Source organism: Pseudophryne corroboree, chromosome 9 (assembly GCF_028390025.1).
Source record: "Pseudophryne corroboree isolate aPseCor3 chromosome 9, aPseCor3.hap2, whole genome shotgun sequence".
NCBI classification, from domain to species: Eukaryota; Metazoa; Chordata; class Amphibia; order Anura; family Myobatrachidae; genus Pseudophryne; species Pseudophryne corroboree.
The window spans coordinates 348,476,159-349,052,874 of NC_086452.1; the positions used below are offsets into that span (position 1 = coordinate 348,476,159).

The 576,716-nt window shown below is 46.0% G+C and overlaps 2 protein-coding genes across 2 annotated transcripts; both read left to right on the forward strand.

The window, feature by feature from the left end:
- Nucleotides 1-95,590: 95,590 nt before the first annotated feature.
- RAC2 (Rac family small GTPase 2) lies at nucleotides 95,591-432,379 on the forward strand. Its single transcript, XM_063940653.1, has 7 exons — nucleotides 95,591-95,700; nucleotides 253,026-253,097; nucleotides 257,104-257,221; nucleotides 340,337-340,399; nucleotides 352,690-352,849; nucleotides 407,790-407,922; nucleotides 432,145-432,379. Exons 1-6 carry the CDS (start codon nucleotides 95,666-95,668, stop codon nucleotides 407,918-407,920), a joined length of 579 nt encoding a protein of 192 aa, XP_063796723.1. The 5' UTR covers nucleotides 95,591-95,665; the 3' UTR covers nucleotides 407,921-407,922; nucleotides 432,145-432,379.
- A 607-nt stretch (nucleotides 432,380-432,986) lies between these two features.
- Nucleotides 432,987-438,957, forward strand: SSTR3 (somatostatin receptor 3). Its single transcript, XM_063940654.1, has 2 exons — nucleotides 432,987-433,453; nucleotides 436,364-438,957. The coding sequence occupies exon 2, from the start codon at nucleotides 436,865-436,867 to the stop codon at nucleotides 438,074-438,076; it is 1,212 nt and encodes a 403-aa protein (XP_063796724.1). The 5' UTR covers nucleotides 432,987-433,453; nucleotides 436,364-436,864; the 3' UTR covers nucleotides 438,077-438,957.
- The last annotated feature ends 137,759 nt before the right edge of the window (nucleotides 438,958-576,716 follow it).

Genomic DNA, 576,716 nt, shown 5'->3' on the forward strand with positions numbered 1-576,716 from the left:
TTCGCCATGGCCTTTTCCGGGGCCTTTAGAGTCAGTGAACTGGTGTCAGCTTCGAAAACAGCGATGTCACCTATGCTTCGTGAACATGTGTCACTGGAAGATGGAGGCTTATAATGCAAAGTACAACGTTCCAAAACGGACCAATTAGATAAAGGTTGTTGGGTTGTTTTGAGATGTGTGGACGACAAGAAGATTTGTCCGGTGTCCTTGGCGAAGGTTTATTTGAGAACAAGGGCTGATATGCCAGGTCCATGGTTGCAGCATATGGATGGTATGCCGGTTACTCAATTTCAATTTAGATGGGTGCTGGAATGTTGTATTTGCATGATGGGTTTGCCGGTATCGAGATATGGTACCCATTCGTTTCGTATAGGTGCGGCGACAACAGCAGCCGCTGAAGGCTGTTCGAGCGGGCAAATTAGAGCTCTTGGGAGGTGGAAGTCTGATGTATTTCGGAAATATATCAGGTTTTGACCTGGTGGATTAAAAATCAGACTTGAGGTTTCAGCCACTCGCCATATTTGGGGGTCTTGAGGAATTTTTTATCCTGTCAAGTGCCCTAAGCTTTAGGGTTTTATACCCTCTTGGCAGGTGTGTTTTTCGCCTCTCGTCAAGTCTGATTCCTCATACCCTTCCCCCTTCTCACCCCGGCTTCAAAAATGTTCACCTTAGAGGCCAAATTAAACTAGCTTTTAAAAAAAAACAAAAAAAACCCTATGTTAGTAAGGTTATAATGGGACGTTTTTTGTGTGATGTTGTTTCAAGAATTTTGTGTTAGGGGTTGTTTGTATGTTAAGGTTCTGTGAATATGTTTTTTTGTATTTTCAGATTTGCGCTTGGACGAGTGTCCTATATGGATTACTGGGCACTCATATGTTTACCATGGTGAGAGGTCTGCTGTGGAGTGCCTTCAGTCCCCTGGGGCTAATCTTATCAGATGGATCGGTGTGAGGGGACTACGCTGGGAGCAAGTCATGCCCCTATTTTCGCAACAGTTGGAGAGGTCGGGATACCCGCTGAGGGTGGTGTTCCATGCTGGTGGAAATGACTTGACCAGAAGAACGGGTCTGGATCTTCGCAAAACTATAGTCAGGGATTTGGTTAGCTTGCAGAACAGGTTGTCTTTTCTGAGCGTGGGATGGTCTCACATTATCCCACGTTTGGTGTGGAGAGATGCGGACAGACCGGCTGCCATAGAGTTGGTCCGGCGCCGGTCACTTCTGTGGTGGGCAGGGCTGTTAGTGAAAATTGGGGGTTTGTGGTCCCACATCCCTCAATTTTAGTTTCTGCCCCTCAACTTTACATGGCCGATGGTGTCCATCTGACTTTGATGGGTATGACATTTTTTCTGGAGGATCTGTTGTTCGCTGTATGTAGTCAGGAATTTTATTGAATAGGTAGAAGGAGTTTAGGAGTAGTAAGAGGAGAGTTTTAAGGTTTGAGGTATGGCGGCGGGGTTTCATTGAAACTGTGGCGGGTTGGGGCGGCCTGAAATTGTGGCTGTAGTTTAAAGAGTTTTGTAGGTGCTCAGGAGATGTGAAGGTGGTGGAGTTTGATACATTACGGGGCCGGAGTTCCATCGGACCTGGTGGGCTTCGGTCTCCGGTAGAGATGGTACACACCTGAGCACCTTTTGGTTTGGAGTTGGGGAATACCTTGAGTGGAGAGTTGGCCACGGTATTCCCGGTAAAGAACAAGTAACACAAGGGGTGGCAAATGGCCCATTATGGCCCTTTGTGATGTGAGGTGGGCTGGGCTGAAATTGGGCCCTTTAAAGCCTCCCCCTGTGATGTGATGGGGGCTGGACTGAAATTGGGCCCTTAAAGCCCCCTTGTTATGCGATGGAGGCCGGGCTGAAGTTGGGCCCTTGCCTCCTCTTGTGTTTAGGTCAGCCACAGTTAAAAGGTTTTAAAAGGTTAGAATAAATAGGGACTTTATTTAAATAGGCCATCCCTCCTTGCCACCATACCATTTGTTTCATAAAAGCTAGTGATGTGCACCGAAAATTTTTCGGGTTTTGTGTTTTGGTTTTGGATTCGGTTCCGCGGCCGTGTTTTGGATTCGGACGCGTTTTGGCAAAACCTCCCTAAAAATTTTTTTTTGGATTCGGGTGTTTTTTACAAGAAACCCTCAAAAACAGCTTAAATCATAGAATTTGGGGGTCATTTTGATCCCATAGTATTATTAACCTCAATAACCATAATTTCCACTCATTTTCAGTCTATTCTGAACACCTCACACCTCACAATATTATTTTTAGTCCTAAAATTTGCACCGAGGTCGCTGGATGGCTAAGCTAAGCGACACAAGTGGCCGACACAAACACCTGGCCCATCTAGGAGTGGCACTGCAGTGTCAGACAGGATGGCACTTCAAAAAAATAGTCCCCAAACAGCACATGATGCAAAGAAAAAAAGAGGCGCACCAAGGTCGCTGTGTGACTAAGCTAAGCGACACAAGTGGCCGACACAAACACCTGGCCCATCTAGGAGTGGCACTGCAGTTTTCTAGCGAGAGGATGAGTGCTTCCATCCTCATGTGAAGCTGAACCACTAGCCATGAACATAGGCCAGGGCCTCAGCCGTTCCTTGCCACTCCGTGTCGTAAATGGCATATTGGCAAATTTACGCTTCTCCTCAGACGCTTTTAATTTTTATTTTTGGGTCATTTTACTGAACTTTTGTTTTTTGGATTTTACATGCTCTCTACTACGACATTGGGCATCGGCCTTGGCAGACGACGTTGATGGCATTTCATCGTCTCGGCCATGACTAGTGGCAGCAGCTTCAGCACGAGGTGGAAGTGGATCTTGATCTTTCCCTATTTTACCCTCCACATTTTTGTTCTCCATTTTTTAATGTGTGGAATTATATGCCAGTATCAATAGCAATGGCCTACTACTATATATACTGCGCACAACTGAAATGCACCACAGGTATGGATGGGTAGTATACTTGACGACACAGAGGTAGGTAGAGCAGCGGCCTTCCGTACCGTACTGCTATATATACTGGTGGTCACTGTCAGCAAACTGCAAAACTAAAATGCCCCACAGGTATAGAATCTAGATGGATAGTATACTTAAATATCAAACGGAGTGAAGCGCTATCATTATCGATAAAATAATTTATTTATTTAAAAAAAAATCAAAATATATTGTTAAACATCCTGTGACTAAAAACATGTAAAATTTCTTTGAAACATACATAAAACACGGTAACAATTTACTGTAACTTACTAGCAAAATGCTCCTACTGATAGTGTATTCATTTAATGTTTAAAATGACATGATGTGACACTCTGCAATGGACCAATTAATTCAGCATAAATCTCCACCCGTATATCCACTAGACATAAAGGTCCATGTATTGCTTTTTTAGGTGTACGTGAGAGTCCCTCAATAGTGAAATAATAAGTAAAGTCCACGATTAGTAATTCCACTTTTCCAGTGCTCCGGTATTGTTAAACACAACTTAAGCGGCTTGACAGGGGGTATTTAATTTGTATATTTGTTGTATATAGCACATTAACAGTTTTAAGCAGAAATGCTATTTGGCAGTCTGTTAATTATGCTTACCCCAGCCACTAGCGGTGCAGATGGTCGTGTGATGATTTGTGGGCGCCGGCTACCCACTTGACGGCACTGATGCCAAAACCAATCTAACGGAGCTGTGGATAACTGAAGAGTCTTTAATCCATATTGTGGATCTCAGACAAATCTATATCTAATGATGAAATGACATTACTTAAAAAAGGTCTTAAATTTGCCCCTTCAGCAAATCCTGATCTGTTTGGATTATTTGTTGATCTCAATAGGTTCGTTAGGACTTTAAGTCGTAAGAGGTATTTTGCCATTAAGGAACTAAATAGAAAGGGACTCATGGGGGACCCCATCGTACTGGATTCCAAAGATCAGATTCCCCTTGAAATATTGGAGTCTCTTCTTTCTGAAAATGTAGGTGATCAAGAAGAATCCACACCAACAACAAAAGTATTTGATATCACTAGTAAAGGAGCACTTTTTAAGAAACCATCTGAATTCTATCCTTTACAATACCACTTTCATAGAAAGTTTTTATTCCACCACTATGGAGGATTTCAGGAAACTTTGTTTAAAAACAGAATCTAGTAGAAACAAGAATAGGTTCTGTAAAGATAACCTTACCAAAAAAGAGAGAATGGCCCTTAAAAAACTTATGGCGGATACCGATCTTATATTTAGACAGGCAGATAAAGGTGGGGGTCTTGTGATACAGAATAGAAGAGACTACATTTCTGAAGCTGAAAGACAATTAAATAACGGTTCTTTCTACACGAAATTAAAAACTGACCCCACGGCTACTTATCAGATTGAATTCAATCAAAACCCTTTTGGATTCAGCTCTTGTGAATGGCACTATATCTAAAGACACATGGCACTTTTTGTTTTCTTTGCACCCTGTCACTCCTATATATTACCATCTACCTAAAATTCACAAACACATCACAGCTCCACCCGGTCGGCCTATTATTTCTGGTGTTGGTTCATTAACCACTAATTTATCTTCTTTTGTTGATGCACACCTTCAAGGTTATGTAATATCATTGCAGTCTTATTTAAGAGACACATCAGATTTTTTGAATAAAATAAATAAAATTGTCTGGAAAGATACTTATAAGCTTATTACATGCGATGTTCAAGCATTATATACGAACATCCCACACAACAAAGGGATATTGGCTGTACAGTATTATCTACAGAACGATCCCACTATTTCTGAGTCGTTACGCAGCTTTCTATTATCATCCATTCAATTTATTTTGTCACACAATTATTTTTTGTTTGAATCACAATTTTTTTTGCAGTCACTGGGCACAGCCATGGGGACCAAGTTCGCTCCGAGTTTTGCCAACCTCTATATGGGACGTTTTGTGGAGCGCCATATTTGGGGTGGCGGACACGGGGCGAGCTTGGTCTTCTTTGGGCGTTACATAGATGATTTATTTATAATTTGGGATGGGGATTACACCACAGTCACAGATTTAATTCAGAGTTTTAATAATAATGAATTTAATTTGAAGTTCACGCATAATGTAAGTGATACTTCTCTTAATTTTTTGGATATTACAGTAAAAATAATTGATAAACAACTTCACACGGTCACATTCACTAAGGATGTGGATACCAATAAATATCTTCACTTTGATAGTTGCCATCACAAGAGTTGGAAAACTAATATCCCAAAGGGTCAATTTATGCGAATTCGTAGAAATTGTTCGAACGACATAGATTATAACACACAGATAGAAGCCTTAACTGCATCTTTTTTAAAACAAGGGTACCCTAAAAATCTATTAGAAAAAATGCGTATAGAGGTGAATTCAATGGATAGAGAAGAACTTCTTGCGCCTAAGAAAAATAAGAAAAACTCACAAAAAATCAGTTCCAAACATTCAATCACTTTCGTTACGAAATATAATACATCAGCTACTGAGATCAAACGCATTATCAACAAAAACTCTAGTTTGCTGAAGCTTGACAAATATTTATCAAATGACATTTGTGACTCACAGAAAGTTGTCTTTAGAAAGGCTGATAGTCTAAAATTGAAACTAGCACCAAGCATGTTGAGACCTGGTTTTAGTAAGACAATCAATACAAAGAATTGGCTAGATGTAAATCCTAAACCAAAAGGTTTTTTCAGGTGTGGTAAACCTAGGTGCCATACTTGTGATCATGCAGCACATCGCTGCAGTACCATCACATCATTCAGCAATAAAGAAATGTTTGAATTAGGATTTTTTCTTAATTGCCAGTCCCGTTATGTCATATATGTAGTCACCTGCGGGTGCGGCATCCAATATGTGGGCCGCACCACAAGAACATTGAATGTTCGGTTTTTAGAACACAGGAGATTCCTTATTAAAGGTAACAGAACACATAGTTTACCACATCATTTTGAAACATGTTACAAGGGGATCCTTAAAGATGTGAAAGTCCAAGCCATTGAACAGATCCCCCCCTCAATCAGAGGAGGAGATAGGTTCAAGAAGCTCTGCCGGAAGGAGGCATTTTGGATCTACAAACTTGGAACCATGGCCCCTGCAGGCCTTAACGATACCATTGAACTTAATAACATCTAAGTATTTGATTTTTCACTCTTCCCAATATATGAATATACTAATTCCCCTCCCCATTTGTCGTCCTTTCCTTCCTTGTTTTCTTCCCAATTCCATCTTTCCTTTATAGGCTATTAGACACTATAGTGGCAATTTATGGTTAGGTGCCCTAACTCTGTAGTTTCCAAGATACTTATATACCTCTGGCTTGTACATTGAGATTGGTTCTTGTCTCTATGTAGAGGGGTAGGGTGAACTTTAGGACTCACCAGTGAAAGAAAATATATGTCTCTATATATCATTCACCATACTAGCGTTAGTAATAAATTAAGACAAAGATTTGTTTATATTATTATTTATTTATTAATTATCTATTAAGAATTTACTTATTTATTTTTCCAGAATATTTATGTATATTTCCTGATAGTACATATTATTATATACAACATCTGGTCCTAAATCATAATATATTGATTAAGCTACTATCAGATATTTTTCCATCTTTATGTCTCTATATTAGTGGTGTGTTTTTTGTTTTCTGGAAACAGATCAATTACCTAAAATAATTAATTTTTAATTATATATATATATATATATATATTTTTTTTTTTAATTAATTTTTATTTTTATTATTTCTGCTCTGTTTTTGTTCCATTGGTACTTGAAACTTTTCACCATAGAGTCTTAATAATTAAAAAGTGATGATTAAAAGGTTGTTTTAGCTTTTAACGTGTTTTGAAATATTAATAGGCTTAATTAATTGCATGTGGTAAGGTCTGGCTATGAGACACTGATTTTTAACCTTGCTATTAGCCCTATACCCTGCTAAAAGGCAGCTGTATTCATTTATATATATAATATACATTGTGAATTGATACTACTTTTTGTAATAAATTGAAACATTTTTTAGTTTGTCTTCTAAGATTATAAAATTATTTTTATGTGCATATTAATGTACTATTAATCAAGGGTTAAGATCAATAATAGATATAGCTCTGATCTCTTTGTTCGTTTGTTAGTTAATTGACAGCTGCAATGGTAATTAGGGAAAAAGGTGTATAAAAGAGCCTAAAGGCTTTGGAGGCGGTACTTCTAATGAAACAGCCCCGGGATTGAGGCTGAGAAACGCGTTAAGTTCCCCGCCAGGCAATTTGCCTATCATCCTGCTGACTACCGTTAGATGCACGGCTTATATCCGGCAGCACGGCTCGGACGTCTTCTACGGCAATTGCACTGCCCGGCACTCTGCACAGCATACTGCTGACCGCCACGGAGATACTAGATTCCGGCTGTTCCCGACAGCCGTTTCACAATCACAGGGAAAGAGCGGTCAGCCTCAGCCGCTTCATAACCTCAGCGAGAGAACGGTCAGCTTCAGCCGCTTTACAAACATAACGAAAGAGCGGTCAGCTTCGTCCACAATATGGATTAAAGACTCTTCAGTTATCCACAGCTCCGTTAGATTGGTTTTGGCATCAGTGCCGTCAAGTGGGTAGCCGGCGCCCACAAATCATCACACGACCATCTGCACCGCTAGTGGCTGGGGTAAGCATAATTAACAGACTGCCAAATAGCATTTCTGCTTAAAACTGTTAATGTGCTATATACAACAAATATACAAATTAAATACCCCCTGTCAAGCCGCTTAAGTTGTGTTTAACAATACCGGAGCACTGGAAAAGTGGAATTACTAATCGTGGACTTTGCTTATTATTCCACTATTGAGGGACTCTCACGTACACCTAAAAAAGCAATACATGGACCTTTATGTCAAGTGGATATACGGGTGGAGATTTATGCTGAATTAATTGGTCCATTGCAGAGTGTCACATCATGTCATTTTAAACATTAAATGAATACACTATCAGTAGGAGCATTTTGCTAGTAAGTTACAGTAAATTGTTACCTTGTTTTATGTATGTTTCAAAGAAATTTTACATGTTTTTAGTCACAGGATGTTTAACAATATATTTTGATTTTTAAAAAAATAAATAAATTATTTTATCGATAATGATAGCGCTTCACTCCGTTTGATATTTCAGTTTCTGTTTTTTTTGAGGCTCAGCACCTCAATTTGTGAAGCAGCAGTCATTCTCGATTTGTTGTCTCATAGCCAGCCGACTAGCGCCCCCTCGTTTTTGCGATTTTGGATAGTATACTTGATGACACAGAGGTAGGTAGAGCAGTGGCCTTCCGTACCGTACTGCTATATATACTGGTGGTCACTGGTCAGCAAAACTCTGCACTGTACTCCTCCTATATAATATACTGGTGGTCCCCGTCCCCACAATAAAGCTGTGTGAGCACAGATATATGCAGCACACTGAGCACAGATATGGAGTGTTTTTCAGGCAGACAACGTATATTGGTGGTCACTGGTCAGCAAAACTCTGCACTGTACTCCTCATATATAATACAGCTGCTCCCCAGTCCCCACAATTAAGCAGTGTGAGCACAGATATATGCAGCACACTGAGCACAGATATGGAGTGTTTTTCAGGCAGACAACGTATACTGGTGGTCACTGGTCAGCAAAACTCTGCACTGTACTCCTCCTATATAATACAGCTGCTCCCCAGTCCCCACAATTAAGCAGTGTGAGCACAGATATATGCAGCACACTGAGCACAGATATTGAGTGTTTTTCAGGCAGACAACGTATACTGGTGGTCACTGGTCAGCAAAACTCTTCACTGTACTCCTCCTATATAATACAGCTGCTCCCCAGTCCCCACAATTAAGCAGTGTGAGCACAGATATATGCAGCACACTGAGCACAGATATGGAGTGTTTTTCAGGCAGACAACATATGCTGGTGGTCACTGGTCAGCAAAACTCTGCACTGTACTCCTCCTATTTAATACAGCTGCTCCCCAGTCCCCACAATTAAGCAATAAGCAGCACAAATATTATTAATAAACGGAGAGGACGCCAGCCACGTCCTCTCCCTAACATTTCCAATGCACGAGTGAAAATGGCGGCGACGCGCGGCTGCTTATATAGAATCCGAATCTCGCGAGAATCCGACAGCGGGATGATGACGTTCGGGCGCGCTCGGATTAACCGAGCCATACGGGAGAATCCAAGTATGCCTCGGACCCGTGTAAAATGGGTGAAGTTCGGGGGGGTTCGGTTTCCAAGGAACCGAACCCGCTCATCACTAATAAAAGCTGACAATTTTATTGGCAAACATTATTCTGGTGTCAGTGTCAGTTATTTCTTTTATGGATGTTGATGTATGCGTATGAATGAAGAACAGTCTATGATAGACATTTTATGGCCTTGTTGATCTTTTGTACCCGTCGACCTTATCTACTGTCTACCTTTTCCATGTCGACCATTTGGAGTCGACCTATTGACAATAAATTTAACATTTCATATGTCTACCATTTCTCTGCACATAATTTCTCTCTTTCCCATACCCCAATACATTTGCTGAAATGCTGCCCAGTATTGAGAAATCCTACACAGCTACCCAAATAATATAAGACATAAGTCATTATACACAGATATAGGATGGAAATAATTACATGTATTTTTTTAAAGATAGAAATAGATGAATATATATATATATACACTGCTCAAAAAAATAAAGGGAACACTTAAACAACACAATGTAACTCCAAGTCAATCATACTTCTGTGAAAGCAAACTGTCCACTTAGGAAGCAACACTGATTGACAATCAATTTCACATGCTGTTGTTGCTTTCACTCTAGTGGTAGCATGAGACGGAGTCTACAACCCACACAAGTGGCTCAGGTAGTGCAGCTCATCCAGGATGGCACATCAATGCGAGCTGTGGCAAGAAGGTTTGCTGTGTCTGTCAGCGTAGTGTCCAGAGCATGGAGGCGCTACCAGGAGACAGGCCAGTACATCAGGAGATGTGGAGGAGGCCGTAGGAGGGCAACAACCCAGCAGCAGGACCGATACCTCTGCCTTTGTGCAAGGAGGAACAGGAGGAGCACTGCCAGAGCCCTGCAAAATGACCTCCAGCAAGCCACAAATGTGCATGTGTCTACTCAAACGATCAGACACAGACTCTATGGTATGAGGGCCCAACGTCCACAGGTGGGGGTTGTGCTTACAGCCCAACATCGTACAAGATGTTTGGCATTTGCCAGAGAACGCCAATATTGGCAAATTCGCCACTGGCACCCTGTGCTCTTCACAGATGAAAGCAGGTTCTCACTGAGCACATGTGACAGACGTGACAGAGTCTGGAGATGCCAAGGAGAGCGTTCTGCTACCTGCAACATCCTCCAGCATGACCGGTTTGGCAATGGGTCAGTAATGGTGTGGGGTGGCATTTCTTTGGGGGGCCGCACAGCCCTCCATGTGCTCGCCAGAGGTAGCCTGACTGCCATTAGGTACCGAGATGAGATCCTCAGACCCCTTGTGAGACCATATGCTGGTGTGGTTGGCCCTTGGTTTCTCCTAATGCAAGACAATGCTAGACCTCATGTGGCTGGAGTGTGTCAGCAGTTCCTGCAAGACGAAGGCATTGATGCTATGGACTGGCCCGCCCGTTCCCCAGACCTGAATCCTGAGCACATCTGGGACATCGTCTCACTCCATCCACCAACGCAATGTTGCACCACAGACTGTCCAGGAGTTGGCGGATGCTTTAGTCCAGGTCTGGGAGGAGATCCCTCAGGAGACCATCCACCACCTTATCAGGAGCATGCCCAGGCGTTGTAGGGAGGACATACAGGCACGTGGAGGCCACACACACTGAGCCTCATTTTGACTTGTTTTAAGGACATTACATCAAAGTTAGATCAGCCTGTAGTGTGTTTTTCCACTTTAATTTTGAGTGTGACTCCAAAATTTGAGTGTGACTCCAAATCCAGACCTCCATGGGTTAATAAATTTGATTTCCATTGATCATTTTTGTGTGATTTTGTTGTCAGCACATTCAACTATGTAAAGAACAAAGTATTTAATAAGAATATTTCATTCATTCAGATCTAGGATGTGTTATTTTAGTGTTCCCTTTATTTGTTTGAGCAGTATATACACATATATATATATATATATATATACAGTCAATGGTTGGACCCCGGCACCGGAGTGCCGGGGTCCAACCATTGACTGTGTATCAGGATACAGCCAGGGCCGGTTCAAGGGCGCAGAGCGCCCCGGGCAGGAAAGGGGCGTGGCCTAATACAGGGGGCGTGGTGAGTCACGCCCCCTGTACATTGAAAGCGCCGCTTGAATGCTGAGCGGTGCGCGATGACGTCATCGCGCACCGCACAGCAAAAGGTCCTCTCCACGAAGAGAAACTAGACGCTATGCGTCTAGTTCCCTTCGTGGAGAGGACCTTTGCTGTGCGGTGCGCGATGACGTCATCGCGCACCGCTCAGCAGTTACTCTCCACGAAGGGAAACTAGACGCATAGCGTCTAGTTCCCTTCACAGGAGGCGCCGAGGACGGGGACGGCAGCGGGCAGCGGAGGCGGACGGGGGACACAGCGGGCAGCAGTGGCGGATCTTGCCACGGTGCGGCGCCCTCCGGATGGCCCCAGCGCCCTCCGGAAGGCGGCGCCCCGGGCAAAAGTCCTGCTTGCCCGTGGCAAGAACCGCCACTGGATACAGCGCACCGCCGCGGTGGGTAAGTTCGCTGTACCAACCCAAGGCACCCGGCAGCACAGACATTTCCCTTCACAGCCCTACCCAGCAGCACTTTTCCGTCACTAGAGGATCTGCACACTGCACTTTATCACTTGGGCACTTTTAAGCACAAGGACACTTTTCTTTCTGCCAAACCATAAATCAGGCACGTCAGATTCACGATGGCCACCGCCACAGGTGATGAGGACTTCACTTCATTCCTAATGGAATGCGACAATTATGAAACACTAAGTTTCTCTGACGCGGATGCCGCAAATATTCTTCATAAAGACACTGCCCTAACAGAAGAATTCATTGAATCTAATGCCGAGATTTACAAAGAGCTGTTTAAAATTAAAAAACGGGAGATAGATTTTCTATACCATAGTCGCACACTTTCTGATTACTTTAGAGCCAAGCAGATTCCCCGTGGTTTCAGAGTCCATAATACACCGACAATTGGTCGGCACAACTCAAGTTTCTGCAAACGATGGATCTCCATTTTAAATAAGTGTTCCATGGACCTCATTCTGTTAGTAATTGAGGAATCTACGAGAGAGTGGAATGTGACCAGAGAGAAAATTGCCACGTTTGAACAGGAGCACTTGAAGACTTTGACACAGGATCCATCAGTAGATTGGATGGCCAAACTTAAAGAACAAATAGAGACATACAGAAACGATCTGGTAAGATACAAAAAGGAAAAACATAGAAAAGTACAGGCTGATTATGCCCAGCATCGGGTTTATAACTGGCTGCACCAGACACCTAATACCATCCGGGGACGCCAGTACCCCAATATGTACAGGAAAAGCCAGAGAGTCAGATTCTCTAGTACCTCGGCGAGCGAATCTGAAGAGGTCATCCCCAGCTCTGCTACCACTAATACCAGCATGACCCCTTTAGGGGTGCGCACCCGGGCAGACGTAGTCACCCGGGGAAGAGGCCAAAGCGGCGGGGCGGCCAGTCGCAAAGACAAGCCAAAGGGAAGAAAGTGCAAGCCCAAGTAGAAACCATCTTCAACTTGTCCAAACATGTACTTACCGATGCAGAACGAAGCCTCCTAAACAAAGGGTTAACCTTTGTCCCAACAAATAAAGTTGACAAGTTTAGATGGAAAGTGGAAACTTTTAAATTCAACAGGACTCTAAAATTAAAGGAATACTATTCCAAGCAGCCAAACGTGAATCCGCCTACTGCTCTACCAGAACGCGTACGTAAATTGGGGCCACATTCACACTTTGAACCCCAATCTTTAAATCCATCTTTGAAAACCTTCCACTGGCTCCTCGAGGAGAGTGTGGAGACTCCAGAAGGCCTTACTAGACACAATCTATCCCGCAATGAGAGAAATGCTTTGAAAGGTCTCCAAATGCGTAGGGACATTTTAATACGTGCAGCTGACAAGGGAGGTGCCATCGTTATCCAGGAGACTACAGCCTATATACAGGAGTGTGAACGGCTATTAAGTGATACCTCGACCTATTTGAAACTGGACCACGATCCCACCACGGAATTTAAGCAAGAACTGGACGGTATTCTGAAACAGGCATTAGAGCAAGGGCTACTATCCCAGGGAATGGTGGATAAATTGGGTAGTCCGTTTCCTGTGATACCCATATTTTACACTCTTCCAAAGATCCACAAAGACGCGCAGAGGCCACCGGGCAGACCGATCATCTCTGCCCGTGGGTCTCTGTGCGAACCGGTGGCAATCTTTTTAGATTCATATCTACAACCTTGTATCCAGAACACCTTTACACATCTAAAAGACTCCAGCACTTTATTAAAAATTTTTGCACAGATCAATATGGTGCCAGAAAAGGTGACACTGGGGACACTGGATGTCACCAGTTTATACACCTGCATACCACACAAAGCAGGTGTCGAGGCTGTCCTTAAGTTGATCTTTGGTAATGCATTATACATTGGTCCTGATGTTGATTTGTTTTTAACCCTGCTGCTTTTCACTTTAGAACACAATTACTTCATCTTTAATGGCGTGTTTTATAAACAGGTTACCGGGTGTGCGATGGGGTCCTCAGTGGCCCCGTCTTTCGCCAATTGTTTTATGTGGGAGACAGAAAAAAGTATCTTTTTTGAAAATTCTGATACAGCTAATGCACTATTCATGTACCACCGCTATATAGATGATGTATTGATTCTGTGGCAGGATGATCTAATGAAGCTTACCTCGATCGTAGATAAACAAAACGCCTCGAATAGTCCAATTAAGTTTACTATGTCAAGCAATACAAGTACAATCTGCTTCTTGGACATATGCATACTGATTAGAGACCAACAAATCCACACTTCCCTGTATGCGAAGCCCACAGACCGTAACACTATCCTCCATGCGGATAGCTGTCATCCCAAAACGACAATTCGAGGTCTTCCAGACTCGCAATTTCTACGGGTATGCAGAAATAATAGTGATCATCATCAGGCCATGAATCAACTTGATGCCATGGTTAAAAAATTCAGTGACAGGGGCTATTGCGTTAAGGAGTTACGCAAAGCCAGAGATAAAGCCATACACGTGTCACAACAAGTTCCTCAAAAAGTCCCAGAGAGTAGTACGAGAAAGAATAAAAAACAAGAGGTGGTTACCTGGGTAAATTAATTTAATACGCAAAGTCCTAGAATCACAAAGCAGGCTAAAAAATTATGGCAGATGGTCAGCTCAGATCCAGATCTTAAATGCTTCCAGAAAACCAGGCTAAGACCCAGCTACTCACGCGGTAGGAATTTAAAAGATCTGTTAGTTAAGACTGATGTCACAGGTTTTCTTACACCGCCCACACCCCACAATTTTCTCACCAGAAAAAATGGATGCTTTAAATGTTTGGGGTGTACAACTTGCTCCTACTTGCTAACGGGCGACACTGTACCCCATCCACATACAGGACAGCGTTTGAAAATCAAATGGCCTTTAACGTGTACCAGCCGATTTGTAGTCTATATTCTGGTATGTCCTTGCGGCCTCTATTATGTCGGGAAGACCGAGTGTCAGCTTAAAGTGAGGCTGACCCAACACCGGTCAGCGATTAGAAATGCCTTACTGACAGGTTCAAGCGAGCAACCGGTAGCCCGGCATTTCGTCCAATATAAACACAACCTGGCAAGCTTGAGATACAAGGCTGTCGACCATATACCTCCATCACGCCGGGGTGGGGACCGAGGGAGAAAACTACTTCAACTGGAATCCCGATGGATTTTCAGGTTGGACTGTTTATCCCCTAAGGGTCTCAATGAATCACTGGGCCTGTCACAGTTTCTATAAAGTGAATATTCCTTTTCATGTAAGAATTTAACCACTCTATTAATGTTACTTAACAGCAGTCTAGGCAACAGGCTCCAATTTTCACCACAGGAGGGCGCTATTGTCTAGAAGTCTATTTGTTATTTGTTTTTTGTCATAAGGCTAGTTAAGTGTTTCTATCATAAGAAAGTTTTCTTTTCACAAATATACAAAAGGTTGATAGCACTTGCACTTTACATCTTTTCTCCCAAGATTTTTACTCAGCAATTTTCTTGTGGTTATTTGTTCGATTCCAACATTCCGGGCACTTGAATGTATCACTATTCATCAGCATACACTACTGTTTAATGTTTTTTATAATACTGTTGGTATTTTCATATAATGCATTTTTAATTCACAGGATCATGTAGTGTTGATTTTGATTTTTATTATGCTGTTTCGGTATTACGCTGTGTTCTCACATGACGTACATTGCCCTGTTTGTTGTTAGATAGTGTTGCCTAGGCAATCAGGCCGGACGGGTGACGTCGTTTCCGACGTGGCGGGGGTCCCGCGTCTGGAGGCACCGCTACAGCACGGAGGCCGGTATGCCAGGGAGCACACTGGAGGTGTGTTGCCTTGGCAACCAGGCCGGACGGGTGATGCGGCTTCCGGCGCGACGGGGGTCCCGCGACCGGAAGTGCCGCTACTGCACGGCGGCCGGGTATGCCTGGGAGCACACAGGAGGGTAAGATTGTCATAATTGTTATATGTATTTAAACACTGCTGTTTTGCACATTTGTTGTCTGAGGAAGGGGCTAGTCCCCGAAACGTCACATAAAGGTTGCCCTGCGGGGTTTTTTCACTTTTATCTTGTTTCCAAGTCTCTGAGTGCCGCTCTCACCAAGGTTCCATATATATATATATATATATATATATATATACCCAACTTATGCTCCGGCACTCGGCACTGCCTCTGCTATGGGGCTGGCTTGCTCAGGTGCCTTCCTCCAGGGGTACAAACCCTTTGCATAGATTCAGAAGAAAGTAATGAGGCGGCACTCGGAGTCTTGTAAAGTAGCAAAGCGTGTAATGGTCCGAATCAACGTTTCGGGGTTTCCCCCTTTGTCAGGATTAGTGCAATACAGCAAACAGTGGGGGTAATTCTGAGTTGATCGCAGCAGGAATTTTGTTAGCAGTTGGGTAAAACCATGTGCACTGCAGGGGGGGCAGATATAACATGTGCATAGAGAGTTAAATTTGGGTGGGGCGTGTCCAATCTGCAATCTAAATTGCAGTGTAAAAATAAAGCAGCCAGTATTTACCCTGCACAGAACCAAAATAACCCACCGAAATCCAACTCTCTCTGCACGTTATATCTGCCTCCCCTGCAGTGAACATGGTTTTGCCAAACTGCTAACAAAGTTCCTGCTGCGATCAACTCAGAATTACCCCCTGTGTGTTTAAATAAGACTTACCCCCTCAACAGACCATCCCCTCTGGCAGGTGCCGATGGCCGCGCCGTCCCAGTCTCCAGACTGACGTCACAGGCGTCTCAGAGGAAGTGACATGCCGGTGCCAGGAGGCGTGTCCATGGCAACAATGCCTAACAACCAAAAATACATACACAGAAAGCATCGTGAGACAGCGCCGTGAACACTACAATATAAGACACGGCTTAATGACAAGTCACAATATAGGCTGCAATGTATAAATTATTAAAATATTAAAAGTGTTTCTCAAGTGCTCGGCGTGATTTATATATTACAGAAATTCTTTATCCTAGTGCAGATTAAAATACACATGACTAAAGCTAAACCCCTGTAGGGTACCAAGGTGCATAGATTTATCATACCTACTGTGTGATCGTAGACTATTATGTTAAAATAACAAAATTCATCCTTTGCCCCTTTATTTGTCTCTATATTTGAGTAAAATATCCCAGACAGGTTAACCAACTATGCATATTAGGGGCATACATTGGATGTAATGCCCAAACTGTAAAGACACATGATGCCATTTTTGTTGCGTACTTAAGAAAACTTGCTATGTGAAAGTTAAATCACAGTTACAGCCCCCTACAACATATGATACTAAATAAAGTTGATTAGGCCAAGATTATCGTTCAGGCCTGCAGGTCTAAGGGTGTTTAATCTATAAATCCACATAGATTCTAATTGTAGGAGTTTTCTACCCCTATTTCCCCCACGCATAGATTATGGCACGTGATCTATAATTCTATGCTTGAAGGTGGCCATGGTGTGTCTATGCTCAAGAAAATGTTTAGCAACAGGTTGATCCCCTTTGCCTGAAGCAAGGGCATTTCTTATGGCCAACCTGTGCTGTGCCATCCTAGTTTTAAACTGACACTCGGTTTTGCCGATATAGTACCTGCCACAAGGGCAAATGATCGCATAAATCACGAATTTGGTGGTACAGGTCAGGGGCCATCTGATTGGAAACCTCTTACCTGAACACGGATGCACAATGTGATCGCCTACAGACATGTGCGAGCACGTCGTGCATCCTGTACACTTAAAACGTCAGTTTTTGCGTTTCAAAAAATGCTCAGGTACCACTTTGAACTTAGCCTTATCGGTTTTGACTACCATGTCTTTGATGCTCCGACCTCTGACATAACTAGGCATAAGCCGTTGGTGGCGGAACATCGGTAATTCCGGGTCAGTTGCCACCAAAGGCCATAGTTTTTTTTACCTCCTTTCGTACCTGATTACTGTGAACATTAAATTCACAGACCCAGGGGATTACGCCACCTAGATCTTTCACTCCCTTGGGTTTGAGGCAATCGACTCTGTTCATTTTTACAGCTTTCTCTCTTGCTTGGGTCAATAATTGTCATGGGTAACCTCTAGAACTCAGTCTCAGTTCCATCTCATCTAATTGCTGATCTCTGTGCTGTGTGCAACTATTGGTTTTACAAACTCTCAAAAACAGAGAATAAGGCACACTCTAACTGTATATGCTGGATGGCAACTGTCGTATCTCAGGATGGTATTGCGGTCAGTTGGTTTCTTAAATAAAAAAGTCATCAACTGGCCTTCCTGGATTTTGATCTTGAGGTCTAAGAAGCAAATTTCACTGCAACTGCTACTCATTGTTAGTTTAATTGGACTATTCAATAAATGTTTTTTTCTTCTATAAATAGTGTGTAGCATATACATCTGATCGTTACTTCCTGTTGCATAGTTTCACATAGAGTCAACACTTAGGGGCATATTCATCATGAAAAATTGTGAGATGAGAATATTTAGTTTCAAATTCTCATTCTTCCATTTCTCTATTTTTTCGCAATTCATAAAGCCTCTCTTATATAATTATCACTTCCGAAAAACTGCTTATTTTGCGAAGCAGCTTTTTGGAAAAGTGATATTTTCCTCCTGCTGCCTCACACTGCACATGCGCAGCTTGAAGACAGGCTGCGTGGGTGTCCCTCCTTTCAGTCAACTTTTCCCCGGTCAGCGCCCTCATGCAGGCTTCTCGCCTCCCCTGGCTCCCTGGCCAAGCAGGATTTGTGAGGTGAACTCTGTTGCAGCCCCCCCCCCCCCCCCTTAGTCGGGATTGACCGTTCAGTTCTGCCCAGCTGCAGACGTTAGATCTCAGCCCACAGGTGAACACTGCAGTAGCCTCAGCCCCCTCAACCCTGCAGAGGTAGTGCTGCAGCTGCGGTCCCCCACCAACAACTTATTTCTGGGGCTGCCAAATCCCGCTGTAGCTGCTCCCAACCTCGGGAACTTATTGATGGAGCTGCCCGGCTGCAGAGATCGTTCTGCAGCCGCGGCCACCCTCCACCGTCCCTGCTGCACAAGCTGCTGTGCAAACGGAAGCTTGTGAAGAGATTTGGGGCTGTTCGCACAGTTTCAAACTCCAAAAATAAAGCATTTTCGGAGTTTGATGAATGTAACAAATCTTACATCCCCATACTTTAGTATGGGGAATGTAGAAATTGTGACAAATAAAGGATAATGAATATGCCCCTTAATATTTAATAGATGATTCTGTGTTCTCTAACAGCTATGTTCCCGATCGCAGCAGCTGCGTGTGACGTCACGCCAGTGTTGGACTGGGGGGGATGCAGTGTTAGGGGCCCATGTTTAGGTGTATGGCCAGCTGCCATAGAGGATTGGGTAACCATTAGAGAGTGCATGGTCTGGGCCCCTTGATAAATATTTATAGTAAATATGTCAGTGCATCATGATAACCAGGGCCGGTTCGAGCGCCCTCGGCGCCCCGGGCAGGGGATGGGGGTGTGGCTTAACACAGGGGGCGTGGCCAGTTACGCCCCCTGTATAGTAGAAGCGCTGCTTAAATGCTGAGCGGTGCGCGATGACGTCATCGCGCACCGCACAGCAAAAGGTCCTCTCCGCGAAGGGAAACTAGACGCGTAGCGTCTAGTTCCCTTCACGGAGAGGACCTTTGCTGTGTGGTGCGCGATGACGTCATCGCGCACCGCTCAGCAAAGGTCCTCTCCGCGAAGGGAAACTAGACGCGTAGCGTCTAGTTCCCTTCACAGGGGACCACAGCCGGGACCACAGACGCAGAGCCGGGGGACACAGCGGGCAGCGGAGGGCACAGCAGTGGCGGATCTTGCCATGGTGCGGCGCCCTCCGGAAGGCGGCGCCCCGGGCAAAAGTCCTGCTTGCCCTTGGCAAGATCCGCTACTGATGATAACGTACCAGATTAATAACAGCAATGCTCTGTAGAGAATACACCATAGTCCTGTGCAGCACAAGGTAACATATGTATAATGTATAATTCAAGTGCGCAGTCTGGAACCTGATCCTTATAGGAGAAGGTGGGGGCCCCAGGCAGTGGGGCCCACCGGGGTTTACCCTGTACCCCTGTGATCCAGTCCAACACTGCGTCATGCAGCCGACACAATCACACCCCCACCACAGTCCCGTTATGCCCCCGTTTGAGCTGCATCGACCCCGTTTGGCTGGCTCCGCCCCCGCAACTATCCATCTCCGCCCTGGAAATGGAGCGTTGCCACTGCCCCGTGACTGTCTCTGCCTGATTGACAGGCAGAGGCAATCGCATTTTATGGGGCTCCTCACAGAAAGTGTGGGCACATGCGCAGGACAGGCGCTGCACATGCGCCCGCTTGGCAATTGCAATAATTCTGGTTGGATTGCGATTTGCATTCCAACCTGAATTATCCCCTAAATTCGCTTGAAATAAGGATATAGGGATAGCAGAAATTACCGCAATGTGAAAATATTGCCCACACACTAAAATGTTCTCACATTTGTACCATACTTGCCTACTCTTCCGGAAGCTGCGGGAGGCTCCCGTTTTTTGGGGTAGACCCCCGCACCCCCGGAAGAGTAGGCAAGTCTTCCGCATCCTAGTGATGCGGGCAGGATGGAGAGATACTCTCCTGAGTTCGTGGGTCCATGGAGTGGGGAAAGGATTAAAATGATGCGATTCGCGTCATTTTAGCCCCGCCCCCTTCCCGCGAACCCGCAAATCGTTTTCCTGATGTGGCTGTGGGGCTTGATGATATCACAGCCCGGCCCCGCCCCCTGAAGTCTTCTGCAGCGTCTCCTCTCCGGGCTTCTCCCGGAGAGGAGACATTAAAAGTAGGTAAGTATGATTTGTACCATACAGATCCAGGCCAATCTCCATTGTTGAGCTTTCTTACCTAGGTTTGGGCTCTCTGTTCCACTGCTATTAAAAAAACAAAAGGCACATAAATAATGGACTTGTAAAAGAAATGACTTAAGAAATACAGATTTTATATAGTACAAATTGAATGTTATTGCACACACACAGTTAAAATGAACATTTATTTTATGGGGGAACAACAATTGCAATGTTTATTTTAAATTGATAATTTTACTTTTTTACAGCTATACTTATTGGGAATGGTTTACCGAAATTTGATTTATTGCAGAGTAGAGTTTCATACCCTCCAACATTTTATGCATAAAAATCGGTACAAATTAGAAAAGGGGGCAAGGCCACGGGTAAAGAGCCTTTTCCTATACTTTTAATGGAAGTTTGGAGAGCCAAAAATCGGTACTGACCATAAAAAAAATGTACAGTACCTGCTAAAAAGGTACAGCTGGAGGGTATGGAGTTTTACCAGTTGCTCTTGGTATACAGAGTGAAGTAATAAAAATAAGCCTGATTGCATATACAGTAGAGATGAGCGCCTGAAATTTTTCGGGTTTTGTGTTTTGGTTTTGGGTTCGGTTCCGCGGCCGTGTTTTGGGTTCGACCGCGTTTTGGCAAAACCTCACCGAATTTTTTTTGTCGGATTCGGGTGTGTTTTGGATTCGGGTGTTTTTTTCAAAAAACCCTAAAAAACAGCTTAAATCATAGAATTTGGGGGTAATTTTGATCCCAAAGTATTATTAACCTCAAAAAACATAATTTACACTCATTTTCAGCCTATTCTGAACACATCACACCTCACAATATTATTTTTAGTCCTAAAATTTGCACCGAGGTCGCTGTGTGAGTAAGATAAGCGACCCTAGTGGCCGACACAAACACCGGGCCCATCTAGGAGTGGCACTGCAGTGTCACGCAGGATGTCCCTTCCAAAAAACCCTCCCCAAACAGCACATGACGCAAAGAAAAAAAGAGGCGCAATGAGGTAGCTGACTGTGTGAGAAAGATAAGCGACCCTAGTGGCCGACACAAACACCGGGCCCATCTAGGAGTGGCACTGCAGTGTCACGCAGGATGTCCCTTCCAAAAAACCCTCCCCAATCAGCACATGATGCAAAGAAAAAGAAAAGAAAAAAGAGGTGCAAGATGGAATTATCCTTGGGCCCTCCCACCCACCCTTATGTTGTATAAACAAAACAGGACATGCACACTTTAACCAACCCATCATTTCAGTGACAGGGTCTGCCACACGACTGTGACTGATATGACGGGTTGGTTTGGACCCCCCCCAAAAAAGAAGCAATTAATCTCTCCTTGCACAAACTGGCTCTACAGAGGCAAGATGTCCACCTCATCTTCACCCTCCGATATATCACCGTGTACATCCCCCTCCTCACAGATTATCAATTCGTCCCCACTGGAATCCACCATCTCAGCTCCCTGTGTACTTTGTGGAGGCAATTGCTGCTGGTCAATGTCTCCGCGGAGGAATTGATTATAATTCATTTTAATGAACATCATCTTCTCCACATTTTCTGGATGTAACCTCGTACGCCGATTGCTGACAAGGTGAGCGGCGGCACTAAACACTCTTTCGGAGTACACACTTGTGGGAGGGCAACTTAGGTAGAATAAAGCCAGTTTGTGCAAGGGCCTCCAAATTGCCTCTTTTTCCTGCCAGTATAAGTACGGACTGTGTGACGTGCCTACTTGGATGCGGTCACTCATATAATCCTCCACCATTCTATCAATGTTGAGAGAATCATATGCAGTGACAGTAGACGACATGTCCGTAATCGTTGTCAGGTCCTTCAGTCCGGACCAGATGTCAGCATCAGCAGTCGCTCCAGACTGCCCTGCATCACCGCCAGCGGGTGGGCTCGGAATTCTGAGCCTTTTCCTCGCACCCCCAGTTGCGGGAGAATGTGAAGGAGGAGATGTTGACAGGTCGCGTTCCGCTTGACTTGACAATTTTGTCACCAGCAGGTCTTTCAACCCCAGCAGACCTGTGTCTGCCGGAAAGAGAGATCCAAGGTAGGCTTTAAATCTAGGATCGAGCACGGTGGCCAAAATGTAGTGCTCTGATTTCAACAGATTGACCACCCGTGAATCCTTGTTAAGCGAATTAAGGGCTGCATCCACAAGTCCCACATGCCTAGCGGAATCGCTCCGTGTTAGCTCCTTCTTCAATGCCTCCAGCTTCTTCTGCAAAAGCCTGATGAGGGGAATGACCTGACTCAGGCTGGCAGTGTCTGAACTGACTTCACGTGTGGCAAGTTCAAAGGGCATCAGAACCTTGCACAACGTTGAAATCATTCTCCACTGCACTTGAGACAGGTGCATTCCATCTCCTATATCGTGCTCAATTGTATAGGCTTGAATGGCCTTTTGCTGCTCCTCCAACCTCTGAAGCATATAGAGGGTTGAATTCCACCTCGTTACCACTTCTTGCTTCAGATGATGGCAGGGCAGGTTCAGTAGTTTTTGGTGGTGCTCCAGTCTTCTGTACGTGGTGCCTGTACGCCGAAAGTGTCCCGCAATTTTTCTGGCCACCGACAGCATCTCTTGCACGCCCCTGTCGTTTTTTAAAAAATTCTGCACCACCAAATTCAAGGTATGTGCAAAACATGGGACGTGCTGGAATTTGCCCATATTTAATGCACACACAATATTGCTGGCGTTGTCCGATGCCACAAATCCACAGGAGAGTCCAATTGGGGTAAGCCATTCCGCGATGATCTTCCTCAGTTGCCGTAAGAGGTTTTCAGCTGTGTGCGTATTCTGGAAAGCGGTGATACAAAGCGTAGCCTGCCTAGGAAAGAGTTGGCGTTTGCGAGATGCTGCTACTGGTGCCGCCGCTGCTGTTCTTGCGGCGGGAGTCCATACATCTACCCAGTGGGCTGTCACAGTCATATAGTCCTGACCCTGCCCTGCTCCACTTGTCCACATGTCCGTGGTTAAGTGGACATTGGGTACAACTGCATTTTTTAGGACACTGGTGAGTCTTTTTCTGACGTCCGTGTACATTCTCGGTATCGCCTGCCTAGAGAAGTGGAACCTAGATGGTATTTGGTAACGGGGGCACACTGCCTCAATAAATTGTCTAGTTCCCTGTGAACTAACGGCGGATACCGGACGCACGTCTAACACCAACATAGTTGTCAAGGACTCAGTTATCCGCTTTGCAGTAGGATGACTGCTGTGATATTTCATCTTCCTCGCAAAGGACTGTTGAACAGTCAATTGCTTACTGGAAGTAGTACAAGTGGGCTTACGACTTCCCCTCTGGGATGACCATCGACTCCCAGCGGCAACAACAGCAGCGCCAGCAGCAGTAGGCGTTACACGCAAGGATGCATCGGAGGAATCACAGGCAGGAGAAGACTCGTCAGACTTGCCAGTGACATGGCCTGCAGGACTATTGGCATTCCTGGGGAAGGAGGAAATTGACACTGAGGGAGTTGGTGGGGTGGTTTGCGTGAGCTTGGTTACAAGAGGAAGGGATTTACTGGTCAGTGGACTGCTTCCGCTGTCACCCAAAGTTTTTGAACTTGTCACTGACTTATTATGAATGCGCTGCAGGTGACGTATAAGGGAGGATGTTCCGAGGTGGTTAACGTCCTTACCCCTACTTATTACAGCTTGACAAAGGGAACACACGGCTTGACACCTGTTGTCCGCATTTCTGGTGAAATACCTCCACACCGAAGAGCTGATTTTTTTGGTATTTTCACCTGGCATGTCAACGGCCATATTCCTCCCACGGACAACAGGTGTCTCCCCGGGTGCCTGACTTAAACAAACCACCTCACCATCAGAATCCTCCTGGTCAATTTCCTCCCCAGCGCCAGCAACACCCATATCCTCCTCATCCTGGTGTACTTCAACACTGACATCTTCAATCTGACTATCAGGAACTGGACTGCGGGTGCTCCTTCCAGCACTTGCAGGGGGCATGCAAATAGTGGAAGGCGCATGCTCTTCACGTCCAGTGTTGGGAAGGTCAGGCATCGCAAACGACACAATTGGACTCTCCTTGTGGATTTGGGATTTCAAAGAACGCACAGTTCTTTGCGGTGCTTTTGCCAGCTTGAGTCTTTTCAGTTTTCTAGCGAGAGGCTGAGTGCTTCCATCCTCATGTGAAGCTGAACCACTAGCCATGAACATAGGCCAGGGCCTCAGCCGTTCCTTGCCACTCCGTGTGGTAAATGGCATATTGGCAAGTTTACGCTTCTCCTCCGACAATTTTATTTTAGGTTTTGGAGTCCTTTTTTTTCTGATATTTGGTGTTTTGGATTTGACATGCTCTGTACTATGACATTGGGCATCGGCCTTGGCAGACGACGTTGCTGGCATTTCATCGTCTCGGCCATGACTAGTGGCAGCAGCTTCAGCACGAGGTGGAAGTGGATCTTGATCTTTCCCTAATTTTGGAACCTCAACTTTTTTGTTCTCCATATTTTATAGGCAGAACTAAAAGGCACCTCAGGTAAACAATGGAGATGGATGGATTGGATACTAGTATACAATTATGGACGGACTGCCACGGTTAGGTGGTATAAAAAAACCACGGTTAGGTGGTATATATTATAATAATAATACAATTATGGATGGACGGACTGCCTGCCGACTGCCGACACAGAGGTAGCCACAGCCGTGAACTACCGCACTGTACACTGGTTGATAAAGAGATAGTAGTATACTCGTAACAACTAGTATGACACTATGACGACGGTATAAAGAATGAAAAAAAAACCACGGTTAGGTGGTATATATTATAATAATAATACAATTATGGATGGACGGACTGCCTGCCGAGTGCCGACACAGAGGTAGCCACAGCCGTGAACTACCGCACTGTACACTGGTTGATAAAGAGATAGTAGTATACTCGTAACAACTAGTATGACACTATGACGGTATAAAGAATGAAAAAAAAACCACGGTTAGGTGGTATATATTATAATAATAATACAATTATGGATGGACGGACTGCCTGCCGACTGCCGACACAGAGGTAGCCACAGCCGTGAACTACCGCACTGTACACTGGTTGATAAAGAGATAGTAGTATACTCGTAACAACTAGTATGACACTATGACGACGGTATAAAGAAAGAAAAAAAAATACCACAGTTAGGTGGTATATATTATAATAATAATACAATTATGGATGGACGGACTGCCTGCCGACTGCCGACACAGAGGTAGCCACAGCCGTGAACTACCGCACTGTACACTGGTTGATAAAGAGATAGTAGTATACTCGTAACAACTAGTATGACACTATGACGGTATAAAGAATGAAAAAAAAACCACGGTTAGGTGGTATATATTATAATAATAATACAATTATGGATGGACGGACTGCCTGCCGACTGCCGACACAGAGGTAGCCACAGCCGTGAACTACCGCACTGTACACTGGTTGATAAAGAGATAGTAGTATACTCGTAACAACTAGTATGACACTATGACGACGGTATAAAGAAAGAAAAAAAAATACCACAGTTAGGTGGTATATATTATAATAATAATACAATTATGGATGGACGGACTGCCTGCCGACTGCCGACACAGAGGTAGCCACAGCCGTGAACTACCGCACTGTACACTGGTTGATAAAGAGATAGTAGTATACTCGTAACAACTAGTATGACACTATGACGACGGTATAAAGAATGAAAAAAAAAACACGGTTAGGTGGTGTATATTATAATAATAATACAATTATGGATGGACGGACTGCCTGCCGACTGCCGACACAGAGGTAGCCACAGCCGTGAACTACCGCACTGTACACTGGTTGATAAAGAGATAGTAGTATACTCGTAACAACTAGTATGACACTATGACGACGGTATAAAGAAAGAAAAAAAAATACCACAGTTAGGTGGTATATATTATAATAATAATACAATTATGGATGGACGGACTGCCTGCCGACTGCCGACACAGAGGTAGCCACAGCCGTGAACTACCGCACTGTACACTGGTTGATAAAGAGATAGTAGTATACTCGTAACAACTAGTATGACACTATGACGACGGTATAAAGAAAGAAAAAAAAATACCACAGTTAGGTGGTATATATTATAATAATAATACAATTATGGATGGACGGACTGCCTGCCGACTGCCGACACAGAGGTAGCCACAGCCGTGAACTACCGCACTGTACACTGGTTGATAAAGAGATAGTAGTATACTCGTAACAACTAGTATGACACTATGACGACGGTATAAAGAATGAAAAAAAAACCACGGTTAGGTGGTATATATTATAATAATAATACAATTATGGATGGACGGACTGCCTGCCGACTGCCGACACAGAGGTAGCCACAGCCGTGAACTACCGCACTGTACACTGGTTGATAAAGAGATAGTAGTATACTCGTAACAACTAGTATGACACTATGACGACGGTATAAAGAATGAAAAAAAAACCACGGTTAGGTGGTATATATTATAATAATAATACAATTATGGATGGACGGACTGCCTGCCGACTGCCGACACAGAGGTAGCCACAGCCGTGAACTACCGCACTGTACACTGGTTGATAAAGAGATAGTAGTATACTCGTAACAACTAGTATGACACTATGACGGTATAAAGAATGAAAAAAAAACCACGGTTAGGTGGTATATATTATAATAATAATACAATTATGGATGGACGGACTGCCTGCCGACTGCCGACACAGAGGTAGCCACAGCCGTGAACTACCGCACTGTACACTGGTTGATAAAGAGATAGTAGTATACTCGTAACAACTAGTATGACACTATGACGACGGTATAAAGAAAGAAAAAAAAATACCACGGTTAGGTGGTATATATTGTAATACAATTATGGATGGACGGACTGCCTGCCGAGTTCCGACTGCCGACACAGAGGTAGCCACAGCCGTGAACTACCGCACTGTACTGTGTCTGCTGCTAATATAGACTGGTTGATAAAGAGATAGTATACAATACATACAACAATATACTACTATACTGGTGGTCAGGCACTGGTCACCACTAGTCACACTGGCAGTGGCACTCCTGCAGCAAAAGTGTGCACTGTTTAATTTTAAATTAATATAATATTATGTACTCCTGGGGGCTCCTGCTATAACAACCTGCAGTGCTCCCCAGTCTCCCCCACAATTATTATAAGCTTTGCCTTTTATACATTGATGTGCAGCACACTGGGCTGAGCTGAGTGCACACAGACTGAGTCACACTGTGTGACTGGCTGCTGCTGTGTATCGTTTTTTTTCAGGCAGAGAACGGATATAGCAGAGAACGGATATATTATATTAAAATAAATAAAAGTTAACTAACAACAACTGCACTGGTCACTGTGGTAAACTCTGTCTGACTCTGCACAATCTCTCTCTCTCTTCTAATCTAATTTCTAATGGAGAGGACGCCAGCCACGTCCTCTCCCTATCAATCTCAATGCACGTGTGAAAATGGCGGCGACGCGCGGCTCCTTATATAGAATCCGAGTCTCGCGAGAATCCGACAGCGTCATGATGACGTTCGGGCGCGCTCGGGTTAACCGAGCAAGGCGGGAGGATCCGAGTCTGCTCGGACCCGTAAAAAAAACATGAAGTTCGTGCGGGTTCGGTTTCAGAGAAACCGAACCCGCTCATCTCTAATATACAGTACCTGTTCTGAAGCTCCTGTCATCTGGAGTGGCGCTGGGAGAAGTCATTACACCATCAATGGCTGTCCACTTTTTTCAGGTCTCAAAACTCAGCATCTGTTCAAATCAGAAGATGTCGACAAGATGACACAGGGGCTGATTCAAACCTGATCGCAGGTCTGTGTCCACACTCAGATTCACGACTATTGGGAATCTATGGCTGCGCAGGATTTAGTATGAAATACTGTACCTACAATCAAAATCCTGACAGAAATTGACCGACGGTCAAAATCCTGACAAGGTCAAAATAACGACATTTAAAATAACGACAAAGGGGGTAATTCAGAGACCTGATTACTTGGGTGTGTTTTTTGCATCCCTGCGAGCAGGTAGTCGCTGCCTACAGGGGGAGGGTATTAGCTGTGTGCAGGTGTGCAATCGCATTTGTAGCAGAACTGCACAAACATCAGTTTGTGCAGTTTCTGCTCAGCCCAGGAATTACTCAGTCACTGCAATAATTTCCTGGTGATCGGGGCCGTAGCTGACGTCACAAACCCTTACTCCAAGCACCTTGTCCCTCCTGCATTTTCCCGGACACTCCTAGAAAACGGTCAGTTGCCACCAACAAATGGCCTCTTCCTGTCATTCAACTTACGATTGCCAGTGCGATCGCTTTTACGCACCATTCCGTTGCTATGCATCGGTGCCCGCAGCAGTCGTCTGACGCGCCAGTGCATTGCGGTTCTTATGCATGCGCAGTTCATATCTGATCGCAGGCTGTGAGAAAAAGCACAGCAGCGATCAGGTCTGAATTACCCCCAAGGTCAAAATACTGACATTTAAAATGTCGACAGGTCAAAAAGTCACATGAGTTTTTCATTGGTTTTTTGTTGTGTATGTTGACATAGGTCCCCTCACATGGCTCACCATGCTTCGGGCACACTATTATATTCCCCCTCCAGGTCCACTAGGATGGTATGAACAAGTCAGTTTCAATGAAAAAAATCATGAAAAGTCATGTCGACTTTGACCTGTCGACATTTTAAATGTCAGTATTTTGACCTTGTTGGTATTTTGAATGTCGTTATTTTGACCATGTATGGATTTTGACCTTGTCGGGATTTTGTCGGTAAATTGACTGCATCTTTTACCCTCTGCTGCTGCCTGACTGACATGCAGTGACAGAGGGGAAGTGGGGGAATTAAGCTGCAGCGCCATTGAGGAGGTGGGGAGGAGGCAGGGGGAGGCCATCCCTCTGGTTGCTATGTTAGATCCCAGCTTGCGTTGTCGGTTGCAGTGCTGGGATTGCAGCTACATGCAGAAGGTGTCTCTACTACTACTGAAGGAAGGACATCTGCTACATATTCTTCCTTCAGATCAGACGGAAATACAATGCTGCTTTCATGCAGCATTGCATTTCCATCCATATCTGAAACATGCCCATAATACGCAGACCAAGGACGTTCAGGATAAGCAAGCACTGTATATATATACAGACCCTGCAACATGACCCGCCCCACTAGGTACAAAATGCTCTTTTTCTGCACTTCCCTCTTAATTTATGATTTCCATCACCTGTGTTGAACTAGTTAAATGATAAGAAAGCTGTTTCTTCACAGGTGATGGCAATAATAAATTAAGAGGGAAGTCCAGAAACAGAGCATTTTGTACCTAGTGGGGCGGGTCATGTTGGAGGGTCTGCATATATATATATATATATATATATATATATATAATTTGTTGTTGAATACTTGCACACTCCAATATTCCAGCATTTATGGTGCTCCTTTAAGTCTGTTCCATTAGGATCCAGATAAATAGAAAAATTGTAGAGAAAGGGCACTCGATCAAACGTACAATTAAACTTTTATTATCACCCACAATTAGGCATAATGGTGAATGAACAACAAACCACGGTGGCTCAGTCTTGAATATCAAAAAAACAGTTCCAGAAAGTGTGGCATCGTCAGTGCCTACGTAATATTTCCATAGCAATGTATCACAAAAGCAAAATTGGATGACTTACTGTCGACGGACAGCTAAGTCATCCAATTTTGCTTTTATGATACATTGCTATGGAAATATTACGTAGGCACTGACGATGCCACACTTTCTGGAACTGTTTTTTTTATATTCAAGACTGAGCCACCGTGGTTTGTTGTTCATTCACCATTATGCCCAATTGTGGGTGATAATAAATGTTTAATTGTACGTTTGATCGAGTGCCCTTTCTCTACAATTTTTCTATATATATATATATATATATATATATATTTACTTTAAAATTAGCAAAAACTACAATCTTCCCACACGTTTCCTAAAGTTCCATTACCAGAGACAGCTGACACATACACATTCAAGTCAGTTTCCAAAATAATGTGCTGCAATTTGCCTCTTCTTTTATTCACGTTCCACATCTGCAAACCTTATTCTTCTTAAGCACAGATGTAGCCTTTTCTCTGCCACTCAAGCACTGAAACATTATTGCCTGTTGTACTTTAATGAACACTGAACATTGTAATTTTCTGTCTGGTCTCTGTCTTTCCTAATTACAGTCGTAGCAAAATGCTGCCTCCTGGATTATCTGTTATTCTCATGTTGTGCCTGCTCCAGCTTTCCTATACAACCTTGCTCCTCATCCTCTGTTAATCTGGGGATCATCTATAATAATGTATTCTACTTTCACCACTGTCTCACGCAACGTTCTTCAAGAACATAAGATGCTCCTCCACTGGTCTTAGGGCTGTCTACTGTCTTCACCTTTCACTACTACAATACACACTGATCCCTATGTCTGGAGCACTTTCTTACTGAATATCAAGTTCCGTCACTTCCTGCAAGCACCAGTTGAAGGCTTTTTCACCAATTTAAAAAGAGTCACAACCTAACCTACTCATTATTGAGTGCCTATTGACGGTGGATACTTAAGTACAGAAGAAATTCAGTATTTACCCGGTTTCAGGACAGCTGCTCTGAAAAGCTAATTGCTAGCGGTGAATGTTTACATGGGTAAAGGTAGGATATTCATGCAGAGGTTTCCTTGTGTGTGTGTGTGTGTGTGTGTGTATATATATATATATATATATATATACATACACATACATACATCTGTACATATACATAGACACAGTGGAGGAACTTGTGAGTGGTAGGCCCAGATGCAGAACTATGCTTTGGCCACCCCCTTCATCCCACCCCAAGTTCACAATATGACACATGGCAGTGAGGAAAGACAATGTTAGTGGAAGAATTTAGTAAAGAGATAGAAAAGTAATTATGCCAGAGAAGGGGAGAGGGAGGGAGAGAGAGGGAGAGAGATGGGGAGAGATTTAGGCAGAGGTCGAGAGAGGAAGAGAGGGAGAGAGAGAGGAAGCAAGAGAAAGGCAAAGAGGGACAAAGAGGGAGGGAGAGAGCGAGAGAGAGAAAAAGGCGAGATGAAGGGAGAGAAAGAAAGAGGGGAAAAAGAGAGAAGGAGATGGACGGGAGCAGAGAGAGGGAATAAGAAAGAGAGATAGAGGGAGGGTGAGATGGAGGGAAAGAGAGAGGGGTAAAGAGAGGGAGGGAGGAGATGGAGAAAGAGAGGGAGAGAGAGAAGGATGGGAGAAAGAGTGAGAGAGAGAGACGGAGAGGAGAGATGGAAGTAGGGAGAGAGAGAGAGAAAAGGAGGAGAGGAGAGAGAAAGGAGGAGATAGAAGTATGAGAGAAGGAGAGAGGAGGAGGAGAGAGGTAGAGAAGGAGAGTGATAAGGAAGAAAAAAGTATGAGAGAGAGAAGTATGAGAGGAGAGAAAGAGTGAAGGATGAGAGAAAGGACAGTGCGCAAAGAATGAGAGAGAGTGAAGGAACAGAGAGAGATATGGAGAGAGGGCAAGAGAGGAGGATAAAAATAGAAGGCGTGAGGATGAGAGAGATAAAGAGGAAAGAGAGAGGAGAAGGAGAGAGAGAATGAAGAGAGACAGAGAGAGAGAGAAGGAGGAGGAGAGAGAGAAGAGAGATATCCCTGGTGTAAGCAAAGAACTGACCTTACCCAGTGCACGACTTGGCTGACACAGCAGGAGTCTGGGCCCAATGAATGAGTGATGGAAGTGACCTGAAGTGGCAGCCCTAAATGCAGCTCTTCTCTCTTCCACAGTAGTTTTCATACCAGGGGCGGTTTCTACATTGTGATGTCAAACCCCCAGCAATGTCAGAGAGGAAAACGGGAAGAGGAGAGGAGATGGGAGCTAACATGGAGGAAGGGGAGGGGCCCCCCTCCTCTCCTCTGGACAGACCGCCTCCTCCTATTTGTCTCTGCCCGTGACCTAGCCGCCGGCTGTAGCGCAGTGAACTGTAATGAGTCAGTTTGACTCATTGTTAGTACTATTGTCAATTCAGACCCTTTCATTACCGCGGGCCACGGTGCAATGCACCAGTTGCACTGCCAGTAGTTCCGCCACTGCATAGACATACACACACAGCATAGTTACAAACACACACATAGTAAACATACACACACACACAGCATGCATGCATACATACATACATACATACAAACAAACACACAACATGCATACATACACACATGTACAGTAGCATAAATACACAGAGCAGATGCACACACATGGCATACTTACAAACACTCATAGCATACATACAGCAGACACACAAACACACACACACACACACACACATGACATACTTACAAACACACATACCTACATACATAATATATATATTTTATAATGTAGCCACTCCGGGATATTTATGCTTAATTGGTGGACTAAATGTTAGTAGCCAATAGCATGCCATAATGGAGAGCAGAGAAAGTTTAAAAGCATGAAACTCTTTCAGCTGATAATTTGATTACAATTCAAAGCTTGAAGTTTGTTAGTAGCAAGCGTATTAATGCAGGAATCCCCTTGCTCAATTGTAACAACTGCAGACAGCTTTTGGTATAATTATGTACTTATCAGTCCAGCGTGGCCACGCTAAACAAACAGCAACTCGGCGTGTCTTCAGACCTGGATATGGTTAACCGGGGTGACGTCTCACTCCTTGTGCTCCTGACAGGTCCTCACGCTTGCGGTGCTGGTTGTGAGCAACAATTGATTCCAGCCGAGGATGGCACTCCTCTAACGCGTTTCCCCGCCTTTGTGCAGCTCGGCGGCTTCTTCAGAGAGAATAAATGAATGAATGGTGCTGTCTTACACCGCTCTGTATTTAACGGAAACCAGGAACCTCCCTCTCTTTCCTGTTTCCGTAAATCGCGCATGCGCACTCCGTGCGTTCCAATCATGCGTTCCATCATACGTTTTAGTGGTTGTTAAAGTATCATTTATTGTTTATATCCACCAATCTCGTATTTTGCCCGTTAATATATATATTCCTTGTGTGGCATTAATTAAAAAGCAAGCATAAATAAGCTGTACACACGTCAATCATTAATTATTAGGCTATATATCAATCATCATCGCAATTTTCCACACCACTGATATATTCAATCTATCTCAGTTCAAATTAAAAAATATATCTAAAAATATATATAAAATAATAATAATCATAATCATTATAATAATTATCACGTGATTTACAAACAACCAGACAATTAGTATTTTATTAATTAATTATATCACGTCAACTGATATGCCTAGAGGCTTAGGCAACAATTAAGGTAGTAATGCATATATATATATACAAAAAACCAATCATAAAAAACCAATTGTTAAAAGGAGGAAGATATGTATGCATATGATATAATATCTCGCAGTTATAAGGGAAGAATTTACTACATATACCACTCATATAGATGGATAAATTGAGCGGTATCTAAGCCAATTAGTAATCAGTTAGCTAATTTTTATACTCATATATTGTTTAATTCTACAGTATCATTTAGTCCTTGCGGTTTAGTGTGCATAATCTAAACAGTACGTGGGACGCACCACAAGGACCTTACACACGAGATTTGTGGAGCATAAACGAAACATCACTAAAAATTTGAAATCTCATTGCGTGTCAAGTCATGTATCAAACTGTGTAGAGGGTTCACTTGATAATATTAGTATAATTGGTATTGAGCAAATTGGAGCGACACAGAGAGGGGGTGATCGCTTCAATAGGCTATGCAGGCGCGAAGCCTTCTGGATATTTAGATTATGCACACTAAAACCGCAAGGACTAAATGATACTGTAGAATTAAACAATATATGAGTATAAAAATTAGCTAATTGATTACTAATTGGCTTAGATACCGCTCAATTTATCCATCTATATGAGTGGTATATGTAGTAAATTCTTCCCTTATAACTGCGAGATATTATATCATATGCATACATATCTTCCTCCTTTTAACAATTGGTTTTTTATGATTGGTTTTTTGTATATATATATATGCATTACTACCTTAATTGTTGCCTAAGCCTCTAGGCATATCAGTTGACGTGATATAATTAATTAATAAAATACTAATTGTCTGGTTGTTTGTAAATCACGTGATAATTATTATAATGATTATGATTATTATTATTTTATATATATTTTTAGATATATTTTTTAATTTGAACTGAGATAGATTGAATATATCAGTGGTGTGGAAAATTGCGATGATGATTGATATATAGCCTAATAATTAATGATTGACGTGTGTACAGCTTATTTATGCTTGCTTTTTAATTAATGCCACACAAGAAATATATATTAACGGGCAAAATACGAGATTGGTGGATATAAACAATAAATGATACTTTAACAACCACTAAAACGTATGATGGAACGCATGATTGGAACGCACGGAGTGCGCATGCGCGATTTACGGAAACAGGAAAGAGAGGGAGGTTCCTGGTTTCCGTTAAATACAGAGCGGTGTAAGACAGCACCATTCATTCATTTATTCTCTCTGAAGAAGCCGCCGAGCTGCACAAAGGCGGGGAAACGCATTAGAGGAGTGCCATCCTCGGCTGGAATCAATTGTTGCTCACAACCAGCACCGCAAGCGTGAGGACCTGTCAGGAGCACAAGGAGTGAGACGTCACCCCGGTTAACCATATCCAGGTCTGAAGACACGCCGAGTTGCTGTTTGTTTAGCGTGGCCACGCTGGACTGATTAGTACATAATTATACCAAAAGCTGTCTGCAGTTGTTACAATTGAGCAAGGGGATTCCTGCATTAATACGCTTGCTACTAACAAACTTCAAGCTTTGAATTGTAATCAAATTATCAGCTGAAAGAGTTTCATGCTTTTAAACTTTCTCTGCTCTCCATTATGGCATGCTAATGGCTACTAACATTTAGTCCACCAATTAAGCATAAATATCCCGGAGTGGCTACATTATACAATATATATATTATATATGTTTTAAGTGATAATAGAATAAACACCGGCCGTGTGATTCATGTTTGTCTTGTAATTGTTAAATAAATGTTACATGTTTTAAATATATATTGATTTGGACAGCGCTTCACTATTTTGTATATATCTTTCTGCAATTGTTTGTGAGGTTGGCAGTGACCTCAGGGTGAAGCAGCAGTCCTAATCATTGATATTCAACATCATTGAAATTATTGTCAGCGCCCAGTATTTGCTACCTACATACACACAGCATACATACACACAGTATATATATATATATATATATATATATATATATATATATATTTATATATATATATAAAGGCACTCAATCCAACACCAAGGAAAAAGCAGAACAAGCCAGCACTCACGATTTTGATGAAAAAAAGATGAAGATTTATTCCATGTTAAGGCAACAGGTGTACAAACAGGTACAGCCCGACAGCTGTTTCGACCGACACAGGTCTTCCTCAGGGCCACCCTTACATTTATGACTGTGGCTTTGAGTGCTGTCATTTTTTCACTTTATATATATATATATATATATATATACAGCAAGTATATTTAGACAAAGAGCTGAGGACTGGATGATGAGGCGGTTGGCTGAGTCCGAATCAGATGGCATGTGAATGGAGCTGCTGCTGGGCATGCACATGAGCGGGATTCAGTTAATTTGCCGGCTGTCAGGATCCCGGCGGTCAGAATTCCAATGCCGGAATCCAGACAGCCGCAATGCCAACAGCCGGAATCCTAGCGCACAGAAGCTATAACCTGTGGCGAACACCGCTGCTGGCATTCTGGCGGGCGGGATGCCGCTGTTTGGATATTGACAGTCGGGATCCTGTCCGCTGGAAATATGTATGTATTACTCCTGTGTAACTCTCAGCAGCACTCATGGTCATCTATATCTAGTGCAGAGAACTCTTCTGATCAGAGCTCTCTGAGGAGCTGCCGCACATGTCTTTCTGCTCCAATCATGGATGCGGGTAGCCTGCATCCGATGCAGAAATGGAAACAAGACTGTCTCTGTCTCTGAAAGAAAATGTGGTTCGTCACTTATGAACCCACAGATGGCTGCCAAACTCAGAGTTTGAGCAAAACCCCCCCACAAAAAATGGGTCTGTTAATTAATACAAGCATGTGTTCACAGTGCACGTGTTCCAGAAATGCTTGCATGTAAGTACGGAAATAGCAGAGTTCCATGCATTTTAGTCTCATCTACACAGTCACCTAAAGAGATTGAACCGGGACGCTGAGCCATAACTAGGGTGGTGCAACATGCGCTATTCTGCAGCACCTGTCAATTTTTGCTTTTAATCAATCTCACTTGCAAATTCCTCTTCTTTAATCATTGGGATCACCTGGCCGTCCCCATTTCCCCCTCACATCCCTTAGCACCTTCAGTCACACACTCCTTTATTTAAGGCACACATTTCAAAATACTCTCATACTTCCCATACAGGAGCAAATTGCTCCATGAGTAAGGTGTCTGACTGCAATATGGAGGTTCATGGGTTTGAATCCTACGTATGACAGTATTTGAAATGGCTATAACTGCTAAAAATTTGTAATTTAAAATAATTTAAAATAAAGGATAATGGGCCAGATGTACTAAGCCTTGATAAGTGATAACGAGGAGAGTGATAAAGTACCAGCCTATCAGCTTCTAACTGCCATGTTACAGACTATTGCCCTTATTTATCAATGAGTTTTACATTTCACTGTGAGCCAATCAGCTCCTAACTTCCATGTCACAGGCTGGGTTTGAAAGATGACAGTTAGTAGCGGATTGGCTGGTGCAATTTATCACTCACAGTGAAATTTATCACTCATTGATAAATCAGGTCATATGTTTGAAAAATGACAGTTAGGAGATGTTTGGTTGGCACTTTATAGCTCCACTTTATCACTGTTCAAGGCTTTGTACATCTGGCCTGTCACAATCCTGACTAAAATCATATCATTTGGTGACTCACCTCTGCCATCAGTCCTGTAACCTGCATGTTTTCTGCTGGCTGGGACAAACAGCTCACCAGTATCATGAGTTCTCGGTGTGCTGAGCTCACTCTCTGCTAATGAGTGCATCTGTATTGATTAACCTTCTGTGTGAATTCAGAACTCAGCAAGTCTCTGCATAGTGTGCCTGTATAGCAATCATTGAGGATTCTCATGCTGTCCTATACTTCCGTGCCAGCATCCACAAGTCCAGTGGTTACCAGATATACCTTCTTGAGCTCTCAGGACCTGTGGCCATTATTGCCTGTATATGCACACACCACGCCGGAGTTCCCTCCAAAACTAGCTATGGACGTTGCAATGACAGTTCCAGGTCAGCTGACCTTCCAGGGTCCAATCCGGATTCACTTCCGCATCATGTGAGCCACTCATCCACTCAGCTGTAAGCACTGGGTATAAGTTCCAGGTCTCAAGCACTAGCAAGCTGTCAGTGCTTTGGTGTCTCTCAGCCTGGAGTGAGCTCCAGAATCTCCTGCTGGTAATAGACTCTGTGCAAGTTACCATCCCATGCACTGCCTGACTCCCTGGATGATTTGAAGGGCCATCGCTGCAACTACATCCTGGCATCTCCAGACTGACTGGAAGTCCTCCAGTGTTCCAGAAGGACTACCCAATATCCCTTGCGGCTTTAGAGATGCTGCTGGTTCTTGCCAGCTTCCAGTTCACCGCTGCGCACTATAGTATCTGGAAAACCTGCCACTGCTGTCGCAGTATCCATTGTGCAGAACCATTGCAGCTACTGGGAAACCAGCAGTACCGACACTGCACAGCATTCGGAAACTCCATTGCGCTACCTTACCTGCCCAGCATCTGGAAACCCGTGTTGCCGACATCCTCAGCTTCGTCTACCATTATTGCTGACGTCCTCAGCATCCATTACAAGTATTGCTGATATCCTCAGCTTCCATTACAAGCAGTGCCGACTTACTCGGTTTCATCTACAAGTATTGCTGATGTCCTCAGCTTCGTTTACAAATATTGCTGACGTCCTCAGCTTCCGGTACAAGTATTACTGATGTCCTCAGCTTCCGTTACAAGCATTACCAACATCCTCGGCTTAATCTACAAGTGTTGCTGATGTCCTCAGCTTCGTCTACAAGCATTGCTGATGTCCTCGGCTCCATGTACAAGTATTGCTGAAGTCCTCAGCTTTGGTTACAAGTATTGCTGACATCCTCAGCTTTGTCTACAAGCACTGCCGACATCCTCGGCTTCATTTACAGTTATTGCTGACATCCTCAGCTTCGTCTACAAGTATTGCTGACATCCTCAGCTTTGTCTACAAGTATTGCCGACGTTCTCAGCTTCATCTACAGTCATTGCTGTTGTCCTCAGCCTCGTCGACAACTATCACACTGGTTCCAGCCAGTGACCTATGACTTTCCTGCATTACTGATCCTCCCAGAATTCCGTCAACTCACCAGTCCTCACGTGACGCTCCATTAGGTGACAACCCAGCTACCCATTGCACTGGTGGCTCCTATCACCAGTGTTCCAGTACACATAGCTGGTCAACTTTTCTCATAGCGTATACTGCCTGACTACCACGTCTGGATGAGCAGATCATTCATAAAGCCAGCCCGATTCTGTCCACTGCGCTCAAGACCAAACCTAGGGTCCAGTACTAGTCCGGGTTCACAAACAATCTCAGCCGTGACATGGCCCCACGGGGCAGATGTATTATAGCGGCACGTATTATGCCGCTATAGCACTTCCTGCTTTGCCTCATTACCGAGGCGAAGCAGGAAGTTAATTTACATCGACAAGATGTATAACCATCTTGACTGCTGTAGCAGGGGAGTGAAAACTGGCCCCTCTGGCGATACCCTCAGCTTAGTGCTGATGCGCTGCGTCTCTTCACCTAGCCGACTCCTCTGGGCATGCGCCAGACCTCGCCCGGAGCTGGCAGCCACCTCAGCCAGGGACAGACTTGTCCCTGGCAGTGGTGTATGGGCAACAACAGCATCTGTTGAAATTGATAGCAGAAGGTGTCGGAACGGTCCGTCTCACTGACCAGTCTTACATTGCCCTGCATATCAGCATGCTATCTCACTGAGCACACACTGCCACCTAATGTGTACTGAGACCACCTTCCCTCATATCGCCGCTTCGTACATCTATCCCCATGTAACTGACAAAGAGGATTGGTGTCCAAATCCAGCGTCTTGGGAATGTTATGTAAGGGAATGTTCTTCTGGCCAAGGGCACCAAAATCTCTAATTACTGCTCTGCTGGTATGTACAGTATCAGGTATTCTCATGTAGGTAAAGTTCAATGAGGGTGCATAGATGCAGGGCCGGCAACAGAAATCCTGGGGCCCGGTACACTTCTGCCTCTGGGGCTCACCTGCCCCCTCCCCCCTTGAACTTGTACCCAAGAAAGATGTGTGTGTGTGTGTGCGCGCGCGTGCGTGTGTGTGTATATATATATGGGTGTCGTACGGTATGCCGGCGCTCGGGCTCCCGGCGACCAGCATACCGGCGTCGGGAGCCCGACCGCCGGCATACCGACAGCGTGGCGAGCGCAAAGGAGCCCCTTGCGGGCTCGGTGGCGCGCTACACGCGCCACACTATTTTATTCTCCCTCCAGGGGGGTCGTGGACCCCCACGAGGGAGAATAGTTGTCGGTATGCCGGGTGTCGGGATTCCAACGCCGGTATACTGTGCGCCGGTATCCCGACATTCGGCATACAGAAGACCACCCATATATATATATATATATATATATATATATAAAATTAGAAATGTGCGGCGGGCACTTTTCGTGTTTTGGTTCTAATTCCCCGCTCATGTTTTGGTTTTGAATTGGTTTTGCCAAAACCACCTTTTCAGGTTTTGGTTTTGGATCTGGATGATTTTTTAAAAAAACATAAAGACGGCTAAAATCACAGAATTTGGGAGTAATTTTGATCCTACAGTATTATTAACCTCAATAACAATCATTTCCACTCATTTCCAGTCTATTCTGAACACCTCACACCTCACAATATTGTTTTTAGGCCAAAAGGTTGCACCGAGGAGGCTGTATGACTAAGCTAAGCGACACAAGTGTGCGGCACAAACACCTGGCCCATCTAGGAGTGGCACTGCAGTGGCAGACAGGATGGCACTTTTCAAAAACTAGGCCCCAAACAGCACCTCATGAAAAGCTGTAGAAGAGGTGCAATGAGGTAGCTGTATGACTAAGCTAAGCGACACAACCACAAAGACAAAGCACAAACATATATAAAAACAACTTCAATGCTGAGCAGAGTGAAGCGCTACTGCGTCTTACTCTCATCTGCCGTGGTGATTGAAGTGCTTGTGGGCTGTTATATATTGACACTTAATAGTCCAATTCCTGGGATTAGTCCATATGATCACCGTGTCCTATTCATGCTCCATATAAGGGTACAAGAACATTTGTGCAATATAAAAAATAAGAAAAAAGACCATAGCAAACCACTCCACTTTCAGGAGAAACATGATGGGAATCAACATGCACTACAGTTTATAGGACTTAAGAAAGTCACTGTACCATGGAGGGGTGGCAACCTAGAAGATTTGTTAATAAAGGAAGAAACCAAACGCATATATGAAATGAGCACCCTTGCCCCGAAAGGACTCAATATTGATTTTGAGATAAAACCCTTTTTATAGTAAGTACACATCTTCCATAGATTACAGTTGGGATCATGTTCCGCATTCATCGCAGTTTCCAATCTTGGGCTAGAACTATACACCTTTAGAATTAGTGATGTGCACCGGACATTTTTCGGGTTTTGTGTTTTGGTTTTGGATTCGGTTCCGCGGCCGTGTTTTGGATTCGGACGCGTTTTGGCAAAACCTCCCAGAAAATATTTTGTCGGATTCGGGTGTGTTTTGGATTCGGGTGTTTTTTTACAAGAAACCCTCAAAAACAGCTTAAATCATAGAATTTGGGGGTCATTTTGATCCCATAGTATTATTAACCTCAATAACCATAATTTACACTCATTTTCAGTCTATTCTGAACACCTCACACCTCACAATTAGAGATGTGCACTTGAAATTTTTCGGGTTTTGTGTTTTGGTTTTGGGTTCGGTTCCGCGGCCGTGTTTTGGGTTCGACCGCGTTTTGGCAAAACCTCACCGAATTTTTTTTGTCGGATTCGGGTGTGTTTTGGATTCGGGTGTTTTTTTCAAAAAACCCTAAAAAACAGCTTAAATCATAGAATTTGGGGGTCATTTTGATCCCAAGGTATTATTAACCTCAAAAACCATAATTTCCACTCATTTTCAGTCTATTCTGAACACCTCACACCTCACAATATTATTTTTAGTCCTAAAATTTGCACCGAGGTCGCTGGATGACTAAGCTAAGCGACCCAAGTGGCCGACACAAACACCTGGCCCATCTAGGAGTGTCACTGCAGTGTCACGCAGGATGACCCTTCCAAAAAACACTCCCCAAACAGCACATGACGCAAAGAAAAAAAGAGGCGCAATGAGGTAGCTGTGTGAGTAAGATAAGCGACCCTAGTGGCCGACACAAACACCTGGCCCATCTAGGAGTGGCACTGCAGTGTCACGCAGGATGGCCCTTCCAAAAAACACTCCCCAAACAGCACATGACGCAAAGAAAAAAAGAGGCGCAATGAGGTAGCTGTGTGAGTAAGATAAGCGACCCTAGTGGCCGACACAAACACCTGGCCCATCTAGGAGTGGCACTGCAGTGTCACGCAGGATGGCCCTTCCAAAAAACACTCCCCAAACAGCACATGACGCAAAGAAAAAAAGAGGCGCAATGAGGTAGCTGTGTGAGTAAGCTAAGCAACCCTAGTGGCCGACACAAACACCTGGCCCATCTAGGTGTGGCACTGCAGTGTCACGCAGGATGGCCCTTCCAAAAAATACTCCCCAAACAGCACATGACGCAAAGAAAAAAAGACGCGCAATGAGGTAGCTGTGTGAGTAAGCTAAGCGACCCTAGTGGCCGACACAAACACCTGGCCAATCTAGGAGTGGCACTGCAGTGTCACGCAGGATGGCCCTTCCAAAAAACACTCCCCAAACAGCACATGACGCAAAGAAAAAAAGAGGCGCAATGAGGTAGCTGTGTGAGTAAGATAAGCGACCCTAGTGGCCGACACAAACACCTGGCCCATCTAGGAGTGGCACTGCAGTGTCACGCAGGATGGCCCTTCCAAAAAACACTCCCCAAACAGCACATGACGCAAAGAAAAAAAGAGGCGCAATGAGGTAGCTGTGTGAGTAAGCTAAGCGACCCTAGTGGCCGACACAAACACCTGGCCCATCTAGGAGTGGCACTGCAGTGTCACGCAGGATGGCCCTTCCAAAAAACACTCCCCAAACAGCACATGACGCAAAGAAAAAAAGAGGCGCAATGAGGTAGCTGTGTGAGTAAGCTAAGCGACCCTAGTGGCCGACACAAACACCTGGCCCATCTAGGAGTGGCACTGCAGTGTCACGCAGGATGGCCCTTCCAAAAAACACTCCCCAAACAGCACATGACGCAAAGAAAAAAAGAGGCGCAATGAGGTAGCTGTGTGAGTAAGCTAAGCGACCCTAGTGGCCGACACAAACACCTGGCCCATCTAGGAGTGGCACTGCAGTGTCACGCAGGATGGCCCTTCCAAAAAACACTCCCCAAACAGCACATGACGCAAAGAAAAATGAAAGAAAAAAGAGGTGCAAGATGGAATTGTCCTTGGGCCCTCCCACCCACCCTTATGTTGTATAAACAGGACATGCACACTTTAACCAACCCATCATTTCAGTGACAGGGTCTGCCACACGACTGTGACTGAAATGACGGGTTGGTTTGGACCCCCACCAAAAAAGAAGCAATTAATCTCTCCTTGCACAAACTGGCTCTACAGAGGCAAGATGTCCACCTCATCATCATCCTCCGATATATCACCGTGTACATCCCCCTCCTCACAGATTATTAATTCGTCCCCACTGGAATCCACCATCTCAGCTCCCTGTGTACTTTGTGGAGGCAATTGCTGCTGGTCACTGTCTCCACGGAGGAATTGATTATAATTCATTTTAATGAACATCATCTTCTCCACATTTTCTGGAAGTAACCTCGTACGCCGATTGCTGACAAGGTGAGCGGCGGCACTAAACACTCTTTCGGAGTACACACTTGTGGGAGGGCAACTTAGGTAGAATAAAGCCAGTTTGTGCAAGGGCCTCCAAATTGCCTCTTTTTCCTGCCAGTATAAGTACGGACTGTCTGACGTGCCTACTTGGATGCGGTCACTCATATAATCCTCCACCATTCTTTCAATGGGGAGAGAATCATATGCAGTGCCAGTAGACGACATGTCCGTAATCGTTGGCAGGTCTTTCAGTCCGGACCAGATGTCAGCATCAGCAGTCGCTCCAGACTGCCCTGCATCACCGCCAGCGGGTGGGCTCGGAATTCTGAGCCTTTTCCTCGCACCCCCAGTTGCGGGAGAATGTGAAGGAGGAGATGTTGACAGGTCGCGTTCCGCTTGACTTGACAATTTTCTCACCAGCAGGTCTTTGAACCCCAGCAGACTTGTGTCTGCCGGAAAGAGAGATCCAAGGTAGGTTTTAAATCTAGGATCGAGCACGGTGGCCAAAATGTAGTGCTCTGATTTCAACAGATTGACCACCAGTGAATCCTTGTTAAGCGAATTAAGGGCTCCATCCACAAGTCCCACATGCCTAGCGGAATCGCTCTGTGCTAGCTCCTCCTTCAATGTCTCCAGCTTCTTCTGCAAAAGCCTGATGAGGGGAATGACCTGACTCAGGCTGGCAGTGTCTGAACTGACTTCACGTGTGGCAAGTTCAAAGGGCAGCAGAACCTTGCACAACGTTGAAATCATTCTCCACTGCGCTTGAGACAGGTGCATTCCACCTCCTATATCGTGCTCAATTGTATAGGCTTGAATGGCCTTTTGCTGCTCCTCCAACCTCTGAAGCATATAGAGGGTTGAATTCCACCTCGTTACCACTTCTTGCTTTAGATGATGGCAGGGCAGGTTCAGGCGTTTTTGGTGGTGCTCCAGTCTTCTGTACGTGGTGCCTGTACGCCGAAAGTGTCCCGCAATTCTTCTGGCCACCAACAGCATCTCTTGCACGCCCCTCTCGTTTTTTAAATAATTCTGCACCACCAAATTCAAGGTATGTGCAAAACATGGGACGTGCTGGAATTTGCCCATATTTAATGCACACACAATATTGCTGACGTTGTCCGATGCCACAAATCCACAGGAGAGTCCAATTGGGGTAAGCCATTCCGCGATGATCTTCCTCAGTTGCCGTAAGAGGTTTTCAGCTGTGTGCGTATTCTGGAAACCGGTGATACAAAGCGTAGCCTGCCTAGGAAAGAGTTGGCGTTTGCGAGATGCTGCTACTGGTGCCGCCGCTGCTGTTCTTGCGGCGGGAGTCCATACATCTACCCAGTGGGCTGTCACAGTCATATAGTCCTGACCCTGCCCTGCTCCACTTGTCCACATGTCCGTGGTTAAGTGGACATTGGGTACAGCTGCATTTTTTAGGACACTGGTGACTCTTTTTCTGAGGTCTGTGTACATTTTCGGTATCGCCTGCCTAGAGAAATGGAACCTAGATGGTATTTGGTACCGGGGACAGAGTACCTCCAACAAGTCTCTAGTTGGCTCTGCAGTAATGATGGATACCGGAACCACGTTTCTCACCACCCAGGATGCCAAGGCCTCAGTTATCCGCTTTGCAGCAGGATGACTGCTGTGATATTTCATCTTCCTCGCAAAGGACTGTTGGACAGTCAATTGCTTGGTGGAAGTAGTAAAAGTGGTCTTACGACTTCCCCTCTGGGATGACCATCGACACCCAGCAGCAACAGCAGCGCCAGCAGCAGTAGGCGTTACACGCAAGGATGCATCGGAGGAATCCCAGGCAGGAGAGGACTCGTCAGAATTGCCAGTGATATGGCCTGCAGGACTATTGGCATTCCTGGGGAAGGAGGAAATTGACACTGTGGGAGTTGGTGGGGTGGTTTGCGTGAGCTTGGTTACAAGAGGAAGGGATTTACTGGTCAGTGGACTGCTTCCGCTGTCGCCCAAAGTTTTTGAACTTGTCACTGACTTATTATGAATGCGCTGCAGGTGACGTATAAGGGAGGATGTTCCGAGGTGGTTAACGTCCTTACCCCTACTTATTACAGCTTGACAAAGGCAACACATGGCTTGACAAATGTTGTCCGCATTTCTGTTGAAATACTTCCACACCGAAGAGCTGATTTTTTTGGTATTTTCACCAGGCATGTCAATGGCCCTATTCCTCCCACGGACAACAGGTGTCTCCCCGGGTGCCTGACTTAAACAAACCACCTCACCATCAGAATCCTCCTTGTCAATTTCCTCCCCAGCGCCAGCAACACCCATATCCTCCTCATCCTGGTGTACTTCAACACTGACATCTTCAATCTGACTATCAGGAACTGGACTGCGGGTGCTCCTTCCAGCACTTGCAGGGGGCGTGCAAATGGTGGAAGGCGCATGCTCTTCACGTCCAGTGTTGGGAAGGTCAGGCATCGCAACCGACACAATTGGACTCTCCTTGTGGATTTGGGATTTCGAAGAACGCACAGTTCTTTGCTGTGCTTTTGCCAGCTTGAGTCTTTTCATTTTTCTAGCGAGAGGCTGAGTGCTTCCATCCTCATGTGAAGCTGAACCACTAGCCATGAACATAGGCCAGGCCCTCAGCCGTTCCTTGCCACTCCGTGTGGTAAATGGCATATTGGCAAGTTTACGCTTCTCCGACAATTTTATTTTAGATTTTTGAGTCCTTTTTTTACTGATATTTGGTGTTTTGGATTTTACATGCTCTGTACTATGACATTGGGCATCGGCCTTGGCAGACGACGTTGATGGAATTTCATCGTCTCGGCCATGACTAGTGGCAGCAGCTTCAGCAAGAGGTGGAAGTCGATCTTGATCTTTCCCTATTTTTGGAACCTCAACATTTTTGTTCTCCATATTTTAATAGGCACAACTAAAAGGCACCTCAGGTAAACAATGGAGATGGATGGATACTAGTATACTTATGGATGGACGAGCGACTGCCGACACAGAGGTAGCTACAGCCGTGGACTACCGTACTGTGGCTGCTGCTAATATAGACTGGATGATAATGAGATAAAAATAAAATATATATATATATATATATATATATCACACTAGTACTGCAGCCGGACAGGTATATATATTATGTAATGACGGACCTGCTGGACACTGTCTCTCAGCACTACAGACTCCTAAAGTAAGCTACTAGTATCAAGAAGATAGAAAAAAAAACCACGGGTAGGTGGTATACAATTATGGATGGACGAGCGACTGCCGACACAGAGGTAGCTACAGCCGTGGACTACCATACTGTGTCTGCTGCTAATATAGACTGGATGATAATGAGATAAAAATAAAATATATATATATATCACACTAGTACTGCAGCCGGACAGGTATATATATTATGTAATGACGGACCTGCTGGACACTGTCTGTCAGCACTGCAGACTCCTAAAGTAAGCTACTAGTATCAAGAAGATAGAAAAAAAAACCACGGGTAGGTGGTATACAATTATGGATGGACGAGCGACTGCCGACACAGAGGTAGCTACAGCCGTGGACTACCGTACTGTGTCTGCTGCTAATATAGACTGGATGATAATGAGATAAAATTAAAATATATATATATATATATATATATCACACTAGTACTGCAGCCGGACAGGTATATATTATGTAATGACGGACCTGCTGGACACTGTCTGCAGAATGCGTTTATAAAAACACCACACGACGAGTGTTTAACTTTTTCAGGCAGACAATCACAATATACTGGTGGTCAGCAGACAATCACAATATACTGGTGGTCAGTGGTCACTGGTCAGTCACACTGGCAGTGGCACTCTGGCAGCAAAAGTGTGCACTGTACTTAAAATATGTACTCCTGCTATAACTGCTCCCCAGTCTCCCCCACAATTAAGCTGTGTGAGCAGTGAGCACTCAGCACAGTCAGATAATGATATACAGTATTACATATGATGCAGCACACTGGGCTGAGCACAGATATGGTATGTGACTGTGTCACACTGTGTATCGTTTTTTTTTCAGGCAGAGAACGGATTAATTAAACTGGTGGTGGTCACTGGTCACTGGTCAAACTATCAGCAAGTAGTACTCCGTCCTAAGCAGACAATCACAATATACTGGTGGTCAGTGTGGTCACTGGTCAGTCACACTGGCAGTGTGGCACTCTGGCAGCAAAAGTGTGCACTGTACTTAAAATATATTATTTATGTACTCCTGCTCTAACTGCTCCCCAGTCTCCCCCACAATTAAGCTGTGTGAGCAGTGAGCACTCAGCACAGTATTACATATGATGATGCAGCACACTGAGGCTGAGCACAGATATGGTATGTGACTGTGTCACACTGTGTATCGTTTTTTTTCAGGCAGAGAACGGATTAATTAAACTGGTGGTCAATGGTCACACTATCAGCAAGTAGTAGTACTCCAGTCCTAATATGCTCCCCAAAATTAGTAAATACTAAATAGTGTCTCTAACTCTCTACTCTCTTCTCTATAAACGGAGAGGACGCCAGCCACGTCCTCTCCCTATCAATCTCAATGCACGTGTGAAAATGGCGGCGACGCGCGGCTCCTTATATAGAATCCGAGTCTCGCGATAGAATTCGAGCCTCGCGAGAATCCGACAGCGGGATGATGACGTTCGGGCGCGCTCGGGTTAGCCGAGCAAGGCGGGAAGGTTCGAACCTGCCTCGGACCAGTGTAAAAAGGCTGAAGTTCGGGGGGGTTCGGATTCCGAGGAACCGAACCCGCTCATCACTACTCACAATATTAATTTTAGTCCTAAAATTTGCACCGAGGTCGCTGGATGACTAAGATAAGCGACCCAAGTGGCCGACACAAACACCTGGCCCATCTAGGAGTGGCACTGCAGTGTCAGGCAGGATGGAACTTCAAAAAAATAGTCCCCAAACAGCACATGGTGCAAAGAAAAAAAGAGGCGCAATGAGGTAGCTGTGTGACTAAACTAAGCGACCCAAGTGGCCGACACAAACACCTGGCCCATCTAGGAGTGGCAGTGCAGTGTCAGACAGGATGGCAGATTTAAAAAATAGTCCACAAACAGCACATGATGCAAAGAAAAAAAGAGGTGCCTGACTTAAACAAACCACCTCACCATCAGAATGCTCCTTGTCAATTTCCTCCCCAGTGCCAGCAACACTCATATCCTCATCCTGGTGTACTTCAACATTGACATCTTCAATTTGACTATCAGGAACTGGACTGCGGGTGCTCCTTCCAGCACATGCAGGGGGCGTGCAAATGGTGGTAGGCGCCACCTCTTCACGTCCAGTGTTGGGAAGGTCAGGCATCGCAACCGACACAATTGGACTCTCCTTGGGGATTTGTGATTTAGAAGAACGCACAGTTCTTTGCTGTGCTTTTGCCATCTTAACTCTTTTAAGTTTTCTAGCAGGAGGATGAGTGCTTCCATCCTCATGTGAAGCTGAACCACTAGCCATGAACATAGGCCAGGCCCTCAGCCGTTCCTTGCCACTCCGTGTCGTAAATGGCACATTGGCAAGTTTACGCTTCTCCTCAGACGATTTTGATTTAGATTTTTGGGTCATTTTACTGAGCTTTATTTTTTTGGATTTTACATGCTCTCTACTATGACATTGGGCATCGGCCTTGGCAGACGACGTTGATGGCATTTCATCGTCTCGGCCATGACTAGTGGCAGCAGCTTCAGCACGAGGTGGAAGTGGATCTTGATCTTTCCCTATTTTACCCTCCACATTTTTGTTCTCCATTTTTTAATGTGTGGAATTATATGCCAGTAATATATCAATAGCAATGGCCTACTACTATATATACTGCGCACAACTGAAATGCACCACAGGTATGGATGGATAGTATACTTGACGACACAGAGGTAGGTAGAGCAGTGGCCTTCTGTACCGTACTGCTATATAGTATATACTGGTGGTCAGCAAACTGTGCAAAACTGAAATGCACCACAGGTATGGATGGATAGTATACTTGACGACACAAAGGTAGGTAGAGCAGTGGACTACTGTACCGTACTGCTATATATATAGTTATACTGGTGGTCAGCAAACTGTGCAAAACTGAAATGCACCACAGGTATGGATGGATAGTATACTTGACGACACAGAGGTAGGTAGAGCAGTGGCCTTCTGTACCGTACTGCTATATAGTATATACTGGTGGTCAGCAAACTGCAAAACTGAAATGCACCACAGGTATGGATGGATAGAATACTTGACGACACAGAGGTAGGTAGAGCAGTGGACTACTGTACCGTACTGCTATATATATATATATATATAGTTATACTGGTGGTCAGCAAACTGTGCAAAACTGAAATGCACCACAGGTATGGATCGATAGTATACTTGACGACACAGAGGTAGGTAGAGCAGTGGCCTTCTGTACCGTACTGCTATATATACTGGTGGTCAGCAAACTGTGCAAAACTGAAATGCACCACAGGTATGGATGGATAGTATACTTGACGACACAGAGGTAGGTAGAGCAGTGGCCTTCTGTACCGTACTCCTATATATTATATACTGGTGGTCAGCAAATTTATGCACTGTACTCCTACTTTATACTACAACGCAGCACAGATATGGAGCGTTTTTTAGGCAGAGAACGTATAATACTGGTGGTCACTGGTCAGCAAAACTCTGCACTGTACTCCTCCTATATAATACTGCTGGTCCCCAGTCCCCACAATAAAGCAGTGTGAGCACAGATATATGCAGCACACTGAGTACAGATATGGAGCGTTTTTCAGGCAGAGAACGTATAATACTGGTGGTCACTGGTCACTGGTCAGCAAAACTCTGCACTGTACTCCTCCTATATAATACTGGTGGTCCCCAGTCCCCACAATAAAGCAGTGTGAGCACAGATATATGCAGCACACTGAGCACAGATATGGAGCGTTTTTCAGGCAGAGAACGTATAATACTGGTGGTCACTGGTCAGCAAAACTCTGCACTGTACTCCTCCTATATAATACCGCTGGTCCCCAGTCCCCACAATAAAGCAGTGTGAGCACAGATATATGCAGCACACTGAGCACAGATATGGAGCGTTTTTCAAGCAGAGAACGTATAATACTGGTGGTCACTGCCTGGTCAGCAAAACTCTGCACTGTACTCCTCCTATAATACTGCTGGTCCCCAGAATAAAGATATTTGCAGCCCCCTGAAAGTTCTGAAACAAAGTGAGAGGACGCCAGCCACGTCCTCTCACTATCATTTCCAATGCACGAGTGAAAAATGGCGGCGACGCGCGGCTCCTTATATAGAATCCGAATCTCGCGAGAATCCGACAGCGGGATGATGACGTTCGGGCACGCTCGGGTTAACCGAGCAATACTGGAGTATCCGAGTATGCCTCGGACCCGTGTAAAATGGGTGAAGTTTGGGGGGGTTCGGATTCCGAGGAACCGAACCCGCTCATCACTATTTAGAATAGTGTAATTTTTAATATTAGAGATGCAGCTTTTATGTAAGTGAAAAGTTATCTAATATCTAATATTTATAACCATTATACCATGTTATAGTATATTTATATATAATTTATATATATTTTTTAGGAAGATACAATTGTATTGGGTGTCTCTCAACTATGATTTTAACTGGGTTACATTTAAACTTAATATTATTATTTTTTACCAATACCCAACACCTGTTTTAGGTTATATGTTTTATGTCTTACGTTATACGTTCCATGTGGTATAATATATCACATATGATAAGTATTAATTATATATTTTTAATTTTATTAGCCGTTTATCAATTTTGATTGTACATATATTTTCACTAGTATTGGATATTTTATAGTGAACGTAATATCTGAGATTACAAAACTTGATGGGAATAGAATCCATTTTGTGCTATAATGTTTAGGATCAATGTTCCCTATAGAAATCTGGAAGGATCATTAAAAGCAATACCGCAATGAACATTTGGAACGCAAAGATCTGGAAGTGACCAACAGGTGGAACGCATGAATACCCTTTAAACGGGGAGAGGAGATCAACATATCGGACATCCTGACTAAGCCTTTCAGATGAAACGCGTCAATTACCGATTGACCTTATCCCCTGACAGCGACGCTAGACGTCTACGGCGCGCTGTGAGGATGTCTGCCGGCAGACATCACCATCTCCCCCAGAGTAGGACGCCCACCACCAAGAGACACCCTGGGTATTCCGGACACACCACGGAGGAGGTAAGAAATTCACCCCTGCCTCACTCCCAACGGAGCAGCCGGAACCCTCCTTGGACGGGGGACATATCCATAGGTTCCACTTATTGCCGCACATGACTTTTTGCATGAATAGGACGCAGTGATCATATGGACTTATCCCAGGAATTGGACTTTTAAGTGACAATATATAACAGCCCATAAGCACTTCAATCACCACGGCAGATGAGAGTAAGACGCAGTAGCGCTTCACTCTGCTCAGCATTGAAGCTGTTTTTAATTTATGTATGTTTGTGCTTTGTCTTTGTCTTTGATATATATGTACGTTTGTCTAGTGTACCGGTACTAGGATTGTACACCATCATTCAAATCCCCCCATATAATAATTTATAGAATTCATATATATATATATATATATATATATTTCACAGCCCTTCATGACTGTTTTTCAATAGCATAGGCAACTGCCAAATCAACATAGTTGTTTTGCTTATATATTTGTCAGGCAATAAACCTTTTTGAATTTATCACTATTGAGTTTATTTAATTTTTCCTGTTTGGGTAGTGCGCAGGGAGCAACCTCCCATTTCTTCCTTGTAATCCTTCTTCAGTGGGCTGACGTAGTACAGCCATGCCCCCAGCTGCACATCCCTTACAGGTCACCCTTTGTTACACAGAGAGCGCAGTATCACCTTTCTTTTCTCTGCAAAGCAACACAACCACCTGGCCCATCTAGTAGTGGCATGCAGTGGCTGAATGTCGAAAGTGGCCCGCAATTTTTCAGTCCACTGACAGCATCTCCTGCACGCACCTGTCATTTTTCAAAAATTCTACAATTGGTGGACTTATACGGCAGTACCCCTGGACTAATACAGCAGTACCCCTGGACTTATACGGCAGTGTCAGACAGGATGGCACTTAAAAAAACTAGGCCCCAAACAACACATCATGAAAAAGAGGTGCAATGAGGTAGCTGTATGACTAAGCTAAGCAACACAAACAATTGGCCCATCTAGGAGTGGCACTGCAGTGTCAGACAGGAGGGCAGATATAAAAATAAATAAAAAAAAGCCCCAAACAGCACATCATGCAAAGATGAAAAAGAGGTGCAATGAGGTAGCTGTATGACTAAGCTAAGCTACACAAACAATTGGCCCATCTAAGAGTGGCACTGCAGTGTCAGACAGGATGGCACTTAAAAAAAACTAGTACCCAAACAGCACATCATGCCAAGATGTAAAAGAGGGCAATAAGGTAGCTGTATGGCTGATGCTGGGTACACACTGGCAGATATATTAGCCAATCAGTTGGTTGTCCTATATATATTTTGCTGATCTGCAGGTGTGTACAAGCAATATGTCTGTGAAAGACGTCTTTCACAGATATATTGCATCTGCTGTGTGTAGCCCCGTAAAAATAAATAAATGTTAAAGAGGAGATACATGATGATCTCTGTTCCCTGAGGCTTACATTAAATATATATATATGTAGCTATATATATTTATATATATATAAACTAGTTATCCAATGCTTGTGTACATATATGAACTATATACTATATAATTACTGCCTTTGTAAATATATGAAATATATTCACATTGTTTGATGTAACCCTTGTCCTGTATATATATATATATTTGGGGGTTGTTGGTGGTGAACGGGGATATTGAACATTAATGTGTTAAACGGTACTGTGGTACGTCGGCACGAGCAGGAGTAGATTGAATCTTCCAGAAGCTCTCGTGCTGACTGATATGTGCCCGGATTGAGAGAGCCGTTAAGGGAAGCTCGAGGGAGAGCGGGAGTGAGAGCCGCGAGGACAGAGAGACTCTGAGGAGATCTGCGTGCGGCTGAGGTGAAATACCGGAGGCGCTGTGTAGTCCGGCGTCGGAGCCCACCCGTGCGTCCACCGAGGCAAAGAGATAGAGCGGAGGGTGTCCGAGGAGAGTGACGGGACGGAGCTGCTAGGCGGTACACAGACCGCATTGACCTTACCTGAAACGGAGCGTCGGTGGGGTTCAAGGAGCTGACTATCCCTGACGGAGCTGCAGAGGAGAGAGGACGGGACAGTCTTGGTAAATCTTCCCCAAGGTACGCCTTCAGGGAGGCGGCCACGGAGTGTGTGACCAACCGGAGCCGTGAGTGAGTACATAAGGGAGGAAGTGGGAGGCATATTCTATCCCTCCATATAAGGACAAATACTGCCCAGCATAGACTGAGACATAGAAGGGCAGCTAAATGAAGGGAAATTAGCACAGTGTATCCTATTATCCCCTTCAGCAGCGGTCTCACATTGACTGTAATATGTATTATATGATATATTCTTCAGCAGCAGACTCACCATGCATAGGCAAGTGCCTTATCATAGAATATACTTAAGCTGACTCCCTATCTCAGTAACCCTGTTTACAGAGAATTATTGCTGTACAGTATAACTTGAGAGCTTACAACGAAGCGTTGGCGTATAGAGCTTATATGAGACATTGCATATAGCGAGGACACACTGCTCCGTTAAAGAATAAAGGGGATGCTGAGGAAATTGCAGCCCGATGACACACTGCTCCGTTAAGGAATAAAAGGAATGCTGAGATAATTGCAGCCAGTTGTATTAGTTGAGTGACTTTTAGGAAGAGCCTCAAGAAAGGGGTGTTTGCTCCAGAGATGGGGGAGGAGAGCCTGCATTGATTGATATTAGGTGATTATCGAGGATAAATATCTTCTGGAAATGGACTAATGGTCACCAATATTATATGGGAAACACCATTGTGACACTTTATAGAAAATGTCATATTAAAACCAGAGCGTGAGGAGAACAAGGATAAGGAAAGGAGTATACCCCGACACCATACAGACTAGTTTATAATATTGCATCCTCTCACTGAGAAATCCACCATAAGGTTGAGTGTCAGAGATAGACTTTAACTTGAGGATCTATTAAACCTGGCATTATTGAGATAATGTTCCTCATCTTTGGTCTCTCATTTCTACAGCTAATTTGAAACAACCGAGAGATCTTCCATATAGGTGGAATATTATATAGCGAGGACGAGATTAAAGAATGCTATAAAACAGCAAAGGAACATTATATATAGACGGAATTTAGTATGCCAGGAAATTTCTAGTGTCATAAGAGGCATATGGGCTACTGGTAACATTTCTTTTCTTCGACGACTAACCATCCACACGAAACTCTCAGATCGGATATCAACCGTTATATAATAGTGCTCTAATATATTGCTATTAGTGGATGTAGACAAGATACTCAGGAGGAAATTGGAGAACATAAGTGTCCCTACCGCTTACCTGGTACTCAGGAAAAGGATATAGATTCAAGTTCCTATACCTCGTCAAAGGCATATGTATGATAGAAAGTAAATTGGGCCCCAACTGTGCACCAACAGTCCCCATATGGTATACCATAACAGAGAACGGTAATATACAGTGGGTAATATAAGGTTACTGACTAAAGATTCATAACCTAGCTTTATAACATTCAGTAATAACTAGTTTTTTTTTTGTATTGCATGCACGGTAATCTTTTATGTATAGTGAAATGATATGGTAACGCATAGGGTAATGTTATGAATTGTTTCAGTTAACTAAATATTATCATCTTTGAGAATAAACAATAATATTCATATATGAGGTGATTTATATTAATGAATACTTACCGGTGAAGTGGAGAACATCTTTGGTAAACGAAAGAACAGCCCCTGCAAGAAATAAGGTGACATTAAGGTAAACAAACACTTTTATCAATTACCCCTCTGAATACAGTATATGTATATCTCATTACTGGTAAAGGCTTTCCCAAGCGAGCTGCTGGGGGGAATAACTATTGCTTGGGTGGAGGCACTCTGTTCAATTGAAATCGTAACCTCTTTAGTGTATTATTAGGGTGCAAAGGAGGGTTACATTTGGAGGCACTGCTGAGATCCTACTATACCCAAGATTCAGTGGTCAATACCGAAACTATACATCATGGAAGAAGTTACCAACGCCGATATCTATAGGTGGTGTAAAGAAAAGGGCGTGGAACCCTTATGCAGCTTCGGGTTAGTTGGACAACTTTCATCGGCCAGTGATGATGCAGTCATTCGGGCTGTTGTGCAACTGTATGGTATTAGTCAACCATGTACGGTTGATCGATGGAAAGGACAAGATGGAGAAACTTTTGCTATCCTACTTAGTAATAGACTTCCTTTGGATAACACATTACTACCCTGTATGGTGGTGGTTGACGATGTCCCTGGGCGAAAAGTTCAACTAGTATGGCCTGAAACCATGGAAGAAGCAGCCACCCCAGGAGAAGATATAGGAAATGATACCACTGCTGTAGGAGACTGTTTTCATATCCCCAGTGGGGAAGATCGAACAGAGGATAAGGAAGAATCTCCTGGAAAAGGGGTGAAAACCATGATGGATAAAATGGTTAGTCAGATGGAGAGATTACATTATGAAGGGGGATATAGGAGACTTAGGATTTTCTCTGGTATTTCCCCTGTACCTGCTGGTGAAGAAACCTATGATACTTGGAGAGAAGCTGCCATTCAGCACTCTGAAGAGTGGCAATGTCCAGAGCATATCAAACGACAGCGTATAGTGGAAAGTCTCCGGGGACCTGCTATGAGAGTGATTCAAGCCACCAGAAGGAGTAAATCTACCGCCACTCTGAAAGATTATCTAGAAGCTTTGGATTTTTCTTATGGCACCATGGAAGATGTAGGAGATCTGATGTCAAGATTACATCGCACCTATCAGGAGCCGGGGGAGACTCTCACTCAATATATTTATAGAGTGGATCGATTGATTTATCAAATTGTAGAGAAAGGGGGAATAGTTAGGGATGCGGTAGATGACCAACGAATGCGACAGTTTCTGAAAGGAGCTCTCACTCTAAATCCAGTTGCACAAAGACTACGTTGTACCCGACGGTCAGGACCCGCACCCAGTCTCACGGAACTTGTGAGGGAGGTCAAGATAGAGGAAGTACAAATCGAGAATCGAGACAAGACTATTAAGAGAGTCAAAGCTATCTTACCGGCTATACCTGCCCCCACCTCCACTGTTATGGATGACCGATTGATTAAGTTACTGGAAGATCAAAATAAAAAAATAGACCAGTTAATTGCTTTACAGAGTACAGCTTCATCAAGGCCCTACTGGTCGTCAGACTCAAACCGAGGAAGGACCAGGGGAGGTGGTAGACGTGGGAATATACTCTGTTATAGTTGTGGACAACCAGGGCATAGATCTTTTGAATGCCCCGTGAGTGGTATGGAGAGGAATGGACGAATGCCGTTTTACCACCGGTCCAGAGAGGAGCAGATGGAAAACCCCAACGGGAGTTCTGTGAACCCCTCACAGGCTCCCCAACAATAACTGTTCATGCTATGGGGAGTGCCCAATGGTCCGATGCTATTCCAGACTGTCTTATGGGACATGCACCATTAGTGAAAGCACTTATAAATGGACAGGAATGTATGGTGTTGTTGGACAGTGGGTCACAAGTGTCCATTGTATTTGAAACATGGTACCGGGAGAATCTGTCAACTGTTCCCATTCAAGCTCTTAGCGGTCTTACAGTATGGGGCCTCAGTGAACAGAAGTACCCGTATTTGGGGTACATAGTTACACAACTTACTTTGGAACCTGGATTAATTACCCCTAATGAGTCTATTCCATTGGTTGCCCTGATTTGCCCTGATTCCCCTGGGGATAATGGCCACTTGTCCGCTATAGTGGGTACTAATACCAATATGTTTAGAAATTTAAAGCAATGGTGTGATAAACAAGACAGAGGAAATAATGAAGGGATGAGACCATCGATAGAACCAGAAACAGTTCACTGTAACTTCTTGGAAAGTCATCCTGATCGAATGGTTACCCCTTTGTCTACTGGGTCTCAGGGAAATTATAACCAATTGAATCTGGAAGAGTGTTTTCAGGGGAGTGATATTGATCAGACTCGAAAACAACTGCTAATGGAACAACTCATGTTAAGGGAAGATGTTTTTTCCAAAAGTGATTGGGACCTAGGGACTGCATCGGGTGTTGAACATCATATCAGATTGACAAATAATACTCCATTCCGAGAGAGATCCAGGAGATTGGCTCCGGCTGATTTCGAAGACGTCAGGAGTCACCTTAGGAATTTGTTGGAGAATAATGTCATCGCCGATTCCGAGAGTCAGTATGCTTCACCTATTGTGGTTGCTCGGAAAAAGACCGGAGAAATTCGTCTATGTATAGACTATCGTACTCTTAACAATAGAACCGTGACTGATCAGTACACTGTACCTAAAGTAGACGAGGCATTGGATTGCCTTCAAGGGAGCCAGTGGTTCTCCGTTCTTGATCTACGATGCGGGTACTATCAGATCCCCATGAGTAAGGAGGATAGGGCCAAAACCGCCTTCATCTGCCCTATTGGGTTCTATGAGTTCTTAAAGATGCCCCAAGGAATCAAGGGAGCACCGGCTACTTTCCAACGAACCATGGAACAAACTGTAGGTGACATGTGTTACCGGGAAGTATTAGTGTATCTAGACGATATCATCGTGTTCGGAAAAGATCTAGATGAACACAATGAACGATTACTGAAGGTGTTAGATCGTCTACGAGCTCGAGGGTTAAAACTTTCAGCCGAAAAATGTAAATTGTGTAGATCTTCAGTCAAATACTTGGGACATGTGGTGAGTCGGCAAGGGATATCTACTGATCCCGATAAAGTAGCCACGGTGAAGAAATGGCCCCGACCAACCAACCTTAAGGAACTGAGGTCTTTTCTGGGTTTCTGTGGATACTACAGGAAGTTCGTAGAGCACTATTCTAAAATCGCTAAACCATTGACAGATTTAACAAGAGGGTATCCGCCCGTCAATAAAGACAGAAGAAAGAAATCAGAGGTAGACATGTCTTACCATAAGCCCAGAGAATTGTTTGGAAACAGGTGGACTGACCAGTGTGAGAAAGCCTTTGTTACTCTGAAAGATCGCCTCACTAAATCTCCTGTGTTGGCATATGCTATACCTGATTTGCCTTACGAAGTACACATAGATGCCTCATTAGACGGGCTAGGAGGGGTGTTGTACCAAAAACAAGAGCAATTGTTGAGACCCATTGCCTATGTTAGTAGAGGAATTTCTAGTAGTGAAAGAAATTATCCCGTCCACAAGTTGGAATTTCTAGCATTAAAATGGGTGGTTAGCGAAAAATTACATGACTATCTTTATGGCGCGAAATTCATTGTACAGACGGATAACAACCCACTTACTTATGTACAGACCTCCGCTAAACTTGATGCCACTGGACACCGATGGCTTGCAGCCCTTACCAACTATGACTTCACTCTCAAATATAGGCCAGGTATTAATAACCAGGATGCTGATGCTTTATCTAGGATGCCACACTCTGAAGCTCCCGAAGTTGACTATGATTGGATTGAAGTACCCGCTGGAGTAGTAAAAGGACTGTGCCAACATATTAGTATCACCAAAAATCAAGAAGTGGCGGCGGTATATGATATAGGAGCCTCTGAAATAGCTATTCCACCTTCCTATTGTAGGTTAGGACGGGTTGAACTGCAGGGGTTAGGAATAATAACCTCTGAACAATTGGCTCAAGAACAACGAAATGACCCCGATGTTCTTCCTATTGTTCGGATTATCGAAGATCATAATTATCAGTTGCATCGCTCTCAATTACCAAGGAAGGCACAAATATTGATGAGGCAGTACCGGAAGTTAACTATGCTGAACGGGGTATTATTTCGGAAAACAATCAAGAAGGACGGAGGTACTAAAATGCAAATAGTATTACCCACCAAGTATAAACATATGGTGCTAGAAGCCTTGCATGATCAACATGGCCACCTTGGATATGAGAAAACCCAGGGGTTGGTGTCCGATCGTTTTTTCTGGGCTCATATGAATCAGGATATAGAACGATTCTGTAGAACCTGTGGGAATTGCATTCTCCGAAAAACTTTACCTATATCTACCGTTCCATTAGTTAATATCACCAGTACGGGACCTATGGAGTTAGTATGCATCGATTTCCTTACCTTAGATGGCCCTGGGAGATCAGACTGTCATATTCTGGTAGTAACTGACCATTTTACAAGGTATGCTCAAGCCTACGTAACTGTGAACCAGACTGCCCTAACTGTTGCAAGAACATTGTGGGAGAAATTCTTTGTACATTACGGGTTGCCAGCAAGGATTCATTCAGATCAAGGTCGAGAATTCGAGAGTAAAGTAATTCGAGAACTGTGTCATTGCTGTGGTATAACCAAATCACGCACTACCCCCTATCATCCCCAAGGAGACCCTCAGCCTGAGCGATTTAACAGAACGTTATTAAACATGTTGGGCACATTAGACTCTAAAAGAAAATCCAACTGGCGGAAATATATTGCTCCTTTAGTGCATGCATATAATTGCACTCGGAACGACACTACGGGATACACCCCCTATTACCTCATGTTCGGTCGGGAGGCCAGATTGCCCATAGATATTTGTTTAGGAATTCGCAATAATTCTAGTTCAAAGATATCTCACAGCCAATATGTTAGACAACTTCGTCAACAATTGCGAGAAGCATATCAACTCGCTGAAAGGGCTGCCCGGAAAATGTGTGACAGAAATAAAGAATATTTTGATCGACATATTAAGGAACACATCTTAAAGCCTGGAGATAGAGTGCTGATTAGAGCTCTGGGGTTACCACGAAAGCAAAAGTTACAGTATAAATGGAAATCCACTCCTTTTATTGTATTGAAACAGCTCCCTAACATTCCGGTATACCAATTAGCCCCAGCAAATGGGCAGGGAAATATGGTCACTTACCATAGAAAACATTTACTCCCTATTGCTCAGGACATTAGATGGGAAAATACTGTATCGTTTCCTATGGAAGATAGTGAAATTGAAAGCATTGGTACACAGGAAGTTAACCTTCAGAGTCAAAGAAAAGAAGCTGAGGACATTGAAGATGACTTCAATGCAGGATACTACTTTTGGGATAGTGAACCGTGGGAATCCAAAACCCATGTATTGGATTCATATCCCGGAGGACAAGAAAAAATACCCTCTTCATGTAACGGGGTAGAACAGGAGAGTGTTGGAAGCCATGATGGTAATGAAAGTGAATCGCTATGTGGAATAACAGAAGTTCCTGAACACATCCATGGGGATAATATAGGAGAAGGGCTTATTTACGAACAACCACCTATGTCACCTAGGCCTCAAAGGGTTAAGAGGGCCCCTAGAATACTCACCTATGACCAGTTGGGAACCCCAACTGAAATTCCCTTGGTATTGCAACCCCATATGATGATGTCATGGCCATATTTTGGATGAAATATAATCTGTAATACTTAGTATGAACATTGGAATGTATATGTATGTGGTGATATACAATTAACTTTAAAATAGTGTAAATCTACTCACCAGGGGGAGAGTGTAGCCCCGTAAAAATAAATAAATGTTAAAGAGGAGATACATGATGATCTCTGTTCCCTGAGGCTTACATTAAATATATATATATGTAGCTATATATATTTATATATATATAAACTAGTTATCCAATGTTTGTGTACATATATGAACTATATACTATATAATTACTGCCTTTGTAAATATATGAAATATATTCACATTGTTTGATGTAACCCTTGTCCTGTATATATATATATATTTGGGGGTTGTTGGTGGTGAACGGGGATATTGAACATTAATGTGTTAAACGGTACTGTGGTACGTCGGCACGAGCAGGAGTAGATTGAATCTTCCAGAAGCACTCGTGCTGACTGATATGTGCCCGGATTGAGAGAGCCGTTAAGGGAAGCTCGAGGGAGAGCGGGAGTGAGAGCCGCGAGGACAGAGAGACTCTGAGGAGATCTGCGTGCGGCTGAGGTGAAATACCGGAGGCGCTGTGTAGTCCGGCGTCGGAGCCCACCCGTGCGTCCACCGAGGCAAAGAGATAGAGCGGAGGGTGTCCGAGGAGAGTGACGGGACGGAGCTGCTAGGCGGTACACAGACCGCATTGACCTTACCTGAAACGGAGCGTCGGTGGGGTTCAAGGAGCTGACTATCCCTGACGGAGCTGCAGAGGAGAGAGGACGGGACAGTCTTGGTAAATCTTCCCCAAGGTACGCCTTCAGGGAGGCGGCCACGGAGTGTGTGACCAACCGGAGCCGTGAGTGAGTACATAAGGGAGGAAGTGGGAGGCATATTCTATCCCTCCATATAAGGACAAATACTGCCCAGCATAGACTGAGACATAGAAGGGCAGCTAAATGAAGGGAAATTAGCACAGTGTATCCTATTATCCCCTTCAGCAGCGGTCTCACATTGACTGTAATATGTATTATATGATATATTCTTCAGCAGCAGACTCACCATGCATAGGCAAGTGCCTTATCATAGAATATACTTAAGCTGACTCCCTATCTCAGTAACCCTGTTTACAGAGAATTATTGCTGTACAGTATAACTTGAGAGCTTACAACGAAGCGTTGGCGTATAGAGCTTATATGAGACATTGCATATAGCGAGGACACACTGCTCCGTTAAAGAATAAAGGGGATGCTGAGGAAATTGCAGCCCGATGACACACTGCTCCGTTAAGGAATAAAAGGAATGCTGAGATAATTGCAGCCAGTTGTATTAGTTGAGTGACTTTTAGGAAGAGCCTCAAGAAAGGGGTGTTTGCTCCAGAGATGGGGGAGGAGAGCCTGCATTGATTGATATTAGGTGATTATCGAGGATAAATATCTTCTGGAAATGGACTAATGGTCACCAATATTATATGGGAAACACCATTGTGACACTTTATAGAAAATGTCATATTAAAACCAGAGCGTGAGGAGAACAAGGATAAGGAAAGGAGTATACCCCGACACCATACAGACTAGTTTATAATATTGCATCCTCTCACTGAGAAATCCACCATAAGGTTGAGTGTCAGAGATAGACTTTAACTTGAGGATCTATTAAACCTGGCATTATTGAGATAATGTTCCTCATCTTTGGTCTCTCATTTCTACAGCTAATTTGAAACAACCGAGAGATCTTCCATATAGGTGGAATATTATATAGCGAGGACGAGATTAAAGAATGCTATAAAACAGCAAAGGAACATTATATATAGACGGAATTTAGTATGCCAGGAAATTTCTAGTGTCATAAGAGGCATATGGGCTACTGGTAACATTTCTTTTCTTCGACGACTAACCATCCACACGAAACTCTCAGATCGGATATCAACCGTTATATAATAGTGCTCTAATATATTGCTATTAGTGGATGTAGACAAGATACTCAGGAGGAAATTGGAGAACATAAGTGTCCCTACCGCTTACCTGGTACTCAGGAAAAGGATATAGATTCAAGTTCCTATACCTCGTCAAAGGCATATGTATGATAGAAAGTAAATTGGGCCCCAACTGTGCACCAACAGTCCCCATATGGTATACCATAACAGAGAACGGTAATATACAGTGGGTAATATAAGGTTACTGACTAAAGATTCATAACCTAGCTTTATAACATTCAGTAATAACTAGTTTTTTTTTTGTATTGCATGCACGGTAATCTTTTATGTATAGTGAAATGATATGGTAACGCATAGGGTAATGTTATGAATTGTTTCAGTTAACTAAATATTATCATCTTTGAGAATAAACAATAATATTCATATATGAGGTGATTTATATTAATGAATACTTACCGGTGAAGTGGAGAACATCTTTGGTAAACGAAAGAACAGCCCCTGCAAGAAATAAGGTGACATTAAGGTAAACAAACACTTTTATCAATTACCCCTCTGAATACAGTATATGTATATCTCATTACTGGTAAAGGCTTTCCCAAGCGAGCTGCTGGGGGGAATAACTATTGCTTGGGTGGAGGCACTCTGTTCAATTGAAATCGTAACCTCTTTAGTGTATTATTAGGGTGCAAAGGAGGGTTACATGTGCAACACAGCAGATGGCCAATATATCTGCAGAAATATTAGTGCATCTTTCAGTGTGTATGAACAATCCCCATCTGCATATATAGCTGCAGATAGATTAAACAGCAGGTATAGCTTTAAGATATATTGGTGCATCTTTCTGTGTGCATAAACAACCACCATCTGCAGATTGATTGGACTGCAGATATATCTGCCAGTGTGTACCCAGCTTAAGCTATGCGACACAAGTATGCGGCACAAACACCTGGCCCATCTAGAGTTGGCACTGCAGTCCCACTGCACTAATGGCGGATACCAGATGCACATCTAACACCAGCATAGTTGTTATGGCCTCAGTAATACGCTTTGCAACAGGGTATATATACATACGGCAGTATCACTGGAATTATATGGCAGTACCACTGGACATATACAGGAGGATCACTGGACTGGACTTATACGCCAGTACCACTGGAATTATACGGCAGGATCACTGGATTTATACAGCAGTACCGCTGGACATATACGGCAGTACCACTGGACATATATGGCAGTATCAATGGACATATATGGCAGTATCACTGGACTAGACTTATATGCCAGTACCACTGGATTTATACGCCAGTACCACTGGAATTATATGGCAGGATCACTGGAATTATACGGCAGGATCACTTGATTTATACAGCAGTACTACTGGACATATACGGCAGTATCAATGGACATATATACGCAGGCCCGGCGCTACCCGCTCAGCAAAGGGATGCAGTGCAGGTAGGCGCCGGGCAGGAGAGGCGCCTTCACTTCTCTGCATCCCTGCTGAAGCGCCGTCCTGTCCCCCCTGCTGCTGGCTGCTGCGTCTGCCCTGTCACACTGACAGGCAGCCGCAGCAGCGCCGGCAGCATGACTCCTTCTCCTCTCTCCCCTGTGACAGTGAGAGGAGAGGAGTGTCAGTTTGCGGTCTGACGAAAGGGGGTGGGGCTACACGGACCAAGGGGGCGGAGCTACACGGACCAAGGGGGCGGAGCTACACAGACCAGGCTAGCAGACTGTGGAAGATCTGGCCAGCAAGATTGTGGTAAGGGGATGCAAAATGAGTGTGAGAGAGAAAGTGTGTGTGTGTGTGTGTGTGTGTGTGTGTGTGTATGGATGTGTGTGTTTGTCTGTATTTAAAAAGGGGATGCTGTCTGCCGTAATGTGTAAAAAGGGAGACACTGTTTGCCGTAATGTGTAAAAAGTGGGACGCTGTCTGCCGTAATGTGTAAAAAGGGGACTCTGTCCGCCGCAATGTGTAAAAAGGGGCCGCTGGCTGCTGTAATGTGTAAAAAGGGGGACGCTGGCTGCCGTAATGTGTAAAAAGGGCACGCTGACCGCGCCCCTATATTTTTTGCACGCGCCTGCGGCGCGCACTGCCCCTATTTTACATGCAGGGGAGGGGGGCGATGCCCTCTCTTGCACACAGCGGTAAAATGTCTAGTAACAGCACTGTCTGTGTGCAGGGCCGTAACTAGTGCTGCACAGTGTTTGTGGGCAGAGAGTTCACATCCATAGGCGTGCACGGATCTCCTGCAGCTCGGGGGCCCAAGAGGCCATGTTAACCCCCCGGCCCTGCATGTAAAGTATGGGAGGGCGCAAATGTATATTTTGCAGGAGGGCGCCGAACACCCTAGCACCGGCCCTGTATATACAGCAGTATCACTGGACTGGGTTTATACGCCAGTACCACTGGAATTATACGGCAGGATTACTGGAATTATACGGCAGGATCACTGGATTTATACGGCAATACCGCTGGACATATAAGGCAGTATCAATGGACATTTACGGCAGTATTACTGGACATATACGGCAGTATCACTGGACTGGATTTATACGCCAGTACCACTGGAATTATACGGCAGGATCACTAGATTTATACAGCAGAACCGCTGGACATATACGGCAGTATCAATGGACTTATACGGCAGTATCACTGGATTGGATTTATATGCCAGTACCACTGGAATTATACGGCAGGATCACTGGATTTTTACGGCGGTACCGCTGGACATATACGGCAGTATCAATGGACATATATGGCAGTATCACTAGACTGGACTTATACGCCAGTACCACTGGAATTATACGGCAGGATCACTGGAATTATATTGCAGGATCACTGGATTTATACGCCAGTACCACTGGAATTATACGTCAGGATCACTGGATTTATATGACAGTACCGCTGGACATATAAGGCAGTATCGATGGATATATACGGCAGTATCACTGGACATATACGGCAGTATCACTGGACTTGACTTATACGCCAGTACCACTTGAATTATACGGAAGGATCACTGGATTTATATGCCAGTACCATTGGAATTATATGGCAGGATCACTGGAATTATACTGCAGGATCACAGGATTTATACGGCAGTACCGCTGGACACGTACGGCAGTATCAACGCACATATACAGCAGTATCACTGGACATATACAGCAGCACAGGGACACCACCACTGGACTGAGGCAGAACAACACAGCACCACTGCAATGAACTGGACTTATACAGCAGCACTGGACATATGGCAGCAGAGGACACTACCACTGTGACTGGACTGATGCAGCACAAGACACCACCACTGGACTGTTGCAGCACAACACAGCACCACTGGACTGGACTTATACAGCAGCACTGGACATATAGCAGCAGGGGACACAACCACTGTGACTGGACAGATGCAGCACAAGACACTACCACTGAGGACACTGAGGACAGAGACACATCCTCACTCTACACTCTCCAATGCCGGAGTGAAAATGGCGGTGACATGTGGCTCCTTATATGGCATCCAAACCCCGTGAAAATCCGACAGCGGGATGATGACGTTTTGCCTTGTTCTGGTTTTCGAGTCAGGCAAGAAAACCCGAGCCTGACTCGGATCCGGGCTCATGACGTGAAGTCCGGGGGGGTTCGGTTCTCTGAGAACCTAATAATAATGTGTGTAAATTAGATAAACTAAATATACCAGTCATCAGCTTGCAGCCAGCCAGGTCATCTCCTGCAGCAGAGGGGGACAGAGAATAATGCAGCAGCCAGCAGAGATGGTGCGGGTACAGTGCCGGTGGTGTCATTCATTATTACACCATCAGGTGACTCAAGCAACGGGGATGCGGGGAGGGGTTTGCTAGGGAAGAAGGGGTCACCGGGAAAGAGGAGGCCGCCACCGGCTGTGTTTTTATTCTCTTTCCTAGACAGCGTGCCTGGTGGGAGGTCCGGTGCAGCATTATATGCCGGCAGCGCAGGACCCGGCCAAGTGACAGGTTAACGCGGGGGGAGGAAATGTATGGAGCAGCAAGTTAATTGTCTTTTTTTTTACTTGATTGGCAGGGGAGCGGACTGTGTAATATGTATCTCAGTAAGCTCTGGTGCCTGTTGTCTGTACCCCTCTGCCTCGGGGCCCCTCTGAACCTTGGAGCCCGGTATTACTGTCCCCTTTGACCCCCCCTTCCTGTCGCTGGGCCTGCATAGATGTAACTGTAAGCGGCGATGAGCTGGACATCAGTGTACAAAGGTCTGTTTCCAGGCTCATCATGCACCTAGTACAGGCATACCTCCCAACTTTTTTCAGTCCGTGGTCAGGACGCTCACGTGGCTGAAAGGGGGCGCGGCTTATGGTGGGATGGGTGTGGCCTCTGCCGCGTGGGTGTAACAAATCAATATGGACCCGTTTCTCTGCATTTTGGGGTCATGCCCAGCGCTCACCGACCAGCTGGGCAGCCCCCTGCTCCCCTCCTTGCATTGAATAGAGATCACTCGCTGCTTTGCAGAGCAGAACAGCAGGCGATCAAAGCCTCCCCCAACTGACACCCCCGCCCGCTGGTGGGACAGTGTACAAATAGCGGGACTGTCACGCTGGAATCGGGACAGTTGGGAGGTATGGTACAGGTAATGATGACAATCAGCAGAGTGAGCATACAGATATGAGTGGGGCAGACCGCAAATAAAACTCTGCATACATGCAAATATGTGTGGGAGCATCTACAGTACATCCAAATCCATCTAACTCAGCCATGAATAAACACGTGTGCATGCACTTGTCTTTCATAATGTATTTGTTTTATCAATATACCATTGCATAAACACATATTTGAACTCGTACTTTTTTTGGTAGGTAATTTATATTCTGCATTATTCTTTTGTGTGCATCTTCTAGTTTGGAAATGTTTGCATACAACAGTGGTGCAATATATATAAGTAATGAAATCCTGATAGTTTCTCCTATGCAGAATAATTTTGATCCTTACATATGCAATTTGTTTGCTTTGTAGGACCCCTAGTGGTGCTTCTCAAATACTACATGTAGAAATTGCTCTAGTTTCAGACATTTCATTTAATATTACAGGCAGGGTTACAACAACAGGGCCGAAACTAGGATTTTTGTCACTCAGGGCAAGGTAGTAATTTGGTGCGCCCCCCTCCCCCTCCCCCCATGCATGCACACACTTTGGAACTGTGTCAAAAACACACTAATAAACAGTTGGCAAAGTGACAACCAACACCGTCAGGGTGCATCCAGCACACATTCCCTAGGAAAATGGATAGGAAGGAACACAAGAAAATTAACATGCACCTCAGATACAGTATTGTGGGAGACACTGACTGGCCAACCGCTGTAGGTATACAATGCCCAGTCTGCCAGTCAGGGCCTAGGACCAATTAAAGAGGAGTACCAACTTTCTGGGGAGGGGACACACAATGTGGGTTATCCTGGCTGCAGAGAGGAGTGGCTAGTGTTATATACCTGATATAAGCCATGCAATCACTGTAGCACTCACTGGGGGGGACTCCAACTGCTATAGGTCTACAAAGCCCTGCATGCAAGTTGGGACCTAGGACTACACTTTAGGAGGCAGCAGCTGTCCTGGCATATAGAGAACTCACCCCAGTGCCCACACTAATTATCATCTGCTGATGCTTCCTCTCGCCTTGTCCTCCTCTGGTGGAGCTGCCGTGCAGGAAGGGGGAGACCCTGAGGTACAGGGCCAGGGGCAGACATAGCTTACACAGACACAGGAGAGTGTGAACGACCACCCCCGCCCAATTCATAAGTGATATAGTTGCCGGGGGAGGGGGGGTGTTGGTTTCCCAGGCATCCACATTGGTGGTACAGGGGAGCAGGGACCTGCAGCGAGGGTTCTGGTACCCAGCAGTAGGTAGCCCCTTAGGGCCCTGTTCTCCCCTTGTGGAACTGCGTGTGGGAAGTGGGAGGCGCTGGGGAATAGGCCTGGGGGCAGAGATCGCTTACACAGGCACAGGAGTGTGTGAGCGGCCATGGACCAGCGCTTTGGAAATGAAAGGGGGCAGCTGGAGAGTCCTTGGTCACCGCCTCTGCCCCATTCATTAGTGTTCTAGTTGCCGGAGATGGGGAAGTTTCATTGGTTGTGCTGGTACCTGCAGTGAGGGTTCTTGGAGCTGGCAGAAGGTAGCCCCTTAGGGCTGAGAGGAAGGAGGGAAGGCAGAGAACCCATCTCTGCTCCCCTACCCCCCCCCCCCCCTCCTACTTGCGGCCATGGTTACAATGTCACCAACTTAAACCTGGACACAGAAATTAAAATACGTTCAGCTACAAGACCCATATTTGGATTGCTTATTAATGTGTGTCAAGTTCTAAAAGCTTATCCAGGAAATGCAATGCATAAATATAGCAGCAATACATTATTTTATTTTCCAAATGCCCCTACCCTATAGATAACTAATTCCTTTAGAGAAAAAGGGTGTTTGGGCAAAATGTTGAATAATCAGCGTTACCCTGTTTTCATAACTCCTCTGTTCCAGTCTGTGTTACACTTTAAAGTGAAAAAGTATCAGCATTTTGGGGGTTATTCAGAGACGGGCGTAGATCGCTGCATACGCAGCAAGATCTGCGTCCATCTCCCCACATGCTGGGGGCAGCCCAGCACAGGGCAAGGCTGCCCAGCATGTGTGTGGCGCCGACTCATTATGCATTGAGGACGCATCAAATTAAGGTTCACCCCAAGCAGTGCAGCCTGGCTGCACTGTCAGGCGGTCCGCCCACATTTTCTATAATTGCAGCAGCTGCGTGTGACGCCACTGCCCCCCGAACACCCACTGCTGAAAATCATTTTGCAGCCACATCCCTCCAGGATGCGGCCACAAACAGAATGGTCACGCACACGCACTGTGGCCAGTGTGCGTGAGCAGACCAGATGGACGTGGCCTCTGTGTACAGACTCTGCATCCATCTCTGAATCGGCCCCTTTATCTCTACAAATATGTAGTAAATAGAGTTTTATAAAAATATATTTTTATTTTCAAAATAAGCAGGAGAACTATTGTGTATTACAACATGAAAGGGCAAGGGTGAGGGAAAATGTTAACAGCAATAACAGAGACCAAAGGGCATATTCAATTAAACCGCATAGCTAACTGTCATGTTGTACCAATTAAATTAGAAAGGATTACCCCATACGTAAATCCCAGATGGGTGACTTTACCTCACAGCTTTATGAGCTGCGAGGTAAAGCCTGCGCAATCAGGGGTCCATGTGCGGGGAAAACCCATTGGTTTTGCAGTTTATGGGGAACCAGTGGAATCAGTGGGTTTCAGCATGGTAACTGAATAGCCTTTTTCAGCTCCACGTGGTAATTAGCTGTGGGGTAATTGAATATGCCTGTATCAGTCACATTACCAATAAGAGTAACAAGTAATTGGTTGGGAGCAGGTGGTGACAGGATGATTAAGTTGTAGAAGACTATAAGGGGTAGGGGAGGAGTAGGGGGGAGCGATTGTTGTTTGTAGGGTAGGAGTTTGAAGAGTAGGATGGGAGGAGGGATTACGGGAGGGGGCAGTGAGGAAGTGAACCTTGAGATCCAAACTGCATAAAACTTATCGATAGTGATTTTGAGAATCCAAGTGAAATATTCCATTCGGGACACAAACCAGATCCGATTCACCACCTTTTGAGAGGGTATTAGACAGCTTCCAATTGTGTGACAGTTGTTACCATGCTGTGCATGCAATTTTAAGTATCAATTTGAGAGAATGTTTGGGAGTATGATAGAAAGGGAGACATAGCAGTAGGAGTGTTTCGTCAAGAGGTGATGAGTGGCGAGTGACATTTATTATGAGGGATTTAATCATGGTCCAGAAGGGGGTGAGGGTGGGACATGACCACCAAGTGTGGAAAAAGGGGCCTCGTAGGCCACATTTTCTTCAGCAGAGGGAAGACACTCCAGAGCACATCAGTGAGGACGTTAAATAGGAATTTTCTTTGTAATGGGGGATTTGAGGGTGTTGTCTCAGGTTTCAAGCCTCTGAGCTTAGGCTTGTTCCTGGGGGGAGAGGGAGGTAGACACTGGGGCTAGTATAGAATGATAGAGTTGGGAGATGGAGTCTCTGTCCAATTGGTGGTATGTGCAATAGTGTTCAATAGGGGAAAGACTTCTAAAGGGGAAAGTCAGAAAGTGGGAACAAAGTGATACATTTGTAGGTATTGGTAGAAGTTAGTGGAAGGAATCCCATGTTTTTCTTGAAGCTCTCGGAATGTGTGCTTGGCAAACTTAATAACTATATGAACTCTAGTGATGCCCAGTGCAACCCACATGGAGTCCATTTCAGAGTGCTGGCCTTGTGGAAACAGCAGGTGATTCCACATTTATAGTTATAGGAGAGCAGTATTTAGAGTTATAGGAGAGTAGTATTTAGAGAGATGGGAAGAGGAGTTAACTCTGTCCCAATGAGAGAAGATTAGCACAACCATGTAATCAACCATGAAGAACCGCGCCTATATTTGGTGGTGAGCCATTGAATATGTGAGAATGGCCCGGCGTCAACCAAATCCTCCAGGCAGGGCTGAATTTAGGGGTCAGGCCACCACATTATTGGCTGCTGCCACCCCCCTTCCCCTCATCACATCATTGCCCCCTTCATTTCAGGTGCCAGTCCAGATGCCTTGAGAGCACCATAGCAGCCCCAACCTCACCCTACTACCAACTCCTGAATCACAATTCGTCGCCCATAGTCTTACCCCCATCATTTGCTAAATAAATAAATAAAAATATATATATAAGCGCCTTGAGTTCTATTGGAGAAAAGCGCTATGTAAATAAAATTATATATACAGTGCCTTGCTGAAGTATTCACCCCCCTTTGCATTTTTCATGTTTTGTTGCCTCACAACCTGGAATTAAAATGGATTGTTTGAAGGTTTGCATCATTTCATTGGGCAGTACGGACGGTGTAATGGTTAGAATTATTACCTCACAGCACTGAGGATGCGGGTTCAATTCCCACCATGGCCCTAACTGTGCGGAGTTTGTATATTCTCCCCGTACTTGCGTGGGTTTCCTTCGGGTACTCTGGTTTCCTCCCACAATCCAAAAATACACTGGTAGGTTAATTGACTCCCAACAAAAAAAAAATTAACCCTAGCGTGAATGTGTCTGTGTGTACATGTGATAGGGAATATAGAGTGTAAGCTCCACTGGGGCAGGGACTGATGTGAATGGGCAAATATTCTCTGTACAGCGCTGCGGAATATGTGTGCACTATATAAATAACTGGCAATAATAATACTAATAATTATTTCATTCAAAGAACATGGCTACAACTTTGAAGATGTTTTGTTTTTTGTTTTTTTATTGTGCAGCAAACAACAAATAGGACAAAATAACAGAAAACTTCAGTGTGCATAACTATTCACTCCCCTAAAGTCAGTACTTAGTAGAGCCACCTTTTGTGGCAATTACAGCTGCAAGTCGCTTTGGATAAGTCTCTATGAGCTTGCCACATCTTGCCATTGGGATTTTTGCCCATTCCTCAAGGCAACACTGCTCCAGCTCCTTCATGTTGGATGGTTTCCGCTTGTGAACAGCAATCTTCAAGTCTGACCACAGATTCTCAACTGGATTGTGATCTGCGCTTTGACTAGGCCATTCCAACAAGTTTAAATGTTTCCCCTTAAACCACTCGAGTGTTGCTTTAGCAGTATGCTTCGGGTCATGGGTGGTCATTCCGAGTTGTTCGCTCGGTAAAAATCTTCGCATCGCAGCGATTTTCCGCTTAGTGCGCATGCGCAATGTTCGCACTGCGACTGCGCCAAGTAAATTTGCAATGCAGTTAGGAATTTTACTCACGGCTTTTTCATCGTTCTGGCGATCGTAATGTGATTGACAGGAAGTGGGTGTTACTGGGCGGAAACAGGCCGTTTTATGGGCGTGTGGGAAAAAACGCTACCATTTCCGGAAAAAACGCAGGAGTGGCTGGAGAAACGGGGGAGTGTCTGGGCGAACGCTGGGTGTGTTTATGACGTCAAACCAGGAACGACAAGCACTGAACTGATCGCAGATGCCGAGTAAGTCTGGAGCTACTCAGAAACTGCTATGAGGTGTGTAATCGCAATATTGCGAATACATCGTTCGCAATTTTAAGAAGCTAAGATTCACCCCCAGTAGGCGGCGGCTTAGCGTGAGCAAATCTGCAAAAATCAGCTTGCGAGCGAACAACTCGGAATGACCCCCATTGTCCTGCTGGAAGGTGAACCTCCGTCCCAGTCTCAAATCACAGGCAGACTGAAACAGGTTTTGCTCAAGAATATCCCTGTATTTAGCACCATCTATCTTTCTCTTACGTCCTAGAGGATACTGGGGTCCACATTAGTACCATGGGGTATAGACAGGTCCACTAGCAGCCATGAGCACTTTAAGAAATTGATAGTGTGGGCTGGCTCCTCCCTCTATGCCCCTCCTACCAGACTCAGTTTAGAAAATATGCCCGGAGGAGTCGGTCACGCTTGGGAAGCTCCTGAAAGAGTTTTCTGCATTTATTTAACTTTTTATTGATTTCAGGCAGGTCTGGCTGGCACCAGACTGCCTGCTTCCTGGGACTTAGGGGACGGGACGGCCCAACCTCCCTAGGGTTAATGGTCCGGTTCCCCGCTGACAGGACACTGAGCTCCTGAGGGTCCTATTTGCAAGCCCCATCACGGCAAGCGTACAGAACCACAGCACGTCGCTTCCCCTAACAGAACCAGAAGTAAGAAGAGTGGTGAGTAGGTGGCCGGCGCCTCGGTTAGCGGGTTGCCGGCTGCACAAAGGGTATGCGGCTCCAGGCTTCAGAGGCATACAGGGTGCTGTGTGTTCCGCTGGGAGGGGCGAGCTGAAGCCATAACACACATATACCTATACTGGCAGCAATTCTACAGGGGTTTTAATCCACTGTAGAACAGAAATTACCTCAGCCAGTATAAAAAAAGTGAAGAACGCACGCCATTAAAGGGGCGGGGCTTCACTATGAGCAGATCCAGCAGCTCACCAGCGCCATTTTCCCTCTGCAGCTATACACAGGGAGACTGGCAGGGAAGCGCAGCTCCTCTACAAGGACTCCAAAGCACCTCAGCGGTACAAGGGGGTCATAGCAAGGGGTGGGGGAGCTATATTTGGTATACTAAACCCTGTTTAGGGTACTTAGTTTGCGACCCAGCTAAACTTGTACTTTAGCTATAGGGGCGCTGTGTAGCTGGCTCCATTATACTCTGTGTCTCCCTAGAGGGCTCTGTGTGGGTTAACTGTGTTTTACCCTATTTTCCTGTGTGTGTGTAAGGACTTTGAAGTAGCAGAGGTGTCGGTAACCACCGGAACCACAATAGGTTGGTTGATATGAAACGCAGACACCACCTTTGGAAGAAATTGCTGACGAGTTCTGAGTTCAGCCTTATCTTCATGAAAAATCAAATAGGGGTTTCTGTGAAACAATGCCCCAGCTCCGACACACGCCTTGCAGAAGCCAAGGCCAACAGCGTGATGGCCTTCCACGTAAGAAACTTAACGTCAACGTCCTGTAAAGGCTCAAACCATTCCGATTGCAGGAACTGCAACACCACGTTGAGATCCCAAGGTGCTGTAGGGCGGTTTGATGTGCAGAACCCCCTTCAAAAATGTCTGAACCTCAGGGAGAGAAGCCAATTGTTTCTGGAAGAAAATGGATAAGGCCGAAATTTGGACTTTTATGGAGTCCAAACGTAGGCCCACATCCACACCTGACTGCAGAAAAAGGAGAAAACGTCCCAGTTGAAATTCCACCGCAGGAAATTTCCTGTACTCACACCAAGAGACGTATTTCTTCCAAATATGGTGGTAATGTTTAGACGTTACCCCCTTTCTGGCTTGGATCAGGGTTGGAATAACCCTATTTGGGATAGAATTTGACGCTCAACCTCCATGACGTCAAATGTAGTCTTGATAGACGAATGGCGCCTGTTGCAGAAGGTACTCGTGAAGAGGTAGAGGCCACGGGCCCTCTAGGAGCATCTCCAGTAGATCCGCATACCAGGTCATTCTTGGCCAGTCCGAAGCAATGAGAATTGCTTGAACCTTTTACCTTTTAATTCTTTTGAGAATCTTTGGGATCAATGGGAGTGGTGGAAACACGTACACCATCTGGTAGACCCATGGAGTCACCAGATTGTCCACCGCCACTGCTTGTGGGTCCCTCGACCTGGAACAATACCGCTTGAGCTTCTTGTTGAGCCGATAGGCCATCATGTCAATTTGTGTCATTCCCCACCAATGTGTCAAGCACCCGAACACTTCCGGGTGAAGGCCCCACTCTCCTGGGTGGAGGTCGTGTCTGCTCAGGAAGTCTGCTACCCAGTTGTCTACTCCCGTAATGAAGATCGCGGACAACGCCACAACGTGTCTTTCTGCCCAGAGGAGAACCCTTGTTACCTCTGACGTTGCTGCCCTGCTCTTCATACTGCCTTGTTGGTTTATGTACGTTACTGCTGTCACATTGTCTGACTGAACCTGAATGGCTGGATTTTGAAGAAGATGCGATGCCTGTAGAAGGGCATTATATATGGCCCTTAGTTCCAGAATGTTGATTGGAAGAATGGCTTCCTAACTTGACCATTTTCCTTGTAACTGTTCCCCTTGAGTGACTGCTCCCCAACCTCTGAGGCTTGAGTCTGTGGTTAGCAGAATCCAATTTTGAATCCTGAATCTTCAGCCCTCGGTCAGGTGGGAAGTCTGAAGCCACCACATTTTCTGTCAGTTTTAGCCTCTGGAAAATCACCCTCACCTTTACAGGTGTGCGCTTTATAGGGTGTAATGGCGAACTGGACAAGAGACCGTAACGGATTTGACCCAATGCGTTTTGTCAAAATGACTTCAACAGGGGCTCATACATGGTATCACTATAATGTATGAACCCCTGATTAAGTCATTTTGAGTGTTTCAGAAGCTTATGCACTAAGCGCATTTGGTTTTTGTTTTGTATGTGTTATTTTTTGGGAGTCCACTAACAGGGGCTCTCTCCAAATTGCTGCTGGTGACTTGAGCGCAAGGTCAAGGACATTTTTGTATTTTTGTGTGTGTGTGTGTGTGTGTGTGTGTGTATTTATATATATATATATATATATATATATATATATATATATACAGTGCCATGCTAAAGTATTAACCCCCCTTGGCTTTTTACCTATTTTGTTACATTACAATACAACCTGTAATTTTGTTTTTGCCCTCTGCGCCTGCACCGGCAAAAAAGACCTTTCACCCGCAAATGCAGTCCTTTCGCCCCAATAAATACAAAAAGACGAGAGGTTCCCCCTTCTTTGCAGGTAGGGGAAGGAGAAGGGGAAAGAAGCCCACACCGGCTCCAGGTTCCCAAGAGCAAAAGTCTACCCCTAATTCTGCCAAATCCCCAGCATGACGTTGGAACTCCCTTGTGGGAGGCCGTTCGGGTGGGGGCACATCTCAAACTCTTCAGCCAGGATTGGATTCTGTCTGGCCTGGACCCCTGGGTGTTGCAAATAGTATCCCAGGGATACAAACTAGAGTTTCAAGATGTTCCCCCATGCCGATTTTTCAAATCGACCTTGCCATCTTCTCCACCAGAGAGAAAAGCAGTAACAGCGGCAATCCAAAAATTATGTCGAGACCAGGTCATAGTCCTGGTACCGTTGTCACAACAAGGGAGGGGTTTTTATTCAAGCCTCTTTGTTGTGACGAAGCCGGACGGCTCTGTCAGACCGATCCTAAATCTAAAAGATCTGAATTTCTTCCTGAAAAGGTTCAAGTTCAAGATGGAATCACTTCGGGCGGTGATTGCCAGTCTGGAGGAGGGGGACTACTTGGTGTCGGTGGACATAAAGGATGCTTACCTGCATGTTCCTATTTATCCTCCTCACCAAGCTTATCTGAGATTCGCGATTCAGGATTGCCATTACCAATTCCAGACGTTACCTTTCGGTCTCTCCACGGCGCCGAGGGTATTCACTAAGGTGATGGCGGAGATGATGGTCCTCCTTCGTCAGAAAGGAGTCAATATAATCCCTTATCTGGATGACCTCCTGATAAAGGTAAGATCCAGGGAGCAGTCATTACAAAACATATCCCTCTCCCTGTCAATACTCCAACAACACGGGTGGATCATAAATTACCCAAAGTCACAGTTGGAACCGACAACAAGGTTGTCTTTCCTCGGGATGATTCTGGACACAGAAGTTCAGAGAGTATTTCTTCCACTGGAAATGGCTCTGGAAATCCAGAAAATGGTAAAACAGATATTGAAACCATCAAGTGTGTCGATCCATCAGTGCATTTGGTTGTTGGGGAAGATGGTGGCGGCTCACGAGGCCATACAGTTTGGCAGGTCCCATGCCAGAGTATTCCAGTGGGACCTGTTGGACAAGTGGTCGGGGTCACACCTACACATGCACAGAAAGATAATCCTATCGTCAAAATCCAGGATTTCGCTCCTGTGGTGGTTGCACAGCTCTCACCTGCTAGAGGGACGCAGGTTCGGGATTCAGGACTGGGTCCTAGTAACCACGGATGCAAGTCTCCGAGGCTGGGGAGCAGTCTCTCAGGGAGAAAACATCCAGGGATGTTGGTCACAACAGAAAGCCTGCCTTCACATAAACGTTCTGGAGCTAAGAGCCATTTACAACGGCCTTCTACAAGCGGTACATCTTCTTCAAGACCGTCCCATGCAGATCCAGGCGGACAATGTAACAGCAGTCGCATACATAAACAGGCAGGATGGAACGAAAAGCAGAGCGGCAAAGGCAGAGGCGACAAAAATCCTCCACTGGGCAGAAAAACATCTACAAGCTCTGTCGGCAATATTCATTCCGGGAGTAGACAACTGGGAAGCAGACTTCCTCAGCCGACACGATCTCCATCCAGGAGAGTGGGGCCTCCACCAAGAAGTCTTCGCAGAGGTGACAAGTCTTTGGGGAGTTCCTCAAATAGACATGATGGCGTCTCGTCTCAACAAGATGCTTCAGAGATACTGTTCCAGGTCGAGAGACCCTCAAGCAGTAGCAGTGGATGCACTTGTGACCCAGTGGGTGTTTCCGTCAGTGTATGTTTTCCCTCCACTTCCGCTGATCCCAAAAGTACTCAGGATCATAAGAAAGACAAGGGTTCGAGCAATCTTCATTGCCCCAGACTGGCCAAGAAGGGCTTGGTACCCAGATCTTCAGCAGTTACTCATAGGAGATCCTCGGGCTCTTCCTCCTCGGGAGGACCTGCTGCAACAGGGGCAGTGTGTGTACCAAGACTTACCGTGGCTACGTTTGACGGCATGGCTGTTGAGCGCCGTATCCTAGCCAGGAAGGATATTCCTAAGGAGGTCATCCCCACCCTTATTCAGGCCAGAAAGGGAGTAACGTCAAAACATTACCACCATATTTGGAGAAAATATGTGTCTTAGTGTGAATCCAAGAAAGCTCCTACGGAAGAGTTTCACTTAGGACGTTTTCTACATTTTTTGCAGGATGGTGTGGAGACGGGCCTACGATTGGGATCAATCAAGGTCCAGATTTCGGCCTTGTCAGTGTTCTTCCAAAAACAATTGGCCTCACTTCCAGAGGTTCAGACCTTCGTGAAAGGGGTTCTGCACATCCAGCCTCCATTCGTGCCTCCAGTGGCACCATGGGACCTTAACGTGGTATTGCAGTTCCTTCAATCGGATTGGTTTGAGCCTCTACAAAAGATAGAGTTGAAGTTTCTCACTTGGAAAGTGGTGATGCTTTTGGCATTGGCATCCGCAAGGCGGGTGTCTGAATTGGGGGCCTTGTCTCACAAGAGCCCTTACCTGATTTTCCATGAAGATAGGGCAGAGTTGCGAACTCGCCAACATTTTCTTCCAAAGGTGGTTTCTGCTTTTCACATAAATCAACCTATTGTGGTGCCAGTAGTTACTGACACATTCACTGATTCAAAGTCTCTAGATGTGGTTAGAGCTTTGAAAATCTATGTTGCTAGAACAGCTCGTATACGGAAAACAGAGGCTCTGTTTGTCCTGTATGATCACAACAAGATTGGCTGTCCTGCTTCCAAGCAGACTATTGCACGTTGGATTAGAACTACAATTCAGCAAGCTCATACTACGGCTGGATTGCTGTTACCGACGTCGGTAAAGGCCCACTCCACTAGGAAGGTGGGCTCATCCTGGGCGGCTGCCCGGGGGGTCTCGGCATTACAACTTTGCCGAGCAACTACTTGGTCAGGGTCAAACACATTTGCTAAGTTCTACAAGTTTGACACCTTGGCCGATGAGGACCTAAAGTTTGGTCAATCGGTGCTGCAGGGTCATCCGCACTCTCCCGCCCGTACTGGAGATTTGGTATAGACCCCATGGTCTTGATGTCATCCCCAGCATCCTCTAGGATGTATGAGAAAATAGGATTTTTATAACCTACCGGTAAATCCTTTTCTCCTAGTCTGTAGAGGATGCTGGGCGCCCGTCCCAGTGCATACTTTACCTGCAGTTTAGTTATTACAGTTACACAACTTGTGTTATCTTGGTTTCAGCATGTTGCTGCAATTAGTTCATGCTGTTGGCGTGTGTTATGTTGAATGCCATGTGTGGGCATGGTTGAGGGTGTGAGTTGGTAGATATCTCACCACTAGTTAAGTAATTCCTTTCCTCGAAATGTCAGTCTCCCTGGGCACAGTTCCTACAACTGAGGTCTGGAGGAGGGGCATAGAGGGAGGAGCCAGTTCACACCCAATGAAAAGTATTTAGAGTGCCCATGTCTCCTGCGGATCCCGTCTATACCCCATGGTCTTGATGTCGTCCCCAGCATCCTCTACGGACTAGGAGAAAAGGATTTACCGATAGGTTATCAAAATCCTATTTTTTAATAAATGTGAATTGGTATCATATCTAATTAGGCCATTTTGTCTCAGGTGTGCTTTCTGGTGTGAGGGTATACTTACAGGTGACACAGGCTATACGAACCCACACCGTGGAAGAATATTCACTGGAAATACCAAAATCTGAGTGTTTCAGAAGATTATACACTAAGCGCATTTGGTTTTTGTTTTGTATATATATATATATATATATATATATATATATATATAATTTATATTTATATATAGATTGTAATGATGAAATAAAAGAATTATCTTGCCCTTATCAGCCAGGTGTGCCGCTCCCCAGCAAGTGCTGCCCATAGGCATGTGCCTCACGTGTCTAGTGGGAAATCCGCTACTGCCTCCAGGTGCATCTAACACTTATTAAATGGTGGGATATGCCATGCAAACATTTGATTGAGATGCAGAGCAAGAAAAGATAGCCCCTGGCATGTTTAAATAACAAATTCTTGAAAACACAAGGCTTTTTATGGATCCAAAAGTATTGCAAACAGAAGCTTTGGAGGGGTCGAAGAACATATGCCGGTACTGGTAGGAAAAGTGTTTGGAATAGATACAAAAGCTGTGGGAGGATATTTGTTATCACGTTAATGTGATCTACCCAAGAAATATAATGTGTATGCCAAGTCAAGAGGACCTTTTCTGTTTGGGCGAATAGGATGAGAGATAGTTTGCTTTGTAAGGTTGGGCATGTGACTTAGTAATGGGGATGACCAGATATTTGAAAGAAGTATTGCACCACTGGAAATTAAAGTTACGTTTTAATAATTTCTTATTAGGGTCAAGTAGGTGGAACTGGAGGGCCTCAGATATAGAATGGTTAACTTTGTAGCTAGAGACTGCACCTAACTTAGAGACAGCTCACTAAAAAGGTTGGACAGGGAGGTGAAGAGGATTTCATCCATGAAGAGAAAAATTTTGTAGTGAGAGTCTTTGACTGCAATTCTGAAAATGTCAGGGTTGTAACGAACTCTGGAGGCTAAAGATTTAATGACCAGGGAAAAGATCAGTGGTGAGAGGGGGCAGAACTGTCTAGTGCTGTTAGTGATAGCAAAACCGTCAGAGAGGGTTCCGCCTACTAGGACAAAGGCAGAGAAGTGTGTGATAGAGAGCCAGAATAGCTTGGAGGAATGTAACCAAATCTTAACAGGGTTTGGGTCATGAAGTGCAGCGCTATCCTGTCAAAGTGTTTCTCTACATCCAGGGCAAGAGTCAGAGAAGGCGTTTTAAGAATATTAACATGATGAACAACCATCCTGGTTTAGGGTGGATCAGTGGGGACAGAAGGGGGTTCAACCTATTTCCCAACCCTTTAGCAAAATCTTCAGGTCTGTGTTAGGAGAGAGATAAGACAATAGTTGAAGCAGGTAGACAGGTCTTTGTAAGGCAGGATTACGGTGATCCTTGCCACAGTCATGTGAACATGGAAGAATTGGCTTTCAATAATTGAATGTATCGGTCATGGGTGGGTAGGATGGACTGATAAGTCTTGTAGCAGGATATCAGAAATCCATCAGGGCCATGGGCTTTAGAGGGTTTCTGTGATTTGATAGCAGGGACTTCTTTTCAGTGAATGAATGATTGGATGAGGTTGATTCATCGGGTAAGACTTAGTAGAGGGCAAGCGGAGATGTAGTCTAATAATGCTATGCACCTGCGCACTGTGCCGTTGAGGATAAATCTGGCTAGCTTCTGCACATCAGTAGGTAACCAACCAACCCATTGATGTGCAGCAGCTAGCCAGATTTATCCATATAATTTGGAGATGTAGTCTAAGACTGCAGGGAGAGGGTCAGAGTCCAGTGGGCCTCAGGAGTAAAGATTATAAAATGTTTGATAGTACGTTATAATGATGTCAACAATCTTGGAGGAATTATATTGAAAGGCGTAATGGCAGTCTCTAATCATGGGGATGTTAAAGGAAGTATTTGCTACTGGTTTTATTTGCTACCGATTTAGTGCTTTTGTTGTAAAGTGCTGATTTTTTGGTCTTTTCTACTAGTAGAAGATTAAGGACCCGATGCATAGATGATAAAAGTTGAAGTTTCTGCCAGTAGGATGGAGTTTATGAGATTGGTCTAAGCATTTAAACTCTTGGGTGAGATGTGGTAATCATTGTTTATGGAGCCTATTGCAGTGGGCAGTATAACTGATGATTCGTCCCCTCGTGGGCTTTCCTGACAATGAGTGTACCATGGGTAACCATGACTTAGTAGTAATATACTGTAAGTTTATAGACATTCTACAATTATGCATTGGAATTGGGTTATTTTTAAAATTCTTTCATTTAGTCTCCAGGGGGGTCTACCTATCGGAGAGTCCAAAACATCAAGGAGAGTCCTGACCAAATAGTCATTCAACCATGGATTTGGCTGTATGGTGGAGGTCAATAGGTTGTCTGAAAAGGAGGAGTAGTAGATGTCTATTCTGGAATACACTTTGTGTGGACATGAGTAGATATTGAGTCAGATTGAGCACTAACCAGGAGTTGAAGAGACTAGCTTCACTGAGGCGTCTGTTGAAGTGCCTTGATGTGTTATGAGAAGCAGAGGTGCCAGTGGGGAGGGTCCAGTCAAGGGTAAGGTCAAGCATTGCATTGAAATCACCCCCCTCCAATAGTAGAAAACCAAGGCAAATGCTGTGGAAAAGAATTTCTCAAAGAAATTGATTTGGTTTGTGATTGGGGCATATAGGGTGTCAATTGCAACATTGAGGTGCTCTAATGTGCCTACTATAATGACAGTGCCATCTTTGTCACAGGTACTGGAAGATATGGTGAAATGGAGAGGCATGCAGCAAGAAAGCAAACACCTTGCACTTAATGGCGCTGCATGAATTATCTCCCGTACAAAGCCAGGCTGCGCAGGCAGGGGGGCTTCCCTTCTTCAGCGATGCAATCACAATTGAATTGTGAACGCATCGCTGGCAGCCAGCAATGAACTGGGGCTCTAAAACGTCCCGGGCATTCGCGCGCGTCACGGGAGCGCACCCCCACAATGTACGGGGGCGTGTCACGAGTCATGGGGATGTGGACTCGTGGCATGCCCCTGTTACCATGGCGACGCTTGCTGGGGACACGCCGCGAGTCCGGCGGCATGGACTCACGGCACGTCCCCATTTCCATGGAGACCGGTGGGGACGGCTGAAGCAGAGAGCCGGAGGCTGCGATGCGCGCAGCCGTCTTAGCTCTCTGAGGGACCGGATTGGCCCACCTGCCCATCGGCCCTTCTGGCATGTGCCAGTCCGGCCCTGCTGGCAGCCATTAGCATGCTGGTAAGCCGCCAGCATGCGAGTCATAGTAGTTGCAGTTTTGCTAAATTAGCACAACTGCAACTGAAGCTGAAGAAGGGCCTATACTTATTTTCTTTAAAAAAAAATGTGTCTACTGAATAAATAAAGAACATTTTTGAACGACTCACATTATAAATAGAGATGAGAAGTTCGGATTACCTTAAATCCGAGCCCGCCGATCTCTGAGTCAATCTGAGCCCTGGCTCGTGTTTTCCCGCCAGACTCGGATTCTAAATCGAGGCAAAACGTCATCCTCTGGGAGTCGGATTGTTGCTGGTTTTTGATTCTATAAAAGGACCACGCTGCGGTGACTGCGTGTGCTGTGCTGTACTCTGCTGGTTAAATTGGCTGTGCAGTTTCCAGACTCATAACAAGTGGCTGTGCAGTGTATAGTGTATACAGGGCATGCTGCTGTGTGCTGCACTCTTCTCTGCTGGTTAAATTGGCTGTGCTGTGTCCATCTAAAGTGGCTGTGCATTCACAAACAGTACTACAGTGTGCATTGTCACTGATCAGTTGCGAGAAAAGTTAAAAAAAAAAGTGAAAAAAGTTATAAACAATGAACATAAGTTAAAAAAAAGTATTATTTTAAGTTTGCACAACCTGTGTACGATCTACCCCTGTGCATTTATTGTTCACGTACATAGTATGATAAAAGCCCTTTGTATGGCAGCAGTGTGAGATGAGTGCACTGTACCTCTGTCCGTTTATTCTTCACATGCAGTGCAAGTTGAGCTGCGAAGTGAAAAAAAATATATATTATTCTATTGTTTGTATTGTTCTGGCACAATGTACGCCATCTAATATAGTCACCATCCAAAGAATGGTGGAGGGTTATTTTAATGACAGTGTACAAACAGGCATGTCGCAGAGGCCCGTTGTTTACTGGAAGGAAAAAAAAAGTTGTGTGGTCCTTGCACAAACTTGCTTTGCATTACTTAAGCTGCCCACACTCCAGTGTGTACTCAGAAAGAGTTTTCAGCACAGCCAGGAACCTTGTCAGTGATTGGTGTAGAAGGCCACTTCCTCAAACTGTGCAAAAGATGATGTTCATTAAAATGAACTACAAATTCCACGAGAAAGACCTTTACTGACAATTACAACAAAGTACAGAGACTGGTGGAATCCAGCAGAGATGAGGATATTGGCCCTCATTCCGAGTTGATCGGTCGCAAGGCGAATTTAGCGTTACACACACTAAGCCGCCGCCTACTGGGAGTGAATCTTAGCTTCTTAAAATTGCGACCGATGTATTCGCAATAATGCGATTACTAACTACTTAGCAGTTTCAGAGTAGCTCCAGACTTACTCTGCCTGTGCGATCATTTCAGTGCTTGTCGTTCCTGGTTGACGTCACAAACACACCCAGCGTTCGCCCAGGCACTCCCACCGTTTCTCCGGCCACTCCTGCGTTTTTTCCGGAAACGGTAGCGTTTTCAGCCACACGCCCCTGAAACGCCGTGTTTCCGCCCAGTAACACCCATTTCCTGTCAATCACATTACGATCGCCGGAGCGAAGAAAAAGCCGTGAGTAAAAATACTTTCTTCATAGTAAAGTTACTTGGCGCAGTCGCAGTGCGAACATTGCGCATGCGTACTAAGCGGATTTTCACTGCGATGCGATGAAAAATACCGAGCGAACAACTCGGAATGAGGGCCATTGTGTATGGACGAAGTACACACTGAAGAGGAAGAGGATGGTAGTAATGATGACATTTTGCCACTGCAAAACTGTTATCTTAGCGGCCTTAAGCCCATTGGTAGCTTGTTTTGTGTGGGCCAAAACAACGTAAGCACTTCAGACAAAAAAAGGGTCAGTTTCTGTCGCTGAAGTGGTTGGTTTAATATGCCATTTTTAATATCCAACATAAGGGAGAGTGGGAGAGCCCAAGGACAATTCTGTCTTGCCCCGCTTTTCTTTTCTGTCACTGCTGTGTGGCAATGTTTCGTGATTTTGCATTTTTTTGTTAATTTTTTTTTTTTTAAATACAAAACCAGTCACAGCATTTTTGCAAAACCAAAACAGGACGACAAATTACAACCAAAACCAGCAAAAATTATCCGGCGTACATCTCTAATTATGATGTATATGGAGAAGAGACTCTACCGAGTATGCAGAAAAGTTATACTCGGTAGATATTTTACTTCTGCTGTTCAGCTCAATTGTTTACTGCACCTAGTATTCATTGCTGGTCTCCCAGCTAATTTGCAAACCAGGCCTACCATGGATTGGATTCCAAGATCAAATGAGATTGGGCATATCCCGTGGAGTATGGCAGTAATCTGCTGAATGAGAGAGTATTGGTAATTACCCAGAAAACCATATTATTAAACTTGAATAATTTTCATCAAGGCATCTGGTCAATTCTTGATTACAATTCTTTCTTCTATGTTACTAATTATGATAATAATGTATAATTTTGTATAAATACCAAGGTATAATGATGTTCTCTAGTCACGATATTTTAATGAAATAATTAAAAGTTAAGTTTTAATGTCTATTAACAATTATAAGAGTGCCCCGACACAGAGTCTTTCTTTTTTCTTTGCTTTGCTCATGTACTTTTACTGACTCTGAGAGCACCACCGACACTTGACTGTCACAATAGGTGAAATTATTGATATAGTCGGTAACAGACTTTCATCCATCAGAGGTTCCAGTCTGTGGCTATAACCTGTGTGGAACTACCCATCTTTTTTTGAAGTTTATGTGTACCCGGCCTTAGACTACTGTATCAATATTAAATCTATTTCCTCTGTCTATAGTGAATTCTTAAGTGAGAATATATGTTTCAATGAAGAGTTAATTGTTGGAAGTGAGAATACAAATTCCACACTGAAAGATCAGTTCTTTCGTCAATGAATGTATTGAAAAGATGAACCCATTTGCTTCTGAATTAGAAGGTCACTTCTCGCAATTTAATTTAGAGCGCCTTTCAAGTATTTTATACTATACTGTTCAAAATATTGTTCTTCATCAATCGTAGTGGAAGAAATTTGCTGAACAGACCAACTTATATTTTCCTTTGTGGTTAGTCCAAGCCATGAAAAATTAACAAATTTTTCAATATAGTTCACGCCGACTTCATAAATCTCATCACATTGGCTTTGAAAACATTGTTCAGTTGCAGTAAGTCCCCCTCATTGTGCAGTGCTTGTAGCAGCGAGTTGGTTTCTGTGGGCAGCAAGTATTCTTTTGTGTCACAAATTTTCTCAACAAGGTTGTTGAGAATGGCTAATAGTTCTATAGCTGTCATTTCCTCGTTCTCTATTTGTTTAATGCTATTGTATAACACTTTAAGCTGGCACTGTTGGAAGTTGGAACATTAGTGTTGGATGAAAATAACTTTTTCTGGATTTTGGGACATCAGCTTGGAAAATAAGTAAGATTTCAAATATAAAACACAGATAATATCGGTATGCAATCCTGGTAGACGGGATGTCGGTGGTCACAATACTGAAACTGGCATCCCAATAGTGAAGATCCAACAAGGGTCAGGTAAGTATTAACACCTTACCCCCCTAACCCTCCCTTACGGCAGCCTAACCCTAACTTCCTCCATCTGTGCCTAAACCTAACCAACCCTAGCAGCGGCCTAACCCTAACCCCCCATGGGTGTCACCTAAACCTAGCCCTTCCCCCACATCCAATTCCTAACCCTCCTGGCTATACTTATCTTCGGGATTCTGGCAGCCGAGATTCTAACATCAGGATCCTGCCCTGTCCTGGATTCTGGCATCGATGTTCTGATGAGTGTTGGGATTAGGGTGTTGGTTTTGCAGCTGCCGGGACCCCGACAGACGGTATCTTGAATGGATCCCATATTATCATGTTAACTGTTAGAGCCAGTGACAAGCACCTTGTTTTTGAATGACGGAAAATATCTTTTTACTGTACATCAGCATAAACACTAAATTCTTGTAGAATTGCCACACGAACAGTATATATATGTGAAAATATCTTACATACAATTGTTATTACATCAACTCGTAACTCTGAATACCGCTGTATAAAGTGTGAGTAGCTCAACCCATTCCAAAAAAAGTTCCTTGTTAAATGGGATTTTAGGTTTCCAAAACATTATTTTCCACCGCAGTTGACTCCACCAAAATTGGTGATAGTATTATTTGTAGCTTTGTAATTAGGTCAGAAGTTTCATTGAAGATTACTAAATTGAATAGTTTGCATCATGATACCTACTCCAAGCCCAAAGTAGAGAACAAGAAAAGAACTAACATTATGGCCTTACGATTTCAACAGTTTATCTTAATGGACACAAATCGTGTATCTCCAAGTACACAAACAATTTCTTGCATCCGGTACGCTGCTAGTATATTATCAACAATTTATGTTGACTTTTGCCATGCACATGTAATTTTTTTATTCCCAAAGAGTTCCCATACAAATTCTGATGTGCATTTCATTGAACTGGGAGAGGGACTGTTTGGCTAGGGTATGGGTGGAACGGGTTTAGTACGATATACCTATAATCAAAATTCCGACGGTCAAAATACCAACAACAATTGACCGATGGTCAAAATACAGAAAAAGGTAAATAAAAATCGACATTCAAAATGTCGACCCGGTCAAAATACCGTCATTTAAAATGTTGACAGGTCTAATAATCGACATGGGTTTTTCATTATTTTTTGGGTGTGTATGTCGACATAGGTCATCATAGACACTGTATAAGTGTACCATGTCCCCTCGCATGTATTGCTGCACTCGCCTTGCTTCGGGCACACTATTATATCCCCCCTCCAGGTCCACTGGGATGGTAAAGTATGAACAAGTCGGTTTCAATTAAAAAAAAATCATGAAAAACTCATGTCGACTTTTTGACCTGTCCACATTTTAAATGTCTGTATTTTGACCTTGTCGGTATTTTAAATGTTGGTATTTTGACCATGTCGGGATTTTGACCATTGGTCAATGGTTGTCAGTATTTTGACCATCGGGATTTTGATTGTAGGTGCATTGACCGCATCCCGGTGGAACTACAGGAAAAGAGAATGACTTTGAAGTTCACAGGCATTTGGTAGTATAGGAATATTTCTGGAGGAACCTGGTCAGTCTGAAGTGACTAATAAGATTATTACATTTAGTATGCGACTATGCAAAACAGTCATCTACTGCAGTTTCCATTAAATTACTATTCCTTCTTCAGTGGTCGCCATCAGTTAAATTGATCAATAGTCAACAGATTTTAGCAAGAAGTACCAAACAGAAAGGGTAAGGACAGTTTATAGCTAGCCTAGCAGGGGTCCAGTTGCTAAGCTGCAAGTAGTAATGTCTTACTGATTTATGAGTAAAAAGTGCAAGATTATCCCATAAGAGAAAATCCAGCAGCATTTCAAAAAGTCCCATCATAGGTGGAGAATGAGAAGGAAGAGGGGTAAGCAGCATTGCATCTGAAGCTGAAGGGACATACAAAAGCAAATGGCCTGCTTACCACCACCTCGTTCCAGCAGTCCAGGTTGAGTTAACAGCTGTCTCTTGTAGATAGGTGACTTATCTTTACAAGTGTCACTATTCATTGCATTCTACAAGAAATGAAGAGGGGAACAGTAGAATCTCATATGTACAGTACTACTATAAGAGAAAGGTCTGGAGGCACAGTACACTGTATAGTGTTCACTCTAGGAGTGAAAAGGGGCAGGGCGCCGGACTCTGGGGGCACATGTGTGCGCGCACGGCGAAGTCGCGCGCGCCCCCGAAATGGGGGCATGGCCACGCAAATTAGGGGGCGTGGCCACGCCTACGTCATTTTAGGGGGCGGTGTGGCCCACAGACGCTACTATAGAGAGCGTCTGTGGCCGGCGACGTCACTGTTGGGGGCGTGCCCAGCACCTCCGTCGGTGCTGGGCTTCCCCAGCCCTCTCCCAATGCGTGAATGGATGCCGCGCGCATGCGCACGGCATCTATACACGCCGGGAGGGCAGGGAGCAGGCGGCTGTTCTAGCAGGGCGCCGCAAAAGGGGCAGGGCGGGTTTTGCCTGCTAAAAAACAGGCAGGGCGCAGTGCCCTGCTAAAACAGCCTAGAGTGAACACTATACACAGCATGCATAGGGAGTCATCTTGAGTGACCTCTGCCAGCTCAAGAGTGGCAGTGGGATCTCCACGGCATTAACTGGAGACATGACTGGAGGAAGAGAATCTCCAAGTTTGTTTGAAACTCTCCTGAACCAGTCATGTCTAGTGATGGAATAGAAGAGGTATATTTACAGAGGATAGCGAGAGGTCAATTCAAGGAAGGAGATTTGCATCAAGTAAGACTTTAAATGAAAAAAAAAAAGGCAGAGAGCACTAGAGACCATAAATCTCACTCACACCATTATGTAGATTGGAATTCCTAACAATGATAAATATATTCCAGAATACCTTCACTGATGACATCCTAGCATTTAAATTTACAATGCAATTGTCCAGCTTCTCAATCTATTTCAATTAGGCAACTTGCCTTAATGAATTATTTACACAGTCTACACAAGTTTAAAAGGGATTAAAGGTTACAGATATTGGCAGCTACTGGAAGCCTAGTCACTACTTGTAGCTATCATATATGAAAAAAGTGTATTTAATGATTTAAGTGAAAACATTATAGAGAAACATTATAATGATAGACATAGGTCACAAGTATATAAAATGTAACAAAACATAAAAATAATTTCCTAACTTTACAACTAGTTAGGTCTAAAAAATGTTACACATATTTCTATTTTGGTCAAATAAAAGGACATTTTAGGGTTAAATTAGTGCCGCAGGCAAGAAAACGGTAACAGAGCTTGTGGAAACTTTTGTGGAGTACAAAGTAACTTTAAGAAGTCAGCAGGAAAGGATAGCCAAGCCACCAGCAAGAGGGTGCCTTGTGGGCACTACAGTCCCGGGCTGCCAACAAGTGGATGTTTGGCTCCCAAAAGAGAAAGCTGGTGGTTAGTAACAAAAAGAAAAGACATCTTGGTAATTTGCAATTGTATTTGCTAAGTTGTTGTTGTCTGTCTTTTCTTCACAGACGAGGAAGTCTCCATGAGAGTCTGAAACATGGTAAAATAAGTGCATGTTGGGAGAGGGTAAAAGTGACTACAACTGTCAACTGGCCTATGATTCCTACATGAGGGTCACCAAATGGAGCAGGTAATGGACAGTGGCCTACAGGACAACAATTGAGGCACCTCATCTGACACATTTGAGGAGGCAATGTTTCCATTGCTGGATCAACACCGGGTGGTAGGTTAATGTGTTCATCAACTAGTGGCACATGCTACTGTAGATTCTGGACATCAAACTGGGATGGGAAATGCAGTAGATATTCATGGAGAAGCAATGAAGTGATGTTTTTTGCAGACAAGGATCACACTGAAAGAATGCACTGCTTGGAATATGGCAATATGCACAGACTAACAGAAAAGGGAAACAGGTGCTTAAACAAGAACTGAAAGTGGGTATATAAAAGCAGTTCAGTGTTTTCTGGGTAAAATATTCCCTTTTCTGCCTGGCAATTAACAGGTGAAGCAATTAACAAAGAATTAGAGGACAGATGAGCAGGTGTTGGTCATAAATTGATGGCCTGTCTACAGGGGCCATAACCACAGCAGCAATGCGCAGCAAGAAGGAGCACCTCCCAATTATACTTGCAAAGTCAAACAGCTGCAGCGTGGCTACCATCTGCCTGTGTTGCACAATTAGCAAGGCATTCATTTGAACAAGTAGTGGTCAGTGATCAGGTAACAATATCAGATAATTGTAGGTAGACCTATGTGTGGAAAAACTCCACCACTATGCATTCCCCTAACAACAGGACTAAGGGAAGGAAATTGGAAGGTAGACTATACAGATTTTGTCATAGTGCTTCCAACATTTAAAGCCTTTGGAGGTTGGTAACAGGTATTTGTGACATACTGTAGGACAGTTTTTACTGTTAGTAGTGAATACACCTGTGCACCACTTGAAATTCTGGGAAATGGAAATTACATGGTAGGGGGTTATTGAGGACCGAGTTTGGCCACCACTGCATTGGGAGACAATAAGTTCAGTTTTGTACATGATGAGTTTGTGAAAACATTGTGACATCCAGTAGGAGATGGTGGTAAGACTGCAGAACACCTGAGAGATTAGATAAAGGAAGAGTTTAGAGGAGGAAAGGTATATTTGGGTGTTGTCATCAATAGCAGTTCAGAGATGAAGGAAGTGAACCAAGAGAGGACATGTTATGGAGTTAAACAAAGTGTAGGAAGCACAGAAGAAGAGGGTGGTCTACAGTTTCAAAGACCATGGATAGGTCTAAAAAGGCAGGCATGCAGTAGGCTGGGTGATCACTAAAGTAACAAGTAAAGGATCAGTTACATCACTGGCATGCATCTGAATGCACAAACAAGCAAGCTGCGTAACCAATCAGTGACCACAATAATGTGCATGCCTTATGGGTCAATGCATGGCGCATGTGCACAGGAGAGTGACAGCTGAATGAGAAGAAGCAGAGAGTCTGAGTGAGGTGCATGAACTTGTGACACTACAGTTTAACATCAAACACCTGTGCACTTTGCTATCAATTCTTATAGCTGAGCACCTAGAGCAAAAACAGCTGGCATTACTGATACCATCTGGTGGTTCAGAAGGTCCTTTGGGAAGATTCTCCATGCTGGGAGCATTATAGTTCCACTGTACAGAAGACATATAAATAAAATATAAATGCATTCTTCATTTTCATCTTTATTAAAACAAAAGAAAAACAGGTAGGGCCTAATGCAGAGTGGAACACATGCTGGCTGTATAAGCTTCAGCTTTGCGTGCGTATATACACCCATATGCAGAGATAAACACAGCATCTACCTCTACGCATATTTATTAATAGTGCACAAATATTTCACTGTTCTCTACAAAGAATACTTGGCCATTCACACCCTGCCCCAGAGGAGTTTACAATCTATATTCCCTACGTGTCCAAACACAAATATACACTAGGGTTGATTTTTGTCCATTTTGATGATCATGCTTTCTTATTTGAGTATAAGAGAAATAAATACAGGAAGTAGTGGTAGTGCTTAAACTGCCCAAACATCGCCTAGTTGCCTGAGCACCGTATAACCATATATGCCTACAAATTGGCAATGCTTGTGAGTGGACAAAATGGAGGGGCAGATTTATTACTGGATACCTGCTATCCCCCCTCCTCCACACTCTGACAACACTCTGACCCCTCCAGCTACATTGTTTGGCATTTTGCACGTGAAGAACCTCATCTCCTGGGCTCCCTGATTGTACATGGGAAAGCTCCCAGACTCTCCCCAATATGAATTTCATTTTCCAGGCTCATGGACTGCACATGCATCCACTCCTGAGATTCCCATCATGGAGGATATAGTCTTTGCCCTGTGTCCAAATAGCAGCAGCTGAATTGGGGCACTGAAGAGCTTTGATACGGGGGCCTGCTGTGTCACCCCCAGCCAGTGGCACCTCTAGGGTTGTGCCTAGTGGGAAATCCAGCACTGACAAAGTGGACAGATGCAGACCTGCCACGCAGGTCACAAGGTTGCACACACTTGTAGACACTGGCGTCAGGGCCGTAACTAGGTACAGTATGTGCGGAGTGTGCCTTCGCACATAGCGTTGCAGGGTAGGGGGCGCTGTTGGCGGCACTTGTCAATTATCTGTTTTAATGATTTCACTTGTAGCTTCCACCATTTTGAAGCCAAGCGTCTCCTGACCGCCCCCGGTCTCCTATCTCCACCCCTTCTGTCGCTAATACCTGTACAACATTCATGAACTTAACTTGAGAGCTCTTTGTTATTCAGTAACATCGTCCTTTATTACATTTCAAGATGATGACATACTCGGGATTCAAACCCATTTGTGTATACCCATTTCACTCTATTCATTGAGCTATCTGCAGTTGCATAGAAAGCTAGAGAATTATAATTATTTGAAGCTTACCTTATACTTTGCGAAAAAAATTATCAGCATTACCGCTGAGCAGATCTATGTAATGTGAGGCTTCAAGGGATTGGATGTGTGGCTGCACACTACATAAATCTGCTCAACTGCAATGCAGATTCATTTTCTACAAAGTACAAGTAGCTTCATATAGATCTCCTAGTTTTTATGCAGGATCATATAGCTGAATGAGTAGGATCGGGGGCATAGCCAGAACTTTGTGGGCCCCATAGCAACATTTTGAAGGGGCCCCTCCTCCCAATGCTTCTAAAGAGACACTTCTCTGCAGCAGTTGTTAATTTTATGCCCTATAATAGTGCCCTAGCTAATTTTCTGAACCATAGTAGAGTCTTATAGTAGTGCCCTAGTTTATTTTATGAATCGTAGTAGTACTTAAGTTCACCCTATGTCACATTTCAGAGCTACCAGTACACATTATGCCACACAGTACCCCCATTTCACTTAATGATATGTAGTGCTCCCCATTAATATAAAAAAATGCCATCCAGTTCATTTTATACCACACAAAAATGAGCAAGTCCAGGGGTACACCTAGATATATTGCAGGCCCCATGGAAAAAAATTGAAAGGACCCCTACATACCACCCAATGGCTGAAAAAATATATAACACATATAACTTTGACAGGGAAGGTGGGCCCCTCCCAGCTCTGGGCCCCATAGCAGCTGCGCTGCCTGCACCTATGGTAGCTATGATCTTGAGTAGGATGATTGACTGTTATGCAACATGTTATAGGTTTGAATCCTGGGAATGGCAGTATATTGAAATGTGTTATTTAATAAAGGGTATTGTAACTGAATAACAACGAGCTCTCAAGTTAAGTGCAAGAATGGGAAATAAAGAGGATTTGTATCCAAATTTATTTTATACATACATTGGATACATACATTGAATACATACATTGAAGACCCTTAGTCCAGAAGGATTGAATGAAACATATGATATCATTCCTTTTTTGCATTAGGTAGATATGGGGGTGGGCTCACTTTGCAGTGCACTGTTGTTGATGCGATGGATCCTTTGTTCTGCTTATTAGTGTTCCACCGCTGGCCTGGTCCTGTGCAATATTTTTATATCCCTTTTAAAATATATTCTATGTCTCTCCCTGCTTTGTTTTTCCTCTTTTTAGATAAAAGCTTATTGTAATATATTGTCTTTGAATATCTTATGTGCAATAATATTAGCTGATTGTATTTACAGGTGTAAAAAAACATTGGTCATTTGCTTAGATCTTAGAGATTTTAATATATTGTGTGCATTTTTTAGTATGATAATTAGGGCTTTCTATGAACCAATTCCTATCGTAGTGTTTGTATGTTAGTAGAAGTGAATATGCACCTGTCCCTAATTAGGATCTAATTCTCTTGTATGAATTCCATTATGACTATCTATTTAAATAATGTTTATTTTTATATTTATGATATGCTATATAGATGTATGTATTTTTAGCATTATGTTAATGTTTTTTAGCTTATGAATGTTCATTTGTTTTGATAATGTTTTACTGCTGAGCATTAATAATGAGATTGGGTAATTAACACCAGCGGTATAAGTATGATACAGAACATCATGGAGCCACACCCCCTGATGAAGACCGTGATTGATCGAAACGCATTGGCGTGGTAACGACAAAACTAGACGTGCTGACGTCACAAGTGCTGTCCTGACTCTGCTTGAGCTTCAAAACGCGAGCGGTGAATTTGCCAGCAGGAGGTTTCCCGTTTCGGACGCTATCCGGAGGCACCGATGGTGACCTACTGAGCCATTTTATTGAAACTACAATATATGTATATGTATACTACAATTAAAACAAGTGCTGTATTATTTTACTGATACTTTGCGCCCCTCATTTGCTTTTTTTTACACACACACACACACACACACACACACATATATACAGTATATATATATATATATATATATATATATATAATGTGGGAGGGACATCATAGCATGGGCTTTCTCTGGGATACAGTTTGTCATGCTCTTCCTCACGAGTCATGTGCTTTCTGTCCCTATTGGAAAAATAGGGGGAGGGAGTGCCGATTCTCTTTCTGGCACAGGGCCCCAAGAAGTGTAGTTACGGCTCTGACTGGCATATCTACAGTATCTGCTCGTAGATTACCTGTTTTTACTTGCAATTAACAAATCAATTGTGCAATTTTTTTTTTATCAGTAAAAAAATTGTTTCATTTTGATCCGATTATGTAAGAATGTGAGTAAAAGCCAAATACACTTTATACCCACTGTAAGACATCCTTGACAGTTAAAGGGTTACAGGTTTAGTTCCTCTATGGTTGAGCAAATATCTTTTCCGGTTTGATATCATCGTACAGTTGCGGTCTGTTTTCTGTGTGTAGCCATCCTTCTATCTCTCTCTCACTTGTTCCTTTTTTCAGTCACAAGAATTTTGTTCAGAGGATAACTTATCAGAGCAGCTATGCAGGCCATAAAGTGTGTTGTGGTCGGTGACGGGTAAGTAACAGGGAGTAATAGGGCAATTATAGGGTGTAGATGTACAGGCTGTGGAATTAGGAGACAAGGCTAATAATTTTGTGTAAAACCAGAAAGTAGAATCTGCTTTTTATACTATGTAACTATACTTCCTGTATATGTGCTATGTGTTGTACAGTTAATGTATACAGTATATGCAATTTTTGAAAAGTAAGTACTGTGACAATTGGCTCTTATTTAATAATATTTCCCTGTTTTTGGAATCAAATTATTCATATGTTGTTCAAATTGCACGGTTTGTTTAGATATATATATTTTTGTATCTATTTATTTATCTAGCCACTCTGCTGCTCTTTATGTGCCTTAGTATGTGAGATAAGAAAGGTGCGGAACGGTTGTGAAATGTTAGAAACAAATTTGCCACCTGATGATTGAATTCTGGGCTCTAAGCCATTGCTTTCACGGCTGCCAAATTGACTAGACATCCTGAACGCTGTTAGGAGTGCAGATATAAATTTGTGAAACTCACCTGTTTGTCTCGGTTATAATATTATAGTATAGATACCTATTTACAGAATATAAAACATTTCTGGGCAATAATGGGCGTGGTTGAGTTGATATAAGCAATTATTTTGAGTTGACAATTAGCTGTTCTGTATTGGAAACATGTATGCATGATCTAAGTTATCAGTTTGCAATACGGAGGATGTAACAAAATTAAAACATGCTGTTATACCATAGAAAAGTAATATATTAATTATAAATAGAATAATATTTCCATTTTGAAATCCCCAGTAAAAACTATTTTTACATCTTACTTTTTTTTTTGGCTCGGGGGGAGGGGGTGCATGTAGTGACAGTCAATCATCATCCTCTGCAGTGTTCTAAGAGTGTCAGGGGCATTGGCTGAGAGCATGGGAAGCGCCCTCTGATTGGGGTGTGAGTCATGACCACATCCCAACAGCAGATCAGGTCAGATTGGTAAAATGACTGAGTGACAAAGAACCAGCACACCCTGTCAGAGAGAAGAATCAAACCCATTTTTGCTCTTCAGTAGCTAGGTGCAGGTTCCTTTACTAATGTTAAAATATATATTTTTAGAAATCTTCAGGGCTGTGTAACCTTTTCTCTTACCAGAGCAAGGGCGGATTGGGATAGAAAACCAACCTGGGAAATTTATGGAAGCAACCCTAATAGTGGTGCGATCTGATAAGAGGGTTGGGTCTGTTCCGGGGGGCAGGATCCCTCCTCATAGGGCCTGATTGTACTCAATTGCGGTCTTCCTTGCGTCATTTGCTGCAGTTGTGTCTGAGACCAGGGCCGGATTGGGAACTAATAGTGTCCCTGTAAAATGTTGTAGAAGTGGCCCGACATGGGCAGCACAAGAGGTATAACATACTGTGTAGCAATGGCAGTATCACTGGATGGCAGAGTTGCTGTACTGCAAAGATGCAATTACAGAATGAATGGGGACAAAACAGTGTACTGAGTGTGATGGGCTGTCTGTCATGTGGAGGGTGGAGCCACATGACAATATGCAAAACAGGCCCCACAGACATATCGACCTACTGTACCAGGAATCTTCCTGGTGAGTACTATGGCCAATCCGCCCTGTACCAGAGCATGTGCATTGCCCCTCCACCACCGCCCCCCACTTCCACCATCACAATGCAAAGACCCCACATATCTAGGCTTACTATACTATCCCTTTAAACCGGAACACTCATGAATTACACAGGATCTCTAGTTGCTTAAAACCAGGTAAAATGTAGACTTGAAGTCAACCAGCCACAGAACTTGTGTAATTCATGAGAGTCCTGGTTTAAAGGGATAGTATGGTAAACCTACACATATCTAGCCAGGCAGTCACATTTCTTCGAAAAGATCTTCTGAAAGATGGCACATGGCACAAATGAGAGCAAAAAAGAGCAATACTCTGACACAGTACATCAGTATTTGCTAGCTCTTGTGTGGAGCCATCTTAATGAATATATCACAGGAAAGATGGCGCCGCAGCCTCTGGATGAGTATAGGGATGGGAGGCGCCTCATGGGCAGCCAAAGAGGTCAGTCCTGGGAGCAGGATGTATAGATCAAGCACCACATGACCCGTAAGCCCAGCTGCCCACCAGCACTCTGATTCTATGATAGACATGCCACTGGGCTGCATTGAAAAATACAACATATTTGAAGGGTCTGCAATAAAAGTCACTTGCTTAAACATACAATACATATAATTTACAAAAGGAAAAGAGGAACACTTTGTAATACAGTTCAGTGGCATGGTATGTCTGCAAAGCTCTATGTGAACAGAGGAAGTGTGGCCATTTTTTAAAGCAGGGGAAAAATAAGCAGCACTTTATAGAAATATGTAAAAACTTGGAAAGTTTTTTATTTAAAAAACAACAACAACTATTTATTAAGCTACAATAAAATCAAGGACACAATATTACTGAAATTCCATACAACAGGTGTGTCATGTCTTACTGTTGTAGTAACACATTGGAGTGCTCTCACTGCTGTAGTAACACATTAGCCCCTTCTCTCACTGCTGTAGTAACACATTGCCCTGCTCTCACTGCTGTATAATACATTAGCCCCCTCTCACTGCTTTAGTAACACACTGGCCCGTTCTCACTGTTGTAGTAACACATTAGCCCCCACTCGCTGCTGTAGTAACACACTGGCCTGCTCTCACTGCTATTGTAGCGCATTCCCCCCTCTCACTGTTGTAGTAACACATTAGCCCCTTCTTACTGCTGTAGTAACACATTTGGCCCACTGTCACTGCTGTAGTAACACATTAGCCCCCTCTCACTTCTGTAGTAACACACTGGCCCACTCTCACTGCTGTAGTAACACACTGGCCTGCTCTCACTGCTATTGTAGCGCATTCCCCCCTCTCACTGTTGCAGTAACACATTAGCCCCCTCTCACTGCTGTAGTAACACACTCGCCCACTTTCGCTGCTGTAGTAACACATTAGCCTCCTCTCACTGCTGTAGTAACACACTAGCCCGCTCTCACTGCTATAGTAGCGCATTGCCCCTCTCTCAGTGTTGTAGTAACACATTAGCCCCTTCTCTAGAGTGACCATATTATTCCTTTTACCTGGCACGCTCATGGATTACACAGGTTCTGTGGCTGATTAAAACCAGCTGAAATGTAGGCTTGAAGTCAGCCAGCCACAGAACCTGAGTAATCCAAGAGCGTCCCAGGTAAAAGGGATAATATGGTCACTCTACCCTTCTCACTGCTGTAGTAAGTAACACATTGGCCTGCTCTCTCTGCTGTAGTAACACACTGGCCCGCTCTCACTGCTATAGTAGCGCATTGCCCTCCTCTCACTGTTGTAGTAACACTTTAGCTCCCTCTCACTGCTGTAGTAACACATTATTCCCCTCTCGCTACTGTAGTAACACATTGGCCCAGTCTCACTACTGTTGTAACACATTATCCCCCCTCGCTGCTGTAGTAACACATTAGCCCCCTCTCACAGGCTGTGATAATGTATTGGCCCCCCTTTCGTGGCTGTAGTAACACACAGGCCCGCACGCACTGCTTTAGTAACACATTAGCAAACTGTCACTGCTGTAGCCCCCCTAATTGATGTAGTAATGCATTAGCTCCACTCACTGCTGTATTAGCGCATTGGCTTGTTCTAACCGCTGTAGTAAGTAACACACTGGTCCACTGTCGCAGCTGTAGTATCACAATTGCCCCTCTCGCTACTTTAGAAAAACACTTCTTCTCTCACTGCTGTAGCACCATATTTCCCTTTCTTTGAGTGTCATAGAAACACATTTGCCCCACTCTCACTGCTGTAGTAACACACTAGTATACCCTCACTGCTGCAGTAACACACTAGTCCACTCTCACTGCTGTAGTAACACACTAGCCACTTTCACTGCTATAGTAGTAACACACTAGCCCACTCTCACTGCTTTAGTAACACATTGGCCTGCTTTAACTGATGTAGTAAGGTGTTTACCCTCTTAGAAGGCGGGATGTACTAAAGTGAAAATGCGGCAAAACCACCCGTTTTCGGGGGGTTTACAGCATTTTCATATGTACTACTGCCTGGCCACCGGGATTTTGGTGCGGATGGTAATGCCATCTTTTGCTGGCGTTACCCTGTTGAAGCCTATGGGCTTCTTTCCGCAGCCATCCTGAGGGATCCATTCGGATCCCACCTGCTCCCCCCCGAAGCCTCCATCCAGCACCCAGCTCCGGGCACCGACGGTGGGATGTCCTGCTCCAGCCGCCCTCCTCCTCCTGCCCCGCCTGGACGTACAGGCACCTCCTTTCCTAGCCCCAGGTGGAGCCTGTGGTGACAGCAGTGGGGGAGGAGCTGGTGTCTCTGTCCCTCCTTCCCCCGGAGACACCCGTAAGTAAGCACCCGTCTCATTTCCTCCAGCAGCAGCAGCAGCCGGCATCGCAAAGAACAGCTCATATCGGTGAGAGCTGTCCTTTGCTATACTAATCGCATACTGTATGTTAGTACATATGCGATTAGTATGTAGGCGAAGTGTGGCAGAATACTCCGCCACACCTTTGTACATCCTACCCTCGCTGCTCTAGCAACACACTATCCCAGTGTCCTGCATCAGTTCAGTGGTAGTGTCTTTTGCTGCATCAGTCCAGTCACAGTGGTTGTGTCTTTTGCTGCTATATGTCCAGTGCTGCTGTATAAGTACAGCAGTGGCGTCACAAGGGGGGTGCGGCCCGCTCCCGGGTGTCACCCGCCGAGGGGTGACACCAAAATGCCGGCTCCTGCAGAGTGACAGAAGCCGAGTGCTGCACTGTTATATTATGTGCAGCACTCGGCTCCTGTCACTTTGTAGGAGCCAGCACTGCAGGGACAGCACCTCCCGAGAGTCAGCCCTCACCTCCCACACCCCCCAGTGAAAAAAAAAACGGGTGTCGGGACGCGAAGACCCGCCCATCCGCAAAGCCCCGCCCCCTTTGCGTGCCTGCAATGGTTTAAAAACGGGTTCCGCCTGCGAAGCCCCGCCCCTCTGTTTAAGCCCCGCCCATTCCTGCGAAGCCCCGTCCCTTTTATCATCGCTGCCGCACCGGGTGTCACAGAGGTGAGTGACGCCTCTGAAGTACAGTCCAGTGGTGCTGTCTTGTGCTGCAACAGTCCAGTGGTGGTGTCTTGTGCTGCATCAGTCCAGTCACAGTGGTGGTGTCCTCTGCTGCCATATGTCCAGTGCTGCTGTATAATAGTCCATTGCAGTAGTGATGTGTTATCCTGCATCAGTCAAGTCAGGGTGGTGTCCCTGTGCTGTTGTATATGTACAGTGGTACTGCCGTATATGTCCAGTGGTACTGCCGTATATGTCCAGTGATACTGCCGTATATGTCCGGTGATACTGCTGTATATGTCCAGCGGTACTGCCGTATAAATCCAGTGATACTGCCGTATAATTCCAGTGGTACAGGCGTATAATTCCAGCGGTACTGGCGTATAATTCCAGTCCAGTGATATTGCCGTATATGTCCAGTGGTACTGCCGTATAATTAGTGGTATAGCCGTATAATTCCAGTGGTACTGCCGTATAATTTCAGTGGTACTGCCATATAATTCCAGCGGTACTGGCGTATAAATCAAGTCCACTGATACTGCTGTATAAAACTGGTGGTACTAACGTATAATTCCAGTGATACTGCCGTATAATTCCAGTGGTACTGGCGTATAAATCCAGTCCACTGGTACTGCCGTATTCCAGTGGTACTGCCGTACAATTCCAGTGATACTGCCGTATAATTCCAGCGGTACTGGCGTATAAATCCAGTCCACTGATACTGCCGTATAAATCCAGTGGTACTGCCGTAAAAATCCAGTGGTACTACCGTATAATTCCAGTGATATTGCCGTATATTTCCAGTGGTACTGCCGTATAATTCCAGTGGTACTGCCGTATAATTTAAGTGGTACTGGCATATAATTCCAGTGGTACTGGTGTATAAATCCAATCCAGTGATATTGTCATATATGTCCAGTGGTACTGCCGTATAAATCCAGTGATCCTGCCGTATAATTCCAGTGCTACTGACGTATAAATCCAGTGATACTGCCATATAATTCCAGTGATACTGCCAAATAATTCCAGTGGTATTGGCATATAATTCCACTGGTACTGGCGTATAAATCCAGTCCACTGATACTGCCGTATAAGTCCAGTGGTACTGCCATAAAAATCCAGTGGTACTACCGTATAATTCCAGTGATATTGCCGTATATTTCCAGTGGTACTGCCATATAATTCCAGTGGTACTGCCGTATAATTCCAGTGGTACTGCCGTATAATTTAAGTGGTACTGGCATATAATTCCAGTGGTACTGGTGTATAAATCCAATCCAGTGATATTGCCATATATGTCCAGTGGTACTGCCGTATAAATCCAGTGATCCTGCCGTATAATTCCAGTGGTACTGGCGTATAAATCCAGTGATACTGCCATATAATTCCAGTGATACTGCCAAATAATTCCAGTGGTACTGGCATATAATTCCACTGATACTGGCGTATAAATCCAGTCCAGTGAAACTGCCGTATATGTCCAGTGGTACTACCGTATAATTCCAGTGGTACTGGCATATAAATCCAGTGATACTGCCATATAATTCCAGTGGTACTGACCTGTGCTGTATATTATTTACTCCAAATAAAGGGGTTATTAATATTTAATTCATATAATTTTCACAGGGTTTGCCCCGTGTGGTGTAGAGGTACGCTCTCCTGTACCGTATATAGGGGGTCATTCCGAGTTGACCGCTCACTAGCTGTTTTTAGCAGCCGTGCAAACGCTAAGCCGACGCCCTCTGGGAGTGCATCTTAGCTTAGCAGAAGTGCGAACGAAAGGATCGCAGAGCGGCTACAAGAAATATTGTGCAGTTTCTGAGTAGCTTCAGACCTACTCAGCGCTTGCGATCACTTCAGACCATTCAATTCCGAATTTGACGTCACAAACACGCCCTGCGGCGACGCCAGCAGTGCGACTGAAAAGCTTTGCTAGACCTTGAGTGAAACTACATTGGCCATTGTGAAAGTACGTCACGCGTGCGCATTGCACCGCATACGCATGCGCAGAAGTGCCTTTTTTTGCATAATCGCTGTGCAGCGAACATTTCCAGCTAGTGGTCAACTCGGAATGACCCCCATTGTTATATAACTCTAGAAAAGTAATGGAGAACAAAAATTTGGAGGATAAAATAGGGAAAGATCAAGAACCACTTCCTCCTAGTGCTGGAGCTGCTGCCACTAGTCATGACAGACAATGAAATGCCATCAACGTCGTCTGCCAAGGCCGATACCCAATGTCATAGTAGAGGGCATGTCAAATCCAAAGAGCCAAAATATAGGATTTTAATTACCTACCGGTAAATCCTTTTCTCGTAGTCCGTAGAGGATGCTGAGGTCCACATTAGTACCATGGGATATAGACGGATCCACTAGGAGCCATTGCCATTTTTAGAGTTTGAGAGTGTGGGCTGGCTTCTCCCTCTATGCCCCTCCTAACAGACTCAGTCTAGAAACTGTGCCTGAGGAGACGGACATCTTCGAGAGAAGGATTTTACACAGATAGTGGCGAGATTCACACCAGCTCACACACAAGGCAAACCAAGCTAACTAGCTTGAAACATCAGCAACAGCTGAACAGGATTACTTACCAAGTAACAAAACAGTACTTACCAAGAACTAAGCAGTGCTGAACTAAATAACCACTGCAGGATCACAAAGCGATGGGCGGGCGCCCAGCATCCTTTCGGACTACGAGAAAAGGATTTACTGGTAGGTAATTAAAATCCTATTTTCTCTTACGTCCTAGAGGATGCTGGGGTCCACATTAGTACCATGGGGATGTAACAAAGCTCCCAGAATGGGAGGGAGAGCACGGAGGCTCCTGCAGAACCAATTAACCAAACTTTAGGTCCTCAGAGGCCAAAGTATTGAACTTGTAGAACCTTGCGAACGTGTTCGAGCCGACCAAGTAGCTGCTCGGCAGAGATATAATGCCGAGACACCCCGGGCAGCCACCCAGGAAGAACCCATCGTACAAGTAGAGTGGGCATTAACAGACGTAGGACATGTCAAGCCTGCTGTAGAATACGCATGCTGGATAGTGAACCTGATCCAGCGAGAGATCATCTGCTTAGAAGCAGGACACCCAATTTTCTTGGGATCATACAGGACAAACAGAGAGTCCGACTTTCTGTGACGAGCAGTCCTCCTCACATAGATCTTTAGAGCCCTTACAACATCTAAGGACTTTGATGAAATTGAGGAGTCAGTCGCAACTGGCACCACAATAGGTTGGTTGATATGAAATGCCGACACAATCTTCGGAAGAATCTGCTGACGTGTCCGAAGCTCAGCTCTATCTTCATGGAAGATCAAGTATGGGCTTTTACATGACAAAGCCCCCAACTCCGACACACGTCTACCAGAAGCTAAGGCCAACAAAGTGACAGCCTTCCACATGAGAAACTTGACCTCAACCTCCTGTAGAGGTTCAAACCAGTCCGACTGGAGGAACTGCAACACCACGTTGAGACCCCAGGGCACTGTAGGCGGCACGAAGGGAGGTTGGATGTGCAGATCTCCCTTCAAAAAAGTCTGAACTTCAGGGAGGGCAGCCAACTGTTTCTGGAAGAAAATGGATAGGGACGAAATTTGGACCTTTATGGATCCTAACCTCAGGCCCATATCCACATCTGCTTGCAGGAAGAGGAGAAAACGTCCCAGTTGAAACTCCACTGCAGGAACCTTCTTGGACTCACACCAAGAGACATATTTATTCCAAATACGATGATAATGTTTGGACGTTACTCCTTTCCTAGAACGTATCAGGGTAGGAATAACCTTGATTGGAATGCCCTTCCGAGCTAGTATCTGGTGTTCAACCTCCATGCCGTCAAAAGTAGCCGCGGTAAGTCTTGATAGGCGAATGGCCCCTGCTGCAGCAGGTCCTCCCGAAGAGGCAGAGGCCCCGGCTCTTCTAGCAGTAGATCCAGAAGATCCGCGTACCAAGCCCTTCTCGGCCAGTCCAGAGCAATGAGGATTGCCTGAACTCTTGTTCTGCTTATGAGTTTGAGAACTCTTGTAATGAGTGGGAGAGGAGGAAACACGTACACCGACTGGAACACCCACGGAGTCACTAGGGCGCCACTGCTTGCGGGTCCCTCGACCTGGAACAATACCGCCAAAGCTTCTTGTTGAGATGAGAGGCCATCATGTCGATCTGGGGTACACACACAAAGATCTGTTACCTTCTTGAACACCTCCGGATGGAGACCCCACTCCCCTTGATGGAGATCGTGTCTGCTGAGGAAGTCCACTTCCCAATTTTCTAGTCCCGGAATGAAGATCGCTGACAGTGCCAACACGTGCTTTTCTGCCCAGAGGATGATTCTTGTTACCTCTGACATTGCAGCTCTGCTCTTCGTTCCGCCCTGTCGGTGTTAGGATCTCCTGCTCTGTGCTGCCACGTCGCCATGGCAACCGGGAGGCAAGTGTTAGCGAAGTAACCTGAGCGCAGCTGATACTCCAGTCCGGGTTTTTACTGTGTAGTGGTTACAGGCTCTGTGCACGGCAGGGAATCCGGCGCTGGTTTTGTGCTCACAGTCTGTGAGGTCTGAGTGGGGCGTGGACAGCACCTGCTATATAAACCATCCTCTCAGGCTAGGCAAATGCTGCTGAATCTTTGTTTGTTAGTCAGTTCCAGAGAGTTAGCTAGTACTGTGTGACTTTGTATTTACTTGTTGCTTACTGCGAATAGGCCTTGGGATTCGGTACTTCATTCTGCCAATCCGGACCTAGCAGTAAGACTGGAGTCAGTTGTTTGACCTGCTGGGGTTCTTTTGCTATTCTGTGAACCCAGCAGGTACTCTCAGACCTGCTTGCTTAATCCTCCCTCACCGTGCAGGGCGTCCAGGTGTCAGTTTAGTGGCAGTAAGCTGAACCTGTGCCCTGCAAGTGGGGGTTAGGATTGTGGATACTCTCCTTGTGTCTATATTTCTATCTCTGACCAAGGAGTTTATTCCCACACCCGTTGGTAACCCTTTGGGGTTTTTTCTGTTGCTCTTAGCAACATCATTTCAGGTGCTCCACATGTTAAATCACTACACCTCGCTTCATTGTCCGTTCTATTCCATCTGAGCATTCCTGACACTAGGGAGACACCCAATTCCTGAGCCTTTGGGCTTCTCCGTTCACTTTGTGTTTATTAGTTATTCCATCACCTCCTGTGTATGTTATGTTATACTGTCTGTGAGTTCGTTTGCTTCGCTTCCCTCTCTGTTCATACACCGGTATACTCCTGTTAGCACTGGTGTGCGTAACATATTCAGCAGCCCTACTCCTGTTGAAATTTTGTGGGAATATGGAGCATACCCCTCAAAATACTTTGCAACAGGTGGTCGATCAGGTGCAGGTCCTGACTCGACAATTTAATGAGATATCCATTAAGATGAACACCCCGCAGGCCGCTAGCGGAGCTCCCGCAGCAGCAGCGGCAAGTTCATGGGTTAAGGAGCCGAAAGTAAATCTCCCGGATCGTTTTTCTGGAGATCGCTCGCAGTTCTTTTGTTTCAAGGAGAGCTGTAAGCTATATTTCAGGCTTAGGCCCCAGTCTTCTGGGTCGGAGATTCAGCGGGTGGGCATGGTGATTTCCTTGCTACAAGGAGACCCACAGGTCTGGGCATATGGGTTACAGCCAAAAGTGTTGATGCTTTTTTTACGGCACTGGGCATTTTGTATGACGACCCTGACAAGATGGCTTCAGCCGAGGCTCAGATTACGGTCCTTAAGCAAGGGCGACGGCCAGCTGAGGTTTATAGTACGGAGTTTCGGAGGTTGGCTCATGATACCCAGTGGAATGACCCAGCCCTGAGAAACCAGTACCGAAGGGGCCTTTCTGACCAGATAAAGGACCAACTGGTACAATATCCCTCGCCTGATAGCTTAGATCAGCTCATGCAGTTATCCATCCGGGTGGATAGACGGCTGAGAGAGCGTAGGCTTGAAAGGGAGACCGCAGTTTCCTTTTTTCCCAAGGGAACCTCAGACTCTGAGGAATATTCCGAGGAGCCTATGCAGATTGGGGCTACCCGCCTCTCCTCGCGTGAGAAGACGCAGAGGAGACAGCAGGGTTTGTGTTTGTACTGTGGGAATAAAGGTCATGTTGCAGTATCATGCCCAGAAAAACCGGAAAACTTCAGGGCCTGAGGGTGATGGGAAATATACTGTGAGGCCAGAAGTCAGAATTTCCCAAAAAGACTTTTCTCATTCCGGTGACTTTGGAGATCCTCGGTCAAACTGTCAAGACTGAGGCCTTTGTTGACAGTGGGGCCGATGGGGTTTTCATGGACCGTCAATTCGCCCTGGAACACTCTGTTCCCTCAGTACCTTTGGCATCAGAGATTGAGATCTGTGGGTTAAACGGGGAACCATTGTCCCAGGGTAAAATTACCTCCTGCACCAGCCAAATTCCTTTGTTTATTGGAGCCACACACTCTGAAAAATTGTCTTTTTATGTGACTGTCTGTTCTTTTGCCCCATTGGTTTTGGGGTTACCCTGGTTAAGGGCCCATAACCCTCAATTTGACTGGGTCTCTGGGGAGATTCTTAGTTGGGGTAGTGATTATTTCAGGAGTTGCTTGAGCCTTCCAGTCAGGCTCTCGCAGCTAAGTTTGCCAGGATTGCCAGGATGTTATGCAGATTTTGCGGATGTGTTCTCCAAAAAAGTTGCGGAGGTACTACCTCCCCATCGCCCCTATGACTGTGCCATTGATTTGTTGCCGGATGCTAAGCTTCCCAAGAGCAGGTTGTACTCCCTGTCACGTCCTGAGACTCAGGCTATGGCAGAGTACATTCAGGAGAACTTGGCTAAGGGATTTATCAGACCCTCACAGTCCCCAGTTGGGTCGGGGTTCTTCTTCGTGGGTAAAAAGGACGGTTTGTTGCGACCCTGCATCGACTTCAGGGAATTGAACCGTATCACGATTAAAAACTCGTACCCACTGCCTCTCATTTCGGTTTTGTTTGACCAGCTTCGTACTGCCACCATTTTTTCTAAGATTGACCTACGCGGTGCTTACAATCTAATCCGAATAAGAGAGGGGGATGAATGGAAGACTGCCTTTAATACCCACTCAGGGCATTATGAATATTTGGTAATGCCTTTTGGGCTCTCTAATGCCCCGGCAGTCTTCCAGGAATTCATGAACGATGTGCTCAGGGAATATTTGGATAGATTCTTAGTTGTTTATCTAGATGACATCCTAATCTTCTCTCATTCCCTGGAGGAACATCGGAAGCATGTACGCTTAGTCCTCCAGAAACTCAGAGACCACCAGCTTGGGGCGAAGCTGGAGAAGTGTGAGTTTGAAGTCCAGCAAATCGCATTTCTAGGGTATATTATCTCCTCAGAAGGTTTCCAAATGGAGGGTTCTAAGGTACAGGCAGTCCTGGATTGGGTGCAGCCCACTAGTTTGAAGGCGCTTCAGCGTTTTCTGGGCTTTGCAAATTTTTATAGACGGTTTATCGCTGGGTTTTCGTCTATAGTGGCCCCCTTGGTGGCACTCACTAAGAAAGGGGCGGATGTTGCTCACTGGTCTTGTGAGGCCAAAGCGGCCTTTGCCCGTCTCAAAAGGGCATTTGTCTCGGCAAAGGTGCTGCGACACCCAGATCCAGAGCGTCCTTTTGTGGTAGAAGTGGATGCCTCTGAGATAGGTATTGGGGCAGTGCTCTCTCAGATGGGGGTGTCTGATAATCGCCTTCATCCCTGTGCTTACTTTTCCCGTAAATTTTCGTCTGCAGAGATGAATTATGATGTGGGTAACCGGGAATTGTTGGCTATAAAGGATGCACTCGGGGAGTGGAGACACTGGCTTGAGGGGGCTAAGTTTGTGGTCTCAATTCTCACCGACCATAAGAATCTGGCATATTTAGAGTCAGCGAAGCGGCTCAATGCCAGGCAGGCACGATGGGCTTTGTTTTTTGCTCGCTTTAATTTTCTGATAACATATCGCCCTGGGTCAAAAAACATCAAGGCTGATGCGCTCTCGCGGAGTTTTGCTCCAGTTCAAGAGACCACCGAGGAGCCATTGCCCATTGTGTCCCCATCATGTATTAAAGTGGGCATTACCCAGGACCTCTTATCATTAGTCCTTAGAGCACAGGAGCAGGATCCTCCAGACCTTCCGGTAGGTCTCTTGTTTGTGCCTCCTAGGTTAAGACAGCGAGTGTTCCTGGAATTCCATGCCAAGAGGTCGGCAGGGCATCCGGGTATTGCCAGAACTCGGGAGTTGCTGTCTAGGGCGGTGTGGTGGCCCTCGGTGGCTAGGGATGTGGATCAGTGGGTTCGGGCATGTGATGTTTGTGCCCGAAATAAAACTCCTAGAGGGGTTCCTGTCGGCCCATTACATCCACTCTCTATTCCGTCTAAGCCATGGACCCACATTTCCATGGATTTTGTGGTGGACTTGCCCAAATCCTCGGGGATGACAGCCATTTGGGTTGTCGTTGACAGGTTTTCGAAGATGGGGCATTTCGTTCCACTGGTTGGGTTGCTATCGGCCAGATGCCTGTCTGAGTTATTTATGCAGCATGTTGTGCGCCTCCACGGGTTGCCACTTGATGTGGTCTCTGACCGTGGATCCCAGTTTGTGGCCAAATTCTGGAGGGCATTTTGTTCTGATCTCCAGATTTCTGTGAGCTTGTCGTCAGGCTACCATCCACAGTCTAATGGGTAGACTGAGAGGGTGAACCAGTCCTTGGAGCAGTTCCTCAGGTGTTATGTCTCCAAGTGTCATACTGACTGGGTTGCTCATCTGTCCATGGCGGAGTTTGCCTACAACAACGCGGCTCACTCTGCTACAGGGATCTCTCCCTTCCTTTGTGTGTATGGGCATCATCCTAAGACCAATTCTTTTGACCCCCTGGATTCCACGCCTGGTGGTTCCTCTGTTGTTTCGGTCCTTAGGGGTATTTGGAGGAAAGTGAAGAAAGCCCTTGTGTCTGTGTCATTAGTGACCAAAAGGGTTTTTGATAAGCGGAGAAGACCCTGCAGCTTCAAATTAGGAGACTTCATCTGGTTGTCCACCAAGAATTTGAAGTTGAGACAGCCATCTCATAAGTTAGGCCCCCGGTTCATCGGCCCTTATAAGATCACCGGGGTTATCAATCCGGTGGCATTTCAGTTAGATCTGCCCCGTTCATTGGGTATCAATAAAACATTTCATTGTTACCTTTTAAAACTGGCGGTTAGTAATCCTTCTTCCAGTGGAAGACCTTCTCCTCTTCTGATACGGGGTCAGAGGGAGTTTGTGGTTGAAAGGGTTCTTGACTCCAAGATGGTTCAGGGTCGGCTATCATTTTTGGTGCACTGGAAGGGGTATGGCCCGGAGGAGCGGTCGTGGGTGCGCAGTTGTGATCTTCATGCCCCCAGACTGATACGCTCTTTCTTCTCGCAGTTCCCCAATAAACCCGGTGGTAGGGGTTCTTTGATCCCTCGTCAGAGAGGGGTACTGTTAGGATCTCCTGCTCTGTGCTGCCACGTCGCCATGGCAACCGGGAGGCAAGTGTTAACGAAGTAACCTGAGCGCAGCTGATACTCCGGTCCGGGTTTTTACTGTGTAGTGGTTACAGGCTCTGTGCACGGCAGGGAATCCGGTGCTGGTTTTGTGCTCACAGTCTGTGAGGTCTGAGTGGGGCGTGGACAGCACCTGCTATATAAACCATCCTCTCAGGCTAGGCAAATGCTGCTGAATCTTTGTTTGTTAGTCAGTTCCAGAGAGTTAGCTAGTACTGTGTGACTTTGTATTTACTTGTTGCTTACTGCGAATAGGCCTTGGGATTCGGTACTTCATTCTGCCAATCCGGACCTCGCAGTAAGACTGGAGTCAGTTGTTTGACCTGCTGGGGTTCTTTTGCTATTCTGTGAACCCAGCAGGTTTGCGGCTGTACTCTCAGACCTGCTTGCTTAATCCTCCCTCACTGTGCAGGGCGTCCAGGTGTCAGTTTAGTGGCAGTAAGCTGAACCTGTGCCCTGCAAGTGGGGGTTAGGATTGTGGATACTCTCCTTGTGTCTATATTTCTATCTCTGACCAAGGAGTTTATTCCCACACCCGTTGGTAACCCTTTGGGGTTTTTTCTGTTGCTCTTAGCAACATCATTTCAGGTGCTCCACATGTTAAATCACTACACCTCGCTTCATTGTCCGTTCTATTCCATCTGAGCATTCCTGACACTAGGGAGACACCCAATTCCTGAGCCTTTGGGCTTCTCCGTTCACTTTGTGTTTATTAGTTATTCCATCACCTCCTGTGTATGTTATGTTATACTCTCTGTGAGTTCGTTTGCTTCGCTTCCCTCTCTGTTCATACACCGGTATACTCCTGTTAGCACTGGTGTGCGTAACAGTCGGTTTATGTAAGCAACCATCATTACATTGTCCGAGTGCACTTGAATGGCCCGATTTCTTAGAAGATGGGCCGCTTGAAGAAGACCATTGTAGATGGCTCTTAGTTCCAGAATGTTTATCAGCAGTCCGACTTCCAGACTTGACCACCTTCCTTGAAAGGTTTCCCCTTGAGTGACTGCGCCCCAGCCCCGGAGACTTGCATCCATGGTTAGAAGGAACCAGTCCTGAATCCTGAACCTGCGGCCCTCCAGAAGGTGAGGTAATTGCAGCCACCAGAGGAGTGAAATCCTGGCCTTTGGCGACAGATGTATTCTCTGGTGCATGTGTAGAGGAGATCCCAACCACTTGTCCAGGCGATCCAGCTGGAAGGGCCGAGCATGAAACCTCCCATACTGCAGAGCCTCATAAGGGGCAATCATCTTCCCCAGAAGGCGAATGCACTGATGAACCGACACCCGGGCTGGCTTCAGGACATCCCGGACCATTGTTTGTATCACCAACGCTTTTTCCTCTGGAAGAAACACCCTCTGCACTTGTCCAAGTAATACAGATGTATACACTTAGCGCTGTCACCTACAGAGTGAGAGCAGCTGATCTTGGGGAACTGATCCCAATTTCCCACAAAGAAAAAAATCAATCAAAGAATAAGACGGCGCTTCTCACTTTGTATAAGAATATTTTCACTTTATAACATAAAAATATATACACACAAATATCACAATAGGATACTGGCCAGTAACAATTAACTAAAATATACAACAATAAAACAATTCCACATTAAGAAATCTAAAAGGAGCACATAATACCTTATAGATAATTAATTATACTTTCAATATCTCATATTTAGCATAGTGCAATATTAGGTTGTTAGTAAATCCACAAGCAGACAACTCTAGATGTTAGTCCAGCAAATAGCAGGTAGGTATTTAGTATGTCCGCATGCAGAACAGCACAAGATATTAATCAAGCAGAATGAAGCCGGTATAGATGTTAACAGTCCAACAGTTTTAAATAGGCTGATTTGTAGTGCAGTTAGTATATAATTAGCAATACAGCTGGCTATCTGGACTCAGCTGATTTTCCAAATATCACTAGTAAAAGGCAATAGCAGTTACCACAGTCCAATAGTCCACCTAGAGTACAGTATACTATGTACCCAGATTTGTTACCTTTCCTTAAATGGCTGTAAGCATGGCAGCCTCATCCATAGGGTATGGTGGACAATAGAAACCTCTGAAGTATTCCTTTTTATAGATATGGGGTGCCTCTCTTTAGTGCAACAACGGGCAACTCTCCAAAAACTTCAACAGGCAGCAAAGTGTGGTGTTTAGCCAGCAAGTAAAGCTCCAAAGTGCAATTGACAGCCGATTCTCCAACACTTCAAATAAGCAGCAAAGTGTGGTGTTTAGCCAGCAGATGAGTCTCCAAATGCGTTTCTCCGCCTACCCTCCGGTTTCAGCGGCTTCTTCAGTGTATACACCACACTTTGCTGCCTGTTGAAGTTTTTGGAGAGTTGCCCGTTGTTGCACTAAAGAGAGGCACCCCATATCTATAAAAAGGAATACTTCAGAGGTTTCTATTGTCCACCATACCCTATGGATGAGGCTGCCATGCTTACAGCCATTTAAGGAAAGGTAACAAATCTGGGTACATAGTATACTGTACTCTAGGTGGACTATTGGACTGTGGTAACTGCTATTGCCTTTTACTAGTGATATTTGGAAAATCAGCTGAGTCCAGATAGCCAGCTGTATTGCTAATTATATACTAACTGCACTACAAATCAGCCTATTTAAAACTGTTGGACTGTTAACATCTATACCGGCTTCATTCTGCTTGATTAATATCTTGTGCTGTTCTGCATGCGGTCATACTAAATACCTACCTGCTATTTGCTGGACTAACATCTAGAGTTGTCTGCTTGTGGATTTACTAACAACCTAATATTGCACTATGCTAAATATGAGATATTGAAAGTATAATTAATTATCTATAAGGTATTATGTGCTCCTTTTAGATTTCTTAATGTGAAATTGTTTTATTGTTGTATATTTTAGTTAATTGGTACTGGCCGGTATCCTATTGTGATATTTGTGTGTATATATTTTTATGTTATAAAGTGAAAATATTCTTATACAAAGTGAGAAGCGCTGTCTTATTCTTTGATTGACCCTCTGCACTTCCGTGTCGAGGATCATTCCCAGAAAGGACAACCTCCTGGTTGGTTCCAAATGTGATTTTGGGAGATTCAGGATCCAACCATGTTCCCTGAGAAGCTGGGTCGGGAGGGCTATGGACTATAACAGCTTCTCCTTGGACGATGCCTTTATCAGCAGATCGTCCAGATACGGAATTATGTTCACCCACTGTCTGCGGAGGAGAACCATCATTTCCGCCATCACTTTGGTGAATACCCTTGGTGCTGTGGAGAGGCCGAATGGCAGGCCCTGGAAATGAAAATGACAGTCCAACAGTGTGAATCAGAGATAAGCTTGATGCGGAAGCCAAATCGGAATGTGGAGGTACGCATCCTTGATATGCAGTGATACCAGGAATTCCCCCTCCTCCAGACCTGATATCACTGCCCTTAGAGACTATATTTTGAACTTGAACTCCCTCAGGAAGGGGTTTAGAGAGTTTAAGTTCAATATGGGCCTGACCGAACCATCTGGTTTCAGTACCACAAAAAGGTTCGAATAGTAACCTGTGTTTTGCATCTGGGGAGGAACTGGTACAATAACCTGTGCCTCCACCAACTTCTGAATGGCCCCATGTAGGGTAGCCCTGTCTACCAGCAAAGCCGGCAAGCCCGATTTGAAGAACCGGTGAGGAGGGAGATTTTAAAGTTCCAGCCAGTATCCCTGGGACACAATATCTTGTACCCAGGGATCCAGGCTGAACGACATCCAGACGTGACTGAAATGTCTGAGTCTCGCCCCCACCGGCCCTACCTTCAGGCCGCGCGTTTCACCATCATGCTGAGGACTTTGGCATACCGGAAGCAGGTTTCTGTTCCTGGGAACCCGCAGCAGCAGGTTTCTTGGATTTTGGTCGTCCACCTCTAAAGAAGGTGTTGGACGGTTTGGCCTTTCTTGGTTTAGTAACCCGAAAGGACTGTGATGCAGGGGAAGAAAAGGGTATCTTCGTAGCCGGAGCTACTGAGGGAAGGAAAGGTGACTTACCCGCTGTAGCTGTGGAGATCCACGCATCCAACGCTTACCCGAAGAGAGCCTGACCTGTGTAGGGTAGGGTCTCCACACCTCTCCTGGATTCCACATCGGCAGACCCGCAGAATCCTGAATGTTACGGAGAAAAAATTCAACGTCACTCTTATCTAACATATCCAAATCCTCAAGTACTGTAACATGCCTGACCACTTTATTATAGCTTTGGAAATCCATGCACAGGCAATAGTAGGACGAAGTATCTCCCCTGAAGCCATGTATATGGATTTGAGCGTAGTATAAATTGTGTGATCAGCCGGCTCCTTTAGGGCGGTAGATCCTGGAACAGGAAAAACCACCTTTTTCGAGAGTCTGGATACAGACATGTCCACTATGGGTAGGTTTTCCCATTTCTTTCTATCCTCCTCAGGGAAGGGGAAAGCAACCAGAACCTTCTTAGGGATCTGGAAATTTTTCTCTGGGTTTTCCCAAGCTTTTTCAAAAATAGCATTTAATTTTTTGGACGCAGGGAAGTTTAGTGAGGCTTTCTTATTGTCAGTGAAGTAAGCCTCCTCAACCTGTTCAGGTGTTGTGTCAGTAATATTCAACACATGTCTAATAGCTTCTATCATCAACTGCATCCCTTGAGCAAGAGATGTGGCCCCCCCCGAACACATCCCCCTCACCGTCTGCCGTGTCAGAGAAATCATAGTTTTGATAGAGGTTAACCACTCAGGTTCCCTTGCTGGTATCTGCGCTACAACAGTGCAATCCTGATTACATGGAATGAGATCATCCTGAGAGGACATATCCTCAGCCGCATATGACACAGAGTCCCTGGACATAGCTAACTGGAGACCCCAAACACACACACACAGGGTAGGCTAGACAGAGTGTCCCCCCTGAGAATGGTAAGAGAAACACAGAGTTTGGAGCCAACCCACACACAGCACTTTTTTAGATAAAGGACACCCCTTACCAGCTCCCACTGTGTACTGTAATAGTTACACAAATCTAATTCACCGCCTCCCCCCCCCCCTTCTACAACCCCCTGGTACCGCACAGGATAGCTGGAGTTGCTTGGAGCAGTGGCGGAACTGTGGGAGGCAATGGAGTTGGCTGACGCCGAGCTCCTGACCTGCAGGGGGCACTTCTTCATTGTCTCCCACTGCCCGAAAATCCATCGCCGCATCTGACTGGACGGAGGAGCTGTGCTAGTGTCATGACACGGCAGCAGCAGCTGCCTCCTCGTATCCACAGAGAGCGCTCAGCTGGCTGCAGCTAGGGGGAGCTCCAGCACACAGCTGCTCACAGGGACTTCCAATAGAGCTGGCCGGCTGAAGCTCTCTCTTCCTCCGTCCTGGGGATAGCAACAGGTAGGCACTGGCACCACCTGCCTCAACCTGCTGCATTGTGTGTGGGGTGTATGTGTGTGGTGTACGGATGTATGTGTGTGTGTATGTGTGGCGGGGGGGAGGGGGTGATTACCAGGAGTATCTTTAATAAATGTTGGCAGCACTGTGTTTATGTGTGTGAATGTTTTTAAGTGAGGTGTATATGTTTGTGTTTTTTAAAGCAAAGTTATGTGTTTAAGTGAAAGAGGCGCGTGTGTGTGTAATTGTGTGTAAGTAAAAGAGGCATGTGTGTGTGTAATTGTGTGTAAGTAAAAGTGGCATGTGTGTGTGTAATTGTGTGTGTAAGTGAAAGTGACGTGTGTGTGCAATTGTGTGTAAGTGAAAGTGGCGTGTGTGTGTGTAAGTGAAAGGGGCGTGTGTGTGTAATTGTGTGTGTAAGTGAAAGAGGCATGTGTGTGTGTGTGTGTGTGTAAGTGAAAGTGACGTGTGTGTATGTGTAATTGTGTGTAAGTGAAAGTGGCGTGTAAGTTAAAGTGGCATGTGTGTAACTGTGTGTAAGTGAAAGTGATGTGTGTGTGTGTGTGTGTGTGTAATTGTGTGTAAGTGAAAAAGGCATGTGTGTGTAAGTGAAAAAGGTGTGTGTGTGTAAATGAAAGAGGCATGTGTGTAAGTGAAAGAGGCATGTGTGTAAGTGAAAGAGGTGTGTGTAAGTGAAAAAGGCATGTGTGAGTTAGTGAAAGAGGCATGTGAGTTAGTGAAAGAGGCATGTGTGTAAGTGAAAAAGGTGTGTGTGTGTGTGTGTGTGCAAGTGAAAGAGGTGTGTGTGTGTTTTAAGTGAAAAAGGCATGTGTGTGTGCAAGGAAAAGAGGCATGTGTGTGTAAGTGAAAGAGATGTGTGTGTGTATGTATCTGTTATGCACACCAGTGCCTGCAGGAAAGTACTGGTGTCAGGACTGTTATGCACTCCAGTGCCTGCAGGAATGTACTGGTGTTTGAACTGTTATGCAAAACAAATGGACTCACAGACAGACTAGGGAATATGACATAACGTACACAGAAGGTGGTAGGGTAACAAAATACACACAACGTGAACAGAGAAGCCCAGAGGCTAAGGAACTGGGTATCTCCCTTGTATTAGAACTGCTCAGATGTGAAAAGCAAGATGTTGTGTTTTAATACATAGAAAACCCGAAATGCTGTTGCTAAGGGCAACAGCAAAACCCTAAAGGGTTACCAACGGGTGTGGCAGTAAACTCCTTGGTCAGAGATGGAATGATAGACACAAGGAGATTCTCCACAATCCTAATTCTCACTTGCAGTGCACAGGTTCGGTTTACTGCCACTAAACTGACCCCTGACACCTAGCACAGTGAGACAGGATTAGACAGGCAAGTCTTAGAATACAGCCGCAAACTTGCTAAGTTCACAGAGTAGTAACAGAACCCCAGCAAGCTAAACGACTGACTCCAGTCTTACTGCTAGGTCTGGATTGGCAGAGTGTAATACCAAATCCCCAGGCCTATTTGCAGTAAGCAACAAACAAATACAAAGCTACACAGTACTGGCTAACTTTCAGAAACTGACTAACCAACAAAGATTCAGCAGCATCTGCTTACCCTGAAAAGAGGCCTTATAAAGCAGGTGCTGTCCACGCCCCACTCAGACCTCACAGACTGTGAGCACAAAAACCAGCACCGGATCCCCTGCCATGCACAGAGCCTATAACCACTGCACAGCAAAAGACCCGAACCGGAGTATCAGCTGCGCTCAGGTTACTCCGCTAGCACTTGTCTCCCGGTTGCCATGACGACGTGGCAGCACAGGGCAGGAGACCCTAACAGTACCCCCCCTCTGACGAGGGGTCAAAGAACCCCTACCACCGGGTTTATCGGGGAACTGCGAGAAGAAAGAGCGTATCAGTCTGGGGGCATGAAGATCACAACTGCGCACCCACGACCGCTCCTCCGGGCCATACCCCTTCCAGTGCACCAAAAATGACAGCCGACCCCGAACCACCTTGGAGTCAAGAATCCTTTCAACAACAAACTCCCTCTGGCCACGTATCAGAAGAGGGGAAGGTCTTCCACTGGAAGAAGGATTACTAATCGCCCGTTTTAAAAGGGAACAATGAAATGTTTTATTGATACCCAAAGAACGGGGCAGATCTAACTGAAATGCCACCGGATTGATAACCCTGGTGATCTTATAAGGGCCGATGAACCGGGGGCCTAACTTATGAGATGGCTGTCTCAACTTCAAATTCTTGGTAGACAACCAGACGAAGTCTCCTAATTTGAAGCTGCAGGGTCTTTTCCGCTTATCAAAAACCCTTTTGGTCACTAATGACACAGACACAAGGGCTTTCTTCACTTTCCGCCAAATACCTCTAAGGACCGAAACCACAGAGGAACCACCAGGCGTGGAGTCCAGGGGGTCAAAAGAATTGGCCTTAGGATGATGCCCATACACACAAAGGAAGGGAGAGATCCCTGTAGCAGAGTGAGCCGCGTTGTTATAGGCAAACTCCGCCATGGACAGATGAGCAACCCAGTCAGTCTGACACTTGGAGACATAACACCTGAGGAACTGCTCCAAGGACTGGTTCACCCTTTCAGTCTGCCCATTAGACTGCGGATGGTAGCCCGACGACAAGCTGACAGAAATCTGGAGATCGGAACAAAATGCCCTCCAGAATTTGGCCACAAACTGGGATCCGCGGTCAGAGACCACATCAAGTGGCAACCCGTGGAGACGCACAACATGCAGCATAAATAATTCAGACAGGCGTCTGGCCGATGGCAGCCCAACCAGTGGAACGAAGTGCGCCATCTTCGAAAACCTGTCAACGACAACCCAGATGGCTGTCATCCCCGAGGATTTGGGCAAGTCCACCACAAAATCCATTGAAATGTGGGTCCATGGCTTAGATGGGATAGAGAGTGGATGTAGTGGGCCAACAGGAACCCCTCTAGGAGTCTTATTTCGGGCACAGATGTCACATGCCCGAACCCACTGATCCACATCCTTAGCCACCGAGGGCCACCACACCGCCCTAGATAGCAACTCCCGAGTTCTGGCAATACCCGGGTGACCTGCAGACTTCTTGGCATGGAATTCCAGGAACACTCGCTGTCTTAACCTAGGAGGCACAAACAAAAGACCTACCGGAAGGTCTGGAGGAGCCTGCTCCTGTGCTCTAAGGACTAATGATAAGAGGTCCTGGGTAATGCCCACTTTAATACATGATGGGGAAACAATGGGCAACGGCTCCTCGGTGGTCTCCTGGATTGGAGCAAAACTCCGCGAGAGCGCATCAGCCTTGATGTTTTTTGACCCAGGGCGATATGTTATCAAAAAATTAAAGCGAACAAAAAACAAAGCCCATCGTGCCTGCCTGGCATTGAGACGCTTCGCTGACTCTAAATATGCCAGATTCTTATGGTCAGTGAGAATTGAGACCACAAACTTAGCCCCCTCAAGCCAGTGTCTCCACTCCTCGAGTGCATCCTTAATAGCCAACAATTCCCGGTTACCCACGTCATAATTCATCTCGGCAGGCGAAAATTTACGGGAAAAGTAAGCACAGGGATGAAGGCGATTATCTGACACTCCCATCTGAGAAAGCACTGCCCCAATACCCATCTCAGAGGCATCCACCTCCACCACAAAAGGACGCTCTGGATCTGGGTGTCGCAGCACCTTGGCCGAAACAAATGCCCTTTTGAGACGGGCAAAAGCCGCTTTAGCCTCACAAGACCAGTGAGCAACATCCGCCCCTTTCTTAGTGAGTGCCACCAAGGGCGCCACTATAGACGAAAATCCAGCGATAAATCGTCTATAAAAATTCGCAAAGCCCAGGAAACGCTGAAGCGCCTTCAAACTAGTGGGCTGCACCCAATCCAGGACTGCCTGTACCTTGGAACCCTCCATTTGGAAACCTTCTGGGGAGATAATATATCCTAGAAATGCGATTTGCTGAACTTCAAATTCGCACTTCTCCAGCTTCGCCCCAAGCCGGTGGTCTCTGAGTTTCTGGAGGACTAAGCGTACATGCTTCCGATGTTCCTCCAGGGAATGGGAGAAGATTAGGATGTCATCTAAGTATACAACTAAGAATCTATCCAAATATTCCCTGAGCACATCATTCATGAAATCCTGGAAGACTGCCGGGGCATTACAGAGCCCAAAAGGCATCACCAAATATTCATAATGCCCCGAGTGGGTATTAAAGGCAGTCTTCCATTCATCCCCCTCTCTTATTCGGATTAGATTGTACGCACCGCGTAGGTCAATCTTAGAAAAAATGGTGGCAGTACGAAGCTGGTCAAACAAGACCGAAATGAGAGGCAGTGGGTATGAGTTTTTAATCGTGATACGGTTCAATTCCCTGAAGTCGATGCAGGGTCGCAACGAACCGTCCTTTTTACCCACGAAGAAGAACCCCGACCCAACTGGAGACTGTGAAGGTCTGATAAATCCCTTAGCCAAGTTCTCCTGAATGTACTCTGCCATAGCCTGAGTCTCAGGACGTGACAGGGAGTACAACCTGCTCTTGGGAAGCTTAGCATTTGGCAACAAATCAATGGCACAGTCATAGGAGCGATGGGGAGGTAGTACCTCTGCAACTTTTTTGGAGAACACGTCCGCAAAATCTGCATAACACCCTGGCAATCCTGGCAAACTTAGCTGCGAGAACCTGACTGGAAGGCTCAAGCAACTCCTGAAACAATCAGTACTCCAACTAAGAATCTCCCCAGAGACCCAGTCAAATTGAGGATTGTGGGCCCTTAACCAGGGTAACCCCAACACCAATGGGGCAAAAGTACAGACAGTCACATAAAAGGACAATTTTTCAGAGTGTGTGGCTCCAATAAACAAAGAAATCTGGCTAGTGCAAGAGGTAATTTTACCTTGGGATAATGGTTCCCCGTTTAACCCACAAATCTCAATTTCCGATGCCAAGGGTACTAAGGGAACAGAGTGTTTCAGGGCGAATTGGCGGTCCATAAAAACCCCGTCGGCCCCACTGTCCACAAAGGCCTCAGTCTTGACAGTTTGACCGAGGATCTTCAAGGTCACCGGAATGATAAAAGTCTTCTTGGGAAATTCTGACTTCTGGCCTGACAGGATATTTCCCATCACCCTCAGGCCCTGAAGTTTTCCGGCTTTTCTGGGCATGATACTACCACATGACCTTTATTCCCACAGTACAAACACAACCCCTGCTGTCTCCTCCGCATCTTCTCACGCGAGGAGAGGCGGGTAGCCCCAATCTGCATAGGCTCCTCGGAAAATTCCTCAGAGTCTGAGGTTCCCTTGGGAAGGAAGGAAATCTCAGTCTCCCTTTCAAGCCTACGCTCTCTCAGCCGTCTATCCACCCGGATGGATAACTGCATGAGCTGATCCAAGCTATCAGGCAAGGGATGTTGTACCAGTTGGTCCTTTATCTGGTTAGAAAGACCTCTTCGGTACTGGTGTCTCAGGGCTGGGTCATTCCACTGGGTATCATGGGCCAACCTCCGAAACTCCGTACAGTAAACCTCAACTGGCCTTCGCCCTTGCTTAAGGATCGAAATCTGAGCCTCGGCTGAGGCCGTCTTGTCAGGGTCATCATACAACATGCCCAGTGCCGTAAAAAAAGCATCAACACTTTTAAGCGACGGACAGTCAGGCTGCAACCCATATGCCCAGACCTGTGGGTCTCCTTGTAGCAAGGAAATCACTATGCCCACCCGCTGAATCTCCGACCCAGAAGACTGAGGCCTAAGCCGGAAGTATAGCTTGCAGCTCTCCTTGAAACAAAAGAACTGCGAGCGATCTCCAGAAAAACGATCCGGGAGATTTACTTTCGGCTCCTTAACCCCTGCAGGTGCTGCTGCTGCGGGAGTTCCGCCAGCAGCCTGGGAGGTGTGCATTTTAATGGACAAATCATTACATTTTTGAGTCAGGACCTGCACCTGATCAACCACCTGTTGCAACGTATTTTGAGGGGTATGCTCCATATTCCCACAAAATTTCAACAGGAGTATTGGGCTGCTGAATATGTTATGCACACCAGTGCCTGCAGGAAAGTACTGGTGTCAGGACTGTTATGCACTCCAGTGCCTGCAGGAATGTACTGGTGTTTGAACTGTTATGCAAAACAAATGGACTCACAGGCAGACTGGGGAATATGACATAACGTACACAGAAGGTGGTAGGGTAACAAAATACACACAACGTGAACAGAGAAGCCCAGAGGCTAAGGAACTGGGTATCTCCCTTGTATTAGAACTGCTCAGATGTGAAAAGCAAGATGTTGTGTTTTAATACATAGAAAACCCGAAATGCTGTTGCTAAGGGCAACAGCAAAACCCTAAAGGGTTACCAACGGGTGTGGCAGTAAACTCCTTGGTCAGAGATGGAATGATAGACACAAGGAGATTCTCCACAATCCTAATTCTCACTTGCAGTGCACAGGTTCGGTTTACTGCCACTAAACTGACCCCTGACACCTAGCACAGTGAGACAGGATTAGACAGGCAAGTCTTAGAATACAGCCGCAAACTTGCTAAGTTCACAGAGTAGTAACAGAACCCCAGCAAGCTAAACGACTGACTCCAGTCTTACTGCTAGGTCTGGATTGGCAGAGTGTAATACCAAATCCCCAGGCCTATTTGCAGTAAGCAACAAACAAATACAAAGCTACACAGTACTGGCTAACTTTCAGAAACTGACTAACCAACAAAGATTCAGCAGCATCTGCTTACCCTGAAAAGAGGCCTTATAAAGCAGGTGCTGTCCACGCCCCACTCAGACCTCACAGACTGTGAGCACAAAAACCAGCACCGGATCCCCTGCCATGCACAGAGCCTATAACCACTGCACAGCAAAAGACCCGAACCGGAGTATCAGCTGCGCTCAGGTTACTCCGCTAGCACTTGTCTCCCGGTTGCCATGACGACGTGGCAGCACAGGGCAGGAGACCCTAACAGTATCTATACTTTTCTGAAAGGCACCTGAGTATGCTGCTACTGTTCACCCTGAGTACCAGATATCTACATGTGGCGTCAGTGGCGCACCCAGGGGGGGGGTTCCGAGTACCCAGAAACCCCCTCCACTAAAAAAATAAAAATTAAAAATATATTTTTTTTTTGCTGCATGAGTATTATTAATGGCTGTCTAGCGTCCTCTGCAGCCTGCTGTCTTCCTGGTGGCACTTGTAAGTGCTTAATAAAAGTTTACTTTATTTTAATTATAGTACATATATATCCATGTGCATACATATATACACATGTATATACATACATATAAACACACACACACATGATATATATATATGTGTGTATTTATACGTGTACTGTATGTGTATATATATATATATATATGTGTATGCTATGTATGTGTGTGTGCATATATAGGTGTGTGTGTATATATATGTGTATATATATATGTGTGTGTGTGTGTGTGTGTGTGTGTGTGTGTGTGTATATGGTGTATGTATGTGTAGATATGTATACAGGTTGAGTATCCCACATTTTTGGTTCCCCTACTGAGAAAATGACATATACATATATATTATATTATATATCTATATAATACATCTATATATATATATATATATATATATATATATTATATACACACAATATATAATATATATGTTATTTTCTCAGTAGGGGACCCAAAATTTGGGGATTTAGATAAGGGATACTCAACCTGTGTGTATATATATATATATATATATATATATATATATATACACATACATACATACTAACACCCTAGTTTTACGGACCCAGCATATACTGGGTCACCTCAGTCCCCATCCCCGTGATTGGCTCCACCCAGTTCTGGAAATTCCCCCATACAATTCCTGCGTTTACCACTGGGCGTATATATATATATATATATATATATATATCTATCCTATATAATAGCCCTGTGACTCTGTGTCTGGCTTTCTAACGCTGGGTGGAGTCACAGTGGTGGGCGGAGTCACAGAGCCCGCCCACCACATGTGCAGCAAGTCTCTGCTCCTGCTTTCTCCCCCCCCTCGCCATCAGCCACTCCGACTCCCCGGCCGCGGTGCAGAGCGAACAACTACTGCTGCCACAGGCATAGACATTAGGAGGGACGGGTGGCGCAGGAGAAGCTTTCATAGCCCTCCCTGCCCCGCATACACAGACCCGCCGCCTCCACCACACACTTCCAGCTGTCAGCTCTCCTGCTGTGACTGGAGCCGAGTGCTGCAGTGACGTCATCTCCTGCAGCACTCGCCTCCTGTCACAGAGAAGAGCCGACACACACACACTGCAGTCTCCGGGGCTGCCAGCATCTACAGGCAAGCTGGAAACACCCCCGGGGCAAGAGAGAAAATACCTGCGAGACCACGCCCCCTTTTACATTAGGCCACACCCTTTTTCATCCACAGCGCAACACGAGCAGGGGGGGGGGATGTGTGTAATAGTAGCACAGACTGCCTCTGGACACTGTACTGTTTACCAGACTGCAGCAGCCGCCCACAGCCCCAACGGTGAGTCCCTCCGGCCATCCTACCCACTGTATCTATGTCTGGTCGCCACTTTGCACATGTCTCCGCTAATGGTGTCCACGTCCACCCTCTCCACTACTTTCGCTCCTCTCTTCATCAGCTTCCTCACTGTGGACCCTCCCTACCGCCCCGCGTCTCTGTATCCCCTCCCTACCACCCCGCGTCTCTGTATCCCCTCCCTACCGCCCCGCGTCTCTGTATCCCCTCCCTACCGCCCCACATCTCTCTATCCCCTCAGTACCGCCCCGCGTCTCTGTGTCCCCTCCCTACCGCCCCACGTCTCTCTATCCCCTCCCTACCGCCCCGCGTCTCTCTATCCCCTCCCTACCGCCCCGCGTCTCTCTATCCCCTCCCTACCGCCCTGCGTCTCTCTATCCCCTCCCTACCACCCCGTGTCTCTCTATCCCCTCCCTACCGCCCGCGTCTCTCTATCCCCTCCCTACCGCCCCGCGTCTCTCTATCCCCTCCCTACCGCCCTGCGTCTCTGCGTCCCCTCCATACCGCCCGCGTCTCTGTATCCCCTCCCTACCGCCCCACGTCTCTGTATCCCCTCCTCCCTATGCCTATGTATCCCCACCCTACCACCCCGCTTCTCTCTATCCCCTCCCTACCGCCCCACGTCTCTCTATCCCCTCCGTACCGCCCCGCGTCTCTGTGTCCCCTCCCTACCGCCCCACGTCTCTGTATCCCCTCCCTACCGCCCGCGTCTCTGTATCCCCTCCCTACCGCCCGACGTCTCTGTATCCCCTCCCTACCGCCCCGCGTCTCTCTATCCCCTCCCTACCGCCCTGCATCTCTCTATCTCCTCCCTCCGCCCTGCATCTCTGCGTCCCCTCCGTACCGCCCCGCGTCTCTGTGTCCCCTCTCTACCGCCCCGCATCTCTGCATCCCCTCCCTACCGCCCCGTGTCTCTGTGTCCCCTCCCTACCCCCCTGTGTCCCATACAGGGTCCATACCCCCTGCTCTGGGATACCTCCCTGACAAACCCTCACCAGGAGGACAGGATCCATAACCCCCTGCGGTGCCCCCTGTAGTTACCGGTATATCGGTGATGCTCCGCTCTCCCGCCTACTCCCTATCCCTCATACAGCAAGCGCCGTGCACTAGCCCAACACCGAGCACATGACCGCGCTGCCCATGACCATTGCCCCTGGGAGCAGCACCAGGCTCCGCCCCCTCCTCCTACTGCACCTGAGGGGGGCGCGCACATAGCGCATGCAGAGGGGACTGGTGCACCTGCAGCCGCGTGGAGAGCTTGCGTGCGCAACGTGTACACGTTTCTACACCTGAAGGATGGTACGGTGTAGAGAGAGGACACAGCTGCCCCTGTTCCGCATAGTACCAGCACTACCCTCTGTGTCTAATGACACCATATACCTCTTCACATGCGGGTATGTCTATATCACATACATCCTTATCCGTGTCCTATGTATTGTTACACATAAAATCACATAGGTATAGGTCCCGCACCCCCCCCCACCTGCATCCACCCCCCTTCCACCCGCAGCATCTACATACTCCCTGCCTCATCCGCCGCGCCCCCCCCCCCCCCCCGCACCCACTACATTCTGTACATCGTGCCCTGCAGGCACTGTTCACGCCGTCGCAAGGGGCTACGCCCCCTTCACCATTGGAAGCACTTTCGTCTTGCAATATTTAACCACTTACAAACCTAGGAATGCAGGTAATACTCCATATAATACAAATATTGAACCCCAGCAAGGCGTGCAGGCGTTAAGGGGGCGGAGCCCCTTTCGACGGTGTGAAGAGCGCCTAGTGTATATATATATATATATATATATATATACACACACACTCCTATATGTATAGGGGGGGCACCAACATTTAATCATGCCTCCGGGCGACTGGGGTGAACTTACACCACTGGCTTGAAGGGACAGCTCTGTCAGCGTCTGTGTACAGGAACTGCAGGCAGGAAAATGGCACTGAACGCTACTGGGTCCGTTCTGAGAAGCTCCGCCCCTTGAAGATGGCGCGTCTTTCCGCACAAATTCTTTATACTGGCCTAAGTACTCCGTCGATTCTGTCCCCTGTGAGCGTCTGAGTACGGAGGATTCTGACGCTAGCCTGGGGATTCAGTCTCCGGTTAGCGTCTGTGACCAGTGAAGGGTATTAAGACGCTGGCTCAGTACGCCCCTCAAAGCACCAACACTGTGTGCCGCTGAGCCTTCCCGGAGCGCAGCCGCTCAGAGCTGCGCTCCTACCCTTGTGCCGCCATATCTTGCCTCTTCTGATCTTCTGACTCTGTAAGAGGGTGACGGCATGCTGCCGGGGTGAGCGATCTCCTGTGGTGGGGAACGTTCTATCCCCTCAGAGGCTCAGTGTCCTGTCAGCGGAGATAGTGGCTCAGACCCCGTAGGGCGGACACTACTCCCCCCCTTAGTCCCTCGAAGCAGGGAGGCTGTTGCCAGCAGCCTCCCTGTAAAATAATAAACTCTAAAATAAAACTTTTAATAAAGAAGCTCTGTAGAGCTCCCCTAGCTGTGACCGGCTCCTCCGGGCACATTTTTTAAACTGAGTCTGGTAGGAGGAGCATAGAGGGAGGAGCCAGCCCACACTCTCAAACTCTTAAAGTGCCAATGGCTCCTAGTGGACCAGTCTATACCCCATGGTACTAATGTGGACCCCAGCATCCTCTAGGATGTAAGAGAAAAATACATTTAAATGGTCTAAGGAGAAACGTAAACTTGCCAATATGCCATTTATGACACGGAGTGGCAACGAACGGCTAAGGCCCTGGCCTATGTTTATGTTAATGGTTCAGCCGATGGAAGCCCTCATACTCCCGCTAGAAAAATTAAAACAGTTAAGCTGGCAAAAGCACAGCAAAGAACTGTGCATTCTAAGATGGTATCACAAATCCCCAAGGAGAGTCCAAGTGTGTCGGCGGTTGCGATGCCTGACCTTCCCAACACTGAACGGGAAGAGGTGGCTACTTCCACCATTTGCACGCCCTCTGCAAGTGCTAGAAGGAGCACTCACAGTCCAGTTTCTGATATTCAAATTGAAGATGTCACTGTGAAGTACACCAGGATGAGGATATGGGTGTTGCTGGCGCTGAGGAGGAAGTTGACGAGGAGGATTATGATGGTGATGTGGTTTGTTTAAATCAGGCACCGGGGGAGACACCTGTTGTCTGTGGGATGAATAAGCCCATTGTGATGCCTGGCCAAAATACCAAAAAAGCCATCTCTTCGGTGTGGAATTATTTCTCAACAAATCCGGACAACAGGTGTCAAGCCGTGTGTTGCCTCTGTCAATCTGTAATAAGTAGGGGTAAGGATGTTAACCACCTGGGAATATCCTCCCTTATACGTCACATGCTGCGCATTCATCAGAAGTCAGTGTCAAGTTGTGAAACTTTGGGTAAGAGCGTAAGCAGTCCACTGACACCTAAATCGCTTCTTCCTCTTGTACCCAAGCTCCTGCAAGCCACACCACCAACTACCTCAACGTCAACTTTCTCCTCAGTCAGGAACGTCAGTAGTTCTGCAGGCCATGTCACTGGCAAGACTGAAGAGTCCTCTCGTAACTGGGATTCCTCCAGAGGATTGTTGAGTGGTACGCCTACTGCTTCTGTTGCTGCCGGTGCTGTTGTTGCTTGTGGGAGTCGATCGTCATCCCTGAGGGGAGGTCGGAAGAACACTTGTACTACTTCAACTAAGCAATTAGCTGTCCAACAGTCCTTTGTGAGGAAGATGAAATGTGACAGCAGTAATCCTGTTGCAAAGCAGATAACTGAGGCCTTGACAGCTATGTTAGTGTTAGACGTGCGTCCGGTATCCACCATTAGTTCAGTGGGACTTAGAGAATTGTTTGAGGTAGTGTGTCCCCAGTACCAAATCCCATCTAGGTTCCACTTCACTAGGCAGGCGATACCGAGAATGTACAGAGACATCAGAAAAAGTGTCCTCAGTGTCCTAAAAAATGTAGTTGTACCCACTGTCCACTTAACCACGGACATGTGGACAAGTGGAACAGGGCAGACTAAGGACTATATGACTGTGACAGCCCACTGGGTAGATGTATGGCCTCCCACAGCAACAACAGCAGCATCACCAGTAGCAGCATCTCGCAAACCGCTTTCCATAAGAGGCACACCGTTGACAACCTCTTATAAAAACTGAGGGACATCATCGCACAATGGTTTACCCCAATTAGACTTTCCTGGGGATTTGTGATATCGAACAATGCCACCAATATTGTGCGTGCATTACATCTGGGCAGATTCCAGTACGTCCCATATTTTGCACATACAATTCATTTGGTGGTGCAGAATATTTTTTAAAATGACAGGGGGGTGCGGGAGATGCTGTTGGTGGCCCGAAAAATTGTGGGCCACTTTCGATATTCAGCCACCGCGTGCCGAAGACTGGAGCACCAGCAAACACTCCTGAACCTGCCCTGCCATCGCCTGAAGCAAGAGGTGGTAACGAGGTGGAATTCAACACTCTATATGCTTCAGAGGATGGAGGAACAGCAAAAGGCCATTCAAGCCTATACATCCACCTACAATATAGGCAAAGGAGGCGGAATGCACCTGACTCAAGCGCAGTGGAGAATGATTTCCGTCTTGTGCAAGGTTCTCCAACCCTTCGAACTTGCCACTCGTGAAGTCAGTTCAGACTCTGCCAGCTTGAGTCAGGTCATTCCCCTCATCAGGCTTTTACAGAAGCAGCTGGAGAAACTGAAGGAGGAGCTAAGAAGGAGCGATTCCACAAAGTATGTGGGACTTGTGGATGGAGCCCTTCATTCGCTTTGCCAGGATTCAAGGGTGATCAATCTGTTGAAATCAGAGCACTACATTTTGGCCACCATGCTCGATCCTAGGTTTAAAGCCTACGTTGTATCTCTCTTTCCGGCAGACACAAGTCTGCGGAGGTTGTCAACAATTGTCAACTCAAGCGGAACGTGACCCGTCAGCAGCTCCTCCTTCATTTTCTCCTGCAACTGGGGCTGCGAGGAAAAGGATAAGATTTCCTAGCCCACCCGCTGGCGGTGATGCATGGCAGTCAGGAGCGAGTGCTGACATCTGGTCTGGACTAAAGGACCTGCCAACGATTACTGACATGTCTACTGTCACTGCATATGATTCTGTCACCATTGAAAAAATGGTGGAGGATTATATGAGTGACAGCATCCAAGTAGGCATGTCAGACAGTCCGCATGTATACTGGCAGGAAAAAGAGGCAATTTGGAGGCCCTTGCACAAACTGGCTTTATTTTACCTAAGTTGCCCCTCTTCCAGTGTGTACTCCGAAAGAGTGTTTATTGCAGCCGGTCACCTTGTCAGTGATCGGCGTAGGAGGTTACTTCCACAAATTATGGAGAAGATGATGTTCATCAAAATTAATTATAAATTCCTCCGGGAAGACCTTTACCAGCAATTGCCTACAAAAGTACACAGGGACCTGAGATAGTGGATTCCAGTGGGGACAAATTAATACTCTGTGAGGAGGAGGATGTACACACTGAAAGGGGTGAGGAATCGGAGGATGAGGTCGACATCTTGCCTTTGTAGAGCCAGTCTGTGCAAGGAGAGATTGATTGCTTCTTTTTCGGTGGGGGCCCAAACAAGCCAGTCATTTCAGCCACAGTCGTGTGGCAGACCCTGTCGCTGAAATGATTGGTTTATTAAAGTGTGCATGTCCTGTTTATACAACATAAGGGTGGGTGAGAGGGCCCAAGAACAATTCCATCTTGCACCTCTCTTTCTTCTTTGCATCATGTGCTGTTTGGGGACTAGTTTTTTAAAGTCTTGTCTTGTCTGACACTGCCGTACAACTCCAGGTATACTACTGTATAAGTCCAGGGGTACTGCCGTATAAGTCCAGTTCAGTGGTGCTGTCTTGTGCTGCATCAGTCAAGTGGTGATGTCTTGTGCTGCCATAAGTCCAGTGGTGATGTCCTGTGCTGTATATTATTTACTCCAAATAAAAGGGTTATATACATTACTTATATTATTATCCAAATAATTTTTACAGGGTTTGCCCTGCGTGGTGTAGGGGTACACTCGCCTGTGCTGCATATTATTATAATAGCTCCAAATAAAAGGGTTATTATTATCCAAATTAATTTTACAGGCTTTGCCATGTGTGTGGGTGGTTTAGGGGTACGCTTTCCTGTGCCACCAATATTGTGCGAGTATTACATCTGGATAAATTCCTGCACGTCCCATGTTGTTTGTGCTGCACACTTGTGTCGCTTAGCTTAGTCATACAGCTACCTCATTGCTCCTCTTTTTCTTCATTGCATGATGTGCTGTTTGGGGCCTAGTTTTTTTAAGTGCCATCCTGTCTGCAGCTGCAGTGCCACTCCTAGATAGGCCAGGTGTTTGTGCCGCACACTTGTTTCGCTTAGCTTAGTCATACAGCTACCTCATAGCACCTCTTTTTCTTCTTTGCATGATGTGCTGTTTGAGGCCTAGTTTTTTTAAGTGCCATCCTGTCTGCAACTGCAGTGCCACTCCTAGATGGGCCTGGTGTTTGTGCCTCACACTTGTGTCGCTTAGCTTAGTCATACAGCCACCTTGGTGCAACCTTTTGGCCTAAAAACAATGTTGTGAGGTGTGAGGTGTTCAGAATAGACTGGAAATGAGTGGAAATGAATTTTATTGAGGCTAATAATACCATAGGATCAAAATTACCCCAAAATTCTGTGATTTTAGCTGTTTTTATGTTTTTATCAAAAATCATCCAAAACCAAAACACAAAAGGTTGGTTTTGGCAAAACCAATCCAGATCCAAAACACGAGCATGGAACCAGAATCAAAAGCAAAACACAATACACGAAAGGTGCCCGCCTTACATCTCTAGTAGTAACACACTAGCCCACTCTCACTGCTGTAGTAACACATTGCCTCCCACTCACTGCTATAGTAAAACACTGGCCTGCTCTAACTGTTGTAGTAAGATGTTTACCCCCTCTCACTGCTGCAGCACATTTACCCTGCTCACTACTGTAGAAGGCTGAGCTTGTCACATCATTAGGTTCGCCCCATCATGCCAAAATCACGCAAATCCAAGGGAAAGGGACAGTGGTAGAATGACACAGTTTGCACCATTTTAGCCATGTCCCCTCCATACAGACTCGCAATTCCCAGTATTAACCTCTTATCCTGCCCACATCACCAGGAAATGTGTGGGATGTGTGAAATCCAGGGGTGTGGGGCACTACTTTAAAAATCAGTAGTCTCCTACTCCTTCCAGGAGAGTAGATAAGTATGTTCTGTAGGAATACATTTGCTCAGCTCTCACTGCTATATTAACACATTTGCCACATTCTCTCTGTTGCAGTAAAATATTTGGAACCTATTGCAGTCGTGGTGCTGGGCAAACTTGCAGTTGTGCTCAGACATGTCCTTATGATGTGAAATCATCCATCAGAAAATATTTTAGAATGGCACTCATTAAGATGTTTATATAAGACATGTAAGGGACCCAGTATAGCCTAGCTCACCTTAGTTTGCCCCCAGCTCAGTTCGGCTCCTATATATGGCCCCATCTCTTGCACTGGGTGCTGCACTGTCCCGCTCTGCCCCATGCCCCCCTTTATGCGGGATCGGTATGAAATACCTCCAATCAAAATCCTGACGTTCAAAATCCCAACACCAATTGACCGATGGTCAAAATCCCGACAAGGTCAAAATACCGACATGGACAAAATACCGACATTTAAAATACCGACAAGGTCAAAATACCGACATGTAAAATGCCGACAGGTCAAAATACCGACATGCATTTTGTTGTTTTTTTGTGTGAATGTCGACATAAGTCAACATGGACACCATATAAAGTGTAACGCGTCGCCTCGCATGGCTCGCTGCGCTCGCCATGCTTCGGGCACGGTGCCTCGCTGCGCTCGGCACACTATTATATTCCCCCTCCAGGTCCACTGGGATGGTAAAGTATGAACAAGTCGGTATCAATGAAAAAAATCATGAAAAACTCATGTCTGTATTTTGACCTGTCGGCATTTTACATGTCGGTATTTTGACCTTGTCGGTATTTTAAATGTCGGTATTTTATCCATGTCGGTATTTTGACCTTGTCGGGATTTTGACCATCGGTCAATTGGTGTCGGGATTTTGAACGTCAGGATTTTGATTGGAGGTAAACTGACTGCATCCCCTTTATGCTGCTTTGTATTTTCCTGCGCTCCCATCCTATCACTTCCCCCCATCCCACTTCCATACTTACCTTGTACCCGGCAGGTCCAGCCTCCTCACTGTCCCATTGCTTTAGTGGGATCCATCTCCTGAGGTTTAATACATGATTAATCATTATGGCAACAGAGGCGTAACTAGGGTCCCCAGTGCAATATGAACAACAGCGCAACCGCTCCACCCCTCGAAACGCTAGGTAAGTGCCCTTTAAATGGGCATGGCTACTTTAAATTGTGCGTGTCAACGGGTTAGGTTCGGGACACTGGGATCCCGAGCTTTAGATTGCCTGTGGGAGGGTATGGGGGCAAGTACAACAAACCCCCATGCAGGCTCACTGCACTCTCCACGCAGCAGGTTTGGTGGCTCGGTATGCTCGCCACAGGATCTATTCCCACTCTATGGGTGTTGTGACACCCACAAGTGGGAATAGTCCCTGTTAGTCTGCATGCTGAATGTCGGACAAGCAATCGCTTGGGATCCCGGCGTCAGTATAGGGACCGCCGGTATCCCAACCGCTTTTCACATAACTACATCACATGTCAACATGACATGCCACCCATTTCTTGTCACTCTGGGAACATTACTTTCCATTCCATATGCACCTTACCTATATGATGGTTTCTCACCATGGGGAAACTCTGAAGAAATGTATTCTCCCTGGGAAGACAGTGTCTTTAGTCGGTATTCACTATGCATGTGGAATATCACATTGTCTGGAAGATGCCTGTTTGTGTAGGAATATTACCAAGGTTATCATCATACAACAGCCATTCAACCAGACTCACATCCTGCTACCTGTGTCACTTTCTGCCCCCTGCGTCTCTTAGCCACACCATAATTTCCCCTGTGTCTCTCAGCCACACCATCTCCCCCTCACATCTCCCAGCCACACCATTTCCCCCTTGCATCTCTCAGCCACCCCATCATCTCCTCCCTGTGTTGCCTATCAGCCATACCATCTTCCCCGACTCTCAGCCACACCATCATCTCCCCCTGTATCTCTCAGCCACACCATCTCCCTCCTGCATCTCTCTCAACCAAACCATCATCTCCCCACTGCATCTGTCTCAACCACACAATAATCTCTTTTCTGCGGCTCTACCACATCACCTCCCGACTGCGTCTCTCTGCCACACCATCACGTTCCGCCTGTGTCTCTAACCCCCCTTCATTCTATGTCTATCCGTTTCTCCCACCCATGTCCCTCTGTGTCTCCCCCCTTCACTCAATGTCGCTCTGCGTCTCCCCCTTTCATTCTATGCCTCACTGTGTCTTTCACCCCCCTTATTCTATGAATCTCTGTGTCTCTCCTCCACCTTCATTCTATGTCTCCCTGTGTCTCTTGTCTCTATCTCCCCCCCATGGCTCTCTGTGTTTCTCCACACCCGCCCCATATCTACCCCCCCCCCCCAAACTTCTGGGAGCAGGTACCGGAAAACACCACAGCAGGGGCTGAAGGGAGAATGACATGATGCTGGCATCACTGTCTCGATCCTGGGTGCGCGGTGCGACGCAATCGTGGTGGGCGGTGCAGGTACAATGACATGGTCGGCTGCACCCCCCTCTCCTTGTTCCACATTGGTGTCCAGGGCACATTCCCTGCTGTCCCCACCCTAGTTACGCCACTGTATGGCTGAAAGGAATTAGAAAGAAGTGATGTGCTTAGATAGATAGATAGATAGATAGATAGATAGATAGATAGATAGATAGATAGATAGATAGATAGATATTACTTTATTAAACCAATAAAAACCATACACTGCAAACATATTATTACAACAATAATTGTAATATAAACACTGGCACCAAGCATGAGAAGATGGATTAAATGTTAATAGAGGAACTAATGATTTTAAGTCAACATCTTGTTATCAGATTCTAGCTGGAAAAATATACATATAAAGCAGTTCAGGCAAAAAGAACTCAAACACCATTTGACGGCAAAGTACACAATCAGCATTCTGTTAGTATTAAGTTCCTTGAACAGCAGTAAACAAAATTAGTTGAGCAGATAAAGTGCATGCATAAAGTCCACTCACGGTAATAGACTCCTAATAGAGTCCTGGATCTGATTCAAGTGCAGGTGCTCAGCTTCCCTGGTTTAGCACTACACAACAACCTAAAATTCCCTACACACTCGGCGCCCGACGCAGGTGCGGGTGACAAGGGGAGTGAAAGTTTTTTTTCACTCCCCACGTCACCCGGCCCCATTTCCAAACATGCAGGTCGTCCATATCGACCTGCATGTTCAAACGATGGGAGAGTAACGTGGACGCGCATCGTTCATCGTTGGTGGCTCCACACCGAACAATATGAACAATATCGCTCACTATATCCTCCAATGTGTAGGGGGCTTTAGTTACTTTGTTCCTCAGTTCTCCTGTGAATCCCAAAGAGCTGTCTGACGGGATTCCTCTACAATAGCAGACTTCACCGACACTTGTGGGGCGACTCCTCACAAATTCAGGATCTTTGCCTACACTCCTAGGGTATTTGATTATCTTCTAATATTCCAGGAGTCTAATGGATGTTTTTGGAGTATAAGCAAATATGGCACATTGGCCCTTATTCCGAGTTGTTCGCTCGCAAGCTGCTTTTAGCAGCATTGCACATGCTAAGCCGCCGCCTACTGGGAGTGAATCTTAGCTTAGCAAAATTTCGAACGAAAAGTTCTCAAAATTGCGAATAGAAATTACTTAGCAGTTTCTGAGTAGCTCGAGACTTACTCTTCCAGTGCGATCAGTTCAGTGCTTGTTGTTCCTGGTTTGACATCACAAACACACCCAGCGTTCGCCCAGACACTCCTCCGTTTCTCCAGCCACTCCCGCGTTTTTCCCAGAAACGGTAGCGTTTTTTCACACACTCCCATAAAACGGACAGTTTCCGCCCAGAAACACCCACTTCCTGTCAATCACACTACGATCTCCAGAACGAAGAAAAAACCTCGTAATGCTGTGAGTAAAATACCTAACTGCATAGCAAATTTACTTGGCGCAGTCGCAGTGCGAACATTGCGCATGCGCAGTTAGCGGAAAATCGCTGCGATACGAAGAAAATTACAGAGCGAACAACTCGGAATGACCCCCATTGTGTCTTGGCCGTAGTATAAGTAAAGTACTAGAAGCAACATAGCTGAGCAATCCTCTTCCAAAGGGCGGGCTATATTAACATACATTGCCAATCTCGCCGCCCATCGCAGAGATGTTGATCGCATATGTACTAACATATGCGATCAATATCGCAATGTGGTGACGAAGGCCCCCCGCGATACCTATATGGTGGTGTGCGGGGAAGGGGGTCTCCGTCACCTCCTTGGGCTCTTCACCTGCTCCCTTGCAGGGGGGAGGCATCTGCAGCGGGGGGTGGCAGAGCCGGCGGGCGGCAGAGGCGGCAGGTTGCAGCGGCCGGCGATAAGAAGCCCACGGGCTTCTATAGGTATCGCCATCCAAAGATGGCGATACCCTGTGTGGCGAAAATGCAGTGGTCGGGTGTTTGTACATACGAAAATGCGATAGACCCCCCCCAAAACTAGGGTTTTATCGCATTTTCCCTTTAGTACATCCCGCCCAAAGACTTTCTGGGGATACAGTAGTTGCTTAGCTACTTGCCCTGTGTTGTTGCATGGGATGTAACCACCAGTGACGTGTGGTGGGGTGAGGCAGGTGAGGCAGAGCCTTTCCTGTCATAGTAACGTTTGTGTCAGAGTTTTGACTGTATAAAGTGTATGAAAAATACAAAGAATATGTATGAAATATCTTCTTTGCATTATTCTAATCATTTTTATAGCCAAACTCTGGAGTAAAAAGTCTATGGCAGATGAGGCAGTGCCTCCACTGCCTAGCTTTCCCGGACATCTCTGATCAAAACTACTGCTGCACCTGTGTATAATGTGCACATGTACCCTTTGGCTCATATATTGTTTGTAAATGTGGCTCTGGTGCTAGCCAGTGCCTCCTGAGCCATTTAGCTCACCGCATGTCAATGGTAACCAGAGGCAGGTAGAATTACCTTGACACAATCGCATCCCATGCAACCACAGACTCTACTCCTCTCCTGGTTATTTCAGCCAATAACAAGTAATTTCCTTTTCCTTTAAGGGCTCAGGCTGTGGTGTTGGGGTCAGTATGACTGTCAACATCACGTATCCCTTGTGTGCTCGAGAATGCCTTGTGATCTGCATTCTGGAGCGATGGGCAAACAAAAGCACTTGGAGGAGAATGCATACAGTATATGGGATTGGGAGACAAGGGGGGTCGGGGGGGGGGGGGGGTCGTAGAGTAGGGTTTCTATGATCACTGGGGTTGAGTGGGGCAATGATACTACTGGCCTACAGGGGTACAGTACTAGGATGATAACTGTTGATGATAAAGGGATGTACTAGGCAGACGCACAAGGTGGTGCTAGATACCTGTAAGCATATTTTTTGTAAAATATTATTAAATACGTTTTTAAATACATATTATTTACCTAATTAAAATATTTGCCAGTTAAGTGGTTAAAGTGCTTTAATTATACCACATTTTGCTTATTTTGTGATTTTAAGGATTATCATCACAAAATACTATCCGACTCTGGAATATTGAGTTTAGTAGTTTGGGCATTATGGATGAGAGTTCAAAGTCATCAACAGGGAACAAAATAAAGTGTTCAGGAGGGCAGCTAAATTTAGGCCACACTACAATCAATACGACAACAGCCACAAAGGATATGCAATTGAAACAAAGCAGCCTCCATGAATGATGAACTGAATGAGGACATTAACATTGAGCAACCATAAGGTTTTAAGGACTCGCAAAGGCTAAGTCTAGTGCTCAAACTCCAGAAAACGATATATGCTATGAGGCAGGTTTATACTTACCTACTCTCCCAGAAGGTATGGAAAACTCCAGACTTTTGGGGCAGTCATCCGGTGTGTGGATTACCCACATCCTATCTAGAAGTGGGCAGGATGGGGCGATAATACCAAGAATCATGGGTCTGTATAGAGGGCAGGGGCGGATTGGGATAGAAAACCAGACCGGGAAATTTATGGAAGCAGCCCTAAAATGAGTGGGGTCTGTTGAGGGGGTGGAGCCCGTCAAGTGGGTGGTATTAATGCTCAGAAAGCCTGACTAAATGCAGGGATGGAAAGTAGAGATGTGCACTTGAAATTTTTCGGGTTTTGGTTTTGGGTTCGGTTCCGCGGCCGTGTTTTGGGTTCGACCGCGTTTTGGCAAAACCTCACCGAATTTTTTTTGTCGGATTCGGGTGTGTTTTGGATTCGGGTGTTTTTTTCAAAAAACACTAAAAAACAGCTTAAATCATAGAATTTGGGGGTCATTTTGATCCCAAAGTATTATTAACCTCAAAAACCATAATTTCCACTCATTTTCAGTCTATTCTGAATACCTCACACCTCACAATATTATTTTTAGTCCTAAAATTTGCACCGAGGTCGCTGGATGACTAAGCTAAGCGACCCTAGTGGCCGACACAAACACCTGGCCCATCTAGGAGTGTCACTGCAGTGTCACGCAGGATGGCCCTTCCAAAAAACCCTCCCCAAACAGCACATGACGCAAAGAAAAAAAGAGGCGCAATGAGGTAGCTGTGTGAGTAAGATAAGCGACCCTAGTGGCCGACACAAACACCTGGCCCATCTAGGAGTGGCACTGCAGTGTCACGCAGGATGGCCCTTCCAAAAAACACTCCCCAAACAGCACATGACGCAAAGAAAAAAAGAGGCGCAATGAGGTAGCTGTGTGAGTAAGCTAAGCGACCCTAGTGGCCGACACAAACACCTGGCCCATCTAGGAGTGGCACTGCAGTGTCACGCAGGATGGCCCTTCCAAAAAACACTCCCCAAACAGCACACGACGCAAAGAAAAATGAAAGAAAAAAGAGGTGCAAGATGGAATTGTCCTTGGGCCCTCCCACCCACCCTTATGTTGTATAAACAGGACATGCACACTTTAACCAACCCATCATTTCAGTGACAGGGTCTGCCACACGACTGTGACTGAAATGACGGGTTGGTTTGGACCCCCACCGAAAAAGAAGCAATTAATCTCTCCTTGCACAAACTGGCTCTACAGAGGCAAGATGTCCACCTCATCATCATCCTCCGATATATCACCGTGTACATCCCGCTCCTCACAGATTATCAATTCGTCCCCACTGGAATCCACCATCTCAGCTCCCTGTGTACTTTGTGGAGGCAATTGCTGCTGGTCAATGTCTCCACGGAGGAATTGATTATAATTCATTTTAATGAACATTATCTTCTCCACATTTTCTGGAAGTAACCTCGTACGCCGATTGCTGACAAGGTGAGCGGCGGCACTAAACACTCTTTCGGAGTACACACTTGTGGGAGGGCAACTTAGGTAGAATAAAGCCAGTTTGTGCAAGGGCCTCCAAATTGCCTCTTTTTCCTGCCAGTATAAGTACGGACTGTCTGACGTGCCTACTTGGATGCGGTCACTCATATAATCCTCCACCATTCTTTCAATGGGGAGAGAATCATATGCAGTGACAGTAGACGACATGTCCGTAATCGTTGTCAGGTCCTTCAGTCCGGACCAGATGTCAGCATCAGCAGTCGCTCCAGACTGCCCTGCATCACCGCCAGCGGGTGGGCTCGGAATTCTGAGCCTTTTCCTCGCACCCCCAGTTGCGGGAGAATGTGAAGGAGGAGATGTTGACAGGTCGCGTTCCGCTTGACTTGACAATTTTGTCACCAGCAGGTCTTTGAACCCCAGCAGACTTGTGTCTGCCGGAAAGAGAGATCCAAGGTAGGTTTTAAATCTAGGATCGAGCACGGTGGCCAAAATGTAGTGCTCTGATTTCAACAGATTGACCACCCGTGAATCCTTGTTAAGCGAATTAAGGGCTCCATCCACAAGTCCCACATGCCTAGCGGAATCGCTCCCTTTTAGCTCCTCCTTCAATGCCTCCAGCTTCTTCTGCAAAAGCCTGATGAGGGGAATGACCTGACTCAGGCTGGCAGTGTCTGAACTGACTTCACGTGTGGCAAGTTCAAAAGGTTGCAGAACCTTGCACAACGTTGAAATCATTCTCCACTGCGCTTGAGACAGGTACATTCCACCTCCTATATCGTGCTCAATTGTATAGGCTTGAATGGCCTTTTGCTGCTCCTCCAACCTCTGAAGCATATATAGGGTTGAATTCCACCTTGTAACCACTTCTTGCTTCAGATGATGGCAGGGCAGGTTCAGGCGTTTTTGGTGGTGCTCCAGTCTTCTGTACGTGGTGCCTGTACGCCGAAAGTGTCCCGCAATTCTTCTGGCCACCGACAGCATCTCTTGCACGCCCCTGTCGTTTTTAAAAAAATTCTGCACCACCAAATTCAAGGTATGTGCAAAACATGGGACGTGCTGGAATTTGCCCATATTTAATGCACACACAATATTGCTGGCGTTGTCCGATGCCACAAATCCACAGGAGAGTCCAATTGGGGTAAGCCATTCCGCGATGATCTTCCTCAGTTGCCGTAAGAGGTTTTCAGCTGTGTGCGTATTCTGGAAACCGATGATACAAAGCGTAGCCTGCCTAGGAAAGAGTTGGCGTTTGCGAGATGCTGCTACTGGTGCCGCCGCTGCTGTTCTTGCGGCAGGAGTCCATACATCTACCCAGTGGGCTGTCACAGTCATATAGTCCTGACCCTGCCCTGCTCCACTTGTCCACATGTCCGTGGTTAAGTGGACATTGGGTACAACTGCATTTTTTAGGACACTGGTGAGTCTTTTTCTGACGTCCGTGTACATCCTCGGTATCGCCTGCCTAGAGAAGTGGAACCTAGATGGTATTTGGTAACGGGGGCACACTACCTCAAGAAATTGTCTAGTTCCCTGTGAACTAACGGCGGATACCGGACGCACGTCTAACACCAACATAGTTGTCAAGGCCTCAGTTATCCGCTTTGCAACAGGATGACTGCTGTGATATTTCATCTTCCTCGCAAAGGACTGTTGGACAGTCAATTGCTTGGTGGAAGTAGTAAAAGTGGGCTTACGACTTCCCCTCTGGGATGACCATCGACTCCCAGCAGCAACAACAGCAGCGCCAGCAGCAGTAGGCGTTACACGCAAGGATGCATCGGAGGAATCCCAGGCAGGAGAGGACTCGTCAGAATTGCCAGTGACATGGCCTGCAGGACTATTGGCATTCCTGGGGAAGGAGGAAATTGACACTGAGGGAGTTGGTGGGGTGGTTTGCATGAGCTTGGTTACAAGAGGAAGGGATTTACTGGTCAGTGGACTGCTTCCGCTGTCGCCCAAAGTTTCTCTAACGTCCTAGTGGATGCTGGGAACTCCGTAAGGACCATGGGGAATAGCGGGCTCCGAAGGAGGCTGGGCACTCTAGAAAGATCTTAGACTACCTGGTGTGCACTGGCTCCTCCCACTATGACCCTCCTCCAAGCCTCAGTTAGATTTCGTGCCCGGCCGAGGTTGGATGCACACTAGGGGCTCTCCTGAGCTCTTAGAAAGTTATAGTCTTAGAATTTGTTATTTTCAGTGAGACCTGCTGGCAACAGGCTCACTGCAGCGAGGGACTAAGGGGAGAAGAAGCGAACTCGCCTGCTTGCAGCCGGATTGGGCTTCTTAGGCTACTGGACACCATTAGCTCCAGAGGGATCGACCGCAGGCCCAGCCTTGATGTTCGGTCCCGGAGCCGCGCCGCCGTCCCCCTTACAGAGCCAGAAGCAAGAAGATGGTCCGGAAAATCGGCGGCATGAAGACTCTGTCTTCACCAAGGTAGCGCACAGCACTGCAGCTGTGCGCCATTGCTCCTCTCACACACTTCACACTCCGGTCACTGAGGGTGCAGGGCGCTGGGGGGGGCGCCCTGAGGCAGCAATAAAAACACCTTGGCTGGCTAAAATACCTCAATATATGGCCCCAGGGGCTATATATGAGGTAAATACCCCTGCCAGAATTCCATAAAAAACGGGAGAATAGGCCGCGAAAAAGGGGCGGAGCCTATCTCCTCAGCACACTGGCGCCATTTTTCCCTCACAGCTCGGCTGGAGGGAAGCTCCCTGGCTCTTCCCTGCAATTCTACAGTACAGTAAGAGGGAAAAGAGAGGGGGGGCATTAAAATTGGCACTGTATACAGTATATTATATAAAAGCTATTAGGGACATAACTCAGTTAGTCCCTGTATATATATATAGCGCTCTGGTGTGTGCTGGCATACTCTTACTCTGTCCCCCCAAAGGGCTTTTGTGGGTCCTGTCCTCGTTTAGAGCATTCCCTGTGTGTCTGCGGTGTGTCGGTACGGCTGTGTCGACATGTTGAATGAGGAGGCTTATATGGTGACAGAACAGAGGCCGATATATGTGATGTCGCCCCCTGTGGGGCCGACACCAGAGTGGATGGATAGGTGAAAGGTATTAACCGACAGTGTCAACTCCTTACATAAAAGGGTGGATGACGTAACAGCTGTGGGACAGCCGGCTTCGCAGCCCGCGCCTGCCCAGGCGTCTCAAAGGCCATCAGGGGCTCAAAAACGCCCGCTCTCTCAGATGGCAGACACAGATGTCGACACGGAGTCTGACTCCAGTGTCGACAAGGTGGAGACATATACACAATCCACTAGGAACATCCGTGACGTGATCCCGGCAATAAAAAATGTGTTATACATTTCTGACTTTAACCCAAGCACCTCTAAAAATGGGTTTTAGGTTTGGGGAGAAAAAACAGGCAGTGTTTTGTTCCCCCATCAGATGAATAAATGAAGTGTGTGAAAGCGTGGGTTCCCCCGTTAAGAAACTGGTAATTTATAAAAAGTTACTGATGGCGTACCCTTTCCCGCCAGGTGGATAAGTTACGCTGGGAGATATCCCCTAGGGTGGATAAGGCGCTCACACGTTTGTCAAAAAAGGTGGCACTGCCGTCCTAGGATACGGCCACTTTAATAGGTACCTGTTGATAAAAAACAGGAGGCTATCCTGAAGTCTGTATTTACACACTCAGGTACTAGACTGAGACCTGCAGATAGTGCTGCTGCAACGTGGTCGGTGACCCTGTCAAACATGAGAACATATTAAAGACGTCGTCTTATATATGAGGGATGCACAGAGGGATATTTTGCCGGCTGGCATCCAAAATGAATGTAATGTCCATTCTGTCAGGAGGGTATTAGAGTCCTGTCACTGGACAGGTGATGCTGACTTAAAAAGCGCATAGAGAGCCTTATAAGGGTGAGGAATTATTTGGGGATGGTCTCTGGGACCTCGTATCCACAGCAACTGCTGGGAAGAAATAATTTTACCTCAGGTTTCCTCACAGACAAAGGTACAGTCCTTTCGGCTTCAGAAAAGCAAGCGGGTCAAATGGCGCTTCCTTTCTGTACAGAGACAAGGGTAGAGGGAAAAAAGCTGCACCAGTCAGCCTGTTCCCAGAATCAAGATTCTTCCCCCGCCTCCTGTGAGGCCACACCATGACGCGGGTGCTCCACAGGTGTAGCCAGGTACGGTGGGGGGCCGTCTCAAAAATTTCAGCAATTAGTGGGCTCGCTCACAGGTGGATCCCTGTTTCTTTCAAGTAGTATTTCAGGGGTACAAGCTGGAATTCGAGATGTCTCCCCCCAGCCGTTTCCTAAAATATGCCTTGCTGACAACTCCCTCAGGCAGGGAGGCTGTGCTAGAGGCAATTAATAAGCGGTATTCCCAGCAGGTAATACTCAAGGTGCCCCTACTTCAACAAGGACGGGGTTACTATTCCACACGGGTTGGGGTACCGAAACCGCATGGTTCGGTGTGACCCATTTTATATTTAAAATCCTTGAACACAAAATTCAAGTTCAAGATGGAATCGCTCAGGGCGGTTATTCCAAGCCTGGACGAGGGGGATTACATGGTATCCTGGGACATCAAGGATGCTTACCTGCATGTCCCCATTTACCATCCTCGCCAGGAGTACCTCAGATTTGTGGTACAGGATTACCATTACCAAGTCCAGACACTGCCGTTTGGACTGTACATGGTACCGAGGGTGTTTTATCAAGGTAATGGCCGAAATGTTGATACTCCTTCAAAAAAAAAAAAAAAGGGAGTTGTAATTATCCCGTACTTGGACAATCTCGTTATAAGGGCAAGGTCCAAGGAGCAGTTGGTAGTCGGGGTAGCACTATTTTGGAAAGTGCTACAACAGCATGGTTGGATTCTAAACAGTCCAAAGTCACAGCTGGTTCCTATGACACGTCTACTGTTCCTGGGGATGGTTCTGGACATAAACCAGAAATAGTGTTTCTCCCGGAGGAGAAAGCCAAGGAGTTGTCATCTCTAGTCAGAGACCTCCTGAAGCCAAAATAGGTAGCGGTGCATCATTGCACGCGAGTCCTGGGAAAAATGGTAGCTTCCTACGAAGCAATCCCATTAGGCAGGTTCCATACAAGAACTTTTCAGAGGGACCTGTTGGACAAGTGGTCCGGACCGCATCTTCCGATGCATAGGCTGATAACCCTGTCTCCAAGGACCAGGGTATCTCTACTGTGGTGGCTGCAGAGTGCCCATCTTCAAGAGGGCCGCAGGTTCGGCATACAGGACTAGGTCCTAGTGACCATGGATTCCAGCCTTTGAGGCTGGGAGGCAGTCACACAGGGAAGAAATTTCCAGGGACTTTGGTCAAGTCAGGTTATTTCCCTACACATAAATATTCTAGACCTGAGGGCCATTTACAATGCCCTGAGGCCGGCAAGGCCTCTGCTTCAAAACCAGCCGGTACTGATCCAATCAGACAACATCACGGCAGTCGCCCATGTAAACAAACAGGGCGGCACAAGAAGCAGGATGGCGATGGCAGAAGCCACAAGGATTCTCCGATAGGCAGAAAATCATGTGTTAGCACTGTCAGCAGTGTTCATTCCCGGAGTGGACAACTGGGAAGCAGATCTTCTCAACAGACACGACCTCCACCCGGGAGAATGGGGACTTCCTCCAGAAGTCTTCCAATAGGATTGTACACCATTGGGAAAGGCCACAGGTGGACATGATGGCGTCCCGCCTCAACAAAAAGCTATAAAAGATATTGCACCGGGTCAAGGGACCCTCAGGCGATAGCTATGGACGCTCTGGTAACACCGTGGGTGTACCAGTCGGTTTATGTGTTCTCCCCTCTGCCTCTCATACCAAAGGTACTGAGAATAATAAAAAGGCGAGGAGTAAGAACGATACTCGTGGATGGCCAAGAAGAGCTTGGTACCCATAACTTCAAGAATTTATATCAGAGGACCCATGGCCTCTGCCACTCAGACAGGACCTGCGGCAGCAGGGGTCCTGTCTGTTCCAAGACTTACCGCGGCTGCGTTTGTCGGCATGGCGGTTGAACGCCGGATCCTGAAGGAAAAGGGCATTCCGGAGGAAGTCATTCCTACGCTTACTAAAGCCAGGAAAGAGGTTACAGCAACTCATTATCACCGCATATGGCGAAAATATGTTGCATGGTGTGAGGCCGAAAGGGCCCCAACAGAGGAATTTCAACTAGGTCGATTTCTGCATTTCCTGCAAGCAGGAGTGACTATGGGCCTTAAATTGGGTTCCATTAAGGTACAGATCTCGGCTCTGTCGATTTTCTTTCAAAAAGAACTAGCTTCAGTACCTGAAGTTCAGACATTTATAAAAGGAGTGCTGCAGAGTCAGCCCCAGTTTGTGCCTCCTGTGGCACCTTGGGATCTCAACGTGGTGTTGAGTTTCTTAAAATCACATTGGTTTGAACCACTAAAAACCGTGGATCTGAAATATCTCACATGGAAGGTGGTTATGTTATTGGCCTTGGCTTCTGCCAGGCGAGTATCAAAGTTGGCGGCTTTGTCTTGTAAAAGCCCTTATTTGATTTTCCATATGGATAGGACAGAATTGAGGACTCGTCCCCAGTTTCTCCCAAAGGTGGTGTCAGCGTTTCACCTGAACCAGCCTATTGTGGTGCCTAGGCTACTAGGGACTTGGAGGACTCCAAGTTGCTAGACGTTGTCAGGGCACTGAAAATATATGTTTCCAGAACGGCTAGAGTCAGAAAATCTGACTCGCTGTTTATCCTATATGCACCTAACAAGCTGGGTGCTCCTGCTTCTAAGCAGACTATTGCTCGTTGGATTTGTAGTACAATTCAGCTTGCACATACTGTGGCAGGCCTGCCACAGCCAAAATCTGTCAATGCCCATTCCACAAGGAAGGTGTGCTCATCTTGGGCGGCTGCCCGAGAGGTCTCGGCTTTACAATTTTGCCGAGCAGCTACTTGGTCAGGGGCAAACACGTTTGCAAAAATTCTACAAATTTGATACCCTGGCTGAGGAGGACCTGGAGTTCTCTCATTCAGTGCTGCAGAGTCATCCGCACTCTCCCGCCCGTTTGGGAGCTTTGGTATAATCCCCATGGTCCTTACGGAGTTCCCAGCATCCACTAGGACGTTAGAGAAAATAAGAATTTACTCACCGGTAATTCTATTTCTCGTAGTCCGTAGTGGATGCTGGGCGCCCATCCCAAGTGCGGTTTATCTGCAATACTTGTACATAGTTATGGTTAACTAAATCGGGTTATTGTTGAGCCATCTGTTGAGAGGCTCTATTGTTTCATACTGTTAACTGTGTTTCATATCACGAGTTGTACGGTGTGATTGGTGTGGCTGGTATGAGTCTTACCCGGGATTCAAAATCCTTCCTTATTGTGTACGCTCGTCCGGGCACAGTACCTAACTGAGGCTTGGAGGAGGGTCATAGTGGGAGGAGCCAGTGCACACCAGGTAGTCTAAGATCTTTCTAGAGTGCCCAGCCTCCTTCGGAGCCCGCTATTCCCCATGGTCCTTACGGAGTTCCCAGCATCCACTACGGACTACGAGAAATAGAATTACCGGTGAGTAAATTCTTATTTTTTGAACTTGTCACTGACTTATTATGAATGCGCTGCAGGTGACGTATAAGGGAGGATGTTCCGAGGTGGTTAACGTCCTTACCCCTACTTATTACAGCTTGACAAAGGCAACACACGGCTTGACAAATGTTGTCCGCATTTCTGGTGAAATACTTCCACACCGAAGAGCTGATTTTTTTGGTATTTTCACCAGGCATGTCAACGGCCCTATTCCTCCCACGGACAACAGGTGTCTCCCCGGGTGCCTGACTTAAACAAACCACCTCACCATCAGAATCCTCCTTGTCAATTTCCTCCCCAGCGCCAGCAACACCCATATCCTCCTCATCCTGGTGTACTTCAACACTGACATCTTCAATCTGACTATCAGGAACTGGACTGCGGGTGCTCCTTCCAGCACTTGCAGGGGGCGTGCAAATGGTGGAAGGCGCATGCTCTTCACGTCCAGTGTTGGGAAGGTCAGGCATCGCAACCGACACAATTGGACTCTCCTTGTGGATTTGGGATTTCGAAGAACGCACAGTTCTTTGCGGTGCTTTTGCCAGCTTGAGTCTTTTCATTTTTCTAGCGAGAGGCTGAGTGCTTCCATCCTCATGTGAAGCTGAACCACTAGCCATGAACATAGGCCAGGGCCTCAGCCGTTCCTTGCCACTCCGTGTGGTAAATGGCATATTGGCAAGTTTACGCTTCTCCTCCGACAATTTTATTTTAGATTTTGGAGTCCTTTTTTTACTGATATTTGGTGTTTTGGATTTTACATGCTCTGTACTATGACATTGGGCATCGGCCTTGGCAGACGACGTTGCTGGCATTTCATCGTCTCGGCCATGACTAGTGGCAGCAGCTTCAGCACGAGGTGGAAGTGGATCTTGATCTTTCCCTAATTTTGGAACCTCAACATTTTTGTTCTCCATATTTTAGTAGGCACAACTAAAAGGCACCTCAGGTAAACAATGGAGATGGATGGATACTAGTATACTTATGGATGGACCAGCGACTGCCGACACAGAGGTAGCTACAGCCATGGACTACCGTACTGTGTCTGCTGCTAATATAGACTGGATGATAATGGGATGAAATTAATATATATATATATATATATATAATATCACTAGTACTGCAGCCGGACAGGTATATATATTTATTATGTAATGACTGATGACGGACCTGCTGGACACTGTCAGCTCAGCAGCACCGCAGACTGCTACAGTAAGCTACTATAGTAGTATGTATCAAGAAGAAAGAAAAAAAAAAACCACGGGTAGGTGGTATACAATTATGGATGGACCAGCGACTGCCGACACAGAGGTAGCTACAGCCGTGGACTACCGTACTGTGTCTGCTGCTAATATAGACTGGATGATAATGAGATGAAATTAATATATATATATATAATATCACTAGTACTGCAGCCGGACGGGTATATATATTTATTATGTAATGACTGATGACGGACCTGCTGGACACTGTCAGCTCAGCAGCACCGCAGACTGCTACAGTAAGCTACTATAGTAGTATGTATAAAGAAGAAAGAAAAAAAAAAACCACGGGTAGGTGGTATACAATTATGGATGGACGAGCGACTGCCGACACAGAGGTAGCTACAGCCGTGGACTACCGTACTGTGTCTGCTGCTAATATAGACTGGATGATAATGAGATGAAATCAATATATATTATATCACACTAGTACTGCAGCCGGACAGGTAGATATATTTATTATGTAATGACTGATGACGGACCTGCTGGACACTGTCAGCTCAGCAGCACCGCAGACTGCTACAGTAAGCTACTATAGTAGTATGTATAAAGAAGAAAAAAAAAAACCACAGGTAGGTGGTATACAATTATGGATGGACGAGCGACTGCCGACACAGAGGTAGCTACAGCCGTGGACTACCGTACTGTGTCTGCTGCTAATATAGACTGGATGATAATGAGATGAAATCAATATATATTATATCACACTAGTACTGCAGCCGGACAGGTAGATATATTTATTATGTAATGACTGATGACGGACCTGCTGGACACTGTCAGCTCAGCAGCACCGCAGACTGCTACAGTAAGCTACTATAGTAGTATGTATAAAGAAGAAAGAAAAAAAAAAACCACGGGTAGGTGGTATACAATTATGGATGGACGAGCGACTGCCGACACAGAGGTAGCTACAGCCGTGGACTACCGTACTGTGTCTGCTGCTAATATAGACTGGATGATAATGAGATGAAATCAATATATATTATATCACACTAGTACTGCAGCCGGACAGGTAGATATATTTATTATGTAATGACTGATGACGGACCTGCTGGACACTGTCAGCTCAGCAGCACCGCAGACTGCTACAGTAAGCTACTATAGTAGTATGTATAAAGAAGAAAGAAAAGAAAAAAACCACGGGTAGGTGGTATACAATTATGGATCGATGAGCGACTGCCGACACAGAGGTAGCTACAGCCGTGGACTACCGTACTGTGTCTGCTGCTAATATAGACTGGATGATAATGAGATGAAATCAATATATATTATATCACACTAGTACTGCAGCCGGACAGGTAGATATATTTATTATGTAATGACTGATGACGGACCTGCTGGACACTGTCAGCTCAGCAGCACCGCAGACTCCTACAGTAAGCTACTATAGTAGTATGTATAAAGAAGAAAGAAAAGAAAAAAACCACGGGTAGGTGGTATACAATTATGGATGGACGAGCGACTGCCGACACAGAGGTAGCTACAGCCGTGGACTACCGTACTGTGTCTGCTGCTAATATAGACTGGATGATAATGAGATGAAATCAATATATATTATATCACACTAGTACTGCAGCCGGACAGGTAGATATATTTATTATGTAATGACTGATGACGGACCTGCTGGACACTGTCAGCTCAGCAGCACCGCAGACTGCTACAGTAAGCTACTATAGTAGTATGTATAAAGAAGAAAGAAAAAAAAAAAAAAACACGGGTAGGTGGTATACAATATTATATATATATTATATACAATTATATATATATATATATATATATATATATATATATTAAACTGGTGGTGATTATTAAACTGGTGGTCAGGTCACTGGTCACACTATCAGCAACTTGCAAGTAGTACTCCTAAGCAGACAATCACAATATATATTATACTGGTGGTCAGTGTGGTCACAATGGCAGTGTGGCACTCTGGCAGCAAAAGTGTGCACTGTACGTTATATGTACTCCTGAGTCCTGCTCTCAGACTCTAACTGCTCCCCACTGTCAGTGTCTCCCCCACAAGTCAGATAATACAGTCACACTATCTATCACTTCAGCAAGTAACTAGTCTAGTACTCCTCCTAATGCTCCCCAAAATTACTACTGTGTCTCTCTCTACTGTCTCACTCTCTTCTCTATAAACGGAGAGGACGCCAGCCACGTCCTCTCCCTATGAATCTCAATGCACGTGTGAAAATGGCGGCGACGCGCGGCTCCTTATATAGAATCCGAGTCTCGCGATAGAATCCGAGCCTCGCGAGAATCCGACAGCGGGATGATGACGTTCGGGCGCGCTCGGGTTAACCGAGCAAGGCGGGAAGATCCGAGTCGCTCGGACCCGTGTAAAAAAACATGAAGTTCGGGCGGGTTCGGATTCCGAGGAACCGAACCCGCTCATCTCTAATGGAAAGTGCGTACCCAAGACGCACAGTAAAATCGTAGGGGCGTGGCTTTGTGGGGAAGGGGCGTGGCCACATAATAGTGCCAATTCACATCATACCACACCACACAGTAGTGCCGCTTATACACATTGCACCAGGTAGAACCTCCTAAACACACTGTGCAAGGTAGAGCATGTTATACATATTGCGCCAGATAGAGCATGTCTACACTTTGCGCCAGGTAGAGCATGGTATACACATTGCGCCAAGCAGAGCACATTATACACATTGCACCAGGTAAAGCACATTATACACATTGCACCAAATAGAGCACGTTATACACTTTGTGCCAGGTAGAGCACATTATACACATTGCACCAGGTAAAGCACATTACACACATTGCACCAGGTAAAGCACATTATACATATTGCGCCAGGCAGAGCATGTTATACACATTGCCAATCTGCCGCTGCACAGGCAGATAAAATGCCTATCAGACTGACAGGCATTTTATCCGATATTGCAGCGTGAGGGTGAGGGTTAGGTTTAGGCTCCGGGAAGAGTCAGGGTTAGGCTGAGGGAGGGAGGTTAGGGTTAGGCTGCGGGGGGGAGGTTAGGGTTAGGCTGCAGGGAGAGGTTAGGGTTAGGCTGAGGGGGGAGTTTAGGGTTAGGCTGCGGAGGATGGTTAGGCTGCGGGGGACGGTTAGGCTGCGGGAAGGAGGGTTAGGCTGTGGGTGAGGTCGGTTAGGGTAAGGGACTAGACTAAATTGCTCACTAAATAATGTCTTTTAGATGTAGTATATTGCACACAGAGTAGTAATCCCATGCACATTTAGCAGCACTGCCACTGTGCCACACAGTAGTGCACTGTCACTGCCTCCCCTCCCTTCTTATCAACCCATATGCTGCAGCAGCAGCACTCACCTGCGGAGCCGTGAGTAATGTTGCTTTTGCCCCTCATTTGCTGGCCGTCACCACCCCCTATGCAGGCCGCCAGCTACGATCGCGGCAACATTAACTGAAGCTTCTGCGCATGCTCAGTGAAACATTTAAAAAATGGCCACCGTCGGAGCAGCTTCGCATGTGCAGCAGCTCCAGCGGCGTCCATTTTTTAAATGCTTCACTGAGATCCTGTGCATGCGCAGAAGCTTCAGTTAACGCTGCCGCGATCGCAGCTGGTGGCGGCCGCCTGCATAGGGGGGTGACGGCCAGACAATGAGGAGACGACCGGACCAGCCAAACAGAATCCGGTCTAGCATCCCGGCATACCAATCCGCCCTGATGGGCTGATATGACACAATTCACGCATTTTAGCCGCACCACCTTCCTGCTGACCTGCGTTTTGTGATATTTTGCAGCGATAGTGGATAGTCCTAATGGCATAAGAGCCTGGCCCCTCTCTACTAGTGGTCATTGGCTTCCCCAGGAAAGGAGAATTTTAAAGTCGGTAACTATGGGTAGGCTGCCATTGGAGTAGTGTGAGGGTGTGGTATGGAAGGTAGATAGTAACTAGGTCGACAGTGTCTAGGTCGACCACTATTGGTCGACAGTAACTAGGTCGACAGGGTCTCTAGGTTGACATGGACTTTAGGTCAACATGGTCTAGGTCGACAGGTCAAAAGGTCGACATGAGTTTTTTATTTATTTTTGGTGTCGTTTTCTTCGTAGAGTGACTAGGAACCCCAATTAGTGCACCGCGTTCGCTCGCCATGCTTCGGGATTACCGTTCCAATCATAGTCCACGTGGATCGTTAAGTATAAAAAAAGGTTCAAAAAAAAGAAAAAAATTGTGAAAAACTCATGTCGACATTTTGACCTGTCGACCTAGAAACCCTGCCGACCTAGTTACTGTCGACCAATGGTTGTCGACCTAGACACTGTCGACCTAGTTACTGTCGACCAATAGTGGTCCCGTAGTGGGTACAGATACTTTGGGGCCCACAACTGAGGGGAGCTGTGTTCTTGTCTGTCTCATGCATCTATGAGAGTTTTTTTGCTATTGGGCGGTACATGGGGCCCTTTCATATGTTGCTTCAGAGCACACAAATGGTTATTTACACCCCTCATGGGATATCAGAATAAACAAAGTTCTTATAAAAGTGGATGTCTGTACACAAAAGACCTACCAACAGATGTATTCCATGTAGTCGCTTATATAGACGGTATTGTAGTCTCTTGTGAGCAAGAAGTGGGTGAAATTTAAACACTACGGTGGTCATTCCGAGTTGATCGCTCGTTATTTTTTTTCGCAACGGAGCGATTAGTCGCTAATGAACATGCATAATGTCCGCACTGCGACTGCGCCAAGTAAATTTGCTAAGAAGTTTGGTATTTTACTCACGGCATTACGAGGTTTTTTCTTCGTTCTGGTGATCGTTGTGTGATTGACAGGAAGTGGGTGTTTCTGGGCGGAAACTGGCCGTTTTATGGGAGTGTGTGAAAAAACGCTACCGTTTCTGGGAAAAACGCGGGAGTGGCTGGAGAACGGAGGAGTGTCTGGGCGAACGCTGGGTGTGTTTGTAACGTCAAACCAGGAACGACAAGCACTAAACTGATCGCACTGGAAGAGTAAGTCTCGAGCTACTCAGAAGCTGCACAGATAAATCTTTTCGCAATATTGCGTATCTTTCGTTCGCAATTTTGCTAAGCTAAGATTCACTCCCAGTAGCGTGTGCTTAGCGTGTGCAATGCTGCTAAAAGCAGCTTGCGAGCGAACAACTCGGAATGACCACCTACATGCCCTAAACCAGGAGTTTGAGACAAAAGACCTTGAACACATTACACATTATCTGGCTATTCAAATTAAAAAAAAGAATAGCATTATACTTCTTTTTCAGAAGTGTAAGACACGGGAGCTCTTTGAGGGCTTTGTACAGCAAGATGCAAAACAAGCACTTCCATGGAAATTAATATTACATAAAAGTAATAATTAACCAAGGCATTTCACTACCAGATATTCCTCAGTATAGAACAGCAGTAGGAAAATTTCTGTACATTGCCACTGTCACAGAAATTGACGTTAAAACAGCACCGAGAATAATCAAGACTTGCGGGCATGTTTACCAATATAATTTTTACTAAAATAATGTGAAAACAGGCAGAGCCGGCCCTAACCAATATGATGCCCTAGGCAAGATTTTGGTTGGTGCCCCCTAGCACAACCCCTGGTTCCGCCTCTGACTTTGCACCTCTTTCCCAGCACCATCACCCCTCACCCATAGCAGTCCTTATTTTGGGGTTTGTACCCCCTATATTTTAAATTGGAACAGTTCGGGGTGTGTTTTTGCTGGCTAGGGGCATGGCCCCACAATAGTAACCCCAATTCCAATTACGCCACACAGTACTGCAACTTTATTCACTTTTGATCATGCGATAGTGTCCATAATTCATATTACATCCCACAGTAGTATCACTTTACCTTAAACGTTACTCCTTACAGTAGAGCCCTTTATTCACATTACATCACACTGAATTGCTCCTTATTCACAATACAACACATACTATTGCTCTTTATTCACATTAGACAACACAGTAGTGCCCTTTCTATATGTAACGCCACATAGTAGAGCACCTTATACACATAATGCCACACATTAGTAATGCATTTATACACATAATTCCACACAGTAATGCCCCTTACACATATGAGACACATTATTAATGTCCTTATAAACATAATGTGCCTTACACATTATGACAACCTTTATTAATGCCCTTTTACACATAATGTCCCTTACACATATGCCACACATTATTAATGCCCTTATACACATGACACACATAGTGCCCCTTACACATATGTTGCACATTATTAATGCATTTTTACATTACACACATAATGCTCCTTACGCATATTCCGAACTCTACTGCACAACCAACCCACTCACATGCACACAGCAATCACACTGCCACTAACACTGTGACCTCTGCCTCTGCTTTGATACAGATGTCTCCTCATAAATCTTGCCTCAATGCTAACGTCGGGCAACTTTTTTATGAAAATGCATCTTATTTTCATTGCTATGTGGCTAGGATGCACAAGCTGCTTCTGCTGATTAAAATGATATGCAGCATGCCTATATACTGTGTGAGACTGTGGCTGTATCTGCATATGAAATGCTACACACAGAATATAGGCATGCTGCATATCATTTTAATCAGCAGAAGCTGCTGATGCCCCTAGGCATATCAAATGCCCTAGGCAATTGCCTAGTTTGCCTATGCCTATGGCCGGCTCTGAAAACAGGTACTTTCACACCCTTTTCATATTATTTTAGTGTCATCTAAATATACTAATGGCCAATTGGAGGAGAATTTGCAAAATGCTCCTCCAAGTCCTTAATATATAATTTTTTTAGTAAGCAGATCACATTTCACATACTTGTAAAGGGAAATGCAATCTGCTTCAGATTTACTAAAATGTAATTGTAAAAATAATATCGGAGTGAGCACTGTGATAATAACGTGATTTTCAGATGGTGTTATTATGGCTCCCCCCCCGCCCTTCACTACTCTAGCTTAGCCTTCTCTGCCTTCTGGCATGAAAATCAGAGCTCTATTCAGCACCTGTGATCAGCCATGTGTGTCTTACAGAACACAGGCTGATCACAGTCAGTGTCAAAAAACAAATATGAAATAAAAAAATAATTAAACTTACCTGCACCCACTGACCGGTGATCGGTGTTCTCGTGAGGAAAGCTGGTAAGCTGAGCTCTGTAACCCCGGGAAGCTGATCAGTAAAGTGAGCTGCTATGAAGTTCGGCCAGCGTCTCACTTTACCTCATGAGTTTGATGAACAGGGTCACAGCAGGAGCACAGGATCAGATTACTGGAGCTCACTGATCACCAGTCCTGTGTGCAGGTAAAAAAAAGTGGCGCATATACACTCTTAGAGTATTTTTTGCGGTCACACGCTCAGGGTTTTCAGTGCGGGGAGAGGATTCGCGGGGACAGAGCTTTCTCGCAAGCTCAATCCCTGCATGTGATATTTTCTGCATCCTTGGGATGTATTCAAATATAGCATTGCAAATTTATGCAATTTTATCACATCCAGTCCGCATCTCAGTTGATAAGTGATAAATAGGTGATAAATAGGCCCCTTGGAGAGACAAAAAGTTGAGAAGATGCCCAAAGCAAGCAACCAATCAGCTGCTAACTATCATTAATCTTGCACAGTAAAAGTTACTATTGAAGCCGAATAATTGCTTTGGGCAACTACTCCACTTTATCTCTCTCCAAAGCTTGAAACTTCCCACCCTGGAACTCTCATTTACTGTAGTTGAGTCTCAACACCATTGAGTCAAATGGATTTGAATACTGTGAAATTAATATAAAGGTAACCATGAACTTTAAACTTGCAGCAGCTAACACATGCAAATTGACTGTATTTTTGAATGAGCATTGGGCTACAAAATCTACTGATACAGAGGAAGAACAACAATCATCTCTACTGCTTTCTTCAGCAGAGGCAGAAATATACTTGCTCACTTGCTAGACTCTTGATTTGGCCCCCCCGGGAAAGTGGACAAGTCTCCTGCAACTGGGTGATTTCCGGGAAAATTGGGAGGGGCAAGGTGCCTGATGATGCTTTTCACTATAAATCATGTCATCGCAGCCCCACCTCCTGCAATGGTTTGAGGAAAATCCCAGAAAAATGTTGAGGAGACAGGCCAGCACCATAATGCCTAAGATGTGGGGCCAAGAGCCACTGGTGGAAAGTGCACTTGGTTCAGAATGAAGAGCCCTGAAGGAAACTTGGTGCCTAATAGTCATGTTTATGGCCCTTACCTATGGTGCTGTCCATGATGAGGGAAATCTACAGGGACAGTAGCTCTTTTGCATAGGAAAACCCTTTGCACCAGCACTTCCTAACCGTGTGCTCGGGATCTTACACTCATCACAAACATTGAGATCTTCACCTTGCCTCTTGCAGGCATTTTGACTCTCCATCTTTTACAAAGAGCCCCTTGCTGCAGCAGGACTTCCAATCTTCTCCTGATGCCACATCTTCTTTCTCTTCTCTGGGATCTTCATTAATCTTTGTGGCAGTGGCGCATCTTCTCCCTGGTGACGCAATCTTCTCTGTGAGCTTTTCACTGCACCCTCTCTGCACATCATACTGCTATGGCTGAACTCGGCTGAAGCTAGCATGCAGCGAGCTAATCAGCACCATGTTTCATATGTCCAGTGGTGAGCACTGACTTGCTCGCAACCATAACATCTGATTGGTGGAAATTGAATCTTTACAGATTTTAGTTTCCTAATGCTGGAAAATGCTGCATACTTATCAGGACGGGTTTAATTGTTGCACACTCCCTCCAGCCACAATGGTAACCTCTTCCAGATAAGTACCTTCATCCTCTATGCTTCCTCCTCCCTGTGCCATGCACATCTCAACAAATACACTTGGTAGACATCTAGGTGCACATATACTCATATACAAGCTCCGAAGTTCATCAGGTTCTGCAGTTCTGAAACGACCCTTGGTATTTTTAGCCAAGTTTATCCAGACCCCCCCCCCTTAAGGCAAAAAAACTATAAAAAGAATTTATATATACGTATACTGTGTGTATATATATATGTATATATATATATATATCGATATATACTGTGTGTGTATGTATATATATATATACACTGCTCAAAAAAATAAAGGGAACACTAAAATAACACATCCTAGATCTGAATGAATGAAATATTCTTATTAAATACTTTGTTCTTTACATAGTTGAATGTGCTGACAACAAAATCACACAAAAATTATCAATGGAAATCAAATTTATTAACCCATGGAGGTCTGGATTTGGAGTCACCCTCAAAATTAAAGTGGAAAAACACACTACAGGCTGATCCAACTTTGATGTAATGTCCTTAAAACAAGTCAAAATGAGGCTCAGTAGTGTGTGTGGCCTCCACGTGCCTGTATGACCTCCCTACAACGCCTGGGCATGCTCCTGATGAGGTGGGGGATGGTCTCCTGAGGGATCTCCTCCCAGACCTGGACTAAAGCATCCGCCAAATCCTGGACAGTCTGTGGTGTTGGTGGATGGAGCGAGACATGATGTCCCAGATGTGCTCAATTGGATTCAGGTCTGGGGAACGGGCGGGCCAGTCCATAGCATCAATGCCTTCGTCTTGCAGGAACTGCTGACACACTCCAGCCACATGAGGTCTAGCATTGTCTTGCATTAGGGGGAACCCAGGGCCAACCGCACCAGCATATGGTCTCACAAGGGGTCTGAGGATCTAATGGCAGTCAGGCTACCTCTGGTGAGCACATGGAGGGCTGTGCGGCCCCACAAAAAAATGCCACCCCACACCATTACTGACCCACTGCCAAACCGGTCATGCTGGAGGATATTGCAGGCAGCAGAACGTTCTCCTTGGCGTCTCCAGACTCTTTCACGTCTGTCACATGTGCTCAGTGAGAACCTGCTTTCATCTGTGAAGAGCTCAGGGCGCCAGTGGCGAATTTGCCAATCTTGGTGTTCTCTGGCAAATGCCAAACGTCCTGCACGGTGTTGGGCTGTAAGCACAACCCCCACCTGTGGACGTCGGGCCCTCATACCACCCTCATGAAGTCTGTTTCTGATCGTTTGAGTAGACACATGCACATTTGTGGCTTGCTGGAGGTCATTTTGCAGTGCTCTGGCAGTGCTGCTCCTGTTCCTCCTTGCACAAAGGCGGAGGTAGCGGTCCTGCTGCTGGGTTGTTGCCCTCCTACGGCCTCCTCCACGTCTCCTGATGTACTGGCCTGTCTCCTGGTAGCGCCTCCATGCTCTGGACACTACGCTGACAGACACAGCAAACCTTCTTGCCACAGCTCGCATTGATGTGCCATCCTGGATGAGCTGCACTACCTGAGCCACTTGTGTGGGTTGTAGGGAGGTCATACAGGCACGTGGAGGCCACACACACTACTGAGCCTCATTTTGACTTGTTTTAAGGACATTACGTCAAAGTTGGATCAGCCTGTAGTGTGTTTTTCCACTTTAATTTTGAGGGTGACTCCAAATCCAGACCTCCATGGGTTAATAAATTTGATTTCCATTGACCATTTGTGTGATTTTGTTGTCAGCACATTCAACTATGTAAAGAACAAAGTATTTAATAAGAATATTTCATTCATTCAGATCTAGGATGTGTTATTTTAGTGTTCCCTTTATTTTTTTGAGCAGTGTATATATATATATATATACAGTGCCCCCCTCCCTAAAGTATAGGTTAGCCACAGGTGCCGTGCGCTGCCACCTCCCATACACATCGCAGGCCAATTTCTGAACAGGCGCAGTGCTATTGCTGTGCATGCACAAATCTAAAAACATTGGGTTTATGTACATCTCTGAATTTAGCATTGTGACTGTGATTAACACCATAGTGTAGGTAAGTGTTATCCAATTTAGTTACTCCCTTGGATTGGCAATACTAAAAGGTCTTAAGGGCCCTACACACTGGCCGATTTTCGGAAAGATATGAACGATCTCGTTCATAAATGAACGAGAACTCGTTCATATCTTTCAGTGTGGAGACTCCAGCGATGAACGATGCGCGTCCCCGCGCTCGTTCATCGCTGGTCTCCCGTCGGCTGTGCATGCAGGCCAATATGGACTATCTCGTCCATATTTGCCTGCACTTCAATGCAGCCGCGTGACGGGGGGAGTGAAGAAACTTCACTCCCCCCGTCACTGCCCCCCCCCGCCGCCGGGTCGCTCGTCGGCCGTATCCGCCGTCGGGCAGCTCGGCGGCGGGTCGGCCAGTGAGTAGGGCCCTATACACTGCAAACAGGTGTGTAGCGAGGGTGGCTCCGGTGGAGTGTGAGCTCCGGGCACCTGCCACCCGCACTTCCCGTGGGCCACTGTACTGGCAGCCGCAGAGCAGAAATAGGAGAAAGAGGGGGCACACACTGACTCGAACTCTAGGTAGGCAACAGGGCAGGCCAGAGGTGACAGCAGGAAACACTGACAGCTGGCACATGCCAGAACTCTGCCTATCCTCTTTATACTGTATGTCTCACTGTCTACTTGTAGCGGTGAAGCAGTGTTACTTCTGTCCTGCAGCACCATTCTCTGTCCCTGCTGCTGCAGAACCTCTCTTTCCTGGAAGCTGCAGCATGTCTCTACTTCAGATGCTGCAGCAGCTCTCTCTGCCCTAGCTATTGCAGCAGCTCTCTCTGCCCTAGCTGCTGCAGCACCTCTTTTTGCATGGCTTCTGCAGAACCTCTCTCTGCCCGACTGCTGTAGCAACTCTCTCTACATTGAAGAAGCAGCACCTCTCTTTGCCTCAGCTGCTGCTGCAGCACATCTCTCTGCAGTAGCTTCTGCCCTCTCTTTGCCTCAGCTGCTGCTGCAGCACATCTCTCTGCAGCAGCTTCTGCAGCACCTCTTTGTGCCCCGGCTGCTGCAGCACCTATCTCTGCTCCGGCTGATTCAGCACTTCCCTCTACATTAGTGCTGCAGCACCTCACCCTGACCCAGCTGCTGCAGCACCTCTTTCTGCATTAGAAGCTGCAGCACCTCACTCTGGGGCATATGTATTAAGCCTGGAGAAGGCATAAAGAAGTGATAAAGCGATGATAAGTTATTATTATTTATTACCAGTTATTTATATAGCGCACACATATTCCGTAGCGCTTTACAGAGAATATTTGCCCATTCACATCAGTCGCTGCCCCAGTGGAGCTTACAATCTAGAGTCCCTATCACATGTACACACAGACACATTCACTAGGGTTAATTTTGTTGGGAGCCAATTAACCTACCGGTATATTTTTGGATTGTGGGAAGAAACCAGAGAACCCGGAGGAAACCCACGCAAGTACGGGGAGAATATACAAACTCTGCACAGTTAAGGCCATGGTAGTAATCGAACCCATGACCTCAGTGCTGTGAGGCAGTAATGCTAACCATTACACCATCCGTACTGCTGTAAGTGCAAGGTGATAACGCAGCAGCCAATCGGCTCATAACTGTCAATTTACATATTGGAGCTGATTGGCTGGTGCATTATTAAGCGCAACAGAATATGCTGCGCTATATAAGAAACTGTTAATAAATAAATAAAATATCACCTTGCATTTATCACCGCTTTATCACTTCTTTATGCCTTCTCCAGGCTTAATACATCTGCCCCTCCATCTCTCAGCCTACTGCAGCACCTCTCTCTGCCCCACAGGCAAATGTGGCACAGCTCTCTCTGCCCCTTAGGCTGCTGCAGCACAGCTCTCTCTGCCCCTCAGGCAATTCTGGATTACCATTTTCATTGAAGCATAGTGGGATTATTAGGTCTGGGATGGCAGTTCTATGGCATCATTTTCATTGAGGCAATGGGGATTATCAGATCAGAGGGGGGATACATTTTCGGTGCATTATTTTCATTGAGTGCTTGTGGGGGGGGTTTCAGGTTTGTGGGGGGGTCACATTTGTGACATTATTTTCGTTAAGGCATTGGGAGATTATCAGATTGGGGGGGTCAGTTTTGGGGCATTATTTTCATTCAGAGATTGGTGGGGTTATCAGGTCTCCGGGGGGCCACATTTGGGGCTTTATTTTCATTGAGGAACTGGGGGGTTGCGAGGTCAGGTCAGTCGGAGCATATATAGTGTTTTTCATTTATTTGGATTAAACAAGTAAATACTGTACTTAAATACAGCTACTTCCATAGCAGCTCTACCATGGTGTAATGTGTATAAGGGGCTCTACTGTGTGGCATAACGTGTATAAGGGGCTCTACTGTGTGGCATAATGTGTATAAGGGGTATTACTGTGTGGTGTAATGTGAATAACAGACACTACTCTGTGGTGTAAGGTGAATTGGAACTATTCTGTGGCCACACACCTTCCCAATGAAGCCATTATTAATTTATTAGTACAGGTTGAGTATCCCTTATCCAAAATGCTTGGGACCAGAGGTATTTTGGATATGGGATGTTTCCGTATTTTGGAATAATTGCATACCATAATGAGATATCATGGTGATGGGACCTAAATCTAAGCACAGAATGTATTTATGTTACATATACACCTTATACACACAGCCTGAAGGTCATTTTAGCCAATATTTTTTATAACTTTGTGCATTAAACAAAGTGTGTGTACATTCACACAATTCATTTATGTTTCATATACACCTTATATACACAGCCTGAAGGTCATTTAATACAGTATTATTAATAACTTTGTGTATTAAACAAAGTTTGTGTACATTGAGCCATCAAAAAACAAAGGTTTCACTTTTTCACACTCCCTCAAAAAAGTCCGTATTTCGGAATATTCCGTATTTCGGAATATTTGGATATGGGATACTCAACCTGTACCACTTATTTCTCATACGCCCTAGAGGATGCTGGGGATGCTTCAAGAACCATGGGGTATAGACGGGATCCGCAGGAGACATGGGCACACTATAAGACTTTGAATGGGTGTGAACTGGCTCCTCCCTCTATGCCCCTCCTCCAGACTCCAGTTAGATTCTGTGCCCAGTGAGACTGGATGCACACTGAGGAGCTCTCCAGAGTTTCTCAGAAAAATACTTTTATTAGGTTTATTATTTTCAGGGAGACCTGCTGGCAACAGGCTCCATGCATCGTGGGACTGAGGGGAGAGAAGCAGACCTACTTCTCTGAGTTCAAGGGCTCTGCTTCTTAGGCTACTGGACACCATTAGATCTAGAGGGTTCAATCACTTGGTGCGCCTAGCTGCTTGTTCCCGGAGCCGCGCCGTCACCCCCCTAACAGAGTCAGAAGACAGTAGCCGGGTGAGTGTGAGAAGATCAGAAGATTTCAGTGATGGCAAAAGACGGCGTTTGAGGTACCGCGCAGCGGCCACGCTGCACGCCATGCTCCCACACATAACTCAGCACTGCAGGGTGCAGGGCGCAGGGGGGGCGCCCTGGGCAGCATGAACACCAAAAAAGCCAATGGCATAAGTGATAACAGTGCCTAGGCACTAGTTAAGGGACCCCCGCCAGTATAAAGATAAATTTACGCGGGACTGAAGCGCGCCGTGTAGTGGGCGGGGCTTAGCCCACACAGCTCTGACCAGCGCCATTTTCTCTTCACAGAAGCTGCAGAGACGCTGGCCCTGACCTCCACACTGCTGTACAAGTAACAGGGTGCAAAACGGGGGGGGGGGGGGGGGGGGGGGGGCCACAAGGGATTTGGTGCTAAATTATATATATAAAAGCAGCCCCAGTGTGGTTGTGGGTGTCGGTACGTGTGTGTCGACATGTCTGAGGCTGAGTGCTCTTCCCAGGAGGAGGCTGGAGTGGGGACAGATAATACTGTGAGAGTGGCTGTGTCGACACCACCGACGGATGATTGGGTGAATATGTTGAGTGTTTTAAACGCAAATGTGACTAGGTTGACTAAAAGATTTGATAAATCTGAGTCTAAGCACCAGACATGGAGAATATCCATGGAAGTAGCTTTGTCACAAGCCCTTCGGGGTCACAGAAACGGCCATGTATCCAGATCGATGATACAGATACCGACACGGACTCTGATTCCAGTATCGACTATAGTGATGCCAGATTCAATCCAAAACTGGCAAAGAGTATTCAGTGCATGATTGTGGTGATAAAAAACTTATTACATATCACGGAGGACCCTGCTGTTCTGATACGAGGGTCTGTATGTTTAAAGGAAAGAAACCTGAGGTAACGTTTCCTCCCTCTCATGAACTGAACGCACTTTTTGAAAAGGCTTGGGAAAATCCTGACAAGAAGATACAGGTTCCCAAAAGAATTCCAGTGGCATATCCGTTCCCCTCTGGGGACAGGGAAAGGTGGGAGTCAATCCCCACGTTAGACAAAGCTTTATCGTGTCTGTCCAAAAAGGTGGCACTTCTGTCCCCTGACACGGCCCCCGTCACAACAGGAGGAAGGCTTTTATTCGAGCCTGTTCGTGGTCCCGAAGCCGGATGGCTCAGTCAGGCCGATTCTGAACCTAAAATCCCTCAATTTCTTTCTAAAAAAATTCAACTTCAAAATGGAATCTCTCCGAGCAGTGATCTCCAGTTTGGAAGAGGGGGATTTTATGGTGTCGGTCGACATAAAAGATGCCTACTTGCATGTCCCCATATATCCTCCACATCAGGCTTACCTGAGATTTTATGTGCAGAATTGTCATTACCAATTTCAGATGTTGCCGTTTGGTCTGTCCACAGCTCCGAGGATTTTCCACAAAGTAATGGCGGAAATGATGGTTCTCCTGCGCAAGCAGGGAATCACAATTATCCCGTACTTGGACGATCTCCTCATAAAGGCGAGGTCCAAGGTGGAATTGCTGAAAAATGTTGCCCTTTCACTGACGATTCTGTAACAACATGGTTGGCTCCTAAATTTGCCAAAATCACAGTTGGATGCGATGACACGGCTGTCGATCCTGGGTATGATTCTGGATACAGAATTGCAGAGAGTTTTTCTTCCAGTGGAAAAAGCTCTGGAAATACAGAACATGGAAAAACAGATTCTGAAACCAGCAAAGGTGTCCGTTCTTCAATGCACTCGGTTGCTGGGGAAGATGGTGGCGGCCTACGAGGCCATTCCGTATGGCAGGTTCCATGCCAGGGTGTTTCAGTGGAACCTGTTGGACCAGTGGTCCGGGTCTCACCTGGATATGCACCGGAAGATACTTCTATCTCCCAGGACCAGAATCTCCCTTCTGTGGTGGCTGCACAGTTCTCACCTTCTGGAGGTACGCAGGTTCGGGATTCAGGATTGGATCCTGGTGACCACAGATGCAAGCCTCCGAGGCTGGAGAGCAGTCACACAGGGAAGAAACTTTCAGGGAAAGTGGTCAAGCCAGGAAGCTTGTCTACATGTAACCCCTAGTTACGTCCTAATAATGTGCTAAACACGGCTAAAATATTAACACTAAATTGCCTCCACCCAAGCTTAATTCAGATGTTATTTATTATTATTTATTAGGCTGGCTTGGGGCAGCTGGTGATATTTTGATGTAATAAATAATATTAACACTCTACTACTGCTTTCTTATGTTTAAACCAAAAGTGATAATTTTAATAGTTATAGTGATATAATATTTCAAAGATTGTAATATAACAAGAAAGTACAAATTGGTAAATTACACGCACCCCTCTAATCCTACCCTCAATGCCTATACAGCTTCACCTGCATGCAATACAAAAAATTACCTTTTGGTAGCTACCGGATATGCCTAGGCAAATATTAAAAATATTCCTAGGTGTACACCTGGGTTTCAATTCTAACTGTCATGCATGACATACTTTACATATATTATACATGAATTTGTCATAATAGTGACAATATGAAGAAATGCATACTTTATATATTACTGTAAAAATTATATATATGGTTAATCAAATGAGTACTCTATAACTATTGTATACATTCGCTTTCTGGCAGTTTGTAATATCTCTTCTGGAAAAGTGACTATAATGACGTATCCTGAAATGTTTTATGCTACTTTAAGCTGAATAAGTATCTGCGCTTAGTCTTCTCCTGGTTTTGCTGAAGAATAAAATGTTGACTGAATTCCTATATATATATATATATATATATATATAAAAGTTACATATACATATATATTAGTTGAATATCTTTCTTTCTGCTGTCAGGGAGGTTTCCACTGGATAAATTACTTTTGCTTTGCCTGACAGTTTGTGTTTCACTATTGTATCCTTTTCCTTTGTATCCAGTCTATGTAAACAGTCTGACAGTGATCCTGATACTTAAAGTTACTTTGTTTAACCAGACTGCAAGTTAATATATCTCCCTCCACTGGGTGATTTCTGGTTATTCAGTTCTTATAGTCTGTATAACTGCACACTCTTGATAACTTTCTCTTGCCCATGCAATCTCCTATATATTAGCCCTGTGACTCTGTGGCTGCATTTCTAACGCTGAGTGGAGTCACAGACCTGGGCGGATTTAAGAGCTCCTGCCCTGTCCCAGTGTCAGCACAGCACACACCAATAGCAGAAGGGAGCACCAGCCAGAGATTCCACCTACCATTCCCTGCCACAAGCCAGCAGCGCACTGACGCCCCACACTGCCAGGTAAGCATGGCCACCTAGCCAGGCGCACCCCACACCACCCTTCCCCTGCAAACACCCACCTTCCCCACCACGGCGGGACACACACCCGCAACCGAGGCCGCCGCTAACCTCTTTAAGATTGCAGACGCGGCCAGACACTCACAACTAAACGCCCTCCACACCCCGGCCGCACACACCGCTCCCCCCTCCCCACTACCGCTGCACACACTGGCCGGCGGTGGAGGGAGCAGAGGCCGCTGCGGATGTATGACCCGGGGATCGGGGCCGGTGGTGGGGAGAGCAGAGGCCGCTGCGGCTGTGTGCCGCGGGGATCGGAGCCGGCGGTGGAGGGAGCAGAGGCCGCTGCGGCTGTGTGCCGCAGGGATCGGAGCCGGCGGTGGAGGAAGCAGAGGCCGCTGCGGCTGTGTGCCGCGGGGATCGGAGCTGGCGGTGCGGGGGAGCAGAGGCCGCTGCGGCTGTGTGACGCATGCACACACTTACCCTCCACACTCCTACTAACACGCCCGCACCCTCCACTTCACTTTCCCCTCCCCCAACACACACACACACTCACCCTCCACACTCCTACCAACACGCACGCACCCTCCACTTCACTTTCCCCTCCCCCCAACCACACACACTCACCCTCCACACTCCTACCAACACGCCCGCACCCTCCACTTCACTTTCCCCTCCCCCCTACACACACACACACGCCCACACCCTCCACTTTCCCCTCCCCCCCTACACATGCCCACACTCACCCTCCATACTCCTAACAACACGGCCGCACCCTCCACTCCTCCCCCCACGCACACTCACCCTCCATACTCCTAACAACACGCACGCACCCTCCACTGCCCTTTCCCCTCCCTCCCCCCCCCACACAAAAACCCTCCACCATCTAACCACCCATCCTATGTGGACCTCCTCCACCCATGCCAACTTTAAACCCTCTCACCCATCCCCCTGCCACCCAACTCCATCCCACACTACACCTCCTATCACCACCACCATCCCTCACCCCTACGCAAAAACATATACAGGCAGTGACCCCTCTCCACACACTTGCCCAAGGACCATAAATCATTACCCACAGCATTTCATAAAACCACACGCCAAACTACGTACCCTTCACAAAAAACACTCCACCACACACATTCCCTTCAACACCCTCCACAATCCAGCCACACACCACCCTAACCCTATCGCACACCCACCGCCCTCCCTCTGCACCCAACTAATTCAGTCAAACCATTAAAACACCAGCTATGCCACAAGACTACCCCCATAGCCTAAAGCCACTAATACGCCAATTCTTACTCCAACATCTGCTAACATAACACACCTCTACCCCCAACAAACACCCTAACACCACATCCACTTCACTTTGCCACACACATAAACAATTCACCCACCGCTACCACAAAAACACAATAGACGCACCCTCCAAACACACCATTCCACCACAACTTCACCATCTACTATTCTACTCCTTCACTTTTCTGTTGAGTTTACCGGGGCGTAGCCCCTTACGACGGTGTGAAGAGCGCCCGTAGGGCGCGATGAATCACCTAGTATATTAATAGTTCTCTTAGTACATGTGTGTTCTTGAAATCAGATATCTCAGCACTTGCGATGAAATACACCATGAAGGCAGTTCATATCTCTCCTTGCACTATTATTATAAGTTATTATACTACCACTGATAAAGAGTCAATGTCCCTTGTGGATAAGTGTTTATAAGTGCAACAGGTGAATGCAAGGTTTTATTTCTCACCACTCCTCGATTAGTTGTGCTCCTTGACCTCTCTGTCCTTGGGTTCTGTCATACGTAAGGCTGCACTGGAATTACTGCTTTCTCTCCCTCAACTTATTTTCCGACAGCTTGGTACTTTAGCTGCCGGCTCAGCTATACTCACAAGTCATCTGTGACAAAATCACTCTCCTGGGCATTACATCAAAGAGTGCTCCGCACACCTGTCCAATGTTTGCAGCTGGTGTTTAGCGGGAGGCAGAAACACTCTCAATGTGCCAAGCTCTTAGGTGTATCGGAGGGGTGGCGCCATCAGCCTACCTACCGCCCACTGTTTACAGCTCAATAACAGCGGCAGCAGGCATAGCATACAGAACGCTCTGTAAACCCCTAGGCAAATATCAATAAGTGGCCGTTTCAGTCCTCTCCCTTTGCTCACTCCTGTTTACAGCTTAGATGAGTGATAGCAGCGGAGAGACTTCAACAGCACCACTAATCAATGTGCCTTACACTGGCTTTATTCGGTGCTGGCCTCAGTCATGGAGCCGTCCTCCGCCAATATTACAGCTCTATGGCGGAGGGGAAGCATCCAAGTACTGTGCGCTGACCGAGGGAACTGCAGACTGCTCTATAGCGGAGGGAACCCACTTTTATCCCCCTTACCAAGAAGCTCGCGCTGACCGGCAGGCTCCTATTGGCCCTATCTTCTCCCTGCTGCCAATCAGCGCGTAGCCTCCTTCAGCGGCTCGCGGTCCGGATAGCGGCTCGAGGGACCCCGTCCTTCCGGCCCTGCAGGCTATCACTATAGCGGCTTGCGATGCATACAGAGCACCCGTTTTGCCGCCCTGCAGGGTATTACTTCTGTCTCGCTGTCAGTGCGAGACAGCTGCCTTGCCGCCATAAACTCACTATCTAAACTGCCTGAGGGAAACACACTCCTCAGGCAACATAAGTGATCCCTGTTGACAGCTAAATACTTTTTTTTTATACAGTATAATACACAGTTCCTGTAATTATCTCCTAAACAATCATAAATGTACATATACTTATTTATATATATATATATATATATATATATATACAACTTATAAATTACATCCATACCTTTTATTCCATACATAGGACACATAAACCAGGATATATGAATTCCATATGCATACCCAGAACCATTTTAATCTTATCAATTACCCATATATTTATTTATTTATTAATACATGGCTACACTCTCCCTCTGGTGATCTCTGAACTAAAAGAACCTTTTCAAACCAAGATCACCATTTATTATTATTTAAAATAACACCTTAATGCCATGTATCCATATGAGTCTCAGTGGGCCACCCCAACTGGTCATATGTAAGGATTAAGGGTGGATGCCGCACCCTTTTGGAACGCTCCCTTGTCCTTCCTTCCTCTATTACCTCTATATTACTTAATTGTGACTGTGATTCGGTTTCACAATCTAAAAATATATCTTCTTCTTCTTCCCTTTCTTTCACACTTTCCAATTGTGAAATGCCTTTAAGACTATGCTCTGGGTAATTTTCCTGTCTATCCCTGTCAACTTCATTCTCATGAATAAATTCAGATTGCATCTCAATATTAGGCAGTTTATTTACATCATTGAAAGTAGTGTCAATATCTTTGTAATAACAACCATACCCTACGTCTTCTTCTTCTATTTCACTCTCTATTTCTGGTTCAGATGTTACTCTAGTCACTTCGCTACTTTCTTTTGTGATAACACTACTAGTGTCTTCTCTAAATCCATCCAAGCGTACCTCTCTTCCTATTGGTAATAGATGTTGTCTGTGATATGTAAGGAGTATATCCTCTCCTGACTCAGGTTTTATTTTATATACGGGTAAATCCACAAATTTTTCAACTACTATGAAAGGGTCTTCTCTCCATCTATTTAAAATTTTAAATTTCCTATTAACCCCGAGCTGTCTCAACAATACCCGATCTCCAGGAACCAATTCTACATCTCTTATGTTCCTATCATAACGTGTCTTATTTTTCTTTTCCAGTTTATTAGCAATTTGTGTTGCTAATTTGTATGCTTGATCTAGTTCTTGACGCAGCTTTTCTACATACTTAGTGTGAGAGATAGGTGATTTCTTAGTGGGAGTTACTCCTAAACTGATGTCAATGGGTAGTTTTGCTTCCCTTCCAAACATTAAATAGTAAGGTGAATGACCTGTTGTCTCATTTCTAGTACAATTGTACGCATGAACTAATCGATTAATATGTCTCTTCCAATGCCACTTATCAAAAGGGTTTAAAGTTCCCAACATGTTAAGTAAAGTTCTATTGAATCTTTCTGGCTGGGGATTTCCTTGCGGGTGATATGGGGTGGTTCGAGATTTTGTAACCCCACAACAGTTACATAGTTCTTCTATGAGTTTGCTTTCAAACTCCCTTCCCTGATCTGAGTGTAATCTGTTAGGTAATCCATAGTGAATAAAAAATTTCTCCCACAAAGTATTTGCCACTGTTACCGCTTTCTGATTAGGTGTTACATACGCTTGCGCGTAACGCGTAAAATGGTCTGTAACCACCAATATATGACATTTCTTTTCTGGTTCTACTTCCAAAGTCAAATAATCCATACAGACTAAGTCCATAGGCCGACTACTGCGAACAGTAACTAATGGTGCTCCTTTTGTTGGAAGAGTCTTTCGAGCAATGCAATTCCCACATGTTTTACAGTAGTTTTCAACATCCTTTTCTACTCCAGGCCAATAAAATCTGTCTGTTACCAAACCTGCGGTTTTTTCACTCCCTAAATGACCGTGTTTGTCAAGTAAGGCTTGCAACACCATTCGTCTGAATTTCTTAGGTAGCACTAGTTGGTATCCTTCTCGCCTTCCGAACTTCTGCTTTTGTCTATAGAGCAACCCGTTTTTTAATAGTCAAATTCTTTCGTTGTCTATATAATAGATCACTATCTGTGTTACTCGCACCCAACTGTCTTGTACTACTTTTACTAGTTAACTGAGAAATTACATACTTTATTTGAGGATCTTGATATTGTTCCCTCCTCATTTGTTGTTGTCTAATTTTTGGTAACCCTTCCATTTCCATTAGACTTATCCAACAATAGGATAAAGGTAATACATTTGATTTTGCTCCTAACATATAAATACATCCTTCATGTTTAGGCATTGCATTTTGTGCAACACAAATCTCTCTACACATGCCTTTTATTTCCCCAGCTGGCACTTCTACCCACTCTTCTCTCTGAGTTTCTTCTATTACTTGGCCTGGAATTCACGATAAACTATCAGCATCAATATTATTTATGCCAGGACGGTATTTTAAATTGAAATCATATAGTGCCAACGCCGCTAACCAGCGGTGACCCGCGGCATCTAATCTAGCAGTAGTTTGGATATAAGTGAGGGGATTATTGTCTGTATGCACTTAAAAAGTGACTCCATATAGATAGTCATGGAATTTCTCCACAATACACCACTTAATGGCCAGAAACTCCAACTTATGGGTTGGATACCTCCTCTCACTTTTAGACAACCCTCGACTAGCAAATGACACAGGTCTAAGTTCATCAGAACATTTTTGGTACAATACCCCTTCTATCCCTTCTAGTGAAACATCCACATGTACAACATATGGTAATTTAGGATCAGCATAGGCCAATATGGGGGCATTTGTTAGACACTTCTTTAAATTTATAAATGCTTCTTCACATGCAGGTGTCCACCTGTCTCCAAATAAATCATTCACTTTGAATTTGAATTTATATTGTTCTACTTTCCCTTTCACCCTTTTACTTTGTTTGTTAGGATATCCCTTAGTTAGATCAGTTAGAGGTTTGGCTATTTTAGAGTAATTTGATACAAACCTTCTGTAATATCCACAAAATCCCAAATATGATCTTAATTCCTTCAATTTTGTAGGTCGTGGCCATTTGTTCACTGCCTCAACTTTAGATGGATCTGTGGACACCCCATCTTTGCTTACAATATGCCCCAGGTACTTAACAGAGGATTGACACATCCGGCATTTATCAAGAGATAATTTCAATCCCCCTTCCTTTAATCTATCCAATACTTTCAATAATCTCCTATTATGCTCTTCCAAATTGTTACCAAACACTATATCATCTAAATATACAATGACTTCTCTGTAGTCCATATCCCCAATAATTTTATCCATTGTTCTTTGAAAAGTAGCTGGAGCACCTTTAATTCCCTGGGGCATGCTCAAAAATTCAAAAAATCCTAAAGGACAGATAAAAGCTGTTTTTTCCCTATCCTTTGAACACATAGGAATTTGATAAAATCCATTACGAAGATCTAACACTGAAAACCAACAGCTTTCCTGAAGACAGTCTAAGGCTTCGTCTATTTTAGGAACCACATATTGATCCGGTACTGTCCGTTGATTAAGAGTCCTATAATCTACGCACATTCTAAGCTTTCCACTTTTCTTTCGTGCGATTACTATTGGCGATGCATAGGGACTTCTAGATTCAATAATAACTTGGTTTTCCACTAGTCCTTTCAAATGAGTTCGTACGTCTTCAAAATCTGCAGGGGCAATTCGGCGGGATCTTTCTCTGAATGAAGTATCGTTTGTCAATTTTATTTGATGTTCTACTCCTTTTACTCTGCCCAAATCCCATTCTCCCATAGAGTATACCCCTTCTTTCGCCTTCAGGCTTTGAATCAATTTATGTCTTTCTCCTTCTGATATACTGCTCCCATCAAAACACCTGTTAAATTCATCCCCTATTTCTTCACAGTCAGATTGTACAAGTGTAACAGATGTGGTCACAGGGTGCTGGGATTCTTTACTGCTGCACCATTCCATAAGAGCACCATACAGTTGTGTATTTGTTCCTACAATTATAGAGACATCCTCTCCTCCCTGAGGTACTTCGGGGCATATAAGTGCAATAAATGGTATTAACACTGCATCTCTACTGGACTCATTTATAAATTCAATTTCTGTCTCTATGTATCCTAGATATGGGTACCTTTCTGTACTTAATCCCCATATCACAAGTCCAGTTAAGGGTTTTATTGGTACCCCTGATAACTTATCTCTATACCACGGTTCAAATATAATAGACACTTGTGAACCGCTATCAAGCAGTACCTTGCAGGGATGTCCATTAATTCTAGCCTCTGTCAACGGGACGGGTCCTAGTATACCATCTGGCAATACTCCATTCCACCATGAATTCCCCATTGCATTTGTGCTGATATCTAGGGGGCCAGTGCGGGGGTCACAGGCCGCCCTCATCCGTTTCCCCTTTCCGGGGTCTGATCAGTATTTGTTTGGTTTCCTGGACTTTGACTACATTCAACAGCTCTGTGTCCTAATTCCCCACATGTGAAACAGCCTCTTTGTCTATACCTATACCCCCTACCCATACCTCGCAATGGAGTATAAGTTATATTATAATTACTGTGAGGTACATTTGTTCTGCTCTGCGCAGATATGAATTGGTCTATCTTTTTATTCTGTTCTTCAATCATTTTACAAATCTTCTCCTCTAATGTACTACTCTCCACAGTCGGACATACTACTTTTACTTTCTTGACTGTGCGTTCCCGCATATCAATCATTGTTTCCTCCATTTTAATTTCTTTCATCAATTCATTGAAAGTTGGAGGGGATTTACTTATCTCTGAGCATCTCAACTTTTGTGCAATGGGATCTTTAGTTAATGCACCTCTCAATAACTGTTTCACCCTGTTCTCATCTACTTCTGTTTTCTTCATTCCCCCTTTCTCTATTATTTTGTATAACAATCTGTCTAACCGGAACAGATAAGTACTTAACTTCTCTCCTGTCTCTTGAAAGGTATGGTGTAACCTGGATATTAGGTCCCCTACATCTTCTAATGTTCCATAGGCATAATCTAATGCCTCAAAGTACGTTTCAAGGGTGGCTTTTGGATTACTTCTCCTTGCTGCTTGGATTACTCCCATTGCTGGCCCCCGCAAACTTTCTACCACTCTCTGACGTTTGATGTGATCAGGATATTGCCACTCTTCCGTTTGCTGGACAGCTGCTTCTTTCCATACCTCATATGTTTCCTCCCCTTGAGGTACAGGCTGCATTCCTGAAAACACTCTTAATCTACGGTAACTTCCTTCATAATGCCAACGTTCTAACTGCGTGACAACTCTGTCCACCATAGTCTCAAATTGGGTTCCTAGTTTTTCCTCATTTGTATCTACTGGAGAGGTATTATTATCTTCTACTCCCTCAGCACTATTTCCACTATTCTCTCTTTGTCCTACATTAATATCCCCAGCAGATACTTCTGTGATTCTCTCATCACCCTCACTTACTGCAGGCATAATAATGCTCCAACGTCTACCAGTATCTCTATCTACCATCATCATTGCAGGAATTAAATAGGGATCTAATTCATTTTTATTTTCTATCAAAATGGCGCATATCATTCCCAATTCCCCTCTCCATTTATCAATCACTTGGGGTTGTACTACACCAAATAGAGTACTTATTTGAGAAATAACATCTGTATCAGAGAAAGCTGAGAAGTTTCCCCCTACAGCTATGCATTTACGAGGGTCTTTCCCTTTCTGCCGACTCCAAAGGAAAATATCTTTTCCTGTTATATTTTCCATACTGACTACCTTTTAATTTATGCAGATGTAATGGGGTAATCTTATTTATTGGGATCTCAGCAGTGCCTCCACTATGTAACCCCTAGTTACGTCCTAATAATGTGCTAAACACTGCTAAAATATTAACACTAAATTGCCTCCACCCAAGCTTAATTCAGATGTTATTTATTATTATTTATTAGGCTGGCTTGGGGCAGCTGGTGATATTTTGATGTAATAAATAATATTAACACTCTACTACTGCTTTCTTATGTTTAAACCAAAAGTGATAATTTTAATAGTTATAGTGATATAATATTTCAAAGATTGTAATATAACAAGAAAGTACAAATTGGTAAATTACACGCACCCCTCTAATCCTACCCTCAATGCCTATACAGCTTCACCTGCATGCAATACAAAAAATTACCTTTTGGTAGCTACCGGATATGCATAGGCAAATATTAAAAATATTCCTAGGTGTACACCTGGGTTTCAATTCTAACTGTCATGCATGACACACTTTACATATATTATACATGAATTTGTCATAATAGTGACAATATGAAGAAATGCATACTTTATATATTACTTTAAAAATTATATATATGGTTAATCAAATGAGTACTCTATAAATATTGTATACATTCGCTTTCTGGCAGTTTGTAATATCTCTTCTGGAAAAGTGACTATAATGACGTATCCTGAAATGTTTTATGCTACTTTAAGCTGAATAAGTATCTGCGCTTAGTCTTCTCCTGGTTTTGCTGAAAAATAAAATATAAGTTACATATACATATATATTAGTTGAATATCTTTCTTTCTGCTGTCAGGGAGGTTTCCACTGGATAAATTACTTTTGCTTTGCCTGACAGTTTGTGTTTCACTATTGTATCCTTTTCCTCTGTATCCAGTCTATGTAAACAGTCTGGCAGTGATCCTGGCACTTAAAGTTACTTTGTTTAACCAAACTGTATGATGCAAGTTAATATATCTCCCTCCACTGAGTGAATCACTTTCCCTTTGCCTGACAGTTTGGGTTTCACTATTGTATCCTTTTCCTTTGTATCCAGTCTATGTAAACAGTCTGGCAGTGATCCTGATACTTAAAGTTACTTTGTTTAACCAGACTGCAAGTTAATATATCTCCCTCCACTGGGTGATTTCTGGTTATTCAGTTCTTATAGTCTGTATAACTGCACACTCTTGATAACTTTCTCTTGCCCATGCAATATACTAATAGTTCACTTAGTACATGTGTGTTCTTGAAATCAGATATCTCAGCACTTGCGATGAAATACACCATGAAGGCAGTTCATATCTCTCCTTGCACTATTATTATAAGTTATTATACTACCACTGATAAAGAGTCAATGTCCCTTGTGGATAAGTGTTTATAAGTGCAACAGGTGAGTGCAATGTTTTATTTCTCACCACTCCTCGATTAGTTGTGCTCCTTGACCTCTCTGTCCTTGGGTTCTGTCATACGTAAGGCTGCACTGGAATTACTGCTTTCTCTCCCTCAACTTCTTTTCCGACAGCTTGGTACTTTAGCTGCCGGCTCAGCTATACTCACAAGTCATCTGTGACAAAATCACTCTCCTGGGCATTACATCAAAGAGTGCTCCGCACACCTGTCCAATGTTTGCAGCTGGTGTTTAGCGGGAGGCAGAAACACTCTCAATGTGCCAAGCTCTTAGGTGTATCGGAGGGGTGGCGCCATCAGCCTACCTACCGCCCACTGTTTACAGCTCAATAACAGCGGCAGCAGGCATAGCATACAGAACGCTCTGTAAACCCCTAGGCAAATATCAATAAGTGGCCGTTTCAGTTCTCTCCCTTTGCTCACTCCTGTTTACAGCTTAGATGAGTGATAGCAGTGGAGAGACTTCAACAGCACCACTAATCAATGTGCCTTACACTGGCTTTATTCGGTGCTGGCCTCAGTCATGGAGCCGTCCTCCGCCAATATTACAGCTCTATGGCGGAGGGGAAGCATCCAAGTACTGTGCGCTGACCGAGGGAACTGCAGACTGCTCTATAGCGGAGGGAACCCACTTTTATCCCCCTTACCAAGAAGCTCGCGCTGACCGGCAGGCTCCTATTGGCCCTATCTTCTCCCTGCTGCCAATCAGCGCGTAGCCTCCTTCAGCGGCTCGCAGTCCGGAATAGCGGCTCGAGGGACCCCATCCTTCCCGCCCTGCAGGCTATCACTATAGCGGCTTGCGATGCATACAGAGCACCCGTTTTGCCGCCCTGCAGGGTATTACTTCTGTCTCGCGGTCAGCGCGAGACAGCTGCCTTGCCGCCATAAACTCACTATCTAAACTAAATAAAATATGTATGGTCACCAATGCGCTAATCACACATGTTCTTTAACAAGATCAAAATATCTTACATCAAACGATGTATCAGAAATAATCAGTCTCTATTCCAATGTTCCTCCCAGAATGGTCAGGGCACCGTGCGGAAGAGGACCTTGATTTAGAAATTATCCTCTTATCCTCACACATGTAGCTCCACCAGGGGATAGATGTTACCTGCAGAGTTAGACGCCAGCTCCCAGGTGACTGCGCAGAGTAACAATCAATCACGTCCTGGCACACTTCAGATGCAGCTATGGAAATGCAAGCATGCGTCCTTAGTTATCATTATTTGGATGTAAATAGATGTACAGCCTTTGTGCGCCACGCGGCCGCCATGTCTCTGAAAATACTGTGAGCGCGATTCTTCTCGGTCTGATTTAATGTTCTCCTGTGTCTTTGTTATCTAGTGATGTTGCTGTAGAACTGCCTTTTACTCTTATGCATCCGAAGCCGAAGGAGGAGCTCATCTATTTACATCTATTTACATCCAAATAATGATAACTAAGGACGCATGCTTGCATTTCCATAGCTGCACCTGAAGTGTGCCAGGACGTGATTGATTGTTACTCTGCGCAGTCACCTGGGAGCTGGCATCTAACTCTGCAGGTAACATCTATCCCCTGGTGGAGCTACATGTGTGAGGATAAGAGGATAATTTCTAAATCAAGGTCCTCTTCCGCACGGTGCCCTGACCATTCTGGGAGGAACATTGGAATAGAGACTGATTATTTCTGATACATCGTTTGATGTAAGATATTTTGATCTTGTTAAAGAACATGTGTGATTAGCGCATTGGTGACCATACATATTTTATTTTGTCTACTGTTTGGGGACCTGTGAGGAGTCCTTTCTGGTGCACTAAAGCTGCTGTTCACAGTTGGCGCGATATACAGAAATATTTCTTTTTAAGTTCACTATCTAAACTGCCTGAGGGAAACACACTACTCAGGCAACATAAGTGATCCCTATTGACAGCTATATACTTTTTTTTTTATACAGTATAATACACAGTTCCTGTAATTATCTCCTAAACAATCATAAATGTACATATATATACACAACTTATAAATTACATCCATACCTTTTATTCCATACATAGGACACATAAACCAGGATATATGAATTCCATATGCATACCCAGAACCATTTTAATCTTATCAATTACCCATATATTTATTTATTTATTAATACATGGCTACATACACATAAACATTGTGGAATTAAGGGCCATTTACAACGGCATACGGCAAGCAGAACATCTTCTTCGAGGTCTGCCTGTCTTGATTCAGTCAGACAACGTGACAGCGGTGGCGTACACAAACCGCCAAGGCGGAAAAAGGAGCAGAGCGGCGATGGCCGAGGCCACGAAGGTTCTTCGCTGGGCGGAAAGACATGCCAGCGCTCTGTCAGCGGTCTTCATTCAAGGAGTGGACAACTGGGAAGCAGACTTCCTCAGCAGACACGATCTCCATCCAGGAGAGTGTGGTCTTCATCAAGAGGTCTTTGCAGAAGTGACAAGTCATTGGGGAGTTCCTCAAGTAGAAATGATGGCGTCCCGCCTCAACAAGAAACTTCAGAGATATTGTTCCAGGTCAAGGGACCCTCAAGCGATAGCGGTGGATGCCCTAGTGACACCGTGGGTGTTTCAGTCGGTATATGTGTTTCCTCCATTTCCACTCATTCCAAAGGTGATAAAAATTATAAGAAGAACAAGGGTTCAGGCGATCCTCATTGTTCCGGATTGGCCAAAAAGGGCCTGGTATCCAGATCTTCAGGAGTTGCTCATAGAAGATCCCTTGCCTTTTCCTCTTTGGGAGGACCTGTTTCAACAGGGGCCGTGCGTGTATCAGGACTTACCGCGGCAACGTTTGACGGCGTGGCGGTTGAACGCCAAATCCTAGCCCGAAAGGGTATTCCCAGTGAAGTAATTCCCACACTTCTTCAGGCTAGAAAAGAAGTAAAGGCAAAGCATTACCACCGTATTTGGAGAAAATATGCGTCTTGGTGTGAATCCAAGAAGGCTCCTATAGAAGAATTTCACCTGGGGCGTTTGCTCCATTTCTTACAAGCAGGTGTAGATGCGGCCTAAAGTTAGGCTCTATTAAAGTACTGATTTCGGCCTTGTCGATCTTTTTTCAGAAAGAATTGGCTTCTATTCCAGAAGTTCAGACCTTCGTAAAAGGCTTGCTGCACATTCAACCTCCATTTGTGCCTCCTGTGGCACCGTGGGATCTTAATGTAGTGTTGCAGTTCCTGCAATCTCATTGGTTTGAACCTTTATGTAAGGTTGAACTGAAATTTCTTACTTGGAAAGTAGTCATGTTGTTGGCCTTGGCATCCGCAAGGCGAGTGTCTGAGTTGGCGGCTTTGTCTCACAAATGCCCCTATTTAATTTTCCATGCTGATAGAGCGGAGTTGAGAACTCGTCAGCAATTTCTACCGAAAGTGGTTTCTTCATTACACGTGAACCAGCCTATTGTGGTGCCAGTGGCTACTGATGCCTTGGCGGATTCAAAGTCTCTCGATGTGGTCAGAGTTTTGAAAATCTATGTTGCCAGAACGGCTCAGATTAGGAAAACAGAGGCTCTATTTGTCCTATGGGCTCCCAACAAGATTGGGGCTCCTGCTTCTAAGCAGACTATTGCACGCTGGATCTGTAATACGATTCAGCAGGCTCATTCAACGGCAGGATTGCCATTACCAAAATCGGTGAAAGCCCATTCTACCAGAAAGGTGGGCTCATCCTGGGCGGCTGCCCGAGGAGTTTCGGCATTACAGCTTTGCCGAGCTGCTACTTGGTAGGGTTCAAACACCTTTGCAAAGTTTTACAAGTTTGATACCCTGGCTGAGGAGGACCTCTTGTTTGGTCAATCGGTGCTGCAGAGTCATCCGCACTCTCCCGCCCGTTCTAGAGCTTTGGTATAAACCCCATGGTTCTTGAAGCATCCACAGCATCCTCTAGGACGTATGAGAAAATAGGATTTTAATACCTACCGGTAAATCCTTTTCACTTAGTCCGTAGAGGATGCTGGGCGCCCGTCCCAGTGCGGGCTGTATCTGCAGTTTGGTTATAGTTACGCTCATGTTGCGTTGAGTTCAGTCAATCAGTGACTGTTGTTGGTCATGCCGTTGCATGCGTTGTTTGTTGGATGCCATGTTGTACGGCGTGTTGGGGGTGTGAGGTGGTATGTATCTCACCTTAGCTTAAAATAATTTAATAAATCCTTTTCCTCGAAATGTCCGTCTCCCTGGGCACAGTTCCTATAACTGGAGTCTGGAGGAGGGGCATAGAGGGAGGAGCCAGTTCACACCCATTCAAAGTCTTATAGTGTGCCCATGTCTCCTGCGGATCCCGTCTATACCCCACGGTTCTTGAAGCATCCCCAGCATCCTCTACGGACTAAGAGAAAAGGATTTACCGGTAGGTATTAAAATCCTATTTTATATAGCGCACACATATATATCGCACCGCTTTACAGATAATATTTCGCCATTCACATCAGTCCCAGCCCCACGGAAGCTTAATTTTTGTTGGGAGCCAATTAACCTACTTGTATATTTTTGTTTTGTGGGCAGAAACCAGAGTCCCAGGAGGAAACCCACGCAAGCACAGTGAGAATATACAAATGCTACACAGTTAGGGCCATGGTAGGAATCGAACCATCAGTGCTATGATTACCAGTTATTTATATAGCGCACACATATTCCGCAGCACTTTACAGAGATCTAGGATCTAGGAGTCACTATTTCAGGTGACTTAAAGGCAGGTAAGCAATGTAACAAGGCAATGAGGAAGGCTAGTCAGATGCTTGGCTGCATTGGGAAAGGGATCAGCAGCAGAAAGAAAGAAGTAATAATGCTGCGGTACAGGTCAATGGTACGGCCTCATCTGGAATACTGTGTTCAGTTCTGGAGGCCATATCTTCAGAAGCATATTAATACATTAGAGACAGTACAAAGAAGGGCAACTAAAATGGTGCATGGCCTACATCACAAAACATACCCAGAAAGACAAAAAAAATCTTAATATGTATAGTTTGAAGCAGAGAAGGGAAAGGGGGGACATGACAGAAACTTTCACATATACCAAGGGTTTTACAAGGTCCAGGAGAGAAATATTCTTCAAAGGAAGATAAGTATTAGAACGCGAGGACATGAACTAAAACTGGAGAGGGGGAAAGTTAAGGAAAAATGACTTCACGGAAAGGGTAGTGGACAAGTGGAATAGCCTCCTATTAGAGGTGGTAGAGGATAAGACAGTAGAGCAATTTAAATACAGTATGCATGAGATAGACATAAGGATATCCTTACAAAGAAATAAGGATCAAATAAGGCTTGAGGTAAAAATATGGTAAAAAAAGAGACAGACTGGATGGGCCAAGTGGTTCTTAACTGCCGTCACATTCTATATTTCTATGGGGGCACCCGACGGAAAGTTTCACCATAAGCTCCACAAGGTCTAGAACCGACCCTGTCACCAATTTAGGATTTTTAAATATTGTTTCTTTTCAAATATAACATGCCACCACATGTTGGCCAGGGCCCCAATCCATTACAAGGGAGGGGGGCGCCAAAACATTCCCTTGCTCCGGGCACCATGGCACTTAGCTACACCTCTGATTGCAAATAGAATCATGGTTCCCACTCTCCTGGAATGTCCTGCAGATTTGAACATTATGAGTAGCTCTCAGTGTCCCAGTGAAGTGGGAGGTCCAGGGACCTCATGACATGATTTGTGTTGAATCAAATAATCATGACTTCACTGCTCGATGACTCAAATTGCAGAACTGAGCATAATGGCCGGGGCTGTGATTATACGATTCACTGGATCCGGTCAGCATACCGGCGTTCAGGATGCCGGCAGTAGGGCTACCAATGCCAGAATCCCAACACTAGTCAGAAAACCGATGCCGATATTCCGATATGAATGGCAATGTCGGCGCCGGATTCCCGTCTGTCGGCATCCCACTCATAAGTATGCCAGGGAGGGTTAGGATTAGGCTGCGGTCGGAGGTTAGGTTTAGGCAATACTGGGAGGATTAGGCACTAAGAGGTCTATTTACTAAGCCTTGGATGAAGATAAAGTCGGTGGAGATAAAGTACCAGCCAATCGGCTCCTAACTGTCCTTTTTCAAACACAGCCTGCGACATGGCAGTTAGGAGCCGATTGGCTGGTACTTTATCTCCATCCAAAGCTTAGTAAATAGACCCCTAAGTGGGGAAGCTTAGGTGTTGGGGGGCGTGTTAGGGTTAGGCTCTAGGTACGGAGCGTTAGGGTGAGTGGGTAGAGGTGGAGGGTTAGAATACTTACCTAGCAAGTGTTGGATTCTGCACTCCGGGATGCCGCTGTCGGTATTCTGACCACCGGCATCCCAAGCACCGCAGTACAGATACCATCCCTACGCATATACCACCTGCGCCTGCTGTCAGGGATCTTCCATAGACCTTTAAGAAAATATCAGCAAATATGAATATAATATATGCAATATGTGTCTTTCCTTTCACTGCAAATAAGACACATTTCACCCACCTCAGATTGTCAGCATGCACATAATGCAAATAAGGCAATAGCTTCCTTTTATTATGCAAATCACATATGTAGGTGGATTAATGTATTGCATATAAATGCTGTTTGCATCAGTTTTGACACTTATGCCATTTTACCACACCCTGTGTTGTCTGTCTGGGCACAGTTTGGCAACTAGGAATGCCAATGCATCTAAATATGGTTTTTATGAAAGCAGAAATAAAATAAATTTATGTTATAGCAGATTGCCTGTAGTGATGTGATATATATGACTCAATAAAAGTGATAGGGTAATGCAAACAAAGAAATAATAATGACAACATGGTGAATAAATCTGCATACATTTTTATGTATACTGAGTATTTTTTTTGCAGATGATTATAATCATTATCAGTTATTACCATATGTCACAGTTTTATAACAACACTTGTAGCAGCTTATAATATTTTATATAGAACTGCCTTGACAAGGGGAGAGAGCTACACCTCCGTCAAACAAATGTGCTTAATTTATTTTTATTGTCCATGCTGTGTACCTCATTTATGAAGTGAAGTGATTTGCAATTGGTCCATTTTCTACCGAAGGACAGGAAGCCACAAAATACATCCCAATAAATGTAAAGAATCCAGACCCATTTTCCACCAGCTATGAGGAAAATGAAAGTACTTTTGAGTAGTGGACATGGAGGGATGTCCTCCTGCAGCACTTGAACATCAAGCAAAGACCCTTTATTTTCATAATTCCACTGTGTAGTGCTCCGCAAAACTAGTAAGCCATAAAGAACCCAGCTGACATATAGAAAGCAGTTGGGTTTCTTTCTAGGCACCTTAACTGGCTCCAGATTGCCCTGTCTATGCCATCTTCATAGCCTACTTGCACTTGTCACTTTATACTAGACAAAGGCTTGAACCATCATGCAAGGGCATGGGGTAGAGCACACTTGTTCTGTTCTGCTAATACGGGGGTGGGGGGTTCTACACACCCTAATTCTAAATATATTAAGAGGTGCTGCCATGCTGAGACTTGTAGTTACACACACAGAAATAGAGAATGCAGATAGTGTGTGCATCTGCATTTTCTTTTTTTTCTGTGTGGAACTACAAGTCTTTTTATATTTAGAATTAGTGTGTGAAGTCCAATGGTGTTTTTAATTAGCATGGATCTCTGGTATTTACAGACTGCATATTGGTAAAGTCACTATGAATGGCAAGTCCTGAATAAATGTACACAATTTTTCAGTTTTAGGGCAGAGTTTGGCGTACAGGCCCCCCTGGGTTGGCGTGGCATGACTGCTTTAGGGCATCATATTGTAACACCCAATCTAGCGCTTTTTTTTAGCATCTAATTAATTTTCTATTAAATGTAACACATTTCTAATTATTACCTCTCACTTATGTAACACTCTTAACAAATAGCTGCTGCTTCTTACTTATGTATCATTTTTTTACACTTAAACCTTTCACTAGTGTGATGCCTTGGGGCCAGGAGCGTTTTAAGAGAGGAGGAGGCCCGTGTGCAGCCTGCTGCTTCTGGGGCCTCCTCCTCTCTGACTGATGCACAGCATTTAATACTTACCTCTCCGGAGTGGTGCCATCCTTCTCTGCGGCAGTGGCAATAGAGTCTGAGAAAAGACTCTATTGCGCATGCGCAAACCTCCGGGAACACAGCGCGGCGGCCATTTTCCCGAAGATTTTGCTAATGCGCATGCCCGAAACTCCGGAAAAATGGCCGCCATGCCATCTTTCCAGAGTTTTCAGCAGGCACAATAGAGTTTGTTCCCCCTAGTGTTCAAACTCTATTGCACTGCTGAAAAAGGATGGTTTCGACGGTGGACTTCAGAGAGGTAAGTATTAAGCAAATGGGTGCAGTGTGTGCAGGGTGGGCCCCCCTGGACCTGGGGCCTGTGTGCCTCGCACACACTGCACCCATTATAGAAACGCCAATGCTTGGGGCAATTGGTCTGTGCTGGCCTGAAGAGTCCCGTGCCCTGGACTTGAACTTTAGAGTCAGGGACCCACCAGATGAGGTCTCCTGGTTTCCTTTATGCTAAGCACCTCAATTTTGCTCTATGTTAGATTGCAGAGATGATTATAATTATTCTGATTAGCAGTGCTAATAGAGTGTGCATATGCATTTTCTTTTTTTTCTGTTATGCTAACCAATCAGGAGAGACTATTAAGCCTAATTATCAAGTCATTTTTTCATAAAATGATGCAAAAACTTCAGTTTATGCATACTTTTATGTGGAGATGAGCGGGTTCGGTTCCCTGAAAACCGAACCCTACCGGACTTCACTACCCGAGCCTGGATCAGAGCCCGGCTCGGGTTTTCCCACCTGACTCGGAAACCAGAACAAGGCAAAACATCATCATCCCGCTGTTGGATTCTCGCGGGTTTTGGATTTCATATAAGGAGCCGCGCGTCTCCGCCATTTTCATATCGGCATTGGAGAGTGTAGTGAGAGGACGTGTCTCCGTCATCAGTGTTTGTGCGGGAGGGAAAGTGGGGTGGCGATTCCAGTGCTGTCTTGTGCTACTAAGTCCAGTGTAGTGTATTATGCTGCATCAGTCCAGTCACAGTGGTGGTGTCCTCTGCTGCCATAAATCCAGTGTAGCTGTATACATCCAGTCTAGTGGTGCTATGTTGTCCTGCATCAGTACAGTGGTAGTGTCTTGTGCTGCATCCGTCCAGGTCCAGTCACAGTGGTGGTCCTCTGCTGCGATATGTCCGTGCTGCTGTATAAGTCCAATCCAGTGGTGCTGTGTTGTGGCTGCATCAGTCCAGTGGTGGTATCCCTGTACTGCTGTATAAGTTCAGTGGTACTGCCGTATATGTCCAGTGATACTGTCGTATAAGTCCAGTGATACTGCCGTATGAATCCAGTGGTACTGGCGTATAAATCCAGTCCAGTGATACTGCCGTATAAGTCCAGTGATACTGCCGTATATGTCCAGTGATACTGTCGTATAAATCCAGTTATACTGCCGTATATGTCCAGTGATACTGCTATATAATTCCAGCTTTACTGCCGTATATGTCCAGTGGTACTGCTGTAAAAATCCAGTGGTACTGGCGTATAAATCCAGTCCAGTGATACTGCCGTATATGTCCAGTGGTACTGCCATATAAATCCAGTGATACTGCTGTATAATCCCAGTGATACTGCCGTATAAATCCAGTGATGCTGCCGTATAATTCCAGTGGTACTGGCGTACAAATCCAGTGGTACTGCCGTGTAATTCCAGTGATACTGCCGTATAATTCCAGTGGTACTGCTATATAAGTCCAGTGGTACTGCCGTATAAATCCAGTCCAGTGGTACTGCCATATAAATCCAGTGGTACTGCCGTATAATTCCAGTGATACTGCCATATAAATCCAGTGGTACTGGCGTATAAATCCAGTCCAGTGATACTGCCGTATAAGTCCAGTGATACTGCCGTATAAATACAGTGATACTGCCGTATATGTCCAGTGGTACTGCCGTATAAATCCAGTGATACTGCTGTATACATCCAGTGGTACTGGCGTATAAATCCAGTCCAGTGATACTGCCGTATAAGTCAAGTGATACTGCCGTATAAATACAGTGATACTGCCTTATATGTCCAGTGGTACTGCCGTATAAATCCAGTGATACTGCTGTATACATCCAGTGGTACTGCCGTATAAATCCAGTGGTACTGGTGTATAAATCCAGTCCACTGGTTCTGCCACATAAGTTCAGTCGTGCTGTCATGTGCTGTATATTATTTACTCCAAATAAAGGGGTTATTAATATTTAATCCAAATAATTTTTACAGGGTTTGCCCTGTGTGGTGTAGAGGTACGCTCTCCTGTGCTGCATTTTGTTATATATCTCCAGAAAAATAATGGAGAACAAAAATTTGGAGGATAAAATAGGGAAAGATCACCCACTTCCTCCTACTGCTGATGCTGCCACTGCTGTTGTTGCTGCTGGGAGTCGATCGTCATCCCAGAGCGGAAGTCGGAAGACCACTTGTACTACTTCAACTAAGCAAATGACTGTCCAACAGTCCTTTGCGAGGAAGATGAAATATGACAGCAGTCATCCTGTTGCAAAGCGGATAACTGAGGCCTTGACAGCTATGTTGGTGTTAGATGTGCGTCCGGTATCCGCCATTAGTGCAGTGGGACTGCAGTGCCAACCCTAGATGGGCCAGGTGTTTGTGCTGCACACTTGTGTCGCTTAGCTTAGTCAAACAGCTACCTCATCGCACCTCTTTTACTTCTTTGCATGATGTGCAGTTTGGGGCCTAGTTTTTTTTAAGTGCCATCCTGTCTGCCACTGCAGTGCCACTCCTAGATGGGCCAGGTGTTTGTGCCGCACACTTATGTCGCTTAGCTTAGTCATACAGCTACCTCATTGCACCTCTTTTTCTTCTTTGCATGATGTGCTGTTTGGGGCCTATTTTTTTTTAAGTGCTATCCTGTCTGCCACTACAGTGCCACTCCCAGATGGGCCAGGTGTTTGTTCCGCCCACTTGTGTGGCTTAGCTTAGTCATACAGCCACCTCGGTGCAACCTTTTGGCCTAAAAACAATATTGTGAGGTGTGAGGTGTTCAGAATAGACTGGGAATGAATGGAAATGAATGTTATTGAGGTTAATAATACTGTAGGAGCAAAATCACCCCCAAATTCTGTGATTTTAGCTGTTTTTATGTTTTTTTCAAAAATCATCCAGATCCAAAACCAAAACCCGAAAGGATGGTTTTGGCAAAACCAATCCAGATCCAAAACACGAGCATGGAACCAGAACCAAAACCAAAACACAAATCACGAAAAGTGCCCGCCGCACATCTCTACTTTTATGTATCCTGGCTATGAAATCGCCTGCAAAAGGCTAACTACCATTGCAGACTGCAGTCCCCATCAATGCCAATGGGGACTGCAGTCTCACCCTATCTGCCATTCTGTTTAGGCCTTTTTCAGATGCAGGCTTCCTCGCAGGAGAGGAATCTTACAATCCGTCTCCATCCTGCTCCCAAATCTGATACTCTGCTCATGAGCAGTGTCAGGTTCTCAGGAGGAGCACACTTCCAATATGACGGAGATGTAACTGAAAAGGACAGCAGTTATTGCTACCACTGTCCCTGTGAGTTACATTACAAAATATCGACAAGATGGATGGACTGTCTCAGTAAAACATTGTATGCTGCACATTATATATATATATATATATATATATATATATGCGAAGGATGATACAGCGCCACTTGTGGATTAAAATCTCAGTGATGAAAATCGTATGCTAAAAAATTAATTAAAAACACAACCACCTTGTTAAAGGTGTCTGCCACCCCTTAAGGTTGCAACACTAGTACAATGCTGCCTAAAGGATATATAGTAGGGGGATAAGGGTACCGGCGACTATTGTTGTGTGAGTACGCAAAAGGTTACTGTTAAAAGGTATGATTCATGAGCCAAAAAATATAAAATTTGAACAAACAGTTTTAATAGCACATATAGATAAGATGTTTAAAAAGGTCATAAAACATCCAAAGACAAGTACAAAAGGTAAAAAGATAAAAAGGTAAGGACTTAGCTTTTTAAAATAGGCAAGGGGGTCGCTGCAGGGAACCCAACGCGTTGGGGCCTTTGAAGAAGTCTGATGTGACGAAACGCGTTGGGTTCCCTGCAGCGACCCCCTTGCCTATTTTAAAAAGCTAAGTCCTTACCTTTTTATCTTTTTACCTTTTTTACTTGTCTTTGGATGTTTTATGACCTTTTTAAACATCTTATCTATATGTGCTATTAAAACTGTTTGTTCAAATTTTATATTTTTTGGCTCATGAATCATACCTTTTAACAGTAACCTTTTGCGTACTCACACAACAATAGTCGCCGGTACCCTTATCCCCCTACTATATATATATATATATATATATATATATATATTTATTTATACATATATACACACAAATAGCAAACCCGGCACTCGTCTCTGTGTAATGATGAAGTGCTCCGGTGCCCTCCTAGGGTTTGAGTAGCCCGTATGTAGTAGGTGAAATGAGGCGGCACTCATGAGTCTTTCATGTAGTGACTTCTTTATTGACTTTTAATACAACGTTTCAAGTGGCAACCCGATGTCAGGGATTAACTTGTGAAATGATGTCACAGACATTTATGTCCATACAGTACCTCCCCCAGCATTGCTTGTACTCACCTGTCCCACGCAGCCAATGCATCCCACCATATGCAGATGACTGGTGCGCTGGCCTATGATGTCATCAGGCTGCGCAGGAACAGGTCAGCAAATCAACGCGTTGTCCCAGCAACCTACTCAACAATAATAAAATAAAACGTGATATTAAAAACATTTTTAAAAACATTGCCAGTTTGTAACACTGAAGGTTAATTATGTACAGTATAATTAGTATATAACTGTGCTTGTACTATACATATTACATAACCAATGTCAGCAGGAATTAATTGTAACAACTATTTAACGTGATTCCTTTTAAATTAAACAATGTAATCCTAGAGTCTCATTTAACCCTCGGAGGAACAAAGTATCTAATTGATTGAACCATTTGCTCTCAAGTTGCAACTATTTTTTACCACGATTGCCTCCCCTTAATGATGTAGGTATTTGATCGATAATTGTATATCTAATACTGGCTATACTATGGTCCAGTGGCATCAGAAGGGGTGACACCAAAGCGCCGGATCTTCTGCAGTGACTGGAGCCGAGTGCTGCAGTGTGATAATCCTCTGCAGCACTCGTCTCCTGTCACAGATAAGGAGCCGGCACTGCACGCTGCCAAGTCTCCAGGGGCAGCCAGCATCTCCAGGCAAGCGGGATAAGCCCCCGAAGTAAAGAAGAGGCGATCCATGAGGCCACGCCCCCTTTATATTAGGCCACATCCCCTTTTCGGGCGGCCGCGGCTCCGGCGGGGTGAGTGGGCGGTGTAGTAATGCAGATAAATATTATCTACCTTAAGGTGCATACACACGGATAGATTTGGCAAACGATCCAATATCGTTTACAATTTCCAGGACAAACAATTTGGTGTCAAACAGTGATTGACTGGACAAACGATTGATCTTTAAGAATTATCGTTTACACAAAAATACACAAGATTGATCTTGTCTTGGGTAAAATCTAAATAAAGGGTGTAGCTGAAGTTAAGGATATAAAAAGCACCTTCCATTTTAGCACTGCATAAACAATACAGGCCAGTGTCTGGGGACATTCATCACTGTGCAGAAGTATATAGGGAGTGGCATGGGGGACACTGCATAAACAATGCTGGCCAGTGTGTGACTTTACACCGGTATGGGACAGATTGGTAGACAGTGAAAAGTACATTACTGCAAGCTTTATAAATACATTGGTGGCCAGCAGCCTTTCAGCAACATGTACTTACATGCTGCTTGTAGAAACTGTGAAAACAAAACAGATGAAATGCTGTCTTTGTCTCTTCTCCATCCAGCCTGGCACAGAATGAGGAAAAGGTGGTGGGGAGTGGTTAGCCAGTCGTTCAGCTTTCACCAAATCGCTCATCGTGCATACACCCAAAACAATTTGAACACAATGCAAAAGATTGGTCTAGCATACCGACAGCTGGGCATGCGCAAATGAGCCCCTTGCGGGCTCGGTGGAGTGCTACGCGCGCCACTCTATCTATTCTCCCTCCAGGGGGTCGTGGACCCCCAAGAGGGAGAAAAGCTGTCGGTATGCCGGCGGTCGGGATTCCAGCGCCAGTATGCTGGTCATCGGGAGCCCGGCCGCTGGCAAACTGAAGACCACCCCTATAAACGAGCGGCGGGTATGCGCATCGGCAGATATATCTTTCATACACACAGAATGATTTGAAAGATTGGTCATTCCAATCAACTGGGAATGCCCACATTTTTTGCCAAATCTATCCGTGTCTATGCACCATTAGTCTTAATGGCCCTAAGGTTAGTTGACTTATAGCCTCTTTGCTGAAACTTAGTAACCATCTGGTTTAAAGCTTGCTCTGTTGAACCAGGTTCACTAGTTATGCGTTTTGCATGTAGTATTTGTGAATAGGGAAGTCCCTGTCTTAAGGGGAATAGGTGAAAACTGTCATGTTGCAGTATGGTGTTACTATCAGTATGTCTGACATGTAGATTAGTTATGATTTAATCCTCCACAATCCACATGTCAATAGCCAAAAAGTGTATATTTTCTGTACTTATTGGGGGAGAATCAAATGTTTGAAGAGTCAGTTTAGTCTCCCCCCCCCCCCCCTATCTAATAGACAGTAAAAAACAGACACCCAACCGACTTTTCAAACATTTGAATTCCACCCATATTGTTAAGGAGGGTACTCACGGAGCGATATTCTAAGCAATCTGACTAGATTGCTTAGAATTTAAGCATTATCGCTCCGTGTGTACCCCCTACAGTGATAGCGATGCGCAGCCCCGCGCATCGCTATCGCTGGTGCTAGATTGGCCTGTATGCAGGCCAATCTAGCGGGTCGCTCACTTCACCCGCTGGGTGAAATGAGCGCCCCCGTCTCCCCCCGCACGCTCAGCACACATCGCGCTGTGCTGAGCGGGGGGAGAGATGTTTGCTGAGCGGTTCGGTCAGCACACATCTCTCCCACATCGGCCCATCTATATGGACCTTAAGTCAATTTGACCACACTATCTGATTTGTTGTGATTATTAAGGATTTCTTTGAGCGTTTCTCTATCTCCTGTCCAAACTGTAAGGAGATTGTCTATGAATCTTAAATAAAGCATAAGGGAATTGCTTGAGTAGGTGTTGTAAATTAGTGATTGCTCCACCTGATACATAAACGCATTGGCGTACGTTGGGGCCACAATGGACCCCATCGCACACCCGCGTAGCTTCATGCAAAAACAACCATTGAATATGAAGTAATTCCTCGTGACCACCAATGTCAGCAAATTCACAAATAAATTTATAGGGTGGTCCCTTATAGTGGGGATTATCAGTTAACAAATCCACCACTGCCTGTACACCCGCGTCATGAGGGATGCAGATGTACAGGCTAGTGACATCCCGGCTGCACAGTGGTGCCTTTTGAAACTGATGGAAGAATCTGAAGATGTTTTATAACTCTTCAGAATCTTCTATCATATACATATATGTTTGTTTGTTTGTTTGTTTTTTAAGTCTTAATAACAGATTTCTTAGACATTTTTAAACTAAAGTAATGAAGAGCGAGTGCAATAAGCGCAAGCGTTCGTAAATATCAAGGCTGTAGGATTGTATGAGCTTTGCACAGTTTGGTTAGGTTATTAAACAGTTAATAGGTTTGGAGGGCAGGATTTTAATTAGAATAATGGGAGTATAAGGGAGGAGTTAGCGGACATTTTGTGTGAGGCAGGAGTTTCATCTGCCTCTTTCTCTTTGGATTTTACCGTTTATTCCTTGCTATCTTACCATTCCCCCTTTTCCTTTTCATGCCCAGGGTTTTGCTTAAACTGATACAATGGCCGCTCGCCCACTCAGACAGGTGCCCCCCCCCCCCCCCCCGCCCGCTGCCTTGGGAACGCAACGGCTTCAGTGGAGCTTCCCACTTGGCAGTAGTCTCCTCCCCATGTGCGGTCGTGAGGAGCTGCTGCGGCAGGTGTGGTCGCGGGGGTTGCCCGGTCTGGTGGCAGCTGCCGCCGGGGGACCCGTGACGTGCTCTGGAGGCCGGTGGCGGGTCCTGGCTCTTAACGCTAGTGTTCCCTCTGCCTCTGCATCAGACCCCACCGCTACATATGGTGCGCGGGTCAGGCTGCGGCGATCGTAAATATCAAGGCTGTAGGATTGTATGAGCTTTGCACAGTTTGGTTAGGTTATTAAACAGTTAATAGGTTTGGAGGGCAGGATTTTAATTAGAATAATGGGAGTGTAAGGGAGGAGTTAGCGGACATTTTGTGTGAGGCAGGAGTTTCATCTGCCTCTTTCTCTTTGGATTTTTCCGTTTACTCCTTGCTATCTTACCATTCCCCCTTTTCCTTTTCATGCCCAGGGTTTTGCTTAAACTGATACAATGGCCGCTCGCCCACTCAGACAGGTGCCCCCCCCCCCCCCCCCCGCCCGCTACCTTGGGAACGCAACGGCTTCAGTGGAGCTTCCCACTTGGCAGTAGTTTCCTCCCCATGTGCAGTCGTGAGGAGCTGCTGCGGCAGGTGTGGTCGCTGGGGTTGCCCGGTCTGGTGGCAGCTGCCGCCGGGGGACCCGTGACGTGCTCTGGAGGCCGGTGGCGGGTCCTGGCTCTTAACGCTAGTGTTCCCTCTGCCTCCGCATCAGACCCCACCGCTACATATGGTGCGCGGGTCAGGCTGCGGCGGGGGCACGGATAAGGGACCAGGATGTTTTCTCCACTGGAGGTACTGCTGTGCTAGCCTCCAGGGGTTTGGTCCCCACTGTTATGACCCACAGCGGATGCACAAGGGGACAGACAATTTTATCCCCTGAGGGGTCATGAAGTGCCAGCCTCCAGGGGATTAGTCCCTACTAATTTTAACCCTGGGGGGACCTCGCAGGGTCCCGGGACACGAGCGCTGGCTGTGGCACGTACACCCTTTTTGTCACTCGGAGTCCGGGCTCGGACACGGTGTGGCAGGACGCGTGGTGCAGCTGAACCAGGACAGGGGGTGACCCTTGCTTCTCATACTGCTCAGTCTACTGTGGTAGGCGTTTGGGCATCAGCGGCCATTCCGGGTCGGTCTGATTGGGGTATTTCCCATCGGGCTGTGAACCCTCTGCCCGATGTCAGCCTGTCTCAGAAAGTCCCTAGGCGTAGGGCTAGGCTCACAGCTCAGGGGTCTATGCCTCAGGATGGAGGTGGTCAGCTTTTGGCTGGTGGGGAACCTGCTATTAGTGGTTTTATGCTCCCTGCTACGCCAGCGACTGGCCCCAAGCCTCCGGCCGGGAACCCAGGGGCCGTTACCGCGCTACAGGTTTCAGTGATAGGGTCTTTAACTCCTCTATTGACAGCGCAGGCATCCGGGAGTGGATCGGTGGGGCAGGTCAGTTATTTGCGGTCAGCCATGGCCCCACTAATCACACAACTAACGACGTTGTGCGTGGCTTCAGGCTCTTCTGCCGGACAGCAACCATTAGTTGCCGATGGGTCCGGTGCACAGGTGTCTGCAAGTAACCAATTGCCTGGCTCTTCGCAGGCCCTTTCTGTTCCCACATGTGTTTCAGATCCGGTAGACATGGTGGAGAGCGATTCTGTTGATAGCTGGATCCTCATCAGCCGGGCCAAGCCAGGATTCACAAGCTTCTTCATCAGTTGAGACTGATGTTGATTGCGCACAGGGTCAGCTGGTTGGCACAGCTGAGGATGCAAGTGGCGATAGGCATGCCGAGTGTTCCAAGGGTAAACGCCGTAGGCACGGGTGTTCCCGCAAGCACAGTAAGTGCGTCGCCATAGGCATAGCAGCAGTAGTCCAGAAGAGGGCAGCCCCAGCAATGTTGTGCGTTGCCCTTACACCAAGGTTTTACGCGTTCTCCGCCCACGGATACGTGATCATATCAATAGTGGGAAATATGTGGATGTCTTTGCCGTAACATCCAAGACCCGCAAGGCATTGGTGGTTGCCAAGAAAAAAAGTGGGATAGGCTGAGGACGCCTATCGGTCTTATGTTAACTGGCTCAGGGGGTTCTACACCTTCTCAGCCTGTTATTTGGATACGCGACCAGAAGAGGCCATGAACATCATGCGATATCTGCGCATGATTCATGGTCTGTTTTGTTCCAACCGGCCTCTCGCATGGCTCCGGTATGAAGAAGAGTTCAGGTGCAAGCAGCACGTGCTGCACATCATGGCCTTCGGAGTGAAGGATGTTGAGGTGTGGCTTGAGTTTACGCATAACTCCTTCGACCCTGCAGAAGCCTCTCCTGCAAACCTGTTAGGTCAAATGATAGGGGTTCCTTTCGTTCCAACACTGGTAAAAAGTAGAGATGAGCGGGTTCGGTTCCTCTGAATCCGAACCCGCCCGAACTTCAGGTTTTTTACACGGGTCCGAGCAGGCTCGGATCTTCCCGCCTTGCTCGGCTAACCCGAGCGCGCCCGAACGTCATCATCACGCTGTCGGATTCTCGCGAGACTCGGATTCTATATAAGGAGCCGCGCGTCGCCGCCATTTTCACACGTGCATTGAGAGTCATAGGGAGAGGACGTGGCTGGCGTCCTCTCCGTTTAGAGAAGAGAGAGACACAGTATTTTCGGGGAGCATTATTAGGAGGAGTACTACTGTATACTACTATACTACTTGCTGAAGTGATATTTATAGATTAGATAGTGTGACTGTAAGTGTATTATCTGACTTGTGGGGGAGACACTGACAGTGGGGAGCAGTTAGAGTCTGAGAGCAGGACTCAGGAGTACATATAACGTACAGTGCACACTTTTGCTGCCAGAGTCAGTGCCACACTGCCATTGTTGTGACCACACTGACCACCAGTATAATAATATATTTTGTGATTGTCTGCTTAGGCCTCGGAGTACTAGTTGCAAGTTGCAACGTGACCTGTCCTGAAGTGACCACCAGTTTAATAATCAATCACCACCAGTTTAATATATATATATATATATATATATATATATATAATTGTATATAATATATATATATATAATATTGTATACCACCTACCCGTGGTTTTTTTTTTATTTCATTCTTCTTTATACATACTACTATAGTAGCTTACTGTAGCAGTCTGCGGTGCTGTGCTGACCTGACAGTGTCCAGCAGGTCCGTCATCAGTCATTACATAATAAATATATATAGTACCTGTCCGGCTGCAGTACTAGTGATATTATATTGATTTCATCTCATTATCAATAATTTATCATCCAGTCTAGACTCTATATTAGCAGCAGACACAGTACGTTAGTCCACGGCTGTAGCTACCTCTGTGTCGGCACTCGGCAGTCCATCCATAATTGTATACCACCTACCCGTGGTTTTTTCTTTTTCTTTCTTCTTTGTACATACTACTATAGAGTATAGTAGCTTACTGTAGCAGTCTGCGGTGCTGCTGAGCTGACAGTGTCCAGCAGGTCCGTCATCAGTCATCATTACCTAATAAATATATTATCTACCTGTCCGGCTGCAGTACTAGTGATATTATATATACATACATATATATATTGATTTCATCTCATTATCAATCATCCAGTCTATATTAGCAGCAGACACAGTACGTTAGTCCACGGCTGTAGCTACCTCTGTGTCGGCACTCAGCAGTCCATCCATAATTGTATACCACCTACCCGTGGTTTTTTTTTTCTTTCTTCTTTGTACATACTACTATAGTATAGTAGCTTACTGTAGCAGTCTGCGGTGCTGCTGAGCTGACAGTGTCCAGCAGGTCCGTCATCAGTCATCATTACCTAATAAATATATTATCTACCTGTCCGGCTGCAGTACTAGTGATATTATATATACATACATATATATATTGATTTCATCTCATTATCAATCATCCAGTCTATATTAGCAGCAGACACAGTACGTTAGTCCACGGCTGTAGCTACCTCTGTGTCGGCACTCGGCAGTCCATCCATAATTGTATACCACCTACCCGTGGTTTTTTTTTTTCTTTCTTCTTTGTACATACTACTATAGAGTATAGTAGCTTACTGTAGCAGTCTGCGGTGCTGCTGAGCTGACAGTGTCCAGCAGGTCCGTCATCAGTCATCATTACCTAATAAATATATTATCTACCTGTCCGGCTGCAGTACTAGTGATATTATATATACATACATATATATATTGATTTCATCTCATTATCAATCATCCAGTCTATATTAGCAGCAGACACAGTACGTTAGTCCACGGCTGTAGCTACCTCTGTGTCGGCACTCGGCAGTCCATCCATAATTGTATACCACCTACCCGTGGTTTTTTTTTTCTTTCTTCTTTGTACATACTACTATAGTATAGTAGCTTACTGTAGCAGTCTGCGGTGCTGCTGAGCTGACAGTGTCCAGCAGGTCCGTCATCAGTCATCATTACCTAATAAATATATTATCTACCTGTCCGGCTGCAGTACTAGTGATATTATATATACATACATATATATATTGATTTCATCTCATTATCAATCATCCAGTCTATATTAGCAGCAGACACAGTACGTTAGTCCACGGCTGTAGCTACCTCTGTGTCGGCACTCGGCAGTCCATCCATAATTGTATACCACCTACCCGTGGTTTTTTTTTTTTTCTTTCTTCTTTGTACATACTACTATAGTATAGTAGCTTACTGTAGCAGTCTGCGGTGCTGCTGAGCTGACAGTGTCCAGCAGGTCCGTCATCAGTCATCATTACCTAATAAATATATTATCTACCTGTCCGGCTGCAGTACTAGTGATATTATATATACATGCATATATATATTGATTTCATCTCATTATCAATCATCCAGTCTATATTAGCAGCAGACACAGTACGTTAGTCCACGGCTGTAGCTACCTCTGTGTCGGCACTCGGCAGTCCATCCATAATTGTATACCACCTACCCGTGGTTTTTTTTTTTTCTTTCTTCTTTGTACATACTACTATAGAGTATAGTAGCTTACTGTAGCAGTCTGCGGTGCTGCTGAGCTGACAGTGTCCAGCAGGTCCGTCATCAGTCATCATTACCTAATAAATATATTATCTACCTGTCCGGCTGCAGTACTAGTGATATTATATATACATACATATATATATTGATTTCATCTCATTATCAATCATCCAGTCTATATTAGCAGCAGACACAGTACGTTAGTCCACGGCTGTAGCTACCTCTGTGTCGGCACTCGGCAGTCCATCCATAATTGTATTCCACCTACCCGTGGTTTTTTTTTTTTTTTCTTCTTTGTACATACTACTATAGTATAGTAGCTTACTGTAGCAGTCTGCGGTGCTGCTGAGCTGACAGTGTCCAGCAGGTCCATCATCAGTCATCATTACCTAATAAATATATTATCTACCTGTCCGGCTGCAGTACTAGTGATATTATATATACATACATATATATATTGATTTCATCTCATTATCAATCATCCAGTCTATATTAGCAGCAGACACAGTACGTTAGTCCACGGCTGTAGCTACCTCTGTGTCGGCACTCGGCAGTCCATCCATAATTGTATACCACCTACCCGTGTTTTTTTTTTTCTTTCTTCTTTGTACATACTACTATAGAGTATAGTAGCTTACTGTAGCAGTCTGCGGTGCTGCTGAGCTGACAGTGTCCAGCAGGTCCGTCATCAGTCATCATTACCTAATAAATATATTATCTACCTGTCCGGCTGCAGTACTAGTGATATTATATATACATACATATATATATTGATTTCATCTCATTATCAATCATCCAGTCTATATTAGCAGCAGACACAGTACGTTAGTCCACGGCTGTAGCTACCTCTGTGTCGGCAGTCCATCCATAATTGTATACCACCTACCCGTGGTTTTTTTTTTTTCTTTCTTCTTTGTACATACTACTATAGTATAGTAGCTTACTGTAGCAGTCTGCGGTGCTGCTGAGCTGACAGTGTCCAGCAGGTCCGTCATCAGTCATCATTACCTAATAAATATATTATCTACCTGTCCGGCTGCAGTACTAGTGATATTATATATACATACATATATATATATTGATTTCATCTCATTATCAATCATCCAGTCTATATTAGCAGCAGACACAGTACGTTAGTCCACGGCTGTAGCTACCTCTGTGTCGGCACTCGGCAGTCCATCCATAATTGTATACCACCTACCCGTGGTTTTTTTTTTTTTTCTTCTTTGTACATACTACTATAGTATAGTAGCTTACTGTAGCAGTCTGCGGTGCTGCTGAGCTGACAGTGTCCAGCAGGTCCGTCATCAGTCATCATTACCTAATAAATATATTATCTACCTGTCCGGCTGCAGTACTAGTGATATTATATATACATACATATATATATATTGATTTCATCTCATTATCATCCAGTCTATATTAGCAGCAGACACAGTACGGTAGTCCACGGCTGTAGCTACCTCTGTGTCGGCACTCGGCAGTCCATCCATAAGTATACTAGTATCCATCCATCTCCATTGTTTACCTGAGGTGCCTTTTAGTTGTGCCTATTAAAATATGGAGAACAAAAATGTTGAGGTTCCAAAATTAGGGAAAGATCAAGATCCACTTCCACCTCGTGCTGAAGCTGCTGCCACTAGTCATGGCCGAGACGATGAAATGCCAGCAACGTCGTCTGCCAAGGCCGATGCCCAATGTCATAGTACAGAGCATGTCAAATCCAAAACACCAAATATCAGTAAAAAAAGGACTCCAAAACCTAAAATAAAATTGTCATCGGAGAAGCGTAAACTTGCCAATATGCCATTTACCACACGGAGTGGCAAGGAGCGGCTGAGGCCCTGGCCTATGTTCATGGCTAGTGGTTCAGCTTCACATGAGGATGGAAGCACTCAGCCTCTCGCTAGAAAACTGAAAAGACTCAAGCTGGCAAAAGCACCGCAAAGAACTGTGCGTTCTTCGAAATCCCAAATCCACAAGGAGAGTCCAATTGTGTCGGTTGCGATGCCTGACCTTCCCAACACTGGACGTGAAGAGCATGCGCCTTCCACCATTTGCACGCCCCCTGCAAGTGCTGGAAGGAGCACCCGCAGTCCAGTTCCTGATAGTCAGATTAAAGATGTCAGTGTTGAAGTACACCAGGATGAGGAGGATATGGGTGTTGCTGGCGCTGGGGAGGAAATTGACCAGGAGGATTCTGATGGTGAGGTGGTTTGTTTAAGTCAGGCACCCGGGGAGACACCTGTTGTCCGTGGGAGGAATATGGCCGTTGACATGCCTGGTGAAAATACCAAAAAAATCAGCTCTTCAGTGTGGAGGTATTTCAACAGAAAAGCGGACAACAGGTGTCAAGCCGTGTGTTGCCTTTGTCAAGCTGTAATAAGTAGGGGTAAGGACGTTAACCACCTCGGAACATCCTTCCTTATACGTCACCTGCAGCGCATTCATAATAAGTCAGTGACAAGTTCAAAAACTTTGGGCGACAGCGAAAGCAGTCCACTGACCAGTAAATCCCTTCCTCTTGTAACCAAGCTCACGCAAACCACCCCACCAACTCCCTCAGTGTCAATTTCCTCCTTCCCCAGGAATGCCAATAGTCCTGCAGGCCATGTCACTGGCAATTCTGACGAGTCCTCTCCTGCCTGGGATTCCTCCGATGCATCCTTGCATGTAACGCCTACTGCTGCTGGCGCTGCTGTTGTTGCTGCTGGGAGTCGATGGTCATCCCAGAGGGGAAGTCGTAAGCCCACTTGTACTACTTCCAGTAAGCAATTGACTGTCCAACAGTCCTTTGCGAGGAAGATGAAATATCACAGCAGTCATCCTGCTGCAAAGCGGATAACTGAGGCCTTGACAACTATGTTGGTGTTAGACGTGCGTCCGGTATCCGCCGTTAGTTCACAGGGAACTAGACAATTTATTGAGGCAGTGTGCCCCCGTTACCAAATACCATCTAGGTTCCACTTCTCTAGGCAGGCGATACCGAGAATGTACACGGACGTCAGAAAAAGACTCACCAGTGTCCTAAAAAATGCAGTTGTACCCAATGTCCACTTAACCACGGACATGTGGACAAGTGGAGCAGGGCAGGGTCAGGACTATATGACTGTGACAGCCCACTGGGTAGATGTATGGACTCCCGCCGCAAGAACAGCAGCGGCGGCACCAGTAGCAGCATCTCGCAAACGCCAACTCTTGCCTAGGCAGGCTACGCTTTGTATCACCGCTTTCCAGAATACGCACACAGCTGAAAACCTCTTACGGCAACTGAGGAAGATCATCGCGGAATGGCTTACCCCAATTGGACTTTCCTGTGGATTTGTGGCATCGGACAACGCCAGCAATATTGTGTGTGCATTAAATATGGGCAAATTCCAGCACGTCCCATGTTTTGCACATACCTTGAATTTGGTGGTGCAGAATTTTTTAAAAAACGACAGGGGCGTGCAAGAGATGCTGTCGGTGGCCAGAAGAATTGCGGGACACTTTCGGCGTACAGGCACCACGTACAGAAGACTGGAGCACCACCAAAAACTACTGAACCTGCCCTGCCATCATCTGAAGCAAGAAGTGGTAACGAGGTGGAATTCAACCCTCTATATGCTTCAGAGGTTGGAGGAGCAGCAAAAGGCCATTCAAGCCTATACAATTGAGCACGATATAGGAGGTGGAATGCACCTGTCTCAAGCGCAGTGGAGAATGATTTCAACGTTGTGCAAGGTTCTGATGCCCTTTGAACTTGCCACACGTGAAGTCAGTTCAGACACTGCCAGCCTGAGTCAGGTCATTCCCCTCATCAGGCTTTTGCAGAAGAAGCTGGAGACATTGAAGGAGGAGCTAACACGGAGCGATTCCGCTAGGCATGTGGGACTTGTGGATGGAGCCCTTAATTCGATTAACAAGGATTCACGGGTGGTCAATCTGTTGAAATCAGAGCACTACATTTTGGCCACCGTGCTCGATCCTAGATTTAAAGCCTACCTTGGATCTCTCTTTCCGGCAGACACAAGTCTGCTGGGGTTGAAAGACCTGCTGGTGAGAAAATTGTCAAGTCAAGCGGAACGCGACCTGTCAACATCTCCTCCTTCACATTCTCCCGCAACTGGGGGTGCGAGGAAAAGGCTCAGAATTCCGAGCCCACCCGCTGGCGGTGATGCAGGGCAGTCTGGAGCGACTGCTGATGCTGACATCTGGTCCGGACTGAAGGACCTGACAACGATTATGGACATGTCGTCTACTGTCACTGCATATGATTCTCTCACCATTGAAAGAATGGTGGAGGATTATATGAGTGACCGCATCCAAGTAGGCACGTCACACAGTCCGTACTTATACTGGCAGGAAAAAGAGTCAATTTGGAGGCCCTTGCACAAACTGGCTTTATTCTACCTAAGTTGCCCTCCCACAAGTGTGTACTCCGAAAGAGTGTTTAGTGCCGCCGCTCACCTTGTCAGCAATCGGCGTACGAGGTTACATCCAGAAAATGTGGAGAAGATGATGTTCATTAAAATTAATTATAATCAATTCCTCCGTGGAGACATTGACCAGCAGCAATTGCCTTCACAAAGTACACAGGGAGCTGAGATGGTGGATTCCAGTGGGGACGAATTGATAATCTGTGAGGAGGGGGATGTACACGGTGATATATCGGAGGATGATGATGAGGTGGACATCTTGCCTCTGTAGAGCCAGTTTGTGCAAGGAGAGATTAATTGCTTCTTTTTTGGTGGGGGTCCAAACCAACCCGTCATTTCAGTCACAGTCGTGTGGCAGACCCTGTCACTGAAATGATGGGTTGGTTAAAGTGTGCATGTCCTGTTTATACAACATAAGGGTGGGTGAGAGGGCCCAAGGACAATTCCATCTTGCACCTCTTTTTTCTTTAATTTTTCTTTGCGTCATGTGCTGTTTGGGGAGGGTTTTTTGGAAGGGACATCCTGCGTGACACTGCAGTGCCACTCCTAGATGGGCCCGGTGTTTGTGTCGGCCACTAGGGTCGCTTATCTTACTCACACAGCTACCTCATTGCGCCTCTTTTTTTCTTTGCGTCATGTGCTGTTTGGGGAGGGTTTTTTGGAAGGGACATCCTGCGTGACACTGCAGTGCCACTCCTAGATGGGCCCGGTGTTTGTGTCGGCCACTAGGGTCGCTTATCTTACTCACACAGCTACCTCATTGCGCCTCTTTTTTTCTTTGCGTCATGTGCTGTTTGGGGAGGGTTTTTTGGAAGGGACATCCTGCGTGACACTGCAGTGACACTCCTAGATGGGCCCGGTGTTTGTGTCGGCCACTAGGGTCGCTTATCTTACTCACACAGCTACCTCATTGCGCCTCTTTTTTTCTTTGCGTCATGTGCTGTTTGGGGAGGGTTTTTTGGAAGGGACATCCTGCGTGACACTGCAGTGACACTCCTAGATGGGCCCGGTGTTTGTGTCGGCCACTAGGGTCGCTTATCTTACTCACACAGCTACCTCATTGCGCCTCTTTTTTTCTTTGCGTCATGTGCTGTTTGGGGAGGGTTTTTTGGAAGGGACATCCTGTGTGACACTGCAGTGACACTCCTAGATGGGCCCGGTGTTTGTGTCGGCCACTAGGGTCGCTTATCTTACTCACACAGCTACCTCATTGCGCCTCTTTTTTTCTTTGCGTCATGTGCTGTTTGGGGAGGGTTTTTTGGAAGGGACATCCTGCGTGACACTGCAGTGACACTCCTAGATGGGCCCGGTGTTTGTGTCGGCCACTAGGGTCGCTTATCTTACTCACACAGCTACCTCATTGCGCCTCTTTTTTTCTTTGCGTCATGTGCTGTTTGGGGAGGGTTTTTTGGAAGGGACATCCTGCGTGACACTGCAGTGACACTCCTAGATGGGCCCGGTGTTTGTGTCGGCCACTAGGGTCGCTTAGCTTAGTCATCCAGCGACCTAGGTGCAAATTTTAGGACTAAAAATAATATTGTGAGGTGTGAGGTATTCAGAATAGACTGAAAATGAGTGTAAATTATGGTTTTTGAGGTTAATAATACTTTGGGATCAAAATGACCCCCAAATTCTATGATTTAAGCTGTTTTTTAGTGTTTTTTGAAAAAAACACCCGAATCCAAACACACCCGAATCCGACAAAAAAAATTCGGTGAGGTTTTGCCAAAACGCGGTCGAACCCAAAACACGGCCGCGGAACCGAACCCAAAACCAAAACACAAAACCCGAACAATTTCCGGCGCTCATCTCTAGTAAAAAGGCCAAAGGTCGGTGGGGCGTGGCCTGGCTAGCAGTGGGAGAAGCTGCACTTCATACTAGCTCCTGTTACCCAAGTGATTTAAACTTGGAATTACCCTCCAAAAAGTGCCCTGGTGCCCCCAGCACTTGTTTCACTGCCTCCCCCGTCGGTGGCCTGACCTGGGGAAGCGAGCTGCGGAGTCGGGAGGCAGCCCGGCTGCCTTTGCGGACTGCGGCCTTCCCCCCCTCGTGAATCCGGGGCCTTGATTTTGGCGCCCTGCGGGACTGGGCTCCGGAGCCGCCTGCGGGAGCCGGGACTCTCTCTCCCCCCCTTCCAGACCGCCCGTCCCTGGCTGCGGCGACCTCGTCCCCCCCTGTCGGTCCCCCCAGCGGAGCTGTGTGGCTGGCGAGCCGGCTCTGTGGCCCTCAACTACCTCCGGCCGTTGAGGCCTACCCCGCGCCCCGCAGCCGGGACCTGGATTTTGGAGATACCCCGGCCGGGAGCTCCGGGACCGGAGCGCGGCCGCGACAGACCCACCAGGACATCGGATCTTACCCCCATAGTGTGGCTGGACACCCCCTGACGCCAGCAGAGAACCCACACGTCTCAAACGGCTCCACAGAAGATAGAAGAAGAATATCAGCAGCCCTGTCTGTGCTGCGGCGGCCATATTGGATCTCGGGGACTCTGCTGGAGAGGGTTGTGCAAATCTACAGGCAACCCTGAAAGGCTCTATAAATAACCAAGCCCGCTGAATTGTCTTCAGGGTCCAATCCACCTGGAATGTGGTGAGTACCTGCTGCTGCCATAGCCTCCAACCCTGATCTGTACTCCTGCTCCATAGAATTTTGTGACACGAGTCCAGAGCCGCCATTTTGCTTTCTGGCACGCAACCAGGGTGAAGATAACCTGCATTATACCACACACCCCTCACCCGTATAGGCCCATAAATTCTGCCCGCATCACTGCCCGCAGTGACACTATGAAAGTGCTTTAATATCTACCGTGTGTGCCAGGGCCACAGGATGAAGGGTCGAGCTGCACTCTACCCCGACTACGGGATCGGTGCCTAGGAGGGTCAAGGCTTCGGCGTTATGACGCTCAGATTCATACGCCCCCGACCCAGCCTCAGGATGATTTAACGCAAAATAATAAAACGCTACAAGTGCCATAACTAAGTAACTGGACTCTATTTATAACACTCTGGCGCATTATCCTCAACCCCGCGGCTAGCACACCTGAAGACGACAAATTTATCCTCCTCTGGAAGCCGCTACGGAGAGCTATTTGACCCACAAAAACAAGCGTCAGGAACACGTTATAATCTTGAATACCGATCAGCCTCTGCGCGGCAGCCTGAACTCCTCGGACTATCCGCTCATTATACGGACCCCGACCTGTGTCCATTCAACAATAATTTTTCAATCCCCTATCTTTTTCACCTCCACCGTCATCCTCCCCCCCCCCCCACCTTTTTTGGTTTTTTTTCCTTTTGTTTTTTTTTGGTACATATATACCACTATGTCCAAAAACAAAAAAGCAGCACAAGTCCCGACTAACTTCTTTGGTTCCAAATCTAAAGGCCCGCAGAACCCCAACATGTCCGCAGGCTCCCCCCCCTCTCCGTGTGCCTCGGAAGCAGGAATTGACCCTCAGATACAGGCGGTCATGTCGAGCCTGCTGGAGGGGGTACAATCAGCATTCAAGCAGGAACTCTCGAACGCCATAGCTGATTTTAAATCGGACCTTACAGCCCTTGGCAATCGAACGGACACATTGGAAACCAAGACGGATGATCTCTGCCGCTCCCAACACCGCCTAGACAGTGAGCTCACTAGACTACACGAGGAAATGGAGTCCCTCAAAGAGCGACAAGAGGACCAAGAAAATCGCTCGCGTAGAAATAATATACGCATACGCGGCGTTCCAGAATCGGTCCTCGGCCCATCGCTGCCGACATTCCTGAGAGAATTCTTCACGCATATAGTACCAGACCTCACAGACGAAGAATGCCTCTGCGACAGGGCACATAGGGCACTTCGTACAAAACCGTCTCCTGCCCAACCACCCAGGGATGTTATTGTCCGTTTCCATTATTTCCGTTCGAAAGAGAAAATTCTGTCCTCCGTTCGAGACACATCGGAAATTCTGTTTAAGGGTATGCAACTGCAGATCTATCAGGACCTGGCCCCCTCCACTATTCAGAAGCGTCGGGACCTACAGCCGGTCACCCGGATCCTGCGTCAGCATCAGATCAGATACAGATGGGGATTTCCCTTTCAACTTCACGTCTCGGTCAATAACTTTGTCCACTCAGTCAAGACCTTAAACCAAGGACAGGAACTATTGGCAAAGTTAGATCTCCTCCCAGCATCATCCGTAGTCGACACGGCGACTTCCTCTTCTAAACCAATGCACCCCCAGCCACCCCATCCCGACTGGACGAGGGTGACTCGACAGCGCAATGTGGACAAGGACCCTCCCTGACCTGGGGAGCCCCCCACTGTGGATTATATGCGTAATGTTGGCGCAACATCTCCGCGCCTCGAACTGAGCCAGTGACGTGGAGGCTCCGACCTCCACTCATACACCACTGTCGTAACTATCCTCTGTTATTGTTGTTATAATTTAGTCATGCTTGTTTGCATTTCTGTGGTATCTCCCCCTCTCTCCCTCCCCTCCCCTCAATAATTTTTTTTTTTTTTTCCTTGAATTTATGTTTAAGGTTCTTGTTGTCTGGACACAGTTCTTAATGTCCTAAATGGTACTATGTCCGATATAGAGGAAATAACGGCCAAGACCACTCTCGTCCCTTGTGGCCCGGGTGCCCCACGCCCTCCCACATGGTGCCATGGTTACCCCCCCACAATCCCTTACTGTTGCTTATAATGTTATTGATGCAGTGCTTTCTCCCTGGCGGCCCCCGAATGGGACCCACACTCTTAGGGATGTTTCCCCGATTGGGGTATTTCTTCTTCTTCTCTATGTTTTTCCTTTTCTCTCTCTCCTGGTGGCCCCTGTTTGATCTTTCGCTCCTTTTCTTGCTCGGCCCAGAGGGGTGGCCCTCTCCTGGCGGCGGATGGTGCGCTATTGGACCTTTTGGGCAACATGCCATATTCCCCCACGTAAATAGCCATGTCCCTTAAAATATTCTCGGCCAATGTAAATGGCCTAAACTCCCCTAGGAAACGTACCATGTTCCTGAACGCCTGCAGACGTGAGAAAGTCGACATTGCATTCCTCCAGGAAACTCACCTCACCGGTCCCCACACCCAGCTTAAGGGCAAATGGTTTTCCCAATCCTACTTCGCCTCGGCAGACTGTAAAAAACGGGGTGTGGCCATATTAATCCGCCGCAACATCCCGTTTACTTACTCTAGGACAGTGCAAGATCCAGAAGGACGGTTCCTTATGGTAATGGGTACCCTCCGATCTATGACTCTCACTCTGGTCTCCACCTATGCCCCCAACCAAGAACAGTCCTTTTTTTTCGACTCCCTCTCTAAACGCTTATCAAGAGAAGCACAGGGAAGCATTATTATAGGTGGCGATTTTAACACTATAATCGACCCGTTGCTAGATAGATCCGGCTCCCCTCCTCACGCCTCTATAACAACCCTTCCTCGGGCCTCTCGCACACTAACCGCCATCATGAAACATCACGGCCTCTGTGACACATGGCGTTCCCAACACCCTCATACCAAAGATTTCACGCATTTTTCAGCTCCACACCAACACTACTCCAGGATCGATATGATCCACATCTCCTCTGCCCTTATACCACTGATCTCGGACACTGGCATTACACCTCTATCATGGACGGACCACGCTGGGGTTTATCTCCTTATAGATATATACCGCGCGCCGCGTAGGAGATTTAAATGGCGTCTGGACGACTCACTTCTACAACATCCCTCAGCACTAGAGGAAACTAGACTAGCAATCACACACTACTTCACCGAAAATACATCTCCCGACATCTCACTCAATGTTCTCTGGGAGGCCCACAAAGCTACGATCCGTGGAGCCCTACTGGCAAAATCGTCAGCTCTTAGGAAAAAAGCTACACAGGAGATATCCTCCCTCGAATCAGAAATAGCCACCCTACTATCCCAACATAAAGCATCCCCCAATCCCTCCTTGCTCACCCAGATAGACTCCCTTCGGGGACAACTTAACACCCTTCTCTCCAACCGCGCGGCACTAATCCTTCGGAAACTGCAACAACGTTTCTATGATAAAATGGATAAAATAGATTCCTTACTAGCCAACAAACTACGCCGCAAGCAAGCGTTGGGGGCCATAGATAAACTGTATTCGTCACGAAGGGGAACCTATACATATGACCCTGAAGTGATGGCCGAAGACTTCCGTCTGTTTTATTGCTCCCTTTATAACCTACCCGTCCCACCCCAACAGTCCCCTGACGATGCTGGGGGGGTACGCTCATACTTATCTGATACCCCCCTCTCAACCCTTTCGGAAGCTCAGTTAGAAGCCCTTAATTGTCGAATCTCGGAGGAGGAGACAATAGCCGCCATACGATCTATGCGCTCGTCGGCCGCTCCAGGTCCGGATGGTTTCACAGCCCAATATTATAAACTATTTGTGAAGGAGCTGACCCCACATCTAACCTCACTATTTAACGGTATCTTTGAGGGAGCCTCCTTCCTGCCAGAGACCACCCGGGCTGACATAGTGGTAATCCCAAAGCCCGACAAAGACCCGACTAGCTGCCAAAACTACAGACCGATCTCACTACTGAATGTCGACCTAAAGATATACGCGAAAATACTAGCTAACCGTCTGGGTCCTTTGATGCCCGGTCTGGTCCACCCGGACCAGGTCGGCTTCATCCCTGGACGCCAGGCACCTGACAACACTAGAAGGGCCATAGATCTAATATACTCAATTCAAAAAAGGAAATCTCCCTCTCTCATTCTAGCTCTCGACGCGGAAAAGGCCTTTGACCGTATATCGTGGTCCTTTGCCTTTGCAGTCCTTGATAAAATGGGATTCTCTGGAGAATTCTTGGAAGGGATCAAAGCACTTTACCGCTCCCCATCGGCCCAGGTTATGGTTAACGGTGTCTCCTCCTCCAGTTTTGGGATTGCCAACGGTACCAGGCAGGGATGCCCCCTCTCCCCTTTAATCTTCGCACTAGTCATGGAGCCCCTAGCAGCAAGAATCCGTAAAAACAACACTATCCGTGGAATATCCACAGGTCTATCTGAACACAAGATAGCGCTATATGCCGATGATGTCTTGATCTCCCTCTCAGACCCAGCCCAATCTCTCCCCGCCCTCTTATCCGAGATCAGCTTATATTCCCAATTCTCTGGATATAAGATTAACGTTAACAAAACAGAGGTCCTCAACTTTTACATCCCAGCAGCTCTCAAACAAGACCTTCAAAATACCCTCCCCTGTAACTGGTATACAAAGAAAATCAAATACCTCGGTGTGTACCTGACCCATCACCACCACCAACTTTTCCAAGCAAATTATCCCCGTTTGTTGCAGACAATTAAGGAGAATCTGGTGGAATGGTCCAGCTACTTTATATCATGGATAGGCAGAATTAACTCCGTCAAGATGAGCGTACTCCCCCGGCTTCTGTACTTATTTCAGACCCTCCCGATTTATGTCCCTCCCTATGTGTTTAAGACTCTGCAACGCCAATCCTCCCTTTTTATCTGGAACCATAAGCGCCCCCGCGTTAGACTTAAACTGCTTCAACGCCCCTCCAGAGGTGGAGGCCTGGGTATTCCGGACTTCAAGAAATATTTCTATGCCGCACAACTTGCTCAATGCGCACAATGGTGCAACGAGGGTGGGACACGAAAAGTCTGGGTGGGGATGGAGGCAGAGGAGTCGGGCCTAGCTACATTATCTTCCCTATTATGGCTTCACCGGAACCAGCGCCCGTGCGCGGCCCTCTTGCATCCCGTAGTAAGTCGCTCATTAGCGACATGGGACCAGACAAATAGACGGTTCAGCTTAGCCCCATACCCGTCCCCATTAATTCCGTTATTTCATAACCCTGCCTTCCCCCCAGGCATGAGTAAAGCCTCGCACATATCTTGGCGCTCGAGTGGTATACTATATGTTAACGATATCACCACCGACGCTACCTTCCCACAATTCACAGATCTCCGTGAAGGAACAGTAATCCCCTCTTCGGACTTCTTCCGTTATCTGCAAATCAGACACTTCCACTCAACCATTACCACTACCCTCCTCCACAGACATTTATCCCCCTTCGAATACATTAGCTGGAAGCGCATCAACACTAGGGGCCTCATATCAGATATTTACACCTTACTTGACGACTACCCCAATACATCCAAGGCCCCCCACGAAGCGGCGTGGGAGGGGGAATTGGGAGTAACAATAGATAACGAGGATTGGGTAGATATATGGGACAATGCGGCTTCTAGTTCTATATGTGTGAGGATTAAAGAAAACATCTATAAATTACTCTACCGTTGGTACTATGTCCCTGCCCGTCTACACACTATGTTCCCTGACACTCCAGACTGTTGCTGGAGGGGTTGCTCAGACAGTGGTTCGTTCTTACACATATGGTGGGCCTGCCCCAAAATTCACAAAATATGGGGTGAACTCATTACATTGCTTTCGCGCTTATTCGACATCTCCATCCCCCCTGACCCCCAATACTTCTTGCTCCCCATGTCTCTTCCTTCCCTTAATAGACACCAAAACAAACTGTTCCGACATGTAGTTTCGGCAATGACGTGCCAAATTGCCACAGACTGGAAGAACCCGACCCCTTCACCAATACCGGTGATAATATCCCGGATTTGGTATGTCCACAAAATGGAATATATGACCGCAATCATACGTAACACCTCGAAACAATTTGATAAGGTATGGTCTCCGTGGCTAAACCTACAACAGGCCTCCTCCCCATTTATAACCTGACGCGGTAAGCCACAGTCCAACCCACCTCCTACCCCAGAGGGCCACCCCTCCACCCCCCCCCCCCCCTACCCCCCATTGCTTCTTTCTCTAACTGGAGGCGTTGAGCCTCGCCTGCTTTTCTGTCCCCTCTTACTCGACTTCTGAGTATTCTTCTCTTCTTATTGCCTCCACTGACTCTCCATGACGGACGGCTTCCCCGTTGCCGAGAGTCCCCCACCGTATACATTTTAACCTTACTCTCTCAAAATTAGGGGAAAACAAAAACAAAAAAAGGATCAATTATTTCTGTTGTTGTAACAATTTATTGTAACTACATTTGTTTATATAACACCCAAAATGTTCGGGTGTTCCGTTACCAATGCAATCTTATTGTGATCCACCCAATAAAATGTGTTTAAAAAAAAAAAAAAAAAAAAAGGCCAAAGGTCATTGTTTTGCCTTTAACAACAGCAATTGCAGATCCGGGTTGAAATGTCGTTTTCGACACAGCTGCCTGCGTCGTTGAGCATCCCATCCAGCTAAGGAATGTCCCAAGCCTGCCGATGTGTGATCAGGCGGCAAATCCTCCAGCATTAACAGTACTAAGTAAAGCCCCTTCCCCCGTCAGGGTTGGCGCCATGCGCAAATGGCTGAATTGGTACCCACTTCGCTTTCAGGTAATATTTTTGCTGGAGGGTTTTAGCATGGGCTTTTGCCTTACTTCATTATTTTAGTATCCCCTGAATGTATTAAATGGCTTTTGGATAATTTTTCGTATAAAACTGCTTCAACCCCTCCCTTTTTTTTTTTTAGTAGACAGATCGCATTTCCCTTGCTTATTATGGGAATTGTAATCTGACCCAATTTACTAAAAAAGAAAAAAAAAATGGAAAAAAATAGTGCAGTGAGCCCTGTGATAACTACTCGATCTTCAGATAGCGTAATCTCATGGCTTACTCAGAATCCTGTACTACTGCACAGCTTTCTCTGCCTGCAAGCAGAAAAAGATGTGCAGGGACCCGTCCAGAGTGATCAGCTATGTGCGTCCGACAAGCTGATCACAGAGAAATAAAAAGAAAAAAAATCATACCTACCTCTGTCCAAACAGCCCACCAACTGTTTTCCTGAAAAGAGGCTTCATGAGGAGAGATCCTGTCCTGGCTTGTTTGTTCAAGCAAGTGAGTCAGACTATGAAAAAGCTAAAGCTGTAAAGCCAGCAAACTGAAAAAATTGTAAGTATCCTGCTGCAATCATTACTCTGCTACAGTCAGAATTTATCATGCAGCCAAAATGAAAAATATAAAGTCTGTTTTTTGTATTATTTATGCTGGAGAGGGAGAGGAGAGAGTCAGCTCCTGGACAGCATGCGCAAAACCCCAGTTTCTATGGACTGCATTGGCTGCAGCCCATAGAAGCCGGACTGGGTTGACGATCAGGCAGGATGTGGCTTCCTACAGGAAGCCAGCTCTCTGCTGATTGCAGCTCGGTCTGGCAGTCCTGGTGGAAAGAAACACCTCTCAATAGGACTGCCTGTCCTGTGGGTGACTGGCAGGTAGGACTTCTAATAAGTCACTGAATGGGCAGTCACACAGGCTGGCTGCAACTGGCTCAGCTGAGCTCACTGAGGTGGCGGATTAAAGGGTGGGCTGCAGTCCATAGGTTAAATCCTCCACTGGTTACAACCAACTGAGCTTCAATGGCTATTGAACAGTTATTATTTTGTACACTGACATTTTCAAATGCCTGAAGGACCTGAAAGCCAAAGAAGCTCCTGGATAAAGCTAGAGGCTCCTGGGACCAGATGCAAAGTCTGTACCAGGACCCCCCAGGCATATAGAATTGGCAGTGTAGACTTTGTAGTAGATGTTAGATACTTTCTATCTCATAGGCCTCATAGTACACTAGTTGCTGTGCAGTGACATTACAGACATCCACTTCCTATGTTTGTCTCTATCCATCACCTCCCTGTCTCCATCTCCCGTTTTGTAGTCGCCCATCTCTCCCTTTGTTATGCAGTTAAATATAGTAATTTCATGACTTAAATGGTTATACCAAATAATGTATTCTGCTATGTTTCATAATTGGCCCCTCCGTGGCATTGTTACTGTATGTAATAAAATTTCACAACAGTAATGAGCGTGTGTATTTCAGCAATGGATGTAGGATTTCTTTGAAAAATAATCTTCAAAGGATCAGGTAGAACAGAGGAACACCTAAAGGAAGAGAAGTTCTGGAGTTGGACTGTCAGCTGCAGGGATATTTTTGAACGCTCTAAAAATATTTTAAAGGCCGGTCAAAGTGACACTTAACTTACAGATGGTTTCAGTATGTTCCCTTGAATGTGCAATATCATTATTAATAGTGAATAGGTATATTTTAGCTCTTCATTATTAATAAGATGAAAATAGTATCAGGAGCATTATGCGGGATGTAGAGGGTGGGGGGGGGGGTTGAGCCCCCTTCAAGGACTGTTAAATAAAGCCCTGGTAGGCTAGGTCATGACCTCAGTGCCAGTATTGGGTATATCTCCCAGTGACCCTGAATAGAAAATCAATTGTACTGGTTTTAGTTACATTATTTCTCCCACAATGATCTGACATTATATACTGTAGTAAATGCATACCTCCCAACATCTATCATCTGTAAAGAGGGACCTTTATGCGCGGCCAGGACAGAACAAAAGGGACAGGAGAGATGGGCTTCGGTGCATGTGAGGTGCAGGGTGCAGTGTGCAGGGGGCAGCGTTTGCGGGGCATGGGGCAGCGTGTGAAAGTCAGAGGGCAGCTTGTGAGGTGCAGGGTATAGGGGGCAGCGTGTGAGGAGCAGGGGGCAGGGTGTGAGGGGCAGGGAGCAGGAGGCAGTGTGTGAGGTGCAGGAGGAAGCGTGTGAGGGACAGGGTGTGAGAGGCAGGGGGCAGTGTGTGAGGGGCAGTTGGCCCCCAGTAATAATGTCCCCCAGTAGTTTGCCCCCAGTAGATGCCCCCCAGTAATTATGTCCTCCAGTAGTTTGCCCCCAGTAGTAATGCCCCCCAGGAGTTTGCCCCCAATAGATGACCCCCTGAGTAGTAATGACCCCAGTAGATGCCCCCCAGTAATAATGCCCCCAGTAGTAATGCCCCCATTAGATGCCACCAGTAATAATGTCCCCCCAGTAGTTTGCCCCCAGTAGATGCCCCCCAGTAAAAATGTCCCCCAGTAGCTGCCCCCAGTAGTAATGCCCCACAGGAGTTTGCCCCAATAGATGACCCCCCAGTAGTAAGGCCCCCAGTAGATGTACCCCAGTAATTATGTCCTCCAGTAGTTTGTCCCCAGTAGTAAAGTCCCCCAGGAGTTTGCCCCAATAGATGACCCCCTCAGTAGTAATGCCCCCAGTAGATGCCCCCCAGTAATAATGCCCCCAGTAGTTATGCCCCCAGCAGATGCCACCAGTAATAATGTCCCCCCATAGTTTTCCCCCAGTAGATGCCCCCGCTGCACTAAGGAAGAAAAAAAACATCATACTTACCGAGCCCCGTTCCCGCTTCCAGACCGCTGCAGTCCTCCTCTCTTGGCGTCCGCTCCTCAGCACTATGAGAGAGACGTCATGACTGACATCTCTCCCATAGCGCACGCCGCACAGTGACAGCGCCAGAAGCCGGAGCTCAGTACTGAGCTCCTGCCTCCGGCTCACGGTGAGGAGAGACGGGCACCCACTGGTAACACAATCACAGTGGGCACCCGTCATCTCCCTGTGCGGCGTCGGGGACACATAGGGTTGGGGACACAAATGACAGGGGGGGCATGGGCCCTAGTGCCCCCACCTGGATCCACCACTGGTTGGGTCCACAAATGACAGGGGAGGCACGGGCCCGCGTGCCCCCCCTCCCTGGATCCGCCACTGTCTGTGGGTCTATTAATCTGTGGTGATAAGGCTGACATTCAATTACAGCTAACGTTAGAAGTAAAGTCAACTGTCACTGCAATTTTTTAACTGAATATCACAGGGGCAACTAAGTGATCCTCATTTGCTTGTTGATACTAGCCATGTAACATACCACTTTACCAAGCCAACCTCAAGGCATACCTCCCAACTTTTTAAGTTCCAGAAGTGGGACTCGCGTGCGTCCAAAAAGGGGCATGGCCTATTTGAAATGGGGCGTGGCCTTGTGGCATAGCTGCGATCGCGAGTCACGCCTCCATTTGCTGTCACTGAGGGGGGCTTGCCCAGCGCTCTGTGAGCTGCTGTCATGCCCCCTCTCCCTCTAAATACAGTGAATAGACACTGTGGGCAGGATTCAAATCTTTTATCGCCCCCGATCTCCGGTCTAAAGTGACGGGAGATCGCAGGGCGATTTTCTAATGACCCCCGTTTTAACACTGATCACGCCCACAAGAGACGGGTTTAACCGCGTAAAGCAGTTAAACCCGACTAAAGTCATGGGCGCGATCGCGAAAAGTGACGTTTGGGCGTCCAAACGGGTCACTTTTCGTGCATTTTAGCTCACCACCCCAGGGGGTGGCGAGCTGAAATGCTGATATCGCGCCCATCAGCAGTAACATTTGAATACTGCCGGCAGGCGTAATGGGGGCGGGAGGGGGCAGAGAAGATTTGAATCCCGCTCTGTGCGTCTATTCACCTCAGAGCAACGAGTGCAGGAGCCCCACAACTGCCCCCCCCCCCCACCACCGCGGGACACTGCGGCATGAGGGTGGGACAGCGGGACAGTCCCCAAAAAACGGGACTGTCCTGCGAAAATCGGGACAGTTGGGAGGTATGCTCAAGGGGATATGCGCATGTCGGGCTTTCACTTCCACTAAAAACACATACATAAAATATAATTATATAACTAATTTTAAATTATAAAAATAATAAATATTTGAATGTGAAAGAATGCTTTATTGCAGGCATTCCCAACCACGGTCCTCAAGGCACACCAACATTGCTGGTTTTAGTGATATCCAGGCTTCAGCACAGGTGACTTAATTAGTACCTCAGTTATTTTGATTTAACCATCTGTGCTGCAGCCTGGATATCACTGATACCTGCACTGTTGGTGTTCCTTGAGGACCTTGGTTGGGAATGCCTGCTTTATTGAAATAAAAAAAGCATTTTGTCATTATTGGGTTTTTTCACTGTCCTGAAATGGTGATAGCTGAAGAAGGATTGCAGCGGTACTGGTTATATGGCTCCAGCTTCCCCTTGGTTTGCATGCTTCACTAGAGGAAGGGCTTTCTCTATGTCAGTGTTTCCCAACCTTGGTCCTCAAGGCACACTAACAGTCCTGGTTTTAGTGATATCCAGGCTTGAACACAGGTGACTTAATTAGTATCTCAGTTATTTTGATTTAACCACCTGTGTTGAAGCCTAGATATCACTAAAACCTGTACTGTTGGTGTGCCTTGAGCACCGCGGTTGGGAATGCCTACTCTAAGTGATAAATAGGCCAGAGGGACAGTAAGAATGATAGTACATAATAGTAAATATTTTATGAGGAACTAATAAGAATATATGTTTAGAACCAGCCTAGGAAATTTATGGAAGCAGCCTTAATGGGGTGGGGTCACTTTATGGGGTAGTGTCTGTTGAGGGGGATGGGGTCCCTCATGGGGATCCAATGTTCACTGCTTAACATCAGAATAATAATAATAATAATAATAATAATAATAAAAAAAAAACCTTTATAACTAAATAAATAGCCCTATATGCTCCATAGCAATACATGCCCACCAAGAATGCTGCACTATACCAATAAACTGGTTCAATCTCACTATAAGGTCCATTTCTCCTCAAACTCTACTCAATAAGCTACATTGCATCCATTACACAACATCCCCACCACTATATGCTGTACTACATCAGTACTTCCTAAATGCTATACTAAACCATTCCCTAGGCCAGCGGTGGCCAACCAGTGGCTCTTGAGCCGCATGCGGCTCTTTCTTCATTCAGATGTGGCTCCTGACATTTGAGGTCAGGTGACAGCAAAAAATCCAGCCGGGCACGCAGTGCCGGCGTCACTAAGTGGACTGAGGGAGCTGGATACTATGTGAGAACCCACTGGCAAGCAGAGTGGGACTACAGCTACCTCAGCATGGACCACCTCGGGTTTGGAGCAGGGGCTACTGGACACATGAAGGGCTACTACAGTGGCATGGGGGGCTGGAGTGACACATGGGGGAACTCAAGTGTATTATGTTAATCTTGCTTTTTAAATGTATTTTATTTGGATCTGGCTTTTTTAATGTATTTTATGTGGATGTGGCTTTTAAAATGTATTTTATGTGGATTTGTCCATTTCTATGTATTTTATTTTGGATCTGGCTTTTTCAATGTATTTTATAGTGGGCGTGGCCTAGTGTGCACAAGACCACACCCCATTTTTGCATGGGTGCTTTTGGCGTGCACATGGTGTCGGCTCTTTGGCATGCCCAAAGATTTTACTTGGCTCTTTGTTGCTGACTGATTGGCCACCCCTGCCCTAGGCAAATAGATAGGTACAGTACTTCCATCAAACTATACGTTGCACTACAGTTACACATCATCCCCACCACTACACTCTATACTACACCACCTCACTACACCACTAACGCTCCCCTACACATTGCTCCACAACAGTAGATTACTTCACTCTACCTATACAGTACACTGCACTACAATACAACATTTTGACCACTATACACGCTATAATACACGTGTGCACTACTTCCCATCCCCTAATTGCTATACTACAGCAGCAGACTACTAGCTTCTACTAGTATGGTGTACTCCACTATTACACTATGGGGGATATTAAATAATTCTGCATACATTGCAGTAAAGCATTAAACTAGTTAGCCAGCACAACACATTCCATTTCACTACATGCACTATGCCTTACACCACCAGACACCCAAAAATAAAAACATTAAACCACATCACAAACCAATAGGGTACACTAGCACACTACCAGTTCCCTCTACAATGCTTTACAAAAAAAATGACTTCACCTAACCTACAGTTTTGTTTTGTTTTTGTTTATTTTCAATATATATTTTATTGAGGTTCACAGAATACAATAAGTAATGGCAGGAGAAAACATAGGACCTCACCATAATCTAAAACAAATTGAGTCATATAGTAGCTAATCATAAGTGTAGTGGGGCCTATAGTAAAACCTCACATTTTCCATTTTCTAATGTTAAATATCAAAATTATTATGAACATCAGATTTACATAGATCAAATAAGAGCTCTTCTAACAAAAGTATCAAACGTAAATCCGGTGCAAAAATAGAACCAAAACATAAACAGTGTAACATACTATTGTGTTCATTCCTTTGGGGAACACAGAAACCCAAAACAATAAACTAATATAAAGAGCAAAACAGTACCTGCCCAGACTGGGGGACCACCGACCCATCCATGGAGACATCATCAGAGTTAAAGGGAGTATATAGTAGATGGAGAGCCATGGAAAGGAAATAGAGGAGGGAGGCATAAAAAGCCAAGGCGGGCTTCAGGGATTAGTGCGATAAGGAGGGGAGGAAAGGAGGAGAAGAAGCGAGGAGGGGAGAGGGTTCAGGCGGTAGTAGGAGAGAAAGAAATTGGAGGGTTGTCAGCCAGAAGTTGTTGGACATACCATGTGGTGCAACAAAAGCTCTGCTTAATGGCAAGTTTAGTTATATTGGGCAATCTGCGAATAAATCGTCCCCAGCATTGAAACAACGCAGGGGTAAGTACGTCCTTATTGAGAGATGTTTCCAGCCAATCCATTGTGAATAGAAAGAGTAACCTAGAGATCACCAGTGGCAATGTGGGGGGGGGGTATCAGAGATCCACTGCTGGAGTATGTCTTTCCTGCTACCGCTGAGAGAATCATCACTAGTTTCGCATCCTGAGAGGGAATATCAGGTTGATCAAGGACATGTCCAAAGAGAGCCCAAGAGGCAGTACATTGAAAGTGCAAACCCAGCTCGGAGATGCCATAGTCTCTCACGCCAGCCCAGAAAGCCTGAATGGAGGGTCAATACCAAAAGCAATGCGTAAGATCAGCCACATAGGCGTGCGCAGGGGGGGTGCCTGGTGCGCACAGGCACCCCCTAATGTCCGGCACCCCCCTTACACATGCCTGTAACTGAGTCATTGCCAGGCTTGCAGTTCTATTCCTGACTGTGTATGACACCCGCACTCTACGCCCGCCAGCACAGACCGCCCGCTCTCTACACCCGCACCCGCCCTCCACCTCCCTCTCTTTCTCTTCACCTGCCCACTACGCCCGGTCAGTAGGCTTGGCGATAGGGGAAGAGACACGCCGCTGCAGGGGTAGTAGAGGGTGCGTTTGTCAGCTGCACCAGCTACTGGAACCCACATGTGAACAGGATTGCAGGGAAGGAGGGGGTGAAGGAGAGAGAGAGGACGGCAGTAGTTGTCTATGCATGGAGTGGCAGGCGGTGAGGTGCGCTCAGCTGCGAGCGCACCCACAAGTAATGTATAATGTATATATTATATAATGTATTTGGAGAGGCACTATGTGTCACATAATGTGTGTGGGGGGGGACACTGTGTGGCATATGTGTTTAGGGTGCACTGTGTATTATATAATGTGTTTGGGGGGTACTATGGGGTCTATTAAGGCCGGGGCATAATGTGACATAATATGAATTTTGCCTCATACCGTGTGGCGTAATGTAAATTTTGGCTCATATCGTGCAGCATAATGTAAATTTTAGCTTATACTGTGTGGCATAATGTGAATTTTATCTCTTACTGTGCAGCGTAATGTAAATTTCGGCTCATACTGTGTGGCATAATGTGAATTTTATCTCTTACTGTGTGGCGTAATGTAAATTTTATCTCATACTGTGTGGCATAACGTAAATTTTATCTCATACTGTGTGGCGTAACGTGAATTTTATCTCATACTGTGTGGCGTAACGTGAATTTTGGCTTATACCATGTGGCGTAATGTGAATTTCGGCTCATACCGTGTGGCATAATATGAATTTTGCACCAAGGCTCACCACTCTCTAGTTCCACCACTAGGTCAGGGATAGGTTGGGGAAGTGTAAGTAGCGATAGGATGCAGCAGCAGCTAGGACTTATGCCGTAGCGGACAGTCAGTAGTGGCTACTGGTCGCACCATTATGTTTCATTTTATTTCTCTGGGGTGTATTGTATCTACTTGTATTATTAGGAACTAGAGATAAATTAGATTACGCTATGTGATTTTACTGAGAGAATGTGAAATAGTGTTAGACATGTCCCTGGGTGGTGCTAGACATGCCCCTCCAGCAGTGCACCCCCTAACAAAATTTGCTGCGCACGCCTATGATCAGCCAATGGCGCAGAGCACTTTTTGCAGTCTGCCGAGTCAGATTAAACCCATCAAGGAGCTCCTCTTTGGAGAGATATAGGCTCTATGTAGAATTTTATAGGACATTTCCTGATACAGGCTAGCCGGGATAAGTTTCAATGAGGCATGGAGACTATCCATTACGTTATCGGGGGACATTGAGGAAATTTGAGAGGACCATGTTTGAACTTGAGCGAGATCAGTGGTGGCAGGGCCGGCTCCAGGCATACTAGCACCCTGAGCGAGAAAATGTAAATGTGCCCCCCAACCCCTATGCGCGCGCGCTTCGGGAAAAGTGGGCGTGGCCTCCTGGGAAAGTGGGTGTGGCCTCGTAACTTCATATTATTAAACTATAAATAAATATATTTTTTCACACCCCCTCTATGCACACAATTAGCAGCCTTATGCAGAACAGCCACAGTAGTGTTCCTTACACACAATGTCTCCAGTGTAGTGCCAGCTACACATGACATGCCCCGCAGCAGTGCCAGCAACACATGACATGCCCCGCAGCAGTGCCAGCTACACATGACATGCCCCGCAGCAGTGCCAGCTACACACAATAGACCCCCAGCAGTGCCAGCTACACATGATAGTGTTCACGTTTTAGGGCAGGGTGCTGATCACAAGGAGGGCACATTTTTAAGTAAGGAGGGCAAAATGATGTACATACTGTAATGCTTGGTGCTCCTCCACCCACATGCTGAAGCAGGGACAGTGCGCGCCGAAGGCGCGCAGCAAAAATTTAGGGGCGTTGCTGCGTGGGGAAGGTGCATGACCACAGAATAGTGGCAATTCGCATTACACCACATAGTAGTGCAGCTAATACACTTTGCACCAGGTAGAACCTCCTATACACTTTGCGCCAGGCAGAGCACGTTAGACACTTTGCGCCAGGCAGAGCACGATAGACACTTTGCGCCAGGCAGCGCACGATAGACACTTTGCGCCAGGCAGCGCACGATAGACACATTGCCTAGCCACAGATGCCTAGTAGATACACTACATGATATGCCCCCCAGCAGTGCCAGCTACACGTGACATGCCCCCCAGCAGTGCCAGCTACACGTGACATACCCCCAGCAGTGCCAGCTACACGTGACATGCCCCCCAGCAGTGCCAGATACATAAATGGCCACACAGTGCAGATATGCCCCCAGTGCCAGATACATAAATGCCCCCACAATGCCAGATACATAAATGACCACACAATGCCAGATACATAAGTGCCCCCACAGTGCCAGATGCATCAATGACCCCACAGTGCCAGATACATAAGTGCCAGATCCATAAATGCCCCCAGTGCCACAAAACATAAATGCCCCCACAGTGCCAGATAAATAAATGCCCGCCGTGCCACAAAACATAAAAGCCCCCACAGTGCAGATATGCCCCCACAGTGCCAGATACATAAATGCCCCCAGTGCCAGAAACATAAATGCCCCCACAGTGCCAGAAACATAAATGCCCCCACAGTGCAGATATGCCCCCACAGTGCCAGAAACATAATGCCCCCACTGTGCCAGAAACATAATGCCCCCACAGTGCAGATATGCCCCCACAGTACCAGAAAAATAATGCCCCCACAGTGCAGATATGCCCCCACAGTGCCAGAAAAATAATGCCCCCACAGTGCAGATATCCCCCCACAGTGCCAGAAAAATAATGCCCCCACAGTGCAGATATGCCCCCACAGTGCCAGAAAAATAATGCCCCCACAGTGCAGATATGCCCCCACAGTGCCAGAAAAATAATGCCCCCACAGTGCCAGAAAAATAATGCCCCCACAGTGCAGATATGCCCCCACAGTGCCAGAAAAATAATGCCCCCACAGTGCAGATATGCCCCCACAGTGCCAGAAAAATAATGCCCCCACAGTGCAGATATGCCCCCACAGTGCCAGAAAAATAATGCCCCCACAGTGCCAGAAAAATAATGCCCCCACAGTGCAGATATGCCCCCACAGTGCCAGAAAAATAATGCCCCCACAGTGCAGATATGCCCCCACAGTGCCAGAAAAATAATGCCCCCACAGTGCAGATATGCCCCCACAGTGCCAGAAAAATAATGCCCCCACAGTGCCAGAAAAATAATGCCCCCACAGTGCCAGAAAAATAATGCCCCCACAGTGCCAGAAACATAAACGGCCCCACACAGTGCCAGACAGATTTTAACTTACCTGTCACTGACACTGCGGTGCTGCTGGGAGCCGGGAATACTGCTGTGGGCGCGGGCGGGCCGCGGACGGAGGATCGAAACTGTCTGCACGCTATGCACGCTGCGCGGCGCCGGCGTCCAACGTCAGACGCCGGCGCCGCACAGCGCGCTGCATAGCGCACACAAGCGGCCGGGAGTGGGACACACAGAGGCTGGCTCCAGGCAGGAATATGGCGGCCGCAGCGTGCGGCGCCCTGTAAGAGTGGCGCCCCGCGCGGCCGCTCTAGTCGAACATGCCTGGAGCCGGCCCTGAGTGGTGGGTATATGTTCCGTGCGAATGCGGGCGTAAATGGTCGAGATGGAGTATGTCCCAGAACGCAGGAGCGTGTCTAGGGAATTAAGAAAATCTGATGGATGAAGATGAGAGAGGACCGATTGTATATAATGTGAGGCCTGAAAAAAGTAAAATGTGTGGTGAGGATTAATGTTATACTTGGTTAACACTTCGGCAAAGGAGAGTATCTTTTTCCTAGTGTCAAGAAGGTCACCAATTTGTGTAATCCCTGCCAATCAGTGAAAGGAAAGGAGGCCTGACCTCTCTGGAATTGCAGGTTGCCAACCAGAGGGAGAAACAAAGAGTAGGTGTATTGTAATTTTAGAGATTTTCTAGATAATCGCCATGCCGCAATGGTAGAGGTTAAGAGTAAGTTGTCAAGATGAGGGGGCAACAGTTCAGATTTATTTGCGTGGAGAAGAAAACTAAGGGACAGGGGGGCACAGAGTTGGGAGTCAATTAACGAGTCAGTAAAGATTGATGTGCCTCTAAGCCAGTCCATAGCAAAGCGGAGAAGGCATGCTCTATTGTATTGCTCTATGTCCGGCAGTTTCATTCCTCCATTCTGTACTGTTTGGGACAGTTTGAAGAAGCTTATTCTGGGTCGTTTATCGGCCCAGATAAATTTAGAAATAGATGAATTAAGGGAGGATAAATCAGATTTTGAGAGCAGAACTGGAACCATCTGGAGGATATAGAGCAATTTGGGGAAACTAGCCATCTTGACAAGGTTACAGCGCCCCATTAAATTGAGGGGCAGTTTTTGCCAAAGCGCTAGTTCAATCTGAATTTTAGCAAGGATAGGGCGTATGTTATCAGAATAAATATGAGTAGGGTCGAAGGGGAGGACTCCGATATATGTGATATGAGTGGGGGCCCAGCGAAACGGGAAGTGAGTGTCCCAACCCATGGTGACCTGAGTAGACATGGCCAATGCCTCTGATTTGTCATAGTTAATGGAAAAGCCGGCAAAGGAGGAGAAACATGCAATGATGTGTTGTAATACCGGAATAGATTGTCTTGGGATAGAGGTAAAAAAGAGGACATCATCAGCAAATGCCATCAGTTTCACCTCCCTATTGCCTATCCCAATACCCCGGAAGGTGGGAATATTGAGGATATATCGTAAAAAGGGTTCTAGAGCCAAATTAAAAAGAAGGGGGGAAAGAGGGCAGCCCTGTCTAGTACCTCTTTCAAGAATAAAAGGGGATGAGGGAACATTATTTACTACCACCTGTGCAGAGGGATTGTTATAAAGGGAATTGACAAGACCGCGGAAGTTCTCACCGAATTGCTGATGAATCAAAACCCTTGTAAAGTGAGGCCAAGCAATTTTGTCAAAAGCCTTTTCCGCATCAAGGTTTATCAGAACATTATCCGTATTATTGTGAGAGCGTGAGTGAATGATGGCCGCTAAGGCGGTTCTGATGCCCTGTTCAGATTGTCGGTTTTTAATAAAGCCCATCTGTGCGGGTGATACAATACGGGAGAGGCAAGGTTGTAATCTGTTGGCCATCAATTTCGTGAGGATCTTGAAGTCTTGATTGAGTAAGGAAATCGGTCTGTAAGAGCTGGGTAGGGAAGGGTCTTTGCCAGGCTTTGCCAGAACTATTATAGTTGCTTTGTTGAATCTAAGTGGCGTGGTCTTGGAGGTGAGAATGTGATTATAAAGAGATGTAAGAGTGGGGGCTATTTCGTCTCGTAGCATCTTATAAAATTCTGCGTCAAAGCCATCAGGACCCGGGCTTTTATTATTAGGTAAAGTCTTAATGACTTCAACCACCTCCTCGACCGTGACCGGACATTCTAGAGAGTCTCTCTCCTCCTGGGTCAGGACTGGGAGGGCAGCAGGTTCCAAAAAGGAGTGATTGGCCTCTAGGTTATCAGGGCCCCTGGCGTACAGAGATTGATAAAAGCTCCTGAATTCGGTGCATATAGTTTCGGGGTCAGTAGTCAATGTGCCCGAGCTATTGATGGTATTAACCCATGTGCGGGATTTAGGGCCTTTGATGAGATTGGCCAGCAGTTTACCCGACTTATTGCCCCACCTGTGAAATCTGTTTCGCTGGTAATCGTAAGATAATTGGGCTTGTTCCGTGAATAAGTAAATAAGTTTAGCGGAAAGATAAGCTTCTTTATGTGCGGGGGTGTCATATTGGGTGCATCGCCTGTAAGCGGAGGTGAGAGTAGTGCTTAAAGTCTGTAGTTGGGAAGAAAACTTCTTCCATTTAGAATGATTGTAGGACATAATGTGGCCTCGAAGGACGGCCTTGGCCGCACCCCAGAATATTGGTGAATCCAAGGTTTGATCACCATTATCCAGAACGTAATTGAGCCAGGACTGTTTAAGATGGAGAAGAAAGTCCGTAGACTGGCGTAAGTATGCAGGGAAGCGCCACCTAGGGACACTAGGGGGGGTAGAGTTAGTCGGATGTGGAGAGAGATCGGGGAATGATCGGATATAATAATATTCTCAATGGAGGTGTAAGAAATTTTGGGGAGGAGATCAGTGATAGTAAAAATGTAGTCTATTCGAGAGTGAGAGGAGTGCGGGTGGGAGAAGAAAAAGAAGTCTCTCTGGGTGGGATGAAGGATGCGCCAGGGATCTAGAAGGTCTAGTTGAGTGCAGAAGGAGGAAAGCAGTCGAGCAGAGGATGAATGAGTGGTGGAACTTACCCCAGATCTGTCCATGAATGGGTCAATAACCAGATTGAAATCCCCACCGACAATCAGGTTTTGGCTGCCCCAGTTAAAAAGAATCGTTAAAAGATCTGCGAAAATGGAGTCAGGTGAAACATTAGGTGCATAAACATTAAGAAGGGTATACACGATGTTGTTAATGCCTACATCTAGTAATAGGAATCTTCCCTCAGGGTCACAGAGTTTCCTTATCACAGAATATTGAAGATTGGCGTGAAATAGTATCGCTACCCCCCTAGATTTAGAGTGATATGGAGATGAGATACATTCTCCGATCCAAGGGGCACGTAAGGTGTGTTTAGGGTCATCTAGCCAATGCATCTCTTGGAGAAAGACAATATGGGGAGACATGCGTTTCAGGTGAGATATCACCTTTTTCCTTTTGACCGGATGATTAAGACCCTCCACATTCCAGGATATAATGTGAAGTGACGTAATATTTGGGTTACCGTCTACATGAGATAGAGGGTGGGTGTCAGGGGACATATCAACCCACCCCTACCGGGTAAAATGTAAGCGACAAAATGTGAAGAATAAGATAGGGTCCTATCCCGTGCCAGCAATCGGGGAAGGGGACTCCCCCAATGGAGTGAAGGGGTCCCGGCCTAGGCAGACACAGCTAACAAAATACTAAAACTGTAACAAGAACATCAATGAAGTACAACAAAACAACATTAAAAAAAAAGAAAAAAGGGGAGAAACAAATCGAGAGTGTGCGATAAACACCCTCAGGGCAATACGTATGTGAGACCCAAGCGTAGGCTCGGGTGACAAAGAATCATCAGTTGGCAAAGTCACATCTCGTTCAAGTGTTGGCTAGAGGGAAATGCCGTCGGGCCTCCTCGGGGTCCTCAAAGAACCGCGGCCTGCCATCCTCAAAGACTCTGAGACGAGCTGGGTAGAGTAAGGAGAATCTGATCTTTGCCTCAAATAGATGTTTGCAGATGGGGGCAAACTCCCTGCGCTTCGCGGCCACCAAAGCAGAGAAATCCTGAAAAATGAGGAGACGGTCACCGTTGACTGAGAGGCCAGCCGTCTTGCGGTAGTGGTCAAGGAGTCTCGACTTATCAGCATAGTTCAGGATTCGCATTATGATTGGGCGAGGGCGCCCAGAGGAAGTTTTGCGTTCAGGCCCTAGCCTGTGGGCTCTTTCGATGACAAGAGGGACTCTTTTTAGGTCCATGGATAGTTGTTCCGGAATGCTTGTCGAAAGGGTATCGATGAGCTCGTGGCCTTTTATCGACTCTGGGATGCCGATGACCCTCAAATTGTTAAGCCTACTGCGATTTTCGAGGTCATCTAGCTTCTCCGAAAGGTCAGAGACCTCTTGTTGCTTGGCTTGTAAGGAACGTTGCGCTTCCTCTAAGTTATCTTCCAGAGTCGATATCCTTTGTTCTGCTTCATCAAGGCAGGTGGAGTGTTGGTTGAGCAGGGTCGAGGAGGACTCTATGGCTTCTTTGATGCCCGCCAACTTCTCATCAAGGAGTGGACCCAAGACCGCTAGTAAGTCCTTATGTTTCATTTTAGGTTGCTTTACAAGCGGTCGTGATTTACGAGAACGTTGAGATAGTGAGCGTGTGGTCGAGCGGTCGGAATCAGATGAGTCGCCATAGGGAGTGTCCTCTCGAGATTGCTGGGTAGTGCCTGTGGACATTACGGGCAGGGGTATCAGGGACTTTTCCATGCAGGGACGTCTTGCGAGAAGGGGTGGCTACAAGGCGCAGGGAGCCCGAGTAGTAAAGGATGAAGCGGGCCTCACATACTAGAAACGTAGATTCAGAGTAACCACATATTGGTTACATCACTCAGAGAGTGGGAGAGGTGCGGAGGTTCCCCAGCCAGGGCCAGGGCTGATATCCGAAGCAAATATGTGATCCTAGGCAGCAGTGTGCGCAGAGCTACCCTATCACCTCCTCAGAACTTCCAAGGCGTGTAGCCGTGTAGATGGGGAGGATGGCAATCTAATTGTGCAGCGGAGTGACAGCAGGAGCCGGAGCCCATCTCCAGGTCAAACGGGTGCAGGGTAGATGGAGGTGACTGACCAGGAGAGGTAGGCACAAGCAGAGCAGAGCAGAGCAGCGGCGTCTCCTTCCTTCCCCACACCGCAGTGGAGAGCAGCGGTTATACGGCTGCCAGGCTGGGCAGCGTGTGTGGCAAAAATCCGTTTGCAGTAGCAGGAGGATCCCGGTCCCAAGCGGGACTTATGTCTGCAGGGTGGATGGGTGAAAGGCGCACTGTCCCCGCTGTCCCGGCCTGCCTAGCAGCTCAGCCTCCCGGCGCTCACCTAACCTACAGTTAAACTACACTACAAACATATACAATGCCCAAAACATTACACTTGTACCCTCTGCCTATGGGGGTAATTCAGACTTGATTGTAGCAGCAAATTTGTTAGCAGTTGGGCAAAACCATGTGCACTGCAGGGGGTGGGGGGGGGGGCAGATATAACATGTGCAGAGAGAGTTAGATTTGGGTGTGGTGTGTTCAAACTGAAATCTAAATTGCAGTGTAAAAATAAAGCAGCCAGTATTTACTCTGCACAGAAACAAAATAACCCACCCAAATCTAACTCTCTCTGCAAATATTATATGCACTTACTGACTGTATGCACTACACTACAAACAAAACAAAAAACACTGCACTTCACCATTATACTACACCCCCTCCCCACTATTCACCGTTCCACATCAGTTCTTCTACAACTAACATTACAGCAACTGCACTTCATCATTGCGGCGGCTCCGGCTTCAATGAGCTTCTGCGCAGGCGCAGGCACTCAGATCCTGGCAACTGCAAGTTAAATTAATCAGCCCGGTGTGGAGGGAGCACAGCTACTGAGGGAGGACTGGGCTCGGCTGAGGGGGGACTGTCCCGGTGTCCTGGTGTTCCAAGCCACCCCTGTAGATATGTATACCAGTGAGGTGTGGTGAGGTCAATGATTGGGGAGGCACTAGATAGTACCAGAGCCAGATTTACACACACATATATGATTTGATGGTGATTTTTGACTATAAAAATGATTAGACTAACACAAAAAACATATGAATAATATAAAGATAATCTTCTTTGTATTATTCTAATCATTTTTTAAATTCAAAACTCTGGAGTATACTGGAATAGGGAAGCAGCTAGCTTCCCAATGGATGGGATTCCGGCTGTCAATATTCGTCAAGGAGGACACAATGCCGGCGTCTACATACCGATGGCGCTCGGGATGCCAGTGTCACCGTACCGACAGCCAGCATTCCGATTGTCTTCACAGCGGGACACGCTGGCGTCCTGCCGCGGAGGGGGGGTGGGTTAGCATTAGGGAGCAGGGACAGGAAGGTTAGGGTTAGGAACTGTGGTGGGAGGGTTAGGTTTAGACACTTAGATTGTGAGGTTAAGATTAAGCATCAAGTGGGGAGTGTTAGGTTTAGGCATCGGGGACGGGAGGGTTAGCGTAAGGCACCAAGCAGGGAGGGTTAGGGTTAGGCACCACGAGGGAGGGTTAGGTTTAGGCACCATGAGGGAGGGTTAGGGTTAGGCACCCCCAAGGGAGGGCTAGGGTTAGGTTAAGGAAAAGGTGAGGGTTAAGGACCTTAATGGGGGGCTGTCAGGATTCTGATGGACAGGATGCTGCTGTCGGTATACTGACAGCCAGCATCCCATCCATCGGCAAATCATACTGATCCACTGGAATAGGGTAGGTGAGCCTCTGCCTCCCCGTGCCGCATGTCACTGATGTATACTATGCAGAAATGCAGAGGAAATATAACCAATTAGGGGAAGATTCAATTGGGAGTGAGTTTTAGCAAAGTAAAAAAAAAACCTTGCTTACCTCACACCCAGTTTTGGATTACCGTGGGTATTTGCACTCCCTATACCCACGGCATGCAATGAAAAATGGTTATGGGTTTTCAGTGCTGAAAACCCAGTATATATATATATATATATATATATAGCTTTGACTGTTCCCAGGATGTACTGCACCGCCTCCTCTATATCCCCGCCTCCAGGCACTGGAGCTCAGTTTTCTTAACCAGTCCAATGCAGTAGCAGATATAAGAGACGACAGTAGTTAGTATCCACAGATAACCACATTCTCACGACTGGAGAAGGTACCAGCGGCTAATGCCATACAAACCCAAAGAAGCTAAGTGCATCAGGGTAGGCGCCCTGTCTACCATAAATCTCCTTTTCTGCAGCAGGGTACACTGGGATTCCACAGGGAATACATCGGGGATGTCCTAAAGCAGTTCCTCATGGGAGGGGATGCATCGTAGCGGGCACAAGAACCTGGCGTCCAAAGGATGCATCCTGGGAGGTGGAAGTATCAAAGGCATAGAACCTGATGAACGTGTTCACAGAGGACCACATAGCTGCCTTGCACAATTGTTCTAGGGACGCGCCACGGCGGGCCACCCAAGAAGGTCCAACAGACCGTGTAGAATGGGCCTTGATAGTAGCAGGAGATGGAAGTCCAACCTGCACATAAGCTTGTGCAATCACCATTCTAATCCATCTGGCCAAGGTCTGCTTATTCGCAGGCCAGCCACGCTTGTGAAAACCAAAAAGGACAAAGAGAGAATCAGAACTCCTAAGAGAGGCGGTTCTCTTCACATATATACGGAGAGCCCGTACCACATCCAAAGACCGTTCTTTGGAAGGCAAACCAGGAGAGATAAAGGCTGGAACCACAATCTCTTGGTTAAAGGTGGAAAGATGACACCACCTTTGGTAGATAACCAGGGCGAGTTCTAAGAACCGCATGGGCACGGAGAAAAATCAGATAGGGTGACCGACAGGATAAGGCACCCAAATCTGAAACCCTTCTAGCAGAGGCAATAGCCAGCAAAAACAAGACATTAAGTGTAAGCCACTTAAGGTCCACAGACTCAAGAGGTTTAAATGGAGACTCTTGTAGGGCATCCAGAACAACCGACAAATCCCAAGGAGCCACAGGATGGACATAGGGAGGTTGAACCCGTAAAACACACTGAGTGAAAGTATGAACGTCAGGAAAAGACGCAATTTGTTTCCGAAACCATACCGACAAGGCTGAAATATGAACCTTGAGGGAGGCTAGACGAAGGCCTAAGTCCAGGCCCTGTTACAGAAAAGCCAAAAGTTTGGCAGTACTGAACTTGTATGCATCATAAATCTTAGCCGCACACCAGGTGAAGTAAGAATTCCAGACCCTATAATAAATCCGAGCAGAAGCTAGTTTACGGGCTTTCAACATAGTTTGAATGACCGCCTCAAAAAATCCTTTGGCCTTCAGAACTGAAGCTTCAAGAGCTACGCCGTCAAAGCCAGTCGAGCCAGATCCTGGTAGACACAAGGGCCCTGAACGAGGAGGTCTGGGTGTTGCGGAAGTAGAAGAGGACGCTCAGTCGAGAGACCCTGCAAGTCTGAGAACCAATGCCACCTGGGCCACGCTGGAGCGATTAGAAGAAGGATTCCTCCTTCTTGCTTGAACTTTCTTATTACCCTGGGCAGGAGTGACAACGGAGGGAACTCATACAACAGCCGAAAGTTCCATGGAATTGCCAGCGCGTCCACGAACGCTGCTTGAGGATCCCTTGAACTTGCTCCGAAGATTGGAACCTTGTGATTGTGTCGAGGCACCATCAGGTCTACATCTGGTAGGCCCCACTTGTCCACTAGGAGTAGAAAGACTTCCAGATGAAGGCTCCACTCTCAGGCGTGTACATTTTGACAACTGAGGAAGTCCGTTTCCCAGTTGAGGACCACCGAAATGAACACTGCCGATATGGCTGGCAAATGGCGTTCCGCCCATAGAAGAATCTTTGACACTTCCATCATTGCCATGTGGCTTCGAGTGCTGCTCTGATGATTTATGTATGCCACCGTGGTTCTGTACCAGAGGCAGGGCCAGTTTCAGAGCATTGAACACTGCCCGCAGCTCCAGAATGTTTATCGGACGGAGTGATTCCTCTGGTCCACCGACCCTGAAGCGAGTGTTGTTCCAACACCGCGCCCCAACCTCGCAGACTGGCATCCGTCATTAGGAGGACCCAGTTGGAGATCCAGAAGGGACGACCCCTGCTCAGTCGTTGGTCCTGGAGACACCAGCTCAGAGATAGACGAACTTCCGGAGTCAAGGAAATCATGTGAGACCTGATCCGGTGAGGCAGGCCGTCCCACTTGAAAAGGATTAACCGCTGCAGAGGGCGAGAATGAAATTGAGCGTACTCTACCATGTCAAAAGCCGACACCATGAAGCCTAGTACTTGCATCGCTGAGTGTATCGACACACGTGGGTGAGAGAGGTAGCATCTTATCCTGTCCTGAAGTTTCAGGACCTTCTCCGTAGATAAAAACAACCGTTGGTTGTGTGTGTCCAGTAACGCCCCCAGGTGCACCATGCTCTGAGCAGGGACCAGCGGGGATTTCTTCCAGTTTATGAGCCATCCGTGGACTTGCAGGAATTGGACCGTCAGTACCAGATGACGAAGAACCTCTGGGGAGTTCTCCAGGATCAACAAGTCGTCCAGATACGGCAGGATCCTGATACCCTGACAGCGGAGACCGCCATGACCTTGGTGAAGATTTGCGGAGCCGTGGTCAGTCCAAAAGGCAAGGCCTGAAATTGATAATGTAGGTTGACAATAGCAAACCGCAGATATTGCTGATGCGACATGGCAATAGGTATATGTAGGTAAGCATCCTGTATGTCAAGGGATACCATATAGTCCTTGGGCTCCAAGGCCAGAACAATAGAGCGAAGAGTTTACATACGGAATTTGGATACCTTCACAAATTTGTTCAAAGACTTGAGGTTGAGAATGGGCCGGGAGGCAGAGGTGTAGCTAGGCACCATGGTGTCGGAGCAAGGATATGAATTGGCACCCCCCCTCCCCTGTACTGAATTGGCGGCATAGCCAACATGTGGGTGCATGATACATTTGAAAAGAAACAATATTTAAAAATCCTAAATTGGTGACAGGGCCTGTTCTAGACCTTGTGGAGCTCAGAGCGAAAGTTTCCTTTGGGTGCCTCCCATGTTTAAAATAGGGTATGTGCGTTCCGAAGGCTTGCAACAAAAATATAGGGGCATGGCAATATGGACAGTGTAATGGTTAGCATTACTGCCTCATAGCACTGAGGTCATGGGTTCGATTCCCACCATGACCCTGTGTGGAGTTTGTATAGTCTCTTCATGCATGGGTTTCCTCCGGGTACTCTGGTTTCCTCCCACAAAACAAAAATATACTTGTAGGTTAAAGCAGGCAGAGAGCTGCATAAGCTCGAAGCCACATAAGCGCCCTAATTGTTTGGGACTATTTTTGTTAGGAAAGGGCAGGGCTAGCTCAGTGATTGACAGGTGGGGTCATGTGTCCTTGTTGGCCTATCAGGCATTTGTGGTAGGAGGAGTGTATACACAGTATATATAGGCAAGCTTGGCAGCCATCTTCCTCTTGCCATTTTGGATGCCCTCCCACCCGCCCTTCACTTTTCTGATTTTTGGTCCGCTTTCGGGCTTAACGATCATTCTAATTGTAGGCTTTTGATAGCCAGATGGGCAGAAAGTCGCTACCAACCAGCAGTCAAAGTTTACATGAGTGGTCATTGTGGTGCACCCCCTTTTGGTAAGACGGCGAGTATGTCCTTCCCCTGCGGGTAGACTACGGACGTTCCCGTGCGGTCTCGTCCAAAACTCTGCTAGAGTAAAAGGGGTGAGTCCTTCACAGTGTGGTTTATGTTTTCAGGAGGCGGTTGTAAGTCCCCTCCTAGTTTAATTGATATTATTATAGTTGACTAGTGCTGGTGAGTTGGTAGCGCCTTTTCTTTGCCATCCTCCAATAATTAGTTTAAATATGGGTCACCAAACAATAAATACCTGTTTGACTTTTTAAATCTAGCTGTTGGTGTCCATGTGGTTATTTCTTAGTGCTAAGCTAGATAAGTTATAGATGTGTGTCACAATAAAGTTATGGGTGACTTATTGGTTCCCAACAAAAATTAACCCTGGTGTGTGTGTGTGTGTGTGTGTGTGTGTGTGTGTGTGTGTGTGTGTGTGTGTGTGTGTGTGTGTGTGTTAAGGAATATAGATTGGGCCAGGGACAGATGTGAATATACTCTTTAAAGCGATGTGGAATATGTGCTATATAAATAACTGGTAATAAATAATGGCTTCATTGGGAAGGTGTGTGGCCACAGAATAGTACCAATTCACATTACACTGCACAGTAGTATTCTGTTGTTCACATTACACCACACAGTAGTACCTCTTATACACGTTATACCACACAGTAGAGCCCCTTATACACGTTATACCACACAGTAGAGCTCCTTATACATGTTACACTATGGTTGAGCGCCTAATACCCATTAGATTTATTATTTATTTATTTATTTATTAACAGTTTCATATATAGCACAGCATATTCCATTGCGCTTTACAATTAGAGCAACAGTAATAGAACAAAACTGGGTAAAAACAGACAGACATAGAGGTAGGAAGGCCCTGCTCGCAAGCTTACAATCTATAGGGAAATAGGCATAGATACACAAGGATAGATGCTATCTATTACATAATGGTCCACCAGATTGCTAAGTTCTTAATGGGTTGTATGATAATATCCCGCAATGTCGGCCAAGTGTCAGGAGGGTGTGAGAGTAAAGAAAGACAAGATATGTGATGTTATGTATACTGTACAGAGAGGATGTAATTAGATAGGGAAGCACTGAAGGTTATGTGGGTGGGTCTGGAATTTGATAGGCTTGTCTGAAGAGGTGAGTTTTCAGGGAACGTTTAAAGGTTTGGAGACTAGAGGCGAGTCTTATTGTGCGTGGGAGGGCATTTCATTGAAGCCCAGATAAAGGCCTGTAATTTTGAGTGTGAACAAGTAATGCGTGTGGATGAGAGACGTAGATCTTGTGCAGAGCGGAGAGGTCGGGTAGGGAGATATTTTGAGATGAATGAAGAGATGTATGTTGGTGCAGTTTGGTTAATAGCCTTGTATGTCAGTAAAAGTATTTTATATTTAATACGGTAGAATACCGGTAACCAATGGAGGGACTGACAGAGTGGATCTGCAGACGATGAACGACTAGCGAGGAAGATTAGCCTCGCAGCTGCATTCAAAATGGATTGTAGTGGTGAAAGTCTATGTTTGGGAAGACCGGTCAGGAGACTATTACAGTAATCAATGCGGGAGATATTGAGAGCATGGATTAAAGTTTTTGCTGTGTCTTGTGTAAGATATGGTCGTATTTTGGATATGTTTCTTAGATGTATGTAACATGATCTTGAGACAGATTGAATGTGGGGAACAAAGGAAAGTTCAGAGTCAAGAATGACACCTAGGCAGCGAGCTTGTGGGGTAGGGATGATTGCCGACTTCTCAACAGTGATAGAGATATCTGGTTGGAAACTACTATTAGCCGGTGGAAATATAATTAATTCTGTTTTGGAAATATTAAGTTTGAGGTGGCGAGAAGTCATCCAAGATGAAATGGCAGAAAGGCATTCAGTGACACGGCCCAATACAGATGGTGACAAATCAGGGGAGGATAGGTAGATTTGAGTATCATCCGCATACAGATGGTACTGAAATCCGAAAGAGTTGATTAGATCATGGAAGAGCCACTATGGAAGTAGCTGTATTTAACTATTTACTTGGAATAAATAAAAAAAACACTATATATGTTCTGACTGACCTCACAGCCACTCAATTCCTCAATGAAAATAAATTCCCAAATGTGACCCCACACAGACCTGATAACCCCCCCTAATCTCTGAATCATAATATGCCCAACAACCGACCCCCCCCCCCAGATCTGATAATCTTCCAATGCCTCATTAAAAATAATATCCTAGAACTACCATCCAAGACCTGATAATCCCACTGTGCTTCCAGCGCGCCCTCTAACTTTTTCAGCGACCGGAGCTTGTGCTCCACTGGAGCCACCCTCGCTACACCCCTGCCGGGAGGATCCATTCGGTTTCGGAACTAGGAACAGCATTGAATAGTACCCCCTGCCTATCTGAGCCAGAGGCACCAGCACTCTCACTCCTGTGTCCAGGAGGTATTGTACCACCAAATGTAGAGTTTTTGCTTTCAACGGATCCGAAGGGATATTTGTCAAGCAAAACTGGCGAGGGGGACGTTTCTTGAAAGAGATTGTATATCCGTGAGTGACGACTTCCCTCACTCAGGCATCTTAAGTGGTCTTTAACCATACCCGGGCAAACTGCAGAAGTCGGCCTCCCACCCTGGGCCTGCCCTGTCATGCAGCAGGCTTGTCTGGTTTGGAAGCAGGGTGACGGGCAGCCCAGGAACGTTTAGGTTTGGGCTTAGAGGTTTTGGAAGTGTGAGCCTGTTTTGGGTACGCCTGACACTTTGCTTTACTTGGAGGTCGAAAGGAACAAAAAGTGGTACTCTTAGCCTTCGGAGCCGAAGGATTAGTACTCGGCAGACATGCAGTTTTAGCAGATGCTAAGTCAGCAACAATCTTGTTCAGATCTTCCCCAAAAAGGATGTTTCCCTTAAAAGGGATTACCTCCAAGGTCTTTTTAGAGTCCAGATCCACAGACCAGAACCGCAACCACAGAATCCGTCGAGCCAGAATGGACGTAGTAGACGCTTTGGCTGCCAGCCTAAATGAGAGGCTATGGTAATATATGAAAGACACTGTCTGGCATTATCAGAAAAATTCGGAGGTAGCTCCACTTCAACTTCTTGAACCCAGGCTTCAATAGCTTTTGCAGCCCAAGCAGCCGCTACAGTAGGTCTATGCACAGCACCCGCAAGAGTGTAAATAGACTTCAAGCAACCCTCCACACGCTTATCCATCGGTTTCTTCAGAAAGGTGACGGTAGTGACAGGCAGAGTAGAAGACACCACCAGACATGCAACATGTGAGTCCACCGGCGGCGGTGTTTCCCAATTTTTACTTAACTCTGCAGTGAGGGGATAACGAGCTAGCATCTTTTTAGACAGGGAGAATTTCTTTCCTGGAGACTCCCAGGATTCCTGACGTATGTCAACTCAATGGTCAGACTGTGGCAAAACTAATTTAGTAACCTTCTGACGTTTGAACTTTTCAGGTTTCTTAGACGTATCTGGAAGTTCAGGGTCATCATCAACCTGAAGAATCAGTTTGATAGCCTCCAAGAGGCCAGGAACATCCACCTGTGTTGTAGATTCCCCATCAGAAGCATCTGCATCAGTGTCTGATGGGTCAGTATAAACTAGAGATGAGCGCCTGAAATTTTTCGGGTTTTGTGTTTTGGTTTTGGGTTCGGTTCCGCGGCCGTGTTTTGGGTTCGAACGCGTTTTGGCAAAACCTCACCGAATTTTTTTTGTCGGATTCGGGTGTGTTTTGGATTCGGGTATTTTTTTCAAAAAACACTAAAAAACAGCTTAAATCATAGAATTTGGGGGTCATTTTGATCCCAAAGTATTATTAACCTCAAAAACCATAATTTACACTCATTTTCAGTCTATTCTGAATACCTCACACCTCACAATATTATTTTTAGTCCTAAAATTTGCACCGAGGTCGCTGTGTGAGTAAGATAAGCGACCCTAGTGGCCGACACAAACACCGGGCCCATCTAGGAGTGGCACTGCAGTGTCACGCAGGATGTCCCTTCCAAAAAACCCTCCCCAAACAGCACATGACGCAAAGAAAAAAAGAGGCGCAATGAGGTAGCTGTGTGAGTAAGATTAGCGACCCTAGTGGCCGACACAAACACCGGGCCCATCTAGGAGTGGCACTGCAGTGTCACGCAGGATGGCCCTTCCAAAAAACCCTCCCCAAACAGCACATGACGCAAAGAAAAAAAGAGGCGCAATGAGGTAGCTGTGTGAGTAAGATTAGCGACCCTAGTGGCCGACACAAACACCGGGCCCATCTAGGAGTGGCACTGCAGTGTCACGCAGGATGTCCCCTCCAAAAAACCCTCCCCAAACAGCACATGACGCGAAGAAAAAAAGAGGCGCAATGAGGTAGCTGTGTGAGTAAGATTAGCGACCCTAGTGGCCGACACAAACACCGGGCCCATCTAGGAGTGGCACTGCAGTGTCACGCAGGATGTCCCTTCCAAAAAACCCTCCCCAAACAGCACATGACGCAAAGAAAAAAAGAGGCGCAATGAGGTAGCTGACTGTGTGAGTAAGATTAGCGACCCTAGTGGCCGACACAAACACCGGGCCCATCTAGGAGTGGCACTGCAGTGTCACGCAGGATGTCCCTTCCAAAAAACCCTCCCCAATCAGCACATGATGCAAAGAAAAAGAAAAGAAAAAAGAGGTGCAAGATGGAATTGTCCTTGGGCCCTCCCACCCACCCTTATGTTGTATAAACAAAACAGGACATGCACACTTTAACCAACCCATCATGTCAGTGACAGGGTCTGCCACACGACTGTGACTGATATGACGGGTTGGTTTGGACCCCCCCAAAAAAAGAAGCAATTAATCTCTCCTTGCACAAACTGGCTCTACAGAGGCAAGATGTCCACCTCATCTTCACCCTCCGATATATCACCGTGTACATCCCCCTCCTCACAGATTATCAATTCGTCCCCACTGGAATCCACCATCTCAGCTCCCTGTGTACTTTGTGGAGGCAATTGCTGCTGGTCAATGTCTCCGCGGAGGAATTGATTATAGGGGGTAATTTCAAGTTGATCGCAGCAGGAATTCTGTTAGCAATTGGGCAGAACCATGTGCAGTGCAGGGGAGGCAGATATAACATGTGCAGAGAGAGTTAGATTTGGGTGTGGTGTGTTCAATCTGCAATCTAATTTGCAGTGTAAAAATAAAGCAGCCAGTATTTACCCTGCACAGAAACAATATAACCCACCCAAATCTAACTCTCTCTGCACATGTTATATCTGCCTCCCCTGCAGTGCACATGGTTTTGCCCAACTGCTAAAAAATGTCCTGCTGCGATCAACTTGGAATTACCCCCATAATTCATTTTAATGAACATCATCTTCTCCACATTTTCTGGATGTAACCTCGTACGCCGATTGCTGACAAGGTGAGCGGCGGCACTAAACACTCTTTCGGAGTACACACTTGTGGGAGGGCAACTTAGGTAGAATAAAGCCAGTTTGTGCAAGGGCCTCCAAATTGCCTATTTTTCCTGCCAGTATAAGTACGGACTGTGTGACGTGCCTACTTGGATGCGGTCACTCATATAATCCTCCACCATTCTATCAATGTTGAGAGAATCATATGCAGTGACAGTAGACGACATGTCCGTAATCGTTGTCAGGTCCTTCAGTCCGGACCAGATGTCAGCATCAGCAGTCGCTCCAGACTGCCCTGCATCACCGCCAGCGGGTGGGCTCGGAATTCTGAGCCTTTTCCTCGCACCCCCAGTTGCGGGAGAATGTGAAGGAGGAGATGTTGACAGGTCGCGTTCCGCTTGACTTGACAATTTTGTCACCAGCAGGTCTTTCAACCCCAGCAGACTTGTGTCTGCCGGAAAGAGAGATCCAAGGTAGGCTTTAAATCTAGGATCGAGCACGGTGGCCAAAATGTAGTGCTCTGATTTCAACAGATTGACCACCCGTGAATCCTTGTTAAGCGAATTAAGGGCTGCATCCACAAGTCCCACATGCCTAGCGGAATCGCTCCCTTTTAGCTCCTTCTTCAATGCCTCCAGCTTCTTCTGCAAAAGCCTGATGAGGGGAATGACCTGACTCAGGCTGGCAGTGTCTGAACTGACTTCACGTGTGGCAAGTTCAAAGGGCATCAGAACCTTGCACAACGTTGAAATCATTCTCCACTGCACTTGAGACAGGTGCATTCCACCTCCTATATCGTGCTCAATTGTATAGGCTTGAATGGCCTTTTGCTGCTCCTCCAACCTCTGAAGCATATAGAGGGTTGAATTCCACCTCGTTACCACTTCTTGCTTCAGATGATGGCAGGGCAGGTTCAGTAGTTTTTGGTGGTGCTCCAGTCTTCTGTACGTGGTGCCTGTACGCCGAAAGTGTCCCGCAATTCTTCTGGCCACCGACAGCATCTCTTGCACGCCCCTGTCGTTTTTTAAAAAATTCTGCACCACCAAATTCAAGGTATGTGCAAAACATGGGACGTGCTGGAATTTGCCCATATTTAATGCACACACAATATTGCTGGCGTTGTCCGATGCCACAAATCCACAGGAGAGTCCAATTGGGGTAAGCCATTCCGCGATGATCTTCCTCAGTTGCCGTAAGAGGTTTTCAGCTGTGTGCGTATTCTGGAAAGCGGTGATACAAAGCGTAGCCTGCCTAGGAAAGAGTTGGCGTTTGCGAGATGCTGCTACTGGTGCCGCCGCTGCTGTTCTTGCGGCGGGAGTCCATACATCTACCCAGTGGGCTGTCACAGTCATATAGTCCTGACCCTGCCCTGCTCCACTTGTCCACATGTCCGTGGTTAAGTGGACATTGGGTACAACTGCATTTTTTAGGACACTGGTGAGTCTTTTTCTGACGTCCGTGTACATTCTCGGTATCGCCTGCCTAGAGAAGTGGAACCTAGATGGTATTTGGTAACGGGGGCACACTGCCTCAATAAATTGTCTAGTTCCCTGTGAACTAACGGCGGATACCGGACGCACGTCTAACACCAACATAGTTGTCAAGGCCTCAGTTATCCGCTTTGCAGTAGGATGACTGCTGTGATATTTCATCTTCCTCGCAAAGGACTGTTGAACAGTCAATTGCTTACTGGAAGTAGTACAAGTGGGCTTACGACTTCCCCTCTGGGATGACCATCGACTCCCAGCGGCAACAACAGCAGCGCCAGCAGCAGTAGGCGTTACACGCAAGGATGCATCGGAGGAATCCCAGGCAGGAGAGGACTCGTCAGAATTGCCAGTGACATGGCCTGCAGGACTATTGGCATTCCTGGGGAAGGAGGAAATTGACACTGAGGGAGTTGGTGGGGTGGTTTGCGTGAGCTTGGTTACAAGAGGAAGGGATTTACTGGTCAGTGGACTGCTTCCGCTGTCACCCAAAGTTTTTGAACTTGTCACTGACTTATTATGAATGCGCTGCAGGTGACGTATAAGGGAGGATGTTCCGAGGTGGTTAACGTCCTTACCCCTACTTATTACAGCTTGACAAAGGGAACACACGGCTTGACACCTGTTGTCCGCATTTCTGGTGAAATACCTCCACACCGAAGAGCTGATTTTTTTGGTATTTTCACCTGGCATGTCAACGGCCATATTCCTCCCACGGACAACAGGTGTCTCCCCGGGTGCCTGACTTAAACAAACCACCTCACCATCAGAATCCTCCTGGTCAATTTCCTCCCCAGCGCCAGCAACACCCATATCCTCCTCATCCTGGTGTACTTCAACACTGACATCTTCAATCTGACTATCAGGGACTGGACTGCGGGTGCTCCTTCCAGCACTTGCAGGGGGCGTGCAAATGGTGGAAGGCGCATGCTCTTCACGTCCAGTGTTGGGAAGGTCAGGCATCGCAACCGACACAATTGGACTCTCCTTGTGGATTTGGGATTTCGAAGAATGCACAGTTCTTTGCTGTGCTGCTTTTGCCAGCTTGAGTCTTTTCATTTTTCTAGCGAGAGGCTGAGTGCTTCCATCCTCATGTGAAGCTGAACCACTAGCCATGAACATAGGCCAGGGCCTCAGCCGTTCCTTGCCACTCCGTGTGGTAAATGGCATATTGGCAAGTTTACGCTTCTCCTCCGACAATTTTATTTTAGGTTTTGGAGTCCTTTTTTTTCTGATATTTGGTGTTTTGGATTTGACATGCTCTGTACTATGACATTGGGCATCGGCCTTGGCAGACGACGTTGCTGGCATTTCATCGTCTCGGCCATGACTAGTGGCAGCAGCTTCAGCACGAGGTGGAAGTGGATCTTGATCTTTCCCTAATTTTGGAACCTCAACATTTTTGTTCTCCATATTTTAATAGGCACAACTAAAAGGCACCTCAGGTAAACAATGGAGATGGATACTAGTATACAATTATGGACTGCCTGCCGACTGCAGACACAGAGGTAGCCACAGCCGTGAACTACCGTACTGTACTGTGTCTGCAGCTAATATAGACTGGTTGATAAAGAGAAGATGTCTATGTAACTATGTATGTATAAAGAAGACTGAAAAAAATCCACGGTTAGGTGGTATACAATTATGGACGGACTGCCTGCCGAGTGCAGACACAGAGGTAGCCACAGCCGTGAACTACCGTACTGTACTGTGTCTGCAGCTAATATAGACTGGTTGATAAAGAGAAGATGTCTATGTAACTATGTATGTATAAAGAAGAATGAAAAAAAACCACGGTTAGGTGGTATACAATTATGGACGGACTGCCTGCCGAGTGCAGACACAGAGGTAGCCACAGCCGTGAACTACCGTACTGTACTGTGTCTGCAGCTAATATAGACTGGTTGATAAAGAGAAGATGTCTATGTAACTATGTATGTATAAAGAAGAATGAAAAAAATCCACGGTTAGGTGGTATTACAATTATGGACGGACTGCCTGCCGAGTGCAGAGACACAGAGGTAGCCACAGCCGTGAACTACCGTACTGTGTCTGCTGCGACTGGATGATAAATGATATAAAAAATATATATATATCACTACTGCAGCCGGACAGGTATATATTATATATTATATAATGACGGACCTGCTGGACACTGTCTGTCAGCAGAATGAGTTTTATTTTTATAGAATAAAAAAAAAAAAACACACAAGTGAAGTCACACGACGAGTGTTTAACTTTTTCAGGCAATCACAATATAAGTATACTACTAACTATACTGGTGGTCAGTGTGGTCAGGTCACTGGTCAGTCACACTGGCAGTGGCACTCCTGCAGCAAAAGTGTGCACTGTTTAATTTTAATATAATATGTACTCCTGGCTCCTGCTATAACCTATAACTGGCACTGCAGTAGTGCTCCCCAGTCTCCCCCACAATTATAAGCTGTGTGAGCTGAGCAGTCAGACAGATATATAATATATATAGATGATGCAGCACACTGGCCTGAGCCTGAGCAGTGCACACAGATATGGTATGTGACTGACTGAGTCACTGTGTGTATCGCTTTTTTCAGGCAGAGAACGGATATATTAAATAAACTGCACTGTGTGTCTGGTGGTCACTCACTATATAATATATTATGTACTCCTGGCTCCTGCTATAACCTATAACTGGCACTGCAGTAGTGCTCCCCAGTCTCCCCCACAATTATAAGCTGTGTGAGCTGAGCAGTCAGACAGATATATATAATATTATATATAGATAATAGATGATGCAGCACACTGGCCTGAGCCTGAGCAGTGCACACAGATATGGTATGTGACTGACTGAGTCACTGTGTGTATCGCTTTTTTCAGGCAGAGAACGGATATATTAAATAAACTGCACTGTGTGTCTGGTGGTCACTCACTATATAATATATTATGTACTCCTGGCTCCTGCTATAACCTATAACTGGCACTGCAGTAGTGCTCCCCAGTCTCCCCCACAATTATAAGCTGTGTGAGCTGAGCAGTCAGACAGATATATATATAATATTATATATAGATAATAGATGATGCAGCACACTGGCCTGAGCCTGAGCAGTGCACACAGATATGGTATGTGACTGACTGAGTCACTGTGTGTATCGCTTTTTTCAGGCAGAGAACGGATATATTAAATAAACTGCACTGTGTGTCTGGTGGTCACTCACTATATAATATATTATGTACTCCTGGCTCCTGCTATAACCTATAACTGGCACTGCAGTAGTGCTCCCCAGTCTCCCCCACAATTATAAGCTGTGTGAGCTGAGCAGTCAGACAGATATATATAATATTATATATAGATAATAGATGATGCAGCACACTGGCCTGAGCCTGAGCAGTGCACACAGATATGGAATGTGACTGAGTCACTGTGTGCTGTGTATCGCTTTTTTCAGGCAGAGAACGGATTATAAAGTAAACTGCACTGTCCTCACTAGTAAACTCTCTCCACTCAGTCTCTACACTTCTACAGTAACAGTACTCCTCCTAGTCAGCTCCAGTAAATCTCTCTCAGTCTCTTATAATCTAAATGGAGAGGACGCCAGCCACGTCCTCTCCCTATCAATCTCAATGCACGTGTGAAAATGGCGGCGACGCGCGGCTCCTTATATAGAATCCGAGTCTCGCGATAGAATCCGAGCCTCGCGAGAATCCGACAGCGTCATGATGACATTCGGGCGCGCTCGGGTTAACCGAGCAAGGCGGGAAGATCCGAGTCGCTCGGACCCGTGAAAAAAAACATGAAGTTCTGGCGGGTTCGGATTCAGAGAAACCGAACCCGCTCATCTCTAGTTTTCCTGACTCCAGCCGTCCTGGAAATATAATTTTTTAAGGCCCTGACTACGTCCAGTAACTTGGAATCTTCCAAGTCCCTAGTAGCCGCAGGCACTACAATAGGTTGGTTCAAGTGAAAAGCTGATAGCACCTTAGGTAGAAACTGGGGACGAGTCCTCAATTCTGCCCTATCCATATGGAAAATCAGATAAGGGCTTTTACATGACAAAGCCGCCAATTCTGACACACGCCTGGCCGAAGCCAAGGCCAATAATATGACCACTTTCCACGTGAGATATTTCAGATCCACAGTTTTAAGTGGCTCAAACCAATGTGATTTCAGGAAACTCAACACCACGTTGAGATCCCACGGTGCCACAGGAGGCACAAAAGGGGGCTGAATATGTAGCACTCCCTTTACAAAAGTCTGAACTTCATGCAGTGAAGCCAGTTCTTTCTGGAAGAAAATCGACAGAGCCGAAATCTGGACTTTAATGGAACCCAATTTTAGGCCCATAGTCACTCCCGACTGTAGGAAGTGCAGAAAACGACCCAGCTGAAATTCCTCTGTTGGGGCCTTCCTGGCCTCACACCACGCAACCTATTTTCGCCAAATATGGTGATAATGGGTTGCGGTTACTTCTTTCCTGGCTTTTATCAGCGTAGGAATGACTTCCTCCGGAATGCCCTTATGCTTTAGGATCCGGAATTCAACCGCCATGCCGTCCAACGCAGCCGCGGTAAGTCTTGGAACAGACAGGGCCCCTGCTGTAGTAGATCCTGTCTGAGCGGTAGAGGCCATGGGTCCTCTGATATTATTTCTGTAAGTTCTGGGTACCAAGCTCTTCTTGGCCCATCCGGAACCACGAGTATCGTTCTTCCTCCTCGTTTTCTTATTATTCTCAGTACCTTTGGTATGAGAGGCAGAGGAGGGAATACATAAACCGACTGGTACACCCACGGTGTCACTAGAGCATCCACAGCTATTGCCTGAGGGTCCCTTGACCTGGCGCAATATCTAGTTTTTTGTTTAGGCGGGACGCCATCATGTCCACCTGTGGCCTTTCCCAATGGTTTACCAACAGTTGGAAGACTTCTGGATGAAGTCCCCACTCTCCCGGGTGTCGGTCGTGTCTGCTGAGGAAGTCTGCTTCCCAGTTGTCCACTCCCGGAATGAACACTGCTGACAGCGCTAAGACGTGATTTTCCGCCCATCGGAGAATCCTTGTGGCTTCTGCCATCGCCATCCTGCTTCTTGTGCCGCCCTGTCGGTTTACATGGGCGACTGCAGTGATGTTGTCTGATTGGATCAGTACCGGCTGGTTTTGAAGCAGAGGCCTTGCCAGACATTGTAAATGTCCCTCAGTTCCAGAATATTTATGTGTAGGGACGACTCCTGACTTGACCAAAGTCCTTGGAAGTTTTTTCCCTGTGTGACTGCCCCCCAGCCTCGAAGGCTGGCATCCATGGTTACCAGGACCCAGTCCTGTATGCCAAATCTGCGGCCATCTTGAAGATGAGCACTCTACAGCCACCACAGTAGCGATACCCTGGTCCTTGGAGACAGGGTTATCAGCCGATGCATCTGTAGATGCGATCCCGACCACTTGTTCAAGAGGTCCCACTAAAAGGTTCTTGTATGGAACCTGCCGAATGGAATTTTGCTTCGCAAGAAGCTACCATTTTTCCCAGGACTCGTGTGCAGTGATGCACCGATACCTGTTTTGGTTTCAGGAGGTCTCTGACTAGAGATGACAGCTCCTTGGCTTTCTCCTGCAGGAGAAACACTTTTTTTCTGTTCTGTGTCCAGAACCATCCCCAGGAACAGTAGGCGTGTGGTAGGAACCAGCTGTGACTTTGGAATGTATAGAATCCATCCGTGTTGTTGTAGCACTTCCCGAGATAGTGCTACTCCGACCAACAACTGCTCCTTGGACCTCGCCTTTATAAGGAGATCGTCCAAGTACGGGATAATTAAAACTCCCTTTTTTCGAAGGAGTATCATCATTTCTGCCATTACCTTGGTAAAGACCCTCGGTGCCGTGGACAGTCCAAACGGCAGTGTTTGGAATTGGTAATGGCAATCCTGTACCACAAATCTGAGGTACTCCTGATGAGGATGGTATATGGGGACATGTAGGTAAGCATCCTTGATGTCCAGGGATACCATTTAATCCCCCTCCTCCAGGCTTGCAATAACCGCCCTGAGCGATTCCATCTTGAACTTGAATTTAATGTATGTGTTCAAGGATTTCAAATTTAAAATGGGTCTCACCGAACCGTCCGGTTTCGGTACCACAACCAGTGTGGAATAGTAACCCCGTCCTTGTTGAAGTAGGGGCACCTTGACTATCACCTGCTGGGAATACAGCTTGTGAATTGCCTCTAGCACAGCCTCCCTGCCTGAGGGAGTTGTCGGCAAGGCAGATTTGAGGAAACGGCGGGGGGGAGACGCCTCGAATTCCAGCTTGCACCCCTGAGATACTACTTGAAGGATCCAGGGATCCACCTGTGAGCGAGCCCACTGATCGCTGAAATTTTTGAGGCGGCCCCCCACCGTACCTGGCTACGCCTGTGGAGCCCCCACGTCATGCGGTGGACTCAGAGGAAGCAGGGGAAGAATTTTGATTCTGGGAACTGGCTGCTGGCACAGCTTTTTCCATCTTCCCTCGTCTCTGTGCAGAAAGGAAGCGCCTTTGACCCGCTTGCTTTTCTGAAGCCGAAAGGACTGTACCTGATAATACAGTGCTTTTCTTAGGCTGTGAGGAAACCTGAGGTAAAAAAATTTCATCCCAGCTGTTGCTGTGGATACGAGGTCCCAGAGACCATCCCCAAACAATTCCTCACCCTTATAAGGCTCTATGTGCCTTTTAACGTCAGCATCACCTGTCCAGTGTCGGGTCTCTAATACCCTCCTGACAGAATGGACATTGCAATAATTTTGGATGCCAGCCGGCAAAATATCCCTCTGTGCATCCCTCATATATAAGACAACGTCTTATGTTCGCAAAATAGTATCCCTGTTTGAAAGGGGTACAGACCACGCTGCAGCAGCACTATCTGCAGGTCTCAGTCTAGTACCTGAGTGTGTAAATACAGACTTCAGGATAGCCTCCTGATAGTCTTCGTTCTAGTCCACAGGAGGGGAAAAGGAGAGAGAGAGAGAGAGAGAGAGAGAGAGAGAAAGACTTGGTTATGCTGCTGCCTGGAAGGAAGGAGCCGGCAGAACATGAAGGAGAGGGGAGAGCTGCAGAGAGAGAGAGAGAGAGAGAGAGAGAGAGAGAGTGTCCCCGACCTGGTTATGCTTCTGCCTGGGAGGATGGAGCTGGCGGAAGATGAAGGAGAGGGGAGAGCCGCACTGAGATGCTGCCACTGCTTTGCACGTCCTTTGCCCCGTACAGCACTGCCAGTGACAGCTGAATGCAGTCACTGTCAGTGCTGCAGCTGCTGCCCAGTGACCAATCACAGTGACAGGGGCGTGCTGAAAGCACATCTCTGCTGTTCTGCGGCACTTGGGCAGGTGCCGCTTCTATTACTTTTTTCAATGGGCTTTTACAGCCCTTTGCTTGGCCCCGCCCCCTGCCCGCCGCCTGCTTCCGGCCAATTACAATGCACAGTGGGAGGCACCGTTCTCGGTGGCGCACAAATGTATTTTTTTTAAACCTAAAAAAATTTACATAATATAAAAAATATACTTATGACACAGAATATGTGTCATAAGTATCTTCTTTGTATTATTTTAATCAGGAATGACAGGGGAGGCACTGCCTCCCCTGACTGCACGTCCCTGGTATCCTGTGAAACACTATATATATAGGACGCTGATGCACTTAGCCCCCCTGAGTGTACAGAATATAGGGATAGCAATATGTGTGAACCACACGGCAGCTATAGGCACACACAGTCACATGTACAATGCAGAAGATATTACAAACAACAATAAAACTGCACTGGACTAGCAATACTACGTAAAGCTATGTATATATACAGCTATAACAATGTACAGTAAATACTGGATGTATATCACAGAATACTTGTACTAATTCTCCTGTAGTTGCACTTGTTCTTAGCTAACACTGTCTAAACGACATGTAGAATACTTAAGTGTCCTGTAAATGCTGTAGATGGCGCTTGGGGCTGGGGGAGGGGCTACAGGTCAGAGCCTTATCCCCTCTACTGGACTTCACCACCGGGTACTATGGAGCCTGTATTAAACGGATTTTAGTAAATCCGACCTGTGATCCTTGCCCTGGTGGATATAGTGGGGTCCCTGCACGGCCACAGTGTCCACACCAGTGGCACAGTCCGTCTCCGGAGACCGCAACCGGATTGCTATTTCGGCGGGACCCGCCTGGGGGACCCTCTTACCTCCTCCCTATCGTGTGCCCACACGGTCCAGGAGCGCAGCAGCGGTATGTGTGCCTGATGAAACCGGAGCGCCTCCGCTGTAAGTGCCCGGCAACCAGGGCGTGGTAGTATATTACGCCGCTGGGGGAGGTGAGGGAGCCGCAGCACTATATGTCAGCATGACATATAGCACCAAGTGCCTATGCTGCGGCCCTTGAAGTTTTCTTTCTTGTCAGAAAAGCTCTTTTCAGGGCTGCCTAGCGCAGCCCACCCTGTTAGCTGCCTGCACTGCAGGCACCAGCTTACAAACTGAGCTCCAGTGCCTGGAGGCGGGGATATAGTATAGAGAAGGCGGTGCAGTGCATCCTGGGAACAGTCAAAGCTTTAGCCTGTTGGTGCCTCGGATCAAGATCCAACTGCTGCCAGGGTGCTAGAATAAGTTCCAGTGATTTTTCGAGAAAGAAGACGCAATGATTTCTATAGATATCACTGCGCCCTATATTAAATCTCCTAATTAAAAAACAAACCTCCATGGTTGTGGGAAAAACACTGCAGGGTTTTTCAGATTTCCTGCCTGCAATTGAATCTGCCACTTAAAGTCCATTTTTTCCTCTGTGCTATATCAGAGGTACTGTATTTCGTGTTTTTTGTAAAATCTGCTAAAACAAAATCAGCCCTCCCATATGACCTAGTGACATGCGGTAGGGTGAGGTAGGTGAGGCAGAGCCTTTCCTGTCATACTAACGTTTGTGTCAGAGTTTAGCTCACGCACGTCCCTGATATGACCTTACATTACATGAGACTCTTATCTAAAAATGTAAAACTTATCTGTGTATCTAATACTTTTATTGCGTGCCTGTGTACACTGTTAAGTCAGGAGATCTGTGTGAGGCTAACTGCCATCCTTTATCTCTTTCTGTACAAGAAGAACCGGTGCCACTGTACTTCTGGGTTTGCCTCCCCCTCCTTATGAATGAGTTTTTTTTATTTATTGTTTCCTGTTTTTTTATGGTTCTTCCTCTTGTCTGTGACTGTTCTACAAAAGTTGATTACTCATTTTAGTTAGCACAATTTATTGTTGTATGTACAGTAAGTAAAGTAGAGGGTTATGTTTCAAGAAGCTTGTCACCATAATATTTCCTGATCTATTATAGTAATTGGACAAATTGAAATATATGTTCAGCTTAATACTCTACTAGTATACATGCTGCCACTCTTGTCAGTCTGTAACATCTACTTGTGTGTCTTTTTAACTTACTTCCTGTCTGTGGCCATTTGTAAAGATTAGGACACATTGGGGGTCATTCCGAGTTGATCGCTCGCTAGCAGTTTTTAGCAGCCGTGCAAACGCTATGCCGCCTCCCACTGGGGAGGAAAGAAAATAGAGGGGGTATAAGAGAACAGCTGGGCTCCTGTGTGGTCTGCACACAAAGAAAAAGGTTGCAGGTGAACAATTCAAACATTATCAATTTATTAATAATAATCATTGCAATAAAATGTTGCATTTTGAGCGAGGTTCTTCGCATAGTTATGGCCATAAGTAACGGCTTGCCCACCGCGTCCAGGTGACCTCATTAGTCGGGCAAGTCCCTTACATTTTGGGGGGTCCAAATCTAGGGCGCAGGACCCCCCAACATGAGGCAGCTGAGTGACCCCAGGGCAACACAAAAGTGAAAAAGTGAAAATAGGTTAGTGAGAGAGGCTGCTGAAAAGAGCAGGGGTAAATTAGTGAGAGGCTATGAAGTGAGAGATAAAGTAATGAGAGGTAAAGTAGTGAAAAGTGAAGGTAGGAAATGAATTACATTGAAACAAAACACACGATAGGGATGAAAGTAAATATGAAAATAAGTGTTAAGGGGCGGGATGTACTAAGCGGAAAATGCGGTAAACTCCCTGTTTACCGCATTTTCCTGATGTACTACTAACCCCCGGCCGGCAGGACAGCGCCGCGGCTACGTCCATAGAAGCCTATGGGCTTCTCTCCGCGTCGCTGTGTGAGGTATCCGATCGGATCCCTCCCAGCATGCCCTGCGGCCGCCCCCGTCACCCCGTGCATGCGCAGACTTACTTCTGGGGCCGAATCCCGGAAGTCAGGTTGCCGCTGCGCATCGCGGAGGACAGCTCTTATCGGAAGAGCTGTCCTCCGCAATGCTGATCGCATATGTTAGTACATATGCGATCAGCATCGTGGCGCAGGGCGGCGATGGGCGGCGATGTACATTAGTACATCGCGCCCAATATGTGCTGCTCCTGAGGCAAAACAGCCACAACAGTCCAGGGGGACCCACACCCCGGAAATGCACCCCCATCTGATAATCCAATATACATTTGTGCAGGACTCACCTTGCTCTGCATGCAGTGTGGTCTATCATAATGCACCCTTGTGGACAGGTGCTTAATGCAACTCATACTTACCTACTTTGTGGCTGCTCCATCCGGGAGGGAGCAGCCAGGTCACACAAGCGGGGGCGTGGAGGAGGCGGTACGGGGGCGTGGTGATGAGTTTGCATCATCATAGCCACGCCCCTGCTATGTAATGCCCACAATATCGGTATTGCAGGGCAGGGGGCGGGGCTACGATGACGCGAATTAGCGCGATCGCATCATCGCCCCGCCCCTTTTTTCTGTTTAACTGGCTGAAAGTGGTGGGGGGCATGGGGAGCAGCGGGAGGAGAGCGTGGTGCGGCGGGGGGGCAAGACTTCCTTCCCCGGGGGGCCGGGAGTGCCACCCTAATTTCGGGAGCCTCCCGGCCTTTGTATGATGCAACTTCCTTACTTGCCTCTTATTTGCCCAGTCCATTATACCAGTATGCATTGTAAATGTTATTATTACTGTATGCATTTCATACTGGATGAGGTTGTTAAAGAGTGAATGATAAACATGCAGCTATAAGGCCTCTTTACATCTCATTCGAAAATGACAATAATTTCAAGGGAGAGACTGACTTCCTGTTGTAATTTGTAACAGTAAAGCTGGCCATATCATACCTCCCAACTGTCCGGATTTCAGCGGGTCAGTCCCGCTAATTGGACACTGTCCCGCTGTTCCTCCCGCGGGTTGCAGTGTCCCGCGTGCGGGGGGGGGGGGGGGGGGCAGTTAGGAGAGGTAGTGATCAGCGCTGCTCTGCTTTGCAAAGCAGCCGGTGATCACACTGAATAGATGCCGTGCGCATGTGGCAATAGGCCACGCCCCCTTACCGAGAGGCCCACACTTCTTCTTTAAGCTCCACCCCCTTTTCACCTGCAGTCGCGCCTTTGGCACGGCGTGTCCCTCTTCCAAAGGGACAAAAGTTGGGAGGTATGCCATACACTGCACAATGGGGGTCATTCCGAGTTGTTCGCTCGCAAGCGGATTTTAGTAGATTTGCTCATGCTAAGCCGCCGCCTACTGGGAGTGAATATTAGCATCTTAAAATTGCGAACGATGTATTCGCAATATTGCGATTACACACCTCGTAGCAGTTTCTGAGTAGCTCCAGACTTACTCGGCATCTGCGATCATTTCACTGCTTGTCGTTCCTGGTTTGACGTCACAAACACACCCAGCGTTCGCCCAGACACTCCCCCGTTTCTCCGGCCACTCCTGCGTTTTTTCCGGAAACGGTAGCGTTTTTTCCCACACGCCCATAAAACGGCCTGTTTCCGCCCAGTAACACCCACTTCCTGTCAATCACATTACGATCGCCAGAACAATGAAAAAGCCGTGAGTAAAATTCCTAACTGCATAGCAAATTTACTTGGCACAGTCGCAGTGCAGACATTGCGCATGCGCATTAAGCGGAAAATCGCTGCGATGCGAAGATTTTTACCGAGCGAACAACTCGGAATGACCACCAATAATAGTACTGAATGATGGTCTTCACAGTCTGAAGACGGCTGGTAAATAGTCTGGATCAGTCAGTTTGTTTTCAAACCTGTCCAGTCCACCTGTCATTCAGCCAACTTCAGCCTTTGAATAGAAATTGCGTCCTTGCATCATGTTGTATATGAAGCACTGGCATATTTATAATGGATGCAAAGTGTGCGGAGCACACGGGCCCTGGTGTCCAGGGGGGCCCACACCACACATCCTGCACCCATTATTTAAAATACTTACCCTTCGCAGTCCCACGGCCCCGCAGCAGCACTGCAGAAATCACTGGGAAAATGGTGCGGTGACATTTTCATGTTTCGCGCATGCGCAGTATGAAAATAGGCACCGCACCATTTTCCGGAGATCTGCGCATGCGTTCTAGGCTCTGGGACAGTGCTAGGGTCCCCTATGGACCTAGTGCCCAGAGCTACAGCACTGACGGCTAGAGAGAAGGGGGCCCAGACAGAGCCTGCACACGGGCCTCTGCCTCTCCAGATACGCTCCTGGTATGAAGCCACTGCAATTATTAAGTAGTCGGCTGGTCTGCTGCACGATCGTACGATATGGCCAGCTTAAGATTGTGTTGCTGGCATTGTACATTATTAGTGTTTAACTGCACTCTACCACTTCTCTTGTTCTATTTATATTCCTCCCAAGTGTCCTGATTTTGGTTGGGACAGTCACGGTTCTCAGATATTGTAAGGAGCCCAGTTTTGACCAAAAGCTCATTATATTAGCAGTCGCAGACAGAAGTGTTTGGGCTTATTTTTAATTTTAAAGTGTCTAAATAAAACAAATAGACTTGTTACCATTATCACAATACAACAGCTAGCTAATGTTCCTCAAGTGTTCCCTGAAAACTCACCTCTTCAGGCGGGATGCGGTCAAGATGCCGCCGGACGGAATCCCGGCGGTCGAAATACCGACGCCGGAATACCGACCGCCACAATCCCGACACATTCTCCCTCCGTGGGTGTCCACGACACCCATAGAGGGAGAATATAATAGTGTGCCGAGCGTAGCGAGGCACCGAGCCCGCAAGGGCTGCGTCCCGCTCACCACCCCTGTCGGGATTGTGTGGTCGGGATTCCGGCGTCGGGATTTCGACCGCCGGGATTCCGACCGGCGGCATTTAGTACTGATCCCCTTCAGGCAAGCTTTGCAAATTCCAGAACCGCTCACATAACCTTCATAAGCTTTTCTATCCAATTACATCCCCACTGTACAGTCCACACATATAAGATGTCTATTAATTTATTGTGCTTGAACCTTAATTATACACTTTAAACTAGCTTATCAACAATTGCATTGGATTAAATCAGGTGTGGGGAACCTTTTTTCTACCAAGGGCCATTTGGATATTTAAAAAATCCTTTGGGGGCCATACAAAAATTCTCAACTTAAAAATTATCCTGCCCCCCAGTAGGTCTGCCCCTTAGAGGTAATGAGTGCAGCGCACGCGCCCAAAAAATGTGTGTGGCCAATTAAAATGGGACGTGATACACATATGCCTCCAATAGTGCAGTGCCAGATCCACAAATGCCCCCACAGTGCCAGATCCACAATTGCCCCCACAGTGCCAGATCCACAAATGCCCCCACAGTGTCAGGTATACAAATGCCCCCACATTGCCAGATCCACAAATGCCCCCACAGTGCCAAGTATACAAATGCCCCCACAGTGCCAGGTATACAAATGCCCCCACAGTGTCAGGTATACAAATGCCCCCATAGTGCCAGATCCACAAATGCCCCCATAGAGCCAGATCCACAAATGCCCCCACAGTGCCAAGTATACAAATGCCCCCACAGTGTCAGGTATGCAAATGCGCCACAGTGTCAGGTATACAAATGCCCCCACAGTGCCAAGTATACAAATGCCCCCACAGTGCCAAGTATACAAATGCCCCCACAGTGTCAGGTATACAAATGCCCCCAAAGTGTCAGGTATACAAATGCCCCCACAGTGCAAGATCCACAAATGCCCCCACAGTGCCAAGTATACAAATGCCCCCACAGTGTCAGGTATACAAATGCCCCCATAGTGTCAGGTATACAAATGCCCCCACAGTGCCAGATCTACAAATGCACCCACAGTGCCCCCCTCACCCCACTGTGCTGCTCACCGCTGCTGCTGCTCCATCCGGCGGCATGTCTCGGGTGTCAGGACAGGGAGGAGAGTGCGGCTATGTCGGGAGGCAGTGGCGGCATGTAGGACCTCAAACCAGCCGCCGGTTCGTGAGCCAATCAGAGCTCACGGAGCGGCGGCGGCTCCTGATTGGCTGCCGTTCCCTGAGCTCTGATTGGCTCACGAACCGGTGGCTGGTTTGAGATCTTACCTGCCGCTGGACATAGTAGCTGAGCTCTCCTCCCTGCCCTGACAGCTGAGACACACCGCCGGACTGAGCGGCGGCGTGTCTCACTGACACAAGCGAGTGGACCGGAACAAATGGCTTTGCCGCGAGCTGGAGGTTCCCCACCCCTGAATTAAATGGTCATTAAATGTATTAATTGGAATAGCCTTATTCGTAGTGGGTGGCCAGGAAGACGCTACAACTAACCAGCTCTAGTCACAGATCTTACAAAATGGCGGCTACTAAACTCCCCAACTGAAGTGGTGATGACTGAAATATATATATATATATATAATCATAACCTGTGTTGTGAAGGTCTCACCACCCCTTACTATAGCACAGTGAGGACGCTCCCTCAAAGAAGCGCACATTGCCCCCCCACAAGGGCAGGACACACTCGATGTCCTTCAAAAGGGGTAAGTGCCCTACAACACCACTTATGCTACACATAACCACTGGCCAGTAGCGCCTTCCCGCCCACTAAATTCAGAAATAAAAGGAAATTAGTAAGCCAAAATAAAGAGAGTGAAATTAAAGAGTCAACAGGGGGGTTGGGTGGGCTTCCCAACCGACAAAAGGAATGGTTCTGGTAAGACTCTCCTTACATACTGTTCACTAAAATCACCACCCCTATACTCAATGATAGGCTGGCCCTAACCAATTATAGCACACTACAACACTTACTCTGTCTAGCAACAGATGACCTATTTCAGCCAATCACAAAAATTCAAGCATCTTATATGGATTTCGTGCCTAGACAGCCCTCTCCTTTTATCATTGTTGTTTCCAACTGTAGAGCGCAATAGAATTTGCTGCGCTATATAAGAAACTGATAATAAATAAATAAACAAATAAAATGTTCTCTCTTTTCTCTTACAGAGCTGTAGGAAAAACATGTCTGCTGATCAGTTATACGACCAATGCCTTCCCTGGAGAATACATCCCAACAGTGTAAGTTCATTAGACCAGGATACTGGTCTAAGGTACCTGCAGTACAGTGAGGATATCATACACACTGATAATATTGCCAAGAGTTTCCTCCTATAGGCAGGTCTGCCATCAGAAATTGCGGGGCCCGGGACTGACAAAATAGGCAGGGCCCCCCCACTGTGGAGGAGTCAGCTTTAGAATTGCACCAGTTAACGTGTGTGTGTGTGTGTGTGGGTGTATTATATACACACACACACATACATGCGTACGTACGTACGTACGTACATACATATATACATACATACATACATGTGCCGCTTCCGGAAGGGCCCGGGATGCTTATGCTGCTGCATGCTCGCCTCCATCCCCGCTGCTCTGCTGCTCTCCTCCGTCTTCCTGCAGCTGTATTGAAAACATCCCTCCCAAAATGTCCGCCGCCTCAGAGGAGACAGTTATTCAAGATACTAGAGGACTCTTCTAGTATTTTGAATAACTATCTCCTCTGTAGCGGCGGACATTTTGGGAGGGAAGTTTTCAATACAGAGCTGCTGGAGGGTCGGAGGACAGCAGCAGAACAGCGAGGACGACCGCGGAACGGCATGGACGGCGGCGGGCGGGCAGGTGGCTGAATGTGCATGCCGGGCCCTTCTCTCTCAGTCAGAGTGGCTGGGCCCGGGACAGCTGTGTCCCCAGCACCCCCCTGATGGTGTCCCTGCCTATAGGCACTGAAAGGAGAAAAACTAAGTAAGAAGGAAGAACATTTATTTTACATATACAAATAGATCATATAACTGTACAGTAAATTTGAACACATCATTCATGTTAATGCTCAGTGTTTCTCTCTGTCTCTTTCTGCCAGTTGTTTACAGTGGTAGCATCTTCTTCCAATGGCTTTCTCACGCTGAACTCCATTGTAAGATGGGTTCTCCCGCAAAAACAAAAATAGCTTACAAATCAAAAAGCTACTGTTGTAGATAAAGATTCAATAGGTATATCCATGGCTAGTGTTAGATTACCAGCCCCTATTAAATGGCCCCTCTGTCAGAACACTGTATATTGCATTATAGTAGTTATCTCAGCTACAACATAACTAGTCCCTGCCCTATGACAGTTATTTCTATGGAACAGTAATTAGCTACAAAATACTGTAGCTCTAATACAAACAGTGTTGGACTGGGGCATAAAGGGCCCACTGGGAGAAAGCAGTAGTAGGGGCCCATGCTTAAGGGGTGTGGTCAACCATTGCAGGGGGCATGGACAGTCACCGCAGATGCTTGGATAATCATTAGTTTCTATGGAAGCAATCCAAGCACCTAGATTTATCAGTGGTTCTGCTGCACCAGGTAATGGACCCCCTAATAGAGTTACAATGTATAGACAATCTGGAACCTGACCCCTAGAAGAGGGGATGGGGTTCCTCAGGTTTCCCCAGTACACCTGTGGGCCAGTTCAAGTCTGATTAAAAAGGATATTTAAAATGTCACCAATACGCAACAGCTGCATATCCCCCAACTTTTCAGTGTAGAGGTTTGGGACCTTCGCGCTACCCAGAAAGGGGATGTAGCCTCATGTGGGAGGGGCATGACCTTTGTCAAGTTAGCGTGGCCTTTCAGCACAGACCCATTTTCGGCCTTTTGGGGTCGTTCCCAGCACTCCCCGAACCCCAGGAGTATAAAGGCCATAGACTGATAGCTGAGGGTCCCCTTTTTCAAGGGGTACCACATTTTTGAAAACCAGCCCTGGGGAACTGGAGATATCTGACTTCAAAGCAGTGGTCCCCATCCAAGCCTGTTCATTGCTGTTCCTAGCCAGATATCATAGTAACATAGTAACTAAGGTTGAAAAAAGACAGTTGTCCATCGAGTTCAACCTATTTGTGGTCTCCTATGCAGCCTTATTATAGGACTAGTTATTTTTATGTTAGGACTAGTTAAATTAACTATAATGCGTGCCTATGCACCATAACTCTGAATATCTTTATCCAATAGGAATTTATCCAACCCATTCTTAAAGGTGTTGACTGAGTCCGCAGTTACTAATCTCTCAGGCAGGGAATTCCAAACACGTATTGTCCTTACTGTGAAAAAACCTTTTCGCCTCAATGTGCGGAAACTCCTCTCCTCTAACCTAAGCGAGTGACCACGTGTTCTCTGTGCTGATCTTATAGAAAACAGGTCCCTCCGAAGCTCTGTGTATTGACCCCTTATATATTTGTAGATGTTGATCATCTCCCCTCTTAGTCTCCTCTTTTCCAATGTAAACATGCCTAGCCTTGCAAGCCTTTCCTCGTATTCCAGCGTCTCCATGCCTTTGATTAGTTTGGTCGCCCGCCTCTGAACCTTTTCTAGCTCCAGGATATCCTTTTTGTAATATGGTGCCCAAAATTGCACACAGTATTCAAGACGTGGCCTCACTAGTGATTTATATAATGGTAGTATAATACTCTCGTCCCTTGCATCAATTCCTTGTATTATGCATGCTAATATCTTATTAGCCTTCTTTGCTGCACTCCTACTTTGGGTACTGCTGCTTAATTTGTTATCTATGTGAACCCCTAAGTCTTTTTCCAGTACAGAATCCCCTAATATTACCCCATTTAGTATGTAGGTGTAATTTTTCTCAGTGGCAGTAACTACCCACTGGAAGTGTTCCCTGCTAATCACATGCTGGATAAACAGTCCCAGGAGAAGGTGTTTTCTTACTTTGGGACCTTGCCATTCCAGACTGTGAAAGTCCATGGAAAGCCACTCCCCTGAATGCTTGTTGCCATCTTGCTCATGCGCACAATTACGGACCCCTCCGGCCAGCAAAGGCAGGAGCTGCCACTGGTTAGTACTGTAGGTTTATAAGGAACTAAGGGGGTCATTCAGACCTGATCACTCGCTAGCGTTTTTTACAGCACTGCGATCAGGTCAGAACTGCGCATGCATATGCACCGCAATGCGCAGGCGCAAAGCGGATCGTTGCTGTGCGATGGGTTTTATGAAGAATCCATTCGCACAGCCGATCGCAAGGAGATTGACATGAAGATGGCGTTTCTGGTTGGCAACTGACCATTTTCAGGGAGTGGTTGGAAAATAGCAGGCGTGTCCAAGTGTTTGCAGGGCGGGTGTCTGACGTCAATTCCGGCTCCGGACAGACTGAAGTGATCGCAGCGGCTGAGTAAGTTCTGGGCAACTCAAAAACTGCACAAAGTTTCTTTGTACCATCGGCTGCAAATGCGATCGCACATTTGCACAGATAAAATACACTCCCCGGTGGGCGTCGACTCTGCGAACGCAGGACTGCAAAAACCAGCTAGCGAGCAATCAGGTCTGAATGACCTCCTAAATGTCATTGCTACTACTGCTCAATAAAAAGGTGATAAAACTTTTTGCGATACAATGATAAAATAAGGTACCTTTGCATCTTAAATTGGTACCAAGTACAGTTGCTGATATACTGTAAATGTATGGTACCTGCCTTAAGAGACAGCTTTGTGGGTGCGGAGGCTACTTGAGCACCCCTAATATTTGTGCTGCCTCCAGAAATATCTATGTAAAGTACAGTTCGTAATGCGCACGCGCGAGGCAAAACTGCAAAAGAATCCAGAGTCTTTTTGATTGCTAGGCGTACACAAGTTGATTGACAGGAAACAGACGTTTGGGGGTGGTAACTGTCCGTTTTCTGGGAGTGTCAGGAAAACCGCAGGCATTCCCAAGCGGTTTCAGGGAGGGTGTATGACTTCAGCGTCGGCCCCGAATAGTCTGTTGCTATCGCACTGTAGGAATAACTCCTTGGCTATGCACAGACTGCACAGACTGGAAGAAACATCCGATGGTGAGTGAGTTGCAAATGGATTTGCAGCTGACCGGCGTATGCAAAGCTTTTTGCACGGCGTACACAGACTTGCACGGAGCGGGTATTGGGTGGCAATTATGTGATCGCAAACCTATGCAAATTCGCAGAGGAGCGATCAGGTCTGAATCGGACCCAGTGTGAGTAAACAACAATGTAAATAAGTAATTGTATTGCCTTTCTCTGACAGGTTCGATAACTACTCAGCGAATGTGATGGTGGACAGTAAACCAGTGAATCTGGGATTATGGGATACAGCAGGACAAGAGGACTATGACCGTCTGAGGCCTCTTTCCTACCCACAGACAGTACGTATAATCAGATAAATAGTGACGTGTCATACTACCAATTCCCGGGTAGTTTTGCTTGCCCCAGTGCTAGCAAAAGGAACATGGTCAAGAATTGTGGGGCACCTGTTTGGTAAAGTCTATAATTGTGCGCCGTGGATCCCATGTGGCGCCATATAAATGATGATGATAATAATAATAGTAATAATAATAATTATAATAATAACTAACCCAAGTGAAGATAGCATTGATCCACTTCCATACCTGGCTCAGGCAACCCCAGGGAAGCTTTGACCCAAATAGTCTGTAAACCCACCTACCCATACACACACACTCATACACCACCACCACCACCACCACCTTTATTCTATTCTTCACTTGTTCATTATGTAGCCGTCAAAAAGTTAATTTCTTTGTGCCTATGTTATTTTGGCACAGAATGTATCAAGACACTTAAAAATGTGGAGTCCAGATTCAAGCTTTAATAGTTCATTTAATACAAATGAAAATAACTGAATGTGCGTGAAATGAAATAATGTATATTTTATTTCCAAAACCATATAATTTAATGTTTTTCTATAGATGTTAAAAAGGCAATGTAATACGTGCAGTTATTACTGTTGAGTATAGTATTTTGTGAATAAATACAGTACCAGTCAAAAGTTTGGACACACTTTCTCATTCAATTGAATGAGAAAGTGTGTCCAAACTTTTGACTGGTACTATATATGAGTGGTATTTTCTGCAGTGCAAATGAAATCTGAAGGTGAAAATGCATAGAAATCCACATATATTTTATATATATATATATATATATATATATATACACAGAACATCGGAGAGACCAATATACAGTATAGTGAGCATTCCAGAAACCAATAAACAATACGGAGAGCATCCTAGAAAACGATGTACAACACATTCAAGAGACTACCAATATAAAATTTAGAGTATTGTTATTTCACCATACAAGCATTCTTGTTACCACCACACAACACAGATAGCATTCTTGTTGCTGCCATACTGCAGAGAGCATCCTACTGACCACCATATAATGCAGAGTATACTACTGACTATTATACCATACCGAGATTATTTTATTTTACTGATCACGATACAATACACAGAGCATCAGTGATCACCATACGATAATGATTGGAAAGGTTAGCGCACTGATTGGTGATTATAAGGGTAAATAGAATAGGTGTTGATAGTCTGGGTGAGATTTGTAAAATACCATACATATGTGTGTGAATAATGATCAATCTGAGAGGATAAGTACCATATGCTTTATTCGTGTGTGCGGTGTCCAAGGCAGTATATAAGCTGTCCTTATATCAGCAAACTCTTAATTGTAATATTAGTTCCTTAAAGTTGTTTGTACACCACTGTCAGGTGTGTCCTGCAGACTACCCTTTACCAGTATACCTTCCTATTGGTATACACGATAGACCCCAGCTCAGGTGAATGTCAGGTGTACCCTGCGGGTCACCTTTACCATAGGAGTGGTGAGTGCCTATGTTCCCTCTGAGGCAGGGTGTCAGATGGTACTTGGCAGTGTATGATCAGTGCGGTGTCCCGCCTGTCATCAAACCTCTGTGTGTAGCGCTGAGGTGTGGGATAGTGGGCTGTGTATCCTTACACTTACCGCCGGGGGCAGGTGTTGTGCCTGCCGCCGGTGAGCCGCGTCTCTGCTTTCCCCACCTCAGGCTGTCCGTCCTCGGTGTCCTCTGTCCTCGCGAACCCGGAAACAGCAGGACGGGACACAGACAAGGAGGAGACGGAGGAGACCGGCGGCCGCTGGGCAGCGCACGTAGCGAAGGAGACAGAGGACACAGAGGACGGACAGCCTGAGGTGGGGAAAGCAGAGACGCGGCTCACCGGTGGCAGGCACAACACCTGCCCCCGGCGGTAAGTGTAAGGATACACAGCCCACTATCCCACACCTCAGCGCTACACACAGAGGTTTGATGACAGGCGGGACGCCGCACTGATCATACACTGCCAAGTACCATCTGACACCCTGCCTCAGAGGGAACATAGGCACTCACCACTCCTATGGTAAAGGTGACCCGCAGGGTAGAGATGAGCGCCTGAAATTTTTCGGGTTTTGTGTTTTGGTTTTGGGTTCGGTTCCGCGGCCGTGTTTTGGGTTCGAACGCGTTTTGGCAAAACCTCACCGAATTTTTTTTGTCGGATTCGGGTGTGTTTTGGATTCGGGTGTTTTTTTCAAAAAACCCTAAAAAACAGCTTAAATCATAGAATTTGGGGGTAATTTTGATCCCAAAGTATTATTAACCTCAAAAAACATTATTTACACTCATTTTCAGCCTATTCTGAACACATCACACCTCACAATATTATTTTTAGTCCTAAAATTTGCACCGAGGTCGCTGTGTGAGTAAGATAAGCGACCCTAGTGGCCGACACAAACACCGGGCCCATCTAGGAGTGGCACTGCAGTGTCACGCAGGATGTCCCTTCCAAAAAACCCTCCCCAAACAGCACATGACGCAAAGAAAAAAAGAGGCGCAATGAGGTAGCTGACTGTGTGAGAAAGATAAGCGACCCTAGTGGCCGACACAAACACCGGGCCCATCTAGGAGTGGCACTGCAGTGTCACGCAGGATGTCCCTTCCAAAAAACCCTCCCCAAACAGCACATGACGCAAAGAAAAAAAGAGGCGCAATGAGGTAGCTGTGTGAGAAAGATAAGCGACCCTAGTGGCCGACACAAACACCGGGCCCATCTAGGAGTGGCACTGCAGTGTCACGCAGGATGTCCCTTCCAAAAAACCCTCCCCAAACAGCACATGACGCAAAGAAAAAAAGAGGCGCAATGAGGTAGCTGTGTGAGTAAGATTAGCGACCCTAGTGGCCGACACAAACACCGGGCCCATCTAGGAGTGGCACTGCAGTGTCACGCAGGATGGCCCTTCCAAAAAACCCTCCCCAAACAGCACATGACGCAAAGAAAAAAAGAGGCGCAATGAGGTAGCTGACTGTGTGAGTAAGATTAGCGACCCTAGTGGCCGACACAAACACCGGGCACATCTAGGAGTGGCACTGCAGTGTCACGCAGGATGTCCCTTCCAAAAAACCCTCCCCAAACAGCACATGACGCAAAGAAAAAAAGAGGCGCAATGAGGTAGCTGACTGTGTGAGAAAGATAAGCGACCCTAGTGGCCGACACAAACACCGGGCCCATCTAGGAGTGGCACTGCAGTGTCACGCAGGATGTCCCTTCCAAAAAACCCTCCCCAATCAGCACATGATGCAAAGAAAAAGAAAAGAAAAAAGAGGTGCAAGATGGAATTATCCTTGGGCCCTCCCACCCACCCTTATGTTGTATAAACAAAACAGGACATGCACACTTTAACCAACCCATCATTTCAGTGACAGGGTCTGCCACACGACTGTGACTGATATGACGGGTTGGTTTGGACCCCCCCCAAAAAAGAAGCAATTAATCTCTCCTTGCACAAACTGGCTCTACAGAGGCAAGATGTCCACCTCATCTTCACCCTCCGATATATCACCGTGTACATCCCCCTCCTCACAGATTATCAATTCGTCCCCACTGGAATCCACCATCTCAGCTCCCTGTGTACTTTGTGGAGGCAATTGCTGCTGGTCAATGTCTCCGCGGAGGAATTGATTATAATTCATTTTAATGAACATCATCTTCTCCACATTTTCTGGATGTAACCTCGTACGCCGATTGCTGACAAGGTGAGCGGCGGCACTAAACACTCTTTCGGAGTACACACTTGTGGGAGGGCAACTTAGGTAGAATAAAGCCAGTTTGTGCAAGGGCCTCCAAATTGCCTCTTTTTCCTGCCAGTATAAGTACGGACTGTGTGACGTGCCTACTTGGATGCGGTCACTCATATAATCCTCCACCATTCTATCAATGTTGAGAGAATCATATGCAGTGACAGTAGACGACATGTCCGTAATCGTTGTCAGGTCCTTCAGTCCGGACCAGATGTCAGCATCAGCAGTCGCTCCAGACTGCCCTGCATCACCGCCAGCGGGTGGGCTCGGAATTCTGAGCCTTTTCCTCGCACCCCCAGTTGCGGGAGAATGTGAAGGAGGAGATGTTGACAGGTCGCGTTCCGCTTGACTTGACAATTTTGTCACCAGCAGGTCTTTCAACCCCAGCAGACCTGTGTCTGCCGGAAAGAGAGATCCAAGGTAGGCTTTAAATCTAGGATCGAGCACGGTGGCCAAAATGTAGTGCTCTGATTTCAACAGATTGACCACCCGTGAATCCTTGTTAAGCGAATTAAGGGCTGCATCCACAAGTCCCACATGCCTAGCGGAATCGCTCCGTGTTAGCTCCTTCTTCAATGCCTCCAGCTTCTTCTGCAAAAGCCTGATGAGGGGAATGACCTGACTCAGGCTGGCAGTGTCTGAACTGACTTCACGTGTGGCAAGTTCAAAGGGCATCAGAACCTTGCACAACGTTGAAATCATTCTCCACTGCACTTGAGACAGGTGCATTCCATCTCCTATATCGTGCTCAATTGTATAGGCTTGAATGGCCTTTTGCTGCTCCTCCAACCTCTGAAGCATATAGAGGGTTGAATTCCACCTCGTTACCACTTCTTGCTTCAGATGATGGCAGGGCAGGTTCAGTAGTTTTTGGTGGTGCTCCAGTCTTCTGTACGTGGTGCCTGTACGCCGAAAGTGTCCCGCAATTTTTCTGGCCACCGACAGCATCTCTTGCACGCCCCTGTCGTTTTTTAAAAAATTCTGCACCACCAAATTCAAGGTATGTGCAAAACATGGGACGTGCTGGAATTTGCCCATATTTAATGCACACACAATATTGCTGGCGTTGTCCGATGCCACAAATCCACAGGAGAGTCCAATTGGGGTAAGCCATTCCGCGATGATCTTCCTCAGTTGCCGTAAGAGGTTTTCAGCTGTGTGCGTATTCTGGAAAGCGGTGATACAAAGCGTAGCCTGCCTAGGAAAGAGTTGGCGTTTGCGAGATGCTGCTACTGGTGCCGCCGCTGCTGTTCTTGCGGCGGGAGTCCATACATCTACCCAGTGGGCTGTCACAGTCATATAGTCCTGACCCTGCCCTGCTCCACTTGTCCACATGTCCGTGGTTAAGTGGACATTGGGTACAACTGCATTTTTTAGGACACTGGTGAGTCTTTTTCTGACGTCCGTGTACATTCTCGGTATCGCCTGCCTAGAGAAGTGGAACCTAGATGGTATTTGGTAACGGGGGCACACTGCCTCAATAAATTGTCTAGTTCCCTGTGAACTAACGGCGGATACCGGACGCACGTCTAACACCAACATAGTTGTCAAGGACTCAGTTATCCGCTTTGCAGTAGGATGACTGCTGTGATATTTCATCTTCCTCGCAAAGGACTGTTGAACAGTCAATTGCTTACTGGAAGTAGTACAAGTGGGCTTACGACTTCCCCTCTGGGATGACCATCGACTCCCAGCGGCAACAACAGCAGCGCCAGCAGCAGTAGGCGTTACACGCAAGGATGCATCGGAGGAATCCCAGGCAGGAGAGGACTCGTCAGACTTGCCAGTGACATGGCCTGCAGGACTATTGGCATTCCTGGGGAAGGAGGAAATTGACACTGAGGGAGTTGGTGGGGTGGTTTGCGTGAGCTTGGTTACAAGAGGAAGGGATTTACTGGTCAGTGGACTGCTTCCGCTGTCACCCAAAGTTTTTGAACTTGTCACTGACTTATTATGAATGCGCTGCAGGTGACGTATAAGGGAGGATGTTCCGAGGTGGTTAACGTCCTTACCCCTACTTATTACAGCTTGACAAAGGGAACACACGGCTTGACACCTGTTGTCCGCATTTCTGGTGAAATACCTCCACACCGAAGAGCTGATTTTTTTGGTATTTTCACCTGGCATGTCAACGGCCATATTCCTCCCACGGACAACAGGTGTCTCCCCGGGTGCCTGACTTAAACAAACCACCTCACCATCAAAATCCTCCTGGTCAATTTCCTCCCCAGCGCCAGCAACACCCATATCCTCCTCATCCTGGTGTACTTCAACACTGACATCTTCAATCTGACTATCAGGAACTGGACTGCGGGTGCTCCTTCCAGCACTTGCAGGGGGCATGCAAATAGTGGAAGGCGCATGCTCTTCACGTCCAGTGTTGGGAAGGTCAGGCATCGCAAACGACACAATTGGACTCTCCTTGTGGATTTGGGATTTCAAAGAACGCACAGTTCTTTGCGGTGCTTTTGCCAGCTTGAGTCTTTTCAGTTTTCTAGCGAGAGGCTGAGTGCTTCCATCCTCATGTGAAGCTGAACCACTAGCCATGAACATAGGCCAGGGCCTCAGCCGTTCCTTGCCACTCCGTGTGGTAAATGGCATATTGGCAAGTTTACGCTTCTCCTCCGACAATTTTATTTTAGGTTTTGGAGTCCTTTTTTTTCTGATATTTGGTGTTTTGGATTTGACATGCTCTGTACTATGACATTGGGCATCGGCCTTGGCAGACGACGTTGCTGGCATTTCATCGTCTCGGCCATGACTAGTGGCAGCAGCTTCAGCACGAGGTGGAAGTGGATCTTGATCTTTCCCTAATTTTGGAACCTCAACTTTTTTGTTCTCCATATTTTATAGGCAGAACTAAAAGGCACCTCAGGTAAACAATGGAGATGGATGGATTGGATACTAGTATACAATTATGGACGGACTGCCACGGTTAGGTGGTATAAAAAAACCACGGTTAGGTGGTATATATTATAATAATAATACAATTATGGATGGACGGACTGCCTGCCGACTGCCGACACAGAGGTAGCCACAGCCGTGAACTACCGCACTGTACACTGGTTGATAAAGAGATAGTAGTATACTCGTAACAACTAGTATGACACTATGACGACGGTATAAAGAATGAAAAAAAAACCACGGTTAGGTGGTATATATTATAATAATAATACAATTATGGATGGACGGACTGCCTGCCGACTGCCGACACAGAGGTAGCCACAGCCGTGAACTACCGCACTGTACACTGGTTGATAAAGAGATAGTAGTATACTCGTAACAACTAGTATGACACTATGACGACGGTATAAAGAAAGAAAAAAAAATACCACAGTTAGGTGGTATATATTATAATAATAATACAATTATGGATGGACGGACTGCCTGCCGACTGCCGACACAGAGGTAGCCACAGCCGTGAACTACCGCACTGTACACTGGTTGATAAAGAGATAGTAGTATACTCGTAACAACTAGTATGACACTATGACGACGGTATAAAGAATGAAAAAAAAACCACGGTTAGGTGGTATATATTATAATAATAATACAATTATGGATGGACGGACTGCCTGCCGACTGCCGACACAGAGGTAGCCACAGCCGTGAACTACCGCACTGTACACTGGTTGATAAAGAGATAGTAGTATACTCGTAACAACTAGTATGACACTATGACGGTATAAAGAATGAAAAAAAAACCACGGTTAGGTGGTATATATTATAATAATAATACAATTATGGATGGACGGACTGCCTGCCGACTGCCGACACAGAGGTAGCCACAGCCGTGAACTACCGCACTGTACACTGGTTGATAAAGAGATAGTAGTATACTCGTAACAACTAGTATGACACTATGACGACGGTATAAAGAAAGAAAAAAAAATACCACAGTTAGGTGGTATATATTATAATAATAATACAATTATGGATGGACGGACTGCCTGCCGACTGCCGACACAGAGGTAGCCACAGCCGTGAACTACCGCACTGTACACTGGTTGATAAAGATATAGTAGTATACTCGTAACAACTAGTATGACACTATGACGACGGTATAAAGAATGAAAAAAAAACCACGGTTAGGTGGTATATATTATAATAATAATACAATTATGGATGGACGGACTGCCTGCCGACTGCCGACACAGAGGTAGCCACAGCCGTGAACTACCGCACTGTACACTGGTTGATAAAGAGATAGTAGTATACTCGTAACAACTAGTATGACACTATGACGGTATAAAGAATGAAAAAAAAACCACGGTTAGGTGGTATATATTATAATAATAATACAATTATGGATGGACGGACTGCCTGCCGACTGCCGACACAGAGGTAGCCACAGCCGTGAACTACCGCACTGTACACTGGTTGATAAAGAGATAGTAGTATACTCGTAACAACTAGTATGACACTATGACGACGGTATAAAGAAAGAAAAAAAAATACCACAGTTAGGTGGTATATATTATAATAATAATACAATTATGGATGGACGGACTGCCTGCCGACTGCCGACACAGAGGTAGCCACAGCCGTGAACTACCGCACTGTACACTGGTTGATAAAGAGATAGTAGTATACTCGTAACAACTAGTATGACACTATGACGACGGTATAAAGAATGAAAAAAAAACCACGGTTAGGTGGTATATATTATAATAATAATACAATTATGGATGGACGGACTGCCTGCCGACTGCCGACACAGAGGTAGCCACAGCCGTGAACTACCGCACTGTACACTGGTTGATAAAGAGATAGTAGTATACTCGTAACAACTAGTATGACACTATGACGACGGTATAAAGAAAGAAAAAAAAATACCACAGTTAGGTGGTATATATTATAATAATAATACAATTATGGATGGACGGACTGCCTGCCGACTGCCGACACAGAGGTAGCCACAGCCGTGAACTACCGCACTGTACACTGGTTGATAAAGAGATAGTAGTATACTCGTAACAACTAGTATGACACTATGACGACGGTATAAAGAAAGAAAAAAAAATACCACGGTTAGGTGGTATATATTGTAATACAATTATGGATGGACGGACTGCCTGCCGAGTTCCGACTGCCGACACAGAGGTAGCCACAGCCGTGAACTACCGCACTGTACTGTGTCTGCTGCTAATATAGACTGGTTGATAAAGAGATAGTATACAATACATACAACAATATACTACTATACTGGTGGTCAGGCACTGGTCACCACTAGTCACACTGGCAGTGGCACTCCTGCAGCAAAAGTGTGCACTGTTTAATTTTAAATTAATATAATATTATGTACTCCTGGGGGCTCCTGCTATAACAACCTGCAGTGCTCCCCAGTCTCCCCCACAATTATTATAAGCTTTGCCTTTTATACATTGATGTGCAGCACACTGGGCTGAGCTGAGTGCACACAGACTGAGTCACACTGTGTGACTGGCTGCTGCTGTGTATCGTTTTTTTTCAGGCAGAGAACGGATATAGCAGAGAACGGATATATTATATTAAAATAAATAAAAGTTAACTAACAACAACTGCACTGGTCACTGTGGTAAACTCTGTCTGACTCTGCACAATCTCTCTCTCTCTTCTAATCTAATTTCTAATGGAGAGGACGCCAGCCACGTCCTCTCCCTATCAATCTCAATGCACGTGTGAAAATGGCGGCGACGCGCGGCTCCTTATATAGAATCCGAGTCTCGCGAGAATCCGACAGCGTCATGATGACGTTCGGGCGCGCTCGGGTTAACCGAGCAAGGCGGGAGGATCCGAGTCTGCTCGGACCCGTAAAAAAAACATGAAGTTCGTGCGGGTTCGGTTTCAGAGAAACCGAACCCGCTCATCTCTACCGCAGGGTACACCTGACATTCACCTGAGCTGGGGTCTATCGTGTATACCAATAGGAAGGTATACTGGTAAAGGGTAGTCTGCAGGACACACCTGACAGTGGTGTACAAACAACTTTAAGGAACTAATATTACAATTAAGAGTTTGCTGATATAAGGACAGCTTATATACTGCCTTGGACACCGCACACACGAATAAAGCATATGGTACTTATCCTCTCAGATTGATCATTATTCACACACATATGTATGGTATTTTACAAATCTCACCCAGACTATCAACACCTATTCTATTTACCCTTATAATCACCAATCAGTGCGCTAACCTTTCCAATCATTATTCCACTAAAGGAGGTAGGACGCCTTCAGGTTCAGCAGCACTTTCTGGTACCCCTTCCCTGTGAGCGCAGCTTCCATCCCTTTCTAATCACCATACGATAGACAATACAATTTAGCAATCTAGTTACAGAAATCCAATATAGTGCATCCTAGTGTCCACCATACTACAATGATACAGAGAGCATACTAATGGCTGCCATACAATATAGAGAATATACTATTTACTGCCATACAAAACAAAGAGTATCCTGGTTGCCAACATAAAATACAGAGAAGATTTTGGGGAGTACCATACAATACACAGAGTATTTTACTGATCATTAAAAATGCAGAGAGCATCCCAATGACTGAAAAACATACAATTCTGAGAGCAGCCTAGTGACCGCAATGTATGACATTGAGCGTACTAGTGTCCGCAATAATACTTTATTTTCATGACCAATAAAAAATATAATCTACTCATTATAAAAAAAACCCTCCTCAAAAATCATTTAACTCCTTTCTCATCATTATAATCCAATTTGACATAATTAACCCCTCTATAATCACTAGCTCCTTTAAATAACCCTCACATTATTGATTAATTTCATTCATGTTGATCAACCCCTAATTACCTCATTCATTCTCATCAAAGAGACCCCTTCATAGTAACACCACTTTATCTTGTAATAAAAATCAATCAACCTAATTAATCCCCTTAATCTCAATATTAACATCCTTTAATTATACCCTTTCTTCGCTCCACCCCCACTTACCTGCTGCTGATCCACTTTTCTTCTCTCTGCAGCAGCCACACTGGACTAGTATGGAGGACGCATGTCCTGTCATTGCTGGGAGAAGTCGCATGGGCTTTGTACTGTAGCATAAGGCTACGGCCACACGTAGCAGCCAATCGGGTCCCGTTTAGCAGGACCCGCTTGGCCGCAAGGAGACTGCACATGGGCACATGTGCGGTAATCCCGCCGCGGTCGGGCCGGATTACAGGACAGCGGGATTTCAGTGTATTACATTGAAATCCCGTGTGTCACTGGCCGGATCCTGTTCTGCGGGATTCAGCAGAACAGGATCTGTGTGCACACAAAACCCCCCTCCCGGTCAAGAACGGGACCCGCTTGGCCGCTATGTGTGGCCGTAGCCTTAAACTGGATAGCATCTAGAAGGGGAGGAATATTATACTTCTGGTGTCTGCTGACCAGTTGCTCATGGACACTCCCCTGCATTTGTCAAAAAGTAAACCTTTACAGCCTCCACAATGCAGTCTCTCAGCAGCTTCTGGAAAAGGAGTGTTACTTTAAAGGGATCTTTATTTTAAAAGAATTTTCAGTAATTCCTCTCCATTCCCTATTTCTGCAGCAGGTTACATTTGTTTCCACAGAGAAACATCGGGGTGTAGAAATGGATCTGGATCCAGGCACCAACAGGCAAAGCTTTAGCTGTCCCAGGATGCATTGGGGCCTCCTCTATAACCCCGCCTCCAGGAACTGTGAGCTCAGTTTTGAAGTTGGTGCCTGCACAGCAGGTCACTAAACAGGAGGGCTGCTCTGGCAGCCCTGAAGGCGTTTTGATTGTAACTGAAAAATTACTTTATTCCCTGAGCTAGCAGCACTGTAAGTCAGGGTGACTTCAGTGCTGCAGCTCCATCACCTCCCAAGCGGCGCGGCATAATCCCGCTGGCCTGTTTCCTGGGTACATGCGGCAGGGACTTCTGTGGACAAAGGCACAGTCCCGGATCACTCTCCAGGATCGCGTGGCTGCTACCGGGAGGCAGGTAAGAGGGTCTCCTAGCGGGACCTGCCATTAAATCGCGTTCTGTCCGCGGTCTAGGGATATGGACCGCGACGCTGGCATGGACACTGTCATCGTGCAGGGACCTCACTAGACCATCAGGGTAATAGGAGCACAGGTCAGGTGTACTAACACCTAATTTAATAAGGCTCCATAGTACCTGGGGTGGAATACCAGCATAGGGGAGGCGGCACTTGACCTGTAGCCCCTCCCCTGGCTCAGGGTGCCATCTATCCGCCCTGGAGCTGCCTCACTCTCCGTCACAGAGACTCTGGGCACCTTCTTACAGTATAGCAGCAGCAAGTCTCCGGGATTGCAGGGCAAGGTCTACCATGTAAAGCCGCCAGTACACAGCGCTATGTCTTTACATACACTGGAGTATCCTACATGTCTACAGTGTTAGTTGAGAAAAGGTATACATTGCAGATTATATTGTACGACTACTCTGCTATATCCTCCGGTCTACTGAATATAAATCCAGTGCAGCTTTATTGTAATATAATTTCTGCATTGCATGTGACTGTGTGACTATTCTGCTGTGTGGTTTCACTTTCAGTGTTTCCCAGCTATAACTAGCACAATATTCTATACCCTGGGCTAGGTGCATTTGGGTCAAGCAATATAGTTATACACAGAGTTTATCTATATCCCTATATAAGTATATTACTTCTGTGTTACAGTCACCATATACCATGTCTGTTTATTCCAGAGGTTATTATATTTGTCTGGCTATATTATCGCACTGTGTAAATCCATTTATTTACATTATGCAATGTCTAAGAAAAAGGGCAGCAAATCAGCGGAAGCCCCTGCAATTTGCAGAGTGTGCTCTGCAGATTTACCAGAGGAGGAGGCATTGCAGGGTAGCCTGGCCACTGCCTGTTCCTCCGCTGTCAGTACTTCGCGTCAGGTAGCTTTCATAGCCATACCACCTGACGCGGAGCACTGACAGCTGAAACGGCAGTGGCCCGCCGATCATAGCTCCAAGCACTGGAGAGACATCTGCACCGCCCAGCAGGTTCATCGTGAAAGCTGCTGCGGGCGTCATCCAGGACTAAGCCATGCTGGCCACATACATTCAGGCATACACACGGCCCGCCAGAGAAGTAAGTGGTATGGGATTTGAAGTTTATGTTTTACTGCTCAGAGCAGTAAAATATAAACTACAAATCACATGATGCATTGCGCCCCTTACAACGGACTGCACATGGATTATCCCTAGAGGCTTCTCAGTAAGGATGCTACCCAGCCAGCCTGGGGCATAGATCGAAGGGAGCCAGATATGGGAACAACTGCCTGAACCAGAAAAACGCTGGCAAAGTAAGTAACCACAGGTAGCTGTTGGGAGAACACCAGCTGGAATATCCTTCAATCCCCTTTGCTTTGCTTTATTGGCTGCTCCCCATTCCTGAGCCTCGGACAACATTAAACATTTTGGTTTAAGTCTAAATTCAGGTAGACTAAAGTACTGTATCTTGCCCCACCCCCTGCCCCTCCACTTACCCTAACCCTCTCCTCCCGAAGCCTAACCCTAACTATCCCCCCACAGACTAACCTTAACTGCCCCCCATGCAGCCTAACCCTAACCATCCCCCCACAGCCTAACCCTAACTGCCCCCCCGCATCCTAACCCTAACCATCCTGCCCCCCCCCCAGCTTAACCCTGAACGCCCCCCTCCCACAGCCTAACTCTGACCAACCTGCTCCCTGCAGCCTAAGCATCCTATATATGGTAATTGACAGTCGGTGGGGATGGCTCTCCGTATGTTATAATCTGTATTTGAATGTTTAATCCACACTTGGATTTAGAGTATTTTATTTATTCTAATAAAGCAATTTTGATAGGCCCCTTCCTTCACTCTCCCTGTAAGTCCACCCTTGATGCCCCTGTCCTCACTCTCCCTGTAACTCCTTCAGTGCCCCTGCCTTCACCCTCCCTTTAACGCCCCATCACCGTCCATGCCCTCACCCTCCCTGTAACTCCCCGTCAGCGTTCCTGCCCTCACCCTCCATGTAGCTCCCCTCCCCAGTGCCCCTTCCCTCACCCTCTCTGTAACTCCCCCCTCAGTGTTCCTCACACTCCTTCTAGCTTCCCCATCAGTGCCCCTGCCCTCACCCTCCCTGTAACTCCCCCCTCAGTGTCCCTCACCCTCCCTGTAACTCCCCCCTCAGTATCCCTGCCCTCGCCCTCACTGTAACTCCTCTTCAGTGTCCCTCACCCTCCCTGTAACTCCCCCCTCAGTGTCGGCCGCCAGCATACCATACTACACCCGTATATTTGCAATTGCATGTGTATGCTGAGCTGCTAAAATCCACTAAAATCCACTTTGTGCAGTCTCTGTGCAGCCCAGGACTTACTCCTACAGTGCGATCACATCAGGCTGATTGGGTCCGGAGCTGACATCAGACACCCTCCCTGAAAATGCTTGGGCACGCCTGCATTTTTCCAGACACTCCCAGTAAACGGTCAGTTACCACCCCCAAACGGCATCCTCCTGTCAATCACCTTGTGAACGCCTGTGCGAACGGATTTTTCGCACCATCCCATCTCTGACCAGCGATGGCCTTTGTTGCTGTCCAACGCGCGTGCACATTGCAGTACATTCGCAGTTAGTACCTGATCGCACGCAGTGCGAAAATGTACAGCAGCGATCAAATCTGAATAGCCGCCCCCTAAGTGTGGATCTGGCCTTCTCAATGTATTTCATGTGGATCTGGCCTTCAGCGATTCAGCAATTTAGGTGCGCCAAAAAGAGATTATATCTTGCTCCCCCAAACTAAAAACGTTCTGATGCCCCTGGGGCCGCCTGTAGCACTACACCCACAAATGGTACCTATGGTGAACCTGCCTTTTGTGGAAAACTTGTCTAATTAAATGCAACAACTTAGTCAGTGTGTGGTTAGACAGAAAACTCCCTCAGGTCCCTGGACTTCCTCCTCACAGTCTACAAACCTTTCTGATGTTTCATCTGAAGAGGAGGGGGAGCATACTGTCCTGTCCGACACTGAATCCTGTGTTACTGACGAGGAATCTCCCTTAATAGATGTCCCTGCCCTAGTGGTTGCTATTAAGCATATCACTGAGGAAGTGGATTCCACTATCGTGGCAAAGAAAACTGACAAGTTTAAACAGCAGAAGGTGGTTAAAACTGTATTACCCCATTCTGATCATTTAGTGGATATCAGACGGGAACCCTGGGCTACCCCTGGGAAGAAATTCCCTGTTCCCAAACAGTCTTTGGCTCTCTATCCTTTCCTTGTAGAGTTGTGTACCAAATGGGAGACTCCACCGCTGGTGGATTTACATGTCACCCGCCTAGTGTTGTCATCCACTCTGACAGTTACCACTGTCACCTCACTGAGGGAGCCGACAGATAAGTGTATTGAGGGATGCCTGAAATTGATATACTACCTTACAGGGGCTGTTCATGGCTGCCTCTTGGGCTGCAAAAGGTATTGAGGTGTGGGTTCAGGTGTTAGAGGAGGAGCTACACGAGGTTATCTCTGAAACAGCCAGACAATACCTGTCTCATATTACCACCGCTTCTTCTTACATTCAGGAAGCGTCATCTGAGGAGTGTTGGCTGCCAAGGCATTGGCTACGTCTGTCCTGGCATGCTGCATACTATGGTTGAGATCATGGAAAGTGGATTTGGACTCCAAGATGACTCTGGAAGCCCTCCCCTTAACAGGGGACATTTTGTTTGGGGAAGACCTGAATAAAATTGTGTCGGAGCTAGCTGCTGCTAAAACAGCTTTTCTTCCCACTTCTAATCCTTCTCAGAAGGCAAAAAGTATATCTTTTCACTCCTTTCGGCCTCAAGGGAAAGCGAAAGTTCAGTCTTACCCTAGACAATCTTGCGTTTCCAAAACATCCAAGCCCAAGGCAGAACAGCGCTGGGCAGCCCGTCAGCCTGTTACAAAACATGACAAGCCTGCTGCATGACGGGGCGGGCCTCCCCCTGGGGGACCCCAGGGTGGGAGGCCGACTTCTGCAGTTTACCCAGGTCTAGCTCACGACCGATTCAGAAGCTTGGGTACTGGAACTAGTCTCTCACGGGTACGTTGTCTCTTTTAAGAGACGACCCCCCCACCAGTTTTGCACAACGGCTCTTCTGTTGGACCCTTTAAAAGCGCAATTTCTGCAAACGGTTGTAAATTCCCTCCTAAAAACTAGAGTGGTTGTGCCAGTTCTTCTGTCCCAGAGGGGCAGAGGCTCCTACTCAACCCTGTTTCTGGTTCCGAATCCCAATGGGTCATTCCGGCCTATACTCAACCTCAAGTCTTTCAACAAGTTTGTGAGAGCATCCAAATTTCGTATGCAAACACTGCGCTCAATAGTTCTGGCTATGGAACCCAGAGACTATATGGTATCCCTGGATGTACAGGATGCATATCTGCATATTCCTTTTGCCAACTTGCATCAGCAGTTCCTGCATTTTGCTATTGGCGACCTTCGTTACCAATTCCAGGCTCTGCCATTTGGACTGGCTATGGCTCCTCGGATCTTCACCAAGGTCATGGCCATAATGACGGCACACCTATGTCGCCACGGAATCAGAATCCTCCCATACTTGGACGACCTGCAGATTCTGGCAAGTTCACCCAAATTTCTCCTCAGTCATCTGCAACTGATGGTAAATTTCCTGCAAGCCCACGGGTGGCTAATAAATTGGAAAAAGTTCTCGCTGGTCCCAGCTCAGAGCATGGAGCACCTAGGGGCACTCTTGGACACACACAGTCAGACTGTCCCTGTTTCCAGACAAGGTCCTGAAACTGCAGGACGGGATAAGGCACTTCCGTCGTCACCCCAGAGTGTCAATACACTCAGCGATGCAAGTACTTGGCCTGATGGTGTCGTCCTTCGACATTATAGAGTGCGCTCAATTTCATTCCTGCCCTCTACAACGATTGATCCTTTCCAAGTGGGACGGCCTACTTCATCAGATCAGATCTCAAATGATCTCTTTGACTACAGAGGTTCATCTGTCGCTGACCTGGTGGCTCCAGGACCAGCAATTGAGCAGGGGCTGTCCTTTCTGAATCCCCAACTCGGTCCTACTGACAATAGACGCCAGCCTTCGGGGGTTGGGGAGCGGTGTTGGAGCAACACTCATTTCGGGGTCGTTGGATCAAGGAAGAATCTCTCCTACCAATCAATATTCTGGAACTGAGAGCAGTGCTCACCACACTGTCTTTTGCCCTGCCTCTGGTACGGAACAGGTCTGTTCAGGCACAGTCAGACATCACTGGTTCTCAGACCTACAGGGTCTCTCGTCAGGGCGTTCCCTTCTGCTTCCTCAGCGTCGATACCTTCTACAGCAGGGCCCTTGCCTCTACCCAGACCTGGCCAGACTGGCTTTAACAGCGTGGCTATTGAAACATTACTCCGAAGGTCACAAGGGTACTTTGAGGCTGTTATTCAGACTATGCCCGGATTTATTACAGAGCATGGCTTTCTTACTTCACCTGGTGTGCTGATAAGAATTAAGACGCCCATAAATTTAGAATTTCCAGAATTCTAGCTTTTCTGCAAAGAGGCCTGGACTTAGGTCTTCGCCTGGCCTCCCTCAAGGTTCATATTTCTGCCTTGTTGGTGTGATTTCATTGCAAAATTGCCTCTATTCCTGATGTACATATGTTCATTGAGGGTGTTCTACGTATTCAGCCTCCTTATGTCCCCCCTGTGGCTCCATGGGACTTGTCTATTGTGTTAAAAGCCCTACAAGAGTCTCCATTCGAACCTCTTGAATCAGTGGACCTCAAATGGCTCACGGCCAAGGTCCTGTTCTTGCTGGCTATTGCCTCTGCAAGAAGGGTGTTGACTTGGGTGCTTTGTGCTGTCATCCTCCCTTTTGAATTTTTCATCATGACAGTGTGGTTCTCCGAACTCGACCTGGTTATTTATTTAAGAAGGTGTCATCATTTCACCTTAACCAAGAGATTGTGGTCCCGGCCTTTATCTCTTTGGACTTGTCGGCTAAAGAACGTTCTTTAGATGTGGTTAAGGCTCTTCATGTCTATGTTGACAGGACTGCTTCCATTAGACAGCCTGATGCCCTCTTTGTTCTGTTTAGTTTCCACAAACGTGGCTGGCCTGCAAATAAGCAAACCTTGGCCAGATGAATTAGAATGGTGAATGGTGATTGCACATGCTTATGCGCAGGCTGGACTCCCAGCTCCTGCTGTGATTAAGGCACATTCTATTCGGTCTGTTGGACCTTCTTGGGTGGCCTGCGATGCCGCGTCCCCAGAAAAATTGTGCAAGGCAGCTATGTGGTTCTCAGCGAACACGTTTCTTAGGTTCTATGCCTTTGACACCTTCGCCTCCCAGGATGCTTCCTTTGGACGCCGGATTCTCATGTCCGCTAAGGCGCGTGCCCTCCCTTGAGGAACTGCTTTAGGACATCCTCGATGTTTCTCTGTTGAAACCTGTCAGGTCTGAGTTTGTGTCTGTTCCCGAAGGGGGCACTAGTGGGTCAGTGGTGGTGCAATGGAGAAAACGAGGAGGCTGAAGTAAGTTCCTGCGCATGTGCTGTGATGGAAATCATAAATTAAGAGGAAAGTCCAGAAGCAGAGCATTCTGTCCCTCCTGGAGGGGGTCATGTTGGGAGGTATGCCTGTAGAGAGCCTCAAACTGCTAGTGATTGCTGAAGCAGAATGCAGATGGAGCTGCAAACAAACTGGATGGCTGGTGCCTGTAGTTCCACGGAGCACTGACACAGGAAAGTCTGAGGAGACTGCTAGTGAATACTGGAGCAGAATGCAGATGGAGCTGCACCAAACTGGATGGCTGGTTCCTGTAGTTCCACGGAGCAAAGACAGGGGAATCTCTGAAGACTGGAGCAAGAAGACACTTGTTCACAGGATGTGACGCATTGTTCAAGGCAATGATACTGAGCAGGAACTCTGGCTATATATCCCCTGGTCAGTAGAGATTGGAGAATCAAGTCATGTGAGCGCTCCAGTGCTCAGGAGTGGACAGCACCAAGTCAGTTGACTGCAGGTGTCATGGCGGCGCCCATACTCCGGAGATGGTGGGAAAACATTGGGGTACACGCTGTATGACAAGCGGGGTACACACTGGAGAGAGTCTCTGCACATTGCAGCCAATCATGGAACATGCTGCCTGGCTGAGGATGTGACCTCTGGAGGCCAGCACATCAGAGTACCAATAATGGTGCCCATACACTTGTGCGATGCCCCGCAAAATCGCGGGGCATCGCATCGGCAGTTCATCGCACCTGAACTGCCAAAGTGATTACCATGCGATCATGCGATAGATCGCATGGTAATCACGTGATGGGCACGTCACCGCCGAGTGGGAGCGGCCTCCAGCCGCTCCCGGCGGGTGCCCATCGCAGTGCAATATAGAGCATGTGTTTTTAAAAACACATGCGATCGCACTGCGATTCGATAAATATTAAGTGCAGCACATACTATCTTGAGACGTGAGATTCGACCGGCATGCCCGCGCATCGCGTCGAAAGGTACCTAAAATGTGCATACAATCCTTCGATTTCTCTCACAGATACGGTCGAAATCGAAGGTTAGCACCGATTATCTCACAAGTGTACGGGCACCATAAGTGACATGATGCAAAATGCAGATTCCTGACAAAACCAATGTAACCAGCTGCAGAAAATAAGAGTTATGGTAGACTTACCATTGTTAACTCTTTTTCTGCGAGGTACTGTACATTGGGTTCCACAGGGCGCCTACCCTGACGCACCTAGCTTCTTTGGGTTTATATGGCATTAGCCACTGGTACCCTCTCCTGTCGTGAGTTTGTGTTCTTATGTGACTAACATTTGCCTTCTCTCTTGCCTGCTTCCTGCATTGGACTGGTTAACAAAACTGAGCTCACAGTGCCTGGAAGCGGGTTATAGAGGAGGCCCCAATGCATCCTGGGACAGCTAAAGCTTTGCCTGTTGGTGCCTGGATCTAGATCCATCTCTACACCACAATGTTTCTCTGTGGAACCCATTGTACCTCGCAGAAAAAGAGTTAACAGTTGTAAGTCTACCATAACTCTTACTATCGATATCTCGTGTCCCATGTGGCACCCATCATTTGCTCCTTGGAGAGGTTACGAAATGTATAAGAAAATAGGATTTTAATTACCTACAGGTAAATCCTTTTCTCGTAGTCCGTAAGAGATACTGAGAATCCATTTAGTACCATGGGGTATAGATGGGTCCACTAGGAGCCATGGGCACTTCAAGAAATTGATAGTGTGTGCTGGCCAGAGCCGGCGCAACCCGCTCAGCAGAGTCTGCAAAGCAGGGAGGCGCTAGCCTAGAGAGGCGCTCTCCCTGTTCTGAGACTCTGCTGCTGTGCGCTGCTGCTGCTCAGGCTTGCCTACCCTCCCGCATTCAGCGGGAGGCTCCCGATTTTTAAATGAGCCTCCCGCTGCTCCGCAAACCTTTGCTGCCTCGCGGTTTTCAACTGTTATCCCCGTAATTCCGGTCTGCGCAAGTCCGGAAATGCGGGGGATGGAGCCTGCGCCGGAGACATCATGGCCAGCCACCGCGGGGTTATGAGCATCGGTGGCCGTCCTGCTGTGTGCATTTTGAGAGCCGGGCAGTCTGAGCGGCAGCAGTGTCGGGAATAATAAGCAGAGCAGCTACATGTACAGTGAGTGGAGCAGGGCTTTGCTTCACAGTGGCTGGCCCCGCCCACCACACTCACAGTGGGTGCGTGCATCAGCCCAGCTTTTCTCTTCCTGGATCCTGATGTGGCTTTCCTGTGCTGCCTTCGCCTCACCACACTGGCCCGGGCTGGCTCCCTGCTCTTCACAGGAGGGAGCAACAAAGCCAGGTGGGTGCAGTACGTACTGGGCGTTATGGGGGGGGCTGTGTATACTGTAATGTCACTGGATGTAATCTGGGTGGGTTTGTAAAATGTAATGTGGTACCGTGTGTAATATGGAGGGGGCTGTGTAAAATTTAATGTAATGTTATACTGTGTGTAATATGGTGGGGGGGCAGTGTATCATGTAATATAATGTGCTATTGGGTGTAATACTGGAGGGGGTGTACGCTGTGCATAATGCAGTGTAATATGGGGGAGAGGTGACTGTGTTGGTACCGTGTGTAATATGATGGGGGGGGGGGGGGGGGGGGGAGGGCTGTGTAAAATTTAATATAATGTGCAATTGGGTGTAATTCTGGTGGGGGGTACGCTGTGCATAGTGTAATGCAGTGTAATATGGGGGGGGGGGCTGTGTATAATAAAATGTGGTACTGGATGTAATATGGGGGGGTTCTAAAATATAATGGGATGTGGCACTGTGTGTGATATGGGGGGGGAGCTGTGTAAAATGTAATATAATGTGCAATTGGGTGTAATATGGGTGTGGGGGAGGGACTGTGTGTGCTGTGCATAATACAATGTAATATGGTACTGGTTGTAAAATGGGGGGCTGTGTAAAATGTAATGTGGTACTGGGTGTAATATGGTGGGGGGCTGTGTATGCTGTGTGTAATGTAATATGGTGCTGTGTGTACTGGGTGTAATATGGGGGAGGGGGCTGTGTATAATGTAATATATTATGGTGCTGTGTGCAGGGCTGTAACTAGGGTAGGGCAGGCGGTGCCTTGCACACTGCACACTTTTCAAGCGGGCGCACCATCTGCACTTATCCCTGTTGGACGTCTCTCTCTGCATAGCTGTTGACAGTTGCAGTGCTACCTGCTGTGTATATTGTAGCAGGTATAGTGCTGGGCAACCCCGAGTGTCAACCCCCGTGTGGTGCGCGGTGCAACTGGAGACAATGAACACGGGTCCCAGAGCTGCTTGAAGAGGGAAAGACGTGTAGCTGCGGGTCGTACTGGAGCACTGCTGTCTACCATGGTGTAAGTGACACATACGCAAACACACACACACATTCTGTCTTTCTCAGTTGTAGGGTCTTTACCTGGCGTTATGTGTATAAGGGTCTCTACCTAGCGCTGTGTGTAAGGGCTTGTACCTGGCGTTGTGTGTACGTGTCTCTACCTGGCGTTATGTGTGTAAGGGTCTCTAGACTCTCTACCTAGCGTTGTGTGTACGGGTCTCTACCTGGAGTTAGGTGTGTACGGGTCTCTACCTGGCGTTAGGTGTGTACGGGTCTCTACCTGGCGTTAGGTGTGTAAGGGTCTCTACCTAGCGTTGTGTGTACGGGTCACTACCTAGAGTTGTGTGTACGGGTCACTACCTAGAGTTAGGTGTGTACGGGTCTCTACCTGGCGTTAGGTGTGTATGGATCTCTACCTGGCGTTAGGTGTGTAAGGCTCTGTACCTGGCGTTAGGTGTGTAAGGGTCTCTACCTAGCATAATGTCTATAATTGACTCTACCTGGTGTAATGTCTATAAGGGTCTCTACAAGGCGTAATGTGTATAAGTGTGTCAACCTGGCGTAATGCGTATAAGTGGCTACCTGGTATAATGTATATAAAGGGTTACCTGGCATAATGTGTATAAGGGGTACTACTGTGTGGTGTAATGTGACAAATGTACACTACTGTGCAGGGTATTATAATGTTAATTATGTGGCCACGCCCCTTCCCCATGAAGTCACGCCCATATATTTTGGATGCATGCCTACGATGTGCACTGTCCATATTTTAAATATAGGTGGGGGGGGCACCAATCCTTTTGCCTGGTGCAATGTGTGCAAGGTGCTCTACGTGGTGCAATGTGGGTAACAAGCTCTACCTGGTGCAATGTGTGTAACGTGCTCTACCTGGTGCAATGTGTGTAATGTGCTCTACCTGGTGCAATGTGTAGAACGTGCTCTACCTGGTGCAATGTGTAGAACGTGCTCTACCTGGTGCAAAGTGTATAATGTGCCCTACCTGGCGCAAAGTGTAGAACGTGCTCTCTGGTGCAATATGTAGAACGTGCTCTACCTGCCTTTAGCGCACTGTCCTTGCTTTAAATTATGAGAGGGGAGCACTAATTCATTTTCTGCCGAAGGGCACCAATATGTCTAGTTACAGCTCTGGTGCAGAGTGTCCTGTATACTACACAGCCCAGCAGCATTGCCACCCCCTATCTCCCTTGCAACACTTTTGTAGTGTCCAAATCATTACTAAGAACCTTCATTCATACTTACCGACTTTTTGGCTGCTCTCTCCGGGAGAGAGCAGCCAGGTCGGTTCGGCAGGGGGGCGGGCTGCAATGTGAGTGCAGAGGGGGGCGGACCGGAGGCGTGGCGTAGGCGGGCCGGGGTGTGTCGGAGGCGGGCCGGGGGCATGACTACGGGATCGTCCAGTGTAAGCCCCGCCCCCCGCTGTGTAATGCCGCTATTGCCGGCATTATACAGCAGGGGGCGTGGCAATGAAGACGCGATTCAACAAGAATCGCGTCATCGCCTGCCCGGACCGCCCACTTTACTCGCTAAGTGGGCGGCCGGGCAGGGGGGGACCCCTGTAATCGGGAGACTTCCTGCTCTTCCGGGGGGCCGGGAGGGTCACCCGATTTTCGGGAGCCTCCCGACCATTCCGGGAGAGTAGGCAAGTCTGCCTTTATTCCAATGGGAAAAGGACAGGTATGACCCCAATTTTTAAAAGTGAGATGACCCCAGGACCCACTTTTTTTTTTTGCGATCATTATCTATCTATAAACCACGCACTCGCATACCAGTCTATATTGGGGGTTCTCTATTTGTCCGTCTCTTCTCACAAATGTGCAGTACACAGTACCTTAAGTTAATATATAGTAGAGATGAGCGGGTTCGGTTCCTCGGAATCCGAACCCGCCCGAACTTCATGTTTTTTTACACGGGGCCGAGCGACTCGGATCTTCCCGCCTTGCTCGGTTAACCCGAGCGCGCCCGAACGTCATCATCCCGCTGTCGGATTCTCGCGAGGCTCGGATTCTATCGCGAGACTCGGATTCTATATAAGGAGCCGCGCGTCGCCGCCATTTTCACACGTGCATTGAGATTGATAGGGAGAGGACGTGGCTGGCGTCCTCTCCGTTTAGACTAGAGTACTAGAGAGAGACACAAATTTTGGGGAGCATATTATTAGGAGGAGTACTACTTGCTGCTGATAGTGTGACCAGTGACCACCAGTTTAATTAATCCGTTCTCTGCCTGATAAAAAACGATACACAGTGTGACACAGTCACATACCATATCTGTGCTCAGCCCAGTGTGCTGCATCATATGTAATACTGTATATCATCATCTGACTGTGCTGAGTGCTCACTGCTCACACAGCTTAATTGTGGGGGAGACTGGGGAGCAGTTATAGCAGGAGTACATATTTTAAGTACAGTGCACACTTTTGCTGCCAGAGTGCCACTGCCAGTGTGACTGACCAGTGACCACTGACCACCAGTATTGTGATTGTCTGCTGACCACCAGTATATTGTGATTGTCTGCCTGAAAAAGTTAAACACTCGTCGTGTGGTGTTTTTATAAACGCATTCTGCAGACAGTGTCCAGCAGGTCCGTCATTACATAATATATACCTGTCCGGCTGCAGTACTAGTGTGATATATATATATATATTTTAATTTTATCTCATTATCATCCAGTCTATATTAGCAGCAGACACAGTACGGTAGTCCACGGCTGTAGCTACCTCTGTGTCGGCAGTCGCTCGTCCATCCATAATTGTATACCACCTACCCGTTGTTTTTTTTTTTTTCTATCTTCTTGATACTAGTAGCTTACTTTAGGAGTCTGCAGTGCTGAGTCTGACAGACAGTGTCCAGCAGGTCCGTCATTACATAATATATACCTGTCCGGCTGCAGTACTAGTGTGATATATATATATTTTAATTTTATCTCATTATCATCCAGTCTATATTAGCAGCAGACACAGTACGGTAGTCCACGGCTGTAGCTACCTCTGTGTCGGCAGTCGCTCGTCCATCCATAATTGTATACCACCTACCCATGGTTTTTTTTTTTTTTCTCTCTTCTTGATACTAGTAGCTTACTTTAGGAGTCTGCAGTGCTGACAGACAGTGTCCAGCAGGTCCGTCATTACATAATATATACCTGTCCGGCTGCAGTACTAGTGTGATATATATATATATATTTTAATTTTATCTCATTATCATCCAGTCTATATTAGCAGCAGACACAGTACGGTAGTCCACGGCTGTAGCTACCTCTGTGTCGGCAGTCGCTCGTCCATCCATAATTGTATACCACCTACCCGTGGTTTTTTTTTTTTCTATCTTCTTGATACTAGTAGCTTACTTTAGGAGTCTGCAGTGCTGAGTCTGACAGACAGTGTCCAGCAGGTCCGTCATTACATAATATATACCTGTCCGGCTGCAGTACTAGTGTGATATATATATATATATTTTAATTTTATCTCATTATCATCCAGTCTATATTAGCAGCAGACACAGTACGGTAGTCCACGGCTGTAGCTACCTCTGTGTCGGCAGTCGCTCGTCCATCCATAATTGTATACCACCTACCCGTGGTTTTTTTTTCTCTATCTTCTTGATACTAGTAGCTTACTTTAGGAGTCTGCAGTGCTGACAGACAGTGTCCAGCAGGTCCGTCATTACATAATATATACCTGTCCGGCTGCAGTACTAGTGTGATATATATATATATTTTAATTTTATCTCATTATCATCCAGTCTATATTAGCAGCAGACACAGTACGGTAGTCCACGGCTGTAGCTACCTCTGTGTCGGCAGTCGCTCGTCCATCCATAATTGTATACCACCTACCCGTGGTTTTTTTTTTTTCTATCTTCTTGATACTAGTAGCTTACTTTAGGAGTCTGCAGTGCTGAGTCTGACAGACAGTGTCCAGCAGGTCCGTCATTACATAATATATACCTGTCCGGCTGCAGTACTAGTGTGATATATATATATTTTTTAATTTTATCTCATTATCATCCAGTCTATATTAGCAGCAGACACAGTACGGTAGTCCACGGCTGTAGCTACCTCTGTGTCGGCAGTCGCTCGTCCATCCATAATTGTATACCAACTACCCGTGTTTTTTTTTTTTTTTTCTATCTTCTTGATACTAGTAGCTTACTTTAGGAGTCTGCAGTGCTGACAGACAGTGTCCAGCAGGTCCGTCATTACATAATATATACCTGTCCGGCTGCAGTACTAGTGTGATATATATATATATATATATTTTAATTTTATCTCATTATCATCCAGTCTATATTAGCAGCAGACACAGTACGGTAGTCCACGGCTGTAGCTACCTCTGTGTCGGCAGTCGCTCGTCCATCCATAATTGTATACCACCTACCCGTGTTTTTTTTTTTTCTATCTTCTTGATACTAGTAGCTTACTTTAGGAGTTTGCAGTGCTGACAGACAGTGTCCAGCAGGTCCGTCATTACATAATATATACCTGTCCGGCTGCAGTACTAGTGTGATATATATATATATATTTTAATTTTATCTCATTATCATCCAGTCTATATTAGCAGCAGACACAGTACGGTAGTCCACGGCTGTAGCTCCCTCTGTGTCGGCAGTTGCTCGTCATCCATAAGTATACTAGTATCCATCCATCTCCATTGTTTACCTGAGGTGCCTTTTAGTTGTGCCTATTAAAATATGGAGAACAAAAATGTTGAGGTTCCAAAAATAGGGAAAGATCAAGATCGACTTCCACCTCGTGCTGAAGCTGCTGCCACTAGTCATGGCCGAGACGATGAAATGCCAGCAACGTCGTCTGCCAAGGCCGATGCCCAATGTCATAGTACAGAGCATGTAAAATCCAAAACACCAAATATCAGTAAAAAAAGGACTCAAAAATCTAAAATAAAATTGTCGGAGGAGAAGCGTAAACTTGCCAATATGCCATTTACCACACGGAGTGGCAAGGAACGGCTGAGGCCCTGGCCTATGTTCATGGCTAGTGGTTCAGCTTCACATGAGGATGGAAGCACTCAGCCTCTCGCTAGAAAAATGAAAAGACTCAAGCTGGCAAAAGCACAGCAAAGAACTGTGCGTTCTTCGAAATCCCAAATCCACAAGGAGAGTCCAATTGTGTCGGTTGCGATGCCTGACCTTCCCAACACTGGACGTGAAGAGCATGCGCCTTCCACCATTTGCACGCCCCCTGCAAGTGCTGGAAGGAGCACCCGCAGTCCAGTTCCTGATAGTCAGATTGAAGATGTCAGTGTTGAAGTACACCAGGATGAGGAGGATATGGGTGTTGCTGGCGCTGGGGAGGAAATTGACAAGGAGGATTCTGATGGTGAGGTGGTTTGTTTAAGTCAGGCACCCGGGGAGACACCTGTTGTCCGTGGGAGGAATATGGCCATTGACATGCCTGGTGAAAATACCAAAAAAATCAGCTCTTCGGTGTGGAAGTATTTCAACAGAAATGCGGACAACATTTGTCAAGCCGTGTGTTGCCTTTGTCAAGCTGTAATAAGTAGGGGTAAGGACGTTAACCACCTCGGAACATCCTCCCTTATACGTCACCTGCAGCGCATTCATAATAAGTCAGTGACAAGTTCAAAAACTTTGGGCGACAGCGGAAGCAGTCCACTGACCAGTAAATCCCTTCCTCTTGTAACCAAGCTCACGCAAACCACCCCACCAACTCCCTCAGTGTCAATTTCCTCCTTCCCCAGGAATGCCAATAGTCCTGCAGGCCATGTCACTGGCAATTCTGACGAGTCCTCTCCTGCCTGGGATTCCTCCGATGCATCCTTGCGTGTAACGCCTACTGCTGCTGGCGCTGCTGTTGTTGCTGCTGGGAGTCGATCGTCATCCCAGAGGGGAAGTCGGAAGACCACTTGTACTACTTCCAGTAAGCAATTGACTGTCCAACAGTCCTTTGCGAGGAAGATGAAATATCACAGCAGTCATCCTGTTGCAAAGCGGATAACTGAGGCCTTGACAACTATGTTGGTGTTAGACGTGCGTCCGTTATCCGCCGTTAGTTCACAGGGAACTAGACAATTTCTTGAGGTAGTGTGCCCCCGTTACCAAATACCATCTAGGTTCCACTTCTCTAGGCAGGCGATACCGAGAATGTACACGGACGTCAGAAAAAGACTCACCAGTGTCCTAAAAAATGCAGTTGTACCCAATGTCCACTTAACCACGGACATGTGGACAAGTGGAGCAGGGCAGGGTCAGGACTATATGACTGTGACAGCCCACTGGGTAGATGTATGGACTCCCGCCGCAAGAACAGCAGCGGCGGCACCAGTAGCAGCATCTCGCAAACGCCAACTCTTTCCTAGGCAGGCTACGCTTTGTATCACCGCTTTCCAGAATACGCACACAGCTGAAAACCTCTTACGGCAACTGAGGAAGATCATCGCGGAATGGCTTATCCCAATTGGACTCTCCTGTGGATTTGTGGCATCGGACAACGCCAGCAATATTGTTTGTGCATTAAATATGGGCAAATTCCAGCACGTCCCATGTTTTGCACATACCTTGAATTTGGTGGTGCAGAATTATTTAAAAAACGAGAGGGGCGTGCAAGAGATGCTGTGGGTGGCCAGAAGAATTGTGGGACACTTTCGGCGTACAGGCACCACGTACAGAAGACTGGAGCACCACCAAAAACGCCTGAACCTGCCCTGCCATCATCTGAAGCAAGAAGTGGTAACGAGGTGGAATTCAACCCTATATATGCTTCAGAGGTTGGAGGAGCAGCAAAAGGCCATTCAAGCCTATACAATTGAGCACGATATAGGAGGTGGAATGCACCTGTCTCAAGCGCAGTGGAGAATGATTTCAACGTTGTGCAAGGTTCTGCTGCCCTTTGAACTTGCCACACGTGAAGTCAGTTCAGACACTGCCAGCCTGAGTCAGGTCATTCCCCTCATCAGGCTTTTGCAGAAGAAGCTGGAGACATTGAAGGAGGAGCTAACACAGAGCGATTCCGCTAGGCATGTGGGACTTGTGGATGGAGTCCTTAATTCGCTTAACAAGGATTCACGGGTGGTCAATCTGTTGAAATCAGAGCACTACATTTTGGCCACCGTGCTCGATCCTAGATTTAAAACCTACCTTGGATCTCTCTTTCCGGCAGACACAAGTCTGCTGGGGTTCAAAGACCTGCTGGTGAGAAAATTGTCAAGTCAAGCGGAACGCGACCTGTCAACATCTCCTCCTTCACATTCTCCCGCAACTGGGGGTGCGAGGAAAAGGCTCAGAATTCCGAGCCCACCCGCTGGCGGTGATGCAGGGCAGTCTGGAGCGACTGCTGATGCTGACATCTAGTCCGGACTGAAGGACCTGCCAACGATTACGGATACGGACATGTCGTCTACTGGCACTGCATATGATTCTCTCCCCATTGAAAGAATGGTGGAGGATTATATGAGTGACCGCATCCAAGTAGGCACGTCAGACAGTCCGTACTTATACTGGCAGGAAAAAGAGGCAATTTGGAGGCCCTTGCACAAACTGGCTTTATTCTACCTAAGTTGCCCTCCCACAAGTGTGTACTCCGAAAGAGTGTTTAGTGCCGCCGCTCACCTTGTCAGCAATCGGCGTACGAGGTTACTTCCAGAAAATGTGGAGAAGATGATGTTCATTAAAATGAATTATAATCAATTCCTCCGTGGAGACATTGACCAGCAGCAATTGCCTCCACAAAGTACACAGGGAGCTGAGATGGTGGATTCCAGTGGGGACGAATTGATAATCTGTGAGGAGCGGGATGTACACGGTGATATAGCGGAGGATGATGATGAGGTGGACATCTTGCCTCTGTAGAGCCAGTTTGTGCAAGGAGAGATTAATTGCTTCTTTTTCGGTGGGGGTCCAAACCAACCCGTCATTTCAGTCACAGTCGTGTGGCAGACCCTGTCACTGAAATGATGGGTTGGTTAAAGTGTGCATGTCCTGTTTATACAACATAAGGGTGGGTGGGAGGGCCCAAGGACAATTCCATCTTGCACCTCTTTTTTCTTTCATTTTTCTTTGCGTCATGTGCTGTTTGGGGAGTGTTTTTTGGAAGGGCCATCCTGTGTGACACTGCAGTGCCACTCCTAGATGGGCCAGGTGTTTGTGTCGGCCACTAGGGTCGCTTAGCTTACTCACACAGCTACCTCATTGCGCCTCTTTTTTTCTTTGCGTCATGTGCTGTTTGGGGAGTGTTTTTTGGAAGGGCCATCCTGCGTGACACTGCAGTGCCACTCCTAGATGGGCCAGGTGTTTGTGTCGGCCACTAGGGTCGCTTAGCTTACTCACACAGCTACCTCATTGCGCCTCTTTTTTTCTTTGCGTCATGTGCTGTTTTGGGAGTGTTTTTTGGAAGGGCCATCCTGCGTGACACTGCAGTGCCACTCCTAGATGGGCCAGGTGTTTGTGTCGTCCACTAGGGTGTCATCCAGCGACCTCGGTGCAAATTTTAGGACTAAAAATAATATTGTGAGGTGTGAGGTGTTCAGAATAGACTGAAAATGAGTGAAATTATGGTTTTTGAGGTTAATAATACTTTGGGATCAAAATGACCCCAAATTCTATGATTTAAGCTGTTTTTTAGTGTTTTTTGAAAAAAACACCCGAATCCAAAACACACCCGAATCCGACAAAAAAAATTCGGTGAGGTTTTGCCAAACGCGGTCGAACCCAAAACACGGCCGCGGAACCGAACCCAAAACCAAAACACAAACCCGAAAAATTTCAAGTGCACATCTCTAATATATAGGGCACCTATTTTTACTCTTATGTACCTATTTTATAACTTTTTTTTTTTTTTTGCTGCTTTTAGCACTAAAGTTGTCATATGCCATTGCAGGACACACCCCTGATTGGCAATAAAGACGCCCATAGTTGGACATTGACAAGCCCTTTGGCGGCGGAGCATGACAGCCTCCCCCCCCCCCCCCCCCCCCAGAAAGTGCAGCGTATTGTGCTGCCACCTGGAATCTCCCTGAAACTAGTTTTTAAAAGTAGGCAAGTATGCTGCTGCTGCCGGCTGCCACAGCGCCTGTCACAGTCACACTGTATAGGCAGTGGTGCCGGCAGCAAGAGGCTCGACTCCAGTCCAGTCCACCAGCTGATCTTCCTCCCTCCCCTACCAGCAGAGCAGTGGTGTCACAAGGCGGTGTGCGGGGGTGCGGCTCGCACCCGGGGTGTGACGCCTGGAGGAGGGTGACACCAAATGTCAGCTCCTCCGCACTGACAGGAACCAGGTGCTGCAGTGAGAAAGTCTCCTACAGCACCCGGCTCCTGTCACAGAAGAGGAGCCGACAGTGGACGGAGACTGGCTCTGGGGGAAGCCGCGAAGCCACCCCCCCCAAATACAAGGCCACGCTCCCTTTTTTGCCACGATCTCGGCAGGAGATCAGGGGGCGCGCACCGGGTGTCACCACACCCGGTGACGCCTCTGCAGCAGAGCACACAGGAGGGGTTTCATTCCATCATCCGCACAGGCTGCGCTGTCCACTTTCACTTTCTGTTCCACTTCCTGGCTGTTGTGATTTATGACATGAAGCTGTTCTCCGTTCTCCCTGCGCTCCAGCCCTCCCCCTCTACAACATGCTGATGCAGGAGCTTGAGTGTGGGCAGAGCAGGCCGACTCTGCAAAAGTGAGTTTAACTCTTTGAAAACTTTGTTTTCTAATGTACTGAATGCTGCTGCCAGTGCCAGATTAAGGTCCACATAGGCCTGGAGCTGAAATTTACAAAGGGCCTATTGTGTGCCGCCACCGTGTGATCGACGCACAGAAGTTCTCCCTGTGTGTCCAGGGTGGTGTGGTGCATACTACATCACTGCACTACAGTACCTCCCCACATTACATATCTTCACTATACATATCTGCACTATAGCACTCCTACATCTCTGCACAACATGCCTGCACTATATCACTTCGCTACCCCCCCACCCTACATCCCAGCACTATACATACCCAAACTACCTCCCAACACTACACCCCTATACTATATCCCTGAACCTCCTTCCTATACTACATTTCATCCCTATACTACATTTCATCACTATACCACTACGCTACCTCAGTGCCGTAACTAGGCATTTTAGCGCTGTGTGCAAGAAACGACAGTGGCGCCCCTCACCCCTAAGGAAGACAGGGGCAGTGCGCGCCGCAGGCGCGCCCAAAAATTATGGGGGCGTGGCTTCACGGGGAAGGGGCGTGGCCACAAAATAATAGCAATTCATACTACGGTGCACAGTAGTCTACATTATTCAAATTACGCTGCACAGTAGCGCCACTACACCAGGTAGAGCCCCTTTTATACATTACAGCAGACAGCGTCCCCCTTTTTACACATTACAGCAGCCAGGCCCCCTTTTTACACATTGCTGCAGCCAGGACCCCTTTTTACACATTGCGGCAGCCAGGCCCCCTCTTTACACATTCTGGCAGCCAGTCCCCCTTTTTACACATTGCGGCAGCCAGGCCCCCTCTTTACACATTGCGGCAGCCAGTCCCCCTTTTTACACATTGCTGCAGCCAGGACCCCTTTTTACACATTGCTGCAGCCAGGTCCCCTTTTTACACATTGCGGCAGCCAGGCCCCCTCTTTACACATTGCGGCAGCCAGTCCCCCTTTTTACACATGCGGCAGCCAGTCCCCCTTTTTACACATTGCGACAGCCAGTCCCCCTTTTTACACATTGCGGCAGCCAGGCCCCCTTTTTACACATTGCGGCAGACGGTGTCCCCCTGAGAGAGAGAGAGAGAGAGACATACTTACCATCTCCCTGCTGGCAGTCAGGCTCCTCGTGCAGCTCCCTCGGTGCAGGCAGTGAGGTGAGAAGGAGGAGGAGGGAGGGGGAGCAGGGAGCCGCATCAGCGCTATGTCATTGGTAGTAAGAGCCGCTGCAGCATCCCCCTCTCCTTCCGTATTGGCTGCCCGGCGCTGCTGTGGATGCTGGGATGAAGGAACCGCATCCCAGCATCCACAGCAGCGCCGGGCAGCCAATACAGAAGGAGAGGGGGATGCTGCAGCGGTGCTTACTACCAATGAAATAGCGCTGCTGCGGCTCCCTGCTCCCCCTCCCTCCTCCTCCTTCTCCGCTGCCCGGCGCTGGTCTCTTCGCCCTCCACAGCGCGGCGCACACAGCAGAGACGGCATGTAATGAGTCAATTTGACTCATTACATGCCGCTGGCCGTGCGCCCTCAGGGCAACTGCGCTGTGTGCCAAGCCCACTTGGCACACACGTAGTTACGGCCCTGCGCTACCTCCCCACACTACATCTCTGCACCATATCACTGCACTACCACCCCACACTACATCACCCTGCTACATCCTCACACTACATCTCTGCACCATATCACTGCACTACCACCCCGCACTACATCACCCTGCTACATCCTCACACTACATCTCTGCACCATATCACTGCACTACCAACCCACACTACATCACTACGCTACCTCCTCACACTACATCTCCACACTACAGTATATCACTGCACTACTTACCCATACTACACCTCCGCACTATATCACTGCACTTACCACCCCACACTACACCTCAACACTATACTACACTACCTCCCCGCACTACATCACTATGCTACCTTCCCACACTACATCTCAGCACTATGGGGTCTATTTACTAAGCCTGGGATGGAGATAAAGTCGACGGAGATAACGTCTCAGCTAATCGGCTCCTAACTGTCATTTCACAGGCTGGGTTTGAAAAATTACAGTTAGTAGCTAATTGGCTGGTACTTTATCTCCATCCAAGGCTTAGTAAATAGACCCCTATATCTCAGCACTAACTCTCCACACTGCATCACTACACTCTCTCCCTCACACTGCATAATTGCACTACTTCACCACAATACATCACTATACACAACACTCTACTGCCTCCCCACAAAATTTTTATTTTTATCTTTGCTCTGGTCTTTGCGTGCAGAGCAGCTCTGGAGGAGAAGTTTAAACCCCTTTCACATCGCACAAATAACCCGGTATCGACACGGCATATTGCCGTGTCGACCCGGGTCAGTGTGCGATGTGAAAGCACACTGGCTGAATTAGCGGGTCGCCTGACCCGGTAATTCAACCCGGTAAAAAAGAAGGGTTTTACCCGGGTTGATTACCGGGTCAGGTGCGGTGTGAATGGGAGCCGTGTCGATGCGACACGGCTCCCATTCACAAGATAGGGAGAGGCGGCGCAGGAGATGAGCTCATCTCCCGGCGCCGCCTCCACCTCCGCCCCTGCTGCGCGCTACGTTGTTATGGCAACCGACCCGGTATATTGCCGGGTCGGAAAGCCTGCAACGGAGCGCAAATGCCGGATCCCACCAGGTAAGTACACGTTTGTCTTACCGGGTAGGATCCAGCATTTGCAGTCTGAATGCAGCATTACAGTGACGCAGTCCAGGTAGCATAAGGGGTAAGAAGGGGTGGGCCCCTGAGGATGGGGATGGGAGGGACTACTTTGGGTGTCTGCTTACTCACTACAGTGCATCAGCCCATGGGTGGCTGACTTTTAAGCCCCATACACACTAAACAATATGACCAATGAACGATATTGGTGAATGATTTCCCTTCAGCTTCCAGGCATACTTGATAAAAGACATTGAGCATACACACTGAATGATTTTTCAAACGATATGAACGTTGAACGATATTGCTAGCATCGTCTGGGACACTAATGGTGGCTAATTTAAATAATGGGCTGGCATTACAGAGTGGCTATTATGATGAATATCGTTCATATTGTCCATCGCTCATCGTTCACCGCGTACACACTGAACGATATACACTTTTACGTGCAAGATATAGGCAAAATTGAGCTGCAAGTTCAGAAGACTGAAACCCTAGCTGATGAAGGGCGGGGGCGCGCATCGGTCATTGGATACACACTGGACTATATTGTGAACAATATCGCTCATAAAGCTCACAAGGACTGATATAGTTCACAATATCTTCTAGTGTGTATGGGCCTTTAGGCATGTGCACATGCCTATTCTCAATTCCCAATCTATGCCAGCCTCCTGGGGGCCCAGGGCCACTGATGACTGTCACTCTGTGCCCATGCAAAGTGACTGATCAATCAGCCTTTTTGTTGAGCAGCTCCCAAAATTTCCCCAACAATAAAAACAGTGCTCTGTACCTGCTGGATACTGTGTTGGGTACAGTGCGGCATATATTGGGACACACAGTTAAATATTGAGTCAGTTACAGTGTGGGTCACACAGTGTGAGTCAGGTACAGTGCAGGACGGATGCAGTGCAGGTTAAAGAGCGGGTCGGATACATTGCAGTAAGCAGAGCCGGCGCTTCCATTAGGCAGCTGCCTATTGGCGTCAGCACATGAAGGACGGCTCTGCGTGCACCAAAATAAAAATAAAAAGTAGTGAGGCACTCGCTCTCTAGTCACTTGCAGGAGCTGTTCCCTTCTCCCCCTGCTGCGTCGCTCGCCCCCCTTCCCCATGAACAGGGGTGGCACCTTCACTCAGGGCAGAAGGGGCTTCCCCCAACACTGGCGACCCATCCCCAGCATGTCCTGACTGGCGGCGGCGATGTGGGCTGATTATCCTGTGGATCTGCACGCTGCTGTCTCCCTGCACGGTGCTTGTAGTAGAGGCACTGCGGACATGTTGCCCGAACAAGAGCACCTCTACCTGCTCTACCGAGCCCTGACGCCGGCACCAGGAAACAGACCAAGGTGAGTGAGCGGGAGACGGGAGAGCAGAAGGGGAGAGAGGAGGAGGCAGGCTGTTTCACTAGGAGGCTTCCCCTGTGTCCGGCTCCTACCTCTCTCTGTCCTGACAGAGGCCCACGTTTTAGAGATCCCGTTTGCTATCACCGCTGATACGCCTGACACTGGCTCCTAACCCTGTGCGTTAAAACTGTGGAGTGCGGATTGCACCCAGTGACTTTGTGCTGCCCTGTGCAAGGTGTCCATCGACGTCCCAAGTCACTGTGTGTCCCATAATTATAGGTACCGCCAGCCTAACCCTCTCCTCCACTTCTACAGCCTTTCTCCAACCTCCCCCCATTGCCTACCCTAACCTCCCCTCCCGCATCCTATACCTAACCCTTCCCTCCCCGCAGCCTAACCCCAACCTCCCCTCCCCGCAGCCTAACCCTAACCCTTCCCTCCCCGCAGCCTAACCCTAACCTCCCCTCCCTGCAGCCTAACCCTAACCTCCCCTCCCGCAGCCTATTCCTAACCCTTCCCACCCCACAGCCTAAACCTAACCTCCCCTCCCCGCAGCCTAAACCCTAACCTCCCCTCCCCACAACCTAACCCTAACATCCCCTCCCTGCAGCCTAACCCTAACCTTCCCTCCCTGCAGCCTAACCCTAACCTCCCCTCACCGCAGCCTAACCCTAACCTCCCCTCATCGCAACCTAACCCTAACGTCCCCTCCCTGCAGCCTAACTGTAACCTCCCCAAGTGCTTGTCCCTAACCTCTTTCCCTGCAGCCTAACCTCCCCTCCCCTCCCATAGCCTAAATGGCCCAGTCCAGCATTAGGTAGAGGAAGAAGATCGCCACGCAGAAAGCACTGCCGAGCACCGTGATCTGCCGGCTCAGCTTCACGCACCTTGTCAGCACCAGCACAGATCTGCTGACACCGCAGCCCGGGTCACACTTACAAGCTCTCCCCGAACGTGCACATAGTAACACTTGATATAAATTGTAAAGCGGCGCAGTGTGCGATGGTGAGCAGAGAGGGGAGGCTGTAGGTCTCAGGCGCCGATTGGATGAGATCTCTGCTAGCGGTGACAGACACAGAGAAATGTTACTGACTGCACAGCATATCCTGCAGCACCTGCACAGTTTTAAAAACAGGGTCACAAAATGCCTGTAGTGCATGTTTTGTGATTACTGAATCTCTCACATCACATGCTTGCCTTCCTTTCTAATCTCTTACATAGAGTATTTATCTTTATTTACTTACTTTTCTAACATACCTTAATCACTTACTTTACTGTCTGTCTATTACTCTTCTTTACCTGTACTCATGTCTTACCTACATTCCTTCTTTATTCTCCCTCCCTTGCTACTTCTTTCCTGCCTCGGTATTGCATGTGACAACAAGACTGCAGCAGTGCTGGCCCCACCCCTTCCACGATGTCATGAAGTGGGCGGGGCTTGCAGTACGAGGAGGAAGTGCTGCATAGCCCTAAACCCAGCCACTGTGAGAACGGAGAAACAGCACGGGCTGCAGCATCAGTTGTACAGGCTGTGCTGGGTGCTGTTACCAAACGCTGCCTGATCGGAGCCAGTGCCAGATTAAGGTCCACATAGGCCTGGAGCTGAAATTTACAAAGGGCCTATTGTGTGCCGCCACCGTGTGATCGACGCACAGAAGTTCTCCCTGTGTGTCCAGGGTGGTGTGGTGGCATACTACATCACTGCACTACAGTACCTCCCCACATTACATATCTTCACTATACATATCTGCACTATAGCACTCCTACATCTCTGCACAACATGCCTGCACTATATCACTTCGCTACCCCCCCACCCTACATCCCAGCACTATACATACCCAAACTACCTCCCAACACTACACCCCTATACTATATCCCTGAACCTCCTTCCTATACTACATTTCATCCCTATACTACATTTCATCACTATACCACTACGCTACCTCAGTGCCGTAACTAGGCATTTTAGCGCTGTGTGCAAGAAACGACAGTGGCGCCCCTCACCCCTAAGGAAGACAGGGGCAGTGCGCGCCGCAGGCGCGCCCAAAAATTATGGGGGCGTGGCTTCACGGGGAAGGGGCGTGGCCACAAAATAATAGCAATTCATACTACGGTGCACAGTAGTCTACATTATTCAAATTACGCTGCACAGTAGCGCCACTACACCAGGTAGAGCCCCTTTTATACATTACAGCAGACAGCGTCCCCCTTTTTACACATTACAGCAGCCAGGCCCCCTTTTTACACATTGCTGCAGCCAGGACCCCTTTTTACACATTGCGGCAGCCAGGCCCCCTCTTTACACATTCTGGCAGCCAGTCCCCCTTTTTACACATTGCGGCAGCCAGGCCCCCTCTTTACACATTGCGGCAGCCAGTCCCCCTTTTTACACATTGCTGCAGCCAGGACCCCTTTTTACACATTGCTGCAGCCAGGTCCCCTTTTTACACATTGCGGCAGCCAGGCCCCCTCTTTACACATTGCGGCAGCCAGTCCCCCTTTTTACACATGCGGCAGCCAGTCCCCCTTTTTACACATTGCGACAGCCAGTCCCCCTTTTTACACATTGCGGCAGCCAGGCCCCCTTTTTACACATTGCGGCAGACGGTGTCCCCCTGAGAGAGAGAGAGAGAGAGACATACTTACCATCTCCCTGCTGGCAGTCAGGCTCCTCGTGCAGCTCCCTCGGTGCAGGCAGTGAGGTGAGAAGGAGGAGGAGGGAGGGGGAGCAGGGAGCCGCATCAGCGCTATGTCATTGGTAGTAAGAGCCGCTGCAGCATCCCCCTCTCCTTCCGTATTGGCTGCCCGGCGCTGCTGTGGATGCTGGGATGAAGGAACCGCATCCCAGCATCCACAGCAGCGCCGGGCAGCCAATACAGAAGGAGAGGGGGATGCTGCAGCGGTGCTTACTACCAATGAAATAGCGCTGCTGCGGCTCCCTGCTCCCCCTCCCTCCTCCTCCTTCTCCGCTGCCCGGCGCTGGTCTCTTCGCCCTCCACAGCGCGGCGCACACAGCAGAGACGGCATGTAATGAGTCAATTTGACTCATTACATGCCGCTGGCCGTGCGCCCTCAGGGCAACTGCGCTGTGTGCCAAGCCCACTTGGCACACACGTAGTTACGGCCCTGCGCTACCTCCCCACACTACATCTCTGCACCATATCACTGCACTACCACCCCACACTACATCACCCTGCTACATCCTCACACTACATCTCTGCACCATATCACTGCACTACCACCCCGCACTACATCACCCTGCTACATCCTCACACTACATCTCTGCACCATATCACTGCACTACCAACCCACACTACATCACTACGCTACCTCCTCACACTACATCTCCACACTACAGTATATCACTGCACTACTTACCCATACTACACCTCCGCACTATATCACTGCACTTACCACCCCACACTACACCTCAACACTATACTACACTACCTCCCCGCACTACATCACTATGCTACCTTCCCACACTACATCTCAGCACTATGGGGTCTATTTACTAAGCCTGGGATGGAGATAAAGTCGACGGAGATAACGTCTCAGCTAATCGGCTCCTAACTGTCATTTCACAGGCTGGGTTTGAAAAATTACAGTTAGTAGCTAATTGGCTGGTACTTTATCTCCATCCAAGGCTTAGTAAATAGACCCCTATATCTCAGCACTAACTCTCCACACTGCATCACTACACTCTCTCCCTCACACTGCATAATTGCACTACTTCACCACAATACATCACTATACACAACACTCTACTGCCTCCCCACAAAATTTTTATTTTTATCTTTGCTCTGGTCTTTGCGTGCAGAGCAGCTCTGGAGGAGAAGTTTAAACCCCTTTCACATCGCACAAATAACCCGGTATCGACACGGCATATTGCCGTGTCGACCCGGGTCAGTGTGCGATGTGAAAGCACACTGGCTGAATTAGCGGGTCGCCTGACCCGGTAATTCAACCCGGTAAAAAAGAAGGGTTTTACCCGGGTTGATTACCGGGTCAGGTGCGGTGTGAATGGGAGCCGTGTCGATGCGACACGGCTCCCATTCACAAGATAGGGAGAGGCGGCGCAGGAGATGAGCTCATCTCCCGGCGCCGCCTCCACCTCCGCCCCTGCTGCGCGCTACGTTGTTATGGCAACCGACCCGGTATATTGCCGGGTCGGAAAGCCTGCAACGGAGCGCAAATGCCGGATCCCACCAGGTAAGTACACGTTTGTCTTACCGGGTAGGATCCAGCATTTGCAGTCTGAATGCAGCATTACAGTGACGCAGTCCAGGTAGCATAAGGGGTAAGAAGGGGTGGGCCCCTGAGGATGGGGATGGGAGGGACTACTTTGGGTGTCTGCTTACTCACTACAGTGCATCAGCCCATGGGTGGCTGACTTTTAAGCCCCATACACACTAAACAATATGACCAATGAACGATATTGGTGAATGATTTCCCTTCAGCTTCCAGGCATACTTGATAAAAGACATTGAGCATACACACTGAATGATTTTTCAAACGATATGAACGTTGAACGATATTGCTAGCATCGTCTGGGACACTAATGGTGGCTAATTTAAATAATGGGCTGGCATTACAGAGTGGCTATTATGATGAATATCGTTCATATTGTCCATCGCTCATCGTTCACCGCGTACACACTGAACGATATACACTTTTACGTGCAAGATATAGGCAAAATTGAGCTGCAAGTTCAGAAGACTGAAACCCTAGCTGATGAAGGGCGGGGGCGCGCATCGGTCATTGGATACACACTGGACTATATTGTGAACAATATCGCTCATAAAGCTCACAAGGACTGATATAGTTCACAATATCTTCTAGTGTGTATGGGCCTTTAGGCATGTGCACATGCCTATTCTCAATTCCCAATCTATGCCAGCCTCCTGGGGGCCCAGGGCCACTGATGACTGTCACTCTGTGCCCATGCAAAGTGACTGATCAATCAGCCTTTTTGTTGAGCAGCTCCCAAAATTTCCCCAACAATAAAAACAGTGCTCTGTACCTGCTGGATACTGTGTTGGGTACAGTGCGGCATATATTGGGACACACAGTTAAATATTGAGTCAGTTACAGTGTGGGTCACACAGTGTGAGTCAGGTACAGTGCAGGACGGATGCAGTGCAGGTTAAAGAGCGGGTCGGATACATTGCAGTAAGCAGAGCCGGCGCTTCCATTAGGCAGCTGCCTATTGGCGTCAGCACATGAAGGACGGCTCTGCGTGCACCAAAATAAAAATAAAAAGTAGTGAGGCACTCGCTCTCTAGTCACTTGCAGGAGCTGTTCCCTTCTCCCCCTGCTGCGTCGCTCGCCCCCCTTCCCCATGAACAGGGGTGGCACCTTCACTCAGGGCAGAAGGGGCTTCCCCCAACACTGGCGACCCATCCCCAGCATGTCCTGACTGGCGGCGGCGATGTGGGCTGATTATCCTGTGGATCTGCACGCTGCTGTCTCCCTGCACGGTGCTTGTAGTAGAGGCACTGCGGACATGTTGCCCGAACAAGAGCACCTCTACCTGCTCTACCGAGCCCTGACGCCGGCACCAGGAAACAGACCAAGGTGAGTGAGCGGGAGACGGGAGAGCAGAAGGGGAGAGAGGAGGAGGCAGGCTGTTTCACTAGGAGGCTTCCCCTGTGTCCGGCTCCTACCTCTCTCTGTCCTGACAGAGGCCCACGTTTTAGAGATCCCGTTTGCTATCACCGCTGATACGCCTGACACTGGCTCCTAACCCTGTGCGTTAAAACTGTGGAGTGCGGATTGCACCCAGTGACTTTGTGCTGCCCTGTGCAAGGTGTCCATCGACGTCCCAAGTCACTGTGTGTCCCATAATTATAGGTACCGCCAGCCTAACCCTCTCCTCCACTTCTACAGCCTTTCTCCAACCTCCCCCCATTGCCTACCCTAACCTCCCCTCCCGCATCCTATACCTAACCCTTCCCTCCCCGCAGCCTAACCCCAACCTCCCCTCCCCGCAGCCTAACCCTAACCCTTCCCTCCCCGCAGCCTAACCCTAACCTCCCCTCCCTGCAGCCTAACCCTAACCTCCCCTCCCGCAGCCTATTCCTAACCCTTCCCACCCCACAGCCTAAACCTAACCTCCCCTCCCCGCAGCCTAAACCCTAACCTCCCCTCCCCACAACCTAACCCTAACATCCCCTCCCTGCAGCCTAACCCTAACCTTCCCTCCCTGCAGCCTAACCCTAACCTCCCCTCACCGCAGCCTAACCCTAACCTCCCCTCATCGCAACCTAACCCTAACGTCCCCTCCCTGCAGCCTAACTGTAACCTCCCCAAGTGCTTGTCCCTAACCTCTTTCCCTGCAGCCTAACCTCCCCTCCCCTCCCATAGCCTAAATGGCCCAGTCCAGCATTAGGTAGAGGAAGAAGATCGCCACGCAGAAAGCACTGCCGAGCACCGTGATCTGCCGGCTCAGCTTCACGCACCTTGTCAGCACCAGCACAGATCTGCTGACACCGCAGCCCGGGTCACACTTACAAGCTCTCCCCGAACGTGCACATAGTAACACTTGATATAAATTGTAAAGCGGCGCAGTGTGCGATGGTGAGCAGAGAGGGGAGGCTGTAGGTCTCAGGCGCCGATTGGATGAGATCTCTGCTAGCGGTGACAGACACAGAGAAATGTTACTGACTGCACAGCATATCCTGCAGCACCTGCACAGTTTTAAAAACAGGGTCACAAAATGCCTGTAGTGCATGTTTTGTGATTACTGAATCTCTCACATCACATGCTTGCCTTCCTTTCTAATCTCTTACATAGAGTATTTATCTTTATTTACTTACTTTTCTAACATACCTTAATCACTTACTTTACTGTCTGTCTATTACTCTTCTTTACCTGTACTCATGTCTTACCTACATTCCTTCTTTATTCTCCCTCCCTTGCTACTTCTTTCCTGCCTCGGTATTGCATGTGACAACAAGACTGCAGCAGTGCTGGCCCCACCCCTTCCACGATGTCATGAAGTGGGCGGGGCTTGCAGTACGAGGAGGAAGTGCTGCATAGCCCTAAACCCAGCCACTGTGAGAACGGAGAAACAGCACGGGCTGCAGCATCAGTTGTACAGGCTGTGCTGGGTGCTGTTACCAAACGCTGCCTGATCGGAGCTATGCTCCGATCGCGGCAGCAATCCAGTTTAAAGGTGGGTGCAGGCCACTGTGGGGACAAAGCAATGCAGACAGTGTTTCTTTCCTGTAAACACTGGCTGCTTTGCAGGGAAGCCTGTGGGCCTTTTTTCAATGGGGGGCCTGGAGCTGCAGCTCCATCCGCCCCATTGTTAATCCGGCCCTGATCGGAGCTATGCTCCGATCGCGGCAGCAATCCAGTTTAAAGGTGGGTGCAGGCCACTGTGGGGACAAAGCAATGCAGACAGTGTTTCTTTCCTGTAAACACTGGCTGCTTTGCAGGGAAGCCTGTGGGCCTTTTTTCAATGGGGGGCCTGGAGCTGCAGCTCCATCCGCCCCATTGTTAATCCGGCCCTGGCTGCTGCAAGTGTGTGCTTTCTATCTGTATTTTTTTATTTTTACCAGAGCTGTGTGTGTATATATATATATAAAAGAGCAGAGAAAAGGATTTAGCACAGCTACGATCATCTTCCCTGACATGCGGGGGGACGGTCAGCACAGGGCTAGTCCGCATATAAGTGCCCCCCCCCCCCGCACAAATACAAAAGCATCGCACAGTGGCGATGCTTTTGTATTTAAGGAGTAACTCCCGGCCAGCGCAGCTCCTGCAGCTGGCCGAGAGTTGTTTGTCGGCGGCCAGCCCCCCCCAATGGTCTGGCCACGCCTGCGTTGGCCAGACCGCGCCTCCTAAACAGCAGCTTAACGCCGCCGTCCAGCCTCCTCCCACCCAGCGACCGCCACTGTCTCAGAGGCAATCGCTAGGCAGCAACGACTGCCATGCGCCGGCGCACTGCGGCGCCGGCACATGCATGGTTCCGACCCGATTGCTGCGCTGCAACAAACTGCAGCGAGTGATCGGGTCGGAATGACCCTCATAATCTCCGTCTCTGAGCACTGTTGGATGTGGTCCGGAGGCACCTGTCGGGGGTTCTTGAGACTGGAGCCGGCATGTTTTAACCTTGATGTATGTGAGCTTGTACTTTTATACCAGTAAAAGCATTTATATTTACTCACGGATGCGCCTTCCTTTTCTCTGCTCTTTTTTACATGTATCCAGGCGGTGGATCGGCTTTGAGGAATCGGCAGCATCATACATCTATTGAGGACAGTTCTTTCTGTTGTTTTTTAAAAATGAAATAGAGGTTTAGCCTATGCGCAGTTAAATTGTGTGTGTGTGTGTGTGTGTGTGTGTGTGTATATATATATATATATATATATATAAAATATGTATATCTATCTATATATTACACACACACCCACACACACAGGGGGGGGGGTAATTATTATATGTATAAGTGCCACTGATGCTGTGGGCATTATTGTGTGTATAAGCATCACTGCTACCGTGGGCATTATTATGTGTATAAGCGGCACTGCTACCGTGGGCATTATTGTGTGTATAAGCGTCACTGCTATCATGGGAATTGTACATATGGGGCAGTACATTTAAAATAGGGGCACTGCCTATTTAGACACTATGGGGGTTAGGGCACAACTTTGTGGGACTTGGGGGGTTGGGGGAACGGCCCAACCTCTTGAAGGGTTAATGGTCCCGTTACCCGCTGACAGGACACTAGCTCCTGAGGGAACTATTCGCAAGCCCCACCATGGCAAGTGTACATTCCCGCAGCACGCCGCCACCAGTCCAATTTCCTGTGACAAGCTGTTCTCTTTACATACACCTTCAAAGCCCTCACAACATCCAAAGACTTTGAAGTAGCAGAGGTGTCGGTAACAACCAGAACCACAATAGGTTTGTTGATGTGAAACGCAGACACAACCTTAGGAAGAAATTGCTGACAAGTTCGGAGTTCAGCTCTGTCCTCATGGAAAATTAGGTAGGGGCTCCTATGAGACAACGCCCCTAGCTCCGACACACGTCTTGCTGAAGCCAAGGCCAACAGTGTGAAGGTCTTCCACATAAGGTACTTTATGTCAACCTCCTGTAACGGTTCAAACCAGTCCGATTGAAGGAACTGCAGCACCAAATTGAGATCCCAAGGTGCCGTGGGAGGCACAAAGGCAGGTTGGATGTGCAGAACACCTTTCAAGAATGTCTGGACCTCAGGGAGAGAAGCCAATTGTTTCTGAAAGAAAATAGACAAGGCCAAAATCTGTACTTTTATGGAATCTAGACGTAGGCCCACATCCACTCCCAACTGCAGAAAAAGCAGGAAACATCCCAGATGAAATTCCACCGCAGAATATTGTCTGCTCTCACAACAAGAGACATATTTCTTCCAAATACAGTGGTAATGTTTAGACATTACCCCCTTCCTGGCTTGGATTATAGTATGGATGACCTTGTCAGGAATCCCTCTCCCGGTTAGAATCAGCCATTCAACTTCCATTGCTGTCAAACGTAGCCGCGGTAACTCTTGGTAAACGAACGGGCCCTGTTGCAGAAGATCCTTGCAAAGAGGTAGAGGCCACGGATCTTTGAGCAGCATCTCGAGAAGATCCGCCCTTCGTGGCCAGTCCAGGGCAATGAGGATTGCTTGAACCTTTTCCCTTTTTATTCTTTTTAGAATTCTTGGGATCAGCGGAAGTGAAGGAAACACGTACACCAGCTGGTAGACCCATAGAGTTGTCAGAGTGTCTTGTGGGTCTCTCGACCTGGAACAATACCACTTGAGCTTCTTGTTGAGTCGAGAGGCCATCATGTCGATTTGTGGATAATCCTACCGACGTGTCAACCACCGGAACACCTCCGGGTGAAGGCCCCACTCCCCTGGGTGCAGGTCATGTCTGCTGAGGAAGTCTGCTTCCCAGTTGTCTACTCCCGGAATGAAGGCCGCTGACAATGCCACGGCATGTTTTTCTGACCAGAGGAGAATTCTTGACACCTCTGACATCGCGGCTCTGGTTTTCATTCCGCCCTGTCGGTTTATGTACGTCACTGCCGTCACATTGTCCGACTGGACCTGAATGGCCTGATACTGAAGAAGAGATGAGGCCTACAGAAGGGCATTGTATTTAGCCCTGAGTTCCAGGATGTTTATCGGAAGGACGACTTCCTGACTTGACCATTGTCCCTGAAACTGCACCCCCTGGGTGACTGCGCCCCAATCTCTGAGGCTTGCGTCTGTGGTTAGCAGAATCCAATTCTGAATCCCGAACCTCCGTCCCTCGATTAGGTGAGAAGTCTGTAGCCACCACAGGAGGGAGATCCTGGCTTTTGGAGACAGACGGATTCTCTGGTGCATGTGAAGATGCAATCCGGACCATTTGTCCAACAGATCCAGCTGGAAGGACCTCGCATGAAACTTTCCATACTAAATCGCCTCATAAGAGGCCACCATTTTCCCCAGAAGGTGAATGCACAGATGCACTGAGATCCAGGTTGGCTTCAGGCAGCCCGAACCATCGACTGGATTACCATTGCCTTTTCCAAGGGAAGGAACACTTTCTGAGACTCTTTGTCCAGTATCATTCCAAGGAAAGTAAGCTTCTGTGTTGGTTCTAGGTGAGATTTTGGCAGGTTCAGAATCCACCCGTGATCCAGGAGTAGTCTGGTTGAGAGACCAATGCTGTCCAACAACCGCTCCCTGGATGATGCCTTTATCAGAAGATCGTCCAGGTACGGAATTATGTTCACTCCTTGTTTGCGGAGTAGAAACATCATCTCTGCCATCACTTTGGTGAACACCCTCGGTGCCGTGGAGAAACCAAATGGCAGGGCCTGGAACTGGAAGGGACAGTCTTGAAGTACAATCCTTAAATAAGCCTGATGAGGCGGCCAGATCGGAATGTGAAGGTACGTATCTTTGATATCCAGAGACACTAGGAATACCCCCTCCTCCAGACCTGAGATCACCGCTCTCAGAGACTCCATCTTGAATTTGAACACTCGTAAGCACGGGTTCAACGACATGAGGTTCAGAATCAGTCTTACCAAACCGTCTGGTTTCGGTACTGCAAACAAAGTTGGAATAGTGCCCCTTGTTTTGCAGAGGAAGTGGAACTGGAACAATGACCTGAGTATGTACCAGTTTTTGAATGGCGTCCTGTAAAGTTATACTTGCCTCTTGTGAAACTGGTAAGCCTCATTTGAAGAATCTGTGAGGTGGGAGCTCCTGGAACTCCAGTCTGTAGCCCTGGGAAATAAGATCTATGACCCAGGGATCCTGGCACGAACTTGTCCAGATGTGATTGAAGAATTTTAGCCGGGCTCCCACCTGCCAGTATTCCAGGCATCGCGGTCCTCTGTCATGCAGAAGGTTTTGAGGAAGCAGAGCTTGAGCCCTATTCCTGTGAATTAGCAGTTGTTGGTTTGCTTGGTTTACCGTTAGCGCCTCTGGTGGCTATAGAAGAACCTCTAGGGTTGCCCCTAAACTTGGCAGCCCGAAAGGACTGTAAATTGGGCCCTGAGTAGGCCTTCCTAGCTGGGGGAGCTGCAGAAGGAAGGTATGTGGACTTACCCGCAGTAGCTTTGGAGATCCATTTGTCTAGTTCATCACCAAATAAGGCCTTGCCTGTGAAAGGTAGGCCTTTCACGCCTTTCCTGGAGTCCGCATCCGCTGTCCACTGGCGTAGCCATAGACCCCTGTGTGCAGACACTGCCATAGCAGTAGTGCGCGCATTAAGCGCTGGTGAGCTGCTGGATCTGCTCATAGTGAAGCCCCGCCCCTTCAATGGCGCGCGGTCTTCCCGCTCTTTTTTATACTGGCTGTATGTGTCTTACGTGCATAAAATTGAGACATACTCCTTTTATGGCTTTGTTGCCAGTCTGGATACTGTGTCCGCTGTTCAGCGTCTGTGTCCTTACACAGCGGGAGACGCAGTCCACCCCGTTTAGAAGCCATGTGTCTCCGTACCCTCATGCTGCCATAATGGCCGGCAACCCGCTAACCGGGACACCGGCTTAGTACTCACCACTTCTTTTTTTTTTATGGCTCTGTTAGGAGTGGTGGTGTGCTGCGGGAATGTACGCTCACTGTGGTGGGGCTTGTATATAGTTCCCTCAGGAGCTAGTGTCCTGTCAGCGGGGAACGGGACCATTAACCCTGAGAGACGTTGGGCCGTTCCCCCCTTAATCCTTCGAAGCAGGCAGGCTGGTGTCATCCAGTCCGGCCTGAAAACAACAAACACAGAAAATAAATGCAGAAAACTCTTCAGGAGCTTCCAGAGACGTGACCTCCGGGCACATTTTCTAAACTGAGTCTGGTAGGAGGGGCATAGAGGGAGGATCCAGCGCACACTATACATTTTAGAAAGTGCCCATGGCTCCTAGTGAACCCGTCTATACCCCATGGTACTAAATGGATTCCCAGTATCCACTAGGATGTAAGAGAAATGTTATTTAGAGTGGAAAACCCAGTGAGATTGGGAATATAACACTATTGCTTAGACATGATAATTTAAATATTAATCATAAATTGGTAGACTTTTCTAATCTCTTAATCTCCAGTCAGGTCAAAGTAATTTGATGGTGTTACGAAACCCTTTATTTGTAAGAACCAATTATGACGGGAGCAGCTGTACACCTATAGCAACCTTGTTCACATGAGACTTGACATGTTGTACTAAGACTTAACGGGGTTGTGAACAAGTGGAGAAGCTGCCTATAGTGACCAGTCAGCAGTGAGGTAACATTTATCAAGTTCATTCTATAAATTGATAGATAAAAGCTGATTGGATACTAAGGGGCAACCTTTCCATGGACCACTCCATTCTTTTCACTGATTGATACTGTATATCAACCCAAACATCTCAAGCAGTAATAACTTATAACATATGGCATTATTGGATACTAGTAAAGATGGCATACTGACCTAAGAGTACCACTTCCGGGTAACACAACACCTGGAACAGAAGATGCACCAATAGGACACTGACGTGGCGATGTAGGATGTAGCAGTACGACAGGTTAAAGACAACTATCTGCAATTATTCAAAAATGCCTATTGCAGGTTTTCTTCCAATTTTACGGTGAAGAACCTTAACCTGTTCACCATCTATGGTGATAGCAATTCGCCAAGTGACAAAAAGCTTTGGCCCTCATTCCGAGTTGATCGGTCGCAAGGCGAATTTAGCAGAGTTACACACGCTAAGCCGCCGCCTACTGGGAGTGAATCTTAGCTTCTTAAAATTGCGACCGATGTATTCGCAATATTGCGATTACTAACTACTTAGCAGTTTCAGAGTAGCTCCAGACTTACTCTGCCTGTGCGATCATTTCAGTGCTTGTCGTTCCTGGTTGACGTCACAAACACACCCAGCGTTCGCCCAGGCACTCCCACCGTTTCTCCGGCCACTCCTGCGTTTTTTCCGGAAACGGTAGCGTTTTCAGCCACACGCCCCTGAAACGCCGTGTTTCCGCCCAGTAACACCCATTTCCTGTCAATCACATTACGTTCGCCGGAGCGAAGAAAAAGCCGTGAGTAAAAATACTTTCTTCATAGTAAAGTTACTTGACGCAGTCGCAGTGCGAACTTTGCGCATGCGTACTAAGCGGATTTTCACTGCGATGCGATGAAAAATACCGAGCGAACAACTCGGAATGAGGGCCTTTGTTTTTTGCCTCAAAGTAATGTCACCCCGGAACACTATACTGCCTTTAACATAGGGTCTAGGGAAGCCAGGTAAGAGCAATGGGGGTAATTCTGAGTTGATCGCAGCAGCAAGTTTGTTAGCAATTGGGCAAAACCATGTGCACTGCAGGGGGGCAGACATAACATTTGCAGAGAGAGTTAGATTTGGGTGGGTTATTTTGTTTCTGTGCGGGGTAAATACTGGCTGCTTTATTCTTACACTGCAATTTAGATTTCAGTTTGAATACACCCAACCCAAATGTAACTCTCTCTGCACATGTTATATCTGCCCCCCCTGCAGTGCGCATGGTTTTGCCCAACTGCTAACAAATTTGCTGCTGCGATCAACTCAGAATTAGGCCCAATGGGGGTCATTCCGAGTGGTTCGCTTGTTGCCGATTTTCGCAACAGAGCGATTAAGGCAAAAATGCGCATGCACATGGGCCCTCATTCCGAGTTGTTCGCTCGCAAGCCGCTTTTCGCAGCAGTGCACACGCTAAGCCGCCGCCCTCTGGGAGTGAATCTAAGCTTAGCAGATTTGCAAACGAACGATTCGCAATATTGCGAAAAGATTTTTCTGTGCAGTTTCTGAGTAGCTCGAGACTTACTCTTCCAGTGCGATCAGTTTAGTGCTTGTCGTTCCTGGTTTGACGTCACAAACACACCCAGCGTTCGCCCAGACACTCCCCCATTTCTCCAGCCGCTCCCGCGTTTTTCCCAGAAACGGCAGCGTTTCTTCACACACACCCAGAAAACGGCCAGTTTCCGCCCAGAAACACCCACTTCCTGTCAATCACATTCCGATCACCAGAACGAAGAAAAAACCTCGTAATGCCGTGAGTAAAATACCAAACTTCTTAGCAAATTTACTTGGCGCAGCCGCAGTGCGAACATTGCGCATGCGCAGTTAGCGGAAAATCGCTGCGATGCGAAAAAAATTAATGAGCGAACAACTCGGAATGAGGGCCATGGTACGCAGTGCGCATGCGGTAAGTATTTTAGCACAAAACTTAGTAGATTTACTCACGTCCGAACGAAGAATTTTCATCGTTGAAGTGATCGGAGTGTGATTGACAGGAAGTGGGTGTTTCTGGGCGGAAACTTGCCGTTTTCTGGGAGTGTGCGGAAAAACGCAGGCATGCCAGGAAAAATCGCGGGAGTGTCTGGAGAAACGGGGGAGTGGCTGGCGAACAACTCGGAATGAGGGCCAGAAAATTCTTAGCAGTTTCTGAGTAGCTCCAGACCTACTCACAGATTGCGATCAGCTCAGGCCGTTTCGTTCCTGGTTTGACCTCACAAACACGCCCTGCGTTCGGCAGGGCGTGTTTGTGAGGTCAAACCAGGAACGAAACAACCTGAGCTGATCGCAATCTGTGAGTAGGTCTGGAGCTACTCAGAAACTGCTAAGAATTTTCTGGCCCTCATTCCGAGTTGTTCGCTCGCTAGCTGCTTTTAGCAGCATTGCACACGCTAATCCGCCGCCCTCTGGGAGTGTATCTTAGCTTAGCAGAATTGCGATCGAAAGATTAGCAGAATTGCGAATAGAAAATTCTTAGCAGTTTCTGAGTAGCTCCAGACTTACTCAGCCATTGCGATCAGTTCAGTCAGTTTCGTTCCTGGTTTGACGTCACAAACACACCCAGCGCTCGCCCAGACACTCCCCCGTTTCTTCAGACACTCCCACGTTTTTCCCAAAAACGCCAGCGTTTTTTAGCACACTCCCAGAAAACGGGCAGTTTCCCCCCAGAAACACCCACTTCCTGTCAATCACAGTACGATCACCAGAACGATGAAAAATCCTTGTTATGCCGTGAGTAAAATACCTAACTTTTGTGTAAAATAACTAAGCGCATGCGCTCTGCGAACCTTGCAATAGCATAATTCTGTTCAGCGGGGGAGAATCTTCGCGAGAAGAACGCACAGGGATGGACCTTCTTGTCCTCGAAAAGCTGGGATAATACTCCTCCCACTCCCACAGTAGAGGCATCAACCTCCACCAAGAACGGACGGCTGAGATCGGGTTGTCGAAGAACTGGAGCAGTCGTGAAGGCCTCCTTTAAAGATGAAAAAGCTTCCAAAGCCTCAGGAGACCACTTGGCAGGATCGGCTCCCTTCCTAGTTAATGTGGTTATAGGAGCTATGACAGAAGAATAATTTTGAATGAATCTTCGGTAGAAGTTAGCAAACCCCAGGAAACGTTGAATTCCTTTAAGGGTAGCTGGAAGTGCCCAATCCTGAATCGCCTGGACTTTAGCGGGGTCCATCTATAACTTCTGCCCTGAAAGAATGTAACCGAGGAATGGAATCGTGGGTACTTCAAAGGTGCACTTCTCTAACTTACAGAATTACCGATTCCTTCGTAAACGAGTTAACACTTCTTTGACTTGTTCCCAATGGGTCTTCAGATCCTTAGAAAAAATGAGGATGTCATCTAGATATACTACCAAGCAGTCATAGAGAAGATCTCTGAAGATTTCGTTAACGAACTCTTGAAAGACGGCTGGGGCGTTACATAGGCCAAAAGGCATTACCAGGTATTCGTAATGGCCATCGCGGGTATTAAATGCCGTCTTCCATTCGTCCCCTGGGCGAATACATATAAGATTGTAGGCCCCCCGTAAGTCCAACTTAGTAAATACAGTAGCTCCTTTAACACGGTCGAACAGTTCTGGAATCAGAGGTAACGGATATCTGTTCTTAACTGTTATGTCATTGAGACCTCTATAGTCAATACAGGGCTGCAACCCCCCATCTTTCTTTTTGACAAAGAAAAACCCCGCTCCAGCCGGAGATGTAGAAGACCTGATGAACCCTTTCTCCAAGTTCTCCCGGATATACTCCGACATGGCCTGTGTCTCGGGAAGTGAGAGAGGGTAAATTCGACCTCGGGGAGGAGTCTTACCCGGTACTAGCTCAATGGGACAATCCCAAGTACGATGCGGAGGCAAGGTGTTTAGGAATTACAAGGAAAGATTTCTTCTGAATGGAGAACTCCGACCTTCATCTTGAGAGGAATAGTACGAAAGGATATAATACCCTCAGGTATATAACTTCCATCCACTGCGGTAACAGAAATGGTACGATCCAAAGGAACTGTTTGTATTCCAGATCGTTTGACCAGAGCTGACGTAATGAAGCTTTCGGCGGCTCCGGAGTCGAGTAGTGCAGGGATGAGAAGAGAAGAAGGGAGCTCCAATTGGGTTAACAGGACAGACTCTTTCTTGGTATGTAATTCTGAGAATTCTCCTAGCTTGACCTCTCCAGCACAAACTAGGAGCGGGCGTTTCCCGGACGTAGATTGCAAGTTTTAACAAAGTGATCAGATGCACCACAATACAGGCAGAGGTTCCCTTGTCGCCGTCTCTGACGTTCTTCATTGGAGATGCGGGAGCGATTAATCTACATGGGTTCTTCCGCAGTTGGTGATGATGGTGTTGGTGGAAGAACAACTCTAGGCTTAGGGCGATCTGACCGCAACCTCTCCATACAGCGTTCTCTGTACCTCAGGTCTAACTTATTGCATAAATAAATTAGTGTATCCAACTTATCAGGTACGTCCTGAGTTGCGAGGTCATCTTTGATCTTTCTGGAGAGACTGCTCCAGAAATCTGCAATGAGAGCCTCCTCGTTCCAGTTCAGTTCCGAGGAAAGGGTGCGAAACTGGATCACGTACTGACTGACCGTACGCGTGCCCTGACGCAGACGCAGGATCTCCAATGAGGCAGCTGAAGTCCTGCCCGGTTCGTCGAAGATTTTTCGGAAGGTGGCCACGAATTCTGGATAGTTAGATAAGATGGGATCCATCCTCTCCCGCAAAGGTGAAGCCCATTCCAACGCTTGCCCGGTAAGTAAAGAAATTATATAGGCTACTTTGGTTCGTGCCGATGGGAAATTGGCCGACTGTAGTTCGAACTGGATTTCGCACTGGTTAAGAAACCCGCGGCATTGTTTTGGATTCCCATCGAATTTATTGGAAGGTGGCAAATGCAACCGTTGAAGTGGTACTGGTACATGAGTAAGCGGGACCGGAGGTGCTAATATGGGAGCAGCTGTAGATACTTGAGAGGCCGTCATGGCAACACAGAGAGAATCGAGACGTTCGGACATACTCTGCATGAACTGCACGATTTGAGATTGTGTGGCCTCCTGCTTACTCAAGCGAGACCAGATATCTGCAGTTGAATCCCCTCCTGAGGCCTGATCACCCGTCGAATCCATTGGGCCAGTGCTTACTGTCACGTCTAGCAGAGTTTGAGGATCCGGCAGCTGAGATTTGCCCGAGGAGGTAGCAGGCTGTGAATGAACCAGATGAGGGGGCTGGATATAGTTCCTTCGCATGGGACACGGAGCAATGAAGAACGTAGGCGGGGTTTGAGAGTCAATGGAAAGTATTTATTATGTACAGGGCTGAGGTAGAGAACCGAGGCTGGAGCACGATGGTTAAGACGTGGCTGGGGGCAAAGAACTGTGGACTGTGATTTGAAAGACGAGACTGTAATGATGAACTGTGGATGATGGTTGAAGACGTGGCTGGAGACAAGGACTGTGGACTGTGGTTTGGAATACGAGGCTGAAGATAATAATCTGGCGGTGGTCGGTGGTACAAAGGTGTGGCTGGTGAAGGAGATCTGTGGAGTGTGGCTTGAAAGACGAGGTAGAAGACCCGGGGCCGACTGTGCCCAGAGAGTCTTACTGGACCGGGTTTTCCAGGGGCGCTTCCACAGGCAGTAGCAGGGTAGAAACGGCAGGGCTGCAACTGTTAGGTTCCTGGTGCTCAGAACAAGGCAGATGTTGCGTAGTGAGTCCAGAGCACCAGAACGTGATGCTGAAATAAGGTGTGGGGTGGAAATAGCCCCTAGCACCCTACCTCCATTGTTTCACCCATGTGGTCAGTTCACGCCTGAGTGACTATGGTTTCTTGGGCCCACGGCAGCCGCGTTTGAAGGGCGGATTAGGTCTGCCCAACTCCGATGCCCCCAGGTCTTAGAGTGAGACAAGGCGTGAACCGAGACAGGATAATAACAAGGGGACCTCTAACTAAAGCAAACAGAAGGCTAGGGGCTACTAACAACCCTAAAACTAAATATATGCGCGGCACGCCGCCAAAGGAAAAGAACAACAAAGGAAATGCTGTCCACTCGCCGACACAATACTGTTGTGTACCGGCGGTGACAGCATAAGCAGAACCCTCTGCAAAACACCAGTAACAAAATACAACCAAAGAATACTGCGGCCTAGGCCGACGGACGCGGCAAAGCCTCTACTCACGGAACCGGTACCAATACTGGCAAACGGACAGGAACCCCCAATGTAGCCGACACAGACTCTCAGAACCGGAGGACAGGCAGAATCCCAAACGACAGACCGGTGGACACCAAGAAGCCAGATACTCGACCAGGCACAGACAAAGCCACAGGACTTCTGGACAGGAACGCTTCACGGCAGGACACGGGATCAGACACTGGAACCGACACAGGAACCAACATAGGAACCGCCACTGGAACCAACACAGGAACTGACACAGGAACCAACACTGGAACCGACACTGGAAGCAGCTAGACAGACACTGCTAGACAGGAGCTCAGGAACTGGCAGGGACTAGCTCAGAACTCAAGAACTCTGGAAATATCACCAGCGTCTGTGAATTGCACTGAGCCAGAATATAACAGAGAGTCTTAATTATGTCGTGCAGCTGCCCTGCTGCACAACTGAGAGGTGCAATCAACAGACAGGTGAGGCTGAACACATGGGAACAAGCTGCAATCACACAGACTCACCACCGGCAGCAAACAAGAGTCTTCTCAAACCAGAGCAACGGGAAATCCTGGCCTGCAAGACAACTATAAACATAGAATAGGAATGAACCACTACCTGTGGTTCATAACAGTACCCTCTCCTTAAGGGTGAGCTCCGAACACCCCATGACACCCACGGGGAACATAAACAGAAGTATTAACATAAAATACATAACCAAAATGCAAACCTGGAATGAGCCACAGCCGTGGCTCATAACAGTACCCCCCCCCCTTGAGGAGGGGTCAATGGACCCCAAAATTCAGCCTTTCCAAAACAAGGGATACAAAAAAAAAACCTGACACACTGGTCTAACAGGCAAGAAAACAGAAACAAGCTGTAGCAACAGCTTGTAACAGTGCCCCCCCCCCCCCCTTGACGGTGGCCACTGGACACAAGACAAGGGAAAAAAAACTTTTTTTTTTTTTTTTAATATACACCACAAGGCAAGAGTCAGCAATATTTATTTTTCTTTTTCTTCTTTTTACCCTGTGCTTGCTTGGCGACACCAGGAAAGAAAGAAACCTCTGGCTCAAAAAATTCTTCAAAACATATAGGTCGAGCAATCAGATGCTTCTTCCATCTCCTACCAGAGTGCCCCGGCATATAAGAAACCTCATCAGTTTCGGAATCTGAGAACAGACCATAGATTGGTTCCATTCCCCTAGGTACTGAAACTTTAGAAGATTTCCTGTAGGGAGAAGACAGGAAAGCACATCCAGTAGCAATGGTAATAGGCTGTGATCTTTGTGCCGAGTTTACAGTATACGGTGAACTCTCAGCAGATAAGACGGGTGACCTAGAGGAACCTGAACCAATTTCTTTGGAACCATATCTTTTAATAACTGCATCACTGAATGCTGGGGGATCCTGAAGAATGGGATCTTCAGCTTTCATTAGGCTGGTCGCCCACTCAAAAGGCTCTCCTCTAAAGGAATATATCAGATAGAGCACAAGGTTCTCTGAAGTGATGCCCAGAAATGGTCTAGACAACAAAATGGTGTAATAGTGTTTGTAAGCCAGAAATTGGACTAAGTCCCCATCAAAGATTATAGATGTTGAGATATCAACAGAGTCAGGATCTGCTTCCTTCCCATCTGACTGACTAGAGTGCTTTGCTAGGACCTGGTCACTATTGACCTTACTCGAGGCTGAGACTTTCTGAACCCCACCTGGGGCAGTGACTTTCTGAACCCCACCTGGGGCAGTGGCCCTCGGAACCCCACCCGGGGAAGTGACTTTCTGAACCCCACCCATGGGAGTGACTTTCTGAACCCCACCCGGGGCAGTGACTTTCTGAACCCCACCCGGGGCAGTGACTTTCTGAACCCCACCCGGGGCAGTGGCCCTCGGGAACCCCGCTGGGGCAGTGGCCTTCGGGAACCCCGCTGGGGCAGTGGCCTTCGGGAACCCCGCTGGGGTAGTGGCCTTCGGGAACCCCACTGGGGCAGTGGCCTTCGGGAACCCCGCTGGGGTCAGCACCTCGGATTCTTTTACTGGGACCGGGCGGTCGGCCTCCCTTTCTGGGGCCGGGCCGTCGGCCTCCCTCTCTGAGTCAATAATTATCGAAACTTCTCCCGGGACTATGACTTCCGGGACTTTTGCTGAAGCTTTAACCTTCAGAACCTCCACTAACGCTATGCCTCTTAAGTTCTTTCCTGGGGAAGCGACCTCTAGACCCTTCTTTGGGGCTGCGTCTCTCGAGACCCCACTTGGGGATATTACTTCAAAGATCCCTTCTGGGGTTTTGCTTCTCGAGTTCCCTTCTAGAACTATGGTTTTAGATACCCTTTCTGGGGTTGCGCTTTTCAAGTCCCTTCCTGGGGTAACAGCTTCTGAGACCCCTTCTGGTATTGACACCTGAGCTATAATATTCGATGTCCCTCTATAACCTAGAGCATCGGGTACCGCTCCAGGACTCTGGGCATCGGGTACCGCTCCAGGACTCTGGGCATCGGGTACCGCTCCAGGACTCTGGGCATCGGGTACCGCTCCAGGACCCTGGGCATCGGGTACCGCTCCAGGACCCTGGGCATCGGGCACCGCTCCAGGACCCTGGGCATCGGGCACCGCTCCAGGGGTTTGCAACTCTGCTTCAACAGGAAAATCAAGAGACGAGAGAAACATTCTCCTTTGGTTCCTGAATCTATAATGGGGCTCCCTAGCCCAAGGACCCCAATTATAGGACAGAGTGCTTTTTAGTGTGGGTTGTGTGACAAGTACCTCTGCCACAGTAGAGACAGGAGTAGGTCTTGTATCCTGACTAAACTTAGCCAGAGGGAAGGACTTGTCGCCACACTTTGGCTTGCGCAACTCACAGGTCTGCAGATAGTGGCCTAAACCTCCACAATATAGGCATAAATCTAAGTTTCTGTGACACAGACGCTCCTCTTCTGAGAGCCTGGGCCGCAGAAAACTTTCAAACTTTTTCTCTCTAATTAAACCTGAGGATTCACTTGTCACCATACTGTGAACAAGAGTCTCTTTAGAGAATGAACTCTCAAGAACTTCTGGCAAAATAAGCAAAATTTTGGTCAGAAGGTTTTGCAGTTGCTTTAAGGATTGCTGCAAAACTTCCAGCCGCTCAGGTTTCAAAGCACTGAAAGCAGAGTTCAGGGCTGAGAGAGACGCCTGCAGGGCTTGCATAGTAGGTATAGGAGGATTTCAAACTAGACAAGACAAGACTAGACACGATTATAGACACGATTCTAAGACAAGATTCTTAGACAAGATTCTAGACATGATTCTAGACACGATTCTAAGACAAGATTCTAGACAAGATTCTTAGACAAGATTCTAGACAAGACAAGACTGGACTGGATTTTTAAACTAGACAAGACAAGACTGGACTGGATTTTTAAACACCGGACTGGATTCTGCACACTGAATTCTAGACAGGACTGGATTCTAAACACCGGACTGGATTCTGCACACTGAATTTTAGACAGGACTGGATTCTAAACACCGGACTGGATTCTGCACACTGAGTTCTAGACAGGACTGGATTCTTGACAGGACTGGATTCTGCACACTGAATTCTAGACAGGACTGGATTCTAGACAAGACACTGGACTGGGCCAAAAAAGAAAAAGCTTTATTTCTTTTTTGTTGTATGGCTGGTGATAATGTTAGGTTCCTGGTGCTCAGAACAAGGCAGATGTTGCGTAGTGAGTCCAGAGCACCAGAACGTGATGCTGAAATAAGGTGTGGTGTGGAAATAGCCCCTAGCACCCTACCTCCATTGTTTCACCCGTGTGGTCAGTTCACGCCTGAGTGACTATGGTTTCTTGGGCCCACGGCAGCCGCGTTTGAAGGGCGGATTAGGTCTGCCCAACTCCGATGCCCCCAGGTCTTAGAGTGAGACAAGGCGTGAACTGAGACAGGATAATAACAAGGGGACCTCTAACTAAAGCAAACAGAAGGCTAGGGGCTACTAACAACCCTAAAACTAAATATATGCGCGGCACGCCGCCAAAGGAAAAGAACAACAAAGGAAATGCTGTCCACTCGCCGACACAATACTGTTGTGTACCGGCGGTGACAGCATAAGCAGTACCCTCTGCAAAACACCAGTAACAAAATATAACCAAAGAATACTGCGGCCTAGGCCGACGGACGTGGCAAAGCCGCTACTCACGGAACCGGTACCAATACTGGCAAACGGACAGGAACCCCCAATGTAGCCGACACAGACTCTCAGAACCGGAGGACAGGCAGAATCCCAAACGACAGACCGGTGGACACCAAGAAGCCAGATACTCGACCAGGCACAGACAAAGCCACAGGACTTCTGGACAGGAACGCTTCACGGCAGGACACGGGATCAGACACTGGAAGCGACACAGGAACCAACATAGGAACCGACACTGGAACCAACACAGGAACCGACACAGGAACCAAAACTGGAACCAACACTGGAACCGACACTGGAAGCAGCTAGACAGACACTGCTAGACAGGAGCTCAGGAACTGGCAGGGACTAGCTCAGAACTCAAGAACTCTGGAACTCTGGAAATATCACCAGCGTCTGTGAATTGCACTGAGCCAGAATATAACAGAGAGTCTTAATTAATTATGTCGTGCAGCTGCCCTGCTGCACAACTGAGAGGTGCAATCAACAGACAAGTGAGGCTGAACACATGGGAACAAGCTGCAATCACACAGACTCACCACCGGCAGCAAACAAGAGTCTTCTCAAACCAGAGCAACGGGAAATCCTGGCTTGCAAGACAACTATAAACATAGAATAGGAATGAACCACTACCTGTGGTTCATAACAGTACCCTCTCCTTAAGGGTGAGCTCCGAACACCCTATGACACCCACGGGGAACATAAACAGAAGTATTAACATAAAATACATAACCAAAATGCAAAACAGGAATGAGCCACAGCCGTGGCTCATAACAGCAGCAGCAACAGAGAACCAACCTAGCAGGATCAGGAGGAACCAGAATACAGCAGGAATCCTGTGAGCACAGGCTAAAGCACCTACAACAGGGTTGTAACTTGAAGCACTGGCATCCCTGTCCTAAACCAGCCCCCTTTTATAGGGAGAGCTTCCCCTGGATTGGCTGGAAGAGACAGGAAACAGGAACTATGCTCAAAACTTGGTCTCCAACATGGCGGCGCCCAGTAATGCAGACCTTTTTGCAAAGCCACATTGCTCACTGCCCCTGGTCTCCTAGCAACGGCTCAGCAAGAGCAACCCACTGTAGCGACGTTCCGCCGCCACGAGCGGACCCCCTCGGATCTGGCGCAGCAGCCCACCTCCGCCGCTGACCGCACATCGCCAAGGAAGCCAGCCCCGCGGCCCCAGCGTACCGGTAAGACTCCGGATGCTGACAGTAATTAATTATGGCTTTGCCGGAGGTGAATGTGCAAGGAAAGAGGGATGGTACGTGATAAGGGGTATTTGCAGCGGAAAAGCCAGGCAAGAGGAATATAGGACCGGATGTAATGCAGATCAAGACGGCTGGAGCTCTGAGATTCCAGCCATACTTTTACGTTTTTTTTTAAAGCGGCAATCATTTACAAGGCAAAACCAACCTGGTTTTGTCTTGTAAATGATTGCCACTTTAAAAAAAATGTACGTGTTTGGCCGGAATCTCGTAGTTTTGGCTGTCTCGCACTACACTACATCAGGCTCTTTACCGAGGCAAATCGGTAAGCACTAGTGGCGAGATGTATTATCATTTCCCCCCTCCGGCGATGGCAGTCAGCGTCCACAGCTGATGCGCTGTGTCTCTCCCCGGGATACGGTCATTAGGTCGACCACTATTGATCGACATGCATTAGGTCGACATGAACAAGGTCAACATGGAAAAAGGTCAACATGAGCTGTTCACATTTTTTTTAACACAATTGGGAGTAGTAACCTGTGCCAAGTGCAGCGGTAGCAGAGCGAGGCACCTTGCCCGAAGTGCGAGCTATGCGAGAGGACATGGTGCACTAACTGGGGTTCCCCGCCACTTTACGAAAAAAACCGACACCAAAAAAGTTTAAAAAACTCATGTCAACCTTTTTCCATGTCGACCTTGTTCATGTTGACCTAATGACCGTGTCGACCTAGTGACCATGTCAACCTAATGCATGTCGACCAATAGTGGTCGACCTAATGACTGTCGACCTAAGTGTGGTCGACCTAATGACCTATACCCCTGTCTCCTCGGCCGGCTGATACCACTTCTACCTCCATAACAAGCCTTCTTACATCTGCCCCTCAGTGTTTTGTCTAAACATAAACTGCAAAGTTTAAGCTACATTTAATTGCGCAAATAATTAAAAATTATATATTAGTATTTAGTAACAGTTCCCAGTGTTGGAGATAGACTCCGTATATCAACGTCCTTCGGTCGTCTGTTTAATACCCTTGAACATCAGTCAGTGGTTCTGTACTTAGCAGCTGGCTGGAGAACAGAAATAATGAGACAACACACAGGAGATATGTGTTAGCCAATCAAAGTACACCGTGTGCAAAGATATGGCAGTGTGTTAGCCAATCAAAGTACACCGTGTGCAAAGATAAACAATGATTTAATGAAACCAAAAATAGCATTCCTGTATGTATATTCTTATCACTATTTGCTCATTAATGTAATGAGAAGGCCTTTCCCTTATCACCATCTGGACATTAATCTTGAAAGCCTTCTTTCCATTGTCACCTGGACATTCCAAAACATACTCCTCAAATGTACTCATCATGCAATTAAAGTTTTATCTTAGCCTGGGAGTTAACTAAATGTCATTGTGACTGCAGCTGGAGAAATCATATTGCTCTTAAAATAGTTTCTCACAGAAATATCTATGTAATTAATTTAAGGAAATTACATACACTAGCTGGCTATGTTCATTGATTATAGCAATGAACATTCTAATCAATACCAAATTATGAAACATAGACTCACATAACTGCTTATTGGGTTGAAACTTATTTTATAACATTATGCGTGCTTTTAGTTATTAAATACAAAGCTTACAACAGTTATAAAGATGATTTTATATTTAAAACTGTTTTAATTCCTTCAAAAACTCTTGAAGGTCTTTTTCTGGGCATCTTGCTAATATCTGGGAATCTTGCCAAAAAACACTATCTAGCAATTCTAAATCTGCAGGTGTGAATTCCTTAGCCTAACAAGCTAGTAGGGAGTTGCTGCCCTTATAAGGTCATTATTTTTAACAAGCCACTGACTTCTTATCATATAATAAGTTTCGTTTATGCAGTACAAAAATTTACTTAATAAACTCTTAAAGGGGTAGGTAGGATAAATAACCCATATATTCATCTGAGCTAATCCTTGACCATTATCAATATGTTGAAATGCATATTTCTTATACAGGTTGCTAGGGCTAAGGGTATCATGCATATATCATATAAATGTCAGCATTACTTATAAACCTATAAAAAATAGCTTGAAATACATCTAGAATGGCTGCCATTATACAAAATGGCTGATAGCTGCTTTAGCATAATGCTGTCTCTTTCACCAGCAAAATCTGGCGGCTCATTTAGTATGCTAAAATAGCAAACTGCTACATAAAAACGGTTTTAGGGGTCAATTTCGACCTGCTTTTTTTTCGCACATCTACGATCAAATTCTTTGACATGTGGGGGGGACGCCCTGCACAAAGGGCAAGTCCGCCCTGCATGCCGGATGCTGCACCCCCCCTCCCCGCAGTCATGTGAAAGCATTGCACGGTGGCAATGCTTTTGCATGTTTTGAGTAGCTCTCTGCCTACACAGCCTAGCTGCAAAGGTGGACGGCTACCTGACCTGTTGTCCGGACCGCACCCCTTAAACGGAACATCGACATTCACAAAACGCGATGTTGATGCTCTTTTCCCGCCCCATTCCAGGTCTTAAACTGCGCAGTTTAGGACCTTGCACATGCACATACCGGCGTATGCGCATGCCCAGATGGGCAAAAATCCCTTCAAAGCAATTTTTGCACATCAGTGACAGGGTCTGAATTAGGCCCTTATTTCTGTAATGTCACTAAATGATTGTGTGCCCACAATACCTAATTGTGCACGTTGTTAGGCTGACCATATTATCCCTTTAACCTGGGACACTTATGAATTACACAGGTTCTGTGGCTGGCTGACTATAAGCCTGCATTTCCCCTGGTTTTAAGCAGCCACAGAACCTGTGTAATTCATGAGTGTCCCAGGTTAAAGGGATAATATGGTCACCCTACCTTTGTACAACTGTTTGCTCAAACATGAAAGAGCATTTTATATTCTGGGTGATCTACTAAAGTGAGATACTTGCTTATAAATAAAACTATTCAGCAACAATTATGTCTACCCGCTCATCTAGTATTAAGCAGAGATTTGATTGTGGTAAGACTTAACTTGTCAATTTACTGGGCCAGACAGAGTAGATATGTGACTCAGCCAGACCAGACCTGGACTTTCAGTTCCATTTAATAAAAAAATAATAATAATAATGTTAGTTAAAAATAATAAAATATATTTTTAAAAAAGGGCCTAATTCAGATCTGATCGCAGCAGAAATTTGTTTGCTAATGAGCAAAACCATGTGCACTGCAGGGGGGGCAGGTATAACATGAGGGGAAAATGTAATGAGGTGTGAGAATCAGAAAGTGAGCGATTTTGGTCAAATTCTCCTGTTTTTTTAAAGTGGTAATTATTTACATGGCAAAATCAGCCTGGTTTGCCATGTAAATGATTGCCACTTTAAAAAAAACAGGCGAATTTAACCAAAATCTCTCACTTTCTGATTCTCACTCCCTACTACATTTCCCCCATGCAGAGAGAGTTAAATTTGGGTGTGGAGTGGTGTATTCAAACTGAAATCTAAATTGCAGTGTAAAAATAAAGCAGCCAGTATTTACCCTGGGTGTGAACTGGCTCCTTCCTCTATGCCCCTCCTCCAGACTCCAGTTAGACTCTGTGCCCAGAGAGACTGGACACACACTAGGGGAGCTCTCCTGAGTTTCTCTGAAAAGACTTTATGTTAGGTTTTTTATTTTCAGGGAGACCTGCTGGCTACAGGCTCCCTGCTTCGTGGGAGTGAGGGGAGAGAAGGCAGACCTACTTCTTCTGAGTTCAAGGGCTCTGCTTCTTAGTCTACTGGACACCATTAGCTCCAGAGGGTCTGATCAGTTGGTTCGCCTAGCTGCTCGTTCCCGGAGCTGCGCCGTCACCCCCCTCACAGAGCCAGAAGAAAGAAGCCGGGTGAGTATTAGAAGAACAGAAGACTTCAGTGACGGCAGAAGATCAGAGTCTCTGCGCGCCATTGCTCCCACACAAAAGCGGCACTCACAGGGTGCAGGGCGCAGGGGGGGGGGGTGCCCTGGTCAGCATTTATACCACATATAATATCCTGGCAATGAAGTATACAGTGCATAGGCACTGTATACAGACCCCCACCGGTAAAAAAACTGTGAAAAATTAGCGGGGCTGAAGCGCGCCGAGCAGGGGGCGTGGCTTAGCCCTCACAACTCTATACAGTGCCATTTTCTCCTCACAGAGACGCTGGCCCGCCAAAACACTGTGAAAAAAAAAACTAACAGTGTAAATCGGAGGGGGGCACAGTTGCTTAGTGCACTATGGGCTCATATAAGATGCACTATATATGTATAAATGAGCGTGTGGTTAATGAGTTGTAAAAAAGTTTCTGTGTCTTCCCTGTCAGGATTCTACCCATTATAGCGATGTAGTACACGTGTGTCGACATGTGTGTGGGCTCTGCCACAAACAGCTATGGGATCCCTCTGTCGGCATTGCCGACTCCTGCTGGTACTTGATTCAGTAGATGAAGTGTCAGCATGTCGGTAGTTGTAAGCTTTTCCAAAGTAAACACTGTATGGGAAGACACAGTCGTAAGTAGATGACCCTGTCGGCACCAACTCTATTACTAGGTGTAAATTAACAAAAACCTATACCTGTATATATAATATATATATATATATATATATATATATATAGTACGGATACATTGAGCTGTAGCTTTAGCACAGACGTGGTAGTATTTGTGGGGGAGTGATATTAACATTATGTATATATATTTCCCTCATACCCCTCGGGGTCGCAAGAATGTTATTTTGCCCGGTTACTACTCCCTGTTGTCGACGAATACTATGTTTTATGTCGACCATAATGTTTCCTGGTTAGATCCACAACAATGGCATTCAGTACATTAATGTCACTAGGGATCCTGCTGTTCCTGACAAAATACATATACGTATGATGTATATAGAATATGTGTGTATATGTGTATTTAAATACAGTATGTATATTCATATTACGATTTCTATTGAATGCTGAAGTAAAGTTATTCCTTTTCATGTGCTGGTCACTCTGTTGATAAAGCTCTAGGTCAGCCGTGACGAGATTGACTTAAATCTTCTCGAGGAGTACGAGTGTTTATTCTTTTCCCGCCGTGGATAGAATAAAGTGAAAGTCAACCCCTGGTCTGGACGGGGCCCTGTCACAAAGGATCGTATATAGGAAACTAAGTGATATTTTAATTATGTGTTTTGATGATATTTGCATTACATACGCATGGGGGAGTGCTTGTATTCACAAATGGTCGGTTACCTTGTTATCCGATATAATTACCCTGGGGAGAGATGGAATATTCCTTAAGTTGGGTCTTATCTAGAACATTGCAGCATGCTGCCTTGAGACTACAAGAGGTATGCACTGACTCCGAGAAATACTGGAGTATCTTCCCTATGAAGGTGTAACCTGGTTTGGGAATGGCTTTGTTAAGTTGATCTCGGCAGATACCACTGGTAAGTCTACCGTCTTGAGCTATGTTCCCTCACAACGGTTGGTGACGCATATTTTGTGGGATGCAGTTATTTTGACCGGTTGGATACCGTTTTGTTTTCCCCTTCTCTGCAGGTAGAGGAAGGTGAAAAGGTAAGAGGTCTGCAGCCTTTTCAAGTTTGCAGAAGCAGATATCGTCCTCTGTTTCTACCACATCCACCGCAGGTCGCTGGGTCTATCTTGCTGGAGCCCACACCGGTGGGAACTCGTCTAATACTCTTCAGTCAGTCCTGGAATGGATTTGACACATTGAGTTAAGAATAAAGTCAAAAGGGGGACAAACTCGAGTTTTCCAAATGTTTCCCCTCACTGATTTTTAAAATAGATCTTACCGTTTCTCCTCTGGACGGGGAGGTAGTATGCGACGCCATACAAGGGTTGGTTCAGGATCAGGACATGGTCCTGCTGTCCCTGTCACAACAACAACAACAAAAAAGGGAAAAAAGGAAAAAGCTGTTATTCAAGCTTTTTCGTGCTTCTGAGCTGGACAGCTAGGTCAGAACAATCCCCAAAAGATTTCTACTTGAGAAGTTGAACTACAAGAGGGAATCGCTCAGGGCAGGGACCTCCAGCCTGTAAAAGAAGAAAGAGGTTTTAAATGCGGTTTCATATGCATTAAGCTTACCTGGGTTTGCTATTCAGGATTGTCATTGTCATTTCACCGGAGTGATGGCAGTATGATGTTTTTTCTTCAATAGTAAGAGCCATTATTATTCTGTAATGGGACGCTCTCCTGACTACGGCGAGGTCAAGAAACAAGCGGTACAAATCGTTGTTTCTCTCTGACAGTTCTTCAACACAGGGAATTAATGTTGATTCCAACGACACAGATGTAAGAGTTGGGAATAAGATTAGATACTGACCTGTTGAGAATTTGTTTTTTCCTTTGGAAAGAGATTTGAGGATCCAGAGTCGGATCAGATTTGCAACAGTGTAAACCCATCAATACATTCCGTTGATGAAGAAGATGGTTGCGGCCTACGAGGCCATTCGGTGAGCAGGTCAAATACCAGAGTGGTCCCCAGTTGGACATGTGGTCCGGGTCTCACCTGCACATGCACCGGAAAATAATCCTATTTTCCAGGACCAGTATATCTCTCCTGTGGTGGCTTCACAGTTCTCACCTCCTAGAGGGACGAAGGTTCGGGATCCAGGATTAGATCCTGGTGTCCATGGATACAAGTCTCCAAGGCTGGGGAGCAGTTTTTCCAGGGGAAGAATTTACAGGGGAAAAGGTCAAGCCGGGAAGCTTGTCTGCAATAAGCATTCTGGAATTAAGAGCTATTTACAACAGTTCAAGTTCAAGTTCAAGTTCAAGTTTATTGTCATCAGCCAAAACAAATTGACAGACGAAATTACATTGTACAAGGCATCAAATAGTAGCAAGCGAGAACATAAAACAAACATAAAAAATAAATCATTCATTTAACATACGTACAGCAGATGGGATAAAACTAACCCTAAACCGGTTGGTACGAGCCATCAGAGAACGAAATCTCTTTAGTGACGGAAGTTTTACAAAAAGCACATTAAAAGGATGAGCACTATCTAGTAAAATACACCTGACTTTGCTTAAAACCCTACTCCTATACAAATCATCAAAGCTAGGCAGTGGTGAACCAATAATTTTACTAGCCGATTTCCTTATCCTCTCTAATGCCCATCGATCTTTTAGAGTACAACCGCCATACCATGCCACGATCCCATAACTAAGAATGCTCTCTATCGAGCACCTATAAAAATTTAACATGGTCTGAGCACCAACACCTGCGGCCCTTAAACGCCGCAGGAAGAAAAGTCGTTGTTGAGCCTTTTTTCCTATCAGTAGCAAGTGCTCAGACCAAGTCAAGCATGACGAGATCTGAATACCTAAAAACCGGAATGAGTTAACCATTTCCACTTCCTGATCGCTAATAAACACTGGTAACTTCGGTAGTTGCCTTCTCCTAAAATCAATAATCAGTTCTTTTGTCTTCCCACTATTTAAAAATAAATGATTTTCATTACTCCAATTAACTAACTTTGCAACTTCCGTCCTGTATGCCAGCTCATCATTACCACTAATTAACCCAACTACGGCAATATCATCCGCAAATTTAATCAATTTAACTGATGCGTCCGCTGATACACAATCATAAGTAAACAATGAATATAAAAAAGGACTAAGAACACAACCCTGGGGTACACCTGTATTAATTTGTGCCTCGTCAGACCTAATACTGCCAATTTTGACCACTTGAGGACGATTTGTCAAAAATGCTAAAATCCAATTGCAAGTGAAACAATCAAGGCCTAATGCGGATAATTTATTAATTAGAGAGATTGGAATCACTGTGTTAAAAGCTGAACTAAAATCAACAAATAAAATCCTAACATAGGCATTACTCACTTCCAAATGGGACAGAGTAAAGTGCAACAATGAAATAATCGCATCATCAGTGCATCGGTTTTGTCTGTAGGCAAACTGAAATGGGTCAAAATCGGCAGAGAAAAAAGATTTAATATGATTCAGTACCAGTCTCTCAAAACATTTCGTTATGAGAGGTGTTAATGCTATAGGCCGATAGTCATTTAAGCCTTTTACTAACCCCTTCTTCGGGACGGGGACAATACTAGTCATCTTAAAGCACCTCGGTACTACACAGTGCGTGAGTGATAGATTAAACAAAATTGTCAATATTCCACACAATTGCTCCGCACAACCATGGAGAACCTTCCCTTGAATGCCGTCAGGCCCTGCTGCCTTACCAGGATTTATTTGACGCAGACATTTAGCCACAGTGGCCTCGTCAAGTACTAGGGGGGTATCACCCATACTAGGACATAGCGGTGACTGGGATAAGTTGTTACTCTCCTCAAATCTGCAATAAAATAAATTCAGATCCTCCACCAGTGCCTTACTAGTCACACCAAAATCATGCTTCTTAGCTTTACACCCCGTCACCTCATATATCAGTTGCCACAGACTCCTCGGATTCCTATTCAAGGAGCTAAGATCTTCGATCTTTTTTGAGTAGCTAATTTTCGCCTTTTTTATACCTACCCTAAGTTGAGCCCTAGCAAGAACATCTTCTTCGCGATCTGCCCATCTTACTTCTGTCAAACGACTTAACAGCGGTGGCGTAAGTAAGCCGCTAGGGCGGAACGAGATGGCAGGAGCCGAAAAAAGTTTTCCGCTGGGCGGAAAGGCATGTAAGAGCTCTATTAGCGGTCTTCGTTCCGGGTATAGTCAACGGAGAAATAGACTTCCTCAGCAGACACGATCTCCATCCAGGAGAGTGGGGTCTTCATCAAGAAGTTTTCACAGAAGTGACAAGTCTTTTGGGAATTCCTCAATTAGACATGATGGCGTCTCGCCTCAGTAAGAAACTTCAGGGGTCGGAATTAGCGGCTTTGTCTCACAAGAGCCCCTATTTAATCTTCCAGGTGGATAGAGCGGAATTGAGAATCCGGCAACAATTTCTGCCAAATCAGGATTTTGGTACTTACCGATAAATCCCTTTCTCCGATTCCACAGGGGCCACTGGAGCGTAGTTACAATGGGGAAATAGTAGGCAGTAATTGGGAGCTGGCACTTTAAAAATTCTCACACTGTGGCTAGCTCCTCCCCTACTATCTCCCCTCCAAGCCAGTCTACGTAAAACTGTGCCCGAGGAGAGCTGTAATAAACAAACCGTAAGGTAGAGGAGGTTAATGAAGCCCTGTAAACCAGGATAACACAAACCAAACCTGGAACAGAACCTAACAAACAACCGGCTAGCCCGAACTCAACAAGCAGTCATATGGTGATCTGCAAACCGTTAAGCAAAAAACAAGGAGGAACAGCGCTGGGCGGGCGTCCAGTGGCCCCTGTGGAATCGGAGAAAGGGATTTATCGGTAAGTACCAAAATCCTGATTTCTCCTTCATCCACTAGGGGCCACTGGAGCGTAGTTACAATGGGGACGTCCCAGAGCTCCCAAAACGGGTGGGAGAGCGCTGAGAGTCCTGTAAAACCGCTCGGCCAAACTGTGATGCAGAGGCCGCAACAGTGTCAAACTTGTAGCATTTGACAAAACGAATGTCGGACCGACCAAGTAGCCGCCCGACAAAGTATTCAAGGAGACCCCACGGGCAGCCGCCCACGAAGGTCCCACAACGCTCGTAAAGTGCGCTGAAATGGAAAACGGAGGCTCCCGAGCAACCGCCAAGAAGACTGTCTGATGGTCAGATTTATCCAACGGCCCAGCCTCTGCTGGGACCCCGGCTATTTATTACGGGAGCATCGTACAGAAGAAGGAAGAAAACACTTCGTCGAATAGCCTAAGATCTCTGTAGAGAGAGTCGGCGAGCCCTGACAACCTTCAAAGAGGGCCGAAAACACTAGTGTCAGATATATAAGAAAAACGGACATCCCCTCTGGAAGAAACGACCACTGAGTCTGAAATTCAGCCGGGGGAGTTGCCAATAGAGTACTCCCTGAACGAGAGCCCAAACTTACGGCCGGCAGGCTAATCTCTTTTGGAAGAAAACCGAAAGGGCAGAGACCTAAATTTCAGGTCAATGTATGTTGAAGCGCAGCCGAGCAAAACTTCCCAGAGAAACCAAAGATGACGGCTTAATGGTAACTGAAAGAAGGAGAAAACCCCTGTTATCCTCCTATGCCCCATAAAGTTTTCCAAAAGTGGCAAAAGCGAGAAGAGGTAACAGACTTCTGAAATCGGGGCCCAGTATGCATTACCGAACTAGGGAACTCCTCCCTTCTAAGGTCTCGTGAATAGCCACGAGGTTAAACGAAACCAGTTTAAAATTGAACAAAGAAAAGGACCCTGTTGAAGTAGACAGACCAGTCGAGGTAGGAGCCAAGGTTCCTCTACTGACAACAGGTGCAGGCTGGAAATGTAAGTCATGCGTGGCCCAACCGGAGCCACCGAGAGGACTAGCGCGCACTCTCCCCTCCTGTGTTACCGAAAGTGAGGTAGAAATAGAAAAGGAGGCAGGATAGACTAACCCGAAACTCCAAGGAGCCCTGAGGGCATCCTCGGCTACTGCCGCCAGAGCTCACGACTTAAAGAGTCAGTCAGAACGCCCTGAGGACGATCCGAAATCTCCGCCAACAGCGGACCAGCTGACAAAACTCCGGGGAATGACCCCTCATCCGGGAGTCTGACCTGGCGGCTTGACCTGGAAAGAAAATTGTTGTCCTCCGCTCAGAGGGGAATGCAGGCAACCACTCATGGCGTCGCAACTTAACTGAAGAAAGAGAGTACCCGGTGCCGAGGAAGGAAAAATCCTCTGACGGACCGTGTTGAGAAACGTTTACGAGGAGCATAATTGGATCCGTGTCGAACCAGAAGCTCCTGGATCCTCAGGATATTCAGAAGCCACCTAATCTGCAGAGTGGGATACTAGTAGTAGATTGTCCAATTAGGGAACAAACGTCACTTCCTGTCCCTGAAAAAGAGTTATTCTGTGATCTTCCTGAACCCTGTGGGAGCGGAAGAGAGACCGAATGAAAAGTATTGGCAGTGAAAATGAGTATCCTGTAATGCGAATCTGAGAAGAGTCCGATGAGGAAACCCAACGGAAATCAGTAAACAGGCATCGCTGAAGACAAGGGACGCATAAAAAACCTCCTTTCTTGTTCAAAACTAGCAATCACAGACTGAAAAGATTCTAAGGCCAGAATAGGCCTGGCCGAGCCATCTAGCTTCGGCCCCTGAAAAGAAAACAAAGGCCTGAGAACTGTCCCGATTCAACTGATATGTGAAAACAGGGATCAACACCCTTTGCGGTTAGAAGCATATGGAGCGCTGCCTGCAGTATGACTGCTCTTGTCATTGTCGACTGGCCGACCCACGCCGAGGGACCCCGGAGACGGTTTTATTCCAAAATCTAGTCTGTAACCGCCCAAGCCTTCTCAGTCCTTCCAGTAGGACCACCTGCATACGCCTACCCTGGGACCCTCCAGGTGGTAGGAAGGTGTGACCTGTAGTGGGTGATCTAAAATCAGTAGTAGTAGTGGGTGATCTAAAATCAGACTGGACCGAGGATGCTGAACCTCTGCTTCAGCCTGTTACCATGAGATCCCTTGGTGCCCATGTGGAGTCGAAAACCTGAAACGGCACAGAAAGATCTAAAAGGAAAGACCGGTAAAGGTCCGTCTTGGAGCTGGGGCAGCAGTAGGAGAAAGAAAAGTGGACTTACCTCCAATGGTTCAAGAAATCATGCAGAAAGTTCCTTCCCCTGAACCCTCCGCCCCGTAGGATTTCATGTTCACCAGTCACTGTCGCAGCCTCAGAGGTCGTCGGGTTGAGACAGCCCCAAGCGAAAATGCAGGTTCCGAGTCTGCAGACGTGGAGACCTCAAAAGAGCACAAAGCAGAATCGTGATTCTGATCTGTCCCAAAGTATCAGTTGATCCTGATGCGAATTATCCTGTAGACTAGAGGACAATTGTTCCACAACCTACCTGCTCAGGACAAGGTAGAACCCCGCTGCCGTATATATGTCTTCGATGGATCCCTGAGCAAGGTTGCCTCAGGGAAACGGCAGCTTGTTGGACCGGCGATACATTGAGGGGTATACCGTGGAGAGGGTCTGATACCCTTTCCTGCCGTCTGCGGGGAAAGGATAGGAAAACAAACATTGTTTGATACCTGAAATTGTGTATCCGTGTGTCTGCAGGCCGCCTACCGGAGCCTGCCGAGCTCAACCGAAACTGGACCAGTCGCTGTCATTTCGTCATCAGCGTCGAACCCTGATGGACCTGACGTGTCCGCCTTAAAAAAAATTATGGTCAACACATCGGCCACAACCTTAACATTGTCCCTGGCAGATCCTTTACCTGCAGTATCAGATGAACTGCTGTATGATATACCTGGATATTCTGAGACACTGGTTCAGACTCCACCAAAAACAGCCATCATCAGTATCCTGGACATCTCTCTCCTTCTTCCAGAGAGGCCTTTCCACCGCCACTCCGTGTAACATGGAAGGTTAGCAAGGTTCTTTTAGAAACCTGGAGAGGGGAAATGACTTACATGGTCTCTGTTAACAGTGACATTACCTGCATAATCTGAGCTGTTCAAACAGGAGCGTCCTGCAGGTGCGTGGAGGGCTAAGCAGATGGCTTTACCTCGTACTTCACTTAAGAGGGAATTCTTTGACTATCCCAGGTGAGACAAACGAAAGGAGAAAAGGTGGGTTAAATAGACACCGCCCTATGTAAGGTCTGCACTATAACGTGTAGTGACCGACACGATTCAACTAAACTTTCTGGAGCAGCGAAGACCTAAACCAGTAGCGCTGCGCTGTGGGACAGGAGTCTTAGCCATGGGCTATAGGAGCTCCCCTTAAAGTTTCCTTTTTTTTTTTTTTTTTTGAGATTGAAACCCTGGTGTTCAGATACCCGCTACTAGCGTACTGAGCCGCAGCGCTATTTGTCTGATGCCACACACATTTCCCAAATTACAAATAGCATTAGTAACTAGTGACAGCAAGGAATAATAAAGGGAAGGCAACACTCCGCCCTGTATGTAGTGTACCGCTAATTAAGGAGCACCAGATGTTTCTCGGAGGTTCCGCTGGCTTTTCAAAATGGTGGCCAGCCTGCGAGAAAAGATGGGGGAAAATGTTATGTGGCAAGGTGGGATCTTTTATTATTATAAAACATTGCGGAAGTGGTTTGTTTTATTCCCTATATATGGTAATGTATGTATATATATATACATACATACACACATACACAGTTAACCCAACAGAGTAGATAAATACTGTCTATGTGAACTTCTAACAGGGTAGATAAATATCAGGGTAGATAAATACTTGGACCCTAGATTTTAATCATTAATGAGCTGAGCACCAGCTCCTGCAATAGAGCAGGTTCCTAATCTACAGCCTCTCTGAAATGACTCCCCTGCAGGGAGGAATGGCAGCCAGCATCTGCATGCACAGAAAAAGATACCTTTTTAAAAGTAAATATGCTCCTTGAACAGTCAGGCAGGGGAAAGGAGCTTGCCGCGGTCCGGGGAGCAGAGGGCTTGTGCTGCAGCGGTCCGGGGAGCGGAGGACTTGTGCTGCGGCGGCTGGAGAGCGGAGGACTTGTGCTGCAGCGGTCCGGGGAGCGGAGGACTTGTGCTGCGGCGGCTGGAGAGCGGAGGACTTGTGCTGCAGCGGTCCGGGGAGCGGAGGACTTCCGGGGAGCGGAGGACTTGTGTGCAGCTGCCGGACAGCGGAGAGCGCAGAGCCGCCGTACGGAGCGTGAGTTAGCTCCGCCCCCTCCCGATTCGGCGCCAAGTTTGAAAACCCGCTGCTGTGTACAGTAAGCGGGAAGCACCTTGTATCCGTCCCGGCCGCCTGTATGTTGTGGCCGGGGAGCGGAGCGGGAGTTAGCTCCCCCCTACCCCATTCCAACACAGTATATCCCCTCCGGCCGCCTGTATGCTGCGGCCGGGGCGCTTTCAATTGCAAATGAAAACCCGCAGAAGTGTAAAAATAGCGGGAAGTGTAGCACCCGGCTTGCTGCGGCCGGGAGCAGAGAGCGCTGAGCCCGCTTACAGAGCGGGCTGTAGCTCCGCCCCCAACGTAATTTCAAATTCAAAATAATAAGTGCGCCTCTGATACCCGTCGGCTTGTCTCTGACTGGGGAGTGTAGGGGGGGTGCACAATTAAATCTGTACAATCATACATCAGTCTGGAGGGGGGGAGATTGTACTCACCGCTGTCCTGATGTAGTCCAGACACGCGCCGCACTCAGCGGTGTTGACTTATACTCTGCTCGACAGAGCGACCCCGACACGCGCCGCACGCAGCGGTGTCCGGTCACTTTTGAGACTTACCACTGCCGTGCTGCCGGAATCTTCTGCTGGTGGAGCGGCCCCGACACGCGCCGCACGCAGCGGTGTCCAGCCAACTCAGGAGAGCTCAGTGTCTCCCTCAGCCGGGGCCCATCCCGAGCCGCACGCAGCTGCGATGGGACCCCGCCGGCAGCTCCCGCGGTGCAGACTGGCAGTGGCAGAGCTGCCAGTCTGTGTGTGTAAGTAAGAAAAATAAAATAATAAAGAAAAAAGAAAAATTTCTTCAGCTAAACCCAAGTGAACCAGCTCCCTCGGGCACTAAACTAAGACTGGCTTGGAGGGGAGATAGTAGGGGAGGAGCTAGCCACAGTGTGAGAATTTTTAAAGTGCCAGCTCCCAATTACTGCCTACTATTTCCCCATTGTAACTACGCTCCAGTGGCCCCTAGTGGATGAAGGAGAAAAGTTTCTAGGTTTCACAGGAACCAGCCTATTGTGGTGCCTGTGCCTACTGAAGCCTTGGCTGATTCGAAGTCTCTCGATGTAGTCAAAGTTTTGAATATTTATGTCGCCAGAACGGCTCAGATTGGGGAAACAGTGGCTCTGTTTGTCCTGTATGCTCCCAACTAAATTGGGGCCCCTGCTTCTAAGCAGACGGTTGCACGCTGGTTCTGGGATACGATTCGGCATGCTCATTCTACGGCTGGATTGCCATTACCGAAGTCGGTGAAGGCCCATTTTACCAGGACGGTGGGCTCTTCTTGGACGGAGACCCGAGGAGTCTCGGCGGTTCAACTTTGCCTAGCTGCTACTTGGTCGGGCTCGAACACGTTTGCTAAGTTCTACAGGTTTGATACCCTGGCTGATGAGGACCTCATTGTTTGCTCAATCGGTGCTGCAGAGTCGTCCGCACTCTCCCGCCCGGTCTGGAGCTTTGGTATAGACCCCATGGTCCTTTTGGAGTTCCCAGCATCCTCTAGGACGTATGAGAAAATAAGATTTTAATACCTACCGGTAAATCCTTTTCTCTTAGTCCGTAGAGGATGCTGGGCGCCCGTCCCAGTGCGTACTGGATCTGCAGCTATTGGTTGTGGTTACACTCATGTGGTGTTTCTTTCAGTCAAGTCTGTTGCTGACGTTATTCATGCCAGGGCATGCGGTATGTTATTATTGGCCGTGTTTACGCACAGGTTGTGTTACATTTTCGGTCAGCATATTGCTGTATATTTTTCATGCCGTCGGCTGGTGTTCTATTGAATGCCACGTTCTGCGGCATGTTCGAGGTGTGAGCTGGTATGACACTCACCGTGTTTAAACAATAAATTATTTCCTCGAAATGTCTGTCTCCCTGTGCACAGTTCACTAACTGGAGTCTGGAGGAGTGGCATAGAATGAGGAGCCAGTTCACACCCATTCAAAGTCTTATAGTGTGCCCTTGTCTCCTGCGGATCCCGTCTATACCCCATGGTCCTTTTGGAGTTCCCAGCATCCTCTACGGACTAAGAGAAAAGGATTTACCGGTAGGTATTAAAATCCTATTATATCTGTCAAACCTGCAGTGCACATGGTTTTGCCCAGTAGAGAACAATTTTGCTGCTGCAATCAACTCTGAATTACCCCCATAGTTTTGCCCATTAGCTAACAAATTTGCTACTGCAAGCCATGTGATCAGATCTGAATTAGGCCCAAAATGCTTCTTTTAAAGGATAATTAATTGTTTCAATTGTTTGCACAGAATGTTAAAATGAATGGTGTTAACAGAATAAGTATTACAGCACCATACTGTATGTACCACTGTGATACTGTTTAAATAGGTTTATCTCCAGCAAAATCTAGTGACTTTTATCACCAGCGGTGATACTTGTGAAAATGCACATTTTGCTGTTATGGAGGTGTTAACACTATGTTAAAGTATGTCCCTAAATCACATGAGATTATGTTGTTTGCTGGAGATAGTAAAGGAAGTACAGTGGTAAAGATAAGACATACTTGTACCCATCCCTGATAAACACAGCCCTACAAACCACATTCACTGTGCAAGAGCCCTCTATCTTCAAAACAGTATTCGGTTGATAGATAGACAGTGTCTAGTTAGACAGTAAATAGATAGACACCATATGTTAGACAGACATTAAGTCGACAGGGTCAAAAGGTAGACATGAAAAAGGTAGACAGTACAAAAGGTCGACAGGGTCAAAAAGTCGACAGGGTCAAATGGTCAACATGACAATGGTCAACATAAAAAAAGATAGACAAATGTTTTTTTTAAATTTAACATGTCTTTAGACTATTTCATACCTTCTCTATCCATGTCGGCATAGAGTCGGTTATAAACCTTGTGGCGAGCGCAGCGAGCCACCGAGCCCGAAGCGTGGTGAGCGAAACGAGCCCCGCGAAGGTGTGCCTTTCTACAATTGGGGGTCCCAGATGACAAAACTATCCACACAAACCACAAAAATGCAAAAAACATGGTGTCTACCTTTTTTTATGTAGACAATTTTCATGTTGACCTTTTGTACTGTCTACCTTTTTCATGTCGACCTTTTGACCCTGTCGACCTAATGTCTGTCTAACATATGGTGTCTATCTATTGACTGTCTAACTAGACACTATCTATCTTTTATACCACACCCCTTCAGAACTCTTCAAATGTGCCACTAACTCATACATTAAATGAGAAATGAGATCCCATTTTTTCTCTCTAGGACTTGGAGCGTAAAATAAAATAAGTGCATTTCGGTGCATGCAAACCAATACTTTAAAACAAAAGAAAAAATCCTTAAACATAAAGTTGCATGAAACTGCAGGCAGATGTCTCTTTTTTACCTTCAGTTATTTACTACAGTAGCTCAGAAAAGCAACACATTGTGAAATCAGCAAAAGCTCATAGAAATGACGGTGTAGTATCTTTGAAACACAGAATCTTTCCCCAGCGCACAGTACAGTACATATAAAGAAAAACTGACAACAACAATTTTTCCACTTCCCTCAATCTTTTATTGGATATTTGGAAAAACCAAGAGCTAAAATTCCACTTCCTTCAATCTTTTATTTCATTTGAATGGTAAAAGAAATTTAATTTCCTACTAAAAACAATATGATAATTGAAGTAAAGTGACTGCCTATTACCGGTAAACAGAACCACCACAAATACAAACATATAACACATAAAACGAGATAAAAAATGAATGATGATTCACTATGCCCCACAGTACTTTAGTGGTCTCCAGTACATGGGTTAAATATGGATAATCCTAAAATAGACTGGATGCTCTGATCTGCGACTTACTCCCTCTATAGTGCTAAAGTCAGTGACTGCAGTTGTTATTCCATGGAGAGTCCTTATTGGGGAACACACTCTCAATAGTACAAAACGTGTTATTGGCAGCAGTACTTCTCCCAGTCCATAAGGCACGTCCCTATAATCACTGAGTCTATGCTGGATAAAAGGGATCCTTTCTTGATAAGGAGTTACCTTGTGCAAATGTCCCAGAACTGCTCTCCAAAGGGGAAATGCTCCCTGGCTGTTCGGTCCTCAGCGCTGATGAGCGGGGCCAGGAGTCCGCTGGCGGAAGTCCCGTACACGCTGCTTGTAGCACTACTCAGCGTGCTCGGGATCGATGATCTCTGGAATCGACGCGTTTCGCCTGCGGGAGGCTTCGTCAGGAATGCAGAGTGATCACTCCGTCTCCCCTCATCAGTTATATAGGATGTCCAGCTGTACCTTCCTTTTCCTGTATGCGTTCCAAGTGCGTTCCAAACCAGGTCTTCCTCTTCCTGTATGCATTCCAAGTGCGTTCCACTACATAATACACTTCCTGATCCACACGGATATACTCCTACTTTCTTTTTAATCATTCAGTTTATGCAATCTCAAACAATACAAAAACCACCACCACAAATAACAACATACAACAGTGCTCGTAATACTATAAAGGCTATCAACCTAAGCTAATATTCATCACTACAGTACGGTATTTAAAGTATAATATATATAAAAGGGCAGTATTTAAAAGTACAGTATTTTGAAAATACAGTATTTAAAAAGGGGGGAAGTGTTGTCTATCCACACAAAAAGGGTACTAGACTATGAGCAAATTATTCTATATGCATCATTCATTTATTCATCCAGTTTATTATTTAAAACTGACGCCTATACCCTAAAAAAATTGTATAGTCTCAATATAACTAAGTATAAAAGAACCTATGAGAACTTCTATTTAAAATATATTAATCCAATACTTCATATCTCTACATAACTCCTACTCATAAAAAAGGCATTAGGTCAAAATCAATATTCAGTCCCCTGGGCATGAGAGTACCTAGTTGATAAATCAATTTTGTTTCTTCTCTATTCAAATATTCCTCTATACGACCCCCTCTCCACGGTACTGAAACCTTCTTTAAACCTACAAACTGTAGCCCATACGGATTGCCTTGATGTTTCTCTGAGAAATGGGCAGATACGCTATGATCCTTCTTCCTATTTTTTATGTTGCACAGATGTTCCTGTACCCTTACATGTAACTTACGCTTAGTCTGGCCTATATATTGTAGCCCACAGGGACAGGATAACAAATAAATAACACCAGTGCTGTTACAGTTCAGACGTTCTCTGATCTTAAATTCTGCACCATTCGAGGATGATACTGCCGTTTCCACAATCTTAACCGAATTTAATCTAGTTTTTTGACAGGCCGTACAAACACCACATCTGGAAAAACCCACTTTACCTCCCTCCTTGGGTCTTACTCCAAATTTTGAATCGCTCCTAACTAAAGTGGACTTGAGAGTGGGCGCCCTCCTATAGATTATATGTGGTTTCTCGGGGAGTAGTCCTTTTAAAACCTCATCAGATAATAAAATATGCCAATGTTTACGGACACTCTCTTCTATCTTATTATTTTGTGCTGAAAATGTAGTGATGAATAGTACATCCTCCTTCTGATTCAAGACCTTTTTTTGTTTATATTTAAGAAGTTCTGACCGATCTATATCCTTTATCTGGTTCCTAACTTCTATTAGCTGACCTTTATCAAAATTCTTCTCTTCAAAATTTTTCATAAGTTCTTCCACCTGTACATCAAAATCTGCCTTTTTAGAACAGTTACGCTTCAAACGTTTCATTTGTCCCCACGGAATATTCTGAATCCACCTTTTATGGTGATTACTCCTTGCGTTCAAATAACTGTTTGTGTCCGTAGGTTTTACATATGTCTTGGTCTCTAACTTATTTTTTTCTACATAGATCGTCAGATCGAGAAAGTTGATTGCCTCTTCACTTATTGTGCTGGTGAACTCCAAATTTACTTTATTGTTATTTATCTCTTGTATAAATTTTTCAAGTTCATTTCGTTCTCCTCTCCATATAATAATAATATAATCGATATATCTACCCCAAAGATATATCTTATCTTTAAACTTCTCATTCTGCCATATGTTCATCATTTCCCACTCCGCTAAAAACAGATTGGCGTACGAGGGTGCAAATCTCATACCCATAGCTGTACCTGTACGTTGTGCATAGAAAGTGTCTTTATAAAAAAAGAAATTGTGATCAAGAATGAATTTAATTAAATCCATAATGAAATCTACTTGTTCCTGTCTAAAACTACCATCTTCCATAATCCTATTTCTAACATATTGGCAGCCGATTTCGTGTTGGATGCAGGTATAAAGTGCTTTTATGTCACAAGTCGCCAGGAGAAATTCTTTCACCCATTGTATCTCTTGTAACATATTTAAAACCTGGGTCGTATCTTTTATATATCCCTTTTGTTTTGTTACTATAGGTTGTAAGAATTTGTCTACATACCCAGACAGATTCGCCGTCAGAGACCCCACCCCTACCACGGCGAATCTGTCTGGGTATGTCTGGGTATGTAGACAAATTCTTACAACCTATAGTAACAAAACAAAAGGGATATATAAAAGATACGACCCAGGTTTTAAATATGTTACAAGAGATACAATGGGAGAAAGAATTTCTCCTGGCGACTTGTGACATAAAAGCACTTTATACCTGCATCCAACACGAAATCGGCTGCCAATATGTTAGAAATAGGATTATGGAAGATGGTAGTTTTAGACAGGAACAAGTAGATTTCATTATGGATTCCATTAAATTCATTCTTGATCACAATTTCTTTTTTTATAAAGACACTTTCTATGCACAACGTACAGGTACAGCTATGGGTATGAGATTTGCACCCTCGTACGCCAATCTGTTTTTAGCGGAGTGGGAAATGATGAACATATGGCAGAATGAGAAGTTTAAAGATAAGATATATCTTTGGGGTAGATATATCGATGATATTATTATTATATGGAGAGGAGAACGAAATGAACTTGAAAATTTTATACAAGAGATAAATAACAATAAAGTAAATTTGGAGTTCACCAGCACAATAAGTGAAGAGGCAATCAACTTTCTCGATCTGACGATCTATGTAGAAAAAAATAAGTTAGAGACCAAGACATATGTAAAACCTACGGACACAAACAGTTATTTGAACGCAAGGAGTAATCACCATAAAAGGTGGATTCAGAATATTCCGGGGGGAAAAATGAAACGTTTGAAGCGTAACTGTTCTAAAAAGGCAGATTTTGATGTACAGGTGGAAGAACTTATGAAAAATTTTGAAGAGAAGAATTTTGATAAAGGTCAGCTAATAGAAGTTAGGAACCAGATAAAGGATATAGATCGGTCAGAACTTCTTAAATATAAACAAAAAAAGGTCTTGAATCAGAAGGAGGATGTACTATTCATCACTACATTTTCAGCACAAAATAATAAGATAGAAGAGAGTGTCCGTAAACATTGGCATATTTTATTATCTGATGAGGTTTTAAAAGGACTACTCCCCGAGAAACCACATATAATCTATAGGAGGGCGCCCACTCTCAAGTCCACTTTAGTTAGGAGCGATTCAAAATTTGGAGTAAGACCCAAGGAGGGAGGTAAAGTGGGTTTTTCCAGATGTGGTGTTTGTACGGCCTGTCAAAAAGCTAGATTAAATTCGGTTAAGATTGTGGAAACGGCAGTATCATCCTCGAATGGTGCAGAATTTAAGATCAGAGAACGTCTGAACTGTAACAGCACTGGTGTTATTTATTTGTTATCCTGTCCCTGTGGGCTACAATATATAGGCCAGACTAAGCGTAAGTTACATGTAAGGGTACAGGAACATCTGTGCAACATAAAAAATAGGAAGAAGGATCATAGCGTATCTGCCCATTTCTCAGAGAAACATCAAGGCAATCCGTATGGGCTACAGTTTGTAGGTTTAAAGAAGGTTTCAGTACCGTGGAGAGGGGGTCGTATAGAGGAGTATTTGATTAGAGAAGAAACAAAATTGATTTATCAACTAGGTACTCTCATGCCCAGGGGACTGAATATTGATTTTGACCTAATGCCTTTTTATGAGTAGGAGTTATGTAGAGATATGAAGTATTGGATTAATATATTTTAAATAGAAGTTCTCATAGGTTCTTTTATACTTAGTTATATTGAGACTATACAATTTTTTTAGTGTATAGGCGTCAGTTTTAAATGATAAACTGGATGAATAAATGAATGATGCATATAGAATAATTTGCTCATAGTCTAGTACCCTTTTTGTGTGGATAGACAACACTTCCCCCCTTTTTAAATACTGTATTTTCAAAATACTGTACTTTTGAATACTGCCCTTTTTTATATATTATACTTTAAATACCGTACTGTAGTGATGAATATTAGCTTGGGTTGATAGCCTTTATAGTATTAGGAGCACTGTTGTATGTTGTTATTTGTGGTGGTGGTTTTTGTATTGTTTGAGATTGCATAAACTGAATGATTAAAAAGAAAGTAGGAGTATATCCGTGTGGATCAGGAAGTGTATTATATAGTGGAACGCACTTGGAATGCATACAGGAAGAGGAAGACCTGGTTTGGAACGCACTTGGAACGCATACAGGAAAAGGAAGGTACAGCTGGACATCCTATATAACTGATGAGGGGTAGACGGAGCGATCACTCTGCATTCCTGACAAAGCCTCCCGCAGGCGAAACGCGTCGATTCCAGAGATCATCGTTCCCGAGCACGCTGAGTAGGACCGCCGCTCACTGCGCCTGCTCTGTTCCACTTCCTGCCTGTGAGCCAGTGAGCCGTGAGCCATTCAAAAGAACCGGCTCTTTTCCATGAGCTGAACTGCTCAGAGCCGCTCACTGAAAAGAGCCGAGTTGCACATCTCTATGCAGCACACACACATTGAAGTCAAAGACCATAAAACACTATGGGGTATATTCAATTAGCAGCGATAATGAACTTTTCAGGTGAAAAGTCCGGTTTTCGCGCGAAAAACCGGACTTTTCCCGCGAAACGCAATTACAGCCTATTCAATTTTCCGTGAAAATTTATCGGTGATAATTTTTTCACTAATTTCACTTCACCTACTCTGAAGCAGGTGAAAAGTTGGAAAAAGTCACTATTTTAAGGTAAAAATGTTTGGATATGGTCCAGAACTCCTGGGACACCCCCCTTAATGACTAATTAGGCACGTTGAAGTTTTTAATTATTTTTAATTGGCCAATAATGACATGTCATTTTTGGGGTGAAAAAGTACAAAGTGATGGAAATTGGGGTTCAAGGTATGGGACAGGTATCTTGGGGTGCTTTATGAGTGGGACAGATGTTTTTAGGCTTGCAGATGGGAGTATTCGGTCTGTTTCCACTTTTTTTTTTAAAGTACCCTAAAATGACCCAAATATATACTTATACCCATTTTCATGTACCCCAAATTTAATGAGAGCATTTATTTTGCTCAAAAAAACTTGCTTTCTATCATTTTTTTGCATTTTTTAAAAAATGCATACAACAGCCATTTCACACAATTTAAGTCCCCAAAAACTCTCTAATGTGATCTCTAATACACTTCTCTTCTATTTTCCTATGTTAGTTTAGCATTTTTTGGGGTACAGGATGATTTCCCCATTTTCACCTGCACTTTTCACTGCAAGAATTTTCGTGTGAAACCCATTTGGAATTAAATAGGTCGAAAAACGGCTGCGAATTTGCGGATAATTGAATACCCTAGTTAGTGAGTGCATGGCAAGCAGATGACAAGGATCTGTGTATTAGACAAAGAACCTGCAGGCTTGAACACTGCAATCCTGGTATTGTGGTCTATGGTCCTATAAGAACAAGAGATGTTTAGTTTCTGCTTGTTTACAGTATAGAATTGTCACATTGACTTTTGATTATAACGTCTCTCTCTTTTACCCTTCTCAGGATGTTTTCCTTATTTGCTTTTCTTTGGTGAGCCCAGCTTCTTACGAAAATGTCCGAGCCAAGGTGAGAACTGCTATCCACATAACAAATGAATAAAACAAACATTCCTGACCTCTGTCTCGATTTTTCAACAACCATGACCTTGATTTTTTTTTTCAATGGGATTCAGTTGACTTTTTTTTCCAGAGAAGTATGTACATTAAGAAGTACATACTGTCACTTTCTTAGAGAAATAGGTACATTAAAAACTACATACTGTCCCTTTCTTAGAGAAATATGTACATTAAGAAGTACATACTGTCCCTTTTTTAGAGAAATGCGTACATTAGAAAGTACATACTGTCCCTTTTTTAGAGAAATGCGTACATTAAAAAGTACATGCTGTCCCTTTCTAATACCCCTTTTCCATCTAATTACGCGGGTCACAGCCGGGAGCCTGACACGGGTGCTACCCGGCTGTGACCCGCGTCAGCACCCTTTCCATCTGCCGTCTCCAACCCGGCATATTGCCGGTTTGGTGACGTTGACGGTGACGCAGTGGGGGCGGCGCTCGGAGATCACATGATCTCCCAGCGTCGCCCTCCCATACAGTGTGAACGGGAGCCGTGTTGCTCCCATTTACACTGCACAGCTTACCGGGTTAAACCCATGTTCAACCCTGCAAGCTACCCGAGTTGGAATACTGGGTCAATCAACGGATTATTCCAACTCAGCCCTTTTACATCGGCCAGCAACATGGGTTATGTGCGTTTATGTGCAATAACCCGTGTTGTATGCTGGATGGTGGAAAAGGGGTATTAGAGATATATGTACATTAAGAAGTACATACTGTCCCTTTCTTAGAGAAATGTGTACATTAAAAAGTACTAAACCTCCTAATGATAATGTGTGGACCTTTATTCAAAAGTAAAGCATTCAATACCTTTAATACCAAGAAATAATGACACGGAGACTTGAATTTGGCAGAAAATTGTTAGCTATTTATTGTACCCTAACCATTAGAAAAATCCTGTAAAGTAAAATTTAAGTTAACATGCCGATTCAGCCGGCATATGGTGGCAGAAAAAAGAACGGCTATATTCAACTGACGATAACCTCAAAAAACATTAAAACCCAAACGATCCTACTTTACCACAAACCATACATAGGTAATAGGTGCCCGACTCAGACCTCCACGCTGACTGCCCACCCTGATGGGTGATGACGCTGCCCCCTGATGGGTGATCTAGCGGCCTTAAAAGTCAATGGAGGTGAGTGCACCTAAACCACACCAATACTGTAAACAACTGTGACTAACAAGTCAAACTACAACCTGCCGTTCTTTTCCGCCAACAGCGAAAGACTCTTCCCCAGAGTCTTCGCACCGCCACCATACCCTCAACCTAACTCCTGCAACACCAGAAACAGATCCTCCAGGAAAAACAGCATCCCTTCCTTGGACAGATGCACACCATCAGGCCGAAAAAGGTGACTGTCACGAAACCGAATCCTAGGGTGGCGAACCACTTTCCCTCCGTGGGCCAAAACCCACTTCGCCACCGCCGCATTCACCTTTTGCCTGGCCTCATCAATTGGGCGACCGTCCGCCACTCCTCGCCAACGCAACCTTGGCACCATCATAGAGAACACCAAAACACAATTGGGCCACGCTGCAGCCACACTGGCCAGATCCTCCATCATGGCCCATCGCAGCTCCAAAGATGTCCTCTTCCCCAGATCGTTGCCACCCAAATGGACAACCAGCACCCTAGGGACTCCATGCTCGCTGACCTGACTGACCAATATACTCTTCAGATCTTGCCACATCATCCCCCGCCAACCAAGCCAACGAACGCCATGAGCCCAAGGAAAAAACTGCACCCCATCCGAGGCCAAAAACCTGGCTGCCCAGTAAACATAAGAGTGGCCAACTACCCAGACTGCCAAATCGTCTTCTACCCAACCTGAAGAGAAGGAAAGGAGTAAAAATCAGTTAATAAGTATCCTAACAGGAGTTTATTGCACGCATTTAACCTGAAGGATCTGCCAAAAGAAAAAAGGGGTGTTTCTGTGTCTTGCAACAGTCACGGCCTAGCCGATCTAAACAAGCTTCCAGCCAATCGAAGCATAACATAAACACACAACGGGAAAGATCAAAATAAAATAAAGAAAATAAAAAGGGGGGGGGGTTTAAAATGGGAAAAACATGTAAGAACTCAGCTGGAGGTGAAAGCGTAAAAACCTGCTGAGGGACTTTGATTTGTACTGATCAGCCGAATTGTAGATTGGAATTCAGTCCGTCAAGTCAGGCAAAAAATCGCAAAAGAACTCCAGACCCCCGCTGCCAACAGCGGCGAGTAGCTAATCCCTGAGTAGGATGAACAGGGAAGACAAACAGACACCACTGCACAAGGACGTACTTAACCGTACAACATGAACTTATACAACGACTAATAAACTGAACTGTTAGTCAAACAAAAAACTCATGGAACCGGGCGAATATATCGTCTGTAACTTGGCGACTTCCATCGCCCCACCGCCTGGATCTCCACAACGGAAAACCCCGCCGACGCAGCCGACGTCGCCGCCCCGATATGGAAGGAATGCGTACCGAAAGCAGCGGGTGAAAGGCCCATGCTCGTCAGACAGCGACTCAGCATCCAACGAAACTGATATTTCGTTAAAGGATAACAGTCATAATGCAGCAACCACGACCCCTGCACACCGGGCCGAACCGCTGCATATTTCGATGCCAACCTCACCGGGCAAACGCTCTCCTCCAGAGACGGAACCAAAGTGACCCATCGCCCTCTACCCACTTGGTCTGTCTTAGAGCGACGCAATCTGCACAGCAAGGACCTCTCACCCACCACCACGTCATCCAGAAGCATGCGCGAGCCTGCCCGCTTAGATGGCGCTACAAGCTCTGAAACCCGAAAGGCTCCGTGGTAGGCCATGGAGAACGCCAACTGAAACAAAAGCGATTAAAAATTTGACGACGCGACACCGCCAACCGCATCGATGACAGCCGGTAGCAAGGCCGCATCGATGGGCCGTCGCCTATCCGGCGGCGTTGGCTCCACGCGCGCCCACCCTTTCATCGCCTTAACCAGAAGTCCGCTCTTTGTCACGTCAGGGACACCCTTGATTTTACTAAAAAACGAAATCCCAGCTAAGTACCGGGACACCACCGCTCTGGACCTACCCGTGACAAAAAGCTGCCAAATAAAAGAAAGCATCATCCAATGCCCGCTCTTACCTTCATGACTACGTCCTCGGACAAACTCTTCCCACTCGCTCCAAGCTTGCCCGTAAACCTTGAGCGTGTTCGGAGCCACTGACCGCATCGCTAGACCCTCCAGTTCGGTCCGATCACCTGCCAGACATAACGGGGACATTGAAACCCACGCTCATCGGCCTCGGGCGCCAACAAACGAAATCTCTCCCACTGACCGCGGGACAACGCGTCGGCAATTCCGTTCGCCCAAACCTCCAGTGCCACCATAATGGGGAAAAGCTCCAGCAGCAAAAGGTCCTTAGTGAAACCTTCGCGATGCCATTTCTCAGGCCACGAGGCCACGCACCAAGATCCCTCTAGGTAACAACCGAACCCAGAGGAACCCGCCGCGTCGGTAAACAGCTGTAACCTAGCATTGTCGGTCGTTGGGGCCAGCCAGATACGCACCCCATTAAAGTCCTCCAGGAACGAGGCTCAGACGGCCAAATCCCTCTTAATCTCGGAGGATAAACGAATGAAATGATGCGTTCTGGCACACCCCGCCGTCGCCCTTTCCAGTTTACGGCAGAAAACCCTGCCCATCGTGATCACCCGGCAAGCAAAGTTCAAAAGGCCCAGCAAGGACTGCTCCTGTCTCAGCGTGACTTTGCTTGACAACACGAACTGGCAAATAACCTCGCGGAGCTTCGCGACCTTGGCATGAGGAAGGCGACACGAGCCTGACACGTGTCGATTTCAATCCCCAAGAACGACAAACAGGAAACCGGCCCCTCTGTTTTATCCTCGGCCACAGGAACGCCAAAATGATAAAACAATGCTCGGATGCTGAACAGCAAGTCGCTGCAGCGTGGCGAATTCGCCGGTCCCACACAGAGGAAATCATCGAGGTAATGCGCGACCCCATGACCCCCTGAAGAAGACTCCACGCACCAATGCAAGAATGTGCTAAACCTTTAAAAAAACGAGCAGGAAACGGAACATCCCTTCGGCAAACATTTGTCAATGAAATATTCCGCTCCTATCCGAAAACCCATGAAACGGAATGAGTCCGGATGCAATGGGAGCAACCGAAACGCGGACTCAACATCGATCTTAGCCATCAGAGCTCCCGGGCCGTAACTACGAACCAACTCCAGCGCCTCGTCAAACGACTGGTACACCACCGAGCAGTGTGAGGGCGGTATCGCGTCGTTGACCGACAACCCGGACGGGTAAGAAAGATGTTGAATGAGCCGAAAGGCACCCGGAGTCTTCTTGGGGACTACCCCCACTGGGGAAATGACCAAGTCATCCACAGGGGGCGAGCTGAACGGGCCCTCCATCCTACCCATGCGCACCTCTTTATCCACTTTCTCGCGCAAAATGGACAGCAAGGCGCGAGTGGACTGCAGATTCCGGAGAGCCTTAACATAGACTTCGCCCGCAACAGGCAAGCGGAAGCCAAACTTAAAACCCTGAAACAAAAACTGGGCGTCTGTACTATTCGGATACCAATCCAACCATTTGGACATGGCGTCCAAATTAATTGGCGTTGGGGCCCTGCGGAGCGATCCCGCTCGCGCCGGGTCTTGCGTAGCTTTGCTTTCCCCTCGCGCCTTGCCGATTTCCCTTAAAACAGTTGGATGCCAGGTGGAAGCCACCACACTGCAAGCACGAATGTCGAAACCGACACTGCTTGCCGAAGGAACAGGTCGCATTATTAAACGCGAAGCACTTCCCCTTCGCGGCGGCCTGCCCCCCTCCGTGGACAGCCAACCTACCTTTCTTACCCTGTCCCCCTTCCGCGTTACTCCCCTGAGCGGACGACCCCGCGTGTAGCCCGTCCGCCGCCGTATTCCGGGGCTCCTTTGCGGTTTGAGAAGCCCGGGTGACCTGGAGCCAGACCTCCACGTCCTTGCAACCGAAGTCAATAATCTGTAAGCAGTCCTGCTTCTCTCGGAACTTCTCATCATACATCCGCCATTCGAGACCTGCCGATGTGCGCTGCATATCGTGTATCAAGTGCAGGTATCGTATGACGTTCATATGTTCGTCAGGCCTATCTTCCAGATAACACGCCGCAAAGACGCAAAAACCGGCAAGCCAGTTGTCGAAAGTTCGGAAAGCTTCAGCTCCGATGCCTTTCTTAGCCGTAGCTGCCTTATACTTCTTCTTCGCGTCCTTAGTCAGCACGAACATATCCACATAGTCGCCCCTGCAGATCTTCCTATGGCAGCTATCCCGCAACCCCCTTAAAACTGCCGTATAATCACAGTGGACTACCCCAGGCAAATTGCGGCGTTTCTTGGCCCTGCGAGCGTCCTCGCTAAGCCGCTTGCGTCTCTTCCGCCTCTCCTGCTGTCCCGCCGCCCTCTTAGCGTACAGGGATGAAGAAGAGGAGGAACTGAGAGAACTGGAGCGCATGCTGGACCCCGACGCCGGCTGGTCAAGCTCACCTGACGCTGACGACTGCTCGGACAGGGCGTCTTCCGGTGTGGAAACTTTGCAATCCTCCTCATCGCTCGCGTCCAGCTCCACCACTCCGCGATCTCCTGAAAAAGAAAACAAAGCACGGGACCCGGAAGCCACTCCCGGGGCCTGCCTAGCACTCCGGGGCAAAGACGTCCCCACCTCGCGACCGCTCTCCGTCCGTACCGGACGGTGTCCCAACTGCGCCGCGGCCGCCCCTAGGTCACGGCAAGCGCGCGCTATTTGCTGAGCCGCTGACCCTTGCTGTGTACCGGACGCCCCCGCTTCAGCGCGCGCGCCGGAATGCCTTGCTGCCCCCGGGGACGCCAATGGGCCCAATGCCGCCGCCACCGTCGCCAGGGCCGACGCCAACTCACCGGAAGCCTCCTGACTTCCCCAAAAATCGTTTCCGGCCCCAGCGGGAGCCCCCGCCGAAGCCGGCGCACCTCTCCTGACCCGCCGGCCGGCAGTCGCTGACAAGGGATCCGACGACCCAAGCCCCGCCCGTCTCACTGGTGAGCCGCTGGCCCCCCTGGTCACCATTGGCATGGTCCCCCACCAGTCATCTTGCCTAACCCGCACCTGCCGGCCCTCCCTACTGCTGCTGCGCCTGCCACCTGCCCCCCCGCACTCGCCCTCCCCCCGCAGGTCGGAGCTCTCCCCGTCTGCCGGGAAGGCACCTCTGTGGGGCTCCATGCTTGTGCTCCCTATCCTATGTCGCCCACCCCCCCCCCCCGCGCTACCGTTCCCCGCCGGACTCCGGCTGTAAGGGAGGCAGTAGGGGAGACGCTGATAATGGAGGCGCTGCTGCGTGCACACGTGCGCAAACAGCGCCACTGGCTGAGCGCGCGTGCGTGCACGCACCTCGTGCGCACGTCCCGCCGCTACCCGCCACGTCCTCTCAGTGTCTGGCCCACAAACAGGGACCGCCGGACAAGGCCCCGCGACAGGCCTCGTCCGAACCGCCGCCGCTCTTCGTCCACCCCGGCCCCCCCGCCCGGCATCACTCCGCGGCCTTGGTAAGGGGGACGGGTGGGAAGATGTTATGGGAGCACACGGAGGCCGCCCGCTCTGGCGCGCACGCGCGCGCCCGAGGGTGCATGCTCTCGGCAACGGCGCCTTACCCTCAAGAAGTGAAGGTGAAGGCCGATGCCCGGCCACCTCTGGACGGCTCCCCCGTGTTGCCGCCCCCCCCCCCCCTGCTGCCCGCGGCCGGAGGTAAGCACCGGACCAGAAGCCAGGGGCAGGGAAGACCGGGTCCGCCCAGCCACCGCCGCGTGGGCACCCGCGCCGGGGGACGGGGAACGGCCAGGTGAGCCCGCAGGCCCATCCGCAAACCCAGCATCCCAGCCAGCAGAGCGGTAACGCGCTGGGGTCCCGGCAGAGCGGAGGGGGCGAGAGGCGGCCATAATCCAAAAAATATTATGTGGGGGGGGGATGAGAGAGGAGGGTGAAAGGCTCAGTACTGTTATAACAGTGAATACTGCGAACAGTAAAAGTGGAAATTGAATCTCTAATCAGCTAGCTAAACAAAACTAGTGCAAGTGCAAATCAGTCACACTCACCAGAAGGCAAACCAGCAGCAAGAGAGACCAAGCTAGGCTATACAACCCTATATATACTGATCCCTCCCCTCTCTAACATTGGCTGTACTTTTCATCACAGTTAGGTCCACCCCTCACAGGAGGTTTAACTCTCTCCATTCCTATGCTGTCATTTCGCTCTCCATACCGTCACTTTCTTAGAGAAATATCTACATTAAAAAAGTACATACTTTCACTTTTTTAGAGAAATATGTACATTAAAAAGTACATACTGTCCCTTTCTTAGAGAAATACGTACATTAGAAAGTACATACAGTCCCTATCTTATAGAAATACGTACATTAAAAAGTACATACTGTCACTTTCTTGGAGAAATATCTACATTAAAAAAGTACATACTGTCAATTTTTTAGAGAAATATGTACATTAAAAAGTACATACTGTCACTTAATTAGAGAAATACATACATTAAAAAGTACATACTGTCATTAATTTTCTGCTTATAGCATAATGCACAGTATATGGAACAAAATGAATATATGACCTATGACCCTGATTAGAAAACTTAATTAACCTGCACAATATAATTATGCTGCCAACATATATTATATAGTCACATAATTTATAGCCCATGATACCTGTAGTACAATAGGAAGTTTGGATACTGTTGCTTATTATAAGCAATTATAAAATCTGAGGCAGAGATTATATGCCAACAACGTGCATGGTAACCATTCACCATGGCCATATGTGCTCAAGGTAGATGATCACCTGACAAATCTGCTAAGTCTGACTCGGTTGCATATTAAAACTATATAGTGATAATAATTTTCCCTTATTTAAACATTCTAACTAGAGATTGATTGAGATCTTGTATTCTCAGCTAAAAGATAAATGTTAATTTTTTTGTATCATGTGCAAATAATACAAGTACAGTAGCTGTAAGCAGGGCCTGATTAAACCTTTGTGGGGCCCGGGGCACTTAAGACCCAGGGTCAGAAGAGGGTATATTATATTGGGCATACCTTCCAACATGACCCATTCCAAGAGGGACAAAATGCTCTACTCCTGGACTTCCCTCTTAATATATGATTGGTGTCATCTGTGTTGAACTATTTAATTAATAAGAAAGGTATTTCAACACAGAAGAGAAGGCAAAGCTGTGATCCCTGGGTTATTTACAGCTCTCTATTCCCTTCAATCTCTCCTCCTCAGGAAGCTCCATTTAAGTCATGAAACCTGGCAGGGGTGGATCCAGAACAAAATGACAGGGGACCATGATAGGGGAAGGTAGGATGGGGGGACTTTTGTGCATGCTCCTGGGAAGGTGAGTGTTGTCTCATAACAAGGGTTGTGGCGTCACAGTGCCATACCAACGAGCCACAACCTCATTTTTATCACGCTGTGGGCATGGAGTACAGGTGTGGTGGGTGACAGGGTGAGTATACAATGACAGGTATGGTGGGGGACAGGTCTGGTGAGGGACAGGGTGAGTGTACAGGACAGGACTGATAGGGGACAGGGTGAGTGTGCAGGGACAGGTCTGGTAGGGGACAGGGTGAGTGTGTGGGGATAGGTTGAGTGTGCATGGACAGGCCTGGTAGGGGACAGGGTGAGTGTACAAGGACAGGTCTGGTAGGGGACAGGCTGAGTGTGCGGGGACAGGTCTGGTAAGGGACAGGGTGAGTGTGCAGGGACAGGTCTGGTAGGGGACAGGATGAGTGTGGGGGACAGGTCTGGTAGGGGACGGAATGAGTGTGCGTAGCCAGGCCTGGTAGAGGACAGGGTGTGTGTGCAGGGACAGGTCTGGTAGGGGACAGGTTGAGAGTGCAGGGACAGGTCTGGTAGGGGATGGAGTGAGTGCGTACATAGGGGGCATCACCTCATTCAGGGCACACGGTATATAGGAATAGTATGGACAGGTATACAGGGGGTGTCACCTCAGTACACATGGCACAGTTTATAGGATATAGGGGGTATGACATACAGCACATATGGGCAATGACACTATAGGTATATAAGGGGGGACTTACCCTGGTATTGGAGTTAGTCATATCACCCTCTTGGTCGTCGTGACCCGTTGCGGTGGACACTGGCGCCTTGGATGCCAGAGCAGGGCTGGTGTGGAGATTCTGTACGCGGGGAGAGAGTAGGAGCCGGGCGGCCCCGGAGAGGCGCAGCGCCCGCACACACAAGGGCATCGCCATGATCAGGCAGCGGCGGGACCCGGCCACAGTAGTCCGGGCTGAGGGGAAGTATGAGTAATGTCCCCAAATCACGGCCGCCGCCACGCTACTCTGCTCCGGCCAGCCCTGCTTCCTGGTGACACGCTATATTCATAATACAGTAGCTGCATGGGCTGTGGGGACTGCAGGTTGCATGCGGTCCCCACAGCCCATGCAGCTACTGTATTGTGAATATAGCGTCACCAGGAAGCAGGGCTGGTTGGAGCGGAGTAGCGTGGCGGCGGCCGTGATTTGGGGGCACTGCTTCTACTTCCCCTCAGCCCGGACTACTGTGGCCGGGTCCCGCCGCTGCCTGTACCCGCTGTGGTCGCTGTCAGTCAGGGCAGCCTGATCAGGACGACAGGGGGGGCACGTGCCTGGGTGACCCCCCTGAATCCGCCACTGAAACCTGTTATTCCGGTATCTTTGCCGGCACTGCATACTGACCTTCTCACATTCTGGCTGCCTAGTTCTGCTGTACACAAGGGAAAGCTAGTGATGTCAATGTGCTTTGGCCAGGGGGCCCCCTGACAGAAGGGGGCCTGGGGTACAATATCCCCCACCTTAATCTGGCTATGGCTGTAAATACTGTATAGAATAATAAAAGGTAACGTTTGACTGATTGCTGTGGGTTACACATACCTCCCAACATGTCCCTCTCCAGGAGGGACAGAATGCTCTGCTCCTGGACTTCCCTCTTAATTTATAATTGCCATCACCTGTGCTGAAACACATTTCTTTATTCATTTACCTGTTCAAAACAGGTGCTGGCAATCATAAATTAAGAAAAAAGTCCAGAAACAGAGCATTGTGTCCCTCCTGGAGAGGGTCATGTTGGGAGGTATGGGTTACATATTCTTATGTCATGTTAGTTAATGATGTCTTTTTTTGTTGTCAGTTTGTCACTGATCTTTTCTTGGCCAGGTGTTTGAGGACTGTTAAACCTGTAATCAGCTTTACAACAATACCATTATTACAGCTCTTAGTCATTCAATACAGAACGTTGCCTTTCGCAATGAAGTCGCAAATAGTAATTTCTCATCCCTCCCTACAGGGAAGACAGTATAAGTAATGATCTACTTGTGACATTGCTTTCCAAGCTATGATTATTATCTGTACGAGCCACTTATACTGTAAATGCTGTGCTGTGGTGTCACCAAGGATTAGGTACTGTAAATTGTCTACTGCTGGGGATCCCAGCAATGGACCTCAAGGCACACTATCAATCCAGGTTTTAAGGATAGCCATACTTGAGCAGAGGTGATTTATTTAGAACCACAGTTTTTTTTTTATTAAACCATCTGTGGTTGAGCATGGATATCCCTAAAATCTGGAATGTTGGGGGTATATTTACTAAAGTGCGGGTTTTCATAAGTGGAACTAATCAGACTCTAGCTATTATCTTCTAGAAGGTGCTAGAAATGATAAGTAGAATCTGATTGATTGCTATGGGCTTCACTTATGAAAACCTGCACTTTAGTAAATATACCCCTTAGTATGCATTGAGGACCATGGTTGAAACACTGATCTACTGATGACATGCATATGTATGGCAGGGGTAAACAGGCTTCACATTATACATTAGTTGCTGATAAAAAGTTATTGGACTCTCCTGTGAATTACCAATGTTTCATTGGGTTAAAAAGTGAAATAAAAGCAAAATCTACACTATTGTTTCTTGTTCTGTAAATAACTGTAATTGAAAAATATACACACAGTGCCAGTCAAAAGTTTGGACACACTTTCTTATTCATTTGAATGAGAAAGTGTGTCCAAACTTTGACTGGTACTGTATACTCAGGACACAATTACATTTGTGGTAATTTGCTTGTGCTGTCTTAATTGCACAAAAGAAAGCAAGCGTTGAAAAGCAGCTGCCGTGCCACTTTGCTCTCTGATACTGTTGCTGGGCATGCGGCCATAAAAGCAATAAATTGATTAAACAAATGATGCTGTATTCTACTTTCAGTTAATAGAAATATCTAAATAAAAATGACTTATCCAGCACTTTTACCCCTTATGTAGTGTTTGAGCACCATCTAAATCACAAAGGAGACTTTGTACATACAGTGCTTAAATACTTTTTTTTTCTATGCTCTAGGACTTGTAGGGAGGGGGTGATGCAGGTGTAGGGGTATGGGCATCACTGTGCAAACTGTGGGGGTAATTCAGATCTGATCGTAGATGTGCTAGCAAATTTAGCACATCTACGATGAGTTTCTCTAACATGCGAGGAGTCGCCCAGCACAGGGCTAGTCCGCGCCGCATGTCAGGCCCTATTCCCCCTCCCCCCTCCCCCGCACAGGTACAAAAGCATTGCACGGCGGCAATGCTTTTGTACCTGACAAGAAGCTCCCTGCCAGCGCAGCTCCTGCGCGCTGGCAGGAGTTTAACTGCCGCGTCCCGGGTTGCAGCGGCTGCGTGTGATGTCACGCAGCCGCCACGGCCTGCCCTACCAACAGTCTGGACATGCCTCGCCAACAGCGTCCTAACGCCATTGGCACGCCCCTCCCGCCCCACGCCCCGCAAGCTGAGGCGATCGCACCAATGAAATGCTTTCGCATCTCACAGGCTGCACATGCGCAGTGCGCCCTTCACATAGTAATTCAGACTGCAATCGCTGCCGCTGCAACGATGCAGTCTGAATTGCCCCATGTGTCTCTGCACCCCCACTTTCTGATGTAATGCTGCAATTTACGGTATTTTGCTATAAGAAGTGGGGTCTTGATGATGCAATTCACAGTGAATCATGCCCCCACACTGCCTACATGGATGGATAGAGATGTGACAGAGGGTTGTCTACTTTTTCAAGTGCCCCGGAAGAGCTTTCCCCTATTCTGCAGTCTTCCAGTAATGTGCTTATAGCATCACATTCACATCTACATACTGTATCTAATGTCACTTTTTAATTCCTTCCAGTGGTTCCCAGAAGTGAGACACCATTGCCCCAGCACCCCAATAATTCTTGTTGGTACCAAGCTGGATCTGCGCGATGACAAGGAAACTATTGAGAAGCTTAAAGAAAAGAAGTTGGCACCAATTTCTTATCCACAGGGATTAGCTTTAGCCAAGGAGATTGGTGAGTATGGGTCCTGACAGAAGATACAGAATATGGGCAGGTTGGAATGAGTAAAGTTAAAAATACAGTAAACACAAATGCACCTACAGTATTTCATGTACACGATGGGGCGAATGCACAGTTCACTGGTTTGCAGAGCATTTGTTGTGTGATTTTGTACTATGCACCAAGTGTATGCAAGTACGGCCAATGAAGAATCATATGCAATGCTGTCACATCTCCACATGCAATTGAAGAGATTTTACTGGGCGTTCTCACTTAGGCAGTGTTTATTGAGTGTGTGTCAATGCGGACTACGCAGTGTTGTGCAGCAACAGAAATTTGTATGTTTTCAGAAGTATTTTAAGTGGCTTCAATTAGGCATAATAACACCATCCACCAACCAACTTAACCTAACTGAAGTAGTACACTGATTTACAAGATTGTCTGTTTAAGGTCACTGCTTTTATTAAATGAATGAATAGTAAAATGGGTGGATAAGAAAGCACAGACCATCAGCAACACCAATATATTAACCCTTAATTGGTGTAGTGCTACTGTGCTACTTGGGTCTTACCTCAAGGAAAGTGCCCAGGTTCCCACAACCTGCCCCTCCAATGGGGGAGCGATCCACATCTGCCTCTTGCTCTACCTGTTGCTACTGCATAACAATGCTTTCCAGCCAAGCTGCGCCTCCTGTGCAAAATGAATGACATTACAGAAAATGTAGAACACTAATGTCATACATGATAAACATAAGTAAAAAAAATTAAAGTACAATCGGCTAGATTGTACAGCTAGACTGTAAATTAGCAGTAGATCCACCACCTCAACTTTTGTAGGCTAAGCCAGTAGTTCTCAAACTCAGTCCTCAAGAAGCACTAAGGGTGGGATATACTAAGGGAAAAATGCAGCAAAACCACCTGTTTTCAGGGGTTTTACCACATTTTCAAATGTACTAAGACCCCGCCGCCGGTTTTTCTCTGGATGGCGATACCCTATAGAAGCCTATGGGCTTCTTATCGCCGGACACCGCAACCTGTCGACGCAGACGCTGACTCCCCTCAATCCCCCTCCCCTCCCCAGCATACCTTCCTCCAGGCAGCCCTGGTTCCGGAAGGTAATCTCCTCCTCCCCCTAGCAACGCAGTCGGAGGTCCTTCCGGGTGCAGGGGGGACGAGGAGGTGCCGGGGACAGCCTGCTGCCTTGTTCCTGGAAACTGAGGAAATGGAGAGCCTAGGGAGGTGACGGAGACCCCCCGCACACCACCTTACAGGTATCGCGGGGGGGCCCTGTCACCGCATTGCGATGTTGATCGCATATGTTAGTACATATGCGATCAACATCGCTGCGAGGGGCGGCGATGTATGTTAATACATCCCGCCCTAACTGTTCAGGTTTTAAGTATATCCATGCTTGGCCAGAGGTGTCTTAATTAGTACCTCATTCAATATGATTTATCCATCTGTGCTGAGCCATGGATATACTTAAAACTAGAGATGTGCGGCGGGCACGTTTTGTGTTTTGGTTTTGGTTCTAATTCCCCGCTCGTGTTTTGGTTTTGCCAAAGCCACCCTTTCGAGTTTTGGTTTTGGATCTGGATGATTTTAGAAAAAAACATAAAAACAGCTAAAATCACAGAATTTGGGGGTGATTTTGCTCCTACGGTATTATTAACCTCAATAACATTCATTTCCACTCATTTCCAGTCTATTCTGAACACCTCACACTATTGTTTTTAGGCCAAAATGTTGCACCGAGGTGGCTGTATGACTAAGCTATGCAACACAAGTGTGCGGCACAAACACCTGGCCCATCTAGGAGTGGCACTGCAGTTACAGACTGGATGGCACTTAAAAAAAAACTAGGCCCCAAACAGATCATGATACAAAGAGGAAAAAGAGGTGCAAGATGGAATTGTCCTTGGGACCTCCCACCCACCCTTATGTTGTATAAACAGGACATGCACACTTTAACAAACCAATCATTTCAGCGACAGGGTCTGCCACACGACTGTAGCTGAAATGACCGGTTTGTTTGGGCCCCCACCAAAAAGAAGCAATCAATCATTCCTGGCACAAACTGGCTCTACAGAGGCAATATGTCAACCTCATCCTCTGATTCCTCACCCCTTTCACTGTGTACATCCTCTTCCTCACAGAGTATTAATTCGTCCCCACTGGAATCCACCATCACAGGTTCCTGTGTACTTTCTGGAGGCAATTGCTGGTCAAGGTCTTCATGGAGGAATTTATAATTCATTTTGATGAACATCATCTTCTCAACATTTTGTGGAAATAACCTCCTACGCCGATTGCTGACAAGGTTAACGGCTGCACTAAACACTTTCGGAGTACACACTGGAGGGGGGGCAACTTAGGTAAAATAAAGCCAGTTTGTGCAAGGGCATCTAAATACCCACTTTTTTCTGCCAGTATACGTACGAACTGTCTGACATGCCTACTTGGATGCTGTCACTCATATAATCGTCTACCATTCTTTCAATGGTGACAGAATCATATGCAGTGACAGTAGACATGTCAGTAATCATTGGCAGGTCCTTCATTCCGGACCAGATGTCAGCACTCACTCCTGACTGCCCTGCATCACCGCCAGCGGGTGGGCTAGGAAATCTTATCCTTTTCCTTGCAGCTCCAGTTGCCGGAGAAAGTGAAGGAGGAGCTGTTGACGGGTCATGTTCCGTTTGAGTTGACAATTTTCTCACCAGCAGGTTTTTGAACCTCTGCAGACTTGTGCCTGCCGGAAAGAGAGATACAACGTAGGCTTTAAACCTAGGATCGAGCACGGTGGCCAAAATGTAGTGCTCTGATTTCAACAGATTGACCACCCTTGAATCCTGGCAAAGTGAATGAAGGGCTCCATCCACAAGTCCCACATACTTTGCGGAATCGCTCCTTCTTAGCTCCTCCTTCAATTTCTCCAGCTGCTTCTGTAAAAGCCTGATGAGGGGAATGACCTCACTCAAGCTGGCAGTGTCTGAACTGACTTCACGTGTGGCAAGTTCGAAGGGTTGGAGAACCTTGCACAAGATGGAAATCATTCTCCACTGCGCTTGAGTCAGTTGCATTCCCCCTCCTTTGCCTATATTGTAGGTGGATGTATAGGCCTCTCTCTGCACTGCTATTGACGAGAACCAGCGCAAACACCAGAAATGAGTGCGAGTCACTCCAACTAACAAGGAGTGAGCATCTCCTATTCATCATCTCTATCCATTTCTAATTTGGGACCTAATGAAAGTATACTAGTATACCAACTTTGGACAATACCTGCTAAAAGATTCCAAATGGACCGCTACGCTGGCTTTTTAAAATCCAGCTATAAGAGCTAATTATATTTAAAATATTATGTCTATTCACTGTCATCTCTTTTATTGTTGTTGAGCATTAAATTAATGTGTAATAAATATATTTTATATGTATAATAATTTTGAATATTTTATAAGCGCTCCTTAATTGTTTGATTTTACAAACAAAAATTTTTTTGCCAGTGACATGGCCTGCAGGACTACTGACGTTCCTGACTGAGGAGGAAGTTGACGTTGAGGAAGTTGGTGGTGTGGCTTGCAGGAGCTTGGGTACAAGAGGAAGAAGGTATTTAGGTGTCAGTGGACTTCTTACGCTCTTACCCAAAGTTCACAACTTGACACTGACTTCTGATGAATGTGCTGCAGGTGACGTATAAGGGAGTGTGTTCCTAGGTGGTTAACGTGCTTACCCCTACTTATTACAGATTGACAGAGGCAACACACCGCTTGACACCTGTTGTCCGGATTTGTGGAGAAATAATTCCACACCGAAGAGGTGGCTTTTTTGGTGTTTTGCCCAGGCATCACAATAGGCTTATTCATCCCACGGGTAACAGGTGTCTCCCCCGGTGCCTGATTTAAACAAACCACATCACCATCATAATCCTCCTCGTCAACTTCCTCCTCAGCGCCAGCAACACCCATATCCTCATCCTGGTGTACTTCAACAGTGACATCTTCAATTTGAATATCAGAAACTGTACTGTGGGTGCTCCGTCCAGCTCTTGCAGAGGGCATGCAAATGGTGGAAGGAGCCACTTCTTTCCGTCCAGTGTTGGGAAGGTCAGACATCGTAACCGCCGACACACTTGGACTGTCCTTGGGGATTTGTGATACCATCTTAGAACGCACAGTTCTTTGCTGTGGTTTTGCCATCTTAACTCTTATAATTTTACTAGAGGGAGGATGAGGGCTTCCATCGTCATGTGAAGCTGAACCACTAGTCATGAACATAGGCCAGGGCCTTAGCCGTTCCTTGCCACTCCGTGTTGTAAATGGCATATTGCCAAGTTTACGTTTCTCATCAGACCATTTAAATGTATTTTTTGGGTCTTTTTACTGCACTTTGGCTTTTTGGATTTTACATGCCCTCAACTATCACATTGGGCATCGGCCTTGGCAGACGACGTTGATGACATTTCATCTTCTATGTCATGACTAGTGGCAGCAGCTTCAGCACTAGGAGGAAGTGGTTCTTGATCTTTCCCTATTTTATCCTCCAAATTTTTGTTATCCATTATTTTTCTGGAGTTATATAACAATATGCGGTACAGGAGAGCGTACCTCTACACCACACAGGGCAAGCCCTGTGAAAAATATTTGGATTAAATATTAATAACCCCTTTATTTGGAGTAAATAATATACAGCACAGGACAGCACCACTGAACTTATATGGCAGCACCGCTGGACTGGATTTATACGAAATTATATGGATTTATGTGGAATTATACGGCAGGATCACTGGAATTATACGGCAGGATCACTGGATTTATACGCCAGTACCACTGGAATTATACGGCAGGATCACTGGACTTATACGTCAGGATCACTGGATTTATACGCCAGTACCACTGGAATTATACGGCAGGATCACTGGCTTTATACAGCAGTACCGCTGGACATATATGGCAGGATCACTGGACTTATACTCCAGTACCACTTTATTATACGCCAGTACCACTGGACATATATGGCAGTACCGCTGGACATATACGGCAGTATCACTGGACATATACGGCAGTATCACTGGACTGGACTTATACACCAGTACCACTGTAATTATACAGCAGGATCACTGGACTTATACGGCAGGATCACTGGAATTATACAGTAGGATCACTGGAATTACATGGCAGGATCACTGGATTTATACAGCAGTACCGCTGGACATATACGGCAGTATCAATGGACATTTACGGCAGTTTCACTGGACATATACGGTGTATCACTGGACTGGACTTATACGCCAGTAGCACTGTATTTATACGGCAGGATCACTGGACTTATACGGCAGGATCACTGTAATTATACGCCAGGATCACTGGACATATACGGCAGTATCGCTGGACATATACGGCAGTATCACTGGACATATACGGCAGTATCACTGGACTGGACTTATACGCCAGTACCACTGTAATTATACGGCAGGATCACTGGACTTATACGGCAGGATCACTGGATTTATACGGCAGTACCGCTAGACACATACGTTAGTATCAATGGACATATACGGCCGGATCACTGGACATATATGGCAGTACCACTGGATATATACGGCAGGCCAGCAGCACATGGACACCACCACTGGACTGATGCAGGACAACACAGCACCACTGCAATGGACTGGACTTACACAGCAGCACTGTACATATGGCAGCAGAGGACACCACCACTGTGGCTGGACTGATCAGCACAACACACCACCACTGGACTGATGCAGCACAACACAGCACCACTGGACTGCACTTATACAGCAGCACTGTGACTGGACTGATGCAGCACAACACACCACCACTGGACTGATGCAGGACAACACAGCACCACTGGACTGTACTTATACAGCAGCACTGGACATATGGCAGCAGAGGACACACCACTGTGACTGGACTGATGCAGCACAACACACCACCACTGGACTGATGCAGCACTACACAGCACCACTGGACGATACTTATACAGCAGCACTGGACATATGGCAGCAGAGGACACAACCACTGTGACTGGACAGATGCAGCACAAGACACAGACACTGATGACGGAGACACGTCCTCTCTCTACACTCTCCAAAGCCGGAGTGAAAATGGCGGCATCGCGCAGCTCTTTATATGGAATCCAAACCCTGTGAGAAACAGACAGCGGGATGATGACGTTTTGCCTAGTTCTGGTTTCTGAGTCAGGCAGGAAAACTCGAGCCTGTCTTGGATCCGGGCTTGTGACGTGAAGTCCGGTAGGGTTCGGTTCTCCGAAAATTGAACCCGTTCATCTCTACTTAAAACCTGGACCATTAATGCTTCTTGAGGACTGAGTTTGGGAATTACTGGGCTAAACCATCCCTAGTAGTCTGCCTATGAAAAACAGGAACTTCATTATCCACACAAAATACCCCATTTATTGCAGATATCTCACCTACAAACTAGAGATGAGCGGGTTCGGTTTCTCTGAATCCGAACCCGCCAGAACTTCATGTTTTTTTTCACGAGTCCGAGCGACTCGGATCTTCCCGCCTTGCTCGGTTAACCCGAGCGCGCCCGAACGTCATCATGACGCTGTCGGATTCTCGCGAGGCTCGGATTCTATCGCGAGACTCGGATTCTATATAAGGAGCCGCGCGTCGCCGCCATTTTCACACGTGCATTGAGATTGATAGGGAGAGGACGTGGCTGGCGTCCTCTCCGTTTAGACACTTGATTTACTAATTTTGGGGAGCATTAGGAGTACTCAGTAGTGTACAGTGCAGAGTTTTGCTGATAGTGACCAGTGACCACCACTTTTATTTATAATCCGTTCTCTGCCTGAAAAAAGCGATACACAGCACACAGTGACTCAGTCACATACATACCATATCTGTGTGCACTGCTCAGGCTCAGGCCAGTGTGCTGCATCATCTATATATATTATATATCTGTCTGACTGCTCAGCTCACACAGCTTATAATTGTGGGGGAGACTGGGGAGCACTACTGCAGTGCCAGTTATAGGTTATAGCAGGAGCCAGGAGTACATAATATTATATTAAAATTAAACAGTGCACACTTTTGCTGCAGGAGTGCCACTGCCAGTGTGACTAGTGACCAGTGACCTGACCACCAGTATATAATATTAGTAGTATACTATCTCTTTATCAACCAGTCTATATTAGCAGCAGACACAGTACAGTGCGGTAGTTCACGGCTGTGGCTACCTCTGTGTCGGCACTCGGCAGCCCGTCCATAATTGTATATACCAGTGACCTAACCGTGGTTTTTTTTTCTTTCTTTATACATACATACTAGTTACGAGTATACTATCTCTTTATCAACCAGTCTATATATTAGCAGCAGACACAGTACAGTGCGGTAGTTCACGGCTGTGGCTACCTCTGTGTCGGCACTCGGCAGCCCGTCCATAATTGTATATACCAGTGACCTAACCGTGGTTTTTTTTTCTTTCTTTATACATACATACTAGTTACGAGTATACTATCTCTTTATCAACCAGTCTATATATTAGCAGCAGACACAGTACAGTGCGGTAGTTCACGGCTGTGGCTACCTCTGTGTCGGCACTCGGCAGCCCGTCCATAATTGTATATACCACCTAACCGTGGTTTTTTTTTCTTTCTTTATACATACATACTAGTTACGAGTATACTATCTCTTTATCAACCAGTCTATATATTAGCAGCAGACACAGTACAGTGCGGTAGTTCACGGCTGTGGCTACCTCTGTGTCGGCACTCCGCAGCCCGTCCATAATTGTATATACCAGTTACCTAACCGTGGTTTTTTTTTCTTTCTTTATACATACATACTAGTTACGAGTATACTATCTCTTTATCAACCAGTCTATATATTAGCAGCAGACACAGTACAGTGCGGTAGTTCACGGCTGTGGCTACCTCTGTGTCGGCACTCGGCAGCCCGTCCATAATTGTATATACCAGTGACCTAACCGTGGTTTTTTTTTCTTTCTTTATACATACATACTAGTTACGAGTATACTATCTCTTTATCAACCAGTCTATATATTAGCAGCAGACACAGTACAGTGCGGTAGTTCACGGCTGTGGCTACCTCTGTGTCGGCACTCGGCAGCCCGTCCATAATTGTATATACCAGTGACCTAACCGTGGTTTTTTTTTCTTTCTTTATACATACATACTAGTTACGAGTATACTATCTCTTTATCAACCAGTCTATATATTAGCAGCAGACACAGTACAGTGCGGTAGTTCACGGCTGTGGCTACCTCTGTGTCGGCACTCGGCAGCCCGTCCATAATTGTATATACCAGTGACCTAACCGTGGTTTTTTTTTCTTTCTTTATACATACATACTAGTTACGAGTATACTATCTCTTTATTAACCAGTCTATATATTAGCAGCAGACACAGTACAGTGCGGTAGTTCACGGCTGTGGCTACCTCTGTGTCGGCACTCGGCAGCCCGTCCATAATTGTATATACCACCTAACTGTGGTTTTTTTTTCTTTCTTTATACATACATACTAGTTACGAGTATACTATCTCTTTATCAACCAGTCTATATATTAGCAGCAGACACAGTACAGTGCGGTAGTTCACGGCTGTGGCTACCTCTGTGTCGGCACTCGGCAGCCCGTCCATAATTGTATATACCACCTAACCGTGGTTTTTTTTTCTTTCTTTATACATACATACTAGTTACGAGTATACTATCTCTTTATCAACCAGTCTATATATTAGCAGCAGACACAGTACAGTGCGGTAGTTCACGGCTGTGGCTACCTCTGTGTCGGCACTCGGCAGCCCGTCCATAACTGTATACTAGTATCCAATCCATCCATCTCCATTGTTTACCTGAGGTGCCTTTTAGTTGTGCCTATTAAAATATGGAGAACAAAAATGTTGAGGTTCCAAAATTAGGGAAAGATCAAGATCCACTTCCACCTCGTGCTGAAGCTGCTGCCACTAGTCATGGCCGAGACGATGAAATGCCAGCAACGTCGTCTGCCAAGGCCGATGCCCAATGGCATAGTACAGAGCATGTCAAAACCAAAACACCAAATATCAGTAAAAAAAGGACTCCAAAACCTAAAATAAAATTGTCGGAGGAGAAGCGTAAACTTGCCAATATGCCATTTACCACACGGAGTGGCAAGGAACGGCTGAGGCCCTGGCCTATGTTCATGGCTAGTGGTTCAGCTTCACATGAGGATGGAAGCACTCAGCCTCTCGCTAGAAAACTGAAAAGACTCAAGCTGGCAAAAGCACCGCAAAGAACTGTGCGTTCTTTGAAATCCCAAATCCACAAGGAGAGTCCAATTGTGTCGGTTGCGATGCCTGACCTTCCCAACACTGGACGTGAAGAGTATGCGCCTTCCACCATTTGCACGCCCCCTGCAAGTGCTGGAAGGAGCACCCGCAGTCCAGTTCCTGATAGTCAGATTGAAGATGTCAGTGTTGAAGTACACCAGGATGAGGAGGATATGGGTGTTGCTGGCGCTGGGGAGGAAATTGACCAGGAGGATTCTGATGGTGAGGTGGTTTGTTTAAGTCAGGCACCCGGGGAGACACCTGTTGTCCGTGGGAGGAATATGGCCGTTGACATGCCAGGTGAAAATACCAAAAAAATCAGCTCTTCGGTGTGGAGGTATTTCACCAGAAATGCGGACAACAGGTGTCAAGCCGTGTGTTCCCTTTGTCAAGCTGTAATAAGTAGGGGTAAGGATGTTAACCACCTCGGAACATCCTCCCTTATACGTCACCTGCAGCGCATTCATAATAAGTCAGTGACAAGTTCAAAAACTTTGGGTGACAGCGGAAGCAGTCCACTGACCAGTAAATCCCTTCCTCTTGTAACCAAGCTCACGCAAACCACCCCACCAACTCCCTCAGTGTCAATTTCCTCCTTCCCCAGGAATGCCAATAGTCCTGCAGGCCATGTCACTGGCAAGTCTGACGAGTCCTCTCCTGCCTGGGATTCCTCCGATGCATCCTTGCGTGTAACGCCTACTGCTGCTGGCGCTGCTGTTGTTGCCGCTGGGAGTCGATGGTCATCCCAGAGGGGAAGTCGTAAGCCCACTTGTACTACTTCCAGTAAGCAATTGACTGTTCAACAGTCCTTTGCGAGGAAGATGAAATATCACAGCAGTCATCCTACTGCAAAGCGGATAACTGAGTCCTTGACAACTATGTTGGTGTTAGACGTGCGTCCGGTATCCGCCGTTAGTTCACAGGGAACTAGACAATTTATTGAGGCAGTGTGCCCCCGTTACCAAATACCATCTAGGTTCCACTTCTCTAGGCAGGCGATACCGAGAATGTACACGGACGTCAGAAAAAGACTCACCAGTCTCCTAAAAAATGCAGTTGTACCCAATGTCCACTTAACCACGGACATGTGGACAAGTGGAGCAGGGCAGGGTCAGGACTATATGACTGTGACAGCCCACTGGGTAGATGTATGGACTCCCGCCGCAAGAACAGCAGCGGCGGCACCAGTAGCAGCATCTCGCAAACGCCAACTCTTTCCTAGGCAGGCTACGCTTTGTATCACCGCTTTCCAGAATACGCACACAGCTGAAAACCTCTTACGGCAACTGAGGAAGATCATCGCGGAATGGCTTACCCCAATTGGACTCTCCTGTGGATTTGTGGCATCGGACAACGCCAGCAATATTGTGTGTGCATTAAATATGGGCAAATTCCAGCACGTCCCATGTTTTGCACATACCTTGAATTTGGTGGTGCAGAATTTTTTTAAAAACGACAGGGGCGTGCAAGAGATGCTGTCGGTGGCCAGAAAAATTGCGGGACACTTTCGGCGTACAGGCACCACGTACAGAAGACTGGAGCACCACCAAAAACTACTGAACCTGCCCTGCCATCATCTGAAGCAAGAAGTGGTAACGAGGTGGAATTCAACCCTCTATATGCTTCAGAGGTTGGAGGAGCAGCAAAAGGCCATTCAAGCCTATACAATTGAGCACGATATAGGAGATGGAATGCACCTGTCTCAAGTGCAGTGGAGAATGATTTCAACGTTGTGCAAGGTTCTGATGCCCTTTGAACTTGCCACACGTGAAGTCAGTTCAGACACTGCCAGCCTGAGTCAGGTCATTCCCCTCATCAGGCTTTTGCAGAAGAAGCTGGAGGCATTGAAGAAGGAGCTAAAAGGGAGCGATTCCGCTAGGCATGTGGGACTTGTGGATGCAGCCCTTAATTCGCTTAACAAGGATTCACGGGTGGTCAATCTGTTGAAATCAGAGCACTACATTTTGGCCACCGTGCTCGATCCTAGATTTAAAGCCTACCTTGGATCTCTCTTTCCGGCAGACACAGGTCTGCTGGGGTTGAAAGACCTGCTGGTGACAAAATTGTCAAGTCAAGCGGAACGCGACCTGTCAACATCTCCTCCTTCACATTCTCCCGCAACTGGGGGTGCGAGGAAAAGGCTCAGAATTCCGAGCCCACCCGCTGGCGGTGATGCAGGGCAGTCTGGAGCGACTGCTGATGCTGACATCTGGTCCGGACTGAAGGACCTGACAACGATTACGGACATGTCGTCTACTGTCACTGCATATGATTCTCTCAACATTGATAGAATGGTGGAGGATTATATGAGTGACCGCATCCAAGTAGGCACGTCACACAGTCCGTACTTATACTGGCAGGAAAAAGAGGCAATTTGGAGGCCCTTGCACAAACTGGCTTTATTCTACCTAAGTTGCCCTCCCACAAGTGTGTACTCCGAAAGAGTGTTTAGTGCCGCCGCTCACCTTGTCAGCAATCGGCGTACGAGGTTACATCCAGAAAATGTGGAGAAGATGATGTTCATTAAAATGAATTATAATCAATTCCTCCGCGGAGACATTGACCAGCAGCAATTGCCTCCACAAAGTACACAGGGAGCTGAGATGGTGGATTCCAGTGGGGACGAATTGATAATCTGTGAGGAGGGGGATGTACACGGTGATATATCGGAGGGTGAAGATGAGGTGGACATCTTGCCTCTGTAGAGCCAGTTTGTGCAAGGAGAGATTAATTGCTTCTTTTTTGGGGGGGGTCCAAACCAACCCGTCATATCAGTCACAGTCGTGTGGCAGACCCTGTCACTGAAATGATGGGTTGGTTAAAGTGTGCATGTCCTGTTTTGTTTATACAACATAAGGGTGGGTGGGAGGGCCCAAGGATAATTCCATCTTGCACCTCTTTTTTCTTTTCTTTTTCTTTGCATCATGTGCTGATTGGGGAGGGTTTTTTGGAAGGGACATCCTGCGTGACACTGCAGTGCCACTCCTAGATGGGCCCGGTGTTTGTGTCGGCCACTAGGGTCGCTAATCTTACTCACACAGCTACCTCATTGCGCCTCTTTTTTTCTTTGCGTCATGTGCTGTTTGGGGAGGGTTTTTTGGAAGGGACATCCTGCGTGACACTGCAGTGCCACTCCTAGATGTGCCCGGTGTTTGTGTCGGCCACTAGGGTCGCTAATCTTACTCACACAGCTACCTCATTGCGCCTCTTTTTTTCTTTGCGTCATGTGCTGTTTGGGGAGGGTTTTTTGGAAGGGCCATCCTGCGTGACACTGCAGTGCCACTCCTAGATGGGCCCGGTGTTTGTGTCGGCCACTAGGGTCGCTAATCTTACTCACACAGTCAGCTACCTCATTGCGCCTCTTTTTTTCTTTGCGTCATGTGCTGTTTGGGGAGGGTTTTTTGGAAGGGCCATCCTGCGTGACACTGCAGTGCCACTCCTAGATGGGCCCGGTGTTTGTGTCGGCCACTAGGGTCGCTAATCTTACTCACACAGCTACCTCATTGCGCCTCTTTTTTTCTTTGCGTCATGTGCTGTTTGGGGAGGGTTTTTTGGAAGGGCCATCCTGCGTGACACTGCAGTGCCACTCCTAGATGGGCCCGGTGTTTGTGTCGGCCACTAGGGTCGCTAATCTTACTCACACAGCTACCTCATTGCGCCTCTTTTTTTCTTTGCGTCATGTGCTGTTTGGGGAGGGTTTTTTGGAAGGGACATCCTGCGTGACACTGCAGTGCCACTCCTAGATGGGCCCGGTGTTTGTGTCGGCCACTAGGGTCGCTTATCTTACTCACACAGCGACCTCGGTGCAAATTTTAGGACTAAAAATAATATTGTGAGGTGTGAGGTATTCAGAATAGACTGAAAATGAGTGTAAATTATGGTTTTTGAGGTTAATAATACTTTGGGATCAAAATGACCCCCAAATTCTATGATTTAAGCTGTTTTTTAGTGTTTTTGGAAAAAAACACCCGAATCCAAAACACACCCGAATCCGACAAAAATAATTCGGTGAGGTTTTGCCAAAACGCGTTCGAACCCAAAACACGGCCGCGGAACCGAACCCAAAACCAAAACACAAAACCCGAAAAATTTCAGGCGCTCATCTCTACTACAAACCCGGGTCATGTGCCACCGAGGTTATTCAGCCCTCTGTTATGTTTTCAGACAAGGATTGGGCTGGCACAAGTACTGATGATGATGAGAGCTAGGGCACTTCGGCCACAGATATGGCATATATATATACACATCTAGTTATATGCACGCAGTGTTGGAGCAATTACATCCTACTTGCACTATACTCTGCAGCAGCCCCAATGTCAGAACCTGAGACTTTGGGGGTAATTCAGATCTGATCGCTAGGCTGCGTTTTCTCACAGCCTGTAATCAGGTCCGAACTGCGCATGTGTATGCAGCGCATTGCGCAGACGCAACAGACCGCAGCAAAGGGGATCGATGCATAGCGATGGGATGGTGCGAAAAAAGCGATCGCAAGGTGACTGACAGGAAGAGGGCGTTTGTGGGTGGCAACTGACCGCTTTCAGGGATGTCTGGAAAAACGCAGGTATGTCCAAGCGTTGGAAGGGAGGGTGTCTGACGTCAATTCCGGTCCCGGACAGGCTGAAGTGATCGCAGCGGCTAAGTAAGTCCTGGGCTGCACAGAGACTGCATAAAATCAGTTTGTGCAGCTCTGCTACACATGCGTTCGCACACTTGTACAGCTAAAATACACTCCCCCAGTGGGCGGCGACTATCTGATCGCAGGGCCGCAAAAATCGCTGCCCAGCGATCAGGTCTGAATGACCTCATATAAATGATCAATTGCTATCCCTTGTAGGTTTGGGTGCTGATGCAGAGCTGGAAATAAATCGGGTGTACATTAGAGATGAGCGGGTTCGGTTTCTCTGAATCCGAACCCGCACGAACTTCATGTTTTTTTCACGGGTCCGAGCAGACTCGGATCCTCCCGCCTTGCTCGGTTAACCCGAGCGCGCCCGAACGTCATCATGACGCTGTCGGATTCTCGCGAGACTCGGATTCTATATAAGGAGCCGCGCGTCGCCGCCATTTTCACACGTGCATTGAGATTGATAGGGAGAGGACGTGGCTGGCGTCCTCTCCATTTAGATTAGGGTTGAGAGAGAGAGAGAGAGATTGACCTGAGGCTGTGATACTGTAGAAGAGAGTGCAGAGTTTAGTGACTGACGACCACAGTGACCACCAGACAGTGCAGTTGTTTGTTTTATTTAATATATCCGTTCTCTGCCTGAAAAAAACGATACACACAGTGACTCAGTCACATACCATATCTGTGTGCACTGCTCAGCCCAGTGTGCTGCATCAATGTATATATATATCTGACTGTGCTCAGCTCACACAGCTTATAATTGTGGGGGAGACTGGGGAGCACTGCAGTGCCAGTTATAGGTTATAGCAGGAGCCAGGAGTACATAATATTATATTAAAATTAAACAGTGCACACTTTTGCTGCAGGAGTGCCACTGCCAGTGTGACTAGTGACCAGTGACCTGACGACCACCAGTATATATAATATTAGTAGTATACTATCTCTTTATCAACCAGTCTATATTAGCAGCAGACACAGTACAGTGCGGTAGTTCACGGCTGTGGCTACCTCTGTGTCGGCACTCGGCAGCCCGTCCATAATTGTATATACCACCTAACCGTGTTTTTTTTTTCTTTCTTTATAGTCATACTAGTTACGAGTATACTATCTCTTTATCAACCAGTCTATATTAGCAGCAGACACAGTACAGTGCGGTAGTTCACGGCTGTGGCTACCTCTGTGTCGGCACTCGGCAGCCCGTCCATAATTGTATATACCACCTAACCGTGGTTTTTTTTTCTTTCTTTATACATACATACTAGTTACGAGTATACTATCTCTTTATCAACCAGTCTATATTAGCAGCAGACACAGTACAGTGCGGTAGTTCACGGCTGTGGCTACCTCTGTGTCGGCACTCGGCAGCCCGTCCATAATTGTATATACCAGTGACCTAACCGTGGTTTTTTTTTCTTTCTTTATACATACATACTAGTTACGAGTATACTATCTCTTTATCAACCAGTCTATATATTAGCAGCAGACACAGTACAGTGCGGTAGTTCACGGCTGTGGCTACCTCTGTGTCGGCACTCGGCAGCCCGTCCATAATTGTATACTAGTATCCAATCCATCCATCTCCATTGTTTACCTGAGGTGCCTTTTAGTTGTGCCTATTAAAATATGGAGAACAAAAATGTTGAGGTTCCAAAATTAGGGAAAGATCAAGATCCACTTCCACCTCGTGCTGAAGCTGCTGCCACTAGTCATGGCCGAGACGATGAAATGCCAGCAACGTCGTCTGCCAAGGCCGATGCCCAATGTCATAGTACAGAGCATGTCAAATCCAAAACACCAAATATCAGTAAAAAAAGGACTCCAAAACCTAAAATAAAATTGTCGGAGGAGAAGCGTAAACTTGCCAATATGCCATTTACCACACGGAGTGGCAAGGAACGGCTGAGGCCCTGGCCTATGTTCATGGCTAGTGGTTCAGCTTCACATGAGGATGGAAGCACTCAGCCTCTCGCTAGAAAAATGAAAAGACTAAAGCTGGCAAAAGCAGTAGCACCGCAAAGAACTGTGCGTTCTTCGAAATCCCAAATCCACAAGGAGAGTCCGACTCCAATTGTGTCGGTTGCGATGCCTGACCTTCCCAACACTGGACGTGAAGAGCATGCGCCTTCCACCATTTGCACGCCCCCTGCAAGTGATGGAAGGAGCACCCGCAGTCCAGTTCCTGATAGTCAGATTGAAGATGTCAGTGTTGAAGTACACCAGGATGAGGAGGATATGGGTGTTGCTGGCGCTGGGGAGGAAATTGACCAGGAGGATTCTGATGGTGAGGTGGTTTGTTTAAGTCAGGCACCCGGGGAGACACCTGTTGTCCGTGGTAGGAATATGGCCGTTGACATGCCTGGTGAAAATACCAAAAAAATCAGCTCTTCGGTGTGGAAGTATTTCACCAGAAATGCGGACAACAGGTGTCAAGCCGTGTGTTCCCTTTGTCAAGCTGTAATAAGTAGGGGTAAGGACGTTAACCACCTCGGAACATCCTCCCTTATACGTCACCTGCAGCGCATTCATAATAAGTCAGTGACAAGTTCAAAAACTTGGGCCGACAGCGGAAGCAGTCCACTGACCAGTAAATCCCTTCCTCTTGTAACCAAGCTCACGCAAACCACCCCACCAACTCCCTCAGTGTCAATTTCCTCCTTCCCCAGGAATGCCAATAGTCCTGCAGGCCATGTCACTGGCAATTCTGACGATTCCTCTCCTGCCTGGGATTCCTCCGATGCATCCTTGCGTGTAACGCCTACTGCTGCTGGCGCTGCTGTTGTTGCTGCTGGGAGTCGATGGTCATCCCAGAGGGGAAGTCGTAAGACCACTTTTACTACTTCCACCAAGCAATTGACTGTCCAACAGTCCTTTGCGAGGAAGATGAAATATCACAGCAGTCATCCTACTGCAAAGCGGATAACTGAGGCCTTGACATCCTGGGTGGTGAGAAACGTGGTTCCGGTATCCATCATTACTGCAGAGCCAACTAGAGACTTGTTGGAGGTACTGTGTCCCCGGTACCAAATACCATCTAGGTTCCATTTCTCTAGGCAGGCGATACCGAAAATGTACACAGACCTCAGAAAAAGAGTCACCAGTGTCCTAAAAAATGCAGCTGTACCCAATGTCCACTTAACCACGGACATGTGGACAAGTGGAGCAGGGCAGGGTCAGGACTATATGACTGTGACAGCCCACTGGGTAGATGTATGGACTCCCGCCGCAAGAACAGCAGCGGCGGCACCAGTAGCAGCATCTCGCAAACGCCAACTCTTTCCTAGGCAGGCTACGCTTTGTATCACCGCTTTCCAGAATACGCACACAGCTGAAAACCTCTTACGGCAACTGAGGAAGATCATCGCGGAATGGCTTACCCCAATTGGACTCTCCTGTGGATTTGTGGCATCGGACAACGCCAGCAATATTGTGTGTGCATTAAATCTGGGCCAATTCCAGCACGTCCCATGTTTTGCACATACCTTGAATTTGGTGGTGCAGAATTTTTAAAAAAACGACAGGGGCGTGCAAGAGATGCTGTCGGTGGCCAGAAGAATTGCGGGACACTTTCGGCGTACAGGCACCACGTACAGAAAACTGGAGCACCACCAAAAACTACTGAACCTGCCCTGCCATCATCTGAAGCAAGAAGTGGTAACGAGGTGGAATTCAACCCTGTATATGCTTCAGAGGTTGGAGGAGCAGCAAAAGGCCATTCAAGCCTATACAATTGAGCACGATATAGGAGGTGGGATGCACCTGTCTCAAGCGCAGTGGAGAATGATTTCAACGTTGTGCAAGGTTCTGATGCCCTTTGAACTTGCCACACGTGAAGTCAGTTCAGACACTGCCAGCCTGAGTCAGGTCATTCCCCTCATCAGGCTTTTGCAGAAGAAGCTGGAGACATTGAAGGAGGAGCTAACACGGAGCGATTCCGCTAGGCATGTGGGACTTGTGGATGGAGCCCTTAATTCGCTTAACAAGGATTCACGGGTGGTCAATCTGTTGAAATCAGAGCACTACATTTTGGCCACCGTGCTCGATCCTAGATTTAAAGCCTACCTTGGATCTCTCTTTCCGGCAGACACAAGTCTGCTGGGGTTCAAACACCTGCTGGTGAGTAAATTGTCAAGTCAAGCGGAACGCGACCTGTCAACAACATCTCCTCCTTCACATTCTCCCGCAACTGGGGGTGCGAGGAAAAGGCTCAGAATTCCGAGCCCACCCGCTGGCGGTGATGCAGGGCAGTCTGGAGCGACTGCTGATGCTGACATCTGGTCCGGACTGAAGGACCTGACAACGATTACGGACATGTCGTCTACTGTCACTGCATATGATTCTCTCCCCATTGAAAGAATGGTGGAGGATTATATGAGTGACCGCATCCAAGTAGGCACGTCACACAGTCCGTACTTATACTGGCAGGAAAAAGAGGCAATTTGGAGGCCCTTGCACAAACTGGCTTTATTCTACCTAAGTTGCCCTCCCACAAGTGTGTACTCCGAAAGAGTGTTTAGTGCTGCCGCTCACCTTGTCAGCAATCGGCGTACGAGGTTACATCCAGAAAATGTGGAGAAGATGATGTTCATTAAAATGAATTATAATCAATTCCTCCGTGGAGACATTGACCAGCAGCAATTGCCTCCACAAAGTACACAGGGAGCTGAGATGGTGGATTCCAGTGGGGACGAATTGATAATCTGTGAGGAGGGGGATGTACACGGTGATATATCGGAGGATGATGATGAGGTGGACATCTTGCCTCTGTAGAGCCAGTTTGTGCAAGGAGAGATTAATTGCTTCTTTTTTGGTGGGGGTCCAAACCAACCCGTCATATCAGTCACAGTCGTGTGGCAGACCCTGTCACTGAAATGATGGGTTGGTTAAAGTGTGCATGTCCTGTTTATACAACATAAGGGTGGGTGGGAGGGCCCAAGGACAATTCCATCTTGCACCTCTTTTTTCTTTTCTTTTTCTTTGCGTCATGTGCTGTTTGGGGAGGGTTTTTTGGAAGGGACATCCTGCGTGACACTGCAGTGCCACTCCTAGATGGGCCCGGTGTTTGTGTCGGCCACTAGGGTCGCTTATCTTACTCACACAGCTACCTCATTGCGCCTCTTTTTTTCTTTGCGTCATGTGCTGTTTGGGGAGGGTTTTTTGGAAGGGACATCCTGCGTGACACTGCAGTGCCACTCCTAGATGGGCCCGGTGTTTGTGTCGGCCACTAGGGTCGCTTATCTTACTCACACAGCTACCTCATTGCGCCTCTTTTTTTCTTTGCGTCATGTGCTGTTTGGGGAGGGTTTTTTGGAAGGGACATCCTGCGTGACACTGCAGTGCCACTCCTAGATGGGCCCGGTGTTTGTGTCGGCCACTAGGGTCGCTTATCTTACTCACACAGCTACCTCATTGCGCCTCTTTTTTTCTTTGCGTCATGTGCTGTTTGGGGAGGGTTTTTTGGAAGGGACATCCTGCGTGACACTGCAGTGACACTCCTAGATGGGCCCGGTGTTTGTGTCGGCCACTAGGGTCGCTTATCTTTCTCACACAGCTACCTCATTGCGCCTCTTTTTTTCTTTGCGTCATGTGCTGTTTGGGGAGGGTTTTTTGGAAGGGACATCCTGCGTGACACTGCAGTGACACTCCTAGATGGGCCCGGTGTTTGTGTCGGCCACTAGGGTCGCTTATCTTACTCACACAGCTACCTCATTGCGCCTCTTTTTTTCTTTGCGTCATGTGCTGTTTGGGGAGGGTTTTTTGGAAGGGACATCCTGCGTGACACTGCAGTGCCACTCCTAGATGGGCCCGGTGTTTGTGTCGGCCACTAGGGTCGCTTATCTTACTCACACAGCTACCTCATTGCGCCTCTTTTTTTCTTTGCGTCATGTGCTGTTTGGGGAGGGTTTTTTGGAAGGGACATCCTGCGTGACACTGCAGTGACACTCCTAGATGGGCCCGGTGTTTGTGTCGGCCACTAGGGTCGCTTATCTTACTCACACAGCTACCTCATTGCGCCTCTTTTTTTCTTTGCGTCATGTGCTGTTTGGGGAGGGTTTTTTGGAAGGGACATCCTGCGTGACACTGCAGTGCCACTCCTAGATGGGCCCGGTGTTTGTGTCGGCCACTAGGGTCGCTTATCTTACTCACACAGCGACCTCGGTGCAAATTTTAGGACTAAAAATAATATTGTGAGGTGTGAGGTATTCAGAATAGACTGAAAATGAGTGGAAATTATGGTTTTTGAGGTTAATAATACTTTGGGATCAAAATGACCGCCAAATTCTATGATTTAAGCTGTTTTTTAGGTTTTTTGGAAGAAAACACCCGAATCCAAAACACACCCGAATCCGACAAAAAAAATTCGGTGAGGTTTTGCCAAAACGCGGTCGAACCCAAAACACGGCCGCGGAACCGAACCCAAAACCAAAACACAAAACCCGAAAAATTTCCGGCGCTCATCTCTAGTGTACATTACTCAAAAGAAACTTGCATGGAAAAATGTTGGCTTTTCTTGCATATGCAGTGGAGCTGTACGCATCTCAATAAGCATCTGCTTCAGAATGGGAGTAATTTACACCTGATTTCCTACTATATCATCATCAGTGTACACTTACACCTACTCTACAGTAGGAGCAGAAGATACGCCTCTGAAGAGAGTATTTCATGTCCTGCATTTGTATGAATATGACCCCTTTGCCCTCTGAATTTACTTTTGTAAGAATGCCTCTTCCCACCTCAGTGCCCTCTTTAGTACTATAGGTCTGTGTGCATTGCTCAATTTCGTCCCAGGATGCCGAATGCCAGTATCCCGACATCAGCATCTTGAGCAGTAGAATGCCGACATGGGGGAGAGCGCAATGAAACCCCTTGCGGGCTTGCTGTGCTTGCCATGATACGGGCTCGGTGGTGAGCTAAACTCGCTACGGGTTCCATTCTCCCTTTATGGGTGTCGTGGACATAGAGAGGGAATCACCTACCTCACTGGTATACCGGCGGCAGTATGGTGCCCCTGTCAGGATTCTGGCAGCGGTTTTGTGACATCCGGGATCCCGATGAGTGGTATGCTAAACGCATAGTGACAAAAGGATAGAAAATATAAACTGCACACATGAGCACTGGTTCTAGCTATGCTGTCAGGGACTAGGGGGGATATTCATTAACACTAAAATGCCATAATTTCTACACTCCGCAGGAGATGTTAAAATTGTGACATTCATCAAACTCCGGAAAAGATATTTTTCTGGAGTTTGATCGTGAAACTGTTCGCCATTCTGAGATGACGACCAGCTTCCGAATCTCTGCAGAAGATGCCGTGTACACGGCAGCTTGTGCAGCAGAGGGGAAGGGGGGGCCACGGCTGCAGTGTGATCTCTGCACAGCCAGGCAGCCCCCTGTGACAAGGGCCAGCAGCGGGGATGTGCAGGGGGCAAGTGGGATGTGTGCAGCCAGGCGGCCTCCTGTAACAAGTGCCGGTGGAAGTGACCGGCAGTGGGGGGAAGGTGTGGAGGGCCGCGGAGGCTGTGTGGTGTGTACAGCCGGTGCCCCCCTGTAACAAGGTGCCATATCAGGGATGTGCGGGGGGCCGCAGCTGCAGTTGAATGTGTGCAGCCGGTTGGCCCCCTGTAACAAGGTGACGGGAGAAAAAGGGAGGCACCGGCTGCAGTGTGTTCTCTGCAGCCTGGCAGCAATAAGATCTGCCAGCGCTGGCGGAGGTGCTCCCAGGTTAGTGTCCTGCTGGGGGGAGTGCCGCAGCTGCAGAAATCACTCTGCAGCCGGAGAGACACAGGAGCCGGCGGGGGGCGGGGTGTGAGCTGGGACACAAGGTGGCGGTGCGGGCGATGGCGGTGCGGGCGGTGGCAGTGGCTGGACGGGTCACACAAGTTCCGGAACAGGGATGGGGGGGTCGGCTGCTGGCTGGAGCACATACTTAGGTTGCCGGCGGAGGAAGTGGGGGGAGCGGACGGGACACATATAACAGGAGGTGGGGGGGGAGTGAGGTGCTGTGGATTCAGTGGGAAAGTTAGCACTTTTCTCAAAAAAGCCCATTTCTTCGGAAGTGATAATTTTATATCTGCCTCCCCTGCAGTGCACATGGTTTTGCCCAACTGCTAACAAAAATCCTGCTGCGATCAACTTGGAATTACCCCCATTGTGTATTCCATGTAACTGTGGTATTTATCACAACAGTATAACAAGGGATGCTTGGAACATTTCTCCTGCTACCTCTAATTAGGCAGGGTCAGATACAATAAAAAAGAGAAACCAAATCTATTGAAACCATTCGTCCTCTCACTACACTTGAAACTTTTCACTTTGCTTCATTATCAAAGCTATCTCTATTGAATTACTGTTATTTCTATGTGGAAGGAAACATAACCTACTCTCTCATTTGTGCGATTTATAATGCTCTCTCTGATTAGCTATTACTATTTTTATACTGCAAGCAGTACTAGGAATGCTTTCTATTTATAACATTGTGCCAGTTACAAGATATTTCCATGGATTGTATAATATTAACAAAAATGTATACCAGTCCCCCAAATTAACATTTTTTGTTAGGATTAATTGTGCAAAGTAAAGTATATTTAATAGACACTCATAGTCATGACTATGGTGGCCGATCCCGGGATTTAGGGCCAAAAATGGCCGGGATTCAATCCCGGGATTGGAAGCTCCAATCCCGGGGATTGAGGGATCAGCGTTGAGCGTTCAAAGGATGCTCAGATGCTGCCCGGCTTCCTCCTTCCGGGTCCCCAGCGCAGCGTATGAGGTCACGCTGCGCTGTCAGCGGCTCCCAGCAGCGATCAACGGATGTTCCCCTCCCGCCTGCCCTCGGTATATGGTAACTTATATGTGCGGGGCGGGGTGGGGCGAGGGGGCGGCCACTTAGATAAAAGCCAATCCCGGGTATCCCGGGAATCCCGGGATTGGCCATTTTTCAATCCCGATACCCGGGATTGAAAAAATGGCCTGGGATTGGCTTCCCTAGTCATGACTGGATAATGCCATGGGCTTGAGGACTTATAAATAAGATGCGGCACAATTGCACATTTGGGACCTCATTCAGAGGTGTATGTAACCACAAATTACGTCCCTCTCTGGTCACAAGTTTCTCTTTTTTAGTGTTCATGTGAGTCACTGTGTGTCTGTGTGCCCAAACAGTCCCCTGCAGTGTCGGACTGGAGCATGAAGGGCCCACCGGGGGTATTCTGTGGTAGGGGCCCATGCTGTGAGGTATGGCCAGCCACCACAGAGGTTTGGCGAACCATTAGAGAGTGCATGGTCTGGACTCCTTGATAATTTATTTAGTAAATACTAGAGATGAGCGGGTTCGGTTTCTCTGAATCCGAACCCGCACGAACTTCATGTTTTTTTCACGGGTCCGAGCAGACTCGGATCCTCCCGCCTTGCTCGGTTAACCCGAGCGCGCCCGAACGTCATCATGACGCTGTCGGATTCTCGCGAGACTCGGATTCTATATAAGGAGCCGCGCGTCGCCGCCATTTTCACACGTGCATTGAGATTGATAGGGAGAGGACGTGGCTGGCGTCCTCTCCATTTAGATTAGGGTTGAGAGAGAGAGAGAGAGATTGACCTGAGGCTGTGATACTGTAGAAGAGAGTGCAGAGTTTAGTGACTGACGACCACAGTGACCACCAGACAGTGCAGTTGTTTGTTTTATTTAATATATCCGTTCTCTGCCTGAAAAAAACGATACACACAGTGACTCAGTCACATACCATATCTGTGTGCACTGCTCAGCCCAGTGTGCTGCATCAATGTATATATATATCTGACTGTGCTCAGCTCACACAGCTTATAATTGTGGGGGAGACTGGGGAGCACTGCAGTGCCAGTTATAGGTTATAGCAGGAGCCAGGAGTACATAATATTATATTAAAATTAAACAGTGCACACTTTTGCTGCAGGAGTGCCACTGCCAGTGTGACTAGTGACCAGTGACCTGACCACCAGTATATATAATATTAGTAGTATACTATCTCTTTATCAACCAGTCTATATTAGCAGCAGACACAGTACAGTGCGGTAGTTCACGGCTGTGGCTACCTCTGTGTCGGCACTCGGCAGCCCGTCCATAATTGTATATACCACCTAACCGTGGTTTTTTTTTCTTTCTTTATAGTCATACTAGTTACGAGTATACTATCTCTTTATCAACCAGTCTATATTAGCAGCAGACACAGTACAGTGCGGTAGTTCACGGCTGTGGCTACCTCTGTGTCGGCACTCGGCAGCCCGTCCATAATTGTATATACCACCTAACCGTGTTTTTTTTTTCTTTCTTTATACATACATACTAGTTACGAGTATACTATCTCTTTATCAACCAGTCTATATTAGCAGCAGACACAGTACAGTGCGGTAGTTCACGGCTGTGGCTACCTCTGTGTCGGCACTCGGCAGCCCGTCCATAATTGTATATACCACCTAACCGTGGTTTTTTTTTTCTTTCTTTATACATACATACTAGTTACGAGTATACTATCTCTTTATCAACCAGTCTATATTAGCAGCAGACACAGTACAGTGCGGTAGTTCACGGCTGTGGCTACCTCTGTGTCGGCACTCGGCAGCCCGTCCATAATTGTATATACCACCTAACCGTGGTTTTTTTTTCTTTCTTTATACATACATACTAGTTACGAGTATACTATCTCTTTATCAACCAGTCTATATATTAGCAGCAGACACAGTACAGTGCGGTAGTTCACGGCTGTGGCTACCTCTGTGTCGGCACTCGGCAGCCCGTCCATAATTGTATATACCACCTAACCGTGGTTTTTTTTTCTTTCTTTATACATACATACTAGTTACGAGTATACTATCTCTTTATCAACCAGTCTATATATTAGCAGCAGACACAGTACAGTGCGGTAGTTCACGGCTGTGGCTACCTCTGTGTCGGCACTCGGCAGCCCGTCCATAATTGTATATACCACCTAACCGTGGTTTTTTTTTCTTTCTTTATACATACATACTAGTTACGAGTATACTATCTCTTTATCAACCAGTCTATATTAGCAGCAGACACAGTACAGTGCGGTAGTTCACGGCTGTGGCTACCTCTGTGTCGGCACTCGGCAGCCCGTCCATAATTGTATATACCACCTAACCGTGGTTTTTTTTTCTTTCTTTATACATACATACTAGTTACGAGTATACTATCTCTTTATCAACCAGTCTATATTAGCAGCAGACACAGTACAGTGCGGTAGTTCACGGCTGTGGCTACCTCTGTGTCGGCACTCGGCAGCCCGTCCATAATTGTATATACCACCTAACCGTGTTTTTTTTTTCTTTCTTTATACATACATACTAGTTACGAGTATACTATCTCTTTATCAACCAGTCTATATTAGCAGCAGACACAGTACAGTGCGGTAGTTCACGGCTGTGGCTACCTCTGTGTCGGCACTCGGCAGCCCGTCCATAATTGTATATACCACCTAACCGTGGTTTTTTTTTCTTTCTTTATACATACATACTAGTTACGAGTATACTATCTCTTTATCAACCAGTCTATATTAGCAGCAGACACAGTACAGTGCGGTAGTTCACGGCTGTGGCTACCTCTGTGTCGGCACTCGGCAGTCCATCCATAATTGTATACTAGTATCCAATCCATCCATCTCCATTGTTTACCTGAGGTGCCTTTTAGTTGTGCCTATTAAAATATGGAGAACAAAAATGTTGAGGTTCCAAAATTAGGGAAAGATCAAGATCCACTTCCACCTCGTGCTGAAGCTGCTGCCACTAGTCATGGCCGAGACGATGAATTGCCAGCAACGTCGTCTGCCAAGGCCGATGCCCAATGTCATAGTACAGAGCATGTCAAATCCAAAACACCAAATATCAGTAAAAAAAGGACTCCAAAACCTAAAATAAAATTGTCGGAGGAGAAGCGTAAACTTGCCAATATGCCATTTACCACACGGAGTGGCAAGGAACGGCTGAGGCCCTGGCCTATGTTCATGGCTAGTGGTTCAGCTTCACATGAGGATGGAAGCACTCAGCCTCTCGCTAGAAAAATGAAAAGACTAAAGCTGGCAAAAGCAGTAGCACCGCAAAGAACTGTGCGTTCTTCGAAATCCCAAATCCACAAGGAGAGTCCGACTCCAATTGTGTCGGTTGCGATGCCTGACCTTCCCAACACTGGACATGAAGAGCATGCGCCTTTCACCATTTGCACGCCCCCTGCAAGTGATGGAAGGAGCACCCGCAGTCCAGTTCCTGATAGTCAGATTGAAGATGTCAGTGTTGAAGTACACCAGGATGAGGAGGATATGGGTGTTGCTGGCGCTGGGGAGGAAATTGACCAGGAGGATTCTGATGGTGAGGTGGTTTGTTTAAGTCAGGCACCCGGGGAGACACCTGTTGTCCGTGGTAGGAATATGGCCGTTGACATGCCTGGTGAAAATACCAAAAAAATCAGCTCTTCGGTGTGGAAGTATTTCACCAGAAATGCGGACAACAGGTGTCAAGCCGTGTGTTCCCTTTGTCAAGCTGTAATAAGTAGGGGTAAGGACGTTAACCACCTCGGAACATCCTCCCTTATACGTCACCTGCAGCGCATTCATAATAAGTCAGTGACAAGTTCAAAAACTTGGGCCGACAGCGGAAGCAGTCCACTGACCAGTAAATCCCTTCCTCTTGTAACCAAGCTCACGCAAACCACCCCACCAACTCCCTCAGTGTCAATTTCCTCCTTCCCCAGGAATGCCAATAGTCCTGCAGGCCATGTCACTGGCAATTCTGACGATTCCTCTCCTGCCTGGGATTCCTCCGATGCATCCTTGCGTGTAACGCCTACTGCTGCTGGCGCTGCTGTTGTTGCTGCTGGGAGTCGATGGTCATCCCAGAGGGGAAGTCGTAAGACCACTTTTACTACTTCCACCAAGCAATTGACTGTCCAACAGTCCTTTGCGAGGAAGATGAAATATCACAGCAGTCATCCTACTGCAAAGCGGATAACTGAGGCCTTGACATCCTGGGTGGTGAGAAACGTGGTTCCGGTATCCATCATTACTGCAGAGCCAACTAGAGACTTGTTGGAGGTACTGTGTCCCCGGTACCAAATACCATCTAGGTTCCATTTCTCTAGGCAGGCGATACCGAAAATGTACACAGACCTCAGAAAAAGAGTCACCAGTGTCCTAGAAAATGCAGCTGTACCCAATGTCCACTTAACCACGGACATGTGGACAAGTGGAGCAGGGCAGGGTCAGGACTATATGACTGTGACAGCCCACTGGGTAGATGTATGGACTCCCGCCGCAAGAACAGCAGCGGCGGCACCAGTAGCAGCATCTCGCAAACGCCAACTCTTTCCTAGGCAGGCTACGCTTTGTATCACCGCTTTCCAGAATACGCACACAGCTGAAAACCTCTTACGGCAACTGAGGAAGATCATCGCGGAATGGCTTACCCCAATTGGACTCTCCTGTGGATTTGTGGCATCGGACAACGCCAGCAATATTGTGTGTGCATTAAATCTGGGCCAATTCCAGCACGTCCCATGTTTTGCACATACCTTGAATTTGGTGGTGCAGAATTTTTTAAAAAACGACAGGGGCGTGCAAGAGATGCTGTCGGTGGCCAGAAGAATTGCGGGACACTTTCGGCGTACAGGCACCACGTACAGAAAACTGGAGCACCACCAAAAACTACTGAACCTGCCCTGCCATCATCTGAAGCAAGAAGTGGTAACGAGGTGGAATTCAACCCTCTATATGCTTCAGAGGTTGGAGGAGCAGCAAAAGGCCATTCAAGCCTATACAATTGAGCACGATATAGGAGGTGGGATGCACCTGTCTCAAGCGCAGTGGAGAATGATTTCAACGTTGTGCAAGGTTCTGATGCCCTTTGAACTTGCCACACGTGAAGTCAGTTCAGACACTGCCAGCCTGAGTCAGGTCATTCCCCTCATCAGGCTTTTGCAGAAGAAGCTGGAGACATTGAAGGAGGAGCTAACACGGAGCGATTCCGCTAGGCATGTGGGACTTGTGGATGGAGCCCTTAATTCGCTTAACAAGGATTCACGGGTGGTCAATCTGTTGAAATCAGAGCACTACATTTTGGCCACCGTGCTCGATCCTAGATTTAAAGCCTACCTTGGATCTCTCTTTCCGGCAGACACAAGTCTGCTGGGGTTCAAACACCTGCTGGTGAGTAAATTGTCAAGTCAAGCGGAACGCGACCTGTCAACAACATCTCCTCCTTCACATTCTCCCGCAACTGGGGGTGCGAGGAAAAGGCTCAGAATTCCGAGCCCACCCGCTGGCGGTGATGCAGGGCAGTCTGGAGCGACTGCTGATGCTGACATCTGGTCCGGACTGAAGGACCTGACAACGATTACGGACATGTCGTCTACTGTCACTGCATATGATTCTCTCACCATTGAAAGAATGGTGGAGGATTATATGAGTGACCGCATCCAAGTAGGCACGTCACACAGTCCGTACTTATACTGGCAGGAAAAAGAGGCAATTTGGAGGCCCTTGCACAAACTGGCTTTATTCTACCTAAGTTGCCCTCCCACAAGTGTGTACTCCGAAAGAGTGTTTAGTGCCGCCGCTCACCTTGTCAGCAATCGGCGTACGAGGTTACATCCAGAAAATGTGGAGAAGATGATGTTCATTAAAATGAATTATAATCAATTCCTCCGTGGAGACATTGACCAGCAGCAATTGCCTCCACAAAGTACACAGGGAGCTGAGATGGTGGATTCCAGTGGGGACGAATTGATAATCTGTGAGGAGGTGGATGTACACGGTGATATATCGGAGGATGATGATGAGGTGGACATCTTGCCTCTGTAGAGCCAGTTTGTGCAAGGAGAGATTAATTGCTTCTTTTTTGGTGGGGGTCCAAACCAACCCGTCATATCAGTCACAGTCGTGTGGCAGACCCTGTCACTGAAATGATGGGTTGGTTAAAGTGTGCATGTCCTGTTTATACAACATAAGGGTGGGTGGGAGGGCCCAAGGACAATTCCATCTTGCACCTCTTTTTTCTTTTCTTTTTCTTTGCGTCATGTGCTGTTTGGGGAGGGTTTTTTGGAAGGGACATCCTGCGTGACACTGCAGTGCCACTCCTAGATGGGCCCGGTGTTTGTGTCGGCCACTAGGGTCGCTTATCTTACTCACACAGTCAGCTACCTCATTGCGCCTCTTTTTTTCTTTGCGTCATGTGCTGTTTGGGGAGGGTTTTTTGGAAGGGACATCCTGCGTGACACTGCAGTGCCACTCCTAGATGGGCCCGGTGTTTGTGTCGGCCACTAGGGTCGCTTATCTTACTCACACAGTCAGCTACCTCATTGCGCCTCTTTTTTTCTTTGCGTCATGTGCTGTTTGGGGAGGGTTTTTTGGAAGGGACATCCTGCGTGACACTGCAGTGCCACTCCTAGATGGGCCCGGTGTTTGTGTCGGCCACTAGGGTCGCTTATCTTACTCACACAGCTACCTCATTGCGCCTCTTTTTTTCTTTGCGTCATGTGCTGTTTGGGGAGGGTTTTTTGGAAGGGACATCCTGCGTGACACTGCAGTGCCACTCCTAGATGGGCCCGGTGTTTGTGTCGGCCACTAGGGTCGCTAATCTTACTCACACAGCTACCTCATTGCGCCTCTTTTTTTCTTTGCGTCATGTGCTGTTTGGGGAGGGTTTTTTGGAAGGGCCATCCTGTGTGACACTGCAGTGCCACTCCTAGATGGGCCCGGTGTTTGTGTCGGCCACTAGGGTCGCTTATCTTACTCACACAGCGACCTCGGTGCAAATTTTAGGACTAAAAATAATATTGTGAGGTGTGAGGTATTCAGAATAGACTGAAAATGAGTGGAAATTATGGTTTTTGAGGTTAATAATACTTTGGGATCAAAATGACCGCCAAATTCTATGATTTAAGCTGTTTTTTAGGTTTTTTGGAAAAAAACACCCGAATCCAAAACACACCCGAATCCGACAAAAAAAATTCGGTGAGGTTTTGCCAAAACGCGGTCGAACCCAAAACACGGCCGCGGAACCGAACCCAAAACCAAAACACAAAACCCGAAAAATTTCCGGCGCTCATCTCTAGTAAATACTGCTAGTGCATGCATGATAATGTACCTGATTAATAACAGCAGTGCACTGTAGAAAATAAACCATAATCCAGTGCAGTATAATGTATAATTCAACTGCACAGTCTAGAACCTGATTCCTAGAGGAGGAGGGGCCCCAGGCAGTGGGGCCTACCAGGGATTTCCCATCTACCCCTGTGGGCCAATCCGACCATGGTCCCCTGTGCCGGAGGGTGCTGGGGTAGGGTTGGAGGAAGCATGTAGACAAAGCCAAGGAACAGTAAGATTATACTGATGCTAAGTGCATCCAAGTTGGGATGTGCGTTGATTTGTAGGGAGATGGCTTCTAGTGCAAGTTTTAAACACTGCTGCTGCTGCTGCTGCTGGGCGCTGGCCACGTCTGTTTCTCTGGACACATGTAAGATACACCTAGTTTCTGCAGCAGGTTACATTGGTTTCCAAAGGGAAACATCAGGGTAGAGTGGATCTTGACAGAAATTTTTTTCAAAACTGGACTGTCAGCACTGTATTTCTGTGTGACATTCAGCGCAACGGCTCCATCACCTCCCAAGCAGCGTCGCATACTCCTGCGGCCTGTTCCCGGGTACTTGCGGCAAAGACGCTCCGGCTTTAGGCACATGGTCACAGTCGCTCGTCTGGTTTGCGTGGCTGCTACGGGGAGGGGTTAAGAGGGTCAGGCGGGACCCACCATTAAATCGCGTTCCTTCCGTGACCTAGGGAGATGGGTCGCGGCGCTGCCGTGGACACTGTCACCAAGCAGGTACCCCACTAGACCACCAGGGCAATAGAGTGCAGGTCGGCTGTACTAACACCCCATTTAATAAGGCTCGCTAGTACCTGGGGTGGAAGTCCAGCATAGGGGAGCTGGCGCTTGACCTGTAGCCTCTCCCCAGCCCAGGGAGACATCTACTGCAGATATTCCCGCCCTGGAACTGCCTCACACTCTCCCTCACTCCCTGACTGAGACGCTGGGCGCCAGTTTCTAAGCATAGTTGCGGCTGGTCTCTGGGACTACAGGGCAAGGTCTCCCTTGTAAAGCCGCCTGTATACAGTGCTGTGTCTTTACAAATGCTTGAGTATTCTACATGTCTCTCTTTATACAGACAGCGTTAGTTAAGAAAAAGTGTACCTATTACAGTAACATTGGTACTCATTCCGAGTTGATCGCTAGCTGCATTTGTTCGCAGCGCAGTGATCAGGCTAAAGAACTGCAGTTCTGCGCATGCGTATGCGGCGCAATGCGCACGCGCGACGTACGGGCATAATGAACGATGCAGTTTTGCACAGCGTCTAGCAATGCATTTCAGTCGCACTGGTTGCCGCAGAGTGATTGAGATGAAGTGGGCGTTTCTGGGTGGCAACTGACCGTTTTCAGGGAGTTTAAAGAAAAACGCTGGGCGGGTGTGTGACGTCAAATCCTGAATAGTCTGAAGTGATCGCAAGCGCTGAGTAGGTTTTGAGCTACTCTGAAACTACACAAACATTTTTTGCAGGCGCTCTGCGATAAAAACGTTTGCACTTTTGCTAAGCTAAAATTCACTCCCAATGGGCGGCGGCATAGCGTTTGCACGGCTGCTAAAAACTGCTAGCGAGCGATCAACTCGGAATGACCCCCATAGTAACATAGTATCTAAGGTTGAAAAAAGACAATTGTCCATCGAGTTCAACCTATTTGTGGTCTTCTATGCAGGATTATTTGGTCTAAAATTTTGATTGATGTTGATGTCAGCCGTTGCGTTTTATCCCTCTTTTTATAGTAACTATAGTGCATGATTATGCACCATAGCCCTGGATATCCTTATCCATTGGGAATTTATCTAATCCATTCTTAAAGGTGTTGACTGAGTCCGCCATTACAACTCCCTCAGGCAGGGAATTCCAAACACGTATTGTCCTTACCGTGAAAAAGCCTTTACGCCGTATTGTGCGGAATCTCCTCTAACCTAAGTGAGTGTCCACGAGTCCTCTGTGTAGATCTAACCAAAAACAGGTCCCGCTCAAGCTCTGTGTATTGTCTCCTTATATATTTGTAGATGTTGGTCATGTCCCCTCTTAGTCTCCTCTTTTCCAATGTAAACATGCCTAGTCTTGCAAGCCTTTCCTCAGATTCCAGCGTCTCCATGCCCTTAATTAGTTTGGTTGCCCGCCTCTGAACCTTTTCTAGCTCCAGTATATCCTTTTTGTAGTATGGTGCCCAGAATTGTACACAGTATTCAAGGTGTGGCTTTACTAGTGATTTATATAACGGGAGTATAACACTCTCGTCCCTTGCATCAATCCCCCGTTTTATGCATGCTAATATCTTATTAGCCTTCTTTGCTGCAATTCTACTTTGGGTACTGCTGCTTAGTTTGCTATCTATGAGAACACCTAAGTCCTTTTCCAGTACAGAATCCCCTAATTTTACCCCATTCAGTATGTAGGTGTTATCTTTGTTCTTGCTACCACAGTGCATTTTTATAGCCTTACACAATTTGGTATCATCTGCAAAAATTGACACCATGCTCTCTAGACCTTCTGTTAGGTCGTTAATGAAAATGTTGAACAATAATGGTCCTGGTCCCGAGCCTTGTGGCACACCACTTAGCATTTCCGTCCAATTTGAAAAAGATCCATTAACCACAACACGCTGCTCCCTATTATCTAACCAATTTTTGACCCAAGTGCATATTGTGCTCCCTAGCCCTAATTCTTGTAGCTTGTAGATAAGTCGCATGTGTGGTACTGTGTCCAAAGCTTGGCAAACTCTAAAAAGATTACATCCACCTCCTTACCCTGATAGAGGGTTGCACTTACTGTTTCATAAAAGCCAAGTAAGTTGGTTTGACAGGATCTGTCCTTCACAAATCCATGTTGATTCCTTTTAATGATCCCTTAGAATACCTTCCAATACTTTCCCCACTATAGATGTAAGACTAACTGGTCTATAATTACCCAGTTCAGCTTTACTTCCCTTTTTGAATATAGGCCCTCAATCCGAGTTGATCGCTCGCTAGCTGCTTTTAGCAGCAATGCACACGCTAGGCCGCTGCCCTCTGGGAGTGTATCTTAGCTTAGCAGAAGTGCGAACGAAAGAGTAGCAGAATTGCTACTAAAAAATGTCATGCCGTTTCTGAGTAGCTCCAGACCTACTCCTATCTCGTGATGACTGCAGTCTGTTTAGTTCCTGGTTTGACGTCACAAACACGCCCTGCGTTCGGTCAGCCACTCCCCCGTTTCTCCAGCCACTCCTGCGTTTTTGCCTGGCTCGCCTGCGTTTTTTAGCACACTCCTTGAAAATGCAGAGTTGCCGCCCAGAAACACCCACTTCCTTTCAATTATACTACGATCACTCGAGCGGCTGAAAAACGTCGCTCGAGCTTGGGTAAAACTACAAAGTTTTGTGTGAAAGTACTTAGCGCATGCGCATAATTGCCATTTTTTTCACTTGATCGCTGCGCTGCGAAAAATGGCAGCGAGCTATCAACTCGGAATGACCACCATAGGCACTACTTCCGCTATACGCCAGTCATTGGGAACCATACCTGATATAACTGAATCTTTAAAGATCAAAAATAGCGGTTTTGCAAGTTCAGAGTGAAGGTCCATTAGAGCCCTTTGGTGTATTCCATCGGGACCTGGTGATTTATTTATCTTTAAATGTTTTATTCGGTCACAGACTACCTCCTCACTTAAATAAGTACCTATCAGTGGGATAGTCTCATTATCGAGATTGTGTGTTAGTCCCTGAATTGGGTCCTATCTTGTAAATACTGTTGAAAAAAACTCATTTAGTGTGTCCGCTATGTCATTATCATTTTTGATTAAGACTCCCAACTTGTCTTTTAAAGGGCCTATACTCTCCTTCTTTGCTATTGATGTATTTAAAGAATTTTTTGGGATTCGCTTTTCTTTCCTTTGCTACTAGTTTTTCAGTTTCTACTTTAGCCGCTCTTAGCTCTTTTTTGCATATTTTGTTACAGTCCTTATAGTGCTGAAATGACTCAGCATTCCCGTCAGATTTGTATTTTTTAAATGCTCGCCTTTTCTTGCCCATAAATTCCTTTATCTTTTTGTTAAGCCACGTCAGTTTATGATTTTTATTCCTTTTTTTACTGCTCGTAGGAATAAATTTGAGAGTATTTTTAGCTAGCAGTGATTTTAATGCATCCCATTTTTCCGTAGTATTTTTTCCTAGAAACAAATCTTCCCATTCAATATCCCTTAAAGCTTCCCTCATCATTTCAAAGTTGGCTTTGCTAAAGTTTAGAGTCCTAGTTGAGCCAGTATAGGACTGTTTCTTAAAAAAATTATTTTGAATGTGACCATATTGTGGTAGCTGTTTCTTATGGGCTCCCCTACTATAATACCTGATACCAATTCCCCATTGTTTGTTAATACCAGGTCTAAGATTGCATTGTACCTGGTGGGTTCCTCAATTAGTTGAACGAAGTAGTTATCATTTAGCGTGTTTAAAAACATATTACCCCTAGCAGTGTCACATGAATCATTTTTCCAGTTTATCTCTGGATAGTTAAAATCTCCCATCACTACTATGTCACCTACTCTTGCTGCTCTTTCAATTTGCTTCAGTAACAATTCCTCATCAGATAAATTAATACCAGGCGGCCTGTAGCATACACCCAATACTAACTTTTTTTTTACTTTTTCCCCGCCCTCTAGATTGACTGTCCAATCATGAGATTCATCCCACCAAGTTTCAGTAATGCCTATAATATTATACTGCTTGCTTGCTGCAAGTATTTCTAGTTCGCCCTTTTTACCAGTAAGGCTTCTAGCGTTCACATACATACAACTAAGATAAGTATTTCCCCTTGCGTTAGGGACATCATTCCCCTTATGTAGCAACGATGAACTGTTATCGTTATTAGTTAGTGCTTTGGTAAAACTTCTTTTAGTACCCATGTTATTAAACTTACCGGCTGCTCTTTCCCTCCCCCCAACTTCTCCGCCATTTTGTTTACTACCGCCATCCCCACTATTCTCACTGCACGACCCGTAGTTTGTAGCTAAACCCTCCCCCAGGCTCCTAGTTTAAAATCTCCTCCAACCTTCTAACCATCCTTCCCCCCAGCACCGCTGCCCCCTCCTCATTCAGGTGCAATCCATCACGACAAAAAAGATGGCATCTGACTGAGAAGTCCGCCCAGTGTTCCAGGAACACAAACCCCTCTTTCCTGCACCAATCCCTAAGCCACACATTTACCTCCCTAATCTCCCTCTGCCTCCCTGGACTAGCGCGTGGCACGGGTAATATTTCGGAGAATATTACCTTAGATGTCCTTGCCTTAAGTTTCTTTCCTAAGTTCCTATAGTCTTTCTTAAGGACATCCCACCTTCCGCTAACTTTGTCATTGGTGCCAACATGCACCAAGACCGCCGGGTCATTCCCAGACCCTCCCAACAATCTGTCTACCTGGTCCGCGATGTGCCGCACCCGGGAGACAGCAGACTGTACGGCGACCACAGTCCCGGTATAGGATATATTGTGTGAGTATTCTGATATATACTTCCGGTCTAGGACCGTGCTGTGTTTTATATATATATATATATATATATATATAAAAGAAAGACAGTGCGGACCGGCACTCCCCCTCCACTCTTCACTGCTTAGGTGCCCTCTCAGAAGTAGATGAGTAGATGAGACATAAAGCAAGCGGCACTCTAAGTCTGATTGAAAGTCAAATATATTTCACACACATAGTGATCCGACGTTTCGGGGTCCAATCGCCCCTTGACAAAGGGGCGATTGGACCCCGAAACGTCGGATAACTATGTGTGTGAAATATATTTGACTTTCAATCAGACTTAGAGTGCCGCTTGCTTTATGTCTCATCTATATATATATATATATATATATATAAATAAATATGTCTGTACATATACTAGTCCAGTGGAGTTTTATTGTCATAATAACTAACTGCATTGCCTGTGACTGTGTGTGTCTGTATCTACTGTGTGGTTTCACTTTTCAGTGTTTCCCAGATATACCTATCACTATATTCTGTACCCTAATGGACTGGGTGCGTCAGAGTCATATATATAGTGCGTCACAGTATTTACCCATTACGTGTATTCTACTGTGTACTCAGACACATAATACCAGATTTACCGTAATCGCTGGTGTTGTGTACTGTGTCTACAGTCACATACTAATGGTTTTAATCGTAGGTATTGTACTCTGTCTGGCTTTATCGTACCAAATCGTTCTGTTGCATTTGTGTACAATGTCTAACAAGAAGGGCAGTAAGTCTGTGGATGCTCCTGCATCATACAGACCATGCGCCAAAGATTTACCAGCGGGGGAAGCTGTGTATGATGGTCTGTGTACTATGTGTCATACATCTCCCAGTCAGTCCGCAGCTGCTGTAACCAATCAGGAGCCACCCTGGGCTGCATTCACAAACATACTGGATACTCTGGTGGAATGCCTTACGCCCCCTATGGGACCACCTGTGCCACTACAGCCACAAACTGTCCCTATGGTTAATCCGCCTTGGGCGGAAAATTTATCTAACCAGTTGCAGCAATTAACTCAATCCTTGGTCAGGCAAAAAACTACTCCATGTCACTCTCGTGTCTCTGGGTCATCTAAGCGGGCTGCTTCCTCCTCACAATCCACGAATCTCTCAGATGTTTCATCTGAAGAGGAGGGGGAGCATACTGTCCTGTCAGACACTGAATTAGGTGTTTCTGATGAGGACTCTCCATTGAAAATTTATGTCCCTGCCTTTGTGGCTGCTATTAAGCAAATCTTACAAATCATTGATGATGAGGATTCCACTACTGTGGCTAAGAAAACTGATATGTTCAAAAAGCAGAAGGTGGTTAAAATTCTATTACTCCATTCTAACCATTTGGGGAACATAAGGCAGGAACCCTGGTCTAGTCCAGGGAAGAAATGACCGCTGTCTAAATGGGCCTTGGCTCACTATCCTCTACCTGCAGAGTTATGCAACAAGTGGAAAAATTCTCATGTCACCCGCCTAGTGGTGTCAACCACCCTGCCTGTCACCACTGTCACTTCACTGAAGGAACTGACAGAAAAACGTATGGACTATGGAGGGATGCCTAAAGTCTATTTACTCCCTTACAGGTGCTGTACATAGACCCACTATTGCGGCCTCTTGGGCTGCAAAAGGAAATTAATCAGGGTTCAGGCATTAGAAGAAGAGCTGCCCGAGGATATATCCAAACAATTCCAGACAGTACCTGTCTCACATTACCACCGCTGCCTATTACATTCAGGAGGCGTCCTCTGAGGCGGGTGTGTTGGCAGCCAAGGCGTCGACTATGTCTGTCCTTGCTTGCCGTATTCTGTGGATGAGGTTATGGAAGGGGGCCCTAGACTATAAAAAGACCTTGGAGGTACTACCCTTTAAGGGGGACTAGAGATGAGCGCCTGAAATTTTTCGGGTTTTGGTTTTGGGTTCGGTTCCGCGGCCGTGTTTTGGGTTCGAACGCGTTTTGGCAAAACCTCACCGAATTTTTTTTGTCGGATTCGGGTGTGTTTTGGATTCGGGTGTTTTTTTCCAAAAACACTAAAAAACAGCTTAAATCATAGAATTTGGGGGTCATTTTGATCCCAAAGTATTATTAACCTCAAAAACCATAATTTACACTCATTTTCAGTCTATTCTGAATACCTCACACCTCACAATATTATTTTTAGTCCTAAAATTTGCACCGAGGTCGCTGTGTGAGTAAGATAAGCGACCCTAGTGGCCGACACAAACACCGGGCCCATCTAGGAGTGGCACTGCAGTGTCACGCAGGATGTCCCTTCCAAAAAACCCTCCCCAAACAGCACATGACGCAAAGAAAAAAAGAGGCGCAATGAGGTAGCTGTGTGAGTAAGATTAGCGACCCTAGTGGCCGACACAAACACCGGGCCCATCTAGGAGTGGCACTGCAGTGTCACGCAGGATGGCCCTTCCAAAAAACCCTCCCCAAACAGCACATGACGCAAAGAAAAAAAGAGGCGCAATGAGGTAGCTGTGTGAGTAAGATAAGCGACCCTAGTGGCCGACACAAACACCGGGCCCATCTAGGAGTGGCACTGCAGTGTCACGCAGGATGGCCCTTCCAAAAAACCCTCCCCAAACAGCACATGACGCAAAGAAAAAAAGAGGCGCAATGAGGTAGCTGACTGTGTGAGTAAGATTAGCGACCCTAGTGGCCGACACAAACACCGGGCCCATCTAGGAGTGGCACTGCAGTGTCACGCAGGATGTCCCTTCCAAAAAACCCTCCCCAAACAGCACATGACGCAAAGAAAAAAAGAGGCGCAATGAGGTAGCTGTGTGAGTAAGATTAGCGACCCTAGTGGCCGACACAAACACCGGGCCCATCTAGGAGTGGCACTGCAGTGTCACGCAGGATGTCCCTTCCAAAAAACCCTCCCCAAACAGCACATGACGCAAAGAAAAAAAGAGGCGCAATGAGGTAGCTGACTGTGTGAGTAAGATTAGCGACCCTAGTGGCCGACACAAACACCGGGCCCATCTAGGAGTGGCACTGCAGTGTCACGCAGGATGTCCCTTCCAAAAAACCCTCCCCAATCAGCACATGATGCAAAGAAAAAGAAAAGAAAAAAGAGGTGCAAGATGGAATTGTCCTTGGGCCCTCCCACCCACCCTTATGTTGTATAAACAAAACAGGACATGCACACTTTAACCAACCCATCATTTCAGTGACAGGGTCTGCCACACGACTGTGACTGATATGACGGGTTGGTTTGGACCCCCCCCAAAAAAGAAGCAATTAATCTCTCCTTGCACAAACTGGCTCTACAGAGGCAAGATGTCCACCTCATCTTCACCCTCCGATATATCACCGTGTACATCCCCCTCCTCACAGATTATCAATTCGTCCCCACTGGAATCCACCATCTCAGCTCCCTGTGTACTTTGTGGAGGCAATTGCTGCTGGTCAATGTCTCCGCGGAGGAATTGATTATAATTCATTTTAATGAACATCATCTTCTCCACATTTTCTGGATGTAACCTCGTACGCCGATTGCTGACAAGGTGAGCGGCGGCACTAAACACTCTTTCGGAGTACACACTTGTGGGAGGGCAACTTAGGTAGAATAAAGCCAGTTTGTGCAAGGGCCTCCAAATTGCCTCTTTTTCCTGCCAGTATAAGTACGGACTGTGTGACGTGCCTACTTGGATGCGGTCACTCATATAATCCTCCACCATTCTATCAATGTTGAGAGAATCATATGCAGTGACAGTAGACGACATGTCCGTAATCGTTGTCAGGTCCTTCAGTCCGGACCAGATGTCAGCATCAGCAGTCGCTCCAGACTGCCCTGCATCACCCCCAGCGGGTGGGCTCGGAATTCTGAGCCTTTTCCTCGCACCCCCAGTTGCGGGAGAATGTGAAGGAGGAGATGTTGACAGGTCGCGTTCCGCTTGACTTGACAATTTTGTCACCAGCAGGTCTTTCAACCCCAGCAGACCTGTGTCTGCCGGAAAGAGAGATCCAAGGTAGGCTTTAAATCTAGGATCGAGCACGGTGGCCAAAATGTAGTGCTCTGATTTCAACAGATTGACCACCCGTGAATCCTTGTTAAGCGAATTAAGGGCTGCATCCACAAGTCCCACATGCCTAGCGGAATCGCTCCGTGTTAGCTCCTCCTTCAATGCCTCCAGCTTCTTCTGCAAAAGCCTGATGAGGGGAATGACCTGACTCAGGCTGGCAGTGTCTGAACTGACTTCACGTGTGGCAAGTTCAAAGGGCATCAGAACCTTGCACAACGTTGAAATCATTCTCCACTGCACTTGAGACAGGTGCATTCCACCTACTATATCGTGCTCAATTGTATAGGCTTGAATGGCCTTTTGCTGCTCCTCCAACCTCTGAAGCATATAGAGGGTTGAATTCCACCTCGTTACCACTTCTTGCTTCAGATGATGGCAGGGCAGGTTCAGTAGTTTTTGGTGGTGCTCCAGTTTTCTGTACGTGGTGCCTGTACGCCGAAAGTGTCCCGCAATTCTTCTGGCCACCGACAGCATCTCTTGCACGCCCCTGTCGTTTTTTAAAAAATTCTGCACCACCAAATTCAAGGTATGTGCAAAACATGGGACGTGCTGGAATTGGCCCAGATTTAATGCACACACAATATTGCTGGCGTTGTCCGATGCCACAAATCCACAGGAGAGTCCAATTGGGGTAAGCCATTCCGCGATGATCTTCCTCAGTTGCCGTAAGAGGTTTTCAGCTGTGTGCGTATTCTGGAAAGCGGTGATACAAAGCGTAGCCTGCCTAGGAAAGAGTTGGCGTTTGCGAGATGCTGCTACTGGTGCCGCCGCTGCTGTTCTTGCGGCGGGAGTCCATACATCTACCCAGTGGGCTGTCACAGTCATATAGTCCTGACCCTGCCCTGCTCCACTTGTCCACATGTCCGTGGTTAAGTGGACATTGGGTACAGCTGCATTTTTTAGGACACTGGTGACTCTTTTTCTGAGGTCTGTGTACATTTTCGGTATCGCCTGCCTAGAGAAATGGAACCTAGATGGTATTTGGTACCGGGGACACAGTACCTCCAACAAGTCTCTAGTTGGCTCTGCAGTAATGATGGATACCGGAACCACGTTTCTCACCACCCAGGATGCCAAGGCCTCAGTTATCCGCTTTGCAGTAGGATGACTGCTGTGATATTTCATCTTCCTCGCAAAGGACTGTTGAACAGTCAATTGCTTACTGGAAGTAGTACAAGTGGGCTTACGACTTCCCCTCTGGGATGACCATCGACTCCCAGCGGCAACAACAGCAGCGCCAGCAGCAGTAGGCGTTACACGCAAGGATGCATCGGAGGAATCCCAGGCAGGAGAGGACTCGTCAGAATTGCCAGTGACATGGCCTGCAGGACTATTGGCATTCCTGGGGAAGGAGGAAATTGACACTGAGGGAGTTGGTGGGGTGGTTTGCGTGAGCTTGGTTACAAGAGGAAGGGATTTACTGGTCAGTGGACTGCTTCCGCTGTCACCCAAAGTTTTTGAACTTGTCACTGACTTATTATGAATGCGCTGCAGGTGACGTATAAGGGAGGATGTTCCGAGGTGGTTAACGTCCTTACCCCTACTTATTACAGCTTGACAAAGGGAACACACGGCTTGACACCTGTTGTCCGCATTTCTGGTGAAATACCTCCACACCGAAGAGCTGATTTTTTTGGTATTTTCACCTGGCATGTCAACGGCCATATTCCTCCCACGGACAACAGGTGTCTCCCCGGGTGCCTGACTTAAACAAACCACCTCACCATCAGAATCCTCCTTGTCAATTTCCTCCCCAGCGCCAGCAACACCCATATCCTCCTCATCCTGGTGTACTTCAACACTGACATCTTCAATCTGACTATCAGGAACTGGACTGCGGGTGCTCCTTCCAGCACTTGCTGGGGGCGTGCAAATGGTGGAAGGCGCATGCTCTTCACGTCCAGTGTTGGGAAGGTCAGGCATCGCAACCGACACAATTGGACTCTCCTTGTGGATTTGGGATTTCGAAGAATGCACAGTTCTTTGCTGTGCTGCTTTTGCCAGCTTGAGTCTTTTCATTTTTCTAGCGAGAGGCTGAGTGCTTCCATCCTCATGTGAAGCTGAACCACTAGCCATGAACATAGGCCAGGGCCTCAGCCGTTCCTTGCCACTCCGTGTGGTAAATGGCATATTGGCAAGTTTACGCTTCTCCTCCGACAATTTTATTTTAGGTTTTGGAGTCCTTTTTTTACTGATATTTGGTGTTTTGGATTTGACATGCTCTGTACTATGACATTGGGCATCGGCCTTGGCAGACGACGTTGCTGGCATTTCATCGTCTCGGCCATGACTAGTGGCAGCAGCTTCAGCACGAGGTGGAAGTGGATCTTGATCTTTCCCTAATTTTGGAACCTCAACATTTTTGTTCTCCATATTTTAATAGGCACAACTAAAAGGCACCTCAGGTAAACAATGGAGTTGGATGGATTGGATACTAGTATACAATTATGGACGGGCTGCCGAGTGCCGACACAGAGGTAGCCACAGCCGTGAACTACCGCACTGTACTGTGTCTGCTGCTAATATATAGACTGGTTGATAAAGAGATAGTATACTCGTAACTAGTATGTATGTATAAAGAAAGAAAAAAAAACCACGGTTAGGTGGTATATACAATTATGGACGGGCTGCCGAGTGCCGACACAGAGGTAGCCACAGCCATGAACTACCGCACTGTACTGTGTCTGCTGCTAATATAGACTGGTTGATAAAGAGATAGTATACTCGTAACTAGTATGTATGTATAAAGAACGAAAAAAAAACCACGGTTAGGTGGTATATACAATTATGGACGGGCTGCCGAGTGCCGACACAGAGGTAGCCACAGCCGTGAACTACCGCACTGTACTGTGTCTGCTGCTAATATATAGACTGGTTGATAAAGAGATAGTATACTCGTAACTAGTATGTATGTATAAAGAAAGAAAAAAAAAACCACGGTTAGGTGGTATATACAATTATGGACGGGCTGCCGAGTGCCGACACAGAGGTAGCCACAGCCGTGAACTACCGCACTGTACTGTGTCTGCTGCTAATATATAGACTGGTTGATAAAGAGATAGTATACTCGTAACTAGTATGTATGTATAAAGAAAGAAAAAAAAACCACGGTTAGGTGGTATATACAATTATGGACGGGCTGCCGAGTGCCGACACAGAGGTAGCCACAGCCGTGAACTACCGCACTGTACTGTGTCTGCTGCTAATATAGACTGGTTGATAAAGAGATAGTATACTCGTAACTAGTATGTATGTATAAAGAAAGAAAAAAAAACCACGGTTAGGTGGTATATACAATTATGGACGGGCTGCCGAGTGCCGACACAGAGGTAGCCACAGCCGTGAACTACCGCACTGTACTGTGTCTGCTGCTAATATATAGACTGGTTGATAAAGAGATAGTATACTCGTAACTAGTATGTATGTATAAAGAAAGAAAAAAAAACCACGGTTAGGTGGTATATACAATTATGGACGGGCTGCCGAGTGCCGACACAGAGGTAGCCACAGCCGTGAACTACCGCACTGTACTGTGTCTGCTGCTAATATATAGACTGGTTGATAAAGAGATAGTATACTCGTAACTAGTATGTATGTATAAAGAAAGAAAAAAAAACCACGGTTAGGTGGTATATACAATTATGGACGGGCTGCCGAGTGCCGACACAGAGGTAGCCACAGCCGTGAACTACCGCACTGTACTGTGTCTGCTGCTAATATAGACTGGTTGATAAAGAGATAGTATACTACTAATATTATATACTGGTGGTCAGGTCACTGGTCACTAGTCACACTGGCAGTGGCACTCCTGCAGCAAAAGTGTGCACTGTTTAATTTTAATATAATATTATGTACTCCTGCTCCTGCTATAACCTATAACTGGCACTGCAGTAGTGCTCCCCAGTCTCCCCCACAATTATAAGCTGTGTGAGCTGAGCAGTCAGACAGATATATAATATATATAGATGATGCAGCACACTGGCCTGAGCCTGAGCAGTGCACACAGATATGGTATGTGACTGACTGAGTCACTGTGTGTATCGCTTTTTTCAGGCAGAGAACGGATATATTAAATAAACTGCACTGTGTGTCTGGTGGTCACTCACTATATAATATATTATGTACTCCTGGCTCCTGCTATAACCTATAACTGGCACTGCAGTAGTGCTCCCCAGTCTCCCCCACAATTATAAGCTGTGTGAGCTGAGCAGTCAGACAGATATATATAATATTATATATAGATAATAGATGATGCAGCACACTGGCCTGAGCCTGAGCAGTGCACACAGATATGGTATGTGACTGAGTCACTGTGTGCTGTGTATCGCTTTTTTCAGGCAGAGAACGGATTATATTATGTACTCCTGGCTCCTGCTATAACCTATAACTGGCACTGCAGTAGTGCTCCCCAGTCTCCCCCACAATTATAAGCTGTGTGAGCTGAGCAGTCAGACAGATATATATAATATTATATATAGATAATAGATGATGCAGCACACTGGCCTGAGCCTGAGCAGTGCACACAGATATGGTATGTGACTGAGTCACTGTGTGCTGTGTATCGCTTTTTTCAGGCAGAGAACGGATTATAAATAAAAGTGGTGGTCACTGGTCACTATCAGCAAAACTCTGCACTGTACACTACTGAGTACTCCTAATGCTCCCCAAAATTAGTAAATCAAGTGTCTCTCTAATCTATTCTAATTCTAAACGGAGAGGACGCCAGCCACGTCCTCTCCCTATCAATCTCAATGCACGTGTGAAAATGGCGGCGACGCGCGGCTCCTTATATAGAATCCGAGTCTCGCGATAGAATCCGAGCCTCGCGAGAATCCGACAGCATCATGATGACGTTCGGGCGCGCTCGGGTTAACCGAGCAAGGCGGGAAGATCCGAGTCGCTCGGACCCGTGAAAAAAACATGAAGTTCTGGCGGGTTCGGATTCAGAGAAACCGAACCCGCTCATCTCTAAGGGGGACATTTTGTTTGGGGAAGACCTAAATAAAATTGTGTCTGAATTGGCGGCTGCTAAGACTGCCTTTCTCCCAAATACTAATCCTTCTGCACAGAAGGCTAAAGGTACCGCTTTTTGTTCCTCTCTACCTCAAGGGAAAGCAAAAGGTCAGGCATACCCGAGACAATTTCGTGCTCCTAAAACCACTAAGCCCAAGGCAAAGCAGTCCTGGGTGGCCAGTCAGCCTGCTTTAAACAAGACAAGCCTGCTGCATGACAGGGCGGGCCTCCCCCTGGGGGACTCCAGGGTGGAACGCCGACTTCTGCAGTTCACCCAGGTCTTGTTAAAGACCACTTCAGATGCATGGGTGTGGGAAGTTGTCTCTCACGGGTACGCAGTCTCCTTCAAGAGACATCCCCCTCGCCAGTTTTGCACCATGGTTATCCCTTCGGATCCATTAATGGCGCAAGCTCTGCAGCAGGTTGTGAGTTCCCTTCTGAATATAGGAGTGGTAGAGCCGGAACCCAGAGAGGCAGAGGTTACTACTCGACCCTGTTTCTAATTCCGAAACCCAATGGGTCTTTCCAGCCTATACTCAACCTCAAATCACTGAACAAGTTTGTGAGAGTGTCTAGGTTCCGTATGGAAACAATGCGCTTGTCACAACTGAGGGCCTGAGCTGACGGGAGGAAGCCTCAGTTGTAGGGGCTGAGGTGAAGCTGAACTTCGGAGGCTTAATCAGACCCCTGGACATATGAATAGGATGTAGAAAGGTTGCCCGAAGGCGTGACCATGACAACCAGAATTAAAAGTCAATAAAAGTTTATTAACAGAACTCCATGTATTCACAGCAGTGATAAATGAATGAAGATATACAGCAGATATGATAAAACAGTTCCTGGATAACTATGGGTTTGGCAATGGCCACAGGGTACTGGTAGCAGTAGGTACAGTTCTTAATGTCCCAGAGATGGAATGTCCTTACCAGACCTGTCCGTAGTATTAAGTGTAGCCAAGGAACACACCAGCAGATGTATCACTGGAAGCCGGTAACACTGTAGTAGAGGTAGCTGCTGTGGATGCTGGATGGAACCAGCCAGGTGTTAGAACATGGAGTGGATGCTGGATGGAACCAGCCAAATAGTAGAATGGAGCTAGGGAGCGAGGATATAGGAACCGATGGTGTGCGGGTACCGATGGTTTGCGGGTACCGATGGTATGCAGGTAACCGCTGGAGAAGCACCGGCTCTTTAAGGAAGCTGATCACTGCTGGAAGCTGACCGCTGGAAGCAGATGAAACTGTAGCTGGAAGCTGGAGCAAACACAGAAGACTGCAGAGTCAGGCTGCACCGCAAGGTGGTAAGCTGGTGCGGGTCCCTTAGTGATAACTGGAAACAGGAGCTGGAAACCTGGAATGAAAACAACCACAGGAGAGAGAGACTGGAAACAAGGTTTGACAACCAAAGCACTGACGATTTCCTGGTGCAGGCTCAATCCCTTTATACCCTTAGGTATGCAGGGATTGGATAAGCAATTAGGCAGACTTCAGCGGAGCTATGGATTGGAGGTCAGGATCATGTGACTGAAACCAAGATGGCTGCGCCCATACCGGCCGGTGGAGGGAAACCTTGTTTGTAACACCACATGGAGATTCCTCTGTAATGGCGGCGGTGAACACAGAGAACGCCGACTTGCGTCTCAAAACCTCCAGCATGGACGGCCGCGGCCGCAGCAGGTGAGGAGTGCCACATACCCTGCAATACACTGAGAATACAGAGATGATGCCCGAGGCCCCGCCGGCAGGTGACGCCATGCCAGTCGCCCGGGCATTGGAAGGACAATATCCACGGATCCGCAAAGATGAGACATGACATATGAATGCTAGCAACATAGCTGGGAACCGGGCCTAGGACGCTGAGCCAGCCTTAGTAGACACCTGAAAGGTAAATAATGGCGTCCAGATACCCGGATCGTGACATCGCTCAATTGTACTGGCTATGGAACCCAGAGACTATATGGTATCCCTGGATATACAGGATGTGTATCTGCATATACCTATTGCCATGTCGCATCAGCAGTATCTGCAGTTTGCTATTGGCAACCTCCACTATCAATTCCAGATTCTGTCATTTGGACTGGCTATGGCTCCTTGGATCTTCACCAAGGTCATGGCCATAATGACGGCCCATCTCCGTCGCCAGGGAGTCAGAATCCTGCCGTATCTTGATGACTTGCTGATTCTTGCAGACTCCCACGATGTCCTCCTCAGTCATCTGCAATTGACGGTAAGCTTCCTACAAGCCCACGGATGGCTCATCAATTGGAAGAAATCCTCATTGGTCCCAGCTGAGAGCATGGTGCACCTGGGGGCACTCCTGGACACACACACAGTCAACGACTGTTTCTGTCTCTAGGAAATGTCCTGAGTCTTCAAGACAGGATTAGATGCTTCCTTTGTCGCCCCAGAGTGTCGATACACTCGGCGATGCAAGTTCTTGGCCTGATTGTGTTGGCATTCAACATGGTAGAGTACGCTCAATTTCATTCTCACCCTCTGCAGAGGTTAATCCTTTCCAAGTGGGATGGCCTACCTCATTGGATCAGATCTCACATGATCACTTTGACTCCAGAGGTTCGTCTGTCGCTGACCTGGTGGCTACAGGACCAGCAATTGAGCAGGGGCCGTCCCTTCTGGATCCCCGACTGGGTCCTGCTGACAATGGACGCCAGTCTGAGGGGATGGGGTGCGTTGTTGGAGCAACACTTTTCAGGGTCGCTGGACCAAGGAGGAGTCACTCCTCCCAATAAACATTCTGGAGTTGCAGGCGATGTTCAATATGCTATCTCTCGCCCTGTCTCTGGTACAGAACAGGCATGTTCAAGTACGGTCAGACAATGCCACCACGGTGGCATATATAAACCATCAAGGCAGCACTCGAAGCCACATGGCAATGATGGAAGTGTCAAAAATTCTTTGTTGGGCGGAACACCATCTGCCTGCAATATCGGCAGTGTTCATTCCGGGCGTCCTAAAGTGGAAAGCAGTCTTCCACAGTCGCCAGGACGTGCATGCCGGGAGTCTTCATCCAGAATTCTTTCAACTCCTAGTGGACAATGGGGCCTACCAGACGTAGACCTGATGGCGTCTCGACACAAGAACAAGGTTCCAGTCTTCGGATCAAGGACCAGGGATCCTCAAGTAGCGTTTATGGACGCACTGGCAATTCCATTGAACTTTCGGCTGCCTTACGTGTTCCCTCCAGTGTCACTCCTGCCCAGGGTTCTGTGGAAGTTCAAACAAGAAGGAGGATTTCTACTTCTAATTGCTGCAGCGTGGCCCAGACAGCATTGGTTCTCAGACCTGCAGGGTCTATCGATAGCGTCCTCTTCTACTTCCTTAGCACTCAGACCTCCTCGTACTGGGCCCTTGTCTTTATCCAGACCTGGCCAGGTTGACTTTGACAGCGTGACTCTTGAAGCATCACTCCTGAGAGCCAAATGGATTCTCCGAGGCGGTCATCCAACCTATGTTAAAGGCCCATAAACCGGCTTCAGCTAGGATTTATTACAGGGTCTGTAATTCTTACTTCACCTGGTGTGCTGATAAGAATTATGATGCATACAGATTCAGAACTTCCAGAATTCTGGCTTTTCTGCAAAGAGGCCTGGACTTAGGCCTTCCTCTGGCCTCTCTCAAGGTTCACATATCTGCCTTGTCGGTATTCTTTCAGAGAAAAATTGCGCCTATACCTGACATTCACACATTTACTCAGGGTGTCTTACGGATTCAGCCTCCCTATGTCCCTCCTGTGGCTCCATGGAATCTGTCAGTTGTCCTGAATGACCTGCAAGAGTCTCCATTTGAACCTCTTGAGACGATGGACCTTAAAAGGCTCAAGGCCAAGGTCTTGTTTTTACTGCCTATTTCCTCTGATAGAAGGGTGTCGGACTTAGGCTCATTGTCCTGTCATCCACCCTTTCTAATATTTCATTGTGACAGGGCAGTTCTTAGAACTCGCCCAGGTTATTTACCTAAGGTGATGTCCTCTTTTTACCTTAACCAAGAGATTGTGGTTCCGGCCTTTATCTCTTCTGATTTGTCCTCCAAAGAGCAGTCTGGATGTGCTATGGGCTCTCTGTATATACAGTATGTAGAGAGGATTGCCTCAATCAGGAGGTCAGACTCCCTTTTTATCTTGTTTGGTTTTTACAAACGTGGCTGGCCTGCGAATAAGCAAACTTTGGCCAGATGGATTAGAATGGTGATTGCGCAAGCTTATGCGCAGGTTGGTCTCCCATCTCCTACTGCTATTAATGCCCATTCTACTCTGTCTTTTGGATCTTCTTGGGTGGCTCGCCGTGGCGCGTCCGCAGAATGATTGTGCAGATTGTGCAGAATGATTGGGCTACATGGTCCTCTGTGAACACGTTTATTAGGTTCTATGCCTTTGATACTTCAGCCTCCCAGGATGCTTCCTTTGGACACCGGGTTCTCATACCCGCTAAGGCGCATCCCCTCCTTTGAGGAACTGCTTTAGGACATCCCTGATGTTTTCCTGTAGAAACCAATGTAATCTGCTACAGAAAAGGAGAGTTATGGTAGACTTACCATTGTTAACGCTCTTTCTGCGAGGTACATTAGGTTCCACCCTGATACACCTAGCTTCTATGGGTTTGTATGGCATAAGCCACTGGTCCCTTCTCCTGTCGTGAGAATGTGGTTCTATGTGACTAACATCTACCTTCTCTCTTACCTGCTCCTACATTGGACTGGTTAATGAAACTAGCTCACAGTGCCTGGAGGCGGGGTTATAGAGGAGGCCCCAATTCATCCTGGGACAGCCTAAAGCTTTAGCCTGTTGGTGCCTCTGGATCAAGATGCACTCTACACCGATGTATCCCTGTGGAACCCAATGTACCTAGCAGAAAGAGAGTTAACAATGGTAAGTCTACTATAACTCTCCTTTTTGCAAATATAAAGAAATGACTAATGCTGTAGTCAGCAGGATTATAGTTTACGGAAAGTATGTCTCCTACTTTGCTGGGTAAGGGGAAGGGTCAGCGGTGTACAGTGTCTATAATCAGGGCCATCTTAACAGCAGTGTAGGCCCCTGGGCAAAGCAATGCACTGAGGCCCCTACCCACCCATTCTCGCAAATAAAAACGTTAACGGTCAATAAACTTAAACCTTTAGATTTAATGGTACTTTAAACAAAGTCTGATACATGGCTGCTGCACATAACCCCCCCGCTACCTTCCCAGTCTGTTGAATGGCTGCTGCTGCTCATATTCCCACCCCCCCACCCCCCAGTCTGTTGCATGGCTGCTGCTTTTTTTCCCCACCCCCCTGTCTGTCTGTGTGCATGATGCTGCTCCCTTCCCCAGTCCGTTGATTGGCCGTTGCTCTATTCCTTGACCCCCTGTCTGTTACTGATATTACAGTGACACTTGTGGGAAATTACATGTTAGTGCTGAGGAGTCATTACACCAAGTGGTTTGGGGCATAATATCTGTACACATAATACAGGACAAGCATTGCATACTCCCGAATGTCTTTAAGTGAGTTCTTAAGGTGCATACACACGGTGAGATACTGACTATGCCGGATTTTGACTATGCGATTTCCATTGAACACCCCCAAAGCCCAGAAGCAATGATTGACTATCTGTACTTTCGATTTTGACTAAGTGCCAATTTTGACTATACTTTGTACTAGATAGTACACTATATAGTCAAGATTGACTTGCCTGCATAGTCTATGTAGCCTTGCGATACCGACCTGGGGGACTGCGCATTGGTATCGAATCGGGATAGCAAGATGTTAGCACTAACTTTCCTTGCAATTTTGACTACATAGTTAAAATCGAAAGGAGAGGAGAAATCTCACCGTGTGTACACACCTTAAGTAATGAATGTTGTATAAAGTAATCTCTGTTGTCACAGAAATAACCAGCACTGTCTATCTATCTATCTATCTATCTATCTATCTATCTATCTATCTATCTATCTATCTATCTATCTATCTATCTATCTGTCTGTCTGTCTGTCTGTCTGTCTGTCTGTCTGTCTGTCTGTCTGTCTGTCTGTCTCTGTCTGTCTATCTATCCTGTGTATATATATATTTAAAACAACGTTGGTCGCTGTTACCCCTATCCCTCTACCCATATCGCTACCTAAACACCTTACCAATACTGAATCCTTAGCTTAGGGGCTAGCTGACACCCTATAGTTTTAAGGGAGTGTTTTTTATTTGTCAATAGTGACCATTTATATAGTGTTCTCACATACACATGTGGCGCCGTACTTCTATTGCTCATATGCAGTATATCTATATATCTATTCTGTACACATATTGCATTGACTGCCCTGGCAGGCTTGTATGTATGTGACTGTTGGTCCTGACTCTGGAACTTATCTTATGCACTTTGTGTGAACCTTTTTGCTACCACTTTTTATAATGATATAAATTTTTCTGAGCATTAACAAAACTATATATATATAGTTTTGTGGAAAACTCATCGCACACATCCAAAGTATAATGATGAGGCAGAGTGCCTGCACATAATATGGTTACAGCAGTAACAGAGCCCGCACATCCACTGTTAATGCTCATAGGGATAGGGGTAACAGCGACCAACGGTGTTTTAAATATTGTTAAATAAATATATCTGAAGAAAGATGGAATAAAATAGAGGTGGAAGTGGAACCACTTTCAAGTAAAAAGTATAACAGCCCATTTTATTCTAAAATGACATAGAAGCTAAAATAACATAGGGGGATCTATAAAAAATGTTTACAAACCAACATACGAAAAGGTAATTATAAAAAATGGTAATATATATATATTTATACATATGTCATACATCTTGCCTCGATACACCGTGCAGCGGGAGATGTCTGGCATGAGTGAGCTGATAAGTCATGTACAACTCCATTAGCGCCTTGCGTATTGTTTTTGCTGAAAATGCATCTTATTTGCATCACTGTGTGGATAAAACGCATAAGCAGACTCTGCTGAGTAAAATGATATGCAGCATGTCTGTGTTCTGTGTGTGACCGCGTCTGTATCTGCATATGCTGATAGTGTCACATGTGATCTTCGGGCATGGTACACTGATACCTCTGCCCGTATATGTATGTATATACAGGTTGAGTATCCCATATCCAAATATTCCGAAATACGGAATATTCCGAAATACGGACTTTTTTGAGTGAGAGTGAGATAGTGAAACCTTTGTTTTTTGATGGCTCAATGTACACAAACTTTGTTTAATACACAAAGTTATTAAAATATTGTATTAAATGACCTTCAGGCTGTGTGTATAAGGTGTATATGAAACATAAATGAATTGTGTGAATGTAGACACACTTTGTTTAATGCACAAAGTTATAAAAAATATTGGCTAAAATTACCTTCAGACTGTGTGTATAAGGTGTATATGTAACATAAATGCATTCTGTGCTTAGATTTAGGTCCCATCACCATGATATCTCATTATGGTATGCAATTATTCCAAAATACGGAAAAATCCCATATCCAAAATACCTCTGGTCTCAAGCATTTTGGATAAGGGATACTCAACCTGTGTGTGTATATATATATATATATATATATATATATATATATACAGGTTGAGTATCCCTTATCCAAAATGCTTGGGACCAGAAGTATTTTGGATATCGGATTTTTCCGTATTTTGGAATAATTGCATACCATAATGAGATATCATGGTGATGGGACCCAAGTCTAACCACAGAATGCATTTATGTCTCATATACACCTTATACACACAGCCTGAAGGTCATTTTATCCAATATTTTTAATAACTTTGTGCATTAAACAAAGTGTGTGTACATTCACAGAATTCATTTATGTTTCATATACACCTTATACACACAGTCTGAAGGTCATTTAATACAATATGTTTAATAACTTTGTGTTTTAAACAAAGTTTGAGTACATTGAGCCACAGAAAACAAAGGTTTCACTATCTCACTCTCACTCAAAAAAGTCTGTATTTCAGAATATTCCGTATTTCGGAATATTTGGATATGGGATACTCAACCTGTATATATATATATATTGAACAAATGGAGAAAAGGGCGCCAATTAGTGTCTGAAGAAATTATAAGTGGACCAAGTGTAAGTATAAGGACACTACTTATCTGATGCAAATAGTATCTTCGGTCGCATAACCAAGGTAAGTATGTAAAAAAGATAAGACAGAAAATATAACATAGCGCGTACAGTTTTTACATCATTATTTCACCATTAAAATCAGTTGTATCTAAAAAACATTTTAAGGATAAACATATCTTATTATTTGAAATCCACAAGCAGGGATAATTAAGGTTTTTCACACAATTTTAATACAACATATAAAAGACAAATGGTAAAATTGAAAGCGTACAAAATAAAAGGAAATTCAGGCGTATCAGTCCATATAGGCAATCGGGTATGTCCTGTTTCCCACAGATTTCCACGAAAATAGTTAAAATGCAAACGTACAAAAATGTAATTTAAAAAGGCTTATCTGTCCATAAAGAGGTTTAGGTGCAGCAATCCCAACGCGTTTCGTCAGTAGTTTGACTTCATCATGGGGATAGGGTCAGTGTAACAGAAGAGCCATATTTATACCTACAGGTAATGTAGAGGTCTAGCACATGGCTAGGCTGATGATGACATCACTTCCTGTCCTGGACAACAATGTGTTCAGAAAGCCTTAGTATAACATAATTTTATATATAAAAGTGAAACTTTAATAGCAAAAAAGAAAGTTTATAAAACAATTAAAACTGTTTTAATAGCGATCATGGAGGCTTGGCTGCCCTACACCTGGAGACAAGGCCTGGCCAAGCAGCTTCCCCTCCAGGCTCTCTACTCGGCCGACTAAGACATATAAAAAATGGGGGCGTGCTGTGATGCAATACCCTCGTGAGCTGGACCACACCCTTCTGGCAGGGGCCAGACTACTATGAAATCCCAGAGGCCCTGAAGCTGTTTTTTTTTTTCTTAAATAAGTGACTTTTTCAACAAAATCAAAATCTTTTAAGTGGGTGTGTTATTAAAATAAGGTTATTTTAGTGATAAAATCATCAGCCTATGGGTTAAAGTACTTTATATTGACCTTAGAGTCTATTACTAATTGGCAATTACTAATTGGTCAAATTTAAAACATTTCTTGGGGTCTTGCAGCTCCTGAACCATCAGATGTATATGCTCATTGAGCCCGCCAGAATCTATTCATAGCCTACATTTTGGCAGTTGAATACAGCTCAGCCCTTAGGCAAGAGCCAATCTGGTTTGCACTCTGTAAATAGCGTGAAATGTGTATCCATTTTAAACTACAATTCCTGAGTCGGGAATTGTAGATTTAAACGGATAAACGTTTCACGCTATTTACAGAGCGCAAATCACAGAGCTAGACTACAACTCCCAGCACCAATCCCTGTACCAATGTTGTCCGATTGTTGCTGGCTTCGAAGAGACCCCTTCCCCATAACAGTTCAAGCTTCAGGGTCCCAGAAATTTAGGTCCGCCACTGCCTTTTGGTTATGCACATGCTCAGAGGCATTGTAAGAGAGGAGGGGGCCCGTGTGCAGGTTCCGGGTTGGCCCCCTTTTCTCCATGGCGCTGTAGGCTCCAGCACTGTGCGCATGCATAGGTCTCTGCAAACATGGCGCCCGCCATGATCCGGAGACAAATTTCGTACTGCGCATGCGAGCCGGACATTTTTGGCGGGATTTTTGCTGTAGCGTCTGCAGCGCCCATCACGGTACTCTGGAAAGGTAAATATCACAACAACATGGGTGCAGCGTGCACTGCACACACAGCACCCATGGTAGAAACGCCAATGCACACGCTACTATGCTTTGGCCATTGTATAGCCCCAGTCCATCCCTGTGTGGAGCTGTAGCTCCATCCGCCCCATTGTTAATCTGGCTCTGTTTGGCGTATGTGCAGTATGCCGAAAACCCCAAGATTCATCCATTTGCATCCAACTCAGAATCTGGCCTGGAGCTGAAGTTTATATTAACAGGACTTGTGTATTATAATATAAAAGTAGTTGTACTCATAATACTAGGGGCATGGAGAAAGGATACATGAAAACAAGCCGTGAGAAGGGAGGAAAGAGAGCAATGATGCTGTTGAGAGGGCTGGTTAACGATGTGTTGGTATGAGGAAAGACAAGGAATGAATATAACTACATCAAACAGCTTTGGATCCATAATATATGACTGCAGAAAACCAGACTGCTGAAAATATTGCTCACATTCTATGGAACTAAACATTCCTTCCTTTATTCTGTGCTTTTCTCTTCTACCCGTCTGCTGTGTCTCCCCGCATCACATTCATTATCCAGAAGCTTTATTTTCCTTGTTGCTCTCTGTCTAAGATCTCTGCTCTTTCTTTGTTCCAGAGTCCGTGAAGTATTTAGAGTGCTCAGCTCTGACACAGCGCGGTCTAAAGACGGTGTTTGATGAGGCTATTAGAGCTGTGTTATGTCCGCCACCATCCCGACCCAAGAAGCACCCATGTGTCTTGCTATAAAGGTGAGCTAGGTGGTGCTTTGTGTGTGAAATGTGTACTCTGCCTTTTATTATTGCAGGTTTGACCTCACGGAGGAATTGTCAGCCCATAAACGGCGTAATTTAGGGACTTTATAGGCCGGGAGCTGTAAATAAAATATGCATGAAAACTGCAGCAGCTTCTTAGTGTCCCTAGTCCTATATTGAGATTAAATTATTAAAACATATAACATTTCTTTGTTTATATATAAATATTCATTGGGACTGGGTATAGTAATGGTGTCATCAATAATGTGGTAATTATGCTTAAACCCATTGCATGCATGCCATTACTTTTATGTAAACATATACATTAATACCCCTTTTACACCACCTGAAATATCCTGGGATTTTGCACGGGAGCGCGCAAAATCCCGGGACTGCAGGTGGTGTAAAAGGGTCACCCCGGGTCCACTTTCCCGGGAATCCAACATGGCAAATACGCAGGGTTGGACATGGGAAAGACCCGGGAAGGAGGCGGTGTAAATGGGTATGCCGGGTCAGCCGACCCGGCACCCATTTACAGCATGGCAAACCTCCCGTACCGCAGTGTCCGGCAGGCGGTCGGGAGGCTGGGGGTCACGGCGCACGCTGTCTATGCAGACAGCGGCGCCGTGCTGGTTGCCATGCTGCGGCTGGAGACATGGCACATGCTGTCTATGCAGACAGCAGCGCCATGTCTAGTGCCTGGAAGCGCTGGAGGCTGGGGGCAGCACAGCAGCTTCCAGATTGCTGTGCTTGTCCCCGGCGAGATGCTCCAGAGTCCCGATCTGCAGTGTGGAGATAACATCATCTCTAAGCGCCGGCCCACAAGACACTGCACCCGGGTGCAGTGTAAACGGTGCCGATCAGGGAATATCCCGGATCGGCACTGCAGTGTAAATGGGGGGAGTCCCGGGTCTGACCCGGCTTGGAACCGTGTTTCAAATCCTGGGTCAGACCTAGGATTTTGGTGTAAAAGGGGTATGACATTACATATACTGTTTTCCGCTATATTTTTTTATTTTAAATAATCTATATTTTTCTTTAAAACAACAAAGTCAAGATAAAGAATAAACCCCTATAGACCGAAATAGCAACGTTTTGTAAAGGACCCCTATGTACTGTCCAAAGCTGAAAACAATGCACAAATACACCTAAGGTGGTGGTCCCCCCTCAGCTGTGGACTATATAGCAGTAGCATCCACTGCACCTATGGTAATTATGCGTGGGATCCGGACTATAAGTCGACAGTCATTAGGTCAACCCCGTATGGTCAACAAACAAAAGGTTGACGTGGATAAAAGGTCAGCATATGAATGGTTGACATTAGAAAAGGTTGACAGGTTCAAAAGATCGACAGGTTTATATGGTGGACATTACAATGGTCGACACATTTTTTTTTTGTTTCATGTAGTTTGGACTTGTTCCTTCATTGACTATCCATGTCACATATCATAACCTTTAGTAACCTTGTGGCCCAAAGCTTGGCGGGAGAAGCAAGCCCACGAGGGTACGTTTCTACAAATGTCAGTCCCAGATAAAAAAAACTATCCAGATTAACCCCCAAAAATGCAAGAAGTGTGTCAACCGTTTTTGTGTCAACCATTGACCATTGTCAACCTATTGTACCTGTCGACCTTTTCCAGTTTTGACCTTTCATATGTCGACCTTTTGTCCATGTTGACCTTGTGTATGTCGAGTATATGGGGTCGACCTAATGACTGTAGACCTCATGACTGTAGATCTTTTATACATACCCATTATGCCCTTGCTACCAGCACATTTTGTTCTAAGCTTTAGTACATGTTGAGCTATTTTGTGGCATTCAGAGGGAGAGGTTCAGTTACAGTATCTCTGATAGCTGTGCCCAGGGACGCCAAGAGGGATGAGCAGGTTCTAATTACCCTGGCCCAGGAAGGTTTAAGAGGCCCAGCAGGAAGAAGAATCCCGTCCGTCCTCGTAATTTTTATTCAAACTTTTTCTGGGCAGGCATAGCAATGTCCCCAAATTTGAGTATTCCTCCCCAATCACCTGGGCTTATCTTTGTTCTCTATGGTCCTGATCATGCCAGAAATTTCTAGTTGTGCCACATTCACATGAATTATTGTCATATAGACAAGTACCAGTTCACATTATGTGAACTGGTACTTGTCTATGTGACAATAATTCATGTGACAAATGACAATATTAACTGTGTGAATCACATATACCAGGATTTCTTGCCTTCTTTATGTTAACATGCACCTGTGTAAAGTTCACGGTGCTGAAGAGAGGGGAAAGGCAGCCTAGCCATCTGAAGTGCTAAGCACCCGCCCCCCCCCCCCTCAAACACACACACACACACACACACACACACACACACACACACACACACACACACACACACAAACACACATTTGTGCTCATACCCACACTAGAGGTGTGGTATGCCCCTCTGCGCTTCTAGAGAGGAAACCTCGTTTTATAACTGTTGTTCATTTTATTCCCCATAGTAGCACCCTAATTAATTTTATGCCCCATAGTGGTGCCCTAGGTTCTATTATGAACCATAATATTGGCCTAGTTAATGTTATGCCCCATAGTAATATCTTAGTTCATTTTATGTCCCATAGTAGTGCACTGGGTCAAATTATACCACACAGTGCCCTAGGTCATATTATGCCACATTCTAGTGTCCCCAGTTGACAATATATACATTGTATTACCACACATTGTGCCACAGAGTGCACCTAGTTCATATTATGCCACACAGTGACTCTTGTGCATATTATGACAGTGTCCCCAGTATATATGATGCCACATGGAAGTGCCCCCAGTTCATATTACACCACATTAAAGAGTCCCAGATCATATAATTGCCACATTGCACTGCTCCAGTTCTTTATTTTACCACATTGCAGTGCCCCAGTTCTGTATTATACCACATTGCAGTGCCCTAGTTCTGTATTATACCACATTGCATTGCCTCAGATTTGTATTATACCACATTGCATTGCCTCAGATTTGTAGTATACCACATTGCAGTACCCCAGTTCTGTATTATACCACATTGTATTGCCTCAGGTCTGTAGTATACCAGTATTGCAGTGCCCCCAGTTCATATTGTGCAACATAACAGTGCCCCCAGTTCATATTAACCATACTATAATTCATCTAGTTCACATTGTGACAGTGATAAATACCAACTGTGCCTGTGCGGGGGAAACGGAACAAAAGAGATGCATTCTATTGTGTAGACCTTTACTGACAGGGAGAGAATGCCTCCTATATGAGCACTAATGAGTCCCTCTTTTCAGACTGGACAACTTTCTAGATAGCCGAGATTATTGTACAGTATCGCGACTGACCACTATTTATTAATCCAGCCAGCAAGTCAAAATGATTCATAATCAGCTGAACGCAGGTGGACTGCACCTATGTGAGCGCAAATGAGTATCCATTTTCAGGCTGAACAACGATCTGGCTCACTTAGATAATTGTAGAGTGTATTGCGGTGACCAACCATCAATTACCAGTGTGTTGGACATGCTGAAATCGTCCAGTATATCTGAAAGATTTGATAATTAGTCGGTCGCATATGCCAGTGTACTGTATGTGCTTCCACCCACCCAACATTTAGGGGAAATGTTCCTTCATAGGGGAGGAATGGGGAAATGTTTCCTCGCCTATGAAGGAACATAGATATTGTGCACACACACTGTAAAGTATCTCATAGTGTACAGCCAGGGCATCTGATAGTTTCAGCTTGTCAAATAAGGGTGTGGTACAAAAGAGCTACAATGTCTACAATGTCTAGGTCGACAGTCATTAGGTCAACCCCATATGGCTGACATGCATTATCTCGACATTGACAAAAGGTCTACACAGGAAAAAGTCAACAGGTACAAAAGGTTGACACATGAAAACGTTGACATGGAAAATGTTCAACACAAAAAAGGTCGACACACCATTTTTTTATTTTTGTGTGTGTCATTTTCGCTTGCCATGCTGCGGGCAATATGCCTTGTTCCACTACCGGTGCGCTCGGCACAGGTTACTATTCCCAATCATAGTCCACATGGATGGTAAAGTATGAAAAAAAACGTGAAAAGTTGTTTTGACATGCGTCGACCATATGCGTGTCGACCATTGCCATGTCAATCATTTCTACCTGTCAACCTTTTGTACCTGTCAATCTTTTCCAGTGTCGACCTTTTGTCAGCATCGACCTAATACATGTCGACCTTTTGTCAGTGTCAACCTAATGTATGTCGCCCATATGGGGTTGACCTAATGATTGTCGACCTAGACATTGTCTGTCTATACATTGGAATCCGTCAAATAAAATGTCTGTCAGTCTGAGAGGCATTTTATCTGACAGTGCCCAGCTTTAACAGACAATTCCATGAACTTGGTAAACACCAAGTAGACACTTTATTACTTGGGTCCAGGGCCCCCTAAGTCCAGTGGCAGATCTAGACTTAACTTTTAGGGGGGGCGGTTTAAGAATTATGACCCCTCCCCCTAATCATAGCCCCTCCCACTTAGTAATGCCCTTCCCGTTCGCTTCTAAAATTTCCTATTGTTGCCATTACTAATAAAATGTTGCCAGTTAGTGGAGAGAACCCTGCGCCCTGGTGATACAGACTGGCGAATCGCCATTCCTTCCATCAGAGGTGGTAGAGGCTAAGACAGTAGGGCAATTTAAACATGCATGGGATAGACATAAGGATATTCTTACAAAGAAATAAGGATCAGATAAGGTTAGAGATAAAAAATAATGTAAAAAAAAAAAAAAAGGGGGCAGACTAGATGGGCCAAGTGGTTCTTATCTGCCGACAACTTCTGTTTCTACAGCGCACAGAATGAGCCGAAATTCACATTATAGCACACTGTATGAGCTGAAATTCACATTATAGCACACAGAATGAGCCGAAATTCACATTATAGCACACAGAATGAGCCGAAATTCACATTGTAGCACACAGAATGAGCCGAAATTCACATTGTAGCACACTGAATGAGCTGAAATTCACCTTGTGGCACACTGAATGAGCCAAAATTCACATTGTAGCACACAGAATGATCCGAAATTCACATTGTAGCACACTGAATGAGCTGAAATTCACCTTGTGGCACACTGAATGAGCCGACATTCACATTGTAGCACACTGAATGAGCCGAAATTCACATTGTAGCACACTGAATGAGCCAAAATTCACCTTATAGCACGCTGAATGAGCCGAAATTCACATTGTAGCACAGTGAATGATCCAAAATTCACCTTATAGCACGCAGAATGAGCCGAAATTCACATTATAGCACGCGGATGAGCCAAAATTCACATTATAGCACGCAAAATGAGCCAAAATTCACATTATAGCACGCGGAATGAGCCAAAATTCACATTATAGCACGCTGAATGAGCCAAAATTCACATTATAGCACGTGGAATGAGGCAAAATTCACATTATAGCACACTGAATGATCCGAAACTCACACTGTAGCACACACTGAATGAGGCAAAAATCAAATTGTAGCACAATGAATGATCCGAAATTCACCTTGTAGCACACTGACTGAGGCAAAATTCACATTATAGTACACTGTATGAGGCAAAATTAACGTTATAGCACAATGTATGAGGCAAAATTAACGTTATAGCACACTGTATGAGGCAAAATTAACGTTATAGCACAATGTATGAGACGAATGATGCAAAATGCACACTGAATGAGGCAAAATAATGCAGGGAGAAGAGAGAAACACACACACACCTCTACACACACACACACCTCTACACACACACACACACACACACACACCTCTACACACACACACACACACACACACACACACACACACACACACACACCTCTACACACCTCCTCATAGGTAGAGGCCTGGCCGGGTCCCGCCGCGGTATTGGGAACGGGTGGAGAGCGGTGCAGTGCGGCAGGGAACGTAGACAGAGAGAGAGCGTCTTGACGCGCGTACAGGGAGGAGGGGGCGTGCTCAGAACAGAGGCCGCTGTACGCACGTCAGGACGCTCCTCTCTCTCCTCCTCCGCCGCCGCGCTGCACCGCTCGTCAGACTCCAACCCGTTCCCAATACCGCGGCGGGACCCGGCCTCCATCCCGCTGCCGGTATATGTAGGGGGGGCGTTCGCCCTAATCGCCCCCCGCTAAATCCGCCACTGCCTAAGTCTCTGGGCCCCATAGCAATGGCACCTCCTGCACCCCCTATAACTACCCCCCATGAACAAATGCATTAGGGCGTAAATAAATGTCAGCACTAAAAATTTGTTTAATTATTGTGAGACTGCTATTTCTGTTGTTTGAAGGCCACCACGGAACACCATTGGTGAAGGGAGTAAAGGAAATCAAGCAAAAGTGACCTTATAAGTAGGGATGAGTGGGTTCGGATCCTCACGATCCGAACCCGCCCGAACTTCACCTTTTTTTTCACGGTTCCGAGCAACTCGGATCCTCCCGCCTTGGTCGGTTAACCCGAGCGCGCCCGAACGTCATCATCCCGCGGTCGGATTCTCGCGAGATTCGTATTCTATATAAGGAGCTGCGCGTCGCCGCCATTTTTCACTCATGCATTGGAGATGATCGTGAGAGGACGTGGCTGGCGTCCTCTCAGTTTCTATGTTCAGTGGGCTGCAAATTGTGCTGCAAATATCTGTGCTCAGTGTGCTGAAAATATCTGTGCTCAGTGTGCTGCATGTGCAAATATCTACGTTCTCTGCCTGAAAAACGCTCCATATCTGACTGTGCTCGGTGTGCTGCAAATATCTGCGCTCAGTGTGCTAATTGCTTTATTGTGGGGACTGGGGACCAGCAGTATTATATAGTAGGAGGACAGTGCAGAGTCTTGCTGACCAGTGACCAGTGACCACCAGTATTATACGTTCTCTGCCTGAAAAACGCTCCATATCTGTGCTGCATTGTAGTATATAGTAGAAGGACAGTGCAGAATTTTGCTGACCACCAGTATAACTATATATATAGCAGTACGGTACAGTAGTCCACTGCTCTACCTACCTCTGTGTCGTCAAGTATACTATCCATCCATACCTGTGGTGCATTTCAGTTTTGCACAGTTTGCTGTCCACCATTATATAATATATAGCAGTACGGTACAGAAGGCCACTGCTCTACCTACCTCTGTGTCGTCAAGTATACTATCCATCCATACCTGTGGTGCATTTCAGTTGTGCACAGTATATATAGTAGTAGGCCATTGCTATTGATATATTACTGGCATATAATTCCACACATTAAAAAATGGAGAACAAAAATGTGGAGGGTAAAATAGGGAAAGATCAAGATCCACTTCCACCTCATGCTGAAGCTGCTGCCACTAGTCATGGCCGAGACAATGAAATGCCATCAACGTCGTCTGCCAAGGCCGATGCCCAATGTCATAGTAGAGAGCATGTAAAATCCAAAAAAATAAAGCTCAGTAAAATGACCCAAAAATCTAAATCAAAATCGTCTGAGGAGAAGCGTAAACTTGCCAATGTGCCATTTACGACACGGAGTGGCAAGGAACAGCTGAGGCCCTGGCCTATGTTCAAGGCTAGTGGTTCAGCTTCACCTGAGGATGGAAGCACTCATCCTCCTGCTAGAAAACGTAAAAGAGTTAAGATGGCAAAAGCACAGCAAAGAACTGTGCGTTCTTCTAAATCACATATCCCCAAGGAGAGTCCAATTGTGTCGGTTGCGATGCCTGACCTTCCCAATACTGGACGGGAAGAGGTTGCGCCTTCCACCATTTGCACACCCCCTGCAAGTGCTGGAAGGAGCACCCGCAGTCCAGTTCCTGATAGTCAAATTGAAGATGTCACTGTTGAAGTACACCAGGATGACGATATGGGTGTTGCTGGCGCTGGGGAGGAAATTGACAAGGAGGATTCTGATGGTGAGGTGGTTTGTTTAAGTCAGGCACCCGGGGAGACACCTGTTGTCCGTGGGACGAATATAGCCATTGACATGCCTGGTCAAAATACAAAAAAAATCACCTCTTCGGTGTGGAATTATTTTAACAGAAATGCGGACAACTGGTGTCACGCCGTGTGTTGCCTTTGTCAAGCTGTAATAAGTAGGGTAAGGACGTTAACCACCTAGGAACATCCTCCCTTATACGTCACCTGGACAGCATTCATCATAAGTCAGTGACAAGTTCAAAAACTTTGGATGACCGCGGAAGCAGTCCACTGACCACTAAATCCCTTCCTCTTGTAACCAAGCTCCTGCAAACCACACCACCAACTCCCTCAGTGTCAATTCCTCCTTAGACAGGAAAGCCAATAGTCCTGCAGGCCATGTCACTGTCAAGTCTGACGAGTCCTCTCCTGCCTGGGATTCCTCTGATGCATTCTTGAGTGTAACGCCTACTGCTTCTGGTGCTGCTGTTGTTGCTGCTGGGAGTCGATTGTCATCCTAGAGGGGAAGTCGGAAGACCACTTGTACTACTTCCAGTAAGCAATTGACTGTCCAACAGTCCTTTGCGAGGAAGATGAAATATCACAGCAGTCATCCTGCTGCAAAGCGGATAACTCAGGCCTTGGCAGCCTGGGTGGTGAGAAACGTGTTTCCGGTATCCACCATTAATTAACAGGGAACTAGAGACTAGAGATGTGCACCGGAAATTTTTCGGGTTTTGGTTTTGGGTTCGGTTCCGTGGCCGTGTTTTGGGTTCGAACGCGTTTTGGCAAAACCTCACCGAATTTTTTTTGTCGGATTCGGGTGTGTTTTGGATTCGGGTGTTTTTTTCAAAAAACCCTAAAAAACTGCTTAAATCATAGAATTTGGGGGTCATTTTGATCCCAAAGTATTATTAACCTCAATAACCATAATTTCCACTCATTTTCAGTCTATTCTGAACACCTCACACCTCACAATATTATTTTTAGTCCTAAAATTTGCACCGAGGTCGCTGGATGACTAAGCTCAGCGACCCAAGTGGCCGACACAAACACCTGGCCCATCTAGGAGTGTCACTGCAGTGTCACGCAGGATGGCCCTTCCAAAAAACACTCCCCAAACAGCACATGACGCAAAGAAAAAAAGAGGCGCAATGAGGTAGCTGTGTGACTAAGCTCAGCGACCCTAGTGGCCGACACAAACACCTGGCCCATCTAGGAGTGGCACTGCAGTGTCACGCAGGATGGCCCTTCCAAAAAACACTCCCCAAACAGCACATGACGCAAAGAAAAAAAGAGGCGCAATGAGGTAGCTGTGTGAGTAAGCTAAGCGACCCTAGTGGCCGACACAAACACCTGGCCCATCTAGGAGTGGCACTGCAATGTCAGGCCGGATGGCCCTTCCAAAAAATACTCCCCAAACAGCACATGACGCAAAGAAGAAAAAAAAGAGGCGCAATGAGGTAGCTGTGTGACTAAGATAAGTGACCCTAGTGGCCGACACAAACACCTGGCCCATCTAGGAGTGGCACTGTAGTGTCACACAGGATGGCCCTTCCAAAAAACACTCCCCAAACAGCACATGACGCAAAGAAAAAAAGAGGCGCAATGAGGTAGCTGTGTGACTAAGATAAGTGACCCTAGTGGCCGACACAAACACCTGGCCCATCTAGGAGTGGCACTGCAGTGTCACGCAGGATGGCCCTTCCAAAAAATACTCCCCAAACAGCACATGACGCAAAGAAGAAAAAAAAGAGGCGCAATGAGGTAGCTGTGTGACTAAGATAAGCGACCCTAGTGGCCGACACAAACACCTGGCCCATCTAGGAGTGGCACTGCAGTGTCACGCAGGATGGCCCTTCCAAAAAACACTCCCCAAACAGCACATGACGCAAAGAAAAATGAAAGAAAAAAGAGGTGCAAGATGGAATTGTCCTTGGGCCCTCCCACCCACCCTTATGTTGTATAAACAGGACATGCACACTTTAACCAACCCATCATTTCAGTGACAGGGTCTGCCACACGACTGTGACTGAAATGACGGGTTGGTTTGGACCCCCACCAAAAAAGAAGCAATTAATCTCTCCTTGCACAAACTGGCTCTACAGAGGCAAGATGTCCACCTCATCATCATCCTCCGATTCATCACCGTGTACATCCCCCTCCTCACAGATTATCAATTCGTCCCCACTGGAATCCACCATCACAGCTCCCTGTGTACTTTGTGGAGGCAATTGCTGCTGGTGAATGTCTCCATGGAGGAATTGATTATAATTCATTTTAATGAACATCATCTTCTCCACATTTTCTGGAAGTAACCTCGTACGCCGATTGCTGACAAGGTGAGCGGCGGCACTAAACACTCTTTCGGAGTACACACTTGTGGGAGGGCAACTTAGGTAGAATAAAGCCAGTTTGTGCAAGGGCCTCCAAATTGCCTCTTTTTCCTGCCAGTATACGTACGGACTGTCTGACGTGCCTACTTGGATGCGGTCACTCATATAATCCTCCACCATTCTTTCAATGGTGAGAGAATCATATGCAGTGACAGTAGACGACATGTCCGTAATCGTTGTCAGGTCCATCAGTCCGGACCAGATGTCAGCATCAGCAGTCGCTCCAGACTGCCCTGCATCACCGCCAGCGGGTGGGCTCGGAATTCTGAGCCTTTTCCTCGCACCCCCAGTTGTGGGAGAATGTGAAGGAGGAGATGTTGACAGGTCGCGTTCCGCTTGACTTGACAATTTTCTCACCAGCAGTTCTTTGAACCCCTGCAGACTTGTGTCTGCCGGAAAGAGAGATACAACGTAGGTTTTAAATCTAGGATCGAGCACGGTGGCCAAAATGTAGTGCTCTGATTTCAACAGATTGACCACCCGTGAATCCTTGTTAAGCGAATTAAGGGCTCCATCCACAAGTCCCACATGCCTAGCGGAATCGCTCAGTGTTAGCTCCTCCTTCAATGTCTCCAGCTTCTTCTGCAAAAGCCTGATGAGGGGAATGACCTGACTCAGGCTGGCAGTGTCTGAACTGACTTCACGTGTGGCAAGTTCAAAAAGTTGCAGAACCTTGCACAACGTTGAAATCATTCTCCACTGCGCTTAAGACAGGTGCATTCCACCTTCTATATCGTGGTCAGTTGTATAGGCTTGAATGGCCTTTTGCTGCTCCTCCAACCTCTGAAGCATATAGAGGGTTGAATTCCACCTCGTTACCACTTCTTGCTTAAGATGATGGCAGGGCAGGTTCAGGCGTTTTTGGTGTTGCTCCAGTCTTCTGTACGTGGTGCCTGTACGCCGAAAGTGTCCCGCAATTCTTCTGGCCACCGACAGCATCTCTTGCACGCCCCTCTCGTTTTTTAAATAATTCTGCACCACCAAATTCAAGGTATGTGCAAAACATGGGACGTGCTGGAATTTGCCCATATTTAATGCACACACAATATTGCTGGCGTTGTCCGATGCCACAAATCCACAGGAGAGTCCAATTGGGGTAAGCCATTCTGCGATGATATTCCTCAGTTGCCGTAAGAGGTTTTTAGCTGTGTGCGTATTCTGGAAAGCGGTGATACAAAGCGTAGCCTGCCTAGGAAAGAGTTGGCGTTTGTGAGATGCTGCTACTGGTGCCGCCGCTGCTGTTCTTGCGGCGGGAGTCAATACATCTACCCAGTGGGCTGTCACAGTCATATAGTCCTGAGTCTGCCCTGCTCCACTTGTCCACATGTCCGTGGTTAAGTGGACATTGGGTACAACTGCATTTTTTAGGACACTGGTGAGTCTTTTTCTGAGGTCTGTGTACATTTTCGGTATCGCCTGCCTAGAGAAATGGAACCTAGATGGTATTTGGTACCGGGGACACAGTACCTCAATCAAGTCTATAGTTGGCATTGCAGTAATGATGGATACCGGAACCACGTTTCTCACCGCCCAGGATGCCAAGGCCTCAGTTATCCGCTTTGCAGCAGGATGACTGCTGTGATATTTCATCTTCCTCGCAAAGGACTGTTGGACAGTCAATTGCTTGGTGGAAGTAGTAAAAGTGGTCTTACGACTTCCCCTCTGGGATGACCATCGACTCCCAGCAGCAACAACAGCAGCGCCAGCAGCAGTAGGCGTTACACTCAAGGATGCATCGGAGGAATCCCAGGCAGGAGAGGACTCGTCAGAATTGCCAGTGACATGGCCTGCAGGACTATTGGCATTCCTGGGGAAGGAGGAAATTGACACTGAGGGAGTTGGTGGGGTGGTTTGCGTGAGCTTGGTTACAAGAGGAAGGGATTTACTGGTCAGTGGACTGCTTCCGCTGTCGCCCAAAGTTTTTGAACTTGTCACTGACTTATGATGAATGCGCTGCAGGTGACGTATAAGGGAGGATGTTCCGAGGTGGTTAACGTCCTTACCCCTACTTATTACAGCTTGACAAAGGCAACACACGGCTTGACACCTGTTGTCTGCATTTCTGTTGAAATACTTCCACACCGAAGAGCTGATTTTTTTGGTATTTTCACCAGGCATGTCAATGGCCATATTCCTCCCACGGACAACAGGTGTCTCCCCGGGTGCCTGACTTAAACAAACCACCTCACCATCAGAATCCTCCTTGTCAATTTCCTCCCCAGCTCCAGCAACACCCATATCCTCCTCATCTTGGTGTACTTCAACACTGACATCTTCAATCTGACTATCAGGAACTGGACTGCGGGTGCTCCTTCCAGCACTTGCAGGGGGCGTGCAAATGGTGGAAGGCGCAAGCTCTTCACGTCCAGTGTTGGGAAGGTCAGGCATCGCAACCGACACAATTGGACTCTCCTTGTGGATTTGTGATTTCGAAGAACGCACAGTTCTTTGCTGTGCTTTTGCCAGCTTAAGTCTTTTCATTTTTCTAGCGAGAGGCTGAGTGCTTCCATCCTCATGTGAAGCTGAACCACTAGCCATGAACATAGGCCAGGGCCTCAGCCGTTCCTTGCCACTCCGTGTGGTAAATGGCATATTGGCAAGTTTACGCTTCTCCGACGACGATTTTATTTTAGATTTTTGAGTCCTTTTTTTACTGATATTTTGTGTTTTGGATTTTACATGCTCTGTACTATGACATTGGGCATCGGCCTTGGCAGACGACGTTGATGGAATTTAATCGTCTCGGCCATGACTAGTGGCAGCAGCTTCAGCACGAGGTGGAAGTGGATCTTGATCTTTCCCTATTTTTGGAACCTCAACATTTTTGTTCTCCATATTTTAATAGGCACAACTAAAAGGCACCTCAGGTAAACAATGGAGATGGATGGATACTAGTATACTTATGGATGACGAGTGACTGACGACACAGAGGTAGCTACAACCGTGGACTACCGTACTGCGTCTGCTAGTATAGAGATGATAATTATATAAAAAATATATATATATCACTACTGCAGGTATATATAATATAATGACGGACCTGCTGGACACTGTCAGCAGACTCCTAAACTACTAGTATGAAGAAGATTAAAAAAAAACCCCACCACAGGTAGGTATACAATTATGGACGAGCACTGACGACACAGAGGTAGCTACAGCCGTGGACTACCGTACTGCATCTGCTAGTATAGAGATGATAATGATATAAAAAATATATATATATCACTACTGCAGGTATATATAATATAATGACGGACCTGCTGGACACTGTCAGCAGACTCCTAAACTACTAGTATGAAGAAGATAGAAAAAAAAAACCCACCACAGGTAGGTATACAATTATGGACGAGCACTGACAACACAGAGGTAGCCACAGCCGTGGACTACCGTACTGCGTCTGCTAGTATAGAGATGATAATGATATAAAAAATATATATATATCACTACTGCAGGTATATATAATATAATGACGGACCTGCTGGACACTGTCAGCAGACTCCTAAACTACTAGTATGAAGAAGATAGAAAAAAAAAAACCACCACAGGTAGGTATACAATTATGGACGAGCACTGACGACACAGAGGTAGCTACAGCCGTGGACTACCGTACTGCGTCTGCTAGTATAGAGATGATAATGATATAAAAAATATATATATATCACTACTGCAGGTATATATAATATAATGACTGACCTGCTGGACACTGTCAGCAGACTCCTAAACTACTAGTATGAAGAAGATAGAAAAAAAAAAACCACCACAGGTAGGTATACAATTATGGACTAGCACTGACGACACAGAGGTAGCTACAGCCGTGGACTACCGTACTGCGTCTGCTAGTATAGAGATGATAATGATATAAAAAATATATATATATCACTACTGCAGGTATATATAATATAATGACGGACCTGCTGGACACTGTCAGCAGACTCCTAAACTACTAGTATGAAGAAGATAGAAAAAAAACCCCACCACAGGTAGGTATACAATTATGGACGAGCACTGACGACACAGAGGTAGCTACAGCCGTGGACTGCCATACTGCGTCTGCTAGTATAGAGATGATAATGATATAAAAAAAATATATATATCACTACTGCAGGTACTTATAATATAATGACGGACCTGCTGGACACTGTCAGCAGACTCCTAAACTACTAGTATGAAGAAGATAGAAAAAAAAAACCACCACAGGTAGGTATACAATTATGGACGAGCACTGACGACACAGAGGTAGCCACAGCCGTGGACTACCGTACTGCGTCTGCTAGTATAGAGATGATAATGATATAAAAAATATATATATATCACTACTGCAGGTATATATAATATAATGACGGACCTGCTGGACACTGTCAGCAGACTCCTAAACTACTAGTATGAAGAAGATAGAAAAAAAAACCCCACCACAGGTAGGTATACAATTATGGACGAGCACTGACGACACAGAGGTAGCTACAGCCGTGGACTACCGTACTGCGTCTGCTAGTATAGAGATGATAATGATATAAAAAATATATATATATATCACTACTGCAGGTATATATAATATAATGACGGACCTGCTGGACACTGTCAGCAGACTCCTAAACTACTAGTATGAAGAAGATAGAAAAAAAAACCCCACCACAGGTAGGTATACAATTATGGACGAGCACTGACGACACAGAGGTAGCCACAGCCGTGGACTACCGTACTGCGTCTGCTAATATAGAGATGATAAAGATGATAGAGATGAACAAAAAAAATATAACACTACTGCAGGTAAATATTTATATAATATAATGAATGACGGACCTGCTGGACACTGTCAGCAGAATGCGTTTATAGAATAAAATAAAAAAACACCACAGGAGTGTTTAACTTTTTCAGGCAGACAATATACTGGTGGTCACTGGTCAGTCACACTGGCAGCAAAAGTGTGCACTGTACTCCTGCTATAACTGCACCCCAGTCTCCCCCACAATTCAGCTGTGTGAGCAGTGAGCACTCAGCACAGTCAGATATACATAGATGATATTATCATCATGCAGCACACTGAGGCTGAGCACAGATATGGTATGTGACTGTGTATCATTTTTTTTTCAGGCAGAGAACGGATTATATTAAATAATAAATAAAACTGGTGGTGGTCAGTCACTAGTAACTAACTATCAGCAAAACTCTGCACTCTGAGTACTCCTAATGCTCCCCAAAATTACTAAGTAATCAACTCAAGTGTCTCTATCTATTCTAACGGAGAGGACGCCAGCCACGTCCTCTCCCTATCAATCTCAATGCACGTGTGAAAATGGCGGCGACGCGCGGCTCCTTATATAGAATCCGAGTCTCGCGATAGAATACGAGCCTCGCGAGAATCCGACAGCGGGATGATGACGTTCGGGCGCGCTCGGGTTAGCCGAGCAAGGCGGGAAGATCCGAGTCTGCCTCGGACCCGTGTAAAAAGGCTGAAGATCGGGGGGGGTTCGGATTCCGAGGAACCGAACCCGCTCATCTCTACTAGAGACTTGATTGAGGTACTGCGTCCCTGGTACCAAATACCATCTAGGTTCCATTTCTCTAGGCAGGCGATACCGAAAATGTACACAGACGTCAGAAAAAGAGTCACCAGTGTCCTAAAAAATGCAGTTGTACCCAATGTCCACTTAACCACGGACATGTGGACAAGTGGAGCAGGGCAGACTCAGGACTATATGACTGTGACAGCCCACTGGGTAGATGTATTGACTCCCGCAGCAAGAACAGCAGCGGCGGCACCAGTAGCAGCATCTCGCAAACGCCAACTCGTTCCTAGGCAGGCTACGCTTTGTATCACCGCTTTCCATAAGAGGCACACAGCTGACAACCTCTTACGGAAACTGAGGAACATCATCGCAGAATGGCTTACCCCAATCGGACTCTCCTGGGGATTTGTGACATCGGACAACGCCACCAATATTGTGCGTGCATTACATCTGGGCAAATTCCAGCACGTCCCATGTTTTGCACATACATTAAATTTGGTGGTGCAGAATAATTTAAAAAACGTCAGGGGCGTGCAAGAGATGCTGTCGGTTGTCCGAAGAATTGCGGGCCACTTTCGGCATTCAGCCACCGCGTGCCGAAGACTGGAGCACCAGCAAACAGTCCTGAACCTGCCCTGCCATCATCTGAAGCAAGAGGTGGTAACGAGGTGGAATTCAACCATGCTTCAGAGGATGGAGGGCAGCAAAAGGCCATTCAAGCCTATACATCTGCCCACGATATAGGCAATGGAGGGGGAATACATCAGGGTTTTGCTGAAGAAGCTGGAGACATTGAAGGAGGAGCTAAAACAGAGCGATTCCGCTAGGCATGTGGGACTTGTGGATGGAGCCCTTAATTCGCTTAACCAGGATTCATGGGTGGTCAATCTGTTGAAATCAGACCACTACATTTTGGCCACCATGCTCGATCCTAGATTTAAAACCTACGTTGTATCTCTCTTTCCAGCAGACACAAGTCGGCAGAGGTTCAAAGACCTGCTGGTGAGAAAATTGTCAAGTCAAGTGGAACGTGACCTGTCAACAGCTCCTCCTTCACATTCTCCCGCAACTGGGGCTGCGAGGAAAAGGCTAAGAATTCCGAGCCCACCCGCTGGCAGTGATGCAGGGCAGTCTGGAGCGAGTGCTGACATCTGGTCCGGACTGAAGGACCTGCCAACGATTACTGACATGTCGTCTACTGTCACTGCATATGATTCTGTCACCATTGAAAGAATGGTGGAGGATTATATGAGTGACCGCATCCAAGTAGGCACGTCAGACAGTCCGTACGTATACTGGCAGGAAAAAGAGGCAATTTGGAGGCCCTTGCACAAACTGGCTTTATTTTACCTAAGTTGCCCCCCCTCCAGTGTGTACTCCGAAAGAGTGTTTAGTGCAGCCGCTCACCTTGTCAGCAATCGGCGTACGAGGTTACGTCCAGAAAATGTGGAGAAGATGATGTTCATCAAAATGAATTATAATCAATTCCTCCATGGAGACATTCACCAGCAATTGCCTCCAGAAAGTACACAGGGACCTGAGATGGTGGATTCCAGTGGGGACGAATGAATAATCTGTGAGGAGGGGGATGTACACAGTGAAAGGGGTGAGGAATCGGACGATGAGGAGGAGGTGGACATCTTGCCTCTATAGAGCCAGTTTGTGCAAGGAGAGATTGATTGCTTCTTTTTTGGTGGGGGCCCAAACCAACCAGTCATTTCAGTCACAGTCGTGTGGCAGACCCTGTCGCTGAAATGATGGGTTTGTTAAAGTGTGCATGTCCTGTTTATACAACATAAGGGTGGGTGGGAGGGCCCAAGGACAATTCCATCTTGCACCTCTTTTTTCTTTCATTTTTCTTTGCATCATGTGCTGTTTGGGGACTATTTTTTTGAAGTGCCATCCTGCCTGACACTGCAGTGCCACTCCTAGATGGGCCAGGTGTTTGTGTCGGCCACTTGTGTCGCTTAGCTTAGCCATCCAGCGACCTTGATGCACCTCTTTTTTTCTTTGCATCATGTGCTGTTTGGGGACTATTTTTTAAATCTGCCATCCTGTCTGACACTGCAGTGCCACTCCTAGATGGGCCAGGTGTTTGTGTCGGCCACTTGGGTCGCTTAGCTTAGTCACACAGCTACCTCATTGCGCCTCTTTTTTTCTTTGCATCATGTGCTGTTTGGGGACTATTTTTTTGAAGTGCTATCCTGTCTGACACTGCAGTGCCACTCCTAGATGGGCCAGGTGTTTGTGTCGGCCACTTGGGTCGCTTAGCTTAGTCATCCAGCGACCTCGGTGCAAATTTTAGGACTAAAAATAATATTGTGAGGTGTGAGGTGTTCAGAATAGACTGAAAATGAGTGGAAATTATGGTTATTGAGGTTAATAATACTATGGGATCAAAATGACCCCCAAATTCTATGATTTAAGTTATTTTTGAGGGTTTTTTGTAAAAAAACACCCGAATCCAAAACACACCCGAATCTGACAAAAAAATTTCAGGGAGGTTTTGCCAAAACACGTCCGAATCCAAAACACGGCCACGGAACCGAATCCAAAACCGAAACACAAACCCCCAAAAATTTCCGGTGCACATCACTACTTATAAGGCAAACAAGTGCAAATCCAGACAGCTTGTATTTGTTGAGTGAATACCAGCACAAATGCTAGGAAAGATTACATATGAAAAAAGTGTGAAACATCCAAAAAACACATGAGAACCCCACCCTTCTTCCCTAAGGCAATAGCTTAAAAGAACACATAGTGATAATTGTGAATCATTTTGAGAAAGAAAGAAAGAATAAAAGAAAGAAAGAAAGAAAGAAAGAAAGAAAGAAAGAAAGAAAGAAAGAAAGAAAGAAAGAAAGAAAATAGCCACAATCACATACACCACTCACAGTGGTAAGAAACTGCTTATATATAGTTACTATTGGTCTTGCTACTACTTGTAGTTAAATGCTCATTGGAAAAGAAAAATCCATGTATCTTCTATATCGTCTCAGGTATCATATTGTACCTCCTAGTACTGATCTGTCACCTCTAAAACAGGCACATCTAGGGGGTGCAAGTCATCGCGGCAGCGGCCCCACTTTACGGCATCCTGAATTCGCAAAAAAGTGCTTGCCACCCCATAGAGGTCCAAGCAATTTTGAGCTAATTCATGTTGGAATTAGCAGAGGCACTGATGAGGATAATTATAATGAGAAGAAAAAATTGAGGCATTTCAGTCTGAATTTAAAACCATAGACTAAAACCCATAATATTTAAAATTGTGGGGCACAAACAAACCAAGCACTTAAGCAGCAAAAGTGGCATTCCATGTGGTAACTGTAATATCTGGCTTGTAATAATAATAATAATAATAATAATAACAATAATAATAATAAGTTTTATTTATAGGGCACCACAAGTGTTTCCCAGTGCCGTACACACATTAGAACAATACAGGGTACATGGGGCCTAATTCAGAGTTGATCGCAGCAGCAAATTTGTTAGCAGTTGGGCAAAACCATGGCCCTCATTCCGAGTTGTTCGCTCGGTATTTTTCATCGCATCGCAGTGAAAATCCGCTTAGTACGCATGCGCAATGTTCGCACTGCGACTGCGCCAAGTAACTTTACTATGAAGAAAGTATTTTTACTCACGGCTTTTTCTTCGCTCCGGCGATCGTAATGTGATTGACAGGAAATGGGTGTTACTGGGCGGAAACACGGCGTTTCAGGGGCGTGTGGCTGAAAACGCTACCGTTTCCGGAAAAAACGCAGGAGTGGCCGGAGAAACGGTGGGAGTGCCTGGGCGAACGCTGGGTGTGTTTGTGACGTCAACCAGGAACGACAAGCACTGAACTGATCGCACAGGCAGAGTAAGTCTGGAGCTACTCTGAAACTGCTAAGTAGTTAGTAATCGCAATATTGCGAATACATCGGTCGCAATTTTAAGAAGCTAAGATTCACTCCCAGTAGGCGGCGGCTTAGCGTGTGTAACTCTGCTAAATTCGCCTTGCGACCGATCAACTCGGAATGAGGGCCCATGTGCAGTGCAGGGGGGGCCAGATATAACATGTGCAGAGAGAGTTAGATTTGGGTGGGGTGTGTTCAAACTGAAATCTAAATTGCAGTGTAAAAATAAAGCAGCCAGTATTCACCCTGCACAAAAACAATATAACCCACCCAAATCTAACTCTCCTGCACATGTTATATCGTCATAGGCGTGCGCAGCACATTTTATTAGGGGGTGCACCGTCGGAGGGGTGTGTCTAGCACCGACTTTCGGGCATGTCTAGCACCATCTATTGACGATCAACACAATATAAAATATACATCCCTGTACCAATCCTAATAAAGCAGATACATTGTCAGATGTTGTGGTGTGCACCAAACAAACCCCTGATGGCACTCACTGCAATTACACTGCTTCTCCTCAGCCAGGTCTGGCTCCCCCTCTCTTTCCCCTGCAAGCTGCAGCAGCTTACTTACAAGTCAGTCACTCCCTGACACTGACAGTCGCAGACTAGTACTGCTGCTGCTGGAATACCGAGTTACGTGTCAATGCTGCTGCCGGCCGTCTGCCAGTATTGAATTTGTCTTCCTAAGAGGAACACTGGCTGCATGCTGATCCTCATCAATGGCTGGTGTTGGCATAGTATAGAAGGAGAGAGGTGGGCATGTGGCGGGTGGGCGTGCAAGCAGCATGACGTCATCACGTCACATCACACTGTTTTTGTACATGGAGGTGGAGCCGTGAGTTTGAAAGCCGGTGGCAGTGGCACCCTTGATTAACCCAGGCGTCCGGTCAGTAATACAGTCCTGACAGGGTGCAGCGCAGAGGGGACAGTATTCAGCTTGCTCGGCGATCGCTGCATCAGGCATGTGAGATCGGGGTGCCTGACATTAGGGGGTGCCTGTGCGCACCAGTCACCCCCCCTGCGCACACCTATGTATATCGTTATATCTGCCACACCTGCAGTGCACATGGTTTTGCCCAACTACTAACAAATTTGTTGCTGCAATCAACTCTGAATTACCCCCATAGAACTTAACATTACAGCAACAGAAAAACTAAAACAGAGCAAGGGTAACAATTAGCACCACAATTCTCAGTACACAATGCAGCTAAGATGTAAAGAAACAAGAGTAGTCAGCATACTTCTAGGGGCGGGCAGCCACTGGAAGAGATACACCGTAACGAGCGAAAGGAGATGCAGGTATAGACAACAGGTATAGACATTCACTATCTAGGAGAGAGCTGTAATTGAAATGTGATAGAAAAGGGCTGTGAGAACTGGAGGGAAGAGGGCCCTGCTCCAAGGAGCTTTCAATCTAGGGGGTGGAGGGAATGTCGTGTTTAGGAATGACACAGGACAATGGTATACAGTAGTATTATTAAGAAACGCTAGGATTTGTCCACTTTGATATTTTTATTTATTTAGCATCCTACTACTACCTATCCGAGGCTACTATTTTGGAATTTGCACAACTACAAAATGTTATTTTGTGGCCTGGACCAATTACAGTATATACTGCATTTTTTTCAACGTTGACTAAATATAATGATTGCTTCCACTATGTTTGTCACACAGGTTTTTCTTCAGTGATGTCACTAGGCGGGGAATACTAATGGGCATCTATTGGAGCTATTGAAATGTTGCTCCCATCAGACGGCGCTTAACCGCAGCAGTCAAATTTCAACTCACAGCCCTGGAGACTGTGAGCTTAAATGTGTGAAATGTCGGATGTTTGGGCGCCCAAACAGGATTTTTCCCTGCCACGCCCATTAGTTTAGATGGGTTTTGCCGCTTTACGTGGCTAAACCCTGTCTACCTGCCCGCGTCAAGCACTATAATTACAGGGCGTTAAGAACAATTAAATAGCAGCAATAGGCGCCCTTTAATTATCGCCAAATTATGAACATTTGAATAGCCCTCTAAGAGCCGGATTCAAATGATATCGCACCTGCTATCTCCCGTCTAAAGTGACAGGAGCTCGCTGAGGGATATGCAAATGTACCCCGTTAGGAGAGCGAAATGACAGCATAGGAATGGAGAGAGTTAAACCTCCTGTGAGGGGTGGACCTAACTGTGATGAAAAGTACAGCCAATGTTAGAGAGGGGAGGGATCAGTATATATAGGGATGTACAGCCTAGCTTGGTCTCTCTTGCTGCTGGTTTTCCTTCCCGCCCTCCCACCCCATTTGGTAGAGGTTTTGGCACGGAGTGCCTTGGCTCTGAATTGTTAGCGTGTGTTATCGTTGGCTATTTGTCGGCGGAAAAGAACGGCAGGTTGTAATTTGACTTGTTAGTTGCAGTTGTTTACAGTATTGGTGTGGTTTAGGTGCACTCACCTCCATTGACTTTTAAGGCCGCTAGATCACCCATCAGGGGGCAGCGTCATCACCCATTCGGGTGGGCAGTCAGCGTGGAGGTCTGAGTCGGGCACCTATTACCTATGTATGGTTTGTGGTAAATTAGGATCGTTTGGGTTTTAATGTTTTTTGAGGTTATCGTCAGTTGAATATAGCCGTTCTTTTTTCTGCCACCATATGCCGGCTGAATCGGCACGTTAACTTAAATTTTACTTTACAGGTTTTTTTCTAATGGTTAGGGTACAATAAATAGCTAACAATTTTCTGCCAACTTCAAGTCTCCGTGTCATTATTTCTTGGTATTAAAGGTATTGAATGCTTTACTTTTGAATAAGGGTCCACACACTATCATTAGGAGGTTTATCGCACTGATCGCGCTCAATACAGTCTGGTTTAGGAGCGTCAAACGCCTAAACCCAACTAAAATAATGGAAGCGATCGTGAAGAGACCTGTTTGGGCACCCAAACGGGTCTTTTCACATGCATTTCAGCTTGCTACCTCAGGGGGTAGCGTGCTGAAATGAAGTTGTCGCACCCGTCAGCAGTAACATCAGAATACTGCCGCCAGGCGTGATAGGGGGTGGGATCCTGCCTCCACTGGACCCCATTTGTGATATTCACAGGATATACACTGCGAACACCATAGTTTTGTATCATTCTGATGCCGTACATAAGGCCTAATTCACAGCTGTACACAAACCTGATGGCTTGCGCACAACTACGATGGCGGGAGGACTGTGCATGACTCTTTCTGTGCATGTGCAGAATGGGTCCCGCATCGTCGAATGCAGTGCCCCCTAAGCTGCATCTTAATTAACAGGCTGTGGCTGTCTGAAGGCGAGGACGGAGTGGCGCAGAACAGTGTTCCCAAAAACATAGGCAAGGCACAAATCGATGCACTTTGGTGAAAATATAGATGCTCTGGTACTAATTGAGGCAGGAAGTTGCGTGTCAACTGTTTGGTGCATCATAAATGTCTTCTACTGTGCATTCGCAACATGTACATTGTAGCCGCTAGGTTCTTTCAGTGTCTTGCTTACCATTTTATATAGTTTATTATCTCTTATCAGGACTGTCATCAGAAATTATGGGGCCCAGGACTGACAAAATAGACAGGGCCCCTCCCTCCCAAAAAAAGATTCTGCCGCTCTGTTCCACCCCTGTGTGATGTCATACATTGTGACATTACATAAAAGTGGAGTGTTGCGGACCTACAGGAACGGTTTACAGAGAGCTAATGCCATAATTTGCCTACTTTTAAAAAAGCATTTCAGGAAGATTATGAAAGTAACACCTATCGGCGCGGACGTGCACGGCTACATCTGAGTGGCGTGTCATAAAAATGACTTGCATCCAAATGTAAATGAGCCCCAAAGTTTGTAAGATCTACTTGTTGAAGAAAATACATTGATGTTTTACAGGAAATGTTTGTGTATTGTGTTTTACAAGAAGTTCCATATACTGTAAGTGGCCAAGAGAAACTTTATTTAAAATGCATGAAGCCATAGGGATCATTGTGCCTTATAACAATGCAGGGAAATGGCACTGATGCACTCCTTTGAATGTATGTATCTCTGATTTATTTTATTACCCCAAGAATGTAAAGTAAAATTAGGGAGATTGCTAGTCTATTCGAGGAGTGAGGGAGATTGATACTATTTCAGGGAGTCTCCTGCAGAATGAGGGAGGGTAGGCAACTCTGGATGATGCGCAGATAAGGCTTGTTTTAAGAAATCCTCCTTGTAAATCAGACTGCTGTTGATTTACAGTACAGACTGGTGCAGTTCTACCGGTACTGGTGGTAGGAGCCAGGTGGGGCCCCCGTCTTTGTATGGGCCCGGGACCCCAGTCCCCACAGTCCTTCCCCCGATGGCTGCCCTGTCTCTTATTATTCAACTATGCTAACACATACTAGCAAAATGCAAATGTCCATGAATGCCTGCCCCTGACATAATTTACTATTTGACAAAAGGTGAAATGATCATGGTGTCTCCCGTAGGCACCAGAAAACCATCTCAGCTGTTTCTAACGGTCTTTCTTTTCTGTTGTGCAGGGTTTCAGGTGAAGATTCTCCAGCTTGTTCCAAAAGACAATTGCTTAGCCCTTTATGTCCAAAACTCCCCTACCACCCAAGTCTCCGCAAATCACTCATGTAACTAGCTGCTCTAGAACACATTGTTCAATACTATCCATTGCTTTTCTTCCCGCAGTTGTGCTTAAATATCCTTTTTCATCTTGTAATCCTGTAATACTGTTCAGACTATAAATAAATATTTTGTCTTACTGTGTGCCTTGTCTGTAGTCTACTAAATAATATGAGATAACTTGTTCAATATACTTTGTGTGACTCATCTCACTGCACAGTGCACATCTGTGTATTATATTTTTGTGCACAGGTTTGTAATGATCTTGTGCAGTGACTGTTTGCAGAACTGTGTGATCGGTATGTTATAATAACATGATGATAGTACGTCTGCTAGCCACAGAGATGCTGCTGTGCATGTGCATGATATTGGTGCATTGGTATGTGAGTGTCAGTGCGCAAGGGTTAGCAGAGGAGAGGGAATGAATGGGGTAGGATGGATGCATGCAGAAAAATGAATGAGGCAGAGAGGGGGAGAATGAGTGTAAAGAATGACGCAGTAAAGGCGGAGAGGTCACTGTATGACTCCCATTAACTCATTCTTTACCACTTAAGATACTTGGCAAGATAAAAAGTGCTCTGTACTAGAGCATCACCAGCATTGAAAGGGTTGCAGGCATGGGATTTTGCATTTGCCCCCTGTCTCTTTTGGAAAATAGTGTCTTTGCAGCCTCATTAATGAATGATTTAAAAAATGCGGCTACAGAGTCATGGAAATAATAGGAATACGCAGAGGAAACACAGCATTGCTAAGAAAAGAGTGAATACATTTCTCCCTGGCTCTCTTCATTATTTCTGTCTATTTTCTTTTTTTAAATTCTCACTCTTTTTCTCTGTCCATCCCTCTCTCTGACTATGTATTTATAGCTCTTTCTCTCTCTCCCTCACTCCCACTCACTCCCCCTCTCTCCACCTTCTCAGCCCCTGATTGGTTTGCAACCTGTGTGCCACTGACAGACAAATCCTTGATATGGAGAGATAGAGACAGAAGAAAAGGGGCACCGAAACAATGTATGAACAGGTTAAAAGGAAGGAAAGGGGCGTATGAATTGTTAAGGAGGAAAAAAAAAACCAGCAGCACCTAGGGGACTCACTTGTACATGTGAGACTGACCCAACCAAGTCATCATAAGCAGCACACCTATGTCTACCTGTGATAGACGCACAGCTGGATGCTTGTAACTAGTGTAACAGCTGGACATTTCAGGGTTCTAGAACAGGTAAGTAGCTCTGTAACAGGCACCAAACTGCACCTGCTAGACATTCGCCTGAAGCACTCAATATAGAGGCTTTACCTTTCTGACGAAGCCACCTGAGAGTGATATCATTGTTCCTGCAAAATCTCTCCAGCATACTGCATATATTGTCCCCACCTGTGCTTAGATCTATATCTATATGATATAGTACATGTATTACTCGTGTTGTCATTTATGTTGTTCCTTTATTTTTACCTAAAACATGTTTGTCTGAATTTGCACAAATATTCACATTGTAAAGTCAAACTGTATCTATGACATGTTCCTTTGCTGCTGTTTCTCATTTTTCAGTTATATAATTATTGTTATTTATTTATTTATTTATTACTAATCTGATTTTTAATTAGAATTGTGTCGCAGTCTGACATTGGTCATTTGGATATGGCATTGTACTCAAACCATATGTGCCCCATTTTATTGTATATGTTAGAGTTTACTGTGATCTTAAAAGCTCTGATACTATACCAACACGTCTTAGTTACATAGTTTACTGTGTTGTTGTGTGTTATAGACATTGCCTGTGCTGCTTTCGTGGTTTTGTGTACCCATAACTGCAATTGTCGTTATCCATGTCTTCTTACACTAGGGATAGGCAATATGAGTTTTATATCACCCGCTATGACTTTATATCACCCGCTATGACTCCGTATATCACATACAGTGTATGTTACTTTGTGTGCCTTTGCATAGAATGCTTCGGTGTGTCTGCGTCACTGAGTGCCTCTCTTAGTTACCGTCCTTCATTCTTTTTCATTATATAAATAGAGTCTCTTCTTCATTCTTTCTTTTTTATTCTCCCTGGTAATATTGCGCATTCTGTCTGTCTATGTCTATGTATATCACAATGTATGCCATTCCCTATTTACCAGTACATAGATTCTCTAGCATACAGTATAGTCTAGTAGTGCCAGAGTTAACATAAGTCAGGAAGTTAATTATCAGTGTCCGGTCACACAGTGGCACAGACCATGAGACACAGCAATACATGTGAGGTCACTGATAAAGCGAAAAAAATAAATGGTCCCTTTTAAAATGACACCACTACCACTGATAAGCTCTACTCTAGCAGTAAGACTTTTTTTTTGTTAAATACAATGAGCTATAATATGCAGAAATTATCATGAGCAGTCTTAGGCCACTTGACTTTCAGCTTTCCCTGGGGTTTATTAGAGTCTGGTGTATGTATTAAAAAAGGTATGCGGTTAAAATACCGCCCCGTCAGGATCCCGACTGTCTCAATACCGATGCCGGGATCTCAACAGGGGTACTATACCGCCGCCAGAATACCAGCGAAGTAGGTGATTACCCCTGTGTGGGTGTCCAGGACTCCCATAAAGGGAGAATAGAACATGTGGCGAGCAAAGCTCACCACCGAGCCGGCAGCGTGGCAAGCACAGCGAGGCCGCAAGGGGATTCGTTGCGCTTGCCCCCCTGCCGGCATTCAGGTGCACTGGATGCCGAAGTCGATATACTGACATTCGTCATCCTGTGCACTGGCATCCCATACCGATCTCATTACAACACCATTGGTGTAAAGGAGTTAAATGTAAGATAATCTAAGCCGGCTAGAGATAAAATAGTACATGACTTTGCTTGACCAGAAGAAGTGATTTCAGTGAAAGTATCTGCAATACATTAGCAGTAGCTACGGTATGTGATACAAACACAAGATTGTAGACTAAACGTCCTTATGGACATTGTATGGGATGTAGTTCCGACGCCGGAATCCCAACAGCCGGTAAAATGCCGGCAGCTGGAATACCAACCGCTCCCCTGTATTTCTACTCTGATGGTGGATCCACACCACAACCCGAGGGAGAATAGAACCCATGGCAGCTCACCACCAGTCCTGAAGCCTGGCGAGCGCAATGAGCCCATAAGGGGACTCACTGCACTCGCTGCTGGTATTTCGGCTGTCGGGATCCTGACAGCTGGCATCCCGTCAGCTGGGATATCATTCTGAACCCCACTGTATCTGTTTTGGCCAAATCACTCCAATATGTGTTTTTCTTAAAATATAAGGGTAGATGTATTAAGCCTTGAAAAGTGATAAAGAAGTGATAAGTGAAAGGTGATAACACACTAGCCAATCAACTCCTAATTGTCATTTTTTAAACCTGTAACTATTGGCTGGTGCGTTATCACCTTCCACCTATCACTGCTTTATCTCTTCCCCAGGCTTAATACATCTGCCCTAGAATTCCTAAAGTATAATAAAAAACAACAAAGAATACATCTTAATACAATTATTAATGACCTCATGTAATCATAAAGCTATGAGACCGCATGGAATTAAATTGGAAAGTGTTAACAGCCCTATCCACAATAAAGCATATTGCTTTCACAACACTTCTCATTTTAATTATTTACCAGAGAATTACACAAGGCCTCATTTCAACTACTGACATCATCACTATAGCAACCTATGAGTCCCAAGAGGGCAGCCATATTTGAGGAGTCAAATCTTGGTCGTCAAAGCTGTCAAATGTCGTTCATCACAGGGGTAGACTCTATTGTGTTACATCCTTGTTAGCTGAAATTTAAACTATTATTGCTATGGAAACTTTCAATGTCTGAACATAGCAGTCACAATTTCTCTTTGAGGTGTCAACTGAAAGCCTTAACAGCTAAAAAAACATATCAATTCAGTCCACTTTTTTTTATTATTCATTTGGTATATGGAATGTGCCAATTTAGTAATTAATTACCTTCATCACTAAGGAAAAGAATGACCAGACTGCCCAGGCACCAACATGTGTTTGATGAATGAGAAGTGAGAGCGATCAACTATTTTATAGGAAGTTTAGGAACAATTTCTAAAACAAGTAAATAAAAATGTCTGTTTTTCTTTCTTTTATTCATTTCTTTTTTTAGACTGCTCAGCCAAAGGTAGACTGTGGGCTTAGCAAAGAGACAGTTACTGAAAAGTGACCTGCATAAAGAAAATCATTCAGTTTCTATGAAGAGATAAAAAAGGAATATCCTTCAGCCTCCAAAGACTTTCAAATGACTATTTGCTGAGGATAAACTACTAAAGAATTTTAAGCATGTTACTGATTTAAGAACAAGCCCAACCCAATAAAAGAGTTTACACTGCAAATGTATCAAATTTGATGCATGATTTAGGAGTGAGCACAACTACAAGCACAATATTAATAAGATACCTACAAGTCCAAAGAATATAAGTGAAACTATTTTTTATTTTTTTTGTGAAATTGCCAAATTAAAAAAATAATAATAATTTTCCAGATATAGGAAGCGGCACCTGGTATTGAAATAAATAAGGCTTTTCCTGAGATTTGGAGAGATGTTCATGAGTCAGTAAGATGCCAAGAAAATCAACAAAGAGAACCATGTTTTGATCTCTAACCAAGTATGACTCCAACTTCTCCAACAAGCCTTTTTTCAAGCTCTTATGCTTACATTAACACAACGCTGTATGCCAATGTATCATCTACTCCAAGCTTGGCAGCCCCTGGGCTCCTCATTCCTCTAGTCTACCTAGTTGTTTGTGCAGTAGGATTGTGGGGTAACACCTTGGTCATATACTTGGCATGGCGAAGTCCTGCTGGACAGAACTCAGTTACAGCTCTGTATATTCTAAATTTGGCTTTGGCTGATGATCTTTTTATGTTAGGCCTGCCCTTTCTGGCTGCTCAAAGTGCTCTGTCATATTGGCCCTTTGGCTCACCTGTGTGTCGGATTGTAATGACTCTTGATGCTGTAAACCAATTCACCAGCATCTTCTGCTTAACTGTGCTCAGCTTGGACAGGTATTTAGCTGTTGTTCGTCCAATCCAGTCTTCAAAGTGGAGAAGACCCAAAGTTGCAAAATGCGTCAATGTAACAGTATGGATTCTCTCCTTCTTGGTTGTGCTCCCAGTAGTTTTCTTCGCTGGGGTTCCAAAAGATTCTGGTATGTGTCATATTGCTTGGCCTGAACCGCAACAGGCCTGGAGGACTGGTTTCATCCTCTACACGGCTGCACTTGGCTTTTTCTGTCCATTGCTTGTAATTTGTATCTGCCACCTACTTATTGTAGCCCAAGTAAGAATGTCTGGAAATCGAGTTAGAGTGGCTCCAGCCCGACGACAAGGTCCTGAACGTAAAGTAACCAAGATGGTGGCCCTTGCAGTGACTGCCTTCATCTTGTGCTGGCTGCCCTTTTATGCTTTGAACATAATTAATCTTCTGTGGCCACTGCCCGCAGGTCCAAGATTATATGGACTTTACTCATTTGTTGTAGCTCTTTCCTATGCTAACAGCTGTCTAAATCCTATTATATATGCGCTTCTTGCTCGTCCATTCCAGCGGGGTTTGAAACGTGTTCTCTGTCGGACTTCAGTAAGGGTGGCAGATGGAGATATGAATGGAGGAGTTGAAAGGGCACAAGGAGAGCTAAGCAGAGTTAGTGGCATCTCACAAGAAAGAGGAAATCCAAAAGTAGATGGAGTGGATGAGAATGGGAAGAGAGCAGGTGGCGAAGAGCCACTGCAGCAAGTGGTTGGCCCATCATCACAAAAGGCTCTTCCAGAGGAACTGGGGGCATCTGAGAAAGAAAACATGCTCGGCATAAGTTATTTGTGAAAGGGCTATGGTGGCTACAAAACTCCATTTTACACGTAAAATTTCATGTTGATTCTGAAGTGGAAAAACACATTTTAAAACTCTAGACTATGCCTGAAATGTGTGGCAACATCTTTTCCAGGACAGATGTAAGCTTATCTTAAAACAAGACATTAAAATCTAATTTTCGAATTATATGTCAATAACTATGAGCAAAATGAACTTGTGAAATCAATTTGGAATTTATTTTCACAATTTGTTTTGAAACTCCAGACTGGAAATCCTATGGACTGGTCTTTATACTGTCTTTCAGTATAATTATTACTATAATTATCTCCTATGAATGGCAGCTAACTGACATATCATCCAAACATTTAAATTGAAAAGGTGTAAAGTACTGGGCAGCCCATAGAGTAAGGTGATTACATTTATAAAAATCTCATTGCAAATGAGTTTAATAGTATGTTATAGATTGCAAGCTCTGCTGGCCAGAGATGCAATGAGCCAAAGAACTGCAACCTACGATGCTGTACTAGACCACTGTTGTATGATTTATCTACTCCGAACACTCTACGCTTTCCATTTGTACACTCGGAGAGGCTAACAGCAGAGGTCAATGTTACTCAAAGACACATCTTTATCAAAATGTTATGCTGCAGCTATGAAACTAATGAGCAAATAAAACTGCTTATGCCATTTACTGTACAGAAAGGGCCAGATAAAATGCCCACTCTTTCAGAACAGAGCTTCGGTGTCACTCACATACGCTATATTCACTCTTGTGTTCAGTTCTGCTGTGTTTTCCCCATTTGTAATTTTGCACTGACAGGCAGAAGAATATTCTAAAGAATCAACTGTATAAATAAGAAAGTTACCGCCAATTAAACGCTTCCCAACAATAACTGTAACGTATTCATTGCACATTGAGTCATTAATGAGAAGGGCTTTAAACCCTCAATAATAATTTGGTACAAAACAAATAGATTATCTTCCCTCTGTATTATGTAGAAAGTGAGCTAGCAGCGCACCAGGACGAAAGGTACTTGTAATCTATCAATATAAAGTGCTGTGACATTTCCATTTGGCCTTGAGCAGCTGGTATTTCTTTTGTGCTTGTAAAAGTAAACTTGGGATTTGAAATCCTTACAAATAGTTTATTGTGTTCTAATCTGATTTCCGCTAACGACTACAATACACATGCACACAGTTGTTAATTAAAATGTGACTGATTTTGTTCAGATATTTTTGAATGCACTGTGCATACTGACCATTAATGTATTATATATGTAAATATTGAAGTAACATTACATACGCCGGGCATTTGAAGTAGCTAAGTAAACTAAAGGAAATGAAATGTAAGCAAAATAAAAAGAGGGATAAAGAAAGGGAGAGTGATATTTTAAAGCTGCTCAGTTGCCGCACATACTGAGATTTTGGTTAAGTCAAATGTATTATTTTGACCAAACTGACCAACATGTATACTCTGTAGAATGATAACACGTTCTCAAAATCCAAATCAGTTGGATTGGATCAAGAATTAGAACACAGAGACAAATGATAACTTCTACCACTATCTGTATCGCGTCATTGTTCAATCCAGAAGTGAAGATTCAGGGCCTTGTTGTTTGGTGACAGAAACGTACAGTACATACTGTACAGTGCTGACTCATACGGTGTTCAGCTATTGTGTCCTTCAAGGATCAACCACAATGCAGCATACGTTGGCTGAAAAATGGGTCCAGATCTTTAGAAATGGGTGACGTATCTGTCATGGAATTATTCTTTGTATTACACCGTTGTTAAAATATACGTATACTGTAAAACCATAATCTAAATTATATACATAGCTAAAAATCACCCTTTTCGCACGTCATTCATTTTGTTTAAGGTAATTCTCCTAACAGTCATTAATTAATGAAACTGTCAGACTTGGACAGACTAGTACCGACACAAATATTCCCCTGTATACTTGTCAGGAATTACCGTTGTAGAGTCAGAAACAAGATGTGTTTTATAATTACTGAAGTATTCTGAGCCTGTCATTTATACTGGGAAGCAAATCTGTGATCCCACAAGAAAGACATCCCTTTGGAGGAAGAGTATACTTGAAAAATACTTGAGCATTTTGGAAACTTTATATATTCTATGACACTTCTTTCCGTATAAATGGGAGGGAATTGCATTCAGTATATGACCATAAGTACTTAATAAAGAAGAAAATAATGCTCTGTAATGTAAACATGCACTTTTACATAATCTGTCTATATATTAATATATATGTATATTTTGATTTAATTAGATATCGTAACAAGCAACAATAAAAGGACTACTAATCTATAATGCTCTCAAGGTTTTCATTTTATTTTAATAGCAACTAATTGGATGGGTGCCGTAGCAGTATTCTGAGAACCCCAAGACATTATTTACCCCCAACCATTGGCGTTACTATTACTATAATGGGTGCAGAGGAGGCCCACACCACACACATTGCCCCCATATTTTAATACTTACATTTCTGGAGTCCAGCTCCGAGCGCTGCATTCACGGTGAAAATCGCAGCTAAGATGCCCACAGCACATGCGCAGTAGTCAAATTGGTCTCCGGAAAATGGCAGACGCCATGTTTCTGGAGATCTGCACATGGCAGTAGACTCCAGCACAATGCCGGAGACTTCTGCGCCATGCAGACGAGAGGGCCCACCCGATGGTGAACACGGGCCCCCTCCTCTGTTGAAACGCCCCTGCCCTCAACATTCTTCCAGCTGTCATGTCTGAAGAAAATAAATAATATATGGTAACTTAATTCTCAGTAATGGTGAGGGTGCACGTAATTGGAAGAGGCAAAAGAAAAACAGATAAATAATGAGACTGACTCTTATTCTTGCTACATTATGTTATACATATTACGGTATCAGCTGCATAGCATGTAGCGTTCTGCATTACAGATCAGTATACAAAGGTGATTCATTTGTATTTTGTATGATTACAGATTTGTTATAGAAGGGTGTGGTATAGAAGACACAGGGGTGTAGTGAGGGTGGCCCCAGTGGAGCGCAAGCTCCGGGCGCTGGAAATGTTAGAGGGCACACAGCCAACTGACACCGCCCCCACACTTCCCTCCACCTGCTATACCACGGACCAATGTACAGGCAGCCGCAGAGCAGGAAGAGGAGAAGAAAGGGGCGCACACTGACTCGGACTAGGAGATTAGATAGAGAACAGGGCAGGCCAGAGGTAACAGCAGGAGACATTAACAGCCAGCACATGCCAGAGCTCTACCGCCCTCCTTACATGTCTCACTGCTTGCAGCTGTGCAGCAGGGTTACTTCTGTCCTGCTACACCTCTCTCTGCCCCGCTGCTACAGCACCTCTTTCTGCCCTGGCTGCTGCAGCACCTCTTTCTGCCTTGACTGCTGCAGCACTTCACTCTGCCCCAGCTGTTGCAGCACCACTCTCTGCCCCGGCTGCTGCAGCACCTCTCTCTACATTGATGCTGCAGCACCTCTCTCTGACCCAGCTGCTGCTGCAGCACCTCTCTCTGCAGTAGAAGCTGTAGAGTAACATGTATAAGCGGCTCTATTGTGGCATAATGTGTATAAGGGGCTCTACTGTGTTGCATAACGTGTATAGAGGGCTCTACTGTGTGGTGTTAAGTGTATAAGGGGTACTACTGTGCGGTGTAATGTGAAAAACGGAGACAACTGTGTGGTGTAATGGGAATAATGGACACTACTGTGTGGTGTAATGGGAATAATGGACACTACTGTGGTGTAATGGGAACTGGCACAATTATGTGGCCACTCCCCTATATTTTTAACATGCACTGTCCTTATTTTAAACATGGAGGGCGCCCAAAGGAAACTTTATCCCTGAGCTCCACAAAGTCTAGAAATGTCCCTGTCACCAATTTAGTTTTTTTTTTTAAGCTATTTTAGCTTATTGAAGTATATATAAGTTATATATCAAAAGCAATTTTGACATATATGACAATGGTATCGTGTGACATATTACTTATAAAAAAACAAATTTGACATGCATGAAATTGGTATTATGTGATGTATTACGATATTAATCACAAATGTAACATGCACCCAATTCAGTAAAGGGGAGGGGGCACCGAAACATACCCTTGCTCCGGGCACCATGGCACCAAGCTACTCCTCTGAGAAGACGTACTGTATACTGTCTAGATAGACAGTCAATAGGTCGACACCATATGGTCAACATGCATTAGGTCGACTGGTAAAAAATCTTGTATATTTCATATCCGCCCTGTGTGTTAAACTTCCATCAGTAGATAGGCCACAAATCCACGTGGTTAAACAGATTTCACATACAGTTTATTGGTTGTACCAACCACAAATAAAAATATTAAAATCCATAAAATGAAAAAACAGCAGCATACGTAGATAAAATAGAACAAAGTGCAAAAAATTGGGGATTATACTGTAATTAGAATTCCCTAACTAAAGACATTCACCCCAAAGTCGGCTACAGGGAATCAACAGGTGTTAATAAACCTGCTAAACCCAGAACAGGAGGAGATGAGAAAATTGTACTACAATGTTAAAAGAGTTCTTACATATCCTAGCCAACCTTGGTGGAGTCTGCAGTCAAATCTCCACAACTGACGCATTTCGGATAAGAATCCTTTTTCCAAGTGTTGGACACTTAGGGAGATATCCAATTATCCCTGTTAAAACATTGTTTTTCTGACTTTTTTCCGATGTTTCACCGATTTCTCTGACGTCCTAGTGGATGCTGGGGACTCCGTAAGGACCATGGGGAATAGACGGGCTCCGCAGGAGACATGGGCACTTTAAGAAAGAATTTAGATTCTGGTGTGCTCTGGCTCCTCCCTCTATGTCCCTCATCCAGACCTCAGTTTGAATCTGTGCCCGGACGAGCTGGGTGCTTTTCAGTGAGCTCTCCTGAGCTTGCTGTGAAAAAGTAGTTTTTTTATTTTCAGGGAGCTCTGCTGGCAACAGTCTCCCTGCATCGTGGGACAGAGGGGAGAGAAGCAGCCCTACTCTCTGAAGATAGGTCCTGCTTCTTAGGCTACTGGACACCATTAGCCCCAGAGGGATCGTACACAGGATCTCACCCTTGTCGTCCTATCCCAGAGCCGCGCCGCCGTCCCCCTCGCAGAGCCGGAAGACAGAAGCCGGGTGAGCATGAGAAGCAAGAAGACTTCAAAATCGGCGGCAGAAGACTCCGGTCTTCACTGAGGTAATGCACAGCACTGCAGCTGTGCGCCATTGCTCCCACACACACCCACATACTCCGGTCACTGTAAGGGCGCAGGGGAGGAGGGGGGGGGGGCCTGGGCAGCATTTGGACCTCTTTTTGGCAAAAGTGAACATATATACAGTTGGGCACTGTATATATGTATGAGCCCCCGCCAAGAAAATGTATATTTAAGCGGGACAGAAGCCCGCCGTCGAGGGGGCGGGGTTTTTTCCTCAGCACTCACCAGCGCCATGTTTTTTTCTCCACAGCACCGCTGAGAGGAAGCTCCCCAGCCTCTCCCCTGCAGATACACGGTAGAAGAGGGTAAAAAGAGAGGGGGGGCACATAATTAGGCGCAAAAATCAATATAAACAGCAGCTACTGGGTTAACATTAAGTTACTGTGTTATTCCTGGGTTAATAGCGCTGGGGTGTGTGCTGGCATACTCTCTCTCTGTCTGTCTCTCCAAAGGGCCTTGTGGGGGAATTGTCTTCAGATGAGCATTCCCTGAATGTGTGGTGTGTCGGTACGTGTGTGTCGACATGTCTGTGGTAAAAGGCTCCCCTAAGGAGGAGATGGAGCAAATGTGTGTGTGAGGGTGTCTCCGTTGACAACGCCGACACCTGTTTGGATATGTGTAATTAAGTGCTAAGGTGAACTTATTGCACAAAAGATTAGGGAACAGACAGGGAATCTACCCATGTCTGTCCCTATGTCGCAGAGACCTTCAGAGTCTCTCAATGCTCACTATCCAAAATAATAGACACTGATATCGACACGGAGTCTGACTCCAGTGTCGACTACGATAATGCAAAGTTACAGCCAAAATGGCAGGAAAGTATTCAATATATGATTATTGTAATAAAAAATGTTTTGCATATCACTGATGACTCATCTGTCCCTAACACAAGGGTACACATGTTTAAGGGGAAGAAAGCTGAGGTAAATTTCCCTCCTCTCATGATGAAAAAGAGCGTGAATCTCCAGACAAAAGACTGCAGTTTCCCACAAAGAATTCTCAGGGAGTATCCTTTCCCTACTAGGGCCAGGATACGATGGGAATCTTCCCCTAGGGTGTCAAGTTTGCCCAAAAGGTAGCGCTGACTTAACAGCTATCCTCAGGGATCCTGCAGATAGCGTGAACATTCTGGTACACTACTCAGACCGGCGATTGTGTCGGCATGGGTTTATAGCGCTGTAGCAGCATGGACAGGTACCTTATCAGCAGAGATTGAGACCCTAGTATGTATATATATATGTATATATATAGATATATATATTAAAGATGCTGTCTTAGATATATATATATATAAAAAACATGCCCAAAGAGACATTAGTCTACTGGGTTCTAGAGTCAACGCTATGTCGATTTCTGCTTGACGTGTCCTGTAGAATATGCAATGGACAGGTGATGCTGACTTAAGAGGCATATGGAAGGCTGAGGATTGTGTGGAGAAGGGATCTCGGACCTGGTCTCCACAGCTATAGCTGGTAATTCTGATCTTTTGCCTTATATTCCTGCACAGCCTAGGATAGCACGACATTATCAAATGCAGCCTTTCGATCACAAAGAAACCAGAAAGTCCGAGGTGCGTCCTTTCTTGCCAGAGGCAGGGGCAGAGGAAAGAAGCTGCACAACACAGCTAGTTCCCAGGAACAGAAGTCCTCCCCGGCCTCTACAAAATCCCCCGCATGTCGCTGGGGCTCCACAGGCGGAGCTAGGCCCGGTGGGGGCACGTCTTCGAAATTTCAGCCACAAGTGGGTTCACTCCCTGTTGGATCCCTGGGCAATAGATATTGTGTCTCAGGGATACAAGCTGGACTTCGAGGAGATGCCCCCTCACCGACGGCCCTGCCGGCTTCCCCCCACGAGAGGGAAATAGTGTTAACTGCAATTCACAAATTGTATCTTCAACAGGTGGTGGTCAAGGTTCCCCTCCTTCAACAAGGAAGGAGTTATTATTCGACCATGTTTGTAGTACCGAAACCGGACGGTTCGGTCAGTCCCATATTGAATTTAAAATCCCTGAACATGTACCTGAAAATGTTCCAGTTCAAGATGGAATCGCTGAGAGCGGTCATCGCAAGGCTGGAAGGGGGGGATTTTATGGTGTCTCTGGACATAAAGGATGCATACCTTCATGTCCCCATGTATGCACCTCATCAGGCGTACCTCAGATTTGTGGTACAGGATTGTCATTACCAATTTCAGAAGTTGCCGTTTGGTCTCTCCACGGCTCCGAGAATATTTACCAAGGTTATGGAGGAAATGATGGTACTCCTGCGGAAGCAAGGGGTCACAATTATCCTATACTGGGACGATCTCATACAAACGAGGTCAAGAGAGCAGTTGCTGATCAGCGTAGCACGTTCTCTGGAAGTGTTACGGCAACACGGCTGGATTCTAAATATTCCAAAGTCGCAGTTGATTCCTACGACTCGTCTGCCTTTCCTGGGCATGATTCTGGACACAGACCAGAAAAGGGTTTATCTCCTGATAGAGAAAGCTCAGGAACTCATAACACATCTTCAGATGCATCGGTTAATCACCCTATCCCCCAGGGCCAGGGTGTCTCTCCTGTGGTGGCTGCAGAGTGCTCACCTTCTCAAGGGCCGCAGATTCGGCATTCAGGACTGGGTCCTGGTGACCACGGATGCAAGCCTCCGAGGGTGGGGGGCAGTCACACAGGGAAGAAATTTCCAAGGTCTGTGGTCAAGTCAGGAGACTTGCCTTCACATCAACATCCTGGAACTAAGGGCCATATACAATGCCCTACGTCAAGCGGAGACCCTGCTTCGCGACCAACCGGTTCTGATTCAGTCAGACAACATCACCGCTGTGGCTCATGTAAACCAACAAGGCGGCACAAGGAGCAGGGTGGCGATGGCGGAAGCCACCGGAATTCTTCGCTGGGCGGAGAATAACGTAAGCACACTGTCAGCAGTGTTCATCCCGGGAGTGGACAACTGGGAAGCAGACTTCCTCAGCAGGCACGACCTCCACCCGGGAGAGTGGGGACTTCATCAAGAAGTCTTCACGCAGATTGCAAGTCGGTGGGAACTGCCACAGGTGGACATGATGGCATCCCGCCTCAGCAAAAAGCTACAGAGGTATTGCGCCAGGTCAAGAGACCCTCAGGCGATAGCTGTGGACGCACTGGTGGCACCGTGGGTGTTCCAGTCGGTCTATGTATTTCCTCCTCTTCCTCTCATACCCAAGGTGCTGAGAATCATAAGAAGAAGAGGAGTGAGAACAATACTCATTGTTCCGGATTGGCCAAGAAGGACTTGGTATCCAGATCTGCAAGAAATGCTCACAGAGGACCCGTGGCCTCTGCCTCTAAGACAGGACTTGTTGCAACAGGGGCCCTGTCTGTTCCAAGACTTACCGCGGCTGCGTTTGACGGCATGGCGGTTGAACGCCGGATCCTAGCAGAGAAAGGCATTCCGGATGAGGTTATTCCTACGCTGATAATGGCTAGGAAGGACGTGACAGCTCAACATTATCACCGTATATGGCGAAAATATGTTGCTTGGTGTGAGGCCAGGAATGCCCGTACAGAGGAATTCCAGCTGGGCCGTTTCCTTCACTTCCTACAGTCAGGAGTGACTTTGGGTCTAAAATTGGGTACCATTAAGGTCCAGATTTCGGCCCTATCCATTTTCTTTCAAAAAGAGCTGGCTTCTCTACCTGAAGTTCAGACGTTTGTAAAGGGACTGCTGCATATTCAGCCCCCTTTTGTGCCTCCAGTGGCACCTTGGGATCTTAACGTGGTGTTGAGTTTCCTGAAATCCCACTGGTTTGAACCACTCAAAATGGTGGAATTGAAATATCTCACGTGGAAGGTGGTCATACTACTAGCCTTGGCTTCAGCTAGGCGTGTGTCAGAATTGGCGGCTTTGTCACATAAAAGCCCTTATCTGGTTTTCCATGCGGATAGAGCAGAATTGAGGACCCGTCCACAATTCCTGCCGAAAGTAGTTTCATCTTTTCATATAAACCAACCTATTGTGGTGCCTGTGGCTACTGCTGACTTGGAGGATTCCGAGTTGCTTGATGTGGTCAGGGCTTTGAAGGTTTATGTAGCCAGAACAGCTAGGGTCAGGAAAACAGAGTCTTTGTTTATCCTGTATGCTTCCAACAAGCTTGGTGCTCCTGCTTCAAAGCAAACTATTGCCCGCTGGATCTGTAACACGATTCAGCAGGCTCATTCTGCGGCTGGATTGCCGCTGCCAAAATCAGTTAAGGCCCATTCCACTAGGAAGGTGGGCTCTTCTTGGGCGGCTGCCCGAGGGGTCTCGGCATTACAGCTGTGCCGAGCGGCTACTTGGTCAGGTTCAAACACTTTTGCAAAGTTCTATAAGTTTGATACCCTGGCTGAGGAGGACCTTCTGTTTGCTCAATCGATGCTGCAGAGTCATCCGCACTCTCCCGCCCGTTTGGGAGCTTTGGTATAATCCCCATGGTCCTTACGGAGTCCCCAACATCCACTAGGACGTTAGAGAAAATAAGATTTTACTTACCGGTAAATCTATTTCTCGTAGTCCGTAGTGGATGCTGGGCGCCCGTCCCAAGTGCGGACTTCTTCTGCAATGCTTGTATATAGTTATTGCTTAAATAAGGGTTATGTTATAGTTGCATCAGGGTTGAACTGATGCTCTGTTGTTGTTCATACTGTTAACTGGGCAAGTTTATCACAAGTTATACGGTGTGATTGTTGTGGCTGGTATGTATCTTGTCCTGGATTACCAAAATCCTTTCCGTGTACTGTCAGCTCTTCCGGGCACAGTTTCTCTAACTTAGGTCTGGAGGAGGGACATAGAGGGAGGAGCCAGAGCACACCAGAATCTAAATTCTTTCTTAAAGTGCCCATGTCTCCTGCGGAGCCCGTCTATTCCCCATGGTCCTTACGGAGTCCCCAGCATCCACTACGGACTACGAGAAATAGAGTTACCGGTAAGTAAAATCTTATATTTTTTTTTACAGGCTATACAGATGGATCGCCTGTAAAAAAAAAACCTTTCTCCCGAAAACACACAGGTTCAGTGAAACCAGTGTGTTTTCGTGTGAAACAGCCCGGTTTTCGGACAAAAACGGGGCTGTTTCCGGGGATTCTGCTTCGCCTGCTGGAGGCAGGTGAAACAAAATCCCAGATAAACCGTGGCACGTGCCGGCTTATCGGGGCTAATTAGATAGCCCCCAGCGGGACAATTAGCCTCTGTAAATTTCCGGGGCTAATTGGATATCCCCCTTAAGAGGTTAGGAGGTTTATTACCACCTGTTGATTCCCTGTAGCCGTCTTTGGGGTGAATGTCTTCAGTTAGGGAATTTTATTGGTATATTCCCAGTTTTTGCACTTTCATTAAGGTCAGTTCGGTGCAGGACCCATATTTGATGTAACATCCTGGTTGTGGTCATATTATTTTGTGGTTCATAAACATGAACACAAAGAAAACCTTTGAGAGAACATAGGGAGTAATTCCAAGTTGATCGCACAGGATTTTTGATAGCAATTGGGCAAAACCATTGGCACTGCAGGGGAAGCAGATATAACATGTGCAGAGAGAGTTAGATTTGGGTGGGTTATTTTGTTTCTGTGCAGGGTAAATTCTGGCTGCTTTATTTTTACACTGCAATTTAGATTGCAGATTGAACACACCCCACCCAAATCTAACTCTCTCTGCACATGTTATATCTGCCTCCCCTGCAGAGCACATGGTTTTGCCCAACTGCTAAAAAATTTCCTGCTGCGATCAACTTGGAATTACCCCCATAGAGCACTCCTCTAAGGTTAGTGTCATGGAAATTTCTGTCAAGAAGGATTCCAGTTATATACCGATTCTTCACCTTGTACTTTTTCCTTTTGCATATATTTATTGAGGAATCGAGAGAGAATACCTGGATGGCTACATAGAAGATTCCTGCACCCACTGCTTCTTTTGTCAGTGGAGAGCGGCACTGCTCTCCTCCTTTGAAAAAATCTGGGTTACGACGATACTTATTGACTGCGCCCTTGTTCTACTTTCTCTGTTTTGTATCGTGTATTGCATTTGAGTCTAGGTGTGGCTCTGAAATAGGACTGGGCAGTGGTTCCTGGAGCAAGCAATATACAGCATTTTTCCATTTGTTGTATATTTCATGTTCTGTGACCACATCAGTAGAAACGCAGACCCTCGATAGCTCGCTGTGCTTGCCATGCTTTGGGCAAGGCTCCGCTGCTGCAGTGCTCAGCACAGGTTACTATTCCCAATCATAGTCCATGTGGTAGTAAATAAAGCAAATGTTGGGTAAACATGTTAACCCCCCCACGCCGCCCCCCCAAAAAAAGTGTCAACCATTTGTGCATTGGCCATTGTCATGTCAACCTTTGTACTTGTCGACCTTAAGCACTATCAACCTTTCCTCTGTCAACCTTTTGTACCCGTCGACCTTTTGTACCTGTTAATCTAATGCACGTTGACATACGGTATGGTGTCGACCTATTGACTGTCTAACTATACAGTGTAGATCTGTCATTAAAATCAGGAGACAAATATCCAAACGGATCAGGATATTATCACAAAAAGTTGTCTTTTTAAGGTTTTAAAATCTCACATGAGTGCAATCTATTGTAAATTTGTAGATATTCACAACAGATTAATTTATTTCTATATACTGTAACTACTGTATGAGTAAATATAAAATGGTCCTGTTGTCTGCACTGACTTTGGGCCTGATTCATAGATGGTCACAATTGCATCTTTGTGAGCAGCGTGACGGGGACTTTATGCTAATGCTGCAGCCAATGGGCTTACTACTGATGTCTTCACCGACTGTAGCACTAATCCGCCACTTTACATAAACAGAATGTCCATCAGAACATGGCTACCGCTGCTAGTGCAACTGTGACAAAAGAAGCACTCGCTGGCGGCGACACCCATTTTTCAAGCACAGCCTATGACATGACAGTTAGGAAGCTGATTGGCTGGTCATTTATCACTCTTTATGTGTCTCCACTGTATCCCTTGTTAAGGCTTAATACATATGGGCCCTGGTAAGCCACCCCCCTGTTACCTCCGAGGAACACCAAAATTACCTCTCTCTGCATCCAAAAATTGTTCTGTGACTCCCGGTGCTGACAATCGAGATGCATGAGATGTGCGGCTCAGACGCATGCACAGGTTAAAATCATTGGCCACTTGCACTCAATACCGTCCCTGTATCCACCTCTGAATCAGGCCCTTTGATGAGGTTATAATTGATCATACTTGCATACTCTTGCGTAGTGTCCGTGAGACAAGCAGAACTTTGGAATGTTGTCCCTCACTCCCAGGACAGCACATAAGCCTTCACTTCCTCAGCTAACTGGGCAGCACAGAAGCTTCATGATGTCATACATGCTGAATTGCGCCACTGTGTCCCTTACGCTTGCTGTACAATGCAGTGAATTGTGTTATGGTACAGTGGGGCACATGGCAGTTTTGATGCAATTCATGACACATCACCTCAGCACCACCGATCTGGACCTTTGAAAAGTCAGCAAGTGTGGTATTTATCAAGGTGCAACATGAAGTACCTTATTTATTTCGTATGTCCCACTTCCTAGTTAATTCATAATCTGCATTCTCAGAATATGTGTTTAGATCACAAAATGGCTGCCTCCACTGTGCATATATATCAGGTGGTCTTTAATTAAAAAAAAAAAAAAAAAAAAAATCAGGTCTCATGCAGATGATGCAAGTGGAATGTGTTGCCTTTGAGAAAAGACACCTGAAAACAATGCACAATAGTTTTAGGAACCGTGTACATGTTCTGTATTTCAGAGGCGTCACCGGGTTTGGTGAAACCCGGTGCGCACTCTGTATTATTACACCCCCTGCTCAGCCCGCCGGAACCGCAGGCACCCGAAAAGGGTGTGCAGTCTAATTTAAAAGGGGCGTGGTCTCACAGATCTTTTATCCTTTGCTCCGGGGGCATGTCCAGCTTTCCCGAAGATGCTTACTGCCCCCTTGCTGGCAACTGAACCCAAGACCTTAGAGATGTGAGGCAATAATGCTATCCATTATGCCATCCATGCCTTTCATTATTATATGATTGGATGGCCTGTAATCCCAGTGTTTAGCACAGTGGCCCTGATTGTAAAATTAGCATATGAGCAAAGATGACACACCTGCGTTTCCGTATCTGTATTTTGAGCTGTGCAACCTTAAGTCTTTCCTGGAGCAAGGATGCAGCCATCATCATCATCATTTAAAAAACTTTCACCCATTTAACATTTGTGCAGAATTCACAATTCTCAATTAAGAAATTTAAAGGGAGTATTTCTAAGTGAGGAGGTGGTTGGTAGATGGAGTGTTAAAAGATTGATAGTCAATAGGTCGCTACTAGAAGGTTGACAGTATCAAAAGTTCTACATGGTCAAAAGGACTACAGTCAAAAAGTCGACAGGGTTAAAAGGTTGAAAGTCAAAAAGTTGACCAGGTCGACACATATCTTTTAGGATTTTTCGACAGCACGAAATCCCGCGGTTTTCTGCCACCCTGATACTTATGTCAGTGTTCTCGGCTGATGCAGCTATGTTTATTTACCCTGTACTTGTCCCATATTGTCTTCAACTGTAAGTCACTATTTTCCTGTTTTGATAATTTTTTTATGTACTCTGTAATTGGCCGCTGTGGATCCCTTGTGGTGCCATATAAATAAAGGATAATATTAAAAATATTATTAATAATAATAATAATAATAATAATAAATCAAAATAATAAAAAAAATAGTGTCGACCTTTTGACTCTGTCAACCTTTTTTTCTGTCGCCCTTTTGACCCTGTTGACCTTTTGAATGTTGACCCTATGGTGTAGACCTAATGACTGTCTATCTTTATAATGTCTAACTTCTGTACTACACCCTTCTAAGTTAGATACATCTCTTACTGTTTCTCCAAACAAGGCTCTGTAATGCTGGCCATACACTAGGTCGATATCGTGTACGAATACACAATATCGACCTATCGCTCAACCCATTGCATGCACATCATGCATGTTAATGGGTGCGAATAATGGGCCTAATTCAGACCTGATCTGTGCTGTGCCGATCAGGTCTGAACTGCGCATGCGCTGGCACCGCAGTGCGCTGGCGCATGCCAGACAGCCGACAGCTGTCTCAGCCCTGCAATTGCCTCTGCCTGATTGACAGGCAGAGGCGGTCGCTGGGCTGGAAGCAACAGGCCGGCTGTGTTTGTCCGCCATTTAGGGGGTGCGGTCCGGGCAACGCAGGCATGCCTGGACCGTTGGGGGGGCGGGCCATGGTGGCTGCGTGACGGCACACGCAGCCGCTGCAACCCTCACAGCAACGATTAGCTCCTAAAGTACAAAAGCATCGCCGCTGTGCGATGCTTTTGTACTTGTGCGGGAGGATCGGGCCTGACATGCTGGACGGACTAGCCCTGTGCTGGGCGTCCCCCCGCACGTCTGTGTGACTGATCGTAGATGTGCTAAACTTAGCACATCTATGATCAGGTCTGAATTAGGCCCACAATGTGAGGCCATGCTGCACATATGATCAGCTGATCCCGGCCCCCGGCAATTGCAGAGGTATGATAGATTGCACCGTACATTTTATTGCATGCCCAGCGGCTGGAAGGGGGAATCATTAGTATGACTCGCATCTAATGTGAGTCGTACTAATGTATGGCCAGCATTAGTGCAAGATGCAAGTTATGTGCATACAAATAGGACAATTTGCTCTAAGATATATTTGGTATGTATTTGTATATTGCGCACCACATTTATATACAACTCTAAAAGAAGCCCTATGTTAGATCTTTAATCCACCTTCTCCTGATGTACGAGCCTAGGGCCTGTTTCTCCTTATGAGCATCTGAGTGATGATTTCTAATAAATAAGATTGCTTATGAAAATAATCAGTTACTAAATGACATTGCAAATTAGAAAGAGATAGAGAGAGGCTTTCATGATTGTCATCAATTAAGTAACTTAATAAAATTATTTTTAGAAGTCAAATGTGACATGCTTTACCAGAGAAGCCAGCATTCACTGCTGAAAGTACACATTAGGTATGTGTGCCGGGCCAAATCTTGCGTTTTAGGTTCTTGTTTTGGATTTGTATATCCTTCGTGTTTTGGATCTATATTTGCTTTGCCAAAACCTCCCATGTGAGTTTTGGATCTGTATTTGTTTTGGATCTGCTTTTTGTTTTTTTAAATCATAAAAACAGCTAACATCACAGATTTTGGGTCTGTTTTTGTTTCTACAGTATTATTACCCCCAATAACAGTAATTTCCACTCATTTCCAGTCAATTTTGACCACATCACAATATTGTTTTCATCCAGCGTTGGATCTTGCAGGTTTTGAATTCCATATAAGTGAGCTGCATTCGGGACTCGGCACAATTGTACTTTTGCCACAATGTCTTCAATAAAGTGGAAATGTGTTCAATTAATACAAAAATTTGTGGTGTATATTGGTAAAAAAAACATTTATATGGTACTACATACCTTGCTTAAAGCTGGAAGAAGCGGAACCTTCTCCAGGTCGAACATAACTTTCAGGAACTGATCCTACATTGAGGCTGAAAATAATCTGTACAGATGATTACAGCATCTAAAATATATATTATACAATATATATTTTTCATTGTTTGTACTGTGAACAAAATTGCCTGGAAATGCCTAAAAATGAATGTTATTGAGGTTAATAATACTCTAGGAACAAAAAAAGGGCAAATCATGTGATTTTAGCTGTTTTTGTAAATAAAATAAAAAATTAAACCAAAATCAGCAAAAATGGTCTGACACAGATCTTTATCAATAATACCCCTTTCACACCGTCTGAGGTGGGTAGCACCCGGGAGCCTGACACGGGAGTTCCCAGGGTGCGACCCACCTCAGGCACCCTGCCGCCGCTGTAAGCAACCAGCATATTGCTGGGTTGGTCACGTCAGCGGTGACGCAGCGCTTGCAGATCACATGATCTCCAAGCGCCGCCTGTCCACACACAGTGAACAGGAAACGGGTCACATGGACCCGGCACCTGTTCACACCGGACAGCAAGCTGATTTGAACACGTGTCGCTCGACCTGATATTTCAACCCTGGCACCTTTCAGACTGCTCATGAACACGGGTAATGTGCGTTCATGTGCCAATAACCCGTGTTCATAGATGGTGGTCTGAAAGGGGTATAACTAAATCAGGGGCCCAAGGGAGGTAGAGGATGTAGTGGAAGGAAGAATTGCTTAGTAATTTCATTTAATTTGTTTGACTTTAAAAATTTCAATTAATCATTGGGGACATTGGTGACAGTCTTTAATGCATAGACAACAATTTTTATTGGTTATAGTTTTGCAATAATCTAACTTTTAATAATCCGACTTTTTCTTTTTCTTTGATTTTACATGCCCTGAGTTAAGCCGTCTATATACAATATGTGTATAAGTAAGAAATAAAATACATTACTGTGGTACCATCTTCACCCACAGTGTCACACAATACGTGTTTGAGTCAGAGATAATAATCTAACGGTATGGTTTAATTTCACCAACAGTGTCACACAATACGTGTATAAGTAGGAAATAAAATATATTATTGTGGTACCACCATCACCCACAGTGTCACACAATATGTGTTTGCGTCAGAAATAATAATCAAACACTGCAGTTGACCTTCACCAACAGTGTCGCACAATACATGTTTGAGAATGAAATAATAATATACTGCGGTCTGACCGGCAGTGTCACAGTACTTAAGAAAATAAAATAAAAATTGTATAGTACACTGGGTACAGCACAAACAAGAAATATATATATATATATATATATATATATATAATTATTATTATTTTTTTCTATAATTATATTTTTAGGCTTTTGTTTTTAGCTTTTATTATTTTAATTTTACCCTGGAGCGGAGCGCTTGGATGGACTCAAAGATCACCCCTGTCAGTTACAGCAGACAAAGCACCCCGCCTGGACTGATACAGCAGAGCACCCCTTTCAGATACAGCAGACAAAGAAACCCCTTTGAGATACAGCAGACAGAGCACTCCTTTCAGATACAGCAGACAAAGAAACCACTTTGAGATACAGCACACAAAGCACCCCTTTTAGATACAGCAGACAGAGCACCCCACCTGGACTGATACAGCAGAACACCCAGGGCCGGATTAAGCCTCGGGGGTGCTCGGGGCACTTAAGACAAGGTGGCCCCTGGTGGAAGGCGGGGAAGTGTATATTAGATTGTGCAAACCCCCCTAAATGACCCATTCCAGGAGGGACAAAGTGCTTCCCTCTTAATACATGATTGGTGTTACCTGTGTTGAACTATTTAATTGATAAGAAAGGTGTTTCAGCACAGGTGATTGCAGTCATAATTTAAGATAAGCATGTTTTCCCTCCAGGACTGGGTCATGTTAGGATGTATGGATTGTGTATATTACATTTAACCCAATGGGGTATAGTAGATTTAAAGTAATAGTTTAATAATGCCTGGGTACTGTTTATAGCTTCACCAAATTGAATGACAACTATTTTATAAAAGTTTCTTGTAGTGAAACAAAGACAACTTAAACAACCCTAGAATATACATAGAAAAAAAAATATCTATAATCCATCTTGTCATATGCAAGAATAGCAGCAGCAGCCTCTGTAGTACTTACATACTGGTACCGGACTCAGGAGGACTCTAAATGTGTGTCTCTCTCAACTAGAGATGAGCGCCTGAACTTCACTACACGAGCCTGGATCCGATTCAGGCTCGGACTTTCCTGCCTGACTCGGAAACCAGAACGAGGCAAAACGTCATCATCTCGCTGTCGGATTCTCGCGGGGTTTGGATTCCATATAAGGAGCCGCGCGTCGCCATTGTCAGTCCGGCATTGGAGAGTGTAGAGAGAGGACGTGTCTCCGTCCCCAGTGTCCTGCATCAGTTCAGTGGTAGTGTCTTGTGCTGCATCAGTCCAGTCACAGTGGTGGTATCCTCTGCTGCCATATGTCCAGTGCTGCTGTATAAATCCAGTCCATTGGTGTTGTGTTGTGCTGCATCTGTTCAGTGGTGGTGTCTTGTGCTGCATCAGTCCAGTCACAGTGGTGGTGTCCTCTGCTGCCATATGTCCAGTGCTGCTGTATAAGTCCAGTCCATTGCAGTGGTACTGTTGTTACGTTCCTGATGCTCAGAACTAGAAAGATGTTGCGAAGTGAGTTCAGAGCACCAGGACATGACGCTGAAATAGGGATGGAATGGGAATAGCCCCTAGCACCCTACCTCCGTTGTTTTACCCGTGTGGTCAGTTCACGCCTGAGTAACTATGGTTTCTTGGGCCCACGGCAGCCGCTTTTGAAGGGCGGATTAGGTCTGCCCAACTCCGATGCCCCCAGGTCTTAGAGTGAGACAAAGCGTGAACCGAGACAGGATAATAACAAGGGGACCTCTAACTAAAGCAAACAGAAGCTAGGGGCTACTAACTACCCTAAAACTAAATATATGTGCGGCACGCCGCCAAAGGAAAAGAACAACAAAAGATGTCACTGTCCACTCCCCCACACGGCACCGCCGAGTTCCGGGGAGGACAGTGAAAAGCGGAAACCTCCGCAAAAACCACCAATACAAAAATAGTACCAAAAGGACTAAGCGGCCTAGGCCGCAACACGCGGCAGAAGCTGCTACTCACGAAACCGGGAGAGAACCCCAACAAACGAGAACCCCCAGATGACTGCAACAGGTTCACTTGAACAGGAAGGATTCCCAGGACCGGCTTCAGAACTCCAGGACTCAGGAGCACAGGGAGCAGGATCGACCAGATACAGCTGACCAGGAACAGACGTTACAAGGCAGGAACAGCATACAGGAAGCTATCACCGGCGTCTGTGCCAGGAAATGAGGGAGAATATAACAGGGAGCCTTCCAATAGCTGCAGCGAAGCTTAATTAGTAATGTCGTGCAGCTGCCCCGCTGCACGACCAGAGCTGACAGGTGTATTGATTGATAGGAAGCAACGGGGAACGCGGTTCGTCTGTGGCATCCCCGTTGCTAAGGGTCCGGCGGCTAAGCGCGCACGGCGTCCCAGCGTTGCCAGGGACCCGGCGGCTCAGCGTGCACGGCGTCCTGGCGTTGCTAGGCGCCGGGCGGCCAGGAAGGGAGGTGCGGCGGCCGTGAGCGTCGCTCGGAAGCAGACCAAGCGGCGCCGCGGACCGCGGCACCTAACAACTGTGTTATCCTGCATCAGTACAGTGGTAGTGTCTTGTGCTGCATCAGTCCAGTCATAGCGGTGGTGTCCTCTGCTGCCATATATCCTGTTCTGCTGCATAAGTCCAGTCCATTGCAGTGGTGCTGTGTTATCCTGCATCAGTCCAGTGGTGGTGTCCCTGTGCTGCTTTATATGTCCAGTGGTACTGCCATGTATGTCAAATGATACTGCTGTATATGTCCAGTGATACTGCCGTATATGTCCAGTGGTACTGCCATATAATTCCAGTGGTACTGGTGTATAAATCCAGTCCAGTGATACTGCCGTATATGTCCAGTGGTACTGCTGTATAATTCCAGTGGTACTGACGTATAATTCCAGTGTTACTGGCATAAAATTCCAGTGGTACTGGCGTATAAATCCAGTCCAGTGATACTGCTGTATACGTCCAGTGGTACTGCTGTATAATTCCAGTGGTACTGCCATATAATTCCAGTGATACTGCTGTATAATTCCAGTGGTACTGGCATATAATATCAGCGGTACTGGCATATAAATCTAGTCCAGTGATACTGCCATATATATGTCCAGTGGTACTGCCATATAATTCCAGTGATACTGCCGTATATGTCCAGTGGTCATGCCGTATAAATCCAGTCCAGTGATACTGCCGTATATATGTCCAGTAGTACTGCCGTATATGTCCAGTGAAACTGGCGTATATGTTCAGTGATACTGCCGTATATGTCCACTGGTACTGCCATATAAATAAAGTGGTACTGGCGTTTAAATCCACTCCAGTGATACTGCAGTATAAGTCCAGTAGTACTGCCGTATAAATCCAGTGATACTGCCGTATGTGTCCAGTGGTACTGCCGTATAAATCCAGTGGTACTGCCATATAAATCCAGTGGTACTGGCGTATAAATCCAGTCCAGTGATACTGGCGTATATGTCCAGTGGTACTGGCGTATATGTCCAGTGGTACTGGTGTATAAATCCAGTCCAGTGATACTGCCGTATATATGTCCAGTGATCCTGCCGTATATGTCCAGTGGTACTGCCATATAAATCCAGCGATACTGCCGTATATGTCCAGTGATACTGCCGTATATGTCCACTGGTACTGCCGTATAAATAAAGTGGTACTGGCGTATAAATCCAGTCCAGTGATACTGCCGTATATGTCCAGTGGTACTGCCGTATAAATCCAGTGGTACTGCCGTATAAATCCAGTGGTACTGCCGTATGTGTCCAGTGGTACTGCCATATAAATCCAGTAGTACTGCCATATAAATCCAGTGGTACTGGCGTATAAATCCAGTCCAGTGATACTGCCGTATATGTCCAGTGGTACTGCCGTATATGTCCAGTGGTACTGGTGTATAAATCCAGTCCAGTGATACTGCCGTATATATGTCCAGTGATCCTGCCGTATATGTCCAGTGGTACTGCCGTATAAATCCAGCGATACTGCCGTATATGTCCAGTGATACTGCCATATATGTCCACTGGTACTGCCGTATAAATAAAGTGGTACTGGCGTATAAATCCAGTCCAGTGATACTGCCATATATGTCCAGTGGTACTGCCGTATAAATCCAGTGGTACTGACGTATAAATCCAGTCCAGTGATACTGCCATATATGTCCAGTGGTACTGCCATATAAATCCAGTGATACTGCCGTATATGTCCAGTGGTACTGCCGTATAAATCAAGTGGTACTGCCATATAAATCCAGTCCAGTGATACTGCTGTATATATCCAGTGGTACTGCCGTATAATTCCAGTGATACTGCCATATAAGTCCTGTGGTACTGGCATATAAATCCAGTGATACTGCCGTATAAATCCACTCCAGTGGTACAGCCGTATAACTCCAGTGGTACTGCCAAATAATTCCAGTGGCACTGCAGTATAATTCCAGTGATACTGCCGTATAATTACAGTGGTACTGGCGTATAAGTCCAGTGATACTGTATATAAATCTAGTCCAGTTGTACTGCCATATAAGTCCAGTGGTACTGCAGTATAATTACAGTGATACTGCTGTATAATTCCAGTGATACTGCCGTATATATACAGTGGTACTGGCGTATAAGTCCAGTGATACTGACATATAAATCCAGTCCAATTGTTCTGCCGTATAATTCCAGTGGTACTGGCGTATAAATCCAGTGATACTGCCGTATAAATCAAGTCCAGTGTTACTGCCGTATAAGTCCAGTGGAATTGCCGTATAATTCCAGTGGTACTGCCATATAATTCCAGTGATACTGCCGTATAATTCCAGTGACACTGCCGTATAACTCCAGTGATACTGCCAAATAATTCCAGTGGTACTGCCATATAAGTCCAGTCCAGTGGCGCTGCCATATAAGTTCAGTGGTGCTGTCCTGTGCTGTATATTATTTACTCCAAATAAAGGGGTTTTAGGTATTTAATCCAAATAATTTTTACAGGGTTTGCCCTGTGTGGTGTAGAGGTACGCTCTCCTGTACCGCATATTGTTATATAACTCCAGAAAAATAATGGAGAACAAAAATTTGGAGGATAAAATAGGGAAAGATCAAGAACCACTTCCTCCTAGGGCTGAAGCTGCTGCCGCTAGTCATGACATAGACGATGAAATGCCATCAACGTCGTCTGCCAAGGCCGATGCCCAATGTGATAGTAGAGGGCATGTAAAATCCAAAAAGCCAAAGTTCAGTAAAAAGACCCCCCAAAAAAATTGAAATGGTCTGAGGAGTAACGTAAACTTGCCAATATGCCATTTACAACACGGAGTGGCAAGAAACGGCTAAGGCCCTGACCTATGTTCATGACTAGTGGTTCAGCTTCAAATGACGATGGAAGCCCTCATCCTCCCACTAGAAAAATGATAAGAGTTAAGCTGTCAAAAGCACAGCAAAGAACTGTGCATTCTAAGATGGTATCACAAATCCCCAAGGAGAGTCCAAGTGTGTCGGAGGTTGCGATGCCTCCCAACATTGGACGGGAAGAGGTGGCTCCTTCCACCATTTGCACGCAGAGCCGGCCTTAGGCATAGGCAAACTAGGCAAATGCCTAGGGCATTTGGTATGCTTAGGGGCACCAGCAGCTTCTGCTGATTAAAATGATATGCGGCATGCCTATACTCTGTGTGTGACTGCGGCTGTATCTGCATACGAAATGCTACATTGCAGTGTATTCCTGGAAATCACTGTAATGTAGCATTTCGTATGCAGATACAGCCACAGTTGCACACAGAATATAGGCATGCTGCATATCGTTTTAATCAGCAGAAGTTGCTTGTGCATCCTAGCCACAAAGTAATGCAAATAAAATGTATTTTCATAAACAAAAGGCGCCTGACGTTAGCAGAGCTGCCAGCTGACTCATGCCAGGCATCCCCTGCAGAGCTGGTGGTGGTGCTAGGGGGCACCAGCCAAAATCTTGCCTAGGGCATCATATTAGTTAGGGCCGGCTCTGTTTGCACGCCCTCTGAAAGTGCTGGAAGGAGCACCCACAGTCCAGTTTCTGATATTCAAATTGAAGATGTCACTTTTGAAGTACACCAGGATGAGGATATGGGTGTTGCTGGCGCTGAGGAGGAAGTTGACAAGGAGGATTCTGATGGTGATGTGGTTTGCTTAAATCAGGCACCGAGGGAGACACCTGTTGTCCGTGGGATGAATAAGCCCATTGTGATGCCTGGGCAAAATACCAAAAAAGCCATCTCTTCGTGTGGAATTATTTCTCCACAAATCCAGATAACAGGTGTCAAGCTGTGTGTTGCCTCTGTCAATCTGTAATAAGTAGGGGTAAGGATGTTAACCACCTAGGAATATCCTCCCTTATACGTCACCTGCTGCGCATTCATCAGAAGTCAATGTCAAGTTGTGAAACTTTGGGTAAGAGCGTAAGCAGTCCACTGACACCTAAATCCCTTCCTCATCTTGTACCCAAGCTCCTGCAAGCCACACCACCAACTCCTTCAACGTCAACTTCCTCCTCAGTCAGGAACGTCAGTAGTCCTGCAGGCCATGTCAGTGGCAAGACTGAGGAGTCCTCTCCTAACCGGGATTCCTGCGGAGGATCCTTGAGTGGTACGCCTACTGCTGCTGTTGCTGCTGGGAGTCGATCGTCATCCCAGAGGGGTAGTCGGAAGACCACTTGTACTACTTCCAGTAAGCAATTGACTGTCCAACAGTCCTTTGTGAGGAAGATGAAATATGACAGCAGTCATCCTGTTGCAAAGGCCTTGACAGCTATGTTGGTGTTAGACGTGTGTCCTGTATCCACCATTAGTTCAGTGGGACTTAGAGAATTGATGGAGGTAGTGTGTCCCGGTACCAAATCCCATCTAGGTTCCACTTCACTAGGCAGGCGATTCCGAGAATGTACAGAGACGTCAGAAAAAGTGTCCTCAGTGTCCTAAAAAATGCAGTTGTACCCACTGTCCACTTAACCATGGACATGTGGACAAGTGGAACAGGGCAGACTAAGAACTATATGACTGTGACAGCCCACTGGGTAGATGTATGGCCTCCCGCAGCAACAACAGCAGTGGCACCAGTAGCAGCATCTCGCAAATGCCAACTCGTTCCTAGGCAGGCTACGCTATGTATCACCGCTTTCCGTAAGAGGCACACCACTGACAACTTCTAGTCTTTAGGAAACTGAGGGACATCATCGCAGAATGGCTTACCCCAATTAGACTCTCCTGGGGATTTGTGATATCGGACAACGCCACCAATATTGTGCGTGCATTACATCTGAGCAAATTCCAGCACGTCCCATGTTTTGCGCATACAATTAATTTGGTGGTGCAGAATTTTTTAAAAAATGACAGGGGCATGCAGGAGATGCTGTCGGTGGCCCAAAATATATCGGGCCACTTTCAACATTCAGCGACCGCGTGCCGAAGACTGGAGCACCAGCAAACACACCTGAACCTGCCCTGCCATCACCTGAAGCAAGAGGTGGTAACGAGGTGGAATTCAACACTCTATATGCTTCAGAGGATGGAGGAGCAGCAAGAGGCCATTCAAGCCTATGCATCCACCTATGATATAGGCAAAGGAGGTGGAATGCACCTGACTCAAGCACAGTGGAGAATGATTTCCGTCTTGTGCAAGGTTCTCCAACCCTTCGAACTTGCCACACGTGAAGTCAGTTCAGACAATGCCAACTTGAGTCAGGTCATTCCCCTCATCAGGCTTTTGCAGAAGCAGCTGGAGAAATTGAAGGAGGAGCTAAGACGGAGTGATTCCGTAAAGTATGTGAGACTTGTGGATGAAACCCTTCATTCGCTTTGCCAGGATTCAAGGGTGGTCACTCTGTTGAAATCAGAGCACTATATTTTGACTACCGTGCTCGATCCTAGGTTTAAAGCCTACGTTGTATCTCTCTTTCCAGCAGACCCAAGTCTGCAGAGGTTCAAAGACTTGCTGGTGAGAAAATTGTCAACTCAAGCGGAACGTGACCCGTCAACAGCTCCTCCTTCATTTTCTTCCGCAATTGGGGCTGCAAGGAAAAGGATAAGATTTCCTAGCCCATCCGCTGGCGGTGATGCAGGGCAGTCAGGAGCGAGTGCTGACATCTGGTTTGGACAGAAGGACTTGACAACGATTACTGACATGTCTACTGTCACTGCATATGATTCTGTCATCATTGAAAGAATGGTGGATTATATGAGTGACAGCATCAAAGTAGACATGTCAGACAGTCCGTGTGTACTGTATACTGGCAGGAAAAAGAGGCAATTTGGATGCCCTTGCACAAACTGGCTTTATTTTACCTAAGGTGCCCCCTTCCCCCTCCAGTGTGTACAACTAAAGAGTGTTTAGTGCAGCCGGTACTTGTCAGCGATGGGCGTAGGAGGTTACTTCCACAAAAAGTGGAGAAGATCATGTTCATCAAAATGAATAATAAATTCCTCTGGGAAGACCTTTACCAGCAGTTGCCTACAGAAAGTACACATGGACCTGTGATAGTGGATTCCAGTGGGGACGAATTAATACTCTGTGAGGAGGAGTATGTACAGACTGAAAGGGGTGAGAAATCGGAGGATAAGGATGAGGTCGACATCTTGCCTCTGTAGAGCCAGTTTGTGCAAGAAGAGATTGATTGCTTCTTATAATGTGGGGACCCAAACAAACCAGTCATTTCAGCCACAGTCGTGTGGCAGACCCTGTCACTGAAATGATTGGTTTGTTAAAGTGTGCATGTCCTGTTTATACAACATAAGAGTGAATGTGAGGGCCCAAGGACAATTCCATCTTGCACCTCTTTTTCTTCTTTGCATCATGTGCTGTTTGGGGACTAGTTTTTTAAAGTGCCATCCTGTCTGACACTGCCATACAACTCCAGGGGTACTGCCGTATAAGTCCTGGGGTACTGCCATATAAGTCCAGTCCAGTGGTGCTATCTTGTGCTGCATCCATCTAGTGGTGGTGTCTTGTGCTGCCATAAGTCCAGTGGTGGTGTCCTGTGCTATTTATTATTTATTTCAAATAAAATGGTTATATACATTACTTATTATTATCCAAATAATTTTTACAGGGTTTGCCCTGTGTGGTGTAGGGGTTCGCTCGCCTGTGCTGCATATTATTATATTATTATAATAGCTCCAAATAAAAGGGTTATTATTATCCAAATTAATTTTACAGGCTTTGCCGTGTGTGTGTGTGTGTGTGTGTGTGTGTGTGTGTGTGTGTGTGTGTGTGTGTGGCTTAGGGGTACGCTCTCCTGTGCCACCAATATTACATGTGGGCAAATTCCAGCACGTCCCATGTTGTTTGTGTCACACACTTGTGTCGCTTAGCTTAGTCATACAGCTACCTCATTGCTCCTCTTTTTCTTCTTTGCATGATGTGCTGTTTGGGGCCAAGTTTTTTTAAGTGCCATCCTGTCTGCAAATGCAGTGCCACTCCTAGATAGGCCAGGTGTTTGTGCCGCACACTTGTGTCGCTTAGCTTAGCCATCCAACTACCTAATTGCACCTCTTTTTCTTCTTTGCAGCATGTGCTGTTTGGAGTCTATTTTTTAAATCTGCCATCCTGTCTGCCACTGCAGTGCCACTCCTAGATGGGCCAGGTGTTTATGCCGCACACTTGTGTCGCTTAGCTTAGTCATCCAGCCACCTCAGTGCAACCTTTTGGCCTAAAAACAATATTGTGAGGTGCGAGGTGTTCAGAATAGACTGGAAATGAGTGAAATGAATGTTATTGAGGTTAATAATACCGTAGGATCAAAATTACACCCAAATTATGTGATTTTAGCTGTTTTTATGGGTTTTTTTTAAAAAAAAATCCAGATCCAAACCAAAACCAAAACACAAAAGGGTGGTTTTGGCAAAACCACTCCAGAGTTTTTTTTTTTTTGTATAGTTAGTAAGGAAACTATTGCAATAATCAATGCGGGAGATGATGAGTACATGAATTAGAGTTTTTGCAGTGTCTTGTGTAAGTGAAGGTCATATTATGGATATGTTGTTTAGATGTATGTAACATGATTTAAGGTGCCCATAAACTAGATGATATCATGAGCAATTTGTCCATTTCTGACGGATCAAAATGACAAATCAATTAAAATAGTAAAGATCGTTCAGTGTCTATGAACAATAATGATGTGCAGTCCCGAGGGTCGTTGGTCTGATGTTCTAATCTTCCCTGCTGCAGGGAAGATCTGAAGCTATTGTTAATAACAGCATGCTCCTGGATGTGGCCCCTCCTAAGATCTTTTGCAAGATCTTTATAATATATCTTGTGTGTATTGCACTATATCGTGAATCCGGGACTGCCGGGGAGTTCAAGGGAAATTGTTAATGAGATTGCATCATTTACAAGTCAGTTATTGTATGGGCACCATTAGCGACAGATTGAATGTGGAGAACAAAGGACAGTTAAAAGTCAAAGATTACACCTAGGCAGCGAGCTTGTGTGGTAGGGTTGATTGTCACGTTATCAACAGTGATAGAGATATCAGGTTGGTACCTACTATTGGTTAGTGGAAATATAATTAATTCTGTTTTGGAACTATTACGTTAGGTGGCGAGAAGACATCCATGATGAAACAGCAGAAAGGTATTCAGTGATGCGGACCAGCACCGATGGTGACAAATCTGCTGTGAATTGGTAGGGTTGAGTATCATCTGCATACAGATAATACTGAAATTTAAAAGCAGAGGGCCTGAGACTGAGCATGGTGGTTCTCCAACTGATAGAGGTAGTGCAGAGGAGGTGGGATCAGAGAAGCGACCACTGAAAGAATGATTAGATAGGTAGGATGTGAATCAAGAACGAGCTGTTTCATGAAGACCTAGGCATTGTAGCGTTCAAATGAGGAGAGTGATGGACAGTGTCAAAAGTAGCAGAGAGATCTAGAAGAATAAGAATTGAGTAATTGCTTTAAAAATTAGTAGCGGCCAGATCATTCACTACTTTAGTCAGTGCTGTCTCTGTATGTCCAATAAGTGTGGTGAGTTAAGAAAGTATGTGAGACGAGTGTAAGTAATTCTCTCAAGTAGCTTGGAGAGGCATGGGAGCTGAGAAATGGGATGGTAAAGAGAGAGTTAGGGTCAGAATTCTGTTTTTAAGAATGGGAGTAATCAAAATGTGCTTCAACAGTGATGGAAAGATACCAGTAGAGAGAGAGAGATTACAGATTGTAGTCAAGGTTGAGATGAGCACAGGAGACAGAGCTTTACTGATTTGTGAGGGTATAAGATCAAGAGGAGAGGTAGTGTAGTAGGAGGATGAGAAGAGTGTTAATACATCATCTTCATTTGTGGGATCAAGTGAAGAGAAGGTGCCAAAGTGTTCTGGCAGGGAACTGAGCAGGTCACTGGCTGAGGAAGAGCAAACCCTTTCATTTGGGATCCTATCAATCTTGTCCTTAAAGTATTAAGCAAGTTCTTGTGCACTGGTAGTAGCTGGTGGGTTGGGTGAGGGAGGGTTAAGAAGTGATTTAAATGTACTAAATAGTCGCTTGGGGTTAGTGGCTTAAGCAGAGATGAGCGATTGGAAATATATTTGTTTGGCAGTGTCCTGGGCATTATGGCATATAGTGTTATATGTGATGAAGTCACTAGGACTACAAGATTTACACCACTGATTCTCTACTTTACGTGACAGTTTTTGAAGGTGTCTTCTTAATGTAGAATGCCATGGTTGAAATCTAAGCCTACATAGAGTGTGATGTGGGTAACAGGAGCTACTTCATCAAGGGCTGTTACTGGGGTTTGGATCAGGTGTGATACAGCAATCCCATGAGAGGTGAATGTAGAAATCGGTGAGAGCAGTTGTAGCAGAGAGGTGGAAAGTTGTTGAAAATTTATATCTCTGCATGTTTGGGGAGGATTGGAGGACTTCAGTGACAATGAGTTTGAAGTAATGGAGAAGAGCTTGCAAGTGATATGGTTGTGATATGAGAGAGGGAAAGGAGTGTTAGTGAATTCAAAAGCTGAGCATAGTCTGGTGAATTCAACATCAAGACAGTGGCCCTCCTGATGTATAGAGGAGTCAGACCATTGGGAGAGGCAAAGAGAGGAGGTTAGAGAGAGTAGTTTGGAGGCATGGGGAGATTGAGGACTGTCAATAGCAATATTGAAGTTGCCCATAATGATGGTGGAGATGTCAGCGGATAAGAAGTGAGGGAGACAAGCAGAAAAATCTTCCAGAAATTGTTTGGGTTGCCTAGGTGGGCGATAGATAGCAGCAACAAGCAGAGAGGAAGGGATGAAAATCCTCATAGAATGTACAAATGATGTAAATGAGAGTGATGGAACCTGTGGTAGAACAGTTTATGTAAAAGAATGGGATAGTAATATTCCAACCCTGTGATAGTGCTGCAGGGGGGCTGTGTCTGATTGTTTAGGCCAAGTTTCTGTTACAGCTAGCAGGTTGAGGCTGTTAAGAGATGAAGAGGTCATAGATGGATGTTCATTTGTTACAAACAGAGCGTGCATTCCGTAAGACACATAGACATAGCGTCAAGACATGACACCCGGAGGAGGGCCATGTCACGGCGCCCCGACCCACCACCACACATACATACATACATACATACATACATACATACATAGATTCACACACATTTAGGCACAAACATACATAAACACATATATACACAGATATATACACACACATAAATACACTAATATACACACAGATATACATAAACACACACCTATACACAGATATATACACACACAAACACAAATATACACACACATATATTGTATACAAAGATATATACACATAAACATACACATATATGTATACACATAAACACACATATGCACACAGACATACTGTATACACACATTTACAAACAAATTTACACACACAAACACAGACATATTGTTAGGGTCTCCTGCCCTGTGCTGCCACGTCGTCATGGCAACCGGGAGACAAGTGCTAGCGGAGTGACCTGAGCGCAGCTGATACTCCGGTTCGGGTCTTTTGCTGTGCAGTGGTTATAGGCTCTGTGCATGGCAGGGGATCCGGTGCTGGTTTTTGTGCTCACAGTCTGTGAGGTCTGAGTGGGGCGTGGACAGCACCTGCTTTATAAGGCCTCTTCTCAGGGTAAGCAGATGCTGCTGAATCTTTGTTGGTTAGTCAGTTTCTGAAAGTTAGCCAGTACTGTGTAGCTTTGTATTTGTTTGTTGCTTACTGCAAATAGGCCTGGGGATTTGGTATTACACTCTGCCAATCCAGACCTAGCAGTAAGACTGGAGTCAGTCATTTAGCTTGCTGGGGTTCTGTTACTACTCTGTGAACTTAGCAAGTTTGCGGCTGTATTCTAAGACTTGCCTGTCTAATCCTGTCTCACTGTGCTAGGTGTCAGGGGTCAGTTTAGTGGCAGTAAGCTGAACCTGTGCACTGCAAGTGAGAATTAGGATTGTGGAGACTCTCCTTGTGTCTATAATTCCATCTCTGACCAAGGAGTTTACTGCCACACCCGTTGGTAACCCTTTAGGGTTTTGCTGTTGCCCTTAGCAACAGCATTTCGGGTTCTCTACGTATTAAAACACAACATCTTGCTTTTCCCATCTGAGCAGTTCTAATACAAGGGAGATACCCAGTTCCTTAGCCTCTGGGCTTCTCTGTTCACTTTGTGTGTATTTTGTTACCCTATCACCTTCTGTGTACGTTATGTCATATTCCCCAGTCTGTCTGTAAGTCCATTTGTTTTGCATAACAGTCCTGACACCAGTACTTTCCTGCAGGCACTGGTGTGCATAACATATTCAGCAGCCTAATACTCCTGTTGAAATTTTGTGGGGATATGGAGCATACCCCTCAAAATACGTTGCAACAGGTGGTCGATCAGGTGCAGGTCCTGACTCGACAATTTAATGATTTGTCCATTAACATGCACACCTCCCAGGCTGCTGGCGGAGCTCCCGCAGCAGCAGCACCTGCAGGGGTTAAGGAGCCGAAAGTAAATCTCCCGGATCGTTTTTCTGGAGATCGCTCGCAGTTCTTTTGTTTCAAGGAGAGCTGCAAGCTATACTTCCGGCTTAGGCCTCAGTCTTCTGGGTCGGAGATTCAGCGGGTGGGCATAGTGATTTCCTTGCTACAAGGAGACCCACAGGTCTGGGCATATGGGTTGCAGCATGACTGTCCGTCGCTTAAAAGTGTTGATGCTTTTTTTACGGCACTGGGCATGTTGTATGATGACCCTGACAAGACGGCCTCAGCCGAGGCTCAGATTTCGATCCTTAAGCAAGGGCGAAGGCAAGTTGAGGTTTACTGTACAGAGTTTCGGAGGTTGGCCCATGATACCCAGTGGAATGACCCAGCCCTGAGACACCAGTACCGAAGAGGTCTTTCTAACCAGATAAAGGACCAACTGGTACAATATCCCTTGCCTGATAGCTTGGATCAGCTCATGCAGTTATCCATCCGGGTGGATAGACGGCTGAGAGAGCGTAGGCTTGAAAGGGAGACTGAGATTTCCTTCCTTCCCAAGGGAACCTCAGACTCTGAGGAATTTTCCGAGGAGCCTATGCAGATTGGGGCTACCCGCCTCTCCTCGCGTGAGAAGACGCGGAGGAGACAGCAGGGGTTGTGTTTGTACTGTGGGAATAAAGGTCATGTGGTAGTATCATGCCCAGAAAAGCCGGAAAACTTCAGGGCCTGAGGGTGATGGGAAATATCCTGTCAGGCCAGAAGTCAGAATTTCCCAAGAAGACTTTTATCATTCCGGTGACCTTGAAGATCCTCGGTCAAACTGTCAAGACTGAGGCCTTTGTGGACAGTGGGGCCGACGGGGTTTTTATGGACCGCCAATTCGCCCTGAAACACTCTGTTCCCTTAGTACCCTTGGCATCGGAAATTGAGATTTGTGGGTTAAACGGGGAACCATTATCCCAAGGTAAAATTACCTCTTGCACTAGCCAGATTTCTTTGTTTATTGGAGCCACACACTCTGAAAAATTGTCCTTTTATGTGACTGTCTGTACTTTTGCCCCATTGGTGTTAGGGTTACCCTGGTTAAGGGCCCACAATCCTCAATTTGACTGGGTCTCTGGGGAGATTCTTAGTTGGGGTACTGATTGTTTCAGGAGTTGCTTGAGCCTTCCAGTCAGGCTCTCGCAGCTAAGTTTGCCAGGATTGCCAGGGTGTTATGCAGATTTTGCGGGCGTGTTCTCCAAAAAAGTTGCAGAGGTACTACCTCCCCATCGTCCCTATGACTGTGCCATTGATTTGTTGCCAAATGCTAAGCTTCCCAAGAGCAGGTTGTACTCCCTGTCACGTCCTGAGACTCAGGCTATGGCAGAGTACATTCAGGAGAACTTGGCTAAGGGATTTATCAGACCTTCACAGTCTCCAGTTGGGTCGGGGTTCTTCTTTGTGGGTAAAAAGGACGGTTCGTTGCGACCCTGCATCGACTTCAGGGAATTGAACCGTATCACGATTAAAAACTCATACCCACTGCCTCTCATTTCGGTCTTGTTTGACCAGCTTCGTACTGCCACCATTTTTTCTAAGATTGACCTACGCGGTGCGTACAATCTAATCCGAATAAGAGAGGGGGATGAATGGAAGACTGCCTTTAATACCCACTCAGGGCATTATGAATATTTGGTGATGCCTTTTGGGCTCTGTAATGCCCCGGCAGTCTTCCAGGATTTCATGAATGATGTGCTCAGGGAATATTTGGATAGATTCTTAGTTGTATACTTAGATGACATCCTAATCTTCTCCCATTCCCTGGAGGAACATCGGAAGCATGTACGCTTAGTCCTCCGGAAACTCAGAGACCACCGGCTTGGGGCGAAGCTGGAGAAGTGCGAATTTGAAGTTCAGCAAATCACATTTCTAGGATATATTATCTCCCCAGAAGGTTTCCAAATGGAGGGTTCCAAGGTACAGGCAGTCCTGGATTGGGTGCAGCCCACTAGTTTGAAGGCGCTTCAGCGTTTCCTGGGCTTTGCGAATTTTTATAGACGATTTATCGCTGGATTTTCGTCTATAGTGGCGCCCTTGGTAGCACTCACTAAGAAAGGGGCGGATGTTGCTCACTGGTCTTGTGAGGCTAAAGCGGCTTTTGCCAGTCTCAAAAGGGCATTTGTTTCGGCCAAGGTGCTGCGACACCCAGATCCAGAGCGTCCTTTTGTGGTGGAGGTGGATGCCTCTGAGATGGGTATTGGGGCAGTGCTTTCTCAGATGGGAGTGTCTGATAATCGCCTTCATCCCTGTGCTTACTTTTCCCGTAAATTTTCGCCTGCCGAGATGAATTATGACGTGGGTAACCGGGAATTGTTGGCTATTAAGGATGCACTCGAGGAGTGGAGACACTGGCTTGAGGGGGCTAAGTTTGTGGTCTCAATTCTCACTGACCATAAGAATCTGGCATATTTAGAGTCAGCGAAGCGTCTCAATGCCAGGCAGGCACGATGGGCTTTGTTTTTTGCTCGCTTTAATTTTTTGATAACATATCGCCCTGGGTCAAAAAACATCAAGGCTGATGCGCTCTCGCGGAGTTTTGCTCCAATCCAGGAGACCACCGAGGAGCCGTTGCCCATTGTTTCCCCATCATGTATTAAAGTAGGCATTACCCAGGACCTCTTATCATTAGTCCTTAGAGCACAGGATCAGGCTCCTCCAGACCTTCCGGTAGGTCTTTTGTTTGTGCCTCCTAGGTTAAGACAGCGAGTGTTCCTGGAATTCCATGCCAAGAAGTCTGCAGGTCACCCGGGTATTGCCAGAACTCGGGAGTTGCTATCTAGGGCGGTGTGGTGGCCCTCGGTGGCTAAGGATGTGGATCAGTGGGTTCGGGCATGTGACATCTGTGCCCGAAATAAGACTCCTAGAGGGGTTCCTGTTGGCCCATTACATCCACTCTCTATCCCATCTAAGCCATGGACCCACATTTCAATGGATTTTGTGGTGGACTTGCCCAAATCCTCGGGGATGACAGCCATCTGGGTTGTCGTTGACAGGTTTTCGAAGATGGCGCACTTCGTTCCACTGGTTGGGCTGCCATCGGCCAGACGCCTGTCTGAATTATTTATGCTGCATGTTGTGCGTCTCCACGGGTTGCCACTTGATGTGGTCTCTGACCGCGGATCCCAGTTTGTGGCCAAATTCTGGAGGGCATTTTGTTCCGATCTCCAGATTTCTGTCAGCTTGTCGTCGGGCTACCATCCACAGTCTAATGGGCAGACTGAAAGGGTGAACCAGTCCTTGGAGCAGTTCCTCAGGTGTTATGTCTCCAAGTGTCAGACTGACTGGGTTGCTCATCTGTCCATGGCGGAGTTTGCCTATAACAACGCGGCTCACTCTGCTACAGGGATCTCTCCCTTCCTTTGTGTGTATGGGCATCATCCTAAGGCCAATTCTTTTGACCCCCTGGACTCCACGCCTGGTGGTTCCTCTGTGGTTTCGGTCCTTAGAGGTATTTGGCGGAAAGTGAAGAAAGCCCTTGTGTCTGTGTCATTAGTGACCAAAAGGGTTTTTGATAAGCGGAAAAGACCCTGCAGCTTCAAATTAGGAGACTTCGTCTGGTTGTCTACCAAGAATTTGAAGTTGAGACAGCCATCTCATAAGTTAGGCCCCCGGTTCATCGGCCCTTATAAGATCACCAGGGTTATCAATCCGGTGGCATTTCAGTTAGATCTGCCCCGTTCTTTGGGTATCAATAAAACATTTCATTGTTCCCTTTTAAAACGGGCGATTAGTAATCCTTCTTCCAGTGGAAGACCTTCCCCTCTTCTGATACGTGGCCAGAGGGAGTTTGTTGTTGAAAGGATTCTTGACTCCAAGGTGGTTCGGGGTCGGCTGTCATTTTTGGTGCACTGGAAGGGGTATGGCCCGGAGGAGCGGTCGTGGGTGCGCAGTTGTGATCTTCATGCCCCCAGACTGATACGCTCTTTCTTCTCGCAGTTCCCCGATAAACCCGGTGGTAGGGGTTCTTTGACCCCTCGTCAGAGGGGGGGTACTGTTAGGGTCTCCTGCCCTGTGCTGCCACGTCGTCATGGCAACCGGGAGACAAGTGCTAGCGGAGTGACCTGAGCGCAGCTGATACTCCGGTTCGGGTCTTTTGCTGTGCAGTGGTTATAGGCTCTGTGCATGGCAGGGGATCCGGTGCTGGTTTTTGTGCTCACAGTCTGTGAGGTCTGAGTGGGGCGTGGACAGCACCTGCTTTATAAGGCCTCTTCTCAGGGTAAGCAGATGCTGCTGAATCTTTGTTGGTTAGTCAGTTTCTGAAAGTTAGCCAGTACTGTGTAGCTTTGTATTTGTTTGTTGCTTACTGCAAATAGGCCTGGGGATTTGGTATTACACTCTGCCAATCCAGACCTAGCAGTAAGACTGGAGTCAGTCGTTTAGCTTGCTGGGGTTCTGTTACTACTCTGTGAACTTAGCAAGTTTGCGGCTGTATTCTAAGACTTGCCTGTCTAATCCTGTCTCACTGTGCTAGGTGTCAGGGGTCAGTTTAGTGGCAGTAAGCTGAACCTGTGCACTGCAAGTGAGAATTAGGATTGTGGAGACTCTCCTTGTGTCTATCATTCCATCTCTGACCAAGGAGTTTACTGCCACATCCGTTGGTAACCCTTTAGGGTTTTGCTGTTGCCCTTAGCAACAGCATTTCGGGTTCTCTACGTATTAAAACACAACATCTTGCTTTTCCCATCTGAGCAGTTCTAATACAAGGGAGATACCCAGTTCCTTAGCCTCTGGGCTTCTCTGTTCACTTTGTGTGTATTTTGTTACCCTATCACCTTCTGTGTACGTTATGTCATATTCCCCAGTCTGTCTGTAAGTCCATTTGTTTTGCATTACAGTTCAAACACCAGTACATTCCTGCAGGCACTGGAGTGCATAACAGTCCTGACACCAGTACTTTCCTGCAGGCACTGGTGTGCATAACACATATACACATAAACACACAGTATACAGAGACATAAACACATACACACACACACATATACACACAGTATGCACACACATATACACACAGTATGCACACAGTAATTCTCACCAAGTGGATAGCAGCAGAGCAGCTCCTCGTTCTAGGCTGGGGCGGAGCTTCTATGTGATTGACAGACTGGGCCTCTGTGGGTAGAAGGAAAGGACTGAGGAAAGGGAAGGGGTGGCCACCACACTGCCTGCATGTTCCAGATGTATGTAGATACCTGACAGCCAGGAAGCTTCTTCTGACAAGCCTCCAAACCTCCCCACTTCCCTAACACACCACCCTACACTACACTGGACTCTGTACTGCAATCAGTGACATGGAACATGCAGGCAGTGTGGTGGCCACCCCTTCCTCTCTTCTAGTCATCTCCTCCTACCCTGAGATCCCAGCTCGCAACTGTGTTACAGGGAGCCGGTGCCTTCTGTCCCCAGTGGCGCCTGGAGCTCAAGCTCCACTTGCTCCACCCTCCCTACGCCCCTGATAAGGCACATTATAGTGTTTTGGAGGGTGATGGGACACATGAAGTTTATGAGGTTAGCTGGATTCCTATATTGCTGCGAATCAGGTAAATGTGAGCAGGGCAAGCGATTGGTGCTTGGATTTGGTGATATGTCACCAGCCAATAAAAGCATGAGAGAGAGATAAATATAGTTATCGGAGGTTTGTGAATGTTTTTTTAATGGTGACAGGGTGTGGATGTTACAGGCAAAGTATGTAAGTGAGTAAAAAGCTAAGTTTGAGGCAGCAATGTGCAATGTGCAAAGAGGGGTGAGTTGCAGGGAGATTTAGGGGACTATTTATTAACATTATTTTTACTAAAATAATGTGAAAAAGAATGTTTTTACACCCATGTCACATTATTTTAGTATCATTCCAATGTATTAAAGGGCATTTGGAGCAGTTTTCATGAAAAACTGCTCCAAACCCTTTAATTCACTTTTTTTTAGTAACTCCCATCGCATTTCCCATACTTATGATGGGAAATACAATGTGGACAAATTTACTAAAAACAAAAATGTAAAAAAACACTGCAGTGTGCCCTGTGATAATTTCGCCAGCTCAGACTGGCGAGATCACAGGGCAGCACTGCGATGTACAGCCTTTTGCCCAGCTTTCTCTGCCCCTGGCAGAGAAAGTTATGCGGGACCCGGCTCCAGAGATCAGCTATGTGTGTCTTATGGACAGGACACACAAGCTGATCACAGTGTAAAAAAAATAAACCATACTTACCTGTCCTAGGAAACGGTGACCGTTGCTCCTGTGTGGGCGGCCGGGCACCGGGTCCTCCATATGCTGCACTGTGAGATGGCAAAATGGCAGCTCACATTACAGCACCGGGGGTCACAGCGCAGAAGAAGGACCCGGTGCCCGGCAGCCTCCTGGAGCAACAGACACCGGCTCACTCCTGCAACTAGTAAGTATAAAATCTGGGGTGGGGGGGTGTGCTTTTTGCAGCGTAGAGGTAGTGGCGACAGGGGGGGGGGGATCCCAGCGGTGGCTGTAGTGTCGGGCGGTGGCGCATGTGCAAAAGGACATCAGGGTATTTTCTGTCCCTGCATGCGATAATCGATACATCCATGTGATGTACTTAATTATCGGAGTGTGAGTTTGATCTAGTTTACCACCTGTCATCCGCTTCATCAGGGGTGTATCTAGGGTTCCGAGCACCCCTGGCAAAGCAAGGGACTGCCCCCCCTCCCTATTTGATATAGGGAAGGTGTGTGTAACTATGTTTGTGTGTGTATATTTTATATATATATATATATATAGTAGAGTAAAGATATATACCTGACGAAGGATAATAAATCCGAAACGTTGTATTCAACCCAGGAGTGTCCGGGTTTCTTATTTGAATTAAGTCCACGAGTGCCGCCTACATACCATACTTATATATATATATATATATTGGTCAAAGTGGAAATTTTGATGTGGGGGTATGGAAAAGTAGAGGCTGTAATATGCGCGCCCCCGGAAAAGTGTGTGTGGCCAATCAAAATTGGGCGTGTCCACATTATTCACCACAATAGTAGGCCCCATTATACTATCTAGTACTGGTGCAACTTTCACATTATGCCACATGGAATGAGCCAAAATTCACATGACGCGACATGGTATGAGCCGAAATTCATTGATGCCTCACGGCATGAGATGAAATTCACATCATAGCACACAGTATGAGCCGAAGTTCACATATGCCACACGGTATGAGCCGAAGTTCACATATGCCAAACAGTATGAGTCGAAATTCACATTATATCACACAGTGCCGAAATTCACATATGCCACATGGTCTGAGCCGAAATTCACATTTAGCCACACAGTATAAGCCGAAATTCACACTGAATGAGACAAAATTCACATTATGCCACACAGAATGCGTCAAAATTCACATTATGCCACACAGTATGAGCCACAAGTCACATTATGCCACTCAGGATGAGCCACAATCCACACTGAATGAGAAAAAATTCACATTATGCCACACTGAAAATACAGGGAGAGTGACAGCAGGGACATAGAGACAGGGAAAGTGACAGCAAGGACATAGAGACAGAGAAAGTGACAGCAGGGACATAGGGAGAGTGACATAGGGACAGGTAGAGTGACAGCAGGGACAGGGAGAGTGACAGCAGGGACATAGGTACAGGGAGAGTGACAGCAGGGACAGTGAGAGTGACAAAGAGAGGGACATCAAGGACATACAGTAGGGACTAGGGAGAAAGGCAGCAGGGTAAGAGATTACCTAAAGAGCAGCGGTGGTGCGGAGGAGGCTGTGGTTGCTGGTGCGGAGGATAAGGCTATGGGCGGCGGAGACGTCTATGGGCATCTGCGGTGTGAAGGAGGCTGTGGTCAGCGGTGAGGTGGATGAGGAGGCCCTGTGCTGTGGTGGTGCAGAGGAGGGCGTCTGCGGCATGGAGAAGGCTGTGGGCTGCGGCACGGGTGATGAGGCTCTGGTCGAGGCCTTCAACGCCGCTCCTATGACCGCCACCATTATGAAATCTTCCGCGGACCAGCAGCCAATCAGGAGCTGCCGCACGGACGCTCCTGATTTGCTGCCGGTTCAATAGCTCCAATTGGCGCGTGAATAGCGGCAAATTGGAAAAATTGTGGCAGCGGGCATCTTCACTATCAGTGCTCGTAGTACCGGTATGCCATATCGGTGTATTCCGCCCACTTCGAGCACTGTATTGTCGAAGTCAAAAATATTACATAGAGAGAACATACAGACTCCACACATTATGAGTCGCTAAGCTTGCAAATACGTGCAGCGAGCACAGCAATATATGGTAACATATGCATTTACACAGACATGCCACAAAGATAGATTCAACACATTTCATACAGCACATAAATTGAACATATCAAGCGCCAGACATCATAATGTTTTAAATTATATAATGGAGTAACGTCATGTATGTGTATTATTGGAGTGGAGCCAGATGGACATGTCGTGCTTGGTGTCACAGTAACCAGATTAATGTGTAGATTCATTTGATGCCTGTTATTAAGTTGTAGCACATTGCCATGAGTAGTTATGATTGAATGTAGAAATATAAAGCCACAATTCTGATGAGAACAATGAACATTCCATTTAAAGCATGTGATGGACAGGAAACTCATGCCAGCCCTTTTGATGTCTTCAAGGCTTGCATGTGAACTGACCAATGACTCATCATGAATGAGAAAGTTCCCTCCCCTAGACTAGTAACAAGAGATCTGTATACACCCCCAAGAGACTCAGTGTATAGGTCACACACAGAGCCGGCTGCTCTTTTTGTCCCAGATGATGGTGGAGATGCTGACTGTCCAGTGGCTGCATGATTTTACTGAGAGAGAAAGAGTGATATGGAGCATAGTGAGCATTTGAACAAAATATGGTAATTGTATTGCTGGCCATGTATGTATTTGAATTAGTTTGTAATAACTGCTTACTGTGTAAATTGTAACCATGTAACTATATATATATATATATATATATATATATGTACATTGTGAAATATTGAAAACATATACTTTTAATAACAAATATATATATCAATGAGCTTTGGAACTCAGATAATGTGTGGGTGTATTGTTTTCTCTTATGGGATGTAGTGTTTTGCGATGTATAGCGCACATTCATAGCACATGGTAATAAGATGCGCAGGCGTCCACAGTATAAAATAGAGCTGGCATTTTAAATATTTGTTAGAAAGCAAAAATGACTTTTACAGTATGTATATATATATATATATATATATATACACACACACACTCATGCCGGGCATTGGAGGGACATATATATATATATATATATGTAGAGGCAGCACCTTTGTTCCCCCTTCCCCTGGCAGTTCCTCACCCGCCCCGGCAACAACCACGGCAGGCAGCAGATGGAGCCACAGTAGGCGCCGGGGTCCGGCACCCCGATGCATTACAATACAGAAAGGCTGCATAAACTACAGCTCCCAGCAGCCCTTGCTTCTGTGAGCTCCGGCAGCAAGGGCTGCTGGGAGCTGTAGTTTATGCAGTGTTTTCTTTATTGTAATGCGGTGCGCCACCGGACCCCGGCGCCTTACAGTGGCTCCAGCTGCTGCTTGCCATGGTTGATGCCGGGGCAGGTGAGGAACTGCCAGGGGAAGGGGGAACAAAGGTACGAAGTGTATCTACCTCCCAGCCATGGTGGCACCGTCGGGTGGCGCTTCGCCTTGGCTGGCGCCCCTGGCGAGTGTCATCCTGGCCAATAGGTAGATACGCCTCTGCGCTTCACCATATGTGGATGGTGATAAATAGACCCCTTAATGATATAATTATCTTGGAGCAAATCTCATGTAGTGATATGAGAAAATGTGTGGTACATGGTGTGTTTGAATAAATCTAAAGTTTTGTTTATTCAAACTGTTCTAACTGTTCATTTTCAAAATGCTTAGAGATATGAACGCATTGAGTATTGGAGCACACAGCTGTTCCTGGCTACATCTACAGATATACTGCTATAGGGGCTACTGCGCGTGCGTGGTCATCAGATTCGTCTCATAGTAAAGTGTGCAGAATAGGCTATAATGGAGCCCATAGGCTACAGTTGCAAAATCTCACAAATACACATACCTATGGGAGCTGTTTGTGTTTTCAAAAAATGGGGGACAGATATTTGCTGCAGTCGTGTTTCCCCTTACCCTCAGATACATCCAGGAGATACTTGAAATTTGCAGTATCACCCAAAAAAGGTGGTTTTGGGGTATATCTTGCAAATTTCTTTTGATATAATTATAAATAGGCCCTTAGACAAAATAAACCTCTCCCCTGTTTCAATCAAATGTGCCCATTCCGCCCTGTTACTCATACTGTGCTGTTGATAGAAACTTTGCATCTTTTGAGTTCTATATGAATTAGGACTGCCCTGACAAAATCAGGTTTTTGGAAGGTACAGTATGTTAATTTTCAATATTATATAGCAGTATAGTGCTACTAAGTGTATATGGGTTCTATTCAATATATATTTAACAGCTATTCCATGGTCTGTTTTCAAGATTGTTTACAATGTAAAGACATCCTCCAAGAACTGTATTCAGTTAACATGTAATCAGGAAGATTACGTGATACCTGGTCAGCTGGATGTGATGTGCTAAGATGCACTTGCCCGGTAACAATGTGTTCCTGGAAATTACATTTTAATGTTGGTAACACATTGTACTATCATAGATCACCTGCCCTTGCTTGGTGACACAATTATTCCGCACTACTTGTGTTTCTGTGTACACACAGTTGTTTGCACTAGCACTGCTGTGTCGATAAGTGGCTTTTAGCGGCTGGTATTTATGACCACTCTGTACAGTAATTCATGTGCCAACCCCCAACAAGATTACATAATCAGGATAAATAAATGAGCATGTGCTACAGAGACTGAAAGCCGTCTGTCATCAGCCTATAGGTCTGTGGGAAATATCCTGAAGTAAGGTGTATGGAAGTCCCGGTAATTATTTTGAGATTATTCTTTGTTTTGAGAACATACTGTAGGGGGTTATTCCGAGTTGATCGCACGTAGCAACTTTTTGTTGCCTGTGCGATCAACTAGACGCCGCCTATGGGGGAGGTTTTTTTTTGCATAGCAAGGCTGCGAACGCTTGTGCAGCCGAGCTATGCAAAAACATTTTGTGCAGTTTCTGAGCAGCTCTGGAGTTACCTCCCCGCTGAGATGTCTTCAACCTGTCAGGTCCCGGAATTGACGTCAGACACCCGCCCAGCAAACGCCTGGACCCACCTGCGTTCGCCGCACCACTCCCAGAAAATGGTCAGTTGACGCCCCGGAACACCTTCCTCCTGTCAATCTTCTTGCGATCGCGGCAGCGTTCGCTTTCTTTGCTCTTCTTGTCGTTGCCCAGCAACAGCTGTCACCGGGCAACAACGCGCCTGCGCCACGCATGCGCAGAACCTACCCATTCGCACTGCTGCGAAAAACAGCAGCGTGCGAATGGGTCGGAATGACCCCCATAATGGCCTTGCAAATTAAATAATCAATACATTATCTTTATCACTATTTTTGAAATGTAGCAAATGAGGCATTGCTGATTAAAATGTTGTTCAGTCAATCAGGAGCCTAATAAATGGAAATTAAACAACATATAACATATCTCCCACTTATAATTTGCATGTTGTGCATCCAGCCAGACATTGGTGGAAAGTTCCTGATTTGATTCGAGATTACATTTTCGGCCGAAAATGCAACTCCGAAATTTACTAAACACAAATCACGGCAGTGCTGGGGCAATTCGTATTGAGATACACTGCTGTCCACACAAATACGAATCAACAGACCATCGGTCAAACACGGTTGTTTGTTCACATACACCTCATACAACACGGGAATTTACTAAAAATTTGTGTTCTCAATCACTGCCGACAATAGCCAAACACTGCCGTAAAAAGAATGGAATTCACACAGAAATAGAACTTTCAAATAGACCTGCTTTTGTCTGGCTTGTTTGGAGATTCATGCACGGATCAGTGAGATCTATGCATGTTTGCTGTGTAAAAGTGAGTAAAATAGTTAAAAATAATAATAAAAATTGCGTGGGGTCCCCCCTCTAAACATAACCAGCCCTGGGCTCTTTGACCACTGGAACTCCAACCGAGCATCCGCCGGGCCACCGGAGAGGCAAGCTGTGGGGGGAGGTTAGGTTTAGGCTGCGGGGGAAAGGGTTAGAGTTAGGCTGCGGCCTTGCGGCCTGGGGTGGTTCGGTTTATGCTGCCGGGAGGAGGGTTAGATTTAATCACCTCCAGGGAGGGTTAGGTATATTCCCCGTGGGGGGGGGGGGGATTTAGGGGTTAGGTTTAGGCTGCGGGAAGAGGGCATTAGGTTTAGGCTGCAGGAAGGCAGGTTAGGTTTAGGCACCACTGGGGAGGGTTAAGGTTAGGCTGTGGGGTGAAAGGGGGATTAGGTTTAGGCTGCTAGAAGGCATGGTTGGGTTAGGGGGGCCATTGGAATACTAACCGTGGCATCCGATGATCAGAATCCTAACAGGGGAAGGTAAGTATACTTACCTTGCCCTGTTAGGATTCTGATCATCGGAAAGCTGCTGTCGATATTCTGACCACCGGCATCCCAACCGACGGCATTTCAATCCCAACCCGGCTGAAGTAGCAAGACAAGTACAACAAGACTGTGCTTATATAGCTACTGGAAACCAGCAATAAAATTAATATATTGAATGCTGAACCAAATAAAATATTAAAATTTGATTGCTCAAAAATTAAGTTAATGTCTCCTTCATTAGTTAATGCTGCATATCATATTATTGGCATATCTATAATAAGTGCTGGGTGTGCAGTCTTCACTGGCCCCTGAGTCAAGGGGACCCCACACCGCACAGCCAGAATATACTTACCTTGCGGCTACCACCAGGGAGGGGCGGTAGGGGCAGCCGTCACACATTAGGGGCTGTCACACTTTTTCTCCCTGAATCAGACCCCAGCAGCAACAGCAGCACTATTAAGATCCGAGCACAGCATATCTGTGTCTCCGTTACCTCCTATTCGGTCGCCGAGGATCACTGTTACATGCAGAGCCGGCCCTAGCCAATTCAATGCCCTAGGCAAAATTTTGACTGGTGCCCGCTAGCACCTCCACTAGTTCTGCATCTGACCCAGCAGCACTCAGGCAGTGGGGCCCACCGGGGGGTTACCCTGTGCCCCTGTGGGCCAGTTCAACCCTGCATAATGCCCCACAGTAATGCCCATAATACACATAATTCCACACAGTAATGCACCTTACACATATGAACCACATTAGTAATGCCCATAATACACATAATTCCACACAGCAATTCACCTTACACATATGCCCCACATTAGTAATGCCCATAATACACATAATTCCACACAGTAATGCACCTTACACATATGCCCCACATCAGTAATGCCCATAATACACAAAATTCCACACAATAATGCACCTTACACATATGCCCCACATTAGTAATGCCCATAATACACATAATTCCACACAATAATGCACTTTACACATATGAACCACATTAGTAATGTCCATAATACACAAAATTCCACACAATAATGCACCTTACACATATGCCCCACATAAGTAATGCCCATAATACACGTAATTTTACACAATAATGCACCTTACACATATGCCCCACATTAGTAATGCCCATAATACACATAATTCCACACAATAATGCACCTTACACATATGCCCCACATTAGTAATGCCCATAATACACAAAATTCCACACAATAATGCACCTTACACATATGCCCCACATTAGTAATGCCCATAATACACATAATTCCACACAATAATGCACCTTACACATATGAACCACATTAGTAATGCCCATAATACACATAATTCCACACAGCAATTCACCTTACACATATGCCTCACATTAGTAATGCCCATAATACACATAATTCCACACAATAATGCACCTTACACATATGCCCCACATTAGTAATGCCCATAATACACATAATTCCACACAATAATGCACTTTACACATATGAACCACATTAGTAATGTCCATAATACACAAAATTCCACACAATAATGCACCTTACACATATGCCCCACATTAGTAATGCCCATAATACACATAATTCCACACAATAATGCACCTTACACATATGAACCACATTAGTAATGCCCATAATACACATAATTCCACACAGCAATTCACCTTACACATATGCCTCACATTAGTAATGCCCATAATACACATAATTCCACACAATAATGCACCTTACACATATGAACCACATTAGTAATGCCCATAATACACATAATTCCACACAATAATGCACCTTACACATATGAACCACATTAGTAATGCCCATAATACACATAATTCCACACAGCAATTCACCTTACACATATGCCCCACATTAGTAATGCCCATAATACACATAATTCCACACAATAATGCACTTTACACATATGAACCACATTAGTAATGTCCATAATACACAAAATTCCACACAATAATGCACCTTACACATATGCCCCACATTAGTAATGCCCATAATACACATAATTCCACACAATAATGCACCTTACACATATGAACCACATTAGTAATGCCCATAATACACATAATTCCACACAGCAATTCACCTTACACATATGCCTCACATTAGTACTGCCCATAATATACATAATTCCACACAATAATGCACCTTACACATATGCCCCACATTAGTAATGCCCATAATACACATAATTCCACACAATAATGCACCTTACACATATGAACCACATTAGTAATGCCCATAATACACATAATTCCACACAGCAATTCACCTTACACATATGCCTCACATTAGTAATGCCCATAATACACATAATTCCACACAATAATGCACCTTACACATATGCCCCACATTAGTAATGCCCATAATACACATAATTCCACACAATAATGCACTTTACACATATGAACCACATTAGTAATGTCCATAATACACAAAATTCCACACAATAATGCACCTTACACATATGCCCCACATTAGTAATGCCCATAATACACATAATTCCACACAATAATGCACCTTACACATATGAACCACATTAGTAATGCCCATAATACACATAATTCCACACAGCAATTCACCTTACACATATGCCTCACATTAGTAATGCTAGCAGCTTTTTTTTAATAAAACTTACTTTTGCTTGCTGGTGTGCTTGCAGTCAGTGTGCGCCCATGCAGCTCCCTAGATCCGTGACTGTGTTTTGTGAGATGGGGGTTGCAGGATGGGTGAGTGCTTGCGCTCGCACCCATTAAAGGGGCACCCGTACAAGGGATGTAACCTCACAGGGTATGCCGTCCTTTGCAAGACTCATCCTTTATTTTAGCTTGCTGGTTGGACACAGATGGCAGCAAAGTCCAGATACTGCCATACTTGCTGGTTTTACAAAAAGACCAATATCAAACATATAGCAACTATCCATTCTCTTCACTGTTCAGTGTGTTTGCTGGTGTCTGTTACTCCCGGCAACTGCATGCCCTTTATTTTATACTGCGCGAGCAATATGCTCTGCTCTCCAGTCTGACACGTCCGAAAGTCACGCTGCACTGATGTTTCATATAGAAATAGCGCAACGAAACTTACTGACCACGTTACAGTGCTAGATGGCAAGGGAATTTTACGGCATGGACTGACTGAGAAATAAAGTGTGGGGAGAACGCTGCCCATGTTATATCCCTGCAGACACCTGGGGTTTGCACAGTGATAAGGGGCGCACACAGGATAGCAGGGTCCCCCTCCCCCATGTGCACAAGCAGTATAAGTGATGTCAGATTTATGTGGAGCAGTCTTTCACAATACACATGTCGTATCATAAAGAGCCATCCAGTAATAACCTTATGTAGTCAGTGAAAATGTCACAGGTCCAGGAATTGCAGTTACTGGGCTTCTGCTGTCTAAGGTCTCACAAGTCAGGGGCATTCAAGCATGTCGGAGGGAGTTCAAGGGACAGTGTGCATTCTGCAAACAAAAAGTTTGGAGTTCTTGAAATGTGCGCAAGGCAGCTTTAACCAATGTAAATTGTCTGGCAGGATGCCACCCCACCCCACAAAGACAGAAATTAAACAAGAAGAAGACAATTTTTTTCAGTATAAGCGCCACAGTATAAAAAATAAAATGAATATGATATATACGTCCCTTGGAGATGTTCTCGTTGGGTTGATCCTCAATTGTTCAAAGAATGTTCTCAATTGATGTGGTTAATGTCCAGTGATTTTATATGAAAACAGAAAAAGCAAACATGCAATGTGTAGTATTGTTTTATACAATATTTTCTTTTTATATATAAAGTTGACCTTATCCCATCAGAGTAAAAAGGAGGCAAATAGCATAAGTGGGGGATCTATATGAGGTGCGTACCCCAACTCACACTAGGAGGAGCGAATATGTGTACAAAAAGGTTTCTTTAGATATCTTCACCCTCTTTGTGTGTCCTTCACCATAAAGTATGCATAGAAGAGCATACCTAAACTCACTTTAAAGTGGGAATGAGTCAAATATATAAAGGTATCTTTCTCCTATTATTGCTGTATCAAATGAAAGTGCGTACCACACTCACAGGACAAGAAGTGGAGATATTCCTATCAAGGTATCTTTGAAATCCACAACCATTTCAGACTTCAGGAAACCTTTTGTGCACACATTTGTTATTCTTAGTGTGAGTTGGGGTACGCACTTTATACAGATCCCCTACCTATGCTATCGTCCCCCTCTACTCTGATGGGATAAGGACAGCTCCATCTATATAAAAAGAAAATAGTGCATAAAACAATATCACACATTGTATGTCTGCTTCTTCTGTCTTTATATAAAACCACTGGATATCAACTATACCAATTGAGAAACATTCGTTGAGCTATTGGTTTCCTGAAGTCTGAAATGGTTGTGGATTTCAAAGATACCTTGATAGGAATATCTCCACTTCTTGTCCTGTGAGTGTGGTATGCACTTTCATTTGATACAGCAATAATAGGAGAAAGATACCTTTATATATTTGACTCATTCCCACTTTAAAGTGAGTTTAGGTTAGTGATGTGCACCGGAAATTTTTCGGGTTTTGTGTTTTGGTTTTGGGTTCGGTTCCGCGGCCGTGTTTTGGATTCGGACGCCTTTTGGCAAAACCTCACCGAAATTTTTTTGGCGGATTCGGGTGTGTTTTGGATTCGGGTGTTTTTTTCAAAAAACCATAAAAACCAGCTTAAATCATAGAATTTGGGGGTCATTTTGATCCCATAGTATTATTAACCTCAATAACCATAATTTCCACTCATTTTCAGTCTATTCTGAACACCTCACACCTCACAATATTATTTTTAATCCTAAAATTTGCACCAAGGTCGCTGGATGGCTAAGCTAAGCGACACAAGTGTCCGACACAAACACCTGGCCCATCTAGGAGTGGCACTGCAGTGTCAGACAGGATGGCCCTTCAAAAAAATTCTCCCCAAACAGCACATGATGCAAAGAAAAAAAGAGGCGCACCAAGGTCACTGTGTGACTAAGCTAAGCGACACAAGTGGCCGACACAAACACCTGGCCCATCTAGGAGTGGCACTGCAGTGTCAGACAGGATGGCCCTTCAAAAAAATACTCCCCAAACAGCACATGATGCAAAGAAAAAAAGAGGCGCAATGAGGTAGCTGTGTGACTAAGCTAAGCGACCCAAGTGGCCGACACAAACACCTGGCCCATCTAGGAGTGGCACTGCAGTGTCAGGCAGGATGGCCCTTCAAAAAAATACTCCCCGAACAGCACATGATGCAAAGAAAAAAAGAGGTGCACCAAGGTCGCTGTGTGACTAAGCTAAGCGACACAAGTGGCCGACACAAACACCTGGCCCATCTAGGAGTGGCACTGCAGTGTCAGACAGGATGGCACTTAAAAAAAATACTCCCCAAACAGCACATGATGCAAAGAAAAAAAGAGGCGCAATGAGGTAGCTGTGTGACTAAGCTAAGTGACCCAAGTGGCCGACACAAACACCTGGCCCATCTAGGAGTGGCACTGCAGTGTCAGACAGGATGGCACTTCAAAAAAATACTCCCCAAACAGCACATGATGCAAAGAAAAAAAGAGGCGCAATGAGGTAGCTGTGTGACTAAGCTAAGCGACCCAAGTGGCCGACACAAACACCTGGCCCATCTAGGAGTGGCACTGCAGTGTCAGGCAGGATGGCCCTTCAAAAAAATTGTCCCCAAACAGCACATGATGCAAAGAAAAAAAGAGGCGCACCAAGGTCGCTGTGTGACTAAGCTAAGCGACACAAGTGGCCGACACAAACACCTGGCCCATCTAGGAGTGGCACTGCAGTGTCAGGCAGGATGGCCCTTCAAAAAAATTGTCCCCAAACAGCACATGATGCAAAGAAAAATGAAAGAAAAAAGAGGTACAAGATGGAATTGTCCTTAGGCCCTCCCACCCACTCTTATGTTGTATAAACAGGACATGCACACTTTAACGAACCCATCATTTCAGTGACAGGGTCTGCCACACGACTGTGACTGAAATGACTGGTTGGTTTGGGCCCCCACCAAAAAAGAAGCAATCAATCTCTCCTTGCACAAACTGGCTCTACAGAGGCAAGATGTCCACCTCATCATCATCCTCCGATTCCTCACCCCTTTCACTGTGTACATCCCCCTCCTCACAGATTATTAATTCGTCCCCACTGGAATCCACCATCTCAGGTCCCCGTGTACTTTCTGGAGGCAATTGCTGCTGGTGAATGTCTCCACGGAGGAATTGATTATAATTCATTTTAATGAACATCATCTTCTCCACATTTTCTGGAAGTAACCTCGTACGCCGATTGCTGACAAGGTGAGCGGCTGCACTAAACACTCTTTCGGAGTACACACTGGAGGGAGGGCAACTTAGGTAGAATAAAGCCAGTTTCTGCAAGGGCCTCCAAATTGCCTCTTTTTCCTGCCAGTATACGTACGGACTGTCTGACGTGCCTACTTGGATGCGGTCACTCATATAATCCTCCACCATTCTTTCAATGGTGAGAGAATCCTATGCAGTGACAGTAGACGACATGTCAGTAATCGTTGCCAGGTCCTTCACTCCGGACCAGATGTCAGCACTTGCTCCAGACTGCCCTGCATCACCGCCAGCGGGTGGGCTCGGAATTCTTAGCCTTTTCCTCGCACCCCCAGTTGCGGGAGAATGTGAAGGAGGAGATGGTGACGGGTCACGTTCCGCTTGACTTGACAATTTTCTCACCAGCAGGTCTTTGAACCTCTGCAGACTTGTGTCTGCCGGAAAGAGAGATACAACGTAGGTTTTAAATCTAGGATCGAGCATGGTGGCCAAAATGTAGTGCTCTGATTTCAACAGATTGACCACCCGTGAATCCTGGTTAAGCGAATTAAGGGCTCCATCCACAAGTCCCACATGCCTAGCGGAATCGCTCTGTTTTAGCTCCTCCTTCAATGTCTCCAGCTTCTTCTGCAAAAGCCTGATGAGGGGAATGGCCTGACTCAGGTTGGCAGTGTCTGAACTGACTTCACGTGTGGCAAGTTCAAAGGGTTGCAGAACCTTGCACAACGTTGAAATCATTCTCCACTGCGCTTGAGTCAGGTGCATTCCACCTCCTTTGCCTATATCGTGGCCAGATGTATAGGCTTGAATGGCCTTTTGCTGCTCCTCCATCCTCTGAAGCATATAGAGGGTTGAATTCCACCTCGTTACCACCTCTTGCTTCAGATGATGGCAGGGCAGGTTCAGGAATGTTTGGTGGTGCTCCAGTCTTCTGTACGCGGTGCATGAATGCCAAAAGTGGCCCGCAATTCTTCGGGCCACCGACAGCATCTCTTGCACGCCCCTGTCGTTTTTTAAATAATTCTGCACCACCAAATTCAAGGTATGTGCAAAACATGGGACGTGATGGAATTTGCCCAGATGTAATGCACGCACAATATTGCTGGCGTTGTCCGATGTCACAAATCCCCAGGAGAGTCCAATTGGGGTAAGCCATTCTGCAATGATCTTCCTCAGTTGCCGTAAGAGGTTTTCAGCTGTGTGCCTATTCTGGAAAGCGGTGATACAAAGCGTAGCCTGCCTAGGAACGAGTTGGCGTTTGCGAGATGCTGCTACTGGTGCCGCCGCTGCTGTTCTTGCTGCGGGAGGCAATACATCTACCCAGTGGGCTGTCACAGTCATATAGTCCTGAGTCTGCCCTGCTCCACTTGTCCACATGTCCGTGGTTAAGTGGACATTGGGTACAACTGCATTTTTTAGGACACTGGTGAGTCTTTTTCTGAGGTCTGTGTACATTTTCGGTATCGCCTGCCTAGAGAAATGGAACCTAGATGGTATTTGGTACCGGGGACACAGTACCTCAATCAAGTCTATAGTTGGCTCTGAATTAACGATGGATACCGGAACCACGTTTCTCACCGCCCAGGCTGCCAAGGCCTCAGTTATCCGCTTTGCAGCAGGATGACTGCTGTGATATTTCTTCTTCCTCGCAAAGGACTGTTGGACAGTCAATTGCTTACTGAAAGTAGTACAAGTGGTCTTCCGACTTCGCCTCTGGGATGACAATCGACTCCCAGCAGCAACAACAGCAGCGCCAGCAGCAGTAGGCATTACACTCAGGGATGCATCGGAGGAATCCCAGGCAGGAGAGGACTCGTCAGACTTGACAGTGACATGGCCTGCAGGACTATTGGCTTTCCTGGGTAAGGAGGAAATTGACACTGAGGGAGTTGGTAGTGTGGTTTGCAGGAGCTTGGTTACAAGAGGAAGATATTTAGTGGTCAGTGGACTGCTTCCGCTGTCACCCAAAGTTTTTGAACTTGTCACTGACTTATGATAAATGCGCTGCAGGTGACGTATAAGGGAGGATGTTCCGAGGTGGTTAACGTCCTTACCCCTACTTATTACAGCTTGACAAAGGCAACACACGGCTTGACACCTGTTGTCCGCATTTGTGTTGAAATAATTCCACACCGAAGAGCTGATTTTTTTTGTATTTTGACCAGGCATGTCAATGGCCATATTCCTCCCACGGACAACAGGTGTCTCCCCGGGTGCCTGACTTAAACAAACCACCTCACCATCAGAATCCTCATTGTCAATTTCTTCCCCAGCGCCAGCAACACCCATATCCTTATCCTGGTGTACTTCAACACTGACATCTTCAATTTGACTATCAGGAACTGGACTGCGGGTGCTTCTTCCAGCACTTGCAGGGGGCGTGCAAATGGTGGAAGGCGCAAGCTCTTCCCGTCCAGTGTTGGGAAGGTCAAGCATCGCAACCGACACAATTGGACTCTCCTTGGGGATTTGTGATTTAGAAGAACGCACAGTTCTTTGCTGTGCTTTTGCCAGCTTAAGTCTTTTCTTTTTTTCTAGCGAGAGGATGAGTGCTTCCATCCTCATTTGAAGCTAAACTACTAGCCATGAACATAGGCCAGGGCCTCAGCCGTTCCTTGCCACTCCGTGTCGTAAATGGCATATTGGCAAGTTTACGCTTCTCCTCAGACGCTTTTAATTTTGATTTTTGGGTCATTTTACTGAACTTTTGTGTTTTGGATTTTACATGCTCTCTACTATGACATTGGGCATCGGCCTTGGCAGACGACGTTGATGGTATTTCATCGTCTCGGCCATGACTAGTGGCAGCAGCTTCAGCACGAGGTGGAAGTGGATCTTGATCTTTCCCTATTTTTTTAACCTCCACATTTTTGTTCTCCATATTTTAATGTGTGGAATTATATGCCAGTATCAATAGCAATGGCCTACTACTATATATACTGCGCACAACTAAAATGCACCACAGGTATACAATGTAGATGGATAGTATACTTAATGGATGACGAGTGACGACACAGAGGTAGGTACAGCAGTGGCCTACCGTACTGCTATATATAGTATACTGGTGGACACTGTCAGCAAACTGCTAAACTAGTCTAAAAAAATGCACCACAGGTATACAATGTAAATGGATAGTATACTTAATGGATGACGAGTGACGACACAGAGGTAGGTACAGCAGTGGCCTACCGTACTGCTATATATAGTATACTGGTGGACACTGTCAGCAAACTGCTAAACTAGTCTAAAAAAATGCACCACAGGTATACAATGTAGATGGATAGTATACTTAATGGATGACGAGTGACGACACAGAGGTAGGTACAGCAGTGGCCTACCGTACTGCTATATATAGTATACTGGTGGACACTGTCAGCAAACTGCTAAACTAGTCTAAAAAAATGCACCACAGGTATACAATGTAGATGGATAGTATACTTAATGGATGACGAGTGACGACACAGAGGTAGGTACAGCAGTGGCCTACCGTACTGCTATATATAGTATACTGGTGGACACTGTCAGCAAACTGCTAAACTAGTCTAAAAAAATGCACCACAGGTATACAATGTAGATGGATAGTATATTTAATGGATGACGAGTGATGACACAGAGGTAGGTACAGCAGTGGCCTACCGTACTGCTATATATAGTATACTGGTGGACACTGTCAGCAAACTGCTAAACTAGTCTAAAAAAATGCACCACAGGTATACAATGTAGATGGATAGTATACTTAATGGATGACGAGTGACGACACAGAGGTAGGTACAGCAGTGGCCTACCGTACTGCTATATATAGTATACTGGTGGACACTGTCAGCAAACTGCTAAACTAGTCTAAAAAAATGCACCACAGGTATACAATGTAGATGGATAGTATACTTAATGGATGACGAGTGACGACACAGAGGTAGGTACAGCAGTGGCCTACTGTACTTCTATATATAGTATACTGGTGGACACTGTCAGCAAACTGCTAAACTAGTCTAAAAAAATGCACCACAGGTATACAATGTAGATGGATAGTATACTTAATGGATGACGAGTGACGACACAGAGGTAGGTACAGCAGTGGCCTACCGTACTGCTATATATAGTATACTGGTGGACACTGTCAGCAAACTGCTAAACTAGTCTAAAAAAATGCACCACAGGTATACAATGTAGATGGATAGTATACTTAATGGATGACGAGTGACGACACAGAGGTAGGTACAGCAGTGGCCTACCGTACTGCTATATATAGTATACTGGTGGACACTGTCAGCAAACTGCTAAACTAGTCTAAAATGCACCACAGGTATACAATGTAGATGGATAGTATACTTAATGGATGACGAGTGACGACACAGAGGTAGGTACAGCAGTGCACTCTGCACTGTACTACTCCTATATAATATTAATTATACTTTGGTCCCCAGTCCCCACAATAAAGCAGCACACTGTGAGCACAGATATGGAGTGTTTTTCAGGCAGACAACGTATACTGGTGGTCACTGTCAGCAAAACTCTGCACTGTACTCCTGCTATAGCTGCTCCCCAGTCCCCACAATTAAGCAGTGTGAGCACTCAGCACAGATATATCATGCAGCACACTGAGCACAGATATGGTATGGAGCGTTTTTTTCAGGCAGAGAACGGATAAAAAAACTGGTGGTCACTTATCAGCAAAACTCTGCACTGTACTCCTAACAGCTGCTCCCCAATCCTCCCCACAATTAAGCAATAAAAAACAAACAAGAATCAACTGTCTTCTACAATAAACGGAGAGGACGCCAGCCACGTCCTCTCCCTATCATCTCCAATGCACGAGTGAAAATGGCGGCGACGCGCGGCTGCTTATATAGAATCCGAATCTTGCGAGAATCCGACAGCGGGATGATGACGTTCGGGCGCGCTCGGGTTAACCGAGCCATACGGGAGAATCCGAGTATGGCTCGGACCCGTGTAAAAAGGGTAAAGTTCGGGGGGGTTCGGTTTCTCGGAAACCGAACCCGCTCATCACTAGTTTAGGTATGCTCTTCTATGCATACTTTATGGTGAAGGACACACAAAGAGGGTGAAGATATCTAAAGAAACCTTTTTGTACACATATTCGCTCCTCCTAGTGTGAGTTGGGGTACGCACCTCATATAGATCCCCCACTTATGCTATTTGCCTCCTTTTTACTCTGATGGGATAAGGTCAACTTTATATATAAAAAGAAAATATTGCATAAAACAATACTACACATTGCATGTTTGCTTTTTCTGTTTTCATATAAAATCACTGGACATTAACCACATCAATTGAGAACATAAACCTCACACGTCAGATGCATCCACGCGCCACTCAAGCACACTTATCTTATAAAATAAAGACACCACAACTGTAATTGGCGTGAAAGGGGTCAGCTTTTATTTTCTGACTGAGAGGAAATCCTATTATTAAATAATAAAACTAAAATGCAGACTTCCCTCTCTAACTAAGGTGGCGGGGAGAAGAACGGTTAAACATAATAAACGTAACATGGGTGATCAACATTATAATACAGCAAAAACAAGCAATAAAAAACATATGTGTGAGGGAGCCTTCTGCCCCAGATGTTCCGGGATCGGCCTCCTGCCTCCATCCCAGACATCGAAAATCAAAAATCCAAGGACAGGGGTCGACCTTCTGCCACTACCCCTGTCCACCAACAGTTGTAGGGACGGAGGTACGCTCCGCCCCTACGGGATAAAAATTGGGCCACCGGTCCCGCCAACCACATATGTTTATATATCAATTATATGGACCCACTTGGTAAAATGATGCCCGTAAACTAATTATATAAACTATAAAATTACCTCAAAGTACACCCAAACTTACCAACCTTGAACTCAAAATTAAAATTAAGTAACCGTTCAGAAACCGGCCACCAAAAGCCGACACAATGAATCCAACAGGAGAACAAAATCAGGTTTTTCAGGGCGGGAGGGTGGGCTACGTGAAGAACTGAAAGAGACAGGAAGTACTAAGTCAGCAACCTATATGCATGGCAGTACAGCCCCTATCCACAATCCAGCCAATAGCCTCCCGGTCCTTCCATCTACGTTCCTCCCACCACAAAACGTTAACCCCTTCCAAGCCAAGGTGATGCCTCGAGAGGCGCTCCGGAAGCCCAGACGGTGCGTTTATGCTGCTATGGTCACGTTATATTCCCTACGCAGTCTTAAACCTCACACGTCAGATGCATCCACGCGCCACTCAAGCACACTTATCTTATAAAATAAAGACACCACAACTGTAATTGGCGTGAAAGGGGTCAACTTTTATTTTCTGACTGAGAGGAAGGCCTATTAAATACTAAAACTAAAATGCAGACTTCCCTCTCTAACTAAGGTGGCGGGGAGAAGAACGGTTAAACATAATAAACGTAACATGGGTGATCAACATTATAATACAGCAAAAACAAGCAATAAAAAACATATGTGTGAGGGAGCCTTCTGCCCCAGATGTTTTCTGGGATCGGCCTCCTGCCTCCATCCCAGACATCGAAAATCAAAAATCCAAGGACAGGGGTCGACCTTCTGCCACTACCCCTGTCCACCAACAGTTGTAGGGACGGAGGTACGCTCCGCCCCTACGGGATAAAAATTGGGCCACCGGCCCGGCCATCCACATATGTTTATATATCAATTATATGGACCCACTTGGTAAAATGATGCCCGTAAACTAATTATATAAACTATAAAATTACCTCAAAGTACACCCAAACTTACCAACCTTGAACTCAAAATTAAAATTAAGTAACCGTTCAGAAACCGGCCAACTGCCAGGTTACCAACCTGCCACCGCCACCGAACTCAAAACCCACACAACGAAATCCAGAAAAACTAACTAAAGAGACCTAAGAAAGCGGAACACAGACTAACGCATGAAAAAACCCAAATGGACTATCAAAAGAGAAAACTATCTAAAGGGACCTAAGAACGTGAATAAAACTATCTAAAGGGACCTAAGAACGCGAATAATGTCCTCCAGGAAGATCAGCATGCCAGTTGGCGACAAATGCACTCCGTCAGACCAGTATTGTGTCGGATCACGGTAGGAGATACCACCGTGCGGCACGACCAGCCCGCCATGCTGGAGGACAGCAAGACCAACAACCGAATTGACCCGCCTCCGAACCAGGTAAATCGCCCCGGGGTTAAAGGCTCCGCGCCAAGACCGCCGAGGGACGATGTCTGACCAGAGGATCAGGCAAAACGGCCAGTCAGCCATAAGTTCCAGCAGCTGACGTCTGATCTCGAGGCAAATGTCAAGCCCCGTGCGGCGAACCAAATCATTGCCACCCAGATGCAAGACCAAAAATAGTGGGTACCCAAAGCGGCCAACTGCCGCCCGAAGCCAGTCCCGCAGGCCATCCCAGCGGAGGCCTCTACGCCCCAACCAGCGCACAGCCTGCAGCTCCGGAAACCGGGTTGTGTTGCAGGCCAGAGCCGACACGGACAGCCAGTAGACGTATGAATGGCCGACAAACCATATAAAGTGCGGATCTAACCGTCGTCCTGCAAAAGAAGGGTGTGACGAAGGTTAATAAACGAAATAAACAAAGTATGTGTAAATGGGTAACCTAACTGCATCCCTAAGGGGGGGGGGGTTGTGGGCCGCCCAATTTGACTTGAGGCAAAAACACAAAACTTCGTTAGCCGGCAAAAGCCGTAATTAAAACCAACGATAAAACAAAAATTCCTCAAGCCCTCGCAATCACAAAGTGCAACTGCGACGAGCGGCTAGTCCTCAAAGGGGCGCACTGGGAGGAAAAGGCCTGATATAGCGTCTGACTGCACCAGACCTCCACCTACCCAGTACCCGGACTTCGACCTCGGACCAACCCGCAGCTGAAGCAGCGCCGATGCGGAAAGAGTGAGTCCCATAGTCGGCCGGAGATAGACCCAGGTAAAAAATACAACGCCCCAAAACCGACCGGAATTGATATCTGGTCAACAGGGAACCGTCACTATGGACGAGCCACCCGGCGGGCGTCGGAGGCCGTACGGACGAATAAGCCAGGGCCGCGGCAACCGGACATATGCCCCGCGCACGAGCCTGACCCACTCAAACCCACTGCCCCCTGCCGACTACGTCAGTCTTGGAGCGCTGAATCCTACACCACAAACCGTCGGGGCGGACGACGACGTGGGCCTCCAGCATGGGCGAGGCAGAAGCCCGAGAGACGGACACCAGCTCACCCACCCTGAACGCACCGTGGAAGGCCATCGTAAAGGCCGCCATGAAGAGGCGAACCTCGTATCCCGAAGAGCAAATGCTCCGTAGGGATCCCAAGATCCGCCTCAGCAAAGCACCAGTGATCGGCTGGCGAGTATCCGGGAGGGGCGGTGTCGCCCGAGCCCAACCTTTCAACACCCGCCGGAGGAAAAAGGACTTTGTAAAATCCGCTTCCCCCCGAAGCTGCAGAAAGTAGGATATACCCGCCAGAACCCTGTTGACAGACGCCCGCGAAATCCCGTCGGAGTACAAAACCCAGATGTAGTCTAAAAGTAAATCATGACAGGTCTTACCACACTGGCCTCTCTCCAGGAGGAAGCGACACCACCGCTCCCAGGCGGCCCGATAGGCCGCAAACGTTGCAGGGGCCAATGACCGGTGGGCTAACGCCTCCAATCCGGATGGATGACTTGCCACACATAAGCAGGACATGATTCCCCATGGATTAGAGCTGCCGGAGCCAAGCGCCTAAACCGCTGCAAATCGCCGCGAGACAGGGCATCTGCAATTTCGTTACGCACGCCAGGGACATGCTGGGCTCGCAACGTAATGTTGTTCACCAAACATAGCAGGATTATCGGCGCAATGACCCGCAGGACCGGTAAGGACGTGGATTTTTGGCGGTTTATGGCAAAAACCACGCCCAAATTGTCGCACCAGAAGACAACATGTTTGTTACGCAGAGAATCGCACCATAATTCCAAAGCGACCAGAAAAGGAAAAATTTCCAGCAACAGCATGTTCGTAGTGAGGCCCTTGCTAAGCCAGGCACGCGGCCAAGGAGACGCGCACCAGCGGCCCGCGAAATAAGCTCCGAACCCGAAAGCGCCAGAGGCATCCGTGAAAAGCTCCAGGGACGGGCTCCTGCCAAATACGGATGCCGTTGAAACGAACAAGAAAGTCGTCCCAAATACGTAAATCCCGTCGGATTTCGAGGGACAACCTAAGGAAATGGTGCGGGCGTCTAACCCCCACGGTAGCCTGTTCCAATTTTCTACAGAAAACCCTGCCCATGGGGATCACCTTGCAAGCAAAGTTAAACAGGCCCAATAAGGATTGAACCTGCTTGAGAGTGAGCTTGCCCGCAGCCAGCGCATATAGGATACTGTCGTGTAAATGCAACACCTTGTCCGCAGGGAGCCTACATAGACCACCGACCGTATCAATCTGAATCCCGAGGTAAACCAGGGAGGCAGAGGGACCCTCCGTCTTTTCTGGTGCCACCGGAACCCCGAAGCGTGCAAAGGGGGCCAGAGCTCCCTGCAGCAAGTTGACGCAGCGAGGTGAGTCTGAGGGGCCGATAAAAAGAAAATCGTCCAAGTAGTGCGAAATTCCCCTTTCGGCCGTTGCTTGCTCGAGACACCAGTGAAGGAAAGAACTGAACCTCTCGAAGTAGGCGCAAGAGATAGAACAGCCCATAGGGAGGCACCGATCGATGTAATAACCATCGTCCAACTTAAAACCCATAAACCGGAAGGCGGAAGGGTGCAGCGGAAGGAGACGAAACGCTGACTGTATGTCCAATTTACACATCACTGCCCCCGAGCCAAAAGACCGGATGGTGTCTATGGCCGAATCAAAGGATAGGTAAACAACCCTACACTGGTCAGAAGGGATAGCATCATTAACTGAGGACCCCAGAGGACAGGAAAGATGCTGTATGAGGCGAAATTTGCCCGCGGTCTTTTTGGGGACTATGCCTACGGGGGACAAGACCAAATCTGGCAAGGGGGGTTCCCGGAAAGGGCCTATCATTTTCCCTAACGCCACCTCTGCCTCCACCTTCTGCCGGAGCACGTCTGGAAACTCCCGAGCCGAACGCAGGTTCGTACCCGCCCCGGGACCTACCCGTCCATGTATCGGTAAGGGGAAACCCGACGCAAAACCCGAGTGTAAAAATTGGGCGTCCACCGGCTGCGGGTACTGTCGCAGCCAGGGAATGAGCACCTGAAGTCTAATTGGGGTGGGGGCTGTGGCCAACGCCGGTGGCCGCGGGAGCGCGACTCTGCCGGGTCTGTGAGCCAGAAGCACCCCCGGTCCATGGACTGGGGCAGTCCTTAATCCCGTGGCTCCCGCCACATCTGATACAGGAGTGGCGAAAACGACACCGCCCCCCCCAAGTCGCATTGGGCATTATTAAAAGCGAAGCATTTTCCATGCCCCGCGCGCCCTGCACCGCCGCGAAAGCCGGCAGAACGAGAGGCAGGTCGTTTTGCCCATCGTCTTGCTGTGCCGCCTTCATCAGTGCTGGACGAACCCTGGGTCAGTTCAGACCACAATTCCACATCTTTTTTACCGAAGTTATAGATCAGATGCCCGTGTTGTTTGCGGCGGAAATCCTCGTCGTAATGCCGCCAGGCCGACCCTTTGTACTTATGGTACAGAACGTGTATGCGGAATTGATAGCGCACCACGTTCATGTGTTCGTCCGGGCGCGTCTCTAGGTAACACACCGCAAAGATCAACATGCAGCGTACCCCATTCGGGTAGGACCGCAAAGCGTCCTCGCTACCCTGCCCCTTTTTCTTAGCTGAAAGCAAGGCTTTCCGATCGTCGCTAGTAAGAGCAAAAATATTGACATATTGGCCCTTACGAATACGGTCCCGGACCCGGGGCCTGAGTCCACGTTGCACAGCCGTATTAATGCAATGAACGGTGTCCGACTCCACCGATACTTGGGAGGTGGACGAGGTGGAATACCGACGCTCGTGCCGTCTGCGACGCTTAACCCTGTGCAAGCCACCATCTGAGGAGGACAGCCCCTCCGAGGACGTGGAGGCAAGGGAAGAATCCGTGCCCCGACGCCTGCGCCTGCTGCGCTTGCCGGAAATCCCACCCGCACTGCTGCCTATGCTAGAGGAGCTGGAGCGAGTACCCGAACCCAAGCCGCTACGGGGTGTAACCGCGCTCCCCCTGGACCAGTCGGGGTCAGAGGAAGACTCACCTGCACGAGAGGGAACACCGTCCGTCCCACCGGCCACCAGACGACTCGTGGATGCACCAGCTGACTCCATTGCTGCCCCGACGTCCGCGGCTGGGGAGACAAAAGAGACATTGTTCCCCTGCTCCACCACAAGACCCGCAGCCGCCGGGAGCGGGGCAGGAGGGGGGACCGTAGCGCCAGAGGACAGAAGCGGGATAAGAGATTGCGCGATGCGATCCGCCAAAAATGCAGTGGGCTGCCCCAGTCCCCCGGGTACGGAGGATAACAAGGGAGCCACCGCCGACACCACCGCGGCACAAATGGCGGACAAGACGGTAGCGTCCACCAAGGGTGCAGCCACAGTTGGCAGGCGAAGGAAGAACAGACCCGCCACGCGAGTCGCGCGCCCCGCCGGAGGTACGCAAACCTCCCGTCGGGAGCAAGGACTCGGAGGATCCCTCACTATCGGGAATCACGGCACAACCATCCTGCTGTGCTAAACCGCGGCCAAAACGCCGGCGCCGCGACCGTCTACTAACCTGAGCGTCGGCCACAGGAGGAGAAATCGGAGAGTCGTCACTACTAGAAGGGCGCAGCGCGACGTCGGACTGAGAGCTGACCGCAGAAGTGTCGGCAGGAGACGGCCGGATGCGGGGAGGGGGAGATGGTTCGTGAGCCATATGCGAACGCCGCCCCCTTATGGAGTGAGTGACCGGCAGCCGAGACCCCGGCTGGGGTCCGGCAGGGCGGCAGCGGCAGAACTAACAGGCAAGCGAGGCGCCCCGGGCCCATCCACGGCAGGAGAGGTCAGGCGGGCCGCCTCACCGCGGGCGGACGCGGCATGCCCCCGCACGACAGGCCCCGCACTAACAGTAACCGGCAAGGCCCCCCCCGCAGCCGTGGAGAGGGGGCGACGCCCCACCCCGACGCGGGAGGGCGCTGACAGGACAGGCAATGGTAAGGAAGGGAACACAGAGGGGGTAAGCCTCATCTGGGGCCCCCTGCTGTGTGGTTGATCTGCGGCACGCGCGCACTGCCCAGACTGCCTGCGTCCGGCAGCCGCGCGACCCCCCACCCGCCCCCTGCTAACAGCAGGATGAACTCCCACAACAAGACTGTCCCCCCTGGTGGGGGAGAGCCGCCGGGCCGCAGGGCGGGAGCTCCGTCCCCACCCCACGTGACCCGTGCGGCCATCCGCCGCACCAAGCGGCGGGGTCAGGGACGGCAGAACGCCGTCCCTGGCAGGCCGCCTAAGACGCCCCCGGCTCCCCGGCGCTCCATCCACCGCCGCTGACAGCAGCGGGGACGGAGACGGAGAGCGGGAGCGCGGGCGGCCGAGCCCGGCCGCGCGCGGCCCTCGTCTCCCGTACGGCAGCCGCAGCAGGGCTACCCCGGGCTGGCAGGACAGTAGAGGAGTCCAAAAGCCGGGCGGGAAGGCCAGCGCTGCGGGTAGGACGGGAACGGACCGCCATAACACAAGGGAGGGGGGCTGAGGGGTTAGCAGACACAGAATAAGACACAGGGGAGAGGAGAGGCACAGTAAGGAATAAAAGTTAGGAATAGGAGAGTGAATGCAGCAGTAGGAATAGGAAAGTAGAAGTGGCAGAAAGAGAAAGGAAATGAAACTGTGAATTACTGAATGGAATGGTAATACTTGCAGCCTCACGTGAAGAACTGAAAGAGACAGGAAGTACTAAGTCAGCAACCTATATGCATGGCAGTACAGCCCCTATCCACAATCCAGCCAATAGCCTCCCGGTTCTTCCATCTACGTTCCTCCCACCAACCCCTTCCAAGCCAAGGTGATGCCTCGAGAGGCGCTCCGGAAACCCAGACGGTGCGTTTATGCTGCTATGGTCACATTATATTCCCTACGCAGTCTTTCTTTGAACAGTGTGCATTCTATTTGACAAATGTAAACAGCAGTAAATACAAGTACTGATTGAATACATTTAGAAAGTAACAGATAGTTTGCAGACTGTCCCTCCAAGCATGAGATACTGCAGGGACATGCTTGGATGCCCCTAGACATGCTTGGATGCCCTAGGCAAATGCCTAGCCTGCCTATAGCTAAGGCCGACTCTTGTTACATGTTTTATATAATTGTAATGTAAGGGACGACTTGACATTATATTGTGACCAGTGAGGAACAAAACCCCACTCCGTGGTTCCTGATGGTTTTTCATTTCTCCAGACATAAGAGTGCTTTTAGTCTAGGGGTGGCAGTGTCTGGGATCAGTGTCACTATAGAGGCTACAGCCCCTTCCTCACCAGACTGGAAGGGAGATGTATCAAACCTTTGAGAGAGAAAAAGTGGAGAAGCTGCCCATAGCATCAAATCAGCTTCTGTCATTTATCTAGCACAGTCTATTAAATCACAGTGAGATGATGACTTGTTACTTTGGGCAACTTCTCCATTTTATCTCTCTTGAAGATTTGAAACATTCCACTAAGACTGATTTTGCCATGGCTGCAAAAGTGTACGTGTTATTGGGGGAACCCGGTATGTCTCTCTAATTTGGTTTTGTTTTTCATTATATCAGGTGTCTCCCATCTGAGCATGGCCGCAAAGAAATCAAGCAGGTTCAGGGACATGACCAATAGTTGGGGTGTAGTCACGCCAAAGTTGCCCTGGTAAACTGTGCTAGGGTTGACACCATTGCTAGTGTCAAACCATCAGTTAAAATTCAACAATGGTTAAAGAGACAGTGGTTTACTTTTGTGCATGCGCACACTGCAGATGCCATTTAACATTGGCTGCAACTGATGTACACCATCTGTGGTATCCCCATCAAAAGAAAAACTAGCCACCGTCACAATCAAAACATTGATGGTTGTTAACCATCGATAGTCAATGGCCATCTACCTGACCCATCTTTTCTACCTGACCCATCTTCCCCCTTGGCACCCTTGTACCAGTGAGTGTTGTAGCATTGTAGTGGCTTTTGAGGCATATATAAGTATACAAAAATGGAAAAATTACCACTGCACAAAAAAGGCTGCTAATGTATTAATGGAGGGAGTATCATCCACACTCCCAACAGACAGAAATATTCGATAAGCAATACCACCACACAAAAGCGCACAAAATACTTATGATCAAATTACAGGGGGAGGGTTCAGATCCTCCACCAAATGTTTCAAGGACTCCGATGGTCTCTCTTCAGTGTCCCTCAATACCTCAAAAATAGAACATACACAACAATAGTGTGATTCTGTATGACATTCTAATAATTCGCCATAAAATGTCAATAATTCGTACCCCTTAAGATGGTCTACACTTATGTAGACAAATAGAGCCTCATGAAGCGGATAACACCGTATTGACCAATCTGATCCAATCCCAAGTGGAATTCTTATAGAATGTTACTCCAATGCCATGTGAATAAAAAAAGAATGCTTCCATAGCGTAGACGTATAACAACATTTATTAAGGCATACACTAACAGAAGAAATACTCCTACCAAATAAAATGGTCTACTGTTATAGGTAGACACAATCACATAAACTACAGAAGATAGGACTCCTACCAGATGGTATTGCCTACTATCAAATGGTAGACACAAGCGCATGAATCCTCGGGAGTATCAGGCGTCCCTGGGTCTCAACCTTCGGATCCTTGGTAAGAAGTCCCACTGTCTATTCACCTTCCCTGCCAACGCGTTTCGATACCAAAGGTATCTTCCTCAAGGCATACATATATACGTATGTCTGCAGAAGAGTAAAGTGCTAGCTTATACCATCACTTTATTGCCGGGTTCTATCCCAGCTTGCCTAATGAGCAGCCATCAAGTCATACATGTCTATACGTAGGCTGGTCTATACGTAGGCTGTCAGAGAGGGATTCAAATACTCCCATTTTACAAGAAAATGTGATTATGGAGCCTATAGGTTCCAATGACCAACATGACTAAAGCTAAGCTTTTCAGAGCTTTCTGAATTGGGCATTTTCACAGTCATTATAGAAAGTTACGGTGGCTGCTTCTGTGATGAAAAACATAAGGACCTTCACAAATGATCTGCTGCAGTAACCTCCTAAATAGCCCATAATTTAATAGTACAGAAATCAACAGAATATACAGTAGAATATAGCTGCTTGCGGAGGATTAGCCACAAAAATACTGTATTAGAATAAATACAAACTGAACAAAATGGGTTAAAGGGGCATATACAGTAGATGGAAAAGGTTCCTGCTTAATAAGTCACTTAGTTGGGATTAGCAACATGTCATTCAGCAGGGTGGCATGTATGATCTTAATAGATTTAGAAGAAATGCTGCACAATAATTTATGGAAATCTATTTGTCTGCCACTGTTTCCCTCAAATCTACAGTAACACTCCCAGTCTGAGCACGTCAGGGAACAAGGTTAAGCAGAGGAACTGCTACACCCTTTGCACTACATGTTGTTATTTTGGAAGCCCCCAATACGTGAGTGTCAGTGATGAGAGTGAACGGAATGGATTTTGCTACACATCATAATACAATTACTGTGTAGTCCACTGAGATGTGAACAGACTGCTGACATTTTCATTTATCTGTCTGGAGGCTACAGCAGCTTAACTAGACGCAAATGGATACTAACAAGACATTTTACTATGGGGATGGTAATTAAGACCACAAACTAACACTGTCCTGGTCTGTGATTTTTCACTGCAGATTCAATGTGAATTTAACACAAACTGACTTTGGTTATTAATATGTTTCTATTAATATCTCAATGTAAATGTGATACAAGACTTTCATTTCTATATACATCTAGACTGTATTATGGCAATTCCCTGTTCTGTCAATGCTGGGGTCAGGGATCGGAGAAATCCAACATGTTGGATAATCTCGATTCCCAATTCTCACCCGAAAATGGGCGAGTCTTTGATTTTTAACATGTTGAATTTACCCAATTCCCTGACCAATCACCGATCATCAATGTGCACTGATCAGCGGATCGGCAGAACGGGGGATCCTGGCGCAGATGTATGGCCTGCATTAGGCGATTATATATTTCTACTAACATCTCAGTGTGAATGTGATACAAAACTTTTTATTTCTATAGACCCTATAATTAGGGCAGTATTAACTCATGGTTTTCAGGTATTTTAGGCCCCCTAGAGCTGATGTTTGGGAAGCAGAACAAGTGCCATCATTTAAACTTTCAGTACTCACACTGGCACCGATACCCAATTGAAATAAAGTCTGGTGACCTCTTTTCTCACAGAGCAATCGTTCTTCCTTTTCTTTTCTCTTTTGAAATCCTGACCCGTGCTTGTACATGTTGCCTGCCATTTGTTATTTTTAAAAATGTATAAATGATAACTGTTTTGGCTGGACCCAACAGCCCCTGGGAACATGCAATCAAGGTCATGTCTAGACTGTATTGCTCATGGAGGTGCAATAAGGCAAGAGGGGGTAACATCCATGACATCACAATGCTGACTACGAGAGTGCTTTGTTAAGGCGCAGAGAGCAATGTGCCTTTAACCTATGGAGTCCTAGGGCGCAGGTAACAGTGCCTCAATAAAAAAAAAATTTACGGGCTCCTAATCCCTGCTGGTCAGGGACTAGGAGCCCGTCAGCCTTATGGCCATGCCTACAATGTTATAAATGTATAAATTCTGGATTACGTTGCTTCTTGCCTGAGTAGTTTATGTTGGACAACCGTTTTCACTGTTTTACTATTTCTCTGAAGTACAATAGGGGGGAGATTCAAATGTTTGAAAAGTCAGTTGGGAGTCTGTTTTTTCCTATCTAATAGGCAGGAAAAACAGACTCCCAACTGACTTTTCAAACATTTGAATCTCCCCCTATGTGTCTGAAGAATCAAAAGAGAAATGGAATAAATATATACCTTTCTTCTAGCTACTAAGGAGAAGTCCACTGATGCTAGAAATGCTCTTTAAATATTTTATAGTGTATTTTCAGTTTACTGTATGTAATAAGCTTTTTTATACTTTTTTCTAATCTATTGGAAATTTAACACCATCTTGGCAGTCACATCTCTTCAGGTCATGTGCAATCTGTGCTTCTTTTCTTCTCAGTTTTTAATTCCTTAGATAAATAAAAGATGTTACGTTGATTTTACTAGTTATGCTCTGTAACTTTTTTATTCCGGTATGCCTACCTGCCCTCTGTACCAGTCTGTCGACTCTGAAAGGCATTGAGGTTACACTGAAGTGGGTGTGGCATTAATGGGTTGGCATGGTTGGTGGATTATTATATACAGCTGTCATAAATGGAAGGTGCGGCCCCTCCTTGATAATTTAGGATGATACTCAACGTGTGTTTTAGGGGGATCCGGATTGAAAGTCGACAGCAACTAGGTCGACAATGTCTAGGTCGACCACTATTGGTCGACAGTAACTAGGTCGACAGGGTCTTTAGGTCGACATGTTCTAGGTCGACAGGTCAAAGGGTCGACATGAGTTTTTCACAATTTTTTTCTTTTTTTGAACCTTTTCATACTTAACGATCCACGTGGACTACGATTGGAACGGTAATCTGTGCCGAGCGAAGCAAAGGCACCATGCCCGAAGCATGGCAAGCGAAGCGAGCCATGCGAGGGGACGTGGTGCACTAATTGGGGTTCCTGGTCACTCTACGAAGAAAACGACACCAAAATAACATTAAAAACTCATGTTGACCTTTTGACCTGTCGACCTAGAACATGTCGACCTAAAGACCCTGTCGACCTAGACACCCTGTCGACCTAGTTACTGTCGACCAATAGTGGTCGACCTAGACATTGTCGACCTAGTTACTGTCGACTTTCAATACCACACCCGTTTTAGGGGGGGGATATGCCACGAATACTAAATGATAAATAAGCCCCTTTGAACTTTTTATTTCCTCTAACAAAAAATAAAAAAGAGAACAAAATTCATATTAAAAAAACAAAGTATATAAAAATGTGAATTTGATTATTAAATGAAAAAGTAATTAATTCAAATCATAAGACATTTTTCATATTTTTTTTCTGTAATCACCCTCCTGAGATTTCAATAGCAAAAGACAATCTATATGAAATAGGTTTGAGTACGCATTGCATGGGTAAGCTTTTGCAAGACTGGTGATTCTTGAGGCCCTGAGCTGCGAGGGGCCCACTTTCCCTGTCACAGTTACATGTGTTACTGTATATACATTTTTCACCATTGGGTGTTACATAGGTCCACTTACAAACTTTTGCCTTGGGGCCAACAATATATATAGTTATGCCCCTGGACCTGCTCATTGTTATGTGGTATAAAATGATCTGGAGGGCATTATGTTACATAATATGAAGTGGGGCACTGTAATGTAGCACAATATAAAGTGGAGGCACTTAAGTGTGGCATAATATGAACTGGGGGCACTGTAAAGTCACATCATTTGAACTGGAAACACTATGTCATAATGTGAATTGGGGGTACTGTGTTGCATAATATGTACTGTCACGCCTACAATGGCTCAGAAAATAAACTAGGGCACTGTCATGTGGCTCTAACATTATCAACTGCTGCGGAGAGTTGTCTCTCTAGAAGCATTGGGACAGGGACTCCTTCAAAATGTTGCCATGAGGCCTGCAAAGTTTTTGCTACGCCCCTGCTGGTAACCTTGGCGCTAAAGTAGGCAGGTCCTTGATAATGCAAGAGGCATCATCAGGCCTGTATCGATTGCAATGGCACATAGCAATTGAATGGTTTTACGTGATGACGCATAAGGACAAGAATCATGTTGTCACACACCCTGCTCTTTCAGGAAAGGAGGTCCAAAAAGAAGGCCAATCACAGCTGAGGGGAAGATTGCTGTGCTCAGCCACAATAGCTTGAACATTTGCAGCCTTCTGTTTATGGCCATGAATGTGAGCAGTGAGATCTTTAGGGCTTGTGTGCAGGGGCAGGAGATCACCATTATTATTTATATTTTGTCAGGTGCTTCCAGCATGATTTTGTAATAATTCAAATTATGTCAAATTTTAATAAAAGAAGTAACCTTTTTGTCAGTATCTCCTTATTTCTAGGGATTCATTGCACGTCTTATCTCAAAAGCAGGAGTCTGCTGCTTGGCAACTTATGTTCTCATTAGGACTGTAACATCATTGCTCTGGTTGGTAACTATACATAGGGCCCTCACGAAATGGCTGTAATAATGTGTATTGTGATAGTATTGAATACCGGAAAGGTAATAGTGAGCAGCTGTGGAAAACTGCCAAGACAACGACTTATTGAACAAACACTGCACCATCATGGAGTGAACAAACAGGTTTAAATAGCAATGATAGATAACCTATAACTAAAGAGTGCTAATCTCAAATAGACAGTTCACAAGACAGCACATTCTAAAGATCTTGAATCTGGTAAATTTACAATCAATACATAACATAAAGGGCCATACACACTAGATGATTATTTGGGCCAGTATGGCCAATACAGACAATTGTGAATGATATATCATTCACATCGTCTAGAGTGTATGGTCCTGCAATCAACGATGCCCGCACCCGCACTCGTTGATTGCAGTTTGGCGGTCGCCCCTGCAGCATGCGCAATGTGAGCAATGTCACTTGTGACATCGCTCATCACCGCGTGTGTGTACGGAGCCGCGATGAGCGAAGTCCACAATGTGTTCTCCCTCCCCTCCAGCGGCTTCCCTCCCCGCCAGCGGCTTCATATCTGAGGCCGCTAATGGGAGCAACTGACTACTCAGCGCGTCTCCCCTCCAGCGTCTCCCTCCCCGCCAGCGGCTTCATTGTAGCTGAGCCGCTGACAGGAACCACTGGAGGGGAGACGCTGACCGCTCAACGTCTCCATCCACTGCCCCACCAATGTACCCACTGCCCCCCAATTATATTTCCACTGTGCCACCAACGTAATTACAAATTAATTATAATGGATTCTAAATATTATATATATATATATATATATATATATATATACATTCCAGAAAGCGGCGGCACTCAGAGACTTGGAATAAAGTGCATAAAACATTTATTGTAAGTTTCTACATTTCAGGGTACGCAGACCCTTCGTCTGGATAACCAACATGTACAGAATACAGTGTTTAAATACCTTAACCCACGAGGACGCTCCGTTCAGCCTCCACCTGCGTCGCCCGGATTCCGGATCTGTCTCACCGGAAGTGACGACATCCCGGTCCGACCAGCCAGCGCATTGGAGCTGTGAACAGAGTAACCATAGTTACCATGTAAATAACAGTGCACCAAACATCGTAGCAGTTCATAACAAAACATGCCCACACAAAAAAACAATCATATTAACACAATATAATAAAATTTACATCATCCGCCCTGTCATTATTTATACCACAGACATTACGGCTCTATACTATTATTTTCTGAGGAGATTTCTTACCTCTTATTATTTTATGATGAATTACCCTAATATAGGTCAACCTCTTATAGATATTTAAACCTTGACAGTCTCACTCCAATGACCCTATGAACCTATGTGTTACAAGAAACATTTGAAATTAATCGTTTCGTTAAGACCTTTGGGAAAAATAGTATTTAGTTTATTAATCCACATAGCCTCCACCTGCAACAATTTTTTAGATCTGTCCCCGCCTCTTATAGATCGCGGGACATGATCGATCAGTTTATACCTTAATGTAGCTACATTGTGCCTAGCCTGCGCAAAATGCCTTGCAACAGGCTGCTCACTTTGTCCAGATTTGATGGCTTCCCTTATCGCATACCTGTGTTGGGCCATACGTATTCTGAACTCACAGTCTGTTTTTCCCACATACGCCAACCCACATGGGCAGGTCAGCATATACACGACAAACTTAGACTTACATGATAATGGGAACCGAATGGCATACTTTCTCCCTGTACGGACAGCCAGGATTCTTTAGAAGAACTGCAAAACTTTAATCGTCTTAATTTGGATCGAGACAGTCTATTGCGTGAAGTTAAGTCTAAGACAGCAGCCAGAATTGCACAATTATTGGAAACATCATCACGCATTTCTGTGTCCACCAGGCGTTCAAAACGATCATCTAAGTCACGAAGCTCAAAATATTCCATGCTCAGCGAACAACTTATAAATGCACGTGCAGAAGCAGAAACTGCTAAAATACAAGCCGATTTTGCACAACAGAAAGCAGAAATGGAATCTAGAGCAGCACGTGAAAGAGCAGAAATGGAATCTAAAGCAGCACGTGAAAGAGCAGAAATGGAATCTAAAGCAGCACGTGAAAGAGCAGAAATAGAAGCTCTAGAGAAACAATGTGAGTATGCCACAGCAATGGTACAGTTAAAGGTTTTGGAACAAGCTGGCAGTGGAAGTGAAAGGGACAGCATCAGTTCAAGTGAAGTGGATGTGGAGGATCCTCTTAAGTGCACAAGAGACTACGTACTAAGTCAAAACAGTGAACCCCTGATTGCTGCAAACATTCCTGACAGTGCGGACATCCTTCCAGGGGACATCCTTCCAGAACAAAAAGACTCCGGTCCCTATACAACACGCCACATCCAAGGTCAGTACAATGCACAATCACTTGGTCATCCTGACCCATTTTCACACACCACAGTGCACCAAGGCCCAACACCTCAACAAACCCAATATACAAATGCCTGGTCACAACCCAATATGCCACTAAGTCACCAAATCCCTGGCAACCACACAGTTCCACATGCAGCGAGACCTACAGACCTTAAACCAGCTCTTAGGCTGAATGCCTATGCACTGCCCTATCTCCCTATGTCTCTTACCCAGAACACTACAAATAATATGAACAGCACTACTCAGCCTGCAATTCTTTGCCCAAAGTCAGAGAAAACAGACATGTCAGACTTTGCAAGATTCATGGTTCGTCGTGAACTTATTAAGACCAGCCTCACTAGGTTTGATGACCAGCCTGAGAACTACAGAGGTTGGAAATGTGTCTTCAGATCCACAACTAATAACCTTGGTATTACTGCTGCTGAAGAACTAGATCTGCTGATCACGTGGCTGGGCCCACAGTCTACAGAACGTGTCAAGAGACTCAGATCCGTCCACATTGATAATCCTGCGGCAGGCCTCATTGCTGCTTGGGAAAGGTTAGAACGAAGCTTTGGAAGTCCTGAAGCCATAGAGAATGCTCTGTTCAAACGGCTGCGGGATTTTCCAAAAATATCCGGCAAGGACAATGAGAAATTCCAAGAGCTCAGTGACCTACTCTTTGAACTCCAGCTGGCCAAAATAGACACTCACTTACCTGGCCTCAGTTACCTGGACACAGCTCATGGGGTAAACCCAATAGTTTCAAAGCTGCCATACGGTATTCAAGAAAGGTGGACTACACTTGGGTCAAGATATAAAAGAGAAAATCGAGTCTCCTTTCCCCCCTTTTCTTACTTTTGTGAGTTTGTCAAGAACATTGCAGAATCCAAGAATGACCCAAGCTTCTCCTACAGTGAGTCAAGTCATCCTGGTTCACCTACCCCCAAGTTTGACAGCCCACGCTCTAACTACAACAACCACAGAGGTCCAGTATCGGTGAAAAAGACTGAAATCCTTCCCACACCAGCATCAGCTCCTGTCAAGAGCAACCAAGGTGATAGGATCGAAAACCCCAACCGCATGTGTCTCATTCATAAGAAGCCACATCCCCTCAAGAAATGCATCGGTTTCAGAAAGAAACCCCTCCAGGAATGCAAGGAACTTCTAAAGAATTTTGGGGTATGTTTCAGATGTTGTGCTTCTACTGAACATTTTGCTAAGGACTGTAAAACTGCTATTAAGTGCATAGAGTGCGGCTGTGAGGACCACGTGCAGGCACTGCACCCATCACATCCCAATACTACACCCCCTGCACATTTCCCCTCTGCACCAAGGCATGGCGGGGAGAATGCAGATCAAACAGCAAGTCCTACAACTGTATCTTCTTCATGCACTAAAGTCTGTGGGGAAGATCTCCGGGACAAGTCTTGTGCAAAGATATGTCTAGTCAAAGTATACCCCAAGGGACAGCCAGAAAAGACTCTAAGGGTGTACACCATCTTGGACGACGAGAGCAACCAATCACTCCCAAGATCAGAACTCTTTGATCTGTTAAACTTAAAGGGAGATGCTTACACTTACACCTTGGGTACCTGTAGTGGAATTACAGAAGAATCTGGAAGAAGAGCCAGTGGACTGGTTGTAGCTTCTCTCAAGGACAATCTTGAGATACCCTTACCCACACTTGTTGAATGTGATGAGATACCATCCAACAAAGAGGAGATTCCTATGCCAGAGGCCGCTCTTCACCACACTCACCTAAGGCCTATATCCAATGAAATACCAACCCTTGACAAAAATGCAAAGATCGTACTTCTGCTTGGTAGAGACATTCTCAGGGTACATAAAGTACGTCAACACATCAATGGACCAAATGATGCTCCATTTGCCCAACGTCTTGATCTAGGCTGGGTTATCATAGGCAATGTCTGTGTAGACAAGATGAAGACGCCTACCAAGATTTCCTCATTCAAGACAAACATCTTGCTTAATGATCGCAGCACCTGTTTTCAGCCATGCCCACATCATTACTGGGTGAAAGAGAAGCTGGGCAGCAGTAATTCGCAGCATAGCCATCAAGATAACATGTACATGGTCCTGTCTTGGGATGACAGTCTCGGATCGACAGTGTTCAATTCAACAAGTGAGGACAACAAGTTAGCATCTGCGAGAGAAGATAAAGAATTTCTCAAGATAATGGACAAAGATTTCACTCAAGACGATTCCAACAGCTGGGTAGCACCTTTAACCTTCCGCTTTCCAAGAGTTAAACTACCAAACAATCTACAGCATGCAGTTGCTAGATTTTCCTCTTTAAAACGAACTGTAAAGTGGAAACCAGAGATGGAAAAACATTTTGTGGATTTCATGCAAAACATATTTGACAGAGATCACGCAGAACCTGCACCACGAGTAAAGGAAGGAGAAGAATGCTGGTACCTTCCATCCTTTGGCATGTATCACCCACGGAAACCCAATCAAATTAGAGTGGTTTTTGATTCCATCGCTCAGTATGATGATGTCTCCCTCAACAATCTGCTCCTTACTGGGCCAAACCTAAACAACAGCCTCATAGGAGTGCTAATTCGCTTTAGAGAAGAGCCTGTGGCAGTAGTAGCTGACATCCAGCAAATGTTCCATTCCATAATAGTCAGGGAAGACAATCGGAACTACCTGAGGTTCCTGTGGCACAAAGACAACGTCGATAATGAAGTCATAGATTACCGGATGAAAGTACATGTATTTGGCAACAGCCCTTCTGCTGTAGCAATCTATGGACTCAGGAGAACAGCCAAGGAAGGTGAGAAGGGCTATGGATCTGATGCTCATCATTTTGTTGAAAAGAACTTCTATGTTGATCACGGACTTAAATCCCTACCCACAAGTGAAGAGGCAATCGATCTCCTCACCAGAACACAAGAAATGCTTTCTGTAGCAAACCTCAGGCTCCACAAGATTATCTCCAACAACCAGAAAGTAATGGAAGCATTTCCTTCGGATGATCATGCCACCAACTTCAAAGATCTTGATCTTGGTTCTGATGTTCCTCCCATACAACGCAGCCTAGGCTTGCTCTGGGACATTAAACAAGACATATTTACATTCCAAGTATCAGGCTATGAGAAACCTTTCACCAAATTAGGAGTTTTATCTGTCATAAACAGTATCTATGATCCTCTTGGATTTGTAGCTCCAGTCACCATTCATGGCAAGATGTTTCTGAGACAGTTAACCAAGGTGAACTTAGAGTGGGGCACTCCATTACCTATTGAGCAACAACAAAGGTGGGAGACGTGGAAGAAGTCGTTGAAGATATTAGAACAACTCCAAATACCACATTGTTACACTCCCAGCTCCCTTTCAGCTGCCACCAGGAGAGAAATCCACATTTTCTCAGATGCATCAATGGAAGCCATAGCCGCAGTAGTCTACCTGAGGATCTTTGAAACCAACAACACACTACACTGCATTTGTCCTGGGTAAAGCCAAATTAACTCCAAAACCTGCACACTCTGTACCAAGACTCGAGCTTTGTGCAGCTGTGCTAGCAGTAGAAATTGCTGAAGTTATAAAGAATGAACTGGATGTTCCAATTGATTCATTTGCATTCTACACAGATAGCAAAGTCGTGCTTGGTTATATACACAACCAAACCAAACAAAACAATTCTATGTATACGTCAGCAACAGAGTAGAACGCATCAGAAGTTTCTCCACTCCTGAGCACTGGCATCACATCACCACTAGCCTTAATCCAGCTGATCGTGGAACAAGACCTTCACCAGCACCCAACCTTTGTGACATGTGGTTGTTACCTCCAAGATTCTTATATGATGATCCCTGCTTACCTCCTACAAATACCAACTATGGGCTGGTCGATCCCGAGTCCGACAAAGAAATTAGGCCTACAAGCTCCACGCTCTACACTACCGTGACTACAAAATTGAAGCTGAAGTCACACCGTTTTGAGCGCTTCTCAAGTTGGTCATCCTTAATACGAGCTGCTGCTCCCCTAATCCACACTGCTCACTGCTTTTCAAAGGACATTAATAGACGTCAGTGGAAACAGGTTCAACACCTGTCCAATGTGTTTTGGCATCGCTGGAAGACAGAGTATTTACATATGCTTCAAAGTCGTCACAAATGGCAGATGTCAAAACCCAACCTCCAGATCGGTGACCTTGTTCTTTTAAAGGATAAAGAGGCCCATCGCAATGATAGGCCAATGGGACTTATCACCAAGGTTGTTCCCAGCGACGATGGAAAGACTCGTAAGGTAGAAGTTAAAGTGACCAAAGGAGACTCTGCCAAAGTTTTCTTCTGTCCAATCACTGAACTGGTACTTCTTCTTCCAAAGGAAGATATCACATAAAGAAGGACATGACTACTAGATTTACCTCATGATGGGAAGTATTCTACCTCAAACTTCCAGTTATGATATACCATCGACACCTTATTATTTGGATCATACTGTGGGTTGGTGGAAGTGTTTGCAAGTTGCGGCTTCCCCAATCCGAAGATGGATTTAGTACTTGGAACTTGATCTAACATTTTCCTACTGTTATGGATTACAAGCTTCAAGACCTTTAGCCTCAAGACTTCGACTGAACTTATTTCTTGTTGTAGCATGATGTGTACTTTTAGAATGGTAGCATGAATAGTATGTTTTATACATATAGTATCAAATATAATGTATATGTTATATTATAATTAGGTTAAGTTATAAAAAAAAATTATTATTAAAGTTAAAAGACTTTCCACTAATTTTTACTGTGTTGGACTGGGACTGAGTTTTATACTTCATCTGAAGTGGGCTAGTGGTGGCTCGTGAGCAGAAGGAGAGCGAGGATCACAAGAGGAGACCCGGATAGAGACGTCAGAGAAAGAGACGTTGGGGCCGGACGGTTAGTGCTGGCAGGAGAGAGTGAGAGCGGCGCTGCACAGAGGGCGGCACGGAGCAAGAACGGAGGACGGCGGCTGAGTGCGGGGACGATACAGGAGGCTTTTACTGTACCGCGGAGAGCTGGTACTGTCTCCGTGTATCAGAGGGAGTCTCCGATCTTCAAGGAGGAAGAGAATAGTTGCTGGCCGTGGAGCTGGGGGAGCAGAGCAGGACGGACTTCACAGTGACTGCGCAACAGTGAGAGGCAAATACCCGGCGCTAAGGTACATCCTTGAGTGCGTCACTAAATACTATAGAAAACCTGCTTTGCCTAATAACCATTGGTTATGGATAATTGACAGTGAATTAACGCTATAAACATTAAAGACTAAACACTGTCATACAGTATCAATACTAATAGCAATATAATCCATATTATCATCAGAGGAACCGAGTTTTACACACATGGATGCAGGATGGTACGCTTGATTCCCCGCAACAGGTAGTCGGTATATACCAAATCTTTGCCGCTGGGTACAGCAGGAGTACCACATCAAATACTATAGATAACCTACGAAGAGAAACCCTTGACTAATTCTATTATAGTTTTAGCGATACGGAACTTATACCATTATTGAGGAATATTAACATATATATATATTCCAGTTATAATTATTGCCGCAGATTTCTGCATTGGGAGACACCATTACTATAATTCTCATTTGCCTTCCTTTTCTCATAAAGTGTCTGCTTTAAAATAACTGCATAAAACCACCGTATTACTTAAAATACAGTGCTGTGAACTTAATATATAACTATTATTGCAGATTTTCACCCGAAGGAAATATTACCAGGCTCCCGAAGGAATATTCTCCCAAAAAGGGAGATAATAAATTACCCAAACAGGAAGCCAGTTGTTAACATCTATTCATTAAGAAAGCAAGGACCATTGGGAAGTAATTATTGAGTGTAGTACATTATTGGAAGGAGTAAGAGATACCCTCAGTGGATACAAGGAGACTAAATGCCAGGATGAAAACTTTTAATTAGACTTCCTTCAACTTAAATTCTACACTGGCTATTGTAATACTCCACCTATAAGGAAGACAGGAAAACTACAGGATAGCTACACTTTCTTTAAATTTAATTGACTTCAGCATTCAGAAGGAACTAAAACCTTTGCATTTACTACTTGGGGTTTAGTACATATATATGCATATATATACATATATAAATATCTAGACTATATCAGCCCCATCAATTATAGCATTAATAAGTGTGTGAATTATAACAATTGTTACAGCTTATATTGTATATCTACTGGTTCTATATCTATTTCTTAGTGTGATATTTATAAAGTATTATATGTATAAGAACAGGGGTAATTGATTAATGTTTAAACTAAGTCTAATCAACTGTTAGAGATTAACTACATAGTCAAAGTGTTGTGCTATGGATATATTGAATAGTAAATATAACTTTAGACGTGCTTAACATTGTTGGTATCAGTTAATTCAACAACCTACTAGAATACTTACCACGATCTTGAAAGAACGAAGAGTAGCGGTGTCCAAGGTAATCTGGAGGTAAATTAAAAAGAGTTATTATATTAGAATATTACTATATAATTAAAAGTTGAGCAACACAACTTATTGCAATTGGGTATTCTCAAGTCTACCCGTTTACACTCTGTTCAATTCATTTGTACAGGGACCCGACTTGGGTGGAGGCACTCAAATTCACTATTATACCTATATCCCATGGTAATTAGAAATAGGGTTACAAGTGGAGGCACTGCTGAGATCCTGAGGGCTTAAATAATAACATACTTACCTGTTCATCTATCATGGAAGCTATAACTGAACACGATATTTATCGCTGGTGTAATGACCATGGTGTAAATATATAATGCAGTTTATGTATTGTGGGAAACTTTGTAGGATTTACTGATGCAGAGGTGCTTACAGAAGTACAGAAACTATGGGGCGTAAAAGTGCCAATCCTAGTGGATAAATGGAAGAGAGAGACCGGAGAGATTAGGGCCGTATTGATAACTACTAAAGAATATTTAGATTCGTCTCTGATTCCAGCCAATGTGATGGTAGGAGGAGAAGTGAGTAGGAGATGGCAAATAATGTGGCCTAGAGATATTATTGATAGTGATAGGGGAGGTTCTGAGCCTACCAGGTTGGGGGAGAGAGTAGTATTACCAGAAGACAATTCCCAACGCTGAGGGGATGAATCACAAACATCTATGCTTAAAGATCTATCTAAAGATACCACTAGTGAGAATTAGAGCCGCAAGTTGAAACTGTTATGGATAAAGTAGTTAGCCATTTCGAACGTTGGCACTATGAAGGAGGTTACAGAAGACTCCGAGTATTTTCAGGAATACTTCCTATACCCACCGGGGAAGAAGGATATGATGCTTGGCGGGAGGCTGCTATCCAACATTCCGAAGAGTGGCGTTGTCCCGAACACATAAAAAAACAGCGGATTGTAGAAAGCTTAAGGGGCCCTGCTATGGGAATCATACATGCCACTCGCCGTAGTAATCCAAATGCCACTTTGAAAGATTACTTTAATGCCCTTGATTACTCATTTGGAACATTGGAGGACCTAGGAGATATATTGGTACGCTTAAATCAGACTTACCAAGAACCTACGGAAAATCTCACTAATTTTATCTATCGGATAGACAAGATTCTATACAAGCTCCTAGATAAAGGAGGAATCCAGTCATCGGAAATTGATGAGCGACGCTTCAAACAATTATTGAGAGGAGCACTAACTACCGATCCGGTGGCTCAACGACTTAGGTGTAGTGGACCCGGAGCCAGACCACCTACTTTGAGTGAACTGATTAAAGATGTGAAATTGGAAGAAGTCCAAATAGAGAATAGGGAAAGAAGTTTAAAAAGGGTAAAAGTTGTATTGCCATCACCGGCTGAAACCCCCTCCAATGTTCTCTCCCCAAACGAAAAACTATATAAACTATTAGAAGAACAAAATAAGAAACTTGATCAAATAATAACACTACAGAGAAATGTCTCGTTACTAGACAGTCGTGGGAGGGGGAGAGGAAATGCTAGACGAATGGAGAATAGAGATCAAGTCATCTGTTATCGGTGTGGCCAGATGGGACATCGATCCTTTGAGTGCCCACAAATGGGAAATTATGGAATGAGTACGGACACTATTGATAGAAGAAATACTACTCCGTCGGAAAACCAGGGAGGGACGTCGATGAACCCCGCATCGACTCCCGGACAATAGTGGTATGTGCAATGGGGGTGGCCTACTATCCTCCCTGATAGGATGATGGGACAGGCCCCTGTGATATCTGCAGCTATAAATGGTCAGTTATGTAGAGTGTTATTGGATAGTGGATCCCAGGTCTCAATAATCTTTGAGAGTTGGTATCAGCAACATTTGTCAGATATACCCATTTCTCTAACGTCCTAGTGGATGCTGGGGACTCCGTCAGGACCACGGGGATAGCGGCTCCGCAGGAGACAGGGCACAAAAGCAAGCTTTTAGGATCACATGGTGTGTACTGGCTCCTCCCCCTATGACCCTCCTCCAAGCCTCAGTTAGGTTTTTGTGCCCGTCCGAGCAGGGTGCAATCTAGGTGGCTCTCCTAAAGAGCTGTTTAGAAAAAGTTTTTAGGTTTTTTATTTTCAGTGAGTCCTGCTGGCAACAGGCTCACTGCATCGAGGGACTTAGGGGAGAGATTTTCAACTCACCTGCGTGCAGGATGGATTGGAGTCTTAGGCTACTGGACATAGCTTCAGAGGGAGTCGGAACAAAGGTCACCCTGGGGTTCGTCCCGGAGCCGCGCCGCCGATCCCCCTTACAGATGCTGAAGATCGGAGGTCCGGAAACAGGCGGCAGAAGACTCTTCAGTCTTCATGAAGGTAGCGCACAGCACGGCAGCTGTGCGCCATTGTTGCTACACACTTCACACTGACCAGTCACGGAGGGTGCAGGGCGCTGCTGGGGGCGCCCTGGGCAGCAATATTTAATACCTTTGATGGCAAAGAATACATCACATATAGCCATTAAGACTATATGTATGTATTTAACCCAGGCCAGATATCTCAAAACCCGGGAGAAAAGCCCGCCGAAAAGGGGGCGGAGCTTATTCTCCTCAGCACTCAGCGCCATTTTCCTGCTCAGCTCCGCTGTGAGGAAGGCTCCCAGGACTCTCCCCTGCACTGCACTACAGAAACAGGGTAACAAAGAGAAGGGGGGCATATTTTGGCGATATTTATATATTAAAAGCGCATATAACAGAAACAACACCTTTTAGGGTTGTTTATATACATTTTATAGCGCTTTTGGTGTGTGCTGGCAAACTCTCCCTCTGTCTCCCCAAAGGGCTAAGGGGGTCCTGTCTTCGATAAGAGCATTCCCTGTGTGTCTGCTGTGTGTCGGTACGTGTGTGTCGAAATGTATGAGGACGATGTTGGTGTGGAGGCAGAGCAATTGCCGGTAATGGTGATGTCACCCCCTAGGGAGTCGACACCGGAATGGATGGCTTTAGTTATGGAATTACGTGTCAATGTTAGTACATTACAAAAGTCAGTGGACGAAATGAGACGGCCGGAAAACCAGTTAGTACCGGCTCAGGCGTCTCAGACACCGTCAGGGGCTGTAAAACGTCCCTTACCTCAGTCAGTCGACACAGGTACCGACACAGATGAATCTAGTGTCGACGGTGAAGAAACAAACGTATTTTCCAATAGGGCCACACGTTATATGATCACGGCAATGAAGGAGGCTTTGCAGATCTCTGATACTGCAGGTACCTCAAAAAGGGGTATTATGTGGGGGGTGAAAAAACTACCTGTAGCTTTTCCAGAATCAGAGAAATTAAATGACGTGTGTGATGAAGCGTGGGTTAACCCAGATAGAAAACTGCTAATTTCTAAGAAGTTATTGGCATTATACCCTTTCCCACCAGAGGTTAGGGCGCGCTGGGAAACACCCCCTAGGGTGGATAAAGCGCTCACACGTTTATCAAAACAAGTGGCGTTGCCGTCCCCTGATACGGCCGCCCTCAAGGATCCAGCAGATAGGAGGCTGGAAACTACCCTGAAGAGTATATACACACATACTGGTGTTATACTGCGACCAGCAATAGCCTCAGCCTGGATGTGCAGTGCTGGGGTAGTGTGGTTGGATTCCCTGACTGAAAATATTGATACCCTGGATAGGGACAGTATTTTATTGACTCTAGAGCAATTAAAGGATGCGTTTCTTTATATGTGAGATGCTCAGAGGGATATTTGCACTCTGGCATCGAGAGTAAGTGCGATGTCCATATCTGCCAGAAGAAGTTTATGGACGCGACAGTGGTCAGGTGATGCGGATTCCAAAAGGCATATGGAAGTATTGCCATATAAAGGAGAGGAATTATTTGGGGTCGGTCTATCGGATCTGGTGGCCACGGCAACTGCCGGCAAATCCACTTTTTTACCTCAGACCCCCTCCCAACAGAAAAAGACACCGTCTTTTCAGCCGCAGTCCTTTCGCTCCTATAAAAACAAGAGGGCAAAAGGACAGTCTTATCTGCCCCGAGGCAGAGGAAAGGGTAAGAGAGGGCAGTAAGCAGCCCCTGCCCAGGACCAGAAGCCCGCCCCGGGTTCTACAAAGCCATCAGCATGACGCTGGGGCTTTACAAGCGGACTCAGGAGCGGTCGGGGGTCGACTAAAGATTTTCAGCAATCAGTGGGCTCGCTCACAGGTGGGCCCGTGGATCCTGCAGATAGTATCTCAGGGTTACATGTTGGAATTCGAAAGGTCTCCCCCTCGCCGGTTCCTAAAGTCTGCTTTACCAACGTCTCCCTCAGAAAGGGCGACGGTATTGGAAGCCATTCACAAGCTGTATTCTCAGCAGGTGATAGTCAAGGTACCCCTCCTACAACAGGGAAAGGGGTATTATTCCACACTATTTGTGGTACCGAAGCCGGACGGTTCGGTAAGACCTATTCTAAATCTGAAATCCTTGAACCTGTACATACAGAAATTCAAGTTCAAGATGGAGTCACTCAGAGCAGTGATAGCGAATCTGGAAGAAGGGGACTTCATGGTGTCCCTGGACATAAAAGATGCTTATCTGCATGTCCCAATTTACCCCTCACACCAAGGGTATCTCAGGTTCGTGATACAAGACTGTCATTATCAGTTTCAAACGCTGCCGTTTGGTTTGTCCACGGCACCTCGGGTCTTTACCAAGGTAATGACCGAAATGATGGTTCTTCTACGAAGAAAAGGCGTATTAATTATCCCTTACTTGGACGATCTCCTGATAAGGGCAAAGTCCAGAGAACAGCTGGAAGTCGGTGTAGCACTAACCCAAGTAGTGCTTCAACAACACGGGTGGATTCTGAATCTTCCAAAATCTCAATTGACCCCGACAACACGTCTGCTGTTCCTGGGAATGATTCTGGACACGGTTCAGAAAAAGGTGTTTCTCCCGGAGGAGAAAGCAAGGGAGTTATCCGAACTTGTCAGGAACCTCCTAAAACCAGGAAATGTGTCAGTACATCAATGCACAAGAGTCCTGGGAAAGATGGTGGCTTCTTATGAAGCAATTCCATTCGGCAGATTCCATGCACGAACATTTCAGTGGGATCTGCTGGACAAATGGTCCGGATCGCATCTGCACATGCATCAGCGGATAACACTGTCACCAAGAACAAGGTTGTCTCTCCTGTGGTGGTTGCAGAGTGCCCATCTGTTAGAGGGCCGCAGGTTCGGCATACAGGACTGGGTCCTGGTGACTACGGATGCCAGCCTACGGGGCTGGGGAGCAATCACACAGGGAAGAAACTTCCAGGGTGTATGGTCAAACCTGGAGACGTCTCTTAACATAAATATACTGGAGCTAAGAGCGATCTACAATGCTCTAAGCTTGGCGAAACCGCTGCTTCAGGGTCAGCCGGTGTTGATCCAGTCGGACAACATCACGGCAGTCGCCCACGTAAACAGACAAGGCGGCACGAGAAGCAGAAGAGCAATGACAGAAGCTGCAAGGATTCTTCGCTGGGCGGAAAATCATGTCATAGCACTGTCAGCAGTGTTCATCCCGGGAGTGGACAACTGGGAAGCAGACTTCCTCAGCAGACACGACCTTCATCCGGGAGAGTGGGGACTTCATCCGGAAGTTTTCCACATGATTGTGAACCGTTGGGAAAAACCAAAGGTGGATATGATGGCGTCTCGCCTCAACAAAAAACTGGACAGATATTGCGCCAGGTCAAGAGACCCTCAGGCAATAGCTGTGGACGCTCTGGTAACACCGTGGGTGTACCAGTCAGTGTATGTGTTTCCTCCTCTGCCTCTCATACCAAAGGTACTGAGAATTATTCGGAAAAGGGGAGTAAGAACAATACTAGTGGCTCCGGATTGGCCAAGAAGAACTTGGTATCCGGAACTTCAAGAGATGCTCACGGAGGATCCGTGGCCTCTACCTCTAAGAAGGGATCTGCTTCAGCAGGGACCTTGTATGTTCCAAGACTTACCGCGACTGCGTTTGACGGCATGGCGGTTGAACGCCGGATTCTAAAAGAAAAGGGCATTCCAGAGGAAGTTATTCCTACCTTGATTAAAGCTAGGAAGGAAGTGACCGCACAACATTATCACCGCATTTGGAGAAAATATGTTGCGTGGTGTGAAGCCAAGAAGGCCCCAACGGAAGAATTTCAATTGGGTCGATTCCTACATTTCCTGCAGGCAGGATTGTCTATGGGCCTCAAATTGGGGTCTATTAAAGTTCAAATTTCGGCCTTATCAATCTTCTTCCAGAAAGAATTGGCTTCAGTGCCTGAAGTACAAACTTTTGTCAAGGGTGTACTACATATACAGCCCCCGATTGTGCCCCCAGTGGCACCGTGGGATCTAAACGTAGTTTTGGATTTTCTCAAATCTCATTGGTTTGAGCCTCTCAAATCTGTAGATTTGAAGTATCTTACATGGAAAGTAACCATGCTACTGGCCCTGGCTTCAGCCAGGAGAGTTTCAGAGTTGGCGGCTTTATCGTACAAAAGCCCATATCTGATTTTCCATTCGGACAGGGCAGAACTGCGGACACGTCCTCATTTTCTCCCTAAGGTGGTTTCGGCGTTTCACTTGAACCAGCCTATTGTGGTGCCTGCGGCTACTAGCGACTTGGAGGACTCCAAGTTACTGGACGTTGTCAGAGCATTGAAAATATATATTTCAAGGACAGCTGGAGTCAGAAAATCTGACTCGTTGTTTATATTGTATGCACCCAACAAGATGGGTGCTCCTGCGTCTAAGCAGACGATTGCTCGTTGGATCTGTAGCACAATCCAACTTGCACATTCTGTGGCAGGCCTGCCACAGCCTAAAACTGTAAATGCCCACTCCACAAGGAAGGTGGGCTCATCTTGGGCGGCTGCCCGAGGGGTCTCGGCATTGCAACTCTGCCGAGCAGCTACGTGGTCAGGGGAGAACACGTTTGTAAAATTTTACAAATTTGATACTCTGGCTAAAGAGGACCTGGAGTTCTCTCATTCGGTGCTGCAGAGTCATCCGCACTCTCCCGCCCGTTTGGGAGCTTTGGTATAATCCCCATGGTCCTGACGGAGTCCCCAGCATCCACTAGGACGTTAGAGAAAATAAGAATTTACTTACCGATAATTCTATTTCTCATAGTCCGTAGTGGATGCTGGGCGCCCATCCCAAGTGCGGATTGTCTGCAGTACTTGTACATAGTTATTGTTACAAAAATCGGGTTATTATTGTTGTGAGCCATCTTTTCAGAGGCTACTTCGTTGTTATCATACTGTTAACTGGGTTCAAATCACAAGTTGTACGGTGTGATTGGTGTGGCTGGTATGAGTCTTACCCGGGATTCAAGATCCTTCCTTATTGTGTACGCTCGTCCGGGCACAGTACCTAACTGAGGCTTGGAGGAGGGTCATAGGGGGAGGAGCCAGTACACACCATGTGATCCTAAAAGCTTGCTTTTGTGCCCTGTCTCCTGCGGAGCCGCTATCCCCGTGGTCCTGACGGAGTCCCCAGCATCCACTACGGACTATGAGAAATAGAATTATCGGTAAGTAAATTCTTATTATTACTTGTGGATGGATTGGTGATATGGGGGTTGAGTGACCAAAAATATCCGTACTTGGGTTATATTGCTACCCATATTGAATTCCATCCACATTTAAATAATTCCGCAAGTCCCCTGCCCTTTATTGCTTTAATCTGTCCTGACCCCCCTGGAAACCGAGAGGCTGTACCGATTATAGTAGGGACCAATTCGAACTTATTCCGTACTCTTGCTGATTGGTGCTTATCCCAAGACGGAATCAATTTGACTAAAGAAATGGATGGAGCTATAGTCAATAGAATCCAAAATCCGGCTAATACTGAAGTAGCTATATGCTCTACTATTTATGAGTTTGATTGCACAAGACAAGATGATGAGAGTTTTGTTAACAAATTACAGAAATGCTTCCAAGAGAGTGATCTAACCCCGACGGCACAAGAACAGCTATTAGGAGAACTAATCAATCGAAGAGCGGTTTTTTCAGTTGAAGAATGGGATCTAGGAACGGCAATTGGAGTGGAACATAAGATTAAATTAAATGACACTACCCCTTTTCGAGAACGGTCACGTCGGCTTGCTCCAGCCAATTTTGATGATGTTCGGAAACATTTAAAGGATCTATTGGAGAACCATGTGATAGCCGATTCCGAAAGTTCCTATGCATCACCAATCGTAGTAGCTCGGAAAAAGAACGGTAATATACGGCTATGCATTGATTACCGGACCCTAAACAACAGAACGATTGCTGACCAGTATACTGTTCCTCGAGTAAAAGAAGCTCTAGATTGCCTACAAGGCAGTCGCTGGTTCTCAGTATTAGATATGCGGTGTGGGTACTACCAGATTCCCATGAATCCGGAAGATAGAGCTAAAACCGCATTTATTTGCCCAATTGGGTTTTTCGAATTTCTTAAGATGCCCCAAGGAGTGAAAGGGGCTCCTGCTACTTTCCAGCGCACTATGGAACAAACGGTAGGAGATATGTGCTACCGAGAGGTACTAGTATACCTTGATGACATTATTGTCTTCGGAAAGACACTCGAAGAACACAACACTCGACTGCTTAAGGTTCTAGATCGACTACAACATAAGGGGCTCAAATTATCTATTGATAAATGTAAGTTTTGTCAAACCACAGTAAAATATCTGGGGCATATTGTCAGCCGGGAAGGAGTCGCCACTGATCCGGATAAAACCAAAGCTGTATCTCAGTGGCCACGCCCAAAGAACCTTAAAGAACTGCGTTCATTTTTAGGATTTTGTGGATACTATCGTCGGTTTGTACCCCAGTATTCAAGAGTAGCACGACCACTCACTGATTTAACCCGGGGTTATGCACTGAATAGTAATCGATGGAAAAGAAAATGTCACAGTTCCGATAAGGTTTACTTTAAACCATCAGAAGAGTTTGGAGAGAGATGGAACTGTCAATGTGAGGATGCTTTTCTTCAATTGAAAAGGTGTTTGACTCAGGCCCCTATTCTAGCATATGCAGACCCATCCCTACCATATGAACTGCACATTGATGCTTCTTTCGATGGATTAGGTGGGGTATTGTATCAGAGTCAACAAGAGAAGCTACGACCCATCGCCTATGTTAGCCGAGGTCTTTCGGATAGTGAAAGAAAGTATGCGGTACACAAGCTTGAATTCCTTGCTCTAAAGTGGGTGGTAGTCGATAAGCTACATGACTATCTTTATGGAGTGGAATTCACTGTACATACGGATAATAATCCTCTGACCTACATAAATACCACTGCTAAACTCGATGCCACCGGACATCGATGGTTGGCTGCATTGGCTAATTATAATTTCATGTTAAAATATCGACCATGGACAAGTAACGTTGATGCAGATGCTTTGTCAAGAAGTCCAAAAACGGCAGCAATTAGCTCCAATGATGATTGGGTGGAAGTTCCTGCACCAGCATTACAACGGCTATGCTATCAGATGAATTATATCCAAGAAAAACCCCAAGATGTTATTAGTTCACTGGGGGCATCTGCAGCGGCGGTGCCAGTGATGTACTGCGGGTTAACACATGCTGAAATGGGGGGACTCGAGGTGATGTCTAGAGACCAGATTTGGGAAGCTCAATTGAAGGACATTAATTTGGCCACTGCTATTGATTGTCTGAATAATCAAAGTCCAAGAGAAAATGGACATGTGATATCGGATATAACTCGAGCGCTATTACGACAACGAAAATGGCTAATCATCAAAGAAGGGATATTACAACGGAAGACAGTGACTCGAAAGGGGAAGATCCGATATCAGTTAGTGTTACCATCAGTATACATCCCTATGGTGCTGAGTTCCCTACACGATTATCACGGTCACTTGGGATATGAGAAAACACAGCAGTTAATCACCACAAGAGTCTATTGGCCATTCATGAATAAAGATATAGAGCAATATTGTAAAAATTGTCGAAATTGCATATTGAGAAAAACTATTCCTGCCCCGTCGGCCAGGTTAATAAATATGGATAGTTCAGGTCCCTTAGAGCTCATATGTATTGACTTTTTATCATTGGAAGGACCTTCGGGGAAGGAGGGAAATGTTTTGGTAGTAACTGACCATTTTACCCGGTACGCACAAGCGTATGTTACCGTGGATCAAAAGGCGATAACAGTGGCTAAAACTTTGTGGGAAAAGTTTTTTGTGAATTATGGATTGCCAGCTAGAATACACACTGACCAAGGGAGAGATTTCGAAAGCAACCTAATTAAAGAACTATGTCGGTGTTGTGGGATCCGGAAATCAAGGACGTCACCTTATCATCCCCAAGGAGACCCCCAGCCTGAGAGATTTAACCGCACGTTGCTGGATATGTTAGGAACTCTAAATGTGAAAGATAAAAATCAGTGGAGAAAATACGTCTGTCAACTAGTCCATGCCTACAATTGCACCGTTAATGATACTACTGGATACTCTCCGTTCCTTTTGATGTTTGGGCGAGAGGCACGATTACCGATTGACGTATGTCTTGGGACCAATAATACTTGGTCTCAGCCCCACAATCACACCCAGTATGTTACTAAACTAAAGAAAGAGCTAAAAGAAGCTTTTGAACTAGCTCATCAAGCCTCAGTAAAAAGAGGTTTACAGAACAAGCGAATGTATGATAACAAAGTAGTAGAACAAGTACTGCTACCTGGAGATAGAGTACTAGTACGCCGCCTGGGAAATCCTCGAAGACAAAAGCTAGCAAATAGGTGGAGGGAGAACCCTTACACGATTATCCGACAACTGCCTGGAATTCCGGTCTATCAACTGAGTCCAGAAGGGACTAAGGGACCAGTAGTTACCTATCACCGACATAATTTATTACCTGTCGGTCAAAATATTATATTTGAGGAAGGTTCAAGTGAGTGCTCTAAATTAACTCGTAAGAGCGAACCCAATCTCACCAGAATATCGGACTCTGGTACTCCACAAAATATTGATTTGGTCGAGTCAGTATACTCCGATTCAGATCAAGAGCAGACCGGGTACTTCTATAATGAACTTATACCAGAAGAGAAATGAGGATACACTGGGTCTGGGATGGCGGAAAGAATAGAGGATTCCCTGATCATGGAAGATCCATTGATTCAGGGTGAGACTGCCGTTGAGTGGGATATGTTGGATGATGATAATGAAGGGAAGTGGAATGAAGGGGAGAACTCTTCTAGATCTGAAGTTGATGATTTGGGTGAATCTATCCCACCTAGACCTCAAAGAATTAGAACCAATCGACCTCATAGACCACCATTAATACTAACATATGATAAGTTAGGAATTCCTAGTGAGGAACCACGGTATGTACACCCTAATGTTGTATACTCATGGCCTTATTATGGGCATGTAAGCAATATACCACCCATTAAGGCAACAGGGTATCAATTTGGGAAAAGAACTTATGGTGACAGTCTGGAGGTATGTTAGCTTAACATAGATAATTACCTGGCTGTCCCCAGGGGGAGAAGTGTAGCATGATGTGTACTTTTAGAATGGTAGCATGAATAGTATGTTTTATACATATAGTATCAAATATAATGTATATGTTATATTATAATTAGGTTAAGTTATACATTTTTTTTATTATTAAAGTTAAAAGACTTTCCACTAATTTTTACTGTGTTGGACTGGGACTGAGTTTTATACTTCATCTGAAGTGGGCTAGTGGTGGCTCGTGAGCAGAAGGAGAGCGAGGATCACAAGAGGAGACCCGGATAGAGACGTCAGAGAAAGAGACGTTGGGGCCGGACGGTTAGTGCTGGCAGGGAGAGTGAGAGCGGCGCTGCACAGAGGGCGGCACGGAGCAAGAACGGAGGACGGCGGCTGAGTGCGGGGACGATACAGGAGGCTTTTACTGTACCGCGGAGAGCTGGTACTGTCTCCGTGTATCAGAGGGAGTCTCCGATCTTCAAGGAGGAAGAGAATAGTTGCTGGCCGTGGAGCTGGGGGAGCAGAGCAGGACGGACTTCACAGTGACTGCGCAACAGTGAGAGGCAAATACCCGGCGCTAAGGTACATCCTTGAGTGCGTCACTAAATACTATAGAAAACCTGCTTTGCCTAATAACCATTGGTTATGGATAATTGACAGTGAATTAACGCTATAAACATTAAAGACTAAACACTGTCATACAGTATCAATACTAATAGCAATATAATCCATATTATCATCAGAGGAACCGAGTTTTACACACATGGATGCAGGATGGTACGCTTGATTCCCCGCAACAGGTAGTCGGTATATACCAAATCTTTGCCGCTGGGTACAGCAGGAGTACCACATCAAATACTATAGATAACCTACGAAGAGAAACCCTTGACTTATTCTATTATAGTTTTAGCGACACGGAACTTATACCATTATTGAGGAATATTAACATATATATATATTCCAGTTATAATTATTGCCGCAGATTTCTGCATTGGGAGACACCATTACTATAATTCTCATTTGCCTTCCTTTTTTCATAAAGTGTCTGCTTTAAAATAACTGCATAAAACCACCGTATTACTTAAAATACAGTGCTGTGAACTTAATATATAACTATTATTGCAGATTTTCTCCCGAAGGAAATATTACCAGGCTCCCGAAGGAATATTCTCCCAAAAAGGGAGATAATAAATTACCCAAACAGGAAGCCAGTTGTTAACATCTATTCATTAAGAAAGCAAGGACCATTGGGAAGTAATTATTGAGTGTAGTACATTATTGGAAGGAGTAAGAGATACCCTCAGTGGATACAAGGAGACTAAATGCCAGGATGAAAACTTTTAATTAGACTTCCTTCAACTTAAATTCTACACTGGCTATTGTAATACTCCACCTATAAGGAAGACAGGAAAACTACAGGATAGCTACACTTTCTTTAAATTTAATTGACTTCAGCATTCAGAAGGAATTAAAACCTTTGCATTTACTACTTGGGGTTTAGTACATATATATGCATATATATACATATATAAATATCTAGACTATATCAGCCCCATCAATTATAGCATTAATAAGTGTGTGAATTATAACAATTGTTACAGCTTATATTGTATATCTACTGGTTCTATATCTATTTCTTAGTGTGATATTTATAAAGTATTATATGTATAAGAACAGGGGTAATTGATTAATGTTTAAACTAAGTCTAATCAACTGTTAGAGATTAACTACATAGTCAAAGTGTTGTGCTATGGATATATTGAATAGTAAATATAACTTTAGACGTGCTTAACATTGTTGGTATCAGTTAATTCAACAACCTACTAGAATACTTACCACGATCTTGAAAGAATGAAGAGTAGCGGTGTCCAAGGTAATCTGGAGGTAAATTAAAAAGAGTTATTATATTAGAATATTACTATATAATTAAAAGTTGAGCAACACAACTTATTGCAATTGGGTATTCTCAAGTCTACCCGTTTACACTCTGTTCAATTCATTTGTACAGGGACCCGACTTGGGTGGAGGCACTCAAATTCACTATTATACCTATATCCCATGGTAATTAGAAATAGGGTTACATTGTTATCGTTGTTTATTGTTACAGGTTTTCTCTTTTGTCTTACTGGTCGCAAGATTAGTTCTGGACTTTATCTAAGGACATTACTATAATGTTTGATTTATCGTGAAATCTAAAGATTTCAGACGGGGAGTGTCATGTCCCACGATATATGTGTTTCATGTGTTGTCATGTTTTTATTGCAGAGCTTTGCATTTTGTTAAAAATTTGTCCCTCCTGATTTCCTGTAGCCAGGTTCTGATGTCATTAGTCCTGCCCTCATCCTGTCCTCAGCTCTGTGTGTGTCTGCCATTTTAGATTCTGACCAGCTCTGGTAAATCATCATCTTTTCACCTACTGCTGTTTTGTGCATAACTACAAGAATATCAGCTTGAAATAAACCCTCATCTGGATTCTTCACACATGTTTCGAAAGTTGAGTTGACACTATCTGACAAGGCCTCTCGGTGTGAGTACTGGTTAATGTAGACATATACCCAGAGTAACTGTCTGAAGAACACTACACTTACAGCCTAGTTATTGAGTCAGAATAATGGCCCTCATTCCGAGTTGTTCGCTCGCTAGCTACTTTTAGCAGAAATGCAAACGCAAAGCCGCCGCCCTCTGGGAGTGTATCTCAGCATAGCAGAATTGCTAACGAAAGATTAGCAATTCTGCTATTAAGTATTTCCTTGCAGTTTCTGAGTAGCTCCAGACCTACTCCTAGATTGCGATCACCTCAGTCCGTTTAGTTCCTGGTTTGACGTCACAAACACGCCCAGCGTCCGGCCAGCCACTCCTCCGTTGCTCCAGCCACTCCTGCGTTTTTACCTGGCACGCCTGCGTTTTTTAGCACACTCCCTTAAAACGTCCAGTTTCCGCCCAGAAACACCCACTTCCTGTCAATCGCACTATGATCAGCAGAGCGATTGAAAAGCTTTGTTCGCCCGTGAGAAAAATAGCATAGTTTTGTGTAAAATTGCTTAGCACGTGCGCCCTGCTGTGCATACGCATGCGCAGAACTGCCGGATTTTAGCCTATTAGCAATTCTGCTAAAAATAGCAACGAGCGAACAACTCGGAATGACTACCCATGTGACAGAGTTCCGCTGGAAAATAGCTACTGTTAGCCAAAACATATACTCTGCCAACTCAGGGTGCAATAGCAGGAAAAGTCAGGCTGCACCACTGAGGGTTATCACAGGAGATGCAGACTGCACCGCAGAGAGTTTATCACAGGAGAAGCAGACTGCACTGCAGAGAGTTATCACAGGAGAAGCAGGCTGCACTGCAGGGAGTTATCACAGGAGAAGCAGACTGCACTGTAGGGAGTTATCACAGGAGAAGCAGGCTGCACCACAGAGTATAACAGGGGAGTCAGGCTGTACTGCAGAGTATGCCACAGGAGAATCTCTAGTGAAGCTGAAGACTGGAATCACTGGAAGGACAATTGAAGCACTGACAACTTCCTGGGTGCTGGGACAGGATATTTATACCCGCTGGTGAACAGGCATTGGCTGACAACTTGACACAGGCACCAGCAGCGCTGCGGATTGGTAAAAAGAATGACATGTGACTTATCCAACATGGCTGCGCCCATTGACAGAGTTTGAAGGGGAAAGAACCATGTGCCAAACAACAATGGTGGTGGAGGCCGCGGCAGTAGAAGACTCCGCGCCACACGCACAGCGGCCACAGGGATGACAGCGGCGGCCGCGGTTCACAGAGGATGCAACACTCAGACTCCATGCGGCAGGGTGACGGGTGCGGTGGTGACGGCCGCGATGGGGCTGAGAGCGCCATACTAAGCTAAGTGAAAACACTAAGAAGGCCGCTGAACCGGCGCTGTGGGTAACACAAAAATGAAATGTGAAACCAAACATAGTTATGACCCGGGCCTGGCACGCTGAGCCAATCTCAGGAGACACCTAACTGGTAGAAAATGGCGACCAGACACCCGGATCAGGACACTCTCCAACTACCGATCCATCTCTCTTCTCCCTTTTGCCTCCAAACTCCTTGAGCGTATTGTCTACAACCGCCTCACTGTCTTTCTTTCTTCCCACTCACTGCTTGACCCTTTCCAGTCTGGTTTCCGTTCTCAGCACTCCACTGAAACTGCCCTCACAAAAGTCTGCAATGACCTCCTTGCTACGAAATCCAGGGGCCACTACTCTCTGCTTATTCTCCTTGACCTTTCTGCTGCTTTTGACACTGTAGACCACACTCTCCTCCTGAACATCCTTTACTCCCTTGGTTTGCGTGATACTACTCTCTCCTGACTGTCCTCCTACCTTTCTGACCGTTCCTTCTCTGTCTCCTCTCATGACTCCACCCCCCCCCCCACTTCCTCTACCAGTAGGTGTCCCCCAAGGTTCTGTTCTTGGGCCTCTCCTTTTCTCTCTCTACACATCCTCATTAGGTGAGCTCATTAGCTCTTTTGACTTAAAATATCATCTCTACGCAGATGATACTCAAATCTACCTTTCCTCCCCTGACCTCGCCCCTGCTCTCCTCATTTGTATCTCCAACTGTCTCTCTGCTATCTCCTCCTGGATGTCCCAGCGCTTTCTTAAACTTAACATGTCTAAGACTGAGCTGATCATCTTCTCTCCCTCCCGGATAACCTCACCTCCCACAATTTCATTATCCATTGATAGCACTACTATCTCCTCTAGCCTCCAAGTGCGATGTCTTGGAGTAATCCTTGACTCCTCCCTTAACTTCAAACCACACATTCAGTACCTCTCTAAAACCTGCCATTTCCACCTCAAAAACATCTCCAGGATCAGACCCTTTCTCACCCAGGATGCTACTAAGACCCTCATTCACTCACTAGTCATCTCAAGATTAGACTACTGAAATCTCCTCCTATCTGGCCTCCCTCAAAAATGCCTCTCCCCACTTCAATCTATCCTCAATGCTGCTGCCCGTCTCATCTTCCTCACCAAACGTACTACATCCACATCCCCTCTCTTGCAGGACCTTCTCTGGTTACCCTACCCATTCAGAATCCAATTCAAGCTTCTCACACTCACCTACAAAGCCCTCACCCACTCTTCGCCATCTTACATCTCTGACCTTATCTCTCTTTACATTCCCACCCGTCCTCTTCACTCTGCTAATGCATGCCGTCTCTCCTGCCAACTAATTACCTCCTCCCACTCCTACCTTCAAGATTTTGCACGTGCTGCTCCCTATCTTTGGAATGCTGTACCTCTCCCCATCCAACTCTCCACCTCTCTACAAAACTTCAAACGGGCTCCCAAGACCCACTTCTTCACCAAACCCAGTCAACTCTCCTCCTAACCCTCTAGTCTATGCTCACTGTCTACCCCGTCTGTGTCACTCTGGTCTGTTAGCCCCTCACCTTTTAGATTGTAAGCTTGCAAGACCAGGAACTTCTTTCCTCATGTGCCTTTCCTTTTCTTACTTACACTATCTTATACTCCATACTCCCTTTGATGGCACCTAACCCCGGGTTTTCTATACCTGTCCTATTTTGTCCTGTACTGTAAGTGCGATTTTCTTGTTTGCTCATTTTATTATGTACTGTGTAATGGGCACTGCGGATCCCTTGTGGCACCATATAAATAAAGGATAATAATAATAATAATAATAATAAATAAATAATAATAGTACAGGTTGAGTATCCCGTATACCCATGGCTGATGCTGAGTTTGGCACACACTTATTTGCTAAGCTTTAAATATGCAAATGTGTACTGTGCATGCACACGCAAAATAATTAGTACAACTACATTCCAGTGCAGATTTAGACACATCTTGCACTCACAGCTGTTTCTGAATTGAAAAGTGGGATTGGGTAAAGGAGCTGTACTGATGGTAGGCAGGCTGCAGGTAGCAGGATATGGATATGGGCTACCTGAGTAATAATCAATGTTGAAATGTTTTGTGCAGGCAGATGGCATCTGATACAGTAATTTTTTTCCTGTAGCTCACTCAAGGGCTGTAGATTCTGGCTGTAGTTGCCTGTTTTAGCTTCCTTATGGTAATGTAGGTTCCTGCATGAGGAAAACCATGCTGCTCATTGATGTTACATCAACCGCAGCAACTGTCATTTAGTCTGCACTTGCAGAGGAATTTAAGAGAGGAGAGGGCCCACATGCAGGCCCCTTCTCTCTGACAATGAGTAAGCCAGAGTCTGCTGCGCATGTACAGGTCTCCAGAAACATGGCACCCGTGCCTTGTTTCCAGGGACATCTCTATTGCACATGAGGAAATCAATGGAAAAATGGCTGCAGCGGCCATTTTTCTAGCGATTTATGTCTGCAGCACTGCGGGACTCTGGAGGAGTGGGTATAATAATATGGGTGCAGGGTGTGCAGTGTGAGCCCCCCTAGACCGAGGGGCCTGTGTACACCACACACCTTGCACCCATTATAGATAGACCTATTGTGCAAGAGATCCATCAAAAACAGGCTTCCCTTCTTCATATGCATGACTCAGAATCAAAAGGAGCTTGTAATACTTACGATTGGGATTCCGGCACTGGTATTGTGATCAATGTCGAGATTCCATTGTCGGTCTTCTGACCAGTGTCAAGATTCCGGTGTTGGTATTTCGACTCCCGGCTTCCCGAACGCCGGCATCCCGAACGTCGACATGGTAACAGGATACCGTTGATACATGACACTCCCACAAGTCAGGGCAGTTCAGCCCGATACTGAATGGAATGGAATTATGCAAAAAATGCTTAAAGTCACATCTGCGCATACGTTGTGTGCAAACATTCGTCATTTGCGTACGGATGGTGTAATGGTTAGCATTACTGCCTCACAGCACAGAGGTCATGGGTTCGATTACCACCATAGCCCTAACTGTGTGGAGTTTGTATATTCTCCCCGTACTTGCGTGTGTTTTCTCCGGGTGCTCCCGTGTTCTCTCACAATCCAAAAATATACTGGTAGGTTAATTAAAATAAACAAAAATAACCCTAGCGTGAATGTGTGTGTGTGTGTGTGTGTGTGTGTGTGTGTGTGTGTGTGTGTACATGTGGTAGGGAATATCAGTGGCGTAAGTTCATCCCCGTCGCCGGGAGGCAAGTTAGAGGTTGGTGCCCCTACCCCTCAAAAAAAAAAAAAAGAAGTGTCAGGACTGAGATTAATGGGACAGTCCAGTGGGGCCAAGACAGAGGGAACAGGCCTAGGACAGAGGTAACAGGGCCAGGACAGGACAGAGGAGCAGGAGAAATTGGTGACAAGACCAGGACAGAGGGGACAGGGAGAGTACATGGGTGACATGGCCATAACAGAATAAAGGGGACAGGAGAGAGAGGTGTCAGGGATAGGACAGAGGTGACAGGGCCAATACAGAGATGACAGGGACAGTACAGTGGGAAGAAAAAAATGACAGTGCCAAGATAGAGAACCAAAATAGAGGTGACAGGGACACGAGAGAGGTGACAGGGATAGGAGAGAGGGGACAGAGACAGGACAGAGAGGACATGGGCAGAACCAGGACAGAGGTAAAGGTACCAGGACAGAACTTAAGGGATAGGAGAGAGGGTTAACAGGGCCAGGCAGAGTTGAAAGGGTCAGGACAGGGGTGGCCAGAACAGAACGGAAGGGTCAGCAGAGAGAGATGACAGGGCCAGCAGCACAGAGGTGACAGGGACAGGACAGGGGTGACAGTGACAGGAGAGAAGAGAGACAGAGCCAGCACAGAGTTGACAGGGATGGGACAGGATAGGGGTGACAGGGACAGGAAAGAGGGCAGACAGGGCCAGCACAGAGGTGACAGGGCCAGGACAGGGGTGATAGGAACAGGACAAAGGGGACAGGACCAGAACAGAAGGGTCAGCTGAGAGAGATAACAGGGACAGGACAAGAGTGACAGGAGAGAGGGAAGGCAGGACCAGCACAAAGGTGACAGGTACAGGACAGGGATGACAGCGACAGGAGATAGGGGAGGCAGGGCCATCACAGAGGTGACAAGGATGGGACAGGAAAGGGGTGACAGAGACAGGACAGGCGTGACAGGCCAGCACAGAGGTGGCAGGGACAGGAGAGAGGGGAGACAGGTTCAAGACAGGGGTGACAGTGACAGGAGAGATGGGAGTCAGGGCCAGCACAAGGATACAACAGTACAGGGTGACAGTGACAGGACAGGCGTGATAGGCCAGCACAGAGGTGACAGGGACAGGACAGGGGTGACAGGGACAGGACAGGGGTGGCAGGGACAGGACAGGGGTGGCAGGGACAGGACAGGGGTGACAGGGACTGGGCAGAGGGGACAGGACCAGAACAGAAGGCTCAGCTGAGAGAGATGACAGGGACAGGACAGGAGTGACAGTGACAGGAGAGAGGGGAGACAGGGCCAGCACAAAGGTGACAGGGATGACAGAGACAGAACAGGAGTGATAGGCCAGCACAGAGGTGGCAGGGACAGGACAGGGGTGACAGGGGAGAGGGGAGACAGGTTTAGGACAGGGGTGACAGTGACAGGAGAGATGGGAGGCAGGGCCAGCATAGAGGTGGCAGGGATGGGACATGACAGGGGTGACAGGGACAGGAGAGAGGGGAGACAGGGCCAGCACAGAGGTGGCAGGGATGGCACAAGACAGGGGTGACAAGGACAGGAGAGAGGGGAGACAGGGCCAGCACAGAGGTGACAGGGATACAACAGGCAGGCGTGATAGGCCAGCACAGAGGTGACAGGGACAGGAGAGGGGTGACAGGAGAGAGGGTATACAGGGTCAGCACAGAGGTGGCAGGGATGGGATGGGTACAGGACAGGCGTGACAAGGACAGTAGAGAGGGGAGACAGAGCAGGCTTAGTAAAAAGACCCTATGAGCGGTGACAGCAGTGGGTGTTCTGGTCAGTTACTTGACACTCTGTTACAGTATCTACTGAACAGGACACTCATCCGCTTCCCAGTCACGCACCCCACCCCATACCTCTGCCTCTCTGCTCCCCGTGCTGCTATTCTCTTCTTTCCGGGATCCATTGGTCACAGCGGCAGTAGAGACCAGGAGCCGGGAGGGGGCGGAGCATGCAGGCGGGCAGCTACAGCGCTGCCTGGCTCGATGTATGTGAGTGAGAAGTAACCGTTGTTCACCACAGCTGGCAGTGCTGCAGCTAGCGGTGGTGGTGGCGGGAGGGAGGCGGCGCATGCAGACGGGCAGCTACAGTGCTGCCCAGCTTGATGTATGTGTTGGTGTAAGAAGTAGCCGCTGTTCCCCACTGCTGTGCAGTGCTGAAGCTAGCGGTTGTGGCGGCGGGGAAGCCGTGCTAGGCGCATCCCGTAACTAATCCCTGGGCTGTACACACTGCCTCCGCTGACGCTGCCACCACTCTGAAGCTCCTGTATCAGTAGGAAGGGCATGAAATAGCCGGGGAACAATGGAGAAAGTGCCCCCTTCGGGCTTGAGCCCGGCGGCAAAAGTCTCCATTGTCTCTCCAGTTCCGCCCCTGGGGAATATAGACTGTAAGCTCCACTGGGGCAGGGACTAATGTGAATGGCCAAATATTCTCTGTAAAGCGCTGCGGAATATGTGTGCGCGCTATATAAATAACTGGTAATAAATAATAATAAAATACACAGAGATCCATCTAACTCAGAATAGCCTTCCAATGTTCAGAGTATATGGAAACCTTATTTGAATAGATTATATGGAAAAAGTGAAACAAATACAGCTGTTGCTCATTACAAAGTACATCTATCCAATCCAAACTCCCTATCGCTGTACAGTAATTATTTGCCAATATTTAGTAAATCAGTGCATTGCTAGAGTTCTAGCTGTGTTTTTTAATGCAACCTGCAGGTGGCAGTATAAATAAAGGATATACTGTAAAATAGGACAGGATTTTGTATTAGTGCAGCGCCATTGCTCCACTCACCTTTTCCTGTATTAGCCTTTCATGTATTTTTGTCTCATTTATTTCTGTCCTAATCTGCAGTATCTAGTGTGTATGTAGTTAATGTCTTTATCTTTCATTCTCAAAGATAAAACTGATGTGCTCTTCACTGTGAGGGGACTTGATAAAATGTACTCTTTAAAATAGTGTCAGTTTATCATACAGAAATCCTTGTGTGTCAGCAGCATGTTCTAACAGACTATATAGCACAAAGAGACAGCTGTACAAGCCTCACATCATCTGTCTAACTCAATAATAATAATAGGCCCAATGTCTCTCAAGACACTTCATGCTCTAGGACACCATGCCCTCCAACAGTTTACACCTAAAAATCGGTACAAATTCGAAAAGGGGCGTGGTCACGGGTAAAGTGGTGTGGCCACACCCCTTTTCCTATACTTTCAATGGAAGTTTGGAGAGCCAAAAATCGGTACAGACCATACTTACCTACTTTTGAAAAAGCATTTCAGGGAGATTGTGAAAGTAACACCTATCAGCGCGGGCGTGTACTGCTACATCTGAGAGACGTGTCATGAAAATAACCTACATCCACATGTAAATGAGCCCCAAAGTTAATAAAATCTACTTGTTGAAGAAAAGACTGATATTCTGCAGGATTTTTTTGTGTATTGTGTTTTACAAGAGGTTCCATATACTGTAAGTGGCCACAAGAAACATTTACAATGCATGTAGCCATAGGGATCATTGTGCTTTATAACCAATACAGGGAAATGGCACTGATGATCCCATTTGAATGTATATATCTCTGATTTCTCTTTTTTTCAGGGAGATTGAGGGACTATTCAGGGAGTGAGGGAGATTGCTACTATTTCAGGGAGTCTCCTGCAGAATGAGGGAGGGTAGGCAACTATGGTACAGACTATAAAAAAATCGGTACTGTACCTGCCAAAAAGTTACAGTTGGAGGGTATGGGACACCAGTTAACGCTCAGCTCTCCACTAGTAATTCACTCAAATGCAATGTGCCGCCAGACATCACAACATTGCCTAGCTGCGCACATTTCTGTGGTTGTGCAAGTAGAAAACAAGTTGGAAATCTACACAAAAGGCACTTCCTTCTATATAATATATCCTACATAAAAGAATAAATCAAGCATTGCAATACACTCAATGGGCTGGATGTAATGCAGTGCAAGACGGTCGGAGCTTCGAGATTTCCGAACTCGTACGTTTTTTTAAAGTAGCAATCATTTGCAAGGCAAAACCAACCTGCGCCCAACATGTTTAAATTAACAATGAATGTGAACATACTACATTATATATTTTTTTTTTTTTAGTCTTCTGTGTTATATTGAGTGGATTATCATCTTATCTATCTATCTATCTATCTATCTATCTAGTGGCGGAATTAGCGAGCGGTGGGCCCAGGTGAGACAAAATGCTTTGCCCCCCCCCCCCCCCCACACACACACACACACACATCCCATCCAAGTCCATCCCCTCACCCCTGGAGAGGATCTGGTGAGGGGGACCTGCTCAGGGCCAGGGAAATGGATACCTAGCAACAGTGCCGTAACTAGACATTTTAGCACTGTGTGCAAGAAACGGCATCGGAGCCCCACCCCTGCATGCAAAACAGGGTCAGTGCGCGCCGTAGGCGCGTGCAAAAATACATAGTGGCGTGGCTTTGTGGGGAAGGGGTGTGGCCACAAAATAATACCAATTCATAAAACGGTGCACAGTAGTCTCCATTATTCAAATTACGCCGCACAGTAGCACCACTACACCAGGTAGAGACCCTTTTACACCTTACAGCGGACAGATTCCTCTTTTTACACATTACGGCAGACAGCGTCCCCTTTTTACACATTACGGCAGACAGCGTCCCCCTTTTTATACATTACGGCAGACAGCATACACTTTTTACACATAACGGCAGACAGCGCCCCCTTTTTACACATAACGGCAGACAGCGTGCCCTTGCTACACATATCAGTAGACAGCGTACACTTTTTACACATAACAGCAGACAGCGTGCTCTTGTTAAACATAGCGGCAGACAGCGTACACTTTTTACACATAACGGCAGACAGCGTCCCCCTTTTTACACATTACGGCAGACAGCGTCCCCTTTTTACACATTACGGCAGACAGCGTACACTTTTTACACATAACAGCAGACAGCGTCCCCTTTTTACACATTACGGCAGACAGCATGCCCTTGTTACACATTACGGCAGATATCGTCCCCCTTTTTACACATAACGGCAGGCAGATTCCCCCTTTTTACACATAGCGGCAGGCAGATTCCCCATTTTTACACATAGCGGCAGGCAGTTCCCCATTTTTACACATTGCGGCAGGCAGATTCCCCCTTTTTACACATTGCGGCAGGCAGATTCCCCATTTTTACACATAGTGGCAGGCAGTCCCCCATTTTTACACATTGCGGCAGGCAGATTCCCCCTTTTTACACATTGCGGCAGGCAGATTCCCCATTTTTACACATTGCGGCAGGCAGATTCCCCCTTTTTACACATAGCGGCAGGCAGTCCCCCATTTTTACACATAGCGGCAAGCAGATTCCCCCTTTTTACACATTGCGGCAGGCAGATTCCCCCATTTTTACACATAGCGGCAGGCAGATTCCCCCTTTTTACACATATCGGCAGGCAGATTCCCCCATTTTTTTTACACATAGCGGCAGGCAGTCCCCCATTTTTACACATAGCGGCAAGCAGATTCCCCCTTTTTACACATTGCGGCAGGCAGTCCCCCATTTTTACACATTGCGGCAGGCAGAAGAAAGAGAGAAAGAAAGAAAGAAAGAAAGAAAGAAAGAAAGAAAGAAAGAAGGAAGAATTATACTTACCCTCTCCGCTGGCTCAGGCTCCTCGGTGCAGCTTGACGATTCCCGGGCAGTAGAGAAGGAGGAGGAGGGAGGTGGAGGAGGGAGCCGCAGCAGCGCTGTGTTATTGGTGGAGGCGCTGCTGCACCTCTGCTTCACTATAGGCTGTTCTCGGAAGACAGCCTATAGTGAAGCAGAGGGGCAGCAGCAGCAGCGCCTCCACCAGTAACAAAGCGCTGCTGCGGCTCCCTCCTCCACCTCCCTCCTCCTCCTTCCCCCGTACCGCTGCTCCTCTCCTCTCTCCGGGCGGCTGTGCGCTGCGGACAGTGGTTGCCCGCAGCGCACAGTGGCATGTAATGAGTCAGTTTGACTCATTACATGCTTTGGGCCCCTGGACAGAGGCGGGCCCCAGTGCAACGCACTGGTTGCACTGGCGGTAGTTCCACCTCTTTATCTATCTATCTATCTATCTATCTATCTATCTATCTATCTATCTATCTATCTATCTATCTATCTATCTATCTATCTGCTTTATTACAATCTCAATTGATATGTTGTGTTGAGCATTGGTGATACCTAAGGCAGCATCCCATACATATTTGATAGGTGTACATTTTTTTTTGTTTTTTGCTGGTTCTGAAAGTGCCTTTGGCCCTCATTCTGAGTTGATCGCTAGCTGCTTTAGTTCGCAGCGCAGCGAGTAGGTAAAAAAGCGGCACATCTGCGCATGCGTATGGGGTGTAGTGCACACGCGCAGCGTACTTTCACAAAAGCTGATGCAGTTTCAAACAAGGCCTAGCAACGCTTTTCAGTCGCACTGCTGGCCGCAGAGTGATTGACAGGAAGTGGGTGTTTCTGGGAGGTAACTGACCGTTTTCGGGGAGTGTGTGTAAAAACGCAGGCGTGTCAGATAAAAATGCAGGAGTGGCTGGGAAAACGTAGGGGTGGCTGGCCGAATGCAGGGCGTGTTTGTGACGTCAAAACAGGAACTAAATAGTAAATAGTCTGAAGTGATCGCTAGGTAGGAGTAAGTCTCGAGCTACTCAGAAACTGCACAATCTTTTTTTGTAGCAATGCTGCAAACCTTTCGGTCGCACTTCTGCTAAGCTAAAATACACTCCCAGAGGGCGGCGGCTTACTCATTACTTTTCATGTATCCACACCTCCTCCACATGGGGGTCTATTCATGAGGCAGTGAAAAGTGTGGAGAAGTGAGCCACTGGAGAAGTTGCCCATCACAACCAATTTACAGTATAACATTTATAAAATGCATTCTATAACATTATATGTAGCAGCTGATTGGTTGCCATGGGCAACTTCTACACTGGCTCCATTTTCCACTCTTTTCACTGCTTCATAAATAGACCCCTTGGTCCATTATGTATACACCTCTTAATTCAACTCCCCCCCCCCCACACACACCATCCACAAGACCCCCCCAGAATGTTAACTCTCTTGGTCTTCTCTACTTTCTGCCTCATGACTCACTACCATCAGTATATCTTGTCTGTCCCTGGGTGTGGTTCATAGGGTCAACCACACTTAGGTTGACAGTGTCTAGGTCGACCACCATTTGTCGACAGTGACTAGGTCGACACCTGAAATAGATTGACACAACACACAAGCATTAGGTTGACATGAGCAAGGTCAACATGACAAAATGTCGACATGAGGTTTCTTTTATTTTTTGGGTGTCGTTTTCTTTGTGACCGGGAACCCTAGTTAGTGCACCATGTCCCCTCGTATGGCTCGCTTCGCTCGCCATACTTCGGGCAAGGTGCCTCGCTCCGCACAGGTTACTGTTCCCAATTGTAGTCCATGTGGATTGTAAAGTATGATTTTTTTTTTTTAAATGACATTTTTTTTTAAAAACTCATGTCGTTCTTTTGTTACGTTGAGCTAGTACATGTCGACCTAGTGACCATGTCGACCTAGAAACCCTGTTGACCTAATGCATGTCGACCAATAGTGGTCGACCTAATGACTGTCGAGCTAAGTGTGGTCGACTTAGAGACCGGATACCCTGTCCTTTGTCATGTCTTGTACTGAATTATGCCACTTCCTTGTGTTTTGTTTTGTTTTGTATATTACATTTGTACATTTCTTCTTCTTCTTAGTTCTCTACATACCCTAGTATTATGCTTACTGTTTTCATGCATGTCAATTATGTCAGACAAATAAACTACTGTATGAGGATAATTTAATGATTATTACTTGTAAATATAACTCTTTTGTGAAGTGGTTTCATTCTTCTCTCTTCCACCACCTTCCCCTCTACCTCCACCCTCTCACTTATTCTTTTCTTCTTTGCCTATTCCTCCGTTCTTCTCCTCTCTCTATATTTCTCACCTGATCATATAGCATCAGAGTCACTGGATGGGACTTGGAGACATGAGACAAGGGGCACAGGTGGCATGGATAGTATTAAGAAGAGAACAAGAGGAAAAAGAGCCCTGTCCATGTTAGCGGGATTTAGTCATTAGATCTACCGTACAATAACAAGGTTGACATTCAGAATGCTGATACCACAATGTCGACAGTTGTGATGTCAGCATTGTTAATAGGATGTCAGGCAACATTTGGACATTTTCTCAGTATGATGGGAATGTTAGGGTTAGGCACTAGGGGAAGGTTAGACAGGCTACAGGGTGGGGGGGTGTTAGGGTTAGGTATAGGGCATGTGTATTCACCAGGACACCACTTCATGAGATGACTCTGCCGGGACAGTCACATGACCGCTTGAACCTAAAAGACATGACCGCTTGAACCTAAAAGACACTGCTGGAATTGTTGTAGCAATCGGGAGCAGTTAAGGCAATGCTGAAACACCAGGGAAGACATGTAGACATTGTTATATGTTGACATTTCATCAGTGTCCACATGATTTCAGCAGCAGCAGCCTCCCCAGACCCCCTTCAGCCCAGCACATAGCAGCGTGTGCTAGCTGCTAGGGAGACAGACTCTGCTGTTGGGTAATTAGTACCCAGGCTGCCCCCCACCCCTTTCTTTTCAGCACCTCTGGGGATGGTCTGGAGTGGACACACTTGGTTTATAGTGACATCCAGAACAGGGTTGGCATTGATCAGAAATTGTTTTGTAACCATTCTGTTTGAGTAGTGGCCATGAGCAGGGTCAAAGCTAGCTACGTTGCAGTCGGTGCATTGCACCGGTGCCCGCCGCTATTAACCACCTAACTAACGATTTTTCCCTTCAAAAGCGTTAACAACATTGTTTTTTAAAATATATTTTATTTAATAAAGTTGAAAAAGTATTTTTTGAAATATTTAAACATTATATTATGCACATCTGCAGAACGGATCTCCTCATCAAAAACGAGGGGACAGGGTGGGACGGCGCAGTTGCATGAAATCTGACCATGTCAGTTAAGTGGGATCAACAGCTGGCAGCTTTATAATGAGTCAAAAAGCCGCTCTATGAGCCACCTGTGACTTTGAAGAGTGGACCGTGGGGACGTGTTCTGGATAGAGGTCAGGAGGAGAAGCTATGGGGACCTCCCCTCTCATCTCCCCGACTTCTCCTCTCTTCCTCCTAAATGACTGGGACTGGATAAGTGCTGAGGAGGTGGTGATGCTGGAGGGGTGACGATTGCGGCCATGCCCCTTCCTGCAGAACCAGCCCATCACTGTCACAGACTAAGTCAGCTATGGCACACTGATGTGAAGTGGACCCGGCCCCCAGAGCCGGCCATAGGCATAGGCAAACTAGGCAATTGCCTAGGGCATTTGATATGCCTAGGGGCATCAGCAGCTTCTGCTGATTGAAATGATATGCAGCATGCCTATATTCTGTGTGTAGCATTTCATATGCAGATACAGCCACAGTCTCACACAGTATATAGGCATTGCGCATATCATTTTAATCAGGAGAAACTGTTTGTGCATCCTAGCCACATAGCAATGCAAATAAGATGCATTTTCATAAAAAAAGGTGCCCGACGATAGCATTGAGACAAGATTTATGAGGACACATCTGTATCCAAGCAGAGGCAGAGGTCACAGTGTTAGTGGCAGTGTGAGTACAGCACTGTGAGTGCATGTGAGTGGGTTGGTTGTGCAGTAATGTTTGGAATATGTGTAAGGAGCATTATGTGTGTCATGTAAAAATGCATGAATAATGTGCAACGTATGTGTAAGGGGCACTATGTGTGTCATTATGTGTATAAGGGCATTAATAATGTGCGGCATATGTGTAACAGGGTACTACTGTATGTGTGTCATGTGTATAGGGGCACTAATAATGTGCAGCAAATGTGTAGGGGGCACTATGTGTGTCATTATGTGTATAAGGGCATTAATAATGTGCGGCATATGTGTTAGGGACATTATGTGTAAAAGGGCATTAATAAAAGTTGTCATAATGTGTAAGGTGCATTATGTTTATAAGGACATTAATAATGTGTCTCATATGTGTACGGGGCATTACTGTGTGGAAATATGTGTATAAATGCATTACTAATGTGCGGCATTATGTGTATAAGGTGCTCTACTATGTGGCGTTGCGTATGGAAAGGGCACTACTGTGTCGTCTAATGTGAATAAAGAGCAATAGGGTGTGGTGTAATGTGAATAAGGAGCAATTCAGTGTGATATAATGTGAATAAGGGGCTCTACTGTGAGGTGTAACGTTTTTAAGGTAAAGTGATACTACTGTGGGATGCAATATGAATTATGGACACTATCGCATGATCAAATGTGAATAAAGTTGCAGTACTGTGTGACGGAATTGGGGTAATTGTGTGGCCATGCCCCTTGCCAGCAAAAACACACCCCTTTTTGGGCTGTGCGCCAAATGTGCAAACTGTTCCTATTTAAAATATAGGGGGTACAAACACCAAAATAAGGACTGCTATGGGTGAGGGGTGATGGTGCTGGGAAAGAGGTGCAAGGTCAGAGGTGGAACCAGCGTTGGTGCTATGGGGCACCAGCCAAATCTTGCCTAGGGCATCATATTGGTTAGGGCCGGCTCTGCCGGCCCCAGAAGTAAGTAAATTATCCCCTGTCCTGCAGCCGCTCTGACAGTGCAGCCCCAGGAAAGAGGTCTCACTCTGTAGCCAGCCACAGCTGCAGGCAGTGCTCTTGTTCTCATGCTTCTGTATAACACACGCAGCAGCAGCTGCGTGTGTGATACATGTACTTGACAAAGCTGAATATTTATCGTATATAAAACCCTTTATGAGGTCTAAGAACACTGTACGCTATTTACGTATGAAGTACCGTAAGGGTACGCTCGTTGCGTAACAATCGCTTAGCCGTAGTCGAGATGCTCAAGCGTCACGTTCGCTCACGGCCAAGAGATCACAGGCAGGCACGCTATTGGCTGCTGACTAACGTAATGATTCGCTATAGCGTAGCGGACGCTCGGGACCACAAGGAGATCACCAGCGGCGCTGACGCTCACAATGTTAAACCTTTAAATCTAAACCATAAACAATGTAATATGCTGTAAAACCTTAGTGTAGAGATAGGGTGTAGATGCAACACAGTGTAACCTTATTAACTCAAAAGCTGTTTGAGCGTCACCGACGCTCTGAGAATACTTAACACTATAAGAAATACACAGATACCTGGGCTTAGGGTCCAACGCCTAATATATATATATTATGAATGATATACTTGCAAAAGAATTAATACAAATACAAATCATACACTACAATATAACATAGACTACCTAACCAGATAACTACACAGGAAATATAATACAATTACTATTTAAGGGAAAATAAGAGAGAAAGAGGAGAAGAGAGAGAGAGAGAGAAATTGGCCCACAATAACAAGAAGATCAATATGGTTGCGGAGAAACACTTACGCACAAGGGGAAACGATCGCATGCGCCTCGATATCCAGCTCCCGATTATCAGCAATGAGAACCGTTGAAGAGAGTGAACTGGATATGGTCGGCCTGCCTATTTATGCCCCACACACAATACAATTCAATGGTCCCTACAATCTCATTGTTCATTGGACACAGGAATTCGGCTTCGCATTATAACAAAAGGTCATAGGTTGATTCATACAGGTGGGCTGTGACTGCTTCCAACTGTTCAGGTGGGTGGGATACTGGGTTTCCCGCCGCATGACTAAATAAGAACAAATAATAGTAAATGGACATAAACTTCTTATGTCCATAACTATTCGCACGAGCGATTAATCCGCTCCAAACCAACACCGGAATATTGCTATTTAAATACTCTTCCGATGGGTACCAAACACCACTGTATGACCCCTGTTAGACCCTTCGTACAATACAAAGAGGGATCTCTCTGTTCAGGAACATGCTATGTTAACTAAACTTTCAGAATCTATCAAAGGGACCATGATCTACAAAATACATTATATAGTGAAAATATGTAATGATTGAGTCGCACGCTACGATCACATAAACTCTACCGTAAATACGCATACCGTGCGCCTGCGGGTGCCCGCGACTGTGAGTATGCGCACGTACGGGAGAGCGTACGCATGCGCAGCACGGACCTGTGTGAGGTGCAAATATGGTAGTGTGCATAGAGATATTTTTCTGACTTTGACAGTCCACCCTTTGGCAGTCAATAATAACTGCCACCTTCTAAAACATTTCAAAAAGAGAAAAATATATGTCAGGGGTTAATACATTTCCATGGTTGGGTAAGGGAGGAGGGTATGACCTAGTGAGATAGCAGAAGCATGTGTGTATGAGTCCATGTTTGGGGGGTCATGTATCATCGTGCCGTACGTGTGGTACATCAAGCTTCGAGGTATTGCGAAGTATACATTTGAATTCCTTCTTATCCCGTGGTACGGGTCTGTGGATGGGCTGTCAAACTTTACCGAGCTCTTTTCGGCTTTGGTTGTAACAAAATGGGGGAGCACATTTTAGTTGATGATACATGAATGGGGGAGATATGTGATTGCTGATATCTGTGCCTGTATTCCCTATCGACTATGTGTGTCATTACCTGAGGGTTGTAGAAATGAAGAAAAGACATAATTACGGTAAATGCGGTGGTATTCTATGTCAGGTAAATGTACATTCGTCGATTGAGGTCTTGTTTGGTGTCTGTTGAATGCAGTCTTCTTTGTGCTTTTGCCCATAAGGTGCGAGCAAAAGCTGTCAATGTCCATAGATTTACAAAAGTGTTGGGCTAGCGTAATTTTAAAATTTCTAGGGAAACTGGGGATCCATGGCATAGTTCATCAAAAATCTGTGTATCAGGTTGTCAAAACTTCTTCTTTAATCCATCTGTTGTCTGTATATCGGCTCACCAAATTCCTCGTCCAAGTGGGTCTTTTTACCTTGGAGGAAACGGAAAAACAGGTGAAAGAAACGGACCGTAGAAATCGCATTTTCATCACATCATTGTTTCTACATTTGGGTCATAAATCAAATCCATTGGAATTACAGTTTCCTCACTCCTTAAACTCATTACCTTAGTACGACGATTGCACCTCATTAAAGCCTGACCGCATCTAAATATCAATCCAATTGATATGACAACACCTAAGATACATAGGAGAAACTTCCCAACATCCATTATGACTCCTTGAGCCCAGTCTCCTAAACCAGAGAACCAATTTCGCGGGTTCAACCATGACACCCAACCAGTCAGCTCATTACCTACAGCAGCAAGAGTGAGATTGTGTCTCCTGCGAAATTCCCACTTTAGTTGGAGAATATCGTCCATCTTTTGGTCTATGACCTCGACCGGGTCCTCGGTGCTATTCGTAATATATGTGCAACATTTCACGCCGTATTGTGTTGCCAGTGTGACACAATATCCGCCTGTCACTGCTGTGAGGTAATTAAGAACCATTCTATGCTGTACCAGTTCTGTTTTATAAGCCTGAAGTTCTCTTCCAGTATACCTAAACGTGTCATCATACATTTCAGTGATATTATCTAACAAATTGGCGAGCGCAGATATGTATTTATAATTCAACACTCCTCTAGCGGTGCGAGTGATATCTAACGCGATTAGAAACTGAATCCCGGTGGATTCATGGATCATGTCAGAGGCCGGATGCTCTGTTCTTTCTATCAGGTGCCGTTTAACTACGTGCTCGTAATGGGTGTGAGTATAAGGAGTTTGGGCAACACGGTGTATGTCTTTCATTTTGTCATGTGATACAGTCATTACTTCAGGCAGTACTTTTCCAATATAACACAATCCTTCAGAGTTTGGGGCAAGCCACTTATACGCCTTTCTCCCGCATATGAAATATGCATCATCGGGGAGAACATATGGGACGGAGTAGGACATAACCATATTACACACCTTCCATGTGAAATCTCCTAACCCTAATTCTTCCATCTGCTTAGTACACGTATCAGGTTGTACGATATGTGCACAGTATCCTGGTGATACCTCTCCAACTCTCGTAATCCTATTTCCTAAGGTATACCTATATCGGAAAGATTTTCCTCTACTAGCTATGTGGCGTATAAGCTCTGTATCTGTAGGCATTCTATCTGCTCTATGCGAAAAGGTCATGGTTTGATTTCTCCATGACACTTCCCAATTTCCCGGCTTTCGGGGATTGGAGATGTTAAAACATAATAGGGACCTATCCACATGGTATTGGTGGAGCTTCAAACTAGGAGGGCTGGAGATATTAAACCTCCTGTCCACCGGTCTCCCACCACTTAACTCAAGTACCTCCCCTAACGTTAAAGGAAATGGTACTAGCCCTGATTTGCTATGACCTTGAGGTACTTGAGAGCATACCCAACAATCTGTTTTATTTAACACACTACCCACTAAGGAGTGATAGTCACTCAATGGATGCCGGTCCATATGGATATTAAAACTGGATTGGCATTTCTTTATGCACCCATCCTCAATGACATTGTTACAGAGCCGACAGATACAGTTTTCTTCAGCTAACAATCCTTCACAATTCCTTCTATGGTCAATGCTATCGGATCGTTTTCTGATACTCGCCTTTGCTTGTTGATTATGTTGTTCTTGGAAAACTACGCCTCCATCTCTGTCATCAGAACCCATTCCAGAACCTCTCTCGACCTCCATGGTACTCTCGCCGGAACAGACTGCTCTGGTCAACATCATGGTCAACAGGAAAATCCAGATCACAGTCTCTTGGGGCAAGTCCATCTTACAGGAGGAGAAAAGAAGAAATTTGTAATGGGGTACAGAAAATCAGTTTGAGGGGGAGAGAAACTTGTTACGATAATTAAGTTCTCTAGTCTTGTTGTTCTTCTTGTTCTGCTGTCATCTCAAAAAGGTGCTGTCTCTCAGTCTTCCAAACGAACATTCCGGTGATGCAATATTCCCTCCAAACCAGCGATCTTTCTGTAAGGAGCAAAAAATCTTGCATTACCATTTGCCTAACTGAGGTGTAACATACCATCTTTAAAACATGAAAGCATGAGTGAGAAGAGAGAGAAAACAACAACAGCAAAAAAAAAAAAGAGAGAGAGAACAATTCATATATATATATATATATATAACGTAACACATCAATAAACAACAACAGGAAAAAAAAACATTTTTCAAACAAACAGTTTTCAAACATTTTAAAACATTTCAAAACATTGTCAGATCATCAGGCTGTCATATCTACATGTCTAATGGTTTCCTTGCGCAGTCCCTCCCCCCAGTACTTCCATATTCCACTGTCTGTATCTGGCCAGAATACATTGATGCGGATAGGTCATGCTGGGGTTTGGTAGACTTCTGCAAAGACCAAGTATATATGCAATGTTTGAATCCTACCAATATTCGTCAGAGATGGGGAGAGAGAAAAAGAAACATTTCACAGATACATTTACAACGTTTCACCCGGTCATTCCTGTGTCTTCAGGGAATGACCTCCCAATTTTATTAACTATTACCTCAGGCTTACCATCAGTCCTAATGATCACCTTTCCTGATTGCACATTATGGGTGTGGTTCAAAATTCTTCCTATGTGGTCCCTGTTTATAATTGTGTGTGTTTTAATTTTGCTCATTTCTTGGTCTAGGGGGTCTGACTTTATGTGGGTTATTACAGTTGCTGGCATAATGCCCTTCTCTTCTACAATGATAACAAACCCTGGGTTTCCTCCAAGTGTCAATGACCTGAGGTATTGGTTGATTTGATGCCTCCTCAAACGCTCGGATGCTCATCACCATCAACCGCTTTCCCTGTGCTTCCCTGCTTCCTTGGATATCATGGTTATGTTGTTGTCTAGGGGATTGATATGACTTTTGTATTCCTCTTGATCTACAATCTCTCGCAAAGTGTCCTTTTTTATGACAATTGTAACAGACTTCCACATTTAAATTTCTCGCAGGGGTTTGGGGCTTATGCTGGAGTGGTCTTGTGGTTAGGGCCTGTATACTTGCGGCCATTAATTTATCACTTTGTGACTCTCTGTATCTGGTGATATTTCGATCAATATCAATAGCGGCCTCTCTTAATGCGGCCACCGAGATATTTCTCCAGTTTGGGTTGGTGGTCTGTACCCTTGTACTCAATACCTCCTTTAAACCATTCATTAATACCTTAACCGCTATTTCTCTATGCTGTGCGCATGTTTTGATGTCTGTGATCCCAGTGTTCCTAGCCATTACTTGCAGTGCTCGATTGAAATAACTGGAGATACTTTCCCTTTCGTTTTGTCTTATGGAGAAGATTTCATTCCACTTGACAACGGCAGGGAAATATACTTCCAACTGTTGGTTTATCTGCTTAATACATTCCTGATTGTGTTCCTCCGTTTGAGGTACTTCTGTGTCTAATTGACAATCAGTAATAAATGTCGCAGAGTCAACACCGGAGGGCAAACATGCCCTCAGCACTGTCCGCCAATCTTTGTTGGTGGGTTCTGTTGAGTTTCCTAGTTCTTTAATGAACCTTTGACATGCGACTAGATTTTTCCGTGGATCAGGAAATTCGGACATAATTGATCTCAATTCGGTCCGGGACCAGGGACAGCGCATTGCACTGTCCTGGACGGGAATGGTTCCCTGATCGTCAGTCTTCCCATTGGGGACTGTGATCACCCTGACAGGACTAAACTCAATTACATCACCTTGTTTTGGTCTTACAATATGGGGTACATTTGTTTGTGCGTGATATAAAACATTGTACGTACCTGTGGACACGACCTCACCTGACCCTCCGTTAGGGGGTTTGATTATTGCCTTTACCGATTTGGTCGCGTCCACCTGGATGTCTTGTGTGATGGCTGCTGGAAGTGGTGCCGACATCGTGTTGAGTTCACTTTCTTGCTCGTATTCCTGAGGGAAGTTTAACATGGGGTGCAACTTGCACGGGTTAATAGTTGTACATTTAACAGCATTACAATTATCATTGTTATGTTTATTACACTTATTCTTATCATCTATACTACAGTTGCTAAGTGCGTTTTTATTGTTCAACATTGTGCCTTTCTCCGCAACCATAATCCTCTCCATTGCCACATCTCTCCTCCCAAGATGAGAGTCAGGTATGCCAGTTAGCTCTTTTTGCATTTCACTTTCCTGTTGCCATAACTTTAAACAATCATAATGTTTGATCCGTCTCTTTGCTGGTTCAATAAGACCTATCCTTCTCCTTAGATTTAGTAACACTTCTGGGCTAAAGCTACCTATTCTTGGGAATTTCTCCCCGTCATGTACAGTCATTCTTTCCCATTCATCACATAAAACCTCTGTGTGTGAACCGTATTTTTCACACATTACATACCTGGCCGACCCGATTGGTCGGTTTACTAAATCAACCCGAACCGAGGTTGATCGCCCCCTACCTGAACAACTGGCCCCCATAACTTGCAGGTGTTGCTTTTCTTCAGCGAACCCTTACAAAAACCAAGATGCCCGGGGCAGGCTGGCGGTGAAGTTTACCGAGTACTCCACTCACTTCTCGCCCACGTTGGCCAGTAACACAATCACTGTATCCAGAGCTGTTGTACCCAACCTTGGGCCCCTGTGAACCTTTATTTACAGGGGCGCGTTCCCCAGCAAGTATCGGTTGTTGGATAGTTCCTGAGTGACCAGCGAACTTCCCTTTGTAAAAATAAAAAATTACACAAATCACGTCAGAATGTACAAATAGCGTTTATGACCTTCGTACACAAATAGTACCGGTCAGGTTTACTAATGCACACAATTACGTGCGGTACAATCGTTCAGCACATAAGCAACTAATCTTATGTACGGAGCGACCAGTGGAATCGAAAATTACGGCTGCGAATTCCTTCAGCCAGAGCTTGTATGGCCTATATGGGTGTTGCACCAACCCTTTTAGGTGTTGTGCCTGTGGACTGTATAGCGGACTTCCTTGTCTGCTGTACCTGAACCTGCTGGTCTGCTATGACCTCCTGGTCTGTTACAGTATGACCTCCTGGTCTGCTACACTCTAATGCTCAAATTGTATGTTTTAACCAGGGATGCCTCCCTAGCAACCATGTACGTCACTTACACGTATGTACCTCACGAGAACTCGACTTTTCTTGTGGTTCAACCTCAAAAATTGTAAAAACAAACACTCACTCACCACATATACACTTTTGTTTCTATTTCTATTTCTGCTCAGAAATTTCTCTTTAGGCCAGATGTGTTACAAATTAGGAGAAGGATCTATTAATTTAAATTTCGAATGTTAAAATAAATGTTCGCGATTTATCGCCTTGCGTTATTTACCGCCTTGCGCTATTTATCGCGTTGAAAAAAAATTAACACTTGTGATTTGAGTTACATGGGCGTACCCGTACGCTCCGTTGCGTAATATACGCTGCGTGCGTCGGCCCTTGGGTTGCGTACGCAAGTCTCAGTCCTTTGTTAGAGACGCAAAGCAAAGATCCACCGTAACACAATTTATACGTTTATCAATGTAGATGATCCTTTATCATCTACCGCGCACCACACTGACTTCGCCTTGTCTCTCAGGCACAGCTGTGTTTGTCTATACTTTAACTATATTACCTTTTTACTCTTAAACTATAAAATAGCAGCAAATCTCTCTTAGCACGTTTTATCAATTATACAATGGCAAACAGGAGAGTGATATATGAAAATACACGAATGAAAAGAAATGCAGATATGCGTGCGTGTGTACGCAAGACAGAAATAAACAGTTTTAAAAGGACACTATCGTTTTGTTCTTACCTCCGGTCCCGGATTCCTTCAGCACCCTTTACTAAGCGAGGCAGACGCTTATCCAAACAGCACTACGAGGAATATGATCTCCCGCCCTTTGCTGCTGGATAATGTCTGCTGAAATTACCTAGTGCAGATATGTGAAGGACGGGCGAGCCGCCAATTGACAAAGCTGAATATTTATCGTATATAAAACCCTTTATGAGGTCTAAGAACACTGTACGCTATTTACGTATGAAGTACCGTAAGGGTACGCTCGTTGCGTAACAATCGCTTAGCCGTAGTCGAGACGCTCAAGCGTCACGTTCGCTCACGGCCAAGAGATCACAGGCAGGCACGCTATTGGCTGCTGACTAACGTAATGATTCGCTATAGCGTAGCGGACGCTCGGGACCACAAGGAGATCACCAGCGGCGCTGACGCTCACAATGTTAAACCTTTAAATCTAAACCATAAACAATGTAATATGCTGTAAAACCTTAGTGTAGAGATAGGGTGTAGATGCAACACAGTGTAACCTTATTAACTCAAAAGCTGTTTGAGCGTCACCGACGCTCTGAGAATACTTAACACTATAAGAAATACACAGATACCTGGGCTTAGGGTCCAACGCCTAATATATATATATTATGAATGATATACTTGCAAAAGAATTAATACAAATACAAATCATACACTACAATATAACATAGACTACCTAACCAGATAACTACACAGGAAATATAATACAATTACTATTTAAGGGAAAATAAGAGAGAAAGAGGAGAAGAGAGAGAGAGAGAGAAATTGGCCCACAATAACAAGAAGATCAATATGGTTGCGGAGAAACACTTACGCACAAGGGGAAACGATCGCATGCGCCTCGATATCCAGCTCCCGATTATCAGCAATGAGAACCGTTGAAGAGAGTGAACTGGATATGGTCGGCCTGCCTATTTATGCCCCACACACAATACAATTCAATGGTCCCTACAATCTCATTGTTCATTGGACACAGGAATTCGGCTTCGCATTATAACAAAAGGTCATAGGTTGATTCATACAGGTGGGCTGTGACTGCTTCCAACTGTTCAGGTGGGTGGGATACTGGGTTTCCCGCCGCATGACTAAATAAGAACAAATAATAGTAAATGGACATAAACTTCTTATGTCCATAACTATTCGCACGAGCGATTAATCCGCTCCAAACCAACACCGGAATATTGCTATTTAAATACTCTTCCGATGGGTACCAAACACCACTGTATGACCCCTGTTAGACCCTTCGTACAATACAAAGAGGGATCTCTCTCTGTTCAGGAACATGCTATGTTAACTAAACTTTCAGAATCTATCAAAGGGACCATGATCTACAAAATACATTATATAGTGAAAATATGTAATGATTGAGTCGCACGCTACGATCACATAAACTCTACCGTAAATACGCATACCGTGCGCCTGCGGGTGCCCGCGACTGTGAGTATGCGCACGTACGGGAGAGCGTACGCATGCGCAGCACGGACCTGTGTGAGGTGCAAATATGGTAGTGTGCATAGAGATATTTTTCTGACTTTGACATACTGCAGCTTTTTCACCTTTAAAAAAGCTGCAGTACATACAGCAAAATGCGTTAGTAGACCTCCATAACCACCTACAGGACCTCTGTAACCATCCATTTGGAGTTTGGACTCCCTTTCTGGACTTTTCCACACTTACTGGATTATGGATAGTTACTATGGTACTCCCTATACTTACCTGTTAAGCATAAAGTGTGGATACTGTGGATACTGTATAACTAGTAAGGACCTTTATTCCAGGATATCACGGATCGAAAAAACAGCACCCATCCTCCAGCGGTCTACTGGCTAATACCAGGTTTATACCAGGTTTGGCTTATACCAGGTTTCCCCACTAAAGGGAAGGTAACATTCCAGTATTGTACAGACAAAATTCACCAATGACACCAACACTTTGGTACAAAAAATCCTGGTTTAAGTGGTTATTGAATCAGCATATTCTATGCATTTTTAAACTAATTGTGGCAAAGTTTTTACGGATTTCTGTATTTTTTATTGTATCTCTTATTATATTTTTTATGAAATCTTAGCAATTTCAAGACATTCCCACTGTGTATACCGTTATTAAGCGCTGCTATATATGTTTACATATATTTTTATACCTTTTCATCGCATGCCTACCCCTGTCACCCTCTGCCTCTTCCCATCACCCACCATCCCATTGTCACCATTGTACTTCCACCTGTCACCCACCGCCTTCCCCTTGTCACCCACTGCCTCCCCAGTCACCCACTGCCTCTTCCTTTCACTCTCTGCCTCTTCCAGCCTCCTCTACCTGTCACTACCAGCTTCTCCATCACCCACAGTCTCTCTTGCTGTCACCCACAGTCTCTCTCGCTGTCACCCTTTTCCTTCCACTGCCACCCTCTGCCTCCCACTGTCACCCATCTGCCTCTTCCTCTAACCCAGTGACTCCCCAGTCACCCACTCTCCCTGTCTGCCACCTTTCTGTCACCCACTAACTCCCCAGTGACCACCTACAGTACCTCCCTCTGCCTCTCTCTGTCATACATTGCGTCCTCAATCACCCATCTACATCTCCCTGCCACCCACTGCCTCTTCCTGTCACCCTCTGTCTTTCCCAGCCACCTCTACCTGTCTTGCACTGATTCCCCACTCAACACCTGCATCTCCATCACCCACAGCCTCTCCCGCTATCATCCACATGCCTGTGCCGCTGTCACCCACTGCTTTTCCCAGGCATCCACTGCCTCTCCCCATAGGGTAGTGGAGGGGGGCCCCAAGAGCATATTTGTGCACCTTAGCCCAACACTCACAAGTTCCGCCAGTGGCCATGAGAATGCCCTCTGTGTAATGTTCTCTATGTTATATAAAGCTCACTCTGTTACTGTATATCAGCAAAAAAGAACCATACTGTTTTTAATGCTAGGGATTACATAAAATAAAGAAGAAAAAAAACACAGCTACAAAACATTTGAATTCACAAAAGAGTCTACCCTGGAACCTACTTGTTTAAATATCTTAAAATAAAGCTGGTGACCTTATAATGAAATTGTACTGTTCTTCACAGACAGGAAGCATTATGCTGTATGAAATGTCACATATCAGAGACTTTGACATTTTTGATCAAAGGAAAAGGTGGAAACTATGTGATTGCCCAGTCCATGTATGCCTAGTATAGTCAGTCTGAGGAATTATATATGGTCATGTAGCAAGGAATCAGTGTGCAAAAAGTATATTATTTCTGTGTTGGAGGATTGGGGAACCAGTCAGGTTCGGATTGTTAATAGTGGTGAAATATCTGCAGATGCTAATAATAAACCAAGACAAAAAATAGTAAAAAAAATGCCATATTTGCAGATTTTTTCCGTCTCTTGTCTGGGATATTCTGAAGGGAATGTCCAGGGTGTCAGTGTTGGTGGTGTCATGAGGATGATTCGGATTATAGCAGACCCACCCCCTTCTACAAATACCATAATTTGCAGCATCAAACAGAATAAGTATGGCTATAATGATGCAATTTGATGTAAAACCCATCATCACTGTTTCTCTTACGTCCTAGAGGATGCTGGGGACTCCAAAAGGACCATGGGGTATAGATGGGATCCGCAGGAGACATGGGCACACTATAAGACTTTGAATGGGTGTGAACTGGCTCCTCCCTCTATGCCCCTCCTCCAGACCTCAGTTAGATTCTGTGCCCAGAGAGACCGGACACACACTAGGGGAGCTCTCCTGGGTTTCTCTGAAAAGACTTTATTTTAGGTTTTTTATTTTCAGGGAGACCTGCTGGCTACAGGCTCCCTGCTTCGTGGGAGTGAGGGGAGAGAAGTCAGACCTACTTCTTCTGAGTTAAAGGCTCTGCTTCTTAGGCTACTGGACACCATTAGCTCCAGAGGGTTCGATCACTTGGTGCGCCTAGCTGCTTGTTCCCGGAGCCGCGATGTCAACCCCCTCACAGAAGCCAGAGGAAAGAAGCCTGGTGAGTATATAGAAGAAAGAAGACTTCAGTGACGGCAGAATACTTCAGTAACGAGGTAGAGCGCAGCGGTCGTGCTGCGTGCCATGCTCCCACACACACTTCCAACGGCACTTACAGGGTGCAGGGTGCAGGGGGGGGCGCCCTGGGCAGCATGTTACTGAGGCAATATAACTGGCAAAGAGACATATTATAAGTGCCTAGGCACTAAATATAAGCCCCCCGCCAGTATAAATATTTAAAATTGAGCGGGACTACAGCTCGCCGAGGTGGGGGCGTTGCTTAGCCCTCACAGCTTACCAACACCATTTTCTGTCTTCACAGACTTGCAGAGACGCTGGCCCGGACCTCCACTCTCCTGATCAAGTACAGGGAGCAAAACGGGGGGGGGGGGCACATAAATTTGGTGCTATATAACAGCGCACTCAGTATTATATTATAATACAGTATTTATACAGTATAATTCAGTATTATATGGGCGCTGGGGTGTGAGCTGGTATACTCCCTCTGTGTTTTCTCTAACAGGCTTCCCTGTGGGTCTGTCCCCTATAGTCAGTGTGAGTGGGTGTGTGTCGGTACAGTGTGTCGACATGTCTGAGACTGGGTGCTCCTCCCTGGAGGAAGTTACTGGGGGCGCAGAGAACGATTTGGGAGTGACTCTGTCGGCACTGCCAACTGCTGATTGGGTGAATATGTTGAGTATGTAACCCTGATTAAGGGTTTATACAACACTTATACTGAGGTAGTTCAAATATTTTAATAAAAATTAAGTATAAGCATATTGAAGTTAACTAATGTTTGTATATGCATTTTCTGAGGTAAATAATATAGTTCACATATATGTAATTGTATGTACATTGATGTAAATGTAGTGGTAAATATAATTAAAGCTTATTTTATGGTTTCACAGTTCATCTAAACAGTTAATGTCCTTGTGCTCCTAACTGTCAATCACCTAGTGGGGTGATTGCCAGTGGGCGGGGCATCACCTCAGAGTGGGTCATGTGACTACTAGAGAGGGGTGGATAGGTGCTGTCAGTGTAGCTGACAAAGAGACTGCAGATCCTCTGGTGAGAGCACACACCTCATTGCTGCTCCGGCCGTCGCCCACATTAGAGCTGAGTGGTATACATTGCGGCGGCCGGAGGGGGCTTAGTGTGTGAAGCCAGAGCAGAGCTTCCTGGCAGTAAAGGTGGCGTCAACGGCATTGAGGCTCAGCACTGTTCACAGAACCCGGCATCAGTGCTAGTCAAATCAACCAGCAGTATTAGAAGGGCGCGTCTGTGACAGGGAGGCGGAGAGGGTTCCTTCCTGTACCCCGAGTTATGGCAGCTCTACCTACTACAGACACAGACTGAAAGTCACAACACAGAAGCAGCAGAGGCTCCATTCTGTGTGGCTGTAAGTGTAAGGGAGAAGTTGGGGGAGTGTCGGCAGGAGGCGGAGACTGAGCAGCAGTGAGGCATTTGTAAGTGTAATACTATACTCACCACAGCTACACCAAGGCAAAGTGACAGCCCCTGCACTGCAGCTAATATTGCATGCACTTGTAACTTCAAAGGAGTAAATATCTTAGACTAATACTTTGTAGCTATTATAGCAGCTAAGTGACAGTTAATCCAAGAAGATAAAGTACAGTATAGCTGCATAAAATATAACTGATCTCATCTACGGAGGTTCATGAACATTGTAGAGGTAGCTACATTACTCAGCTCACATAATAAGCAGAACCATCTGTGACATTGCTACCTATTGCGCCAACTCCATAACAGTTGCAGAGGGAAGAGTAGCTAACAGAACTACACACAAGTTAGTAGAAGAGGGGCAGGACCGTAGAGTGGCTGCATGTGTGACTCCATATAGTAAATGAGAGGCTCGTAACTAAGATCTAATGGAGGCAGATGAAGAGACATATGCTGCCTTTCTGGATTTTAAACAAATGTAGCTACTAATATATAAAGCAAAGTTAAAAACTGGAAAGGACATTTTTATTTGATGGTTACAGTTGAGTTTTACGGAGGAGTGAATTAAATATAAAAGGACTGAACTCTTTCCTGAAGGGGATTAAAGTAAACGCAGCTATATTGAGTACGTGAATTGTAATTTTCTGCGTGAATCATAAACATTTCTACATTCGACTAAAGAGTTTGTTAAACAGAGAAATATAACTTCAAACTCAGTTTAGGCTTACAAGGAGAAGCGACAACATACAGTACAGCACATATAGTGCTGACTAATCCTTCACAGTGGAACTAGTGAAATACTTTCTCACCGTTAACGAAACTTAAGATCTTCCTTAAAGGGCCCCAACGTAAGTGCACCAACGTTACTGCAGTACACAGTGAGACAAATTTGAACCCGGGTTTATAGTTATGATTTTTGTTTTGTTTTGTTATTTGTATTTAATAGGGCATATCTATGTGTTCTACAACTACATACGGTGCAACTATTAGATAAATGTTAATGTTGGCAATGTTATTATACCTATGTGCTTACATTAAAACCTATGTACTTGTCTGTTGCATAACATTCTAGTGTAATATTCTTTGTGAAAGCAGATAAAGAATACAGGTATTCTTATACAGCAACAATTTCAGGTGTAAATGTCATGTTATTGTTTAAACTAGTACAATTGTAATCTCACATGCCTATACATAGGACACAGATTGCCTACCTATCAGGCTTACCCAAGCAAGCCAAATAGAATATAGCTTGGGTGGAGGCACATATGTATTAAGTACCCCTGGGTGGTGAGAGAGGGGTTACATTTGGAGGCACCGCTTGAGATAGAAATTACACCCAGGCCCTGTTACACCACAGGTGTCAGCTGCCATTAGTTGTTATTGACAAAGTCCCTCACATCTCTAAAAATAAAATACAAATATGGGAAAGAAGCAAAGGAACAGAGAGAAGGTTGGACAAAAAGCCATTGCTGTATCAGTCGGGAGAGTTGGAGCCCATAGAGAATGTATAAGTATGGACAAACTAGAGTACCATCAGCGGCCAGACTTAAAGGAAGAGGTGACATGCAAGTTTGCTGGAACTATTGGAAATAACCTAGGTGTGAAAGATGAAAAAATATTAGATGTCCCTGTAGAGTTGGAGAAGAGAAAGAAAAAATCCAAGGACAAGAAAGTCAGACTGGATCCTAACCTGAAGGATACTGAGGGAGGTATTAGTGACAACCTTGCTCAGACTTTGGTCACTAATATGGATTATGGAATGATAGGAGATAAGAATGTTGTACCACTGAAAGAGAGAGTTTCAGGGGAAGTGAAAATAGATATAGGTTTACAGAAATTAGAAACCGTGCTAAAGCAAATAGCTGAGGATTTTAAGAAACATGGACAATTCGTATTAGCTCTTCCAAAAGATCAACAGAAGGACCTGCTTTCCCTGTTTCCAACTTCCATTGCGGAACAAACAAGGAGAGAAAGTCCAGTGAATGTACAGACCCCGATAGAGGTGATAAGACATATAGCACTGGACCGGTCTAAACATATTTATCAGTTGTTGGAGGTTCTAGATGAAACCCGATGGAAGCTAAAAGAAGAACAAATGTTTAACACCAAAATTGATGAAAGGAATAAAGAGCTTGAAAGAGAACTTTGGTTTATACAGAGAGAGATGGAAACCATGGCATCTGATGAAAGACAAACCAGAGTAGATCAGGAGCAACAAAAGTTGATAATGTACCAGCAGCAGGAAGACAATATTCATTCTCTGGAATCAAAAATAACTGAGCTGTCTGAATTATTGGAAGTGGGTAAAGAAACTGAAAAGGAGGATCGTATTCGTCTGAATGAAATGAAAGAAAGACTGTCTCAGCTAGAATCTGAGAATAAAATACTCAAGGATGCCAACATACTAAACAACTGTCCTGAAGACTGTATCTATGAAGTTTCTATGCGACCGGATACTAAGGACATAGGATTACAGACTGAGGTAGTGGATGATATATTGCTGAGACAATCTTCTATGAATAAAGTTAATAGTCAAGGGACACAGTATATGTCTCTTAAAATGACTGGCACAGTAATATGGTTCCATGTGAAGAAAGGCTATGGCTTCATTAAAAGGCATGACACCGGAGAAGACATATTTGTACATTGGACATCCATAAGGAATAATAACCCCCTAAAACTGTTGTACAGTGTAGGAGATGGAGAGAAAGTAGAATTTGAAGTGTTGGAAGGGGAAAAGGGTGTACATGCAGCAAATGTGACTGGCATAGGTGGAGTGCCAGTGAAAGGGAGTCGATTTGCTCCAAAGCGAAAAGGATCATGCAGTTATTGTTACCAGTCACGAGATAAAGCAGTTGATGAAGGAAGTGCATATTCAGAACAAAGGCAAGGGAGAGATCCAGCTCCATGTCATCCTTCTGCAAACTTACATTACCAACGTTTCTCGAAATTCAAAGGTAGAGTAAATCAGTCCCAGGATCAAGAAACAGCAAATTCAGATGCTAAAGACTTGATAACTTTAGAAGCTTCGTCAGAGGAAGAACATAGTCTCAGTGACAATCGTAGTGAAGTACATGATCCCTTTACCCTAGCCAAATATCTTAAATTTTCCATCCAAAGTCCAGTACTAAATGAAGTCAATAGGTCAGGTGTAGAAGAACAAGGGAAACCAGCACGATCAGAGAACACTATCCCAGGGAGGCATGAAGGCTATGTAGTTCCATCTCTCCCTAGTTGGCCAACAGTCAAAATGATTGAGATGAGGTGGCTTGCTAATGGATGTGAATGAATATAAACTATTTTAGCATAGTGAGTAAGGTAGATGGTGCATTGGCCCCTATAGATGGAAAACGGTGACAATGCACCAGGGGGAGAAATGTAACCCTGATTAAGGGTTTATACAACACTTATACTGAGGTAGTTCAAATATTTTAATAAAAATTAAGTATAAGCATATTGAAGTTAACTAATGTTTGTATATGCATTTTCTGAGGTAAATAATATAGTTCACATATATGTAATTGTATGTACATTGATGTAAATGTAGTGGTAAATATAATTAAAGCTTATTTTATGGTTTCACAGTTCATCTAAACAGTTAATGTCCTTGTGCTCCTAACTGTCAATCACCTAGTGGGGTGATTGCCAGTGGGCGGGGCATCACCTCAGAGTGGGTCATGTGACTACTAGAGAGGGGTGGATAGGTGCTGTCAGTGTAGCTGACAAAGAGACTGCAGATCCTCTGGTGAGAGCACACACCTCATTGCTGCTCCGGCCGTCGCCCACATTAGAGCTGAGTGGTATACATTGCGGCGGCCGGAGGGGGCTTAGTGTGTGAAGCCAGAGCAGAGCTTCCTGGCAGTAAAGGTGGCGTCAACGGCATTGAGGCTCAGCACTGTTCACAGAACCCGGCATCAGTGCTAGTCAAATCAACCAGCAGTATTAGAAGGGCGCGTCTGTGACAGGGAGGCGGAGAGGGTTCCTTCCTGTACCCCGAGTTATGGCAGCTCTACCTACTACAGACACAGACTGAAAGTCACAACACAGAAGCAGCAGAGGCTCCATTCTGTGTGGCTGTAAGTGTAAGGGAGAAGTTGGGGGAGTGTCGGCAGGAGGCGGAGACTGAGCAGCAGTGAGGCATTTGTAAGTGTAATACTATACTCACCACAGCTACACCAAGGCAAAGTGACAGCCCCTGCACTGCAGCTAATATTGCATGCACTTGTAACTTCAAAGGAGTAAATATCTTAGACTAATACTTTGTAGCTATTATAGCAGCTAAGTGACAGTTAATCCAAGAAGATAAAGTACAGTATAGCTGCATAAAATATAACTGATCTCATCTACGGAGGTTCATGAACATTGTAGAGGTAGCTACATTACTCAGCTCACATAATAAGCAGAACCATCTGTGACATTGCTACCTATTGCGCCAACTCCATAACAGTTGCAGAGGGAAGAGTAGCTAACAGAACTACACACAAGTTAGTAGAAGAGGGGCAGGACCGTAGAGTGGCTGCATGTGTGACTCCATATAGTAAATGAGAGGCTCGTAACTAAGATCTAATGGAGGCAGATGAAGAGACATATGCTGCCTTTCTGGATTTTAAACAAATGTAGCTACTAATATATAAAGCAAAGTTAAAAACTGGAAAGGACATTTTTATTTGATGGTTACAGTTGAGTTTTACGGAGGAGTGAATTAAATATAAAAGGACTGAACTCTTTCCTGAAGGGGATTAAAGTAAACGCAGCTATATTGAGTACGTGAATTGTAATTTTCTGCGTGAATCATAAACATTTCTACATTCGACTAAAGAGTTTGTTAAACAGAGAAATATAACTTCAAACTCAGTTTAGGCTTACAAGGAGAAGCGACAACATACAGTACAGCACATATAGTGCTGACTAATCCTTCACAGTGGAACTAGTGAAATACTTTCTCACCGTTAACGAAACTTAAGATCTTCCTTAAAGGGCCCCAACGTAAGTGCACCAACGTTACTGCAGTACACAGTGAGACAAATTTGAACCCGGGTTTATAGTTATGATTTTTGTTTTGTTTTGTTATTTGTATTTAATAGGGCATATCTATGTGTTCTACAACTACATACGGTGCAACTATTAGATAAATGTTAATGTTGGCAATGTTATTATACCTATGTGCTTACATTAAAACCTATGTACTTGTCTGTTGCATAACATTCTAGTGTAATATTCTTTGTGAAAGCAGATAAAGAATACAGGTATTCTTATACAGCAACAATTTCAGGTGTAAATGTCATGTTATTGTTTAAACTAGTACAATTGTAATCTCACATGCCTATACATAGGACACAGATTGCCTACCTATCAGGCTTACCCAAGCAAGCCAAATAGAATATAGCTTGGGTGGAGGCACATATGTATTAAGTACCCCTGGGTGGTGAGAGAGGGGTTACATTTGGAGGCACCGCTTGAGATAGAAATTACACCCAGGCCCTGTTACACCACAGGTGTCAGCTGCCATTAGTTGTTATTGACAAAGTCCCTCACATCTCTAAAAATAAAATACAAATATGGGAAAGAAGCAAAGGAACAGAGAGAAGGTTGGACAAAAAGCCATTGCTGTATCAGTCGGGAGAGTTGGAGCCCATAGAGAATGTATAAGTATGGACAAACTAGAGTACCATCAGCGGCCAGACTTAAAGGAAGAGGTGACATGCAAGTTTGCTGGAACTATTGGAAATAACCTAGGTGTGAAAGATGAAAAAATATTAGATGTCCCTGTAGAGTTGGAGAAGAGAAAGAAAAAATCCAAGGACAAGAAAGTCAGACTGGATCCTAACCTGAAGGATACTGAGGGAGGTATTAGTGACAACCTTGCTCAGACTTTGGTCACTAATATGGATTATGGAATGATAGGAGATAAGAATGTTGTACCACTGAAAGAGAGAGTTTCAGGGGAAGTGAAAATAGATATAGGTTTACAGAAATTAGAAACCGTGCTAAAGCAAATAGCTGAGGATTTTAAGAAACATGGACAATTCGTATTAGCTCTTCCAAAAGATCAACAGAAGGACCTGCTTTCCCTGTTTCCAACTTCCATTGCGGAACAAACAAGGAGAGAAAGTCCAGTGAATGTACAGACCCCGATAGAGGTGATAAGACATATAGCACTGGACCGGTCTAAACATATTTATCAGTTGTTGGAGGTTCTAGATGAAACCCGATGGAAGCTAAAAGAAGAACAAATGTTTAACACCAAAATTGATGAAAGGAATAAAGAGCTTGAAAGAGAACTTTGGTTTATACAGAGAGAGATGGAAACCATGGCATCTGATGAAAGACAAACCAGAGTAGATCAGGAGCAACAAAAGTTGATAATGTACCAGCAGCAGGAAGACAATATTCATTCTCTGGAATCAAAAATAACTGAGCTGTCTGAATTATTGGAAGTGGGTAAAGAAACTGAAAAGGAGGATCGTATTCGTCTGAATGAAATGAAAGAAAGACTGTCTCAGCTAGAATCTGAGAATAAAATACTCAAGGATGCCAACATACTAAACAACTGTCCTGAAGACTGTATCTATGAAGTTTCTATGCGACCGGATACTAAGGACATAGGATTACAGACTGAGGTAGTGGATGATATATTGCTGAGACAATCTTCTATGAATAAAGTTAATAGTCAAGGGACACAGTATATGTCTCTTAAAATGACTGGCACAGTAATATGGTTCCATGTGAAGAAAGGCTATGGCTTCATTAAAAGGCATGACACCGGAGAAGACATATTTGTACATTGGACATCCATAAGGAATAATAACCCCCTAAAACTGTTGTACAGTGTAGGAGATGGAGAGAAAGTAGAATTTGAAGTGTTGGAAGGGGAAAAGGGTGTACATGCAGCAAATGTGACTGGCATAGGTGGAGTGCCAGTGAAAGGGAGTCGATTTGCTCCAAAGCGAAAAGGATCATGCAGTTATTGTTACCAGTCACGAGATAAAGCAGTTGATGAAGGAAGTGCATATTCAGAACAAAGGCAAGGGAGAGATCCAGCTCCATGTCATCCTTCTGCAAACTTACATTACCAACGTTTCTCGAAATTCAAAGGTAGAGTAAATCAGTCCCAGGATCAAGAAACAGCAAATTCAGATGCTAAAGACTTGATAACTTTAGAAGCTTCGTCAGAGGAAGAACATAGTCTCAGTGACAATCGTAGTGAAGTACATGATCCCTTTACCCTAGCCAAATATCTTAAATTTTCCATCCAAAGTCCAGTACTAAATGAAGTCAATAGGTCAGGTGTAGAAGAACAAGGGAAACCAGCACGATCAGAGAACACTATCCCAGGGAGGCATGAAGGCTATGTAGTTCCATCTCTCCCTAGTTGGCCAACAGTCAAAATGATTGAGATGAGGTGGCTTGCTAATGGATGTGAATGAATATAAACTATTTTAGCATAGTGAGTAAGGTAGATGGTGCATTGGCCCCTATAGATGGAAAACGGTGACAATGCACCAGGGGGAGAAATGTAACCCTGATTAAGGGTTTATACAACACTTATACTGAGGTAGTTCAAATATTTTAATAAAAATTAAGTATAAGCATATTGAAGTTAACTAATGTTTGTATATGCATTTTCTGAGGTAAATAATATAGTTCACATATATGTAATTGTATGTACATTGATGTAAATGTAGTGGTAAATATAATTAAAGCTTATTTTATGGTTTCACAGTTCATCTAAACAGTTAATGTCCTTGTGCTCCTAACTGTCAATCACCTAGTGGGGTGATTGCCAGTGGGCGGGGCATCACCTCAGAGTGGGTCATGTGACTACTAGAGAGGGGTGGATAGGTGCTGTCAGTGTAGCTGACAAAGAGACTGCAGATCCTCTGGTGAGAGCACACACCTCATTGCTGCTCCGGCCGTCGCCCACATTAGAGCTGAGTGGTATACATTGCGGCGGCCGGAGGGGGCTTAGTGTGTGAAGCCAGAGCAGAGCTTCCTGGCAGTAAAGGTGGCGTCAACGGCATTGAGGCTCAGCACTGTTCACAGAACCCGGCATCAGTGCTAGTCAAATCAACCAGCAGTATTAGAAGGGCGCGTCTGTGACAGGGAGGCGGAGAGGGTTCCTTCCTGTACCCCGAGTTATGGCAGCTCTACCTACTACAGACACAGACTGAAAGTCACAACACAGAAGCAGCAGAGGCTCCATTCTGTGTGGCTGTAAGTGTAAGGGAGAAGTTGGGGGAGTGTCGGCAGGAGGCGGAGACTGAGCAGCAGTGAGGCATTTGTAAGTGTAATACTATACTCACCACAGCTACACCAAGGCAAAGTGACAGCCCCTGCACTGCAGCTAATATTGCATGCACTTGTAACTTCAAAGGAGTAAATATCTTAGACTAATACTTTGTAGCTATTATAGCAGCTAAGTGACAGTTAATCCAAGAAGATAAAGTACAGTATAGCTGCATAAAATATAACTGATCTCATCTACGGAGGTTCATGAACATTGTAGAGGTAGCTACATTACTCAGCTCACATAATAAGCAGAACCATCTGTGACATTGCTACCTATTGCGCCAACTCCATAACAGTTGCAGAGGGAAGAGTAGCTAACAGAACTACACACAAGTTAGTAGAAGAGGGGCAGGACCGTAGAGTGGCTGCATGTGTGACTCCATATAGTAAATGAGAGGCTCGTAACTAAGATCTAATGGAGGCAGATGAAGAGACATATGCTGCCTTTCTGGATTTTAAACAAATGTAGCTACTAATATATAAAGCAAAGTTAAAAACTGGAAAGGACATTTTTATTTGATGGTTACAGTTGAGTTTTACGGAGGAGTGAATTAAATATAAAAGGACTGAACTCTTTCCTGAAGGGGATTAAAGTAAACGCAGCTATATTGAGTACGTGAATTGTAATTTTCTGCGTGAATCATAAACATTTCTACATTCGACTAAAGAGTTTGTTAAACAGAGAAATATAACTTCAAACTCAGTTTAGGCTTACAAGGAGAAGCGACAACATACAGTACAGCACATATAGTGCTGACTAATCCTTCACAGTGGAACTAGTGAAATACTTTCTCACCGTTAACGAAACTTAAGATCTTCCTTAAAGGGCCCCAACGTAAGTGCACCAACGTTACTGCAGTACACAGTGAGACAAATTTGAACCCGGGTTTATAGTTATGATTTTTGTTTTGTTTTGTTATTTGTATTTAATAGGGCATATCTATGTGTTCTACAACTACATACGGTGCAACTATTAGATAAATGTTAATGTTGGCAATGTTATTATACCTATGTGCTTACATTAAAACCTATGTACTTGTCTGTTGCATAACATTCTAGTGTAATATTCTTTGTGAAAGCAGATAAAGAATACAGGTATTCTTATACAGCAACAATTTCAGGTGTAAATGTCATGTTATTGTTTAAACTAGTACAATTGTAATCTCACATGCCTATACATAGGACACAGATTGCCTACCTATCAGGCTTACCCAAGCAAGCCAAATAGAATATAGCTTGGGTGGAGGCACATATGTATTAAGTACCCCTGGGTGGTGAGAGAGGGGTTACATTTGGAGGCACCGCTTGAGATAGAAATTACACCCAGGCCCTGTTACACCACAGGTGTCAGCTGCCATTAGTTGTTATTGACAAAGTCCCTCACATCTCTAAAAATAAAATACAAATATGGGAAAGAAGCAAAGGAACAGAGAGAAGGTTGGACAAAAAGCCATTGCTGTATCAGTCGGGAGAGTTGGAGCCCATAGAGAATGTATAAGTATGGACAAACTAGAGTACCATCAGCGGCCAGACTTAAAGGAAGAGGTGACATGCAAGTTTGCTGGAACTATTGGAAATAACCTAGGTGTGAAAGATGAAAAAATATTAGATGTCCCTGTAGAGTTGGAGAAGAGAAAGAAAAAATCCAAGGACAAGAAAGTCAGACTGGATCCTAACCTGAAGGATACTGAGGGAGGTATTAGTGACAACCTTGCTCAGACTTTGGTCACTAATATGGATTATGGAATGATAGGAGATAAGAATGTTGTACCACTGAAAGAGAGAGTTTCAGGGGAAGTGAAAATAGATATAGGTTTACAGAAATTAGAAACCGTGCTAAAGCAAATAGCTGAGGATTTTAAGAAACATGGACAATTCGTATTAGCTCTTCCAAAAGATCAACAGAAGGACCTGCTTTCCCTGTTTCCAACTTCCATTGCGGAACAAACAAGGAGAGAAAGTCCAGTGAATGTACAGACCCCGATAGAGGTGATAAGACATATAGCACTGGACCGGTCTAAACATATTTATCAGTTGTTGGAGGTTCTAGATGAAACCCGATGGAAGCTAAAAGAAGAACAAATGTTTAACACCAAAATTGATGAAAGGAATAAAGAGCTTGAAAGAGAACTTTGGTTTATACAGAGAGAGATGGAAACCATGGCATCTGATGAAAGACAAACCAGAGTAGATCAGGAGCAACAAAAGTTGATAATGTACCAGCAGCAGGAAGACAATATTCATTCTCTGGAATCAAAAATAACTGAGCTGTCTGAATTATTGGAAGTGGGTAAAGAAACTGAAAAGGAGGATCGTATTCGTCTGAATGAAATGAAAGAAAGACTGTCTCAGCTAGAATCTGAGAATAAAATACTCAAGGATGCCAACATACTAAACAACTGTCCTGAAGACTGTATCTATGAAGTTTCTATGCGACCGGATACTAAGGACATAGGATTACAGACTGAGGTAGTGGATGATATATTGCTGAGACAATCTTCTATGAATAAAGTTAATAGTCAAGGGACACAGTATATGTCTCTTAAAATGACTGGCACAGTAATATGGTTCCATGTGAAGAAAGGCTATGGCTTCATTAAAAGGCATGACACCGGAGAAGACATATTTGTACATTGGACATCCATAAGGAATAATAACCCCCTAAAACTGTTGTACAGTGTAGGAGATGGAGAGAAAGTAGAATTTGAAGTGTTGGAAGGGGAAAAGGGTGTACATGCAGCAAATGTGACTGGCATAGGTGGAGTGCCAGTGAAAGGGAGTCGATTTGCTCCAAAGCGAAAAGGATCATGCAGTTATTGTTACCAGTCACGAGATAAAGCAGTTGATGAAGGAAGTGCATATTCAGAACAAAGGCAAGGGAGAGATCCAGCTCCATGTCATCCTTCTGCAAACTTACATTACCAACGTTTCTCGAAATTCAAAGGTAGAGTAAATCAGTCCCAGGATCAAGAAACAGCAAATTCAGATGCTAAAGACTTGATAACTTTAGAAGCTTCGTCAGAGGAAGAACATAGTCTCAGTGACAATCGTAGTGAAGTACATGATCCCTTTACCCTAGCCAAATATCTTAAATTTTCCATCCAAAGTCCAGTACTAAATGAAGTCAATAGGTCAGGTGTAGAAGAACAAGGGAAACCAGCACGATCAGAGAACACTATCCCAGGGAGGCATGAAGGCTATGTAGTTCCATCTCTCCCTAGTTGGCCAACAGTCAAAATGATTGAGATGAGGTGGCTTGCTAATGGATGTGAATGAATATAAACTATTTTAGCATAGTGAGTAAGGTAGATGGTGCATTGGCCCCTATAGATGGAAAACGGTGACAATGCACCAGGGGGAGAAATGTAACCCTGATTAAGGGTTTATACAACACTTATACTGAGGTAGTTCAAATATTTTAATAAAAATTAAGTATAAGCATATTGAAGTTAACTAATGTTTGTATATGCATTTTCTGAGGTAAATAATATAGTTCACATATATGTAATTGTATGTACATTGATGTAAATGTAGTGGTAAATATAATTAAAGCTTATTTTATGGTTTCACAGTTCATCTAAACAGTTAATGTCCTTGTGCTCCTAACTGTCAATCACCTAGTGGGGTGATTGCCAGTGGGCGGGGCATCACCTCAGAGTGGGTCATGTGACTACTAGAGAGGGGTGGATAGGTGCTGTCAGTGTAGCTGACAAAGAGACTGCAGATCCTCTGGTGAGAGCACACACCTCATTGCTGCTCCGGCCGTCGCCCACATTAGAGCTGAGTGGTATACATTGCGGCGGCCGGAGGGGGCTTAGTGTGTGAAGCCAGAGCAGAGCTTCCTGGCAGTAAAGGTGGCGTCAACGGCATTGAGGCTCAGCACTGTTCACAGAACCCGGCATCAGTGCTAGTCAAATCAACCAGCAGTATTAGAAGGGCGCGTCTGTGACAGGGAGGCGGAGAGGGTTCCTTCCTGTACCCCGAGTTATGGCAGCTCTACCTACTACAGACACAGACTGAAAGTCACAACACAGAAGCAGCAGAGGCTCCATTCTGTGTGGCTGTAAGTGTAAGGGAGAAGTTGGGGGAGTGTCGGCAGGAGGCGGAGACTGAGCAGCAGTGAGGCATTTGTAAGTGTAATACTATACTCACCACAGCTACACCAAGGCAAAGTGACAGCCCCTGCACTGCAGCTAATATTGCATGCACTTGTAACTTCAAAGGAGTAAATATCTTAGACTAATACTTTGTAGCTATTATAGCAGCTAAGTGACAGTTAATCCAAGAAGATAAAGTACAGTATAGCTGCATAAAATATAACTGATCTCATCTACGGAGGTTCATGAACATTGTAGAGGTAGCTACATTACTCAGCTCACATAATAAGCAGAACCATCTGTGACATTGCTACCTATTGCGCCAACTCCATAACAGTTGCAGAGGGAAGAGTAGCTAACAGAACTACACACAAGTTAGTAGAAGAGGGGCAGGACCGTAGAGTGGCTGCATGTGTGACTCCATATAGTAAATGAGAGGCTCGTAACTAAGATCTAATGGAGGCAGATGAAGAGACATATGCTGCCTTTCTGGATTTTAAACAAATGTAGCTACTAATATATAAAGCAAAGTTAAAAACTGGAAAGGACATTTTTATTTGATGGTTACAGTTGAGTTTTACGGAGGAGTGAATTAAATATAAAAGGACTGAACTCTTTCCTGAAGGGGATTAAAGTAAACGCAGCTATATTGAGTACGTGAATTGTAATTTTCTGCGTGAATCATAAACATTTCTACATTCGACTAAAGAGTTTGTTAAACAGAGAAATATAACTTCAAACTCAGTTTAGGCTTACAAGGAGAAGCGACAACATACAGTACAGCACATATAGTGCTGACTAATCCTTCACAGTGGAACTAGTGAAATACTTTCTCACCGTTAACGAAACTTAAGATCTTCCTTAAAGGGCCCCAACGTAAGTGCACCAACGTTACTGCAGTACACAGTGAGACAAATTTGAACCCGGGTTTATAGTTATGATTTTTGTTTTGTTTTGTTATTTGTATTTAATAGGGCATATCTATGTGTTCTACAACTACATACGGTGCAACTATTAGATAAATGTTAATGTTGGCAATGTTATTATACCTATGTGCTTACATTAAAACCTATGTACTTGTCTGTTGCATAACATTCTAGTGTAATATTCTTTGTGAAAGCAGATAAAGAATACAGGTATTCTTATACAGCAACAATTTCAGGTGTAAATGTCATGTTATTGTTTAAACTAGTACAATTGTAATCTCACATGCCTATACATAGGACACAGATTGCCTACCTATCAGGCTTACCCAAGCAAGCCAAATAGAATATAGCTTGGGTGGAGGCACATATGTATTAAGTACCCCTGGGTGGTGAGAGAGGGGTTACAAGTACATTGAATGCAAATGTGGCGTTATTGTCTAAGAGGCTGGATAAATCTGATTCTCAGACACAAACGTGGAGAAAATCCATGGAGGACGCCTTATCCCAGGTACAGGCCCCCTCAGGGTCCCAAAAGCGTTCATTTACCCAAATGGCTGATACGGATACCGACACAGACTCTGACTCCAGTGTCGACTATAGTGAGGCCAGTTTACATCCAAAATTGGTTAAGAGTATTCAGTACATGATTGTGGCTATTAAAGATGTTTTACATATTTCTGAAGTGCCTGCTGTTCCTGATACAAGGGTTTGTTTGTATAAGGGAAAGAAGCCCGAGGTGATGTTTCCCCCCTCTCATGAACTGAACGCTCTTTGTGAAAAGGCTTGGGAATCACCTGATAAGAGGTAGCAGATTCCCAAGAGAATTTTTATGGCATATCCTTTAGTGATGAGCGGGTTCGGTTTCTCGGAAACCGAACCACCCCGAACTTCACACTTTTTACACGGGTCCGAGGCAGACTCAGATCTTCCCGCCTTGCTCGGTTAACCCGAGCGCGCCCGAACGTCATCATCCCGCTGTCGGATTCTCGCGAGGCTCGGATTCTATCGCGAGACTCGGATTCTATATAAGGAGCCGCGCGTCGCCGCCATTTTCACACGTGCATTGAGATTGATAGGGAGAGGACGTGGCTGGCGTCCTCTCCGTTTAGAGTAGACTAGAGAGTAGTAGAGACACTTGATTTACTAATTTTGGGGAGCATATTAGGAGTACTACTTGCTGATAGTGTGACCAGTGACCACCAGTTTAATTAATCCGTTCTCTGCCTGAAAAAAAAACGATACACAGTGTGACACAGTCACATACCATATCTGTGCTCAGCCTCAGTGTGCTGCATCATCTATGTAATACTGTATATCTGACTGTGCTGAGTGCTCACTGCTCACACAGCTTAATTGTGGGGGAGACTGGGGAGCAGTTATAGCAGGAGTACATATTTTAACAGTGCATACTTTTGCTGCCAGAGTGCCACTGCCAGTGTGACTGACCAGTGACCACTGACCACCAGTATATTGTGATTGTCTGCCTGAAAAAGTTAAACACTCATCGTGTGGTGTTTTTATTCTATAAACGCATTCTGCTGACAGTGTCCAGCAGGTCCGTCATTATATAATATATACCTGTCCGGCTGCAGTAGTGATATATATATATTTTTTATATCATTATCATCCAGTCTATATTAGCACTGCAGCATACGCAGTACGGTAGTCCACGGCTGTAGCTACCTCTGTGTCGGCAGTCGCTCGTCCATCCATAATTGTATACCACCTACCCGTGGTGTTTTTTTTTCTTTCTATCTTCTTGATACTAGTAGCTTACTTTAGGAGTCTGCAGTGCTGAGCTGACAGTGTCCAGCAGGTCCGTCATTATATAATATATACCTGTCCGGCTGCAGTAGTGATATATATATATTTTTTATATCATTATCATCCAGTCTATATTAGCAGCAGACGCAGTACGGTAGTCCACGGCTGTAGCTACCTCTGTGTCGGCAGTCGCTCGTCCATCCATAAGTATACTAGTATCCATCCATCTCCATTGTTTACCTGAGGTGCCTTTTAGTTGTACCTATTAAAATATGGAGAACAAAAATGTTGAGGTTCCAAAAATAGGGAAAGATCAAGATCGACTTCCACCTCGTGCTGAAGCTGCTGCCACTAGTCATGGCCGAGACGATGAAATGCCAGCAACGTCGTCTGCCAAGGCCGATGCCCAATGTCATAGTACAGAGCATGTAAAATCCAAAACACCAAATATCAGTAAAAAAAGGACTCAAAAATCTAAAATAAAATTGTCAGAGGAGAAGCGTAAACTTGCCAATATGCCATTTACCACACGGAGTGGCAAGGAACGGCTGAGGCCCTGGCCTATGTTCATGGCTAGTGGTTCAGCTTCACATGAGGATGGAAGCACTCAGCCTCTCGCTAGAAAAATGAAAAGACTCAAGCTGGCAAAAGCACAGCAAAGAACTGTGCGTTCTTCGAAATCACAAATCCACAAGGAGAGTCCAATTGTGTCGTTTGCGATGCCTGACCTTCCCAACACTGGACGTGAAGAGCATGCGCCTTCCACCATTTGCACGCCCCCTGCAAGTGCTGGAAGGAGCACCCGCAGTCCAGTTCCTGATAGTCAGATTGAAGATGTCAGTGTTGAAGTACACCAGGATGAGGAGGATATGGGTGTTGCTGGCGCTGGGGAGGAAATTGACCAGGAGGATTCTGATGGTGAGGTGGTTTGTTTAAGTCAGGCACCCGGGGAGACACCTGTTGTCCGTGGGAGGAATAGGGCCATTGACATGCCTGGTGAAAATACCAAAAAAATCAGCTCTTCGGTGTGGAAGTATTTCAACAGAAATGCGGACAACATTTGTCAAGCCGTGTGTTGCCTTTGTCAAGCTGTAATAAGTATGGGTAAGGACGTTAACCACCTCGGAACATCCTCCCTTATACGTCACCTGCAGCGCATTCATCATAAGTCAGTGACAAGTTCAAAAACTTTGGGCGACAGCGGAAGCAGTCCACTGACCAGTAAATCCCTTCCTCTTGTAACCAAGCTCACGCAAACCACCCCACCAACTCCCTCAGTGTCAATTTCCTCCTTCCCCAGGAATGCCAATAGTCCTGCAGGCCATGTCACTGGCAATTCTGACGAGTCCTCTCCTGCCTGGGATTCCTTCGATGCATCCTTGCGTGTAACGCCTACTGCTGCTGGCGCTGCTGTTGTTGCTGCTGGGAGTCGATGGTCATCCCAGAGGGGAAGTCGTACTCGTAAGACCACTTTTACTACTTCCACCAAGCAATTGACTGTCCAACAGTCCTTTGCGAGGAAGATGAAATATCACAGCAGTCATCCTGCTGCAAAGCGGATAACTGAGGCCTTGGCATCCTGGGCGGTGAGAAACGTGGTTCCGGTATCCATTATTACTGCAGAGCCAACTAGAGACTTGTTGGAGGTACTGTGTCCCCGGTACCAAATACCATCTAGGTTCCATTTCTCTAGGCAGGCGATACCGAAAATGTACACAGACCTCAGAAAAAGACTCACCAGTGTCCTAAAAAATGCAGTTGTACCCAATGTCCACTTAACCACGGACATGTGGACAAGTGGAGCAGGGCAGGCTCAGGACTATATGACTGTGACAGCCCACTGGGTAGATGTATGGACTCCCGCCGCAAGAACAGCAGCGGCGGCACCAGTAGCAGCATCTCGCAAACGCCAACTCTTTCCTAGGCAGGCTACGCTTTGTATCACCGCTTTCCAGAATACGCACACAGCTAAAAACCTCTTACGGCAACTGAGGAAGATCATCGCAGAATGGCTTACCCCAATTGGACTCTCCTGTGGATTTGTGGCATCGGACAACGCCAGCAATATTGTGTGTGCATTAAATCTGGGCAAATTCCAGCACGTCCCATGTTTTGCACATACCTTGAATTTGGTGGTGCAGAATTATTTAAAAAACGAGAGGGGCGTGCAAGAGATGCTGTCGGTGGCCAGAAGAATTGCGGGACACTTTCGGCGTACAGGCACCACGTACAGAAGACTGGAGCACCACCAAAAACGCCTGAACCTGCCCTGCCATCATCTGAAGCAAGAAGTGGTAACGAGGTGGAATTCAACCCTCTATATGCTTCAGAGGTTGGAGGAGCAGCAAAAGGCCATTCAAGCCTATACAACTGAGCACGATATAGGAGGTGGAATGCACCTGTCTCAAGCGCAGTGGAGAATGATTTCAACGTTGTGCAAGGTTCTGCAACCTTTTGAACTTGCCACACGTGAAGTCAGTTCAGACACTGCCAGCCTGAGTCAGGTCATTCCCCTCATCAGGCTTTTGCAGAAGAAGCTGGAGACATTGAAGGAGGAGCTAACACAGAGCGATTCCGCTAGGCATGTGGGACTTGTGGATGGAGCCCTTAATTCACTTAACAAGGATTCACGGGTGGTCAATCTGTTGAAATCAGAGCACTACATTTTGTCCACCGTGCTCGATCCTAGATTTAAAACCTACCTTGGATCTCTCTTTCCGGCAGACACAAGTCTGCTGGGGTTCAAAGAACTGCTGGTGAGAAAATTGTCAAGTCAAGCGGAACGCGACCTGTCAACATCTCCTCCTTCACATTCTCCCGCAACTGGGGGTGCAAGGAAAAGGCTCAGAATTCCGAGCCCACCCGCTGGCGGTGATGCAGGGCAGTCTGGAGCGACATCTGGTCCGGACTGAAGGACCTGACAACGATTACGGACATGTCGACTACTGTCACTGCATATGATTCTCTCCCCATTGAAAGAATGGTGGAGGATTATATGAGTGACCGCATCCAAGTAGGCACGTCAGACAGTCCGTACTTATACTGGCAGGAAAAAGAGGCAAT

Bases quoted from the DNA above. Each gene is read 5' to 3' on its own strand.
- SSTR3 (XM_063940654.1), top strand. From the start codon at position 436,865: ATGACTCCAACTTCTCCAACAAGCCTTTTTTCAAGCTCTTATGCTTAC.
- RAC2 (XM_063940653.1), top strand. From the start codon at position 95,666: ATGCAGGCCATAAAGTGTGTTGTGGTCGGTGACGG. The intron at 257,222-340,336 runs GTACGTATAATC...TACCCTTCTCAG, and splicing joins CTCTTTCCTACCCACAGACA to GATGTTTTCCTTATTTGCTT. The intron at 340,400-352,689 runs GTGAGAACTGCT...AATTCCTTCCAG, and splicing joins ACGAAAATGTCCGAGCCAAG to TGGTTCCCAGAAGTGAGACA.